The 504,992-nt window shown below is 42.1% G+C and overlaps 2 protein-coding genes across 2 annotated transcripts; one reads left to right on the top strand and one right to left on the bottom strand.

Moving 5' to 3' along the window:
- Window positions 1-262: 262 nt before the first annotated feature.
- ISM1 (isthmin 1) lies at window positions 263-89,706 on the top strand. Its single transcript, XM_052651030.1, has 6 exons — window positions 263-400; window positions 57,564-57,803; window positions 67,060-67,324; window positions 77,292-77,435; window positions 81,791-81,880; window positions 88,006-89,706. The coding sequence occupies exons 1-6, from the start codon at window positions 263-265 to the stop codon at window positions 88,521-88,523; spliced, it is 1,395 nt and encodes a 464-aa protein (XP_052506990.1). The 3' UTR covers window positions 88,524-89,706.
- Window positions 89,707-173,553: 83,847 nt separating this feature from the next.
- On the bottom strand, window positions 173,554-427,919 carry TASP1 (taspase 1). Its single transcript, XM_052651058.1, has 13 exons — window positions 427,744-427,919; window positions 423,302-423,369; window positions 421,365-421,433; window positions 395,493-395,613; window positions 386,775-386,859; window positions 373,752-373,831; window positions 352,657-352,763; window positions 328,476-328,595; window positions 321,036-321,114; window positions 274,207-274,317; window positions 219,804-219,914; window positions 201,542-201,615; window positions 173,554-174,010 (listed from the first exon to the last, which is right to left on the bottom strand). Exons 1-13 carry the CDS (start codon window positions 427,886-427,888, stop codon window positions 173,918-173,920), a joined length of 1,263 nt encoding a protein of 420 aa, XP_052507018.1. The 5' UTR covers window positions 427,889-427,919; the 3' UTR covers window positions 173,554-173,917.
- Between the last annotated feature and the right edge of the window lie 77,073 nt (window positions 427,920-504,992).

Genomic DNA, 504,992 nt, shown 5'->3' on the forward strand with positions numbered 1-504,992 from the left:
CCCCGCCGCCGGCTTGGACGCCCCCGGCCCCGCCGTGGCTCCGCCGTGGTGCGGCGGCGGGGACGGCGGTGGCGGCTCCTGCTCCCCGGGCCTGGCGCGCCCCGCGGCAGCCAGCGCCAGTGCCGCGGGCTCGGGGAGCGGGGCCCCGGCGGGGGCCGAGGCGGGAGCCGCGCCGCCGGACGCCCGGGCTCCGACTCCTCCCCCGCCGCCGCCGCCGCCGCCGCCCGCCGCGCCGGGTCCTAAAGCCGCGCGCCTGCGGAGGATGGTGCGCCTGGCGGCCGAGCTGCTGCTGCTGCTGGGGTTGCTGCTGCTCACGCTGCACATCACGGTGCTGCGCGGTTCCGGAGCCGCCGACCGGCCGGACGCGGCCGCGGCCAACGCCAGCCGGGCCCCGCTGCAGGTGAGTGCGCCGCCGGGCAGGGGCGCGCGTGGCGGCCGGGACCCGGGTGTCTGGGTGCTGACCTCGCACCTGAGAGATGCGGGGAGGCGGGTCCCCGCCCCACCAAAGAACAGCTGCTTGGGCAGTAGTTTGGCCGGGGCCACCCGTCTCCAGCCTGGACGGAGCGGGCTAAGTGCTTGGAGGCTGAACCGCTTCGGAGGTCCGGGGGCACGCTCCTCCGAGTCTGTCCCCAGGTACCTGAGCGTGAGACGGGCGGAGGGGTGTGGAGCACGCCTGTGTTGGCTTTGGGATGCTCCCAGTCTTCGGTTGCCCTTCAGAGGCGAAGTGATGTTATTCTGAGAGGCGGGGAGGAGCGGGAGGAGACCTCAACTTAGGACAACCCCCAGACGAGGTCTGGGAGGAAGAACCAACCCGGTTGAATCTGCCAACTCAGAAAACAGTGCCAAAGGTCAGGAAATAATTTCCCTGAAGAAAGTATCCCTGGTCGCCCACGTGGTCCCCGAGCCAAGCTTGCACCTTCCTAGCCTGCGGAGGGCGCAGAGTCAAGCCACCTGTTGTACTTTAAGATGGCGTTACCTGGGGCTTTAAAAGTTGATAGCGAAAGACTTCTTCCAGCGTTCCGCCCCTATTGAAGGTCGCCTTAGGAATGGAGTTCTGACGGTCTGTGCAGCTCCAGCGCAGTGTGTGTGTGTGTGTGTGTGTGTGTGTGTGTGTGTGTGTAGGGGTGGGGGTGGGGGTGTCACAACTAGAGAAGGGATAGATAGCCGGCGTCAGACGCAGAATGGATTCTCCGGTTTCCAAATAAAGGGTTGCCCAGGTAGGGATTTTCTGCCGTTCCCTTGGAAAACACCTTTCCTTGGGTCTGTCAGAGGTGTTGACAACTGTCAACGTGGGGCATGGGTAAAGAAGTCAGCAGGGATTTTCCCAGGAGGCAGCAGGAATTCACTTCTAAAATCTCCTCCTCCAAGCAGCCCCTCTGAAAACTCTGTACTCTGGCAATGTCTAGATAAGCATCATTCATTGTTGCCAAAGGGTTTTAAGATCATTGCCCTGTTAATTCCTCCCTCACATCTTTATGCAGTGTGTCGCCTAAAAACCCTAGTGTAGAGAGAAGAATTCCCTTAAATACTTCCAGAGTGCTTTCCCTGTGCTAATTTTAAGTTCTTTGCAGAACTTAACTAATTTAATGATGTAGTTAATGATGTATATTGTTAATATCCCCACCCCCACCCCTGCATAGATGCGAAAACCGAGGTACAGAGGTTAAGAAACTTGCAAAGTTTACACATCCCAAACTCTTGGTTTGTTACACCATGTTCTGTCTCTGGCAGGATGTCATAGACTAAAGCAAGGTGATCTTTACACAGGAATGTAAAACCAGGAATGAAAAAGAAGGCACCCCAGAGCCTGAAGTTCTTTTAACCTGGGAACATTTCTGAAAATGTCCTAGTTTTGTGAGGTCCTCTCCTCTTCTCCTGTGGGCACACAGGTACAGTGACAGCCTGACCCAATCTCTTTGGGGAAATTGAAGACACCCCCATTCTATAGATGGTGGTAGACCCACCCACCGTAACACTGGGAACAGTGCCTAATATCTTCAAGAATTCTGGAAGTCATATTCTATACATGATGCTTTCTTTCCTCACGGACTCATGAAAAGCTGTAAAAATGATGTTCTATGGAAAAGTAAATTTGGCAGATTTTTTTATGAGGTGTGTGCTGTCATTAGAATAACCTAGGCTTGGCCTTTTCTGTTTGAATGTTAAGGCGATGAGAGAAGCAGCTGGTGGAAGTGGCCACTGCAAAGGGGAAGTGGATTAAATTCTCGATAGAGCCCGGGGCTGAAGAACTATCCCAGCAGAGCAGAAGAAATGGGGGATTTAGAAAGAACAAGGCTCCTAGGAGTAGCTTGAGTCCCAAGTAGCTGGTAATCCATCAGATTTCAGCTTATCTTGTAATCGTGTTTGGTTATTCTGTCCACTCAATTAACTTATTCAGGCAGATTGATGAATTTAACAGTTTAGTTCATAATTTTACTCTCGTTTGTAATTTGGTATTATGAAAGTTTTATATTCTTCCTGATTAAAGTTATTCCTTTGGTCCTCTGACTCTCAAAAGTATTACGATTCCACTGAGGAGAGTGTATTCTGCCAAGTGAGGAGGTCTGCAAAATACACTTCTTAGTCTGTGGTTTTCAGGGTTCGGGATGTGAATTCGCTGGTAGCAGGTGTATTTGAAAACAAAACTGTGGGCACCATATTCTGTATGTTTACTGGTGATGTTTAACCCATCTTAAACTGCATTTGAACTTAAATGTGTTGGCTGTGGGATAGCTTAAGCTGCTAAAAACCATCCTTTGCAATCCAAAAGTTCATCAGTCTTTATGTTACATTATTTTTAACTCTGCTTAAAATATTCTAAAATATGAGGTTGGAGTCAGAAAGAGACAACGGTAGCTCTATTTACTCAAACTGTAGTATATCAGGGAATATTTATTATTTTTTAGACTGGGGTATTTTAGTTGTTTTCAGTGTTGTGTTAGTTTCTGCTCTACAGTGAAGTGACTCAGCTATATGTACACATATATCCCCTCCTTTTTGGATTTCCCTCCTATTTAGTTCATCATAGCACACTGAGTAGAGTTCCCGTGCTGCACAGCAGGCTCTCGTTAGTTATTTATTTTATTCAGAGTAGTGGATATATGTCCATCTCGATCTCCCAATTCATCCCTCCCCTCTTTTCCCCCTTGGTGTCCATGTATTTGTTGAAGGTCAAGTGTAGTATTTGTTCTCACCAGTTTAACATTTGGGAACATTTGCAAGAGATGCACCTTTGTTTAAGATCTGACATCAAGGGCATCGAATAGAACAGAAGTCAGAATAACAATAGTAACTGCTGCTGCTGCTGCTGCTAAGTCGCTTCAGTCGTGCCCGACTCTGTGCGACCCCATAGACGGCAGCCCATCAGGCTCCCCCGTCCCCGGGATTCTCCAGGCAAGAACACTGGGAGTGGGTTGCCATTTCCTTCTCCAGTGCATGAAAGTGAAAAGTGAAAGGGAAGTCGCTCAGTTGTGTTCGACTCTTCACGACCCCATGGACTGCAGCCCACCAGGCTCCTCCATCCATGGGATTTTCCAGGCGAGAGTACTGGAGTGGGGTGCCATTGCCTTCTCCAACAATAGTAGCTAAGATCTGTCAAATGTCTTTTATGTGTCATGCGCTATTCTTAGCACTTCTCATATGTTTTCTTTTTAAATCCTCACAAAAATCTCATGAGTTAAGCAATATTGTTATCCCTATTTCAAATGAAAACACTAAGGTTAGGTAACTTGACCTGAGGTTGCAGAGCCAGAAGCTGCTTAATTTGTTGTTATCTTATGAGTATAAAAATCTTTGAAGAATATTTGTGTTCCAAGTTCTTGATAAAGTTATGCTGGCTACAAAAGAAAGGGTAACAATTTACATTATCAAACACACCCTGACAGTCTTATTGTGTCAAATATGAACATATTTATCTATCTTCATTATGTATATATTCATACATACACACGCATAAACATGACTAACCATGGGTTTTGTTTTGTTTTGTTTTTTGGTATTTTCAACATGCTATGCTGTGCACAGAGTTGGACATGACTGAAGCGACTTAGCAGCAGCAGTAGCAGCATGCTGTGCTAAGTCACTTCAGTCATGTCCAACTCTTTGCAACCCCATGGACTGTAGCCCGCCAGGCTCTTCTGTCCATGGGATTCTCCAGGCAAAAATACTGGAGTGGGTTGCCATGCCCTCCTCCAGAGTTTCAACATACTAGGAGATTATTTTTGACTTTGTGACTCTCTCTATACCGTTAGGTATGCTGTTATGAGGCAGTAACATAATGCTGTTTCTATTGGTTATGTGGCTCATAATAATAATAAATAAAAATGTTAGTCTTTATACTGTTTTCAGTATTTTAAAATATAAGAAATTTTACAGTTGTCTGTAACAGCTATATAAAAATGCACAGAAAAATCAGTTTTTTCACTTTTGAATGAAATCTTATCTCTTCTTGTCTCATGTTGATCAGATACTCAGATTAGCTCTTTCATATGTCTTTAATTGATAAATAGTAATAAAACAATTATACATAATCAAAAGCAGCCTGGAAGACAGGATATCCCACAAAATAACCACAGGCAATGATAATAATAACTGTATAGCTTTAACGTATGTTAGTCACTCAGTCCACTCCAGTATTCTTGCCTAGAGAATTCCATGGACAGAGGAGCTTGGAGGGCTGCTGTCCATAGGGTCGCACAGAGTCGGACACAACTGAACTGACTTAGCATGCATGCATGCATTGGAGAAGGAAATGGCAACCCTCTCCAGTGTTCTTATTGGGAGAATCCCAGGGACAGAGGAGCCTGGTGGGCTGCCATCTATGGGGGTCACACAGAGTTGGACATGACTGAAGCGACTTAGCAGCAGCAGCAGTCACTCAGTCATGTCTGACTCTTTGCAACTGTATCTACTAGAGCCCACCAGGCTCCTCTGTCCATGGAATTCTCCAGGCAAGAATACTGGAGAGGGTAACCACTCCCTTCTCCAGAAGATCTTCCTGACCCAGGGATCAAACCCAGGTCTCCCTCATTGCAGGCAGATTCTTTACCATCTGAACCAGCAGGGAGATTCAAATGAGTGCTTCTCTACTAAAGCTCAGGTTCAGAATCATGAATTTTTATAGATTTTACATAGTAAAGCTAGAATTCATTCAAACAATGTGATTTAAGAAAGTATTTGAAATCATCAAACTAATCATTTTTGCAATAACATTAAAGCAAGCCAAACTCTGAAATGTAACTAAATGTTTTTGTTCTCTAACTCCTAACCCCCATCGTCCATCTACTGGCCTTCAATAAAACTATTTAGTATCTTGTACTCACTGCTTCAGTCAAGAGTTGATCTGAGCTATGAATAGCAGTAAAAGCAAAAGCAACATCTATTTGTACTTAATCCGGTCCCATCACTTCATGGGAAATAGACGGGGAAACAGTGGAAACAGTGTCAGACTTTATTTTTGGGGGCTCCAAAATCACTGCAGATGGTGACTGCAGCCATGAAATTAAAAGACGCTTACTCCTTGGAAGAAAAGTTATGACCAACCTAGATAGCATATTCAAAGCAGAGACATTACTTTGCCGACTAACGTCTGTCTAGTCAAGGCTATGGTTTTTCCAGTGGTCATGTATGGATGTGAGAGTTGGACTGTGAAGAAGGCTGAGCACTGAAGAATTGATGCTTTTGAAGTGTGATGTTGGAGAAGACTCTTGAGAGTCCCTTGGACTGCAAGGAGATCCAACCAGTCCATTCTGAAGGAGATCAGCCCTGGGATTTCTTTGGAAGGAATGATGCTAAAGCTGAAACTCCAGTACTTTGGCCATCTCATGCGAAGAGTTGACTCATTGGAAAAGACTCTGATGCTGGGAGGGATTGGGGGCAGGAGGAGAAGGGGACGACCGAGGATGAGATGTCTGGATGGCATCACGGACTCGATGGACGCGAGTCTGAGTGAACTCCGGGAGTTGGTGATGGACAGGGAGGCCTGGCGTGCTGCGATTCACGGGGTCGCAAAGAGTTGGACACGACTGAGTGACTGAACTGAACTGAATGCTACTGAGTTTCTTTACAATGACCCTATGAGATAGATAGTGTATATATCCTCATTTCACAGATGAGGAAATTGGGACCCACAGGGATTTGAATAACTTATGCAAGGCCATACAACCATGATGGGCAGGGCCAGGATTCAGACCCAGGCAGGCTGGAGTTTTTCTTCCAGTCCATGACAAGACTCCTCCAGCTCTGATTCAAGTCAACAACCTTTGTGTTTCTTATTTTGTGACTTGCCTTGCCCATTTTCCAGGTAGACTGTGTTCTCTTATCTCAGGGATTCTTTTTAAATTATGGCTAACTGGCTCCACCGTCCCTGGGATTCTCCAGACAAGAACACTGGAGTGGGTTGCCATTTCCTTCTCCAATGCGTGAAAGTGAAATCGCTCAGTTGTGTCCGACTCTTAGCGACCCCATGGACTGCAGCCCACTGGGCTCCTCCATCCATGGGATTTTCCAGTCAAGAGTACTGGAGTGGGGTGCCATTGCCTTCTCCAACTTAACTATTGCTACATAATAAATCATCCCAAAACACAGTGGCTTAAAACAGCCACATTTTGTTTGCTCACGAGTTCATGTCAGCAGTTTTCCCTGGGCTCTGTGGGTGGCTCTTCTGCTGCTCTTGCCTAGGCTTACTCATCTGGCTATCGCCTTCTGTTGGCTTGACGTGCTCTAGGTAGTCTAGAGGACCTCAATCATACGTTTGATAATTGGTGTTTGCTGTCACCTATGCTCGTTCTTCATCCTCAAGGAAGTTATCCTGCATATCTTTACATGGTGGACTCGGAGCAGCCAGAGAGAAAAAGCAGAAACTGCAAGGCCTCTTGATGAACTTTATAGGAAAGTGAAAGTCATCAGTCATAGCCGACTCTTTCGACCCCATAGATTATACAGTCCATGGAATTCTCCAGGCCAGAATACTGGAGTGGGTAGCCTTTCCCTCCTCCATGGGATTTTCCCAGCCCGGGGATCAAACACAGGTCTCCCACATTGCAGGTGGATTCTTTACCAGCTAAGCCACAAGGGAAGGCCAAGAATACTGGAGTGGGTAGCTTCTCCCTTCTCCAGGGGATCTTCCCAACCCAGGAATTGAACCGGGGTCTTCTGCATTGCAGGTGGATTCTTTACCAACTGAGCTATCAGGGAAGCCCAATTCAACTTCAGCCTCATTTTACTGATTAAACAAATCACTGAATCAGCTTAGATTCTAAGGGACCCGGAAATTGACTCTTCTTGATGGGAGGACCAGCAATGTTCAGGGATGGGAGGAGTCATTGTGGCTGTCTTTGCAAAATGCCGACCATATTGACCTTTTAGGTCAGAGACTGCAAATGTTGAACCACTCTTGTATTCATCTTTTAACATTGTTTATGCTGCCTTTGGTCATGCAGAAACTTTCTATTCTAAGTGTAATCAACTCTGGATCATTTCTCACATAACTTTGGATTTTCAAGCCTTGCTCAAGAAAGAGTTCCTCAAATAAGGATTGTCAGAATATTGAAATGTATTTTATTCTAGTGTTTTTTACTGTTTTTGTTGTTCTTGTTTAGAACTGCAACTTACTTTGAAGTTATTTGTGGGTTTAAGATAAAGATAAAACTTTGATTTTTGTTGAATAGCCACTTGTCCTATCATATTTTTTAAATATTTCATTCTATATTTGTTAATACAAAATACCATTTTTAACATATACTAAAATTTTCATATATACATTACTGGGATATACATGCATACATATATATATAGATACATATACAAGAAACAAATGTCTTATATATACATATACAAAAAACAAATGTTTCTTGACATTCATTTTTCTATTAATGTTTTATATTCTATAACACTACACTTTTTTTTAATTTTTATTTTTATTTTATTTTACTTTACAATACTGTATTGGTTATGCCATACATTGACATGAATCCACCACGGGTGTACATGAGTTCCCAATCCTGAACCCCCCTCCCTCCTCCCACTCCATATCATCTCTCTGGATCATCCCAGTGCACCAGCCCCAAGCATCCTGTATCCTTTTATTTCATGTAGTTTCATAGTATGTTTTAATAGGGAATATATACTTTGATTAAAATGTTTCCTTAGAAATTCTTATAAAATATCTATTTTCAAACAGATTTAAGAGTTATTTTGTTTAAAAACTCACTGAGCTTTTAATGAGAATTGCTATATATATTTGGGGGAGGATAAATTGAAAAGAATTGAAAATTTTATAATATTATCCTCTCTTTCAGGACATGGTTTAAGTATCTCTATTTCTTGAGTGAAGCTTTACAGCTTTCTTCATCTTTCTTTTCACATTTCTTTTGAGAAGCTGTTTTCAAGGTTTGGCTGCTATTGTAAATTTTTCATTTTATTTTCTGTTATGTTCTCTAATTCATTAGTTTTAGAATCTAGGAAAGCTATACTTAGCAATATGCGCTTACAGTTTTCTTGGTGTATGCATGAGAGCTAGCAATATCCATTTCTGTAGTAATATCATTGTGGTTTCATGGTGTGCATTAGAAACCCGTTTTTGTTCACTTTAGCACTTTAAGTAATAAGAATTATCTATTTCTTATAAGATTGTTAGAATTCACTCATTGTTAGCCCTCTTGGGTTTGGCACCTCTTTGATTGAGATCATTGATTAATGTTCCATGTTATTCCTTGGTCAACAGCCTAATCAGATACTATAACTTTTCTCTAGTCATTTTTGATCATTTATACTTTCTCAAATATCATATGTTTTATTGGATTTTTACTCTATCAGTATAAAGCTTTATATAATACATGCATCAGTTCAGTTCAGTTCATTTCAGTCACTCAGTCGTGTCTGACTCTTTGTGACCTTGTGAATTGCAGCACGCCAGGCCTCCCTGTCCATCACCAACTCCCGGAGTTCACTCAGACTCACGTCCATCGAGTCCGTGATGCCATCCAGCCATCTCATCCTCGGTCGTCCCCTTCTCCTCCTGCCCCCAATCCCTCCCAGCATCAGAGTCTTTTCCAAAGAGTCAACTCTTCGCATGAGGCGGCCAAAGTACGACTACATGTTCTTTGTGATAGTGTTAGTTAGTGTTAGTCGCTCAGTCGTGCCCGACTCTTTGCGACCCCATGGACTGCAGTCTACCAGGCTCCTCTGTCCATGAGATTCTCCAGGCAAGGATACTGGAGTGGGTTGCCATTTCCTTCTCCAGGGGATCTTCCCAACCCAGGGATTGAACCTGGGTCTCCTGCACTGCAGGCAGATTCTTTACTGACTGAGCTACAAGGGAAGATATTTAGCTACAAGCTAAATATCTTTATAAGACCTATCAAGTCAAGGTGGTTAATTATATTGTGAAAACACTTCATCTTGATTTACTTATTGTTTACTTAATCTGCTTATTCCTCAAATAATTTAATTACATTCTGGCCCTACCACTGTGCATTTTTCTGTTCTCCTTATTATCCATGAAGTTTTGCTTTATTTGTTTAGAATTCATGGTGTTAGGAGATAAAACATCTTTTTTGGTGGGTTTTTTTGGGGGGTGAGGGGGAGCAGTTTAGTGGCTTTCAGGATCTTAGTTCTCCTTCCAGACCAGGGATTGAACTCATGCCCTCCTCAGTGAAAGCAAGAGTCTTAACCACTGGACCACCAGGGAATTCCCTGGTGGTTATATTTTTGTCAAGGTGAAATTCCTCATACATCTTTTTATTGACTTTTCAACATGTTTTGATAGTAATTTTGCATCTCTTGCTTATTTTTTTTCCTCTTGCCATTCATTGGGTATCTTTTTCCAACCTTTATTTTCAGCCTTTCTCTCCCCTTTTTGTTTAAATATCTCTTATTATTAACCAATAGCCAGTTTTTTTTTTGTCATGTAATAGATCAATGAATGTAACCCACCTGTATTTATTGTGATTACTAATAGATTTGAAGATATGTTTTCAGTTTTATTTAGTGTTTTCAAATTTTCTTCATTTTGCCTCCCACCTTCCAATTTATCTATGTGAACTTTGGCAAGAGAGTTAGCCTAGGTCTAAATGTCCTCATCTGTTAAATAGGTATACAAAAACTATTTCCTTGTGTTGTAAGAATTATAACACTGAATGCATGTAAGTGCTCTGTTAGAGCTTGGCACTTAAACATTTAATGGCACCCCACTCCAGTACTTTTGCCTGGAAAGTCCCATGGACGGAGGAGCCTGGTGGGCTGCAGTCCGTGGGGTCGCTAGAGTCGGGCACGATTGAGCGACTTCGCTTTCACTTTTCACTTTCATGCATTGGAGAAGGAAATGGCAACCCACTCCAGTGTTCTTGCCTGGAGAATCCCAGGGACGGGGGAGCCTGGCGGGCTGCCGTCTATGGGGTCACATAGAGTCGAACACAACTGAAGTGACTTAGCAGCAGTAGCAGCAAGTATTTAAATATTATTTACTTAGTTTATTATTCCTCAAGTTTGGAAAGGGTTTATCTCTCCAATTCTTAACATTTAGTGAGTAGATTTGAAATCATACTTTTCTATCAATGTTGAGACTCAATGAGTATTTATAATATAACCTAAACTTTCCCTACTGGCTCAGACAGTAAAGAATCTGCCTCCAATGCAGGAGACTTAGGTTCAGTCCCTGGATTGGAAAGATTCCTGGAGAAGGGAATGGCAACCCACTCCAGTATTCTTGCCTGGAGAATTGCATGGAGGGAGGAGCCTGTTGGGCTACAGTCCGGGGGGTCACAAAGAGTTGGACATGACTGAGTGACTTTCACTAAACTTTCCCAAAACACGATTCTAACATGCCATTTCTTTCTCTTATCTCTCTCAAATTTTAATCACATTATCTGAATCTTTAGTGCTAGGTTATTCATTTTTCTTTCCATTTCTAATATCTTCCTTCTTTCTTTCATTACTTTTCATTTTTGCTGTCTTAGGAATAATTTCTTAGCAGTAATATAATTCTCCCAATCATTATTTAGACTTAACTGTAAGATTTTTTTTTTTTTTTTTTGTCTGCTGCTGCTGCTTCTGGAATCTCATATCTTCATCTTTTATTTTGCTGGAATACATTCTCGAAAAGGTTTTATCAAAAGATAAACTCTTAGGCATTCCCTGGAGGTTTAGTGGTTAGGATTTAGCAATCTTACTCCCTGGGCCCTGGGTTTAATCCCTGGTTAGGGAACTAAGATCCTGAAAGCTGTGTGGTGTGGCCAAAAGAAACAATAAAAAAGATAAACTCTCAGATTCTAAAATTTTAAGTACATCTTTATGTGCTTCTCACACTTAAATGTTAATTTGGCTGTTAGTTCTTTTCTATCTTGTTTCCCCTCAGAATTTTGAAAATGTAATGCAAGGTGGTTTTTTTTTATAGCATCTCATGTTTCAGTGAAAAGTCCGATGCTTTTTCTTTGAAGGTGATTTTTTTAAGTGGAAGCTTTTAGGGTTTTTCTCTTTGTTCATAATGCTCAGAAATTTCATTAGCTTGTGCTCAGAATTAGGGCCTTTGTTGTTAGTCCTCTTCAGCATGTGGTGGGTGCTTTCAATCTGAATCCTCAAGTTTCTCTTCAGCCTGAGAAAGTTGCTTTATGATTTCTTTGCTTATTTCCAATGTCCTTGTATTCACCTTCTGGAACTCCTGGTAGACTTTGACACTAATGTTAGGATTTCAAAATCGAACGGTCTTCCACGTCTCTAATGTTTTTCTCTTTGCATTTTGCTAATGCATTTTGCGTCTTGGCCTAGTCTTCCAGCTTTGGCAGCCCTAGCGCTAGTCCTTTCCCTGTTTATCCGTTTCCTATCCTTACCCTTTTCACCCAGCTTCTGTAGCTTCTTCTCTTTTCTTCCCTTCTTTTCTCTTCCTTCCCTCCTCCCCTCCTCTCCTCCTTCGCTTTTTTCTCTCTACATATTTAAAACATTTTTAACGATGAATAGTTTACATACAGTAAAATGAATGCATCTGAAAGAATCAGTTCCATTTTTGACAATTACATATACCTATATAACCACTATCAAAATTAGATACAGAACATCTCCATCGTCCCCAAAAGTCTCCCAGTGCACCTTTGTAGGCAATTTACACCCCCCCCCCCCCCCCCGCCACATAAGCAACCAGTGTCTTACTCTTGTCACCATGAACTAGTTTGCCTCTTTTAAATCTTCACGTAGATGGAATTGTATGGTGTGTGTGTGTGTGTGTCTGGGTTTGTTTTGCTTAACATATTATTTTTGATATTCATTTTTGTGGCTGTGTACACCAGTAAGTTTCTCTTCTTTATTGTTAAGAGGTATTCCATTGTATAACTATCCCACAATTTATTTATCCATTTCCCCATTGATGGTCATTTGGATTGTTTCCAATGGTTTGGATACTTACTTTAAATAAGATCATGTTAACTTTTTTGTACAATCCAGGACATAGGTTTTCATTTCTAATACTTGCTAGTGCAACTGACACAGGCTCTATTCTTCACGTTGCTATGGCAATTCCTCTGAAGAAACTCGCTTCTTCTGGCAATCTTTCTCTCACTTTCTCAACTCTGTAATGTTTCACTTTCAATTGGGTACCATCTGTTTCATATCTACCTGAAATCATTCCTTCTTCTGTAGACATTCCCTCTCAGCTTTCCAATTCTGTTGGGAATTTATTCTTCTATTTCATCTTCTTTCTCAGTAGAATTTAGAGAAGGAAAATAAGTAAATGAAAATACCCAGTCTCCACCTTGAATTGAAACACTGTAATTTCATTTTTCACTTTTACTTTCCAGTATACAAACCAGAAGAAAGTTCTGTTATTTGTGCAGCCCCTTCATTCATTGTTTCCCAGCCATGTTCTAAAAGGCATTGATTTTGAGGCTCAGAAGTCATGAGAACTATCCATTCAATTAAGAAGAATCTATTGTGTTTTTAAAGCCTCCAAAAGAAAGAATATATATATATTATATATATATATATAATTGAAGTATAATTGACTTACAATGTTTCAGATGCGCAGCAAGGTGACTTGGTTATGCAAATACATATATATCATTTTTGAAATTATTTTCCATCATAGATTATTGCAAGATGTTAACTGTAGTTCTCTGTGCTATACAGTAAACCTTTGTTGCTTGTTGTGTATCTATTTTTTAATTAGAAATCTAGCATTCTATTCAGGCTAAGTCAAACAAGTAGAATCAAACTGTCATAATTTTTCAGTTAGGCAAAAATTCACGTTTTAAAATATATATATATTATTCATATTTATATATGTATACAAAACCTTTTCTCCTACACTTGATGAAGTCCTGAGAAAGAACATCAAAAAAAAAAAACAAAGAGATGGAGAAATTGGAGCACATAAATGAAATGGGAGCACTGAGTTTGAAATAGAAATAGTGAAACAAACTAGCTAAACGAGCATCATATAGTCCATTTGTTTTTAAACATGACTGCTCATTACAAACATATCTGGCGAAAAAAAGCAGTACCTGAGTATTTGTATTTTTCAAAAAATTTCATGATAATTCTGACATGCATCTGGATTTTAAAAAGTGATTATAGGTTTTTCTATTAGACCCTAGTTTTGGTGGTATAGAGTTCTATTATTTTTCTGTTGACCAATCATGATACAATGGTATAAAGTGAGTAATAGTTACATAATCACAATAGTAAAAGATGTTCATCAGTTTTTGCAATCAATAGCCAGTCAAAAAATAAAAAACAATTACAATTGCAAGCCATAACAGAAACATGATTAACCTAACAGTATGAAATAATCACTAACAATTTGGGAGAGTCAAGCAGAGTGATGTGGTAAGTGGAAGTGCATACACACACGCTTTCATCCACCCAGCCAGTCTATGTCTTTTGGTTGGTGCACGTAATTCATTTATACTTAAGGTAATGATTGATATGTATGATCCTATTACTGTTTTCTTGCTTTGGTCTTATTTTCTGTAGGCCTTTTCCTTTTCCTTGTGTTCCCTGCCTAGAGAAGTTCCTTTAGCATTTGTTGTAAAGCTGGTTTGGTGGTGCTGAATTCTCTTAACTTTTGCTTATCTGGGAAGCTTTTGATTTCTCCATCAAAAGCAGAGTCTTTCTGGGTAGAGTGTTCTTGGTTGTAGGTTCTTCCCTTCATCACTTTAAATATATCATGCCATTTCCTTCTGGTTTGTACAGTTTCTGATGAGAAATTAGCTGATAGCCTGATGGGAGTTTCCTTGTATGTTGTCACTTTTCCCTTGTTGCTTTTAATATTTTATCTCTGTATTTAATTTTTGTCAGTTTGATTACTATGTATCTCGGTGTGTTCCTCCTTGGGTTCATCCTGCCTGGGACTCTCTGTGCTTCCTGAACTTGGTTGACTATATCCTTTCCCATATTTGGGAAATTTTCAGCTATTATCTCTTCAGATATTTTCTCAGGCCCTTTCTGTCATTCTTCTCCTTCTGGGACCCCTATAATGCGAATGTTAGTGCCTTTAATGTTGTCCCAGAGGTCTCTTAGGCTGTCTTCATTTCTCATCCTTTTTTCTGTATTTTGTGCTGTGGCAGTGATTTCCACCATTTTGTGCTCCAGGTCATTGATCTGTTCTTCTGCCTCAGTTTTCCTGCTGTTGATTCCTACTAGCGTATTATTCATCTCTGTTTATTTGTTCTTTAGCTCTTCTGGTCTTTGGTAAACATTTCTTGCACCCTCCCGTTCTTTGCCTCCATTCTTTTCCCGAGATCCTGGATCATCTTCACTATCATTATACTAAATTCTTTTTTTGGAAGGTTGCCTATCTCCACTTCATTTAGTTGTTTTTCTGGGATTTTATCTTGTCCCTTCATCTGGGACATAACTTTCTCCTTTTTCATTATGGTTAACTTTCTGTAATATGTTTCGTGAGACGGTGCTTCTTCTTGCTTCTTCTGTCTGCCCTCTGATGGCTGAGGCCAAGAGGCTTGTGTAACCTTCTTGATGGGAGGGGTTGGCGATGGGAAAAACTGGGTCTTGCTCTGGTGGGCAGGGCCTTGCTCAGTAAAGCTTTAATCCAATTATCTGCTGATGGGTGGGGTTACTCTCCCTCCCTGGTAGTTGTTTGGCCTGAGGCATCCCAGCCCTGGGGTCTACGGGCTCTATGGTAGGGTTAATGGTGAAGTCCAAGAGGGTTTACGCCAAGGGGGACCTTCCAGCACCCCCATCCCTGTGGTGAGCCCCTGCTGACCCACAGGAGGCCACAGGAGGCCCTCCAATACTAGCAGGTAGTGGTGGCTCAGTCTCTTGTGGAGACACTGCTCCTCTTCTCTGGGTCTTGGTGCTGCAAACTTTTGTTTGTGCTCTCCAAGACTGGAGTCTCTGGTTCCCCAGCCCTCTGGAAGGCCTATAATCAAACACTGCTTGCCCTCAAGGCCAGATTTGCTGGGGATTCCCAGTCCCTTTGTCAGATCCCCAGGCGGGGAAGCCTGACGTGGAGTTCAAAATGTTCACAACAGTGCAAGAACTTCTTTGATATTATTATTCACTAATCTGTGGTTGCCCACCTGGTGGGTATAGGATTTGATTTTATTGTGATTGCACCCCTCCTAATGTCTCACTGAGGCTTCTTCTTTGTCTTGGGATGTGGAGTACCTTTTTTTTGGTGGGTTCCAGTGTCCTCCTATTGATGGCTGTTCAACAGCTAGCTGCAGTTTTGGTGCTCTTGTAGGAGGAGATGAGTACATGTCCTTCTACTCTGCAATCTTGATCTGGAAGCCTGTACAAGTACGTTTTTACAGCCGTCAGTGACCAAATATTTTTTTCTCTGCTGTGTCCTTTAAATCTTTTCTGACACATCTTAATATCATGTTTGTGCTTCTTTTCCCACTATTCATTCCCTTTTCAAGAAACGTCTCATGCAGGACTTGAACGTTATTATTTAATAGGTCTTCTCCACATTTGATTATCTCAGTTTTTAACTTGTCTTCACTGATCTAATTTACAATGTTTTAATGGTGTATGTGATTCTCTTATTTCTCTTTCATCTGCAGACATCTATGACCTTGGCCCAGGATTCTATGATTCACAATGGAAAGGGTGGTGATGAAGCCCCTTTCTTCAGTGACAGCTAAGGGTACCTCACTGTCTGTACTCATTCTTCAGAAGGCAGATTATTCAAGGGCTGGGACTGGGATGTCAACTTAATTCCCAGGACTGAATGCAGTGAGGTTGAAGAAACAGCAAGGGAGTGTGTTACTGAAAAAGAAAAACTCATTTTGCATTTTATTTAAACCTTGTCTATACTACTTTTCCATAAGAACGTCATAAGAAGCCCTAGACGTAAAAGATATGAAGCTTAATTCCTTTCTTTCTGTGGTGTGTCAGTGCAAATGTTGGGAGGAGTGCAATGTGAAGAAATAGACGTGCTAGTGCCAGTCTCTTTGGACTATGCGCTCACTGCCTGTCCCGGTCACTGACCTGATCATGTAGCCTTGTGGCTCTTCCCCTTCCCCGCCCTCTTTCCCTTTCTCCTACCAGAGCTTCCCGGGGATATCTCCCAAGGACCACTTGCTCTTTGTCTCAGGGTTTTCTTCTGGAAGAAACTAAACTAAACAAAGTGAAGTCGCTCAGTTGTGTCCAACTCTTTGCCACCCCATGGACTGTAGCCCACCAGGCTCCTCCCTCCATGGGATTCTCCAGGCAAGAGCATTGGAGTGGGTTGCCATTTCCTTCTCCAAGGGATCTTCCCGACCCAGAGATCGAACCTGGGTCTCCCGCATTCCAGGCAGAGGCTTTCCCTCTGAGCCACCAGGGAAGCCCCAAACTAAACAAGAGCATTGGAGTGGGTTGCCATTTCCTTCTCCAAGGGATCTTCCCGACCCAGAGATCGAACCTGGGTCTCCCGCATTCCCTCTGAGCCACCAGGGAAGCCCCAACCTAAACAAAGCAGTACTCAAACCTCAGCCATGGGATCACTGGCCATTTCTTCAGGTGCAGGAAGACGTACAGTGTGGAGTTTGCATGAGGTGCCTGCTGTTTCTTGCTGCTGATAACAAGGCTGAAGTCTGTTCACCTCAGAAAGGGATGTACAGTGGCAGCAACAGAATCAAACCATGCCATCCCCTCCCAGAGCAGCTGGGAAGAGTGGAGTTCCAAAATCATAGGAATGGGAAAGGTCAGGCCTAGGCAGAGCCCGTGAATGGCTCGTGTATAGAGAGATGACTGTTGTTTTCCTCAGGAGAGCCTCGTCCCGCGCTTGTTTGCCGTTTTAGGTGGGAGGATGGTTGGGAAGCCCTCAAGGGTGTGTGAGAGCACCTTCTAATGCCTGAAAAAGGTAGAGGTCATGGTTCCTGGGTACATGCAGCTTTGCGTCAGCTCTCCAGGCACAGACCAGCATGTGTCACTGGAAAGTTGTTTCTGTAAACTGAGTAGAAGTGAAAACGCCAGGTTCACTCCTCCTTCCTGTTGAACTGACCCAGGCACGTCTTAGTAAACCCAGTCATCTCACACAGAGCACTGTCTCCGGCTGGTGCACCTCCATCAGACAGCAGCACTCCTGGGTCCACCTTCCCCAGAAGGAACAGCGCGGCAGGGTCAAAGGAACAGGAGAATTTCAACTTCGTGTCTGGGGCTCGGGGCTGCCAGACTCACAGTCTGGAGCACCTCGATCCCAGATGTGCAGCAGAAGTGACCCTGGAAAAGGCAGGTCGACCGTGAATTCAAGAGGCTGCTTGCTGCTGTACACCTCATCTCTATTTTTGAAAATAACAAGGTGTGGCTAGAACCTATATGAAGCATCTCGGGGAGGGGGGCTGGAAATGATGTCATAGGTCACCCAGGTGCTACCTTACTCCCACCAGCATCGAGAGAGAGAATTCATGCCAAAGCCAAGGAAGCAAAGCACATGCCTTGGCTCCCAGCCACCTCTTAGAGATTGTGATGAGGAGACAACAAGGAGGAAAATGGCAGTTGTGTTATTGTATTTTAAAAATACTATTTTATTAAGGTGTAGTTGGCATACAATGAACTGTGCATACTCAAAGTGAACAGAGAGGAGTTGACACCTGTGAAACCATCACCACCATCAAGATGATGAATAAATCTACCATCTCTGAAAGCTTCTTTGTGTTCCTTGGGGATTCCTCCTTCATTCCTCAGGAACCCCCACCACTGATCTGCCTTCTGTCACTATGGATCACTTTTTACACTTCCTAGAGTTTTACCTAAGCAGACTGGTACTCAGTGTACAGCATGGGGAGCTCTTTTGCTCACCATGATGACTCTGGGATGCATCCATGTTGTTTGGTGCATAAGCGTTTGATCCTTTTATTGCCAGTTGGTAGTCCAAGGTATGTGTATACAATAAGCTTTTCCACTCACCCAGTGAAGCACGTTGAGGTTGTTTCCAACTCGGGCCTATTAAAATAAGGATGCTATGAGTGTTTGGGTGTAAGTCCTTGCATCGTGAACATATGCTTTCATTTCTCTTGTATGAATTCTTAGAGGCAGACTAGCTGGGTATATGTTTAGCTTACTTAAAATTGTGGCCATCTTTTTTTAAAATTTTTGGAGGAAATATGATTGTGTTACAATATAGTGTTAGTTTCTGCTGTGCAACAAAGTAAATAAGCTGTACGTATATGAATATCCCCTCCCTCTTGGTCTCCTTTCCACCCTTCCCCATCCCAGCCCTCTATGTTGTCACAAAGGACCAAGATGAGTTTCCTGTGCTTTATAGCAGGTTCCCACTAGCTATCTGTTTTACACATTGTAATATATATATATATATATATATATATATATATATATATATATATATATATATATATATATAAGCTAGGTGGCACCGTGGTAAAGAACTTGCCCCCCAATGCAGGAGATATAAGAAATGAGGTTTCAATCCCTGGGTTGAGAAGATCCCCTGTAGGAGGGCATGACAATTCACTCTAGTATTCTTGCCTGGAAAATTGCCATGGACAGAGGAACCTGGTGGGCTACAGTCCATAGCATTACAAAAAGACACGACTGAAGCAACTTAGTACACACACAATCAGTGTAATATATACATGTAACATATATATATATGTGTAATATATATGTCGATCCTAATATTCCGATTTGTCCCATGCTCCCCTAAAAAATAATAAATAAATAAATAATAATAAAATTGTGGCAATCTTTTACAGGCACTCACATAACATGTTTAGAATCTATAAAACCCAGGACGCTGTTAGAAAACGAGAGAATTTGGAAGTTTAGTTGCAGGATGGTATCTTCCTACAGCTAATACACAAGCGTATAATCCATAATTCTGGAAAACTGAAGGAAGAGGAGAAGATACTGTTTCCTTGGAAAGAATTCTCCTACCTTTTCAGGATTCTCCAAATCAAAAGTCTCAGGGTGCTCAATCCTCCAGGTGAGCATGGTTGCTGCTGGTGGTGATGGTGGTGGTAGAAAGAAATAGTTGCTGGTCAAGAACCAGTTGGAAAAGTCTCCTAGCAGGAGACTTGACTTCCTCTGTAAGCTGCTGCTTGATGTTCCCTTCATCTTCTTGTCCTGATGCCCTGCCTGACTGGAAGTTAACAGAACCAGAAATAGATTTGTGTTTCCTGCCTGGAGACGCAATTACATTGTGACTTGGAAATCTGGTATTGGTTATGAGCCCAAAACGAACTGGAAGCCAGGTTTACTGCTGGAAATCTTCAAATTTCAGGAAGGACAAAAATTCAAAAGGGGAGATCTCATTAAGTGTTTCTAATGCTTAGCCCAGGAAAAAGGCTGCAGGAATGTTAACATGAGCTGACCCTCTGGCCACGCTGGATATGAGCAGAGTGATGACTCTTAGAAACCCACAGAGGATTCTTGCTAGAGGGCAAGGACTATTCTTTACTGACACATAACGTGGCCCGTCCACTGCCCCAAGGGACATGGAGCAGTTGTGACTTGAAGGTACAGGTGAGAAGCTAGGGGTGATTTCTCCACACTTGCACCAACGGTGTGGTGCATGGAGCAGCAGCAACAGGGTCTCCTGGGAACTCATTAGGAAATAAGAATCTCCGGCCCCACCCAGAATGACAGAACCAGGATCTTCAGTTTAATCAGGGCCCCTGGTGAATCACATGCTCGTTACAGATTAAGAAGCTCTGGTCAAGATGCATGCTTTTCTTGCAAGTTGCAAGTCCTCAGAAGCACTCAGGACAGATCAGATATTATTTAGCTATTGCCCAATTGAGCGTCACAACAAACTACCCCAAACCTCAGTGGCCTGTAAAAATAAGCATGTATTCTCACGCTTGTGGGTCTGTGGGTTGCTGGGGCTCAGTAGATCTAGGCAGGCTGGGCTCCAGGCTAAGGCTTGGGTCTGGGTTTCTTCCTGCATCTCCCAGACTTACACAACTAGCAGGCTACCTGCCCTGCACTCCTCTCATGGTGATGAAAAATCACAGAAAGGCAGAGGCAAGCCCGAAGGACAAGTACACTCCAGCCTTTGCTTAGATCACATCTGTTAGCATCCTGTTGGCCAAAACTCTTCACAAAGCCCAACAGAGTGGCCAAAGGCTTTGGATTTGTTTCAGTTCTTCCTCTGCTTCTCATGTGTGTGCCTTCAGCAAAAGTCTCACACTTCTCTGCGCTTCTGTGTCCTGTTTAGTAAATGGGATAGTAAAAGTGGTATCCATGAGAGGTTATAACGTTGAAAGGACCATCCTTGGTGCATAAGGACACCAACCCATGAATCTGGTGCTACAGAGCAGCGTGACCCTGGACAAGTCACTTCAACTTTATGCATTTCATTCTCCTTATCTAAAAGTAGACTGAAAGTGAAGTCGCTCAGTCGTGTCCAACTCTTTGCAACCCCATGGACTGTAGCCTCCCAGGCTCCTCCGTCCATGGGATTTTCCAGGCAAGAGTACTGGAATGGAGTGCCATTGCCTTCTCCAGGGGATCTTCCCAACTCAGGGGTTGAACCCAGGTCTCCCACATTGCAGGCGGATGCTTTACCCTCTAAGCCACCAGGGAAGCCCTAAAAATAAATAAAAATAGACATCCTAATGGGATAATTATACTGATTTTTAAACTTTATCTTCAAACATGGTGACAATGATGCTGATGGTGATATAAAAGCTAACCTTCAGCATTTATACTGTGCCAAGAGCAGAATAAATAACAACTTTGTATGTATTTGCACCTGTAATTCTCACAACAGCCCAATGAAGATTCTCTCCCATTTTGCAGCTGAGGAAATGTGGACTGTAGCCCACCAGGCTCTTCTGTCCATGGAATTCTCCAGGCAAGAACACTGGAATGGGTAGTCATTCCTTTCTCCAGGGGATCTTCCCAACCCAGGGATCGAACCTGGGTCTCCTGCACTGCAGGCGGATTCGTTACCATCTGAGCCACCAGGGAGTGGGGCCTGCAGAATCCTGCCTCTGAGAAACCAGACCCAGAAAGGCCACGGGTTGCTCAGTCCATACTGGATTCCACCAAAAGTGACTGCTGAGTCAAGAGACATACGCTTCTCTCTTTCCATCTTCCTCTGCCTGGTCTCTCTTGTGCAGTTTCACTGCTTAAAACTGTGTGCTTCGTGGTGGGGGTGGGAGTGTGCCCACAGATACGTTATTCATCACCCGTGGGCTTTAACAACCGAAGCCGGCAATACCTTTGTAGGGTGTCCCTTACGAAGGGGCACCCTTTCCTGCCTTCCTTTCTCAGACGTAACAAGAGAAGCAGGCAGACCTGGGGACAAGAGTTTTGCCGGCTCTCTCAGCTGTATATTCTGCTTTCCAATTACAGTTTCTGGCCAGAAGAATCTTTTCCTTGTGACTCATCAGATTCTTCCCTTTCCTTGGTGTGTCACAAAGACCTTTTCCTCAAGGTCTTCTGAGGAGAGAGTGGTCAGGAATTTTTAAGTGTTTCCCATAATTGAGAGGAGTATCATACTTCCTTTCCTGGCTGTGGCATTACACGGCTAATATCTAATCAGCTTGTGGGCCACCATGGTTCTAGATCTTTCTCTGCCGTCCTTCCCGCATCTCTGACAGCCCTGTACCCCCAGTGAATTTTACCCTTTGTTTTGCTTTGCTCCTGGCAGAACTTGTCTCGTACTTTGGATATGTTCTGTAGTACCCTATCCCTTCTCTCTTTGCTCCCCATACGTTGGGTTGGGACCAGTCTCATGTCAATGATCTTAATAGCTTAGTAACTTTGTGATTGTCACAGAATTGAGCACTGACTAGGTTGATGGCTTCGACAGAAAAACAAATAAAACTTAAAAAAAAATGACCACTAGAAGTGTGAAATCACTATATTGTCTCACAGAACGGCAAAATGGAAACAAAAACTAAAGACTGTTGGCAAGAATGTGGAGCACCTATAGGGAACACAAACAGATGGGAACACTTTGGAAAATTGTTTTTCCAGAGTAGCCGCTAAGACAGAATATATATGTACCCTCTGACCCAGCAATCCCATCCTGGGTCTAATCCTCACAGAAATGTATTTATCCGTGGACTCAAAAACCTGAAAAAGAATCCTCATAGCAGCACTAGTTAAAATAGCCCCAAACTGGAAAGACCCAAAGTGCCTATCCACAGGAGGGTGGGTAATAAGGCAGTAAGTGCACACACTGGGGAAGAGCAAACAACTGCACACATCATGTACGACTTCACAACCGTAGTGTCACGCGGAAGGAGCCAGTCACAAAAGCGTACGTGCAAGAAAATTCTGTTAGTGTTACATGGTCAGGAAAAGCTCATCTATGCTGTTGGAACAGAGAAAACACCAGCCACCCTCATTAAGGGGACAGAAGGGGGCATCTGGCTGCTGCTAATATTGTTTCTCCATCTGAGTGCTGGCTACATGGTTGTGTTCAGTTTGAGAAATCTCACTGAGCTGTGTAGTTATAGACATGCATTTCTCTATATGGATATCATCCTTCAGTTAAAAATACAGTAAAGAGGGAGTTCCCTGATGGGTCGGTGGTTAGGAGTCCATGCCTTCACTGACAAAGGCCCAGGTTTGATCCCGGGCAGGGGAACTAAGATTCTATAAGCCGTGCTGTGTGGCTAAAAATAAAAATTAATTAGGTAATTAATTTTAAAAAATACAGTAAAGAGGGCAGCAGGCAGGGTAGACAGTGTAGGAAAGACAGCCTTTTTTCACAGGGAAAGGCGGCCGGCAGTCCCGAGTCCGCTCCCCGTTCTCCTTGGTGTACCCTGCCCGGCAGGCTGCTCTCCAAGTTTTAATGAGTGTGGACTAGTTCCAGCATCAGGGGGGATCCTGCTCTGCCTCCGTGGCCCAGTACTATTGTCATGACATCAAAGACCACCTGCTGGCTGAGATACAGTCCATGTGAAAAGAGTGACCAGCAGATTTACTGTTTGACTTCATCCCCTTTCGATGGAACTGGCCCCATGGTCCCCTTTCAAAGCTCGATTGCGGACATATATCTTCTTTATAGGACACCATGTACAATAAAGCAAGGCAATAACTTAAAATATTTTTAAAAGAATATCTTTGAGAGCACTGCAAGAGGGGCATTCCATCACTGTGGTTACGTGGGCTCAGACACTCCTCAGGGTCTAACCATTGGTCTGAGAGCCTTCTATTCAATATGGTGACTTTTTTTTTGACTCATCAGGTTATATTTTTATGCTCCAACCCTTTCCCTAGGCTCTGCAAGGTCTTTGGAAAGTCATTAATGAGAGGAGATCTGCCTCAAATGAGAGGGCCACGTCACCCCAAGTCAGGCAAAATGGCAAAGTTCATATCCCATTATTCACTAACTTGTTTAGAGTTATCCTTTATGGAGTCAACATTTTTAAAGGACTGAGGCCAATCTAAGCTCCTGGATTGGTTCTGTGCAGTTCGCCAATATCCACATGGACCACATATCTTTGCATAGCCCTGGTGTGGAAATCTCAGGCAGTTGTTAGCGTTTACAGATGGTAGAGCTGGGCGAGGAAAGAACTGAGTTGTTTTGTATGATTCCCAGAAAATGAAGCACCTTATTCCCTTTCTAAGAGGGAAAATATTCCTTAGCATACTCGTGAAATGACTTATACTGTAAAGGATGTCTTTGGCTTGACTTGGAGTCTTTCTCCAGGTGGCGGAGACTGAGGCATCTGCAATCAACATTACCAGCCTGAATGGAACCATCAATGATTCTTCCAATATGTGATTACTTATTACAGCAGGGAAATCAGTCTGCAGAGGATACAGCATTCTGAAGAGTGGCCAAGTCAGCCCTGGCTCGGAGCGTCCCCTCCTGTTTAATCCATTACTCTTGAAAAGTGCAGCACGCCACACTTGGCTGGAGAAAGAGCCTCTGCCTTCCAGTTTCCTCAGCCGGCGCGCTCAGGCAGACACAGCACCCAGGTGAAGGGGCTGCGACCTTCCTGCTGAGACTTTGACGGAGGCCAACACTCGATTCCAAAGACACCTTGGAAAGGAGATCTCACCTGTAAGCGGGAGTAAGCATCAACTAGAAGATACTGGATATATTCGGAGAGGCTGGGGAATCCCAAGAAAGTGACTGTCATGTTGAACTGCAGGTGGGGGTGATGAGAGCCAGGCTCCCTGGAAGGCACCCAGTGGCTCACCCCCCTGAAGAGCCATCCCACGTGGGCGCCACACCACAGGCTTCAGTCTGCGTGTCCTCTGCCCAGTGCGAGGCTCTGGGATAGCCCTAACGTGCACATCCACGCCCTTGGCGAGGCTCTGGGATAGCCCTGACGTGCACGTCCACGCCCTTGGCCTTCCATTTGTTCATAAATCAGGAAAGGGCGGAATAACAGAAGGAAAGTGACCAGGGAACTCAATTACAGAGTGATGTGGCCCCGAGTAAGGGGGACACGTGTGCCGTGGGGCCAGGAAGAGCACAATTCATCTTCCTACCATGAACAGAGAATGAGGCTGTAAACACAGGGGAAAACAGAGACAGAATCGTAGCTTCAAAGAGCCACCTTCTAATGAAGGAGACGCATTTTTCCTCTGGTACTGACTGAATGGTTGCTCCAAGATGGCTCAAACCATTAACTCAATTTGCTTTACTTGGAGGGCTCCAGGGGGTGTCCATTGTTCTTTTGGGTTGGGGTTCTGCATGCTGCTTAGGATGGCAATGGAAGGAGGGCTGTGGAAACCCGCCAGTGCCATGGAGCCCGCCTGGATGCCGGGAGCTGCCTGAAGGCTACACAGGCTCCCTTTCAAAGAAAAACTCGGTATCCACAAAAGCCCAAGTGTTCCACCTGGAGTGACCTTGGGGGGTCACCAGCGGCTTTCCTCCTGAGACCCAAGGAAAGCCAGATGCTGGCAGGGAATTGCTACAGCCGTGCCCCTGTGCCCGTGTTTATGAGCGTCACTGCATATGGGTGCGTGCATGCCCAGTGACCTGCTTACTGGGCTGAGCATGCTCCTCCGGCTCAGCACCATCCCTGCCGCCACAGAGACGCTCTCTGCTTAGAAGGCAGGCTGCAGATGAAACCCTCGAGTGTCACTGTTGGTGAGAAACCTTGAAAACTGAGTCCCAATGTCTCTTTTTAGACACAAGGGATCAAAACCCCGGAGAACGGAAGGACTTGCCCAGTTCCTTACTACTTATTCCAGGGTGACTGACCCTCAAGTCCTGTTTCACAAAGCCCCACAAGCACATTTCTGAGCACCCTAAGAGGTCTCATGGTTTTTCTTTGCCAAAGATAATTGGAGCTGATGCCCATTTCAAGTGCCTCAACCCTGTGATGTTACAGTTGCTGTTTGATTGTCAAGGGGAGTGGAAAGGAAACTAAGTGAACATGAATTGTGTTTCTTATTTCAGAGACTCTCAGGTAGCAGTCAGGTAAATGAAATAACATACACGTAAGTGTAGGACATGACCCACCCACAGAATAAGGGCTCCACAATTCCATTCACTCATTCAGGACTCACATATTGAGTGCCCTTGGTATGCAGGGGTTGCACCAGGTGCTGGAGATTATTAGAGAACAAGCTTCTGTTCCTGGTCGGGGAGAACAGCTCAGGCAGGTAAAATGACAAATACTGAAGCCTTAAGGTGGAAAAGACTTCATCTTGACTGAGGGGCAGAAAAGAGACTGAAGGACCATGTGTAAGGGAGAAGTGGTTTCTGAACTTGTAGAAGAAGGCAGGGCCCTGTAGGTCATGATGAATGATCTGGCTGTTCTTTTGAGATTAACAAGAAAGGAAGCATGAAAGTGACTTTGAGTGATGGCTCTGTATGCTTTGTGGAGAATGGGAAGGAAGGGTACAGACATGTCAAGAGGTTTCATCATAAAGTAATCCAGGCAAGAGAGGAGGGCACATGGGCCAGGATGGAGTGGAGTGGATGGCTAATGCATGCAAGAGACAGTTCTGACACAAAACTAACAGGAGTTGCTGATGGACTGGACTTCAGAGTCCCAGATAACTTCTGGTTTTATGGGGGGGGCGGGGGCAGTGTATGGTGTCCATGTTGATGGACCTGTATCAGACATGCAACATTTGAGATGTCTGTGGATGTCTAAATGAAGATGATGAACAGGGAAAAGGGTCAGACTGACCAGGAACCAAGTCTGGAACATCATGACCAAAGTGGTAGAAGGGAAACCAAGGGTTGTGGCACAGAAGTTGAGGGAGGAAAGTGACTTCAAGCAAGAGACCTCGTGTTGAATGCTTCCGTCGGAGCAAAGATAAGGACACAGAGGTGCCCGCAGGGAGCATGACCGTGGCTGGTGCCTCGATGATGCTGTTTCAGAGGTACTATAGGAACAGTGGGAGCCTCTCCTGGATGATGGCACCACCAACCCAGTGGACATGAGTGTGAGCAAGCTCCAGGAGATGGTGAAGGGCAGGGGAGCCTGGCATGCTGCAGCCCACGGGGTTGCAAAGAGTCAGACACGACTGAGCGACTGAACAACAACTCCCAGATAAACGAGCATGTGGGAAGTGAGGAAGTAGAAATGGAATCTAAAAGTAAGTCTTAGAGAAGTTTTGCTGTGAAGGGGAAGCATGCTGATATGGAACTGAAGGAGGAGGTTTTGGTTCATTTGTTTCAAGATTGGAGATACCAGGGCATCTTTGATGCTGATGAGCCTGAGCCAACAGAAAGGGAGAAATTCATGATGCCAGACTGAGAGGCAAGGACTGGGGACTAGATTGCTCGAGAAGGCGAGAGTGTGAGTGTGGGAACTGGGCTTCGATTGAAGCAGGGGTGGTCATCCCCTGAGACGGCTGGGACGAGGGAGATGGTGAGCTACGTGTCCAGACCTGGTGCTGGGAGCGTGAGCGTGACTGTCTGAGGGATGACTTCATCCCTTCAGTGAATATGCAGTGAGGACAATGAGTGGAAAGTTTGGAGAGAGAACATACGAAACAGTCCATCTTGAACACCGGAGAAGGCGAGCTTCTGAGGAAGGGCCAGTGGACACTGAAACAGTCCTAAGAGCTCATTAGGGGTCTGAGAACATGAATCCAAAGTGCAGCGATGTTTCCACACCGGGATGTTTTATTTTTTCCCATCACCCATCTGCTTGGCTACTAACCTAGAGAAGTCAAATCCTTGGGTTCAGCCAGAACTGAACTTTTGCCGGTGAATAGGTCAGAGGGAGTGAAGGGGGCAAGAAGAGTTGAGGGGCAGGGGTTACAGAGGAATAGTTACAATAATAGAACCTGTGTTGAATAAACAGAAGTAAGAGAAGGCTGAAGGACGGGGAGAAACTGGTAGTGAGTGAAGATCGCATTGAATTTGAAAACTAGGGAGAAGAGCTGACGGAGGCTCTGGTGTCTCCTCAACAGTCTCAGCTCAGAAGGGACACGCATCGCTTCCGCTCGCATCAGTCATACTTGCGTCAAGGGGGCTGGAAAATGCATTCTCGTTAGGGCCGGGGCAGGGGGCTGCCTCCGCTGGGGAGCGGCGGGCCCTGTTGTTGGAGGACAGCTGGCCCTCTCTGCCTCATTGCTCACGGTGGCTTCCGCCCACTGCACTCTGTGCGCGCACCTCTGGGTACCACACCGGGGCCTGTGCATTCATCTGTTTGCCTTCTTCCTGCCTCACCCCTCGGTTTCCTTATCACGTGACCCATAATGGACCGTTACTTGCCACGCAGCCCACCACCTCTCAAAACACCAGGCCTGCGTCTAAAAAAAGAGAATGCCAGTCCTTCCCCAGCGCCAAAACCCAGGGAAGAAATTAAGCATGTCCAGAATTTGAAAGTCACGTTTATCACCCTTCAGCATCTATTCGCACTGTGAATATTTATCCAGATACTAATCAGCAAACCACAGTTTGGGTAGGACTTGTAATAACCCATCTGATAGGGAAGAAGGACTTCGAAATTCACAATATTCTTGCATTAAGAGTAGCAGGTGCAACTTTCCCTGAATTATTCCAGTGTTTGAAGGAAAGATGGACTTACTTTCTCAACTAGCTGGATAATATGTTTGCTTTAGTGGAATGACAGAAGCCCAGTGCTCACAGTGCTTGAGAAGAGAAAGTTAATCTATCACCACAGCTGCAACAGAGGTGGCGCTAATCTAGCCACAAGTGACAGAGAGACCCGTTAGCCAGGTTTAGATGGTGACACGTAAGAACAAACACGGGGCATTGCATTGCAGGAGACGCAGGAGACACAGATTCGATTCCTGGGTTGGGAAGACCCCCTAGAGGAGGGCACAGCAACCCACTCCAGTATTCTTGTCTGGAGAATCCCATGGACAGAGGCGCCTGGCAGGCTGCAGAGTCAGACACGAGTGAAGCAACTGAGCGCAAGCACAGACACGTGAACAAACACAAGCAGGATACTTTTCTCTTTTCCTTCACTCACAGACAGGAGAGGTAAACAGGCACAGAGAAAATCTGCTGTAGTCCTGGACTAAATGCAAAGATCCACTTGCACTTTCAAAGGCTGAAACACCTACAGGAGCAGGAGGGGATTCAGAACAGCTCACCTCTGACTGGCATGCAGGTGGCAGTCCCTCAGCACTGAGACGACCACACATCTTGCCTCAGTGTCAGGTTCAAATACAGAGTCTCTGTTTCCACTGCCAAGGAAGATCCATACGCGAAGCTCAGCCTTAGCTGCTAAAAAGAGTGTGATTACTTATTTGTATATAACATATCATCAGGCTCTACAAAGTATGTGGCAAGATAGTTCTGTAATTTCTTTTTCTCACAGCAAGAGGGCAGATGAAAAGAATTTAACTACAAATAATTATATTTCATACAAAAATAAAAGGTTTTGTATTGAGGTTCATTTCTCAGTTCATAGGCATGATAATTAACTTTTCTAAATACATCCATAATTCAAACATAAATGAAAAGGGACTTCCCTAGTGGTCCAGTGGTGATAATGTCACCTTCCACAGGATGAGGTGTAGCAGGTTCGATCCCTGCTCGAGGAACTTAGATCCCACATGCCTTGTAGCCCGAAAATCAAAACATGAAACAGAAGCAATATTGCAACAAATTCAATAAAGACTTTTTAAAAAAGGGTCCACATCAAAAAGTCTTTTTAAAAAACAACAACAAAAAAACACATAAATGAAGAGATAATGAGATTTCTTAACAATCTCTTGGCCAAGCTTTTTAGCTATCATTCAAGTATTTTGGTGCCACTCATGTGTTTTTTCCCTGGTGGCTCAGATGGTAAAGAATCTGCCTGCAATGCAGGAGACCTGGGTTTGATCCCTGAGTCAGGGAGATCTCCTGGAGAAAGGAATGGCAACCCACTCCAGTATTCTTGCCTGGAGAGTTCGACGGACAGAGGAGTCTGGCAGGCTACAGTCCATAGGCTTGCAAAGAGTCAGACATGACTGAGTGACTAACCCCCACGCCTTTCTGGGATGACTCACTGTATGTTAAAAGGATATGTTCCCATTTTAAGACCCCTAAAAGCAAACAGCAATGCAAAATCAAAGGATGGTAAAAGGTGGACACAGGAAAGGTGTGTTTCACCTACGTGTCAGTTTCAGAAGCATCTGCCTGGCCTGGTGTGTATGGCATTAATTTCCTGCCGTTTTTCTATTGGAATGCCCCCCTGAGTCGCTTGAAGTTGAAAATCAAGTCATGTTTCTTTAATCAGCCCTAGGAAACAGTGAAAGAAAGGGGTGGTGAAGAGATTCCTTTTTATGAAAAGTTTCTAAAATCAACAAAGCCTAGAAGAATGAGTGTGTACAACTTTGGGCCATGAGTCTGGGATTTTAACTTCAGAGAGCATCTGTTACTCACCATCCCCAGGTCAGTTAAGTATCTTCCTCCCTGTATTATTTGTCTCCTGTTCCAATATTTAGCAGCTTAATATAATCTCAGAATTTCTGTGCATCAGGAAATTGAACACTCTTGGTCCAGGGTCTCTCCTAGCCTGATGCAGTGTATCAGGCAGGGCTGTAGTCATCTCCAGGCATGGCTGGTGGAAGACTGGCTTCCAGGCTGGGTCATTGGCAGGATTCTCTTTTCTCCAGGGCTGTTAACCAGAGGGTGCCCTCAGCTCCTTGCCACGTGGGCTTCTCTATAGAGGGCTTCCCTGGCGGCTCAGAGGTTAAAGCGTCTGCCTGCAATGCAGGAGACCTGGGTTCGATCCCTGGGTTGGGAAGATCCCCTGGAGAAGGAAACGGCAACCCACTCTCCATGGTGCAGCCCAAATATGGCAGCCAGCTTCATCACAGCCAGAGAGTGTTAGCAAGATGAAACTCGTGGATTTCTGCTACCTAATCACAGTGACTTCTGATCACTTTTGCCTTATTCTGCTTGTTAGAAGCAAGTCACTTGTTCCATCCAATACTCAAACAGAGTGAACTGCACAAAGGTGTGAATTCCAGGGGATGGGTTCATATTCCCCCCCACGTGGACATTGCTCCCTGCCCATTTCTGTTGTTCCAGTGGTGACAGTTCCCTTTTGCTCTCCAGTTTGGTGACCTGGGTCTTTCCTTTCCCAAGCCTCCTTTTCAAGTCTAGCTTCTCTATTCTCATGCTCTTCAAACTATAGTAAATACTCAACTCCATCTTCTTAAAAATTGTTGCCCTCCTTGCTTAAAAAGTCCAATGGTTCCCCCCATTTCTTACCTCAAAACTGGTATTGAGGGGCTGTGTATCTGGAATTAATCAGCTTTTCTTGCCCTTTGCTTTATAGGCGGAATTTGCAGCCAGATCAGGCTCTTACTAGTCCTGTGCCCTCCTGGGCACTTTGGCTTCTCTGCTCTGCCCGAAACTGCCTCCTCCCTCTTTCCAGCTGCAAAAATTCTGGACAAACCACAAAAACTTTCCTGTGAGCTGTGGAGGTAGAAATGGGCTCATGTCTGAACCCACTGCATACCTATTAAATGAAGATTACATATGTACAGTTATCTATCTAGCGGTCTAATCTGTGTCTGTACAGTGCACCCATTTATATAGATATATGTATCCACATGATGGTTATATAATTGTATATATATCAATATACACATAACTGTTTGTATATGTATAATTTTATATATATGTAATATGGGCTTCTCAGGTGGTACTAGTGGTAAAGAACCCACCTGCCAATGCTGGAGACGTAAGAGATGCAAGTTAGATTCCTGGGTCAAGAAGATCCCCTGGAGGAGGGTGTGGCAGCCCACGCAAGTATCCTTGCCTGGAGAATCCCATGGACAGAGGAGCCTGGCGGGATATAGTCCATGGGGCCGCAAAGAGTCAGACACAACTGAAGCGACTCAGCACACAATATAACGTAGCCTAATATAATATACACATCCCTTCCACACTCTGCCTGCCAGATCAGAGTAAGAGTCTTGAGAACAGGGTGGCAGCTTACTTCCCTTTCCTTTCTCACAGCAGCTACAGTAGCCCTTGGTGTGTAGTACTTGTTCAATAAAATCTGTACTGTCATACAGTAATGTGCTTTCCAAAATGCCTTCCCCACATTTGGGGAGTGGATATTGTTATTTTCATTTTATATATGAGGAAACTAAGACCCAGAAGGTTTACTTACATGCTAACAGCAGACAGCAGCAGAGCCCTGACTAAATCCCTGAGTTCTCACAGTGGCTTGGTCTACAAGCAGGAAGTGACCAGTTTGTACTTCTCCATTCATATTTGGGTTTTTTTTTTTCTTCTAAATGTAAAACCACCTATTGATTTTTTAATGGTACAATTCACATTCACCAACCCTTGCGCTATAATAAATGTCCTACTCTTTGAATTTTTTTCTTAACCACGACAAAGGATGGGATTGAAAAGAGATTTTTTAAACTAAATAAAAGACCCATCAGGGGCTGGAGGGGTGCCTGGATCTGTTCTTATTAACCATTTCAACTTACCCAAAAAAAGCAGTGTCAGGAAACATCATGTTGTTAAATGTCACTGTGTGCATCTATTGCTGTCCCCGACTCACTTCCGACCCTGAGATGAAGGAGCCCATCATGCAGCTTGTAGCCTGCACAGGTCAGGGAGGTTCTAGTGACCCAGGGTCCCTCTGCCAGATGCCTTGGCAGCAATCACAGGCATTTTTGTCAGGAAAGTGGCTTGTGTGTGTGTGTGTTGATGTGTGTGTGTGTGCACGAGTATGTGGGAGGAGGAAGGATTTACAAGAGGGACTGAGGCATGAAAGATAATTATTCTTAAAACCCCACTGTTCAGACCTCTGTGGGCAACATTCTGAATCCAAAATGACTTCAGCCAAGTCATCTTTGCACCTGGGAACTGTGAAAAGGATGGAAAGCTTCTAAAGGAGATGAAACTTGACCGCCACAGGAAGTGACTTACAGCCCCAGAGGCTCAGATGTATTGACATAAGGTAGTGAAGTAGGAAAGAATTACAGTTTTCAAAAAGCAGTCGGCTCTTGGCTTCTCTTTTATCGCAGTGTGATGTGTGTGTCCTAGAATAAAACCCTCTAACCACAGTGCAAAATTGGCATTCACACAGCAGGCGTGGTTTGAATCCCTTTCTTTTGTGGGTCTAACACTAAGGAAAGTCAGAATTTCCTCTACGACTTTTTCATCATGTGTCAGTATTGTGGTTTCCAGACACTGTATGGATCTGATTTTCCCAGTTGCAGGGGGGCAACATGCTGCCTATGGCAGTGACTGAAAGTGTTAGAGGAATTATCTGTCTGGATAAGTCCTAGGAATTATCTAGGAATTATCCAGGCGGTGACCTGGAGACTGAGGCACAGTGGCTGCCCAGTTCATGTTAGAATCTTTATTTTGTGCATGAATCATCAGAAAGCTTTATTCTCTAGCATTTCTTCACTCCGTTCTGCTTCAAGAATATTTCTTACTGCTACACTTGAATTAGGGGCCTGATGTCCAGTGAGTGCCTGCATGCTAAGTCCCTTCAGATGTGTCCAACTCTGTGAGACCCAATCAACTGTAGTCCACAAGGCTCCTCTGTCTGTGAGATTCTCCAGGCGAGAATACTGGAGTGGGCTGCCATGCCCTCCTCCAGGGGATCTTCCTCACCCAGGGATCAAACCTGCATCTCTTATGTCTCCTGCATTGGCAGGCAGCCTGTTTACCCCCAGCGCCACCTGGGAAGCCGCTGATGTCCAGTAGCTGGTGATTATCCAAAAAGCAGAGCATGAGCTCTGTGTATAGCTGTGAGCCGACTCACGTGGCCATGACTAACTAGAAAATTTCATATAATTTTGACAAGTGGGTCGATCATTTATCTTAATAGATGTCTACACATCACTGGAAGCTTTTTTTTTTTTTTTTTCTGTTACCTTTTGCCTGGCACATTGTTTCCTGGTCTAGCATCTCAAGTTGATCGAAAGTATGCTCCATCACTTCCCAGCAGGTGACTTCAAAATACATGAGACTGGGACTTCCCCGGCAGTCCGGTGGTTGAGACTTTGCCTTCCAGTGCAGGAGGTTAGGGTTCAATCCTTGGTTGGGGAGCTAAGATTCCACATGCCTTGAAGCCAAAATAAACAAAATATAAAACAGAAACAATATTGTAATAAATTCAATAAAGACTTGAAAAATGATCCACATTAAAAAAAAAAATACATGAGACCATTGACCTTCACTCCTGGAGCTGGTTCCTGTAACACTATAATTTCTGCCACTGTGCCCCTGTTTCCTGGGTGATCTTGTTTTCTCTCTCAGCCCACTTCTTTCCCCCTCCTTCACCTGATCCCAGAGTTAGAGGAACAACTTCTGATATCCTAAAGGGATGTCACATGATGACTTCTGATGCCATCTCTTTGATCCCACAAGATGTTTCCCTGTTTTGCATTACCAGCTGTTTGGGAGGAAAAGAAAAAAAACTGTGGAATAAATATATTTTCATCTACAAAGCATAGCACCAGCTTTGAATTTTAATGTTAAGATGCAAATGAAAAGCAGGTTAAAAGTATATGATGTCAGGAAGAGAGTTGATAAACCTGAAAATGGTAGAAAACTTTGTTATCTCTTAATCTGCTTGTATAGGAGAAAAAGCTATTTACTTTTGGGTGAGATTGACTTAATGCTGTGGGCCAAACTCTGGCCTCAAGTCCATGTGGTCAGCCCATGAGCCCTGGAAAGAATCTGACTTTGCTTTTATCCAAATATTAGTCATTGCTGAGTAGATTTTTTAGGATGATTTTTTTTAAAAAAAGATCAATAAAATAAGGCACAAAGACTTGGAAGAAAAGTCAGCTCGTACATGGAACGGGGTCCCTAAGACTAGTCCACTCTCCCAGCAACTGAGAGGGAGCGGAACAGGCTGAGTGGGGACCAGCAGAGAGTCAGCCCGTTTCACAGATGCACCAGGACTTAGGAATGGGTGCAGCCAGCGTGGGCTTACTGCCTAGTGATCCCCCATCCCTGCCTCTGCCCCCTAAACTGCTGCCACAAGGCTAGACGTGAAGCCAAAGCAGGCCATGCCAAATGGCATGCAGAGGGACCACACGGAGCCCATTTTTCTTCTGCAAAGCAGTGATGTGTTCCAGGCAAAAACCCAATCTGGGATGTTTTGGCCCAAAGGAAACATTTACAACCAAATTATACACCTTGGAGAATAAATGAGCTTTCATTTTGGAAGGAAATCCTGCCAGGCTCTTTATTATTTGCACCACAATCATAAAGTTGGTTTTAATCTCTATAGTGGAATGCTGCTGAGTTGGCCAACTGGCAGGCCCTGGTGGTTTGAGTGGGCACCACTTCATCCTCAAGAAGGTGCAACGGGAAGCAGGGACACAGCCTCCTCCTCCTCCTGGAACTTTTTTCTCGAGATCCATCATTTGCTTTGTTTTGTGTGTGTTCATTGCAACTTCAAAGCAGGCTCCACTTTTCTTTCTCTTTTCCTTTATTCTCATTTTTAAAAATTCTTGGAGCCTTCCAGAAGAAAAAAAAAAGACTTAACGTAATGTTTCCTTTCTAAATTGATGAAAATCCAGGAGTAGGTCCAAGAAAGTCTATAATGGATTTCCATTGATTGCTTGGAGGGGAACTGAGTATCAAAGCTCAGAGAGAACAGAAGGGAAGGGCTTAAGAGGCAAGTTCTCTTTTTCAACCTTAACAAAGATGTTGGGTGATTTAAACCTGCTGGGAGTCTGCTTCCAGGACTCATGCCATGAAATGACCTTATCGATATGGCAACCAGAGGGCTTAGGGCTTCTGGGATGGCCTGGCTTTTGAATATATTATACTATTATCATATCAGGTGTGGGGTCATGTGTCCATGCAGTCCTTCTGGGCTTGTGGAGTTTCACAAGCTGAGCAGGAGCCACTGGGGTGAGCCACGGGCCAGGCTTCCATGCTCACTGAGCAGGCCAATCCTGGAAAGTCAGCTAAAAATCCTATGTGGTTCCCAAACTTTGCTATACATCAGAACCCCTAGGGGTCTTTTAAAAGTACTAGTACCTGGATCCTACCCAGACACCCTGATTTAAATGGCATGCAGTGTGACCTGGAAATCAGGAAGTGAGCAAAGTTTGGGAACCCCTGCTGGAGGCTATAAATCCCATGAGGGCAAGGACTGTCCCTGTCTCCCCTCCATTGTATTCCCAGCACTTGGCATGAAGTCATTGGCGCTCAGGAATTACATGAGTAAATGAGTAAATGAATAAGAATACTGACGCTCATCTGCCCACACACCATTAAAATGAATCCCAGTGAATGAGGTGATTTCAGCGCCTAAATATTTGGGGTGACTGAGGGTGGAGGGTGCTGAAGTTCAAGGAAGACCTTGCCCCCATCCATTTCACCCTCTGCTTCTCCCTACTTACAGCATCCCGAGAATGACTGTATAACCTCTTCATGGACCACTTTTCATTTTTGCGACCTCACAGGGGTAGGATCATTGATGCCTTTGTGTCTTTCATAGGTCAGGAATTTATACCTGAGCTCCCTGCTACCTGAATTTCCCTGTCCCTCGCCTGTAATGCTTTAATCATCCAGAGATAGATCCGCACAGGCCTTTGGCAGCCAGGACGTGGGGGCACCCTGCACCCCGCAGTTGGCCGCTCCGCCCTTGTTCTCTTGTCTGACGCTCAGGGTTTCCACGTCCCCCTCCTGCAGATGCCGAATGCTGGCAGCGGATGAATCAGCTTTTATTGTAACAGTGTTTATGGAGACTGTCAGTTCTTAACCTTAAAACTGAACCATGCTGTTTGTATTTTTCCAAGCGATGGAGAGTGTGAAGGAGTAATGAGAGCGGAGCGTGAAGAGATCAAACGTGCGCCGGGGAATCTTTGTTCAAAACCTGGAATGGGCGAAATTCCACTCGGGTCAGGGGCAAGGATCCCAACTGGGATCTTCTACTCCGCGAGCTTGAGGCCTGAGATCATGGTCTGGCAGAGAGAGAGCGAGGTGCACGGGAAGCAGGGAACGCGGACCGGGCACAAGATGCTTCCTCTCTCTTTGGGAAAGCTAGAAACTATTTCCTTTGGTCAGAGCGGGAGCAGACCCACTTGTAACAGACTGTCTCCTGACCCTTTAGAGCCTGCCTTCAAACTCAGGGTTTTGAAAGAAGCCATTCATAAGCCCGTGTAATGGGCTTGGAGAAAGTTGGAGAACTTTCTGCCGACTGTGTGCCTTTTCTGTAGGCTCTGGGGAGGGTGTTTATAGCTCTCAGTGACTGAATCCCCAAGGATTTGGTTAAAAAAACGGGTTTAGCCGTATCTAGAAACCAGTCCTTCTACGTGCAGCGGTGTGGAGTGGGTGGGAGAGAGTCGGCCTTAAAGCAGACACGGGGTGTTGTCACAGAAGAGAAATAGATTTGTTAGCTGGGTGGAGCTCTGCTTGCTAGTGAGCCTTGCCAGTTGGGGCCTGCGAGGCTTGTTGGAAGAGTGTTTTTGTGGGGTGGACTCCTGGCAGCAGTGGGTGCTGCCTACGGAGACTTCAGACCCCCAAGATGAAGGCATCCATCAGGCTTCTGTTTTCTGAAAGGTCTCCCTGAAGAATCAGAAGCAGGTGTGCAAGTTGGTGAACGAACGCTTGTTCTTCAAGAAGGATCATTTGGCTTAGATGGTGACTGCTGTGTATGTGTAGGGGATGGATAGATCTTGCTTCTTCAGCTTCACCCATGAGTCATTGCTTAAATCTCCTGGAAAACTGCAGGTTAGGAGTTGCACAGTCTCCAACTGATCCTTGCAGATGGATTTTCAGTGGCGGGGCTTGGGGACACCATGGAGCACTCAGGTGAAAGAGACTCCATTTGCAAACCCAGCATCTCTCTTCCACGTATTTCATAAGCTGATGGACAATTTCTCTCGATTACGCCTGCTTGGGGCCCCCCTTCTGGGCCTTGTTTAATCCTCTGCAGGCACTCTGAGCTGGAAAAGTTTACCCAGTCGCCCATCTGGACACAAGCCTGTCCCTCCCCATGGACCTGTTCAAAGACGAGCCCACACAGAGTGGGGGAGAGAAATCAGCTGGAAAAGCTCCGCGGCCCCACTTGGGGCCTGGCTGCCCAAGTGAGCGGGAGAGGCAGGGGCCCAGGGAGGCTGGGGCACGCGGGCCGCTGAGTCTCGTCGTTCAGGGTGCTCCCAGTCTTCCGGGTTTCATCTCCTCAGCCCCTCTGTCCATGGTGAGTGTCACCTGACTCAGGAACCCAGAAGGCGAGGGGTCTGCCCTTCTCCTCACGGTGTTCTCATTGTGGGGGGATCCCTGGCTGCTCAGAGGGTCTCCCCAGGCTGAACTGGAGCTGGGGTGCCTTTACTATTTCCCTGATCACATCTCCCTTAAGAAAAGTGCACCAGCCCTTTGAGAGTCCATCATTGTCTGGACCTCATTTCTTGTGCTAAAGTGACCCCAGGAGAACAGCTCCTAACTGCAGCTCAGCCACCCACTCCTCATCTTACCTGTGTTTGTGCTGAGTTTCTCAGACGTTGGCCTGCATCAGAAACACAGGGAGGGCTTGTTAAAACACAGGCTACTGGGCCCCACCCCAGAAACTCAGATTCTGCAGGGTGACGGTGGGGCCTGAGAATCAGCATTTTGAACGAGCTCCCAGATGGTGCCAGTCTGAGGACCACACTTTGAGAACCTGTAGGTCAAAGTGATAACCACATTATTACCAGCTTTTCTCTGAGCTTGGTTGGAAAGAGTGGGCTATTTAGGATATTTTAAAATTAAAGTAAAAATTAAAACAGAAATTACCAGCTTTTCTCTGAGTTTGGTTGGGAAAGAGTGAGCTATTTAGGATATTTTAAAATTAAAGTAAAAATTAAAACAGAAATTACTATTGAAGCACACATATCCATATGCATGCGTGCTCACTCAGTCACGTCCAACTCTTTGTGACCCATCGGCTGTAGCCTGCCAGGCTCCACTGTCCATGGGATTTCCCAGGCAATAATACTGGAGTGGGTTGCCATGTCCTCTTCCAGGGGACCTTCCCGACCCAGGGATCAAATCCAGATCTCCTGCGTTTTTTGCATTGCAGATGGATTCCTTACCCCTGAGCCACCAGGGAAGCACATATATCCATATGTGTATATATATTAAATAAATAGTTTTTACATTTATATATACACATATGTTTATACACGCAAATATATATTTATATACACTTAGGACTTCCCTGGTGGCTTAGAGGGTAAAGCATCTGCCTGCAATGCAGGAGACCCAGGTTCAATCCCTGGGTCGGGAAGATCCCCTGGAGAAGGAAATTGCAACCAACTCCAGTATTCTTGGCTGGAAAATCCCATGGACAGAGGAACCTGGTAGGCTACAGTCCATGGGGCCGCAAAGAGTTGGACACGACTGAGCGACTTCATTCATTCATTCATGTACATATAAGTCTGTGCATTTATGAATCAGTATGTATAAGGATATACATTGATATAAAGTCTTAGAACTATTTGACATTGAAGAGAAGCAAATTCAGAAAGTATTCAGGGTCAGAAGTGAATTCCAAAGAACAGCATCCCTGGGACCCTGTGCTTCCTCCTTCCCCGTCTCCTTTCTGCCCCTCCCAGCCCTCCCCATGTCCCCTGCTTCCCAACCCTGCGCTCCCCGGAGGCTCCATCAGGGCAGCTCCTCGCCCTGGGTGTGGAGCAGTGAATCTTTCCACCTAGACGGCTGTCACGGTTGGCACCCCCAGCACAGTTTTCCACATTCTCTCTCTGGGCAAAGGGAGGCACCAGGTACGGCTCATGACGTGACTTGGGGGCTGGTGACCATACCAAGACATGTGGTCGTTAGGCCAGTAGAGACCACGCCAAGAACCAAGTCAGAGAGACCTTCCTCACCCCCACACCCTAGGACCCAGCTGTAGTTTCAGACACGCAGGGTGAGGAAAGCGTGCCTAGCCTATCAGACTTTAAAATCCTGCTTGTCCACGTAGTCATGCATGCATGCATGCATGCATCCATCCAGATGGCAGCAGTGAGGTCCTACCACATGCCAGGCTCTGGGCTAAGTGCCCAGACACAGAAGCGACACAACAGACAGAAGCCCCATTTCAAGGAGCTGATGCTCTGATGGGGGCCGACAACAAGACTGCATAGGACAGTTTTGTTTGTATATAGAATAGTCTTGTCTTGTGGCTGAGAGTATGAAGGACATATGCGGAGTGATGGAAGGGAATTCTCTTGGGGGAGGGACAGTCCTTGATGATTGCAGAAGTCCTCCATCTCTGGAGGTGATATTTAAGCTGAGATTTGAAAGGCAGAGAGTGACAATGGTAGCCTGGACTAGGACAATGGCAGAGGAATTTTAGAAATAGCCAAAATACTCAGCGGCCAAAGAATCCACCTGCTATGCAGGAGACACAGGAGACGCGAGTTCAGTCCCTGAGTTGGGAAGATCCTAGAGGAGGAAACAGCAATCCACTCCAGTGTTCTTGCCTGAAAAATCCCATGGACAGAGGAGCCTGGTGGGCTACAGTCCACAGGGTCACAAAGAGTCAGGTGAAACTGAAGGGCGACTGAGCACCCAAAGATGAGATAGGTCTATGAAATAAAGCCTGATTTGGGGGCTTCCCGGATAGCTCAGTTGGTAAAGAATCTGCCTGTAATGCAGGAGACCCTGGTTCAATTCCTGAGCCAGGAAGATCCCCTGGAGAAGGGATAGGCTACCCACTCCAGTATTCTTGCGCTTCCCTTGTGGCTCAGCTGGTAAAGAATCTGCCTGCAATGCAGGAGACCTGGATTCGATCCCTGGGTTGGGACAATCCCCTGGAGAAGGGAACGGCTAACCACTCCAGTATTCTGGCCTGAAGAATTCCATGGACTGTATAGTCCATGGGGTCACAAAGAGTCAGACATGACTGAGTGACTTTCACTAAGGATGAATGGACTTGAAGAAGCTAATGTGGCTAATGTAATTTACCCCTTGTACAGCTGTTTGCAGTTCAGTTAGTTTTTGCGTGCCTGTATTAGTCAGACACTGAACAAAAAAAATGAATAAAGTTCTGCTACTGCTGCTGCTAAGTCACTTCAGTCGTGTCCGACTCTGTGCGACCCCATAGACAGCAGCCCACCAGGCTCACCCATCCCTGGGATTTTCCAGGCAAGAACACTGGAGTAGGTTGCCATTTCCTTCTCCGATGCATGAAAGTGAAAAGTGAAAGTGAAGTCGCTCAGTCGTGTCCGACTCCTAGCGACCCCATGGACTGCAGCCCACCAGGCTCCTCCGTCCATAGGATTTTCCAGGCAAGAGTACTGGAGTGGGGTGCCATTGCCTTCTCCAGAATAAAGTTCTAATAATGTATAAAAATACAAAGAAAAGGAGCAGTATGCTTGCCGGGAAAATCCCATGGACAGAGGAGGCTTGCAAGTCTACAGTCCATGGGGTCACAAAGAGTCAGACACAACTGAGCGACATATGTACATGTATAAAATACAAAAGAGAGGAGAACAAGGAGAGACTGATTCTGCTGAGCATCAGGGAAGGCTTCACAGAAAAGGCGGTATCTTCACAGGATTTGTAAGGAGACATAGGAGTGTTCTGTGTTACCAAGGGAAGGAAAGGCTTTGCAGGTAGAGGAGACAGAGGCCTTTGACCCAAGGGCTTCTATTAGCCTCTGTCTGAGTTACAGCAAGGCACCCCCTCAGGGGAGAAGACACCATGTCCTCCAGGCTTGGTTTCAGCCCATGCTTGCCCCCCACCAGGCTCTTTTGTTCCATGCACAGTGTATACCACAGGCATGGTGGCCCTGAATGAAACCGCAGGGAGTCGACTGTGCCCACACCCACTGGGCTTTGAAATTTGGTTTCTTTATCCATCTATCTACTCAGAGAGCATTTATCAAGGTCCAGATTCATTTTGAGACAGCAACTCCAAAGGGAAAGCCTAACGTTTTGTGCTTCAGTCTCAGGAGACTTGTTGGGGCGGGGCTGAGGGAGCAGCAGGACTCTGCCACCAGAGCAGCCAGTTCCCTCCGAAGAGCCCCAGGCCAGGAACCAGGAATCTGGCATTCTGGGCCCCGCCCAGACACCCTTTTGTGTGCTGGCCCCTCCCCAGCCATCCCCTGCACCCCATCCTGTAAAAGGAGGGCACTGAATTCTTAGACCCAGCTCATACCCTGCTCCCGCCTGGTAGAGCTGGTGTAACTGTTTTCAGGACGAGCTGGATTTTCCTGTGGGATTGTAGGTATGAAAATGGCTTTAAAACTGATGCTGAATGCATCACCCTCCCCAGCCCTCCTGAAGTCGGACGTCTTTGGAGAGGCTGCTGGCCAGAATCAAGGATCTCCCTCTGTATCCTGGCCACTGTTTAAAAAAAAAAAATTAATTGAACATTGTGTTTGCATTTTTATTCAGTTCAAGAAATTTTCTCTCTCTCTCTTTTTTTTTTTGGCTGAGTGGCATGCAGGAGCTTAGATTCCCTAACAGGGACCAAACCCATAGCCCCTGCGGTGGAAGCACGGGGTCTTCACCACTGGACTGCCAGGGAAGGCCCTCCTGGCCATTCTTGACACTGGGTCAGTTGGAAGAAGTATTGGCATTCTTCCCTCTGACTTTGGCTAACGCCAGCTGCTTTCTCTTGTCTCCATGGGTCCAGAATGAGTCCCCACCTGTCTCAGCCATATTTTGCAGCTATGGTCAGCCCCAGCTGGACCCTTTAGGAGCTAGTGACTTTGATAACATCCTCAGCTTCAGTTTCCTCATCTGTACAATGGGGGTGATGATAATGGTACCCATCTGGTGGGAGCTTTGGGAGGCATTGATTGGATGATCCCTAACGAGTGTTTGGATAAGACTACCACAGAGTTGCCTCTGGAAAAGGGGGTGGAGGTGTAGCTGGTTATGGTGAGGGAAGATAGAAGCTGGGCTGAGAAGCAAACATTCAAGAGAAAAGGTATCAAGGTAAAGTGAGTCCTAGGAACGGCCAATGGGAGACAGGAATCATAAAGGGAGAGAAGAAGTGCTTGTGCTACAGATATGCTCCTCCTTTTAGAGGTGAGAACACTAGGTCACAGGGAAATAATGGACCAAGGTGGGGGCCCTCTGTTGTTAAAAAAAAAACAAAACATATTTTCCTGCATCCTTTATAATTCAGAAAATAGCAGTAACAGAAAGTTTGGCATCTTAAAAAAATCTCTGTGACCTTTCCAAGTGCCATTTCTCCATGAGTCCTTTTCTGCTTTATTTCCCTTTGTGTTTCTAGTAGTTATTTAAGCTCAGCAGGTAAGTCTTGTGCATACAGAAGGGAGCACACATCATACACGTACAGTTCAACAAGTTCCCTAAAGTGAACACGTTGTGTAACCAGCTTCCAGAAGTAGAACGTGGGGACCTCCCTGGTGGTCCGGTGGCTAAGACTCGATGCTCCCAATGCAAGGGGCCCAGGTTCGATCCCTGATCAGGGAACTGGATCTCACATGTCACAACTAGAGATACCACATGCTGCAGCTAAGACCCAGTGCAGCCAAATCAATAAATAAAAATAATTTTTTTTAAAGAAACAGAATGTGGCTCTTGTGGCCTGCCCCCCACCCCCGCCCCACCGCAGGGCTCCCTTGTGGTTACCAGCATCCCCAGGATCACCACTGTCCTGACTTCTAACAGCATTACTTAGTTTTGCCTGCTTTTGAACTTTATATAAATAGAACCATACATTTTATCTGGTTTCCTTTGTTCAACATCATGTTTGTGAAATTCACTGATACTGTTTCATTCTATGACTATTTTATGCATATACCTTCCTTATATATTCTGCTGTGGATGGCCATTTGAGTCCCTGTCACTTTCAAAGCTCACCCCAAATGCTTAGCAAATCTCAGGAAGAAAGTGATGACTCCTAAAGCTAATATCCAAAGCAATAGTGTGGGGCCCTGCTCTTTGTGGCCTATTTTCTCCATTCTCTGCCGCATCTGGCTCCCCAAAATAAAGTCTCCTGCTTAGTATGTGAACAAATTCCATTCGAGAATGCGTTTGTAAGTCCAATTTGTTCCCGAGTCCAACAAAGTTAGCCTAGGTACCCCACTAACACAATTGGCTATAGGGTACAGTACTGGAATAGGTTTAAATACTTTTCACACAAACGACATGTACATACAATAGAAACAAACATAAAGAATAAAGCGGTTTTACTCTTACACTAAAGTGCCTTGGAGAGTGCAGTAGGGTAACACAGCAGCTGGCATCCAGGGACGGCCACGCATGTTCACAGCTTGAAGGTGGGCGTGCGCGAGACTTGCTGCAGACCTCAGAACACTTGCACGAAGTATGATGTGCCGTTTCATTCCTGTCTTTTTCCATCATCGGTTTGCCAGCATCCGTTGTAGTCCATGCTCGTTATACCAGCTCTTTGTGTTGACCAGCACTTACTGACCCTGTGAAGGCATCAGCCTGCACAAGCCAAGCAGCTTTGGGCTGGACTGGTATCTGGATAGTTCTCCTAGGAAAATGTGGCCAGGACCCCCAGAGCAAACAAAGGGCACCAGGGCTGAGGATTCAATCAGCCACGGGCTGCTGGCCAGCGCTCTTGAAGCAGGCCCCTGAACCCGTTGCCTGAGTGGAAGCTGCAGTGAGAGAAGATGGGAGATTCAAGGCGGCTGCAGACTCTCTTACTCTAGATGACCCCTGGGAGAGAAATTAGGACAGCATACAGTGGAAGGAACAGGGTTGCGGTGCCTACTCTGCTAGCCAGAGGCCTCTTAAATTCAATTTCCTCCTCGTTGGAACACAGGCACTCATGTCTGCTTCAGGGGGTGTTGTGAAGATTAGATATAGCGTCCTATGCCTGGCCTGGGTGGTAGTGTGTTTTGTCCTAGATACTTCCCGTGTGCCCAGTGCCTTCCATTCACCCCTCTAGACTGACCCCTCAGCCTTCCCCATCCTATCGTGTGCCTCAGCTACGTGATCTCTATGTATCAGATCAACAGACTCCCTTGATCTTGAGCTTCTGATTGGAATTGGCCAACAGTAAACATGGGAAGAGAGGAGAGGAAGAATAGGGAGGCCTCAGTATTTTGTAAGGCCCGTGTATACACACTCACACCCCTCGCATCGGGGAGCAGCAACCGCTCCCTTTCCTTGCCTCTCCAGGCCTGAAGGTATAAGATCTGCCTGGCTTTACCGGCCCTGGACTCCTCAGCATCTTTGGTGGTTTCCAGCCTCCTTGTCCACCCATCTGTCGGCTGTTCTTTCATTAAGCTCCCTAGGTCACACATACCTCAATGCCATGCATTTTCTGCCCAGGTTCAGACAGACACACCCTCGTACCAGGATGTTTATCTTGGGGAGAGTAGCAGCATGTAAGCCTGTGCTCTGGTGCACCCCCTTTCGTGACCACCCCCAAAAGAAAGCCCCTGAGAAGCTCGGTCTTCTCTTTCCTTGAACCTCAGCTAACTGAGCTTCAGTGGGAGAATGATCTTTATCACAAACAAAACTAGCAAGTGCTCTGTTTTTCTGGGGTCAGAATAAGAAATCGTATAGGGTCAAGGAGTTAACATCAATAAAGTGGCTGAAAGTGCTCTGGTGGGGGCCCTCTGCCAGCTGATGCTTGGCCTTCTGCTCTTTCCAGTAAGAGGAGAAACCCACAAAAAGTCCTGCTTACAGATCATACTTCTCTTTACTTGTTTCTACTTGTTAGTGCATTAGACAAGTATCCAGAAAAGGCTCTTTTAGAGAAAATGAAAGAACCTTAAATGGTTATTGTTAAAGATTCAGTAGATGGTGAGCTGCAGAATCATAATTAGAAGTATGGATTCTTTTACTTCCTTACGTTGAACTCCTTCCCTCTTAAAGAATTTCCCACTTTCTCCCTGGCATTTCCTATGCAAGCATTTCTTAACTTTCCCACTGGAGGCTGAAGTCTTAAAGACAAAACCTTGTCCAGATATGATTTTCATAAGAGTCTCTTGTAAAATGGATACATGTCCGGAATTCCTTGGCAGTCCAGTGGTTTAGGACTATGTGTTGCACTGCAGGGGGCCCAGGTTTGATCCCTGGTTAGAGAATTAAGGTCCCGCAAACATGTGGCATGGTCCTAAATGAATAATAAAATGAATACTTGTCAAAGCTTTATTGAACTAGCTAATGAGAGAACTAGGAAGATGCTAGTGCCAGCTGAGCACTTGTGAGGAACAGATATTTATAAAATTAGTGGAGAAAATCATGACAGAGCAGATTTGGAGGGGCAATGACCCTATTAATATTGTTTTTCCCCCAGTTTTGTTGAAATATAATTGATACATAACATTGTGTATATTGAAGGTATATAGCATAATGATTTGAGATATGATACCTTGTCAATGATTAATACAGTAAGTTTAGTTAACATCCATCACCTCACATACTTGGAATTTTATCCCTTATGATGAGAACATTTAACAAAATTATTGTTTCTACAAGGCCAAAAAATAAATTATATTTCTACAGGGTGGAAATCTCCAAGTTCACATGTAACTTTTAGCCTAAGCCATATGTGTGTGCCTGTGTGCATGTGTGTGTGTGTGTGTGTGCGTGTGTGTTTATGCTCAGTTGCTCGGTTGTGTCCTGTTCTTTGCCACCCTATGGACTGTAGCCCACCAGGCTGCTCTGTCCATGGGATCTCCCAGGCAAGAATACAGAATTGGGGTGCCATTTCCTCCTCCAGGGGATCTTCCCAACCCAGGGATCCAAACCACGTCTCTTCTGTCTCCTGCATTGGCAGGTGGGTTCTTTACCACTAGCACCACCTGGGGAGCCCTAAGCAATAGTAAATAATAAGTGAAACGAAGGTCCATTGTCCTAGAAAAGTAACCAGGGACAGGCCTGTCATACTATGCTCTGCTGGGAACTGATCAACTCGCAACCATCCTTTTGCTTTATTTCCAAGTTTGGATCATTTCTCCTCACAAGGTATACGCTGCTGAACTGCCTCACCACAGGCTCACGGCACCTGGCCCAAAGCAGATGCCCACAAAATGCCTGTTGAGTGAACCTATGACTAGAACAGATCTCCATCCATTTATAGAAAAAGATTAGCCAAGCGAAGTCCAGGGCCCACAGTCGCATCAGCTGCCAGCTTTCCAAGCAGGGATCAAACAGTTTCCCTGGAGGAGAACAGAACAGCAGTCCAAATAAGAACAATGTGTACCGGCAGCTGGGAAAGGGGACCGGTCCTGGTGGGGTACAGCTTTCTCTTCACCTCAGGCCATGATTGGCCTGTGATGGCTCTGTAATTGCTTTATAGTGTCAGTAGGGGTTCCCCAATAAATGAGCATTACTGGTTTCTGGCAGCCAAAAGAGCCACACAGGTGCATCGTGAAAGTGTGAGGGAGCATTGTTAAGTCTCAGCTCCGAATCTTTGAAACACTGGCTGTGGGGCTGTTAACAGAGCAGCCCCTGTGAATGATGGAAACAGTCAGCAGGGGGATGTTTTTCAGCAGATCTGACCCAGCTTTGAGTCGGCAGGTGGAGGGATGGGGGAAGGTGCAGAGGAAGATAACATTTGCACTGCCTGCCTTTAGAACCATCAGATTTTTGTTTAATTTCCTCACCCTCAATTTGATGTTTTTAGCCTTTTGGTATTGACTATTTTCCTTTAATCATTAGAAAATATTTTTTTTCTGGGACAAGTGTTTCTTGAGGAGTCCATTCCTAGGAGGTCAGATAGATGGATTGGGAGCTTTTCTCTAGTTCTCATCCTATGTTGCCATACCCATTTTACAGAAGAAATAGCTGAGGCCCTGTATCAGTTAGCTTCTGCTGTGTAACAAACCACTCTGAATTCATCAGCTTAAACCGCAATGTTTACTGTTTGTCATGATTCTATGGGTCAACTGGGTGGCTTTTCTACTCTGGATTAGCTCAGTTGGGGCCAGATGGTCTCACATAGTCTCCATTTGTGTGACAAGTCATTGGCTGGCTATTTAGTCTAGGGTAGATTATCTGTTTAACCTATCTGTCCTCATCCCACAAGCTAGCCCAGGCCTCTTCACATAGTGGTCTCAGGATTCCAAAGAGCAATTTTTTTTAAAAAAAGTCGAGCTCCAATATACATTTATCTCTGCTTACTCTTGTCCATCAGCCCCAGTAAGTCATGTGACCAAATGCAAAGACAGTGTAGCAGACCACCACCCAAGGCATAGACAGTTACAGAAGGAATCTGCGGACGTTTTTGCAAACCCTACCAATCTAGGTGCAAAGGTACAGGAACTCGCCTAAGCTCACAAAACCAGGTAGGGGCAAGGCAGGACAGAGACCCAGGCCTCAGACCCCCTGGCCCAGGCCCCTTCCTCAACATCATAAGCCCTTTTCTAGGATTCCAAGGTGAAGGTCCAGTTCCCTCTAGAAACCTAGTTTACAGGTACTCAGAGCAGAGAAATTCATGGTAGGTTTCAGTGATGGGTCTTCACTTTGGGTGTTGAGAGAAATCCATCTTCTTAATTAAAACAATAGCTGGGCAAGGGACCCTCGGGCCATCCCCACCCCCAGGCCAGTCTGAACTTGGCCAGTCTTTGCCCTTTGACTTGCCTCCCAGGTTCTGAGAGCAGAACAGCAGCCTTGACTTGGTCTTGGGTGTCCCCCTTGTCATGTGAGGAGACACCGCATCACTGCAGGGGGCCTCTACCTCTGGGGTCTCCTTGTCCTGTTCTGTGCTCTTCCTCTGGTCATGGGAGGACTTAAGACAGCTGGGCCCTTTAGGCACGCTAATAATTTGATGTCTCTGCAACTTGGGTCCTGGAAAAGGATCTGGAGAGTTTACCACTCTGTTTTCCTTCCCAGATAATGGAGAAAGCACAATTTTAAAAATCCACAATAATCCACATTCATCAAATATTTGCTTCAACTTTGGCTTAGAGGGGAGGCTGATCTCCACATGGCCGAAGCCCCCTGGTGGCCACGCTTGACCTCTTGCTCAATCCCTGAGCAAGTTCAAATTCAGCCCTTAAATTCAAATCCCCCTCTCAGCACTCAGCAGACAAGGCCTTCCCTTAGCTTACAAGGGCGCCTGGCAGGGGGAGTGGGCAACACGCGTATCTCACACCTCAAGAGATGTTATTTATGCAAGTGTCTCATCTAAGCAAGTTCACCATCTCCCACGAGCAAGATTCTGGAAAACACAGTCTCTCCATCCACTTCCATGATGCATGAAGGTATCTTTGGCCAAATTGGCTTCCCAGCCTTGAACTCTGCTTCTTACATGTTTTCTTAGACTTGAAAGAATACTTTGCATCCCATTTCTGTCCATTCTTTAGTCTAACAGGACATGAAGGAAACAGGACCCGGGTGGCCCTCCCTCTGCTTTCTTTGCCAGCAGCGGAGAAAAGCACAACTTAAAAAATCACCCATAATCCACACATTTTCAAGATCAAAGCTGTTTACAGAAGTATCCAAGACGAGCTAGTGAGGCGTTGACTCCCATTTTGTCAGCTGGCCCCAAGAGCCTTCAATTAAGAAAGAAGCACGGGGGTGGGAGACTCTCATCAGTGGCCCCTTCCCCTCTGGAGCCAGCTCCATGCCCAAGTGCAAGGAGTCAGCCATTCTTCATGCCTTCCAAAGCATCACCCGGGATCATAGGCGAGGTCACTCCCAAGCCCTAGAGTAAACAGCCCTCTGATACATTCTGCCCCCAAAATGGAAGATTCCTCAGCTATTAGTCAGACTTTGAACAGAAGGCTCCATTCCCAACCAAGATGAGACACTTCTGCATTCCTGAAACATGGCGTGCCTGGGTCACTAGCTCCCAGGGTCGTCTTCAGGGTCCGACAGCAAAGATAGAAGTACAGTTATGGCCACTTCCCTCTGCCAGGAGTTTGTCTTTTCCTGCAAAGGGGCATTGCATGTTCATGCTTGCTGTCACATACAGCCATGGATGTCTGCTCTGCTCCTGCTACCTGAAGGGGTGTGATTACCATCACACACCAGCAGAAGGTGGCCAACCTCACCATCGGCGTCTTCAACGATGCGGACTTCCCCCCAGAAATCTGGTTTCTTCTCTCCCATCCTGTGCTGAGCAAGCCTCCACCACCAGCTGGTGCCAGGCCTGTGGTCACCATCTCACAGCTGTCTTCCTGAGTCCTAAGAACAAGCGAGCATCCCCCATCACCTCTTGAGAAGGCAGCTTTTCTGCCTGAAATTCACATTGTTCATCCTTTGATTTTCTCTTCCTGGGAGCGCTCGCCCCCCCCAATCATGTGAAAAGATAATCACTGTGCCCTTTTATCCTTTTTTTCTCCCCAAACAGGGAAACTTGTGCTCTTCCCTTTGAAATACCACCCATGGCATTCTTGAACTTATTTTTAGACGTGTGGAAACATTCCAGACAAAAATCGATGCCCGGCACAGATAAAGCCCCGAGTGTGTTTATCGCGGGGAGAAGAAAACGGAGTGTTTTAATGTGGAAGGAGCGTGGCCATATGCCTGGATGCAGCGTGGCTGCCTTTAATCTGCAGAAAGGAAACAAGCATTGTCGATAATAATATGCAGCTGTCCAGCCCAAATGAGGACATATTGCTAATTAGCTATATTGTTAATATATTTTAAGGAGAGAGGCTGCAGTGACGTTAATTATAATCTTTGTTGTTGGTTGTTCAAAGTCTATGAGACCAAAAGCCTTGCTAATAATATCTTCTTTAATATCTTCAATAGAAGATTCTTGGATTTTTTTTTTTCTTTAGAATCCCACATAAAAGCCACATTAGGGGTAATGAGGCCTGTAGCCTGAGCCTAATTAAAACAACATCTAACTAGGCCCGTGGCCATCATTATCATCAACTAGTACTTATTGGGTGCCCCCCGAGCTCGTTTGGAATTGGAGGGTGTGGGGTTTGAGATTGCAGATACGGCCTGTTCTTTGCCCTCCAGAAATTTGCCATCCCGTCTGCCTCCAAGAAGTCTGCCTGGTTGCATTAATCTGGGAATAGTTACCACAGCCTTGAAAGAAAGAGAAAAAAAAAAAAATAGGCATTAAAACTGTCCAAGCCAGCCACAATTTGTTACTAGTGCGTGCCTCTTCTGAGGTTCTGGAAGTGGTCAGATCAGCCCTGGCTTTCACACACCAGCCTTTGGTTGAGGTTTATGGAACAGGGCAGGTGGCAGTGATTCTGAGCACGGTTTTTCCAAAGTTGGACGCATCGCTCCTTTTCATACCTTGATTGTCCTCCCTGGAGCTGATCGCCCTAAATAGCTCTGGGGCTCAGTTCTCCAAAGAACCCCTGCCTCTCTCACTCCCATGCTAAATGAGCAGCTGCCAACTCTGCTGTGAGCGCTCTGACCTCGATGTGGTCCATGGGGGTCCGCCTTGGTGACAATGGAGGCCAAAGGGATGGATCCCCCGGACGTGGCTGAGGGCGGCGGCCAGACGTCCCGGCTCTTGGGCCAGGGATGTCCCGTGGAGAAAGTACACGAGGAACAAAGTATCTGGGCCTGTCGCCTGGGAAACCACACGGGGCTGCCAATGAGAGGTTTCCTCAGTGCATCTTGGCAGAGCTTTCCTGGGGGCATTCAGAGCTAGTGACGGGAGCCAGGGAGGTGATGCCCGCCCATGGAACACCAGCAAGCCTCCAGCTGACCCAGAGGATGCCACCGGGGAAGTGGTGGCCGAATGGAAAATCATAGCACGCTAGGAGAGAAAGCTTTCAGACCAAAGGCTGGTGGGTCCAGACGTCTGGGGTTGGGCCTGGCATTTGTATTATTTACTCAGTGATCTCTTACTGAAGACAGCAGAGTGGTAGTGAGCCTAACCCCCGCTCCATTCCAGCCTGATAGCCCTGGGGCCTCAGTGCCAGGCCCTGGGAGGCCTCGGGGAGTCTGCACACTCCGTGCCCTTTGCCAGAATCGCCAAGTTCACTGGCCCATCTCCCTCTCTGCTCTGTGATCATCACCTGCTTCACGGGCTTCATGGTACTCATTTGTTCAATCTTGGTGCAGACATTATTTCCTCAGGCAATCCTCCATTTCTCTTTAATACAAATGTTCCAAGTAAGGAGTTTTATAAGCCCTACCTCGAGTGCAGATGATGGCTTTTCCTGGCTTCCTCTGTTTTGTGAGTATCATCGTAGGTTCATTGAATGTCACGGATGCGATGCATGGCATTCAATGACAATTTTTGTGTTTTGACGCCCAAAGTATCTAATCCCAGTGCACCGAGGGCCCTTCAGGATGGCTCCCGCATTGCTCCAAGGGAGCACCATTAATCCCTGAGTCTTCCTTGCTTCCTGCCACAGGAGAGCATCCCAAACTCACCTCAACTTCCCCGCCCCTGTTCTGGAATCAGTCATTTGTCCAAGGAGATCTGGATTCTTTGAGGGCAAACGCCTTGAAATTTAGTGATAGGATTTTCAGACAAATGAAAGGAAATGTGACATCACCCAGCAAGTATTGGGTTTGAGAAATGTAAGGTACAGTTGCTGGAACAATGAGAAGATTCTATATGTGGAAGGAGGAGGGAGGTGGTAGAGGGCAGATTTGGAAAGTCAGCAGCAAGGCTGAGCTCTCGTAACCTGGCTGACACCGTGAAGGTCTTGGGAATGATTCACTAAATGCTCGGTTGGTACTCACATAAGCTGGGGATGGTACCCAATCCTGAGTCACTTTGCTGAACAGGGCTTTTCTCTTTTTATTGGTGGTCACGGACTCAAATCAGAGTCACACAGGGAACATTGCTACCAGCACCGCAGTTGTCGTCAATGTTACTGTTTGCAGCAAGGGTGCAAGAAGTTCAGAGGTCATCATTCCAGGGCTAGTATGAATGCTCTAGTGTGTTATCAGGGACCTCAGCCCCTCTATCTTGCCATTCAGCCACCTTTAGAGAATATCTTCAACCTCATGCCAGCAGCCTCATTTCACTTCAAACACTTGTATTATCCACACTTCAGGCAGGAGAAAATAGAAGAGAGAAAAGAGGCAAAAGGTAAACTGACTCTGCCTTCTGTCTAAGAGTCGTATCAGGGACCTTCTACTTATATGTCATTGGGTAGAACTGTGTCACATGGTCATCCCTACCTGCAGTGGGTGCTGGGAAATGTAGTTTTAGCCAGGCGTGTTGCCTTCTGAAATCAACCCTGAATTAAAAGAAAGAAGAATGGATATTGGAAATTGCAATATCTGCCACAATAATACTGCCATCTAAGGCAAAACACCAGGCTACATGAGCACGGAGCCTATTTTATTATTACTGTTAGCATTTTATTATTACCTTATTTCTATTTTAAATAAGAATAAATTATAGAAAAAAATAAGCTGTAGAATAATAGGGGGACAGGAGCTGTGCACAAAGGTGGGAGCATCAAGTGGCAGCTGAGGAGTATGGCCTCCGTATGTCATTCCCCTCACAGCTGAGCAATGCGTGAGTGCACAGCGCTCACTAGCTTCAGTTCTTCTACTTCTTTGTTGGTGGTGACGGCTCTCAAATTAGACAGCATGTTGCTCCTAGACCTGCAGCGATGTCACAGGTCGACTCAAAGACACGTTGCGGGCAAAGTGATATTTTCCCAAACCGAACTGATGCCCTTGCGTCACTTGAATTCAAACCAAATGAATCAGGCAGCTCCTTGGAAAGAGTGGTACTATTTCTCAAAGAGCAGACTCTCCAAAGCTCACGTTTTCAGAGAAGGATGCTTGCTTTGCTGAATGAAACACGAACTGTTTAAATCTTCATTTTGAGATCCACCCTTCGTGAGAATCCTCGCTCTGCTAGGATTGTTAAGTGAACTCTCAGTGAGTGAGTTTGGCCCTGCAAGGAGGTCTTGCAGATGGGGCCTCTGCAAGGAAGCTGTGTAGTGAGTCTTTGAGAAAGCATGAAGAAACAGTGTTTTCCTGCCTTGTGAGCACACCCAGTCTGCTGTCTCCTGCCCTAGATTCTTGATTATCAAAATAATGGTTGCTCCTGAATCTCGTTAGTGACTGAATAAAGTAGAGCTTCATCTTATGTGAGCCATTGTAAGGCACCCTTCTCCTACCTCATCAGTGCTGTACTCAGTCATGTCTGACTTTTTGTGACTCCTTGGACTAGCCCACCAGGCTCCTCTTGTCCATGCAATTTTCCAGGTGAGAATACTGGAGTAGGTTGCCATTTCCTCCTCCAGGGGATCTTTCCAACCCAGGGATCAGACCCAGGGATCAAACCCACATCTCTTGCATTGGCAGGTAGATATTCTACCTGAGGGCTTCCAGTTTCTGAACAGTTTGAGAGTGTACCAAGGTTTGGAGGGAGCCAAGTTTTCCAGGTCAACATGTGTTGTAGAAAAGCAAGAATAATTCAGATATTCAGAGATCATGATTAGCACTTTTCATGATTTCCCATTCCCATCTTCTAGATGCTTTGCAAATGCTGAGCTTGTTTGAGGGGAGGTGGGGGGAGGCAGGAGGAGAAGGATTGGGGAAGGATGGAGAGATGCCACAATTGTGTGCATAGTTCAAGCCAAAGCATACTTTAGCCCCCATCTTCCCGGCACAGGCGCTTGTGGCCTGGATCGTCCAACCCAGTTGCCCTGACTCTACATTCCTCTTTTCAAGTGTAGACCCAACCCACCCTGAGTTCTCTGGACCATCCTGCTGGGACAGCGTGGGATTCTTCTTATTGCCTGCTTTGCTTTCCATGGAGGATCGTTCAGCCACAGAGAGTCTTAGTTCATGTCTAAGCCAGGATGACTGTGTGCCTCTCCTCCCAGGAGAAATTCCAGAGTCAGATCAAGAAACCCGTCAGACCCCACCCTTGTTTTATCAGCCAGCTAAGCCAAACGACAAATATGCAGCCCAAATACCTTTCCTCTCTCTCGGAAGCAATGAACATGAACTTGGGCAAACTCTGGGAGATGGTGAGGGGCAGGGAAGCCTGGCGTGCTGCAGTCCCTGGGGTCACAGTCGGACATCACTGAGCGACTGAACAACAACATCTCTTCTAAAACAAGAGTTGTAGTAAAAAGACTGCTTCATCACAAGGAAAAGGAAAGGGGGCACCATCTTTTACAGATTCTTTTTTTAATGTGCACTATTTTTAGTCTTTATTGAATCTGTTAAAATATGGCTTCTGTTTTACACTTTGGCTTCTTTCTTTCATTTTTTTTCTTTTATTTTGGCCAAGAGGTATGTGACATCTTAGCTCCCTGACTAGGGATCAACCCTCATCCCCTGCATGGGAAGGTGAAGTCTTTTTTTTTTTTTTTTAATTTATTTTTTAATTGAGGATAATTGCTTTACAGAATTTTGTTATTTTCTGCCAAATATCAACATAAATCAGCCATAAGTGTGTGTACCTATGTCCCTTCCCTCTTGAACCTCCTTCCCAACTCCCTCCCGATCCCACTGCTCTAGGTTGTCACAGAGCCCCTGTCTGAGTTCACTGAGTCACAGAGCAAATCCCCACTGGCTGTCTGTTTTATATATGGTAATGTAAGTTTCCCTGTTACTCTCTCCATACACTTCACCCTCTCTGGAAGATGAGCTCTCAACCACTGGATTGCCTGGGAAGTCTCAGGAGCTCCCTGTTTCACCCAGTTGAGCGGTGTGTACCGGTTGCCACCATGAAGCCAGGGCAGGATTTGCAGGGTATCCCTCAGGGTGTGGGCGAGCAAATCCTGCACCCTTTCTGAGAATTAGATTCCCAGAACCTGCTGCAAGAAATTTTCCACGAGAAGTCAGATGTCCTCACTAACATTATTGGGGATCCAGGGAGAAAAACAAGAGGACGATTGCATTCAGTGAGCTTGCCCTGGGCCATGATAGAGAAGTTTTGTGTTGAGGAAAGAATCAGCCTGCCTCTCACTCTCTCTGCTTGCTGGATGGGACAAGCTGGGCATAATGCTTTTGGCCTCTGTTGCACTGAGCAATGTCTGGGAATGCCAGGGCAGCTCTCTCTAGGAGGCTATGCCAGGAGACGAAAGCATGACAGAGAGGTGACTGGAAAGGTGTGCAAAGACTCTGCCCCCGGCCACATCTACCGAGCAAAGAGGAAGGGCAGGCAAAGACCTGGTGAAGGGCAGCCGCTCTCCCCTCCCTAACTGCACGTTTTAAAGAGGAGATAGCAGACAGGCTTCTTCCTAGCTTGGTCCTCTTCTCAGCCTCTGGGAACGTTCACAGACATGATCTCTGCACCAGTGAGTTCATCCTCATCCCATGTCTGCTTAGAGAGAGAGAAAAATCCAGCCCCTCAGGTCAGCTGTTTAATGAGATGGTTATCCATTGCATGTGTTCCATCCTCAGCCCACTCTTGACCTCGGGTGCTCAGAGTCAGGAGTGTTTTGATCCCAGATGTAACTCCTGACTGGGTCAGAGGCGCTGCAGGCAGAAGGGGCAGGGAGTGCGTGCGGAAGCAACGTGCTGGGATATCCACTCCAAAACCCCCAAACATGCCCAAGAATAACAAGAACATTAACCGCTGACCCAGACGCGGGTGAAATTCTATCTCCACATCACCCTCCACCAGTAAACACGAAAATGCTACCCCTTAGGGGATGGAGGAAGCCTCCAACCAGAGGGCCAGGGAAAATGTGAGCCAGAGAAGCTGCTCTGGGAAAGAAGTCCAGCAACTTGCACACTCTCTGATCACTGGGAAAAAATTTTCCCCCAGTGACAACCAAACAGACCTTTTTTGCTAGCCTGGAAAAACAACACACTTGCAACTTTTCACGATAAAGACCCTCAATTTGAGAACGTCTTTGTGTGACTTTTTCTTGGGCTGTCTCCCACCTCTCCATCCCCATCTCAGGTCCTTCTCCCCACCTTCACTCCGTCCCAGCCTCACCGGCCTTCTCTCTGATCCTCAAGTGAGCCAAGTCATCCGCATCGCAGGACGGTCTTCTTTACTCGCCCCTCTGCTGTGTTTTTCGCTCAGTGATTGGAGCTGTTCAGGTCTCACTTCACATGCTACCTTTTCAGACAGGTCTTCCTCAGCCACCCATATCATGTTGTCCCTGACTACTGCCTGTTATTTCTCTTCTGAGCAATCACCTTCTCTGACCCGACACTATTCGTGTGTATATTGGTGGTTTATGCCCCCAGTTAGATGCACAGTCCAGTAGAACAGGGCCTGTCTCGTTCATGGCTTTCCTATGCCTAGCACATGGTTGACACGTGTTGACTGGATGACTGGAAGGATGGATGAGTGGATGACTGAAGGCAGGAAGGAGGGAAGGCGGAAAGGAGGGAAGAAGGTTAAGTAGGTTGATAAGCAGATGGATGGAAAAGATGATGGATGGATAGATGGATGGATGAATGGATGGATATAATCAATGATTTGACTGAAGTATTTTCAGATCCTTTGCTGACCCACACCAGAGAAACAAACTCTGGACACTGGGGTTATAACTAAAGCCAGAGTGGTTGAAGCTGTGATAAGCAAACTATAATTTGATTCCATTTCTAAATGAACAACTGTTCTCCATCAAGCTCCATCAAGCTCTTCATGTTCATATATGTTGATGTTGGACAAATATCCCAGAACACATTGTGCTATGCTAAGTCACTTCAGTCGTGTCCTGCTCTTTGCAACCCTATACACTGTAACCCACCCGGCTCCTCTGTCCATGAGATTCTCTAGGCAAGAATACTGGAGTGGGTTGCCCTGCCCTCCTCCAGGACATTTTCCTGACCCAGGGATCAAACTCATTAGCCCTCAGAAAATCCCCAAGTAGCAAGCTAGGAAAAATTTTCTGATAATTTAGCTTTTTGAAGATGGAAAAACTAAGCCATGGGAAGAACAATGATTTGGGAATGCAACCCTGGCTTAATTTCAACTCCTAGAATTGTCCTCATCTTGAATTTTTAAGGGTGGCATTTCTAAATCATGCTTCTCCTGTTTATTTGTTTATTTATGTGTTTGTTTGTTTCAGAATAACCTCAACATGGAAAGTGCCTTGACATCAGAAACCAGCTTTCCTCCATCCAAAGAAGCACTCGGGCAACATTCAGACCACCAGGCCGGACACCAGCCCTTACCCAGACAGCAATTCCAGCAAGAGGCTGGGCACCCTTCATTGCAAAGAGATGGCCCCAGATCCTTTCTCCTTGACCTACCCAACTTTCCAGATCTTTCCAAAGCTGATATCAATGGACAGAATCCAAATATCCAGGTAATGCTGGGCAACTGAAAGGTGGAAGAAAATGAAACAGTCTATGCCTTTGTTTCCTGATCCGATCCCACCTCCCTTTTCCCCTTTGCCTCTTGATGAATCCTGTTATCTCTTCCAGAGCGGTGTTACATTGCATCTGTGTAACACCCTGGATTGTAAGATGCATTTTCTGAACCACTGAAAAAAGAAAACAGTGCTAATTAGAGTATGACACACCCATGATTATAAAATGTATCCAGATCTGATTTCAGAGCTGTTGAAACAGAAAAATAAAACAAAATAATATTCCCTGAAATTGATGAAATATGGTAGTTATAGGGAAAGGCCAATCTAACGCATGAGTAGATGAAGCAAATCGTCATGTGATTTCTAAGACGTTCAGGAAGGCAAAGCCTCTCTCCCTTGCCTTGATCTCCAGAAATTCCTTTAGGAGGCAACAACACTTCAGCTGTCACTTTAGTTGCACTAAAGTGTAAAATGACTGATAAGAAATTTCGATAAGAAGGGAGTGAAAAATAGAAGTCCCTAGGAGACAGAGGAATACATGCCACTAGGATGGAGTGGGATGAAGCTGAAAGAAACAGGAGGTTAGGGAAAGGGGTTCCTGGAATTGAAATTAAGAACTCTCATCTGCACTGAAATAGCAGTTTACTCAACAAGGCAAAGGCAGATCTGACTTGACTCTCCCAACATGTTGAAGCCAAACACGTTGGCTTCTTCCAATATTATCAATAATGCAACTAATTCTCAGCAACTTACCATTTGGTTGGCTTTCCCAAGGTCACATGGCTAGTAAACAGTAGTTGGGGCTCAAACACAGGTTTTCAGGCTCCCAAGAAAACTCACCCTACCAGTCCGTGTGTCAGAGACAAACTCCTCATTTTGAATTTCACTTGCCCCTCCCTCTGTTTCTCCCCAGAGATGGGCCTCATGGTGGTGGCCCCTGCACAGCCCCTGTCCTCAAGTGCTGGCTTCCAAACTTGTAAGCTTTGTCCTCAGGTCTTTTCCCTTGGGGAAGGGCAGTTCAGTTCAGTTCAGATCAGTCGCTCAGTCGTGTCTGACTCTACGACCTCATGGACTGCAGCACGCCAGGCCTCCCTGTCCATCACCAACTCCCAGAATTTACTCAAACCCGTGTCCATTGAGTCGGTGATGCCATCCAACCATCTCATCCTCTGTCATCTCCTTCTCCTCCTGCCTTCAATCTTTCCCAGCATCAGGGTCTTTTCCAATGAGTCAGCTCTTTGCATCAGGTGGCCAAAGTATTGTAGTTTCAGCTTCAACATCAGTCCTACCAATGAACACCCAGGGCTGATCTGCTTTAGGATGGACTGGTTGGATCTCCTTGCAGTCCCAGGGACTCTCAAGAATCTTATCCAACACCACGGTTCAAAAGCATCAATTCTTTGGCACTCAGCTTTCTTTATAGTCCAGCTCTCACATCCATACATGACCACTGAAAAACCATAGCCTCGACTAGATGGGGAAGGGCAGCTTGTCCTTATTCTTTCTCTGCATCAAATTCCAATTGACTTCCATGGCAGAAAGAATACATCTCAGTTAGAATAATACATCCACCAGTCCCCTACCTCCCCATGTATAAAATGCTGTGTTAGCTACTGGGAAGTTAAGAAATGTCGGACCTTAAATGTAAGGTCTTCCCTCCAGGAAATGACCTGGGTGTGAAGATTCCAACTGCCACCTAAGAGAGTGCCAGAAGGATCGTGGAAGCGGAGCAGAACAAGTGCTGTGCTCTATGGAATGCGGACCCAGATAGACAGAAACGTTGGGAAGGGACCTGACCGTTAGGGCGGGACAGAGACGAGGGCACAGAGGTGAACAGTGCTCTGGAAGTCAGGCTTGGACAACCCGTGTGCCGAAATCACTGTGAGGACCGATTCATGTTTCTGATAGGTCTTGTATCAATCCAGCTGCTTAATCAGAAAAACAGGCCTTTTTCTCCATTGTCCTCTCTCCAGGAACTGTCCACACGGCTCTCTGATAAAGAACACAGTACCCACTTGGGGGAGGTGCAGACTGACCAAAAAAGGCATAGATAACCCCTTACTCTTGCTCAGTGTGACTCCCCATCACTCCTTCATTGACAGGAAGTGATTTTTCCTTGTTGATGGATTTTTTTGGCTGTAGGACCAGACCACCCTTATCCCAAGGGTGCTTAGCCCATGCCCAAAACAATTTGAGGTTTGCTGTGGCTTGCTTTTTTTTTGGAGGGGTGGGCAATCTCATTGTGGAGCTTAATGCTGAGGACTGAGCTATTAATGCCATTGATTTAAGAGTTACTAATGTAAACTTACAAGAAAAGGCCTGGGTACAGGGGACTAGAGGGCTGAAGTCCCCACACTGGAAAATTACCAAGTTCATGGGCTCCACCTAGGACTGAATTTCTAGGAGAATTTATCAGGATCCCCTTTCTCTCTCCCAGATAAGTCCATCAGTCAGGAAGTCCCCAGACATCACTTGGGTCTTTTTAAAATATTAGCCCAAATGTCAAGGAAGAACAGTGATGCAAAGGCAGTTGAGATCCTCAGATCTGGGAAACCCTGATGACTTTTCCATAAAAAGAAAAAGGCAACCATGAAATGCTAAGCCCACGCCAGCCCACACGATGGATTTGCACATGAGCTCAGAAAAGCCCCAGAACTCACAATCCATTTTTCATCAGCATAAGCTGTGCTGTTTAGCCAGATGAAGAGAGCTTTGCAACAGTACCGCTGGGCTTCCTGAGGGACGAGGCGGCTGTTGGAGTTGATGGAGAGAATAATAAAGTGAGACCAGGGAGCAGAGAATACATGGAGGCTGAATCATGAGAAGACCACTCTCGAGACCCTCCGACAAAGCCTCTTGGACTCTCATAAAACAGTTTTTATAAAGTGGAAATCATTCGTCCTTGTCCCCTCTGAGCCCACAGCCACCTGTCTGTACAGACTTCTAACAGGTACAAAGCAGCCAGTGTTTTCTGTTGGTCTCAGCACCGCCCCAGTACCTATGGGAAGCTCACCTCCACGCCGCTTCAGAATGGGCTGCTTTGGAGCACAGGGTGGGAAGGGAACCAGGTCACTCCTATGAGTTCCCTAGATGTTTCTTGAGTTTCCTTTTGTACAGAAGAGATCACTATACCTCCCAAGAGTATAGGTTTCCCCATTGCTCCAACAGGGCAACCCGCTCCTGGCAAAATGGACTTGAAGCAAAAGATGCTCCAACCCAGATACCGTCACACCCAAGGACCCAAAAAGACCAAAGCCAGCACTATCCTGCTGCCCGTTGACCACTTGGGTCATCCCTCTGCCGCTTTGCACAAGCCCAGTGTCTGATAACTGCCTGAGGCCAGTCAGAGGAGTAGAGGGGCCTGTGTTTTATTGATCTAATGTCCTGTTGGCCCTAAAGAAAGGAATACTGAGCTGAGTTCCTGGCCTTCTCTCTCTGGGAAGACCAGCAAAGGAGAGCATTGGTTGCTCAGAAAGATGCTCAAAGAAAGACCGATGTGTGCTACCCCTGAGAGCTCCAGCCCTAGGTCTGAGTATAAGTGTGTGTGAGTGTGCATACACACACACACACACGCACACACACACAGAGCTGGCTGCTATGGCCTCAAGCCTCACCACACTAGTAAATCGGCTCCCTGGTAGTCCTTTAAAAGGTGAGGTGCTTTCTCAAAGGGGGTGATGGTTTTCATGCTGACAACTCTCGCCCCTTCCTCAGAGCTCTACCATCTTGCTGAAATCCACTGGTTTGACACAGGGCTGATGCAGCCAAGCAGACAGCCCCACCAGTCACCCTGAGCCGTCCTCTCTTCCCGGGGAGCGGACTGCAAACAGGTGAAGGCATACCAGGGGTCGGCTTCCACTGCCGGGCCCTCTGACCTCATCTTTCCCTCACCCTCTGGCAACCTGCCCCCAGCCCCCACCCAGCTAGCCCTCCCTGGAGCAGGGAGCACACAGGAATTTGATACCCCTGTCTCTGAACCGCACCCCAGCACCGCCCCCTTGTCTGCAAGCACTTCCCACGCTCCAGGGCTGGGGTTCACAGTCTCTCCCCGACCCACCACCACCAAACCGCCCACACCTTTCCAAAGAGACAATGCTGAGCTGGGCCTCTTGACTTTTAGGAAGGGAAATCCTTTAAAAAGCCCAGCTTTTCAGAGCTTTTTTTTTTTTTTTTTTAAATAAACCCCTGAAGCCAGGTGGCCTCTGTCCCAAGTGAATCAGGCTCTTCATTTTAAGACTGGCTTCAGGCTGTGGAAGTGAGTAGGGGGTGGGTTGGGGGAAGCCCAACAATGCACAAAATAGAAAGAAATAGCCTCAAACTCCTGAACCCAATCTCCATATTAAATTTAAAACAAAACTAGAAGTTGGGTTTTGGCAACAAATAAATAAATAAACCACTCAGGAAAGAAAGTAAATCCCCCAGGACAAGTTCCAGCAGAACGTCAGTATCCTTGGCTGGGTTTCTGCTCCGCAGCTGATGGTCAGATAGCAGATGCAGAAATCTCTAAAATAAACTCATTATTAGGCTCACTGCATCAATTCCTTACCACAGTAGCTATTCACCACCAAATATTTCTCTTTTCTGGGTCCATCTGAGATTCGTATTCATTTCAACCGATGTATTTCTTTCTTTTATTCCATTGAGGGAGACTTAAAAATAGTCTTCTAAAAGCCCTTTTTTCCCCTTGCACAGACTTATTTACACGACTGTAGGCCTCTTGATATAATCAGATGAGTTGGCTAGGGCTAGAGGTGTGGTATGCGCTTCTACTTCTGATTTTCCTACCTCTTTTCTTCCTAAAATTCTTTTGGGATGGCAGGCCTGGCCAAGTAAGAACCAAGAAATTACTGTTCCCAAGACATGGACCCACACCCTCCTGGAGACAAGCTGGTACTGTTCAGATTCTCAAGGGGGCCCTGCTGTCCCCATCGTGAACCAGAGTCCACCCACCTCTCTTTGGGCTCCGGCAGCACCATTTCTGTCAACCAAGCTTGGCCTCTGTGGCTGCTGAAGGTTACTTGACCTCCATATGCCTCAGTTTCCTTGTCTATACCATGGGAATAACAACGTAGGTGTAGTACTTTTGTAGGACAATCCTCCATAGTGGTACGGTTGTGCAGATTAGACGGGCTTCCCAGGTGGTGCTGCTGGTAAAGAACCCGCCTGCCACTGCAGAAGATCCCTGGGTCGGGAAGATCCCCTGGAGGGGGGCATGGCAACCACTCCAATATTTTTGCCTGGAGAATCCCATGGACAGAGGAGCCTGGTGGGCTACAGTCCATGGGGTTGCACAGAGTCAGACACGGCTGAAGCGACTTAGCATGCACAAGGATTAAATGAGATCATCCATGGGAAGCACTCAGCAAAGCGATGCGGACGCTTCCCCAGGTTGGTGGACGCTGGCTGGTGATGGCAGCAAGCGTGAAAATGACAGAGGAGACCAGTATAAAATAATTAAGAGTCAGGAGATCTCATTTTGAGAGCAGCTCTCCTCCTTTGCTGTTCACCTCAGGAATGTGAATTCTCCAGGCCAGTTTCTCTGCCTGAAATACGGGGCTAGCTTTTGTAGAACAAGCAGCGATACCCGAACAGGAATGCTGTAAGGCTCAAAGCACTCACGGCACTTACCTGGAGCTGCCAGAGTTGTTTTGAGAGCACCAGTGGGTCTGAGAGGGAGGGATTATATATCTTCCTAGTCCTTTGTGTTCTTTCTTTGGCATTTATCAAGGAAGAAGGGTTACATTATCGGGGGCCTATCCGTTTGCTGCTCTGTGCTTTTGAGGACTCATTTCAACTCCCAGGGCTTCTCCTAGTCTCTGGGAAATAAACACAAACCCAAACTACCTGGTCACCGTAGTGCTCAAGCTCGTTGGTGCTCTAACAGGGCCAACAAGTTAGAAGAGTCTAGAAGATTCTCCTGAGTTCCGAAGATCAAGCCTTCTCTATTCTCAGTGTCGTTAGATTATTGCTGATTAGACTACGAATTGTGTTAGTTTCCCAGTGGAAAGTGCTTTTCAGTGCTAAAGAGTGTGTTTCTAATAAATGTTTGAACTTTCAAGAGGAAGAAAGAAACTGATAATAGTGCAAAGGATTTTATCCTTTCCTAATTTTGGACGGAATTCTCAAACTTGGCACCTATTCTAGTCTCTCTTTTCTTGGATCTGACAAGATTCAGCCAGAAGTTGGACTTGGGTCTTTTGGAAAAGTTCTTTTTCTTTTACTGTCTTGATTCATGGTATGGAAAAATCCAGAAGAAACAAATATACTAAAGATGCTTCAATGCTGTGTATTGAAGACGCCAAAGAAAGGTAAGATCCAGCTCCGTCAGCTTGGAAATCTACTGTGCTCCCTGCCACACCTTCAACTCGTCACACTGATTGTTGTTCAAGACATTTTTATGAACAGATTCTTTGATGCTAAAGAACATGTAAATAAGAGTAAGAGCAACAGGAAACGTAAAACTAATCTCCCTCCACCTCCTCCCGTTCGAGAAGTCATGATCATGCTCATTAAGTCTTTTTAATTAGATGCCTATGAAATTTCACGTTCAAGATTAGATTTCTTCTTTTATTATCAGTACGAGGTTTCCACATTCCTAACTGGAGGGAAGGGTGGATCCTAAGGTTTTCGGGGGTTTTGTTTTGTGTGGGTTTTTTTGTTTGTTTGTTTGTTTGTGTTATTTTTAATTCAGTTGAAGCAGTGGCTAGAAATGAAAGGGGAAATAGAAACCTCTAAGCTGATGAGAGTTAGTCATCGATAATAGTTTTTGGAGTAAATTTGTATTTTGCTACTCATTGCCTGGCCAGGCAACAAATCTGTTTTGTTTGGATCCAAGCAGCAGTTTTGGGGGAAAAAGAATCATATTGACGGTAATAGCTTAAAACATGGAATTGTTTTGATTCCCAGCTTGGAGAAATTGCAGGGCACGTTTTGTTTAGGCAATCCCTTTGACTCCAGTCTGGATACAAACGGAATACCAAAACTGTCCAGCCTGTTCCCCCTTATCTCCTACCCAGAGACTGATCTTATTACCATAATTGCAGGCTTGCCTGGCTCTTGGCAGCTTCTCCAAGACCCTTAATAGCCTTGCAGACAATTGTTGCGGCTCAGTTGTTCTGTCTGCAGGCGTGGAGGCTGGGACTACATAGGAGAAATGTTGTGTCTTCAAAGGCTGGGCATCATGGAACCTCTGCTGGCTCAGGTCCATGCCACCCAGCTGTGCATGCCTTCCACTCTGTCCTGGTAGGGTTGCGTGTAGGTCCTGGGCACTGTCCCTCTCCAATAGCCATCCCTCCAGCAAACAGCAATGATACAAGATGAATGATGTAATTATTCTTTTTGTCCTTTTGGGGGATTACTAAAAGTTCCATAATTATTTATAAATATGCAAGGGATGCTTACAAGACTGGGGTGATGGTGGTGGTATGGAATCAAGCCAATGGTGCCCTCGTAGGCATCCCACACCAGAGGAGATGCTCTCGGCCTGCCACAGCCCAAGTGTACTGGGGTAGAAGACCACCCTGGATCTCGTGTCTGGACCGCACAAGGGCACAGCTAGGCCCACCACGAGTGGGGCAACCTCCTTTGAATGTCGAAGAAAGTAGAATTCAAACTTTTCCATTCCTGAGACAAAAGAAAGGGTCTGTTTGTCTCGGGGATTGGCATGACCTGGTGCAATTTGGCAGAGCATCTCAACAAGTCTCTCAGATGTCGAGTTAGGGCAAAGCTGGAAGAGCATCTGCCCAGTACATCTTGCGCTGATTACTCAGAGCGCATGTTTCTGATTCATTTGCGCATAACTCGTCCAGGGGTTGTTGCAAGAGCCATGTGATGGCCAGAGGAACCCAAGGAGTCTTTTATTATGTTTTTAAAACAAGTTTCTCTATGCTGATTGTCTCTCGGAGCCAAGAAGCTGCATTCTTTCAGCCCTGTGACTTCCAAACGAGGCTCCGTAAATCCAAGAGCAAGTTCTGACCTTGACTCTGGGACTGTCTGCTCTGACCCTGAGGGTGGGTTAAGGAGGAGTCTGCGCTGGGTCCAGTTTCGGGGATGAGTGAAACTCACAGCTGGGACAGCATGGACCTTGTGCTCACATCTCTACAGGACCTGTGGCATCCAGCACCCCCTACCAGCATCGGTGGTCTCTGGGCTCACCTGGTCACAGGAGGGGACAGGACCTAGGTGACTGACTTTTTGAGAGACAGTTTGGCAAAGTCCATAAGAGTACAGGCTCTGGAGCTTGAATACCCATGGCTGCCAGTTACTAGCTGTGTGACCATAGGCAGCTTGTTAACTTCTCTGTGTCCAGTTCTTCTGTCTGTAAGAAGCTGTCTAGCCACTACTCTGAAATTTAACAGCTTGAAACAACAATCACTGGACTGCTCGGAGTGCTGTGGGTCGGGAATTTGAGCAGGGCTCAGCTGGGAGAGCTCGTCTCTGCTCTACGTGCTATCAGCTGGGGTGACCCAGTTGGCCTGGAAGACCCAAGATGGCTCCCCGCTCAACTGACTGGGGCCTCAGAGCTTTCCAGGGACTTGGGGAGCCTTTGTTCTCTGCTGTTTGGCTCCCTCATCACATGACGGTCACGTGCACAGTAGTCTAGGCTGGGCTTCCATACGTAATGGTAGGAACTTTCTGAGAGAATGCAAATGGAAACTTCAATACCTCGTGTGGCTGGTCACGTTGACACACCTACCACACTCTACTGTGAGTCTTTAGGCCAGCCCAGACTGCAAGGGCGGGGGCGTAAACCCCACCTCTTGGTGGGAGGTGCAGCACCCACAGACCAGAATGGGAGGAGTGGCAAGAACATCCTTTCAGATCAGTAACCACGAGGGCCGAGCAACAGAACCAACATAGAGACATTGTGAGGATTAAGTACATTAATACATGGAAAGCCTTTTAAATAGTGCCTGGTACATGGTTAGTTCTCAGTAAGTGTTCCGTTTTATGGGTTGTTCTTGTGCCATTCATGGTACATGTTGACTCCTTGAATTAAAGACTTCCCAGAAATGTAGTCATCCGTAAATCAGGGGCCCCGTGATACCCTGCTTCCTCCCAACACAAGGCCCATGGGCGTCAGCTCCTCCGGGCGTCCCTGGAGGTTCTCCCCCCGTGTCACGGTGCAGCCTCCGCTTTCCCTCCCAAGGGAGCCGCGTTTCCCTCCGCTCTCTTAGACTTTCTCCCGAGGGTCACCCGGCGTGGAGGCTGTTGACTCCTCCTTGACCCTGGCCTGTTTTGAATTCCTCAGGTCACCATAGAGGTGGTGGATGGTCCTGACTCTGAAGCAGAGAAAGATCAGCACCCAGAGAATAAACCTGGCTGGTCAGTGCCATCCCCCGACTGGCGGGCCTGGTGGCAGAGGTCCTTGGCCCTGCCGAGGGCCCAGGGCAGTGACCAAGACTACAAGTACGACGGCACCTCAGACGACAGCAACTTCCTCAGCCCCCCCGGCGGCTGGGACCGTCCGGCCCCGGGCCACCGGACATTTGAAACCAAAGAACAGCCAGAATATGGTGAGTTTACCACCCAGCAATATAAAATCAGTGTAGAGAATAAACGAGGACGATGAGGCCAGTGGACGTGGAGCCAAGCAAAACCCTGTTTACAGTGTGTGGCTTTGGGTCTTCAACAAGGCAGACCTCATACAGACTCTGTCCACCCTGTCCACAGAAGGCCCAAGAGGCCCCGCTCACCACATTTTTCTAGAAATACTATAATTTTAAAATAATGCCAATTATCCTCGGAAAGATTTTTTTTAAGTTAGGGATCTTTCAGGTCCTGCCTTTTTGTTTTTTTTTTTAAATGACAAAACCACTGAAATAACTTCCTCGAATAGTGTGTGAATGCTCAGTCATGTCCACTTCTTCGAGACCACATGGACAGGAGCCCAGCAGCCTCCTCTGTCCATAGACATTTCCAGGCAAGAAAACTGAAGTGGCTTGCCATTTCCTTCTCCGAACTTCCTCATGTATTTGACTGTAAAAACCTGTACTGAACACCCATTTAGTGAAAAAGATGTGCCCAGCTGTCTCCTTTGACCAGGCAACTATGTTATGTTTATCACTGGTAGTGAAGTGGCCCTTTGAAACCCTCATATCATGTATGTCTCGAGTTATCATGACAAGTGAGGCATCTCCAGCAACAAATTTCAAGACCCCGAGTTGGAACTTACAGTTTCCCATGGTTTTAGAGTAGGATAGGTGAGAAAACAAACTATTTCTATGTTCAATGGCTTAAAATAATCCTCGTTCATTTCTCACTTAAGCTGGGATGGAAGACAGGGTCAGAGGAACGCAGCTCCACCCAGTCATTTGGGGACCCAGACTCCTTCCATCTTTAAGCCCCACCAACTGCGAGGGCCTGAGAATTACCCACTGGATGCTCTGCCTCTGGCTGGCAGACAATTAGAAAGACAGAGTCTGGAAAAGGCACTCATGCTTTCAACCCCCTCAGCCTGGAGAAGACAAATCTGCCCAGATTCTATTGGCAAGACTTTGTCATATGATCCCATGTAGATGCAAGGGAAGCTGGGAAATGTTTTCTGTGTGAACTAGATGAAGAGGAAACCAATTTGGAAAGCATCTGGCCAGTCTTCATGAAGAATCGGGCAGGGTGCCCCATGTTATAAGAGTATTTGATATCTTACAAATACATCCACCATGATGATGGCCTTGTGGTTCAAGAGCAGACGGTCTATGAGGATGACTTGTTTTGCACCATTTGCATCCTCACCCTTACCCCCATTTTCAGCAGAAAGGCCACTTGTATATCGGCAAGTCATTTCTGCCTGCTAATAGATGATGATAAGCAATGTCCAAAAGAGTAGGACTTTCTTCCCAACCACGTCACTTAGTTGCAACTGACATTGAACACATCTTCTGCCCATCATTCTGCTAGGTACTGGGAATCCAAAAAAGATTAAGACATGGTCCTTCCCTGAAGAGCATCTCACCTGTCTTTGAACAAAAGGAGAAAACTTAATGGATGGAGCAAAAGAGTGCCACAGTAGAGATAAACAGTAAATGCTAGAGAAGCAGGAAGAGAGCTCCCAGGCCCCACCCAACTGCTCATAAAACCTTCCCCTTTCCCAGAAGTCCAATTTATTTTCCAAGAAGGGTTGGGAACATTAGCCAACCTTTCTGTAGCAGTTGCCTTCCACAGTCCCTCTTCATAGCAGCTCTCAAAAATTAGCTCATTTAATCAGCTCACTGAAGCAGAGACCCCACTTTACAAATGGGGAAACTGAAGCCTGGCGAAGTTAAGCAACTTTGACCTAAGATTCATCTCAGACAGTCTAGGTACAGAGTCTGTCCTCTTCACCACTGTGTTCTTCTGCCTCTCGGGGGTGGAGGGGGAAGCGCATCCTTTAGGGCAGTAAAGTGGGTCTATAAAGGGACAGTTAGGTTGGAAGACAGGAATGGTAGTAGAAGTCCAGGGCTGAGCTGAGCTGTTGAACAAGAGAAATGCCAAGGATCCCAGAGTGCTGGCCTGACCTTGCACAGGACTGCAGCTTCACCTGCCTGCCCAGCCCACGTGGAACATGGTCTCTCTGAGGGAGGCTCAGACCCTCAACATCAGAATCCATCCACTGCCTGTGAAAACGTAGTGCCTATCCTGGGCCCAAGCCCCCTTCCCTACATATCTCCAGGTATGGTCCCCAGGCCAGTAGATCAGCGTCCCCAGAGACCATACTAGAAATGCAGACTTTTAGACCCCACTCCAGGATTGTTTAATCTCAGACACACTGGAAAAATGAAAGTGACAGGGTCAGTCACTCAGTCATGTACGACCCTTTGCAACTACTATCCATGGGATTCTCCAGGCAAGAATACTGGAGTAGGCAGCCATTCCCTTCTCCAGGGTATCTTCCTGACCCAGGAATCGAATCTGGGCCTCCTGCACTGCAGGCAGATTCTATACTGTCTGAGCCACCTGGGAAGCTCCTGATCTGGAAGCACGAGGCCCCACACACCAGTGTTTCTCAGTATGGTTGCCCATACTCCTCTGGGCATTTATTTTTTTAAATCCCAATGCCTGGACTTCTCTCGAGATCAGTTAACTTGGAGTCTCTGGGGTGGGACCCAGGCATCAGGGATTTTTAAAGCTCCATGAGTGACACCAGGGTGCAGCCCAGATCGAGGGCCACTGCCATCCTTCCACGGAATGTGCAGGAGTGAGACCTGGAGTCTTTGTATGCTTCTTTCTTTTTTTAGTCAAGGTCAGCAGGTGACTCTCATGCTCATGGAAGTTTGATGATCACCACTTAGAAACAGTTTTTTCATCTAAAGTTTTTACACAATATATTGTGCTGAATTTATGAACATTAAGAACCCCCCCACCCTCCATTTCCATCTTGAGGGTAGAATCTGCCTCTGCTGGAGCAGTTACCGTGGCTGTCGCAGCTATCTTCACCCCAGCTTTCTAGATCTACAATACCTGGGGAGGGGGCGGTACCCTCTCTGCATCTTACAGCATCCCTGGGTCATAGAGAGACTTCCATAGTGATGACTGTGAGGTCTCTTTTAGTAACACTGCCATCATTAAACTGTGGTTCAGTCATGTCTGACTCTTTGCAACCCCATGGACTGTAGCCTGCGAGGCTCCTCTGTCTATGGGATTTCCTAGGCAAGTATTCTTGCCTAGAGAATTCCATGAACAGACCATGGGGTCGCAAAGAGTCAGACATGAGTGAGCAACTCACAGACACACACACTCCCGCATTGCAGGCAAATTCTTTACTGTTTGAGCCACCAGGGAAGCCCCAGACATCAGGATTCCTACTTTATAAAGAAAGTCTGGTCCCTTTATGGAACCCCTAAAGCAGTGCTTCTGAGACCTTTATGTGCACACAAATCACCTGGGCAACTTGGTAAATGCCGCGCCTGAAGTCACAGATGAAGAAAAGGGGCGGGCGACCTGGTGAAGCCGACCCTGCTGGTCCTCGGACCACGCTTTGAGAAGCAAGATTATAAGTGTGTAGCTTACAAGCTACAGTCACTCGGTAGCATTTGCAATGTGGATGAATCTTTACTGCTTCTCAGTATGGCTGACGGGAATATACAGATTCCAGAATTCTTTACAGGTTCAGATGAGCGAAGTCCCCTTTTATTTCAATCAGCAAGAAAGTATAGCGCAATTTCTAAGTGTTTATCCCTGTGTCGGGGGCTGGGGAGGATACAAGGAGAGAACATTCAGCCCAGGAAGGTGAGGTTCATGCAGTGGCAAAGCAGCGCCCATCACTGGGCCTTTGTACTTGCTGCCCTGTCTGAGGCCAGCTACAGTTGCCATAGGAACTGGGCTTAGTGGAGGCTATCAATCGCAAATAAGTGAAGTTAGGGTTTTTAATAAGAATGCAAATGTCTGCAGCCAGAGTATTTCAGAAAATCCTTGGTGAAATAAGTAGAATGTAACAGCGTCTTTAGAATAAATTATAAAATACACAACAAAGTTCAGTTCAGTCGCTCAGTCGTGTGCGACTCTTAGCGACCCCATGAACCGCAGCACACCAGGCCTCCCCGTCCATCACCGACTCCTGGAGTCCACCCAGACCCATGTCCATTGAGTCGGTGATGCCATCCAGCCATCTCATCCTCTGTCGTCCCCTTCTCCTCCTGCCCTCAATCTTTCCCAGCATCAGGGTCTTTTAAAATGAGTCAGCTCTTCACATCAGGTGGCCAAAGTATTAGAGTTTCAGCTTTAGCATCAGTCCTTCCAATGAACACCCAGGGCTGATCTCCTCTAGAATGGACTGGTTGGATCTCCTTGCAGTCCAAGAGACTCGCAAGAGTCTTCTCCAACACCACAGTTCAGAAGCATCAATTCTTCAGTGTTCAGCTTTCTTTATAGTCCAACTCTCACATCCATACATGACTATTGGAAAAACAACAAAAGATAAACCTAATTTTTGATGGTGGAAGCATGTAATGACCATGAGTCAGCTCACCTTTGGCCTCTGTGTGTTTGAGATACTTAAGCTGTCACCCAGGGCAAAGAAAGGGTCCAAATAAGTATCTTTCTGTCAAATAATAGTATACCATCCCCAAGATTGCTCTAAATAACCTGATAATGCAATCAGATGAACACAGCGAAGTGTAATTTGGGCTGGTAGTCGATTCTTTGCAATTCTCTTACAGATTGTGGTCCTGTTTTAATAGATTTCACGGTGATTTTTTTGGAAAGGTTTTTCTTTGTCTTGTTGAATTATAGCCACATAATGGGTATCTTGGTCTTCTCTGGTGGCTCAGATGGTAAAGAATCCACCTGCAATGCCAAAGACCTGGGCTTAATCCCTGGCTTGAGAAGATCCCCTGGAGAAAGGAATGGCTACCCACTCCAGTATTCTTGCCTGGTGAATTCCATGGACAGAGGAGTGAGTCGGACATGACTGAGTGACTAAGCACACACACACAATAGGTATCTTAAGGAAGGGCTGTTTGGGCCAGAATCAAAGCTGCTGGAATATCAGGATATAGAGCAGGATATGGCCAGAGCAGGCAGATCTCAGATCTCATCCCAGCCCACCAAGTTTGGGCTGTGTGACCTTAATCAAGCACCTTAACCTCTCTGAGCCTGTGTCCTTATCCATAAAAGGTGAGTGTTTCCACCTACCTTGCAGGGTTATTACAGCAGTTCAATCAGGGTGCTTAGACAGAGCCGCTGGTTAAGGCAGGGCTTCAATAACTGGCAGTCACAATCATCTAGCTAGGATTAGTGGTGGAGGATTGCCAGTGGCTGAGCCAAGACTCAAGTCACTTCAGTTGCCCAAATACTGTAACTGGACCACAGAACTCGAGTGCCCTGGAAGTATATAATGACCACTTTACAATTTCAAATGACATCCTGGAAGCCCAGTTCCCAGCCCGCTGCCCTGTGGATTGTTCTCTGCCCTCACTCAGCTCTTTGATGTCACAGACAGGGCTGCCACAGCCTCACATAAACGTTCACAGGGACTATTCTGCTGTCTTTGTTGCCATCTTTGTAATTACTGCTGCTCAAGTTCATCTTCTGCTCTCAGCGATGCTCCCTGGTAGGTAAGCCAATGAAAATAGGCTTATTTTATTATAGCAGAAAGGAAGACTGCCCTCAGAGCTTTGTCGCCTTCCCTACATCAGAAATTCCCTTTCTGTCCTTCACATACATTAAACAATAGAAATCCCTGGGAGGAGGGGCTTGGCTGGGATGCTCCTCCAGGGCTGTGTGCTCTAGACACTTCTGGCAAGTGGACTGACATGCCTACTTTTTGTTTCACTTCCTTGCTAGGCTAATAGGAATGATCAGCCATGTGGGGATATCAATGTTCCATGTCTAACTTTGGGGGCCCAGTGTAAAGAAGTGTTTGGAAAATAAATGGCTTTGGTAGCTTTTTTTTTTTTTTTCAAGCCATGGAGAAATCCACTTGCTGAAGTAATAAATCCTTCATGGTTCCAGAGTCTCCAAGCCATTCAGAGAGCATTCATAGGAAAGGTTGTTCTGGTGTATTTGTGACAGCTTTTATTGTTTTCTTTTAAGAATTAAAAATAGTATATTTATTTTTTGGCTGTGTTGGGTCTTAGCTGCCCTGTGGCATGTGGGATCTTAGTTCCCCGACCAGGGATCAAACCCACATTCCCTGCATTGACAGGTGGATTCTTAACCACTGCACTACCAGGGAAGTTCCCGTTCTTGCTACTTTAGAAACCGCTCAACAGTGAAAAAAAAAAAAAATCCATCTGCAATGCAGGAGATGCAGGTTCGAACACTGGGTCAGGAATATCCCCTGGAGAAGGAATTGGCAATTGACTCCAGTATTCTAGCCTGGGAAATCCTGTGGACAGAGGAGCCCAGCAGGATACAGTCCATAGGGTCACAAAAGAGTTGGACACGACTGAGCGACTAAACAACAGCAATCTAAAACTTACTGGCTTAAAAGCGCAAATGTCTCTGAGACAGTCTACAGGCTGTCTGCACCGTTTTTCTGCTCTGGGCTGACTTGGCTGGGGCTGTGTGCTCCAGCATGGCCTCATTCCCAATGATGGGGTCCCTGCTGGCCAGCTGGGGTGCAGGGACCGGTGGGCCTCTCCCCCTCTGGCCCCATGCCTTCCAGGCTCACCCAGGCTCTTCACATGGCGGTGGAAGAGTTCCCTCAGGGACAAGGCAAGCCCTGAGGCACTGGCACTTTTCTAGCCTCTGTGTTGCATCATGTTTGCTGTTTTTTCAGGGGCCAGAGCAAGTCACGGAGAAGGCAGTGGCAGCCCACTCCAGCACTCTTGCCTGGCAAATCGCATGGATGGAGGAGCCTGGTAGGCTGCAATCCATGGGGTCACTAGGAATCGGACACAACTGAGCGGCTTCATTTTCACTTTTCACTTTCACATGTTGGAGAAGGAAATGGCAACCCACTCCAGTGTTCTTGCCTGGAGAATCCCAGGGACGGCGGAGCCTGGTGGGCTACTGTCTATGGGCTCACACAGAGTCTCACACGACTGAGGCGACTTAGCAGCAGCAGCAGCAGAGCAAAGTCAGTGGCCCAGGGCTGGGGTGGGTATGAAAGAGGGTGGGTACCCAGAGAATTATGGAATCATCTTTCACATAATTTGATACAGTACTAACATTCAATAATTTAGATTAAAAAAAAAAACCAACATAAGAAATTACCTCAGGCAGAGATTCCAAGATGGTATGTTTAATGCTAAAATCTCAACATTCAGAGACAATATTCCCCCAAGCTAGCTCTCCCTCTTATTATACCAGGGAGGACGTACTGCCAGAGAATTCCGGGTGGTTGAGGCCCCTTTGGTTCTGCTGAACCAAGTGGGATACCTCTTGGCATCAATCACCCGGATTGTGTCTTAGGCTGAGACCCACCCCACAGTGGACAGCAACTCTTCCTCTGTGAATTAATAAGCTTTCTCTGACTTACCCATTGCCCCCTTTTTATGAGTCTGAAAACAGTATCATCTTGACTGGTGACTTTTTGTGGTGGTGGTTGTTCCTTTTAACAAATCAGACCCCAGGAAGAGTCACACGGGAGGTGCTGAGTGTGTTCCTGCGTGCATGTAACACATGGATACACCCACCGACAGGAGTGCGAGCATGTGATTGTTTCAGGCACTTCCTTTGTGTTCTTGGCGAGTTACCAAGAGGCCTGGGAGGTGCCAGCCCCGGCCCCCTGCTCAGCGATCTCTCGGGTTCCCCTGCACTGATGTTCAGGAGGAGATGGAGAGATGGAGGCAGCCAGGGTGGGAGGGGGAGCAGACCTGCATCCCTTGCACGAGGCAGGAGTTTCAAACATCTGCTTGGCCATGTGGTTGGAAAATCATGTCTTAGAAGGAAATCAAAATTCGGAAAAACCCCTTTGAGGGAGTCAGGAGAAAGGGATGGGGCCCTCGGGGGCAGGTGAGGTGTGGCTGGACCCTCAACCGTAGGTTAGGGGAAAGGATTAGGACTGCCCCCACCGACTCTTAACAATGGGCTAAAGTCAGTGGCCCTGGCTTTGCCTGAGAGTGAACACACTGTAAACAACAGCCTGGGAGTCTGGCACGGGTCCCACAGTTCAGGTAGAAACATGTGTGGACCGCATTCTTGCCAGGACTACGTAATGACAATCACCGAGACCTGTTCCGAGCGGAGCAGGACCCTAGCCTGCGAGGCCAGTGACTGGGGCTACATGCTTGGCACTGGCAGAGGCCCCAAGGCTGGAGGAAGATTTGGATAAAGCAGGAAAAAGTAGTTCAGAGGGAGATGCTGCAGAGTCAGGCTTTTGAGCAAAAGCACTTAGCACTAGGGCCCTCACTTTCCTTTCTCTTCCCCTTCCCCTTGAGTGGGTCACCCAAGCACTCCAGGACTTAGTTTCCTTACTCTTAGAAAGAGGAAATCAGGTGAATTCCCTGGTGGTCCAGTGGTTAAGACTCCAGGCTTCCAAGGCAGGGAGTGTGGATTTGATGCCTGCTCAGGGAACTAAGATCCCACATGCCGAGCAGTGTGGCCAAAAAATTTTTTTCTAATTTTTTTTTAAATTAAAAAATAAAAAGAGCAAGTTAGTCTAGATAACATACCAACCTCTCTCGTGGCCCTCAAGCCCCCAGTCTGGTTCATTTCTCCTTTTTCCTTACCCCTCACTGATTTCTGATACACTGTATAATTTAGTCATTTTTGTGTGTGTGTTTTGATTATCATCTGACTCTTCTCACAAAACTATTAGTACCACAGGGCAGAGATCCTTGCAAGTTTATTTAATGATATATCTCATATACCCAGAATTGGGCCTGGCACATAATAGAGTATTTGTTGGATGGATGTTGAGTGATGACCTCAAAGAACCATCTAGCTCTACTGTTATGTATCAGTTATCTGGGCTTCCCTGGTGGCTTAGCTGGTAAAAATCTGCCTGCAATGAGGGAGACCTGGGTTTGATCCCTGGGTTGGGAAGTTCCCCTGGAGGGGAGCATGGCAACCTGCTCCAGTAGCCCCATGGACAGAGGAACCTGGCGGGCTACAGTCCATGGTGTCGCAAAAGAGTCAGACTGCGACTAAGCATACATCAGTTATCTACTGCTGCATAACAACCATTCAAAACTTGATGACTAAAACATTAGCAGTGTATTATTTCTCACAATTCTGTGACTCAGAACTTCAGGCAGGGCTCCACTGGGCAGCTCCTCCAGTGCCAGTGGCATCAGCTGCATTTAGCTGTCCCTTGAGAAGTGTCTGGAAGGTCCAAGAAGGCTTTATTCCCATGTGGAGTGTTTTGGGGCCCTGCATGTGACTCCTCTCTGTGCATGTGAAGGAACTGATGGCTGTCATTTTGGAAAATCTTTACCGTATTACTGCGTGGTCCCATGCTCTGTGGATGTGTACATTTTCAATAAGCACTTACTAGGCATCTTCTGGGTTTCCCTGGTGGCTCAACGGTAAAGAATCTCCCAATGCGGGAGACCTGGGTTTGATCCCTGGATTGGAAAGATCGCCTGGAGAAGGGAAAGGCTACCCACCCCAGTACTCTGGCCTGGAGAGTTCCATGGACTGTATAGTCCATGGGGTGGCAAAGAGTCAGACACACCTGAGCGACTTTCACTTTCAGACATCTTCTGGGCTTCCCCAGGGGCTCAGTGGTAAAGCATCTGCATGCAGTGCGGGAGCCACGGGAGACTTGGATTTGGTCCCTGGGTCAGGAAGATCCCTTGGAGGAGGGCACGGCAACCCACTCCAGTATTCTTCCCATGGACAGAGGAACCTGGCGGGCTACAGGGTCTCAAAGAGTCAGATTTGACTGAGCATGCACACACACAGGCATCTTCTAGGGGTCAGAACCTCAGAGAGAGGCCCTGCATCATGAAGCTAATCCCTGAAATGAGCACTGGGGCCATAACTTTTCGCCTCTGCCTGGCACCTGGTCCCCTCCAACAGTGGGGATGCTGCAAGTGGGCAGTTGGCAGGCAGCCGGATGGGGGCTGTGAGGGTTCTTTGGGCAAGGCTGGTGACCATCTCCCTGCTCCCTTCCAGATTCCACAGATGGTGAGGGCGACTGGAGCCTCTGGTCTGTTTGCAGTGTCACCTGTGGGAATGGCAACCAGAAACGGACCAGGTCTTGTGGCTACGCGTGTACCGCCACCGAATCGAGGACGTGTGACCGTCCCAACTGCCCAGGTGGGTGCGCTCAGGGGTGTGGCTCTACTTTCCTGGAGAAGCTTTTCCTTTTTGTTCTATTTTCTATTTTGTTATACAATTTCCAAGTGTTATACTCCATTTACAGTTATAACAAAATATTGGCTATATTCCACGTGCTGTATAATACATCTCTGTAGCTTATCTTACACCCGAGAGTTTGTACACCCTACCAACATCCCAGCCCTATGGCGCCCCTCCTCACCCTCCCCACTGCTCACCACTAGTTTGTTCTTTGTCTCTGTGAGTCTGGATAAGGTTGTAGCTTCTATTTAAAAACTTATAGAAATTGACTGTTTACAAGACAACCATTTTCCTAATGAGAATTCTGACCAGACTGGGACAAGAGACAATGAGCTTAGAGGATAAAAAGATGGATTTTCTGAGCCTGATATGCAATTGCAGTAAACATGACCTAGAAGACAATGCTCCCATGTACTTAATTTAAGGCGTGATTCTGGTTAACTTGGTCCTTTGATGCGGAATTGGTTGTACCTTAAAGAGACACATGAAGATGGATATTCATGGGCTAATAAGGAAGCCAGGATCAGAGGCTTAACAGCCATCCAAAGAAAAACCGTGCATTAGCCTGAGAGTTGCTGAAAGTTCCAGAGGGAGCAAATTGGGGCAACTTGGCATTTAATTATTGCTTTAAACTGCATCGTCCATGTTTTTTAAAACTTAACTAATAGTTGCAAACTTAGTGAGAGGCCATATTGGAGTAGAAAACAATTGTGACTGTAGTAGTATTGCCAAACCGCTGTCTAGTCTTGTTTCTGTATGGCCCATACGTTTTTAAAGGGCTGTGAAGAGAGAGGAAGAGGAGGAAGGATATGCAACCAAGTCTGAACGTGAAATGAATTTATTTACAAAATGTAAATAGATGCATGGACATAGAAAACAAACTTACGGTTGCCAAGAGGGAAACGAGTCAGGAAGGGGTAAATCAGGAGTTCAGGATTAACAGATATATCCTACTAGACATAAAATAAACAACAAGGACCTACTGTATAGCACAGGGAATTATACTATTATATTTTGTAATAACCTATAATGGAAAAGAATATGGAAAAGAATATGAAAAAGAATATATATGATATACATATGATACCAAATATATATTCTTATTTTATATACATAGATATATATCACTTCGCTGTACACCTGAAACTAACGCAACATTGTAAATCAACTATACTTCAGTTTTTAAAAGACCATATGTAGCCTGCTGCTGCTGCTGCTAAGTCGCTTCAGTCGTGTCTGACTCTGTACGACCCCATAGACGGCAGCCCACCAGGCTCCGCCGTCCCTGGGGTTCTCCAGGCAAGAACACTGGAGTGGGCTGCCATTTCCTTCTCCTATGCATGGAAGTGAAAAGTGAAAGGGAAGTTGCTCAGTCGTGTCCGACTCTTAGCGACCCCATGGACTGCAGCCCACCAGGCTTCTCCATCCATGGGATTCTCCAGGCAAGAGGACTGGAGTGGGCCTACAAAGCCTAAAATACTTACTTTCTGACACTTTACCTAAGAGTCTATCAACCCCTGGTCTGTGGTTTCCCACCTACCATGTTCCCTACAGACAGGTAGGAAGACAGCCTAGAATACTACCTCAGGCTCTTCCAGGAAATCACACTTTCCAAGCGGTTTCCTCTGAAAGAAATTTCAGAGACAGAACATTTGATTCCCCACACCCCAGACTTCCTTTTTCTACCCCTAGAAACTTTGTTCTCAACCCACAAGGCTGGGACTTAGAAGAAAAACGTGGAGGAGCAAAGGCTTTCCTGCGGAGCGAGACGGCCAGATTGGGCATGCGCGTGCTAACAGCCGGGCATGCGCGTGCTAACAGCCGGGCATGCGCGTGCTAACAGCCGGGCATGCGCAGAAGCCGGGCCCGTGCGTGAGAAAAGGCAGTTGCGGACCCCGTCAGCCGCGCGGATGGGTTTCCGAAAGTGCTTGATCAATTTCCATCGAGAGGTTTGTCCTGGTCTTTCCCATACCCATCACAATGAAACAGAGTTAGCAGTCTGGTGGGATGGGTAGAAATAAACCAACAAATAACGAGAAGGAGGAAGGCAGGAAGAAAGTGAAGAGGCGAGGGAGAGGGAAAGAAGACGAAGACAAGATGAAGCGAAAGAAAATGAAGGTAAAGATTGGGAAGATGAAGAAGAAAAAAGATGATACGGAAGGTCATGAAGAGGAGAACTTTCTGAGTATTTCAGTATCAAGCAAACTTCTAAGGTCTTTGCATGTGTTATTTCGTCTAATTCCAACAATAATGTCACGAACTAAGTACTGATGATGGTGTTCATTTGGCAGCTGTGGAAACTGGGACGCATGGGCTAATTTGTCTTGAGTCGCAGAAGAAGCAAGTGGTCCAGCTGGGATTTGAATCTAGGCAGTCTGATTCGAGAATCCATGTTCTTAACGATTAAATTCTTCCACCACCACCAGGGTGAAGGGTACTGGGCTCAGGCACACGTGAATACAGACAGCATTTCATGTCAGGGCTTGGCAGCTTGCCTGTTGCTTTCTCCTCCAGAGTTGGCATGCAGACACAAAACAGTGGACCTAGATAACTTGATAGCAGATATCATCTCTCCTCCCATTTTGAATGTTTTCTCTCACTGCTGAAAGCAGCATGGCCAGCAGCCCTGTTCATACATTTCCTTCTCGTCTGACCTGGCTTCCATCCTTTCTGCCTTTCTGTTCCTGACTCCCCCAGCTTTGCAGGGCTCCCTTGAACATGAAGGATATTCTTTTGCACCATCTCTTTCCTTTCCTGATGTCTTCTCAGCCTCACTGGAAAGACTTAAGGGCCAGGCAGTCTCCCTGATCTGGTGGTGATGACACTGTAAAAATCTGTCCCTTAGGCCGACCGTACAAATAAGCTCGAAGGGCCTCACATAAAATCAGAGAGAGCCCCTTAAACGAAAGCAACTCACACCTAGCAGGACAGCCAAAGTTCTCCAACAAATAGGCCACATTCCTCTGTTCCTTCCTCTCCTGACTGCTTCCACTTGCATGGGATTCCCGTTTGCAAAGGAAGCCTGGGTGCGGATGGTCATTTGAGTAGGGCAGGGAACCAGGAAACGTGAGGCAAACTAGGTTCAGTTGCTCAGAGCAAGTAATGACAAACCCAGCATATTCTTTTTTTAACATTGAATTTTTTTGTTTTTAACTTTCTAATATTTATTTTATTCAAGTATAGTTGAATTACAATGTTGTATGGCAAAGTGATTCAGTTATACATACATATATATACATATTTATACTACATTCTTTTTCATATTATTTTCCATTACGGTTTAATCATAGGGTATTGGATATAGTTCCCTGTGCTATACAGTAGAACCTTGTTGTTTATCCATTCTATATATAATCGTTTACATCTGTTAATCCCAAACTCCCAATCCATCCCTCCCCCAGTTTATTCTTTTTGCAGTATCATCAGCGGTGCTGAAAGTCCCAACATGCAAGAAATGGGTCTTTTACCTCAGAATGAGCTAGATAAATATTCAAGGAGAAAATGTCAGCCCACACTTACTGCTTCTTACGCTAAGTGCTTTCTTTATGCATAACTCATTTAATTCATCCAAGGCTCTGAGGAGGGTTGTTGGTTCTCCCTATTTATGGATGTGAAAACTGAATCACCCAGAGGTCCTTGGGCTTACCCAAGTCACTCACTTGAACCCCAGTGAGTCAGTCCTTAAGACCAGTGTTAACCACTAGACAAGTTGTTAACACTGGACTTCCCTGGTGGCACAGTGGATAAGAATTTGCCAGCCAATGCAGGGGACGTGGGTTTGATTCCTAGGTCGAGAAGATTCCCTGGCGAAGGAAATGGCAATCCGCTCCAGTGTTGTTGCCTGGGAAATCCCATGGGGAGAGGAGTTTAGCAGGCTACAATCCATGGGGCTTCAAACGAGTCACACACAAGTTAGTGACTAAACAACAACACACAACACCAACACACTCTCCAGTCTCTGGCTCACTTTGCCAGCCTGACACCTCCAGACAAACACACATCCTGACGTGTGTCTAGCACCACCCAAAACCCCACTCCTGGGACCAGGGAATGAGCTCCTTAGGACATTCAGGCACATTTGGATCTGATTTCATGCCGCAAATGGTATCTGGGGTTTTAATATATTTTATGCTCTATACCTGCTTTTTACTGTTTCCTCTGTTGGCAAGTTTCTGCCCATGAGTAGTAATGAGTACAAAAAAGGCTTTGTTCGTGTGTATTTGTTTTTTTATTTGCCAGTGGGGCTGGGGCGGGGGCAGGGGGGTGACTTTTTCCATATAACTAGAGAAAAAAGAGCTCCTGTCTGTGTCTAGGAATTGAAGACACCTTCAGGACAGCTGCCACCGAAGTGAGTCTGCTTGCGGGAAGTGAAGAGTTTAATGCCACCAAACTGTTCGAAGTCGGTATGAAGAGTTTTCTTTTCATTTTTCATCCAAATATTGATTTAGTGTCTTAGAGATTCCTTTAGCCTTTGCCATGCCATCCTTGGACCCATTTAAGCATTGCGTCTTCCTCTTATGGGGTCCAGTGCTGTCGGCCTTTTTCTTGCTTGCCAAATAAACACCAAGCAAAAGGGAGCCTCCTGCAGTGACAGACGGAGACCAGCAGCCTTGCTGCACCCGCCCCGGCACGCGGGTGGGACCGCCCTGCCCCTGGCATGGGGCTCACCCATCATGGGGCCTCAGGCCTCATGGAATCTCTTCCCGCAGCCCTCACCAAGTGTCCCCAACGAAATAAAGAAGTGATGATGTCAGTTTCCCAGCAGAGGGTCACGGGGAAGAAGGAAGAGAAAGGGCACTTCCTCAATGTTTTGCCTTCCCCATCCCAATCCCGCCCCCACCCCCCACCACATGAGTTTTCTGTAAACCTTTGTAACACCCTGCTACTCCTCTGGTAGAAAGTGCCAGAGCAAGTACAATAAACATGGGCCAAACAGAGTTAAAATTGTCTACTCAGCAAGGGGAAATCCTGCTGTATAAAAATAGCTGCATGTGCTTCTGGATGTGATTTTATATTGCAGAAAGGTAAGATTCCTTCTGCCCCATTTCTCATTTGCACCCACTTCTGCTCTCCTCAGCCAAGCTGGAATCAGTTTGGAAATTCTGTTGCCCAGGACTTCCATCACAGTCCTTCATGTACACCCAGCTGCCACTAGCAGAAGCCTTCGGCAAACACAGTGCGTTTAATCCCCAAAATTTAAAGGTTGTGGGAGTTTTGCGTAAAATAGTAAAGCCGCAAGGCAGGCTTTTGGGGCAGAGAGCAACTCTGTCTTCCCCCGTTTCCTGCCCCACAGGCAGGCAGCTGCTTTGCCCTTTCACAGGGGATGGGACCAGGTGCACCCCCCCTCCCCCGGGCAGCTCAGGACACACCGGATGAGAAGGGATGGCATGTCAGGCAGGTTCCGGGCAGGAACAGACACGGTTCACGCTCAAATCAGGTGACAGAGGAGCATTTGATGAGGATCTGTTGGCAAAGGTGTGAGCAGGTGGATGGAAACCAAGAAGGGCTTGTACAGCACTCTGGGACTGGCAACAGTGGGGAGCCCGCACCACCCGCTGGACTAAAGGGACTAGGGGAAGGGTCCCAGAACCACTGGGTGGAGTGGACACACTCCTGACCCCAGAAGGATGTAGCCAACGTGTTAACAGGGAGGGAGGAGCCTCAAGGACAGCACCCTTACCTCGCCCCTTCTTCCTTCTGCCACTCGACCTGGTCCTTCCATTGGCGTACCCCAGTTAGAAACTAGGGCTCAGGGAGTCCACAAATCAGACCCACGCAGGGCAGCCTTCCAGGGCAAGGAAAAGGGAGATGAGACAGAAGGACAAATGGAATATGCCCAGCAGGGGTGAGAAAAGCTTGACTAGCATAAGGTCAAATGTCTTAACCGACTCCTGCCTCAGTTTTCTGATCTGAAAAATGGTCTAAGGTAATGGTGTATGGCCTTCCCTGGTGGCTCAGATGGTAAAGAGTCTGCCTGCAATGCAGGAAACCTGGGCTTGATCCCTGGGCCAGTAAGATCCCCTGGAGGAGGGCATGGCAACCCACTCCAGTATTCTTGCCTGGAGCATTCCATGGACAGAGGAGCCTGGTGGGCTACAGTCCATAGGGTTGCAAAGAGTTGGACATAACTAAGCGGCTAACACTTTCATACTTTAATGGTGCCTACCTCCTAGATCTATTATAGAGTTGAATGAGTTGATACTCATAAAGCACTGAAAACACTCACATTGAATACTCCATGTAAGTCTGATCAAAAAAAATAATAATAAGTCAATGGATACAAGTCCTGTATGTACTTGACTTTTGATGCCCTTATGCCCTGGAGGGAAAGTGCAAAGCTGTTTTCTGGAGCCTCTGTGAATCTTGTTTCTGAAAACCCTGGCCTCTGAAGAGGACCCCCACTGGCTCTGCAGACCTGCGCTTCCCAGGAAACACTTCCATTCCTTGCAGCAGCGCACGCTCGCCGGGGTGGAGTCCCAGAGTCTGGCACCTTCCTGCAGGTGGCGTTCCCCACCCTGTTCTGTGTATGGTCTGCTTGCCTTCTGGTTTAACCCTCTGGGACTTTCTTGAGATGGGTGCTGTTTTTATCCCCAGCATTTTATTTAGAGATGGGAAAACTGAAGCCCACCGAGGTAGCATGCCTTGCACAAGGTCACGGAGCTACTAAGTACTTGAGCCGGGATTTGACCCAGGCAGTCTGACACATGCGCCCACACATGCCATCTGAGGCCAGGCCTTTCCCACGCTCCTGAGAGGTGCCCCAGATCTCTCTTCCTCATTTCCCTCAAGCTGCAAGCTGGCTCCCAATCCTGACCGCTCGATTTTCACTCTTGACACCACCAGCCTCCCAGGACCCAGGTCAGTGGTGGGGAGTCACTTCTGACACCTCCCTCCCTCCCCTTAAGCCCTCCAAGGCCTGGCAGCCCCACCTTCCCGACTATTCCTGATCCCACCCTCCATACCTGCCAGGCATCTCTCTGGGACTCTTGCAATTGGCTTTGAAGAGCTTGCTGTTGCTCAAAAACCATCCGTGCTTCCCTGTGCCCTCTGAATGAGCCTAAACCACACTGAAGACCCCCAGGTCCTGACACCAGTGATCTCCCTTCTGTACATCCTCTGCTCGGGGGAAACAACGTGTTCCCTGCCCTCAGACTCTCTCTGCTTAACCATGGGCCGCACAGTTACCACCAACCTGGCTGGCCTTCCTTGGACGAAGTCTGGGTCCAGTCCAGCCTTCTGAGATGGGATTGGACACTCAAAACGCTCCCTGGGGGAGCCCCCCGCCTGCGAGGGACAAAGGCGTGGGAGCAAGAGGAGGCGGGGAGAGCTTTCAGACAGAGGGGCAGGCCTGACCCCTGCCAAGGGAGAGAAGGAAGGAGAGAGGACTGGGGGCAAGGGCCTCCGAGAAGCTGGAGAAAGTCTCACCTACACCCATGAGGAAGCCAGCAAAGGCTGCCTCACCCGGGAGACCCCCCTCATGTGGTACCCTGGCTGACCACGAGCAGCCTCAAGGGAGCACAAGCTGGATGTGAACCCCAGGGCAGGTGCACAGCACCGGGCAGGTGCACGACACCAGGCAGCAAAGCACCCCTGAGGCCTTCTTGCAGGAGCTCTGGGCGAGACAGCTCTGGCCGCCCCTCCAAGCCTCCGGGCCAGCCCGGGGCCGCTCACCCCTGGATGCACCCCCTGACTTGCCCTGATAGAAAATGACATTTTTTAACACCAGTGGGATATTTTTGCTTTTGCTCCCCACCACACACCCCTGCATTCCACCATGGAGGGTTTCCTGAGATACGGATCATCCAACCCAGTGCAGCTTCCTGAGCCAGACGCTGCAGGAAACCTGCCCACGCCACATCCTTACCTCCCAGCAGCCCCTGGGGGTCTCTGCCATGGGCCTGTTCTAGCCCCCAGAGCCCACCAGCCCATAAATGCACAGTCATCCAGAAGTCCAGGAGCAGCCCCCAGTCAGTGACTGATACCCAGGCCCCTGCCAAATAAAAATACCTCTCTTCAAAGACTGTATTCCAAGGATTATTTAGTGCAAAGGGCAAGGGGCCTGTTCGCGATGGAGAGAACACTGGATTTAGAGGCCTGCAAGCCTCTCAAGGGTTAGGGCTAAAGAGTTTTCTTTGATAGAGGAGTAAATGAAGCTGGAAGAACCCTGTGAGGGGACATGAGATGGAAGAGTGTCAGAATCACACAGGACATGAGAGAATGTTCTACTGGGAGACCACCCTATTTTCGGGAGGCCCCCCCTAAGGAAAGGCTGTATTCTGGCCCAGGCTGAGGCCAGGCCCAAGTTCAGGGACTTGAAAGAAGGAGAGGATATTCACTAAAGTTTATTTGAGATACATTTTGCTCTAATTGATCGGTGGGGATGAGCAGTTTAGCTAATCATTTATCAGGCTAAGAAAGGGAATCTGGAGCATCTACGTCTGGGTTTTGTTTTGTTTTGTTTCTATTTGGCTGCACGGGGTCTTGGTTGCAGCATGTGGGATGTTTAATCATGGCATGCAGGGTCTCGTTCCCTGACTGGGCCTCAAACCTGGGTCCCCTGCTTTGGGAGTGCCAAGTCTTAACCACTGGACCACCAGGGAAGTCCCTGTGTCTGTTTTTGTCATAGGAAAACACAGGGGCAGCGGTGAGACTTACATGTTCTGTGGGGAAGAGGGTTCTTACAGTAAGTGGTTTTCCAAAATGTGCAAAAGTGGGGAGATTTCTTAACCTTGGCTGTTTTGCAGGATCACGGGCCTTGGGTAAAGGTCCACCCTGACTCTGAATGGGTTTCCCAGGTCCTGGGAAAAGATGCTCCAGTCTCTCCAGTGGTTACGTGTCTGATCCACACTCCACACTGCCCCCCTCCTTCCCTGTCCTGCCTCCCTTCTGTGCTGGTGTTTCCCAGAATCACCTCCCAAAGAAGTGTCTCCATTGCATCTTTGTCTCAGGGTTTGGGACAACACAGACTGACACATTAACCAGCCCAGAAGCCCTAAACTCTGACGACTGAATGACCCAGACCGAACACCCACAGGGACAGGATCAGGCAGGGAAGGTGACAAACCGGGGACCTCCTGCCTTGACCAAGAAGTAGCCACTTGTCCCCTATTCACAGGACCACTTGTTCCCATGGGAACAATGTATGATCAGCATATATCTTTTGTTTTTTCAAATGGAACAGGGAATCTACAGGAATAAATAGAATCAACTAATTCTTAAATATTGGCAATTAATTCATTATTTTTAAATACTGTAACGGCCAAACATGACACACCTCTGATGTCAAGTTCTGGCTATAAGCCTACAGGTCAGTGGCCTTGGGCCAAATGTTGAATTCTCTAAAACCAGGGTCCACCAGCCTCTTCTTTAAGGCATCTTTCATGGAGATTTGCATATAATGATTGTTACTGTGTCCTGCCTACAGTTAAGAGGTCCAGTTCAGTTCAGTCACTCAGTCGTGTCCGACTCTCTGCGACCCCACGAACTGCAGCATGCCAGGCCTCCCTGTCCATCACCAACTCCCAGAGTTCACTCAGACTCACATCCATCGAGTCAGCGATGGCATCCAGCCATCTCATCCTCGGTCGTCCCCTTCTCCTCCCGCCCCCAATCCCTCCCAGCATCAGGGTCTTTTCCAGTGAGTCAACTCTGCATGAGGTGGCCAAAGTACTGGAGTTTCAGCTTTAGCATAATTCCTTCCAAAGAAATCCCAGGACTGATCTCCAAGTCAGTGAGTGGTAGAATAAAACTTAGTCTTACAAATATTACTTTGAGGTACTTTCTATCACTCATTGCTTATTTAAAGAGAAGATTCAAAATGGATCTCTGAATTATTGTTCATTTAGTTATGAGTGATAGATAATGGGCTTATGGTTATTCAGGAAACCATAGAAAATACACCTTTTTTTGTAGATGCCTACTAAAACTTGTTATTGTTCAGTCACTAAACCATGTCCGACTCTTGGGACCCCATCGTCTGCAGCAGGCCGGGCTCCTCTGTCCTCCACCATCTCCTGGAATTTCCATTGAGTCAGTGATTTTGTCTAACCATCTCATCCTCTGTCACCCCCTTCTCCTCCTGCCCTCAATCTTTCCTGGCATCAGGGGCTTTTCCAATGAGTTGTTTCTTTGCATCAGGTAGCCAAAGTATTGGAGCTTCAGCATCAGTCCTTCCGATGAATATTCAGGGTTGATTTCCTTTAGCATTGACTAGTTTGGGAATAATAATATTATATGTTTCCAAAAGAAAATTTTAATGAGGGTAATATAATGATGATTGAGTCTAGGTAATGGCATCTAGGCAGTCATTGTATATTTTCTCTCCTATGTATCTGAAAATTTTTTCATAATATAAACCAAGGAATTAGTGGTGCAGAGACCTTTGTGGACAAAGAAATTCCCAAGTTCAAGGACAGTGAGTGTGTTCGCCACACCAGGGGCTGCCACCTGGGAATGGAGAGGTTGACTTTAACGTCATCCTGCTCCCAGTTTTGCACCTGATGAGAAGTTTCTCTGTGGCCTTTTTCAGACACGGACAGCTGTGAGCGCTGGATGAGTTGCAAAAGCGAGTTCCTAAAGAAATACATGCACAAGGTGATCAACGACCTGCCCAGCTGCCCCTGCTCCTACCCCACCGAGGTGGCCTACAGCACAGCTGACATTTTCGACCGCGTCAAGCGCAAGGACTTCCGCTGGAAGGACGCCAGCGGGCCCAAGGAGAAGCTGGAGATCTATAAACCCACAGCCCGGTATTGCATTCGCTCCATGTTGTCCCTGGAGAGCACCACGCTGGCTGCCCAGCACTGTTGCTACGGCGACAACATGCAGCTTATCACCAGGGGCAAAGGGGCGGGGACGCCCAACCTCATCAGCACCGAGTTCTCAGCGGAGCTCCACTACAAAGTGGACATCCTGCCCTGGATCATCTGCAAGGGCGACTGGAGCAGGTATAACGAGGCTCGGCCTCCCAACAACGGACAGAAGTGCACGGAGAGCCCCTCCGACGAAGATTACATCAAGCAGTTTCAAGAGGCCAGGGAGTATTAAAGAGACGCCGCCTCTGGTGTTCCCGACACAAACTCCCCGCGCTGATCGCAGCCCGGCGGAGAGCCGCTCTCGCCAGCTTACATGTACAGGTGTATATACCACGCGAGCATTTGTCGTAAGTTACACGAGGGCTTGGCGCCAGGCCCTCGCAACTGCCATATGAAGCCACCGTTGCCATCTTCAATGTCAACGGTCCCCTTGGATCTCTTCCGAGGAAGGGACGTTCTCAGGAGGATGTGAAGAAAGAAGCCGGAAGAAGAACCTGGAAGTCGTGGTGGGTCGAATTCAACTCACCTCGGATTCAGTGGTTCCGAGAGAAGCAATGGGGCAAAGAGACTGAAATTGTAAACGTGATAAGCAGTTTTATGTATAACTTATTTAATATGAATGTGATTTATGCATAACCTTTTCTCTGGAGTTGTCATCCCGAAATTATTTAATCACTTCCATGAGAGTTCAGAAAGAGGCTTAGAGAGGTGGAAGAGAAAGGGAATTTTCCAGGAATTCTTTTAAAATGAGAAATGCAATAGAAAGATATCAGCATAAGAAAACCTGAAACCAAAGGTGAGTTAGCCAGTGAGGTACCTTGCTTAAGTCTCAGCTGCCAAAATGCCCTTCCCTCAGACTGGTAGGGGGTAGAGGGGGAGCAGATGGATATTTTCAGAGCAAATCTGAGGCCTAGTTTTAAATAAGCTTTAAAATAAAGGATGATATTAGCACAATGCTGTAATTCTACTAAAAGACCCCAGAATGGTAGAATTTCTGTTCATGCCTTAATAGGTTCAGAAGGCCACAGGAAGATCAGAGTTAAAAACAAGGAGTAGCACTTTTCCAAAGAAAACTGCAAAATAAATGGAAAAAGAACATGAACTTCATTTCATCTATTTTATTTTCATACCATCTTAACAATTTTTTTCTCCACCAATATATTTCCAGTAAATAAATATAAAAATGAGGAAGGGAACTCATCTAGAAAATCCTAATTTTTTATGTTTTAAGAAAGGACAAAATACATTATTTTTGTAAAGTATTTATTGAGTCACTGAGTCTTGTGCATCAAGCAATTATAATATTGGCCTGGTTCTGTAGGGTGGAACTTAGGACAAATAAAGAGTTGGTTCTTATGTAGTCTTTACTTGCAAAACTCCAGGAAAAGAGATTATATAATAAAATCATAATAAAATGTGTTACCTGCAGTAAATGTGTTACCTGCAAATATTTATGATACAAATTCCATAAATAGCCATGGTAAAGCAGGGTTTCAAGGCAGGGGAGAGGAAGGTTCAAAACAGGCGGGAATAAAAGACTCATTGATTGATGTAATGGTGAGTGGTGTGAGTCAGCATCTTTGGCACCAAGAACATCAACCCAGTCCCCAGGAGACCGAAGCTCATTGACACACGTGCAAATTTTTGCCCATCCAGAGCTAAGAAAGCTCTGAGAAAGCCAAGCCAAATCAAAGGCTTAAGACAAGCCCAGGTGAATGGACCACTTCCACACAAAATTTTGCAGTTACAGTAATAAATAGAATTCTTCATCCTGTAAGTGATTCCTTTTCCAGATGAGGAAACTCAGAAATAACAAGTCAAATTGGGCCCATCTTTCATTTCCTAGTCCAGTGCTCTACTATATCAAATTTTTCATGTCCTTATATTCCTAATCCTACCCTTAGGTTCTCTTAGTAAGATCTTGTTTTATGGAAAAGCTCTTATCATTTATACTTTAGAATAAGTTATACATGTATTGCCCACTCTCAGGATATTTATATTTGAGATCTGTTCCTAATTATGGGAAGAGAATCTTTATTCTGATTTGAAAGAATTTTAGGCAGTTGAACTGCTGGGGTCAGTAGGTTCATATATCAGGGAAGATGTGGTTCCTAATAATAGGAAAACCACTTTTGCCAAGAGAGTTGGTTGCAATGGAATGCACCGCCTTCGAGATGGTGAGCATCTCAGGACAGGTATCCAAGCAGAGTGTGTGAAGATGAGTCACATGAGAGGCTCGTTTTAGTGATGAGGAGAGACACAAACATACAGCAATCACCCCCTCTGATAAGTGTTCTGTAAAGGATAAGTAGGAAGTCTTCTGGGAAAATAGAGGCAGGAAACGGGGCGGTACCTGCTGGATCCAAGGGGGGAATGTTAGAAAGAGAGCAGGTGGATGCATTCAGAATAAGGAAACACCGTGGGCAGAGGCAAGGAACCAGGCAAGAGCGTGGTGATTTCTGAAAACTGGGATGTTTAGAGTGATGAGCCAGAGGGATAAGAATGGCAGGTTATGGAGCCATGTCTAAGGTGTTTTTGTTAAGGATTTAGCATGGGCTTCCTACATGGGCTGGTGGCTCAGCTGGTAAAGAATCCGCCCACAATGCAGGAGACCTGGGTTCAATCCCTGGGTTGGGAAGATCCCCTGGAGAAGGGAAAGGCTACCCACTCCAGTATTCTGGCCTGGAGAATCCCCTGGACAGAGGAATCTGGCAGGCTATATAGTCCATGGGGTCGCAAAAAGTCAGACACGACTGAGCAACTAACACTTTCACTTTTACTTCACTTAGCATGGAAAATGAAAGCTCTTTCCTACTACAGTGCGAATAGCTGATATGAGCAACATTTCCAATGGGCTCCTTGCCTCTTAAGACATGACTGAGCAACTAACACTTTCACTTTTACTTCACTTAGCATGGAAAATGAAAGCTCTTTCCTACTACAGTGCGAATAGCTGATATGAGCAACATTTCCAATGGGCTCCTTGCCTCTTAATATCAGACCTTACTGACATAATAAACTGAGAGTAGATGAGGTGAATTGGGAGGGGGGGAGGGTTCCTGGGCCCTTCACCTACTGAGAACACTGCTAGCCTCTCACCCATCATCCAGACGGTGCCATCCCGTCTGGAAATTTGCTGAACTATAATCTGCCTCTATCCAGATGTCCCTCATTCACTAAGGGCCCCAAGCCAGCCCCAGGGTAACCTTGGGCAGTCGCTTCATGGAAAGCAGATCATGTGCTCAAGGGCCAACTCCGCCCACCGCAGAGTAGTCTGTCTGCTCCCTCGCCTATAGCACCAGTGACTACAAACGCCTCTCACTGAAGGCCTTGCTCCTTGGCTGATCCTTGGAAAGAGAGCCGTTTCTCCAGCAACCCACTGGGGCTCTGGGGGGCCGTGTCTGAGCAAGCCAACAGCGGTGGACAGAGGAGCCAAGGCCCTCTGGTGGCCGTGAGTGGGAAGGATGAAGACGAGGCCCCCAAGGAGCTGGGCAGGTTCCTGACCCGATTCAAGCATCCACCATGATTAGTCTCCAAGTCTTTCCAACTTTGTAGCTCAGTGGCCAAGGAGTAGATTTCCCCACCCTGAGACCACGGACCACAGATCCAAGAATAGGCACCATACCAGCCACCCTTCCAGAGGACACACTTTGTTCCTCTGTGCTGATCACTGTACCATGGAGTTAAGCAGGTTACATCCATTTTACAGACAAGGCACAAAAAGCCCAATAAGGTCCTCTAACCTGCCCAAGCTCATGAGGCTGTGTACACGGCAAAGCTGGTTGCAGCCCGTTCTGTCTGATCACTAAGTCATGTTCTTAACCGTATCCCCTACTCAACTCTCTTTCTAATTCTTCCCACCACTCAGGATTAGGGGCTTTGCTCCAGCTCACTCTGCCTTTGATCAGGTTGTTCAAATCTGCCAAATGTCCCTCCACCAACCTTCAGGATGTCTCACGTTGGTGACGGAGGGCCTGGCTTCAGCTCTGCCCGGTCCTTCCATAGTCCACAAGAGGATCTGAATCCTATATCTCAGCCCTTTCTCAGGCTGGGTGAGCAGCAGAGCCTGACTTTCTAAAAGACAGCCTGCCCCATGGATAAGAACAGAGACCAGCCTGTTTCCCCTGCTACACCCGAGCCCCGTGTCAACCACTGCTGTTGGCTAGACCTTAAGGGCAGATGCAGGGTCTCATGTGTTCCTTGGCTCCCAGCCTCGGGCTCGGTACCTGGCGGATGTCATCAGGCAAGGGATGGGGGCAGAAGAGTGTGAGGACTGAGTCAGACTGCCTAGATCCCCGTCCTGGCTCCCTCAGTTGTCAGCTGGGTAGCTTTGGATAATTCAATCAGTCTCTGCATATTCCAGTTTCCTCAAACAGTTGTTTGGAGAATGAAATAAGAGATATGAATTTCCTAGCGTGGGGCCTGTCATGGACCCTGGGCATTGGTGTTGAATCATTGGAGAATTAGTTATTGAGCATATACTAGTTGCGAGGCATTGTTCTAGATGCCAGGGAGGCAGCGGCATACAAATCCAAGTTTTCCTGGTGGAGGGGAGATGGCTGATAAATAAATAAGTGCCTGATCTGAGATAATGGTAAGTGATAGCCAGAAAAATAAGTTTTTTGATCACATGTGTATGTTGCATTATTTAAATTAATGCTAGTTGCTGTAATAGATAAGCCTCAACATCACAATGGCTTAATACAAAAACCTCCAACAAAGTATGTTTCTGGTCAAGTGGCTCCCTTCTAAGGACCTCAGCTCTTTCCTTCTTCAAGGCGTGACTCTCTCGGTTGCCCTAATGCATGCTAAGTCGCTTCAGTCAGGTCCAACTCTTTGCAACCCTATGGACTGTAGCCACCAGGCTCCTCTGTCCGTGGGATTCTCCAGGCAAAAATACTGGAATGGGTTGCAGTGCCCTCCTCCAAGGGATCTTCCCGACCCAGGGATCAAATCCGTGTCTCTTACATCTCCAGCAATGGCAGGCGGGTTCTTTACCACTAGCACCACCTGGGAAGCCCAATAGAAGCTCTACCAGACTTCAATACCATACCATGTAGTTTTTACGAGATGAAAATAAACCCCTGGTCTTTATGACGAGGGGCTTCCCAGGTGGCAATAGAGGTAAAGAACCCACCTGCCAATCCTAGAGACGTAAGAAACGCTGGTTCGACCCCTGGGTCAGGAAAGATTCCCTGGAGGAGGGCACAGCAACTCACACCAGTATTCCTGCCTGGAGAATTCTGTGGACAGAGGAGCCTGGCGGGCTGCAGTCCATGGGGTCACAAAGAGTCGGACATGACTGAAGCAACTTAGTGTATCATTGGGTACCACAGGCAGGAAATGATTCTGCCAAATCCCTCTAAACATTTCTGAACACATTTCCTTAATTTTTAACTTCATTTCTTGCTGACTAAAGACAAGTCCTGCTTCAAGGGACCAACCACACTTTGAGTAATACTGCTTTAAGCACCTGAGTGACAGTGATCAACACCCCTTGAGTGTTGACTTAATTCTGGCCCGATGGACAAAGAGTCATGAAAAAGCTCCCAGGAAGTGGAGGGGGTGGGGAGAGAGGAGCTGGGGCTCTTTCTTTGTCTTCCATTTACAATTTCCAATGGAAAAATGTGTGGGTTGTCACCATTATGCCTGCATGGTTTCAGACAAATTAAAGGCTTGCCTCAGTAATTACTGGGTGGATATATACAGAAACATACATCCATGTCTACAGATCCTGAATACAGTAGTGTAAACTAAGGCAGAAAGCTTACAGCCAGTTGCTTTTCTGAGGTTAAACATTGGTTTACTGTATAGGATTAGAAGAAGTGGGGTGTTTTTCCAGAATCAGAAGGTAAGACTTTTCAGGAACAAATTTATGGAAACAGCAAACTTTTTGTTGCTCCGGAAGAACAAAGCTTAGATAGAGACTTTTTTTTTTCATATCTTCATGTAGAGATTTGAAAAGCCAACATATAAAGACCAGTGCTTTGCTGGTAATGGCAAAAACAACATCATCCTTAGCCATTTTAGCAGCAGGGGGATCTGTGGGGGACTGGACTGAGACACAGCTGCAATAGCAAAGCTGGGTAAGAATTTTATGGCTTTGCTAATTTTCTATCTGTTCTGGGAGTCATAAATGTGCCCTTATAGATATTCATGATTGCTCTTAAAATGAAAGAAAAAAAACCTTTCAAACGGCACAGAAAAACCTTTCATTCTTGAGGCATGCAATTCATGGATGATTTTCAAAATGTCATGTTTGAGTTGGGAAAGTAACATTTCTTGAACTAATCAGCCAATAGCTTCAAGAATATGACTCAAAGGATATAAAAATTTCAAACCTGACTTTCAAAGAAGAAAAAGAATTCTTTTTTCTCTGCAAGTTCCTAAGTTTATTTTTTCACAAAGGTCATGGCTCAAAGTTAGGTTTATTTGCCATGGAAAGGAATGGTCTAAATGAAGTAAGCTTTTAATTCCTTAGCGAAAAGGAATGGTAGCAGATCTTGAAAGGCACCATTTTAAAATTTTACACCAGTAGACAGGGAGGTTCAATTTGGTTAGCTGTATCCCTCACCTCTTTAATCCCAACTTGGTTGGGGTTTAGGTTTGTTGTTGGGGTGGGGGGGGGGGGTGGTTTAAATCTTGGAGAGATGAACAAATGGAGAAAGAGAAAAGCCAAAAAGATAAAAAGGGAAATGAAAAAGAAAAAAAGAAGAAAAATTCAGGATCTCCAGGATGAAATTCTCTTTGGAACCTCTATTAATGTAACTAAGGTAAGAGCCTCACAAGGGGACGCTGGAGAGACCCACACCATTGATGCGCCTGCCCTCGAGGAGACTTTCCATCCCCAGGCAGGGATGGCTGGGTCCCACCCAGCCAGCCACCCAGCCAAGACCAGGAAGAGATTTTCAAAGATGGCCCAACTTAAAGTCATGTGATCAGGATTCCTGAGAGCAAGAGAGCAAAGTGTCCTGTGCTGATCGGCTGGGAAGGGTAGGACTTTCTGACAAGAATATTTCAAGGTCCTTCATTGCTTCCAAGAAGAAGCCTGCCTCTAAGATACCTTTGGGGGCTCCCTTCTGCTATTACAGGATATTATAAAGAGAAAAATGGGCTTCCCAGGTGGCTCAGCGGGTAAAGAACCAGCCTGCAATGCAGGAGACGCAGATTCAATCCTTGGGTGGGGAAGATTTCCTTGAGGAGGGCACGGCAACCCACTCCAGTATTCTTGCCTGGAGAATCCCATGGACAGAGGAGCCTGGCAGGCTACAGTCCATGGGGTTGCAAAGAGTCGGACATGACTGAAGTGACTTAGCACACACTTAAAGGGAGAAGCAAAAAGAGGAGGGCAGGGATCCAGTGCTGGAAAGATAAAGGCTGGTTCACCACTCACCAGCGGCATAGTGGCAGGACCCGCAGCTTGAGTTAAAGCTGCAGCCTCCCTCTTTGCAGCCCGTACTCTGCTTTGCTGTAATGCACAGCCCATCACTCCTCTGACCGCTCCTCTTGCAGCCCCTCTGCCACCAAACTGGCCATCTTGCAGCCAACTGCCAGTTTTGGAGCCAATCTTTTGTCAAAGATGCTCTTCGAATGCTATTACACGAAAGCATGCCTCCAGGAAAATGCACACATGTCATAAGGACACAGCTCAGTGAATTTTCACAAAAATGAACCATCACCGGTCATGACACCTGTGACAGAAGTCAAAAAGTGGAGTATGAGGCTTATGAGAGGATCTTGGTGGCGATGCCAATGTCCCACATCTTGGTCATGGTGGTGGCTACACAACTGTAGGCATTTGTCGAAACTCACTGAACTGTGCACTTAAGGAGACTGAATCTCATCATATGTAAATTTTATCCCAATATGAAATAATTAAACAAAACATTAAGGGCACTCCGTGTCCCCTTCCAGTAGGAACTGACTTTCCCACCAAAAGTCATCAGTATTGCGACTTCTGCACTAGATTAGTCCTGCAGAGCTTCAGCGCAAAGGCACACAGCTTATGCTCCTTGAGAGGTAGCACCTTTTGCTCCACACCACATTGTGGGGTTTCCCTCACTGCTCTTTGCAGCCATAGGTCCTGCATGCCCATCACTGCCTCGTATGGCTTATGTCTACTTAGCCATTCTCCCATGGGTGGGCGTGTGGGCGATTGCCAGCTGGGAGCTCTAACAGATAGTGCTGTTATAAACAGTCCAGGGCATGTCACTGGGGCTCATGTGCACAACGTTTCTACTGGGAGTGAATTTGGTAGGCCAGAGGGTGTACACAGCTCTATCAGACACTGGCCCAGAGTTTTCCAAAGCGATTACATTGATTGGCCCTCTACCCAAGAGTTTGTGAAGGCTCCAGTTCTTGGGCAAATCTTCATTTCACCCCTTTTACTAAGTCTTCTCCGACTATTCTGTTCCTTGATCTCTTCGTTCTTATATTTAAGTCAACGCATGTGTACTGAGCACTGACGAAGGGTGTGACAGTCACCATTTGCCATTCTGGGCACCAGAAAAGTGAAAAAAGATGGACAGGGACCCTGTCCCACGGGGGTGACTGACCCAAATGACTGTAATACAATGTGATTGGTACCATGGGAACTGATGAGGACATGACTCATCAGAGAGATTATAATTAACAAGCCAGAGTTGCTGCACTTTATTTATGACAACAAGGCTGATAACATCAAGTATTGGCAAGACAGTGACAAAACAAACACTCTTTATCACCACTGGTTGCAGTGATATAAACAAGAATAATTTGACTATCCCTAGTAGTGTTGAAGCTGTCATGTAGCAAATTCCCCAATTTCCCTCCTGAAGGTCTTTTTTATATTATCAAAAATTAGAAACAAGTAAAATTGCCCACCAGTAGAGGAATGTACAAATAAGCCATGTTATATACATAGGATAGAATGCCATCCAACTATTAAATGATCTAAAGCTAGGCATAGCATCACAGATGTGCCATAAACATATAATGTGTAAAAAAGCAAATTACAAATGGGTATGTAAAGTATTACACAGTCTTCAATCATTTGAACACTCACAAAACATTACTGTATTATGACTGGACACTGACATAGGGAATTAAAGAATTAAATTATGCATGGGAAGGGTAAATAAAACCTCAGGATAACAGTCACCTCTAGGTCTGAGTGATAGTGGATGGAGAAGAAGAGAAATTTTAGAGGTAATATTTTATTTCTTTTTCAAAAAAAGAAACCATAAATATGTAACAATGTAAGTATAAAACCTAAAATAGGCACATGTATATGCAGATGATGCCTCTCTAATTGTAGAGAGTGAAGAGAAACTTCACTTGATGAGGGTGAAAGGGAAGAGTGGAAAAGCTGGCTTCAAACTCAACATTCAAAAAACTAAGATCATGGCGTCTCTTACCATCACTTCATGGCAAGTAGAAGGGGGGAAAGTGAAAGCAGTGACGGATTTTATTTTCTTGAGCTCCAGAATCACTGCAGATGGTGACTGCAGTCATGAAATTAAAAGATACCTGCTGCTTGGAAGGAAAGCAATGAAAAACCTAGACAGTATATCAAAAAGCAGAGGCATCAGTTTGCTGATGAAGGTCCATATAGTCAAAGCTATGGATTTTCCGGTAGTCATGTATGGATGTGAGAGTTGAACCATAAAGAAGTCTGAGTGCCAAAGAATTAATGCTTTTGAATTGTGGTGCTGGAGAAGACTCTTGAGACTCTCTTGGACAGCAAGTATATTGAACCAGTTCACCCTAAAGGAAATCAACTCTGAATATTCACTGAAAGGAGTGTTGCTGAAGCTCTAATAGTTTGGCCACCTAATACGAAGAACTGACTCACTGGAAAAGCCCCTCATGCTAGGAAAGATCGAAGGCAAAAGAAGGGGGGTGGCAGTGGATGAGATGGTTAGAGAGCATCTCTGATTCAATGGTCATGAATTTGAGCAAGCTCTGGGAGATGGTGGAGGACAGAGCAGCCTGGCGTGCTGCAGTCCACGGAGTCTCAAAGAGTTGGAGATGACTTAGCAACTTAACAGCAACATATGGCAAAATGTTAATACTGGTTAAGCCTGAAAATTGCATAAGGTGCAACTGTTACATCATTTTCTGCATATGTGACATATTTTAAACTAAGGACTGAAAGGAAGCAAAAGTTGAGAAGGAAAACTAAATGCAGTGATGACTTACGAGGCTTCCTACAAGGTCATGATTCTAACAGCCCTTGGCAGTTGTGGGCGCACCCACAGAGCAGGAGGTGGCCAGCCGTGCCATTGACTGGGGTGACGCTGGTGCTGAGACCCGTGTTCACCTGGGAGAGGCCCGGGGGGCATCGCACCCTGTCACCTCCAGCCTACAGCCCCAGCAGGGCGCCTGGCACGTGGTCGACTTAGAGGGAGGCAGCTATCTGACCAGAACCGATCACACAGAAAGCATTGGCCCTTTTGAAAACCCCGTGTAAGGATTCGGAGAGAGGGACTCTGTTCAGTCTACTCTAAGGAGGTGACCCATGTCCCCAGAGTCAGAGGCAGATGAAGGAGCAGCAGGTAGCTCTGCAGAGAAAGGGGCCCTGGGCTCCCATTCCTGCTGAAATGGACTCAGACCCCTGACCCTACGAATCAGGCCCTGCGGTGAGAGCCCCCGAATGCACCCCAGCACAGCTGAGCGACTCCAGGGCCCTAGGAAGCAGGAAGTTGTCTTTTTTTCTAAGAATGAAGACAAAGGCTTAGGATGATGCAGCGAATTCCCAAGACAGTTCAGGCTTCACTAGTAGAGCTGTGTTTGAGGAGCTGAGTGAGTGACAAGTCGCTTCAGTCGCATCCGACTCTTTGCAACCCCACAGACTGTAGCCACCCAGGCTGTTCTGTCCATGGGATTCTCCAGGCAAGAATATTGGAGTGGGTTCCCATGCCCTCCCCTAAGGGATCTTCTGAACCCAGAGATCGAAACTGCGTCTCCTGCAACTCCTGCATTTCAGGCAGATTCTTTCATTTCACTGCTGATCTACCTGGGAAGCCTGTTTTGAGGAAGTATTTTCACCCTAAAAGAATTAGCATCATCCCGCGTTTGCCAACCCAAGAATAGAACTTTTGAGACTCATGGGACCAGTCAGGGTTCAAGTCTGAAAACAAGAGAACTTAACTCTGCTTAATTTAAACAGAACAAAAGCACGTTGAGTAGATACTAGGTAGCTTTAGAAAGATTCAACTGAATAAAATCACATCACATGTTAATTAAGAAGGATGCTCTATCTTGTAGGATTGGATTTAGCTATATTAGGTTAGAGAAAAACAACTGACCATTGGCTTAAATAAGGTAGAAATCTATTTCTCTCTTATGAAAAGTACACCTCGAGGTAAATAGTCCCAGGTAAGTATGGACTCCAAGGTCCTTCAGTCTCATTATTTTACATTTCTTTGGGAGCAGTTTCCACTTCATGGTCTAAGGTGACTGCCTAAGCTCCAGCCATCATGTCCATATTCCTGTCAGCACAAAGAGGAAGGAGTAAAACAGAACTTCGCATAAGTTGCAGACACCACATCTCCTTGCTTCCCATTGACCAGGACTTGGTCGTCCAGCCACACCTAGTTGCAAGAGATGATGAGGGATATCATGTTTGTGTGGGGAAGCCACGTGCCCCAGCTTAAGAATAGGGATTCTCTGATGAATAAAGAAGATACTGGAAAGGAAATTAGCAGCTTCTTTCACAGGGGTACAGACCATATAAACTCTGCAGGTGAGAGCTGTAGGTGCAGGGTCCTTCTGCAGCATGCCGCCCGGAGCTGAGCTTCTCTCCAGGAAAGTGATGCTGGCTGCTGGGATCCACGTAGAGAAACACTCTGTTCCAGGAAGTTCCAGAGCCTGGCCCCACAGCATCCAAAATCCTCAGAAATGTTGCAATGTCAACGTGATGTTTGTCTCTTGGCCCAGACCTGGTGCCTTGAAGCCTAAGTTAAACATGGGGACCTACGACATTTCAATCCCCATTCAAACCCCAGCACCTAGCCCAGGGCTTGAGTGGCTCTGAAAGAAATGTTTGTGAAACTGATGAATAAATTGCTACATTCAACTGATTCCCACATAAAAATGTGACTATTTTTCATGTGTATGTAAATATTTTTAAATATTCTTGAATTCATAAATTCATAACCTTTTTATCCGTGTGTGTTTTCTTAGTGAATGTCTAAGTGTGTGTGTTAGGAGGTTGGCAGGCAGCAGAGTCAGATTCTTGGACCTGACCGTCTGTCCTTAATCTGCTGACAACTGGCTGTGTGACTTTGAGTTAGAGTCTGAACTGCTCTGTGCTTAGGGTCCTGTGATTAGCAAGTGTTACTGTTTGTTGCTCACAGGGTTGTCATAAAGGTTTCGTGAATTAACATTTATAGTATGTAAACTGGGAGTGTGTCCCTTAGAATCGTTATCAGCACAGAAAGTTAAGAAAAAGAAAATATTAAAAATGCAAATCCCCTTTTGCAAAATCTCCTTTTTTAATGTCACTAAGAGATTCTCCTCTGAACAAAGCTAGAAGCTGTATCACCCAGCATAGATGACTTTCAATCTGGCAGCTTTCTTAGAGCTGGCAAGAGCAAGTCACTTCATCATCATCAAAGATGGTTTGCAGCACATCTCCTGGGTGACCGGCTCTAAGTTACTGAGTCATGGAGCAGAGATTCCCCCACACCCCTCACACCCTGTTGTCTTGGTTGAGCAGAGACGGACGGTGTTTCTCTCTCCAAACCCTCCACCTACCAAGTCACTGCACCCCAGCAGCTGACCATCTTGCAAACAGAGACCAGTTCCCTTTGATGCCCAGAGCCAGACAAGGCCCATATGAGGCTGTCAAACAAAGCTTTTGCTTTGTTTCTAAACAACTTAAGAAGAATTAAAGGAAAAGAAGTACTCTATTTACTCAAGCTCTTTTTCCAGCTCAAACAGAAAGAAAAACCCAAGACCCGGGGAGAGACCCAATGAGACAGAGAGAGACATCCTTTGAGAAAGAGACAGGGAGCCCAGGACAAGGAATTGGCTGCAGAGCTTAGATTACTGCCTAAAAGATGATGGGGGTGGGGGTGGATACGTGATCTTTATCTAATCAGACAGTCTACCCAGGAAGTCTCTGAGATCAAAGCCGGGGCGCTTTTTATTTAGCCCTGTGTCAACTTAAAAACAGTTCTGGCAAAGCCACAGATCTGGACAGGCTCACACCTCTCCCCACCCCCACCGCCCTGACCTGTCTCTCCGCATCTGAACTCTCTTAACATTCCATTTGGAATAAAACCCTGGGATGAAAAGGGTCCCTGGGATTACCATAGGAAGACACAACATTTGACAGTGTCTGGGTAGAAAACGCCACAGTCCTTCCTGCCTCCGTGGAACAAGTAGGTGTGCACTCTAGGGGAAGGTGGCACCATTTCGTCTCTCTGCCTAAATGTCCTGCCACTCAGCATCCCCCAGCCATCAAAGGAGCCCCAAAAGGTACCCAGCCACTTGTCCCGAACATATTCCCCAAGCTGCCAGGCATTGTGTCAGGACAGCTCTGGGGAAAAGCAGGCCCTAAGGGGGGAGCAACCGGACTGCCACACACAGCTGAGGTCCCCAAATCTTCCTTGGTCCAGAGGATGAGCAGATGGGCAGGGTCGGGGGAGGCATATTCACATAAAGCAGGAGATCCACTGAGGCTTGCCTGCTATAAAGACAGATGCTAAGGAGACTGGTTCAAAGGGAGGGGGTGCATTTCTCAGAAATGGAGGGGCTCCAGGGCAATGGGACAGGAAATTGGAACCACACTATAAATGTAGAGAGAGAGAGAGATTCTCAGAGAAAGGATGGAACTCAGATCCCCTCCAGTGCGTTACCACAGAGAAAGCGCATCACCTTCTCTCCCAAGACAGCTGATAATCATTGCATCCTTTTCTTCCAAAACAGAGGCAGCACCCTCCTCTTCACTAGTCATAAGTGAAGCCCTCTCAGTCATTTACTTCATTAGGCTTATAAAACATCTTATCCGGGCTTCCCTGGTGGCTCACTGGTAAGAATCCCCTTGCCAGTGCAGGAGGCATGGGTTCGATCCCTGGGTCAGGAAGATCCCATGTGCTTCGGAGCAATTAAGCCTGTGCCCTGCAGCAAGGGAGGCCGCTGCAGTGAGAAGCCCAGGCTAGACTAGAAAGTTGTCTCCCCTCACCGCAACAAGAGAAAACCCTCACAGCACAACTGAAAATAAACAAAATTTTAAAAATATATATTCTCCTATTTCATCTGTATGTCTACATTCTGATCATAGTTTTCATGTGATGAACTGCCCTCATCATTCTGGGTCTCATTGTTCTTATACGTGTCATGTACTGCTCCTAACATTGATTACTAAAACAAAGTTTTCAAGGAGAGGATGTAACACTCATCTTGAAAGAAAACCTTGTTCTTCAACCCCAATACCCTAAAATGGAGGCTTCCTCATGGAAGAATGGAAAATCTTTCTTCTGTCCCCCACTCCAGACAAATTTTTTTTTTAATAGCCAAACTGATGAGAAACGCAATATTTCTTGTGAACCTTTCTGGGTTTCTATGCGATCAGCTTTTTACTCTTAGGATACGTTTTTCTCCAAGAAATGTTTTCTGTTTCTTCTAATGAGGACAACAACTTGCACTAAAGAAGAATGATCATTTTAAGCCAAGAAACATATGAAGTAATTGATTGATGTTCTGTAGGAAAACAATGCAACTTCAGGCACCATCTATGGTGTCTTATTGTAAAATCACCTTTAACAACACATATTAGTGCTTGCCTTTATTTTGGGGGGCTCCAAAATCACTGCAGATGGTGACTGCAGCCATGAAACTAAAAGATGCTTACTCCTTGGAAGGAAAGTTATGTCCAACCTAGATAGCATATTCAAAAGCAGAGACATTACTTTGCCAACAAAGGTCCGTCTAGTCAAGGCTATGGTTTTTCCAGTAGTCATGTATGGATGTGAGAGTTGGACTATAAAGCAAGCTGAGCACCGAAGAATTGATGCTTTTGAACTGTGGTGTTGGAGAAGACTCCTGAGAGTCCCTTGGACTGCAAGGAGATCCAACCAGTCCATTCTAAAGGAGATCAGTCCTGGGTGTTCTTTGGAAGGAATGATGCTAAAGCTGAAACTCCAGTACTTTGGCCACCTCATGCGAAGAGTTGACTCATTGGAAAAGACCCTGATGCTGGGAGGGATTAGGGGCAGGAGGAAAAGGGGACGACAGAGGATGAGATGGCTGGATGGCGTCACGGACTCAATGGATGTGAGTCTGGGTGAACTCCAGGAGTTGGTGATGGACAGGGAGGCCTGGCGTGCTGCGATTCATGGGGTCGCAAAGAGTCGGATACAACTGAGCAACTGAACTGAACTGAACCATTTACAAAGCATGTCCCTGTGGGCTGTCTGATTTTCCTGGCCCCAACTCACAGGTAAGGAGATGAAAGGTGAGAGCAATTAAGTGACTGGATTAAAAATACACAGGACACTGTAGGGATCAATTGCCTTGCTCCCTGTAAGAGATAAGTAAATATGAGGTGTGTTTTTAAAATATGATTTCTAACTTCAGGACTTATGAAGCCTTAAAATGATGGGCTGAACTCAAAGGAGTGGAAGAGGGTCTTGTCTATTTTCAGCAGAAGCGTTGAATTCAGACTTACATCCTTCGGTCTCTCTGAAGATTTGCAGGTTTCAATCATGACAGGATGAGAGCCTTTTGAAGGCAATGGCACCCCACTCCAGTACTCTTGCCTGGAAAATCCCATGGATGGAGGAGCCTGGTAGGCTGCAGTCCATGGGGTCGCTAAGCATCAGATACGACTGAGCGACTTCACTTTCACTTTTCACTTTCATGCATTGGAGAAGGAAATGGCAACCCACTCCAGTGTTCTTGCCTGGAGAATCCCAGGGACGGGGGAGCCTGGTGGGTTGCCATCTATGGGGTCGCACAGAGTCGGACACGACTGAAGCGATTTAGCAGCAGCAGCAGCAAACTAAGTTTCAACGGGCTTTATCTCCTAATCATGATCTTCTATTTCAAATCTTCAGAAGTGTGAGCTGCCACAGGTAGAAAGGGCTGAACGATGGAGGTCAAACCAATATCTACAAGAGGTCTTTCCAAGGACACACTTAAGGACACAGTGGGGGAAGGAGAGGGTGGGACAAGCTGAGAGAGTAACATTGAAACATGGACATTACCATATGCAAAATAGACAGCCAGAGGGAATTTGCCGGGGACCTGGTGATCTGTGATAACCCAGAGCGGTGGGCTGGGGTGGGAGGTGGGAGGGAGGCTCAAGAGGGAGGGGATATATGAACGCTTATGGCTGATTCATGCTGACGTATGACAGAAACCAACACAGTATTATAAAGCAATTATCCTCCAGTTAAAAATAAATACATTTTAAAAATGATGCCTTTCCATTTTCTTCAATTTTCCAGGCACTGATCTCTTTGCAGCTCAGGTGCCAAATCAGGTGGCAAAAATGGCTTCCAACACGTCTGCAGAAAGCACCTACTAAACATATATTACACATATACTAGATAATAGATAAGGTTAAAGTCAGAAGCATCCTTAGAAATCATCTAGTTTAAATTTCCTGTTTTCCAGCTGAGAAAACTAAAGCCAAAGCCTAACAGGGGCCAAGCGTCCTGCTCCCGGAGCTGAAGAAAACCAAAGGGCTCCCAGCTCTGATGATCACATTAAAAACCACTGAGGGGAAGCCACCTTGTTTCTTTTCTGCTGCTGCTTCTCTTGGTGGGCAGCTGCTTCTTTCTTGCTGTTCCAAAGAGACAAATCAGAATATTTCTCTTCGTGTTTATAGGAGGGTCCCAGCCAAAGAGCAGCCCGAGGCAAGGAACAAAGAAACACTGCGCCTCAGTGACCACCAGGGGGTGCCCAGAGGACAGCCCGACCGTGCCAGGGTGACCCCAGAGACTCTCCCTTCTCATGGGAAACACATGTGATCCCGCAACCGAGACAATTATCTTTTGTTCTTAGCGAGGGGTTAGAGGTCTCAGGTCCCTTCTGAAAAGCAAGGTTGCACATCTGTCCTGAGAAAGCAAATCTGCAACATGTGTAAACCTCGTGCTTGAGGTTTAGAGCTCTTGTTTGCTTGCTTGTTCTTCTGATATCTGTCTCCATAAATAAAATAGAGAGGAACCTGTCACTTTGATTCCCGAACAAGGGAGAAGAGAGCTGAGATTAGATGCCGAGAGAGGATTCACAGATCTGCTGCGGGAAAAGGGATGGGGGCAGAGGGTTATGATGTAACTCATCCCACTCCTCAAGCTATTTCTTGAAACAGTCATCTGGTTGTTCCCGGGGACACGACCGTGGACAAAACCCCTTCTGCCATCAGAGGACAAAGCTCCCTCTAGGAGAAGCCAGATCCAAAATAATCAACTCTTCAATGAATCCCACCTGCATCAAAGCCCTGACTTGTGGTTAAAATGTATTTATTCATAATTCATTTGATGAACTGGGTATTTGGGCATGACTATTCCTCTACATGCCATAGGCTGCTTGTAGAGGTGCTTATTAAAATAATTTTTTTAGGAGTATTCAACACTCATCTTGAAAGAAAACCTTGTTCTTCAACCCCAGCATTTTGAAATAGAAGCTTCTTTATGAATTAAAAAAATAATAATTTCATCAACCCCACAAAAATTCTCTTTCCACTTGTTGTGGTCACTTCCTCCACCTCAGCCCTACTGGCCTCTGGAAATCAATCACTGATCACTATAGGTTTGTCTGTATGAAATGTCTTGTAAATAAAAACATACAGCATGTTACCTTTTGCACCTGGCTTATTTCACTGGGCATAATGCCTTTGGGATTCATCCAAGTTGTTTTGTGTGTGTGCGCGTGTGAGAGAGAGCCTGATTGTTTCATTCTTTTATATTGCTGAGTAGTATTCCATTGTCTTAATATACCACAATTTATCCATCATCCATTAAGAGACATATTCATTTGGGTCAGTTATGAAAAGAGATGTTATAAATAATTTTGTACAAGTTTTTTTAGACATAAGATTTGATTTCTCTAGGGTAAATATCTAAGAGTAGGTCAGCTGGGTCATATGGTAAGTCTATAATGTGACTTTTTAAGAAATGAATGAATGATTTTATAGATTGGTTGCACCATTTTGCAGGCTCACCAGTATGCAAATACTGAATATATGAGCATTCCACTTGCCATCCATCCTTATCAACACTTGGTATTGCCAGATTTTTATTTTAGCCATTTTAAGAGGTAAATAGTACCTCATTATGTTCTTAGTTTGAAATTCCTTAATAGTCAGTGATGTTGAACATCTATCCACGTGTTTATTTGCCTCCCAGATATCTTTTTTAATTGAATATTTTTTCAAGTCTTTTGCCCATTTTAAATTTGGCTGTTTGTTTTGTTCGTGTTGAATTTTGCGAGTTCTTAATAGACTCTAGCTACAAGTTATCCGTCAGATGTGCAGTTTTCACGAATTTTCTCACAGAATGCAGTTTTTCTTTCCATTTTCTTGAGTATATTTTGCATGGCAAAAGTTATTGCTAATTTAAATTATTTTATCTATTAGGATTTTGTGGGTTTTGGGGGGCATGGTCCTCAGCAGTGAAAGCATGGAGTCCTAACCACTAGACCATCAGGGAATTCCCTATCTATTGGCATTCTGATGTTAGGTCTAAGATATCTTTGTCAAATCCCAGGTCAGGAAGATTTTCTCTTTTGCTTTCTTTTAAAATTTTGTCTGGTTTTAAATTTTATATTTAGATCCATGTGATTCATTTGGAGTTGATTTTTTATATAAAGTGTAAGGTTTAGGTCAAAGTTTACTTTTTTTACTTAGTATGTCATTTACTGGAAAAACTCTCTTTAATTATATTTGCACCTTTGTCAAAAATCAGTTGATTTTACTCATTGAGGTCTTTTTCCAGATATTCCATTCTGCTTTGTTTCTCAACAAACCTATCCTTTCCCCCAGTGATGTGGGGCTTCCCTAGTAGCTCAGTCAGTGAAGAATCTGCGGCAGTGCAGGAGGCCCAGGTTCGATTCCTGGGTCGGGAAGATCCGCTGGAGAAGGGAGAGGCTGCCCACTCCAGTATCCTTGGGCTTCCCCTGTGGCTCAGCTGGCAAAGAATCCACAGATGTTCCATTCTGTTTTGTTTCTCAGTAAGCATATCCTTTCCCCAATACTGTCTTGATTATTGTAGCTTTAACGTAAGTCATTAAATCAGGTTGGGCTCACTAACTTTATTCTTTTTACAGAATTTTTTTTTTTTGGCTATTCTAATTCCTTTAGCTTTCTATATACATTGTAGAATCACCTTGTCCTTATCTACAAAAAATTCTGACAGCATTTTTATTAAAATTGCAATAAATCTGTAGGTCAGTTTGCATACAGGTGACATTTTATAATCATGATGTTGTTTGTGATCACTCATCTAGAGCCAGACATCCTGGACTGTGAAGTCAAGTGGGCCTTAGAAAGCATCACTACGAACAAAGCTAGTGGAGGTGATGGAATTCCAGTTGAGCTATTTCAAATCCTGAAAGATGATGCTGTGAAAGTGCTGCACTCAATATGCCAGCAAATTTGGAAAACTCAGCAGTGGCCACAGGACTGCAAAAGGTCAGTTTTCATTCCAATTCCAAAGAAAGGCAATGCAAAAGAATGCTCAAACTACCGCACAATTGCACTCATCTCACAGGCTAGTAAAGTAATGCTCAAAATTCTCCAAGCCAGGCTTCAGCAATACGTGAACCGTGAACTCCCTGATGTTCAAGCTGGTTTTAGAAAAGGCAGAGGAACCAGAGATCAAATTGCCAACATCCGCTGGATCATTGAAAAAGCAAGAGAGTTCCAGAAAAACATCTATTTCTGCTTTATTGACTATGCCAAAGCCTTTGACTGTGTGGATCACAATAAACTGTGGAAAATTCTGAAAGAGATGGGAATACCACACCACCTGACCTGTCTCTTGAGAAATCTGTATGCAGGTCAGGAAGCAACAGTTAGAACTGGACATGGAACAACAGACTGGCTCCAAATAGGAAAAGGAGTACGTCAAGGCTGTATATTGTCACCCTGCTTATTTAACTTATATGCAGAGTACATCATGAGAAACGCTGGGTTGGAAGAAACACAAGCTGGAATCAAGATTGCTGGGAGAAATATCAATAACTTCAGATATGCAGATGACACCACCCTTATGGCAGAAAGTGAAGAGGAGCTAAAAAGCCTCTTGATGAAAGTGAAAGAGGAGAGTGAAAAAGCTGGCTTAAAGCTCAACATTTAGAAAACAAAGATCATGGCATCTGGTCCCATCACTTCATGGGAAATAGATGGGGAAACAGTAGAAACAGTGTCAGACTTTATTTTGGGGGGCTCCAAAATCACTGCAGATGGTGACTGCAGCCATGAAATTAAAAGACACTTACTCCTTGGAAGAAAAGTTATGACCAACCTAGATAGTATATTCAAAAGCAGAGACATTACTTTGCCGACTAAGGTCCATCTAGTCAAGGCTATGGTTTTTCCTGTGGTCATGTATGGATGTGAGAGTTGGACTGTGAAGAAGGCTGAGCGCCGAAGAATTGATGCTTTTAAACTGTGGTGCTGGAGAAGACTCTTGAGAGTCCCTTGGACTGCAAGGAGATCCAACCAGTCCATTCTGAAGGAGATCAACCCTGGGATTTCTTTGGAAGGAATGATGCTAAAGCTGAAACTCCAGTACTTTGGCCACCTCATGTGAAGAGTTGACTCATTGGAAAAGACTCTGATGCTGGGAGGGATTGGAGGCAGGAGGAGAAGGGGACGACCGAGGATGAGATGGCTGGATGGCATCACTGACTCGATGGACGTGAGTCTGAGTGAACTCCAGGAGTTGGTGATGGACAGGGAGGCCTGGCGTGCTGCGATTCATGGGGTCACAAAGAGTCGGACATGACTGAGCGACTGAACTGAACTGAACTAAATCTTGCAATCAATGAATGTGGTATGGCTCTCCATTGATTTAGGACATGTTCGATCTCTTTTGTAATATTTTAAAGTCTTCAGCATATAGATTTTGCACATTGTTTTTTTAGATTAAGAAATTATTTCCTTATTCTGAGCTATTGTTAGTCATTGTTATGGGCTTAATTTTGTTTCCCCAACATTCATATGTTCAAGTCCTAACTCACAGTACCTCTGAATGTGACTGTACTTAGAGACAGTCTTTCAGTTCAGTTCAGTCGCTCAGTCATGTCCAACTCTTTGCAACTCCATGCACTGCAGCACACCAGGCTTCCCTGCCCATCACCAACTCCCAGAGCTTGCTCAAACTCATGTCCATCATGCCAGTGATGCCATCCAGCCATCTCATCCTCTGTCATCCCCTTCTCCTCTTGCCTTCAATCTTTCCCATCCCATCCCAATCAGAGTCTTTTCTAAGCAGTCAGTTCTTTGTATCAGGCGACCAAAGTATTGGAGCTTTAGCTTCAGCATCAGTCCTTCCAATGAATATTTCTGGTTGATTTCCTTTAGGATTGACTGGTTTGATCTCCTTGCAGTCCAAGGGACTCTCAAGAATCTTCTCCAGCACCACAGTTCAAAAGCATCAGTTCTTCAGCTCTCAGCTTTCTTTATAGTCCAACTCTCACATCCATACATGACTACTGGAAAACACAGCTTTGACTAGACGGACCTTTGTCGGCAAAGTAATGCCTCTGCTTTTTAATATGCTATCTAGGTTAGTCATAGTTTTTCTCTCAAGGTGCAAGCATCTTTTTATTTCATGGCTGCAGTCATGATAGCAGTGATTTTGGAGCCCAAGAAAATGAAGTCTATCATTGTTTCCATCGTTTTCCCATCTATTTGCCATGAAGTGATGGGATTAAAGAGAAGTCGCTCAGTCATGCCTGACTCTTTTCAACCCCATGGACAGTAGCCTGCACCAAGCTACTCCATCCATGGGATTTTCTAGGCAAGAGTACTGGAGTGGGTTGCCATTTCCTTCTCCAGGGAATCTTCCCGACCCAGGGATCGAACCCAGGTCTCCCGTATTGTAGACAGACGTTTTACTGTCTGAGCCAGTAGATGCCATGATCTTCATTTTTTGAATGTTGAGTTTTAAGTCAGCTTTTTCACTCTCCTCTTTCACCTTCACCAAGTTAATTCCTCTTTGCTTTCTGCCACAGAGTCTTTAAAGAGGAAAATAAGTTAAAATGAGGTCTTTAGGGCGGGCCCTACTCCAGTAGGACTGGAGATTGGGACACAAAGACACACAGAGATGTGAAGACACAGGAAGACAACCATGATAAGCCAGAGTGAAAGACCTCAGAAGAAACCAACACCCTCAAAACGCTGATCTCAGCCTCCATGATCCTAAGAAAATAGACTTCTGTTGTTTAAGCCATCCAGTCTGTGGTATTTTGTTATAGCAACTGTGGCAAACTAATTCAACACTTTTTCTTTCAAAGTTCAGTTGTTCACTGCTAGTTTTAGAAAAATGATTGGTTGTGCTTACCTTATATCCCATAACCTTGTCAAACTCTAATCTGAGTCCTACAAGTTTTTTCTTAGTGATACCTTGAAATGTTCTTTCTACATAGACTATCATGTCATCTCAGATAGGGACAATTTTATCTTTTCTTTTCCAATCTGAATGGCCCTTACTTCTCACTCTTGGTATTGCAACAGCCAGGACTTCCAGGATGATGCAGAAGAGGGATAACATGATTAGATATCCTTGCCTTCCCAATCTTATAGGAAAAAATGTTGTCTTTATCCATTAAATATGATATTAGCTATAGGATTTCAATAAATTATAATTCTCAAGTTGGAGATGTTGGTTTTATTCCTTGTTAAGAATGTTTATCATGAATGAATATTAAATTTGGTCAGATGTTTTCCTAAACTATTGATATGATTATGTGGCTTTTCTTCCTTTAACTATTAAAACATTGGATGATGTTGATTAATTTTTCAATACTGAATCGACCTTGCACTTGCTAGATAAGCCCCAACTGGCTTTATGTGTGGTTAAATCTGATTTTTCTAATATTTTTGTAGATTTTTAAAAGGTATTTTGGTAGGTTTTTGCATCTGTATTCATGAGGGATATTGGTCTGAAGTTTTCATTTCTTATAATGCCTTTGATGTTGGTATCAAAACCGTAATGGTCTCATAAAATGAAGTTAGAAGTGTCATCTCGGGCTTTCTTGGCTCAGTGGTAGAGAATCTGCCTGTCAATTCAGGAGACACAGCTTCCACTCCTGGGTCTGGAAGATCCTGTATGCCATGGAGCAACTAAGCCTGTGTGCCACAGCTAGTGAGCCTGTGCTCTGGGGCCTGGGAGCTGCACCTGCTGAGCCCAGGCACTACAACTACTGCAGTCTGCATGCCCTAGAGCCCATGGTCCACACCAGGAGAAGCCAGTGGCCTGAGAAGCCCACACACGACACCTATAGGAAAGACTGAGCAGCAACAAAGACACAACACAGCCGAAAATAAATAACTAAAGCTCCCTGTGCCATCTGTATCAAAAAGAAGTGTGACCTCTGCCTTTTTTTCTGGAGGAGATTTTATAGAACTAGTGAAAGTCATTCTGTCATGTCTAACTCTTTGTGACCCTGTGGACTGTAGCCCACCAGATTCCTCTGTCCTTGAAATTCTCCAGGCCAGAATACTGGAGTGGCTAAGCAGGTCCCTTTTCCACGGGATCTTCCCAACCTAGGGATCGAACCCAGGTCTCCTCCCTTGCAGGTGGATTCTTTACCCTCTGAGCCACCAGCAAAGAAACAGTAGATTATGCCAGCAAAAAAAAAAAAAATCCAAGCCTGGAATTTTCTTTAGTGGAAGCTTTTAAACTATGGATTCAATTGATTTAGTAGTTATGGGACTATTCAGTTGTCTTTTTTAAACTGGGCGAGTTTGGTAGTTTATAGATTTTGAGAAATGTCTTCCTTTCATCTACATTGTAGAATTTAAATGCCTTGACTTGCTGATACTATTCCCTCATTATCTTTTTCATGATTGTGGGGGGTCTGTATTAACATCCTCTCTTGTAGTCCTGACACTGGCAATTTTTATCTTCTCCTTTTTTTTTTCTTTTATCAGTCTTGCTAGAGTTGATTTATTTTATTGAACTTTTTAAAGAACCAGCTTTTGGTTTAATGAATTTTCTCTATTGCTTTTCTCATTCAATGTCATTGAGTTCTGTTCAGAGCTATAGGATTTCCTTGTTTCTGTTGCTTTGAGTTTGTTTTTCTTGCCCTCATTTCTAGTTTCTTGAAGTTGGCCTTCCCCGGTGGTTCAGTGTTAAAGAATATATACCTGCAATGCAGGAGACTCAGGTTCAGTCCCTAAATGGGGAAGATCCCCTGGAGGAGGAAATGGCAACCCACTCCAGGATTCTTGCCTGGAGAATCCCGTAGACAGAGGAGCCTGGTGGGCCACAGTCCATGGGGTCGCAAAAGAGTCAGACGCCACTCAGCGACAACACCAGACTTGAAGTTGGATTGACTTGAGACCTTCCCTATTTCCTGGTATAAGCATTTAATGCTTTAAACTCCATCTGAGATCTGCTCTATCTGCATTCCACAATTTTGACATGTTGTGCTTTCATTTTTGTTGTTTTACATATCTTCTAATTCTCTATGTTTGTCTCTTCTGTTTCCTTATTCCTTAATTCTTCTTTTCTACTTTCCTTCTTGCTTTTGATTGAATAGTTTTAGTTCCAAGACATTTTCCCACATCTCAGATAGACATTTCCCACAAGTCAATGTCCCCCTGACTCAAGGCATAGCCCAAAATAACAAGATAATGAAGGAGTTTCATGCTTTACGAAAAGCCACCATGCTCACATTTTAAAGCACATACTCCCATGGAACAGGCGTGATGATTTACATTAACAAAAAATTCAAAGAGAGTCTAGAGTGGACTACCCAGTCCCCCTGTTCTGATAAAACGCCTCCATTTTCTGTTAGAGAATCGCCTCTGCTCCACTCATAGTTCATGGGATTTGGGTTATATGAACTTAAATTTTTAAATTTTTGCTTAAACCAGTTTGAGGTGAGGTTTTTTTGTTTTTTTTTTTTTAATCATTTGCAAAGAGACAGTCCTGATGATGAATACAAATTCCTGTACATAGGAAGCTCCATTGTGCTTTTAAGTTTTCTTTCTTTATTTTTTTACTTTACTTTTTACATTCTGTGATACTGGTCTGTAAACGTCACAAGGACCAGAATGGTGACTCTCCTGTCCACCATACAATGGTTTATGACCAGCACATATTTGTGGAATAAATGAAGGGCCACTGGTCTTCAACTGGAGTTGGTTGGTATCAGGGTGCAAATGGTTGGTGGACTCACTGAAGGTAATGAGGCTGGAACATGTTTCCTGACCACAAACGGGCTGGTCCACAGACACTTCCCCGCATTACATCCTCTCTTGGACTGTGGCCATAACTGCACATTCATTCACCGTGTCCCTAGAGATCACAAAAATGTTATGCCATCCTGGACAACTTCAGACAGTATTCTTTGCAGTTTTTGAGATAGAACTTATTTACTTAATAACTGAATTAGCCTATGATTTTTGTCTGTCAAAATCTGCACTTGCATACGGGGTTGACTATATAATTTGGGGAGCTCAGTACAAAATGAAAATGTAGGGCCCTTGTTCCAAAAGCAGGTAAAAAAAGTGCCAATAAATGTACTAAGATATAAAGTTTTTCCCTCTCTTCCACAATAATTCTTGACTTGTCATAGTGCTTTTTATTCACTGTTTAATGGTATTTGAATTAAAGAAAAATTAAATCGAGATCTTAAGTCAGTAGCATGAATTTCACCACTCATCTTTGCACACCATCAGTTTTAAGTGTAAATGTAAGAGCATTTAACCTGTGTAAGGAATCACCAAATTACACATTTTGCATTTCACGACTGGTACATTCATATACATTTCATTCTTATCAGAACATTGGAGATGCTGCAAAAACTAACCCAAACATTTTAATTTCACTTCTTCATACACTCATGTTCTAACAGTCTCCACTTAGGACTCACTGATGAGTTAGGAAGGATGAGAGGAAAAGGAGCAATAATACATTGTCCAAGCTTTTCCCTCCTTTTCATGTCATTTTCCACACACGCAGTTGACTAACATAGATTTCTTGATTATGCATGTTTCTTACAAAGCCGTTTCCTCCTTCCTGCATTCTAAGCAGCTTCTGGTTTCAACGGCAAGCGTGGCTTCCCAGGATATCAGTGCTCTGACTTGCTCTGTATGCCCTAGACATGCGTACAGGCATCCAGTCTTGCTGAACTCCCATGCAGCACCGGCACACCTGAATTCTGTGCTCACAGGCCATCACGAACATTCTATGAGAATAAACAGCAGACCCACATGCTGAACACACCTCTTCTGCTCCCGTGCAAGCTCCATTGCCCTCCCAGACTTCACTTACATGGGTTAAAAGATTAAATTATTAAGACTGCCCAACACAGCAATCAATGGCAGAGCACTCAGCAAAGTGTGGGACCCTTGGGAGCACAGGTCCATGCAGCTGCCTGAGTCACACGCTCACGAAGCTGGCCTGGCCTGTATGTTGTCGAAATCAGCAGTAGGGTGAGTCTCCATTTTGTACTTGTTTTATTGCTCTCCCCACACTTGACCTCCTGGGAAATCTGCAGAATCCAGTGTGACATTTTGAGATCATTAACCATTTGACAGGGGAGGAGAAAGAAATTTAAAGCAAATGTGTCAGGAGTCACACCTAATCAAAGATCAATCCAAAGGCAAGATAAAAGCACTTTGGAAAATACAACATGAGTCCATAGCAAGATAGGGTTTGATCCCAAACATTTTGGGAACAGGTCGGTTATGTCAAGGAACACATAGCCGCTCTCTAAAACATCCTGAAACAAAAATATTCACATTTTTTTCCACCTGTCACAATCCCTTTACCCTGTCTCCTTTCAAAAAGACAGAGCTGATGTTCCATATGTAAGCTATAATGTTCAAACTTAAACAGCTTAGTGAAATAACTGGATTGTAGTCCATGTGAAAAACAGTACCTCATTGTTCTACCAACAAGAAATAAATCTTATGATAAATTAAAGGTAATATACCTTTTATGCATTATAAAAATATGCTTTTGCTTAATTTTTATTTTTGAAATCTTTTAAGAATGCATCACACATTTACCTTCTTAAAAAGAGTCTTCAGATTCCTATTTGACCTTTTCTAGAGGACTAAGGATTACTATGTCAAACATCAGTTATCACACTTTCGATTGGATTCAACAAACATTTACTCAGGAGCATTTATAGGCAAGGCACTGTGCCAAGACATTTAATGGCTGTCTTAGTCAATCTGGGATGCTCTAACAAATGCACCACAGGCTGAGTGACTTATAAATGACAGAAATTTATTTCTCACAGTTCTGCAGTCTTGAAGTATGAGGATACCAGCAAGTTTTGATGAGGTTTTTGGTGAGAGCCTTCTTCCTGGTTTGCAGTCAGCCAACTTCTCCTTGTATCTTCACATAGCAGAAAGAAGACTAGCTGGCTCTGGCCTTTTCTTATAAGGGCACTAACCTCACGGATGAGGGCTCCACCCTCATGACATAACTGCTCCCCAAAGGCTTGACTTCTGAATATCATCACGTTGGGATTAGAGTTTCAACCTGTGGGATTTGTGGGGATACCGTCAGTTCATTGCAATGGCCCCACTATTTGGTTTTTATGATTCAGCTGGAGAGACAAGGCAGATGTGTAAATTCAAAATTCCTCTCAAAACACAGCAAGTGCTACTGCATAAATCTAAACAAGTACCATGGGGACACAGAAGGAGAGGGAGAGAATGTTATGGGAACCCAAATGGGTCCTAAAGGATAACTTGTGATGGCGAGAAAGGGTGTGCCATGTAAGAAATTCATGAGTCAGAAATGGAAATTCATGGGTGTGAAACATTGCAGAGTAGTTTATTGAAAGTAAAAAGTGAAAGTGTGAAAGTGTTAGTCCCTGTCATGTCTGACTCTTTGTGACTTCATGGACTGTAGCCCACCAGGCTCCTCTGTCCATGGAATTCTTTAGGCAAGAATACTGGCTGCTGCTGCTGCTAAGTTGCTTCGGTCATGTCCAGCCCTGTGCAACCCCATAGACGGCAGCCCACCAGGCTCCCCCATCCCTGGGATTCTCCAGGCAAGAACACTGGGGTAGGTTGCCATTTCCTTCTCCAGTGCATGAAAGTGAAAAGTGAAAGTGAAGTGGGTTGCTATTTCTCCTCCAGGAGATCTTCCCTACCAAGGGATAGAACGTGGATCTCTCACATTGCAGGCAGATTCTTTACCATCTGAGTCACCAGGGAAGCCCATTTTGTTGGAACCTGAAGTCATATGTTTGGCAATATATGAAACAGTGAAGGAATATTAAATATTGTGTCTACAGATAATGGGGAGCTGAAGATGCTTTTATAATAATAAGAGAGCACCAGTGTTACACTTCAGTGCAGCTATGCTTTTTGAAACTTGTTTGTACTTGTAGGAACTGCTGTACTATTATGTGTTATTTTAACCTGTTATTATAAGTTTTCTGTCACCTTTTGGTATGCCAGCTATTCTTGATACTTTCAGTATATACGACTACATTCGAATCTAACTTTCTACTAAAATTCTGATTCTAGTCTACTAAAAGCTAGGAAACTAAATAGCCAAGATTATTAGAATTGTCTTTAAATAAACACACACAGGCCATGAGAAATTTACTGAAATTTAATATCTCTCTAGATTTTTATTTCATTGAGTAAATAGCAAGGATTCACCTTTTAATGTATAACTTTGATTCCAACAAAGATTAAGACTTCTAAAGGAAACTTTTGATTAAAAATAGTGGAATTGGCCACAGCTATCTTTTCTTTCTACCCAAATCTTATTGAAATGATAGCCAAGGATTTTTTTTTTTAATAAATTAATCAACAAGGTCAAAGAGAAGGAGACACAATTTGTTATAAATGCTTTCAACAAATTTTTGGAAGGTGAGAAATGGTTGGAGAAACAGTAATTACCTTGGCAGAAGGAAGAAAGGAGAAAGCCAACTGCTTGCAGACAAGTGGGAACAGAGCTGCTTCACCCTGAAGGAACTCTGAGTGGCTTGGGGTTTATAAACCAATGAAAATTCCAAAAGGGAGGCAGGAGTAAAGCCCAGTGTGGAAAGGGGCATCTGTTGGAAGTCTGCCCGTAGCATGTTTGAGCCCATAAGGTCTCCTCTCCCACCGTGTGCATCTATGCAACTACCCTTTCTTTGCTTCAGGGCAGAGAGTTGGAGATTATCTTCAGAGGACTTGGACTTGGCAAGAAAGCCCTGGGAAATGCAGAGGTGAAGTAAGAGCAAAATAAAAGTCTGTGTGTCATACTGTAGGCACGGCTTTTCCCACCTGGCTTCCAGAACTCCTTTTACCCGTGTAGGCATACACACACACACACACACACACACACACACACACACACACACACACACACACACACACACACAGAGGCAGGAGATCCAGGTTACCCTCTAAAGGGTCCAGAGAAAAGACCTATAGATGACGACATTTGGGAGCACTTCAGTGAACCAGAGATTCATGTTCTGCTCACCCAATGCGAGAGCTTCCCTGTGCAGTCTTAGCACCCCCAATCATCATGCCTCACTTCTGAACACAGACTGAGTGGTTTTCTTCTTCCTGACACCAAATACATGGTATCTTCTCCAACACCATTTCTCTGACTCTCTGAAACCAACTAGGTGTCCAATGATTCAATTCAGTTTTACCATCCACCTATACTTAAAGTCTGATCCCCACAAGTTAAAGGGTTCATTTCTACAAGTCTACTCCATTTTAGAGGCCAGTCACAAGTCTCAGGCCTCCGTATTTCTGACCGACCAGCTATTATATAAATTGAGTGTTCTCATAAACCCCTCCTTGGGTTTGACAACTTGCTGGAATGACTCACAAAACTCAAGAAAGCACTTTACTTACTATTACTGGTTTACTACAGAGGTTACAAGTCAACATGGCCAGATGGCACAGACGCCCAGGATAAGGCATGGGGAGAAGTTCATAGGACTCCCATGCTTTCTGCGGGCACACCACCCTCCCTTGGCGCCTTCATGTGCTTACCTACCCAGAAGCTCTCTGAATCCTGTGGTTTAGGATTTTCATTACATAGATGTGATTAAATCATTGAGCAATGGTGATTGAACTTGAAGTTCAAGTTCAACTGACCCCAGAGGTCAGTTGTTGTTGCTGTTCAGTCAGTAAGTCATGTCTAACTCTTTGCAACCCCATGAACTGCAGCACACCAGGCTACCCTGTCCATCACCATCCTCCCAAAGTTTGCTCAGCTCGTGTCCATTGAGTCAATGATGCCATCCAACCATCTCATTCTCTGTTGCCTCCTTCTCTCCCTGCCCTCAGTCTTTCCCAGCATCAGAATCTTTCCCAATGAGTCAGTTCTTCACATCAGGTGGCCAAAGTATTGGAGTTTCAGAGGGTAAAGCTAAGAGTCCCAACCTTATAATCATGACTTGATTTTCTTGGGGATGCCATTTTGAAGCTATCTTGGCTATTCCATCTGAAATGGAACAGAATTCATGTAGGAATAATTTAAAATTTTTTAAATATTATTAACTTTCTCATATAGAAATTGTCATGGTTGGTGGGCAAAAATTGAGCCAAGATGCTGCAAAATCTACTGACTCTTGGTCAGACTGCCCAGAGGACCATAAGTATTGATTCACACAGGCAGTTTGAAAATAAAGTTTCAGAGAAACAAAAGCTGTTTCAGGAGTATAATGAAATTCCAGTGCATGTAAAAGGTGGGAAAGCTGATGCCCTTGGTATAGAGCCACCTTGATTCTTACAGTTGGTGGAACAGCAGATGCCAGCTGTGGTTTATATATCAGCTGGCTCTGGCTTCATTTCCCAAGATTCAGTTTATTCTCCCATGAATCAGTCAGTTCAATACCATTATAGCTCTCTGTGGACCAATAATCGATAAATAACTGAGTTCTATGAGGATCTATATTTATTTACTTGTACTAGTTAGTTAGTTAGTTAGTTCAGTCGCTCAGTCGTGTTCGACTCTTTGCGACCCCATGAATCCCAGCACGCCAGGCCTCCCTGTCCGTCACCAACTCTCGGAGTTCACTCAGACTCACATCCATCCAGTCAGTAATGCCATCCAGCCATCTCATCCTCTGTCGTCCCCTTCTCCTCCTGCCTCCAATCCCTCCCAGCATCAGAGTCTTTTCCAGTGAGTCAACTCTTCGCATGAAGTGGCCAAAATATTGGAGTTTCAGCTTTAGCATCAGTCCTTCCAATGAACACCCAGGACTGATTTCCTTTAGAATGGACTGGTTGTACTAACTGCCACCAATTAAGCAGCCTTTACCATGAAAAAAAAAATCCCAAATAGAAAAGAAATGAAAGATTTCATCCCCAAAGAGCAGGTTGCTCTCTCTCTCTCTCTTTCTCTCTCTCTCTCTCTCTCTCTCTCTCTCTCTATATATATATATATATATATATATATATATATAAAAGCAGAGCTCTTGAAAATGAAAAATATGGTTGTGGACATTTTCTTTTAATTTCATAGAAAGTTGACAAAGGTGAGGAAAGTTCCCAGAGAGAAGAGGCAGAGATCAAGGAAATAGAAACTAAGAAAAGAAAGCAAAATAGTGGATTAGCACACTATCCACCATTAGAAGTTACAAAAAGAGCAACAAAAAAAAAAAAAAAAGAGGGAGGGAGAGAGAGAGGAGAGGAAAATATCAAAGAAACAATACAAAAGCAAGTTCCCAGGATAGAAAGACATTGGTTTTCATTGAAAGAGTTCTCTGAGGAGAACCATAAAGGATGAAAATTTTACAGCAAAGAACACAAGTGAGACATGTATGAACTGCGGGGTGAAATAAGAAGGTCCTAAAAGTTTCCAGGAATTAAAAATAGATCATATAGAAAAGAATGAGCATCAAACAGTCATTAGGTAGGAAGACTCCAGATGGACGTTGAGTTATGCTATGGATTTTGCAATCTTGAGAAAGAATGAGTTTCACGTATGTGCTGCCCTTGAACTCAGAAGAGCGCCTCACACTGGGGCTTAATGCTGTGGTCACCATTTTTTTAACATTAACTTTACCCTTGAACGTGTGTTTCCTTAGTGAAGTCTGACAGGACAGGGGTGTGTGCAGAGAGTGCTCTCCCGGACACTCCTCACCTCCCTGGCCTGGGCTCCTGGTTACCTGTTCCCTGACTCCCACCCAGAGAAGACTACGCTCACTCCCCCACCCAACCAATACCCCATGCCTGAGGGTGTGTGACGTTAAAACAGCAAAGAAAAAACACCCGTGTGAGGATGAAAGAGAAAGGTCACAAAAGAAAGAGAAAAGCTTTTTTCCTGCTTTTTGAGGGGAAAAAAAAAAGCCTCACATTTTCATTTTCACTGGGCCCCATGAAATATGTGTCCAGTCCTGGTTTCAATTTAGAGACTGCTGGAGAAGCATGAATTTTTTCGTACCTCAAAAGCTCAACTGTGAATATCACCAGAGATAAAAAGAGCAGGTCCTCCTAACACTGCTGGTGGATTTAATAACAATGTCAGGATGGTTCCAATGTGGATGCCCATCCTATGTTTGGAAATTCCTTGTTCTAATGCATGTTTTCTGAGCCATGCGCTGGCTATGGAATTAGAGTGCCGATGCTAGACCCTGGATATTTGGACAATATCTGGCCCCCAAGAAAAGATGGTTTCAGACAAAACTAGATCCTTCCATGGGAATCCATGAAGGGGGCTTAGTGGAGTTTTTTGCCATTGCAACGGAGGCATTTGTATTGCGAGTGTTTCTTGGGGTCTTCAAAATTCCAGTTGGAATTTGAAGTTACGGCAAAAATCATCTCAAGGAGGATGAGACTCTGGAAATGACTTCCAAGAGTGAAAATGAATTCCTTCTCCGGGGAGTTTGAGGAGGAAAAGCACTCTTTTGGTGCCAGAGGCAAAGGGCAGAGTCTGAAAAGCCCAGACTGACCCTGTACCCCCTACCCCAACCCCTCCGCTCCCCACCTCCTGGGTCTCCGGTTTTCATTTTCTCAGACACCAAGGGCATCACCGGCTGTGAGAATAGCCAAGTCTTGACCGTGCTTCTGAAGTCGGTCCTGCTACTTGCTTCACCACGATCCACATTCTGGCAGAGCTGAATTCTCCCCTATCTCCCCCTCAGTGGCCACCCCCAGAGCCTCAGGCCTCACCTGATTTGGTGACCTGACGACTGCCCTCAACACAGGGATTTGTATCGTAAATTGCCACTAAGAGGCCCCTGATCCACACCTTCCTCGCAAATTTCTGCTGTCGTGCTCCTCAGGCAGAAGCCGGTGTATCCACACGTGGCAGGCTGGTGGCGCATCAGACATTAACTTGGTCTCCAGGTGGTAATCATATTACTTCATGCTTCTCAGGAGCTTTTGTGCAACACGATTACCTTTGACAGTTCTTGAATGGGACAGCAATTTTCAGCAAATGTTTTCAGTAACCAGAGGCCAGAAGGGAAGGAAATGGGAACGCTTCGGCTCAACTCCGAGTGTGGCTCTGACAGCTCTTCAGCACCTCTGTAGTGTTAGAAACTGGAATTCTGTGGAAATTCGGGCACGTGGGCCTTGATGGAAGGTTGCTGAGCAGGGCCAATGGTTCCCACTGTATTTAAAAAAGAATGTGTCCTCACACAGGGTAAAAATTCCTTTATCTTGGGGAAGTTCTTCTGAGCTGCAGGTTACAGTAGGGTTTTCTTTCATCGGGGTTTCATGCTAAAAATATCTTGTCCTTCTTCACACTAATCGCACACTAAACATGGTGACATGCACTTCTTGGACTCGCCTGAGTTTATAGCACCCTCAGCATTCCTAAAGATGTAGGTCAATTCACACTCCACGTATTTAGTTTTTAGTTTCAGGAAAAAGAGACTAAAAGTCATCACAGGTGGGTTGTTCATGATCTGGTCTTACAGGGGCCGTGGCAACTGAGTGGTAAAGAATCCACCTGCCAATTCAGGAGACACAGGTTCTTTCCCTGGTCCAGGAGGATCCCACACACTGCCGAGCAACTGAGCCCATGCACCACAATGACCGAGCCTGTGCTCCAGAGCCCAGGAACTGCGGCTGCTGAGCCCACGCACCCCGGAGCCCAGGGTCCACAAGAGCACCACCCTGCAACGAAGGGTAGCCCCGCCCCACCACAGCTGGGGAAAAGCCCGCACAGCGACAAAGACCCAGCATGGCCGAAAATAAATAAAGGGAAAAGGTTAATTTTTTTAAAAAATCTGGGCTTACAGAGTAAGAATATGAAAGCCAGTTGCTTTACACACGCCCCAACCCCCACCAGTATCACCAATACACACACACAAGACACATGCCACTTTCCAAGATAATACAAAACAGAATACCTGCAGTCTCTAGTCACACATCATGGGAAAAGAAAAGAACCATCTGGTTCCCAAATAATCAGGTATTAAAAGGCTTGATTACACACAATTGATAATTCTGGGGTTGAACGTAAGGTCGGGTGGCCTTGACCACATCCCCAGAATGGACTCTGATTCACATCCCACTGGCCTGGTTGCAGAGCAAAACTTCCCTTGGATACACCCAAGAGAAGAGCCTACACTTTGCTCCAATTTCATGAACAGTGTTTTACAGACAAGTTTTCTTTTGATCTCCAGTGACTAGACACATGATATCATCAGCTCTAAATGAAGCCACATTTTTCCCCCTCTCCCAGTGCTGGTCTCACGGGCAGAGAAAATGCCAGCTAATCTCTAACATGCTGCAGATTGCAACATCTCTTGGTGTCACCGTTTGTCACCTTCTTATTTGGCTTACTGGACATTTTGTCAATAACAGTTACTTGGGGAATCGATTTTGATTATAAACTTTTCCTGCATACCTCATCCCAACCAGAGTTTGACTTTTGGCCATTACTGCTTTTGAACTTGTTTCCATGTGTCTCCAAACTTTCTTTTCTTATCCATTACCTTTGGGCAGAGAACAACAGTCCCAAAAAAGATCTTCAGAGAACATCATAGAGAATAACTCAATTAGACCTGGTCCTTGTTTCCCCAAAATCACAAGAGGTGGTGTGTCAACCTTTTATAATGAACGTGAATCTTCTGCTTGGTTTGAAAGATAAGAAAAGGAAGCACAACAGTCAGACAGCATGTGTGTAATCAAGCCACATCATGCACAAAGACAAAACAGTAGGTTGAAGTCTTTTCTATGACTACTTTTAAAATAATAGCCTAAATCAGTTCCTTTCTTGTTATAAAATCATGAAATGTGTCTGTTACCTAAATATCAGGAAGTACAAGGGAGCAAAAGTTTTTTAAGAAAAGTGAAAGTGTTGGTCTCTCAGTCACGTCCGACTCTTTGCAATCGTATGAACTGTAGCCTGCAGGCTCCTCTCTCCATGGAATTCCGCAGGCAAGAATACTGAATTGAGTTGCCATTCCCTTCTCTAGCTGATCTTCTGACCCAGGGATTGAACCCAGGTCTCCTGCGTTGCAGGCAGATTCTATACCACAAAGGGAAGGAAGTACTCAACTTTCTTTGTGGGATCATTGTAGGCTTGTTATTGTTGTTCGGTAACTAAGTTGGGTCCAACTCTTTGCAACCCCATGCAACCCCACCAGGCTCCTCGTCCTCCCCTATCTCCTGGACTTTGCTCAAATTCCTGTCCATTGTGTTGGTGATGCTATCTAACCATCTCATCCTCTGCCACCCCTTTCTCCTTTTGCCTTCAATCTTTCCCAGCATCAGGTGTTTGTCAATGAGTCAACTCTTCAAATCAAGTGGCCAAAGAAAGTACTGGAGCTTCAGTTTCAGCAACAGTCCTTCCAATGAATATTCAGGGTTGATTTCCAGGATTGACAGGTTTGATCTCCTTGCAATCCAAGAGACTCTCAAGAGTCTTCTCCAGCACCACAGTTCAAAAGCATCAATTCTTTGGCACTCAGCCTTCCTTATGGTCCAACTTTCACATCCGTACATGACTACTGGAGAAACCATAGCCTTGACTATATGGACCTTTGTTGACCAAGTGGCGCCTTTGCTTTTTAATATGCTGTCTAGGTTTGTCATAACTTTCCTTCCAATGAGCAAGCTTCTTCATTTCATGGCTGTAGTCACCATTTGCAGTGATTTGGGAGCCCAAGAAAATAAACACCACTGCTCTGTCACTGCTCCCACTTTTTCCCCGTCTATTTACCATGAAGCGATGGGACCATTGGTTAGTTAGGCCAATACTTTCTCACTTGGTCATAGGTCACATTTCTAACCAATGAGACCCAAATAGAAAAAAGAAATCTCCTAAGGGAATTCCTGGGAAAACTCCGGAGTCTCCTCTTCCTCCCTTGATTGGAGCTGTAGCATATATCTCAGGACTCTGAGACAGCACAACAATGAAATTCAATATGTTAAGGATGACAACGTGGGCACCTGAGCATCACTGAGCAACTGAACCAATGCCAGCAACCTCCTACCTCCAAACTCCTTATCAAGTGGGAAAATAACTGCCGACTTATTTAAGCTGCTGCTAATCACATTTTCTGCTACATGCACTATTCCTAAGTGATACACCTAATCACCTAGAAAAAGCTTCATTTTACAACATATACTGTTCTAAGGGATTTTGTTTTGAAAGAGATAAACTACCTGCCTTTTTGTTTAACCCAAAGCTTTTCAAATTTGCCATTTAAATTAACTTCAGTAATAACTGTATTTTTGTAATAACAACAATAATAATAATAACTGATGTTCTATGGCACTTAGGTTTCATTATCTCATTAGTCTTATCTCCATTTTTCTTTCGTGGTGGTTTTTTTTTTTTTTTTTTTTTTTTTCTGGCTATGCCTCTTGGCTTGTGGGACCTTAGTTCTCTGACCAGGGACTGATCCCAGGCCCACAACAGTGAAAACACTGAATCCTAACCATTGGACTGCCAGGAAATTCCTCTTTTATCCTCATTTTAAAGTAAGAATACTGTGACTATAGTTAACAATACTATATTGTATAGTTGAAAGTTCCTAAGAGAGTAGCTCTTAAAATTTCTCATCACAAGAAAAAAACTTTTCAGCAATGTGAGGTGATGAATATTAACTAAACTTATTGTGGTGATCATTTTGCAAATATATAAATCATGTTATTCACCTTAAACCTGTACAGTGTTTTATGTCCATTATATCTCAACGAATCTGGAAAAAAGAAAAGAAAGAAAACTGAAGTGCAGAAGAGATTGAAGCTGTCCAGGAAGTAGTTGGGACTTAAGTTCAAGTACTGTGGTTGTAAATACTTCCCTCTTTCAGCCATATGATGTGCTAAGTAGCAGACTCAAACCTACTGTTCAGAGACTGAGTCAACAGAAGCTTGCCCAAGGTCAATTCTAAAAGCCAGCTGTGATGCCAGCCACATCAAGAGCAAGGTTTATTTCCTAAGCAGTTCATCCAGACGGAGCCTCGTGGCCAGCCCGTCATTGTATGAGGTAGGACTTGGTTCCAGCAGTGGAGTGACTGTTGGTGTCACATTAAGATTCATACAGTGAAACCCTAGTCCCAATATAATATTTGAAAGTTGGGCCTTAGGGGGGTAATTAGGGTGGAACCCTAGTGGATGGAATTAATTATAAGAAGCAGCTAGGGCGCTAGTGAGCTTTCTTTTCTGCCATGTGAGGATACAACAAGAAGATGGCCACCTGCAAGCCAGAAGGAGAGCTGTCACCAAGAACTCAAGCATGCTGATACTCCGACTTTCAACCTCCCGAGCTGTGAGAAATAAATGCTTCCTGTTTAAGTCATCCAATTTAAGGGATATTGTTATAGCAGCCTGAGCTGACTAAAACTTTTCCCAAAATGTCAGAGAAGAAGTTCGCTAACTTTTTCTAGTCCTCTAGACAGTGGTCCCCAATCTTTTGACACTAGGGATGGATTTCATGGAAGACAATTTTCCCACAGACTGGGGTCAGGGGGGATGGTTTGGGGATGATTCAAGTGCATCACATTTACTGTGCACTTTATTCCTATTATGATTACATCAGCTTTACCTCAGATCATCAGGTGTTAGATCCTGGAGGTTGAGGAACCCTGCTCTAGAAATAGGATACTTTCATCTTTCCTCAAATTTGGTTTTTAAGTACATGAACCAATTTTTTATAGCATAATAATAAAGAAGCTAGCCTCTGTATTCAGAGAAGGCAATGGCACCCCACTCCAGTACTCTTGCCTGGAAAATCCCATGGACGGAGGAGCCTGGTGGGCTGCAGTCCATGGGGTTGCTGAGGGTTGGACACGACTGAGTGACTTCACTTTCACTTTCATGCATTGGAGAAGGAAATGGCAACCCACTCCAGTGTTCTTGCCTGGAGAATCCCAGGGACGGGGGAGCCTGGTGGGTTGCCGTCTATGGGGTTGCACAGAGTCAGACACGACTGAAATGATTTAGCAGCAGCAGCAGCAGCCTCTGTATTTACACAGAGCCAAATTCCATTGTGGCCCCACTACTTACTAGGTATGACTTTGAGCAAGTTATTAGTAACTTCCTGGGAATTCAGTCTGCTTGTCTACAACATAGGGATAATATATTCACAATATTTCAAGGGAGTTTTGAGAATTAAATGAGATACTGTGAACCTGAGAGTGTGAAGCTCATACATATAACATTTTATGCTTATTTCTGATGATTCCTGCTATCTCTTCCAATTCTATAACTCTTAACAAGAAAAAAGAAATTGAAGTGGGTACAAATGTAAATGTGTATCTTTCAACTCTTTACTTTCTATCAATAACACCTCTCCCCTTCTAATCTGGCTTTTCTGGTGCCAGATTCACTCATGGTTGATGTGGATTTAGTGCATGTCTGCTTTGTGGCCATCAAGGTGGCACAGCCCTCCACCAGCAAAAAGACTACAGCTCACTGGCGGTTCAGATGATGGTTAGTGTCTTTTAGCAATCAAGTGTTTTTTTGATGTATATACATTTTTTTAGAAATAATGCCATTAATACTTGAGAGACTACAGTAGAGCGTAAACCTGTTACGTGCACTGAGAAACCAAAGACTTCTGATTTATTGCATGACTCAATTTGTTGTGATTCCACCTGACTGTGGTGGGCTGATACTAAACCTGCAGCATCACTGTGGTGTGCCTGTATATACCGGGAGGTTTGGGTTATACGGGTACATACCAGTTCACTGGGGGTCAGCAGTAACGGTCTTCAAAGAGCAGGAGAAAGTGATGATAAACTACGGAAATGTGTAATTATCAGAGATGCCAGCCTCTGACTACTGCTATTGGTATGTGCCAGAAATTTGAGTTCTGAGAAAGACAGAGGCAGCAGCCTGAAGAAGGGAAATCATAATACCATTGTTTGCACCAAACATCACAAGAAAGATATACTTTATAAATATTATTCCTTATCACATATCTATTAGGTCAGTTCCATTAGCCTACTTTGTAAGTGAGGAGATAGGAGTTCTGAGAAGTTAAACAGCATGCCTAAGATCATGGTTCTGGAGGAGAGGCGAATCAGGCTTTGAACTGGGGTCTATTCGACTCTAACACCAGAAAGCTAAACCACTAAGCCAACTGTCCAACTATGACTCCAGTACCAGAGAGGCCACTGCACAAGTTGGAAGACCTGAGTCTTCTGAGTTTTCAATCTTCTCTTTCTATATGACTTGAAGCAACTTATCTGTTCTGTTTGAACTTTGTAAAGTCAAGGTTGATGATAAATCAAAGGAGATGACGTGCATATGAATGGGTTCAGCAACCAGCCACAACCCACTCTTCTGAAGTCCCTTTCTCTCACCTCCTCCTCCCCACACTGATGAACTTTAGTTGGCAGATCAGTTGCTCTTGCTACCTTTACAAACAACTCCAAAACTTAGTGGCTTAAAACAAACACTTATTATTTGTTGTTTTATTATTTTCAGACTTCTATGATTGGCTGGATGTTCCCTTACATAGACTCTCTCATGTGTCTGGGATTCAATGGGAGGGTCAGCTGGGGGCCAATGATTCTAGAAGGGCCACAATTATATGTTGGGGATTTAATGGCAGTGGGTCAGGCAATGAGGTGATGAGCCACATGTCTCAGTCTCTAGCAGGCTGGCTGGGGCTTGTTCAAATGGTGGTCACAGAGAACTAGAGAAAGTGTGCAAAGCCCAGGTTCACAGCTAGCATTGCTTACCTCCACATTCTATTAGCTGAAGCAGGTCACAGGCCAGCCCAGATGCAGTGGGGGAGGAAACAGATTCAGCCCTTGGATGAGCAGAGCGCAGACTCGTGCACAGTTAGGAAGGGCACATGGCATCTGAACCACCAGGGACTGCTGTCAGCCAGTTTTGCAAAGCCACACATGTGCTCAGCCTTCTCGAGTTTTCTCTGCCCCAAGAATCAGACAGTTTGTTTTTCCAGTAGGGCACAGATTGCAGGTCTGGTTGGGTTGTTTGTTTTTGTGATTGTTTTGACTTTTAGCTATTTCCACGATGTTTCTTTCAGAGAGGCTTCCCTGGTGGCTCAGAGGTTAAAGCGTCTGCCTGCAATGTGGGAGACCTGGGTTCGATCCCTGGGTTGGGAAGATCCCCTGGAGAAGGAAACGGCAACCCACTCCAGTATTCTTGCCTGGAGAATCCCATGGACAGAGGAGCCTGGTGGGCTACAGTCCATGGGGTCACAAAGAGTCGGACACGACTGAGTGACTTCACTTTCACTTTCTCTCACTTTCTTTCAGAGAGGAAAATGGCTTAGTTCTGTCCCCATGAGCTGTGACAGCAAAGGAAACCATAAACAAGATGAAAAGACAACCCTCAGAATGGGAGAAAGTAATTGCAAATGAAGCAGCTGACAAAGGATTAATCTCCAAAATATGAAGCAGCTTAAGCAGCTCAATATTAGAAAAACAAACAATCAAACAATGGGCTGAAGACTTCAACAGAAATTTCTCGAAAGAAGACATACAGGTGGCTGATAAACAGATGAAAATATGTTCAACATCACTTATTATTAGAGAAATGAAAATCAAAACTACAATGAGGTATCACTACACACTGATCAGAATGGCCATCATCAGAAAAATCTGCAAATAATAAATGCTGGAAAGGATGTGGCAAAAAGGGAACCCTCTTCCACTGCTGGCTGGAATGTAAATTAATATGGCCACTATGGAGAAGAGTATGGAGATTTCTTTAAAAAAAAAATCCAAAAACTAGCACTACCATATGACCCAGCAATCCCACTACTAGTCATATACGCTGAGAAAACCATGATTGAAAAAGACATAGGTACCCCAATATTCACTGCAGCACTATTTACGATAGCCAAGACATTGAAGCAACCTAAGTGTCCATAAATAGATGAATGGATAAAGAAGTTGTGGTACATATATACAATGCAATATTACTAAGCCTTAAAAGGAACACATTTGAGTTAGTTCTAGTGAGGTAGATGAACCTAGAGCCTGTTATAAAGAGTGAAGTTAAGTCAGAAAGAGAAAAACAAATATTGTATATGAATGCATATGTATGGAATCTAGAAAAATGGTGAAACTATTTTCAGGGCAGGAGTAGAGACTCAGACACAGAGAGCAGACTTATGTACACAAAGAGGGCAGGAGAGGGTGGGCCGGACTGAGAAGGCAGCACTGGAATATGTATATTACCATATGTAAAGCTAGTGAGAACTTGTTGTATAATACAGGGTGCTCTGTGACAACACAGAGGTGTGGGGTGGGGTGGGAGGTGGGAAGGACGTTCAAGGGGGAGAGGACACTTGTATACCTATGGCTGGTTCATGCTGATGTATGGCAGAAACCAAAACAACACTGTAAAATAATTATCCTCCAATTAAAAATCAATATTTTTTTTTTTTTAAAGATGAGCTGTGACAGAGTGTTACTTTGTGGTCAGAGGTCCCGGAACCTGGGGCAGAAGCAGCAGAGACTGAGACAGGCTCTTGGGGCACCAGAGGCCACCCTTTCCAAATAAGATGTTGGTGTTTTCTTCTGAGGCACCTGGAGCTGCCCCACAGCCAGGGTTTTCCACATCAAAATCTTGACCAGGGCTCCCCGGCCTTGCCGGGGACCAGGGAGAGCTCACCTCACCAGCTGGTTGGAAGCACTCCCAGCCTGATGGATTCGTGGAACTCCGACTGGCCCTCAATGATAATATCTGGCTCACACTTCCTCTGCTTTAAAGTTTGGAGATTGCACAAGCCATACAAAAGGTGGCAGAGAGCCTTGGAATGTCCCTTTGATGAAATCACCCTGGGGCCTTTTGCAGGAGGATGAGAGGGTCACATGCTCCCTACAGGGTCCTCCTGATGGAGTGTGCATACCAGGCGTGGGCGCTCACTCAGCTTGGGTCACTTCCCTCCATCTGGGGCCTGGACAAGGAGAAGCTCGAGGCTGTGGCTGCAGAAAGGCAGGAAGGAATGTCTCAAGAAGAGGGAAAGTTGAGCTCATGCACTTTGCTGGCAGAACCTCTGAGAACAGGGCCTTCTCGGGAGAAACTATTGCAACACAGCTGAGAAGCTGCGAAGTCAGGGAGGGTCCCAGGCCACGGGAGGTGGCGGGGGTGGGGGGTGGTGTCCAAATGTCCCTTCCTGGCCTCTGTTCCCTCAGGCAGAGTCCTGCATGGCGGCACCCCTGCGTGAGTGGGGAAATGAGAAACTTCACCATTACTCCACCCTGCTCACACATAGGCCAGGACCACATCTGCCTGGAGGCTGCCTGGGGAAGCCAGAGCCTCCCCCAACACCACCCGTAGCCACCTCACCCAGCACTCTCCAGAGGGCAGAGCTCAGCAGCACCTGCAGAAGGCCCAACCTGGCTCTTGGGAAATGGCCCTGCTGGTCTGCATTCCCCGGGTTCTTGTTTCCTGGCTCTGGAGACAATGCCAAGTTCAGGTCTCACCCACAGGAAAGTTTCCAAATCGGAAAACCAAGGAGGTGCCACAAATCATACCCAGATCAGGGTACAAACTAAAGAAGCCCATCTGCTTTCTTTCCATGCGTTTCTCCCAGATGGCTCCAGGACCCTGGCCTGAGGGCAGCAGATCTGGGCCAAGCAAGTGTGGTTCCTGCCCTACTTCATGAGAAGGTCCTCCTCATCCAAGGATGGCCTAGCTCCTTCCTGAGATGTGCAACCCCCGGCACCGCCATCTGGCATTCTTGCTCCCCTCTAGGCCTCGGTGAATTGCAACGCCCCTCCTCCCATTCATACCCTGGCCCTTCACCTGGGACTCCACTTGCTTGGCATGTGCCCAGGTCTTCCAGCAGATGGCCGCAGCCGGCTGGGAGGAAGAAAGGCTCTACGGACCCCAACAAATAGGGTCCATTCCTGAAGAATCCAGAAACTGGGAGGATTCCTAAGTGGGCAGCCCCGTCTCCAAGATCCACCCCAAGAGCCGGGCTAACCTCGCCCATGAGCTTTGCACATTTCCACATCATCAGCCACTTAGGAATGGCCTTCCCCTTGAGGATGTCCTGCTCCACCGTTTTTTCCACTGCTCCAGCAAGACCGAGTCCATCTTTCTTTGTATTTTGTTTTTTACTTAAAGACTATACTCATTTTAGGAAAACAAATATCATTTAATATTGCTTGTACATGGAATCTAGAAAAATGGGACAAATGAACTTATTTGCAAAACAGAAACAGAGACACAGAGGAAGAGAACAAGCTTATGAATACAAAGGGGGCAAGGGGGGTGCGCTGAACTGAGATTGGGGTTGACATATATACACTAATATGTATGAAACAGATTAACTAATGAGAACCCATTGAGTAGAAAACCCTACTAAATGTTCTGTGGTGACCTAAAAGGGAAGGAAATCTAAAACAGAGGGGATATATGTGTATGTAGAACTGATTCACTTTTCTGTACAGCAGAAAATAACACAATACTGTATAGCAACTATACTCCAATAAAACTTCATTTTAAACAATAGAATATCCTATTTTGGGGTATCCAGTGGACCTTTTGGTTGTGTGACACTAGCAGGACTCTCACCCTGAGAGGAAGAAGCATGACCTATGAAGGCTAGGATGTACCTTTGATCTTGAACTCCAGGCTCTTGGCGGGCAGGTGGTGGGGATGCTCTCCAGTCTACAGTGTCTGGAACCCACACACACATGCCCAGATTGAATCTCCCAAGTTTCCTTCAACATAACCCTTAGACTTCTTAGATTCTGCTAAGAGGGTGCAATTAATCCAAGTACAGACAGACAAAGAGAAGGGAGAGTGTCTATGTCATAGGAAGGGAAATTAGGAGCAAAGAGATGGGGGAGATGCTCAGATAAATTACAGATTCTGAAGATTTAGCAGAAAGATCTACTGGTACACATCTCTGTGTCCAGGGGAGGCTTTCTGGAATGAAAGCTTTATTCTTTCAACAATCTTGTGGCTGCAGTTGGTAACATCCAATTTGCCAGGAAGAAAATACCAAGTGTGAAAGAGGACGTTCACTGAGGCCAAGTACTCCAACATCTCTCATTCTCCTCCTGTCTCGCCAGGGCTCTGTCTTCTCCACACATCCCCAAATCCTTCTGTATCTGTGTTCACCCGCCTCCAGGCTCTCTCAGCAGCTGACATGATTAATGGGCCACGACAGGCCCAGGAAACAGCCCCAGCGCCTCCAAGATTTCTTTGGCTTTCTTTCACAGCGGAGGCCCTGCAGTCAAGATTCTACTGCACTCAGTCCATGTAAGGAGATCAGGCCTCTCATAGGTAAGCACGTCCGGTCACACTGCCTGCACCCACTCCCAGTCCACGGGGCACCTTCACACATTCCCGGGGCTGGCGCCTGGAACCTGCCCTGATTCTACCTTTGAAAACCTGGTGAAATTAACACAACATCGTAAATCAACTAGATTTCAACAACAACAACGATATTTTTAAGAAAGAAAACCTAATGAAGATTTTGGAATCCTTTCCATCTTTTTAAAATTATAATGAAATATAACCACGTTATAGAAAACAGAGACACTGCATTTAAGATTTTGCTTTTATTTCTGTTTTGTCCTTATTTGTTCACAGATAGATTTATTTTTCTTTTTCATATTCTTTTCCATTCTGGTTTATTGCAGGATATCAAACATAGTTCCCTGTGCTATACAATAGGTCCTTGCTGTTCATCTATTTTATCTGGAGTGATTTGTATCTGCTAATCCCAAACTCCTAACTTATCCCTTCCCCACGCCCTCTCCCCTTTGGTAACCATGAGTTTGTTTTCTACCTCCATGCATCTGTTTTGTAAATAAGTTCATTTCTGAGTTTGTCTTTTTTTTTTTTTTTTAATAGCAGTAGTCAGAATGTAGGCGATTCTGTTGGCTCACTTTTTCTCCCCTCCGTTGCCCTTTGTGATCTGGGAGGCCTCTGGGCCCAGGAGTCCAGCCAGGGCAGGGTGGGGTCAGGAGCCGCTCACAAGGCAGCGTCCTGGGGCTGACCGCGTCCTCCTCCTCCTTCCCTGTGAGAAGCTGAGGCGCCCTCGGCCTCCACAGGGCGCCAGCAGAAAGCCGAATGGCCTCCCGGAAGTGAACACCCAGCCTATCCGGGGTCAGGGTCCGGCAGGCTCCCTGGCGGCTCCGCGGCTTTCCGGGAGAGGTCGAGCTCGCGCCTTCTCCCAGTGGGTGAGGCAAGGCTGGCCCTGCCCAGAACAGAGCCGTCAGTGTCTCTGGAGGACGGATCTTGGCGCCAGCTTCAGAGTGGGTGGAACACTGAGCTTTTGTTGGTGCGCCAGCCTCATCCGTTCCGCTGTTTCCATAAACCCAGCGGGTTTCCCTGACTCGGCCAGAGGTAGACTGGAAGGGGGAGCCCTGGTGTGAGCAGGACCCTGGGCACGGACGCCCACCACTGCCACAGCCTCCTCGGTGCCTAGACAGTCTCTTCCCGTGAAAACAGCCCCCTCCCAAGCCTGAAAAAAACGAATGAAGAGCGGGACTGTTTGGCCAACACGCTGGCTAAGAGAAACCTTGGAGGCAGTTCAAGGGCTACTGCTGTTCCACAGGGGCCACGCTTCCAAAGACAAATATTACACTTGGCAGTCTGGTTGTCTCCTGCTTCACAACTTAAGATGGCACTTTGGCGGGTCATGTAGAAGTTGGGGAAGAGAGAGAGATGAAGAAAAGAGACACTAAGCCTCCTGGAACAAAGTGAGCTTTTGATTTCTAGACAGCATTGAACTGGCACTAGTGTATAAAATCCACCCTGGTTAAAGACTTATTTTCTAGGAGTTTTTGGAGCAGAAGGAATTGTGTGGGTGCACCCCCTCCCCCAGCTCTGCCTGATGGAGCTCTCAGGACAGAAACATGAAAATAAAAATGGCAGTGCCTGGATTCTTGGAAGATTGACATCTAATCCCCACAACTCAAGACTAGAAGCCATGGCAATCCACTTCATGAAGATTTTTCCTGCACCACTGTGTGGTACAGAGGACGAGATGGTTGCATGGCATCACTGACTCAATGGACATGAGTTTGAGCAAGCTCTGGGAGATGGTGAAGGACTGGGAAGCCTGCCGTACTGCATCCATGGGGTCACAAAAAGACAGTCATGACTAAGTGACGGAATGACATTGTGTCCTATATTCTTTTATGAGACGGCCAGAGGTACAGCCCCAAGAGGAGACTGAGGGGAGGCTCAGTTCAGTCAGTTCAGTGGCTAGTCATGTGTGACTCTTTGCGACCCCATGGACTGCAGCATGTCAGGCTTCCCTGTCCATCACCAACTCCTGGAGCTTACTCAAACTCATGTCCATTGAGTCAGTGATGCCATCCAACTATCTAGTCCTCTGTCATCCCCTTTTCCTCCTGCCTTCAATCTTTTCCACCAATCTTTCCTAATGAGTCAGTTCTTCGCATCAGATGACCAAAGTATTGCAGTTTCAGCTTCAACATCAGTCCTTCCAATGAATATTCAGGACTGATTTCCTTCGGGATTGACTGGTTGGATCTCCTTGCAGTCCAAGGGACTCTCAAGAGTCTTCTCCAACACCACAGTTCAAAAGGATTAATTCTTCTGCACTCAGATTTCTTTATAGTGCAACTCTCACATCCATACATGACTACTGGAAAAACCATAGCTTTGACTAGATGGACCTTTGTTGACAAAGTAATATCTTTGTTTTTTAATATGCTATCTAGGTTGGTCATAGCTTTTCTTCCAAGGAGCAAGTGTCTTTTAATTTCATGGCTGCACTCACCATCTGCAGTGATTTTGGAACCCCCCAAAATAAAGTCTGTCACTGTTTCCCTTTTTTCCCTGTCTATTTGCCGTGAAGTGATGGGACCAGAGAGCATGATCTTAGTTTTCTGAGTGTTGAGTTTTAAGCCAATTTTTCACTCTCCTCTTTCACTTCCATAAAGAGGCTCTTCAATTCTTCTTCACTTTCTGCCATAAGGGTGGTGTCATCTGCATATCTGAGGTTATTGATATTTCTTCCAGCAATATTGATTCCAGCTTGTGTTTCTTCCAACCCAGCATTTAGCATGATGTACTCTGCATATAAGTTAAATAAGCAGGGTGACAATATACAGCCTTGACATACATTTCCTGATTTGGAACCAGTCTGTTGTTCCATGTCCAGTTCTGTTTCTTCTTGACCTGCATACAGATTTCTCAGGAGGCAGGTCAGGTGGTCTGGTATTTCCATCTCTTAAAGAATTTTCCACAGTTTATTGTGATGCACACAGTCAAAGGCTTTGGTAAGTCAATGAAGCAGAAGCAGATGTTTTTCTGGAATTCTCTTGCTTTTTCAATGATCCAGTAGATATTGGCAATTTGATCTCTGATTCCTCTGCCTTTTCTAAATCCAGCTTGAACATCTGAAAGTTCATGGTTCACGTACTGTTGAGGTCTGGCTAGGAGAATTTTGAGCATTACTTTGCTAGTGTGTGAGACGAGTGCAATTGTGAGGTAGTTTGAAGTTTATTAGGCATTGCCTTTCTTTGGGATTGGAATGAAAACTTACCTTTTCCAGTCCTGTGGCCACTGCTGAGGTTTCCAAATTGCTGGCATATTGAGAGCATTTTAACACCATCATTTTTTTAGGATTTGAAATAGCTCTACTGGAATTCCATCATCTCCACTAGCTTTGTTCATAGTGATGCTTCCTAAGGCCCACTTTACTTCACATTTCAGGATGTCTGGCTCTAGGTGAATGATCACACCATCATGGTTATCTGGGTCATGAAGATCTTTTTTGTATGGTTCTTCTGTGTATTCTTGCCACCTCTTCTTAATATCTTCTACTTCTGTTAGGTCCTCACCAGTTATGTCCTTTATTGTGCCCATCTTTGCATGAAATGCTCCCTTGGTATCTCTAATTTTCTTGAAGAGATCTCTAGTCTTTTCCATTCCATTGTTTTCCTCTATTTCTTTGCATTGATCACTGAGAAAAGCTTTCCTATCTCTCTTTGCTGTTCTTTGGAACTCTGCATTCAAATGGGTGTAGCCTTTCACTTCTCTTCTTTTCTCAGCTATTTGTAAGGCCACCTCAGACAGTCATTTTTGCCTTTTTGCATTTCTTTTTCTTGGGAATGGTCTTGATCACTGCCTCCTGTACAATGTGACAAACCTCCATCCATAGTTCTTCAGGCATTCTATCAGATCTAATCCTTTGAATCTATTTGTCACTTCCACTGTATAATTATAAGGGATTTGATTTAGGTCATACCTGAATGGCCTGGTGGTTTTCCCTACTTTCTTCAATGTAAGTCTGAATTTTGCAATAAGGAGTTCACGATATGAGCCCCAGTCAGCTCCAAGTCTTGTTTATGCTGACGGTATAGAGCTTGTCCATCTTTGGCTGCAAAGAATATAATCAATCTGGTTTCAGTATTGACCATCTGGTGATGTCCATGTGTAGAATCTTCTCATATGTTGTTGGAAGAGGGTGTTTGCTATGACCGGTGCGTTCTCTTGGCAAAACTCTGTTAGCCTTTGCCCTGCTTAATTTTGTACTCCAAGGCCAAATTTGCCTGTTACTCCAGGTATCTCTTGACTTGCTACTTTTGCATTCTGCTACTGCTGCTAAATCACTTCAGTCGCGCCTGACTCTATGCTATGGACACCAGGCTCCTCTGTCCATGGATTCTCTAGGCAAGAATACTGGAGGGGTTGCCATTTCTTTTGCATTCTAGTCCCCTATAATGAAAAGGACATCTTTTGGGGGTGTTAGTTCTAGAAGGTCTTTAGGTCTTCATAGAGCCATTCAACTTCAGCTTCTTCAGCATTACTGGTTGGGGAGATAGAAGTAAGGCTCAGGAAAAGCCAACGTTTACTATACTCATGGGTCCTGGAGGGAGGAAGCATGGTGTCTACACAGGGCCACATGGGAAAGATACCAAGGTGGTCAGGAGGCAGGAGACCTTCAGAATGAGGGGGATGTTCAGGTCATGGTCTTTATTGGGATTCCACTGGAAAGGCAAGGCAAGGCAGGGTCAACTGTTTAGGACTGGCTCATCCAAATATTTTCAGTGGGCTTTGGATTTTCATTGCCTGGCACCTAGCCCTGGCCCTGGAATGATTCAGGTACCCTTCTAAGTTGCATGGACTGGGTATAGCTGTGGATTGGTTAGTTTACATATCATGGACACATTCCTGGCTCATTCCTTTGCTACTTCTAATAACTGGCTAGCCCAGGGAGGGGCAGTCAAAAGATTTTTCTAAGATGGGGAAACATCATAGTATACAGAAAATTATGAATAGTTATAGTACACAATGGGCTTCCCAGGTGGCTAAGTGGTAAAGGATCCATCTGCCAGTGGTGCAGCAGACATGGGTTCAATCCCTGGGTCAGGAAGATGCCCTGTAGGAAGAAATGGCAACCCACTCCAGTATGGAGGAATGACAACCCCATGGACACAGGAGCCTGGTGGGCTACAGTCTATGAAGTCACAAAGAGTTGACACAACTGAGCAATTTAGCATGCACACATGCACATAATACACAATAGTCTTCTCCAGTTGAGACCACAGTCAATGAAAATACACCTAACCTCATCAGGGATGCCAAATTCCAAAGACAACAGAGTTCTGTGCATAGCACCATGCCAGCAACGAGGCACATAGTGTGCCAGGAGTTAAGTGCAGTTGGGGATGGGCAGGGAGAGTCTTCCCAGGGGTGCCAGAGTTGATGGCTGATGGAGGGAGGCAGAAAAACCCACTTCTGGGTCTCAAGCCTTTGAAACTGGGGGTCCCAGACTTCAGCAGTCATATGAACATCAGAGAAGCTAGAAAAATATGCAGTCATCTGTTATTGCTCTTTCTTCATTTATGCCCTGGCTATCTTAGCTCCTTAAGAGATACAATTTGGGGTTCCCTTCCAGGAGGGCATTGCAATACATACCATTTGAACTGATGCTTGTGCTTCTAATCTAATAATTATTGTGCAGCCTTAACCTCTTAGATGCTCAAGTATGTTCATAATAGAGGAAGTAAAAAACAACAAAAGTCAACAGTGAAAAGGGAATTGACTAAAAACATTCTGTAGATGTATCTGTATCTTCACAGAAAGAAAACTCTATGCATCAGAGCCCTTCTCTGCCTGCCCCCCACATTCCTGCCTTGACTCATAAAACAGGAGAGCCCTCCAACTCTGTGGCTTTCTCAACAGCTCTGAAGAGGCCGCACCCAGCCTTGGCACCAACCCTCCACCCTGGAGAGACTGGCTTATGTCACAGAAGCCAGTGGTACAGAAGGTGATGGGGCCATTTTGCCTCAAAACCCTGACACAGAGCCTCCCCCTTTCTTAGCCTCTTGGACCTGCTCCCACGTGGTTGGCAGCCTTGTTTCCTGCCTCAGAGACCAAGTCAGGCTCCTTCTTCCAGTCCCAGCATCTCAGGTTGATTTGGATGAGTGAAACTAGTGCAGGCTCATGTGGGGTCTGGATGCCTCAACTTGCGCAGTTAATAAAGCTGATGACTTTGATTCCATTTTGGCTCAATTCCCTGTGTTTATTAGTGTCAACTAGACTCCCAGAGGGGAAAGAATGAATGGTAAAATTCAGCCAACAATCCCCACCTTGAAACTTGGAATGTCTTCAGGCACTTAGAATCATTTTGTGTTCCATCAGGAGTGGGGAGTATTAAGGGGATCACTCCTGGCATCCCAGAGGTGGGTTCGAGGGCCAGAGATGCTGTTAACAGCACCCCAGACTCATGGCATCCCCACACAGCAAAGAATCATCCTCCCCACATGTCTGTAGTGCAAAAGGTGGGAAACCCTGGTTTTAAGGATACATACTGGGGGGAGGAGGCAGATAAATTGGGAGATTGACATTAACATATACATACTACTATATACAAAATAGGTAACTAACAAGAACCTACTGTATAGCACAGGGAACTCTACTCAATACTCAGTAATAACCTACATGAGAAACGAATTTAACAAGAGTGGACATATGTATATATATAACCGATTCACTTTGCTGTACCGCAGAAACTAATACAACATTCTAAATCAATTATACTATAATAAAAATTTATAAAAAATACCCTCTCCAAAAAAAAGGACACATATAAAATCTGACAACAAATTGTCTACTATTTTCTGTGTCCCCTCATTTTTCTGCAGTGTCTCTTTGTTGCTTCAGTAGTAATAAAAAAATAAAGAAATAAAAGTTACATAAAATGTCTGTATCACAATTAGGATTTATGGAATGGATGAATGATGGGAAGAACAATATGACTTCTGAAAAAGGGTAGCTAAGTCTATGAACTTCTTGGGGCAGGGATATCTATATTTTGTACCACTTTGTCTTCTGAACACCTAGGTTGGTAGAGATACTAGGTTATTATGGATCGATGGATGGATTGGACCTGTCTCAACATCCTTGCTGTTCTTGTTGTTCAGTTGCTCAGTCATATCTGACTCTTTGTGACCCCATGGACTGCAGCACACCAGGCCTCACTGTCCTTCACCATCACCCAGAGCTTGCTCAAACTCCTATCCATTGAGTCAGTGATGTCATCCAACAATTTCATCCTCTGTCATCCCCTTCTCCTCCCACCTTCAATCTTTCCCAGCATCAGGGTCATTTCTAAGGAGTCAGCTCTTCACACCAGGTGACCAAAGTGTTGAAGCTTCAGCATCAGTCCTTCCAATGAATATGCAGGACTGATTTCCTTCAAGATTGACTGGTTGGATCTTCTTGCAGTCCAAGGAACTCTCAAGAGTCTTCTCCAACACCACAGTTCAAAAGCATCAATTCTTTAGCCTTCAGCCTTCTTTATAGTCCAACTCTCACATCCATACGTGACTACTGGAAAAACCATAACTTTGACTAGATGGACCTTTGTCAGCAAAGTCATGTCTCTGCTTTCCAATATGCTGTCTAGGTTTGTCATAGCTTTCCTTCCAAGGAGCAAGTATCTTTTAATTTCATGGCTGCAGTCACCATCTGCAGTGATTTTGGAGCCCAAGAAAATGAAGTCTGTTGTTATTCCATTTTTTCCCCATCTATTTCCCATGAAGTGATGGGACCAGATGCCATGATCTTCATTTTTTAAATGTTGAGTTTTAAGCCAGCTTTTTCACTCTTCTCACCTTCATCAAGAGTTCCTTTGCACTTTCTGCCATAAGGGTTTGAGAATACCCAAATGTCTTATGGTAACCAGAGATCAAATTGCCAACATCTGCTGGATCATCAAAAAAAGCAAGAGAGTTCCAGAAAAACATCTATTTCTGCTCTATTGACTATGCCAAGGCCTATGACTGTGTGGATCACAATAAACTGTGGAAAATTCTGAAAGAGATGAGCACACCAGACCACCTGACTTGCCTCTTGAGAAACCTGTATGCAGGTCAGGAAGCAAGAGTTAGAACTGGACATGGAACAACAGACTGGTTCCGAATAGGAAAAGAAGTACGTCAAGGCTGTATATTGTCACCCTGCTTATTTAACTTCTATGCAGAGTACATTATGAGAAACGCTGGGTTGGAAGAAGCACAAGCTGGAATCAAGATTGCTGGGAGAAATATCAATAACCTCAGATATGCAGATGACACCACCCTTATGGCAGAAAGTGAAGAGGAACTAAAAAGCCTCTTGATGAAAGTGAAAGAGGAGAGTGAAAAAGTTGGCTTAAAGCTCAACATTCAGAAAACTAAGATCATGGCATCTGGTCCCATCACTTCATGGGAAATAGATGGGGAAACAATGGAAACAGTGTCAGACTTTATTTTTGGGGGCTCCAAAATCACTGCAGGTGGTGACTGCAGCCATGAAATTAAAAGATGCTTACTCCTTGGAAGAAAAGTTATGACCAACCTAGATAGTATATTGAAAAGCAGAGACATTACATTGCCTACAAAGGTCCGTCTAGTCAAGGCTATGGTTTTTCCTGTGGTCATGTATGGATGTGAGAGTTGGACTGTGAAGAAAGCTGAGTGCCGAAGAATTGATGCTTTTGAACTGTGGTGTTGGAGAAGACTCTTGAGAGTCCCATGGACTGCAAGGAGATGCAACTAGTCCATTCTGAAGGAGATCAGCCCTGGGTGTTCTTTGGAAGGAATGATGCTAAAGCTGAAACTCCAGTACTTTGGCCACCTCATGCGGAGAGTTGACTCATTGGAAAAGACTCTGATGCTGGGAGGGATTGGGGGCAGGAGGAGAAGGGGATGACAGAGGATGAGATGGCTGGATGGCATCACTGACTCGATGGACATGAGTTTGAATGAACTCCAGGAATTGGTGATGGACAGGGAGGCCTGGCATGCTGCAATTCATGGGGTTGCAAAGAGTCAGACACGACTGAGCGGCTGAACTGAACTGAATCATCCTGTAACATATATATGTTTCAAATCATCATCTTGTACATCTTAAACAATGTTACATGTCAATTATATCTCAATATAGAAAAAAAATTTTAAGGTAAAGTGACTGAGGAACATCAAAAGTTCAGATGTGGCCACATGTTTGTGACTATTTATTGAAGAAAATAAAAACCTGGTTCCTGCAGACAGCTCTAGTCACTCCTTGGAAGGCCTCCTAGAACAAAAATATTGCCTGGGAGGCAGAGAGATTGGATCTGACAGAGTCCTCTTATAGTTGTGCAGGAGTAGTGAAAAAACTTGGCAAGTCAACCCATCCTTAGGGCCTAATGGATTTCATGTTGACTTTCTTTTTTTTTTCATTCCACTCAAATAAAGTAAATTTTTAGTCTCGGGCACTGCTATATGGGTCGTGCAGTGCAAGTCAGGGAGCGTGTCATTCTGACTCCATAGGTTTGTTATGGCTGGTCAGTCCAAATTAAAAGGCCTTCTTTGCCTTGTCTTTGGGACTTCCAGACATGGCACCTGGCCTTTATTTTTGGCTCTGAGCACTGCTGTCATTTCCTGTTTTGTTGCCAGATGAATAACATAACCTGTGTAAGCTAAGGAAGCCTACAAGGAATATTTTTCTCACCTTCTTTCTTATTCTCTAGGACAATTCTGGACACAGAGCAGATCAAATGCCATGTCCTATGTGTTGGTATTTTTGACAATCCTCAATTAGAGCAGTACAGTTAACTTCAGCCTGTCATTTGTGTGGGCTAAGCTGTTTGAAACATTTTTAAGAGGTCAGCCACTGGTGGGAAGATGATTTCCCTATAAACAAATGATGGAACCTCTGTGTCTGGAAGACACCAGCTGTGGTTTGGTTCCAGGAGCCTTTTGAGATGTCAGAACTGGCAGTTCCCTTCCTCTTTGGCTCCACACCTTGTCTCTGTCCCGGGACAAAGCTTCTCCACTCCTTTTTCAGGAGATTCTGATGGGCCCCTGAGATGTTCTATTCTAGTTCCATTTCATCATCACTTGGTGCTAAAGATGCAACATTTAACGCCCAGTAAATCCATGGAATAACTTACTTGATGGGGCTGCTGGGTATGAAGTTTTAAGTCCTTAGGAACACCTGGAAAAGTTGATTTCAATTTTATAATAGTTAATGGTTCACAGACTATGTCACTAAAACCACCTTGGCCATAAGATCATTTCCTGGGGCGATATTTATACAAAAGTCATTATGATTGGGGGAACGGAAGGGAAAATATGCAGATAACCAAGAGGAATTTAAATTAGGATGATAGAAATGAAAAAGGTGAAGGAAAATCCACGTTTGTCTTACATGAGTTGAAATTTTTATCTTATCTCAGTAGACAATCACCAAAATCTTGATACTAGAAAGAAGGCTTTACCCATTCACACATAAAATAATAGTATATTTGCAAGTAATCTACAAAAAGAAAAAAAAACCACTCCAAGAACTAATAGACGAACTTATCAGGGTCACAGGATACAAGCTCATATTTTTAAAAAATCATTTGTATTTCTATACTAGTAATAAAGAAATAGAAATAAAAAAATTTAAATACAACTTACAATAGCTCCAAAATGACATAATTATGTAGATATATATTGTGTCATAGTCACTAAGTCATGTTTATCTCTTTTGTGATTCCCTGGACTGTAGCCTGCCAGGCCCCTCTGCCCATGGGATTATCCAGGCAGGAATACTGGAGTGGGTTGCCATTTCTTCCTCTAGGGGATCTTCCTGACCCAGGGATTGAACCTGTGTCTACAGCACCTCCTGCACTGCAGCTTCATCACTGCTGAGCCACCAAGGGAGCCATGATTATGGAGAAATATAAGAAAGGCACATAATCTGATGATAAAAATCATAACACATTAATGAAAGAAATCAAGAAAGAGCTAAGTGAATAGAGAGACATACCACATTCGTGGGTTGAAAGACTCAACACAGTTAAAATGTTTATTTCTTCCAAAAATGATCTAAGGATTTGACTAAATTCCAGTCTCAATCCCATTAGGAATTTCTTTTGTAGTTATAGTAACACTGGTTCTAAAATTTATATGGAAAAGCAATTAGAACAATCAATGCAGTTTTGAAAAAAGATGATAAAATTGGAGAAATCATACTATCTAATTTTAATATTCATTATAAAGCAACAGTAATTAGAACCATCAACATTTAAAACTTTTGTCTACCAATGATGCTATTATGAGAAGGAAAAGCAAGCTACAGATTGGAAGAAATATTTGCACATCTTACAAAGAACTTATAACAGAATACATAAATAATTCTCAAAACTTGACAAGAAAAGAAACAATCTAATTTCAAAATGGGCAAACAATTTGAATGTCTCCAAAAAATGATATAAAGATGGTAAATAAGCACATGAAAAGAAGCAAAATATAATTGGCCATAAGGAATTGCAAATTAAAACCACAGTAAGATATTACTATGCTATAGAATGGCAACAAAAAAAAAAAAGAGAGAGAGAGAGAGAATACTAAGGGCTGAAAAAGATGAAAAGATGTAGGGTCCCTGGATACAGTGTTGTTGGAAATGCAAAATAGTATAGCCACTCTGAGAAATTGTTTGGAAGTTTCTCATGAAATTAAACATGTGCTTAATACATGACACAGCAGACTTACTCCTGGATATTTACCTTAGAGAAATAAAAACATATTCACCCAGAAACCTGATCACAAGTATTTTAACAGATTTATTCATAAACTCCCAAAACTGGAAATAACCAAGATGCTCTTCCGTGGACATCTGTGAACCATCCAACAAATCGTGGTACAACCATGTAATGAAATACAACTGGTTGGCTGATGTTACAGAAAAACCCAAAGGGACTTTTCCGCCAACCCAATATTCGGCACTGAAGAAGGTACATGTAACAAATTAGACGAACCTTAAAGGCACCAAGCTGTACAAAAGAAGACAGTCTCAAAAGGTTACATATTATATGATGCCTACTAGACTACATTCTGGGAAAGGTAAAGCAAGAGGGACAGACAATAGATTAGTGGTTGTTGGGAGTTGGTGAGTGGGTTTGCCTCTAAAAGAGTAGCGTGGGAGAATTTGGAGAGTATAGAATTGTTCTGTTCTATGATTGTGGGAATGGTTACTGTTTTAAATTGATTCTTATTGGAGTATAGTTGATCTACAATGTTGAGCTAGTTTCAGGTGTATGGCAAAGTGAATCAGTCACGTGTACCTATATGCACTCTTTTTTAGATTCTCTTCCCTTATAGGCCATTACAGAGTATTAAGTCGAGTTCCCAGTGCTATATAGTAGGTCCTTACTAGTTATCTTTTAGCTATACATAGTTAGTACTATTAGTAGTGCATATGTGTGGAACTAGTTAACTTTTATCTATACTTGTACTAAAGCTCAGAACTATACATATACAGAAATATCAATTTTATACCATGTTTGGACTTGGATTTGTCCAAATTATGTTATATGCCTGAAAGTAATATAATGTTATGTGACCATTACATCACAATAAAAAAGAATAGGCTTGAGTAATCATAGAACAGTTCTATCTAAGAGAATGTTTGGTAATTAGAATGTTTTCTGTCATAGTCAGTGCTGTAGCCATCAGTTACATATGACTAGGATGCACTTGAAATGTGGCCAGTGTGTGACACTGAATTTTTTAAAAATTATTTTAACTTTAAATAGTCAAATATGGCTAAGCAGCTACTGTGTTGAGCAGCACAGTTACAGAAAACTGGAATTGCTATGTTGTGTTCCAAATCTCATCTAACTTGCACAAACACAGAAATCAGGAATATCTAGAATGATGAAAAATAAAAAATTAATTGCATATATACTCGTTGAGAATGTACTATAAGGCACAACACATACATTTAAAATAAAATGGTCAAAAAAATTTTAATCAGTGGAAGATTTAGAAAATAAAGTCGATCAAACCTTTCAAGAAGTAGAACAGATAGAGAAAGATTTTTCTTAAACAATGATAAGAGCCCTGGGGAATCAATCTAGGAGATCCAAGATCTGAAAATGGCTATTCCAGAGATTTGGAAAAAAGAGGGAAAGAAATTATCAAAGAAATATTAAAAGAAAAATTCCATCATTGAAGAACATGCCTTGAAATTGAAAGAGGACACTGAGTGACCAGTACTCTGAGGTTCATGGAAATAAAGGGAAGAGCCTAAAATCTATCCCAGGGTGGGTGGGGGCGAATGTCAATTACAAAGGATTAGAAGTGAAATTTGCCTTGGACTAATCACAGCAATATGTGTGCTAGAAGCAGCGAAGGAGTAGAGTTTCAACCAGGAATCTATATACAGCCAAATTATAAATAATTGTAAGAGGAGAATAAAGACATTTCAGACACAGCCCTGAACTAAAAAATAACTGCTCTCTGTGCCCTTTTTTAGGAAACCACTGGAGAAGACAATACTACAAGAGGAGGGAATAAGCTAATCAGGTGGGAGATGTGGGAATCCAGAAACGGGGCATCCAGAAAGGGAGGTCACAGGGTGATGGCAGAGAAAGTCCAAGATGACAGCTGTGCAGCGGCCCCACAGACTGTATCAAAACAGGCACGCAGAGGCCTTCCCTGGTGGCTCAATGGTTAAGAATTCGCCTGCCAATGCAAGGGACATGGGTTCGACCTCTGGTCCAGGAAGATCCCACATGCTGTGGAGCAACTAAGCCCATGTGCCCCAACTACTGAACTCATGATCTAGAGCCCAGGCTTTGCAACAGGACGAGCAAGGAGAAGCCCGAGCATCGTAACTAGTGAGTAGCCCCCTCACCACAACTGAAGAAAGCCAACACACAGCAACACACACCCAGTGCAGCCAAAAATAAATAAATAAAATTTGTAAATAAAACACAGAAGAACAGAGGGGTCTGGTAGGGAATCTTCAGAGGAAAAAAAAAAAGGAGACTAGAGAAATTATCTAGTTTATTATCTAGCCATGTTTGAGCTTTTGGGAAAAAAGCCCTCAATGGATATTAACAAATCTGATGGAAAAACTTGAACCATATTGCTGGAATAAACCATACTTACAATCATAACCATATAAACAGTGATAACTGATTTAGCCAAAAATGATGGTGTTTAATTGTGAGAACAGAGAGAAAGGAAAGGGGAGGGGGTGTATAAAGGTATTATGTCTTTATAACACAGCAGGAGTTAACACACAGGATCAAAAATGAATAAATCCAGAAAGAGTATAAGCAAACAGAGATAAAGAGCAGAAGAAACAGTTGAAAGAAATTAAAGTGGGCCTTGGGCAGCAGGACTTGGGGGTATAAAGGAGTAAAGACCCTGCTACTTGAGAGTATTTTACTTAATTTTAAAATTATATCCATATATTTTATGGAAAAGAATAACTTTTAAAAGGGGAGAGGGGAATTACCATTGCTGGGCTACAGATCAGAGAGCAAAGATTTAGTTGCTGAGGAGAACCATAAATTGTAGCACAAGCAAATTTCTAAAGGCTCCCTTCTGCACACACTACCCCCAAATGATGTGACGATATTACACAAGGGAAGAGAAGGAAAGACATGCCCAAGCTCCACCCTCCCTTTTGGGAAATTCTTGGCTCAGCTCACAACACTGACTCTTTGTTTCATGATGTTTGCAAGACTGTGCCCTTTTGGAGGTGAGATGTTTACTTTCCACAGCCAGAAAGTTTCCTACATCCTTACCTGCCATACATGTAGCTGAGGAGCTGCACAAGCCTCAGCTTGCTTCCTCCAACACCAGTGTGTCAAGCCTTGGCCACAAAGTCTATGTAACATGATGCTGATGGAGCCTTTGGAATGCTTTATGGACTGGCTCTGTCTTCCATTTCCACCCAGTGAATGGTTCATGATGTAACTAGGGATCTGGTTGGTAGGGAAATGACAACTTAACTTCACCGTACCTAACTGCCTCTGTATAACTCTTTCCCCTGTCCTTCCTCCTAACCTCCCAGTCCTGTTTATCTTGGCCATTCCCATTCCCACAGAGTCCTCTGGAGATCTCACAGTTCCTCACGTTGGCAGCAAAGTAGCCATGCTGATACCATATGCAAACTTGCTCATGCTGTGCTGTGTTAAGTCACTTCAGGTGTGTCCTACTCTTAGCAACCCCCTGGACTATAGCCCACCAGGCTCCTCTGTCCACGGGATTCTTCAGGTAAGAAACTGGAGCAGGTTGCCATGCCCTCCTCCAGGGGATCTTCCCCAACCAGGGATTGAATCCGCATCTCTTACGTCTCCTGCCTTGGCAGGTGGGTTCTTTACCACTAGCACCTCCGCCCTAAATGCTAAGACCTCCTTAGAATCATCCACTGTTATTAATACACTAACACGCTGTTGCTTCTTCCTCTCACTCTTCATTCCCACTGGACTTTATTTTTATTTTATTGTTATTGTTTTGGCTACGCTGGATCTTCACTGCTGTGCACGGGCTTCCTCTAGTTGCAGTGGGTGGGCTTTCCATTGCAGTGGCTTCTCTCTTCATGGAGCATGGACGCTAGGCCCTCAGGTTTCAGTAGTTATGGCTTTTAGGCTTAGTTGGTCCACCACATGTGGGATCTTCCCAAACCAGGGGTAGAACCCATGTCCCCTGCATTGGCAGGCGGATTTCTATCCACATACCACTAGGGAAGTCCTTCTCCCTAGATTTTTGACAGTTTCATCTTGTAAAGCAAGCATACATCAGAAAAGCAAAGTCAGAGAAAAAAACAAAAGGAGAGAAGCATCACAAATCTAAATCTCAGCATCAGGACTTGCTGCTCAGATGTCTCCTTGTTTGTTTGTCATGAGGCCTGTGGGGTCTCAGTGCCCGATGAGGGACTGAATCAGCACTGCCGGTGAATTCCCGAGACGTCATAATATTAAACAATGAGCTTTTTATCTTCCAAGAAAAATAATAAGTTTTCATGAGTTAGATTCAAGAGATGGGAAAGCAGCAGTTAGTATTCCAAGATACCACAGATTTTGCCAGATTTAACAATCAACAGTGTGAGCAACTGTGTAATGAACCATCTCTATACTCAGCACATAAAGGTCAGAGAAAGCATCTGCCTTCTATGCTCAGATTGAGCACCATGGGTTTGGGGTTGGGGACTGAGGCGCTGCCAGCAGCCTTATAACCTAACCATCAGAAATAAGCCTCCATCAACATGACCTTCCTATTCATTCCAGAATATTTTTGCCCAGTATATATCCCAGTGTTTGCTCCAGGAGCTTCCTGGAAATCTATTTCTTTTTAAACAATGGACTACTCAACCAGCCCATTTCTCAAGTCAACAGATTGCTCCCTAGGAGAGACAAGAGATCTCTTGTACTAGAATCCTTACCTTTCACTGTCCATCAGTCTCAAACTATTAAAGCATAAACTTTTTCCATTTGGAATCCCGACATTTAAAAGCCTGCCTTACACAAAAATAGAAATGGAGATCAATGGAACAGTATTAAATACCCAGAAATAAACCTATGCACCAATAGTCAATTAACCTATAACAAAGGAGGCAAGACTACACAATATTGAAAAGACAGTCTCTTCAACAAATGGTTCTGAGCTGTTTATAATAGCCAGGATATGGAAGCAACCTAGATGTCCATCAGCAGATGAATGGATAAGAAAGCTGTGGTACATATACACAATGGAGTATTACTCAGCCATTAAAAAGAATACATTTGAATCAGTTTTAATGAGGTGGATAAAACTGGAGCCTATTATACAGAGTGAAGTAAGTCAGAAAGAAAAACACCAATACAGTATTCTAACGCATATATATGGAATTTAGAAAGATGGTAACGATAACCCTGTATACGAGACAGCAAAAGAAACACAGATGTATAGAACAGTCTTTTGGACTTTATGGGAGAAGGCAGGGGTGGGATAATTTGAGAGAATAGCATTGAAACATGTATATTATCATACGTGAAACAGATCGCCAGTCCAGGTTTGATGCATGAGACAGAGTGCTCAGGACAGGTACACTGGGATGACCCTGAGGGATGGGATGGGAGAGAAGTGGGACAGGGGTTCAGGATGGGGGACACATGTACACCTGTGGTGGATTCATATCAATGTATGGCAAAAACCATTACAATATTATAAAGTAGTTAGCCTTCAATTAAAATAAATAAATTTTAAAAAATGGTGCTGGAAAAACTGTACAGCCACATGTAAAAAAAAAAAAAAAGAAAGAAATTAGACCATTATTTAACACCAGACACAAAAATAAGCTCAAAATGGATTAGAGACCGAAACGTGAGACCAGACACTATAAAGCTCCTAGAAGAAAACGGGCAGAACACGCTGACATATATCCCAACAATGTCTTTTTCAGTCCATCTTCCAAAATAATGGAACTAAAAACAAAAATAAACAAATGTGACCGACTTAAACACAACAGCTTTTGCCCAGCAAAGGAAACAATAAACAAGTTGAAAAGACAACCACAGATTAGGAGACAATATTTGCAAGTAATGTGACTGACAAGGGATTAATCTCCAAAATTTACAAATAATTCAAGCATCAAAACAAACAACCCAATCAACAAATGGACAGGAAACCTAAATAGACATTTCTCCAAAGAAGATGTAGATATGGCCAAGAGGCACATGAAAAGGTGTTCAACATCAACAATTATCAGAGAAATGCAAATCAGAAATACAATGAAGTATCACCTGACACCAGTCAGAATGGCTATCATAAAAAAATCCACAAACAATAAACGTTAGAGAGTGTGTGGAGGGAAGGGAACGCTCTTACACTGTTGGTAGGAATGTAAATCGGTGCAGACAGTATGGAGAAAGCATGGAGGTTCTAAAACTGCTGTATGACCCTACAATCCCACTCTGGTCATATATCCAGAGCAAAACATCATCTGAAAGAACACATGCACCCTAGTGTTCACTGCAGCACTGTTTACAGTAACCAAGACACGGAAGCCACCTGAAAGTCCATCAACAGAGTACCGGCTAAAGAAGATGTGGTACATATATACAGTGGAATATTACTCAGCCATTAAAAAAATGAAATAGCGCCATTTGGGAAAATATGGATGGACCTAGAGATTGTCAAACTGAGTGAAGTAAGGCAGACAAAGGTGTGTAACTAAAAGTACATATTAAAAGGTTTGGGGTGTTCTTATACAGCAATTGATAACTGAAAAAACCTACTATGTGCATATGACACCTTATCTTTAAAACAGGAGAAGAATGGGGAAAAGGGATCGTTAGGAAGCTTGGGAAGGACATGTACACACTGCTATATTTAAAATGGATAACCAACAAGGACCTACTGTATAGCACAAGGGACTCTGCTCAGTATTATGTGGCAGCCTAGATGGGAGGGGAGTTTGGGAGAGAATGGATATATCTATACATATGGCTGAAACCCTTCACTGTTCACCTGAAACTATCACAGCATTATTAACCAGCTATATCCCAATACAAAATAAAAATTTTTAAATTAACTAAAAATAAAAGCCTGCCTTAAACCACTAACATATATATCTAAGCCTCTATCCGTATCTGCCTTTGACTGGTCTCTTTTAAGTTCCCACTAAGACATGGTCAAGGTGGTGTTCTCCCTTGGCAGTAAGTACTAAATAGCCTTGCTTGACTGGCGGAGCACTGCCATGGGCTTCTGGGGGACTTAGCAGTTGGCAAAACGTGCAGGTTTCAATTATATTTGTAGAGTCACAAGTGTTGACTTGGCAGTTTTGTTCTGTTGGCCCCTTTTCCAATTCATTTATTCATTCATTCAATTTTCTTTTTGAGTTCTGTGTACCAGGAGAAAGAAGGAGGTTTGGTTCTAATGTCATAAAATAATGAAGAGAGACACTCACACACTAATTCCACAAATATAAATGACTACAACCCATGCTAAGTGCTGTGAAGGAAGGCTGCGTGGTGCCAAGAAGTGGTTAATGGGCCATCTACGAGAAACCTGCAAAAGATTAGGCCCCTGGGGCTGAGACAGGAGGGATGAGTAAGAAGTAAGAGGCTGAAAATGGAGCAGGAAAACCTTGCAGGTTGAAGGATAAATTCATCCCTATCCGGCTAGGAATTCACTAGCATTTTCTTCAGGTCCTGTACCTTCAGGATCAGACAACTCTTTTGTTTCTTTATGAAAAAGAAACCCAATGTTTCAAATAAAAGAGAACCAAAGAGAAGAGACAACACGTCTGTTTTCTAGTATTCTTTTGGTATAATTAAAAGTACATATTTCAAATGTTGGGCTGAAGTTTCCATACTGCGTTGGTACAAAAACACTTGGAATTTTCTACTTCATTAGAAGATCAGTGAGATCAGTGTTAATGTCCACGTTTTAAAGACGAGATGTCGTGTGCACATAGTAGGTTGTTTCTGTCACCAATCACTGCATAACTAACCACTCCAGACTTAGCTGTTTAAACATTATGTTACTGTTCACGATTCTGTGGGCTTACCTTTTAGTTCTTCTGTTTCACATGATAATGACTGAGACAATGGGATAACTGGAAGGTCCAAAGTGGCCTTGTTTGGAGCTCCCTGGTGGTCCAGTGGCTAAGACTCCACACCCTCAATGCAGGGGGCCTGGGTTCAATCCCTGGCCAAGGAACTAGATCCTGCATGCCACAACTGAGACCCAGTGCAGCCGAATAAATAAAAATAAATATTTTAAAAGTGGCCTCATTCATGTAGCTATGAATCACGGAGTTGACACAGGTCGCTGGCTAGTCACTTCACTGAAGTCCTCTCACATGGCCTTCTCCCATGGGGCTTTGCTGTGCTTCCTCCCAGTAGGACAGCAGGGCTCCAAAAGGAATGTTCTAAGAGGAAGAAAACGGAGGCTTCCAATCCTTTGAGGCCCGGACTGAGAGGTCCCGTGACTTTAGCTGTGCTGCTTCCCATTGCTCAAAGCACTGACTGAGTTAGTTGTGATTCAAAGGGAAGAGGAACAAAACAAACGCGCACAGTCAGAGAGGGAAGGATCGCAGCCCTGTTTGGAGACCATCCCTTACAGAAGTGCTCACCAGGCATTTGTGGAATTAATACACAAATGGCATACACAAGGCCCACAGCTGGTCAGAGAAGGATGGAAGCAGAGAAGGCAGGTGGGTCTCTTGGTCTTTGTCTGCGGTGCCGAGGATCAGCGGAGGGCTGAGGACACAGGGGCTCCAGCCGGATTCAAACGGGCTCTGCCACCATTTCACCTTGAGAGAGTCCCAGCGCCTCTCTGCAGCTCAGTTGCTCCATTGAAATAGATAGTTCCTACCTCAGGGGGCTGTTACGAGGATTAAACTATTTAATATGTATAAAGTGCTTTTATTCTAAGAGTTAAAGTATACTTTCATATACTAAGAGCTATGCGAAGTATTAGCTCTGAGCTTTCTGGGTTTCCCAGGTCGCATAGTGGTAAAGAATCTGCCGGCCAGTGCAGGAGATGTGGGTTCAGTCCCTGGGTTTGGAAGATCCCCTGGAAAAGGAAATGGCAACCCACTCCAGTATTAGTGTCTGGAAAATTTCATGGACAGCAGAGCCTGGTGGGTTACACCTCATGGGGTCTCCAAGAGTCTGACACGACTGACTGAACACTCACACTCATGCGACCATCCTACCAGTTTGGTCATGGTACTGAAACAGCAGGGAAGAGGGCAGGACACCGCCGTTCCAAGAGTGAATGGCCGCAGGAAATGACGAACTGGTTAGAGCTAACTAGGTCCAAGGTAGGTGACGCACCCACAAGTGACACACCCATGGAAACCATGACAGTTTCTACACCAACCGTCAGAGAGCAAAAAGCGGCCCGAGACCCAGTTCCTGGGAACCCCCACCCCTTTCCCAAAACAGCTGGCATAATCGTCCCACTCACTAGCCTATGAAATTACCCAGCGCATAAAAACTAACCACGCCATGTATCGGAGCCACTCTTGCCTTCCAAGATGGCCCACACGTCACACTGTGGAGTGTGTTTCTCTCTAAATAAACCCACTTTTTACCTATCACTTTGTCTCTCACTGAGTTTTTTCTGCAATGAGACATCAAGAACCTGGGCTTCATTATTCCTGATACCAGGTGTGTGATCTCAGTTAAAAGACTGTGGATTCGAGTCACAGTATGGTTTCAGTACCTCTGACGGTGCCCGTACTTCCTGCCCTCACTGTAGGCATCTGGTTCTTCCCCTGGGACAGAAGTATAACATAGTAGGGGGCTGGTTCTTGGGGTGTGTACCACTTACTTGACTTCCAGCAAACATTCCTTGAACCTTCTCAAAATAGGATGTACCAGACATTCTCGGAGAAGGCAATGGCACCCCACTCCAGTACTCTTGCCTGGAAAATCCCATGGATGGAGGAGCCTGGAAGGCTGCAGTCCATGGGGTCGCTGAGGGTTGGATATGACTGAGTGAGTTCCCTTTCACTTTTCACTTTCCTGCATTGGAGAAGGAAATGGCAACCCACTCCAGTGTTCTTGCCTGGAGAATCCCATGGACGGGGGAGCCTGGTGGGCTGCTGTCTATGGGGTCGCATAGAGTCGGACATGACTGAGGTGACTTAGCAGCAGTAGCAGACATATGTCCCATGAAAAGAACATTCAGATTTTTGAGGCAGAGCATCTATGGAATATATATAATTGGTGTTAAAATAATATATTCTTACTAAAAAGCAGTAAGGTCCCATTCATGGTAATTTAAAATTTTTCAGATAATTTGATTAAGAGCACACACTAAAGTTTTATGATAATCTTGCTGCAGGAAAGGAACTATATCCATGTGCCCAGCCAAATTCAAGGATTTATGCTTAATGGAGAGATTTTATAAGAAAAGAAATGGTTATATAATCATTTTGATGATTGATACAAAAAGAAAAGAAAAGGAAAGGTCTGGCTAAAGATCTTTACTGACCCAACAGTTGAGAGTCAAACTGGAGGGATAAGTTTCTTAACTCCATCAGAATCCATCAGAAATTTGCTTATGTAATTTATCAGGAACTGGGCTTCCATAGTGGTCCAGTGGTTAAGAATCCACCTGCAGGGCTTCTCTTGTGGCTCAGCAGTAAGGAATCCACCTGCCAATGCAGGAGACACGGGTTCGATCCCTGGTCCAGGAAGATCCCACATGCCGCAGAGCAACTAAGCCCATGTGCCAAAACCACTGAGCCTGCGTTCTAGAGCTGGGGAACCACAACTACTGAGCCCAGGAACTGAAGCTACTGAAGCCTGTGTGCCCTAGAGCCCCAGCTCTGAAACAAGAGAAGCAACCGCAATGAGAAGTCCAAGCATTACAACTAGAGAGTAGCCCCCTTCACTGTGAATAGAGAAAAACATCCTGGCAGCAATGCAGACTCAGCACAGCCAAAATAAATTAATAAATTAAAAAAAACAGAATCCACCTGCAAATGCAGAGGACACCAATTGGATCCCTGGTTCGGGGAGATCCCACACATCCAGGGGGCAACTAAGCCTGAGCAATGCAAATACTGAAGCCTGTGCTCCACAACGAGAGAAGCTATCACAATGAGAAGCCCACACACCCCATCGAAGAGCAGCCCCTGCTCATCACAGCTAGAGGAAGCCCTCTCATAGCAACAAGGACCCAGTGCAGCAAGAAGTGAATAAAAGAATTAATAAATTTTTTAAAATAATTTATCACAAATGCCAATTTCTTCTTATGAGAAGTTGTGCATATAATAACCCTCAAAAAACTTCCATTCCAGATAAGATTTGGGACAATTTTTTATTTTAAATACAAATGCACTAAAAGTGATGGAGGGGAAAAAATGTTATGAATATTTCTCAGTGATGGGACTGTAAGGAAATTTAACTTTCTTTGTGTTTTTAAAATTTTCTAGTATATCAGTGCATTACTTTTGGAGTTCCTTTAATAAGAAAGAGATGCTTTCCCACTATCATTTAAACAAGGAATTCCATTTCTTCATTGTAAAATGTTTGATTATGAAAAATGAAGTAAGAAATATGAAAGTGTGGTCTGGGAGTCTGTGGAGGACAAGCTATGTCTTCTCAACAGCAATGAGCTGAAGAGTGAAGTGAGGTTAATAAAGGGAGACAATTCTTTGGGAGGAAAAGATGCCAGAGAATAAGGTGAATAGTGCCATGGCCCCTGGGGAAGGGTGAGTGCTGATTCGGTCTTAGTAATTCTCCTACATCTTTTGTGCCCACAATAAGCAAAGATGGACAGATAGCAAAAGTCCACTTGAACATACAACAACCTGCCCTGTGTTCCTGCCTGTGAGCTTACATGACCTAGACTGACACTTCTAGTCTTGAAAACAAAGACACAGGATTTGAAGTCTACACATCTGAGCCCCAAGATGGGCCAATTTGCTGAAATACCTCTGTTCTTCAAAAGAAAAAGGAATGTGGAGTGACCTAGCGTAGTCTGCGGTTCATCAGGTGCGCTAACTACTTCTTCTCCCAAGATCAAATTAGAATGCATCTTTCTAAGTCAGCCTACTCCTTAGGCTGTGGTTCAGAACATATTTTGTGGAGGTAAGAAAAATAAGAAAAAAACAGACAACTTCTAGATTTTTAACATAGCAACTGAGAGTAAATGAGAACAGCATCAACTAAAACGGTGGATTCTGGGGGAGGAGCAGGCTGAGGTCAGGGGACGGAGACATAGAAACTAAGGTTTGGCATGTTATGAAAATGCTTTATTGGATATCACCATGGAGATGCAAGTCAACAGTCTGGAGTTCAGGTGCAGTTCAAGCCATCAGACTCAGTAAGATTGTCCGTGGAGACAAGAGGGCTGGGAACCAAGCCCCGAGACCACCAGTGTTCAGAGGGTGGGAAGCAGAGAGAAACCATGAAAAGATATGGGGAAAGAGAAGCCGGGGAGGTCTGAAGAAAACCTTAAGGGTGAGCTGTGTCAGACTTTGAGTGAAGAAAGGTTTTAATTCTAAGTCTTCTGCTGCTCCAGCTTATCTTTAAACAATTCTTTAAGGAATGGCTACACTATTCTAGCCCTACAACCTACCTCTCCCAGAACTACTGAAAAGATATTCACCATGATTAAGTCTTTGGATCATGGCCCAATGTCCTCCCAGCCACCTATATGGTTGATTGTTTTCCTCCAGCTGCCCACGGAAAGGTCAGCCAAAACAAAGTCCCCCTGCTGGAGAGATTTATTCTCTGGCCTTTATGATATGAAATGAGTCTTCCTTCATTTAACCCACCATTGACTGCCCTGTGCTAAAAAACAGTGTGCCTTTAATAGACATTTTCTCCCCTCGAGAGATGGCTCCGAAGAGCATTCTTCTCCTGGGTGTGTACCAAAAAGCATTTTTCCTTTCCTTGCAGACTCAGAACAGCTCTTAGCGCCAGGAAGGTAGTGTCTTACTTGGCTCCACACACACAAAATAATCTAACTCAGATCAGGGATCAAAAACAGTGAGCAGCTCAGGAATTGGTTTTAGGAGCCAAAGTACCAACATTACCACCACCTCAGTCTCACTGAGCCCTGGGCGTTGTAGCTAATCAGTTGGTAACATTGAAAGACTCCTTTTATGGAGGCTTCTCCACCATCAATGAACTCATTTTATATAAATATTTAGCCAGGCAATAAACTGGACAGCCTATATTACTCAACATCAGCCTCAAAAGACCCTCCTGATTTATATACACAAGCATCTTGGTGGAGCAATACATTTTACACGCATGACATGGTCAGCGATAAATATACCAGGGTAGGTCAAACCCTATTTGGTTCTCTGCTTTTAACTGTCTTGGGCTTTGTGTGTTTCTTTAATCAGTTGGATGATTTAGATAAACAATGTGTATTAGTCTTTGTAAGTATAACATGCCTTGAACTTTCTCCAGATATTCATTCCCATTCATCATCATAATAGTTGTTCCCCCTTGGCCATCATTAAGATTAGAAATGTCCTTGAACCATTTAATGATATTCCACAAGACTGGACAGACTTTTCATGCCTTGATGAATTGCGATCACTCAGCTTAGACCAATGAAATTGGATATCCTTTAATGTGCCTGATGACTCTAAGGAGTTTAGGGAAAGCAGTGCCTGGGAATCAAATGGTTTCAACAGAATAACCATTCATTTGAGGGAACATGCATGAATTGAGTAAAATTTGATTAATGAGTTAGTATCTAATTCATAGCTAACTACAATGGAGATTTTTTTTGTTTCTACTCCTGAATATGATTTTACCTGCAAATGTCCCTTTATTACAGAACTCATTAGAATGCACAAATTAGGTACAAAATGATTTTTTTAAGCCCAAATTAGAGTGTTAAAGAATGAGGTTCCTCCAAAGTGACAATCTAAGGGCTGGAGTGGGGAGGGAGTTTGGAGGGAGTTTCAAAAAGGAGGGGATATATGTATAGCCATGGCTGATTCATGTTGAGGTTTGACAGAAAACAGCAAAATTCTGTAAAGCAATTATCCTTAATAAAAAATAAATTAATTAAAAAAAGAAAGAATGAGGTTCCTCCAAGCAAAGTGACTTTAAGAGGTTCACATTGCTGATGAGAAAAGCATAAAAACAAAGCTGGGCTAGGAGTGCTTTAACTAACTTGCAGCCAAAAAAGACTACTTGCCTCTATTTTATGGGGCCAGGCTGCTCCAGATGGTCACTATGGGAATGTGATCCCCAATGTCTGTGTGATACAAACAAACAGACTTTGCCATTGAAGTCATAAATGTCTTTAATACTTTTACTAACAGAGCAGTTCCACCAGTCCTGAAACCATTGACATCACTGTGGTTTAGAACTGGCCAATGATACTGGCATGCTTAAATTAACTATATGTTCTTCCACAAACCACGATCTGAGACAAGAGGGTTGGGAACAGGACCCTGAGTGGAAAGTGGAGAGAGTACTGTGTTTGGAGTCCTGGTTCTCTCACTGGCAATTGGACCAAGTACTTAAAGGAGCATCAGTTTCTTCCTTTATTCATCAATTATTTATTAAGCATCTATAGTATGCCAGGTGCTATTCTTGGGATACAGTTAAAAAAAAAAAAACAGAATATGGGGCCCACATTCTTTCCAGTTCTTGATTAATATAACTTTCTACCTTCCAGAATTGTTGTATGGGTCAAATGAGGTGTAATAAGTAAACGTACTCTGAAATACTTTTCTTCCAGAAGTAAACCCTGAGATGAGAATTTGAGTGCAAGGATTTTCTTTGGGAGGTACAAGAAACGCTGAGAGTGGAAACACATGGCAAGAAGGGAAATGCAGTCAATAAAGGATGCATTAGTGAGGAAGTCATCCCCATGGGAAACTGGAAATACCACATGAACATCCTGGGCAATGGTGCAAACACAGGCCTCATCGAAATCCCATTCCAAAGTGAGGCTAAAAACCTCAGTTCCTGAGGATCATGAGTTGAGGATTGCTCCAGGAAGTGTTCATTCCTTAGCACTCCTGGCCTGTCACAGGTCATTCTGGAGAGAACCCTTGGGCAGGGAGACGCAGATGCTGGTAGTCGGAAACCAGCTGGATCGTACTGGAAATGGTGGTGTCCAGGGACATGATGTGCAAAGAATAAACTTCTCATCATTCCTCCACTGGTCAGATGGTGCCCGCTGGTCCCCTTCCCCCATTCATGTGCCCCAGTGTTTAACAGACCTGCAGGCTAGCTTACACTACATTAAAAACTCCTCTCATTAACCAACTAGATTTGGAAATAGTAAGCCCTGAGTTTCTCAAACTGGAGTGTGTGGGCTCCTGTAAGTTTATAGATATTGCCTTCAGAACCCATGAATTCAAAGAATTTTGTAGTTAGAAATGTTTTCATTTTGATGACAAACAAAAATAAATTAAAACAAACATATTCAGGGTCACTTTGTAACTAACACACAAAAGGCAATTTTATTTGCATTTGCATTCGAAGTTGTAGTAATGGTGACGCCAGACAAAGATTTCAGGTAGCTGGAGAAGAAAGGCATGACCAGCCAAGTTGCACGGAAACAATAGCCTGAGTGGTATTATTTTCATTGTTCAGGGTTGACCAGAGATAGTACATATAGCAGTCTGTGTACCAATCTTTGTCAGTAGTAAGTGCAGAGGTCAACACTCAATTAGGAATTTTTCATGAAACAGCTGCATCACAATTTCCCAGGGTGTCTCTAAAGTGGATTGGCTAGAAAACTAATGGGTAGGTAGTTAAAGACTAGTTTATTATCCAAAAGGAAGTGTAACACCAATCATGTCAGATGATGGCTATCAAGGGCAAAAGCAGGAGTCAAGTCAATGAGTTCAGTTTCCACATAACTACTTCTGTAATAACAATCTGCCTCTGGAAAGATGGAGTAGTACTTTCCCCTATTCCTTCCACTAAGCACAGCTGAAAAAACATGGGACGTTATCTATAAAAACTAAGAAGAAAAGCTGGAAAGGTAGAGCAAAGAATTCAGAACAGTTGGGCCCCTGAACAACAAGGCATGAGCAGGCTGAGTGTTCACTTCACCTTATGTGTCCAGACTGGGTGCTGGAGAAGCTAGTAGCCCAGGGACACCAATGGGCACAGACAAAACAAGCCCCAAGGAAAGACTACTCTCTCCATTCCAATGGACAGACAAGGGGCAGCCGAGCAAAACCAGAAACTTTTAGATAATAAGTACTCTATGTCGGCCAAACTTCACAGGCTAAAAGTGCATTTCCATCCCGCCCCTTCTAGTGAAGGTCAAGGGGACAGCCTAGACTTCTCCCCATATCAGGTTGTGACAGGTGTCCCACACCCCCTCCGCCAAGTGATGTCAGAGAAGGCCAAGTAGGCGCTAGAAACTTCCATCTCTTCTAGGGAGTAGAGACAACATGTCCTCCTCATGACCCCCACCAGCTAGCATGGTGTCTGCAAAAACTTGGTGGGATCCCACACTCACACCCCCACCAAGCAGTAATAAGAAGCCATTCCTCCATGAGTGTCAATACAGCTGAGTGGGGCATGTTTTCCACTTTCATCTGGCAGGTAGTAAGGGAGCATTCCCCTTCTCCCACCAGAGTGTTGTCAGAAGAGTTCTGCTGAAAGATAATGATTAAATAAGATCCAGAGACTTCAAACATAATATCCTAAATATCCAAGTTTCAAACACCACTCATACCAAGAATCAGGAAGATCTCAACTTGAACGACAAATCAACAAGTGCCAACACCAAGATGTTAGGGCTGTCTGACAACGATTTTAAAGACATCGTTATAAACATGCTTCAACAAACACTTAGGAACACTCTTGAAACAAATGAATAAAAAACAGAAAGTCTCAGCAAAGAAATATGAGATATAAAGAAAAACATATGGAAATTTTAGAACTATTAATAAAAAGCATAATGGCCAAAATTAAATGATGATTTGAGATAAAACAATAACAAAAATAATGTAATTATAATCCATGCTCTTATATCATTGTTAAAATGAACTTTATTAATTTTGGATTCTGTTGTATTCATTTGCAAATCTACTGGGCTTACAACTATAAAAGAGCTATACACATAAGACGTTTCTACCTGGTTTTATGTTTATACAAGTGGCATTATTTTTAAATAACTTATGTTAACACTTGGGAACTATGAATTTTTGTTTCCTTTACAAGAGGTCCTCATTCAAACAAGCAAATGTTTATTTATAAAATCTAATGTGTTGAATTAGGGACTTCTGCGGTGACTTGGATGGTAAAGAATTCACCTGCAATGTTCCCTGGAGAAGGGAATGGCCACCCATTCCAATATTCTTGCCTTGAGAATCCCATGGACAGAGGAGCCTGGTGGGCTACAGTCCATGGGGTTGCAAGGAGTTGGACATGGCTGAGTAACTAACACCTTCACTTTTTTTTTTTCACTTCATAGGTTGACTTGTTCCCCACAACATTCATACATATGTTGGAGCCTTTACCCCCAGTACCTCAGAAAGTGACCATATTTGGAGATATGGCCTTTAAAGAGTTGATTAAGGTAAAATGACATCATGTGGGAGGAGCTTCAGTTCAGTTCAGGTCAGTCATTCAGTCATGTCAGACTCTTTGCGACCCCATGAACTGCAGCACGCCAGGCCTCCCTGTCCATCACCAACTCCCGGAGTTCACTCAGACTCATGTCCATCGAGTCCATGATGCCATCCAGCCATCTCATCCTCTGTCATCCCCTTCTCCTCCTGCCCCCAATCCCTCCCAGCATCAGAGTCTTTTCCAATGAGTCAACTCTTCGCATGAGGTGGCCAAAGTACTGGAGCTTCAGCTTCAGCATCATTCCTTCCAAAGAAATCCCAGGGCTGATCTCCTTCAGAATGGACTGGTTGGATCTCCTTGCCGTCCAAGGGACTCTCAAGAGTCTTCTCCAACACCTATAGATATTATTAATATTTTTTCCTTATGTATACTTCCAGAATTTATGTATGCCTACAAGAAGATATTTGTACATAGTCATCCTCATCCTTATCCCAAAGACAGAATGTTATACACACCAATCTTTACTTTGCCCTTTTCGTCTAATATAGCCTAAAGATCTTTCCCCATCATCAAAAAGATAAATGCATCTTCCTTTTCAGCAGCCTAACACTCTTCCATTCCACAGATAAACTCTAGTTCCTCTGACACCTTTGTCATAAGTGAGGGTTATCGCTAATGTGTGCCCTTAATTGTGTCCAACTCTTGTGCAATTCCATGGACTGTAGCCTACCAGGCTCCTCTGCCCATGGAAACTTCCAGGCAAGAATACAGTTTGCCATTTCCTACTTCAAGGGCTTTTTCCTGACCCAGGGATTGAACCCTTGTCTCTTCTATCTTCCGCACTGGCAGGTGGATTCTTCCCCACTAACACCACCTGAAAAGCCCTTCTGATTCCCAATAATCTGCTATTATAAACATGCTACAACAAATTTTCCTTGCACATTTGTCATTTTGGTATGTGTACAGGTGTATCAATAAGATAGATTCCCAGAAGTATGTTTCTCTCTTAGAGGGCAAATGCATGTGCAATTTCGATAGATATTGCCAAACTGTCCTCAGAAGTGCTACATTACATACTTCTACCATTGATATTTGAGACTATTTCTATATGGTGTGCCAAAGTTTTGGACATTTGCTTAACAAACCAGCATACAAAAACACAGTATTCAGAGTAGGTCATATAAAGGTGTGAAGGGGGCTGGAGGAACTGTGGCATCATAGGTCCACAATTTTTAAAAATATTTATTTACTTGACTGTGCCAAGTCTTAGTCACAGCATGTGAGATCTTTAGTTGTGATGTGTGAACTCTTAGTTGCAGCATGTGGGATCTAGTTCCCCAACCAGGGATCAAATCAAGGCCCCCTGCTTTGGGGGTGCAGAGTCTGAACCACTATTGTTTTTTTTTAATTTATTTATTTTCAATTGAAGGATAATTGCTTTACAGTATTGTGTCGGTTTCTGTCAAACCTCAACATGAATCATCCATAGGTACACCTACGTCCCCTCCCCCTTGAACCTGGCTCCCACCCCTCTAGCTTATCATAGAGCCCGTTTGAGTTCCCTGAGTCATACAGCAAATTCCCATTGGCTATCTATTCTACAAACAGTAATGTATGTTTCCATGTTCCTCTCTCCATACATCCCACCCTCTCCTTCCTTCCCCCCAAATGGCCCATAAGTCTTTTATCTATGTCCATGTCTCCATTGCTGCCCTGCAAATAATTTCATCAGTACCGTCACTCTGGATTCCATATATGTGTGTCAGTATACAATATTTCTCTTTCTGGCCTACCTCACTCTGTATAACCATGAGTCACTATTTTTAAGGAAGCTGAACTCTTATGGATCTTTAACTTAATTCAATTACCTTAGTTTAGCACAGGAGGAAATTGTGACCTCTAAGAACCTAATCCATTTGTTCAGGATCACATAGGAGGTTAGCCTGGCAGGGCCAGCCTGTGTTCTCCTGACTCAGTTCACTGCACTACTGACGCTTCTGTAAGACAGAATAATGGCCCTCAAAGATGCCCAGGTCCCCACAACCTGTAACATGTTGCTTGCATGGCAAAAGAGGCTTTGCAGATATGATTACAGTATGGACCTTGAGATGGGGAGCTTATCCCCAGCTTGATCAGCTGGGCCCAATCAAATCAGAAGAGCTCTTAAAAGTGGAGAACATTTCTTCGCAGTGGCCAAAAGAGATCTGCTGGAAAGGAGGTTAGTCAGGGATTCAAAGCATGAGAGGGACTCAACCCAGCTGTCACTGGCTTTGAAGAAAGACAAAAGGGGCCAGGAACCAAGGAGTGTCAGTGAAAGCTGAAAACAACCCCCAGCCAGCAGCCAGCAGGGACATGGGAATCCCATTCTTACAGCCTCATGGAACAGAATCCTGCCCACAGCCTGAAAGAGCTAGAAAAACATTTTCCTGTGGTACCTCTCACAAGGAATACAGCCCTGCCACCATCTTGATTATGACCCACAGGAGATGGAGAAGGCACCAGCCAGGGACTTATGACTTACAGGACTGAGGGTGTTAATCTTGTGTTGTTTCAAGAGGGTAAGTTTGTGCTAATTTCCTAGGGGAGTACTACACCACTGCACACTGGCTCTTCCATGTCACCATGAGGAGGCTTCATCTACCCATTTAACAATATTTGTTGAAGACCTATTAACGTGCCAGGCAGTGTCTCAGGTGCTGGAGGGATAGCATGAGTGACACAGAAATGCCCCATTTCCAGGGAGCTTACTTTCACACAGAGGGAGGCCTCTAAACCAAAGATGTCAGTTAGATGGTAGATTAGAAAGTGGTGAGTGCCAGAGGCAAATAAATAATGCAGAAAGATGATGGAGCAGGCTGGGGGGCAGGGAGTGTGGTGAAGAGGGTGCTCACTGAGAAGGTAATATTTGAACAAAGAGTTGAAGGAGCTGAGGAAGAAAGAAGCCATGTGAATCTATCTGGAAAGTGTTTTCCAAGGAGAGGTAAAGGCAGGCGCAGTGGTTCTGAGATGGGAGTGTGTCTAAGCTTCTCCAAGAACAGCAAGGAGGCCGGGACGGTCAGAGCAGAGTGAGCAAGGGCAGGCAGCATGCTGGAGAACAACAGGGAGCAGAGCCTCGGGTCTCCTAAGGGCTCTGGGACAAGAGGTACTGGAAGGATTTGAGAAGAGGAGCACCCTGATTGCATTTCACCTGGCTGCCAGGTATACAAGTACCTGAGGGGCAAGTGCAGACACAGGGGGCCAGTGCAGGGCCCTGCTGTGATGAGTCAGGTCAGAGATGATCTGGATGGCTGCAGTGGGCTGGTGAGAAGTGGTTGGCTTCCAGATATACTTCAAAGGAGCAGCAACAGGAGGGACTTTCTTAGTGGTCCAGTGGCTAAAACTCTGCACTACCAAGGCAAGGGGCCTGAGTTCGATTCCTGGTCAGGAAACTAGATCCCACATGCTGCAATTAAGAATTCACATGCCACAGCTTAAAAAAGATCCCAAATGCAGCAATGAAGATTGAAGATCTTGTGTCCAGCAACTGAGTGCAGCCAAATAAATGTTTGGAAAAAAAAAAAGGAGGGCCAATAGAATTTTTTAATGGATTCACTGTAAAATAGGAGAGAAAGTAGATTCAAGGATGTTGGGTGAGTGGCCCCTGTACATTTTGACTCTGGATTCATGCCCTTATGCAGTCCCTTCCTCTTGAATCTAGACTGAGCCGGGGGACTTGATGTAAGCAATAAATGTAGCAAATGTTGGGCCAGTCCTGGACTTAATCTTAAAAAGGCATGGCAAGCAAATTCCCTGGCAGTCCTGAGGTTAAGAATCCACCTTCCAATGCAGGGGACAAGGGCTCATCCCTTGGTTGGGGAAGCAAGATTCCCACATTCCACAGGCAGCAGCTTCTGTTTTTGTGTTGCTGGGAACCTGAAGGCACCACATCTTGTAGGAGAGATGGTGTGAAAGGACAATGTCAAGAAGCCTCAAACAGAGGGAGAGGCCCTGAGCCTTCATGGATTAAGGCTGCTCTATCAGCCCAGCCCCTATCTCACCCTCCAGCTCAGCTGAGCACCAGTGACTACCAGTGAAAGCACTGGAAAGCCACTGAGAGAGGCTGAGTCTCACTGACAGAGCTATGAGCAAATAAAAAAGCCACTGTCAAAGCTACTAGGGTTTGGGGGCAGTTCACTGTGCTGTGAAACACGAAAAACAAACAAACAAACAAGGATTTGGGTCTGACCATCCAGAAGAATGGTGGGAGCATTAACCAGATGGAGTGGCAGCTAGTTAACAGGCTTGGGGGGAAATCTTGGGTGGAAAGATTCAAATCTTACTGCTTCTAAATGCAAAAGAAACATTCATTTCCCTTAATACAGTAGAAGAACGAGATCTTCTGTTAAGCACTGCTGGATTTCCCAAGCCCAGGAATGGCCGTTTTAGGAGCAACCCTTGGTATCTTCAGCATAATAGAGAAGCAGATGATAAAAGAACTGTTTAGACTTTTTTTCTTGGCAGCTTCTGAAGCTCTGTTGAGAATCAGCCAACCCTCCACAGCAGTTTCAGGCAGAGAGACCCTCACCCAGTTTTTTCCGCACTGCCACTGTGGTTTCAGGGCTCTGGGGACACCAGCACCTAAAGGAGCATCCACCATGCTCGCTCTCCCTCTGGCTTCCACAGCTGGTCAGGAAGAATCATCCCGGGCTTGGCGGATGGGCTTCTGAGTGTGCAGCCTTGGAGCAAGGGCCCTGCCAGTTCCCCCGTTAACCCTTCCTGCGGCCGTCCACCTCAGAGCCAGGTGGGGGGAAAAGAAACATGGCTTGGGCAATTCGGTCAGCCTGTGGGGCTCTGATGGCAGACATCTGGGTGGGTACATTGTTCAGTTCCCCCATATAAGTGTTGGGGAGAGGCGATGTATTGCTTAAGAATTCTAACACCCCAGAATAAATATTAATATGAAAGGACTACTTTCTGTTGCCCACCACCACTCACTCACTCCCACCTGAAGCCCCAGAGGTGTGCCCACCCACACCTCCTTCCCCAGCTCATCCAGCTGTGGGGAAAGAGTTTCAGTTCAGTTCAGTTCGGTCGCTCAGTCATGTCTGACTCTTTGTAACTTCATGAATTGCAGCACACTAGGCCTCCCTGTCCATCACCAACTCCCAAAGTCCACCAAAACTCCTGTTCATTGAGTCAGTGATGCCATCCAACCATCTTATCCTCTGTCATTCCCTTCTCCTCCTGCTCTCAAACTTTCCCAGCATCAGGGTCTTTTCAAATGAATCAGCTCTTTGCCTCAGGTGGCCAAAGTATTGGAGTTTCAGCTTCAGCATCAGTCCTTAGAACACAGCTAAAGGCAAATGAAGTCATCGTCCACACAAAGGCTCATCTTCTGGGTTCAACTTTTTCTTGAACCAGTTAGCGGGGGACTTCCATTTATGGTCCCTCTGGAGATCCACACCCCACCACACCCCACCATCACCTACCACTGCAGCCCTAAGTAGGGCAAAAAGACTGGGCTTCAGGGCACAGAGGGGTTCACACTGTTGAGCAATTAGAGGGCTCATTTCAGAGGAAAGTTGATGGGTTTGACTCAAGAAATATATTTTTTGTTGAAGATAAGGTGTCCATAGGTGTGTGGATCTATCTCTGGGCTTTCTATTTTGTTCCATTGATCTATATTTCTGTCTTTGTGCCAGTACCATACTGTCTTGATGACTGTGGCTTTGTAGTAGAGCCTGAAGTCAGGCAGGTTGATTTCTCCAGTTCCATTCTTCTTTCTCAAGATTGCTTTGGCTATTCAAGTTTTTGTATTTCCATACAAATTGCAAAATTATTTGTTCTAGCTCTGTGAAAAATACCACTGGTAGCTTGATAGGGATTGCATTGAATCTATAAATTGCTTTGGGTAGTATACTCATTTTCACTATATTGATTCTTCTGATCCATGAACATGGTATATATATTTCTCCATCTATTAGTGTCCTCTTTTATTTCTTTCACGAGTGTTTTATAGTTTTCTATATATAGGTCTTTAGTTTCTTTAGGTAGATATATTCCTAAGTATTTTATTCTTTTCATTGCAATGGTGAATGGAATTGTTTCCTTAATTTCTCTATTTTCTCATTATTAGTGTATAGGAATGCAAGGGATTTCTGTGTGTTGATTTTATATCCTGCAACTTTACTGTATTCATTGATTAGCTCTAGTAATTTTCTGGTGGAGTCTTTAGGGTTTTCTATGTAGAGGATCATGTCATCTGCAAACAGTGAGAGTTTTACTTCTTCTTTTCCAATTTGGATTCCTTTTATTTCTTTTTCTGCTCTGATTGCTCTGGCCAAAACTTCCAGAACTATGTTGAATAGTAGTGGTGAAAGTGGGCACCCTTGTCTTGTTCCTGACTTTAGGGGAAATGCTTTCAATTTTTCACCATTGAGGATAATGTTTGCTGTGGGTTTGTCATATATAGCTTTTATTATGTTGAGGTATGTTCCTTCTATTCCTGCTTTCTGGAGAGTTTTTATCATAAATGGATGTTGAATTTTGTCAAGGGCTTTCTCTGCATCTATTAAGATAATCATATGGCTTTTATTTTTCAATTTGTTAATGTGATGTATTACATTGATTGATTTGCGGATATTGAAGAATCCTTGCATCCCTGGGATAAAGCCCACTTGGTCATGGTGTATGATCTTTAAGGAGGCAAGAATATACAATGGATTAAAGACAATCTCTTTAACAAGTGGTGCTGGGAAAACTGGTCAACCACTTGTCAAAGAATGAAACTAGATCACTTTCTAACACCATATACAAAAATAAACTCAAAATGGATTAAAGATCTAAACGTAAGGCCAGAAACTATAAAACTCCTAGAGGAGAATATAGGCAAAACACTCTCTGACATAAATCACAGCAGGATCCTCTATGACCCACCTCCCAGAATACTGGAAATAAAAGCAAAAATAAACAAATGGGACCTAACTAAACTTAAAAGCTTCTGCACAGCAATGGAAACTATAAGCAAGGTGAAAAGACAGCCTTTGGAATGGGAGAAAATAATAGCAAATGAAGCAACTGACAAACAACTAATCTCAAAAATATACAAGCAACTCCTGCAGCTCAATTCCAGAAAAATAAACGACCCAATCAAAAAATGGGCCAAAGAACTAATCAGACATTTCTCCAAAGAGGACACACAGATGGCTAACAAACACATGACAAGATGCTCAACATCACTCATTATCAGAGAAATGCAAATCAAAACCACAGTGAGGTACCATTTCACACCAGTCAGAATGGCTGAGATCCAAAAATCTACAAGCAATAAATGCTGGAGAAGGTGTGGAGAAAAGGGAACCCTCTTATACTGTTGGTGGGAATGCAAACTACTACAGCCACTATGGAGAACAGTGTGGAGATTCTTAAAAACACTGGAAATAGAACTGCCTTATGACCCAGCAATACCACTGCTGGGCATACACACCAAGGAAACCAGAATTGAAAGAGACATGTGTACCCCAGTGTTCATCGCAGCACTGTTTATAATAGCCAGGACATGGAAGCAACCTAGATGTCCATCAGCAGATGAATGGATAAGAAAGCTGTAGTACATATACACAATGGAGTATTACTCAGCCATTAAAAAGAATACATTTGAGTCAGTTCTAATGAGGTGAATGAAACTGGAGCCTATTATACAGAGTGAAGTAAGCCAGAAAGAAAAATACCAATACAGTATACTAACACATATATATGGAATTTAGAAAGATGGTAACGATAACCCTGTATGCAAGACAGCAAAAGAGACACAGATGTATAGAACAATCTTTTGGACTCTGTGGGAGAGGGAGAGGGTGGGATGATTTGGGAGAATGGCATTGAAACATGTATAATATCATATAAGAAACGAATTGCCAGTCTAGGTTCAATGCAGGATACAGGATGCTTGGGGCTGGTGCACTGGGATGACCCAGAGGGATGGTATGGGGAGGGAGGTGGGAGAGGGGTTCAGGATTGGGAACACGTGTACACCCGTGGTGGATTCATGTTAAAGTATGGCAAAACCAATACAATATTGTAAAGTAAAAAATAATAATAATAATAATAAATAAATAAATAAAAGATCCTTCAAATACTAAAAAGAAAAAGAAAGAAATATATATTTTTTAATGTTAGAAGGCATTGTTTAAGAATTTAACCATATACTAAAGGGAAAAGGAAGAGGAGGATTAACTGATACACTAGATAAAAAACAGATAATCAACAAGGACCTACTATACAGCGAATGAACTATACTCAATATTTTGTAATAATCTATAAGGGAAAATAATACCTTTTTAGCTAATACTTTATAGTACTTTATAGTACTTTTTCAGATTTTATCTTTATATATAATGGTCTCCAAGGGTATATAACAGTTTTCATATAAAATATATGTATTCATATACCTATGTGAATTAGCCAAATCAGCCTTGTTGGGGGGAAGTGGGTAATGAGGTATATGAGGTTTGGACAGCTTTCCATAATATTCAGTTCAGTTCAGTTCAGTTCATTTGCTCAGTCGTGTCTGACTCTTTGCGATCCCATGAATCGCAGCACACCAGGCCTCCCTGTTCATCACCATCTCCTGGAGATCACTCAGACTCACATCCATTGAGTCCGTGATGCCATCCAGCCACCTCATCCTCTGTCATCCCCTTCTCCTCCGGCCCCCAATCCCTCCCAGCATCAGAGTCTTTTCCAATGAATCAACTCTTCTCATGAGGTGGCAAAAGTACTGGAGTTTCAGCTTTAGCAACATTCCTTCCAAAGAAATCCCAGGGTTGATTATGGTGAAAACTGAAGGCTATATAACCCCATTTAGGGGTTTAATATAATCTGACTTCTGTGTTAAAAGCACAGGAAATTCATGCATAAGAACAATCTTTAAGAATAGAAACTAAAGGATATAAGCTAAAGTGTTATAAACCGTTGTCTCTAGGGAAATGGGGTTATGATTTAATTTTTTTCTTGCTTTTCTTTATTTTTATTATAGTAAGAATAGATCGCTTTTGTAACAATGATCAGATTTTTTTAAATTTCACAATAATTAATAATTCTAGCACTTTTCTAAATCTTCCCTTCTTCACTCCCTACTCCCCTCTCTCACACCCTCCATCTGTTACAACAGAGTAACCTTGTTCATCTCAGGTACCCGGCATGAACATCACCACTCTCGAACATGGGGCAAGATGACAAAAGGCTTCTGAGCAACCAAGAGATGTCCCCATGTCAATAAACTAAAACACATCAATTTTGCTCACAGACAAGCATCTCAGACTAGTACGGATGACTTGTTTACGTATACTTCATACACAGTTCTAACAGACACTGGTATCTGAGTTCAAGTGCACATTTAGAAGAGGCAGTTAGACGATGAGAAGGTACCCACTGCAGGCAGACACACAGGAAGCAGAGAGCTGGCAGAGGTGACAAGCGAGGACAGAGTCCAGACAAGACTTCCACGTGGGTAGGTCCGCACAAGGACTCCTCAGGATACAGTGCACACCTTCTGCCTCCTTGCCAGGGCAGAAGAAATCCCGGTTTCTAAGCTCAGAGAGGATCACAGGGATGGCTATATCCAAGAGAACCATTCATCAAATGCCCAGGCCTTAAAAAGAAATAGAAAACAGGCTTGTAGTTAGGATCATCCACATTAAAAGTGGGCACCTTCAAACACAGCTTCAGAGTCTTGGTGACAGAGGCCAAACTTGGGAATGAGGTTATATTCTTGTTCATTTCTACCTTTCCTGCTTTTGAGTGAAACGATGTTGATCTTATATCTGTCAGAGACTTCTCATGCCACTATCTTTTCTTCAATATCTGATCTTATAATTAAGGCAGTTATACTACCATTACTTTTTGCCTCCATGATCCTTAGTATCATTTTCCCCCCTCTTGGTTTCACCATAGTCCTTATATTAAAAAAACCAACAACTAGAAAAACAGTCTTAATGAACTGTTTTTGGAGGAGCTGTGCCCTTTTATACTGACCAGTTTTTAAACTCTTCATAAAAATGGTGTTTAACAAGCCCAAACTTTCAAATGTGAATGGGATAAAGTCAAAAGGAGATGAAAGAAATGGCATTCCTGGTGAAATAGGTCAGATGATTTTCAGATTCCAAAGTGTCCTGATAGTTTTATGTGATCCAATCCAGTTCCTGAAAAAAACCCTGCCAACAGGTAACAGGTCTTTGAAAGCTTTTGAAGCCAAAGGCTCCCTACCAGCCAGCCGATCTCTTACGAAGTTCTTGGCCTCATTAAGAATGAGAAACAGATACCACGGCACCAACCTGTCTACAAGAACACAATGAGACAAATGTAATTGCTTGTATGAGGGATATAAGTCAGCAACTCCCAAATCATTCATATTTACACCCACTCCATTTTGGTTGTCTTTCCTTTATAATTTGGCCATACATCGATGTCAAGTGTATAATTTCATCTGGGGCTTTATCAGTTACCATCCAGAGCCATGATTATATGGTGGGAACTTCCTCAGCAGGAGCAAGTCTATCTTTAGTATCTTCTTGATAGTTACCTCTTACATGTAAAATCAAAAGGAAAGTCTTGGTTTTCTTATGTGGCTCCAAAATCACTAAATATAACATTTAGAAGCAATTTATCAACTGAAACCATTGACTTTTCAGCTGCCACTACCATTTCTCAAAGCAAAGTGTTCCTATTCCTTTCCTTCATTATATATATTTTTTAATCAAATTATAGTGGAAATTTTAGGGACTTCTACATTGACCACACAATCATGCACTAAGTTCATCTTTCATCTTGCTGGTGTCAGAGTCATAGAGATAAACACAGAGATAAAACTGGATTTTGAACAATTAGAAGCACAGCTAGAGGCATACAGGTATGATTTCTGGAAAAAGTAACTTTTTACAAAAATAAAAAACAACTCTCCACTCTAGGATTCAAAAGATAATTTATTAGTCAGAGGAGAATCACACACTATATCCAGCAATATGCTTCTTTTATTTTTGTGCCTTTTATCTTAAAAATATATTTAAACAAGAAACAAAGATAATATTGAATTTTCCCATAAATTTTGCTTTCTTATTTACAGTGTTACATTGTAAATAACATTCCATTATACACAGATTAAGGACTGCATTACTGTATGTTCTCTTTAAATATTCTTTCATAATACAGTACACACAGCTCGAAACTATGCAGGGTTTAAGCTTAGAAAAGCTTGAGGAAGGAAGTACAAACTTTATCAATAAGACTATTATTTAAAAAGGTTCTGACCTTAATTCTCTGCTAGATTGTTTCACTGAAACCATTCTTTGTTAAAGAAAAATGCCCCATATGAGGGATGAGAACAACAGTTTAAGTCACCACAGGATCCACTTAAACTGGCTAACAAATAAAAATACTTTGTTACTAGCACTGTTATCAGGAGCACTGCCACTGTCAATCATTGCAACAAGTAGATTTACTCTGCAGTTTCAGACACATTACATGTTACAGCAACACAGTTGGTACTGCTTTGTGAAAGCAACCACTTCCTGCAACTTTAGGTTTTACCTGTAAACAGTTAAAGCACACATTTTGGGAAGATGATTTAATCATTCCTGGTCTGAGGTTACAGAATCAGGGGGAGTTTCTAATTCATTGAAGAAGCGAGCACACGCACACACACACACCCACACACACAGCATCCCGCTCCCCCGCCCAAGACCCGCGTGTTGCCAAGCGCTAACTACAGCGGCACTAGTGTGGCGAGGGACGCGCGAGGGACACGCGAGGGACACGCGAGGCTGCGACAGAAGTTAAGAAACGAGGAAGGTAAAACATCCAACTTCCGTTCGAACCCCGTGGAGCCTGGATTCCGCTGGAAGGCTCAGCTCACCGGGCTCTCCAGGCGGCAGACGCCTCCTTCAATCGCCACGGACTGTCCAGCCACCGCGCCGGGAGGGAGTCTGGAAATATGAGTCTGCGGAGGAGGAGACGAAGACCATTAGAGCGCCAGCTGCGTTCCCTCCCCTCCACATGCGACGAAGGGGTAGAGGACACCAGAGAATCTTAGAGAACACCAGAGAGTCTTGGCTTCTCTTTGCTTCTGAGAATCTCCAGGCTGTGCTCGAGGGTAACGCAGGGGCAGACAGATCTTGTTTGTTCAAATCTTAGAGGATGTTAACTGAACACCTACTACATGCCAAGCACAGCACTGGCAGCAGGAAGATTCCGAGATCAGGACAGCACGGAGCTTAGGGTTTAGTCATACTCAGAACAAGAATGGTTTTCAGTCCAACTATACTGCGCATATTCCAGTTACCCAAAATTGGCAATATACATTATACATCTTGTCCTCTAAACATTCAAAAGTGAGGACACCTGATTCATGTTTATCCCCTCAGTTTACTTCTTAAAATAATTAAGCAGCTTACAAAAATCAGACCACTCAACAACCTCACCTCAGTGAGGGGATGAAAAAAGAAAAAGAAGAACTTACAAAATAAGTTAAAGACAGGCATGAGTTCACACAAAATCGGGCCTGAGCTCTGCCCCCATGCTGGAGGCAGACGGCTGCCTGGTCTCTGAGCTTCACGGGGGCAATGAGCAGACAGGGGTCCATGCAGCAGAATGGGAGCACACGGACCAACCACTCAAAGGAGAAAACCTCCTGGCATGGAGTCCAGGGAGCCACTCCACTTGCAGGCTTTACGCACAGCAGGTACCACAGAAGATAGCAACTGGAGAACAAGCAGCTTTGTAAGGCTGTGTATTACAGCATCAGCAAAAGGAGGTCAGCAGGCAAATTTCTTCCATGAGGGGTCAGCCAGGAATTCCTTTTTTTTTTTTTTTTAATGATCTCTCTTAATCCGGGGATAGATAAATGTCAGAGTTTCTAAGAAGAACAGAGGGATTGTATATCCTTCAGATAATCCTCTCTGATTCTGCTTCTCTACACAAGATTTTCCTAAGGACTGAACACAGGGGAGCTCAAGTCCCAGAGTGCAGTCACTCGATGCAGCTGGGGAGGTGGCCAAGCCTGGGGTAGGGGTGACATCCTCTTGTGCAACCAAAGATGATGCAAGCATGCGCGTTAGCTCGAACAACACGGAGGCTAACTGATTTTAATTCTTAGGTATCACTGCACAAGTCCTATGACAGCAACTGACATAGTCAGCAATTTGTAAAGTTCTGGAAAATAGAAAATGTTCTCTGGGTACCTAGTGTTTCTGTGTGCAAGGCAGGAAGCCACCTGTAACCTGCAGGACAGAGGTCTGTTAGCTCTTGGGTGGAGATCTGGGCACGGCAGGCCCTGTGGCATCTCCTGGGAGTGGGGTATCACTGAGCTCACCTGCCAGACCCATGCCTCTGGCACCATGTCCCAGAGTCTGGCCTCATTATTGCTTGCATCTGAGGGTCGTACCTGGAGGTATCTAATAAGCACGGATGTTTTATACTGGGAAGTCCACAGTAAGACACATTCATGGATCGTTGTTTCTTGTGACATCTCATTAACCTCAAGGGAGGAGTTTGAAGACAATGTGTCGTTTGAGTCTGCTGCCCAGCAGCCCTCATCACATCCAGCCACCTAAGGCTCAAATCCACAATTCCCAGAGCTCCGTGTTGTGGGGCCTTTTATTCTTTAAGGAATTCATTCGCATCAAGCCAAATAATTTTTTCCTCAGGCATCATTCATCAATTAAAAAGAACATTCTAACCAAAAACAATCCCTGAGAGAGCAGAGGCCCCTTAGGCCCCTTCATCCTTCATCTCACCCTCTTCAGCTAGGAAATGGTCACGTGATTACAATAGGGATCAAGAAGGTGGAAAACTATACAGTGGTTCCTCAATAAATTAAACAGAGAATTACCATATGATTTAACAATTCCACATCACAGTATATACCCAAAACAAGTAAAAGCAGGGACTCAGATATTTGTACACAAAGCTCATAGCAGCTTTATTCACAATAGCCAAAGTGTAGAAGCAAACAACCCAATGTCCATCAAGATATCAATGAGCAAAACATGGTCTTCACATACAATGGAATATTCAGCTTTAAAAAGAATTGACATTCTGACACATGGCACAACATGGGTCAGCTCTGAAGACACAAAGCTCAGTGAAATAAGCCAGACACAAAAGGACAAATATTGCATGATTCCACTTGTATGAGGCCCCTAGAAGTCAAAATTCAGAGATGGGGAGCAAGATGGTGGTTGCCAGGGGCTGGAGGGAGGCAGAATTAGGGAATCATTACTTAATGGGCACAGAGTTTCAGTCTGAGACGGTGAAAAGTTCTGGAGATGGAGGGGGGTGATGGTTGCACAACAAGGTAAACATTCTAAGTGCTACTGCATAGTATACCTGAAATGGTTACAATGGTAAATTTTATGCTGTGTATGCATGTGTGCGTGTCTGCTAAGTTGCTTCAGTCATGTCCAACTCTTTGCAACCCTATGAATGTTATATACATTTTAGCATAATTTTACAAAAGAAGAAAGCAGAAATGATAATTTTCTTCCTGGTCTAGAACTGTATTCTATAAGATGGCATTAAAAGAAGGGATTAGCTGGAATGAATCCACAGTGCAGATCCCAAAGGAGAAATATTAACACGGCAGTCATGAAATTAAAAGACGCTTACTCCTTGGAAGGAAAGTTATAACCAACCTAGATAGCATATTCAAAAGCAGAGACATTACTTTACCAACAAAGGTCCGTCTAGTCAAGGCTATGGTTTTTCTAGTAGTCATGTATGGATATGAGAGTTGGACTGTGAAGAAAGCTGAGTGCCAAAGAATTGATGCTTTTGAACTGTGGTGTTGGAGAAGACTCTTGAGAGTCCCTTGGACTGCAAGGAGATCCAACCAGTCCATTCTAAAGGAGATCAGTCCTGGGTGTTCTTTGGAAGGACTGATGCTAAAGCTGAAACTCCAGTACTTTGGCTACTTCATGTGAAGAGCTGACTCATTGGAAAAGACTCTGACACTGGGAGGGATTGACGGCAGGAGGAGAAGGGGACAACAGAGGATGAGATGGCTGGATGGCATCACCGACTTGATGGACATGAATTTGGGTGAACTCCAGGAGTTGGTGATGGACAGGGAGGCCTGGCGTGCTGCAATTCATGGGGTCGCAAAGAGTCGGACACAACTGAGCGACTGAACTGAACTGAACTGTTCACAAATAGGTTGAAAATTTCCAATCACATTACTTAAGATATCTGTCCCAAAAAGAGAAGTCCAGAGGAAAATTTATCCTCATGTTTCCTGGAGATACAGAGAGAACCCAATGAGACTTCCTGGCAGTCCAGGCACCAGAGGCAACAGAGAATAAATTAATTTTTAAAAGATCAAAGAGTGACCATGTGTCCAACCAGACAGCCTGTAACTTGACCAACGGGATGTCTGTCTTAAAGCAACTGATTTTCTTTTGAGCACGAAAAAGACCCAGAATTAGAAGGAAGAAACCAGGAGGCCAGGGGACTTGATAACAATCCCTTGAGACCTACAAAAACACAAATGGCCAATCCAAACTCACTTCTAACACTTCCAGCCCCACCAAGTTTACGACAGAAAAGCATCTAAATAAACTGAGCTAAACCACAAAGTATCAAGGAGAGTTAGGAAGGAAGATAAAAAAGAATCTGAAAAGATGACAATGGTCTTGAGATATTTATTAATGGTACATGGGCAAAATACTTCAAAAATACATTGAGATTTGTATAAATCGAGCTGTATGCCTAACAGAGAAATGCTCACTCAGACAAACAAGTTGTTAAGATTAACTTTTCAGGATTATCTCTTCCCTAAATTATCACTGAATCAATTACAAAACACACTGGGTATGATTTTGGTGCTGAGAGGAATAAAATGATTTATCATCCAAATGTATGTCAACACTTCACCAGTTTCATCCATCAACATGATCTTCAAACTCATCAGAAAATATGACCTTGGCCTGGAAAAGTTTGAACCAAGATGTATTTGATGCTTTCTGTGGAGATTTCAACGGAGCATCAAATCATATTATAAACAGTGGGGGCTGTTTAAGAGAATATTTTATATGAGTGTTTATCTCTTAAAAGTTCTTCTGGAGAAGTGGGCTTGAATTCCTCGAGCCTAAAAATAGACCACTGTCTACAATGAACCTGCATGTCAGCATTTTTAAGTGCAGTGAAGTATTTTCCACTGAGTGTATAAGGACTGTGCAGATTCGAGCATGCCCTACAAGTGTAAGAACTTAACACAGTATCTTTAAAACCAAAGTAGCAAAGTACTGCACTGGAACTCAGAACTACGAGAAATAACACGTGAACACAGCAGATGCCAAAGCTGCAGCGTTTGGGGTCTTCTCCCACCATTCCCTGGGAACATCCCACTCATACACCACTCTAACAAGGAGTCCGTGACTCATCGCCGCTTCGGTTCTTTCTCCAGGAAACCTTTACTGGACCCTCCCCTCAGTCTAGCAGCTCTTCTTCTAGCTCCTACAACTCCCAGCTGAGCATGTCACGGTTTTCGATGCAACTGTTCAGGTTTTGGTTTGTTTGGAATTTTTGAGTCTCTGTAGTTGAAAGCCCAGTGAAGGCAAGAGTTCGTCGTGCACACACTCCTCTGTGTTCCCTGCGCTTGTCAGAGTGTCTGACACAAGCATATTCTAGAAATGCTCACTGAGTGGAGAAGTGACTAGAACAAACCCTTCGGGGCTACGTTTATGTACAAAGAATCTCAAGCGTTTTCACTCATGTGACCAGTCAGTTTGGTTAAAAAGTCAATCACGCTAATTTGTTACAGCGAAGATTGTTTTTAAATAGATTTTTTAAGAAGCATGGACTGGTTCCATTTCCCCACTTTGCAAGTGATTATGGTGTTAGAATGGAGATAGAACCTTAGATTCTGAAGATGCTACTGTCTCCACACCAACGGAACCCAACGGCCTTGGAGTTAGAATTCTCTGCTTTCCTAATAATTCCCTGAATGACTAGACAGATCCTTGAGGTTAACACTCCTACAAGAACTATCACTTTATAAATTAAACTGTCTATTCAAAGCCAATAATCTTAGGTCTGTATTTTTTTTCTATTAAAACCAAAAGCATTGTGTAATAACATATTTAGCCTGAAGACTTCAAAATGAGAAAAAGAAAAATATAATACAGAAATTATATAACTGTTTGATGTCCTAAGCACAATCTAAGTAGTAGCTGAGACTTCCTATCATTCATACTCATGTCTTTAAATCTTTTAAGACCACCTTAGTGACTGCTTTTTTGTGGTTTCCAGGAAAACTACAAGCACACAATTTAATTTTGAAAGTCCCAAAGCCTTTATTTAGTGGTTATATTTTAATCCATCTTTCCACTTGCCAGAGAGTTGCTTGAGATCTGCCACAACAGTCAAGGGAAGAAGATTCTCTTAGACAAGTTATTATCCTCCTTTGGTGGGGTCAGGAATATAAAATATAGACAGACATATCAATAGCTTAAAAAAATAAAGCTCTTTGAAATGTTTTATTCATGGGTTTCATAACTCTGAGAGTTTGGTTTCTGTTTTTTTTAATTTAAGAAAACAAAACCAAGTTTTTTTCATCAATCACTGACTAGGAATCCAGAGCACCTTGGCTTCTGGGCCACTCTTCTACCTGGACACAATGCTGGACCACATTTCCCAGCCTTCTTTTGCAACTTCATGTGTGGCTTCATGATTGCAATCAGGCTTATAAACCAATCAGGCTTCATCAATCTTATAAACCATTCTCCTTGTGCTTTCTCTGATGACCTGAGGCCTACGTGAGGTAAGGAACCTGGGACCCTGAATTATAGTTTGGAAGAGAGACCTCTGCTAATCAGAAACTCCAAACTGTATTTTATGTGAATGAGAAACATGCTTCTCATTGTGTTTAAACAATTATACATATATATTCTGGGGTTTCTTGTTATAGCAGCTGGAGCTATCTTAACCAACAATGATTCTACCCAGGCTTCGGCACTTACATGCTGTGTAACTTCTGCTGGTTACTTAACTTCTTGGGCCCCCATCTCTAAAATGGTAACAGATAGTAACAGTTGTCATCAGGTTGACAAGGACTGAATGAGACACTGATGCAATGACAGCACATGCCAGTAACTGTTAGATTCTTATTATTCAAACACACACAGCACTGTCAGACACAAAACACCATGCAGGACAATCTGACAGGTTGTTTGACATCCCAGAATTAGGAAATTCTATTTGAAATGTTTGATATTCTTTAAAAATAGGATGAGATACTTTAATGAAAAGTTAGCTGCATGATAAAAGGTAACATTGAAGAAAATGGACACTGTTTGGCCAATATTCTGATGCTGCTGTTTTGCCATCACTGATACAACAATTAAAAATTGCTGAGTATTTACTAACTACTCAAGGCTGTATATTGTCACCCTGCTTATTTAACTTCTATGCAGAGTACATCATGAGAAATGCTGGGCTGGAAGAAGCTCAAGCTGGAATTAAGATTGCCGGGAGAAATATCAATAACCTCAGATATGCAGATAACACCACCCTTATGGCAGAAAGTGAAGAGGAACTAAAAAGCCTCTTGATGAAAGTGAAAGAGGAGAGCAAAAAACTTGGTTTAAAGCTCAACATTCAGAAAACTAAGATCATGGCATCTGGTCCCATCACTTCATGGGAAATAGATGGGGAAACAGTGGAAACAGTGTCAGACTTTATTTTTTTGGGTTCCAAAATCACTGCAGATGGTGATTGCAGCCATGAAATTAAAAGACACTTACTCCTTGGAAGAAAAGTTATGACCAACCTAGACAGCATATTCAAAAGCAGAGACATTACTTTGCCAACAAAGGTACGTCTAGTCAAGGCTATGGTTTTTCCAGTAGTCATGTATGGATGTGAGAGTTGGACTGTGAAGAAAGCTGAGTGATGAAGAATTGATGCTTTTGAACTGTGGTGTTGGAGAAGACTCTTGAGAGTCCCTTGGACTGCAAGGAGATCCAACAAGTCCATTCTAAAGGAGATCAGTCCTGGGATTTCTTTGGAAGGACTGATGCTAAAGCTGAAACTCCAATACTTTGGCTACCTTATGCAAAGAGTTGACTCACTGGAAAAGACTCTGATGCTGGGAGGGATTGGAGGCAGGAGGAGAAGGGGATGACAGAGGATGAGATGGCTGGATGGCATCACCGACTTGATGGACATGAGTTTGAGTGAACTCCAGGAGTTGGTGATGGACAGGGAGGCCTGGTGTGCTGCGATTCATGGGGTCGCAAAGAGTCAGACATGACTGAGCAACTGAACTGAACGGAACTGAAGGGCTTTGTTATATACCAGTCTGCTGTATCACTAATCTTCTAAGGCTCAAAAACAATCAGCTCAACATGCTTGGGAGATACAGAGGAAACCAAAGTGATAGAATACTGGAAAATTTCCTTTTATGAACATGTTATATTGTTGGGAAGACAAGTAAGGCCGTATGAAATGATCAGAAAACCATTAACAAAGGCACATGATCATACAACAAGAGTTTATAATACTCCACTGTGCGTTTTCCAACACCAGCAAGCAATTAACTCAAGTCTGAGGATATTGGGGGCTTCCCAGGTGATGAGAGGCTTCCCTGACAGCTCAGTTGGTGAAGAATATGCCTGCAATGCAGGAGACCCCAGTTCAGTTCCTAGGTCAAGAAGATCTGGTGGAGAAGGGATAGGCTATCCAGCAGATAGCTTGTTGGGCTTCCCTTGTAACTCAGCTGGTAAAGAATCCACCTGCATTGCAGGATACCGGGGTTCAATCCCTGGGTTGCGAAGATCCCCTGAAGAGGGAACGGCTACCCACTCCAGTATTATGGCCTGCAGAATTTCATGGACTGTATAGTCCATGGGGTCGCAAAGAGTCAGACACGACTGAGTGACTCTAACTTTCAGGTGGCGAGAGTGGTAAAGAATCTGTCTGTCAATGCAGGAGATGTAAAAGACACAGGTTCAATTCCTGGGTCGGGAAGATCCCCTGGAGGAGGGCATGGCTACCCACTTCAGTATTCTTGCCAGAGCCTGGTGGGCAACAGTCCATAGGGTTGCAAAGAGTTGGACACACCTGAAGTGACTTAGCACACATGCAAACTGTGGATATTGTCTCAATCTTGACACTGTCTACCAGGAGATAATCAGTCCCCATGGGTTAAGAACTCAGTCACACAAGACTGCCTCCCCGCGAGTCCAGATGCCAATGCCAGGTCCAGATTATCACCTGCACTTCTGGCTCCCAGCTATAAATTGGCTATAAGTAGGAGATTCCCACCGCCCTATCCTCGGGTTTGATTAACCTGCTAGAGCAGCTGACAAAATTCAGGAAAATAGTTTACATTATTGCAAAAGGATATAATTCAGAAACAGCCAGATAAAAGAGATGCATAGGTAAGGAAGGTAGGCAGAGGCTTGGAGCCCCCATGCCTTCTCTAAAGACACCAGTCTCCCCAAATCTCCACATTCATATTCTCAGAAGCCCTCGGAACCTTGAAATTCTGGGATTTTTATGGAGACATCATTACATAGGTATGGTTAATTGAATTATTGGTCACTGGTGACTGAAGTCAACCTCCAGCCCCTCTCCTCTCCCCATAGGTCAGGGGATGGGGCTGAAATTTCCAACTCTCTACCTATATGGTTGGTTCCCTTGGTAACTAGATCCCAACCTTAGGTTATCTTGGGGTTTTCCAAAAGTCACCTCATTAAAATAAACTCAGGTGTGGTTGAAAGGGTCTTGCTACGAATAACAAGATACTAATTTCACCTTTATGTCTCTGAAGTGGGACTGAAGACTAAAGATCAAATATATATAACAAAAGATACTCCTATCACTTTTTTCACTTAGAAATTCCAAGGGTTTGGGGAGCTGTGAGTCAGGAACCACGGAGGAAGAACAAATATGTACTTTTTACAATAAATCACAGTATGACAGATATCCTGCCACAAACACCACACGAGGTCGAGAGAGGGGACGGATGTGGATCAAGGAGGTGGGGCAGACTCTCCAGAGGCCACGGCACAGAAGGCAAACAGGACAGGACAACAGTACGACATGAAAATGATGTCTTCTGCAGAAAGGACAGCTGACACATGTGTCTGGCTTGAGCCACATGGTATTTCCCACTTTTTAAAACTTAATAGAAAATATTTTAAAATAGGGAAGTTATACACAAGCATCTTGATTTCTAGCTATTCTTGAAAACCTGGGCGACCCTTGCATTTCCTCACCAGAGTAAAGTCACAGCTACCTTCTTTAGAAGGACATTTCTGGTCGTAGTTTTCCGCCGTGTTCTGCCTATGGCGTGTGCTCAGATGGCCTGAACGTCTGTGGCTGTCTCTCAGCAAGGTTACTACTATTGGTCCACCGGGGTCAGACAGTGGCAGCCTGATCCTTCCATCATACAGCTCTCCCTTCAACCTTTGCCTAATGGTTTTACAACCACAGAACCAGCCCCAAACTGGCCCTGTCCTGTTTCTAACAAGATACTGAGTTATTTTCCAGGGACAACAGAATGAAACCTCAAGTCATGCAGCAGAAGCATGCAGGAGATTTTTGATCTCAGACAACTTGGAACCAAAGTTGTCCCCACTTCCCAATTCCATCCAAAGGACCCAACCTGGTGAACTCTAGAGCCCTCTGAGAAGCGGAGGGTCTGCCGTCCAGGAAGATCCGGTCCTGAAGCCCCCCTCCCACCCCCTACCACAAATGGCCAGGTCCCAGAGCCCTCTGATCACAACCTGCCCCACCAGGGCTTCTGCACACCAACCTCCTCCCCTCCCTAACAAAAGTGTGACCACATCCCAGATTGGGGGACAAATTTAAACCATGTTTTCTGGCCCCTTGCCTGTCAACCTTGCAACAAGCTTTTCTTTTCTCAGAAGCTGGTGCCATAGCATTGACTTCTGTGTGCTTCAGCAGTGAGTCCATTGCTTAGCCCATTTGAGTAGCCACTAATAATCACTGCCTAGGCCCCGTTATTTTGAGAGTTGCTAACAGGTGGTTTCCTGATTCTGTTACTGTCAATACAGAAATAGCTGGAATTCTTCTGTAAAGAACTTTCTCAACTTTTGGTATTCTAAAACAAAGTGCATGTAAGAAAGGGAGGATAAACACTAGATTCTTTTACTTCCTTTTCAGGGTTCAGAATAATAAACCTCCAGAAGCAGCCAAATATCTCCTCCTCATCATGTCTGTGAATTTAAGAAGGCAGTTTTGGTAAAGAAATACAGAAAGAGATTATAGCGGGAGGATGTCTTTGGGTGGGGGGAAGGGAGGGAAATAGAAGGAACAGCATTTTCTCCACTCACACCAGCCAAAGGTCAACTCTTCTATGTTAGAGAAGAAAAAATCGGAGAATTTTAAGAGCTGCTTTTAAACTGTCAACGAGAATAAGACTGGCTGGACTGACTTGATAGTTGAGTTTCGGATGACTAACGTTTAGGTTCACCAGTTTTAGGTCACAGATGGGACCTGCAGAATGAGTTAGCTCCTTCGGGGCTGACACAAAATGAATATTGTTGTCAGTTAACCTAGTAAAGTTTGCTCAAGATCAGTTTTACTGTTTAGCAGAATGTTCTCTTCATATAGATAACTGAGGGTGAGGACAGCGTATTAGTCTGCCAGGGCTTCTGTAACAAAATTACTTTCCTACAGTTCTGAAGGCTGGAAGCCCAAGATCAAGGCATCAGCAGGGCAGGTTTCCTCCGAGGCCTCTCTGCATGGCTCACAAGGAGCTGTCTTCTCTCAGCATTGTCACCTGGCCTGTTCTGTGTGTGTGCAAATCTCTGGTGTTTGTGCTTCTTATGAAGACATCCTGTTGGATTAGGGCCCCATCCTTAAAACTATGTTTGAGCTTAATCACTTCTTTAAAGGCCCTGTCTCCATATATAATTGCAGTGGGGGGTAGAGCTTTCAGATAAGAATCTGGTGGGGACAGAATTCAATCCATAACAGATACAGACTAAATGAAACAATGCCCCATATGTTGCAGGCTGCATTTGTTCTCTGAGCTGAAATCCTCCTGCCCTTCCCTTGGCTCATCCTCTCTGTCTCCACTTGATTCCTTGCTGTTCCTTAACCACACAGCATGTTTGTGCCCTGAGGTCATTGCATGTGCAGTTCTCACTACCCAGAAGGCTCTTCCCCCCAGTGCCCAAGTGGCTCCCTTGCTCACTTCTGCCAGATCTGTACTCAAAGCTTCCTTTTCAAGAGAGGTTACGCTGGCCACTCATCAGCATTTCATGACCAACACCATCTCTGCCTCATGTTTCCTGTATTCTTACCATATATCTACACTTCCCTGATAGCTCAGCTGGTAAAGAAGCCACCTGCAATTCAGGAGACTCTGGTTCGATTTTTGGGTTGGGAAGATCCGCTGGAGAAGGGAAAGGCTACCTACTCCCCAGTATTCTTGGGCTTCCCTGGTGGGTCAGCTGGTTAAAAATCTGCCTACAATGCAGGATCCCTGGGTTGGGAAGATTCCCAGGAGAAGGAAAAGGTTACCCACTCCAGTATTCTGGCCTGGAGAATTCCATGGACTGTATAGTCCATGGGGTCACAAAGAGCTGGACACGACTGAGTGACCCTCACTTTCACTTTACCATATCTACCTAGCCATCCACTTTGCTCCTCTATCTCATTCACTGCCTGTCTCCTTCTTTGGAACAAAATCTCAGAAGGGCAAGGAATTTTATCTGATCACTGCTCTTCCCTCAGGACCTAAAAGACAGCCAGGCCCATGGAGGGGGCTCTGTATATTTGCTAAGCAAATAGAGGATCTCTTTTTTTTTTTTTTAATGAGGATTTGGGAAATGAAAGAGAGCAAAGTGCAAATTAGACATTTTAAAGTTCTTAATTTTATGTTTTGTAGTTTTTGATTATAGCTTGTAAGTTTGTTATAGACATTTTGAAGAGATATGTGTAAATAAAATGATCAAAATGACATTGAAGTTGTGAACCTTAAAACTCTGAAAAGAAAAAAGTCTATGTACTTCCCAAGACAGATACAGAATGTAGAAGTCATATGCCCTGACACCATCTGCACACTCATCTTACACAACAACCGCACACACACCATCCTCTCTGGGAGAGACGGCGGGGGCAGCGGCACCACAGTTGGGCGCGGGCTGCGGGCCTGGTGGGCCTGCCATGCCTGCTGTCCGAATGATACTGAGCAATTCAGCAGATGGTAGGAGGGCTACCTTGTTGGCAGGGCATTTTCCCTCCTCAATGGCAGGACAAGCGTGTCTCACGTTCAATTTTATAACTTATCATGAAAATTTGAAGAGCCCGATATAACTTTCCCGCCCATTTTCCCTTACTAATTCTGCCTTATTTTTCAAATTGTTGAGTCCTAGGTAAAATATATTTTTCAATCTATTAACAGCATCACATGAACTTCCTTAATACAACCCAGAACAATGTGTATATTGTGTAGAATACACGATGGCTTAACTGCAGGCCCAGCCTGTCTTCTGCATCACCAGGCTACCAGGATGCGGGGAGCTGCGGCAGGAGCCGGCATACTGGCTGAGCACACCTTGTGCCCTTACATAGAGAATTCTTACCTGAGGTGGTAATAATCGCTTTTTGCTTCTTTTACTGGCACGAACGTGGCAGACCTTAAATGACCGATGCCCGGGAGGACAGCTGAGGAAGTGTGTTTGGTTGATTTTTGTTTTTAATTGCTTTGTTTCTATTATGGGCTTTTTTATTCCCCCCGTTAATGAGTAGAGTCAGGAGACGCTACTCCCACCCCTGTCCTTTTTCCCATAAGTTCCCTCCCCATCGCTTTCAAGAGCTGTCTTTCAAGGAGCCACAATTTGTGAATAAGAATATTCTGTCTGAGCACTCTTTGTGTGAGGCATCAAAGCTTGGAATGTAGTTTAAGGCTCTAAAAATAGAGTTTGGTCTTCAGACTTCATCCTGAAAGCAGATGTACTCAACTAGTTGACAGTTTCACATGAAACTGCTTAATGTAATCCAGAATAACGCGTATATTTTATAGAATAAAACCCCATGTAACTACAGGGCAAAAGATCTGGGTGCTAACTTCCCTAACCCATCTGACATCAGGAAAACCAGTGAAAATCTCAGGGCTGTAAAACAAGGGCTCTAGAGAGACCTTGCTAAGTTTTCACATTCTCTGACACTGACGTCCTTTAGGTCTTGTCTACACTGTGAATGAATCTAAAAACAAGCATTTTACTTCTATCCCAATCACTCACTGTCTTAAACGAAAAGTAAGAAATATGCCAGAGCAATTTGAAGATGTAATTCTTAAGTTCAACCTAATCAGAAATATCAACAGATGGAGGAACCGATGCCATATGTTAATCATTTTAGTGTAAGTTGCCCCCTACCTCATTCTCTATTTAGAACAAGGACGCCATAAAAGACCACTGACAAACGTGGACAAAGCACAAAGACAGCATTATGGTAAATGTCATCATCAGTCCTGAGACGAGGCCACATAATGGGAAACGTTCTATTGTTCTCACATAGAAATATCATGTTCAAGGAACCTCCAAATAAGATGAAAATGCAGTCTTATGAAAACAGCATGTTGTTTCAGGCTCCTGGCAAAGTGTATTACTTCTTTTACCACCGCCCGTCAGTGGCAACAGCACACAACACTGCCCCTTATGTTTAGCTTAAAAGCCCTGTGAAGGCATCCACATCAACAGGGTAAGCCCATAGGACCTATTATATCACCACTCACATGGAGAATTATCATGGATATCCCATTCTGCTAAAGGTGATAAAAGCTCTACACTATATCACAAATATTTATTCTGTACTTATTAGGAGGGGACAGAAGAATGAAACACACATGGATCTCACTCTGAAGGCAATTAGGTCTTTGCAGGATGTGGAAGCTAGTTCCTTATGAAACGAGTTTCTTGTAAAATCTTAATAAAAATATGAAGTCCCTAGATTTGCATAATGCTTTAGTTTCCATAGTGCCTTTGCACTGATGAGACCACCTCAAAATAGGCTCTCAGGTAGAAAGATGTATAATATACATAATTTTCAGGTGGAAAGAAAGCCAGGCTCAGAATGGCTATGTGGTTTGCTTACGGTCCCAGAGGAAGTGGAAAAACTGAGCCTTGAATGAAAGCCTTTGGACTCCAAATTTAGGGCTCTCTTTACTCCCACAAAGTCTTACCATGAAGTATTCTAAATTAGGCTCTGTGAAGAGACACAAGTCTCACTACAGGAGGTTTATGACTAAGTAGTTTTTCAGGGTGAAATAGGGCTTGCTCAGAAAAGCTACTGCCACACATTTTACCTACAAATTTCAGTTTGATTCTGGGATTCAGAGAACTGGATTTGAGCCTTAATTCTGCTGAGGATGGACTGGGGTAGGGGGTAGGCTCACTAGATCTCTGGGTTTCAGTATCTTTGCAGCCCAAAATGAAAATTTTTACTCAATTATATCGGGGGTTCTTTCTGATTTGAACATTTTAGACAGTTTTGCATTAGAACAGCCCTCTAAATGCTGTTTAATTTTTTTTTTTTTTTTCAAAAAACCCACATGTTTAAATTTTCTTAGAATTTGGTTATCGTTTGTTTTTTTTTTAAAAAAACAGCGCTTTTAAGAAGTCATTGAAATCCCGATTGGTCCCAGGACTTGTATCACCTTTCTTTTAGATACAGCCTAACTTAGGAGTGGGCCTCTTAGACAGCGGAGCTGGGCCATCCACATCAGAGTATCTGCGGGCGGGGCCAGGAAGCTAGATTTCCACACCTAGGGTCTGAACCCCCAAGTTTTCACGAACAAAGCCTGCCTTAGGTTACCTCTTGGATAAAGAGGAAGGCAGTCAGGGAAAAGGGACAGTAGACACATCATACAGACGACATGGAAACACTGCTGACACCATCATGTTAATCGTGCATTCTGAGACTCTAGAGACCTCTACTCTGATTTTTTAAATAGTCTTCATTCTTCTTTAAATGTTCAAATAGGAACATGACTACTTTTCTGTTAAAAATTCATTTTTAAAAAAGAAGAAATCAGAACGTATCATTCCAAGTAGTCCAAACGATCACAACTGTGTAAAAAAAACACAATCACAGCTGCGGAAGCTGAAGGCAATATGCGAACACGCTGACAGTGGTTGATGTGGGGCAGCGCACTGCGCTCCGGGACTCACTCAGGGCCAGGGTCGCCTTTCTTTTTCTTCTGTCATTCTGTATTTTCTCAGTTATGTAGCAGAGTGATTTAGTTGGCGTTTAATGCGGCAGCATAACCTATTGAGGAATTAATCTGTGTCCTTTCTTACTGTTGGAGACCCACTGCAGGAGGCATGACTGTGTCCCCAGTCCACTCCTGAGCATTGCCGAGAAAGAACGAACAAAATAACTGTGCTGTCCACACAGGACCCATCGACAGCATCTTCTCCTTGATATACCCCTCTCTTTGGTTTCCAGGACCCCAAACTCACCTGCTCTCCTCAGCCTCTGTGGCCACAACTTCTCAGTCTCCTTTGCAGGCCCCCTACGTCCCCGAGCTAATGGCACAGGAGCTCCCGAGGACTCAGGCCCCTTCTCTCCCATCTGCGCTCACTCCCGTAGTGATCTCATCCAGTCCCTCGTTTTATGAAAGCACTTCTATGCTGAGATTCCCAAATATACATCTCCAGCTTGGGCCTCTCCTGACAATGACCTGTTTAGAAGCTTTGGTTCTGGGGTTCAGACCACCTGGCCTGAATCTTGGCTCGACCTCTGGTAGCTCTGTGGCCTCATGTGAGTAACTTCGTATTTCAGATATTTCTTCCTGAAGGAAGAGGAGGAGGAGGTGTTGAGCTGAGCTGAGGAGATGGAGCCATGCCTGACAGGCCTCTGGGCAGCATAGGGGCGGGGGGTTACCTCTGCTTCTGTCAGAGGAATCTCTGGGCCACCATTTCCTCGGTAAAACCCAGCAGGTGGCCTCTTCTTGGAGACCCTGAGGAGGAAGCCTCAGCACCTGAATGACATGTAGTGAGTGAAAGCCCAGAATGGCAGTTACAGTCTTCTGCTTGGTAAGCTGACAGACAACATGAATTTTTTTTTTTACTATAGCTTGAAAAGACTATCTTGTATTTGAAAAGAAATGAAAGGCTAATGTTGAAACTATCATAAGAGTGAAACTACTGTTTGTCTAATGGAACTATTTCCTGAGAATTTCAGTTGATCTGTCAGTGAGGAATTAGGGAGTGGCAAAAATAAAAACCACCAACACTTTTTGAAGAAAATTCTCCTCATCGAAACCATCTGCTCCCTGACTTATTGATCTGACCCATGTGACACCAAAGAACTGTGAAAATGTTGGAATGAGAGAGGGCAAGGCTTCCTGCGCTGGCTTCTGCTGGTCCCAGGAGAGGCTCTCTGGAAAAAAGGGAGCCTGGCCGAATGTCAGCCCAGTCCATGCTTCTTAGAGCCGGACGGGCACCTGAGCATGTGAAGGTCAGACACCCACCAATAAAGGAAACTGTGGACGCCATAAGCCAGCTCATCCTAGATGTCAATGGAAGCCACCCTTCAATTCCGGCTGTACGGGAACCTCCCTTCTCTTCTGCCCTAACACTGAGACCTCAGTTCCCTTTGCTGGTTGTCCCTCACCTCCCCAAACCACTCAGTGTTGGGGTACCCCACTTCTCAACTCATTTTGTAGAGAAACATCTGTGAAGTGTTCTGGACATAAAGTGAAGTCCCTGGTTACACTGGAGAAAGAGGACAGAGAATAATTCTCCAGACCCAACTCACCCTCCAGCTGCCACTTCATTTCTTTTCATTCACAGCAAAGTTCTTTAGAAGACTTGCCTGCTCCTATTTCCTCAGATTCTGTCCTTCCATTCTCTCTAAACCCTCTCCACTCGGGTTTTTTGCCTTGACGACTGCACTGAAATGGCTTTTTCCCAAGGTGAGCCATGCCTTCCAAATGCTAAATCCAATGGTCTGTCCTCAGACCTAATTTCATGGGCCCAGACTGCAGGATCTGATAAAGCTAGAATGCTCTCTTCACCTTGAAATGTTGAGACTCTCCCTCCTTGGTTTCTGTGACACTGCCCTAGTTCTCCACCAATCTGTATGGCCATTTCTGTCTCCTGTGCTAGGTCCTTCACTCCTCTGACTTATGAACACGGGAACTCCTCAGAAGTCTTTTCTCCGACTTTGGTCTCTCTTAGGATCTCATCTATCCCTGCAGTTTTGTGTGTGTGTGTGTGTGTGTGTGTGTGTGTGTGTGTGTGTGTGTGTGTGTGTGTGTGTGTGTGTGTGTGTGTGTGTGTGTCTCTCTTAGGATCTCATCTATCCCTGCAGTTTTGTGTGTGTGTGTGTGTGTGTGTGTGTGTGTGTGTGTGTGTGTGTGTGTGTGTGTGTGTGTGTGTGTGTGTTTTAGCATTTATATGCTGAGATTTCAGAGAGGCACCTCCAGTTTGGCCCTCGCTCCGGACACCCTCAGGCCTGCTTCCTCACTCCTCACCGTCCTCCTCACCTTGGTAAACGGCAGCCCTATTCTCAGTGCTGTCTCCTCCGATTCCCTCACACCTCCACCCAGCCCGGTGGCAGACCCTGCTGGCTTCACCTTAAACTGGGTGCAGAAGCCAGCTGGCGCTCAGCACCTGTGCACGGCTTATGTTCTAGTCCAGCTCATCACTCTTGCTCACACAAGTGGCAACAGGCTCCCCTGCTGGCTCCCTTTCAGAAAGCAGCGGGAGCCACCTCCTCCAACGCGAGTCAGACACTCTCAGTCCTCTGCTCCCCAGCCTCCAGTGGCTCCCGCCTCAGGGGAAGAGCCCAAATCCTAACTACGACCGATCACAACCCACCAGGTCTAGTCCCTCACTTTTCACTGTGACCCACTAAGACCGAGCTTGCCACTGTGCCTCCATCGCATTGGGAACGCTCACTCCTGCCTGAAGGCCTCTGCTCTTGCTGCCCTTCATACCTGGAATGTTCTTGCCTTGCTCCCATAAACCTCCCAAGACTTTATTCAACTGACACTTTGTCAGTGAGACCCACCTCACACTGGAAACCTCATACTTCTTAAAATCCTCCCAGCTTGACATGTCTTTCTAGCACTTACCACAAACATAGTCTGTGCCTTATTTATCTTGTTTAGTATTTTCCCCACTAGTGTGTAAGTCCAGGAGTACAAGGATTCTTGGCTTTTTTGTTCACTACTATGTTCTCAGGAAAGAACCTGAATCTAATGGGCACTCAACAGTATTTGTTTAATAAATATTTCATTTTAAAAAATGAGCTGCTATATTTCATCAAAACTCTACTCCTAAGTAAACTGAGTTTTTTAATAGTTAAAATCTCAAAGCCAAAGAATCAAGGCTTCTTTCCTAGTTAATCATTATTAAATACAGTAATAAATCCCAGATTAGCTCTACTGCTGGTTAACTGAGGTTAAGAAGAAATGGATTTTTGTCATCTTTCATGGTGAAAATCTTATAGATTGTATTTATTTCTTTTCTTCCCCAATTATGTATGGCCTAATGAACAAAAACATAAACTGCAAGATTCAGGAACTTGTACATAAGAGGTTATCACATTAAAGACCAGGTCCTTCCTGTCTGAACTGGCTTTGCAAGTCTTTAGGAATTTGGGTTGGAAGCACGTTTTATTCAGGGGCTACTGGGGCTTATTACTAATGGCCTAGTAAGAGCTTGTTTTGCCAAGATCTTCCATTTTTAACAGAGCGGGTTCTAACTATTGGCAGGTTCTAACTGTTCAGAATTTTACCATAATATACAAAAGAGCTATCAATGGAAGAAGTCGGGGGATTATTGGGCTTTTCATCCCTTATAGGAAGCACGTTTAAAATATAATTAATTTTCAAGTGAAGAAAAAGCTGTTTCCAAGTACTTTGAGCATCTCCTAATAACAAAGTGTTAATACAACCCTCATTCTACATTTCTTTTCGTCTCTTCAACACTGCAGCAGACAGGAGAGTCCAAACATGTACAGTGCAGCAGTGACAGCTCAAGAGCATGAAAGTAAACCGCCATATGTGCCACGGAAGTATCTGAAAGGAATGTAAAGAGAGAGAGCAGCTCAACCATATCCAAATGTCTCAACTAGTTATTACTAAAATGTTAAAATTTCACCAATTTACAGCACTGCTTTACTTACAAGACATAAAAAATTATACATAATAATCAGCAGAGAAGAATTTTAATCCTTAGAATTAGACAGAATGGACACTCCAAGTTGAAGACTTAAAAAAAGACAGAAACTATATTATTTGAATGAATGGTACTAAAATAAAAATGTATTCTAGCAGGTAGACTTCACTTAGGGTTCAAAATCTACAGTACAGGTCAGTTGCCGATGTCTGTGAGTGAAGCAGGCCAGGCATAGGACTGGCAGAGTGGAATGTCCAGGCCCCACCAAACAGGAGGCCACCACTTGGGACCAGCTAATCATGGCTATGCAGGGAGTGGGTCCCAGTGTAGCCAAACGTACTCTTATGAGAAAACAAGTCAGGAGGAAGAAAACTGTGCTTTTACAGAAAACTTAAAACATTTAAATCTTGTATAAAATGTTATACAAAATTTCTATTTTGTATAAGTTCAAAAAAATTTTAGGTAATATTTTCAACTTTTTTAAAAAAGCGATGTGTTGCTGAAGCCAGCTTTTGAGCTCAACTCTGCAGGTTAAGGGGAAGGAGGGACAGTGAGGATAAAAAGTATATCCAAACAACCATCTGGCCTCAAAATTTCACCCTCAACTTCAACGTGGAGCCACTCATAGAAGACATCTCCTATAGAATGAATGCCCATGTATGCAGGGTCCTGCAGGGCTATTAGAGCCTCCGAGTACACTGCATGCCTGTAAATTCAGTTCCTCTCACTACTCACCTTCTTAATAAAATAATGTAATGAGAGTTCTTACAACATAAAACCAATGGGTGACACTGAATATTTACAACCAAAGAAACCAATGCCACGCTTTAAGTTAGGAAGGTGACATGAAATAAGAATGGCATGACCAAAATTATGGCCTTTTTTGTTTTAGGCTAAAAAAAAAACAGGAAAGGATTTCTTTCCTCATTTGTCCACTGCTTTCGAACCAAGAGAAAGAAAAGACCATCCTGTAATCACTTCTTACTCACTGTGAGTAATCAGGCCAATAGTTCTCGTGAATGCCTGTTTCAGCTCCATCTCACAGTGTGTGTTGTCCTGTGGGTAAACAGTAGGCATGTCTCTGCTTTCGGAAGGTACCCATTTACCTAAAATGTTGGGTTCTGGAGGGTAACAAGGTGACATTCCAATGCTGCGTTCACACCTGATGTGAACTATGTAAACTGATGACTATGCACGCACATAGAGGCAGGGAAATTAATGTTTTCATTATTTTCCATGCTGCTACAATAAAAAAACAAAAAAGGTTTACTCACCACCTTGCAACTAACATAGAGTGTCTACAAGTCCAAGCAATAGACATATTTATCTTTGCGGAGATCCAACCCTACACCACGATTAAAATGAGATTTATTTGGATAAATATGGTTAATAACTCTGAGAAGATTTATGCTCTTGCCAACATGGTGAATTCCCTCTTTGTGTTTATTCTATTTATTGCGTTGGAGCTTTGTCAAATGAATCATTTGGAAGAAACCGATGGCATAAGGCTAATTAGGCAAGAAAAATAAAGCGAACAACAACTCTGAGAAGCAAAGTTGAGGCTGAGGAAACTTCTGATTAAAGTTTGTTTTTCACATATTCAGCCTTCTACAGTCTTCTCCTGTTTGTCTACAGGACTTTCTAAATAGACCCAATGGGATCCTCCTGGCAGTCCTAAGAGCATGGAAAAGAAATACAACTTTCTATATTTGAAATTCTGGGCAAGCTCAGAAAGTACAAGTAAAATCACTGATTAGCCACTTTTCCTTCTGCTCCGTAAGCACACTTGCCAAATGTAGCTGTCTGGGATGTTTCCCTAGTACAGAGCTTGCTGGCGGCGCCTAACACCATCCCAGGGCAGATGGCCTCCTGCCAGGGATCAGACTCCTTCAGCTGTTGAGTAATATGGGGACTAGACTATCAAAAGCAGCTAATATTTGGCTTAGACCAAGGCCAACTTGTATCTAAGTGGTTCTTCATAAATCTAAAATATGGTCCAATAAATCCACCTAGTGGCTGAATGTCACTGGCCACTACCATGGAACTGAAGTCCCTTTTAAGAATTCATGGTCAACCCACCTAAAGACGCTCCACTGTCTAGAGCTCAAGGGAATCTGAGAAGGTTGCCTGTGTTGGCCCGAGATACACTCAACAGTAGCCAGCAAATAATATTCTTCTCTCTTACTTTTAAAAGTGAAATTATTCAGTTAGGTGAGCTTAACTGGAATGCTGCAGGCAACTTAGGTTCCATTTCAAAACCTGTCTGTAAGGCTGTCAAATTGGTAGACATCCAGTCAGAAAGCTTTGTAAAAGGGCTCCATTACCACCATACTGGCCTGAACGGCAGAGCTGAGTGTGTGTGTACGTGTGTGTCCATTCTTGTAGCCTCAAACAATTCTCTTTTTCCTCTTCTGGAATCTCTGAATTCACTTGTCAGTTGGTTTATAATAGACTTACGTTTTGGCAAAAAGGAATAAGCCTGACCATCTCCACCAGGGGATCAGCGTGAAAACCTAGGAGGTGTCAATCTTGTGGATGGTACCTTTGGAAGCACAGTTCGTGTGAACGAGGCTGCGGAGCTGCAAGGCGCTAGCCCTGAGAGACTCTCACTGCTTCTGCTATCACGTGACCCTCCCAGCACCACCACTGCCCATCACAACACATGTATAAACAGCTCTATTATATGCCCTGTGGTTGTATTTTCGATTAATATTCAGAATACTATGAAAACATCAGTAATAGTCCCATTTTAAGGAAACCAACGGTTAGTGTTGTAACCTGTCCCAGGTTATAAAGCAGGAGGCTCAGGAGTGAAATTCACCTCTGGCTAACTCCAGGGCCTGTTCTCTTATTATATCAGGTCACCTCTTTATACACGACCTTGCTGACATCTTTTAAAACCCCTCCTATTGCTCTGCCAGGAATGAAGCAGTCAGAGTTTTTTTCTCTCCTAGGAAAAGTCTTATCTTTTTCTGAAGTTTAGTTCCTTTAAATTTTTCTACTGTATTCAGCTCTTTGGATAATTTTTAAAATCCATGACTTTATAGTATATCCAGCTCACTCTCATTATTGGGAATAGGAGCAACAGTCTCCTCTGCCTTTCTTCATCCTAACTGGAAGTGGAAGTCTCTTTCTCACTTCTCTTGGTAACTCTCTCTTGTGTTGTTTGGTCTGTAAGTCCTGTCTGACTATTGCAACCCTACAGACTGTAGCCCACCAAGCCCCTCTGTTCATGGGATTTCCCAGGAGAGAACACTGGAGTAGGTTGCCATTTCCTTCTCCAGAGGGTCTTCCTGACTCAGGGATCAAACCCGTGTCTCCTGCATTGGCAGGTGGATTCTTCACCACTGAGCCACCTAGAGGCCCCCTCTTGAGTACCTCACGTTTATATTTAAGTCTTCCTCCATACCTTTCCTTGAGAGGCAAGTTAAGCCTAGTAAAAAACTCTCAGAAACCTTATCTGTGCTATCCCTTCTACACAGACATTTACTGAGATTTTTTTAAAGGACTCAGAAACTATCTTCATAAAAACAAATCATAGTAGATACTACATTTGGGGTTGCAAAAATCCTACCAAAAACTGAATAGCAACATATATGCTAATTGATCTGGAATGGAGAATTTAGAGTTTTGCAGATGGCCAACAAGTATCTAGGAATGAAGGGCCGTAATAAATACAACATCCATAATATACGAAGGACTTAACTCATCTGTATTCAGACATCAGATTTTGTTTCCTTGCTCCTGTCAAGTCTGACCAGGAAGGACTTAGGGCAGAGTCAGGTTTTCTTGCTCTCATTTCACTCATGAGGCCTCTGAAATCCAGAGAGAGGCAGTGGCCACGCAGAGTCATACAGCCTGCAAGAGGTGGAGGTGGACCCAGGCTCTGGCAGCCCATTCTGATGCTTGCTCAACTGCAACACCAGGCAAATGTGCCATAATAGCCAAGGGTGATATTTTTTAAAAAACTTTTTATTTGAAAATAATCTCAAAAATATACAGACTAGTTCAAGGAGCACCCACACCTCCTTCACGCAGGGTCGCCCATTGCTAACGTTTCACTTCATTTGCTTTGCGACCTACTACTGTCTGTCTGTTCAGGGCTTCCCAGGCGGCGCAGTGGTGAAGAACCCGCCTGCTAATACAAGAGATGTGCGTTTGACCCCTGCGTGGGGAAGATACCCTGGAGAAAGAAATGGCAATCCACTCCCGTATTCCTGCCTGGAAAAAGTCCCATGGACAGAGGGGCCTAGTGAGCTGCAGTCAAAGGATCACATAAGAGTCGGAAACGACTGGGCGACGGAGCAACATACATACATCTGTCTGTCCGTCCATCCACATAACAATATTTTCTGAACCATTGAGAAGACATTGTATAATTATGGCCCTTTACCCTTAAATACTTGAGTTTATATTCCCTAAGAGTAAGAATATTTCCCTACATACTACAGTACAAAGATATTTTAAAATGATAACATCTTCTACTACCTATATGCCCTTTTATTCACTGACCTAAGAATACATTTTTAGCATTTTCCCCCTACCATCCAGGGTCCAGCATGGGATCAGTTACCACATATGCTAGTGGTCACTGCCCTTTAATAGTATTTAATCTGGAACATTTCCTCAGCCTTTGTCTTTTATGACACTGACATTTTTGAAGAATACAATCCCCTTTTCTTTCTTCCAAGAATGATCTTCATTTTTTATTTCTCTAATGTTTCCTTCTGATTAGGTTCAGATGGTACGCTTCCAGATGGGATACTGCAAAAGAGATGCTGTGTCTTTCTCGGGTTCTCACATCCAGAGGCACATGATGTCCATCTGTCCCTCGCGGTGACATTAATTTTGATCACGTGGTCAAGTTGTTGCCTGGTTTTTCCATTATATACTTATTATTTTTCCCTGAAACTAAGAAGAACCCTGGGGCAGCACCTTAAGACCATAAAATAGCTTGCTCCTCCTCAAGGATGAATTTTTATAACAGTATTTTCACTATATTATAAAAAAAAAATGACCTCTACATCGTAAAAGAAACCTAGGTTTTACTTATTATTCTTGAATAAGTTCCATGCCAATTTTAACATCTGTTTTTATTACAGTAGTCCATGTACACTGGGTGTTTATTAAAAACCATTCATTAACTGTCTGCTATCTTGGGTAGGATACCGGCAATTTGATTTTTAAATTCAGCTGGTATCAATGCCCTAATTTTGGTTCAATTAAAAAGAAATCTCTTTAACTTATGCAACAGTAGGGATTTAGAAATTAAATTAAGGTATATCACTGCAAAAACGTTCTATTAAAAAAAGAAACTTCTAAAAGAACTTACTCCTATTTGTTCAAATTACATACGGATTCTGGTTATAATGGTATTAGTTATTATCCAGCCTTTCCAGTACTATTTTGGGTGAACTTTAACTCAAGGTCTTAACTTGGATTAAATATAATTAGCTTATATAAAATGTTTGAATGGCCAAGTGATTTTAGTTTCTGAGTTTGGTAACAAGCAGAAAGGAGGCAATTTTGGAAGGCAGAGTAAATTTTAAAAAAAAAAGTTTTTTTTTTTTTCAGAAGTTGCTTTTAAATTAAAAAAAAATACTATGGCTATTGTTTTAGTTTTTAAAGATGCCTCCTTTCTCATTTTGCAACCACAGTTTGCAACATACATGAGAGCATGTTTCACAAACTGTCATCATGCTGAGTGGGTATGCCACTAAGTCAATAATTCTTTCATAGAAATAAGGAAACCAGGGCCGGTAGGCCAAAAGCTTTCCCTCTTAAAAAGAATATAAACTTTGCTATAGCCCCTCTTTTCTCTTTTGAGCTCAATCTCTCATCTATAATTCTGCCATACTTGTAATACAATAAAATTCCAGGCTTTATGACAGAAGAGATATTTTTTGGTTTTGTTGGTTTCTTTCTTTGTTTTTTTTGCTTTTTTTTTTTTTTTTTTAATCAATAGAATTCAACAACCAAAGCTTTAGTGTTTCGGGGATTTTTTGTTTGTTTGTTTTTTGCTCGGGGGTTGCGGGGACGCATTTGTAGCCATGAGAGGAAGAAAGGGAGAGGCCTGAACTCTCAGCAAGGACGCTCAAACACACGACGGACAAGTGAGGCGAAAGCAGCAGCCCTGTCTGTTGGCCCATCGATACCATCAGCTGCAGAATTTACCAACATTATGGAAACCACGCCCACCAGAGGTCACGCAACACAACTGGAAGCCAAGTATCTCTGGGCTCGAGGCACGAGTCTCCACGCTCTTTCCTCCTATGTTTCATGTTAAATAGCAAGGTGTCTTCAGGGGGCCACCAGCAGGGACAACAGGGACCTTATAACAGGATAACAGTCCAAGTACAGGGCTTAATGACATGACCGTCCCCACCAGACAGGCTTCAGTACTGAGGTCCACTTCTTCCATGTCTTTTTGTTGATGTTGTTAAGAAGCGATCTTAGCTCAGATTCTACGTGTCAGGGGCAGGAGAAACTTAACTGGCCGCAAGCCCGTTAAGGATTTTTGTGGCTTACCAGGCTTATTATAAAATAATAATAACAACTGTTTTTGCCATTGGGAAGAAAAGAATGTTTTCTTTTTGAATGTTTGAAAATATTTAAAGTCACTTTTCCACTCATTATTCTTTCCTTTATTTTTAATTGGAAGAGAACTGCTTTACAATGTTGTGCTAATTTCCACTCATTCTTTATACCCATTCTATTCAATATGGTAGCCACAGCCACACATAGCTATTTACATAAAATTTTAAATTCTGTTCCTCAAGCACACCAGCCACATTCAAGTGCTCAAGGGCATCTGTATCTAGTGACTGTCCTATTGGACAGCGCAATATAAATACAAAACATTTCCATCAACACAGAAAATTATTTTAGTGTTGCTCTAAACTCATCATCCTTTTTAAATGAGCCATTATAATTCAATTCTCCTTATACTATGGAACAAAACAATCTTCCTGCATACTCATACGAAATAAATATATGGATACAATACAAATACTGTATTAGGCAGGGATGAGACAAAGTTGTTCATTGGAGGGACTGATGCTGAAGCTGAAACTCCAATACTTTGGCCACCTCATGCGAAGAGTTGACTCATTGGAAAAGACTGATGCTGGGAGGGATTGGGGGCAGGAAGAGAAGGGGACGACAGAGGATGAGATGGCTGGATGGCATCACCAACTCAATGGACATGAGCTTGGGAAAACTCCGGGAGTTGGTGATGGACAGGGAGGCCTGGCATGCTGCGATTCATGGGGCTGCAAAGAGTTGGACACAACTGAGCGACTGAACTGAACTGAGACAAAGGTGGGAGTGATCTCTATAATACTGTCACAAACACATGCTGTCCTCACAAAGCCCTGTGATGCTACCAACTTGCTGGATAATATTCAAAGGCCTGCGTGGTATTCCATGACAAAGAAGCAAGAAAATATTCTTTCTTACATGTCAACTTAATTTGTTAACGATGCCACCTATATTAAACAATTTACATCAGAAGTTTCCTTACTTGCATTTCCAAATGTGTAAAATAAATCATGTCCTTTGGAAAAGAGGCTGCCCAGCTTTGCAGCTTTGTAACTGAGGTACTTTAATGCCAAGTAATGCAAAGAGTCGGACACGACTGAATGCCAAGTAAACATCGGAGGCCACAGCTGTTTCTAAAAAATTTTATGAACAAGAACAGGAGGCCAGTATAATATAAATCCACAAATGATGTTCTGATTCCCAGGCTCACCTGCTATGAGGGCAGGGAGGCCGGGCAACTCAAGAGGAGTCGCGTGGGCTTCTTTGCCACGCTGTAACCCCTGGGGGATGGCAGGGCACAGGGCACACGGGGTGCAGACCTTTGGCCCTGCCCTGAGGATGCCGTGTCAGAGCACCCAGAGCACGAGACAGGCAGCCCTTGCACACACGCGGGTGCCTCTGCCCTCACAAGTGCAGGATGTGTCCAGGTGCTGGGCTAACTCTGCCTCAGCTTCCTTGAGGTCTTCCCATCCTCCCCGCAAAACCACCCAGCCCAGTCAACCCATTACCCACTTTCTCTTCCCCAGTCCCAGTTTCTTATTCACAACAGACAAAGAACAAGGTGAAAAAAAAAAAAAAGAAAAGGTTTTTTCTAATTTCCTCTGCTCCATCATCAAAAGCAAATAAAGATCTGCTATTTTTCTTTGGGATTGGTAACTGTTCTTTATCAGATTCTCATAAAGATCACAGAGCTACCACCCAAGAGAAGCCAAAAAGAATTCCCTGTATCCACCTAGCCAGTTAGAGGTTCCTGTGCTGTCTGTAAGACTCTGCTCATTCCCTTCCTGCCCCCTCCTACCCTCACCCACCCAGCTCTCCCCACGTACCTTGGCCTTCCCATCCTGGGCAGACATGTATCCAACACACATGCTCTCGGTCGTGTGGCTCCACAGAAATTCCACTGCCAGGGAAGGGAATACAAATAGGCACATTCAGATCACAGATGGAAAATAAATCTCTGCTTTTTAATAGAACAGTTAAAGATAGCTTTATATTTAACACACTCAGCTCCCGACTTTCCATTCGCTCCTTCATAAATGTCAAGATGATTTAGTACTCAAAACTGTGTAATGCCATTTACTGTGAAATGAAAAATGTATTTCTTCCTTGTCAAAACTTATGATTATTACATGTAAAATAAATGCTCCTCTGTTTGAAACTTGTAACATTAAACACACACACATGCACACACACTCATGCACACAGTATACAATGATTTAGTAAATGTAATATTCCATAACGTAGTTTCCTTTAAAACACACACACACACTCCGTAGGTCAAGGTTTTTTAAATATCATTCTCTATGAAAAGGAACCAGGGTTCCTTGGAGAAATGTTGATTCCAGGGCCTGGGCAGAGAAAATATTAAACGTATCTGGAACATCTTTTTGTGCCAGAAGATGAGGAAGTCCTCGAAGAATGATGAAAGTTTGGGAAAGGGCCCACGGATCAGCCTGAAGAGACCCCCAACTGGCCATATCTGTGTCAATCTAAGTGTCAGAATAAACAATAACAGTAAAGAACTATCATCCCTGAACAAAATTAAAATCAACGAGCCCATACAAGACCTAGGTCCCAGGTCCCAGCCTGTCTAATACAAACAAATAGGAATAAGTAAAATGGGGGAGAAGAGAAAGCTTTTTTTTAGAAAAGCATCACACTTTCAAAAACTAGGAAAATTTGGAAAGGAGTGTGCTTTTTATGCAGTCTCAATGGAATCTCTCCAGAAAATTCTTATGAAATACAAAGGGGCAAAGGGTAAGTTCACTGTGGAGAAATGCAATGGACCCCACTTTAATCAAGTGATGGAAGCTAACATCACTGAGTAAGGGGCAAATTAACACAACGCGACTCTGGATCAGACACCCTGAGACTCACCGCCACTTCTGCAGCGTTCCCACCAAAAGCACAGACTCAGAATTGCAGGAGGAAATGCCACACAAATCTGACATAGGAACACTAAGAAATAACTGACTTGAACTCTTCAAAAGATGTCAAAGTCAAAAAATATAAAGAAAGTTGAGAAACTGTTCCCATGTAAAGGCAACAAATGCATCCCAGGGAATTTCCTGGTGGTCCAGGGGTTAAGACTCCGTGCTTTCACTGCTAAGGGCCCAGGTTCAATCCTGGTCAGGGAACAAAGATCCCATGAGCTGCGCAGCATGTCCAAAAAGTAAATAAAGAAAGAAAGAAAGAAGACAAAGACGATATGACAACTAGAGGTAATGTGTCCTTCTGCTATGGGGCCTGGATAGGGGTGGGGGGTGTTTGAAGGGACATTCCTGAGATAAGTAATGGACTTTGAAAATGGACTATGGATTAGATAATAGTGTGGTATCAACATTAAACTCTGTGATTTTGCTAACTATACTATGATTACTTAGAAGAACCTTGTTCTTAAGAAATATGCACTGAAGTATTAAGAGTAAAGACTCGATCTCTTCACCTTGCTCTCAAGTCATTCAGAAAAAAAGAGTATATGTGTATGTGTGTAAAGGGAAGAGGGATGAAAGGAAGAAGTAAAAATGGAAAAACAAACGGGGGAAATAAAAACAAAGAGCAAACGCACGTAAAGAAATCACAGGTGTCCCCTGTTCTGTTCTCAAAACATCTGCATAAATTTGAAATTATATCTAAAAGTTATAGAAAGAAAAATCCTGAGAGACACACAAAACTCTGTCACCTTCAGGTACTTACTTGCAAAACTCTATGCTGTTTTAAACGCATTTTTAAAACTTTGATGCACTTTTACAAAAATTTCACAAGTGCCGGGTAACAAAACTGCCTTGCTCAACTCCAAGCCTCCGGGTCCTGAGCCATCCATCTCTCTCTGAGCTAAATGGCCTGAAGACAGTGTGTGGGCTGAGACACAGCTCTGGGCTCTGCCGTCCTGACTCTGAAGCCCTTGCCAGACGCGTGGGGAAGGCAGAGGCCTGAGAGGCAGCTCTGCGCTCCTCACAGAGCAGCTCACTCTCCCATCATTAACTCATTTGCAAATGGGCGACCTGTTCTGTAGCGCTCTGCCTAGACTGCAAGAAAACAGCGTCAGGCAGTGAAGCAAGCTCTCTCCACCAGATGCTTTTTCTTCCTCACACATCTGCTTTGAACTTCAAAAAGCCTGACGTCCAGAGCAAGGTCTGGGATATTCTAAATTGCCTAATAGAGCAAAGGCATTCAAGTCTTACCAAACTTCCCTAGTGTGGTGCCAATGCAATTATATTTAAATACAAAATTCAGGTTATTTCCAACACTGTGACCTCTCTTTATTCCCCAAACGTTAAGGTGGTAACTGCTCATGAATTAGCCAAGAAAAAAATACATGGAAATATAGTTAATTTAATCGTGAAAGTAAAGGATAAAAATACTGCGTGTTGTTTTTTAAGGCAAAATTTTGATGATTTCAAACTGCATTATTCTCTCTGAAAATATAGCCTGCTTTAAGGAAATGTAACACACAAAAAATTGAGACTTACAAAGCAAGATAAACTGGGTATAATGATTGACCACATTAAATATTTTTCTATTGAACAGTTATCAATAAAGTGTCTAGAGTTTGCTGCTGCTGGCTGCTAAGTCACTTCAGTCGTGTCTGACTCTGTGCGACCCCATAGATGGCAGCCCACCAGGCTCCGCCATCCCTGGGATTCTCCAAGCAAGAACACTGGAGTGGGTTGCCGTTTCCTTCTCTAATGCATAAAAGTGAAAAGTGAAAGTGAAGTCGCTCAGTTGTGTCCGACTCCTAGCGACCCCATGGACTGCAGCCCACCAGGCTCCTCCGTCCATGGGATTTTCCAGGCAAGAGCACTGGAGTGGGGTGCCATTGCCTTCTCCGAGATATAGAGTTTAGGAGTTCTTAAAGTAAATCAATGTCTAGAAATTCAGTCTTCCTTTACTCTTTTCACAAATAAACAAAAAAAGGAGGTGCATTTACTGACACTTTTTTTTTTTTGCCCAAACTCATGGCTATGGAGTCTTAGTTACCCGACCAGGGATGGAATCTGTGCCCCTTGCAGTAGGAGCATGGAGTCTTAACCACTGGACTGCCAGAGAAGCCCCTGACACACTCTTTTTAATAACAATTCAAATCAGTTACTAGTTCAGGATAGCTTGAGACACTCAGCAGGAATTGTCTACTATTTAAATTATAAAATGCTTTTGAAAAGAAATCTAATTTATTTTAGTGTATATCTTAACTCAGTAATTTAGTACATTATTAATAATAATTTAACAAATTATTTCTTGTTGGAGGACTTCAGGGAGGCAGGAGAGGAACTCACAGTGATAATTTTTCATCTGCCAAGCATTGCATTTCATGGCAGAATTCAGCAAAGCCTGGATGGGGATCTGGGGCTCAGAGAAGGGAGGTTAACACTCTCATAATGGTGGGAGTATGACCATTTGGAAATACACTGCTGTAATTTGTGGTAGTTATGGTCTGCAAGTTTGCCATGAACACTGAATTAACAAACACTGAGCCATTGCTCCCAAGGGAAATACAAGGTTAAGGTCCTGCAAGCCTCTGGTCACAAAATTTTCAAGAAGTAACCTTATTTGATGTGTATTTTCTGTTTAGAGATATCTTATATAACATACGGTGGTTTAGTCGCTAAGTCATGTCTGACTCTTGCGACCCCATGGACTGTAGCCTGCCAGGCTCCTCTGTCCATGGGATTCTCCAAGCAAGAATTCTGGAGTGGGTTGCCATGCCCTCCTCCAGGGGATCCTCCGGACCCAGGAATCAAACCCGGCTCTCCTGCACTGCAGGCCGATTCCTGCACTGCAGGCATGTGCTTTACCAACTGAGCTACGAGTGAAGCCCCTGTAACATATATCTCTTATAGATAATTAACTCTGTCCAATATGCCTTTATAATAATACACTAGCCAAGAAGAGCTCAATACTTTCTTGACCCCGGATGACCTGGCCACAAGTTTCTTGGGCTTTCAGCCTCACAGCAATGCTGTCCCTTATGCTCTTTTTATCATTTGTCATCTACTGACTCCATGAGTTCTGCTACTTTTCCAGCTCAAATTTTCCCCCACTCTGCTCATGCCCACAAATGACTGGGAAAGTGCTGGGAGTACTGGTCTTTCAATTACAAGTAAATTTCATCAAGCAAGAAGAGTCACAAATTTTCATGACTCTGAAAATAATGAGGATAGACTCCTTTTATCAAAATGACATACACTTTGACCTAGCAATTCTACTTTTAGGTAGAGTGTACAGATATGCCTTTGTATGTATAAAATAACATCTTTACACAGATATTCACTGAAGTAATTTTAATTAGGAAGAAACTGGAAATATTAACAGCACAGTTGCCTTTTGGTGGGAGCATATATGAACAACTATGGTACCCTATTCGGTGGAATACTATGCAGTAATTAAAAAAGAGAAAGCTCTATGGGGATGATATGGAACCATCCACACTAAGTGTTTTTTCAAACGTTTTGCCAGGAACCACAGTAAAACTAAACCAAAACAAAAAAGGCCCCTACACTGTCACTGAGTACGTGGGTTCTTTCTATTCTGTGGGCTCTTTATATTCTATGTACTACAGTGAAAAGATTCTGCTCTTGACTCACTAAATTAGACCTCATTAATGTGACATGCTACCGTTTGGAAAAAAACACTAATCTACAAAATATACAGTTTATCTAAAACAAAAGACAAGGTGAAGAAAGATGGAAAAAAATGACGCTGCTCATTTCTGTGAAGGAAAATAAAGGGGCACCATGGATGACTCATGTTTGTAAATACATGGGATCTCTCTGGAAGAACATCAGAGGAACCAGCAACAATGGTTATCATGAGAGAGGCAACTGGTGATTTAGGAAGCTGAGTGGGGGGCAACCTACTTTTCACCACACATCCAGCAGCTAAGATGCTGCCTTCCAATGCAGGGGGTGCAGGTTCGATCCCTGGTCAGGGAAATAAGATCCCACTTGCCTCGCAGCCAGAAGACCAAAACCTAAGACTGAAGCAGTATTGTAACAAACTCAATTACATAGAAGAAAAGCAAAGATGTAAGTCCTACTCAGTAAAGGAGCTGTATTTCTTACCACTGGTGACACCAAGAAGTCTATAACGTATTTCTGGATTTTAGGGACTAAAATGTCTTCCATACTAAAAAATTGCATTTTATGGTAATAGTATTAAAAATGATTCTAATAATAATACAATTAATTGGGCAGATGGTATATCCAAGTACCAGGAGTTTTCCATGTGTAATTATTACATGTAGGGGACCGCGAACTCCGGTAACATTCAGGGTTAATGAGTGACCTGGAGTGGCATACCTGAGCCTGAGAATGTGTTGTCTGAAACAGCATTTTGGTGTGGTCAAGCTCAAGCTGATTTCCATTTAAAGAAGCCTCTGGCCTCCTGGTAAGGATCATGCTCCTGTGGTTTATACCTCAACTACTGATTTGAAAAAAGCTTTTGTGTTTTAGAAGGCCAAAGCCCAAGGGATGGTGGTGTTGTTCAGTCACTCAGCCACGTCTGACTCTTTGCAACCCCATGAACTGCAGCATGCCAGGATTCCCTGTCCTTCAGTATTTCCCAGAGTTTGCTCAAACTCATGTCCATTGAGTCGGTTATGCCATCCAACCATCTCATCCTCTGACGCCCCCTTCTCCTCCTGCCCCCAATCTTTCCCAGCATCAGGGTCCTATCCAGTAAGTCAGCTCTTCACATCCGAAGACTACTGGAAATGCCTAGGTGATGAAAAGACCTTCATCAGAAAACGCTAAGAACACCTAAAGCCAAGTTACCTTTCTGAATGGGTTTAAGTTATGAAAGATGGACACAAGGATTCAGTAGGACTCTTCTCCACTAAATGACTTTGAACACATCCCAGCAAAGCAGCACAATGTGAAATAAGGTCAACACTACTGATCCTGTTCCAGTGCTGGAGAACGGATGAGGTTGGGACGTCCTGTTCACGTGTTCCTCAAGGAAGACAAGCTAATGGCCTTCTGGGGACAGCTGGAATGGATTTGTACATAATCTCAGGGGCCAGACTATCTGAAAAGTTGTTCTGAATGCATTGGAACAGATGAATTCACCTGTGGTATAACATCCCAGAGCAGCTGGCCTACAGCTTAGGGCCCTCCACTGCATGAGACAGCCTTCAGCCCCGGTGCAGGACCTGCATTCTAGTGACGGTTAAGTCAGCACCTTCCCTGGTTAATACAAGGAATATAAACCACCCCTTAAATGATGCTCCCCCTAGGATACCTCCTTCTCTTTCAAAATGATTCACATGTCATCCTGTTTAAGTAAAACAAAGTTTCCTTACCAGGGTTGCAAGCAAGTTTTTTCTATTCAAACAGATTCTCTTTTCTGACCAGAAAGAAGCCCTCAGCTACCTTTTTTTTTTTTTAAGTTGTTCTCCAGTGGTTGTTAACAACCCCCAGCTGCACTGGCTCCCACACCCATTTAAAACCCCTCTGCCTGGCTTCATATCCCAGACTTTCTTGCAAAGGAAACAGAACTCTAAAATCAGAACCGTCTTGGGCTGGGCAGTTGCCAAGTCAGCTGCCGCTCCTTAGCCTTAGGTCAAACGGCTTACCCTAGGACATTTTGCACAGTGTTTAAGTTACTCCTTATTGAATAAAGATAAACTCATTTTTTAAAATGGGAAGGAAGAGGAACTGTAAATGGAATAATCTCATCTTACCTCTGTAGATTTCCCCCCGGGTAGTGAGGTTCTTTATAACCTAGTCCGGAGTTCATTCAAGGATGCGTTCCTGTCCTGACACGGAATCCTTAAGATTCATAAAATGGATGTCCCATGATTACCATGAAGTAGCCTTGAGTTGGCTTGCTTCCTTGAAAACCTTTCACCACTGAACTGTCTTGGGAACTATGGGGCTGGAGTTCTATAGAACTCCCTCTACGCCAAGCCAAGAAAATAATTCCTCTCTCTTTTCCAGGCTCACTCCATTTGTTCAAGACTAAAGAAAGATGTTGACTGAGAAAGGAAGAGAAGGATGTGGGTCAAAGAGTAAAACAAGCCCTGGAGGATATTCTTCAATTCTCTTCCTGTTTTATCATTTTATTGTGTTAGAAACTACCAGAAATAAGGGGCCAATGGCTGGAACTTGGAAGTTCTCTGCTGAAAAGGAAAGCATTTGGCGAAACAAGTTATACTGAAACATGATTTCATTCATTCAACCAATATTTTTTTAGGCTTTATTTCATGCTAAAGGTGATCTCTGTTACCCTGTGAGCGGATAACAACTGACTATAAAAATCTTTCAAAATGTTTGTCTGAGAGTTTAAGGAGAACCAAAGTAATAAGAATGATATATTCACTAAAATTTTAAGTCTTTGTATTCTTTATTTCAGATGGAAAATTTTTGGTCAAAAGGAAGGACACTATATGTTTAGATTATAGCTAGAAGCACACTACTCATGATGGAGGAGAATATAACAGATGAAAATAAGTCTATTTGCAGTTTTTTAAAGTAAATTAGCAATATTTAACAGTAGAAAAGTTCTGTGATAAAGCAAATGATAGCTATTGATGGTCAACATATCTGTCCTTTAAAAATGAAAGCCAGTTCTGAAAAAATACAAACTGTGGACCACTACCTCCATAGGTTAACACAACTCAGTTGCTGAAGAGTTTTTAATATCATGTCTGCTTTATTCACTTTGCATATAGGAATAAGTTATTTAATTTTCTCCTTTCCATCTGTTCCTTAAATAAGACCCCAAATGCCAGCCTACAGTGAAGACTACAGTGAAGATGAAATAATCCCCAAACATTGCGGAGGTGCACAAGAAATAAGTTTCCAACCATGATACTGGACTTGCTTACAGAACAAAGTTTCAGTTACATTTTTAAGACAAGGTATTAACATCAGATAACCAGCCATAAGTACTTCTTTCCCCACTACCGGTCTAATAACTAATTTGCCTTCTTTTTGAGGGCTGTTTTTATGATCGCGTGAGCCCGGCAGACTGCCTGGTCACGAGTGCTCGTGGCGGCATGTGCCATGAAATGGAAATAAGTGACTCTGCCGGGCCCCGAGAATGAAGGTCCTTTGAAGTACGTGTGTTTATATGTGCTCACCAAAATTTTAATGCCAGTAAAACCAAAAGGCAGTTGGAATTTTAATTTACAGTAAAATGACCTTTTATCTTTTTAATGTTCCAGGAAGCATCAATCTAACATTTTTTAAGTCATGGCAAGTTTTCGTAACAGTGACAAGAAGAGTACTCAATAAAGAACATGGCCTGTTTTGGAAAGAAGTGGGAGAGAATGCCACATTTCAGTTCTAATTGGGAGCTGAAGCACAGTTGATTTCAGAGAGCAAAGTCTAAAGTGATAAAGCAACTCATTACCCTTTCAAGTAATCAGGTAAGAAACTTCAGAAATTCTCAGAGGAGAAAACACCTGCTGCACCATTATATAAAGTTCAGACAGGCCCATTTGGGCGCTTCAAAGATAAGGGTAAATGGGCAGTTTCTTAGGCTGGGCAGTGGGTCCACAGGTGTTCATTTTATTATAATCTTTATAACGTACAAAGTTATTACATTCTTCTTTTAAAAATACATAAAACATTTCACAATAAAGATGAAAAACAAGGGGGAAAAGTAGCTGGTCAAGCAGAAATAATATGTACAAAATTTAATAATCAGCACCATGAACATACTCCGGGACAGCAGAGAACCTGAAGTTATTACTCTCTGGGTAAGGCGAAGGCGACTTGATGGGAAAGGAACAATTATCACAGGTGCTCATCAGACGACCAGCCCTACCCTGAGCTGTGGGCCTTCCATCTGTTTAGGAAGAGGAACTCCAACAGATAGGCTTGGTGAAAAGATTGCTGGCTGAACAGGCAGCCTTTTCACCCCTACCAGCCCCTGTGCCTACTATCCTGAATCGCTTAAGGTTTTCCTCAAATATAAGGAGATTGCTTCACACTGTTCCTCACTCTACTGCTTCCTATTAACTACTCTAAGGTAAGACCCCTGAACTCCACAGGATCTGCCAGGTTCCCATCAGCATGGAGAGGGTAAGCTACAAGGGAAAAAATGCACCCAAACAGTGTGATTGGTTGTTCACATTATATACTTGCATATATTCTAATCACTTCTATTGCCTCAAGCTTAAAATGGAAAAGAACTAGTATTTTCCATTGGAAGGTTGATGTGCCTTTGTTTATACAATTATTAACCATATTATACTATACACAGCAGCCTCAAGAAAGTATTTCTGTAGAGGCCTGGAAAACACATGGAATTGTACATTAGCAGGTAAAAATATATTGGTTTTTTCCTCTAAAAGCAGAGAGAAAATTAATTATTCTCAGCTGTTTCATTCCAGGGACAAGCATTTGCTTTGTGTTAAAGCAGTGATTTGTAGGCTGGGCTTTGCCAACATCTCCTGATCTGGAGGGTGGGAGGTGGTGGGATGGGTGTTGCAAACACATTCACGTCCAAACTGTCCTTTTAACAAGGCTGTTTGCAGAGGCTGTCTTCTGGGATCCAATTAAACTGTCTCCAAATATCCTTGTTCCTGGACACTCGTCATTATCTAACATTTCCGACCCATCTTGTTTGGTTTTTAAGAGCATGGGAGGATATTTTCTGTGACATTTCATTTTTCTGGAAGAGTGGTCAATTTCTTTAAAAATTTCTGCTATAGAATCAGTAAAGAAATTCCATGTGGCACTTAATTTATTCCTCCAATAGTTACTTGGAGCCTACAATGCAGGGTGGGTACAAAGCTGGATTTGACACAGTCCTTGTGACACTGTACAGGAGACAGAGATCAAGACCATCCCCATGGAAAAGAAATGCAAAAAAGCAAAATGGCTGTCTGGGGAGGCCTTACAAATAGCTGTGAAAAAAAGACAAGCAAAAAGTAAAGGATAAAAGGAAACATATAAGCATCTGAATGCAGAGTTCCAAAGAATAGCAAGAAGAGATAAGAAAGCCTTCCTCAGAGATCAATGCAAAGAAATAGAGGAAAACAACAGAATGGGAAAGACTAGAGATCTCATCAAGAAAACTAAAAATACCAAGGGAACATTTCATGCAAAGATGGGCTCAATAAAGGACAGAAATGGTATGGACCTAACAGAAGCAGAAGATATTAAGAAGAGGTGGCAAGCATACACAGAAGAACTATACAAAAAAGATCTACACGACCAAGATAATCATGATGGTGTGATCACTCACCTAGAGCCAGACATCCTAGAATGTGAAGGCAAGTGGGCCTTAGAAAGCATCACTACGAACAAAGCTAGTGGAAGTGATGGAATTCCAGTTGAGCTATTTCAAATACTGGCATATGATGTTGTGAAAGTGCAGCACTCAATATGCCAGCAAATTTGGAAAACTCAGCAGTGGCCACAGGACTGGAAAAGGTCAGTTTTCATTCCAATCCCAAAGAAAAGGCAATGCCAAAGAATGCTCAAACTACCGCACAATTGCACTCATCTCACACGCTAGTAAAGTAATGCTCAAAATTCTCCAAGCCAGGCTTCAGCAATACGTGAACCGTGAACTTCCAGATGTTCAAGCTGGTTTTAGAAAAGGCAGAGGAACCAGAGATCAAATTGCCAACATCTGCTGGATCATGGAAAAAGCAAGAGAGTTCCAGAAAAACATCTATTTCTGCTTTATTGACTACGCCAAAGCCTTTGACTGTGTGGATCACAATAAACTGTGGAAAATTCTGAAAGAGATGGGAATACCACACCACCTGACCTGCCTTTTGAGAAACCTATATGCAGGTCAGGAAGCAACAGTTAGAACTGGACATGGAACAACAGACTGGTTCCAAATAGGAAAAGGAGTACGTCAAGGCTGTATATTGTCACCCTGCTTATTTAACTTTTATGCAGAGTACATCATGAGAAACGCTGGGCTGGAAGAAGCACAAGCTGGAATCAAGATTGCCAGGAGAAATATTAAGAACCTCAGATATGCAGATGACACCACCCTTATGGCAGAAAGTGAAGAACTAAAGAGCCTCTTGATGAAAGTGAAAGAGGAGAGTGAAAAAGTTGGCTTCAAGCTCAACATTCAGAAAACGAAGATCATGGCATCTGGTCCCATCACTTCATGGGAAATAGATGGGAAAACAGTGGAAACAGTGTTAGACTTTATTTTGGGGGCCCCAAAATCCCTGCAGATGGTGACTGCAGCCATGAAATTAAAAGACACTTACTCCTTGGAAGAAAAGTTAAGACCAACCTAGATAGCGTATTAAAAAGCAGAGACATTACTTTGTCCTCCAAGGTCTGTCTAGTCAAGGCTTTGCTTTTTCCGGTGGTCATGTATGGATGTGAGAGTTGGACTGTGAAGAAAGCTGAGTGCTGAAGAATTGATGCTTTTGAACTGCGGTGTTGGAGAAGACTCTTGAGAGTCCCTTGGACTGCAAGGAGATCCAACCAGTCCATACTAAAGGAGATCAGTCCTGGGTGTTCTTTGGAAGGAATGATGCTAAAGCTGAAACTTCAATATTTTGGCCACCTCATGCGAAGAGGTGTCTCATTGGAAAAGACTCTGATGCTGGGAAGGATTGGGGCAGGTGGAGAAAGGGATGACAGAGGATGGGATGGCTGGATGGCATCACCGACTCGATGGACATGAATTTGGGTGAGCCCCGGTAGTCGGTGATGGAGAGGGAGGCCTGGCGTGCTGCAATTCATGGGGTTGCAAAGAGTTTGACATGACTGAGCAACTGGACTGAACTGAACTGAACTGAACTTGCCCTCAAACGACTCACAGTCTGGTGGTGTGATACTCATGTTAGGGGAAACACAGACCTAAACTTCCCATCCTGGCCAGGCAAGATAGTCACCACAAGCAGGAGTTGTCTTACTGGTAAGGAACATGAAGCTAACAAGAGAGCACCAACCAGAAGAATTCAGGAAAGGTAAGGAGAGACGAGACCCAGTCCATTTGTCCTGCCAATCTTCCAGAACCCTCCTCACTGGAATCCATCTTGGCTGAGCGATGTACCTGCCACCAGGAAGGACCCTGAGTCAGAGCGACTGGCCAAAGACATCCTGGAAACTAACTCAACTGTCATAAAACCCAAGACTGCAAGCCACGTGGCAAAAGCAGTTCTCCTGGGTTCCCCTACCCTGCTGCTCTCCACCCGGGCGCCCTTTCCCAGTAAAGTCTCTTTGTCAGCGCATGTCTCCTCAGACGATTCATTTCAGGAGTTAGACAAGGGCCCACTCAGGCCCTGGAAGGCGTCTCAGATGCAGTGGAACCTTTTTTAAGCTATTTCCAAGCCCTGTATCTTCCACATGAACCACTGGGGCTCAAAGACCTGTGCTCGATTCCACTCAAATAACTGAATTTAGAAAAAAAGATTAAGAAATGCTGGCCTAGCAGGAATGGCAGGCATTCCAGTACGTGTCTAGAATGTCACGGTGACTGCTACAAAGGTTGGAGATTACACACTGCAAAAAGCACACAGAGAAGGGACAAATCACCTGGGGAGAGGGCTTCCAAAGGATTCCAGGAGGTTCCTCTCTGGGCTGGGTCTTAAAGAAGGAGTTTCCTAACACAGGTAAGAACAGCATGTGAAAATTAATGGCAGAAAGATACGACCCTTGGAAGAAGACCAAGCAATCTTCAGTTGCCAGAACTGAGGTCAGTGGAGATGAGCAGAGGAGGAGGAGTGCGAGTAGGAGGTGACACTGAAAGCTGCTCCAGTACCAGATCAGGCTGGGCTTTCCCTGTCAAGTTACTTTCCATTTCCCATCTATCTTCTCAGGAAAGAGGATGGTGTGGGTGTGAGTGTGTGTCCTCATTGAAGAATTAAAAGTAGGAGCATGGGAGTAAGAGACACAGGTTTTGCTTTATTTTAGGATACATAGAAAGTTATTATATAACACAAAAAGTTATTTGAATGTTAAGCTTAAAACAAGCAGTACACCAGTCCCATATACTTCTGTGGTTCTTTTTTGACCACCATCTCTCTAATGCTGGAGTTGGTGTGGCTCTCTAAGACACAATTCAGTCAAGGTCTCATTTTTGCCCTTTCTGCTTCAGCACAGTCAGCTTCTGTGTTTCTGAGTCATGGTAAGGTTCCCTGTGTCATAGAGGGACAGAGGTCTAGGATGGAGGCAGGATGGAGGTGCGAGATGGATAGAGGTGGGGAGCCTAGAGGTTGCAGAGGCTTAAGAAACAGTCTGGGAAAGAGGGATTTGGGCATGCAAAGTAAGGGGGCACTGATCACCTTTATCCGAGCAGAGAAGTGGAATCCACTGATGCAGCTGGAAGTCCTGTGGCCCGAGCTGCCTAAAGATGCCACAGAACACCTGATTCATCCCTGTAGTTCTTTAGACAAACCAGAGGACCATTTGGCAGGGACAGCATTTCAGAGGTTGATTTGTTATCTATCATTGCATAAATAGGGGCTTCCCTGGTGGCTCAGAGGTTAAAGCGTCTGCCTCCAATGCAGGAGACCTGGGTTCGATCCCTGGGTCGGGAAGGTCCTCTGGAGAAGGAAATGGTAACCCACTCCAGTATTCTTGCCTGGAGAATCCCATGGACAGAGAAGCCTGGTAGGCTACATCCACGGGGTCGCAAAGAGTCGGACACGACTGACCGACTTCACTATTCACTGCATAAATTACCCCCAAATCTAGTGGTTTAAAATGACAAACATTTTATTATCTAAGTTTCTGCAGACTAGGAGTTCAGGAGTGTCTGTGCTGGGTGGTTCTTTTTCAGCATCTTTCATGAAAAGACCCTGATGCTGGGAAAGATTGAGGGCAAGAGGAGAATAGGAGACAACAGAAGATGAGATGGCTGGATATCATCACTGACTCAATGGACAGGAGTTTGAGCAAACTCCAGGAGATGGTGAAGGACAGGGAAGACTGGCTTGCTGCGATCCACGGGGTCACAAAGTGTCAGACACAACTGAGCGACTGGACAACAACAACAACATGAGATTTCAGTCCAGAAACCTGCGAAGATCCTGTCATCTGCAGGCTCCCCTGGGACCAAGGCTGTTGGCGCGGAGCCCCAGTGCCTTGCTGGCAGTTGGAAGGCGGTCACAGTTTTTTGCCACAGGGACCTTTCCGTGGTGCTGCTTGAGTGTCCTTGTGACATGGTAGCTGGTCCTTCCTGGAGTGAGTGAACAGCACCTTTTCTGACCTCGCCTTGGAAGTCACAGACTGTCATCCTGACATATTCTTATGCACTGGAGAGAGTCACTGGGGAGGGAATTAAACTCTCTTTCTCTCAAACAGTTTATGGACAAAGCACACATAACAAAGTCATGCAAGAGGACTTTGAAAGTTACTCTATAGCTGGGATTCTCCAACTGTATTCCTGAATCAGTAACAAAGGCCAGACCTTGAAAGGGCCTGTTCTTGAGCCATCCCACCCTTGAAGCAGCCCCTGGGGCTCTTGTAATTCATGCATTTGTCAAGAGGGGAAGCTGGGTAATGGCTTCCTGGAAACTCCATCATGTGGCAATGGGGTTTGATTGAAACTGCGTTTGTGGTGTAAGGGAAATGCTATTGATGATTTTCAGAAAAGAGAGTCAATATGGAAAAAGCTGAAGTTTGAGATTATTTTGATTGTACTATAATCAAAAAATTATATATATTAGTATACAAACATACTAAAAAGTATATATATTATGCAAAATAATATATTGTATATATATTATACAAAAAAGTATATGTATATTGTATATAATTATACAAAAAAGTGATACATACAGCAGTTAAGTGGATTTTTTTTTTTTAATTTGGGTAATTGTTTTGTTTTGTTTGGATGTATAGGAAAGAAAGACTTCTGAGCCTTCCTGGTTACTTGATATTACCAAACATTAAGGAGCCATGAGTTGATGAAGTTATATTTTCATGAGAATTTTATAAAGTGATAAATGAGAAGTCATGGGCCAAACATGAAGCAAATTATGTTGCAGCCTGATCTGGAGCAATTAACGTGGTAAAGCATAGAAGAACCCACTTGAGTTTGATGTTTGAAACATTCTCCTTTTACAGGCAGGGGCTTATGGCAGATACTTCCTTTCTGATGGGTCTAATCTTCTACTCCTGGGATCTGCAGTGAATAATATTTACATAATCATGACACTACCAATGCTGGTTATTAATTGTCACTGTTTGGAATCAAATTCTAATCAGAGTGTAGAAAGCAATGTAGAACAGAATGCAATGTTACTATGACAACAATGGTGTGGTTGCTAGAGGTTGAGGTGAGGGTTGGGAATCGTGGAGGAAGAGGAAAGAAGCTTACATAGTCCAAGGGGTGAGGGATGGTTGGAAGAGATGATAAAAGCTGATGAGTCAGGAAGTAGAGCATTAAAGTTGCAATAAAATTAAATATACAGCTTCAGATTAGAGTTCTCACAAGTCATGAGGAAAGGTGACGGGGAGTGGTACGAGCTCTGCTCTTAATTTCTTCCCCCAAGGGAGTCACAAGTTACTGACTAATGGAGAAACAGAACAGGAGCACATTCTACAGAATGAAGGTGAATCCCACGAGAACAACCAGAATCAGGGGCTGGCACTCTGGGAACTGGGTAGCAAAGGTGACCTTCACATCTTCTTTCTATCCTTCTGTACACATTTACTTTCTCACCACATACTGAACACATGTAAGTTTCTTAAAGCAAAATATGTAAAAACCCACATCACTGGTAGAAGCTGATAGGAGCCTACGTTCACCAGGTTTTAAACTTCACAAACAAATGGCAAGACTTCACTCATTGCATAAAGCAACACTTTACATTTTATTCTTCTCCTTGACATGGAGAGTAGGAACCAGTGTACGAATGACTACTTTAGTGATAAAAATTAACATGAGCTAAAATTCTATGACTTATCTTTAAATATACCTTTAACTCCAAAAATGAAAGGACAAGTAAAAAAATAAAATTCTTACAATTTCCAGAATAAATGGGTGAAAGCCCAGGCTCAGTGGAGAACAGAAACTCCATTCTAGCAGCAGGCTATGAAACAGTTTCAATAACTGTCCCCTACCCTGCCTCCCAGGACTACAGACTTCTTCTGAGTTTTTATGGAATGCTCAGGAACATCCTCTGCATATTTTATTTGATCTTTTTAAAGGTCATTTTTAAATATTTACTTTTATTTATGTATTTATTTGGCTGCGCCAGGTCTTAGCTGTTGCACATCGGATCTCTGATCTTTGTTTCAGCATGTGGAATCTTTAGATGCAGCATGTAAACTCTTTAGCTGGGCCATGCCAACTCTTAGTTGCAGCATGTGGGATCTAGCTCCCCAACCAGGGCTGCAACCTGGACCCCCCTCCCCCACCTGCATTGTGAGCTCAGAGTCTCAGCCACTGGACCACCAGGGAAGTCCCTCTATGCATATTTTAAAGACAAACTCCCTGCTACCTAACTGTGGAAGATATTCAAAGGTTTCAAAAATGATTAGGATACCAAAGAAGCAAGTAACTTATTGGCCTCGGTTTAAATTTTTTTTTTTTTTTTGGCTAGGAACAACCTGGGTACTAAGTATAGTGGGTGGAAACAGGAAGAAAATAAATATAGCAAGAAAAATTATGAAGTTGGTGATCAGGTGGAGAACGAATCATTTTCTATAAAAGTGTAATGTTTCCCCACCCCCCACCTTTGGCAAATGAGAGGAAAGATTTTTATGGAAGTTCTTCAGGCTTCTAAAGAAAAAATAATAATTTTTATCCTCATAAGAAATGCTAATTTTTCTATTTTATAGACTCATAAAACTTCAAAATAGGAAGGGACTTGTACTACAGCAATTCACAACAATCATACAATACAGATCAGGTGTCAGCCATACTTGATAAAAGGAATTTTATACAAACAGCTGAACTACCACAGCCTTGAGAATGACTTGTAGTGATTATTTAAAAAATTAAAAAAAACTTACAGAAGAACGGATAACCACTGAGTAGTATCACCATACATGACGGACTACTGGATAGCAATGAGAGTGAACAAGCTACCGTTACAAGTAACATGGATGAAGTTAACAGGCGTAACATTCACTGAAGACATCAGACACCAAGAAAACATATTCTATGATCCTATTTATACAAAATACAAAACCAAATAGAACTAATCAAGGTGTTGGAAGTCTGAATGGTTATTAACTTTGAAGGGGTAGAGACTGGGGAGGGTTATAAGGGAGCTTCTGGATTACAGTAAAGTTCTACTTTTTATCTACATGCTGGTCACATGGGTGGGCTCAGTTTGTAATATTTTCCAAGCAGTTGCAGTTACAATGATTTGTGCACTTTTCTGAATGAGCACACAATTCAATTAAAAAGTCAATTAAAGAAAAAAAAGATATAGGAGCCCCTGCTAGCTTATGTGGCACATTCATGCAGACTTTTTAAATGCCCCTCACTCTGGATAAATGACTTAGGAAAAGGCACCTCTATGGGTAGAGGCTCCCCCACAAATCTGTGCCTTGTCAAATGGAGGGTGGGCTGGGCTCCATCCCCACTGGTGCACTTTGTTAGAGACAAAGCCACACATGTGGGTGGACATCTGCAAATCTGCAAAATATTCATGGGACCCTTCCTCACCACAGCATTATGAGCAGGCAGGGCAGATATCCTTCTAATGTGGAGGAGGAGGTGGCACAGAACAGTGAGACTGATGCGTGAAGGCATCACAGCTAATAAGCCATGAAGCCAGGGTGAACTTCTAGGCCAGTACGTCTTCACATGATTCTGATTCCTTTCGGGGAGGAGAAGAGGAAGAAGCTTCTCTCTGTGTTACTGTGTTTACTGCTATGGGTCATCTCAAATGCTATGTCAAATAAGGCAGGGGATAAATACACGGTCCAATATTCTTAATACTGGGCTTTAGTAAAGGTGTTAGGTTCTCAGTCCATTTGGAAAACATGCTTTAATCATATACCCTGAAATGAATATTCACCTTGTAGACGTTAACCTAGGCAGAGAGGTCAGTGGAATAGCGATATGTATACCTATCAATGGAACATCCTGGCCCACCCACAGGTTAAAATGATCAACATAAGGATATAACTCTGTCCCTGGCTCGGAAAAAAAGGAAAGAGAAAGACACCCACATGATGTGTAAGTTTAACTTACCCAGAAGTGTCTGCTTATTTTGGGAGGTGTTAGGCTCTGCAGAGCATCGGCAGGACCGGAGGACAATCACCCCTCCGAGCACGCCGTCTTCACTGGCCAGGAAAGGTGAGCCTAGGCACAAACGACTGGTGGTCAGTTTTAGTTCATTTTACTCTTTTCACTCCCAATTTTCATTTGATTATGGGAACAAATGTGTGGGATGGGTAAGATTTTGAAAGATGCCTATTTTCTGATACTCGCTGTTGTTCATATCTTGTCCAGGCTGGATCGTGAAGGCAGGCTTGAACCCTAACAGACAGAGACAGTACCAGATGCTGCCAAGGAGACATGAGCAGGGGTGGAGTGTGCATGACCATATTCAGAATGGAATTGGAAACACTGCCAGATTAAAGGCCCAAAACACAAATACAGCAAAAAATGTTCAGCAGCTCCCTTTGATCAACTCTTCGGGATCACTTACCAGACTCTCCCTGTTGTCAGGGGCATGCCACCAAAAGCTTTCATTTACTACCTTAAATTCAATTTTCAACAAAAAGCCACAAAGTTTATGACAAACGTTTAAAAATGCTCCTGATGGTTTACACAAATAAGGGTGAAACTGTATTTCTATTATGAGAGTCTGGTGGTTAGGAACGGCCGTGCTTCGGAGAGATCTCACACACTGAACCATTGTGAGCATTTCAGCAACACTGCATTTTAAAGCCCCTCCTTTTTCCTCCCCAAGGACATCTTCTTCGAACATCTGGCACAGCAAGTGAGCACGTGGAGAACAAATGCAAAATTAACCCAAGTGCTATCAAAGAAAGTCATAAAAATAAAACCCAGCCAAATTGGATTTGGGGGGAGCTTCTGGTTAAACTTAGTAGATTAAATACATGCATTTATCTCCACTCCTTTCTCAAATCCCAGTAAACTGGGGGAAAGGAAAGGGGAAAAAAAAAAAAAAAGAGCCATGGCCCAACAAGGACAGAGAAAGAGACGAGGGAAAAACAGGAAAACAGACCCTTAGAAAAGAGAAAGAAGACAGACATGTAGCTGCTCACCTAGCGGACCTGGGAAAGCTGCGGTGGGGCGGAGGCGGGGAGGAGGCAGGAAAAAAGGCTGTTTGGAGTTGGGGGACACCTATAAGAGGCTGTTTGGAGTTGGGGGACACCCAGTTTTGTCATAAAGTCAAAAAAGGACCAGAAATTGAAGGCTTCAAGTTCTGGAGGCAGGGATGCAGGGTGCACCTGAAATAAAAGTGGTTGGTTGAGAATGTCCAAAAGGATCTTCTAGACCAGGGTGGGCAAACTATGACCTGTCTAGTTTACAGTCTATTTTTGTACTGTCTGTAAGCAAAGAACGTTTATTTTATATTTTAAAGGGTTTTTTGATTTGTTTGTGTTGCTTTTTTAAGAGAGAGAGGAGAAGGAAGAGGAAGAGAAGAATCTGTGGTAGAGACCAAAGTGTTGCCCACAAAGTCTAAAATCTACTCTTTGGCCCTTTACAGAAAGTTTGCTGACACTTGATCTCAAGTCCCAGATTCCTATCTACAGAGGAAGTTACTCCTCCCCAGCCCTTGAGGAAGCAGGATATTTACTCTCTAGAAAGGCTGAACCAGAGGGACTGGAGGCTCAGGTCACTGGGCTCAGCCCAGGGCAGGAGGGAGGCTCCACACTGAAGTTAGGGGCTGAAGGGGAGCCTTTATGTGAAATAACCAGCTCCCTTCACCCACAGGCTCCACGGACACGAGAAGGCTGATACCTTCCAAGCAAGAGACTGGATCACTCCTTTTCAGTCTCAAGGGTATTTCCAGTCTCAATTCAAACCAATTCAAGACTAAGAACCTACTTGAGAGAACCTAAAAACATCACTCGTCCTTACTTTATGGGGATGGCTTCAAGATGACAAGTGTGACTCACATACAAAGGGTTTTCAGCTCAGATTCTTGGTACTTAAAGAGCATAGCTCAGCTCAGTTCAGTTCAGTTGCTGAGTCGTGTCTAACTCCTTGAAACCCCATGGACTGCCACAAACCAGGCCTTCCTGTCTGTCACCAACTCCCAGAGCTTGCTCAAACTGATGTCCATTGAGTCAGTGATGCCATCCAACCAACTCATCCTCTGTCATACCCTTCTCTTATTGCCTTCAATCTTTCCCAGCATCAGGGTCTTTTTCAGTGAGTCAGCTCTTCGCAGCAGGTGGCCAAAGTACTGGAGTTGCAGCTTCAGCATCAGTCCTTCCAATGAACACCCAGGACTGATCTCCTTTAGTATGGACTGGTTGGATCTCCTTGCAGTCCAAGGGACTCTCAAGAGTCTTCTCCAACACCACAGTTCAAAACCATCAATTCTTTAGCACTCAGCTTTCTTTATAGTCCAACTCTCACATCCATACATGACTACTGGAAAAACCACAGCCTTGACTAGATGGACCTTTGTTGACAAAGTAATGTCTCTGCTTTTGAATATGCTGTCTACGTTGGTCATAGCTTTTCTTCCAAGGAGTAAGCGTCTTTTAATTTCATGGCTGCATTCATCATCTCCAGTGATTTTGGAGCCCCAAAAAATAAAGTCTACTACTGTTTCCACTGTTTGCTCATCTATTGCCATGAAGTGATGGGACTGGATGCCATGATCTTAGTTTTCTGAATGTTGAGCTTTAAGCCAGCTTTTTCACTCTCTTCTTTCACTTTCATCAAGAGGCTCTTTAGTTCTCTTCGCTTTCTGCCATAAGGGTGGTGTCATCTGCATATCTGAGGTTATTGATATTTCTCCTGGCAATCTTGATTCCAGCTTGTGCTTCATCCAGCCCAGCATTTCTCATGATGTATTCTGCATATACGTTAAATAAGCAGGGTGACAATTCACAGCTTTGATGTAATCCTTGTCTTATTGGGAACCAGTCTGTTTTTCCATGTCCAGTTCTAACTGTTGCTTCCCAACCTGCATAGAGATTTCTCAAGAGGCAGGAGAGATGGTCTGGTATTCCCATCTCTTTCAGAATTTTCCAGTTTGTTGTGTTCCACACAGTCAAAGGCTTTGGCATAGTCAATAAAGCAGAAATAGATATTTTTCTGGAACTCTTTTGCTTTTTTGATGATCCAGTTCAGTTCAGTTGCTCCGTCATGTCTGACTCGTTGCGACCCCATGAACCACAGCACACCAAGCCTCCCCATCCATCACCAACTCCCACAGTTCATTCAGACTCGCGTTCATTGAGTCAGTGATGCCATCCAGCCATCTAATCCTCGGTCGTCCCCTTCTTCTCCTGCCCCCAATCCCTCCCAGCATCGAAGTCTTTTCCAATGAGTCAACTCTTCGCATGAGGTGGCCAAAGTACTGGAGTTTCAGCTTTAGCATCAGTCCTTCCAAAGAAATCCCAGGATTGATCTCCTTCAGAACGGACTGGTGGGATCTCCTTGCAGTCCAAGGGACTCTCAAGAGTCTTATCCAACACCACAGTTCAAAAGCATCAATTCTTTAGCACTCAGCTTTCTTCACAGTCCAACTCTCACATCCATACATGACTACTGGAAAAACCATAGCCTTGACTAGACGGACCTTAGTCAGCAAAGTAATGTCTCTGCTTTTGAATATACTATCTAGGTTGGTCATAACTTTTCTTCCAAGGAGTAAGCGTCTTTTAATTTCATGGCTGCAATCACCATCTGCAGTGATTTTGGGGCCCAAAAAAATAAAGTCTAACACTGTTTCCACTGTTTCTCCATCTATATCCCATGAAGTGATGGGACCGGATGCCATGATCTTCGTTTTCTGAATGTTGACCTTTAAGCCAACTTTTTCACTCTACTCTTAGTGGATGTTGGCAATTTGATCTCTGGTTCCTCTGCCTTTTCTAAAACCAGCTTGAACATCTGGAATTTCATGGTTCACATACTGTTGAAGCCTGGCTTAGAGAATTGTGAGCATTACTTTACTAGTGTGTGAGATGAGTGCAATTGTGTGGTAGTTTGAGCATTCTTTGACATTGCCTTTCTTTGGGAATGAGTGAAAATTGACCTTTTCCAGTCCTGTGGCCACTGCTGAGTTTTCCAAATTTGCTGGCATATTGAGTGCAGCACTTTCAAAGCATCATCTTTTAGGATTTGAAAGAGCTCAACTGGAATTCCATCACCTCCACTAGCTTTGTTCGTAGTGATGCTTTTTAAGGCCCACTTGACTTCACACTCCAGGATGTCTGGCTCTAGGTGAGTGATCATATCATCATGATTATCTGGGTCATGAAGATCTTTTTTGTACAGTTCTGTGTATTCTTGCCACCTCTTCTTAATATCTTCCACTTCTGTTAGGTCCATACCATTCCTGTCCTTTACTGAGCCCATCTTTGCATGAAATATTCCCTTGGTATCTAATGTTCTTGAAGAGATCTCTAGTCTTTCCCATTCTATTGTTTTCTTGTTTCTTTGCACTGATCTCTGAGGAGGGCTTTCTTATCTCTTCTTGCTGTTCTTGGAACTCTGCATTCAAATGGGTATATCTTTCCTTTTATCCTCACAGACAACCTAGAATCACTAGCTATTTCCATTAGGCCTCTGGGAAACACAGAGAGCAAAAAAACAAAAAGGTAACAGAGGGAAAACTTAGGCAAATACTTTGAGCAGAAGAAAAAAAAAAATTTAAAGGTGGGGGAAGGGGAAAGAGTCCCTGGCATTCCAGTGGTTAGGACTTGGCACTTTAACTGGGAGGGCCCAGGTTCGACCCCTGGTTAAAGAACCTTAGCTCTTCCTGTAAGTTGCAACCCCCAGAAACACAAGAAAAGAAAGACAGAGGTAAGACATGAAAGAGAAAAAAACATTTTTAATCAGAGCAGGCCAGAAGATCCAATAGTTGATTAAAAGGAGTTTCAAAGAGAACAAATTTTAAAAAATGAAAGGGAATAAATTTCAAAAGAAATGAAAACAGTTCCAAGAATTGACGGATGAGTGTTCAGACTGAAAAGGCTCATAAACCTCCCAGCATAATTCATGAGGGGAAAAAAAGGCGCCATGAAGATGTATCACTATGAAATGTCAAAATACTGAGAAAAGAAAGGTCTAAAAAATTTCCAAATGGGAAAAAATGATCACCGAGAAGGCAAGGGGATTATAATGGCATTGGATTTCTCAATAGCAACTCTGGGATCTAGGTGATTAGGAGGTAATGTTTTCAAAGTGCAGAGAGAAAACTATTTCCAACCTAGAATTCTATCCTTGTCCAAAATGTCAATCAAGCATGAAAGGAGATTGAAGCTGGACAAAGTCTCAAAGAATTCACCTCCCGTGCACTCTTTCTCAGAAAGTTGTAGGACAAATGTACCTTGGCAAAATTAGGGAATAAGGGAAATAATGAGAAAGAAATGAAGATCTGGGAACAGGGGCTTCAAGACAAGAGAAAACAAAAGTATTCCTGGGTGACACACAGCTACAAACAGGGTTGGAGAGCCAATGAAGCAAAACGACAAAGAGCCAGAGGAAGCTGGAATGGTATTTCCAAATGGGAAAAAATTTAAACTTATAAGGTACATGCTGAGTTTTAAATTATTGAGAGGAAATGTCTCACATTTTGAGGGAAGACAGAATAAAAGAGTGGTTAAAAAAAAAAGTGAGGCAGATATTAACTGCAGACAAAATACAAATTTCTACAGAAAATGAAATGAATCACAGCACACTATGTAGCTCAGATGTCAATGGCTAGAGTAAAAAATATAAACTTGTCCATATGGATGAACTAAAAAACAAGAATATAATACATTAAGAAGAGAAAAAGCCTATCTGGGTGAGTGTAGGTTGGAAGTTGGAAATATAAAGGAACTAAATCCTTGCCTTCCCTGATTTGAAGATGATAACATCTTAATTTGATATCCAAATAGTATTTAAGATTGCAAAATCAAGAAATAGTAGTATAGACATGTTATGTTGAATTATAGATGTAAATTTTAGAAAAAAATAGTTAAGAGAGTTAAAAATAGGAGCTTCTGGGGAGAGAAACTCAGTGGGGTATGGAGGGTCAGGACAAGGAACTACCTATTTTCAGGAGAAGCCTAGGGGCATCGCTTGTCTTTTTAATTCATGTGTGTGTGCCCATGCGTGTGTGTGTGCCCATGCGTGTGTGTGCGTACATGCGCGCGCGCGCGCGCACACACACACACACACACACACACACACAGAGCTTTGCAATGAAAAGCAACACATATTTAAACTGCGGTACCAGAGTACAATTTTTTCTCCTCAGCCCCTCAGAGAAGAGGAAAAGGAGATAGGGAATTCACAGCCACCAAGAAGCCATCCTAAGGCCCTAGATCCATACTGTCATGTTCTGTAGTTTTATTTCCAGAACCACCATGAGAAGGCTTTTTATGATCATTTTACAGATGAAGAACCTGAGGTTCAGAGTGGTTCCATGATGTGTTACGGCCATGCCAGAGCTGGGGAGGAAGGCTTCCTCCCATGTTTCTCTGAGTTCACAATCGTGCCTGCTTTGCAGTAGAGCCTCTCAGGGAACAGGAAACTCGGGATAAGATTACATCCCACCACACCTGCCTGAAGGTTCTCGGCACCTCTACAGCTGTTCCTTTCTCAGCATATCCAGGAACTTCTCCTAGGGTCCCCATAACTTGTCTGTGTGTTAGTCACTCAGTCATGTCCGACTGTTAGTGACCCCATGGGCCATAGCCTGCCAGCCTCCTCTGTCCATGGGATTTCCCAGGCAAGAATACTGCAATGGGTTTCCATGTCTTCCTCCAGGGGATCTACCTGACCCAGGGATGGAACCTGTGTCTTCTGCATCTCCTCATTGCAGGCAGATTCTTTACCACTTAGCCATCAGGGAAGGTCCATCGCTTACCCAAGCATAAAACCTTCTACCTCTTCCCTCTCCAAGGACTCAACTCTTCAAACCACATCAAGTCCTGTGAGTTCCTTGTGGTTGCACCTGCTCCTGCCATGTCCTTCCCACCAACAGGACCCTTGTTCACTCTCCTTGTCCTTCCTGCTCCAATCATGCACCCCTTAATTAATCAATGAATGTGTATGATGTGCCAGGACTCATAGGGCACTGGGGATACCACAGTGAACAAACGAGGCTCCCTTTCCATATCCAGTTGAGCAGGTTGGGAGACAAGTAATAAACTCATACATCAACAAGGAACCATCCCAGTTGGTAGGAAGTGCTGTGAAGAAAATGTACCCTGGCAAATGTTGACAGGTATGATTGGGCTAACACTTTAAATCAAATGTCAGAGGAGGCATCTTTGATAAGGCACCAACCACGTGAAGGTCTGTCGAAAGAACATTCCAGGAGGATGAACCAGCAAACGCAGATACCCCGAGGTGGGGAGGAGCATGGATGTTCAGGAAATAAAAGGAGGCTGGAGTGGCAAAACTAGATGATGTTATGACCCAGCAATCCCACTGCTGGGCATACACACCGAGGAAACCAGAACTGAAAGAGACACATGTACCCCAATGTTCATCGCAGCACTGATTATAATAGCCAGGACATGGAAACAACCTAGATGTCCATCAGCAGATGAATGGATAAGAAAGCTGTGGTACATATACACAATGGAGTATTACTCAGCCGTTAAAAAGAATTCATTTGAATCAGTTCTGATGAGATGGACGAAACTGGAGCCGATTATACAGAGTGAAGTAAGCCAGAAAGAAAAACACCAATACAGTATACTAACACATATATATGGAATTTAGAAAGATGGCAATGACGACCCTGTATGCAAGACAGGAAAAAGACGCAGCTGTCTATAACAGACTTTTGGACTCAGAGGGAGAGGGAGAGGGTGGGATGATATGGGAGAATGGCATTCTATCATGTATACTATCATGTAAGAATTGAATCGCTAGTCTATGTCTGACGCAGGATACAGCATGCTTGGGGCTGGTGCATGGGGATGACCCACAGAGATGTTATGGGGAGGGAGGTGGGAGGGGGGTTCATGTTTGGGAACACATGTAAGAATTAAAGATTTTAAAATTAAAAAAAAAAAAAAAAAAAACTAGATGATGGAGGGGAAGGGAGGGCAGAAAGGCAAGGCCACCTCACATAAGGCTAAAGGGGTCTTGTGAGCCCAGCAAGAAGTTTGGATTTTACTCAAAGTGTGGTCAAAGATGACAAAGGGCTTTAACCAGGTCAGTGGTAGTTATCATTTACATTTGTGTAAGGTTACTCTGCTGTGCAGAATAGATCAGCAGGGCAAGTGTGGAAGCAGGAAACCACTGAAAGAGCTTGGTTATGAGTTTCCAGAGGCTTGGGTGAGCCTGGTGGCAGTGGAGACAGTCAGCAGAGGGTGGGTCCAGGGTACCTTCTGCAGGCGGAACCAATAGGGTTGTTCATAGAATAGATGTTGGCATGGAAAACAAACATCAAAGTTTACTCTAATAAGGAATATGCACCCCAGCTGTGATTACACCAGTAAACCATTCAGAAATGTTCAATGACTCCCAAGTGCTCTGGAATAATGTCTAAACTCCTTAGCCCAGACCTGCCTTCCAATCTCTTCCCAACCTTACATCCCTATTTATTTTCATACATCACTCCAGCCAAATTGGACTTCCTATATTCCATTTCCTCAAGATTTCCCCCTGGGCCCATTGTTGTGAACTGTGCTTCCCAGCTCCTTTACCCCCATAAACTGAAATCTATTATTTTTTATTTCTTTCTTTTTAAATTTTGTTTACTTCTTGGCCAGGTCATGTGGCATGTGGGAATTTTAGTTCCCTGACCAGGGATCAAACGTGTGCCCTTGCAGTGGAAGTATGGAGTCCCCACCATGAGACCACCATGGAAGTCCCTGAAGCTTATTCTTTAGCTCCAATGTCGTTTATACAGAAGGTGAGTATACTCTCACCGCTTTAGGGTGAGAGTATCTGACTCACCTTTGAGGCCCTCTTAGTGACTAACAAAGTATATGAACTTATTCACCGCCTTCCCCTATCCCTAGCTCCCTGCCACACATACACACACGCCTGCCTGCCCACAGCACTGCCGTGTGCCATGGGTGCTCGGAAAGAGTATTGGGTCCCCTGTGCACCATGGAAGCTCAAATCAGGGCTCCTCACCCTCAATGTGCATTCATTCAATGATTTAATGAAATAATGATTGAAGTGCTATATTTGAAGATTCTAAAATTTTTATGAAAGTACTCAGATTTCATATAATCACTGTGGTGTTTTAAAAAACAAAGCAATCCAATATTGACTCAGACAGAAGACCCTGTTTTGACTCTCAAGGTAGTAACTATGTGGTCTTAAGCAAGACATTTTTTTTTTTTTAATTCATATGCTTCAGTTTCTTCAACTGTAAATCATGGATATTATAAAACACCTTTCTGAGTTGTGGTGAGGGTTGAATTTACATATATGAACTTTGTAACCCCAGAGGTGCTACTTAAACATTTGGTGGTAGAAATCTTAATGGTAAGAACAGACTTCAACATTTCGCTCATCCTCAAAGATTACCATGTTGAACAAGATCTATTTCCATACCTTCCTGATTAACCTTCTGCAACAGCTGCAACTAGTACTCAACTGACATTCAGTGACTGTATGGTGGTGGTGACAGGGTATCAATTTTCCAAGTTAAAATATTAAACACTGTTGTATAAAAGGTAACAACATTCTTATTCTTCCCAGTAAGAAAAATTCACTTCAAGTGAATGTTGGGCTCTGTGATATGCTTTCTATAATCAGATAGGGAATTGGGAGGCAAAAATTAACTAAGACAATTCAAAGTTCCATATGCAAGTAGCTGCATAAAGTAAAGAAGATTAAAAGAAACAAAGAAATAATAAAAATTAAGATTCATTTACACGACTAAAATATCTCAAACACCCAAATCTATAACTACTATGTAATGAAATTATAATTACAGATGCTAAGAAAAACATTCACTCTGATCAAATGTGTATAATCTGTATATTCATTAAAGTTGTAAATCCTGACTGTACACAAATGAGACACCTGCTGATTGTATTTGTGCCATATCTTTAAGGATGAAAAATTTGAAGAAACTTAAGGAGAAAATCCCTGTAAATATGAAGGCAGAGAAGTTAACGGGAATGTAAATCCATATTCTTTTCACTGCTAGTGCCAGAATCCCAATTAGAATGATTTTAAGTAAAAAGGTGGGTTCACTGGCTCATAAAATCCAAGAGGAAGAACAAACAAACTCCTGGAAGTATAGGGATGTGAGAGGTGTCAGGGACAGCTGGAAACAGCTTCTCCTGTGCAGATGCAGGGGCCAGCTACGGAGAGCTCCAGAGCAGTGTGCCTGATACTACCCTCGCCACCAGAGAGACCCCCTCTCCTTGTCAGGTTTCCCATTCTCAGACACCACCAACCAGACCTCAGAAGACAGGAAATCCAACAGGCCTGGGTTGGTCAGGCCGTAAGCCTAGAGGAGTGGAGTCGTGGATGGACAGACAAATCCACAGGCGTGCACAAAACACACATGGATAGAAGACCGGGCTACACAACCAGTGCTGTCTACTTGAACTTGGACAAGCCACTTTATCTCTCTGAACCCTGCTTTCTTCCCTCATCAAAACACTGAGAGACTAGACTCGTAAGTCTAATGTCTTTATCAGTTCTAACAGACAGGAGTATTTTCGGTTTTAAAGATTCGTGTCTCCTCACCAGCAGCAACCAGACATTATCTGAGATCAGTAAGCCAAAGCATTAGACCTCCTTTTGCAAAACTTGATATAACACTTCCTCTCCAACAGGTGAGAACTGATCAAGAGTCTATTCTGTAGCCAGAAGGCAGCTCCTAGTGTTCCACTCTCCTGTCGCATTTAACAAAGAAACCCCATCTTTTCAATACAATTCTGTGCATTGCTTTCTTGTTTTTAAAGTCTAGATGACAAACCACTTGAACGGCATTTTCTTTTCCAGGAATTACACATATATCGAGAAAAAGAAATATACTGATAAGGGTGCAGGGTAGTGGGGGTGAGAGAGAGGGAAGAATGAAGATGATGATTTGTTTGGCGGTCCAGTGAACAAGAAAATGGACTTGGAAAAATAAAAAGAAAAAAAAAAGAAAAGAAAATGGACTTGGAAATAAGCAATGCTCCCTACTGAAAACACACACCTCTAACTTAAAAGAACAAGAGAGATTATAAATACTCTCTAGACACAAAAACAGGCTGATAGTTCATACTTCCTGAAAGACCAAGGACTTCTCCTCTAAAGATGCACTTAAGTTAGTCAACATAACTTTCACAGATGTGAAGTATAGCTGAATGACACGAAGACCACATAACATAATGAGAGGATCTGGTCACTAAGTTCAGAGATGACAGCTCCATTCATGAAGAGCCATTCTATTCTTCTACCTTTGAGATGTCTCCAAGATTGCTGCCATCACCCTGAGACAGACAGTAACTGCCTTCTCACCTTTCCTGCTCCCATAAAAATCCCAATGGGAGGATCATTACTATGTTTGTTAGGCAGGCGAGAAACTGAAGGAAAGAAAGGCAGAAGCTGAGGCACAGGAAGGAAAGCGACCCACGGAAGCACTGAGTGGGGGAGGCGAGCAAGGCACCACATGACTGGTCCAGACCCTCTCATGTGCACCCTGGGGACACGCCTGCTCCTCAGAACCCCACCTCCACCACAGCTCCACAGTGGCATCCTGATGTGTGGCTTTGTGGTGATAAGCATAGTTTTAGACTGCAACTGAACTCCTCAGAGAGGAGAGTCACAATGAGTCAGGTTGAGTTGAGTTGAGCTGAGTTGGGAGAGCTGATCTGCGTGGGGTGAATGACTCTTTTCAAATCCTTTATCTAACAAAATTTGAAATACAGGAGAAGTCAATTTATATTACAACAGAAAACTCTATAATCAGAACAAAAATGTATCAGAGAGACATTCAATATTTGGATGAATTTACTGATTCTGCCACAAAGATTAAGAGCAAGAAACCAAATTAAGGTTTTCACTAAAGCCTCTTTCTTGCCTTAACCAAACATTGAATGTACGTACCTGATACTATTCTAGAAATGACGGGAGACTTTTTAAAAAAATTGACAGAGGGCTTCTGACTATACCAGCCCAACATGCTACCTGCATGTGGGGGGATCCAGGATTCCACAAACTCACCCTAAAGCAATGACAACAGGATGAGAACATGAATCCCTAACAGAGAACACTTCATGCAAGGATGGGCACAAAAAAAGGACAGAAATTGTATGGACCTAACAGAAAAAGAAGATATTAAGAAGAGGTGGCAAGAATACACAGAAGAACTATACAAAAAAGATCTTACTGACCTGGATAACCACAATGGTGTGATCACTCACCTAGAGCCAGACATCCTGGAGTGTGAAGTTAAGTGGGCCTTAGGAAGCATCACTATGAACAAAGCTAGTGGAGGTGATGGAGTTCCAGCTGAGCTATTTCAAATCTTCAAAGATGATGCTGTGAAAGTGCAGCACTCAATATGCCAGCAAATTTGGAAAACTCAGCAGTGGCCACAGGACTGGAAAAGGTCAGCTGTTGTCACTCCAATTCCAAAGAAGGGCAATGCCAAAGAATGTTCAAACTACCACACAATTGTACTCATTTCACACGCTAGCAAGTTCATGCTAAAAATCCTCCTAGCTAGCCATCAACAATACATGAACCAAGAACTTCCAGATGTTCAAACTGGATTTAGAAAAGGCAGAGGAATGAGAGATCAAATTGCCAACTTCCACTGGATCATCGAAAAAGCAAGAGAGTTCCAGAAAAGCATCTACTTCTGCTTCATTGACTATGCTAAAATGTTTGATCGTGTGGATCACAACAAACTGTGGAAAATTCTTAAAAGAGATGGGAATACCAGACCACCTTACCTACCTCCTGAGAAAGCTGTGTGCAAGTCAACAAGCAACAGTTGGAACTCAACACAGAACAACAGACTGGTTCAAAATGGGAAAGGAGTGTGTCAAGGCTGTATACTGTCACCCTGTTTATTTAACTTATACTCAGAGGACATTGTGCCAAATGCTGGACTGGATGAATCACAAGCTGGAATCAAGACTGCTAGGAAAAATATCAATAACCTCAGATACACAGATGATACCACCTTTATGGCATAAAGTGAAGAAGAACTAAAGAGCCTCTTGATGAAGGTGAAAGAGGAGTGGAAAAAGCTGGCTTAAAACTCAGCACTTAAAATACTAAGATCATGGCATCTGATCCCATCACTTCATGGCATATAGATGGGGAAACAATGGAAACACTTAAAGACTTTATTTTCTTAGGTCCCAAAATCACTGTAGACAGTGACTACAGACATGAAATTAAAGATGCTTGCTCACTGGAAGAAAAGCTCTGACAAACCTAGGCAGTGTATTAAAAAGGAAACACATCACTTTGCTGACAAAGGTCTGTATAGTCAAAGCTAAGGTTTTTCCAGTAGTCATGTATGGATGTGAGAGTTGGATCATAAAGAAGGCTGACCACTGAAGAACTGATGCTTTTGAACTGCGGTATTGGAGAAGACTTTGAGGGTCCCCTGGACTGCAAGGAGATCAAACCAGTCAAAACAAAAGGAAATCAACCCTGAATATTCACTGGAAGGACTGATGCTGAAGTTGAAGCTCCAATACTGTTGCCACCTGATGCAAACAGCTGACTCATTGGAAAAGATCCTGATGCTGGGACAGATTGAAATCAGGAGGAGAAGGCAGCAACTGAGGATGAGATGGTTGGATGGCATCACTGACTAAATGGACATGAGTTTCAGCAAGCTCCAGGAGAAGATGAAGGACAGGGAAGCCTGTTGTGCTGTAGTCCATGGGTCACAAAGAGTCAGGCATGACTGAGTGACTGAACAACAACAACAGAGAAGAAGGTGAGAGTCACCTGTAGAGAACTGAAGACTCACTGGAGGGAAAGCCAAGGGGCCAGTTTTCCAGCCTTGGTCCTGGAACTTCCCATGTTCACTTTAACAGGTAAGACAAAGGTCTTCTGCCCTCAGACTCTGCAGGATCAGGGTTTGGGGAGAACACTGCATCCCCCATGACAACTGCCAGAACTTCTATCTCCAGGAGTGTCACAAGTCTGAAATGATGACATAACCTTAAGACAGGGTCCAGAGTAGGGAAAACATCCTAGTAGGGTAGGATTCATACTTCCCTACTAATGCTAGACTAGAACCCATGAATTTGAAAAGTACAACATCCATTCAACAGTTGTTTCATATTTTATAAACATTCACTTTAAGATATTTAAGAATCAACCTTGTATCAAGCACTGTTTGGGGCCTTTGGTGGTGGTGGTTGTTCAGTCACTAAGTCCTGTCTGACTCTTTGAGACCCCATGGACTTCAGCACACCAAGCTTCCCTGTCCTTCACTATCTCCCAGAGTTTGCTCAAATTCAAGTCCATTGAGTGAGTGATGCCATCAAACCATCTCACCCTCTGTTGCCCCCTTCTCCTCTTGCCCTCAATCTTTCCCTGCATCGGGGTTCAGCTCTTCATCAGGGGGCCAAAGTATTGGAGCTTCAGCATCAGTCCTTCCAATGTATATTCAGGACTGATTTCCTTTAGGATGGACTGGTTGGATCTCCTTGCAGTCCAAGGGACTCTCAAGAGCCTTTTCCAGCACCACAGTTCGAAAGCATCAATTATTCGGTGCTCAGCCTTCTTTATGATTCAACTCTCACATCCATACATGACTACGGTGAAAACCACAGCTTTGACTATATGGACCTTGGTTGGCAAAGTGATGTCTCTGCTTTTGAATACACTGTCTAGGTTTGTCATAGCTTTTCTTCCAAGGAGCAAGCATTTTTTAATTTTTCAGCTGCAGTCACCATCCACAGTGATTTTGGAGCCCAAGAAAATAAAATGTGTCATTTCCACTTTTTCCCCATCTATTTGCCATGAAGGCAAAATCGACATCCAACATGATCTGAATGTTGAAAATTTAATGCCTAAAGTAATAGCACTAGAAAGTGAGGCCTTTGGGGGATTTGCCGAAGAAGGCAGAAGAATACGACAGGGAGACCACTTTCTCCCCAACAAATTCATCAAAAGAACATTTGAACACTGAGTAAATTCCACAAAATAACTTCTGAATGCCAGCAGAAGACATCAGGCACCCAGAAAAGCAGCCCATTTGAAAGGAGATAGGAAAAAATATAAAAGATAAAAAGAGAGACAAAAGAGGTAGGGACAGAGATCCGTCCCAGGAAGGGAGTCTTAAAAAAGAGAGAAGTTTCCAAACACCAGGAAACACTCTCACTGGCGAGTCTGTGGTGAGCCTTGGAACCTCAGAGGAGAACATAACTGGGAGGACAAATAAGTAAATAATTAAAACCCACAGATTCCATGCCCAACGGTAACTCCCCCAGTGGAGAAGCAGCGCAGACGCCTGCATCTGCCACTAGCAAGTGGCGGCTGGGCAGGGAGGCGCGGGCTGCATTGCTTAGAGTAAGGACTGGGCCTCAATGCCCCAAGGGCAATCTGAGGGAACTAACTTGAGATAGCACACCAGACTGTGAGATAGCTACCCCACGAAAAGCCTAACCCAAGACACCGCCAGGCCCATTAACAGAACAAAGGACTAACTAGAGCTAGCTGGCTGCGGACTGGCCCATCCCCCTCCGGTGACAGGCAGGAGAGGGCAGCCAAAGCCGAAAGGGGGCAATCATGGCCCCAGAGAGGCATCATCTACCAAACTGCAAGCAGGCTTCGTTGCTAACCAAGACTTCTTGGGATTCTGGACGGTCAACATCTGCCTGAGAAGATGTTCTGGTTGTACACCCAGAAAACTGAGCGGCAGGGACGGGGAAGGCGATAAGTCGCAGAGACCGTGCTCGCCAAACACCTGGTCACCTGAGCTGCTCGGACCTGGGAAGGGCACAAAACGCAGGCCTAACCGAGTCTGCGCCTTTGAGAACTACCCGAGTGCCTGAACCTGAGCGGCTTAGACCTGGGAGGTACATGCAGCCCAGGGCCAGCCTCAGACAGTTCCCGGCAGAGCAACCTAGAGCCTAAGCAGTGTATACAGGAAAGCACACATGCCGAGAGCAGGGGCAAACCCAGTGTGGCCAAGACACTGCGAGCACGTGGCAGTGTTATTTGTTTGCAGCGTCCCTCCCTCCCCACAGCACGACTGAACAAGTGAGCCTAAAAAAGTGTCCACCACTGCCCCCTTGGGTCAGGGTGGAAATTAGACACTGAAGGGAGCAGCAAACACAAGAAGCTAAAACAGAGGGAACCGCCTTGGAAGTGACAGGTGCAATAGATTAAACCCCTGTAGTTAGTACTGGCTACAGAGGAAGGGGCCTAAAGATCTTGAGAAGTATAAGCTGGATCAAGGAACTATCTGAAAGTGAAGTACAGATGGAGAAGTCTTGAGGCTACTGTAAGAATAAGACTGAAAACCAGTAGCAGGAGGCTTAAGTCCAAATCCTGAAAACACCAGAGAACTCCTGACTCCAGGGAACATTAATTGATAGTAGCTCATCAAACGCCTCCATACCTACACTGAAACCAAGCACCACCCAAGGGCCAACAAGTTCCAGAGCAAAACATACCATGCAAATTCTCCAGAAACACAGGAACATAGCCCTGAGTTTCAATATACAGGCTGCCCAAAGTCACTCCAAACCCACTGACATCTCATAACCCATTACTGGACACTTCCTTGCACTCCAGAGAGAAGAAATCCAGCTCCACACACCAGAACACCAACACAAGCTTCCCTAACCAGGAAACCTTGACAAGCCACCTGTACAACTCCACCCACAGCGAGGAAACTCCACAATAAAGAGAACTCCATAAACTGCCAGAATATGAAAAGGCCACCCCAAACACAGCAATATAAATAAGATGAAGAGGCAGAGAAATACCCAGCAGGTACAGGAACAGGATAAATGCCCACCAACCCAAACAAAAGAGGAAGAGATAGGGAATCTACCTGATAAAGAATTCCGAATAATGATAGTGAAAATGATCCAAAATCTTGAAATCAAAATGGAATCACAGATAAATAGCCTGGAGACAAGGATTGAGAAGATGCAAGAAAGGTTTAACAAGGACCTAGAAGAAATAAAGAAGAGTCAATATAAAATGAATAATGCAATAAATGAGATCAAAGACACTCTGGAGGGAACCAACAGTAGAGCAGAGGCAGAAGATAGGATTAGTGAGGTAGAAGATAGAATGGTAAAATAAATGAAACAGAGAAGAAAAAAGAAAAATGAATTAAAAGAAATGAGGACAATTTCAGGGACCTCTGGGACAATGTTAAATGCCGCAACATTCAAATCATAGGAGTCCCAGAAGAAAAAGACAAAAAGAAAGACTATGAGAAAATACTTGAGGAGATAATAGTTGAAAACTTCCCTAAAATGGGAAAGGAAATAATCACCCAAGTCCAAGAAACCCAGAGAGTCCCAAACAGGATAAACCCAATGCAAAACATCCCAAGACACATATTAATCAAATTAACAAAGATCAAACACAAAGAACAAATATTAAAAGCAGCAAGGGAAAAACAACAAATAACACACAAGGGGATTCCCATAAGGATAACAGCTGATCTTTCAATAGAAACTCTTCAGGCCAGGAGGAAATGGCAGGACATACTTAAATTGGTGAAAGAAAATAACCTACAGCCCAGATTACTGTACCCAGTGAAGATCTCATTCAAATATGAAGGAGAAATCAAAAGCTTTACAGACAAGCAAAAGCTGAGAGAATTCAGCACCACCAAACCAGCTCTCCAACAAATGTGCTAAAGGATCTTCTCTAGACAGGAAACACAGAAAGGGTGTATAAACTCGAACCCAAAACAATAAAGTAAATGGCAACGGGATCATCCTTATCAATAATTACCTTAAATGTAAATGGGTTGAAATGCCCCAACCAAAAGACAAAGACTGGCTGAATGGATACAAAAACAAGACTCATATATATGTTGTCTTCAAGAGAACCACCTCGAAACAAGGGACACATACAGACTGAAAGTGAAGGGCTGGAAAAAGATATTCCATGCAAATAGAGACCAAAAGAAAGCTGGAGTAGCAATACTCATATCAGATTAAGTAGACTTTAAAACAAAGGCTGTGAAAAGAGACAAAGAAGGCCACTACATAATGATCAAAGGATCAATCCAAGAAGAAGATATAACAATTATAAAAATATATGCACCCAATATAGGAGCACTGCAATATGTAAGACAAATCCTAACAAGTATGAAAAGGGAAATTGACAATAACACAAAAATAGTGGGAGACTTTAATACCCCCCTCACACCTATGGATAGACCAACTAAACAGAAAATCAACAAGGAAACACAAACTTTAAATGATACAATAGATCAGTTAGACCTAATTGATATATATAGGACATTTCACCCCAAAACAATGAATTTCACTTTTTTCTCAAGTGCACATGGAACCTTCTCCAGGATAGAGCACATCCTGGGCCATAAATCTAGCCTTGGTAAACTCAAAAAAAAAAAAACCTGAAATCATTCCAAGCATCTTTTCTGACCACAATGCAGTAAGATTAGATCTCAATTACAGGAGAAAAACCATTAAAAATTCCAACATATGGAGGCTGAACACGCTACTGAATAACCAACAAATCACAGAAGAAATCAAAAAAGAAATCAAAATATGCATAGAAATGAATGAAAATAAAAACACAACAACCCAAAACCTGTGGGACACTGTAAAACCAGCGCTAAGGGGAAGGATCATAGCACTACAGGCATACCTCAAGAAACAAGAAAAAAGTCAAATAAATAACCTAACTCTACACCTAAAGCAACTAGAAAAGGAAGAAATGGAGAAGCCCAGGGTTAGTAGAAGGAAAGAAATCTTAAAAATTAGGGCAGAAATAAATGCAAAAGAAATGAATGAGACCATAGCAAAATTTAACAAAACCAAAAGCTGGTTCTTTGATAGGATAAATAAAATTGACAAACCATTAGCCAGACTCATCAAGAAACAAAGGGAGAAAAATCAAACCAATAAAATTAGAAATGAAAATGGAGAGATCACAACAGACAACACAGAAATACAGAGGATCATAAGAGAGTACACTCCGCAATTATATGCCAATAAAATGGACAACTTGGAAGAAATGGACAAATTCTTAGAAAAGTACAACTTTCCAAAACTGAACCAGGAAGAAATAGGAAATCTTAACAGACCCATCACAAGCACGGAAATTGAAACTGTAATCAGAAATCTTCCAGCAAACAAAAGCCCAGGTCCAGACGGCTTCACAGCTGAATTCCACCAAAAATTCAGAGAAAAGCTAACACCTATCCTACTCAAACTCTTCCAGAAAATTGCAGAGGAAGGTAAACTTCCAAACTCATTCTATGAGGCCACTATCACCCTAATACCAAAACCTGACAAAGATGCCACAAAAAAAGAAAACTACAAGCCAATATCACTGATGAACATAGATGCAAAAATCCTTAACAAAATTCTAGTGATCAGGATCCAACAACACATTAAAAAGATCATACATCATGACCAAGCGGGCTTTATCCCAGGGATGCAAGGATACTTCAATATCCACAAATCAATCAATGTAATACACCACATTAACAAATTGAAAAATAAAAACCATATGATTATCTCAGATGCAGAGAAAGCCTTTGACAAAATTCAGCATCCATTTATGATAAAAACCCTCCGGAAAGCAGGAATAGATAGAACATACCTCAACATAATAAAAACTATATATGACAAACCCACAGCAGACATTATCCTCAATGGTGAAAAATTGAAAGCATTTCCCCTAAAATCAGGAACAAGACAAGGGTGCCCACTCTCACCACTGCTATTCAACATAGCTTTGGATATTCTGGCCACAGCAATCAGAGCAGAAAAAGAAATAAAAGGAATCCAAATGGGAAAAGAAGTAAACCTCTCACTATTTGCAGATGACATGATCCTCTACATAAAAAACTGTAAAGACTCCAGAAGAAAATTACTAGAGCTAATCAATGAATATAGTAAAGTTGCAGGATATAAAATCAACACACAGAAGTCCTTTGCATTCCTGTACACTAATAATGAGAATATAGAAAGAGAAATTAAGGAAACAATTCCATTCACCATTGCAACCAAAAGAATAAAACACTTAGGAATGTATCTACCTAAAGAAACAAAGGAGATCCAACCGGTCCATTCTAAAGATCAGTCCTGGGTGTTCTTTGGAAGGAATGATGCTAAAGCTGAAACTCCAATACTTTGGCCACCTCATGCGAAGAGATGACTCACTGGAAAAGACCCTGATGCTGGGAGGGACTGCGGGCAGGAGGAGAAGAGGATGGCAGAGAATGAGACGGCTGGATGGCATCACTGACTTGATGGACATGAGTCTGAGTGAACTCTGGGAGTTGGTGATGGACAGGGAGGCCTGGTGTGCTGCAATTCATGGGGTCACAGAGTTCAGACACGACTGAATGACTGAACTGAACTGAACTCAAAGAAACAAAAGACATATATATAGAAAACTATAAAACACTGGTGAAAGAAATCAAAGAGGACACTAATAGGTGGAGAAATATAAAATGTTCATGGATTGGAAGAATCAATATAGTGAAAATGAGTATACTACCCAAAGCAATCTATCGATTCAATACAATCCCTATCAAACTACCAATGGTATTTTTCACAGAGCTAGAATAAATAATTTCACAATTTGTATGGAAATACAAAAGACCTTGAATAGCCAAAGCAATCTTGAAAAAGCAGAATGGAACTAGAGGAATCAACCTGCCTGACTTCAGGCTCTACTACAAAGCCACAGTCATCAAGACACTATGGTACTGGCACAAAGACAGAAATATAGATCAATGGAACAAAATAGAAAGCCCAGAGATAAATCCACACACCTGTGGACACCTTATCTTTGACAAAGGAGGCAAGAATATACAATGGAAAAAAGACAATCTCTTTAACAAGTGGTGCTGGGAACACTGGTCAACCACTTGTACAAGAATGAAACTAGAACGCTTTCTAACACCATACACAAAAATAAACTCAAAATGGATTAAAGATCTAAACGAAACTATAAAACTCCTAGAGGAGAACATAGGCAAAACACTCTCCAACATACATCACAGCAGGATCCTCGATGACCCACCTCCCAGAATACTGGAAATGAAAGCAAAAATAAACAAATGGGACCTAATTAAACTTAAAAGCTTCTGCACAACAAAGGAAACTATAAGCAAGGTGAAAAGACAGCCTTTGGAATGGGAGAAAATAATAGCAAATGAAGCAACTGACAAACAACTAACCTCAAAGATGTACAAGCAACTCCTGCAGCTCAATTCCAGAAAAATAAACGACCCAATCAAAAAATGGGCCAAAGAACTAAACAGACATTTCTCCAAAGAAGACATACAGATGGCTAACAAACACATGAAAAGATGCTCAACATCACTCATTATTAGAGAAATGCAAATCAAAACCACAATGAGGTGCCATTTCACGCCAGTCAGAATGGCTGCCATGCAAAAGTCTACAAGCAATAAATGCTGGAGGGTGTGGAGAAAAGGGAACCCTCTTACACTGTTGGTGGGAATGCAAACTACTACAACCACTATGGAGAACTATGTGGAGATTCCTTAAAAAACTGGAAATAGAACTGCCTTATGACCCAGCAATCCCACTGCTGGGCATACACACCAAGGAAACCAGAACTGAAAGAGACACGTGTACCCCAATGTTCACTGCAGCACTGTTTATAATTGCCAGGACATGGAAGCAACCCAGATGTCCACCAGCAGATGAATGGACAAGAAAGCTGTGGTACATATACACAATGGAGTATTACTCAGCCATTAAAAAGAATACATTTGAATCAGTTCTAATGGGGTGGATGAAACTGGAGCCAATTATACAGAGTGAAGTAAGCCAGAAAGAAAAACACCAATACAGCATATATATGGAATTTAGAAAGACGGTAATGATAACCCTGTATGCGAGACTGCAAAAGAGACACAGATGTATAGAACAGTCTTTTGGACTCTGTGGGAGAGGGCGAGGGTGAGATGATTTAGGAGAATGGCATTGAAACATGTATATTATCATATGTGAAACAAATCGCCAGTCTAGGTTCGATGCAGGATACAGGGTGCTTGGGGCTGGTGCACTGGGATGACCCAGAGGGCTGGTATGGGGAGTGAGGTGGGAGAGGGCTTCAGCATGGGGAACACATGTACTCCCGTGGCAGATTCATGTTGATGTATAGCAAAGCCAATGCAATACTGTAAAGTAAAAAAAATTAAAATATATAAATAAATAAATAATTTTTTAAGAAAATAAATAAAATAAATAAATTTTTAAATATTTAAAATGAAAAAAAATAAAATCAAAGGATTAAAAAAAAAGAAAGAGAGGCCTTTGGGAGGTGAGCGGGACACAGCAGAGTTCTCATGAAGGTGATTAGTGTCCTTATAAAATAGGCCCAAGAAAGTTCTCTGTTCCTTCTGGCCATGTGAGGACACAATGAGATGTCTGCAACCTGGAAAAGGAGCTTCAAACGATAGTGCAGGCCACCCAATCTTCAACTCCCAACCTCCAGAACTGCAAGAAATAAATTCCCTTTGTTTATAAACCACTCAGATATTTTGTTAGAGCAGCACACCTGGACAAAGACATCAAGTCATCTATAACATAACAAACGATAGCATGGTAGAAAGGAAAACCAGGCAGCACAGGGGAGACAGAATAACATGGATGATACAGTTTTAACCATGACGGTCAGGCATAGATTTTCTGTCCTATGATAATGATATGTAAATGACAAATGAGACATTTGAGGGGGAAAAAAACCCAAGTAAGTGAGATAACAGCAATGCAGCTACTGGGGTCTGGGGGCAATGATGTTTCCAATGTAGTAAATAAACCCATCCCCACATAAAATCCTGCCTAACCACCGGGGTATTCCTCATCCCAAGTCAAGAGAAGGAACGGCTAGTATTCAGCTGATTGTTAATGGCTGGTGTCCCTAATGGTTTTTAACTCTCTTGACTCTCCCTCGACAAAAGGCACATTTTCATTACTGTACTTTTAAAACACGTACTACAAAAACCATACATACAGACTCTAAATACTCAAAAAAAAAAAAAAAAAACCCCAAATAATAAACAGTCAGCTCTCTGTAGCTACAAGTCTCATATCCACAGATTCAACCCTCAATCAAAAGTATTTGAAAAAAAATTCCAATAATTCAAAAAGCAAAACTTGAATTTGCTGTAACTCCAGCATTTATTTATATAGCATTTACACTGTATCATGTATTATACGTGATCTAGAAATGATTTAAAGTATATAGGAAGATGTGCATGAGCTTATATGCAAATACTAAAGGAAATCAGTCTTGAATATTCATTGAAAGGACTGATGCTGAAGCTAAAATTCCAATACTTTGGCTACCTGATGCAAACAACTGACTCATTTCAAATGACCCTGATGCTGGGCAAGATTGAAGGTGGGCGGAGAAGGGGACGACAGAGGATAAGATGGTTGGATGGCATCACCGACTCAATGGACATGAGTTTGAGTAAACTCTGGGAGTTGGTGATGGACAGGGAGGCTTGGCGTGGTGTAGTCCATGGGGTCGCAAAGAGTTGGACACAACTGAGCGACAGAAATGAACTGAAATGGATAAGTAATAATTAATGTGTGTATTAGTTTTCTCTTGCTATAACAAATCACCACAACATAGCCCCAGAAAAGAATACAAATTTATTATCTCAGTTTCTGTAGGTCAGAAGTCCAAGAATGACAGGACTCAGCTGCTTCTTTGCTTAGAGTCACCAAGGCTAAAATCTAGTAACTTGCTATCACTTCTTTAACTAGTTCCCTAGTGGTGCACATTTAGGTCATTTCTAGTTTTATTTGCTGCCATTACAAATAATGCTATAGTGGACATCTGGACAGTTATTTACCTTTGCATTTATTTAATTATGAATAACATTAAATGTCTATAAACCATTTTTATTTCTTTCTATGTGAGTTGCCTCCATATCTGTGACACACACAACTTGTTTGCCTCCCCATTAGGCATTCTCCCTTTCAGGCAAACCTCGAATTCTGTTTCAACAGAAATTTGCCCAGCTTCCCAAACTTCTTTGCAACTGGCAGGCCAAATGGCAGAGTTTCTAGCAGAGCTTGTTAAGGGCAGACCTGATTAGCATGTATCTTACTGACTGCTGCCATGGCCTAGAATGTGGTGCCTAGAAGTGGAGCAGTTGTTTTGTGGCCTCAAAGAATGAAGCCACCCATAAAGACAGCCAAACAGGAAGAGTAGAGACCCCCCCCCCCGAGCACTGTGACATCACTTTGGGCTGTCAGACTTCTTAGGTGAGAAAAGGAAAGCCCTCCTTTTGTTAAGCCCCTGTAGTTGGGTTTCTGGCATATGAAACAAACAGAATTTCAAACTGAAAATTTGCTTTATCCATTTCTCAACTGGGTTCTTGGATTTTTTTTCTTACTAATTTGCTGAACTTGGTCACATGAAGTATAAATATTTTCCCCTGGTTTGTCATGTATCTTTTGATTTTGTCTGTATCTTTCTTTCTTGTATAGACAAGTTTTTAATGTTTATGTGGTCAAACCTATCAATCATTCTCCTTTATGGCTTCTGTGTTGGGAATTTTGCAGAACAGACTTAAGTAACCCAAAATTATGAAAATAAGTTATCCATGTTTTCTGTCAGTGCTTTCATAATTTCAGTTTTTACATTTAAAACTTCAGTCTACCTGGAGTTAATTTCAATGCAGTAGAGATCCTGCTTTACTAATATAAATTTTTTATAAAATTCATCTCTCACCCACTGATTTGAAATGCACTTGATCACATGTTACATTCTCATATATATGTGCAAGTAGATGGGAAAACTGTGGCTGACTTTCTTTTTCTGGGCTCCAAAATCATTGCAGATGGTGATTGCAGCCATGAAATTGAAAGATGCTTACTCCTTGGAAGGAAAGTTATGACCAACCTAGACAGCATATTCAAAAGCAGAGGCATTACTTTGTCAACAAAGGTCCATCTAGTCAAGGCTATGGTTTTTCCAGTGGTCACATATGGATGTGAGAGTTGGACTGTGAAGAAGGCTGAGCGCCGAAGAATTGATGCTTTTGAACTGTGGTGTTGGAGAAGACTCTTGAGAGTCCCTTGGACTGCAAGGAGATCCAACCAGTCCATCCTAAAGGAGATCAGTCCTAGGTGTTTACTGAAAGGACTGATGTTAAAGCTGCAACTCCATATTGATGTTTTTCTTTCTTTCTGGCTTACTTCACTCTGTATAATCGGCTCCAGTTTCATCCATCTCATCAGAACTGATTCAAATGAATTCTTTTTAACGACTGAGTAATACTCCATTGTGTATATGTACCACAGCTTTCTTATCCATTCATCTGCTGATGGACATCTAGGTTGTTTCCATGTCCTGGCTATTATAAACAGTGCTGCGATGAACATTGGGGTACATGTGTCTCTTTCAATTCTGGTTTCCTCGGTGTGTATGCCCAGCAGTGGGATTGCTGGGTCATAAGGCAGTTCTATTTGCAATTTTTTAAGGAATCTCCACACTGTTTTCCATAGTGGTTGTACTAGTTTGCATTCCCACGAACAGTGTAAGAGGGTTCCCTTTTCTCCACACCCTCTCCAGCATTTATTGCTTGCAGATTTTTGGATCGCAGACATTCTGACTGGTGTGAAGTGGTACCTCATTGTGGTTTTGATTTGCATTTCTCTAATAATGAGTGATGTTGAGCATCTTTTCATGTGTTTGTTAGCCATCCGTATGTCTTCTTTGGAGAAATGTCTATTTAGTTCTTTGGCCCATTTTTTGATTGGGTCGTTTATTTTTCTGGAATTGAGTTGCATAAGTTACTTGTATATTTTTGAGATTAGTTGTTGGTCAGTTGCTTCATTTGTTATTATTTTCTCCCATTCCGAAGGCTGTCTTTTCACCTTGCTTATAGTTTCCTTTGTTGTGCAGAAGCTTTTAAGTTTAATTAGATCCCATTTGTTTATTTTTGCTTTTATTTCCAGTATTCTGGGAGGTGGATCATAGAGGATCCTGCTGCGATTTATGTCGGAGAGTGTTTTGCCTATGTTCTCCTCTAGGAGTTTTATAGTTTCTGGTCTTACGTTTAGATCTTTAATCCATTTTGAGTTTATTTTCGTACAGTATACTAACACATATATATGGAATTTAGAAAGATGGCAATGATGACCCTGTATGCAAGACAGCAAAAATACACAGATGTGTATAGTGGACTTTTGGACTCGGATGAGAGGGTGGGATGATTTGGGAGAATGGCATTGAAACATGTATACTATCATGTAAGAATCGAATCACAGTCTATGTCCAATGCAGGATACACCATGCTTGGGGCTGGTGCACGGGGATGACCCAGAGGGATGTTGTGGGGAGGGAGGTGGGAGGGGATTCATGTTTGGGATCACATGTACACCCGTGGTGGACTCATGTCAATGTATGGCAAAACCAATACAGTATTATAAAGTAAAATAAAGTAAAAATAAAAAGTTTTAAAAAAATAAAAAATAATAAATTAATTAAATTAAATTAAAAAAAAAAAGCTGCAACTCCAATACTTTGGCCACCTGATGCAAAGAGCTGACTCACTTGAAAAGATCCTGATGCTGGGAAAGGTTGAGGGCAGGAGGAGAAGGGGATGACAGAGGATGAGATGGTTGGATGACATCACCGACTCACTGGACGTGGGTTTGGGCGGACTCCAGGACTTGGTGATGGACAGGGAGGCCTGGCGTGCTGCAGTCCATGGGGTTGCAAAGAGTTGGACACGACTGAGCGACTGAATTGAACTGAATATAATGATTCATGGTTTTTAAGGGTTATACTCCATTCCTAGTTATTTTAAAATATTGGCTATATTCCCTGTGCTGTACAATATATCCTTGTAGCTCATTTATTTTTTACATATTAATGTACCTATTAATCTCCAGCTCCTATACTGTCCCTCCTCCCTTCCCATTCAGTAACCACTAGTTTATTCTCTATATCTGTGAGTCTGGGATTTTGACATTGTTGTTGTTACACTCACTAGTTTGTTTTATTTTTTAGATTCCACATATAAATGATATCAAGATATTGTCTCTCTCTGTCTTACTTATTTCAGTAGGCATAATGCCTTCCAAGTCTATCCATGTTATTACAAATAGCAAAATTTTATTCTTCTTTATGGCTGATTAGTACTTGAGTGTGTGTTTATCATATCCTCTTCATCCATTTACCTACTGATGGACACTTAGAGTGCTTCTATATCTTGGCTGGTGTAAGTAATGCTGCTATGAACACTGGGGTGCATATATTTTTAATTAGTGTTCTCATTTTCTTTAGATATATACCCAGGAGAGAAACTGTTGGATCATATGGCAACCCTATTTTTAGTTTTTTGAGAAACCTCCATACTGTCTTCCTCAGTAGCTGTATGAACTTACACCCCCACGAGCAGTGTACAAGGGTTCCCTTTTCTCCACATACACACCAACATGTGTCATTTGTGATCTTTTTTGATAGTCATTCTGGCAGGTATGAAGTGACATCTCATGGTTTTGAGTTGCATTTCTCTTATGATTAACAATGTTGAGCATCTTTCCATGTGTTTGTTGGATATCTGCATGTCTTTTTTAGAAAAATATCTGTTTAGGTCTTTGCCCATTTTTTAATTTGGTTGTGTGCTTTTTTGAAGTTGAATTGTATGAACTATTCATATATTTTGGATATTAGCCCCTTACTGGTCATATCATTAGCAAATACTATTGTTTTCTCCCATTCAGCAGGCTGTCTTTTTGTTTGGTTGACGGTTTCCTTTGCCATGCAAAAGCTTTTAAGTTTAATTAGATCCCATTTTGCTTATTTTTGCTTTTGTTTCCTTTGCTTGAGGGATAAGATCCAAAAAAAAAAAAAAATCTCTACAATTTATGTCAGAGAGTGTTCTGTTCTCTTCTATGAATTTTATGGTTTCTGGTCTTATATTTAGGTCTTTAATTCATTTTGAATTTATTTTTGTATATGGTGTTAGAAAATATTCTAACTTTATTCTTTATGTGCAGCTGTTCAGTTTACCCAGCACCACTTATAGAAGAGAGTATCTTTTCTTCCCTGTATATTTTTGCTTCCTCTGTCCTAGACCATAAGTGTATGGGTTTATTTCTGGGCTTTCTATTCTGTATCATTGATTTTTGTGCCTTTCCTTGTGTCAGGAACATACTGTTTTGATTACTGTAACTTTGTAGTATAGTCAGAAGTCAGGGAATGTGATACTTCTAGCTCTGTTCCTCTTCCTCATGATTGTTTTGGCTACTCAGGGTCTTCTGTGCTTCCATACAAATTTTTAAATTATCTGTTGTTGTTCTATGAAAAATACTACTGGTATTTTGATAGGGTTGCACTGAATCTATAGATTGCCTTGGGTAGAACTGTTCATTTTAAGAATATTAATTCTTCCAATCCATGAAATGGTATACCTTTCCATCTTTTTGTGTCATCTTCAATTTCATTCATCAGTGTCTTACAGTTTTCCAAATATCCCCACTTGATTTGGTAAACAAGTTCAGTTCAGTTCAGTCGCTCAGTCGTGTCCGACTCTTTGCGACCCCATGAATTGCAACACGCCAGGCCTCCCTGTCCATCACCAACTCCCAGAGTTCACTCAGACTCACGTCCATTGAGTCAGTGATGCCATCCAGCCATCTCATCCTCTGTCGAGGAGTTGACTCATTGCGAAGAGTTGACTCATTGGTAAACAAACACATGATCAAATAATGCAGATATTCATAATGCAGATATGCACCTAGGGGTTTAGGGGACTGTCTCCACCGATTATCACACAAAGTTTAACAAAGTACAACAGACCTTTACAACTTTGCTTACTTTTATTCTGTAAGGTCAGATCTTGCTCACTGACTGTGCTGAGGCATATGACATTGAGGCTTCTGATCATGCTTCTGACTCAATCTCAGAGTCAGTTTAATGTAGCAACTACTTGCTGTGCTCTAGTAAACTTTACTTTTAAGGAAAGCAATCTGTCTTTCTGTGACAGAATGGCTTCATACAGTCTTTGTCTGGAAAGCTCGATAAAATGCTGATATTGTGATATAATAAGAAATATATATTTTGGTCTTTATTCAGGATTCCTGGCACACAATTCCTAAAACCTTTGTGATTTCCTGTATAAGACCAAGAGGTGCATCTTAATATTTAGTTTTGTTCCCGGTTCCTGAAAGAGCTCCAGAGCAATAAAAGTGAAATGAATGTCTCTGGTTAATCACAATAAATCCCTTTCAACCACACCAGAGTTTATGTTAATGTGGTGACTCTTGGAAAACCTCTAGGTAACCTAAGGATGGCCGGGGTTGGGGGCGGGGCTGGTTGCCAGGGGGACCAACCATGTGATTAGAGGGTTGAAACTTTCAGCCCCATACCTTTCATCTCAGGGCAGGGAGAAGAGTTAGAGGTTGAACTAATCACCAATTGGCAGTGATTTCATCTATCTTGCTTATGTAACAAGGTCTCCATAAAAAAACAAAAGGATGGTGTTTGGAGAACTTCCAGGTTGGCAAACACGTGGGGTGACTGGGAGAGCAGTGAAGCCAGAGAAGACACAGAAGTTCTATACCCTTTGCTCTCTCCATCTCTTCCGCCTGGCCGTTTATGAGTTATATCTCTTTATATATCAGAAGATATGTCTAGTAACTGAGTAAGTAAACTGTTTTCTTGAGTTCCATGAGCCACTCTATTAAATTAATAGATCCCAAGGAGGCAGTGTTAAGAACCTCAGAATTTTCAGCTGTGGGTCAGAAACTCAGGTGACAGTCTGGACTTGGATTAGCATGTGGGGGCAGGGGTTGATCTCGTGGGACTGAACCCTTAACCTGTGGGATGAGATGTTATCTCCTGGTAGAGAGTGTCAACTGCAGGACACCAGCTGGTGTCCTGAGAATCAGAGAATTGCCTGGTGTGGGAACCAACCCCCCAGTACATATGGAGATAAGAAGTGTTAAAAGTGAAGTCCTGAGAGCAGAGTAGACACAAAGGAGGGTTTTTCCTTCATGGTGACGGCTGACACTGAAGTTCCTATCAAGTTTCTGGATGCCCCAGTATTTTTTACATTTGTTACTGTATTAAGAGGGCATACAGTTAGATAATTATGAATGCATTTTATCAATATCATCTGTTAGTGCTTGGGTTCACAACTGCAGATCTAGAAACACTGCAGTGTTTACGCTGTGAACTCTAAGTGAAGTTGTCATGTATCCATATACACTGAGTTACTATAGTTTGCAGCCGTAACAGGGAGACACGGGTTAATGCAGAGGGCATTTACAGAAAGGGCTAGACCACAATTAGAAACTGTACCAATGTAATCATGCATGACACTTTGTATCTTGAAAATATTGGTCTGTGTATTACATTTTTAGTGACGTCAACAAATGTTCTAAATACTAACTCTGTACTCAGCATTCACCCAAGCAATGTGGTACACAAAACAGTAAAAAATGAAAGCAGTTTCTGAAAAACTTACAATCCTGATGGCAAGATACAATTTATTTAGATAAGAGCTAGAGAACAATGTGTATATATTAAATTTTATACACAGACTCATATATACAAATACACATACTATACTATATGTATACTATATATACATTACCAATAGTGAAGTGAAGTTGCTTAGTCGTGTCCGACTCTTTGCGATCCCATGGGCAGTAGCCTGCATCAGGCTCCTCCGTCCATGGGATATTCTAGGCAAGAGTACTGGAGTGGGTTGCCATTTCCTTCTCCAGGGAATCTTCCCGACCCAGGGATCGAACCCAGGTCTCCCACATATATTACCAATATATGTGTATATATAGAAAATATACTATATATAGTATATATATAATATATACTATATATAGTGTATATATATATAAAGTATACTATATACATACTATAAATATGTACATCTGTCTACTAGAATGCAATGGCAACTAGAACATCTTGTTCCCCACCCATGACTTAGAATAGTGCCTGACATAAAACAGGTGATCAATAAATACTTGTTAGATGGATGGATGAATAGGCCAGTAGAGGGCCTCTTGTTAAATAGTTTAGAACTTGATACGGGCACACTCACTGTATTAGGGGAGGGCCTCAGGGTGGAGGAAAGAGGGGAAAATCTGGATTGAACTTGGACAATGGATTGAACTTAGATCAGTATCATGTCACCAAGCAGGTGCTAGAATGAGCAGTCACAGCTCTTCACTAATTTGGCCTGATGAACCTTGAGAAAGGCCACAAGAACACAGAATATTCAGAAAATGGCAGGTCCTTGATATCTGCTAGATTTTCGAGGCCCAGAGAACGACTGAACGGTTGCCTGGCCGTGAGTTCATGGCGGGACGCTGCCCTGCACAGGCCATATGCGGGAAGGGCAACTGAGTCTGGACACAGAGAGTGGTTCTGTCACACTAAGTAGTTGAGGGCTTGTGAGAGGAGCAAAGAAAAGGACAGGAGTGGGGCCTGGTGATCCAAGGGACAATGTGCAGAGAAGGTCGAGGTGGGAGAACGACAGAGAAGAAACAAACTGAACTGGCTAAACTGAAGCAATGGGCAGGGTAGTGGGGGGAATGCCAAGGAACCAGCGTCCAAAACTGGTCAACTTGCTGAAATGGGAACAGCAGAGGAAGAGAACGATCTGGGGGGTGGGGCAGCAAAAGAGAAGGCTGAAGCAATGGCTGTAAGAGTCAGCAGTGGGTCCCCAAGAATGTCAAGAAGCTGGTGTCATCTCTAAGAGCTTCAAGCTGATGACAGTGGTCACCACAGACAGAACTTTCAAAGAACAGAGCCCTAATTATATTTTGGTTGTTGTTGTTCAGCAGCTAAGTTGCATCTGACTCTTTGCAACTCCATGGATCACAGCCCACCAGGCGGCTCTGTCCATGGGATTTCCCAGGCAAGAATACTGGAGTGGGTTGTCATTTCCTTCTCTAGAGGATCTTCCCAATCCAAGAATTGAACTCAGGTCTCCTGCACTGGCACGCAAATTCTTGACCACTGAGCCACCAGGGAAGCAAAAATACTATTTTATTAATTGTTTCAAAAAGTCAAACAAGCACTGCTCCATCCAGAGTTCCCACATCAAGAGCTGAGTAAGTGTTCCTTTTCTGCCGGGAGTGTTGCACATGGGAATAGACTTAAGGAAAAATTTTAAATGCTCTACTGAAAAAGTGGGCTTCCCAGGTGATGCTAAGTGGTAAAGAACCCATCTGGCAATGAAGGAGACTTAAGAGATGTGGGTTCCATCCCTGGATCGGGAAGATGCCCTGGAGTAGGAAATGGCAACCCACTCCGGTATTCTTGCCTGGAGAATCCCCTGGACAGAGGAGCCTGGTAGGCTACAGTCTATAAGGTCACAAAGAGCTGGACACAACTGAAGCAACGTAGCCTGCACACATACTGAAAAACAGGTGGGGGAACAACAAAAAGGCAACCCATCATCTGTAAGGGTGTGTGGACACCACGGTGGCTTTACCTTCATTTGTCGACAAGGACCATGTACCCGTGAGTAATGTACTTGACCCTGTTCCGCGTGCTGGGTGTACACTGGGAAACAAGACTGACTTGGTCCCGGCTCACAGGAAGGCTACGTGCTATAGCACGAGGTGGTCAAGCAGGGAAATAGACACCTGATATTACAGCCGCCACAGAGGAAACAGAGGAGGAGACCAATGAGGACTAATGGAGACTGATGCTCAGGCCTTTCTCAGCAAGTGGCATTTTAATTCAGACTAAAAGTTGATGAGAAAGGAATCAGCTAAAGCTTGCCAATCCAGGAGACATAAGAGGTGCATGTAAGAGACATGGGTTCCATCCCTGGGTCGGGAAGATCCCCTAGAGGAGTGCGTGGCAACCCTCTCCAGTATTCTTGCCTGGAGAATCCCATGGACAGAGGAGCCTGGCGGGCTACAGTCCCTAGGGTCACAAAGAGAAGGACCCGACTGAAGCGCACGCCTTAGCACACAAAGACAGGAAAGAGGAATAATCAAGAGGAGGAAACATTGTATGCGAAGGTCCTGGGGTATGAGAAAATGTGGAAAATCAGAAAAACAGAAAGAAAACGGAGGAGGGCAGCATAATGAGCAAGGGAGGAGAGTGAGTGAGCAGGCAGGATGCGAGAGGACAGGCAGGAGTCACATCGCAAGGCCATGAGGTCCTGTCTGCATTTTACCCTCTTTACTGCGGAGGACCGTCAAAGGGCTAGAGAAGAAACCAGAACAGGCTGCTCTGTGGAGCACAGACAGGCTTCGGGGAGGGTCAGGAGGAGAGGCAGGAATGTGTGGAGGACACTCGTGTGGTCCAGGTGAGAGCTCCTCCCTGTGCGTGCAGAGGCTCCTTGGCCGCTGGACCCAGAGAGGCAGCTGAGCGGACCACTGCCTCCCCGGCACGTCGAGCACATGCTGCTCAGAGAAGCGGGACAGGAGGAAACGGTGCTGGGGACGGAAGGCGGGTGTCTGCCAAGGAGAGCATCCCAGTCACTGCTCCTGGAAGGGGCCCAGGTACCGCATCGGCACACATGCCAGGGGTCCCCGTCCCTGATCTGTCGTTCCAGTCAGGTCATTCACCTGTCCTTTCATCATCACGCAGGATCCACAGCAGTGCCCTGAGGACAGCTGGCAGGGAACCCTGGGCACGGCGCAGTCAGCGCTTCCCTGGTCCAAGGCTCTGAGTCCTGCCCTAGGTTCGTCCATCACAGTCTTGTTCATCTGGGAGCGCCCTCCCTGGTGCCACTCAGCACAGCTCCCATGTGTTAACCTTAGTGGCTGGCAGGATCTATTTCTCAGCTTGTCTTTCTTTACTAAATAAACCCCTGAACATTTTTTTTTTCACCTTCAGTGTGGAGTTTGAGCTGCCCTGCTTGATTTAATTGTGAATTTTTAGTCTACACATGCCTAGAAGCCTTGGGCTGTGGGTAAGCTTTTACTAGAGGTCTAATAAATAAAACAAAAAAAAGGAACTGCAGAAGTAAACCACAAATGACCCAAAGACTGACTGATAGGCAAAAATGAGAGCTGTAAATTTTTTAATCTTTTAAAACAATTTTTGGAGAGTGAGATCTTATCATAATAGAACAGCTAGAAAGAAAAAAAAAAAAAAAGGTAATGGAAAAACTTAACTCCTTTCCTTAATTTTTGTTTGTGAAAGTATCTCTACTGGAATTCATATGAAATCAATGGCATTGAAAGACCAAATTAATCTGTCAGTCACCTTTGTTTTAATTTATAGAAGGATGGTAGGAGACCATCAAACCCAAGAAACTCTTCAGGAAAAAAAAAATACTTTTAATAAATAACAAAATAAGATTTAAAAAATTTGAAAGCTTTGTAATGAGACAAGGGCTAGAAACAAAAGTTAAGTACTTAGTAGGAAGAAATGAGCAACATAACCCATAAGGAAAACTTGTATTTTTGTCCTTAACATATGAGAAGAGGAATAAAAACTTAAAATGGAGTTCTATAAGTTTCTATCAAGAAATCACACAATCTAAATAAATAAAATTTGAAAAACAGAATGGTGTATATATAATAGAATGGGTTTAAGAAATTATCAATCAATAAAAAAACTATGTGTTCAAAAATGAGTTTTTAGTAAAACTTTTGTAAGGGGGATAAAAACACATTGTGAGTCTACTTGAAGGGTTTAAACTAAAATTAAGAAAATGGTTTTTATATAATTTTTCTGTATAAATATACATAGATGAATATATAAAAAGTATCAACACTTCATAAACAGCCAATAATAATCTGGGATAAAGAGGAGATATTTTTCTTAAGGCTACTGGGAACTCCATCTACAGATCAGCAAGTTTGTCCAGAGCCACAGATACATGCTCATCTTTTCACAAAGACATTATGTTAATAAGCTGAGATAAATATGGAAATGTCACTCTAAGACTTGGGGGAATTCTACAGAACCAAGGTCTATTCTGGGCCTGTCTCTCAGAAGGAGAGCATTACTAAACAGGAAAAAGATCCTCTGCTCAAAAATTGTCCAACAACCTGGAAATGGAGTGAAGAACCACCATGAGACTCACGCAAAAAATGCTAAATTTGCAGAGAGGCTCCAGGGATGTTTTCATTTATACATTTTCAGTTAGGCATCTCCACCAAGACAGACAACTGAAGACAGCCTGGCCAGTGGTGGCACAAAACCTTCATCTAGCTGTACAGCCAAGAGGCTAATGTGGGAAACAGCGGTCAACCCAAGACACTGCAAAGCGGCACACCTATCTTAGAGCCGCTTTCAGCAGAGCACGATCTACGCCCACAGCTGAGTGAACAATGTTGTTTTGATGGTGAACACCCTGAAGGAAAGGAGGCAAAGCCAGTCATTCAGACTGTTCATTCCATAGCTAAGTTTGAGCATCGAGTTCTGGGCCAAAGAGGAGAACTTAGCGCTGTGCCCACACAGCGGGGCTCCAACCCAGGACTCCTGAGCCCGTGGCTGTTTCATAGCCCTGTCAGTTGATGCCACAGCTCAGCAAAGAAACACCAGATTTGAGGATGTGCAGATGGACTTGCCAACATACAATGTTCACGCTTGTGGATTCAGAGAACAGTGCATTTCTCTTCCTCTTTTCATTGTGACAAACAGCTGGCATTTCTCCACTTCTTAGGGGAATACAAGGTCTGAAATGGATGCGAATGTAAATGAGCTTCATGAAAAGAATCAAATATCATGCCGTGCCCAGACCGGCAGGGTGGGGTTGGGGGTCATCTTCCTTTGGGCTGTCCCTAGACCCTGAATTGGATGAGGTTCCTGTCATCAGATTCACCCATGCAGCAGTTCATCTACTGGCCCCTAGAGGGCACTCCCCATCACTGCTCTAAGACTGATGTCCTGGGATCAGTGTTTCTCTGATATCAGTCCTGCCATGATTCCTAGTGACTGCATGGTGTGGAGGGTATGCCTCCAACTCCTTGGCCTCTCAATTCCTTGACTTGTTCTCGCCCGAGAATCTCGTCCTGCACTTGACGGCAGTCACCCACTCTTCCTGTCATACCCTCATCCTTGTGACTGCCAAGCAAGCATGTCCCTAACCACTGCCCCTGACTTACCAGCACGCACCCTCTAGTTCCCAGACTCCAGCGGTCTCTCAACCTGTCCCTGGCCCCTCAATCTTCACTTGGCTTCCTAAGTGGCTAACATCTGTGGTCTGCCACGATCATGAATTCCCTGCAGAATCTGCCAGCTCTTGCGGCTTACTCATGTCCAATACCAAATGCCAACCATAATTAAACCCTACCCTGTGCCTGCACCATAAGCTGAATTTGGCTGAAGAATCACATAATCATGTCAAGCGCTCTCTGTAAATTCATGAGCACTAACCCATTTGGGCCTTCCATGCTGCCCTGCAATCAGCATACATTTCCCAAGCACAGACTTATACTTTCTCATTTCTCCTCCAATTTCTAATATCTCCTCCTCCATCCTAACTCTGCAGCTGACCTGGCTTCCTAATTTCCTAAAAAAACACGGTAACAACCAGAAAGAGCCTTGGCAAGCTCGCAGAGCCCCTCGATCTGGCCACATGGACTTCTTCCTGGTCGCCACAGATAAACTGCTCGTTGTTCCTTCAAGGTCATCAGCTCTGCCTATTCACAAGGTCCCTTCCTTCTCACTCACCCCTGGACGCCACAATAGAGATTCACCACGCCCTCCACCATCACCCCTCTCCAAACACACGCAGCATTCTTTTGTCTGTTAGATCATTCTCCTGATCTCTTGCTCTTAATTTCTCCTATACAGAACAACAAAACGCAGAGAAAATGAAACAAACCCACCTTCCTCTAGAGCTGCTACTCCAGTCTCGCCTTCCTTTTCAGAAAGGAAGGGTTTCCTGAAAGATTTGTCTGCGCTCACTGTCTTCTACCACTCTTCATTCTCTTTCCTGACCCGCTCAAACTGGGACTTCTATCCCCATCAGAGCACCCAAACCCTCCTTGCAAGGCCACCCACAACCTTCACAGGGGGCTACAAAGATCAATCCCTCAGCCTTCACGTTACTGACTACTCGTCAGCAGCATTTAACCTGCTGATCACTCTTTGCTGCTTGAAAGTTTTTAGTTCTTAGATTTCACAAACTACTAGACTTTCTCCAGGAAGAGCATCAGCTGCGCCTCCTCAATTTCCCTGCTGGCTCCTCTTCATCTTCTTGGCTTTAATTCTGGAATGTTCCAGAGCCATTCAGTACCTTTTTGATTCATACTCATTCCTCTGGTGATCCGGTATTGTCCACCACTTCAACATATCATCAGCACACCCTTGATTCTCACGTTTATTTGAGCCCATGCCTCCCCCGCCAGCCCCTGAAATTGAGATTCAAATATGCAACTGTCTAATCTACACTTCCACTTGCACGTTCAGTAAGTGTTAGAGGAAACACACTGACTGAAATCACCCACCCTGGCCAGGCACCATAGTAACTATTTGTGTCAATTATTTTACAACAGGAGGTCCTAGTAAGGAATAGGGAACTAATAAGCCACCACCAACTGGACGAGTTCAGGAAAGGTCAAAAGGTGATGCCACGTGTCCTGCTGACCTCTTGGCTGAGTAATGCATGCACCACCACCACGAAGGACTCTGAGTCAGAGTGATCAACCAGAGAAAACCCAGAAACTAATCCCATCACCATAAAACTTGAGACTGTGAGCCACATGGCACAGCAGTCCTCCTGGGTTCCCTCACCCTCCCACTCTCTGCCCAGGCACCTTTTCCCACTAAAGTCTCTTGCTTTGTTAGCACGTGTCTCTCCTCGGACAATTCATTTCTAAATATTAGACAAGAACTCCTTTTTGGGCCCTGGAAAGGCTCCCCCTTCCTGCAACATAAGCACCACCTGAAACTCTTGGTCTTTCCCCCAAGACTTCATCCTCCTAGAGGCGTCCCCCACACTGACAAACAACAACTCCATTCCTTCAGTTGCCCAGGCCAAAACCCAAGTCATCTTTGACCCTCTTTATCCCTCGCCCTGTATCAACTGATTAGCAAATCATGTTCGCTCTGCCTATGAAAGCTACCAACACTCACCCTCTGCTTTCTCTTTGACCAGCATCATTCTAGTCTCAGCCACTACTGTCTGTTATTACTCGGGCCAGCCTCATAGCACCCAACTGGTCTCCCACGTCCCACTCCTGCCCCCGCAGTCTACTGTCAGCACTGTGGCCAGAACGACGTGATAGAACGTCAGTCAAGCCGTGCTGTTCCTCTTCTCAACACTCTCCACGGCTCCCATCTTACTGTGGCTTGTAAGTCCCAACAAGCTGGCCCAGGCCACCTCCGAGCTCATCCCCAACCCTTCTTCCCCTCGGCCACTCTGCTCAGATCACCCTGCTCCTCTCAACCTCTCCAGACATACTGTGGCCTCCTTGTCACCTGCCGTTCTGGAATGTTCTTCCCTTCATTTGCCACTGAGCTCTGTTCCTCACCTTTGGATTTTTGTTCAAAAGACTCTTTAGAAACCACAAGCTCCTTTTCTGCACTTACTATCCACCCTTCCTACCTCATTGTCTCTGTAGCTCAGATTACTATAGTATACACTATATTTTTAACTACTTATTTGTCTGCCTGACATGATAAAATGGAAGTTCCATGACTGTATGGATTTTGTTTTATTCATTGCTATATGCCACACACCCAGAGCCTGGTCTAACGTCTAAAATGTCATGTATGCTCAAATATTCAATGACTATTCATTCATTAATAAATTAATGTCTTTAACTACCAAGATGGAAGGTCTCTTCTGGATCATCTAGGCCAGGGATTGGGAAACTTTCCCTATAAAAGGCCAGACAGTAAACAGTAAAAGCAGTCATGGACAGTATGGAAACCAATCAATGGGGCTGTGTTTCAAGAAAATTTTCTTTACAAAATCATGTAGCTAGCAAGATTTGACCTGTGAACCGCAGTCTGCCAAACCCCGATCTAGGTTATTAGATCTGCTGCTGTGCATTAAAGTTTTAATCACCAATTCTCCCAGAATTTATTAAACCGACTTTATCGCTACGAGAGCTAGAAAGGACCATCTAGACCAAGGATCATCTAATCCAACCCCTGTGGCAGACAGCAGATGCATACTAGTATCCGTTCTTTCTTTCCAACTAGAACAAGTCCAATTTTATTGAAGGGACAGCTCAGAAATTTCTCAGTCTCTCTGAAGCTAGAAGTGACCACAGGACACAGTTCTGACCAAAACGACTCAAAGAGAAGTTGAGTGGGAGGCCTTTTTAGGAAAAGTCCTTTAAAAAGGTTTCACAGTTACCTTATGATCCTGCAGTCCCACTCCTGATCATATATGTGGAGAAAATTCTAATCTGAAAAGAAATATGCACTCCAAAGTTCACGCTTGGTTCAGTTCAGTTCAGTCGCTCAGGCGTGTCCGACTCATTGCGACTCCATGAATCGCAGCACGCCAGGCCTCCCTGTCCATCACCATCTCCTGGAGTTCACTTAAACTCATGTCCATCGAGTTGGTGATGCCATCCAGCCATCTCATCCTCAGTCGTCCCCTTCTCCTCCTGCCCCCAATCCCTCCCAGCATCAGAGTCTTTTCCAATAAGTCAACTCTTCGCATGAGGTGGCCAAAGTACTGGAGTTTCAGCTTTAGCATCATTCCTTCCAAAGAAATCCCAGGGCTGATCTCCTTCAGAATGGACTGGTTGGATCTCCTTGCAGTCTAAGGGACTCTCAAGAGTATTCTCCAAGACCACAGTTCAAAAGCATCAATTCTTCGGCACTCAGCCTTCTTCACAGTCCAACTCTCACATCCATACATGACCACTGGAAAAACCATAGCCTTCACTAGACAGACGTTTGCTGGCAAAGTAATGTCTCTGCTTTTGAATATGCTATCAATGTTGGTCATAACATTTCTTCCAAGGAGTAAGCGTCTTTTAATTTCATGGCTGCAGTCACCATCTGCAGTGATTTTGGGGCCCAAAAAAATAAAGTCTGACACTGTTTCCACTGTTTCCCCATCTATTTCTCATGAAGTGATGGGACTGGATGCCATGATCATCATTTTCTGAATGTTGAGCTTTAAGCCAACATTTTCACTCTCCTCTTTCACTTTCATCAAGAGGCTTTTTAGTTCCTCTTCACTTTCTGCCATAAGGGTGGTGTCATCTGCATATCTGAGGTTCTTGATATATCTCCCGGCAATCTTGATTCCATCTTGTACTTCTTCCAGTCCAGCGTTTCTCATGATGTACTCTGCTTAGAAGTTAAATAAGCAGGGTGACAATATACAGCCTTGACATACTCCTTTTCCTATTTGGAACCAGTCTGTTGTTCCATGTCCAGTTCTAACTGTTGCTTCCTGACCTGCATATAGGTTTCTCAAGAGGCAGGTCAGGTGGTGTGGTATTCCCATCTCTCTCAGAATTTTCCACAGTTTATTGTGATCCACACAGTCAAAGGCTTTGGCATAGTCAATAAAGCAGAAATAGATGTTTTTCTGGAACTCTCTTGCTTTTTCCATGATCCAGTGGATGTTGGCAATTTGATCTCTGGTTCCTCTCTGCCTTTTCTAAAACACTGGCCCTATTCAAAACAGCCAAGACATGGAAGCAACCTAGATGCCCATGGACAGATGAATGGATAAAGATGTGGTACATGCATACAGTGGAGTACTACTCAGTCATAAAAAAGAACAAAATAATGCCACTTGCAGCAACACAGACAGAGCTAGAGTTTGTCATACTGAGTGTAGTAAGTCAGACAGCAAAAGACAAATATCACATGACATCACTTACATGTGAAATCTTTAAAAAATGATACAAATGAACTTATTCACAAAAGAGAAATAGAATCACAGACATAGGAAACAAGTTTGTGTTTACCAAGGAGGGTACGAGGGAGTGGGGAAGAAGAAGAGATTAATTAGGAGTTTGGGGCTAATATATACACTGGGAACTATACTCAGTATCTTATAATAACCTATAAGCAAAAGAATCTGAAAAAGAATGTATAACCGAATCACTTTGCTGTACACTTGAAACTAACACAACATTGTAAATTAACTATACTTCAACTTGAAAAGAAAAACTTCCTAAAAAGAAAAAGTGATTCACAGGCGGCACACTACTTTTGCTGTGACCTCGGGGAATGGTAAGAGCCATATGCTATGCACAGCAGAGCCAGAAGAGAGGGCCAGGAATGGGGAGGAACTGTGGGGCTGGCACACAGGTTCTCTGGACGTCTTCTTAGGAGAGGAAAAATTAATCTCCTGATAAGCCATGGTAAGTGGCTTTTAAAGAAGGAAGATAAGTCCTTGGTTAAGCCACTATAAGTAACTTTTAAAGAGAGAAAATGAATCATCAAAGATCCTAAAAGAGACTAGAGACTTGAACTGACCCTCTCACTTCAGTAGCCTTCCTCTCACGCAGGTCCCTTCAGAGTAAATGCCTCCCACCGCAAAAGACACAAAGTGCAACAACTGATGGAAACCCAGACCTGCTGTGACTTCAACAGCTTGGGGTTTACTTTTCCCACCAAACAAGCAGTCTAGAGCAAAGTGGATTTCACATTTGAGGCAACAGGTTTACAGTGTCAAGGCCATGATTTCTGAGTCTCCCATTTCCTCATGGCTACAACATGGTTGCTCTTACTCCACGTATCACATTCACATTCAGGACAGGAAGGGAGGAAAAGAGGTGATGTCAGTCCGTCTTATCAAGAAGACAAAAAGCTCACCCAGAAAACTTCAAGCAGACACTTGCTTGTATCTTGTTGGTTTGATGCATACTGTATGGCCTCCCAGCTGCAAGGGAGTCTTAAAATGTGAACAGATTTTATAGTCTAAGTAGCAGAGGCATGGGAGGGCAAAGGACGTTGAGAACGACTACAGGACAGTCCAGCTCACAGTGTGTGCCTCTGTGTGTACACTCGGATACGGTGCAAAAGTTAGTATGTAGAAGTGATGAATAAAATGTGACCCCTGACAGTTTATATTTTTTACTGCCTGCCTTAAGAATATTTTTAAATGTGACAATATAATGGATTTTAGATTTGAAGCATAAGCTGAAAAGCAGAAACACTGAGAGCTTTTCCCAATTCCAAAAATAAAGCATTAACCAAGTAGCTATATATTTATGTATATATGCTTCCTATTAAAATTTAATCCTCCTCTCAAATAAATGCACATCCAAAACTTTAAAATATTTATTTCCTGTATATTTCTCCTTAAATATAAGTTTTCAACTGTTTAGCAAACTACATTACAATTTTAATTAACTTCTCAGGATCTACAAACCAGTTCTGTTCCCTCAGTTTTGCTAAATAGTAAACAGTTCAGTTATAAATTAAGTCTCAAAGATTTGGTACTTTTTTATCATAAGCTTTCCTACAAAGAAAGTCAATTACCCTGTAGAGTCACCATTAGCCTTCAGTGCAAAAGCATTACATTCACAAATACTTTTATCTGAGCCACTGGAATATGTGTTAAACATTAAAACTCTTCATCTTAAATACTCAGAAGATACCTCCTAAGAGCAAGGATATCTTCTTCCCTAACTACAATATTATTATCAAGTCTTTTTAAACAGAACTAGAGCAAATAATCCTAAAATTTAAAATTTATATGGAACCATAAAAGACCCAGAATTGCCAAAGTGATTCTGAGAGGAAAAAAGTAAAGCTGGAGGCATAATCTTTCCAGCCTTCAGACAATATTACAAAGCTATAGTAACCAAAACAGTGTGGTAATGGCACAAAAACAGACATATGAATCAATGGAACAGAACAGAGAGCCCAGAAATAAACCCCTACACCTATGGTCAATTAATCTAGGACAAAGGAGGCAAGAATGCATCAATACAATGGAGAAAAGACAATCTCTTTAGGAAGTGACATTGGGAAAGCTGGATAGACACGTGTAAATCAAAGAAGTCAGAACACACCCTCACTTCATACACAAAAATGAACTCAAAATGGATTTAAAACATAAGTAAAGAGATGAAACTCCTAGAAGAGAACACAGGCAAAACATTTTCTGACATAAACTGTACCAATGTTGTCTTAGGTCAGAGTCTCCCAAGGCAGTAGAAGTAAAACCAAAAGTAAACAAATGGGACCTAATCAAATTTATCAGCTTTTTCAGAGAAAAGGAAACCATAAACAGAACAAAAAGACAGCCTACAGACTGGGAGAAAATATTTGCGAATGGGGAGACCAACAAGGGCTTTGTTGTTGTGGTTCAGTCACCAAGTTCTATCTGACTCTTTTACAAATCCATGAACTGTAGCCTGCCAGGCTCCTCTGTCCATGAGATCTTCCAGGCAAGAATACTGGAGTGGGTTGCTATTTCCTTCTCCAGGGATCTTCCTGATTCAGGGATCAAAATCTCCTGCACTGGCAGGTGGATTCTTTACTGCTGAGCCACCAGGGAAGCCCACAATCTGAGCTTAGCCTCACCTGAAACTGAAAAATCAACCCAGAAGTGAGATAAATACCAGAAAGTCATCAGTGTCATTGAGCCTCAGATGGACCGTTTGAGCAGCTGACAGTGTGAGCTGCCCACGATTAATGCTAATGAATGGACTGGGCTTTACCACACTCACAGGAGGTTCAGAATATTGTTGTTTACACGTACTTCGGTCTTCACAAATATGTGGTTTCCACAGGCTCAAAAATCATGGTTACTCTCAAATATCTAATGGCTTTTAAAGAAAAATTAGGTTACGATGAGGAGAAGCAACTTCACAACCATAAAAACAATTCTAAAATCTATTATAAATATTATAATAATTATGGATTTCCTTATTTTACTCATATCCACCAAATGTAACTTAAGCCCTATTCAAACTAATCAGTCAGTTATGTGTACAACTCAGCCTTCCGCTTCATATGACTGAACTTTCCTTTCCTTCTTGCAACATTACAATTATGTGCTCCAAGTTTACTGTACCTATTAATATTAGTGGCTTTTCTCCAAACGCTCACAATGGAAGGAACAGACAAAACCCTTTTTTGGTCACCTAATCAGTATCCTTTGGAGGAAAAGAAAACTCTAGTATGGAAACAAAAGCTCTTTATTTTTCTTTCTTTTTCAGCATGGGATGAAACACATTCTTTGAGTGGTTTTAATTAAATCCTAATACTTCACAAACATCTTTTAACAAAAATTCAAAATAAAGTACCTATTGTGAATGCTCAGCAGCTCTCAGTTCTGTGATGGCACCAATCTTTATAATCAAGTCCATGGTGCCTAAATCTGGCTAACTTTGAAAAGAAATATACCAGCAACAAAACTGGTAGGTTTTTTTTTTTTTTAGAGTAACATGACACTGTTTACAGAGCTGTTTTGCTCTTTTCCTTTTTCAGTACTGTGCTTATTACTTGCTTTCTAACCAAATACTATTACCAAATTATTTCCAGTTATCAAAATTTGGTAGGAAATTTAAATGGTCTTTTGTTTTCCAAAAGGCTTGAGTAAGAACACATTTGCTGTTGTTGACATCATCATCCTCTGCTATTTAAAAAGCACCAAGTGTCCAAAATAAATGGGGTTTCCAGGCTCTAAGAGAAGGCTAGAGCTCTTGTGTAAACAAGAAACCTAGGCCACAGGGAAAAAACCAAGTTGGGTTGTGAATGCACAAAGCTCAACCACGTCACAGCTCTGTTGCGAAATACCCACTTCCACTCATTCCAATAAGTTCATTTTGCTAATGTGCTGCTGTTCAATTGTTAGTAATTTAATGCAATCACAAGTTTTTCTTTTTTACTTATTTGTAACAGGAGAGGAAGAAGAGGAAAATGACTGAGCTCTCCAGGACAGGACGACCCAGCTTTCTCCAAGACTCCCCTTCAAGAGCAGCACATCAGCCACACCACAGGAAGCAACCCCTGGGCTTCCTGGAAATTGTGATGATATTGTTTCTGACCCTCAACATGCACTAAAAAAAAACAAATCTGGGTGCTAATTTCAATTTAATAAGCAGATGAGCTATTTATTTTCAAATGAGGATTACCTGGGTCAATAAATAGGCATTTTAACCACCCGCTCTAGCCACAGAAAGAAAATAATGTGTCAAATTCTTACAACTTTCAACAATTCCACCGAGTATAATCTAACCCATCACTCTTCCTATTCTCCTTGTTCTCAGCCTTACAGCACAAGCTTTCTGCATCTTGTTTTAAGTGAGATATATGATTACTTCTTAAGCCTCTTTCAATTCTGCCATCAGTTTCCTAAAGAATATTCCTGAAGGCCCTGAGAAAACCATATTAATTTCTAAAGTGACTGTCAATCTTGTAGTCACTTGCTATCTTTCTTCTGTTTTCCTTTCATCCCTATCCACCCACTCACTTAAATTTATCCTGATGTGTAAAATTCCTATACACTTAAAAATAGTCTGGGATTCTATATATGTATCTAAGGTCACTTGGGAAGACTAATCTGACTGATTTTGCAGCTCGCTGATCCTTCATGAGATACACTCTAGTTAAAGGAGAAAGAAGCTGAAAGGCCCTTGCCTTACTATTGAAGGGTATCACTCTTCAGCAAGTTTGTGTGCTACTGGTGCACAGCTGAAGTGCAAAGCTGTAGACGGCAGTGCTCTACAGAACTCAACCATCCAGCTTATCACCAGACCTCGGCTGGAAGACCACCGTTTCTGGTCCTCTCGCTCTCCCACCTGTTGAGAGACATGTTTTTCTTACCCTGCCACTGCACATGCTTGAAAGTTGACTCCTACCCTCCTACTGCCTTGGCCTACCAGCTTTTTCTTGATATATCTCTAAACACATGGAAACTCCTTGGTTATCTCAAAAAGTTAATGTCTCTGGCTTCAAGATGAGTGTCCTCCTTGTGATATCTTTGCTCCCTCTCCTTCCTGTCTCCTCACAGGTCATTCTTCCCACCCATTCTGAAGGCAGACACCTTAAAGGCTTTCACCCTCTCCTTCATTCATTCCACAGACGTTCTCTTTGCTAGACACTCTTCTGGCTGCTGGGGAGACTGCAGTGCAGGAGGCGGGGGGTAGAATCACCGTCAAAATCTTTGCTCTCAGAGTCTGTGCCATGCTTAAGAGAGACAATAATAATAAAGTACAGGATAAAGTGAGTGTCAAGAAGAAACACAAACCACAGTAGGAGAAGTTAAGATTGTAGGCAGGGTGGTTAGGAAAGACCTCTTTGAGGAAAGTACATACAAGCAGATCTGGCCTCCTCAGCTGGATCATCCATTCTATGAAAGATGCCATAAATTCCCTAAATTCCAAGGACAAGTCCAGAGTCTCAACTTCCCTCTCAAGCTCCAGGCCCACATATCCAACTGACTGTCTTGTCTACAAACACCTCTATGCCGATACAACGGTCAAAATCAACCCCATTCTCTCTACATGTTCAACGTTCCATGCATGACATTCTTATAATCTCTTGTTGCCCTTGTAAGTCCAAGTCCAAGAGGATCAAAACTCTAGTTACTTCGATGGTTCTTTCACTGCATTTGTCCCATTCAGTCATCCATCACGAATCTGAAGGATTCTCTCACCAAGAGTCTCTGGCTCCTGACTCTCCTTTCTATCCACTTGAGCTCTGTTTCTCTACTTGCCATGACGTTCACATTAGTAGTTTCACCTACAGAGCCTCCCTCCTTCAATCCATCCCATGTCCTACCATCGCACTCCACTGCCAAAGCCTTATGTGGCTCTCTCCAATACAGTAAGTCCAATTTGGGGGCGTTCTTTTTCATTTGTAATAACACCACTCTCCCTAATATACCCTGTCCACTTGTTAAGTTAGATTACTTGCTGTTCACAAACCCAGTCCAAGAATCTCCCTCCTGAAGGAACCTCATTCATGACACTCCCCTAGATCTACTAGATATGACACCCCTTCCTCCGCTTCTTTTGAACTCTGCTTTTCCTACTTAATGTATTAAGGGTTTAATTATGAAGTTTTTCATAAAGCATAAAAAGATTCATGTAGCATATTAACAGAACACATTAAATGGAACAAATGTTGATTGATATACCAAACAACTAGAAAAATCCAACATTATTAATACTGTTTAGACTCCCCAGGTCTTCTCTTCCAAAGGAAACCACCATCCTGAATTATTTTTCCATAACTTCTTGCTCTTGTACATAGTTTTACCATGCATGCATGTCTTAATAGTGTCTGGTTTTGCAAAGTTATATTCATGGTGGCAACACTGACTGCAGTCCTTGGCAAACTGCATTTTTAACTTAGTATTATGATTTTAAGGTTCTTTCATAAGGATGTGTGTCTCTGAGATCCATTCATTTTCACTGCCACACAGCAACCTTCTGTTGATGGACACTGGCGTGGTTTCCATTTTCTGCTGTTAAAAAAAAAATCCTATACATATTGCTGTGCGTGTCACCCAGGGCATGTGAATATAGGACTAGAATTTCTGGATTGTGGGACACGCACATGTTCCACTTTTTATAAGACTGATAAATATGCTTCTAAAAATGACTGTATCTATTGAAAAATCGCAATGTCTAAAACTTTTACTTATTTCATATTTTCTACCTAGTGGCTCTAATACCTAAAGTCTTTGGTGGTCTGGTTAAAGTTTTTGTTGACATACTTTCTCTCATAGTAACTCTCCATCATGTGTGTTTCATTTTAATTTTACCTCTTATTTTGAATTCACAGTTGAGTACTTCTTTGAGACCTGAATAGAAAGAGCACTGCTTCAGGAAGGATTTTCATTTACTTCTGTCAAGCCCCTGGAAGCTTCATATAACTAGGAATATCTTAAACAAAGATTCTAACCCATTCATTTGAAAGTGTGATTTTGTCATTAATATTTTGTCCAACATTATTAGATTATTTGCAGTCAAAATTTCTAGGACCTCCACTTGACAAAATTGCCAGGAATGAAGTCCCTATATTTCCTCTACTTTAGTATGAAACTTACATTTCACATTTAAACTGCATCTTACATTTTATTTACTGCACATTTGACTTTTTTCTCCTCCTAGAATGCAAGTTCCTTGACAGTAAGGCTGATCTGTTGTATTTATCTGTGAATCTTTCACAGTTTTCACAGCAGCCAGCAAAATATATTCATGGCTTTGAATGAATATTTATTAAACAAAAATATGTCAAAAATTCTGCAGTATAAAAATCTAGGGCCCAACAATTAGTGGTAAATAATGCATTCAAAAAACTAAGATCATGGCATCCAGTTCCATCACTTCATGGCAAATAGATGGGGAAACAGAGGAAACAGTGTCAGACTTTATTTGGGGGGGGCTGCAAAATCACTGCAGATGGTGACTGCAGCCATGAAATTAAAAGACGCTTACTCCTTGGAAGGAAAGTTATGACCAACCTAGATAGCATATTGAAAAACAGAGACATTACTTTGCCAACAAAGGTCCATCTAGTCAAGGCTATGGTTTTTCCTGTGGTCATGTATGGATGCAAGAGTTGGACTGTGAAGAAAGCTGAGTTCGAAGAATTGATGCTTTTGAACTGTGGTGTTGGAGAAGACTCTTGAGAGTCCCTTGGACTGCAAGGAGATCCAACCAGTCCATTCTGAAGGAGATCAGCCCTGGGATTTCTTTGGAAGGAATGATGCTGAAGCTGAAGCTCCAGCACTTTGGCCACCTCATGTGAAGAGTTGACTCATTGGAAAAGACTCTGATGCTGGGAGGGATTGAGGGCAGGAGAAGAAGGGGACGACAGGAGGATGAGATGGCTGGATGGTATCACTGACTCGATGGATGTGAGTTTGGGTGAACTCCGGGAATTGGTGATGGAGAGGGAGGCCTGGTGTGCTGCAATTCATGGGGTCGCAAAGAGTCGGACACGACTGAGCAACTGAACTGAGCTGAACTGAATGCTTTGGGGATGCCTAATTTATTGTTTTCTTTATTTTACAATTTGGACATGACAGTACAACAGGCTATATATCACAATGTTTAAGACAATGAAGGGAAAACATCTTTTTAAATAGATTTCAAAAAATAAGTTCTCTGAGGAAGAAGATTTTAGGGCTTGAAAAGAAGAAACATGCATGAAGAATATGGAGAAAAGTCTTGTAAGAATCCAAAGATGCACTGGTAAAGAGACCAGTATATACTTTAAGTTTTCTAAATTATAAAGAAACTCATGAAATATCATATATGACCTCAGATAAGAAGTTAAAATGTATAATGACAATATACTTTTGCTCCTCCTCTGAAAGCTAATGCTTACAAATTATCAAGGTTTTACCTAAGAAGCTGGTCATTAAAAGAAAATATATATCAAATATAATTTCTCGAGGTGGCAGAAAAATCACAAAAGTGGACTCCCTTCAAACCCAGTTATTGATGGCATTCTGGCATTATCATAGGTGACAGCAAGCCTATGATGTCAAAAAGAGTGTAAGCACATTCCCCAAAGGAATAAAATAAAGGAACACAGAGCAAAACCCCTTCTTTAAAAAAAAAATCATAATACTATACATCACATAGAATTTTTCAGTAATAAGTCACCTAGTCTGTATTTTGATGATATCAACAATTTAGCTTAGAAGTTCAGAGAGAAATTTGATTCTTATAGATAACATTTTATCAATGATCATATTTAGCAGAGGGCCAAACCAACTAAAAAATGTACTATGACATTACTTAGGGCTTCCCTGATAGCTCAGTCGGTAAAGAATCCACCTGCAATGCAGGAGACTCCGGTTTGATTTCTGGGTCGGGAAGATCTCCTGGAGAAGGGATAGGCTACCCACTCCAGTATCCTTGGGCTTCCCTTGTGGCTCAGCTGGGAAAGAATCTGTCTGCAATGCGGGAGACCTGGGTTTGATCCATGGGTTGGCAAGATCCCCTGGAGAAAGGAAAGGCTACCCACTCCAGTATTTTGGCCTGGAGAATTTCATGAACTGTATAATTCATGGGGTTGCAAAGAGCTGGACACAACTGAGGGACTTTCACTTCACTTCATGACATCACTTGTAGAGAACTGGGCAGGAAGTTATAATGCCACCCTGAAGTTCACATACCACATGTGCAGCCGGAGTTTGCATGAAAAAAGAACAATTCATAAAATCAAGTTTGTTCAAAAACAACCATGAATAGGAAAAGTCACATCCAAACATTGTAAGAGTTTGTGTGTGTGTGTGTGTGTGTATAATTTAAAAAGCACAACTAAAAAGGAAATCTATTTATTTCTTTTCCCTACTTAACTAAGCATTCAGTCTATAATCAACTGGTTAGTATGAAGTATTATTAAGGCACTATTTTTACAGTACCTTTTTTATGGGAGTATGTTATACAAACAGTGGTTTTTTGAAAAAAGGCACAAATTGGTTATTCTCTTTTATGCTTCCTATATTAAGTCAAACCAAAGCTCTGGATCTTTGCATTAAAGGTAACATAAGTGGAAACAAAAACATTTTAATATTCAAAATGTCTTTTGATTTTACTCTATTCATTCTATCACAGTAAAGTTTTATTTATCAAAAATCAATTTTCAAAGAACCCTACATTTTAAATAATTTCAGAGGTTTCACATTGCAAAAAAAAAAAAGGCGTGGAGAATCTTTTAATAAGTTACTGACTACTTTAGAAAAAATACATAAAAACAAATTATTTAATCATAATGTAAAATTACTTTTTTAAAAAATTCCTTATTATTATGGAGGATCACAGATATCAAACACACCACTACTCAAAAAGACAGGGTTATTTTAAAATTCTTCACAGATGATTATTACTGTGTCATTTTAGAATATTTTATTTAAGGCAATTTTACCATTAATAAAAGTTAAATGTCTACTGAAAGAAAATCATCCAAACAGTACAACAGAAAAGTGGTCTAAAGTTGTGAGCAGATAATTCACAGACTAACATAAAAGGCCAAGCTATATTTGAAAATCTACTCATCAGAAAAGAGATAAATTAAAACTGGAAACCATTTTTTTAATCCATGATTATAGGGAAAAAAAATTTTTTTAATGTGATAATAACCATTGGGAAAAGAGTATGGAGGAGATGTCCAGTTTCTGGTCCAATATACACAGAGCTTAGAGGTCATCACTCTACACTAACAAGTGAAAAGCTGAACAAACTGAAAAACCAACAGCTCTTCTTAGATCCATCAGAAGAGTGAGGTCACACGATAAACAACTACCTCTACAATTGGATAAACAGTCACATAGAAAAAACCACGGACTGGGGCAGCCCCATGAGCAGGAAGGGCCACAGAAACCAGTGCCTGGGTAGGAAGATCTGAACTGTAACTGAAGAACTACTGGGGTCTTAGATAAATGTGTCCTAAGCATTATATAAAATATTCCTATGTATACACTGTCATGAGAATCTCTAGATATATTATTTATGAAAAAGAAATTTTTTTAAGAGAAAACAAAGGAAGCAAGAAAGGAAGAGTATCACAATGCCTTTCCACAAAACCAAGTGGTGTCAAGCTTGCCACAAACATCACTAGAGAGGATTTTGACCAAATCACCTTGGACAGAAACTTGCAACCCACCTATAATGGTTTCAATTTATAGTTTCAACTAAAGACTAAATTGACTTTCACGCACACAGTTTAGGTTGGTTGGTGAACAAACCAGGAACCAAACAGAAATTTGGACCTAGGAAGGACTTTGGGGACCATTGAGCTAGACCCCTCTTTTACACATGAGGAAACTAAGGACAAAGAGACTTATTTTAAAACAAACAACTAATTTCATAAAACAGTTAAGAACCTGACCCCCTTGCTTCTCATCCAGGCTTCTGGATATATATAACAATTTACTTTGTTATAACATTTTGTAAATATCATCTATGCATCTTGAAAATTCTCAAGTGGTCCCGGAAATTTTTTATTTTCCAATCCCATTTCCAACTCCAAATAAACTGATTAAAATTCATATTAAAATATGATTACACCTCATATTTACAAGTGTAATCTAGTAGAGAATTCATAAAATTTAGCATGGTGGAGGAATTTAGAAATTATCTCTTGTTTAACTTTTTTTTCCCCTATAAGAAAACAAAACAGAACCTAAATAACTTGCTAGATCCAGTGAGTCAGACACACCGTTAAGAGCACAACCCAGCTGTCCTAACTCTAGGAATAGTCTTCTGTATTCCACATTATGTTTTACTTATAAAAGGAAGGGGCAGCATGATCTTGCAAAACAAACACCCACTAACTAACCAGCTGAGTTTGGGCAAGGCACTAAACTCTTGTAAAATAGGTGCTTCAACGATTTAGTGAGCACAGGTAATAAACTGGGCTCTAAAGTTTCTTACTCCTTTCCAAGAGTCTGGAATTTTTAAGATGGAGTTCAATAGGCATGAGGTCATGGGATGAAATGGGAAAACAGAGTACTGCAACCTAACTCTCTGAGTAGTTTCAAAAGTTATACAAAAGGTGAGGGTAACAAAGTATCAGAAGAGAAAGGAGGGGAGCTCAAACCTGGAGATGGACAACTAGCTAGTGAATCTGTGGTTTCAGATGCAGTAAAGAGCTTCAGATCACTCTCAACAGGGAGAAAATTGGCATGTGCCATAACCACAGGGTTTCCAGGATGTGAACTTCTCCTAAGGACTGACTTTTCACCTCTTACCACTCCTTCCCATTGTTCTGAGAACGCATCTGGTATAGCTGGACAACTAATAGCAAATTACATAAATTATATATGTTGTTAAGGCCAAGAATTTGGTTTTCTTTAAACCCAGCATTCCATGATGGTAACTGTTAAAGCAAAAGAACAAAAAGACGAGTCTGATGCTGATACATTTGAGGATGGAGTAACATGAATATCATCAACCTTTTTCTGAAAAATAAGGCAGACCTCAAAGGCTGTTGCTAACACATTCCTCAGCTCACAATTTGTTATCAGATGATTCTTACCAGCATGCATGTAGTTCATACCATTATTTACATTTTCATAACCTCAGGTCATATGACTAGAAGAAAGCACCTGTTACAAAATCTCTTCATATTGAATTTTTTTCCCTATAGTTATTCACTTTCTTCTTTCTTCAGATAAATCCAGTTCTTTTTTGCCTACAATCTGTTTTTCTTTCTCTCTCTACCCTAAAATCTTCCCTAAAAGGGCATGATACTTACTAAGGGCTGAGCGACAATGCTTATAAATATGAGGAAGTAATTCAGTTTTATCCCCATCCCTGGAACCCCTCATCTAGTCCATCAGTTGCATGCTTATATTATAAAACTTATATTTGGTCCTTTGAATGGACTTTCATAAATTCTAAGCGGAGATCGCTTTGAGATAAAAAGTGTTTTGAGTAGGTAAAGCCTAAATTCTGACAAGATAGCTCGGGGCAACCCTTGCTAGCCAGACCCACACCAGCACCCTAAAGGTAGGGCTGGGGAAGGGGTGTGACTAGACATTGGACACTGTGGGCAAACTGGAAAAAAAGCCCTGAACCCTGGCTGATCCAGCCCTGCTGCCCGTTGGGAACACGTTGCTCCACGTAAGAGTTATGTAGGTGCCGAGCCCTCACCATGCCAACCCCACGGTCATATCTCTGTCTCTGTGCCCACATTCCCATCTTTCCCTCTTTTCTGGCTTCCTGGGGCCAGTTCTAGGAGTCTGCCATCAGTGAGTCCTTTCAGGATGATTTTTTTTCCTAGACACTTGTCTGTATTGTCCCCACCATATAATTCGCACCTCATATTATCCTCTTAATTCTCTACTTGGAGATACCCTCCAGATTAAACCCTGTGCTAGTCTTTCCCTAGTTTATGAGTTCATGGCTTCTTACTCTAACTTGTTTTTAACATTTTATATAAAGCGTAGAAGAACTATGGTTTATATTTCTTATACAATTTCATAAGCCTTTAATAGAGGTAAATTCAATGTTAAAAAGATGGAGAAATCCAGAGCCAAATAGTTTTAATCAAAAGTAAAAGTTATCTATAGGGAAATTGGTAGGCTATAGAAAATCTTTCCACAGATTAGACAAAGGCATCCCTTCTTCCAACAAGATGTAGCTACACAATGGCAAATGGAGCCAGGCTAATTTTCAACTCAACCCTAGACAACTATAAAAAGAGTCAAGTTGCATCACAGAAAAGATTTCAAGGGAGGTATTCCTTTGAATTTTGTTTTAGTAGAATTTTACTCTATTGTGTATCATTCTAATCTTGGACAACGTTTCACAGCTTGGATATTCCATTGGTTAGATGGTAAATTTTATACAGTAGTAGCTATTTTGATGAAATTTCTTTTAACACCAATGTGAATTGAGTGTCTAAGTGCATGCTAGGCCCTGGACTTCAGTCTAGCAATACAAACATGATACCTGACTCGTGAAGCTTACAGCTCAGCAAAACAATCTCTGTTTAGAAGGAAATTACATTTTTTTGACATTATACTTACTGATGAACTTGTTTTGCATAGTCTCCAGCAGAGCCTGGTGGGCATCTTCAGCTTGTAGAGCGTGTGAACATTCTCTAGCCAGTATGGTGCGCACGAGATGCTCCCCACACCCTAGAAATCCAAGGAAACCAAGAACGGTTAAGCAAAGGCAGTACTAAATATCCTTCTTGTCTTAGTAGCACTAAGATGCCCATATGCACCACTGAAGAAGTAGTTATGTTGGAAAATAATTCATTGATGGATGAAATGATTTCTATGTGTAATCTGTTTAGTAACTTTAGTAATGAGATTTGGCAGAAACTAAAGAAACATAGGACTGTCTAATCTTGAAAGGAAATGAAGAAAATAAAAATAATTCCCCTTTCTCATATAAATTATTCCCATAAGACAGGAATTTAGATTCTCTACCTAGGGACTATTAAGGGTTCTGTTTCATTTTCTTTGCTGAATAATCACAAAAAAATGTTGTATAATTTCCACACAGTAGGTTCTTACTGGTTATCTATTTCATATGTAGTAGTATGTATATTTTAATCAAAAGTTCTTAAGTTCACGAAATTTAAACCAGTACAAACTGATGTAACACACGGTTCTGTTTGGCTAGTATGTACTCTAACAGACATTAGGCAATAAATCTACTGTGAAAAGATAATCTGCAATTTTTAAAATAGTTCCATTCATTTCAGAAGTTTTCTTTCTATATGTAGACCTCTTCTCCTCTCCCTCCTCCCTGTGTCCCCATATACACATGCACATATGCATATACACATGTGTGTATATTATGTATACGCATACATTACACACTCATTGTCAAAAATACAAACTGTTCAAAACCTGTCAATGCTTCTCTTTTTAAATCACTTATATTTTGTCAGAAATCTTTGTTGTTGTTCAGTCATTGTGTCCAACTCTTGGTGACCCCATGGACTGCAGCACGCCAGCCTCCCCTGTCCTTCACTATCTCCCAGAATTTACTCAGATTCATGTCCATTGAGCTAGTGATGCTTTCTAACTATCTCATCCTCTGCCGCCCCCTTCTCATTTTGCCTTCCATCTTTCCCAGCATCAGGGTCTTTTCCAATAAGTCAGCTGTTCGCATCAGGAGGCCAAAGTATTGGAGTTTTAGTCTGACTGCCAGAAATACCTTTCCCATATTTTTTGGTAAAGTAAATGTAAATCTCTTTCAAGATCTCAATATCTCTTTGAGAGTATCTATACTGAAGACCTTCATCTAGGTATGCAATTTAATATATGACTTGTGGATAGGATTATGGTGATCCCTATTTTGTTAAAGCTTTGCACTATTATTTTTATAACTGAGGAAAAATTAAAATAAAGCTAATAGAAAAGAAACCATTTTTGACACTTATTAAAGCTCCATAAAATTTAATTCCCTTTGTATACATATTTGATGTTGAATAGTGAAATGTTATACTTTAGAACAATAATAATTATTAGGAAATTGGCATATTATAAGCTATATGGGTGTTCAGAAGGTTATGTACACATGACTCAAGTCAAACAGCTAAACCACATGAAGTTAACATTACATCAAAAATATACAGTATGTGGCAGAGAAACTCTTTCCTCTGTTGTTATACAGGAATATATAGGGGTTTTCCAAGAAACTTAACATTATGACTTCTTTTCTGACATATATCACCTTTAACATAAGAGCCTTGACACCAAAAGCTTGTTCTCCTGCACGTTCCAATCAAAGAAACTCTGACTTCTGTGGTTTTATGCACAGATTTCTAAGGTTTCTTATAACATGCTACCATACAGCTGAGGGCGTCCCTGGTGGCTCAGCTGGTAAAGAATCTGCCTGCAATGTGGGAAACCTGGGTTCAATCCCTGGGTTGAGAAGATCACCTGGAGAAGGGAATGGCTACACACTCCAGTATTCTGGCCTGCAGGATTCTGTCCATGGGGTCACAAAGAGTCAGACACGACTGAACAACTTTCACATTCATACAGCTGAAGTGTGATTCAGAGCCTAATAGGTCCATTCTTTATTCATTAATATTAGAAATAAATCTTTCAATACACCTTCCTTTTGTTCTTAATAATGCAAGCAAGAGTGTATTTATTTCCGCAGATTTTAGCAGAAAACATGGGTTATACAAAGAATGAAGACCTAACAACAAACCGAGAGGAAAAGGGATAAATAACAAATTCTAAAAGAGCTTAAAATGGTACACACTTACTTAGCATCAATAAGAAAGACAGCTAAATGAACTGAAACAAACAGTGAATTCACAGCTTATGTTTTAAAAAATCACCTTTGAAGACGCTGTGGAACCAATTAACTATTCTGAAACGAATAAATGAAAGAAAACAATCAAGCATTTCTCTGGCGTTCCTATAGGAACTCCATAGCAGGGTAGTCAGAATGTTTATAAAGGATAATTCTCTCCACAGCACTATCCTGGCTAATAAATGAAGAAGTTAACAAAATTAGAATACAGTCATTTGTAATCCATAATGTAATAATTGATATAAGCAACAATCATCAATGGCTGCTAATATCACAAAAAGATATAATCAGATATATGTCCTTGATAAAATTACACATTTATAGTCTTCCCCACAACAAAAAAATTACACCTCAACCTGATCAACTGCAGATGGTGATTGCAGCCATGAAATTAAAAGACACTTACTCCTTGGAAGAAAAGCTATGACCAACCTAGGTAGCATATTCAAAAGCAGAGACTTACTTTGCCGACTAAGTTCCGTCTGGTCAAGGCTATGGTTTTTCCAGTGGTCATTTATGGATGTGAGAGTTGGACTGTGAAGAAGGCTGAGCACCGGAAGAATTGATGCTTTTGAACTGTGTTGGAAAAGACTCTTGAGAGTCCCTTGGACTGCAAGGAGATCCAACCAGTCCATTCTGAAGGAGATCAGTCCTGGGTGTTCTTTGGAAGGAATGATGCTAAAGCTGAAACTCCAGTACTTTGGCCACATCATGCAAAGAGTTGACTTACTGGAAAAGACTTTGATGCTGGGAGGGATTGGGGGCAGGAGGAGAAGGGGACGACCGAGGATGAGATGGCTGGATGGCATCACTGACTCGATGAACTCAAGTCTGAGTGAACTCCGGGAGTTGGTGAAGGACAGGGAGGCTTGGCGTGCTGAAAATCATTGGGTCGCAAAGAGTTGGACACAACTGAGCGACTGAACTGAACTGAACTGAACCTGATCAAGGCTCTAAATTCAATTATTAATTTCAAGGAAAAAAAAAATCTGCAAAACCTACAGCTAACTTCATATTTAGTTGTGAAACACTGAACTGTTTCTCCCTAATATCAGGTTCTATGAAGACCTACAAGACCTTTTAGAACTAACACCCAAAAAAGATGTCCTTTTCATTATAGGGGACTGGAATGCAAAAGTAGGAAGTAAAGAAACACTTGGAGTAACAGGCAAATTTGGCCTTGGAATATGGAATGAAGCAGGGCAAAGGCTAATAGTGTTTTGCCAAGAAAATGCACTGGTCATAGCAAACATCCTCTTCCAATAACACAAGAGAACACTCTACATATGGACATCACCAGATGGTCAACACTGAAAACAAACTGATTATATTCTTTGCAGCCAAAGATGGAGAAGCCCTATACAGTCAGCAAAAACAAGACCAGGAGCTGACTGTAGCTCAGATCATGAACTCCTTATTGTCAAATTCAGACTTAAACTGAAGAAAGTAGGGAAAACCACTAGACCATTCAGGTATGACCTAAATCAAATCCCTTATGATTATACAGTAGAAGTGAGAAATAGATTTAACGGACTAAATCTGATAGACAGAGTGCCTGATGAACTATGGATGGAGGTTCGTGACATTGTACAGGAGACCGGGATCAAGACCATCCCCATGGAAAAGAAATGCCAAAAAGCAAACTGGCTGTCTAAGGAGGCTTTACAAATAGCTGTGAAAAGAAGAGAAGTGAAAAGCAAAGGAGAAACGAAAAGATATAAGTATCTGAATGCATAGTTCCAAAGAATAGCAAGGACAGATAAGAAAGCCTTCCTCGGTGATCAGTGCAAAGAAATAGAGCAAAACAACAGAAAGGCAAAGACTAGACATCTCTTCAAGAAAATGAGAGATACCAAGGGAACATTTCATGGAAAGATGGGCTCAATATAGGACAGAAATGGTTTGGACGTAACAGAAGCAGAAGATACTAAGAAGAGGTGGCCAGAATACACAGAAGAACTATACAAAAAAGATCTTCATGACCAAGATAATCATGATGGTGTGATCACTCACCTAGAGCCAGACATCCTGGAATGTGAAGTTAAGTGGGCCTTAGAAACCATCACTACAAACAAAGCTAGTGGAGGTGATGGAATTCCAGTAGAGCTATTTCAAATCCTGAAAGATGATGCTGTGAAAGTGCTGCACTCAATATGCCAGCAGTGGCCACAGGACTGGAAAAGGTCAGTTTTCATTCCGATCCCAAAGAAAGGCAATGTTAGAGAATGCTCAAACTACCGCACTCATTTGCACTCATCTCACATTCTAGTAAAGTAATGCTCAAAATTCTCCAAGCAAGGCTTCAGCAATACGTGAACTGTGAACTTCCAGATGTTCAAGCTGGTTTTAGAAAAGGCAGAGGAACCAGAGATCAAATTGCGAACATCCACTGGATCATCGAAAAAGCGAGAGTTCCAGAAAAATATCTATTTCTGCTTTATTGACTACACCACAGCCTTTGACTATGTGGATCACAATAAACTGTGGAAAATTCTGAAAGAGATGGGAATACCACACCACCTGACCTGCCTCTTGAAAAACCTATATGCTGGTCAGGAAGCAACAGTTAGAACTGGACATGGAACAACAGACTGGTTCCAAATAGAAAAAGGAGTACATCAAGGCTGTATATTGTCACCCTGCTTATTTAACTTTTATGCAGAGTACATCATGAGAAATGCTGGGCTGGAAGAAGCACAAACTGGAATCAAGATTGCCGGGAGAAATATCAAGAACCTCAGATATGCAGATGACACCACCCTTATGGCAGAAAGTCAACAGGAACTAAAAAGCTTCTTGATGAAAGTGAAAGTGGAGAGTGAAAAAGTTGACTTTTAAAGCTCAACATTCAGAAAACGAAGATCATGGCATCTGGTCCCATCACTTCATGGGAAATAGATGGGGAAACAGTGTCAGACTTTTTGGGGGGCTCCAAAATCACTGCAGATGGTGATTGCAGCCATGAAATTAAAAGACGCTTACTCCTTGGAAGGAAAGCTATGACCAACCTAGATAGCATATTCAAAAGCAGAGACATTACTTTGCCGACTAAGGTCCGTCTAGTCAAGGCTGTGGTTTTTCCAGTGGTCATGTATGGATGTGAGAGTTGGACTGTGAAGAAAGCTGAGTGATGAAGAATTGATGCTTTTGAACTGTGGTGTTGGAGAAGACTCTTGAGAGTCCCTTGGACTGCAAGGAGATGCAACCAGTCCATCCTAAAGGAGATCAGTCCTGGGTGTTCATTGGAAGGACTGATATTGAAGCTGAAACTCCAGTACTTTGGCCTCCTCACGCGAAGAGTTGACTTATTGGGAAAGACTCTGATGCTGGGAAGGATTGGGGGCAGGAGGAGAAGGGGACGACAGAGGATGAGATGGCTGGATGGCATCACCAACTCGGTGCATGTGAGGTTGAGTGAACTCTGGGAGTTGGTGATGGACAGGGAGGCCTGGCGTGCTGCAATTCATGGGGTTGCAAGGAGTCGGACACGACTGAGAGACTGAACTGAACTGAACTGAATATCAGGAAAAAGGCAATGATGTCTGTTTTTATCACTTTCATTCAACAATACACTGGGGGTTCGATCCAGTGCACTCAGTCAAAATGAAATAGAAAGCATAAAGATCAGAAAGGGAAGGTAAAACTGCTTCTTCTGTAGATGATATAATTGTTTACACAGAAAATCCCAAAGGAATCTACCAAACCACCACTAGTGTTATCTCTCCAGATTCTTCCTATCTAGCTAGGAGTCTAAGGCAAATGTTTGCAGCTGACTCCTGTCTGGTACTTATCAGTCCCCAAAATATGAACTTGATTTCCACTTCTTCCCCATCCATGCACACAACAGATTGCTACTGAGCAGCTACTTGGTGCCACTGCCAGAGAACACAGCAGTAGGCAGAGGCGCTGCTACTGTTTTCAGATCTTCCCATGGGTGCTGGACCCTTGACTGTCTACTGAATACTCAGTGAATGGCCACCCTAGCCAGTCCGGATGCCTGTGCCTCAACTGTGTGTTTTCCAGACCAACCCTGGGGATCTGGATGGAAACCCTGGACGCAGGAGGCCCCTGGACATCCCCACAGCCCGCCAAGAGCCAGTCTCCATGGCCAGGTCTCTCCCATTAATCCCAACTTTTAGACCACTTCCAGTTCACTCTTCATTGTATTCCGGAGACTCCCACACTCAAAGACATCAGAATTATAACACATTTCCTCTCTCGTGGGGATCCTCAGCCTTTAACAACCCACACTAAAGATGAATGGGGTCGCAAAGAGTCGGACATGATTGAGTGATTGAACTGAACTGAAACATTTTAGGCTTTGAAGGCTATGTATGATTTCTGTTAAATACTGTTTTATTTTTGTTAACAACCCTTTTAAAAATTAAATATCATTCTTTGCTCATTGGGCCTGCAAATACAGGCCATGGCCAGATTTGGCCCACTGATCTTAGTTTGACAAGCTTCATAATGGAAAAACCTGTAATACAAAGATGGAAAAGGAGATAAAAAAAAAAAAAAAAACAGGGCAATCTGGGAGCCAGGGATTGGGAGAGGTGAGCAGATTTTCCAATGAATCAAATAAAACTTTACAGATTAAAAAAAAAAAAACTGTTTAAAACTCAATGCAAGAGAGAATTAGAACATACAGTGATGGGAAAAAACCTAAAAGCAGCCTAGAATGATAAAGAGAAGGAAAATGAGTTAACAAGCCTGGAGTGTAAAATGAGAAAATCCAACATATTAATAGGCATTTTGAAAGAGAAGAGGAAAAAATGAGGAAAGGGCATTAATATTTGAAAAAATAATAAATAAGAAATTCAAGAATTTACATTATAAGGAAATCCTTGAATCAAAGATACATACAGAGTTCCAAAGAAGACGAATAAAGACAAATCTATCATTAGCATACTATAGAGAAACTCTGGACCAAAGACAAAGAGAAAATATTAAAAACTAATCAAAGAAAATTAGCTCAGTTGGTAAAGAATCTGCCTGCAATGCAGGAGATCCCAGTTGGAGAAGGGATAGGCTACCCACTCCAATATTCTTGGGCTTCCCTTGTGGCTCAGCTGGTAAAGAATCTGCCTGCAATGCGGGAGACCTGGGTCTGATCCCTGGGTTGGCAAGATCCCCTGGAGAAGGGAAACGCTACCCACTCCAGTATTCCAGCCTGAAGAATATAGTCCATGGGGTCGCAAAGAGTCAGACACAACTGAGCAACTCTCACTTTCACTTTCAATCAAAGAAAAAAGAAGATCTATAAAAAATTTTTAACTTAACAGGTAAATTACATATTCCCAAGCAACAGAAGAGGCCAGAAGAATAATATCTTAAAGCTAAAGATGATAAGGCAGTAAACAAAACAACTTGTCAACCTAGAATTAGTTACACTCTCATTCAAGACTGAGGATCAACACAGTTTCAAATTGACAAACTCATTCCTTTGAGATTTAAGCTCCCAGCTTACTTCTACTCTGCCCGACAGCACACATCTCATTATTCTTTCTGATTTTAGCATCTACCTAGATAAATCTCTCAATATCTTAGCTTCTGGATTTTCTGATATCCTCTCTTCAGATTAACCACACTATCATATGGTCACTCCTATGACAATGCCATAATCAGTAATATTAACTCCTCCACAGTCTCAGTTGCAATCACCCCACCCCTCCTATTTTTCCAACTCATCTCTTGACCACTATAATTGCAACATTCCCTCCACTTCACCAAACAGTGCCATTCCATTAATTCCGCGGCTTTGTAACTATTCCTCACTGCTCTCAGGTACTCACCCCCACCTTATCCAACTAAAATCCCATGCTTCATTAACGTGTATCTATTCTCTTACTCCTCAAAGTCTTTAAGTCTCGCTCACGCATCAAACTTAACTGGCAAAAACCTACGCTGGAGTATCAGCCAGAATAACTACACGAGGCTGCAAAAACAAACCACCCCCACATCTCAGTAGCTTAACAACAAAAATATTTGTCATTAATGTTGTAAGTTATACCTGGGTCACCAGAGAGTGTGCTTCAGATAATCACCCGGGAACAAACCCAGGCTGATGGAGGCTCCATCATCTATAACTGCACCTCCTGGATCATATTCCCACCAGGAGAATGAGAGGGCTACTAAAGGCCATCTTACAGCTTTAGCCTGGAGGTCACACATATCATTTCCACTCTAGTCCACTGGCCAGAAATAGCCACAACGTCTCAGCAATTGCAACAGGGCTGTGAAATACAGAGGAGCATACGGATATTCAGGAAGTGCTACATTAAATGTCTCTGGGACATCGGAGTAAACCCAACTTCCCATGCTTGCACCTGCACAGCTAAACGAGGCACAGCCCTCATCCTGTGACCATGGGGTGACATTCGTGAGCAAGAAGGCCCACCCGCTGAGAAAGGTGGGAGAGAAAAGACAGCCCCAGGCACCACACAGCATTGCTGAGTAATCCAGTCAGCTCCGGCTCCTCTGAGGCTTTGTGTTATGCGGATTTAATACAGAAGCAAAAAAAAGCAAACTGTTTAAACCTCTATAATTGAGTTCCCTTCTTTAAGCCCAAATTCATTCTTCTTTTTATTTTGGTTTTATATATAAATATATAACATGAAATTTACCATTTAATCATTTTTCACGTGTAGAATTCAGTGGCATTCTTATTCTGACTGTATCACAACCATCCATCTCCAGCACTTTTCCATCTTCCAAACTAAAACTCTGCACCCATTCAACAACCCCTCATCCCCCACTTCTCCCCAACCCTGGCAACCACCATTCTACTTTCCATTTCTATGAATTTGACTACTCTAGGTATCTCACGTAAGTGGAATCATACACTTTTGTCCTTTTCTGACTGATTTGGTTTGCTTAATATAATGCCAAGGCTCATTTCTTACTGAAACAGGTTTCAGAATTCCCTTCCTTTTCAAGGCTGAATAACATTCCACCATATGCACATACCACATTTGGCTTATCTGTTCATCTGCCAAATGGACATTCGGGATCAAATGCACTCTTAATCTACATAGAGAGCCATTTACTGGTGAAAGAAAATGGCTTGGCAAACTTTGCACCAAAAGAAGACCACTTCTTTCACCCCATTATACAACTTTGCATTGAGTCAAATACAATTTCTGATAAGTTCATACAGATGTATTTATCAGACATCATTAGAAGACATGAAAAAAGGCTATTTATTAACTGAGCTATTTCGGAAAATTCATGATACATTTAATTTCTACCATCAACCAAATTTTTTAATTTGCTTGAATAAATATGAGTAATTTGATTAAAATAAATCCTTATGGTGCCTGAAAATGGAGTCTTAGATAATTAAGAGCCCCTTTTATCTGTGTAAAGGACGAGCCACGTGAAACCACTTCCAGGAAGCCATTGTTAGAGTGCTTATGTGTGGGTTTGTTTGGAATCTAGAAGAATTAATGAAGTATTTTTATTTTTTCCTCATCTTGACATTTCCATCAATGTCATCATTTCTCTCGTTAACACTGGCCAAGTTACAAAAGAGCTTCTCTATATCTTTACTAAAGGAAAGACCTGAGAACTGTGGTCTTTTTCAGAGACCTTCTGTATTCCATGTATCCAATTTTCTCACTCTCTCCCTCTCCCTCTGTCTCTCTCACCCACACACACACCCCTACCTTAGGGCCACAAGTTCCTGCAAAGTAGGAGGTCAGTATTTTTCTATTCTATAGTCAGACTGATGTCTGAATCCAGATGAATGAGTCTGGCACTCTTCACTTAAACCTGTTTCCTCAACAGTAAAAATGGAAGATAGGAGTCATAACTACCTCACAAGAACAAAATGAGACAATACATATAGAACATTTAGTGTGAGGCTGGGCACTGAATAAGCTCTTCATGCTGCAGTGAGGATACCGACTGCCTTAACAAAAACCATTAGCTATCATTTTCTGTCTCTCCTCATCCTATTCTCTGTATGTTGTTTCTGTTAGAACAAGGTGATTCCCAGCTGGCCTGACAACCATCGCTGAGAGCCTAGAATACAGTTCAAAACGAGTTTCGCCTTTAACTTGCAATTCTGAAGTCTGCTGTTTCCAAGAAAGCTGAGCCCTCACCAAGGGTCAAAATGATCGTGTGGTTAAACCTTGAATTATCAGAACAAAACAAATAAAATGATGAAGATTTCACTTAGCTTGGTAGGAAACATTTTAACCGTGGTTATCCAGGGATTATGGATTATGCATGATTTTTCATTCAATATGTATTCCTTCTCTTATTTTTCCCAATTTCTGTAATAAACACCTATCGCTTTTTTCCAAGGTAAGATAATAAAGGGCAAGGCAGGGTCTCCTGTGATGAGATTTGGTCTCATACACTTCACTGTCCCGTATATGAGTTCATGAATGAATGCTACAGGTATTTTATTTTATCCAACCTCCATCCAGGTGTTTTATTTTATCCATTTGGTATTTCTACTTCAGCATTAGTGATAGGTGTATCCTTCAAATTATTAATAAGATGATTAAAAACATGTAACGTAATAGCCCAATAGCCATATTGTCAAACCACGTTTTACTTCCAAAAGGTTAAGTAGCAAACTGAAAGGCATTTGCATTAAGGACAGAGACACATAAAAACTTACCAGCTCTTGGCTGACACTCAAGACACATCTTCATTGCATCTCAAGATAATTTTTAGTTGTTTTATCTTTGTCTCATTTAGTGGTGGCAGCAGTGGTAGGAATGGAGCCAGATTATTACAAAATGAAAGCTGAAAGGCCCTTATGTGTCAAGTGTGTAAAGTAGTGTTCAGATTCAGGGTTTTAATGTAGTGTTTACACAGTAAAGGATTAGGATATAACTCCCCCAGGGGACCTCAACAGGAGATTAGGATTTTTAAGTATAACTCCTAATCTTACAGACCTTCTCACCTTCTGGAGACTCTCGATTTCTTCCAAACAACTCTAACCTCAGTACTGATCGAAAGAGTCCCCAGAAGGGGTGAGTGAAGCTGCATTCACAGGAGAGAATAACCCACATTCCCAGGCTGCCTGCAGCCCAGAGCAGGATCATGGGCCACAAAAGCTCACAGTCACTGCTCCTGGCGCACCACGCATCTCCGAGGCTTGCTGATGACTTTCAAAGTATTTATGTCATCTTATAAATGCTGCTGTTCACTCTCGCTATGGTGAGAGGGCATCTGAAAATCTTTCAACATATCCCCTGTTAGAAGTCCACAGGGACAGAGAGGTAATGAGGAAAGGTCTTTCCAAATTTAAAAGGAAACATTTGGGACTTCAGTTTCCACTACTGCAACATCTCTTTCTCAACAAAGGAATTTATTACACGGTACGTCACCTTTTCCCTGTCAGAGGATTTACGGCCAATTTTGGAGTTGGGTTACTTCTGGTTTTCAAGCCTGTCTTGTGAAATTAAAGAGAGGGCTGCCTTAAAAATGATAGAACATGCGTGATTTCACTGTTCACAATGTCCCCATAGTTATCAAACCTGGAACCTATTATATACAAGAAGCAAACATAAGGAGCTTTATAAAGAGATGGAGTAAGTAGTGAAGATGTGTAGCCCAGTCTAGCCCAGAGGGCGTGTGCACCTACACACTCTTAGTGTCTCCCCAGTATGCAGTTCTCTCTGACCTCCAACCCATCAGCAGTCGCTGGGTATCTACAGTAATCTACCAAAAACAACTCGGGTTTTTTCTTATAAATAATAAATAACCAACAGAAAAACCAATTTTACAATTATCTCTTAAAGACCTCATCTCCTACAAACTAGGATGCAGTTGATATGTGCTTTAACCTTTCATAATTATTTAAAATACAGAAAAATACACGAGAACAGTGACAAACAGGAAAATCTCTTATCTACAGCACAGTGCTAAATATACTTAATACATATGCTAAATATACTTAGTGTGAATGCTAAATATATTTAATCCTTGATATTTATTAGTTATTATATTCATGTCTATATTATTGAGAAGGTATAACCAAACCACAGAAGATCTATCTACTGCATAAATGGAAAGAATTCTAGTTTTGTGAATGCAAATATCTGTACACAAAAAAAAAAGCTTTCAAAAAAAAATGAGTGAAAAGCCTTTATCCAGTCTGCCATATCAGAGAGCCAGGGGTCTGTGGCTAACAACGCAGAGGTGCCCACCCTGAAGTTTGAGGTGCTCCATCTTTCTCTGGGCCCTGCTCTTCAGCAGTGTCCCATTTCAACGTGAGGACATATCTGACACTTACTCTTAGCCTCAATACAGATGATGAAACAGGATCTTGCTTCCTCCTCTAAGTTTTCCCAATTTAGTTATCGAAACACAACATGCTCATCAGGGCACTGGGGACAAATGGTGCCAGGCAGCAGAAAGATTCAGAGAAAACCACCTCACAGAAGTGGTGTCCCTTGGCTTATGTTGGAGCCCATAAAATCCTATCACTACTATTGCATATGTCTGGGAAACATTCTACATGTGTGAAGGGCAAACTACTCTCCAGGAGAGAACTTCATTAGAGCAGTGGCTGCCATAGGAGCAGCAAGCACCGATTCCATGTCTGGCTGATGCTTCTGTACATCTCCCCTATGGACTTCTGTTCCACTGGGGAAATGAGGGGAACCATCTCTGCCCATGGAACCTGAAATGAGTCACTTAAGACCTCTGTATCTCAGGTTCCTCACTGGAAAACATAAATGGCTTAGGCTTAAATGGTTTCAAATTCCTTGGGACAAAACTTTATAGCTGGAAATACTTCTGGAATGTCGATAACTTTCTGGTTAAAATTAAGTTAAGAGGCTCATAATGAACAGACCACTTAAAAAAAACCCTTTTTAAAAAGCTGTTAATTCATGAAATAGTGTATTTAGATTGCTTTTTCTAACCTATTTGTTTTTAAGGGGGAGGATAAAAAGTGACTGATTCACTGTTAAATGATCAACTACTGCGCACCTGGCATTGTCAGAATATCATCGATTTAAAGCCCTACAATTCACTTGCAAAAGGAAGGTACTGTCATCCCAATTTGACAAATAAGAAACATGAAGTGGAAGAACTAAGATTCTAAAATCCAAGTCTTAAAACTCCAAGTAAAATGCTTATTCCAAGAGAGTACACCACTACAGAAATAAGGCTAATATCATCCCACAAACAAAGAAGATATAAGCAAAGAAAGCTCAAAAGCCTGAATCCATGATTAAGATCAAAGTAGTAATCAGCTGCAGATGAGCAGGGCAACAAATTCTGCCACCAATACTCAGGACTGGAGATAGCCCCCAATTTTAACTATGACATTCTAAAAACAATCACTAAATTAACCTCAAGGGAATTAATGTCAAAATTGGAGATTTCATTTTGCATCAAACCAGAGAGTGTATTTTATGAGTTAAAAAAAGCCCAAGATGTAGCTGTAAACAATCTACAACAATGTAGATGTGATGTAATGTAAAATAAATTTCAGCACACATATAGAGAAGATGGAAAAGCTCTATACTGTGAGCAAAAACAAGACTGGGAACTGACTGTGGCTCAGATCATGAAATCTTTATTGCCAAATTCAGACTAAAATTGAAGAAAGTAGGGAAAACCAATAGACCATTCAGGTATGAACTAAATCAAATCCCTTACAATTATACAGTGGAAGTGACAAATAGATTCAAGGGACTAGATTTGATAGACAGAGTCCCTGAAGAACTACAGACGGAGGTTTGTGACAATGTACAGGAAGCAGTGATCAAGACCATCCCCAAGAAAAAGAAATGCAAAAAGGCAAAATGGTTGTCTGAGGAGGCCTTACAAACAGCTATGAAAAAAAGAGAAGCAAAAGGCAAAGGAGAAATGAAAAGATATATCTATTTGAATGCAGAGTTCCAAAGAATAGCAAGGAGTGCAAAGAAATAGCGGAGAAGGCAATGGCACCCCACTCCAGTACTCTTGCCTGGAAAATACCATGGATGGAGAAGTCTGGTGGGCTGCAGTCCATGGGGTCGCTGAAGGTCGGACATGACTGAGCGACTTCAGTTTGACTTTTCAATTTCAGTGCATTGGAGAAGGAAATGGCAACCCACTCCAGTGTTCTTGTCTAGAAAATCCCAGGGACAGGGGAGCCTGGTGGGCTGCCATCTAGGGGGTCGCACAGAGTTGGACACGACTGAAGTGACTTAGTAGCAGCAGCAGCAGCAAAGAAATAGAGGAAAACAATAGAATGGGAAAGATAGAGACCTCTTCAAGAAAATGAGAGATACCAAGGGAACATTTCATCCAAAGATAGGCACGAGAAAGGACAGAAACAGTATTGGACCTAACAGAAGCAGAAGATATTAAGAAGAAGTGGCAAGAATACACAGAAGAACTATACAAAAAATATCTTCATGATCCAGATAATCATGATGGCATGATCACTCATCCTGGAATGTGAAGTCAAGTGGCCTTAGGAAGCATCACTATGAACAAAACTAGTGGAGCTCATGGAATTCCAGTTGAGCTATTTCAAATCCTAAAAGATGATGCTGTGAAAGTGCTGTGTTCAATATGCCAGCAAATTTGGAAAACTCAGCAGTGCCCACAGGACTGGAAAAGGTCAATTTTCATTCCAATCCCAAAGAAAGGCAATGCCTAACAATCTTGAAACCACCGCAAAATTGCACTGATCTCACACGCTAGGAAAGTAATGCTCAAAATTCTCCAAGCCAGGCTTCAACAGTACGTGAACCGTGAACTTACAGATGTTCAGGCTGGATTTAGAAAAGGAAGAGGAACCAGAGATCAAATTGCCAACATCCACTGGATTATCAAAAAAGCAAGAGTTCCACAAAAACATCTACTTCTGCTTTGTTGATTATGCCAAAGCCTTTGACTGTGTGGATCACAACAAACTGTGGAAAATTCTAAAAGAAATGGGAATACATGACCTGCCTCTTGAGAAATCTGTATGCAGGTCAAGAAGCAACAGTTAGAACTGGACACGGAACAACAGACTGGCTCCAAATCGGGAAAGGAGTACATCAAGGCTATATATTGTCACCCTGATTATTTAACTTATATGAAGAGTACATCAAAAGAAATGCTGGACTGGAAGAAGCACAAGCTGGAATCAAGATTACTGGGAGAAATATCAATAACTTCAGATATGCAGATGACATCACACCTATGGCAGAAAGTAAAGAAGAACTAAAGAGCCTCTTGATGTTCTTCTTGGATTGATCCTTTGATCATTATGTAGTATCCTTCTTTGTCTCTTTTGACAGCCTTTGTTTTAAAGTCTGTTTTATCTGATATGAGTATTGCTACTCCTGCTTTATTTTGGTCTCTATCTGCATGGAAAATCTTCTTCCAGCCCTTCACTTTCAGTCTGTATGTGTCCCCTGTTTTGAGGTGGGTCTCTTGTAGACAACATATATAGGGGTATTGTTGAAACTGTAATCAGAAATCATCCTGCAAACAAAAGTCCAGGTCCAGACGGCTTCACAGCTGAATTCTACCAAAAATTCAGAGAAGAGCTAACACCTATCCTACTCAAACTCGTCCAGAAAATTGCAGAGGAAGGTAAACTTCCAAACTCATTCTATGAGGCCACCATCACCCTAATACCAAAACCTGACAAAGATGCCACAAAAAAAAGAAAACTACAGGCCAATATCACTGCTGAACATAGATGCAAAAATCCTTAACAAAATTCTAGCAATCAGAATCCAACAACACATTAAAAAGATCATACACCATGACCAAGTGGGCTTTATCCCAGGGATTGCAAGGATTCTTCAATATCCACAAATCAATCACTGTAATACACCACAATAACAAATTGAAAAATAAAAACCATATGATTATCTTAATAGATGCAGAGAAAGCCCTTGACAAAATTCAACATCCATTTATGATAAAAACTCTCCAGAAAGCAGGAATAGAAGGAACATACCTCAACATAATAAAAGCTATATATGACAAACCCACAGCAAACATTTTCCTCAATGGTGAAAAATTGAAAGCATTTCCCCTAAAGTCAGGAACAAGACAAGGGTGCCCACTTTCACCACTACTATTCAACATAGTTCTGGAAGTTTTGGCCACAGCAATCAGAGCAGAAAAAGAAATAAAAGGAATCCAAATTGGAAAAGAAGAAGGAAAACTCTCACTGTTTGCAGATGACATGATCCTCTACATAGAAAACCCTAAAGACTCCACCAGAAAATTACTAGAGCTAATCAATGAATACAGTAAAGTTGCAGGATATAAAATCAACACACAGAAATCCCTTGCATTCCTATACACTAATAATGAGAAAATAGAAAGAGAAATTAAGGAAACAATTCCATTCACCATTGCAACGAAAAGAATAAAATACTTAGGAATATATCTACCTAAAGAAACTAAAGACCTATATACAGAAAACTATATAACACTGGTGAAAGAAATAAAAGAGGACACTAATAGATGGAGAAATATACCATGTTCATGGATTGGAAGAATCAATATACTGAAAATGAGTATACTACCCAAAGCAATCTACAGATTCAATGCAATCCCTATCAAGCCACCAACAGTATTTATCAAAGAGCTAGAACAAATAATTTCACAATTTATATGGAAATACAAAAACCTCGAACAGCCAAAGCAATCTTGAGAAAGAAGAATGGAACTGGAGGAATCAACCTGCCTGACTTCAGGCTCTACTACAAAGCCACAGTCATCAAGACACTATGGTACTGGCACAAAGACAGAAATATAGATCAATGGAACAAAATAGAAAGCCCAGAGATAAATCCACACACCTATGGACACCTTATCTTTGACAAAGGAGGCAAGAATATACAATGGATTAAAGACAATCACTTTAACAAGTGGTGCTGGGAAAACTGGTCAACCACTTGTACAAGAATGAAACTAGAACACTTTCTAACACCGCACACAAAAATAAACTCAAAATGGGTTAAAGATCTAAACGCAAGGCCAGAAACTATGAAACTCCTAGTGGAGAACATAGGCAAAACACTCTCCAACATACATCACAGCAGGATCCTCGATGACCCACCTCCCAGAATACTGGAAATAAAAGCAAAAATAAACAAATGGGACCTAATTAAACTTAAAAGCTTCTGCACAACAAAGGAAACTATAAGCAAGGTGAAAAGACAGCCTTCTGAATGGGAGAAAATAATAACAAATGAAGCAACTGACCAACAACTAATCTCAAAAATATACAAGCGACTCCTGCAGCTCAATTCCAGAAAAACAAACGACCCAATCAAAAAATGGGCCAAAGAACTAAACAGACATTTCTCCAAAGAAGACACACAGATGGCTAACAAACACATGAAAAGATGCTCAACATCACTCATTATCAGAGAAATGCAAATCAAAACCACAATGAGGTGCCATTTCACGCCAGTCAGAATGGCTGCCATGCAAAAGTCTACAGGCAATAAATGCTGGAGAGGGTGTGGAGAATAGGGAACCCTCTTACACTGTTGGTGGGAATGCAAACTACTACAGCCACTATGGAGAACAGTGTGGAGATTCCTTAAAAAACTGGAAATAGAACTACCTTATGACCCAGCAATCCCATTGCTGGGCATACACACCGAGGAAACCAGAACTGAAAGAGACACGTGTACCCCAATGTTCATCGCAGCACTGTTTATAATAGCCAGGACATGGAAGCAACCTAGATGTCCATCAGCAGATGAATGGATAAGAAAGCTGTGGTACATATACACAATGGAGTATTACTCAGCCATTAAATAGAATACATTTGAATCAGTTCTAATGAGGTAGATGAAACAGGAGCCTATTATACAGAGTGAAGCAAACCAGAAAGAAAAACACCAATACAGTATACTGACGCATATATATGGAATTTAGAAAGATGGTAATGATAACCCTGTAAGTGATACAGCAAAAGAGACACAGATGTATAGAACAGTCTTTTGGACTCTGTGGGAGAGGGCGAGGGCAGGATGATTTGGGAGAATGGCATTGAAACATGTATAATATCATGTATGAAATGAATAACCAGTCCAGGTTCAATGCATGATACTGGATGCATGGGGCTGGTGCACTGAGATGACCCAGAGGGATGGTACAGGGAGGGGGGTTCAGGATGGGGAACACTTGTATACCTGTGGCGGATTCATGTTGATGTATGGCAAAGCCAATACAATATTATAAAGTAATTAACTTCCAATTAAAATAAATAAATTTATTTTTTTAAAAAAAAGAGCCTCTTGATGAAAGTGAAAGAGGAGAGTGAAAACGCTGGATTAAAATTCAACATTCAGAAAACTAAGATCATGGCATTCACGTCCCACCACTTCATGGCAAATATATGGGGAAACGATGGAAACTGTGACAGACTTTATCTTCTTGGGCTCCAAAATCACCATAAGTGGTGACTGCAGCCAAGAAATTAAAAGATGCTTGCTCCTTGGAAGAAAAGCTATGACCAACCTAGACAGCATATTAAAAAGCAGACATTACTTTGCTGACAAAGGTCCATCTAGTCAAAGCTATGGATTTTCCAGTAATCATGTATGGATGTAAGAGTTGGACTAGAAAGAAAGCTGAGCACTGAAAAATTGATGTTTTTGAACTGTGGTGTTGGAGTAGACTTTTGAGAATCCCTTGGGCTGCAAGGAGATCCAACCAGTCCATCTTAAACGAAATCAGTCCTGAATATTCACTGGAAGGACTGATGCTAAAGCTGAAACTCCAGTACTTTGGCCACCTGATGCGAAGAGCTGACTCATCTGAAAAGACCCTGATGCTGGGAAAGATTGAGGGCAGGAGAAGAAGGGGTCGACAGAGGACAAGATGGTTGGATGGCATCACCGACTCAATGGACATGAGTTTGAGCAAGCTCCAGGAGTTGGTGGTGGACAGGGAGGCCTGGTGTGCTGCAATTCATGGGGTCGCAAAAAGTCAGACATGACTGAGCAACTGAACTGAACATTATAATCTATGCCCGCTCTCAAAGCCTGGGAAACAAACAATGGATTTATACTGTTAAAAGAATCTCACATTTGTGAAGTAATATATTATTATTCTACACAGACTATGGTAAATTAATGATGCATGTGTAATATCTAGCTAGAGCAACCACAAAAAAACATAATACACAAAAGTATAATAAAATGTTAATAGAGGAAAAGAAAATGAAATATTAAAAAAATAATCAAACCAAAGGATATAGGAAAAGAAGAACAGAGAAACCAAAGAGCAAACAGAAAACAAAAGCAGGATGGTAGATTTAGTCCAAGCATATCTATAATTACATTAAGTGTAAATGGACTAAACACTCTTTATATAAAAGGCTCAGATTATCAATGTGGATTAACTTTAAAAGGGTATTGACCCAGTTTGTTTATAAGAAACATACATTAATATGAAGCCAAGATAGGCTAAAAGTAAAATGGGTGGAACATAATATACCAGACAAGCAGTAAGTGTAAGAAAACTGATTTGACTATATTACTGTTAAGCAAAGTAAACACCAAAACAAAGATTATCTAGAGATAAAGAATATTTTGTAATAATAAAAGTATCAATTTGTCAACATACAAAGTATTAAAAGTTAAAATATATTTTTATTTTACAGAACAACTATATGGACAAATACTATGGAAACATAACATTTAGTGACAAAAGCAAGTCACAGAGGATGATATGTCACATAACACCATATTCCTATGGCTCAATAAAAATCATAAAACTAAATAATATACTGGTTAGAGATATACACACATGTGATTAAACTTTTTTTTAAGCTAAAAAATGATACACAGAATTCAGGATAATAGTTTTACTTCTGGAGGACAGGCAAGGGTTTGGGAAAGAGTAGATGTGGATACTATTACTAATGTTTACTTGTAACCTAATGATAAGTTCAATGAATTTAATTTCCTTTTGTTTCATAACTTACTTATGTAATATAGTATTTTATATGTAGCCAATATTGCCATTTTAAAAAACTTAGTTCTTAATAAGAAAAGATACCACTAGTCAATACTCACCAATATCCTTAAAAATAATCATTCCTTTTGAGTCTTAAGGAGTATTTCTAGCAATTTTGGTAAGGAAATACACAAATACACAACAGTTAAACACAAGAAAATCACTGTTTTTAGAACAGCAAAAAGCAAACAATAAAAAACAGGAATTAAACAACTCATTGGTCATTCTAAGAGACTAAAACAACCATAGGATAGAATTTTATTATATGAAGCTATTTAATATAATTAAGTTACTATTTAGATCATAGCTTAGGAGTTAGTGAATTCCTAAACTTTATAAGTTAAACTAGGGGTACTTACATGGACATTATGGATTCTCCAACTAGGAATTCCATGCAATTTTTCTATAATTGTATATATACTTATGCAGGTAACTGTAGTCACAAGCATGCTTCTAGGGAGAACGTCTATAGTTTTTATGTTCTCAAAAGAAGAATGGTTACTCAAAAAAAAAAGTTACTAAGGTAGCTAATCTTCAAAGATGGCTACCAATGAACAAAGCTGCCCTGGATTCATACCCATATGTAATCCCCTTGCACAATCAATCTGGATTGTGACCCTGTAATTAACTTTACCTAATGCAATGCAAGTTCCAGGCCTAAACCATAAAGAGGATTGATAGCTTTTGCACTTTGAGTGTCCTGAGCAACCATGTAAGAACCCAGCTGTCTTGCAGAAGAGGTCATGTTAGACCAGAATTAGTCCTGATATGACATGGGCAGACAGCAAAGCCAAAGCACCTGAGCACACCAGCTGAGCCCATCAAACTGGCTGTGCCCGCCAAGGCACCAGCCACGTAAGGAAGGCACCATGGACACCTAGGTAAACCACCATCTAACCCTACCCACATGAGAACCCCCAAACAAGCCAACAAAAGGATGATCCACTTGAGATCTAGTTAACACATATGATCATAAGAAGAGGATTATTTTTCTAAGTCCCAAAATTTGGGAGTGATTTGTTAAGCAGCAAATAGGTAGCTAAACAACTACAGACTGCTAGTTCAGACTGAGTAACCTCACCTAATTAAAGACCAAATATTTTATATGGTGGCTGAAACGAAAATCAGAAGCTATCCATCAGAACAAACTGTGGAAAATTCTTAAAGAGATTGGGATAGCAGACCACCATATCTGCCTCCAGAGAAACCTGTATGCAGGTTGAGAAGCAACACTTAGAACAAGACATGGAATAATAGACTGGTTCAGAATCAGGAAAGGAGTACATCAAGGCTTATCGTCACCCTGCTTATTTAACTTGTACAGAGTATATCATGCGATATGCTGGGCTGGATGAATTAAAAGATGGAATCGAGATTTCCAGGAGAAATATCAACGACCTCAGATATGCAGATGATAATATCCTAATGGCAGAAAATGAAAACGAACTAAAGAACCTCTTGATGACAGTGAAAGAGGAGAATGAAAAAGCTGGCTTAATCACTTCTTGGCAAATAGATGTTGAAAAAGTGGGAATGGGGACAGATTTTATTTTCCTGGACTCCAAAATCACTGTCAACAGTGACTGCAGACATGAAATTAAAGGACAGCTGCTCCTTGGAAGGAAAGCTATGACAAACCTAGACAGCGTATTAAAAAGCAGAGATGGCACTTTACTGACAAAGGTCTGTCTAGTCAAAGCTATGGTTTTACCAGTAGTCATGTATGGATGAGAGAGTTGGACCATAAAGAAGGCTGAGCACCAGAGAATCGATGCTTTCAAACTGTGGTGTTAGAGAAGACTCTAGAGAGTCCCTTGAACTGCAAGGAGATGAGATCAAACCAGTCGATCCTAAAGAAATCAGTCCTGACTATTCATTAGAAGGACTGATGCTGAAATTGAAGCTCCAAAACTTTGGCCACCTGATGTGAAGAGAAGATTCACTGGAAAAGACCCTGATGCTGGGAAATACTGAGGGCAACAGTAGAACAGGATGACAGAGGATGAGGTGGTTGGACAGCATCACCAACTCCAGGAGACAGTGAGGGACAGGGAAGCCTGGCGTGCTGTAGTCCATGGGTTGTGAAGAGTCGGACATGACTTAACGACTGAACAGCAATCCATCAGAGGACACAACATCACTCCCCAGTCCTCTATGCAATAATCCCTGTTGCTGCACATGCACGCACGCACACACAGTCACACGGCCCCCCAACACACACACACATCTATGCCATTTATATAATAGTTTCACTGAGTAAAACCAACTTCACCTTGATTTCATGTACTTTATTCACATAGGCTCTTCTATTACACATAAATGAAACATAGATCAAGCATACACTTTGCCCTTATATTAAATTAAATGAAAAGAAGTGAGACCCTCACATGACCCTTCATTTAAAATATTACAGTGGTTACTTATGTAAATCACTTTCCTTCCCTCTGGACTAAAAAAGAACAAAGTAGACCGAGGTTCAGGGAACACACACTGAAAGGTATTTTATAATGCTAATAAAACAGCATCGTATTATGTCACAGTAGTACAATTACAATGCTTACTGCACAGAAATACTTTCTCTTTATTAATTTCCACAATCATCTTGTAAATGATATTTGAGAAGGAAACAAATTCAAGCAGAACCAGCAATCCTGCCCCAGAACTAAGAAGCAAAGCAGAACATAAACAATATGAAACAGCCAGATCCCATTTCATCTATTCAATTTGAGTGAAATGAAGATGTAAACAAACTCTGTGGTGGTGTGGGCTTTTTTTTTTTTTTAATCTACTGCATTTGATTTTTCAAAAAAAAAAATCCATTTCCACAGCCAAATTTCTGTTAGCCAAAAATAATGGCAAGAGGCATGGCTTTGGTAAGGACAGATTTATATGATAAGTATATGTTTTTAACTCTCTAAACACCTACACCTCACCATTTCTAGTAGGACAGTGGATGATTATATTTCAGTTTGGCCTCTATTTTTTCACATTTCTCTACTGTCACTAAGTAAAGATTGTTTAGATTCTTTCAGCACTCAGGCACTGTTTGACTTTTCTGAACCTCGGTTTTCTCATTTGAAAATTGTAATCATTATGTATGAAGTACTTAGCACAGTGCCTGATCATAGCAAGTGGTAAACAGAGGATAGCTGCTGTTATCATCCTTATTGATAATCACCAAATGATATCAAGTATCAGTTTAGCAGGATCCTGGCATTAGCCCACACAACTGTGTGATTTCCTACTGTGCTAAGAGAATCCTGATTTTGTTCATGCTGCTCTGGTCACCTGTTGTTGTTCAGTCATTCAGTCATGTCAAAACCTGTGCAACCCCATGGACTGAAGCACTCCAGGCCTTCACTATCACCTGGAGTTTGCTCAACTCAGGTCCACTGAGTCAGTGATGCCATCCAAGCATCTCATTCTCTATCTCCCTCTTCTCTTTCTGCCTTTAATCCTTCCCAGCATCAGGGTCTTGGTCAAAGTATTGGAGCTTCAGCTTCATCATCAGTCCTTCCAATGAATATTCAGAACTGATTATTCCTTTAGGATTGACTGGTTTGATCTCTTTGCAAGAGACTCTCAAGAGTTTTCTCCAGCACCACAGTTTGAAGACATCAATTCTTCGGTGCTCAACCTTCTTTCTGGAGAATAAAATTTGGTGACCCACTCCAGTAATCTTGCCTGGAAAATCCCATGGACAGAGGAGCCTGGTAGGCTACAGTCCATAGCGTCACAAACAGTCGGACATGACTGAGCGACTTCACTCACTCACTCACTCAACCTTCTTTATGGTCGAACTCTCACATCCGTACCTGGCTACTGGAAAAACCATAGCTTTGACTAAACAGATTTTTGTCACAAAGTGATGTCTCTGCTTTTCAAGAAGTTGTCTAGGTTTTGTCATAGCTTTTCTTCCTAGGAGCAAGTGTTTTAATTTCATGGCTGTAGTCATCATCTGCAGTGATTTTGGAGTCCAAGAAATAAAATCTGTCACTGTTCCCATGTTTCCCCCATCTATTTGCCATGAAGTGATGGAAACAGATGCCATAATCTTAGGTTTTTGAATGCTGAGTTTTAAGCCAACTTTTTCACTCTCCCTTTCACCCTCATGAAGAGGTTCTTTGCTCCTCTTCACTTTCTGCCACTACAGTGGTATCATCTGCATACTTGAGGTCATTGATATTTCTCCTGGCAATCTTGATTCCAGCTTGTGGTTCATCCAGCCTGGCATACACATGCTGTACTCTGCAAATAAGTTAAATAAGTAGGGTGACAATATACAGCCTTGATGCACTCCTTTCCCAATTTGGAACAAATCAATAAAAAAGAAGCAGATGTTTTTCTAGTATTCTCTTGCTTTTTTTGATGATCCAGTGGATGTTGGCAATTTGATCTCTGGTTCCCCTGCCTTTTCTAAATCCAGCTTGAACACCTGGAAGTTCACAGTTCATGTATTGTTGAAGTCTCACTTGGAAAATTTTGAGCATTACTTTGCTAGTGTGTGAGAGGAGTGCAATTGTGCATTAGTTTGAACATTCTTTGGCATTGCCCTTCTTTGGGATTGGAATGAAAACTGATCTTTTCCAATCCTGTGGCCACTGCTGAGTTTTCCAAATTTTCTGGCATATTGAGTGCAGCACTATCACAGCATTCAGTTCAGTTTCAGTTTATTCGCTCAGTCATGTCCAGCACTTTGTGATGCCATGAACTGCAGCATGCCAGGCCTCCTTGTCCATCACCAACTGCCACAGTCCACCCAAACCCATGTCCATCAAATCGATGATGCCATCCAACCATCTCATCCTCTGTTGTCCCTTTCTCCTCCTACTCTCAATCCCACCCAGCATCAGGGTCTTTTTTTCAATGAGTCAACTCTTCACATGAGGGGGCCAAAGTATTGGATTTTCAGCCTTAACATCAATCCTTCCAATGAACACCCAGGACTGATCTCCTTTAGGATGGACCAGTTGGATCTCCTTGCAGTACAAGGGACCCTCAAGAGTCTTCTCCAACACCACAGTTCAAAAGCATCAATTCTTTGGTGCTCAGCTTTCTTCACAGTCCAACTCTCACATCCATACATGACCACCGGAAAAACCATAGCCTTGACTAGACAGACCTTAGTCAGCAAAGTAATGTCTCTGCTATTGAATATGCTATCTAGGTTGGTCATAACTTTCCTTCCAAGGAGTAAGCATCTTTTCATTTTATGGCTGCAACTGCCATCTGCAGTGATTTTGGAGCCCCCAAAAATAAAGTCTGACACTGTTTCCACATCTATTTCCCATGAAGTGATGGGACCAGATGCCATGATCTTCGTTTTCTGAATGTTGAATTTTAATCCAGCATTTTCACTCTCCTCTTTCACTTTCATCAAAAGGCTCTTTAGTTCTTCTTCACTTTCTGCCATAAGGGTGGTGTCATCTGCATATCTGAGGTTATGGATATTTCTCCCAACAATCTTGATTCCAGCTTGTGCTTCCTCCAGCCCAGCTTTTCTCATGATGTACTCTGCATAGAAGTTAAATAAGCAGGGTGACAATATACAGCCTTGACATACTCCTTTTCCTATTTGGAACCAGTCTGTTGTTCCATGTCTAGTTCTAACTCTTGCTTCCTAATCTGCATATAGGTTTCTCAAGAGGCAGGTAAGGTGGTCTGGTGTGCCCATCTCTTTCAGAATTTTCCAGTTTATTGTGATCCACACAGTCAAAGGCTTTGGCATAGTCAATAAAGCAGAAATAGATATTTTTCTGGAACTCTCTTGCTTTTTCCATGATCCAGCAGATGTTGGCAACTTGATCTCCGGTTCCTCTGCCTTTTCTAAAACGAGCTTGAATATCTGGAAGTTCACAGTTCACATATTGCTGAAGCCTGGCTTGGAGAATTTTGAGCATTACTTTCCTAGAGTGTGAGATGAGTGCAATTGTGCGGTAGTTTGAGCATTCTTTGGCATTGCCTTTCTTTGAGACTGGAATGAAAACTGACCTTTTCCAGTCCTGTGGTCACTGCTGAGTTTTCCATATTTGCTGGCACATTGAGTCCAGAACTTTCAAAGCATCATCTTTCAGCAGTATCTTTCAGTATTTGAAATAGCTCAGGTGGAATTCTATCACCTCTACTAGCTTTGTTCATAGTGATGCTTCCCAAGGCCCACTTTACTTCACAGTCCAGGATGTCTGGCTCTAGGTGAGTGACCACACCATCATGGTTATTTGGGTCATTAAGACCTTTTTTTGTATAGTTCTTCTATACAAACAAGTTATTCTTGCTACTTCTTCTTAATTTCTTCTGCTATTGTTAGGTATTTATTGCTCCTGTCCTTTATCATGCCCATCCTTGCATGAAATGTTCTCTTGATATCTCCAATTTTCTTGAAGAGATCTCTAGTCTTTTCCATTCTATTGTTTTTCTCTATTTCTTTGCACTGTTTATTTAAGAAGGCCTTCTTATCACTCCTTGCTATTCTCTGGAACTCCGCATTCAGTTGGGTATATCTTTCCCTTTCTCCCTTGCCTTTTGCTTATCTTCTTTTCTCAGTTATTTGAAAAGCTTCCACAGACAACTACTTTGCCTTCTTGTATGTCTTTATCTTTGGGATGTTTTTGGTTACTTACTCTTCTAAAACCTCCATCACAGTTCTTCAGGTACTCTGTCAGCCCCCTCTAATCCCTTGAATATCCACTGTATAATCATAAGGGATATGATTTAGGTCATTCATGAATGGCTTAGTGGTTTTCCCTTCTTTCCTCAATTTCAGCCTGGATTTTGCCATAAGAAGCTCATGATCTGAGCCACAGTAGCTCCAGGTCTAATTTTTTGCTGACTGTATAGAGCTTCTCCATCTTCAGCTGCAAAGTATCGATCTGATTTTGGTATTGACCACTTGGTAAAGTCCATGTGTAGAGTTATCTCTTGTGTTGTTGGAAAGGAGTGTTTGCTATGACCAGTGTGTCCTTGACAAAATTGCTAGCCTTTGCCCTGCTTAATTTTGTACTCCAAGGCAAAACTTTCCTATTACGCTATCTCCTGACTTTCTACTTTACCATTCCAATCCCCTATGATGAAAAGGACATCTTTTTTTTTTGGTGTTTGTTCTAGAAGACCTTGTAGGTCTTCATAGAACCATTCAACTTCAGCTTCTTCGGCATTACTGGTTGGGACACAGGCTCATGAACGTAACCTAAGGGTATGTTGTGTGCTTATGACAGGTTCATGGGTAATCCCCTTTGTCGGCAATTAGCTCAGGAATGGGCTAGTGACTCAACATTATTCAACCAACAAAATGTGAAAAGTCAGCTGGGAAGCATCTAAAACATGTTCCTCACACCTAGAAGAGAGCTACACAGAGAAATAGTTTTTTTTTTTTCTTCTTCTAGCGATTTTTACATCATGAGTTTTTCTAGCAACAAAGTAGCTATTCTGCCATCAGCCTGATGAAGAGGTCAGTGATGACAGCTGCAGAATAAGTAAGAGACAGAGAGAACTGGATACTTGATGTCAGCAACAAAACCTTGAAACAACCAACCCTGCAGTCCACCTACCTCCTCTGTGAAATCACTGCACTCCTTGTTGGTGAAGCCAGTTTGAGAAGTGACTATCTCACCTATAGCTCAGAGTACTCTAAATTACCACAATCATGGAAGGGTGTGAAAACTGCAATGAATTTTATCGAAACTAAATTACACTAAAATTAAACCACCCTTATTTTCAGAGCCCTCAGCATGAATGTCTAAAGCTCTTAAACTGGCAGGAGCACTAAGCCCTGGTGTTTCAGTTAGGAACAATTAAGTCAGTTTGCCAAACAGAATCTATTTGGCAGTGCTTTAAAATATGTAGTGGGTTACAGAGTTCAATTCTATAGATGTTCACTTATCCAGTACCAACCACATGTTTAGGGCACCAGCTTCTTCCTCAAGGAGCTCCATGTACCATAAGTGGTACATGCACCACTGACCACGAAGGGTGTAACCTTTGGACTGAGCAAGGGAAGAAGGCAGGGTGGGAGGGAGGCTACAGGAAAAACATTTGAGCCCAACCTTGAAGGATGAGCCAGGCTTCACCAGGCGTGAGAAGGAGGGAAGGAATTCTAAATAGGAGCAGAAATAGAAATATGCACTCTTTTCACACGATATTGTGCTAAATTGTTTATATTACAATGACAGATATAAAGAAATGAAGTAAATGATGATATCTAGGACTTGCTAAGGAGAGTTGCCCCAGACATAAAGATCAAAATAAAACTTACCTCTGCAAAGCACATAGTGAGTTCTGAAAAATATCCATGAATTTGATGACAGGGGCAGGGTTTAACTATCAAAGTTGTTCTGAGGAAAACCCAGGGCCGTACAGAAACTCAAGTCTGCTGTGCGTATGTCTATTCCAGGTACAAACAGGCTATAACATTAAAGTGAAAGGCTCCAAAGAAGGAACTCTTACTAAGATGTGAAATGAAACTGAAACTACTAAGACAACTCAGATGAATGAAGACATGTAAGGCAAATATATGGAAAAATATTTCCATTAATATTGCATCTCTCTCAAGAGGGAGGGGATATATGTATACTTGTTGCTGATTCACATTGTTGTACAGCAGAAACCAACACAACACTGAAAAGCAATTATCCTCCAATTTAAAAAAAGAGTATTATATCTCTATATCCTACTAAATTTACACTAACATTAAAAAGAAAGCCTAACAAGTAAAGCAGAGGCAAATCTAAACTTTAAGGATAAGGAAGAACTCAGATAAAAGAAATTTCAGTAAATCTTAAATCGTTACTATCCTCTGATGTAAATTTTACTATCTGTCTTAGCTACATGGGGCAAATATTCCATATTTCCAGGAACACACCATCACATCATCCTAGCAGAATTCAATAAGGAACTTATGGTTCTTTCATCAATATTAGTAAACAGTGACTATTATGATAGCTTACAACACATATAATTTACCAGGAAATTATGAAGAACCAGGAAAGCAGTGTCACTTAAGGCTAGAATATGGAGAAATAGATGCAGAAAACAGTATTACACAACATACAACACTGAACCGCAAGTAACCGGAGGCGCAATGACACAAAGAGACAACATCGATGGCAATTAACGCATCTGTGCGTCTCTCCTCCATAAAGAAGATGCTCCAGTCCTGGTGGGAATAGGCAGACACACCCTTCCAAACTGCTCCCTCCATTATGATTCCAACCCAAGTCTGCTTTCCAAGCCCATGACATCCTTCAGAGCACACCTTCTCTTCCAGTCAATGTGGGTCCATGTAGACCTGAAATGCCAATGAGGAATTTCAAAAAAAAAATCTCTAATTCTTTTCTGTCTAACTCAGATTTTTTTTAATGATTATCTATGTTTTCTACTAGCCAATGCTAGTAAAAAAATGTTTTCATCAAAGCCAAAGACAAATACAGTAGTCTTTGGCTACAAATACAAATGTAGTCTTTCTTGACATGAACAAAAATATTCTGAAAATTAAAATGTAAGGTATCCTTCAGTCATGATGTGTTATACTGTAGGCTCAATCATGCTGTTATTCACTAACAAGGACCAAGACATGAATACAAAAGCAAGCTAATAAAAATGCGAACAACAGTTCTTGCATTTTACACTTAAGTGTTTCCACTTTTTTCTCCATGATTCGCCAATAAATCTTTTGGCCCAAATTAACCAGCCACCATGGACAGAGCTGGTTAAACGGAAATACATCTGATTCAGGATTATATCTTTCTAACCTCTCAGCTGCTGCTGCTGCTGCTGCTGCTAAGTCACTTCAGTTGCGTCTGACTCTGTGTGACCCCATAGGCGGCAGCCCACCAGGCTCCCCCGTCCCTGGGATTCTCCAGGCAAGAACACTGGAGTGGGTTGCCATTTCCTTCTCCAATGCACGCATGCATGCTAAGTCACTTCAGTCGTATCCGACTCTGTGTGACTCCAAAGATGGCAGCCCACCAGGCTCCTCTGTCCCTGGGATTGTCCAGGCAAGAATACTGGAGTGGGCTGCCATTTTCTTCTCCATCTAACCCCTCTAGCCACACCTTTTAGAGCTGGCGGGTTGTTTTATCCACCTCTGCTTGCAACAAGAACCTTAGTAAATTCTTATCAAGGTTAGGAGTATCCCAGATGAGTCAGAAAACATAAATATTATTTCTGCCAGCACTATAATCCCTCCTCAATAGTCCTATCCATGCAGGCCCATATGGTCACGTGTTGACAATCAGTTAAAGCTCTCAGAGATACCAAAGGTCAAGGATATCCACCACATTGCCTTAGCTTTAGAACCACCAAAACATGATGCGATATAAATTGTATGGGATGAGTGTTACAGCTGGGAACAGCACCACTTTGCCTATCAAAATGGACCAGCAGGATTGGTATCACCTGGGAGCATATGAAAAACGCAGACTCACAGGCCTCTCCCAGAGCCACTGGATCATAGTCTGCATTTTTCTTTTGGTCATGCTGCACGGCATGTGGAATCCTAGTTTTCCTAGTTCTTAACCACTGGACCACCAAGGAAGTCCCATACTCTGGATTTTAACAGGTGATTCATACATGCTAAACTGTGGGAAGAATGGGTGTTAAAAAAAAAAAAAGAACCTGAGAAACTGTTTCTGAAGATACATCATTAAAATTAATATCCCTTCTATTTCTCAGAAGAAGAAAGCCTAAACCAAGTTTGGGTCTAAAGAACCATGTGCCTCACACTGAAAATGTCCAGGGAATCCTTAAGAGGAACCAAAGATCCAACTTCAAGCATCTAAGAGCGCTAGGCCTGAATTCCCGAGCATCGTTTTTTCAAACGTTAACAGCTTCCAACATCAGACATACTATGTACCTTCAGAAAGTGATGAGTTATACCATGTACAACCTTCATAGCAACAAATTATCAATTTACAAACTCAAAGTCAACATATTGTGCCTCACAGTCATTTAAGCTGGCAAGACTTTAAAGTACACACAAATCTGAAGTAATGCTTTGGAAATATTTGATTTATGTTAAACAGTGCTCTGGAATTTAAACATTTGTATGCTCCACCAAGCCCTTTTCCTGGCCAATTGGTTCACTGGTCGGCTTACATAGATGCTTCCAACATAAGACACTGCCCAGCCAAATTTAATATTTAAAAATGTTTAAGACCTTTCTGTGTATTTTTTAAAATCAATCTTAGTTCAAGTAAATTTCCTGTGCAGCAAAAGAACACTGCCACCACCACAACAAAATCATACCCCAAACGGCCCTGTGCTATAAAAGGCGCTGCCGGCATCGACTGAACTCTGCCTCTAACGAGAACCTTCTACAGAGGGAACCAAGATGGCAAAGCTGCGAAGGCCTTCGGTTCAATAGGGAACACAGAGCAGCGTGTCAGAAAGAAATTGTTTTTCTGCTCCTTTTGATGGGTTGTGCTTTCAAGTCAGGAAATGAGAAACAGGTGTGCCAGAGGGCACACACATCCTCGCTCCACACTGCAAAACACGCGTTTTCAATTTGCAAACATGAAAGGGACTCCTGTTGAATGAAAGAAGAAATGAAACCCCAGCTCTGTCTCTGCGAACCATATGAAGGCGGCTCAGAAAGGCTCTGACAAGTTGCTCGACTTCCTCCTTCTCCGACTGACAGCAGGTAGTGCTCGACAATGGGAAGGAAAAGGCATTCTTTCAAGTGAGAACAATCAAAGGGAGAATTACACGAAGGATCAGAGCGCTGGCACTTTAACCCATCACTTGATCTCATGCTTCTGTTTCTACCACTGCTTTACCTTGCCGCTTCAAATTACAAGTCTGTTCTTTCAGCAAACAACAAACGATCCAAAATAAGTCTCTGGCCCACCCACTCTCCCCCCACCCCCCCAAAAAATCTGAGATAGTGCAAACATTAAAAGAACATCTTGGGAGTTCACTTGATCTACCATCACCTAAGTCTACAGTCTATTTCAGAAAGACCTACTTTTCTTCATGAAGTCCTGAGCTCTCCTGCAGCGCTGGAGACATTTTAGGGGCTTATATGAATGTCATGGTGGGGCTGAGTTTAAAAGCGACTGGTTTTGGTGGGCCTTTGGGGAGAGGCTGTGTGGCAAGAAGGAAGAGGTACTAATGGCAGCAAAAGGAGTCAGGTGGCCAGGTGTGCCCGGGTCCATTTGCGAGGCTCTGCAGGGAGCATCCCCCAGCTCTGTGGACACAGCAGAGCCTGGTTCAGCGCAGCAAGCCTTTATTTCAATGTATTTCTAGACTAGCACGAAACTTCCCTGTATTAACAAGAAAGGCCATAGACTTCATGCCCTTTGAGGATGGGGACTGTCTTCTCTTGTATCACAGCCAAACACTACACAGCACAGGATAAGAGCCTATAAAACAGCTGCTGTGTTATAGCTTGAGGGCAGCTACAAGTCTTCTTACATAAGAGAAAAATGCCTGAGCTCATGTATGTGGGAAACACACCCTTCACATCTAAACTTAAGTTTTGAAGAACATCTACAGTATCATAAGAATATTCATTATAGAATATTAAATGGACAAAGACTAACAAGCTAAACGACACTGTCGTTTGTTTTATCTACCAAAAATCTACCCAAAACACTGACACACTATCACAGCATAGCAACGTTAAAATTTCATTTTCCAAATTCTTTTCAATGACCAAGTGTTATTTCACAATCAGGGAAAAGTCCACTCATTTATTAATAAAACATACAAAATACATGATACCAAAGCTGTCACACGAAGCTGGTTTCCTAAGAAATAACCTAGCAAAATTCAGAACCAAAAGCAGGAAATAACATGTTAACAGTTCATCAGATATGAAGTGACCTAATTAGAGTAAACACTGGTCCTGGAATAGAATTCTCATCCCACATAACTACTTTAGTTTTGGGAAATGTGCTGGGAATTTATCGACTCTGTCATTTGTAAATGAACAATATTTCTTCCCTACCCAGACTAACCAATCAGTCCAAAGAGTCAAGTGGTTTTAAGATGACGATGTTTACAAACATATTAGGGTTTTATCTATGCTCACATCTAGAAGTCATAAATCACACAAAAAGATTTCTCAAGATATTTACATATTAAATCCCAAATTACTTCAGCTTAAGTGTCTGCCCTCTAAGAATCTTGAGCGCAAAAGATTCAGTTCAGTTCAGTCCAGTCGCTCAGTCATGTCTGACTCCTTGTGATCTCATGGACTGCAGCACGCCAGGCTTCCCTGTCATCACCAACTCCCAGAGCTTGCTCAAACTCATGTCCATTGAGTCAGTGATGCCACCCAACCATCTTCTCCTCTGTCGTCCCCTTCTCCTCCCGCCCTCAATCATTCCCAGAATCAAGGTCTTTTCCAAGGAGTCAGTTCTTCACATCAGGTGGCCAAAGTATCGGAGCTTCAGCTCCAGCATCAGTCCTTCCAAAGAATATTCAGGACTGATTTCCTTTAGGATGGACTGGTTTAATCTTGAAGTCCAAGGGACTCTCAAGAGTCTTCTCCAACACCATAGTTCGAAAGCATCAATTCTTCAGCACTCAGCTTTCTTAATGGTCCAACCTTTACATCCATACATGACTACTGGAAAAACCATAGCTTTCACTAGATGGACCTCTGTCAGCAAAGTAATGTCTCTGCTTTTTAATTTTTTACTATGCTTTCATAATAACAGTTTATGAAAGTTTGTTTCATACAGACAAGAAGCTTCCAAGAAGCCACACTGTCAGCCACTTAAGTGAGAAAGAGTACTGCCTAGCAAGGCAGATAAGGAAGCTAGAATGGGCTGAAGAGCCCGGACCCCACCCAGAAGAACCAGCCCCCTCTGTCTGAAATATCGCTCATCATCCCAGAGCAACCTCAAAGATGAAAGTTCTGTCTTCACCTCTTTTGCAAAAGAATGAGCATCTCCCTCTTCAAAGGGTCCCCCTCTTCATACAAAAGAAAACTTCAATACTTAGTCAAGACCATCCAGAGATTACCCGATAAGACCCCAGGTTAAGATCCACACACCTTGCACTCACCCCTCTTCTTCAGGGATCGTCTGTTCTCATCAGAACACACCGCTTTCAACTCTGTACTTACCTCCCCTCAGCCCTAACTCAGCTGAGCATGACCTAACCCACCCCACCTGTTGTGCCCCCACAAAGGTGATGTTGAAGCCCTAACCCTAAGGTGGTGGTGGTGTCTTTCAGGAGGTAATTAGGGTTTTATGAGGTCATGAGGGTGGGCACTGCCAGGATGGGATTAGTATCCCAAAGAAAGGCAATTCCAAAGAATGCTCAAACTACCACACAATTGCACCCATCTCACACGCTAGTGAAGTAATGCTCAAAATTCTCCAAGCCAGGCTTCAGCAATACGTGAACCGTGAACTCCCTGATGTTCAAGCTGGTTTTAGAAAAGCCAGAGGAACCAGAGATCCAATTGCCAACATCCACTGGATCATCGAAAAAGCAAGAGAGTTCCAGAAAAACATATATTTCTGCTTTATTGACTATGCCAAAGCCTTTGACTGTGTGGATCACAATAAACTGTGGAAAATTCTGAAAGAGATGGGAATACCAGGCCACCTGACCTGCCTCTTGAGGAATCTGTATGCAGGTCAGGAAGCAACGGTTAGAACTGGACATGGAACAACAGACTGGTTCCAAATAGGAAAAGGAGTATGTCAAGGCTGTATATTGTCACCCTGCTTATTTAACTTTTATGCAGAGTACATCATGAGAAACGCTGGGCTGGAAGAATCACAAGCTGGAATTACGATTGCCAGGAGAAATATCCATAACCTCAGATATGCAGATGACACCATTCTTATGGCCGAAAGTGAAGAGGAACTAAAAAGCCTCTTGATGAAAGTAAAAGTGGAGAGCGAAAAAGTTGGCTTAAAGCTTAACATTCAGAAAATGAAGATCATGGCATCTAGTCCCATCACTTCATGGGAAATAGATGGGGAAACAGTGGAAACAATGTCAGACTTTATTTTGGGGGGCTCCAAAATCACTGCAGATGGTGACTGCAGCCATGAAATTAAAAGATGCTTACTCCTTGGAAGAAATGTTATGACCAACCTAGATAGCATATTCAAAAGCAGAGACATTACTTTGCCGACTAAGGTCCGTCTAGTCAAGACTATGGTTTTTCCAATAGTCATGTATGGATGTGAGTTGGACTGTGAAGAAGGCTGAGTGCTGAAGAACTGATGCTTTTGAGCTGTGGTGTTCGAGAAGACTCTTGAGAGTCCCTTGGACGGCAAGGAGATCCAACCAGTCCATTCTGAAGGAGATCAGCCCTGGGATTTCTTTGGAAGGAATGATGCTAAAGCTGAAACTCCAGTACTTTGGCCACCTCATGCGGAGAGTTGACTCATTGGAAAAGACTCTGATGCTGGGAGGGATTGAGAGCAGGAGGAGAAAGAGATGACAGAGGATGAGATGGCTGGATGGCATCACTGACTCGATGGACATGAGTCTGAGTGAACTCTGGGAGTTGGTGATGGACAGGGAGGCCTGGCATGCTGCGATTCATGGCGTCGCAAAGAGTTGGACACGACTGAGTGACTGAACTAAACTGAAGAAGAGGAAGAGAGATGGTAGCTCACTCGTGTCCATTCTTCCCCTCTCTCTCTTTCCCTCCCTCCCTCTTTTCCTCTGTCCTTGCCTCAATCTCTCTCTCTCTTTCCACCATGTGATGACACAGCAAAAAACTGGCCAGCAGCAAGCCAGAAGGAACTGAATCTGCTGGCACCATGATCCTGGACTTCCTAGCCTCCAGAACTTGGAGAAATAAATGTAAGCCACGCAGCCTATGGTATTTTGTTATAGCAGTCTGAGCTACGACACACCCCAGTATATCTGTTTGTTCATATCAATTCACATCAATTCATTCAAAAAGCATCAGAGACTGTGGTGGATGAGCACCATGCAGACATCAGGGAACAAAGCTGAGGAAAATCCCTACCTTCATGGAGTTTCATATAGCAGAGAGAAGAAGACTATAAAGATAACAGAAAGACACAAAGGATATGTTAGACATGATACATTCTATGGGAAAAAATAAAATGTGGGAGGGGGCTGGGGGATGTTACTGAGGGAAGATTTACATGTTTAAAACGGAGTGGTTGAGGAAGACGAGCTGATGAGGTGGAGGCAGGGGTGTAGATACTCAGGTGCATGCGTGCGAGCTAAGTTGCTTCAGTTGTGTCTGACTCTTTATGACCCTATGGACCATCAGCCTGCCAGGCTCTCCTGTCAAAATCCACATCTCTTTGCATGTGTGTGTTGTATTTTTTAAATGAATTTATTTATTTTAATTGGAGGCGAATTACTTTACAATATTGTGGTGATTTTTGCCAAACACTGACATGAATCAGCCACGGGTGCACGTGTCCCCATCCTGAACCCCCTCCCATCTCCCTCCCCATCCCATCCCTCTGTGCGCTGGCTTTGAGAGCCCTGTTTCATGCATCAAACTTGGACTGGCAATCTATTTCACATATGGTAATATACACGTTTCAATGCTATTCTCTCAAATCATCCCACCCTCGCCTTCTCCTACAGAGTCCAAAAGTCTGTTCTTTATCTCTGTGTCTCTTTAGCTGTCTCGCATATAGGGTCATTGTTACCATCTTTCTAAATTCCATATATATACGTCTTTCTGACTTACTTCACTCTGTATAATAGGCTCCAGTTTCATCCACCTCATCAGAACTGATTCAAATGTGTTCTTTTTAATAGCTGAGTAATATTCCATTGTGTATATATACCACAGCTTTCTTATCTGTTCATCTGCCAATGGACATCTAGGTTGCTTCCACATCCTGGCTATTGTAAACAGTGCTGCAATGAACATTGGGGTACATGTGTCTCTTTCAATTCTGGTTTCCTTGGTGTGTATGCCCAGCAGTGGGACTGCTGGGTCATAAGGCAGTTCTACTTCCAGGTTTTTAAGGAATCTCCACACTGTTCTCCATAGTGGCTGCACTAGTCTGCATTCCCACCAACAGTGATGGAGAAAATCCTCATCTCTTATGTCTCCCGCATTGGCAGGTGGGTTCTTTATCAGTAGTGCCACCTGGGTAGCCCAAGACTCTCAGGGTAGAGATTTAAAGGGAAAGGAAGGATGCAGGCAGAGTGGGAGTGTCCCTGGCAAGTCCGAGCACAGGGAAGCGGCTGAGTAAGCAGACAGGAAAAGCCAGAGCTGCAGCCTGAGGGGAAGGTGGGCAGCACCTCACAGGCCCTGAGTAAAGGCTGTGGCCCTTCTCTAAGATGGGACATGCTGGCCAGTTCAAGAGGAGGAATGACACACGATTTGAGTTAGGTTTAAACATCAACTGCTTGAGGAGTTGCTGAGAACTGAATAAAGGGGAAAAGGAGCAGAAAACAAGGGGCCAGCTGGGTGCTCCTGCAACAACCCAGATCAGAGATGACAGTATCTGAAGCTGCTGATGGCAGCCAGCGTGTTATGAAGTGGCTGGATTTTAAATACACTTAGAGAGGAGAGTCGGAGAAGGCAATGGCACCCCACTCCAGTACTCTTGCCTGGAAAATCCCATGGACGGAGGAGCCTGGAAGGCTGCAGTCCATGGGGTAGCTGAGGGTTGGACACAACCGAGCAACTTCACTTTCCCTTTTCACTTTCATGCATTGGAGAAGGAAATGGCAACCCACTCCAGTGTTCTTGCCTGGGGAATCTCAGGGATGGGGGAGCCTGGTGGGCTGCCGTCTATGAGGTCGCACAAAGTCGGACACAACTGAAGTGACTTAGCAGCAGCAGAGAGGAGAGTAGAGAGGGTTTGTTGCTGGAGTGGACATGGGTGAGATAAAAGAAGAGAGGGTCAGACATGACTCTAAGATTTTGGCCTGACATGATGGGAGGCTACAGGTACCCTTTGCTGTGTGGAGAAGCAGGTAGGGGAGGGAAGGGCAACATCAAGAGCTCATAGTTGGATGAGCTATTCATTGGGAGGACCAATGCTGAAGCTGAAGCTCCACTAATTTGGCCACCTGATGTGAAGAGCTGACTCATTGGAAAAGACCCTGATGCTGGGAAAGACTGAAGGCAGGAGGAGAAGGGGACGACTGAGGATGAGATGGTCAGATGGCATCACCGACTCAATGGACACGAGTTTGGATAAAGTCTGGGAGTTGGTAATGGATAGGGAGGCCTAGCGTGCTGCAGTTCATGGGGTCGCAAGAGTCAGACATGACTGAGCGACTGAACTGAACTGAACTGAGTTGCCTATTTACACACACAGGTGGGGGCTTTGAGAAGCAGTTAAAAAACCAAGTTCTGGGAAGAGGCCCAAGGTAGAGATTAAAAGGTGGGAGTCAGCATATATATGGTACTTAGCCATTGGATTGGATGAGAACACCGAGGCAGCGAGTATTCAAAGACACAGAAAAGGTAGAGGGCTAGGCCTCGGGTCACTGAGAGGTCAGGGAGATGAGAAACAGTAACGAAGGAGGCGGAGAATAGCAGCCAGTGAGGTGGGAAGAAAACCATTCGTGTTGGATGCTCTGGAAGTCTATCAAAAATAGGATTTTCCAGGGAGCAAGTCATTCAAGCAACTCTGTGACACACTGCTTACAAGACTAACGGATGACTACTGGGCTTTGGAGGTGACTAAAAATCTTAACAAGAGCAGACTGGTAGAAGGGAGGAAGAGGCCAAACTAAAGTATATACGAGAGTCAATGAGTGGACTTCCCTGCTGGCTCAGTGGCGGAGAATTCACCTGCCAACACAGGAGACACGGCTTCCATCCCTGATCCGAGCAGATCCCACATGCCATGCAACAACATAGCCCATGAGCCACAACTACTGAGCCTGTGCTCCGCAGCAAGAGAAGCCACCGCAATGAGAAGCCTGCACGCTGCAAGTAGAGAGGAGCCCTCGTTTACTGCAACTAAAGAAAAGCCTGCTCAGCAGTGAAGACTCAGCACAGCCAAAAAGAAAGGAATATTTACCAAAAAAAAAAAAAAAAAAAGGTTCAGTGAGTGGAAAAGACTAAGTAAAATAACAGACATGAAATTCAGGCAACTCCTTGAAGATTCACCTTTAAAGGCTGCTACAAAATAGGGGAAAGAGTTGGAAAGGAGGCTGGACCCCTAGGTGATCTGCACCCAGGGTCCAGAGTAGAACAGGGCTTTTATTCATGATAATCAAGAGACTGAGCTGCCAAAAGCGCTTGTGACAGACAGAGCACGAAAGAGAAATAACAGATACTCCTGAGAAGGAAACAGAAGCATGGACTCCTGCCTGCCTCCCCATCCCTCCTGGGCCACAGAAACCACAAACTCCAGGACACATGTAGATGTCTCAGCAGTAAGGTCCCACTGGCTCTTGGGGCTCCACCCTCAGAGAGAAGCCAGCCCTGTGCCCTCCTGACAAAGTATCTGGGAAGCACAGATGCACAGGAAACCTCCCACAGAGGGGCAGAGGCAGACCTGCGGCTGCTGGTTAGGAGAAAGAGTCGAGAAGGGGTGACATACTGACATACTTCCCCACCCTTGCAGAAGAGGCTCCAATCACTGGCTGAGAAATATTAATATCAAAGCAGCAGCCTGGTCTCATTCTTCACATTTTTTTATCCCATCCATCTTTGAACCTACTCTTAAAAAGCAAGGGCCACACCCTCACCACCCTCTGATTTCTGAAACAGCTAAGACCAGGAAAATCGAAGAACCCAGAAAGTCAGAAATCACCAGGGTTCCTCTCGGGTAGCAGACTGTTCTTCGTGACAGAACACCAGGAAACGGAGACTGCAGCTGCTGTCTCCTGATCGCTAGTCAGCTGCCACAAAACCCCCGGACTTGCTATTTCTCTTTAAGAAAAAAACCAGACAGCACAGACAAGTAACAGAAGACCAATGTTAAGGTCAGCCAGAGCATAAACTTAATCTCTTGCTTTTTCCCTCCTTCTGATCTTCTAATCCTCGATCTGCTCTTCCTTTACATAGCCAGAGAAAGACCACAGATGTATCTTATATTACACATCTGATGTGTTACTGAAAAATTATGTGTGAATCCGATTCTGGCAAATTAAATCAAATTTAAAAATGCTGTTTAAGGAAATTTCATGGTGGATAATCTTAGAATCCTTCTACGAGAGGGAAGAATCACATACACATTTCTCTCTTTTTCAGTGAAATATACTTGACATGTAACATTGTATACATTGAAGGTGTACAACATGTTAATTTCATACATTTATTTCCTGTAATATGATTGCCATCATGCAATATTTAGCACCTCTACCACATTACATAACTATCCTTTCTTTTTATTGGCTGGAATAATTATGTTCCAGTCTCTTAACAAGGCTGATGATCATAATGTTGTTGCCCATACACACACATTTTTTAATTTTGTCTACGAAGCATTTACTAAGAGCAAAGCCCTGTGCCAGGCACTCAGGAAACACAAATATACTCACAGAGCCCCTTCTCAAGAGCTTACGCCACTGCTTAAAGAAAGCTACGAACTATTTATTTTCACAAAAAAACGCTGAGAATAAAAGAAGGGCACTCTTTTTTCCCACCTAAGATTTTCAGAAATCAGGAGGTGCACTGCAGTCGGCGGCATCTCCCCACGGCTCTGCGGCAGGCAGCAGCTGGGACACAGCCAGCTCTGCCCCTGGAGGTCAGCTGCTCCCACCTGCTAACCCTTGCTGACCCTTCTGCTGAGCTGCATTCCATGTTGGAACTCCATGTGTTGAGTCTAACTGCCATTTTCAATGTCTTCAAAAGGATTACAGTCTGATACAGAATTCAAACAAAAAGTGATTACATAAATAGGAATGCATGGAAATGGCAAAGAAGCACGACCTGGTTATCAGGGAAGCAAATACTTCTTGTTGGGAGAACACCCCCAATTCAATACTTGCGAAGTAATAGCTAGCCGTGTGTTAAGTGGTGACAAAGCCGTGTGTCATAATATAACTGGCAGTCTTCTCCCCTCTAGTGTAAGTGTCTTACAGGGGCATATTTTGTTCTAGGATATTATGGTAAATGTACAGGCAACAAAAGCAAAAACAGACAAGGAGGTCTATGTCAATCTAAAAAGCTTCAACACAGCTAAGGCAATAAGCAACAGTACAAAGAGGACACTTATGGAATGGGAGGAAATACTTACAAACCACATAACTGACAAGGTATTAATATCCAAAATAGACAAGGATCTCGTACAACTCAACAGCAGGGGGAAAAAAAAAACACAAGATCAATATCAAAACATGGGCAAAGGACTTTGACATTTCTCCAAAGACATAGAAATGGTCAATAGGTACATGACAAAGTGTTCAACATCATTAATCGTCTGGGAAGTGCAACAGAAAACCACAAGATATCACCTCACACTTGTTAAAATGGATATTACCAAAAAGACAAGAGACAAATGTTGGTGAGGATGCCGAGATAAGTGAACTCTCATATATAGGAGGTAGGAACGTGAAATGGTTCAGCTGCTATAGAAAACAGTATGGAGGTTCCTCAAAAAGCTAAATGGGACTATCACAGGATCCAGCAGTTCCACTTCTGGGTATTTATCCAAAAGAATTGAAATCAAGATCTCAAAGAGGTATCCGCACTCCCACATTAGCTGCATCATTATTCACAACAGCCAGGATGTGGAAACAACCTAAATGTCCTTGGAGCAAGTAAAGAAAATGTGGTAGATTCATATAAGAATATTATTCAGCCTTTAAAAAGAAGGAAATCCTGCCACACACAATAACACTGATGAACCCAGAAGACATTATGCTCAGTGAAATAAGCCAGTCACAGAAGGACAGACATTGCACGATTCCACTTAGATAAGGTACCTAAAATAGACTCACAGAAGGAGAGAGTAAAACAGTGACCGCCAGAGTTCATGAAGAGGAAAATGGAGAGTTGCCATTCAAAATTCACAAGGTTCAGTTATGCAAGATGAATAAGTTCTAGAGATCATAGCTCAGCTCATTAAATCCTCATGGATATTAAGATAATACTATTCATGTTGTATAAATAACTACTTGCTAGGATGTCTCAGCCAGTGAATCAAGAATCTGAACAAGAACCTACATATTTCCTTTCCTCCCTCTCAAGCTCAGCAAATTTCCAAGATGCCAGAACGTTAGTCAGGGTTTGCAAGGTGAGCTCCTGCCCTCTAACTTCTTCCCCACAAGATGCTGGAGTTTATCCCTCAGGCTAATAACCACAACACCTGTCTGGCCTTAGGAGAGTCCTACTTTAACCATAACTAGCTATCTTCCCTCTGTCTCTCAATAATCATCTACCAAGAACTATAAAACTAAAATGTAGGCCAGGTCTCTGGATTTTCTGCAATAGCCTAAGGCATATGTCCTTTTTTTTTTTTTTTTTGGACCAAAAAAATTGCAAAATTCTGTGTTCCACCTTTCTCCCGCCAACTCTGCCATGTATTTCCTTTGTCAACCTCATAGCAGCAGCCCCAGGAGAAACAAGAGTGAAGCAATCACAGATGGAAAGAACTGGAGACCTGCTCTATTATCCTCATGTTCTGTTGGCTGATGACTTGTTGTTCAGTCCCTCAGTCGTGTCTGATTCTTTGTGACCCCACTGACTGCACTACTCCAGGCTTCCCTGTCCTTCACCATCCCCTGGAGCTTGCTCATACTCATGTCCATTGAGTCAGTGATGCCATTCAACCATCTCATTCTCAGTTGTCCCCTTCTCCTCCTGCCCTCAATCTTTCCCAGAATCAGGGTCTTTTCTAATGAGTCAGCTCTTTGCATCAAGTGGCCAAAGTACTGGAGCTTCAACTTCAGCATCAGTCCTTCCAATGAATATGCAGGACTGATTTCCTTTAGGACTGACTGATTTGATCTCCTTGCAGTCCAAGGGACTCTCAGGAGTCTTCTCCAATACTACAGTTCAAAAGCATCAATTCTTCGGCACTCAGCTTTCTTCATGGTCCAACTCTCATATCCATACATGATTACTGGAAAAACCATAGCTTTGACTAAACAGACCCTTGTCAGCAAAGTAATGTCTCTGCTTTTTAATATGCTGTCTAGGTTGGTCATAGCTTTTCTTCCAAGGAGCAAGTGTCATTCAATTTCATGGCTGCAGTCACCATCTGCAGTGATTTTGGAGCCCAAAAACATAAGGTCTGTCACTGTTTCCATTGTTTCCCCACGTATTTGCCAAGAAGTGATGGGACTGAATGCCATGATCTTTATTTTTTGAATGTTGAGTTTTAAGCCAGCTTTTTCACTCTCCTCTTTCACTTTCATCAAGAGGCTCTTTAGTTCCTCTTCGTTTTCTGCCATAAGGGTGGTGTCATCTACATATCTGAGGTTATTGATACTTCTTCTGGCAATCTTGATTCCAGCGTGTGCTTCATCACCTGACATTTCACATGATGTACTCTGCATAGAAGTTAAATAAGTAGAGTGACAATATACACCCTGACTTATTCCTTTCCCAATTTGGAACCAGCCCATTGTTCCATATCTGGTTCTACCTGTTGCTTCTTGACCTGCACACAGGTTTCTCAGGAGGCAAGTAAGGTGGTCTGGTATTCCCATCTCTCGAAGAATTTTCCACAGTTTGTTGTGATCCACACAGTCAAAGGCTTTAGTGTAGTCAATGGAGCAGAAGAAGATGTTTTTCTGGAACTCTCTTGCTTTTTCGATGATCCAACAGATCTTGGCAATTTGATCTCTGGTTCCTCTGCCTTTTCTAAATTCACCTTGAACATCTGGAAATACTTATTTCACATACTGTTGGCTTGGAGAATTTTAAGCATTACTTTGCTAGCGTGTGAAATGAGTGCAACTGTGTGGTAGTTTGAACATTCTTTGGCATTGTTGTTCTTTGGGATTGAAATGAAAACTGACCTTTTCCAGTCCTGTGCCACAGCTGAGTTTTCCAAATTTGTTAGCATATTGAGTGTGGCACTTTAACAGCATCATCTTTTAGGAGTTGAGATAGCTCAGTGGGAATGCCATCACGTCCACTAGCTTTGTTCATAGTGATGCTTCCTAAGACCCACTTGACTTCACATTCCAGGATGTCTGGCTCTAGATGAATAACCATAACATCATGGTTATCTGGGTCATTAAGATCTTAGTCCTTAAACTTAAGAAGACTATAACATGATAGGCTGGGCATCAAAGCTAAACATCTACACTAAATATCTTGGACTAGAAACCTAAAGTTATCTTTAATCATATAAAACTATCTTCAGTGGATATGAGATGGGCAAATCAGGAAATATTCAAGGGGAAGGGTGAAAGACCTTATTTTTACAATTTAAGCTTACCCCCCTACTGCATTCTACTTAATAGAATGAAACCCATAAAGTACACTCCTATTCCAACTTTCACATCACCAATTCAAAAAAGAAGGGAGATGGACAACCCCAAGGAGACTGCATTTCTTTTCCAAAGTGACACAGTCAAGCAGGCTCTCAGAATTCCAGCTTAAAGTAGAATTCAGGTCTCCTAACATGCTGGGAGGGATTGGGGGCAGGAGGAGAAGGGGACGACAGAGGATGAGATGGCTGGATGGCATCACTGACTCGATGGATGCGAGTCTGAGTGAACTCCGGGAGTTGGTGATAGACAGGGAGGCCTGGCGTGCTGCGATTCATGGGGTCGCAAACAGTCGGACACAATTGAGCGACTGAACTGAACTGAACATGCAGACATAGGAGTAACATTTAAAAAGCAACAGACCAACTTGCTGAACTACATATGGACCAAAAATAAAGTCAACACCACACATGATACCAACTGATACTTCTTTAGGAAAATGAAACAATGAATCATCTGTTTTAGACTTTTATTTATTCAAATACCACAATTTTCCATAGACATGGGCCATATTTAATTATGCATATATAATTATGCATTAATTCAGTTCACTAATTCCTAATTCAGTTCACATGTAAAGATTTTCATGTGCCAGCAATATTAAATTTAAAATTAACTCATATTATTACCTTGTGCTCATCTTTTCAAATTAGAAAACAATTTTTGGTCTATTATATTAGCATGATTTAGATTCAACATTAATTTGTGTTTGAACTTCACCTCAGTGGCTCAAAATCAAATATTTCCACCAATGCAAGAAAAGGATCAAGGTCACGAAGCTGTTACAACAGGTAGGCAGTTGAGGGGTCTGAACTAACAGGGTCAGGTCAGAAGAAATGGAAAGAAGATACAAGTTTGAGAATGGTGCCAAGAATTCAAGTCTGATTAAATAGGTTACGGAAAGTGAAAGTCACTCAGTCACGTCTAACTCTTTGCCACCCTGTGAACTATACAGTCCATGGAATTCTCCAGGCCAGAATACTGGAGTGGGGAGCCATTCTCTTCTCTAGGGGATGTTCCCAACTCAGGGATTGAACCCAGGTCTCCCATACTGCAGGTGGATTCTTTACCAGCTGAGCCACCAGGGAAGCCCAAAATAGTGATGGCAATAAGAGAGGCAGAGAACACAGGAGAAAGGTGGCCACAGTGTGGGAATAAGGAAAAAAAGGTGTTTATTTGTGCTGCCGAACCTCATGTGCATACATGATACCCACAGGGATTTGTCCAACAGGAAGGCAGAAAGAACTAAGGCGGACTTCAAGCATGAAGCCCAGAGTGGGGATGGACATGGAAACCAGCACTCTAAGAGATAACCACTGAGACAGCACCAGATCACCGAGAGGAAGCCCACAGTGAGACGAGGAAAGGCTGGCAGAGGCCCCCGCCTGGGGCTACTAGCAGTAGGAAGAAGACGGAGCAGGCCAAGGGAGCGGGACAAACCAAGAGAGGTCCAGGATCTACATTAGCAGTAGGGACCCCAGAGAGGCAGGAGTAAGCCGGAGAGGACGGTGACTGGACTGGGTGGCTGGGCAGTGTGGCAGGGCAGAAAACAATGCGGAAGAAACCAGAGAGAGAAAGGAAGGAAGGGCGGCCATACCCACCCACCCTCCTGAGAAAGCCTGAGGATATCCGGCACAAAGTCCTAGGATTCGGACTTGAGAGATGACACGGCAAAGTGGGTGAACCAATATTATTATGTCAACCACACATATCAACCACATCATGAGCTTCAAGTACATCTGGCATAAGCACATGAAAACCTGGATCTAGACAACAACTATTCTGCCCACCCAAATCCACTCTCCCAAGACACACACACACACACATTTCTGAATGATAAAGACTCTTCTAATACAAATACAAAAAGAGGACCTACCTTTTATCAAAAGTATATGCCATGATATACATTTTGAAATACACCTTGTAAGATTTATGTCAACATTTTACTCAAGAAATGACCTTTTAGTCTTTTAAATGCCTTGCTACTTTTATATCATTTTGACCCAAATTTGGCACTATAATGAGTCATTAGGGGAAAAAAATCCATGAAAAATATAATTAAATTTTAGTTAACCCCAAAGTTGTATTGAAAATGTTAGCAAACCATTTACACTGCGATACTTCTGTTGTAAAACAATTCTCAAACATTCCTAAGTATTGAAGATCTTTCAAGCATCAATTTTCTGGTTCATGAGGTGTCTTAGTACATACTTTGTGTTTACATAAAAACACTGTTTTCAATCAATAAATGACCTACGAGGTTGAGGTAATGAAAAATGGTCATGAAAGCAGCAAATACCTGAGGTACTCACAGCTGTGGAGTAGGGATTATGAGCTCCAGTATTTTCAGCCCAGCAGCCACATCCATAAAGAGCAGCCTGGGGGAAAAAAGGTAGATAAATATAAATACAGCATTTTAAGAATATTATACATAATTGCTAGCTTTCAACAGAAGACAGAAATCACACCCATCTAATAAAGCTTCATCTAATAATGATGCATAGCACACACGTGATAACCAGAGGTTGAGTAAGACCTACCCAGACAATGGTCCTAACACTATCAAAACTATTTTCAGCTAAGGATTAATCTAAAATTTTCAGAAAAGAGAAAAAAAAATACTTAATCTTATCAACAGTAATTTCTTCCTTCCCAGAAAAAAATCTTCCCTCTGCTGTAGGCTTGTCGAGTGTGGCCCTCCTGGACCTTTGAAATAACCTCTCAGACTAGGTGTGTGTCAGTCAGATTACTTGGGGAGCATAATAACCGTGGGTCCCCAGCTATATCCCTGATAGTCTGGAGGCTCGCTCAGGAATCAGCATTGTTAACCAGGACGCTAGGGGCCTGGAATTCAGGTGGTCCCCCTGCCACCCTCCAGCAAACCCTGCTTCAGGCTTTAGTGCCTCTTCCCTCCTCCTTCAGGATAGAACAAGAGGAAATCCAACTGTTATGCACCAAAGGGCCCAGTATATGCTCACCACTGTTCTAGATTCTGCCAGATAGAAAGAGGGGCGACAAAAAGGCCTGCTCAAGCTAATTGCTCTGTGAGGTGGCAGAATAAATTTATGTGTCTGAAACCACCAGGAACACAATAAGCTACTGTGGTTTTATAAAAGTGTGTGATAATCATTCCTATTTTGTTTCCAAGTGTGCCACCCTGAATGTCTGGATTCACCTTTTCAATATCTACTATGATTTCTCTGCCTTTGCAAGGGGGAATCATAATTGATAACTTTTCCACTCCTTAGTTAGAAGCAGAATTCAAAAAACCCTTAGATGGTTATTGCAGAGAAATACAAGGAGGGGTGGTCAAGAATGTTTATGATTACCTGTTTGATAAGAACAAAATACTAGTGGTAAAAGAAATGGCTAAATAAACATTGGCACAGCAACACGTGGAATTTACTGCAAAGGTTAGAAAGAAAGAATTAAAAAAAAAGATAAGAACTATTACAGAAAAAAACTCCAAAACACTGAATTTTAAGAACTATTACAGAAAAACTCTGAAACATTCAGTGTTAAAAAAAAAAAAAATCCTACAATATATTCAGTATTCTCAGTGAACTGATGAAGGAAAAAGGTACTCCCACAAAAATAGGACTGCTATATTCTAGGAGCTTATTTGTGAGGAGTGGAAGCTAACACAGAATGGTAACCAGACAGATTCCAATTTTCTATGATGGTTTATTCCTTTTACAAGGACTTCAGAATTAATTTGCTCCAATATTCTGCATAGAACAGGGGTTTTCAGGAAACAGTCCAGGCACTTCTGATACTGAGAACTTCACCACTTCACGTGGGAACATATACCCCTTTTGGACCCTTTTCATTGGTGAGCAGCTCTTCCTTTGATTGCTTTAAGGATTATCCACCTTCTCATAACTTCCACCCACCAATCCTGAGTCTACTCTCCGGAAATACTTTAACCTCCCCCTAAGAGTTCTCCAAATTTGCCTTTTCTAATGCCCTGATTCCTCTTTTCTCTCTCAAAGAATCTGCGAAAGTGAAAGCCTCTCAGTCGTGGCTAACTCTATGCGACCCCATCGACTATACAGTCCATGGAATTCTCCAGGCCAGAATAAGTGGGTTAGCAGTTACCATCTCCAGGGGATCTTCCCAACCCAGGGATCAAACCCAGGTCTCCTGCATCGCAGGCAGATTCTTTACCAGCTGAGCCACCAGGGAATCTGTGAACTGTTCCCCAAGACGTTGAGATGCACACACCCACTCCACTTCCCTAATAACCCTCCTTGAGAACTGACTCTAAGTCCAGAATAAGGGAGATGAAATCTGACCATGTTCGTGTGATCCAGTTGCCACCCGTCACTGTCACTGACAAGACCCCTCTTAAAAGCAAAAACAAGAACTGAACGCAACACCCCTCATATGGCAGACAGTAGAAAACCTATTACTGCCTTTGAAAACACCATGCTTCTGAAATAAACAAGACAGCTGGGTGAGGGTGGCAACGTAAAGTCCTTCAGAAGTGATTCAGCTCAGAGATTTCAGGGAAAAATGGCAAACCTGTAGGCTAAAGTCATTCAACTGGTCCTACCTACGATGGGTGCTGGGTCAGCCAGAGCCTCAGAGAACATGCGGCCTCAGTGAAAGGGCCCAACCTTCCTTCACTGAAAATGCTGGATATTGGTCCACTGCCCTTTCCATTTCCCACAAGTATCTTGACCTGGAGTTCTGCACCCAAAAAGTAGTAAATAAGACCACAAGGACACTCCCAGTGGAGGTCATGGAAAGAACACTTATTCTTACTCTTGGTCTCCTTTCTCAGCAAATTTCCTTTATGCTACCTCTCCTCAATTTCATGACCTAAAGTTATCTCCCTTCTTCATTTTCTGAAACAGGCTGGGCTGAGACAGTGACAGGTAAGAGAAGAGAATCAGAGACTGTCCCTCTCTTATCCACTCTGTTAGACAAAACACAACAAACTTAAGCAGACCTTTAAAAACAAAAAGCTTCCTTCATTTTAGTAGTAAAATGTTATCAAAGCTACTATCATGCAGTAAAAGCAGGTCATGCAAATGATGATATATAATTATGATATATAATTAAATAATTATCATTTACTCTTCTCTGGGTCTTTGTTTCCTTTTTCACAAAATAAGGATATAGTAACACGCACTTCACAGTGCTGTAGGATCACGGGAATTAACACACTTCCTCCACACCGCCAGCAATTAACAAATAGCAACTGCCACATTATTAGGAGGGACTGTGATAAGCGACTGAAATGCACGGTGTCATTTAATCTTCTAGCAGTTTGTGAGGTAGCTATTTATCCCCATTTTACAATTGTGGAAAATAGAACTTCAGGTGTTGAGTAACCTGTCCACATGAGGGGACTGGTAAGTGGAGAGGTGAGGTTAGAATAAAGTTACACTTTATTCCCAAATCCACACTCGACCCCTAAACTCAACCGCCTGTTTTCATGTGGGTCAGGTAGAGTTTGGAGGACAGTAGAACAGAATAATTCTGTTTTCGTGTCACATGTGTAAATTCTAATTATTGTAAGATAAGGAAGCAAATAGCTGTGAAAAGAAGAGAAGCGAAAAGCAAAGGAGAAAAGGAAAGAGATAAGCATCTGAATGCAGAGTTCCAAAGAATAGCAAGAAGAGATAAGAAAGGCACACTCAGCCATCAATGCAAAGAAATAGAGGCAAACAACAGAATGGGAAAGACTAGAGATCTCTTCAAGAAAATCAGAGATACCAAGGGAACATCTCACACAAAGATGGGCTCGATAAAGGACAGAAATGGTTTGGACCTAACAGAAGCAGAAGACATTAAGAAGAGGTGGCAAGCATACACAGAACTATACAAAAAAGATCTTCACGACCAAGATAATCATGATGGTGTGATCACTCATCTAGAGCCAGACATCCTAGAATGTGAAGTCAAGTGGGCCTTAGAAAGCATCACTATGAACAAAGCTAGTGGAGGTGATAGAATTCCACCTGAGCTATTTCAAATCCTGAAAGATGATGCTGTGAAAGTGCTGCACTCAATATGCCAGCAAATTTGGAAAACTCAGCAGTGGCCACAGGACTGGAAAAGGTCAGTTTTCATTCCAATCCCAAAGAAAGGCAATGCCAAAGAATGCTCAAAGTACTGCACAATTGCACTCATCTCACACGCTAGTAAAGTAATGCTCAAAATTCTCGAAGCAAGGCTTCAGCAATACATGAACCATGAAATTCCAGATGTTCAAGCTGGTTTTAGAAAAGCCAGAGGAACCAGAGATCAAGTTGCCAACATCGACTGGATCATGGGAAAAGCAAGAGAGTTCCAGAAAAACATCTATTTCTGCTTTATTGACTATGCCAAAGCCTTTGACTGTGTGGATCACAATCAACTGTGGAAAATTCTGAAAGAGATGGGAATACCACACCACCTGACCTGCCTCTTGAGAAACCTATATGCAGGTCAGGAAGCAACAGTTAGAACTGGACATGGAACAACCGACTGGTTCCAAATAGGAAAAGGAATATGTCAAGGCTGTATATTGTCACCATGCTTATTTAACCTAAATGCAGAGTACATCATGAGGAAAGCTGGGCTGGAAGAAGCACAGGCTGGAATCAATATTGCCGGGAGAAATATCAATAACCTCAGATATGCAGATGACACCACCCTTATGGCAGAAAGTGGAGAGGAGCTAAAAAGCCTCTTGATGAAAGTGAAAGAGGAGAGTGAAAAAGCTGGCTTCAAGCTCAACATTCAGAAAACGAAGATCATGGCATCCGGTCCCATCACTTCATGGGAAATAGATGGGGAAACAGTGTCAGACTTTATTTTGGGGGGCTTCAAAATCACTGCAGATGGTGATTGCAGCCATGAGATTAAAAGACACTTACTCCTTGGAAGAAAAGTTATGACCAACCTAGATAACATATTCAAAAGCAGAGACATTACTTTGCCAACAAAGGTCTGTCTAGTCAAGGCTATGGTTTTTCCAGCAGTCATGTATGGATGTGAGAGTTGGACTGTGAAGAAGGCTGAGCGCCGAAGAATTGATGCTTTTGAACTGTTGGAGAAGACTCCTGGGAGTCCCTTGGACTGCAGGGAGATCCAACCAGTCCATTCTGAAGGAGATCAGCCCTGGGGTTTCTTTGGAAGGAATGATGCTAAAGCTGAAACTTCAGTACTTTGGCCACCTCATGCGAAGAGTTGACTCACTGGAAAAGACTCTGATGCTGGGAGGGATTGGGGGCAGGAGGAAAAGGGGACGACAGAGGATGAGATGGCTGGATGGCATCACGGACTCGATGGACGTGAGTCTGAGTGAACTCCGGGAGTTGGTGATGGACAGGGAGGCCTGGCGTGCTGCGATTCATGGAGTCACAAAGAGTCGGACACGACTGAGCAACTGAACTGAACTGAACTGAACTGAACTGAAGGAAGCAAATGAAGTTTTCTTTCAAATTGCCACTCTAGCATTTGAACTGTTATATCTAGAGCAGGGGAAAATGTGTAATATTCTAAAATTTAAACGTTTTTTATGCATTTAAAATGTATATAGGAATACCTAGTTTTAGCACATTTTTTAAAATATGAGTCTTTGCTTTTCAAAGAGAGTTTGCTTATGTATTTTGTTTCATTCTATTGTGCTTGTCTAGAAGGACAGCCCTCTACCTCTCATAAGATCCTTCCATGTTTCCAGGCTTGTTGCCTCTCTTCTATCTAAGTAATATAACCCGATAAAGCAACTGCTTTCCATGTAAGCAACTTTACCCTCTCCTTCACACCATTTCCTGATTTTTCAGCCCTCACAAACTGTACATTCATAAACCAGTCAGGTGGGGCAAATTAATATGTAAGGTTTTTTTTTTTAAACTGAGGTACAACTGACACATATTTTATTAGTTTCAGGTATACAGACTAATAATTCAATATTTGCATAGAATGCAAAATGATCAGTTAACATCCATTAACTTCTGTCAGCATACACAGTCACAGAATTGTTTTTCTTGTGATGAGAACTTTTAAGATTTACTCTCTTAGCAGTTTTCAAGTGTGTACGTGTAAGCTTTACAGTATTTCTTTTTCCAAGACAACCCCATGTGCAGTGTGGCAGAATAGCTTCAAGATTGCTGGGTGTAATGTCCTGCTAACGTAGTCCAGAACTATCCTTGGTTCTCTTGTTGCTATTTTGCTAACCAAAACAAACAAAAACCAGTGAAAAAGTCATGGGAATGGCAATGTGATGAAGGCGGCTCTGCTGGCTTTTCTCTCTCTTTCTCCACCAAGGCATTCAGATCTGATATGCCAAGCTTGGTTTTCCTATTCCAAACTTGACAAATACACAAGACTTTATTATGTGGAAAAACATCATGACCAGACAAAGACTTTTTATACTGAGTTCAAAGCGTTTACACATGTTGAGTAATCATGTCCCATAAATCCCCTTGCACGGCAGGCAAAGAGTAGCACAAAATTAATTATTCCTCCCTTCCCCTTCCCACCATAGCACTATGAGTGCTTTGTCCACAAAGGGCAGGTCACAGAACATCACTAGGGGCTTTGCGAAGATGTCCTCCATGAATCAGATCACTCTGCTCCGGGCACTCACTACCCACCGTGTCCAAAGCAACAGTGACGTGGACTCTTCTTCAAACACGAGATACAAAGCACAAAGGGTATGCCAAGCGGTGCTCCAGAGGCAACGAGAGATCCCAGCACTGAGCTTACACACGCCCCACACAACTGTCACACTTTAACAGACTGTGCTGTGCCGCCGTGCTGTGTTGTGTACTCAGTCGTGTTCAGCTCTTTGCACCTCATGGTCTGTAGCCCGCCAGGCTCCTCCGCCCATGGCGTTCTCCAGGCAAGAATACAGGAGCAGGCTGCCATCTCCTCCTCCAGGAGACCTTCCTCACCCAGGGATCAAACCCGCATCTCTCGCATCTCCTGCTTTGGCAGGCGGGTTCTTTACCACTAGCACCACTTGGGAAGCCAGCAGACTGTGAGGGCGTCCAATTCGTTTGTTCACTCAACAAATATTTGTGAAGCCAGTAAGTAATGTGCCAAATCGGTATATACTCAGAAAGATTATTAGATCAAATGGATTGTTAAATTTCATTCTCAATTTAGTGCTAAAGGCCAGAGATGGGGAGTTGGGAGTAAAGAATATGTACAAGTGAGCTTGCAAAAAAGCCAGTTGCACATAAATTCAGCCTCCCTCATACCTCGATTTCTTGAGTAGTATCATGGTTCAGTGACTTGAAATACCAGTTAGTATATAACAGCTGAAATGCTTAATCAGAGAAAGGATTAGGGTCGAAATGCTACTGTTCCTTGACTAGAGGAAATATAGAATGCAGCTCGGAAACCATTTTCCCACCTGAAAAGCAAGCAGCCATATAGTCAGGTGCTCACTTCTACAGAGAATGACATTTACAAAGAATGAACATGGGGCTCACTGCACATTTATTACATGTCTGATAAATACCCAGGCCAGGACCCAGCCTATTGAAAGTAGTCAAACACAGGATTATGTTTGTTTGGTTATAAAGATCAGTAAGAACCCTAGTATTCTGAGGTAGGTTTTCATTTTAGAAAAGATCCTAAATAGGCAGGTGATGATTCATACTACCTAAGTTGTTAAGAACAATATTATTTGTTTTTTCTAAAGAAAAAAAAAATGTCTCTACTGTCAAAAACTTGTGAGCTAGAAAATTCTACGTTCAACTTGTGAGGCTAGTTTAAAAACCTCAGCGTTCCTTACCTGCCCAACTCTCCCTGGATGTTTCAAGGCCAGGCCTCCACTAGAGACGGCAGCTGCCACATTCCCTTCGTGGTCCACAACCACAGCACCCACTGTGTCCAAAGGGCCTGAGTCGTTTTCCTGTGGAGCAAAAGGGGCCAGAGCATTCACTAAGCACAGTGCGCAACAGTGATGTGACCACACAGCACTTCAAGGCCAATCATGATAACGGCAAATTCTGAGCTTATCCTTAGCTGGAACATTCGGCAGTCTCCTGAAATTATGTATATCAAGTTGATGCTTAAATCCGGTTCAAGTCAAAACTTATTTCCCAGTGAAAGATCCTGAGCCAAGGGTGTCTGGTTGCTTTTCTCTAATTAGAAGCCTAACATGCCTTTCAAAAGGAGGAAGAAAACAACAATATAAACTGTAGTATATCACTCTATCACCTTAATCTCAAGAATTCAGTTCACGACTGAGAATCTGTAGAGGAAAAGCTCTATGGTATAAGTGAACTAATAAATGTCCTTATTTGTATTTGTTTAACACTATGCAAAAATTTCTAAAAGTAATATATTCACCACAATAAATGAAGAGAGTGACATTCAGTCTTGAACTAGATCATGCTACAGTTTTCTTTAAAATTTCTTCCTTGTGAGACACTTGATGGCAAACTCCCTTCTCTGCTATGTTAATAATATGGTTGCCACTCATATGGCAGAAAACTGCACATTCCTGGGAGCCATCTTTGTGTTTCTGGGTCTTGTTCCAGGCCTCACATGCTTAAGGCATTTCACACATATTGACCACAAGAAGCTGTCTCTTGCCTTGAAGATTTCTGGATCACCTGTGCAAGGCAGACAAACTTTACATTGCTGGATAAAAATCAGAAGTAAAGGAAGTGGGAAGGAAATTTCATGAAAAATTACCTTTTTAGTATACTAAAGGAGGGCTATTATAGGTCTTTAGGTTCATTGTGGTCATGGTGGTATATATTTTTAAACTTGGGCACTGGTGCCTTAGAACCTGAGAACCCCATCCTCACCCAAACCCCCAAATCTGCATCAGAGTCAGGGACAACCCCATGTTCAAAGAGACTTCTGGTCCATGGACTCTACTTTGAGAAACAAGGTCTGATACTATCCCATAGGTCATGACCAGCCAAATGTCTGCTGTACTCATTCTAAGCCAAATAATTTTATAGGCACAAGTCTGCTGAAGGAGAAACTTAAACCACTTAAGACCAACATTATGTCAGCATAAAAGATTTAAGCTCTGTCTTGTTCCATTACCAATTGGCAGCATATCGCCATGACCATACCACCATGAACACACTACAAAGTATTTTAAAACATGATCTTATCCATCTTACTGGTTCTTTTAGAAACAGACTGCTGCTGCTGCTGCTAAGTCATTTCAGTCGTGTCCGACTCTGTGCGACCCCATAGATGGCAGCCCACCAGGCTCCCCCCGTCCCTGGGATCCTCCAGGCAAGAACACTGGAGTGGGTTGCCATTTCCTTCTCCAACGCATGAAAATGAAAAGTGAAAGTGAAGTCGCTCAGTCGTGTCCGACTCTTAGAGACCTCATGGACTGCAGCCTACCAGGCTCTACTCTCATACAAATAAAAAGGCACTGTAGAATAACCTTCCTCAAAAACAGCAACAACAAAGTCAGGAAAAGGTATTCTTTATTAGTTCTTTTTTATTAACTGTGACTGCTGATCCTACTCAAACATTCTATAAAATAGAATTTTACTGAGGGGACACATAACATATACACAACGATATGAATTATCTGTAAAAACAATTCTCAGCATTTCAACCAGGATATCATGACTTTAACTTTTATCCCTTGAACCTTACTGTACAGAGACATGGAAGGATTATACATCGATGGATTTACTATAACCTGTTTTTCAAAAATGAAAAATCAAGCAAAAGATAGAGAATTCTGTTCCAAATTAAGCTAAATATTCCTAATGGCTTGCAACACCTGCAAAAATCAGAATTACTTCATAAAATATTTAAGAATTAGTTTATAGATTTCACATACTGAAATGGAAACTGAAAGATGATGAAGTAATATTTAAGCATTTTTATGAGGTGCAGGTAAATCGAATGAAAGACAGAGGTATTTTGGCTATAATAATTTCACTGAGCTCGTTTGTATAGAAAAGAAATCTTAGAAAGTTTAAAAAACATATAATGATTGTTATTATATAGAGCTACTATTATATTCTTACACTCCATAAATACTCAGAAATATATGCATCGCATAGATACACACAGACAAGTATTTCCTTGACTGAAATACACTAGTTGCATTAATTTTATTAATTTTTGATAAAATTGTTATTTAAAAGCAATGGCTTAAATTATAGTTCTTGTTCAGAAATAAACACATGTGTATAAAGTTGACACGGAGATTCCATGTGTCATGGAAAAGACAAATAAAACTTTCTACAAGTAACCAATGATCCAGTCATCTCTGTTGAACTTAATGTCAAAAGTTTTCATTCTTCTCACTCCAAATTGGAGATGGCTATTACATAGTTTTTGTAAGAATTAAATAAAGTACCACATATAAACTAATAAATCCCTTAGAACAAAACGTAGATACTTTCCACATGAAAACAAAGTCTCTAACCTGCACTTTAACTCTGAAACCTGCCAAGAGACACCATCAGTTACTTATCTCATTAACATGGTCTTTCTTCTGTATATGCACAAGTGCGTGCATGCTAAGCCGCTTCAGTCACGTCCGACTCTGTGTGACCCTATGGACCATAGCCTACCAAGCTCCTCCGTCCATGGGGTTCTTGGACAGAATCCCATGAATACTGGAGTGGGTTGCCATTTCCTCCTCCAGGGTTTCTTCTGTACAGAATTACTCAAGTATCAAACAGATAAAATACAAGAATAATATCTCGAGTGTAAAAGTGCATCCTGAATCTGATGTATGGTGAGATTATCCTAATATAATAATAAAGACAGAATTACACTTTATTTTTAAGATATCAAGTCTTCCCAAGGCACCCTTGTTAGGCTGCTGAGTAGCATTATAATTGGCCTGAGCTTCCACTTGAGAAGCACAGCTGACTTAACACCTTCCGCACAGTAAGTGCAACATAAAGCTTTCCCACCTTCAAGCATCCTAAAGATGCAATGATAGATCTGGGCCTAGGAACCTAGACCAGGCTCCACATCTGGCTCCTAAAACCAGTCCCCTGCAATAGTGGGGCCTCCGTGGGCTCCGAGTATATCAGCCTTGTGTATAAACAAAGGAGAACTTAGCCAGAATTATCTGCTGTCATGTGTCTGGCTTGGCTGAAACCAAGGAAAATTTGGATATAAGAATACCCAATGACTTTTCTCTTCTCTCTTAAGAAAATCCCCCTTCTGATGTCTAATACTACAAATGATGTTTCTGTAAAGCTACAGTCAAGATGTCTATTTTTAAAGAATCCTTTATTCTTTGCTTAATAAATATACATTAAAATCTTTGCAGCAGTACACAGATTAGTGCCAAACATATCTACAACAGAGAAAAAAAGTTTATTTTGTAGAAATCTTTGCTATTAATTCCCTAAATCATTCACCAAAAGTAAACAGAAACATTTTCAGCTCAAAATAAAAATAAAGTGTGTTTGCCATGCTTTTAAGGGGCTTTAATATATCTGAATTACAGCTTTAATTATAAATTCATATCATAACAAAGTTCCAGAGGATGACCTAAAAATTCCAGTCTCTCAAAAGTAGCAAAGGACAATGTTTTCCACCTGGCAGAACTCCTACACAGAGTTCTGGGGCTGCAACATTAAAGGTGGAAAATGCATTGGTTCTAATCTCAGTGTTTTGTTTTTTTAATAATCTTACATATAACGTACTATGGGATTGTTTCCTTCAAAGTGGAACTATTTGGGAGCCTCAGTGTACATGCTGAATGAGCATGTGTAAGTGATGGTAGAGATCAGACAAACGTGCTCATGACTTAGATTATTGCACGACTGAACTACAATGGAAGCATTGCTGTTGCTGCTGTTGCTTAGTCGCTAAGTTGTGTCCAACTCTTTGCGAACCCCATGGACTGTAGCCCACCAGGCTCTGCTGTCTATGGGCTCTCCCAGGCAAGAACAGTGGAGACAGTTGCCACTTCCTTCTCCAGGGGGTCTTCCTGACCCCAGGATCAAACCCACATCTCCAGCACTGGCAGCAGGTGCGTTCTTTACCACTGAGCCATCTGGAAGCCACAATGGACGCTTCACAAAGCTTTAAAACATTTTTATTCTTATTCATATGTTGTCTAGTTAATAGTATTTAATTTGAACTCATAATGAACGACTGGTTAAGAATAGCAACCTAAGATATACTGGAGTTGAAATCAAAATTGAGGAATTTAAGAAAGATGATAATTCTGACAAGTTCCTTAAAATAATATTAACTAGATTATTAAATTGCATTCATTTGATCAAAGTACTTATAGAATACATCTCAATGACTTAAAATCAGTTTAAAAATATAATGATGAATATATCTAATTTGGTTTCTTGTGTTTCTGTAATAAATATTAATCACAATTTTAAAATTCTAACTCAAAAAAATTTAGCTCTAAATTAAATATACACTCCTAGCTATGACTCAGCAACTATATCCCTAAGTGTTTACCCCAAACTGAGAAACTGAAACTGCTAGTCGTTCAGTCGTGCCCGACTCCTTGTGACTCCATGAGCTGTAGCCTGCCAGGCTCCTCTGTCCATGGGATTTCTCAGGCAAGAATACTGGAGTGGGTTGCCGTTTCCTTCTCCAGGGGATCTTCCCGACCCAGGGACCAAACCCAGGTCTCCTGTATTGCAGGCAGATTCTTTACCAACTGAGCTACGAGGGAAGCTTATTTACCCCAAGAGAAAGCAAAATATATATGACAAAAGACTTGTCAAAAATGTTTATAACACCTTAGCCAAACTGCAATAGTCGAAACCTGGAAATAATCCAAATGTCTATCAAGAGGGGAATAGGTACACAAGATGTGATACCGGCAACAGTGGAAGACTGTACAGGAATAAAAAAGAACTAGTGATATGTGCAACTATATGGATAATTTTTTAGATGTATGTTGAGTAAAAGATGCTGGCCACAACACAGTACATAACATATGACCCCAATTATCTGAAGTTTTATTTAAAACAGGTAAAACTACAGTGAAAAAGAATCAGAAAAATGGTTGTCTTGGGAGGGAGGTGTGGACTCTGAAGGGATATAAAGAAACTTTCTAGCATAGTAGCAATGTCAGATCTTGTTACATGGATGAATACACATATCAAAATTCATCAAATTATACACTTAAGATTATGTGTGTTTCACTGTTTTACCTTAATCAAATCAACAGCTGATGTATCTATTTTTGAGTATACAACACAGGATTTGAAATGTCAGATCATGATCAAATCTTTCAACTTTTTCCTAATAGCTTAACACATCTATATTTATATAACATTTAATGCACATCTGATGCAATTGTAAAGGGGGGGCTGATGGAAAATAAGGAAGAGATGGTAAAATGAATGAAAATCTAATGTACTCCCAACTGGAAAGAATAGAGAAGTGAAAATATTTAAAGAGAAAATGGCTCAAATTTCCCCACAATGGATGCAAAATAAGAATCTACATCTCCAGGAATCCTGAGAAAAAGGAAAGGAGCCAGAGAGGAAGGAAAGCTTACGACGGTGGAGTGGCAGCAGAATTTCCAACAGTCCAGGGGGGCCAGAAGGCAGTGGCATATTTTCACAGAAAAATAACTATAAACCTAGAACCTAACAAAATTACCTTTTAGGAACAAAAATAAGACAAATACATTTATAAATCAATAAAATGTGTTCATCACCAAGAGACCTACACTTACTGAAGTCCTAAAGGGTCACTGTAGTTAATACTGCAAACTAACCTCCTTCTAATACTCCCTACTACCTAGTCATGAGCACACCGAATATTCTTTTCTTAGCTCTACTTTATCTTTTTTCCACAATATGTATCTTCTAAAATATAAAATTTATCTTCATAATATTTAAACTGCCAAACTCCTCCAAAAGACTAGAAGTTCCACAAAGGCAGTAATCTTTGTATGTTTTACTCACTAGCATAAGCGAAGCACCCAGAAAAGGACTTGACACCTCTTAAGTACTCAAAAAATATTTGCTGAATGGATGAACAAATAAACAAATGAATAATACACTTTAAGAAAAAGGAAAATAACTGCTGTGATCTAAACGCGCCCTTCCAAAATTTCACCTATTGCAATCCTAACCCCCACAGTGATGGTATCGGAGGTAGGGCATCAAAAAATGATTAGGTCATGAAGGCAGAGCCTGCATGCATGAGATATGCCATTATAGAAGAAGCCCGAGAAGTTTCCATGCCCCTTCTGGCATGTAAGGCTATAGCAAAAAGATGGCCATCTAGGAAGGAGGTCCTCATCAGACACCAAATCTGCCTGTGCCTTGATGTTGGACTTCCCAGCCTCCAGAACGGTGATAAATACATTCCTATTGTTTGTAAGCCATCCGGTCTCTTGTATTTTGTTACAGCAGTCTGAAAGGACTAAGACAATAATCCAAGAAGGAAAAGGACACTCAGGAATGAAACAAGGAATGGGCAAGCAAATACAATGGCAAACATGCACGTAAATCAAAATTAATATTGTCTTCAAAACTAATAATAGTGTATTGTTGGGCTTCCTTGGTGGCTCAACGGTAAAGAATCTGCCTGTCAATGCAGGAGACATGGGTTCAATTCCTGGTCCGGGAAGATCTTACATTGCAAGGAGCAACTAAGTCCACGCGCCACAACCACTGAGCCTGCACTCTAGAGCCTGGGAGCTGCAAGCAGCGAAGCCACAGTGACTGCAGTGAGAAGCCTGCACATCGTGACTGAAGAGTAGCCCCGCTCTCTGCAACTAGAGGAAAGCTCGAGCAACGGTGAGGACCAGCACAACCAAAAAAGTGCAACTATTAAAAAAACAAACAAACAAACAAACAGCTCATTATTAGAAGATCAAGATGGGGTTTTAAAATCTGGCTATATGTTATCACAAATACACCTGAAAAATAAGGATGTGAAAAAGCTGAGAGCAAAAGGACAAGGGAGAAGAAGAGAGACACCCAGTAGGGACCAACCCAAACAATGTGACTACATTAACATTAAGAACATCAGTTTTAAGACAAAACCTTAATAGGATTAAAGGATGTGGTAAATACTGAAAGTTTAGATAAACCAGGGCGATCTAGTAATTCTAAATCCGTATGTACCTAAAATTAAAAATAGCCTCAAATGTACATAAAGCAAAAGCAGAGCAACATAACGAGATAGTTTAACACACTTTTCTTAACCATGAATAAGGAAAATGACTAAAAGCAAACAAACAGACAAAAATTCAGTAAGAAATAAAAGATCTGGGGACTTCCCTGGTAGAACAGTGGGTAGGAATCCACTGGCCAATGCACGAGTTCAATACCTGGTCCAGGAAGATTCCACACGCCGCGGAACTCAGTCAGTCTGACACTACTACTGAGAGCCCACTCTAGCGACTGCAAGTTGCAATTTCTGAGCTCACGCTCTAGAGCCCAGGCTCCGCAACAAGAGGAACCGTTGCAATGAGGGGCCCATGCACCACGAGGCAGAATAACCACTGCTCGCGGCAACTAGAGAAAGCCCACGTGCAGCCGCAAAGACACAGCACAGCCATAAATAAATATAATTTTTAAAAAAGAAAAGGTCTGAATAGCACAGTAAAAGGCTTAACTTAAGGCATTCACAGAATTTTGCTCCAATTAGAGAGAAAGCATTGTTTTCAAATACAAATAAGTATTTTTAAAAATTGACCATACATTAATCCATAAACTAAATCACAACAAATTTCAAGAAACAATATCAAGCAGAAAACACTCTCTGACTACAATACAATTAAGTTAGGTATCAATAAAGGTAAATAAAATTTTTTAAAAAAGAAAAAAGCACTGCTAAATAACTTATGGATCAAATAAGAAATCTAAATAGAAACAAAAATACTTATTAACCAGTGATAATAAAATATATTACATTTCAAGGAATTCCCTGGAAGTCCAGGGGTTAGGACTCTGCACTTTCACTGCCAAGAGCGCAGGTTCAATCCCTGGTCAGGGAACTAAGATCTCTCACAAGCTACATGACCAAAAAGAAATAGACATAAAACACTGCATTTTAAAACCTGTGAGGGATAAAAGTGGCACTGAGAGGGAAATTAATACCCAAAGTATTGATATTAAAAAAGAAACAAAATAGTAAGCTAATTGTCCAGCTAAACAAATTAGAAAAGGAACAAGATAAACACAAGGAGAAAAAACAGAAGATGAAGCTGGTGCACGGTGATGATCCAGAGAGATGATATGGGGTGGGAGGTGGGAGTGGGGTTCATGTTTGGGAACTCATGTACACCCGTGGTGAATTCATGTCAATGTATGGCAAAACCAATACAGTATTGTAAAGTAAAATAAAGTAAAAATAAAAATTTTAAAAATAAAGAAAAATCAATGAAAGAGGAATGAACACTAAATGAAAAGATCCAAAAAGGAAATAAAATAAATAAACAGGAGAAAGAAGGGCAAAATCAGTTCTGTGACTGAACAACTTGTTGAATGGACAAACTGAATGAATGAAATTGAACAGGCAATGATTTTCTCCAGGCACTAAGGCTCAGCAGGGCCCAAGCCTCCCGCCTTCTCCTCCGGGGGGAGGCTTGGCTCTTGGCAGTTAACAGAAGACACTATCAGATGTCATGGTACAGGTGGCGTTCCTGACTCACTCTGCATCCCCTATCCCTGCCCCACAGAGAAAGACTACGCTTCTCCAAGTCCCAAGGTCTCGGAAACTGCAGAAGAGGTCTCCTGAATCACCTCCCAAACACACAGGGGCCCTGGCGCTAAGAGCACAACCTAAGCCCAGCAGCTCTCCCCTCTCTGGAAGCCTCTTTATGCACTGGCTTCTTCTAGGTTCCTCTGCGGCTTGTCTTGTCCCTCATCCACCTGTAGGCAGCAACAAACCAAGTGTCATGACACTTTTTAATTGCACCTCATCAATAACTCAAACTTTCTGTCCTCTGAAACTGCCTTTTGCTCAGTTTTTTACGCATGATCCAGGCTCAGCCTCTCCAAAGCAGTTTTCCTCTAACTTCTTGTATTTCTCTGATCATTTCATATTTCAATCTTCCCTAAATATAATGCTTTTGCACATCACTCTTAAATGAGTTCTGTCCCAAGAGCACATCCTTAACAGCTGCTGAGAAATCTTTCTCTGGTCCCATAATAACCAAACTGAAGCCCAGACTCGTTTCTCACAATGTGGAAGTGATCTTTACTTCAGGAGGCTGTGCGTGCCCTTTGGTCCACTGTTCAAAACAAACTTCTAAGGCTTTTCCTATGAAACATGAAGCCTCTCACTTTATCCACAAAGAGATGATATATCTTTATATTGGACACACACTCCACCATTCGATGTTTTCTTCCGGTAACACTTCTTTACCGCCTTCTCATCCCCTAGATCAACCATCTGGCACCAGATCACACTCCTCGCAATTGACTAACCAGTTCAGTTTCTTTAATTCCAGACTGCTTTCCTAAAAGCTCTAAATAATTAGTATTCATATAATATTTTAGCTTTAACTATTTTAGCTTTTACTTTTTCTACTGGAGAGCTGGTCATCCTTCACTGTCTTAAACTCAATCATTGCTGTCTGGAAAACAAGTTCAAGGGAGGAGGAAATCAAGATTATTTGGCAGTTTCACCTCCAAGAGGCACATATATGAAAGGACTTCAACCACAGAGATGGTGCAACGTGCTACCAGCACACACACTAATAGGCTATGAATGTCATTACCTGGGCAGATTAAAAAACACATAAATAAATGAGCTAAGGCTTTGCTAATTAAATAGACAGCAACAAAGTCTCTTTAATAAGAGCAGGCAACCTTTTTCAATTTAGTTGTCCAATTTGGCTCTTTCCAGGAACACCTGGCCGTGGTCTGGACCTCTGGTCTCTCTTTCATTTTGGAACTTACATGTACCTTCTCTGGATAAAATTACACTTTTTCTTTTAAATACCAGCGCTCCACTGGCCTTTGAACTGACTCTTAAAGCAGTGGGGAATAACAGATAAAGGACTCAAAGGTAACTTGGACAATCTGGAGTCTATTCCTGCCAGTGAAACACCATGACAATTGGGATGGGTCATTTAACCTGGATTTAAATTCCACCCTCTTCAGACTTCAGAACAATATTTGACACTGACTTTAGTAACAAAGTAACAAGTTACTTCATGTGTTGTGAAATTTTTTTAAGTACAGCAGTATTCATTTGAACATATAATTATGAGTATACTCACAAAAATAGAAACTGTTATTTAAAATCATAAATACATAACAACTAAAGATCAGCATATTAAAAAGCAAAAGGGAGGCCAAAATGCCCGTATACTTATTTTCCTTTTGTTCCTCAATAGATTAAAATCTTATTAGAAATTAGAGATAAATCAAAGAATTACAAAGAATAAGAAGGAGTTAAGTATAGTTTAGAATGTAAAATACAATCTAACCAATTATGATAGTACTAAATCTCAGAAATTCTGAAACCATTTAAATTAACTCCAATGATGTTTTCAGAGACTTTCAACACTTCAAAGCCTGTTTAATGCAAATAGCCGCAGGACAGGCCCCACTCACACATATTTCAAAATATTCTCATTTGCTTCCAAGTACAGTCAGTGCAAATAGATGTTCAGGGGGACTCGCTTTGGACTTATTTCCCCTGTGGCCTATTTCACTTTGCCAAATTCTGTGAACATTTGAATCCTTTCAACTGCCGTGCCCCCATGGGGCATTACAGAATGCCAAAACCAGAGTTTGGTTTGACCAGAAACATTTGTCAGAAGTTGGTGCATTGTAGTTTGGTTTCTGCATACCGAAAATTGGATCATGTACTGATCCACGCCACCTCTCTGGATGGTCTCACATGTTCACACTACCTGCCCAGCCCCTGTGAGCATTTGGGTTTGAAAACACTGTTCTACAGAAACTCTGTAGTGTAACCTGCTTATCCTCTCACAGGCTTCTTCTAAACCTGGGACTTTCACTTTCTCTCTACAGTTATATAAGCCCTAATCTTTAGCCAAGACATTAGACCCAAAGACTAAAGTATTAGTCACTCAGTCATATCCAGCTCTTTACGACCCCACGGAGTATAGCCTGCCAGGCTCCTCTGTCCATGGGATTTCCCAGACAAGAATACTGGAATGGGCAGCCATTCCTTTCTCCAGGGGATCTTCTCACCCCAGGGACTGAACCCAGATCTCCCACATTGCAGGCAAATTCTTTACCATCTAAGCCACCAGGGAAGGCCCAGCTTAAACTCTAGCTCTGCATAAAGCCTACCATGTGCTCAGAGTGACTTTCTCCATCCTGCTAATCCCTGCAGCTCTCATGGATGATTTCATTCTTCTGCCACATACCAAATGAGTTTGATATGAGTTTCCTTTATTGCTTAACTCCTCTGGATCACATAAAATGGTCAGGGCCTCTCAATGTATTCCCTAAAACCTACTTGAAAACCTGTGTATAAAAAGTACTCAATAAATGTTTGCTGGTGATAATGATGAAGTCAAGGTAAAATAGGTACTGCAAAGAACAACTAAAGATCCCAAGAGGCCGTGACCTCCGGTGGAAACGCCACTCAAAGCCTGTGCTCCAGGTCACTTACTGGTGAGTTCCTCAAAGTTTTAGATGATACAAATCGGTGAAGCAGTGAAAATGGAGCCCTGCCTATCCCTTGACTAAAAAACATAAAATGACCACAGAAGAGATGACAACACTTATACAATGAAAATGCTCTCAATGTGGGGGGGAGGGGGCAAGCACAACCACAAGCTTCATAGACCGTCTTAGCTTGCAAGGTAATCCCCATTTCCATTCCATCCCCTATCGCTCCTTGGAAAATCACACAACCAAAATAAACAAGTGTTAGAAAATGGGTAGGAATTTTTGTGGTGGTAAAGGTTCATTCTTTTTCCTAGGGGGAGAAAAAAAAAAGATGTGTTTGAAGAGTACATTTGTAAAACAGGCATTTTTACCTGCATAACAGTTGGAGAAGGAAACGGCAACCCACTCCAGTGTTCTTGCCTGGAGAATCCCAGGGACGGGGGAGCCTGGTGGGCTGCCGTCTGTGGGGTCGCACAGAGTCGGACAGGACAGAAGTGCCGCCGCCGCCACAGCAGCAGCAGCAGCAGCAGAAGTGGACATTGGTCACATTTCTCTAGATGGCTAGATGGGCACGCCCCCTTGTGGACACTTCCTGACTCAACTCTGGAGTGGTTGCTTCTGAGATATTAGTTCCCTACAATCACTTCCTTCACTTACTGAATAATATTATTAGTACTATTTCCAGACAACCTAACTTTTCTTTCATTACATCCCCAAACACAAGCTTACTGTTAAAAGTGAGGTATAGTTTTGGACTAACAGTATGCTTGAAACATTAGAAAGAAGATTCAAACTTATAAGACTTACAATTAAAGAAAATAACGGATGCATTACTCTCAAAATTTATAGTAGAATCATTGATTGTAGATGTTTAAATTAGTAATGTTAATTGAGTATAGGTATTTTTCAAGGCACTGTGATAGGAATTTAAAAAAATGCTTATGCTTCTATATACCTACATGAATAAGATAAAATAACCACACACATCAATCTCAAAATGGCAAAGTGCTTCAACAAGCACTTATTGAGTGCCCATTACATGTACTAAATAGAAAAAAGGAATTTGTTTTAATCTGGGTAGCATTTGAGCTGGTTCTTAAAGAAGGGCTTGGATTACAATCTCAGTAGGCAAAGTGGCAGGTATTCCATTATTAATTATCATTTATTCCACAAAGAGAAAGAGACATGAGCAAAACTTAGAAATGAGAACTTTCAGCAAATTCATAAAAAACCAAATACAGAGATGTAACTGGTAGTGGGGGGGCGGGGGGGGGGAGATTATTCCTGGAGAGAAATAATGGAAAAGTAGGTTGGGTACAAGTTTGAAGAGGGTTTATAAAGTCAAGCTAAAGACACTGGGTTTTAATCTACAGATAGCAAAGATTCTATTAAAGTTTCTCCCAAAAGAAGGATAAGACCAATGCAGGTATTTTTAAGGAAATGTATATTGGGATAACACACGGACTTAAAGAGGAATGGGGAGAGTCTAGAAGTAGGCAGGCCAGTTAGAAAGATACTGCAACCATCCAGTCATCAAGGAAAAAAATGGTATAGATTTAAGAGTGGTAGGCATGTCAAAAAGAAGCAACCAAAATAAAACAAACAAAACAAAATATAATACCTATATTTATCATCAATTGTTTAATGAGCACTTATTATATATATTATATAATATGAGGTTAAAAGATGCTTCCTCCCTGGAAGGAAAGCTATGAGAAATCTAGAGAGCATATTAAAAAGCAAAGACATCATTTTGCCAACAAAAGTTCATATGGTCAAAGCTCTGGTTTTTCCAGCAGACATGCATACGGATGTAACAGTTGGACCATCCTTTAAGAAGGCTAAGTGCTGAAAAATTGATGCTTTTGAATTGCGGTGCTGGAGAAGAGTCTTGAGAGTTTCTTGGACAGCAAGGAGATCAAACCAATCAATCCTAAAGGATATCAATCCTGAATATGTCTTGGAAGGACTGATGCTGAAGCTGAAGCTCCAATACTTTGGCCACCTGATGCAAAGAGCCGACTCACTGGAAAAGACCCTGATGCTGGGAAATATTAAGGGCAGGAGGAGAAGAGGGTGACAGAAAACGAGCTGGTTGGACAGCATCACCAACTCAGTGGACATGAGTTTGAACAAACATCAAGAAATAGTGAAGGACAGGGAAGCCTGGTTGCTGCAGCCCATGGGGTGGCAAAGAGTCGGACACCACTCAGCGACTGAGCAACCATGGCAACCAAAACAGATAGAGTCCCTGTCCTGCTGGAACCTGCACTGTAGTGGAAGAGAAAGACAGCAAGCAGGCACCCTCAGAGAGGCAGCTGGAGCTGCATGACCGCTTGAACGACAGGTGGGAGGGGGAAAGCAGAACTTCCAGGATCTGGAATCACAGGACAAAGGCCCAGCCTCCTGCAGCATCTTGACAGTGTGACCTCCTGAGAGTAAAGAACAAAAGACTGGAAAGGAAGACAGCCACCTGCTCCTATCAAGTCCTGTGGGATCTGTTAAGGGGCTGCACTTTATTTCTAAGTACAGCTGGAAGTGACTCAAGAGTTTAAACAGGGTTATGACAAAATCAAATTGCACTTTTAAGTGATTCCATGAATGCTGTGTATAGAACTGACTGGAAGGGGCAGCAGCAGATGGATTGGGATGCTACCACAGTCATGCAGGAGACAGTGATGAACCTTGACTCTAGACTTGCTGAGCTAAGCTAGACATGAGACGTGTAATAATCAACTGGCAAAGTCAGGGCATGAAAGTGGGATGGAAATAAAAATCTGGACTCATTCACTCAAACACAGTTTCATGGGCACTGTGTCTGGTGCCTGTTGAAAAATAGACAATGACCTGGAGAAAATTCTGGAATCAGGTAAAAGGAGAAAAGAACTCTAGTCTTCCTGGAGGAGAGCTAAATGAGGAGGAGTGGACATGAACTTAACTGAATGCAGTCATGTAACTACCAACTCCTCTAAAACATTCTATGTTCGCTGAAGAAATGATTACTGAGCAGGCACTTTTCTAGGACCACTGTGACATATTAGGCAGAAAAAGCAATGAGTCTCAAATTCTGCCCCAATACCTTACACATCCCTGCAGATTTTCATTTAGTAAATTGAAAGTAGAGCCTAAGAACCTCCTACCAGTAGATTTAAAACTACCCAGACGGGGATTTCCCTGGTGGTCCAGAGGTTAAGACTGCATGCCCCCAGTGCAGGGGGCAAGGGTTCGATCCCTGGGCAGGGACATGCTACACAGTACAGCCGAAAGGAAACAAAAACACACTACACGGATGAAGATAACAGTTAGCCAGGCTGAGCATACACTAGAATAAAGAGTCTCTCAATGAGAGGATCAAGAGGTTTGGACAAGCTCTGTTTTGCCAGTGAGAATATGTTAGAGAAGTGTCACATGGAAAGACGGCAGTCAGCTAGTACCACACGCTGACTGTGTGGCTGAGGAATCTGATGTCCAGAGCGGCTCCCCGTCTGCCCCAGGCCTCTGGACTGGCCCAGGTCAGACCTTGACCAGATCTTCTCTGGTCAGACCTCTCCTGGTCTTCTGTACCCATCTCAGCCGGCACCGCTCCCTCCACTCCTTGAGTAATCCCAGCCTCGGCTCGTGAATAGTTTCTGGCCTGCGACTTTTTATTCGGAATGTTCTAGGCTGATTACAGAAGATGTGGGCCAGTCAGGACTTTGAAAACTCCAGTTTTCCTTCATCTTAATTAAGCAGTGGGTCTTATCTTCAGATCTTAAAGCATCCCTGTTATTGACTATGTGTGTGTATGTGTGCCAGTGTATACACATTTGTCTTTTCATGTGCTGGTTTATTCTGCTGGCCTTAACACATGTGTGTATTGGCTACACACGTGTTAACACCACTACATCTGTGACAGGTCAACTGAGGTCATTAACACATGGGGATACAGTATGAGGACATATTTAGAAATTCTGACTTAGAATCTCATGCTGTTAACATCATGATCTGAACCAATTCCCAGACAGGAAGACGTCTATGAAAGTCCATTCACTGGAGGAATTTCCATTTAGGAAAGCTATAATATGACAATTTGAACATTATATACAAGGTCAGCTAAGATTATCCCAATGACAATGAAGGAATACCTTCATTTTCCCCTCCTATGATTCTGGTTAAATATCAAAATGTACAGGAGGCTCGACAGAGCTGATGGATACTCAAAACAGAGGGCAGATTTACAAGTCTAACAACATCTGATGTCAACCTATAATAAGCCTCCTGGAAAACCACATTCCCTTACAAAATAAAAACAGCAGTTATGGTCTGTTAACACTGATTTCTTGCCTCACTAATCTCACTTATAATTTTAAAACTCAGTGTAAATTTAAGACATAGTTTCATGAGGCTTTAAGGAAGATATGGGAAGAAATCCAACCTACTAGGTACTGAATCTTTATACAAGAACTTAGAAACTTTTTCTGAAATATTGCCCGGCTATCAAGGGTTGAAAGTTCTGGATATGGATAATTCATGAATTGGCATAAACTGCTACAAACCATAAATATTTAAAGAAACTCCATCAATTTACATTGAAAAGGAATACTGCTCATCAGACTATATAACCTATGTCAGTGAATGAGGTGGTAGTAATCTAGTAATAGAAGCAATTAAGTTACTGACCTACTTTCTGATTTACATGTAAGTCCTATATGCTTAATCAGTAATCAAGATAATCTTAGGACAAGAAAATATAAATTTTAATGTATTACTTACAATTCAAAGAAATAATTTCAAATGGGAGATAATCACTCCACAGGATGAATTTATAGGTTTATAGAAAAAAATTAAATATATGAAGTATACTTATTTATGTAAAAGAGAAGGCAAAGGAGTTTCTTACTTCTGTTTACTCATATATCTACACATTAACCGTCTTCTTGAGAGACACCATAGGACTCCAGATCAAGCAAATTTCTGCAAAAGACTAATTACTCCTTCCCTACACACATAATACACAGACATGTACACAAGTACAAATAGAACAATCTGAGGAAAATATGTTGTTTTTCATGCATTTATTTTCTTTGATCTTAACCTACCTCTCACCCAAAAAATACAGTGATTTAGTATGATACAGTTAAGCGTTTACATAATAATTTCAAGATGGTGGATAAAAGGGAAAAATGTTACCCACAATATACTTCAAAAGAATAGAATATATTTATATGAAGCGCACAAAGCAAGGCCCAACATTTCCTTTCTGAAACATGTGGCCAATTTGATGTCCCTATGTGGTGGCTAAAGAACACAAAATTAAAAGTTGTAGCATCTCTTTAGAGTGGTTTTGAACACACAACACTGTACAAAAGCATTCAAGCCTTTCTAAACTCATTCATTAGAAACAGAAGAATGAAGGATACTCACATAATGGAAAAGGTCTGATTGTCTATCATTTGCCCACCCTATACAAGTACTGCTATACCTAAAAATCTATGAAATTAATTGAAAAATTATTTGTAAAAGTGATGGGAGGAGGCAAAGAATTCCATGTACATTCAACTGTAAAATCTGTTATTAAAGGAAAAGACATGGAAACTATTTTGACAATATGCTTGTGAAAAATAAAGGGGGGAAAAAAAAAAAAGGCTTGAAACATCAAAAATGTTGAGATCAAACAATACCCCCAACCTCTTTTAATACTCTAAGAATGAAAGCCCCTTCTAGTAACATCCAGGACTAGCTGTTTGAAACTGATATATATGAAATCTAGACTATCCTGGGCATTGAGTCTGTTTTCCCAACCTATGGATCTCTCCTCTTGGTAACACCTCCTTCCTTTATATAACAAGGTTATGTAACAATTCAGTCAGTCCGGTAGCTCCAGCTAAGAGCTGCTATTGGTCAATGAGTTAAGCACTTCATTCCAAAACAAAGTTTCCTTTCTCAAAAATGCTAAGATTGATGCTAACACAACTACCTTTTATTTTTTTGTATCAAACAAAAGATAGATTTAAAACATGTCATCACTTCATCACATATACCACAAGAATTCTGGATCCGCATTCTAACAACAATGAGTCCAAGGCAACATTGCCAGGGGAGAGTGCAGACGCCAGTGTGTGGGAGTCACAAAGGGCAGAGGACCACACTAAACTGCACCACGAGTATTGAACTGAGACTGAAGGAAACCCCACAGGACCAACAGTTCTGGTTTTGACACAGACAAGTGTGTTATCACAGCTCAGTTAAATAATATGTCACTCAACAACATGGTTCAAATTTCAATTACATGGTACAGTAACTGTGAGTAATTGCATAAAGCATGAACTTCACTACTAGCTCTTCAGTCCAAAGATCACTGTTAACTGCACAGACGTCCATCATTGTCAGTAGCCAATCACGTCATTGTACTCAAAGTCTGTCACTGATAGATGCATGCACTGATAGATGCATGCACTGATAGATGCATGCACTGCAAGTACACAGCTGTGTTGCCTCCTTGTCTCCCAGCGACAAATCCACACGCCATTTTGTAAAAATTGACCATCTACAAAGGACACTATACAACCAAGATGAAAGAGGACCAGAGAAGCAGTGATAATGCTGGAAGTGAAATTCCAATAAAAAATAAATGAAGTTACAGAAGAAATAGTTGACCATCGGAATTTTTGACACTGTCACCATTCAAGAGACTTTAGATCTACAGTCAGAGGAACTCAGTGAAGACAAATTGGTCAATATAAATAAGGAATGTAGTTGTGACAAAAAGGATGAAGATGTCACAAAGGAAGTAACACTTGGAAAACCTTTGACATTAAAGGAACTGAGGGATCACTTATAACATGGAAACAGCAAAAGATAAAATGGTGAAAGCAGATCCAAAATTCAAAGGGAGTTTGACAATTCACCATGACATAATCAGATACTCACTCCACATTGTAAGTTGTATGACAGGAAGGCAAGTTTAAACTACTCTTGATAAGGAATTTTTTATACAGAAAAAAAACAAACACTAATTCTGATGTTTTAAATTAGTGTACTAAAAAAATATTCATTTTAATTTTTTGCTTGTTTCTCTATGCATTTATAACCAACAATAAAAGAATTTTTAATGTTTTGAGAAAAATGTTTAAAGGTCATGGAACAAGTTTAACTTTTGCTATTAAGATCCCTTTGTACGATTTTGGTTTGCATGGTCCAGCACTATCATGCAAAATGTGGACTGCCTATATACACTGCAAGGGAAAGAAGGGGGTAAAAGAAAATCCAGAACAGCTGGGTCTACCCAGAGAGGGGAGTGGAACAGAGAGCAAACAACTACTACCTCTGTATTACCCAGCATTACAGGTAAATAATAATATTTTCCTTCTCCGTCATGTTTTCTCTGCTAAGTCATACACAAAAAAGCATGGATGAAACAGAGACACCAATTATTAAGAACAGACAATTACTCAGAATTTATTCCTCATTTTTGAATATTATATCATAAACCCATGTATTCTGAAAGTGAAAACAAAATGGGTTTTATTTGATTTATGGGTAGATTAGCTGTTTACGCTGGTATTGGTTTGAAGCAACAAGGGACATATTAATTGTGAGGAGAAAAATGACAAAAATAAGTTCTCCGTTCACACTATGCACTATAAATTACCTACCTAATAACCACTCTCCTCCCCTTCCTTTGACAAGGAAAGAACTATTTTGTTGGGAAGACAAGTCATGAGCTGAGAGAGAGTAATTAGGAAAATCCACTCAATTTCTTAGGCTCTTTTGCAGCTGGGAATAGTCATGTGACCAAAATAAATAACTAAAGAGGACTCCATTGAGAGGGAGCCTGGAAAACCTTTGCATCCCAGATAAAAAGGTGACAGACACATCTGGCACTAGTCTCCCCTTCCCCACCCTCCATGGTCTCACTCTCTCACCTTCAATGCAGACGTGACACCTCAAATTAAAGAAACCATGTTCCACCCATAAGGCAAAAGGTGTGAGAGGAAAGGCCCAAGAGAAATCCCAGATATGTTGGCTCCAGCATCACTATAACCTGAGCTCACGAAAGCGTGCAACCCTCCCACTTCCAAATTTTTTATATGCCATGGAGCAGGGGGACAAATATGCATTTCCTAAGTCACTATCAGGTTCGCTGTTGTTTGCAATCAAAAGCATCCCATTGATTAACCATTCTTATTTTAAACTAAGTCAAATCTAAGTGTAGACGGTCAGAGACTAAGGAAAATAAAAATACACTGATTGAGGTAGCAAGCTGATGAAATATTCTTCTTGCTTTAACTCTGACTTCTATTAGTACTGTCCATGCAGTCGCAAAGAATCAGACACGACTGACTAAACAACAACAACAAAATTAGTACTGTGACAAGGTCTGGACAATCGGTTTACCTTTTTAAGAAAAAAGAGAAATATCAAAGCAACAAAAATCGCCAAATTTATTTCCTTTATTATCAGGCTTAAAAATATTTATTCTACTGTATACTCCTTTCAAGACAATATTTATGTCCTCCAACACTGAATAACCGAAGAAGGGAACATTAGCAAAGTTACCAGAAACCCTATTCTTTTCATTATGTTTATATACCCAACTCACAGCTTCTTTTATGTAGCCACAACACACAGTAGTACTGGGCCTTAGTCAATGCTGGCTAACCAAAACTATGTGGAAACTATACACACAGGACAGGGAGTAATAAACTAAATACAGGGTGATTTAGAAAACAGCTATTTGCCCTTTCCCATCACATCTCTAAAAAGTTGGTATGCTTCCTCTCAAAAATTGTAATTTTCTGCTCCAATGGCTCCTTATCTGGTAGCCTGTTCTTTCTGGGAGCATTTTTATCACCTCTGCCAAGGTTATGCAGCAAACATCTGTAAGACAAAACCTGTGGCCAGCACCCTTCCCTAAAGACAGAAGCTCGATCAGAGTCATTTTTGTAGGTCAATGTCAAAACACAGTGCTTCTTACACAATAAAGTTCAAACATTCTGAATACTAAAAACATTTTCCTGTCATTTCAGGTGTCTAAACCACGCCATTTGAATCATGCCTGAACTCCAGCTCTGTACCCACCACGGCCAGCATTCCTTACCACCCTCCCCTTCTCCACTGCAAGACTCCACCTGGAGGAGGAGCTTCTTTGTCTTACAGCTGAGGGACATTAAAGACGAAGGCAAACAACGGCAAAGGCAAGATGATGGGGCCTCCATGAGTGACAGTCGCCAAGCACGTGATCATCTCTCGACACTTCTGTTTTTCCTAACAGCCATAGAAGCAGAATACCACTATTTTCTATTTTAAAATATCACTATTTTAAAAATAAGGAAACGGAGACTTCATAGGTTAAATTATCACTGAATTCACAGAAGGTCACTGAAAACAGTAAGGTGTCTCGACCCCGCTTCCAACTCCACAGCAAAACTTCTTGAAAGCATTATCTCCACCGTGTTCTCCTGATGGCGCCTCGGCAGCAGGTCTACAGTCCTCCGTCAGGGAGACCGTCCGGCCTCTGCCCGCCTCCTGTTTCTCAGCAGCATCTGACCTGGTGACGACTGGCTCTGAGCTGCTCTCTGCTTCCTGGCGGCTCTCTCCTGGGGGGCCCTCTATCCCACTGGCTGCTCCATCTTTTTCTTTCGTTGGTTTCTCCTCCTCCCAATGTAGACATGTCAGCCTGGCCCCGGGTTCAGTTTTCAGACCTCTAACTTCACTCACTCCTCAGTGAGCTCATCTGGCCACATGGATTTATATTCCTTCCAATGGCCATAACTTCCGAATGAGAAATTCCCTCCTGACCTACCCCTAAGCTTCAGACGCATATAAACAACTCCACAGTCAATGTCTCCTGCTGCCACATCAAGCTTTTCATTGGAAATCCTCTTAACCAGGTTGATGAGCGGCTGTTTAAAGTTTTCAAAAGTTGATTATCCTCTGGGTGAAGTAGAGAATCACAAAAAAGGACATATAAGTATGTCCTTCCTTAATTAAAACACAAAACCAATTCATTCATTCACTAGCCAATTTTTTTAATATAAGACCAAAGCCTTTTCTCTGAATGTAAGCCCACATATAAATGTTCCATATCATCTTTCTATAACACCCTGGATTGTCCTATGATTTCAAATTTTATCTAAAATAGAACAGGAATATAAAGACATTTAACAACACACTCTGAATACAGAATGCTTCCAGATTTTTATGATTTTTCTCAATCTTTTATAACTGACTTGCCCCAACTTAATTCTATGGCAAAAATAATTCTATTTTAACAGACCTACTCTGCTTTTTCAAATTAGTTTTCAAACAAACAACCCTTTTGATTCTCAAGCAGACAACTCTCTTTTTAAGCTCAATGACCAACCTAGATAGCATATTGAAAAGCAGAGATATTACTTTGCCAACAAAGGTCCGTCTAGTCAAGGCTATGGTTTTTCCAATGGTCATGTATGGATGTGAGAGTTGGACTGTGAAGAAAGCTGAGCGCCGAAGAACTGATGCTTTTGAACTGTGGTGTTGGAGAAGACTCTTGAGAGTCCCTTGGACTGCAAGGAGATCCAACCAGTCCATTCTGAAGGAGATCAGTCCTGGGTGTTCATTGGAAGGACTGATGCTGAAGCTGAAACTCCAATACTTTGGCCACTTCATGCGAAGAGTTGACTCATTGGAAAAGACCCTGATGCTGGGAGGGATTGGAGGCAGGATGAGAAGGGGACGACAGAGGATGAGATGGCTGGATGGCATCACTGACTCGATGGACATGAGTCTGAGTGAACTCTGGGAGTTGGTGATGGACAGGGAGGCCTGGCATGCTGCAATTCATGGGGTCGCAAAGAGTCGGACATGACTGAGCGACTGAACTGAACTGAACTGAACTGAACTGATTCATCAGTTTACAGGAGACTTGAAGAACTATGTAACTAGAGCATAGAAAACAAGAGCATAATGAGACTCTTAGTGGCACAAAATTCAACTAAAAAGGGTAGAGGAACAATGCACACTAAAAGTGGTCTATTAGCTTCCGGGGCTTAGGGTACTTTGGCATCCAATAAAATGTTTATGGTGAAAATAAAAAGTATTGGTTAATCTGAGTCTGTTAAGGGGATATGGACTAAGAAAGTTCTTTTTCTCCACTTCGCACCTCTATCAACATGAAATCATACTTTCTCTAACTCCCCTCACCTTAAGAAATGTCAATACTCAAATGACTAAAACTAAAACCTTTAAGCCCCTTTCTATCTCACCAGTCTTTTAGACACCGGTAATTTCTGCCCTTTATAGGAACCCTTACAATATATCCTGGATGTAGTCACTTCTCTCCATCTCCATCATCCATGGTCCAAGTTGCCATCATCTCCCAGCTGTAAAAACTGTGCCACTAGTCCCCTCACTTCTGTTCCGGCCTCCCCCTGTTCTCCACATAGCAGCCCGAAGGAACTTGGTAAAACATATCTCTCACTACGAGAGACGATTTCATACGCATTCATACGTGAGTAAACCACACACAGCTATGACAGAGAGTGTAGGTCAGTATATAAGCCATTACAGAAGGGCTAATCAAAAAAGAAGACTGGGATTCCCAGTCTATCAAATGCTGATGTGACATGAGATCAGGGACTGAGTGCTGACTGACCTTGAAGCCGTGGGTGGGGAAGACTGTTACAGCTCTTAACTTGTTTCCATTCCCTAAAACGCCTAATAAATGCCACACACGGACTCCTGATGGCACACAAATGCGTGAAATGCAAACAAAGAATGTTTAAGAACAAGAAAGATACATGCAATTAGAATATGCAAAGAAACCTACATGAATCCAATATATACATTTCCCTCTAACACTCCATCCCCTGAACAGCCATTTTCACCCAGAGCTGCAATGACCAAAACAGCAGCCAGGAGCCACACAGAGCTACTGAGTGCTTAAAAATATGGTGAGGACAAATAAGAAGTTAGATTTTTAGTTTTATTACATTTTAATTAACTTTAATTTTAGAACAGATATTCAATTCAATTATTGGAAAGTTTTAAGTATGCTTGTAATGTAACCTGTTAGGTTAACCTACCTTATCAACTATTAATTTTATGATATTAAATACAGATCAAATATTTTGAATGAAAATTTGGTGTCATAATTGAGACATGCTGTAAGTGTGACATATACACTACTTTTGAAGACAATACCGAAAAAAGAGAATAGCTCGCTAATAATTTTCTCACTGGTTGATTTTTGGGTTCATTAGTTTAAATAAAATAAATATTAAAATTAATTTTACCTGTTTCTTTTTACTTTTTTAAATGTAGCTATGGAAAACTTGAAAAGTACATATGTGGCATGCATTATATTTCTACTGGGTCATACTATTCTGAAACTTATATATCTAAATGCAAACTAAATATATCATTATGATACATTAATTATTAATATTTCAAACACCTCCTGACCTTTTCACTTGATTGTCTTCTTTTCTTTAGTTGAATGAAATCTGTTTCCACCCTTTCTGCCAGCTCTAGTTTCCTCTTGTTTCTTTTAAAAGCAGCTAAACTGAATCCTATAAAAGAAACATTAAAAATAACATTTGAAAAATATTAGGGCAGTGGGGTAGACAAGGTATCCTGAAGAGCCTCCTCAGGACAAAATCCTTAAGAATGTTGGATAAAGGGTTTTATTAGTCTCTTCAAGGTACACTGAGGTGAGAGGAGAATAAAAAAAATAATAACCTAAGATTAAAAATTAAGGAAAAGGTCAAATCCAGAGAGAGAAGTGTGTTCTGAAGGTAGATGCTCTCCAGCAGTGTCTGCTAATGCGTGCCACAGCCAACTCTGATTTTGAAGGGCTCTGTGTATAAGAGACAAAACACACTGGGACAGTACAGCAGGAGAAACCATATCACAGATCATCCACATGAGAAGCGGGAACCCAAAGGGCGATACACCTGATGAAAGGAAAAACTAGAAAACACAACAATACACGAAGAATTAGGAAACTTGTAAGTTGACTTGGCTATAACCATAAGCCGACGTGGCTATAAATATGAGAAGAAAAGTCATGTTACACTTGGCTGGTTCAGGATGGGGAGATCTAGTGTGTGTGTGTGTGTGTGTGTGTGTGTGTGTGTGTGTGTGTGTGTGTGTGTGTGTGTGTGTGTGTGTGTGTGTGTGTGTGCAGGCACACATGCACACAGGGTGGGCATGGGCTTCTTCTTAGAGAAGAACAACTGGAATTATAAGAAAAAATACAGATACATATAATATTAAAATATTGTAAAAATCTTAAAATTCAGATAGAATTAGGAGATTTCATATTACTTAAGTGTTCTGGAAGAAACAAATTAAAAAAAAAAAAAAAAACCAAATGATTTTGGTGAGGTAATGCCTCAAAGACTCATTAAACACAAATGCAAATACTCCCTGGAAAAACCTGCATTTTTCCTCAAAGAATTTCCATGTTCCAAATAACATGAGCCTATAGTTTAAAAAAAAATCATAAAATGAAAGAGAAATAAATCATCCCATATGGAAAATAAAAATCAGCCAAACATTAGAAAGTGTAATCCAACCTGTGAAGACTTCATATACTGGAATAATCAGTCATACACAGAGTATAAAATATGTTTATGCTCATAGACATAAGAAGATATTGAATGTATAACTAAGGAAAAATAGATGATAAAATGTCCAGACAGACTTGAAGAAGAACCAAACAGAACTTCTTAAAAAAATAATACAATCATTGGAATTTTAAAATTTAACATACAGATTTAAACAATTAGATTCACCTGATGAGAGAATTACAAACTAGAATATAACATTGGAAAGAATACAAAGTTTTCTGATAATAGCAGGCTAAATTATTAAGAGAATTTCTCCCACCAAATATTATCAAAAATACTGGACAAAACATGAAAATTACCACCTTAAAAGCATTAAAACAAAAACTTATTAAAAATATCAAGCTTTTCTGGGGATAAACTAAGGGCTAAAGCTATTATTATTGCACTGTGAACATTGGACAAAACTAGTGCAATTGAATTTGATTCCACAACATGAAGGACAGCCATAAGTCCAATCCAGAAGAAGGATCCCCCACAGGAAGGCTAGGCTAGAACCAAGCAAACCCACCCCTACCCTCTAACCCAAGAGCAAGTGCATTTAGGCAAAATGGTTCTCCTCAATGTGCTGAAATACCTGCTCACCCAGAACACCATATCCAATAAAATTCACTTTCAAAAATTAAAGTGAAATAAAAATAGCTTCAGGTGAACAAGAATGAACAAATTCATCACTGGCCAGACCCTATACTAATGAAAATACTAAAGGGTGTGCTTCAGTAACAGACAAAATAATACAAAGTGAAAGCTCAAAGACAAAAAGAAAGGTAAGGAGAGGGGTGGGGGATTACATGCAAAAGAAAGGGTATATGTGCAGGTAAATATAAATGAAAATTGACTAATAAAAAAATGATTAAAGTTTCATTGTACTTTTAAGTACATATTAATTGATGTAAATTAATCATAACAACAGTGGAAAAATAACAAAGATCCTCTAACATATCACTTTTAAGATTAAACAAGAGAATGTTAAATAAGGAAAAACAAATGTTAGGAAAATTAGGTGGAAAAAGAACCAGAGCTGCCATCAAAACAAAGTCTAAGAACAATACTGTAATAATGGATACCCCCCCCCTCCAAAAAAAAAGGGTAATGGAACTGACCAATAAGTTTACAAACACACTCATGTATATTCTAAGAGAATTTGTGAATAACACTGATATTTCATACCAGTTGGAAATCTACATGTTATTCAGTAAACTTTCTTGGCGCAATATGTTACCTATTTGGGGGAAATAGTACAAATAAATTCCTACCTCACACTACACACAAAACTGAAATCATATAATAACAATTTAAACATATAAAATCTAAACAAAGAAGTCCAAACAGATTAAACCATCACACATGAGACATAAATATCAGTCTTTTTATATCAGTCTTTTTGAGAAAGACTTTAATTTTATTGTTTTTAACTTTGGAGTATTTTACACTGAATGTGATCAAAGCCAAAATCCATCAAAAAGATGGTTCATTGATGGGCTTCTGGTTCAAGATGGCAGAGAAGAAGAACAAACACATATCTCCCCCTCAAAGAGCACCAAAATTTCAACTAGCTGTTGAACAACAGGAGGATGCTGGAACCCACTGAAAAAGATGCCCCAAATCAAAAGACAAAGAAGAAGCCACAGAGAGATGGCTGCAATCAAGATAAAATCAAATCCCATACCCGCTGGGTGGGTGATCCAAAGACTGGAGAACAATAGTACCAAAGAAGTTGTCACACTAAGGTGAAGGTTCTGAACCCCACATCAGGTTTCCTAGCCTGGGGAACCAACAAAGGGACTGAAACTCCCAAAGGAATCTGACCTTGAGGGCCAGCAGGGTTTTGATTATAGGCCTTCCAGAGGACTGACAGAAACAGAGATTTCAGTCTTGGGGGGCACAAACAAATTTTGCATGCACTAAGACCAAGAGGACAGGAGCAGTAATCCCAAAGGAGACTGAACAAAACTGCTCGTAGTGTTGGAGGGCCTCCTGTGGAGGTGTGGGTTGGCAAGGGCTCACCACAGGGATAGAGGTACTGGAAAGAACCTGTGGGCATAAACTGTCTTGGACTTTACCATTCACTTCAGTTCAATCGCTCAGTCATGTCTGACTCTTGGCGATCCCATGAATAACAGCATGCCAGGCATCCCTGTCCATCACTAACTCCTGGATTTCACTAAAACTCATGTCCATCAAGTAGGTGATGCCATTCAGCCATCTCATCCTCTGTCGTTCCCTTCTCCTCTTGCCCCCATCCCTCCCAGCATCAGGGTCTTTTCCAATAAATCACCTCTTCGCATGAGGTGGCCAAAGTATTGGAGTTTCAGCTTTAGCATCAGTCCTTCCAAAGAACACCCAGGACTGATCTCCTTTAGAATGGACTGGTTAGATCTCCTTGCAGTCCAAGGGACCCTCAAGAGTCTTCTCCAACACCACAGTTCAAAAGCCTCAACACTTTTGGCGCTCAGCTTTCTTCACAGTCCAACTCTCACATCCATACATGACCACTGGAAAAACCATAGCCTTGACTAGACAGATCTTTGTTGGCAAAGTAATGACTCTACCTTTTAATATGCTGTCTAGGTTGGTCATAACTTTCCTTCCAAGTAAACGTCTTTTAATTTAACGGCTGCAATCACCATCTGCAGTGATTTTGGAGTCCCAAAAAATAAAATCAGTCACAGTTTCCACTGTTTCCCCATCTATTTCCCATGAGGTGATGGGACCGGATGCCATGATCTTCGTTTTCTGAATGTTGAGCTTTAAGCCAACTTTTTCACTCTCCTCTTTCACTTTCATCAAGGGGCTTTTGAGTTCCTCTTCACTTTCTGCCATAAGGGTGGTGTCATTTGCATATCTGAGGTTATTGATATTTCTCCTGGCAATCTTGATTCCAGCTTGTGCTTCTTCCATTCTTCCAGCATTTCTCATGATGTACTCTGCATAGAAGTTAAATAAGCAGGATGACAAGATACAGCCTTGACGTACTGCTTTTCCTATTTGGAACCAGTCTGTTGTTCCATGTCCAGTTGCATGGAACTGGCAGTTTGAGCATTCTTTGGCATTGCCTTTCTTTGGGATTGGAATGAAAACTGACCTTTTCCACTCCTGTGGCCACTGCTGAGTTTTCCAAATTTGCTAACATATTGAATGCAGCACTTTCACAGCATCATCTTTTAGATCTGAAATAGCTGAACTGGAATTCCATCACCTCCACTAGCTTTGTTTGTAGTGATGCTTTCTAAGACCCACTTGACTTCACATTCCAGGATCTGGCTCTAGGTGTGTGATCACACCATCGTGATTATCTTGGTCATGAAGATCTTTTTTGTACAGTTCTTCCGTGTATTCTTGCCATCTCTTCTTAATATCTTCTGCTTCTGTTAGGTCCATACCATTTCTGTCCGTTATCGAGCCCATCTTTGCATGAAACGTTCCCTTGGTATCTCTAATTTTCTTGAAGAGATCTCTAGTCTTTCCCATTCTGTTCTTTGTCTCTATTTCTTTGCATTGATCGCTGAGGAAGGTTTCTTATCTCTCCTTGCTATTCTTTGGAACTCTGCATTCAGATGCTTATATTTTTCCTTTTCTCCTTTGCTTTTCGCTTCTCTTCTTTTCACAGCTATTTGTAAGGCCTCCCCAGACACCCATTTTGCTTTTTGGCATTTCTTTTCCATGGGGATGGTCTTGATCCCTGTCTCCTGTACCATGTCACGAACCTCATTCCATAGTTCATCAGGCACTCTATCTATCAGATCTAGGCCCTTAAATCTATTTCTCACTTCCACTGTATAATCATAAGGGATTTGATTGAGGTCATTCCTGAATGGTCTAGCGGTTTTCCCTACTTTCTTCAATTTAAGCCTGAATTTGGCAATAAGGAGTTCATGATCTGCGCCACAGTCAGCTCCCAATCTTGTTTTTGCTGACTGTAGAGAGCTTCTCCATCTTTGGCTTCAAAGAATATAATCAATCTGATTTCGGTGCTGACCATCTGGTGATGTCCATGTGTAGAGTCTTCTCTTGTGTTGTTGGAAGAGGATGTTTGCTATGACAAGTGCCTTTTCTTGGCAAAACACTACTAGCCTTTGCCCTGCTTCATTCCGTATTCCAAGGCCAAATTTGCCTGTTACTCCAAGTGTTTCTTGACTTCCTACTTTTGCATTCCAGTCCTCTATAAGGAAAAGGACATCTTTTATGGGTGTTAGTTCTAAAAGGTCTTGTAGGTCTTCATAGAACCGTTCAACTTCAGCTTCTTCAGCATTACTGGTTGGGGCATAGACTTGGATTACTGTGATATTGAATGGTTTGGCTTGGAAACAAACAGAGATCATTCTGTCGTTTTTGAGACTGCATCCAAGTACTGCATTTCGGACTCTTTTGTTGACCATGATGGCTACTCCATTTCCTTTAAGAGATTCCTGCCCACAGTAGTAGGTATAATGGTCATCTGAGTTCAATTTACCCATTTCAGTCCATTTTAGTTTGCTGATTCCTAGAATGTCGACGTTCACTCTTGCCATCTCCTGTTTGACCACTTACAATTTGCCTTGATTCATGGACCTGACATTCCAGGTTCCTATGCAATATTGCTCTTTACAGCATCAGACCTTGTTTCTATCACCAGTCACATCCACAGCTGGGTACTATTTTTTGCTTTTGCTCCATCACTTCATTCTTTCTGGAGTTATTTCTCCACTGATCTCCAGCAGCATATTGGGCACCTACTGACCTGGGGAGTTCCTCTTTCAGTATCCTATCATTTTGCCTTTTCATACCCGCAGACCCCAGGGCTATGTCACCTCAGGTCAAACAACTACCAGGGAGGGAGAGTAACCCCACTAATCTACAGATAACTGGATTAAAGCTTTACTGAGCAAGGCCCTGCCCACCAGAACAAGACCCAGTTTTTCCCATCGCCAACGCCTCCCATCAAGAAGGTTACACAAGCCTCTTAGCCTCAGCCATCAGAGGGCAGACAGAAGAAGCAAGAAGAAGCACAGTCTCACGAAACATATTACAGAAAGTTAACCATAATGAAAAAGTAGAATGTTATGTCCCAGATGAAGGGACAAGTTAAAATCCCAGAGAAATAACTAAATGAAGTAGAGACAGGCAACTTTCCAGAAAAATAATTCAGAATAATGATAGTGAAGATGATCCAGGATCTTGGAAACAGAATGGAGGCAAAGACAGAGAAGATGCAAGAAATGTTTACCAAAGACCAGAAGAGCTAAAAAACAGAGATGAATAATACACTAGAAGAAATCAACAACAGAATAACTGAGGCAGATGAGTGGATAAATGACCTGGAGGACAAAATGGTGGAAATCACTGCTGCAGAACAAAATACAGAAAAAAGAATGAAAAGAAGTGAAGACAGCCTAAGAGACCTCTGGGACAACATTATACACACAAACATTCACATTATAGGGGTTCCAGAAGGAGAAGAGAAAAAGGACCTGAAAAAATACTTGAAGAGATACAGCTGAAAACTTCTCAAACATGGGAAAGGAAATAGTCAACCCAGTCCAAGAAGCTGTGAGTCCCAGGAAGGGTAAATCCAAGAAGGAACACATCAAGACACACAGTAATCAAACTGACAAAAATTGAAGACAGAGATAAAATATTAAAAGCAACAAGGGAAAAATAACAAATAACATACAAGGGAATTCCCATCAGACTATCAGCTGGTTTCTCAACAGAAACTCTACAAGCCAGAAGGGAATGGCATGACATATTTAAAGTGATAAAAGGGAAGAACCTATAACCAAGAACATTCTACCCAGCAAGACCCTGCTTCAGATTTGATGGAGACATCAAAAGCTTTCCAGATAAGCACAAGTTAAGAGTAATTCAGCACCACCAAACCAGCTTTACAACACATGCTAAAGGAACTACAGCAGTTCCTGCCTAGAGAAGGCAGGAAACACAAAAGAAGGAAAAGACCTACAGAAAGCAAACCCAAATCAATTAAGAGAATGGTAATAGGATCATACATATCAATCATTACCTTAAATGTAAATGGATTAAATGCACCAACCAAAAGACACAGACTGACTGAGTGTATGAAAACATGTGCATGTATGCACTTCCACTTACCACATCACTCTGCTTGGCCACTCCCCCAAACTGTATGTAATTATTTTATATCATTAAGTTAATCATGTTGCCATTACAGCTTGCAATTGCAATTATCTTTCATTTTTTGTCTGGCTATTGATTGTGAAAACTGATAAACATCTTCTACTATTTTAATTATGTAACTATTACTCACAATACCACTCACTGAATACCATTGTATTAATCATGATTGGTCAACAGAAAAATAATAGAACTCTATATCACCAGAACTAGGATTAATAGAAAAACCTGTAATCACTTTTTAAAATCCAGATGCATATCAGAATTATCTTGAAATTTTTTGAAAAATACAAATGCTCAGGTATTGCTTTTTTCCTCCAGAGGTCCAGATGTTTCTAACGAGCAGTCATGCTTAAAAACAACTGGAGTATATGATGATCTTTTACTTTTATCTAGTTTGTTTCATTTATTTCTATTTTATATTCAGTGTTCCCATTTTATTTAGCTTATGTTCTCTAATTTCTCCATCTTTTTTTAATGTTCTTTCTCAAGCCTCTATCTAGTAGAAAAACTTTTGTATACATATATATAAATATGTATAATATATGTTTTTTGAAAACTAATGAATTTTTGCCTAACTAAAAAATTATGACATTTTGATTCTACTTGTTTGACTTAGTATGGCTAGAATGCTAGATTTCTAATTAAAAAATAGATATGAAACTTTGTGACCCCAGTTCTCAAGGCCAAAATACTGGATTGCATAGGCTTTCCCTTCTCCAGGAGATCTTCCCAACTCAGGGATCAAACCCAGGTCTCCTGAATTGCAGGCAGATTCTTTACCAGCTGAGCCACAACGGAAGTCCAAGAATTCAGGAGTGGGTAGCCTATTCCTTTTCCAGTGGATCTTCCTGACCCAGGAATTGAACTGGGGTCTCCTGCATTGCAGGCGGATTCTTTACCAACTGAGCTATCAGGGAAGCCAAATTAAAAAACAGATATGAAACAAACAACAAAGGTTTACTGTATAGCATAGGGAACTATAGTCAATACCTTGTAATAACTTATGGTGGAAAATAATTTCAAAAATAATATATGTGTATTTGTATAACTGAATCACTTTGCTGTGTACCTGACATTGTAAGTCAACTATACTTCAATAAATATATATATTTAAAACATTTTTAAAAGATGGTTCATTGATAAAAAACCACATAAAATTTTAAATGTCTTAAGGCAAAAGATATCATATGCAAAAGTAAATGATAAATGATATTTTAAAAAATTTAAGGTATATGCAAATAGTTATGAGATAAGATTAATACCCCTAAATCAGAATGGTCTAATATAAAATTAATAAGTTCGAGATAGAATTAAGATGGCAGAGTAGGAAGCACCAGGAATCTGTCCCCACACCGAGACAACAACTGGCCTGCTAGAATCTGTCTAATGTAAGTATTATGGAACTCTGGAGTCTGTTAAAGAGGAAGGTTTCCAGGGGAAGGCGTGGATATAAACTGTGGTTAATTTGGATGAATTTCAGCTTATAGCCTCTACCAACTCCCCACTCCCAACCCTGTGGCAGGCAGCCAGACACACATTCCTACAGCAGCTTTCACATAGCTTGTGAGAGCCAGGTGAGCAATAGAGACCCTATCCTCCAAATACCAGAATCTATACTCTGATTGCCAGTTCTGGCTGAGGTACAGACTCAGAGACAGACAGCCATTGTTGCAGTGCCTCTCCCTCCAGCTGAAGTGGCCTCCAGGGAATTTAAAAGGCTACTGCTTTTTCCTCTTTGCAGAGACAGACATTTAAGGAGATATACAAATGGCCAACAAGCACAGGAAAAGATATTCAACAGCATAATCGTTAGGCAAATGCAACTAAAAATCATGAGATACCATCTCATACCCATTAGGATGACTGTTAACAAAACAAACAAACGCAGAAAATAAAAAGGGTTGATGAGGCTGTTAAGGGCTTCCCAGGTGGTGCTAGCAGTAAAGAACCCGCCTGCCAATTCAGGAGACTTAAGGGAGACACGGGTTCAACCCCTGAGTTGGAAAGATCTCCTGGAGAAGGGTATGGCAACCCACTTCAGTATTCTGGCCTGAAGAATCCCATGGACAGAGGAGCCTGGCGGGCTGCAGGGGGTCACAAAGAGTTGAACACAACTAGTGACTTAGCACTGACGAGGCTGTGGAGAAACTGGAACCCTTGTACACTATTACTGAGAATTTTAAATGGTGGAACTGCAGTGAAAAAGAGTACAATGGTTCTTTGAAAAGCTAAAAACAGGATTACCAAATAACCTGGCAATTTCACTTTCGGGTACCCAAAAGAATCGAAAGCAGATATTTATACACCTCTGTTCACAGCAGCAATTATGCATAATAGCCAAACACCAGAAGCAACCCAAGTTGTTTCAACCCATTCAGTGTATAAATGGATATACTAAATGTAGTGTATACATAAAACGGAATATTATTCAGCCTTAAAAAGAAATTCTGACATGTGCTACAACATGGCTGAACCTTGAGGACATGATGTAAGTGAAATAGTCCTGTCACACGACGGAAAATGTATAATTCCACTTATAAAAGGTTAGAGTAGTCAAATTCATAGGGACAGAACTCAGAAAGTTGAGTGCCAAGGGCCAGGGGGAAGGACACGAGGGAGGAGTTAGCATTTAATGAAAACAGAGTTTCAGTTTTTCAGATGAAAAGCATTTTGTAGACAGATGGTAGTCACAGTTGTACAGTGTAAATATAATTAAAGCCACTGAAATGTACCATTAAAAATGTTTAAGATGGTAAATTTTACATTGTGTATTTTACCAAAATTTAAAAAAAGATTTACAAAAAAATGTACATGAATTTTTATTTATAACAGCATTATTTATAATAGCCCCGAACTGGAAACACCCAAATGCCTTTCAGGAGATAAAGGATTAAAAAAACAGTGGTACATCCTCTGTTTAGCAATTAAGATGGTACAAGCTATTGATAAGCACAATCATCTGGATGAACTGCAAGAAAATGATACTAAGTGATAAAAAAGCCAGTTCCCAAAAACTCATATCCTGTAGGACACCATTTATATAATATTCTTGAAATGACAAAATTACACAAATGGAGAAAGATTAGTAACTGCCAGTTGTCAAGGAAAGGGATGAAGGTGGGAGGCAAGTGGGTGAGACTATAAAAGAGCAACATGCGCGATCCCTGTGGTGATGAAAGTGCTGTGTATCTTGACTGTCAATATCTTGAATGTGATATTATACTATTAATTTGGCAAGATGTTCCCATGGGAGGAAACTGGGCAAAAGGAACATGGAATTTCTCTGTATTATTTCTTAGGATTGCATGTGAATTTATAAGTACTTCAAAATAAAAAATTTGAAACTGGCCATATTAACTAGCCACATGGAATTAAGTGTTGATATATCTATGCTAAAACTCTGCAACTATAGAATATGTTAACACATGTTATCTTCCAAAGTATCCTAAACAGAGGCAGAAAGACTACTGAAATATAAGAACACAGCCTAGCCACAGAAAAGAAGAAAACAGGATCCTTTGTGGCAGAATCATGCCCATAAACTGATAGAATAGGAGGTCCTAATCTATTCTTTACTTAATTTAAAGATGTACCACAGGACCTATCAAAGCAAAACATAGCTTAAAATTAAGGAATAGATGGTAGCAACTTTGTAGCACAAACTAAGGTTGTCCTTTACCAAAGAAAAACAAAATCACATCCCTTTCAACTTCAACCTTAATGAACTTTCTAGAAGAATTCAAAAGAATGTACATATTCTATCCCAGACATTCTGAAAACTGAATGCACTGAAATTACCTCCAAAACTTAAAAAATGGCAGATGCCTGGGTCCCATCTAAAAGCTGCTGTTTTAATTGATTTTGAGTGCAGCCAGGCCTTCAGGATATTTCAAAGCTCCCCAGTGACTGATGTACAGTCAGAGCTGAAAACCACTGCTCTAATGGATACACCTAACTCCAGATATGATCAATCACTAAAATCATCATATCAGTCAATGCTACAGAGCTAAGCCTAATCAATTCTAGTGAAATCACATCACCAAGATCATCTTCATATCCAGCATATGGTGAGGGTGATATTAAGAGTCAACATTTGAGTATTGCTATGGACCAGAAATTGGAGTAGAAATTCTTTACAATTTACATATTTCAAGGAATCACAACATCTCCATGAGAAAAGTTTCTAGGAGGTAACTTGCCCCTGATCATAAAGGCCTACAAAGTATGCGGTCACAGTATGAGCTACTATGTGGTCATCAAAGGTATCAACTGTAAACAGCCAGATTCCTCAAAAGTACACAGTAAACCACTTAAGAATCTGGTGATAGCCAGCAAAACGGTAAATGCACGTCCTGTATGAGTCAGTAAGTCTACTTCCAACTATTTAGCACAATGAAACATATATATATATATTAAGTGATGTGTATAAGAATATTCATGAAATCATCAATGTTAATGGCAAAAACTAGAAACAACCTAAATGCCTATCAATAAAGAAACTAAATAAATTGGCAAAATGCTATTCAGCAGTTTAAACTTAATTCATCTCTCTATATACCAGCATGGACAGATTTCAAAATACTTCTTGCTGACTGACAAAAAGATATTTTTAAAAATCATATTATGCTACTACTTACCTAAAAACTAACTAAAGATACTGCAGTATGATACCATTTATCTACTTATAAAAATACTACTACTAAACATTTCAACATTTCTGTTGGAACAGAGAAAAGCAAATCAAAGAGGTAACTGTGCTTATCAGACTGGGCTGCTGCTGCTGCTAAGTCACTTCAGTCGTGTCCGACTCTGTGCGACCCCATAGACGGCAGCCCACCAGGCTCCCCTGTCCCTGGGATTCTCCAGGCAAGAACACTGGAGTGGGTTGCCATTTCCTTCTCCAGTGCATGAAAGTGAAAAGTGAAAGTGAAGCCACTCAGTTGTGTCCAACTCTTAGCGACCCCATGGATTGTAGCCCACCAGGGATTTTCCAGGCAAGTGTACTGGAGTGGGGTGCCATAGTCTTCTCCGATCAGACTGGGCAGGAGACTGCAAATGGGAATGGAAGTATAAAGGAAGACCAGGTTTACAGAGAATGCTCCAATATTTAAGAAAACAACATATTCCTATGCCATGCAATTAAAAAGTAATAATACAATGTTTAGATACATTTATTTATATTATTTTATTATTATAGGGCTTCCCTGATAGCCCAGTTGGCAAAGAATCCACCTGCAATGCAGGAGACCCCAGTTCGATTCCTGGGTCAGGAAGATCCCCTGGAGAAGGGAAAGGCTACCCACTCCAGTATTCTGGCCTAGAGAATTCCATGCACCATATAGTTCGTGGGGTAGCAAAGAGTCAGACATGACTGAGCGACTTTCACACATTTACAAAACAAATAGCTTATATCAGATTAACTCACAGATCAATTGTTATAAACTCTGGACAGAATTTTTAAATTAAAAAAAAAAACACACACCTATTTGAAGGCAAGAGATCAAAAGCTGACAAAAATAGGAGAGGATTCAATCACTGAAAGAAAAGAAACACACTGGGTGAGATCTAAATTCAAATAGCTTTCCCCATGAGGCACTCCCTACTCTATGAGATGCATAAAAAATAGAGCTCAGGTAGAAAACTACCTTAACAGGTCAGAAATGAAGGAGTGTGGGGCTACTGAAGTCACTGGAAAGGAGAGAGGAATCCTGCAAAGGAGAAACCCACAAAAGGAAGCCCAAAATCTATGTATGTGTCTGTCCTTCAGTCATGTCTGACTCTTTGCGACCCCATGGACCGTAGTATGGCAGGCTCCTCTGTCCATGGACTTCTCCAGGCAAGAATACATGAGTGGGTAGCCTCTCCCTTCTCTAAAGGATCTTCCCGACCCAGGGATTGAACCCTGGTCTCCTGCACTGCAACAGAGCCACCATGGAAGCCCAAATCTATGTAAAAGTCCCCTGAAATCTTGAATGAGAGCTTAACTGTTCATACAGGATGCAAGATTCCATGAGAGAAGGGACTTCCCTAATGGTCAAGCTGGCAAGACTGCACTCCCAAAGCAGGGGGCCCAGGTCTGCCGCCTGGTAAGGAGACTAGATACTGCATGCCACAACAAAGATCCTGCAAGCGGCAACGGAGGAGCCCACATGCCACAATTAAGACCTGGTGCAGTTAAATTCAAAAAAAACAAAAAACAAAAAACAGTTCACTGAGGAAAATAATGGCTGAAAAGCGGACAGATGTTTTAGTAAATACCCACTGTACGAAAGACAAAGTTTGAGACTTTCCAATGTAAACCCCAGAAAGACTGTATCTTAGGAATGAAGACCACAGCTGGTACTAAGGGACAGCTCTGGGATTAAGAACAAAATTGAAACAGATTCACTTTAGCAAAGCCTGAAACGAGGCTGTGACAATATCAAGGTGATTTGCAAATAATTTAATTACATACTAGAACAAGTTCAACATCATTCAAAGGAAGATAAATCATAGTTTCTAAAATGTATCATCCACATGCTCAAGTTGTAATTTTTTTTAAAAAAAGTTTAAGACATGCAACTAAATGGAAAATTTGTGACGAAGGTCACACACACACAAAAAATCTAATTGAAACTGACCTACAGATTACCCAGATTTCAGAATTACCAAATATTTCAAACAATTAAAACATTGTTATTAATAACAATGATAAATAGGTCAACAATGGATACAGTGGGTTGAAGATATGGGAAATTTCAAGACAGAGATGAAAGCTTTTTTTTTTTTAAGGAAAACTGTAAAACTGAAAAACACAACATCTTGTTCTTGCTTTTTTAAATCATAACAAAAGATTAATATCAAATTAGATACTGCAGGAGGAAAGATAAAAAAGCTCGAAGACAATTCAACAGAAACCACAAACAGAAAAAGCGTGATGGTTAGTTTTATCTGTCAAAGTGACTGAGCCAGAGTGCCCAGATATTGAGCAAACGCTATCCCAGGCGTGGCTGTGAGGCTGTGCTTGCTGAGGATGAGATTTACACTGAAGCTGACAGAGTAAACCAGATTGCCCTCCCTAAACTGGTTCAGTTCAGTTCAGTTCAGTTCAGTCACTCAATCGTGTCCGACTCTTTCTGACCCCATGAATCGCAGCACGCCAGGCCTCCCTGTCCATCACCAACTCCCGGAGGTCACTCAGACTCACGTCCATCGAGTCTGTGATGCCATCCAGCCATCTCATCCTCGGTCGTCCCCTTCTCCTCCTGCCCCCAATCCCTCCCAGCATCAGAGTCGTTTCCAATGAGTCAACTCTTCACATGAGGTGGCCAAAGTACTGGAGTTTCAGCTTCAGCATCATTCCTTTCAAAGAAATCCCAGGGCTGATCTCCTTCCGAATGGACTGGTGGGATCTCCTTGCAGTCCAAGGGACTCTCAAGAGTCTTCTCCAACACCACAGTTCAAAAGCATCAATTCTTCAGCGCTCAGCCTTCTTCACAGTCCAACTCTCACATCCATACATGACCACAGGAAAAACCATAGCCTTGACTAGACAGACCTTAGTCGGCAAAGTAATGTCTCTGCTTTTGAATATGCTATCTAGGTTGGTCATATCTTTTCTTCCAAGGAGTAAGCGTCTATTAATTTCATGGCTGCAATCATCATCTGCAGTGATTTTGGAGCCCCAAAAAATAGTCTGACAGTTTCCACTGTTTCCCCATCTATTTCCCATGAAGTGCTGGGACCAGATGCCATGATCTTTGTTTTCTGAATGTTGAGCTTTAAGCCAACTTTTTCGCTCTCCTCTTTACTTTCATCAAGAGGCTTTTTAGTTCCTCTTCACTTTCTGCCATAAGGGTGGTGTTATCTGCATATCTGAGGTTATTGATATTTCTCCTGGCAATCTTGATTCCAACTTGTGTTTCTTCCAGCCTAGTGTTTCTCATGATGTACTCTGCATATAAGTTAAATAAGCAGGGTGACAATATACACCCTTGATGTGCTCCTTTTCCTATTTGAAACCAGTCTATTGTTCCATGTCTAGTTCTAACTGTTGCTTCCTGACCTGCATATAGATTTCTCAAGAGGCAGTCAGGTGGTGTGGTATTCCCACCTCTTTCAGAATTTTCCACAGTTTATTGTGATCCACACAGTCAAAGGCTTTGGCATAGTCAATAAAGCAGAAATATATGTTTTTCTGGAGCTCTCTTGCTTTTTCCATGATCCAGACCTCATCTAATCAGCTCAGTGTCTTAACAGGACAAAAAGGCAGAGACTCTCCCCTGAGTAAGAGAAATCTTCTTGCCTGACTGCCTTTGAACTAGAAGGTCAACTTTTTCCTGCTTTCAGACTTGAACTGAAACATTATCTCTTCCTCGTTTTGAGCATGCCAGCCTTCACACTGAAACTACACAGTCCAGTTGACCTAGTTTTCAGGCCTTTGAACTTAGACTGAAATTACTCTATTGACTCTCCTGGTCTCTAGCATGGTGTCTGATCCTGCAGATCTTGGGACTTGTCAACTTCCACAACTACATGAGCCAATTCTTTATAATATCTCATAGATAGACAGATCCTGGTTCTGTTTCTATAGGAATCTTTATTATCACAGAAAGCAGAGAACAAACACTGGGGAAAAAAAATTAGAGCTTGAGTAATACATGAAAGTGTCAAAGGTTTACTATAGGTGAAATGGAAGTTCTAGAAACAGAAGAGGGAGAGCAGGAATATGAGGGAGAGCAACTGTTTAAAAACTGGGTCCATAACAAAACCAGCACAGAGAAAACCACACTTTGGCAAAAACAAACATAAAGAACAATTCTTAAAAACAGTCAAAGAAAAGAAGACACATTATACACAGGAAAGCAATACCAATCATGTCGGACTTCCTAACAGAAACAATGGAATCCAGAAGATAATGGAATAACATCTTTAAAAATGTTCAAAGGATACAATGGAATATTATTCAGCTATAAGAAGAAAATCCTGATATATACAGACATATCATCTACAATATAGATGAACTTTGGAAACATACTAAGGAAATAATCCAGACACAAAAGGACAAATATTACGTGATTCCACTTAGGGAAGGAACCTAGAATAGGCAAACTCATAGACAAAGTAAGTAGAAGAGACGTTACCAGGGGCAGGGAAGACGGGGGATGGGTGATCACTGTTTACTAGATAGAGTTTCTGTCTGAGTGAAGGAGACAATAGGAATGGACAATGGTAATAGTTAATCAACACTGTGAATGTACTTAGTACCACTGAGTCATACTCTTAAAAACTGTTAAAATGGTAAATTTTACATTATGAGTATTTTACCACAATTTTTTGAAAGTGCTAAAAGAAAAAAAAAAAAAAAACCTGCCAACCTAGAAGTCTATATCCAACAAAAAATATCTTTTCAAAGCAAAAGCTTTTTTTTTCCCCCAGATAATGAAAGCTGAGAAAATTTTCCACTACCACATCTACCACATTACCAGAAAAGTTTTAGCATTCCAGGCTAAAGGAAATGATGCCAGAAAGAAATTCAAATCTACATACAGGAATGAAATAAGTAAATATATGTGAAAATGTGTAAGAAATTTCGGATAAACCTTAGAAAGACATTCTGAAAGTTGAAGGAGAATAAAATCCTACAAATTATGCCCCCTAAAGGTAATCAAGTATAAAGCATTATCATTAACCAGCACCAAAACACCATTTTATTTCTACTGAGGATTAAACAAATGGCTAAATATCAAATGGTATGTAAAATTTCTTTAATCTAAATAATAGTTATAGCTTCTCGTTTTAAATTTGTAAGTCAATCCATTCTTTTTGGCCAAAATAAAAAATGAATATGTCACTTAACTTTCAAACACCTTTTTTATTCAGAGATTTCTTGTTGATTGGGTATATGTCATTAAAAAAAAACAAAACCTATGACACCTTATGTTTTTCTTATTCCAAGTATAAAATACTAATATATGGTCAAAAATAATTTTGCCATCTTGCAAAAGTCTAGTACTATTTTATGTTTTTATATAAATGTTCTGAAGTAAAATTGGCAGACTGAATGCATGAATTCATCTCCATGCCCTACTAAAAATTTACCAGAAAGAAATGTAAGTGGGGAGGAAGGCTGGCATACCCAAGGGGTGAGTATAAGAGAAGAGTGGTATCAGCAGTTTTAGAAAATAGAAAACAAGTAACTAATTGAGCAGAAGAAGGTGAATCACAATGCCCACTAGCCAGCACATCACAAATCAAACTAATCTCAGCCAAACTAAACTAATTTCTGCCAAAGAAACATCAAGAGAACTTGAAACAGAAGGCACCTGGTGTGTCTGAAAGCCAGGCCAGGACTAAAACCAGGAGAATAGGCAGATGGAGATGCCCAGATCCTCACCCTGTGCTTGCAGATGACATGAAGGTAACTCCTGGAGAGACTGAACCAGATGGGCCCCAATTTAGCTGACGTGGAGCACAGCTGGGAGCAGGCAAGGACTCTACCTAAAAAAACAGACTTTGACGTAAAAGTCTGAGGAAGGCAAAGGAACACCTCCAGCCCTTCCCATGTTCTATACCCAAATACTGGCTACTGCCCTGCCAGAGGTGGGAAGATGTCTCTCCCTAACCCAAGAGAAAAACTGCATAGAGAAATGACCACGCCTCCTCTCTTGAGGTCAAACAAACCTGCCCTCTCACACAAAGCTGCCAACAGGCCTTTAGGTGCCTCACTTGGGAATATGAAACTGCAGAGGGTCACTAGATAGTTGAGGAAATTAGCAAACATGTATTAGTGTCCAAAACACACAGACACAAAGTAAGACAGAGGAAGCAGAAATAGCAGGTAAGAGCACGTTTTAAACCATAATATCCCAAGAGAGAGAGCAAAAATGCTGAGTTCATGAAATAAGAACAAGGATATCATGTTTTAAAAGTATTAATCATAGATCCATGGATCGGAGCCCCCAGGCTCCTCTGTAAAGCCATGGGATTTCCCAGACAAGAGTACTGGAGTGGGTTTCTATGCTCTCCTCCAAGGGATCTTCCCAACCCAGGGATCAAACCCACATCTCCTGCATCTTGGGAGTCTTTACCTGCTGAGCCATCAGTAAAGCCCAAAAACACTAAAATCAAAATTACAAATGCATTAGAAGTAGAAAATTTGGAAGATAAAATTGAAGAAACTTCCCAGACAATAGGATAAAAGATAGAGATTTTTAAAAGGAGAAAAAAAAGTAATTGTTGAAAAGGATACATAGGATTAGAGCACAAGATCCAACCTCTAATTCACAGATATGAGAAAAATATAGAAAAGTAGGTGGAGATCATTATCACAAGATCTTCTAAAAAAATCTCCCCAAAACAGAAGCAGATGGATTTCCAGATGGAAAGTCCAAAAGTGGACTCAGTAATCATAAATAGAAAAACAGACTTATCCCAAAGTATCATTGTCGTAATAAGAACATGGAATTAAGAACTTCCTTTGAAAGAGGAAAAACACACCACAAAGAACTGGGAACCAAAATGCCAATGGACTGCATAATAGCAAGACTGGAAGTTAGAAGATAGAGCAATTTCTTCAGAAACCTACATGTAAGTGATTTCCCATCTTACATATACTAAATGTGGAAGTCAAACAAGAAAAAAAAAGAAAAAAACCCACACATGCCATTCAGGAAGCAGCCACGTTGACACTGGAGAGAGGAAAAGGCAACTCCAGAGCGATGGGGTGGTAAGGAGCAGACGACAGCTGCACGGCAGGCCTAGGGGCGCCCAGGCAGACCCAGGTTGCCAAGGGGCCTGTGTCCAAGGAAAAGCAAAACCAACTGGCAGAGCGGCTCTACCCTGAGATCCGCTGGAGAGAGCTTAAAGCAGAATTAGTGACAGGGAGTGTGAGAACACAGAGTCTCATCCTCCCTGCCTCCCTGCACACATACTTCTCCCACCAGCCTCCCGTTAGTCCAAATTTCAGTGACATTAAACTCATTTTGTGAATATGTTACTAACAGCTGGTCCTTGCTAGACACTTGCTGTGATAGATAATTATCTCTTTTTTCTACAACTTGGTTTCCTTGGAGCCAATGAGTCCTCATTTTTTCTTTTGATTATTTAAATTATACTCTGATTACTCGGAGAAGGCAATGGCACCCCACGCCAATACTCTTGCCTGGAAAATCCCATGGACGGAGGAGCCTGGTAGGCTGTAGTCCATGAGGTCACTAAGAGTCGGACATGACTGAGCGACTTCACTTTCACTTTTCACTTTCATGCATTGGAGAAGGAAATGGCAACCCACTCCAGTGTTCTTGCCTGGGGGATCCCAGGGACGGGGGAGCCTGGTGGGCTGCCATCTATGGGGTCGCACAGAGTCAGACATGACTGAAGCGACTTAGCAGCAGCAGCATAGATTACTTAAAAAAAATTTTTTTTCAGTTGTCTATGTTTTTAAACAATTTCTTTGTTATATGCATAAATATGCAGTCATGACTTCTTTCTCAAGATAGACATATGAAACACACAAATATAAATATCCATTTTTTACTTTTTAAAGTCATTATTAGATTTAATAATGTCTTTATTAATCATTTGGGTACCCTGGTGACTCAGAAGTTAAAGCGTCTGCCTCCAATGTGGGAGACCTGGGTTCAATCCCTGGGTCAGGAAGACCCCCTGGAGAAGGAAATGGCAACCCACTCCATTATTCTTGCCTGGAGAATACATGGACAGAGGAGCCTGGTAGGCTACAGTCCACCAGGTCGCAAAGAGTCAGACACAACTGAGTGACTTCACTTTCTTTTCTTTATTAATCATTATGTCTTTATAACAATTTCTAGTTACTTTATAACATTTTATTATAATAATATGTGACAGTTTATTCACTTACATTCTTCTGGGTTGGATATAAGAGTTTTTCAAAATTTTTTATATAATTGTTTATGTTTTTCTTTCTCTTTTTCTTAATTGAAGTATAGTTGAGTTACAATATAAGTAGCAGATGTACGGTATAGTGATTCACAATTTTTAAAGCTTATACTCCATTTATAGTTATTAGCTATATTCCCTGTGTTGTACAATATATCCTTGTAGTTTATTTTATACATAATTGAATTTCTTTTACATTTTTGATAATGCTCACTGAGCACCCTTCTACATAAATTCGTCTATATCTCCAATGACAAATTCAGAGAAGCAGAATGGGTTTAAGGCTTTTGATTTATATTACTCAACAACATCCTCCAAAATTTCTGCCAATCTACATTCGTACCTACAATGTATTATGTTCATTTGATCACACACTTGCCACCAGTAATATATATTTTTTAACTCCTTCACCAAGTAAGAGGGATTTAACAAGTAAGATTTAACATGTACTCATCTTAATTTAAATGTCCCTGTTAATTATGCTGTATTATCTATTTATGACTTTTGACCTTTTTTCTATTTTTTTTGTTTTTCCTTCTGCTACACTTGGTACCTAGAAAGGGCTTCTTCAGCTCAAGGATTGGTAAATGTTGACCTATGTTTTCTTCTCTCTTTAAGTGGGTGGTATTTTGGTTTTACTGTCTGTAATTATTTTAAGTAGCCTACAAAAGATCCTTTAACAATACTTCTATAAAAGCATGAGAAAGCAGGAGTGGGGGGGACCTCAGGAAGATAAAGTTGACTGAACATCAACTAACTTTCTACATATCTTTTAACTAAAATATTTCAACATACAAGCTTTCTTCCTTAAATACAGGTGCTACATGGATCAAAAGCAATGTAACACTTTCAGGTATATATGCTAATACAGCTTAATTTTGAAAAGTTTTTACTCACTTGTGGTCATGATGCTAGGAGGGCAGGAGGGTATTCCATGATCTACTGCCCATCTGTAGGCTCCTTCTCCAACTAAAAAGCTAACAACAGAAAGATTATTCTTTAAAAAATTCAGTGTCATCTTCTCCTACATGTATATAGGCAATAAATATATATAGTTATTTGTATACATATATTATTTATATACATATAAAGTAAGATAAGCAATATAACAAGACAACTAAAAATTTTGCAATACCTCAAAATGGCTATATACCAAAAGAATTTTTTCCCCAAGTTAGAAATTTTATAATTAGAAACAGTAAATGGTATGATATCATTTATAATACCTAATAAGTAAAAATTGGCAAAATGTAACATAAGAAGTAAAAATAGTTGATTTCCCAGTAGAAAATATAAAGATTTATCTTAGAACAAAGTGGTTCTCAGTTTATGTACAAGAACTATTTTAATCATGTTAAGAGTTAAAGCTTAAGCAAGTGTCTTCAGACTTGGTATTCTTGCCTAGCATAACAGCTGGATCTATCCATAATGAGTGGGGTACATCCACAGATGCCCAAACACAATGATATGCACTTACATTTCTAAACCTCGGTGCAATATATATATATATATATATATATATATATATATATATATATATAAATACACACACACACACATATATGACTCAGAACCACATTTTCACTGTGGTAAGGTCTTGTGGTGTGTCCTAGAGGTCATTTTTTAAGCCCCAACTGCAGGTTTTAGCATAAGAGTAAGTGAATAAAAGGATACTGTTAGCTAACTGTAAAAGACTTCCTTTCAAAGATTTCAAATAGCATGCAGGATAATTAACCACTCCATTCCCTAACACAGTAATAGCAAGCAGTTACCATAATAATCAGTCACTTCATCTCCTTCCACAGCCAACTTCTTAAAGATCTCAGCCAGCCAGTAATGGATTCCTTGAACTAGAGGCTACTCATTAGTTTCCTGCTCCCTATTGTCTGTTTCTGTTCCTCTAATCATCCAACAATAAAAACTCAAAGTAATACATATTGAAGTCTTTAGATTTGATTGCTAATAAGATCAATGACAGATTAGAAGAAAGTCAAAGTAGATACTTAGAAATATACTCAAACAGTTCCAAAGAGAAACTAGATTGTTAGGCTCAATAACTTTTCCAATATATACAGAGCTTGGAACTGAGGGAGCTTTTAAAAAAAAAAAAAGAGGAGGGAGAGAGTTCACAAGAATAAACAACTTCACCTCTTCAAACTTCCATTTTTTAAAAAAATTCTAAAGGACTCCAAAAATAGAAAACAGTTCTCCTATTCTTGTATCAAATGAAGACCACTGCAAAGAAACAGCCAAGAAAAGCTGTCACATAAAGGAAAACGGAAGAATAATTCAAGTAGGAACTTGGATGCAAATTGAACTATCCTGATGGCATTTGTAGCACTTTCTCCTGCTCAAAAAAGACTTTGATATAAGAAATAACTTCTATTCATGTGAAAATGCAAAGGAGATGCTGAAGTAGTGCATAAAATGATCAAGACAGAAGTCTGGAGCTGAATCTAATATTCTCAGCACATCCACTAGTCATTTAGAGTTCGATCCCAGTATCTGGGATCAAAAGCATTTTATAAAATATGCTTAGTGTTATTTTTCATTTCTCAATCATTCATAGATTTGATTCTAAATGAAATCAGTTTGCCACTGTCTGCAATGAAAGTTTTTAAATATGTTAGGTGTTTTATAATATTTACCAAGAAAGTGAGCATTTTGGATGCTTGTCTTATGGATAAGAATTCTGAATACCTGACTTACCTTACTATCCAAAATTACGTGTCCAGTAGTGCAACATCACAAAAAGTGGCATATAACTGCTTTTGAAATCATTTAAAAATGCTATAAAGTTATGTGAGCTTGGTTAAAAACTATACAATCAAAAGGGCTTCCCAGGTGGTGCTGGTGGTAAAGAATCCACCAGCAATGCAGGAGATACAAGAGATGCGGGTTTGATCTCTGAGTTAGGAGGATTCCCTGGAGGAGGAAATGGCAACCCACTGCAGTATACTTGCCTGGAAAATCCCATGGACAGAGGAGACTGGTGGGCTACAGTCCATGGCGTTCCAGAGTCGGACACGACTGAAGCAGCTGAGCACACTCTATCAAAAGCAAAAAATCACTTCCCAGAACACTAACTGCAGCACCAACTCAAATTTTTCCCAAATATTCATGATTCTCCAAGGAGAAAGCTTTCATAGAAGTTTCACCTCAATTAACCAGGAAACCCACCGACCCCACCTTGTTAACACACCCAGAATCTGGCCACTTCTCACCACTCCCCTGCACCACCTGGGTCTGAGCCGCCTCCGTCGCTCTCCTGGATTGCTGCAACAGCCCCATCACTCCCATGCTTGCCTTGCTTGGTTCCCTGCCTTGGTCCAGTCTCAACACACCAGCCACTGACATCCTTGGGAAACGCAGGTCAGGTAATGACACTCCTCTTCTCAAAATCCTGAGAAGCCCCTTGGGACGACACTAGCCTGCAAACTGGAGCTGTGGGCAGATCTCCAGCCGCCCACGTGATCCGGTCCTCTCTCCCCCTCCTCCCCTCATCTCCCCCTCCTCCTGGTAACGCTACTCCAGCACCCTGTAAAAACACAAACATGCCAAGGGAGCTCTGGCCTCAGGGCCTTCGCCCTGACTCTGCCCAGTCAGGATATTCCTTATTTCCCAAATGGCAAATTTCTCCATCTGTTTAAACATATCTCCTTGATGACGCCTGAAACTCAAGACTTTAAAACTACTCAACACTCTACACTCCTCTACCCAGCACTCCTAATCTCTCTCATTCTGCCCTTTTTACAGTGTTTCCACCGTATCACATTCTATATACTGTGGGTGTGTGTGCGCAGTAGCTCAGTTGTGTCTGACTCTTTGTGACTCCATGGACCAACCCAGGCATTGAACCCAGGTCTCCTGCATTGGAGGTGAATTCTTTACCATCTGAGCCACCAGGGAAGCCCACATACTGTACAGCTTACATATTATCTCTATTGTTTACACGTCTCCCTCAAACTGTAAGCTTCATTAACAGCAGGGACCTTTGTTTTTCGTTGATATCCACATAGCCACTCAGAACAATGCCTCAAACACACTAATCATTAAACAAACAACTGCAAGATACTCAACAAAATAATAAATGAGGGTGTCAAAATTCTCTAAAGGACAGCATTGTCCCTGTGTTATGCTCTCCTTAATCTACACTAAAGCAAGTCTAAGGTGTCATGAAACAAAAGCAACAGTGTACTGAGACCAGCACTGACTGGGGCGATTAAGACCATCAGCAAGCTGAGATACTGAAGGGCCAGCACAACCAAACATGCAGAAATGCACCGAGGTCAACTAGAATTTTATGGATAGGAACTATTTTCAAAAGTCATGACGCTATTGTCAGTCTGCTGCTGCTGCTGCTGCTAAGTCGCGTCAGTCGTGTCCGACTCTGTGCGACCCCACAGACGGCAGCCCACCAGGCTCCGCCGTCCCTGGGATCCTCCAGGCAAGAACACTGGAGTGGGTTGCCATTTCCTTCTCCAATGCATGAAAGTGAAAAGTGAGAGTGAAGTCGCTCAGTAAGTGTCCGACTCTTAGTGACCCCATGGACTACAGCCTACCAGGCTCCTCCATCCATGGGATTTTCCAGGCAAGAGTAAAAATGTGTAATTTAGTGATTTTAGAAAGTTCTCAAAACTGCTTAAAATGCGCTATGCTAGATAAGGAAGATAGAGGAGAAAATGATAGCTGCTTCTTTGGACTTCAAAAAAGATTTCTGCCTATTTTACCTATGACTTCTTTGTTTATCACAAATACACAGAATTGAAGAAAGACCATCAATTTGGTGGCTACTGCTTATTTAAAGCTTACAAACACAGAAAGTTCAAATAAAGGAGAATGAGCTATATGTGGAAAAAAAAATAATGAACATATTAAATAACAAGGATTTAACCCTTCTCAAAATTTTATTGTAAAAATTTTCAAACACATACATTACAGTGAATAGTATATAGTGAATCCAAAAGGATCATCACCCTATTTCATCAAAGATTAATACATTGCTAATCTTCATTTTCACTCCCATCCAGACTATTTTGAAGCAAATCTCAGATATCACATAACTTCAAATATAAATATTTTAACATCTCTAAAAAAGCAACTTTAAGAAAAAATACATAACCACAACATAACAAACTGACACCTTAAAAAATTTAACAATAAATCCTTGGAATCAAAAGTTTATTCAATCGATGCACATTTCCCTGATTTTTTCCTAAAAGTTGTACTATTATTGTTATTTTGCCTTTTAAACTATTTTATTTGAGGGGAAACCCAACTAATCCATCCATATTTTCTGATTGGTTGATAGGTCTTCTTCAGTTCAGTTCAGTTCAGTTCACTTCAGTCGCTCAGTCGTGTCCAACTCTTTGCGACCCCATGAACTGCAGCACGCCAGGCCTCCCTGTCCATCACCAACTCCTGAAGTTCACTCAAACTCACATTCATCGAGTCGGTGATGCCATCCAGCCATCTCATCTTCTGTCATCCCCTTTTCCTCATTCCTTCCAAAGAAATCCCAGGGCTGATCTCCTTTAGAATGGACTGGTTGGATCTCTTTGCAGTCCAAGGGACTTCTTAAGTTTTTTTTAATCTATAGGTTTTTGAATATTCTTTTCCCATTTCATACAAAAGTACTAAAATCTGAATGAATTTATGAAATACAATAAGTTTAATTGCATTTTCAAATAAACAATGTACCAAAAACTAAATTCGCATCTCAAAAAATCTGAGGGTCTAAGGGCTGGAGGAAGCAAAAGCTGGAATCAAGATTGCCGGGAGAAGTATCAATAACCTCAGATATGCAGATGACACCACCCTTACGGCAGAAAGTGAAACACTAAAGAGCCTCTTGATGAAAGTGAAAGTAGAGAGTGAAAAAGTTGGCTTAAAGCTCAACATTCAGAAAACGAAGGTCATGGCATCCAGTCCCATCACTTCATGGCAAATAGATGGGGAAACAGTGGAAACAATGGCTGACTTTATTTTTCTGGGCTCCAAAATCACTGCAGATGATGATTGCAGCCATGAAATTAAAAGACATTTACTCCTTGGAAGGAAAGTTATGACCAACCTAGACAGCATATTCAAAAGCAGAGACATTACTTTGCCAACAAAGGTCTGTCTAGTCAAGGCTATGGTTTTTCCAGTGGTCATGTATAGATGTGAGAGTTGCACTGTGAAGAAAGCTGAGCACCGAAGAATTGATGCTTTTGAACTGTGGTGTTGGGGAAGACTCTTGAGAGTCCCTTGGACTGCAAGGAGATCCAACCAGTCCATCCTAAAGGAGATCAGTCCTGGGTGTTCATTGGAAGGACTGATGTGGCCAATAGTTTGGCCACCTGATGCAAAGAGCTGACTCATTTGAAAAGACCCTGATGCTGGGAGGGATTGGAGGCAGGTAGAGAAGGGGACGACAGAGGATGAGATGGCTGGATGGCACCGACTCAATACACATGAGTTTGGGTGAACTCCAGGAGTTAGTGATGGACAGGGAGGCCTGGCGTGCTGCGATTCATGGGGTCGCAAAGAGTTGGACACGACTGAGCGACTGAACTGAACTGAACTCAATGAGCACTTTAGGTTAACTCATATTAATCATGAAGCAACAATGTTTTCCAAGCTTTCCCTTTTTCACCAAAAGAAACAAAATTTCCGAAAATTATAACTTGGACTTCCCCAGTGGTACAATGGACAAGAATCTGCCCGCCAATGCAGGAGACACAGGTTCAACCCTTGATCCAGGAAGATTCCACATGCCAAGGAGCAACTCATCTGCGCACCACGCCTCCTGAGCCCACACGCCACAGCTGCTGAAGGCCGGATGCCCAGAGCCCGTGCTCCGCAGTGAGAGGCTACCGCAACAAGGAGCCCACGCACGGCAACTGGAGAGCGGAGCCCGCCTGCCACAACTAGAGAAAACCCACACGCAGCGACAAAGACGCAGCACAGCCAAAATAAATAAATGAATGAAATGAACTATACAGTGAGAAAAGAAAATGCCAAGTCAAACAAAACTATTAGAGTTTATACTTACAAAAAAATTATAACTTTTTCTATAATAGGTTAGGAGTTAGTAATTTTTTCAGCTAGAGGGCCAGACAGCAAATAATCTAGGCTTTGTACCCAGCTGTCTTGGATGCAACAGCTCCTTTGCAGAGCACAAGCAGCCACAGACAATATGTACACAAACAGGCGCGGCTGTGTTCCCAAAAAACGCTACTGACAAAAACAGGCAGCAGACCAGATTTGTCCCATAGGCCGTAGTTGTCCAGGTTTGTCCCATAGGCCGTAGTTTGACAACCTTTGTTCTAGATGGTAAGGCCTATCAAAGTTACACCATATCATCACAGAGGAGAAAAGAGTGAAAATATACTTTTATAAATAAAATCAACTTGGGGAAACATGGCACAGTTTATGATAATAGTTCAACCAAATTTATGAAGATATCAAATATTCAGCTAGTCTGACCAAGTACCAATACTTAAATAATGCATCATGTCATGCTGACTATAACCAGAAAATTAAAATATAAAAGATTATCAGGTAATAGAAATACCATTCCTCCTAAAATTCTGCTGAGGGATTTTTTTGTTAAGCAAGCAAATAAGAGTTTACAAAATTCTAACAACTTTAGATGCAGCTGAAACAGATACACTCCCTGTCTTCCTCAGTGAGGTATACAGACAGATGAACTTTTTATTTGAAGACTTCTTAGGAAACACCCAATGCTTTCCTGCCCCCATAGTTACCTGCCTCTTCAGTAAATGACAACAGAAGACCATGGTTTCTAAGTCTTCCATCTGCTTTTGATAGTTTTTATATCCCTATATCTAGCACACAGGAATTAAACAATAAATATTTGCTGAATGAAGGAATGGTAAGTGAATGAATAACTAAATGGATGTAAACAGCTACTTCTTACTATTTTATAAAAGACTTTTACTGCCTTGTTATGAGTTCTAGTCTGCTGCTTCTAATGTGATAAGGAAGGACTCCATAAAATTTTAATAGTATAACAAGTCAAGTAAGGTACTCAGTTTCTTTGTCTACAAAATGAATGTTATTCTTATAAATCATTTTATGATATTATGAGATAATGCATACGAATCACATAAAACAGTGCCTTTCACAGTGTACGAATGCATAAGTGTCAACTATCATCATTACAGAAATTAGACAGCTAGACTTATTAGGGTTGTGTGTAAACAAACTTACAGTAAAAACATGATGAATTTGATTTCATTTATTTGGGACACTCAGGAGGCTTCCCTGGTGGCTCAGGCGGTCAAGAATCTTCCTGTGATGCAGGAGGCCCAGGTTAGTCCCTGGGTCGGGAAGATGCCGGGGAGGGGGAGACGGCAACCCACTCTAGGATTCCTGCCTGGAGAATCCCAGGGATGGGGAAGCCTGGTGGGCTAAAGTCCATGGGGCTGCAAAGAATCAGACACCACTGAGCAGCTAACACACACAAAGAATCCTCAGGGAATCTGGGTTTTTTCCAACTACTGCAGGTACCCAGTACAGGTATTTGAGAGATTTCTGCTTTTGGACAAGATGGAGTAACAAGGAATACATTTACACTCTTGCTTGAACCAATGGGGGAAAAAATCAGACAAATAAAGAAGACAACAGTTTTCACACATTAGCCAGCAGGCAGCATAGGACAGTGATCCTTGAGAGAAACGAAACAAACAGGGTAAACCTTATGATGGCCCTGCTTACTGCCTGGAGAGTTTCCTGCCATGCCACAGGAACAGGAACTCAGAACAGGAACCCTGCAGTCTCTGAGTTGAAGACAGAGACCTGGGCATCCAGAGACACCCAGGTGGCCAGAGTTCACAGGGCAGAAACCCAGGGAAGAGAGTCGCACAGAGAAAAGACTCCGGAAGTCTGCAGAGTCCCTCCAGTCTTCAGCTGAGAACAGATCAGTGTATGTATAAAAGGAAATTATCAAAGTCTGGGAAAGAGTAACATGAAAGTTTTACAGGAAACAATCCCCAAGTTCACAAAGGGCCAGAACAGCTCCTGTTCCCACTAGTCACACTAAAAAAATAAAACCTTATTCTGGTTGCATCTGTTATAGTACTCAGAAGGGTTTTGCCTAGCAGCAAAGCAAAGTTAGCTCAAGGCTAAATGCTTCTCTAGTTCGTGTAACAAAGTATGAAGCAAGGCCTGAAAGGATGACACTGTCTCTAAATAAGTTAACTACATCCTAGAATTGAAGTACAAAAATATCCAACACCAAATAAGGCGAAACTCACAATGCGTGGAATCTAATTAAAAAAATCACCAAACGTGAAGAAGCAGGAAAACGTAACCTATAGTGAGAAAAGTCATTCCATTGAAAACCCAGAAATGACAAAGATGATAGAATTAGTAAACAAAGACATTAAAAGTTACTATAATTGTATTCATATGCTCAAGAAGTTACAGAAAATATTAAATATGTTAAGTAGATACACAGAAGACATTTTTTTAAAGATACAAATCGAACTTCTGGAGATTAAAAACTACAATTAGTTAACTTGAAAACAGCAGTAGAAATTATTCAAAATGAAACAAAGAGAAAAATGGATGGGAAAAATAAAAAAATTATCAGTACCACTGCTGCTGCTACTGCTGCTAAGTCGCTTCAGTCACGTCTGACTCTGTGTGACCCCATAGACGGCAGCCCACCAGGCTCCCCGGTCCCTGGGATTCTCCAGGCAAGAACACTGGAGTGGGTTGCCATTTCCTTCTCCAGTGCATGAAAGTGAAATGTGAAAGTGAAGTCGCTCAGTCGTGTCCAACTCCTAGCGACCCCACGGACTGCAGCCTTCCAGGCTCCTTCGTCCATGGGATTTTCCAGGCAGGAGTCCTGGAGTGGGGTGCCATCAGTACCACTATGAGAGGTCAAATACACATGTAACTGGAATCCTAGAAGACAGAAGAGGAGTGATCAAGAAAGACACATCTGAAGAAATAGCCAAAAATTTTTCCAAATTTATGAAATATATTGCTATATATCCAGGAAGCAAAATGAACACAAACCAAAGACATTACAAGAAAACTACAGACCAAAGTCTCTCATAAACACAGATGCAAAAAGTATTTACAAAAGTTACTAAATTGGATCCAGCAACATATAAAAGGATAATACATTGTAACCAAGTGGAATTTATTCCAGGAATGCAACTTTTACTTTAAGAGTCAAAAATCACCCAATCACTATATCAACTGACTAAATAAGAAAGATCATCACAAATAAATGCAGAGAAGTATTTGAAAAAGTACAATGTCCATTCCTATTAAAAATTCTCAGCACATTAGGAAAAGAAGGGAATTTTCACAACATGATAGAGAGCATCTAAGATAAACCTATAGCAGCCATAATGTGTGTGTGTTAGTCGTTCAGTCATGTCTGACTCTTTGCAACCCCATGGACTGTAGCCTGCCAGGCTCCTCTGTCTATGGAATTTTCCAGGCAAGAATACTGGAATTGGTTGCCCCTTACTCCAGAGGATCTTGCTGACCCAGGGATCAAACCCGTGTCTCGCATAGTGCAGGCAGATGCTTTACCATCTGAGCCCTGAGCGAAGCCCGTCATATCTAAGGGTAAAGAACAAACGCATCCTCCCTAACATGACAAATAAAGCAAGGGTGTTCACTCTCACATTTCTATTTCACATTGCATAGGAGATGCTAGCCAGTGCAATAACAAAAAAGAAATTAATTAAAGGAATGCACATTAAAAAGGAGGAAACAAAACTTTTTATTCCCAGAAGACAGAAATATCTATGTAGAAAACTTTATGGGATCTATAAAAACAAAATGAGAACAAATGAAGTTAGCAAATTTCTAAGCCAGAATATCAATATGAGGAATCAATTATATGTCTATATTGGTATGGAACAACTGGTATTTAACTTTTTAAAATACGTAATTTATCACAGCATCAAAAAGAAACACTTAAGTATAAATTTTTTAAAAGCTGTGCAAAATCTGTACACTGAACACTGTTCGGAGAAGTTAAAGAAGACCTTAAAAAAAATGAATTAAGTTAAAAACCTAATCAAAATTCTAGCAGGTTATTCAAAGAAACTGACAGGATAATTATAAAATTCACATGAAAGTGCAAAATGCATAAAATGGTCAAAGCAATTTTGAAAACAAAAAATAAAGCTGAAGAACAATGTGAGAAAATTAGATCACTAATTCCAAACAACTATAGGATCACCTTATGACATTATTTTAATACAGAGATGGCCATTGCTTTTTCACATATATTTCATCTTTGTAAAACATAAAAATATTATACATATCCCCTTTGACAACTGCCTCACCTTGTTCCTTCCTTCCTCCTTCCTAGAGGTAATTACGGTGTGTCTCACGACCTTTCCAGAACTTTTTTGCACATCTATGTCCGTGTCTATGTAGACTTAGAAAATCAGAATTCTAGCATACCTTGGAGATACTGCAGGTTCAGCTACAGACCACCACAATTAAGTGAACATCACAATAAAGCAAGTCACAAATTTTCTGATTTCCCAGTTCATATGTTTATACTACACTGTATTCTATTAAGACCGTGATAGCACTATGCCTAAAATAATACTGGACACACCTTAATCTAAAAACAGGATATTGCTAAAAAATGCTAAGCATCATCTGAGCCTTCAGCAAGTCATAATAGTAAACAACACTAAACATCACTGATCACAGAGCACCATAACAACTATAATAATGAAAATGTTTGAAATACTGTGAGAATTACCAAAATGTAACACAGAGACATCAAGTGACCAAATGCACTTGGGAAAAAGGCTCAAGGCACAACTACCACAAACCTTCAATTTGTAAAGAAAAATACAGGATCTGCAAAGCACAATAAAATGAGGTATGCTTGTGTTGTATGTGTTTAATACCATAAAGGAATAGATGAGAATAAGAAAAGCTTAAATTCTGGACAGCTGTTACCTAGGGCAGGGCCAGAGATGGGGTCAGGGTATGAGTATGGGTCAGCAGAAGGATAAGGATGCCTTTAGCAAGGATTGCATCTACACAGCTTCGAGTCTCTTGGTAATGTTTTGTTTTCTTAACCTGGCTGGTAGGAAACAGGGATACCTTGAATATATTTGGGTAAAAAGATTTCAAGATTTTTCAAAACTATATTATTTTCTATTACTTGACATTCAAATACAGTGATTCCTATAGTACCACTGTCACAACTTTCAATACAGGATATTAATGTAACCTTAACAGCCACGCATACTGAACATGTATGGTACTGAAGACAGTTGAGTATAAGACAATCTTGAGGCATAATTGTTAATATCATTATCCATGTTATTGTGAAGAACAGTATGGAGTTCCCTAAAAAACTAAAAACAGAGCTATCATATGACCAGGTAATCCCACTCCTAGGCACATATCCAGAGAAAAAGATGAGCCAAAAGGATACAGGCACCCCAGTGTTCACTGCAGCACTGTTTACAACAGCCAGGACGTGGAGCAACCTACATGTCCATGCATATTTCACTTCAAAAGGGGAACTATAAAACATTACATACATTTTATATGTACTGATGTTGAAAAAAATCTCTAAGACGTCCTATTTAAAGAAAAAAAGAAAGTTTCAAACTAATATGTACATTGATTTTTTTAAAATATGCATAACTCTGTTTACAATGGCTAAGGCATGGAAACAACCTAAATGTCCACTGACAGAAGAATGGGTAAAGAAGATGTGTGGTGTGTGTGTGTAATGGAATATTACTCAGCCATTAAAAACAATGAAACAATGCCATCTGCAGCAACATGGATGGACCTAGAGAGTGTCATTCTGAGTGAAGTCAGACAGAGAAGGAGAAATATTGTGTGACGTCCTTTATATGTGGAATCTAAAAGGAAATGATACAAATGAACTTACTTACAAAGCAAGAAGAGACTCACAGACTTAGAAACTGAACCTATGGTTGCCAGGGAGAAGGAATAGTTAGAGAGTTTGGGATGGTCATGTGCACACTGAGACATTTAAAATGGATAACCAACAAGGACCCACTGCATAGTACATGGAACTCGGCTCAATTTTATCAGGCAGCCTGGGTGGGAGGGGACTTTGGGGAAGAACTGATACATGTATATGTACGGCTGAGTCCCTTTGCTGTTCACCTGAAACTACCACAACAATTGGCTATACTCCAATACAAAATAAAAAGTTCAAAGTAAAAAAAATTTAAAAGTGGATTAAATGTATCATTAGGCATGTTAACAGGATGTGATTACATTTTGCAAACACAGAAATTTACAAAACTATATATTGGTGAAATACAACGGTAAGGATTTGCTTTAAAATACTATAGGAAAGAGACAGGTACATGAGACAGATGAAGGGCAAAAATATTAATTATTGGAGCTAGATGATAGGTTTGTGCAGGCTCTTTACAACATTCAAGTTCAAAGTTTTTTTAAGGAAAAACATACTTTAATGCTGCAGAAAAGATGTAATCTTACTAATGTTAGTGTCAAAATGTGTTTCTGCAGAAGAGTAAAATTAAGTACTTTTATTCTGAGAACTTCTCAATAAAATGAGTTTAGACTCTGGACTCAAACATGTAAGATATTTTTAAAGTCCTATAATAAAAACACCCCAGTTAAGCACCTATGAACAGCAAAAGCATCTCTACAATCAACTACAAAACCTAAATTAACTCTGATCTCTTCTGCACATTAATCCATAATATTCTGTTCCATCCGGAGCTCTCCCTCAAAACAAAATGTTTCGAGATCATAGAACAAAGAATGTCATCCTCTCAAAGGCAAGCTACTGCTGATGTGTAACCAACAGCATCAGCCTTCAGTGGATGAAAATAGCCTTACACACTGCATGCACCAAAGACCAGAGTCCTGGAGACAGAGGAAGAAGAGCAGAGCAGTTACCAGGGAGGGATTCGGCCGGCTGAGAGCTTGCCCTTCTGCCCTTCACACAAGAGTCTGTTTGCAACTGAGACTGGGTTCTTGATTCCTATAAAATAAAATCAGCAGAAAGTGAAATCAGAAAGTCTTCAAGTTTTCCACTCAGTTTTGTGGCTGTTTCAATAAGACAACTTTTAAGTATCAATATCTTGGAAAACTTTCTATAAATATACTAATGAAAACCATTATTTATCATGAACAATAAGGAGCAAATCAAATATATGAATACCTACAGGTGTAAGAACAGAACAAATATAAAAACACACATTCTCATTTTATCATGTGCTATAGCAGAAAAGACTGAAATAACACAAATTTAAATTAGGTTCCTTTTTAATAGATTTTAGGATAGAATTAAAAATTTAACTGGAAATTTGCCATCTATTATCAAAACCATGAACTTCCTCTAAGGAATACACCTGAGTACAAACAGCTTCATATTTCTCCTTAGGGAGAAAAATTAACAGACAAAAATTTTAAATCTCACCTGCAAGAAAGAATAAAGTCCTACAAATGGGGAGAGAGTGGGGAGAAGAGGCCAAAGGCATACAAGACTGAGACTGATATGGCTAGGATTGCTTCCAGGAGGGAAAACAAAATGAAAAGGGAGAAAAGGGTGCTTCTCCAGAGGAAAAATAGGATAGGAGGTATTAGCGTAAAAAAGAACTGCCAGGGTGACAATAACAATGGCAAGCATGACAATGATTATGACAGAAGACGGGGACAGCAACTTAGGATCCAGTATGAGCCAGGCCCAGTGCCAAACCTTAACCAGTATCAGATTATTTAATGGACACTTCACCTCTATCACATAAGTGCAGTTATAAACCCTATATGATTACTGAGCAAACATTTGCAAAGGTTAAGTTACCTGCCCAGGATCACATGCTGAGATTTTAACAGAGGCAGCTAATGACCACACACCCTTGACCACTGACTTATAGTCTCAGGACACTATTAATACAAAAATGAAAAAAAAAAAAAAAACCAGGATATAAAGAGACTGAAAAACCTCAGATTAAACAACAGACTGACTTAAAACTAGATATTTAGCTAAACACCAAAAACTACTGTCCCCCACTAAAAAAAGATAAACTATCAAAAGAAGAAAAACTCAGATCTCTGTACGAAGCTCTTAAAATAAATTTATTTCTGTGTATGAGGATTCAGTGGCATAAAGACTTCAATTAACTGATAAATTAACATAAATTCAAAGCTATAAATTCACCATCAAAGCTTCAAATGGACATCTATGATGTATGAAAAACTGACTCTGAAATTTACCAGGTAAACTTTGTAAAAAAAAAAAACACAAATGAACAGGCACTCATCTTACAAAATACCATTTCTTATTCAAAGCTACTGTAACTGAGTGTGGTTTGTGTACAAAATAGACAAATATATCAATGGAACAGAATAAAGCCAAAGTTGAGATACACACATGTGTGAATGAGGATATTTAATACGTAATATGGACAGTATTGCAAATGTAGGAAAGGATGGATTGTCTATGAGAGGTGAACAGAACAGAGCGATGGGGGTCAGACTGCTTTATAACTGTACCACCTATCAGTGGGTTGCTTTGCAGCTATAAATGCACCCTTGGTTGCCTGATGGGTAAAAGTGGGCATGGGCCATCTAACCACGCAGCCGAGGCCAGCTGGCACACAGGTCAGCTTTGTCAGGAGAGGGCACTGGAGACACAACGCAGAGGCCAGGCTCCTGGAGCACACAGGCATTCACACTATGTGACCCACGCAGCTCTCTCCAGCACCAAGTGCCTGCGGGGTGCAGCTTCCTCCAGCATTCGCCCACCACATGTTTTCCCTACTCCTGACTCAGGCCACAGCACCACAGTGGACAGCCCCAGAAAGAAACAGACCATAGTCACGGATCCCATACCTTCTCCCCAGTTCCACATATAACAAAGGATCCTGTGGGGCTGGCTGCCTAGGGAGCCAAAACACCAGTCCTCATCCCAGGAACAGAGGTTTACCTCCCACAGCTTCCTGAGCTCTGTGTGCCCACCTGCCAGTCTGAGCCCCACAAGACGGTTTCTGCTCCCACCGGAATACGGCTTGGGTAACCCAACAACTTCTCTGCCAGACAGCAGGCTGCAGCCACACCTTGTTCAGTGAGGTTTGAACTTCCTTCCACATTTTCCTTACATGGGCATTTCCCCTTTGCTCTTTACATTAAGCTTCTCCAGTTTAAACTCCTGTGTGTTTTCTGTCTCCTAGCTGGACCCAGTCTGATACAATAAACTTGGACAAATTACTAAATCTCTCCCGTGTCTCAGATTCCTCAATTATAAAATGGGGATAAAAGTATTGATCTCAGAAAGTTTTCCTGAGCACTAAATGATTTAACACACATGAACTACTGGAGAACAATCCATGGTAATAGTCACCCAATAAATGGTTGTTGTTATTATCCTTACTATTATTACTCAATAACTATACAGGGACAATTTGTTGATCATTTCAGATACTGATCAACAAACAATGCATTCAAGAAGCCAGTGAAAAATAAATTACACATATATTTGAAGAATATGTAAGTGACTGCACCTACAGTTATGACTGGGAGCTGACTGTGGCACAGATCATGAACTCCTTATTGCCAAATTCAGACTTAAACTGAAGAAAGTAGGTAAAACCATTAGACCATTCAGGTATGAACCAAATCAAATCCCTTACGATTATATAGTGGAAGTGACAAACAGATTCAAGGGATTAGATCTGACAGACAGAGTGCCTGAAGAACTATGGACGGAGGTTTGTGACATTATATAGGATACAGTGATCAAGACCATCCCCAAGAAAAAGAAAGGTAAAAAGGCAAAATGGTTGTCTGAGGAGGCCTTAGAAATAGCTATGAAAAGAAGAGAAGCAAAAGGCAAAGGAGAAAAAGAAAGATACACCCATTTGAATGCAGAGTTCCAAAGAATAGCAAGGAGAGATAAAAATGCCTTCCTCGGTGATCAGTGCAAGGAAATAGAGGAAAACAACAGAATGGGAAAGACTAGAGATCTCTTCAAGAAAATTAGAGATACCAAGGGAACATTTCATGCAAGGATGGGCTCGATAAAGGACAGAAATGGTATGGACCTAACAGAACCAGAAGATATTAAGAGATGACAAGAATACACAGAACTATACAAAAAAAGATCTTCACAACCCAGTTAATTACGATGGTGTGATCACTCACCTAGAGCCAGACATCCTAGAATGTGAAGTCAAGTGGGCCTTAGGAAGCATCACTATGAACAAAGCTAGTGGAGGGGATGGAATTCTAGTTGAGCTATTTCAAATCCAGAAAGATGATGCTGTGAAAGTGGGGCACTCAATATGCCAGCAAACTTGGAAAACTCAGCAGTGGCCAGAGGACTGAAAAAGGTCAGTTTTCATTCCAATCCCAAAGAAAGGCAATGCCAAAGAATGCTCAAACTACCGCACAACTCACACACTTGCAAAGTAATGATCAAAATTCTCAAAAGTCAGTACTTGACTTCAACAGTACTTGAACCATGAACTTCCAGATGCTCAAGCTGGATTTAGAAAGGCAGAGGAACCAGAGATCAAATTGCCAACATCTATTGGACCATCAAAAAAGCAAGAGAGTTCCAGAAAAACATCTATTTCTGCTTTATTGACTATGCCAAAGCCTTTGACTGTGTGGATCACAAGTAACTGTGGAAAATTCTGAAAGACATGGGAATACCAGACCACCTGACCTGCCTCTAGAGAAACCTGTATGCAAGTCAGGAAGCGATAGTTAGAACTGGACATGGAACAACAGACTGGTTCCAAATAGGAAAAGGAGTACGTCAAGGCTGTATACTGTCACCCTGCTTATTTAACTTACATGCAGAGTACATCATGAGAAACGCTGGGCTGGATGAAGCACAAGCTGGAATCAAGATTGCCGGGAGAAATATCAGTAACCTCAGATATGCAGATGACACCTCCCTTATGGCAGAAAGTGAAGAAGAACTAAAGAGCCTCTTGATGACAGTGAAAGAGGAGACTGAAAAAGTTGACTTAAAGCTCAACATTCAGAAAACGAAGATCATGGCATCCAGTCCCATCACTTCATGGCAAATAGGTGGGGAAACGGTGGCAGACTTTGTTTTTGGGGGGGGCTCCAAAATCACTGCAGATGGTGACTGCAGCCATGAAATTAAAAGATGCTTACTCCTTGGAAGAAAAGTTATGACCAACCTAGACAGCATATTCAAAAGCAGAGACATTACTTTCCAACAAAGGTCTGTCTAATCAAAGCTATGGTTTTTCCAGTAGTCACGTATGGATGTGAGAATTGAACTGTGAAGAAAGCTGAGCACCAAAGAATTGATGCTTTTGAACTGTGGTGTTGGAGAAGACTCTTGAGAGTCCCTTGGACTGCAAGGAGATCCAACCAGTCCATCCTAAAGGAAATCAGCCCTTTATATTCATTGGAAGGACTGATGCTGAAGCTGAAACTCCAATGCTTTGGCCACCTGATGTGAAAAACTGACTCCTTTGAAAAGACCCTGATGCTGGGAAAGACAGAAGGTGGGAGGAGAAGGACATGACAGAGGATGAGTTGGTTGGATGGCATTACCGACTCAATGGACATGAGTTTGAGTAAACTCCGGAAGTTGGTGATGGACAGGGAGGCCTGGCGTGCTGCAGTCCATGGGGTCACAACGAGTCAGACATAACTGAGCAACTGAAGTGAAGTGAAGTAAAGTGAATTTACTCAGTCGTGTCCAACTCTTTGCGACCCCATGGACTGTAGCCCACTAGGCTCCTCCTTCCACGGGATTCTCCAGGCAAGAGTACTGGAGTGAGTTGCCATTTCCTTCTCCAGGGGATCTTCCCGACCCAGGGATCGAACCCGGTTCTCCTGCATTCCAGGCAGACGCTTTAACCTCTGAGCCACCAGGGAATCCCAACTGAACTGAACTGAAAACCTTAAGAAATGGAAAAGCCATAAAAAGGAGAATAATAAGTTTGACAAATAAAAATTTAAGTTCCAATATGATAAAGCACATTATAAACAGGGTTAAATGGCAAGCCACATAAGAAGGGTGAACAAAGAAATGCTAATGGCCTTGAAAAATATGAAATTTCATTAAATGCTAATAATATCTCATAATAAAAGAAATTAAAACTAATTGAAATGTTCTTCATGCTGTCACAAAAATCAGAAAAGATATAGAAGATTACAACAAATGTGTAAGTAAATTGACCTAATTGATATATATACAGAAAACACACCCAACAACTACATAATACTCTTTGGAAGTTCACATGGAACATTCATTAAACTACACCATAAGCAGAGCCACAAAGTAAGTCTCAAGAAGTTTCAAGGGGTTGGAATCTTTCAGACTATGTTCTCTGATAACAGTGACATTAAACTGGAAGCCAATAAAATGTTTAGGCAAATAAATCTGACAACTCATTTAAAAAAGACAAATTCCTTGGAAAATACACATAAGAAAAATATAGATAGTCATATAACTGGTAAGAAAATTGAAACCCATGTATTTAAAACTTTCCACAAAGCAAATTCCAGTAATTCAAAATAACCAATGAATGCTTCCAAATAATTTTTAGAAATCATTCCAATTGTATGCATACCCTTTCAAAGAACAGAGGAGAAAAAAAAAAAAAACCCAACTCATTTTATAAAGCCAGCCAAACATGATTCCAAAATCTAAAGAGAATATTTTAAGTTAAGTAAAATTAAAGCTGATCCTTACATGAACATAGATGTTAAAATCTTAAACATTGGAAATCAAATTCAGTGGATGTAAAAAACAAGATTCAATCAAGAAGACTTTATGCCAGGAATGAAAAGTTGGTTTAGCATTCAAAAAAAAAAATTCGTAAATTTTATCATATCTACAAAATAAAGAATAAGAGTCAAAGATGCAGAAAAGCACTTAATATCAGTAAACTAAAACTAGAAAGAAACGTCCTCAGTCTGATAAAGAGCATTTATGAAAATCGTATAGCTGGCAGCACACAGTATGGTGAAATATGAGTCCCCCTCTGCAGTCAGGAACAAAATCAGGATGTACACTATCATCACTTGTATTCAATACTGCACTGAGTCTGAGCCAGAAAAATAATGCAAGGTAAAAAACAAAAATGTTATATATCGGAACGGAAAAAGCAAAACTGTCATGATTCAAAGATGGTGTGACTGTGTAAGTGGAAATTATAAAAGAAATTTATTTTTCTAACTGCTTGAATTAACAAAGTTATCAAGACCACTGAATACAAGTCCAATACACAAACCTCAACTGTCTCTCTAAATACAAAAATAATTGGATACTAATATTTTTAAAATATACTTAGTCATAAAAAAAATCTGGAATAAATCTAATAGCCGATATATAAGATATCTATATTAAAAACCATAAGATATTGCTGAGGAAAGTAAACATTACTTATATAGATGTACACATCCCATGTTCACAACAGAAAGACACAATATTATGAAGATGTCAGTTGTCCACATATGGTTCTATATATATATTCAACGCAATACCAATCACAATCTCAGCAGGGTTTTACTATGAACACTGACAAGTTGATCCTAACAATTTTGTGAAAATGTCTTAAATTGAAAAATAGCCAATACAACTGTAAAGGGGGGAAAAGGAGGCTGGAAATCTTATAAAACCAGACTATCAAGACACAATGTCAAGCGATAGTAATCAAGACAGTATGGCACTGGCAATAGCATAATAGACAGAACAATGGAATAGAAGGTACAGAAACAAACTACTACACATACAGTTATCTGATCTGCTAACACTCTTCGGAGGAAAGGATTCTCCTTTCTATTGACAATGGCAATAAGCCATCTGGATATTCATAAGAGGGAAAAAAATTAATGTTGGTTCTGACTTCACCTACTCTAAAATGAATCTGAACTTCATAAGAAAGCTAACTATGAAGGGTTAAAAACAATAGAACTGCTATCTTCAACAGGAAGCTATCCTCAAATTTTTGGGTAGGCAAAGATTTCTTAAAATACAAAAAAAAAAAAATTAGCCATAACAAAAACAGCTGATAACTTAAACCTCATTTAGAAGACTGAAAAGCTGGACCAGAGACTGGGAGTAGATATTCCCAATACACGCATCTGACAAAGGATTTATATCAAATACATAAAAAGTAATCCAACAAATCTATTCTAAAAATCCAATAAAAAGTACACAAAAAACAAAAACACAGTACACAAGGATATCTCAATGGCCATGACACATGAAAATGTTCTCAATGTCATCAGTCTCCAGGGAAACTCATATTAAAACAGTAATACCACTACAAACATATCAATTGACTAAATTTTATAAAGAGTGACAATACCAAACATTGCCAAAGATGTCAAGTAACTGAAATGCTCATACATCGTGGGAGTATAAAGGTAACAACTACTTTTGAAAACTGGGCAGTTTCAGCTGTAGCCAAACACATATGTATCTAAACTTACCATTCTAAATCCTAGGTTTATACTCAAAGGAAGTAAGTGAACATGTCTACCAAAAAACTTGTACAAAAATATGCACTGGAGTTTTTTTATTATTATTATTCATAAGAGTCAAAAACTAGAAATTATTCAAATATACACTGAGGAGAACAAATAAGTTATTATATACTCATGCAACAAAATGCTGCTACCACAAAATTAAAAAGCTGTTGTGATACAAATCATACATCAATCTCACAGGCATAAAAGTAAGCAAAAGAAACCAGACACAGAGGGGTATGATTCCATTCATATGAATTTGAGCCAAGGGCAAATTAATCTATAGTGCCTAAAGTCAGAATTAGCGGAGAAGGAGAAGCAGGTGGGATGGGAATACCGGTGATATAAACTAAGAAGAGGCATAAAGAACCTGTCTGGGAGTTTGGAAAGGTTTTCTCTTTTGACATGGAAATCTTTTATGTCTGGATTTTGGGTGGTGGTTTACAAGGCTATATACATGTAGGAATTCATGAAGCTTTATATTTAAAATCTGTGCCCTTCATGTATATTTCACTTCAATAAGTGAACTACCATACATTATATACATTTTATATGTAGTGATGTTTAAAAAAATCTCTAAGACATCCTGTTTAAAGAAAACAAGAAAGTTTCATAATAACTGATATCATTATTTTTTATCTACCATTAAAGCTTCAAAATACATTTTTTTAAAATATGTGCAAAACTGTATTTCTATTACATAGAAATATAGATAAATGAATTTTATTTTACTGGTTAAACCCTCCAGGGAGAGTTTTGGAAGGAAAGATTTGGAAGATCAAAGGTAAATTTTATTTATATCATTTGAATTTCTTAACAATAAAAATATATTGCTAGTGTATTCAAATAATTGCAAAATTAATGGAATATGCCAATTCCAATTTTAAATGTCTGTAATCTCTTGTGGGACAAAGGAGAATCATCACACTCTAAGCAAAGACTTGGACATATGCTGTTTCACTGTTTTCTTTAAAACTATCTATAGGTAAGACTTTATGTTTTAAATTCAATAAAAGAAAAAAATGTTTGTTTTCAACATTATTACAAGCAAGAATGATGAAAACAACTAGTCTGCCTTTAGGAGGAATGAAATGGTAATATTCAGTTTTTTGTTAAGAGTAGAGATAATGTGCTTTAATGTTTACATACCACTCAGTGCCCCAACAGCTCCAAAATTCAAGGATTTTCCATCCATTATACTGGCATCACATTCAATTTCACCCAGGAGATTTAGATTAGACCCCATTCCTGCATTTGTAAAAGGAGAATCCTAAAAGATAAAAACAAAAATTAAAATACCATTAGTCTTTTTTTTATTTATCATTAGCCTTAAAGAAAAATTGCCAATGCTTAAAAAACTCTTCTAAACACGAGGAAGGTAAAGAACACTTCCCAACTCACTGTATGATATCAACACAACACTGACTCCAAAACAAGACAAACATAAGAAACAAAAACTACAGATCAACATACTCATGAATAGTGACACCAAAATCCTCAAGGAAACAAAATGCAGCAAAATATGAAAGTATTATATACCATGAACAAGTGGGATTTCAGCAAAACAAGTTTGGTTTAATAACTTAAACTCATTGTAATACATCATGTTAATACAGAACAAAACCAAAACAACAAAAAAAAACCATATTAATAGACCAATAAAAAGTATTCGACAAAATTCAATACGCTTTCATGAGAAAAACACTCAACAAACTGGAAATAGAAGGGAATATACTTAACATGATAAAGGGCATCTACAAAAGTAAGTCTAGAGCTAACATCATAATTAATGGTGAAAGACTCTTTCCCCTAGCATCAGGAACAACACAGCAATGCTTGTCTCACGACTTCTATTCAAAATTATAGCGTATATTATGGACAGGATAATTAGGCAAGAAAAAGAAACAAAAAGCATCCAGATCAGAAAGGAAGAAGTAAAATGACCTCTTTCTGAAGATGACATGAACTTGTACACAAAAAAATCATAAATCCCCATTAAAAAACTACTAGAACTAATAAAAAAGTTCAATGGGGTTTTAGGATATAAGCTCAATATGCAAAAACCAATTGTATTTCAGTACATCAGCAATGAAAAATCTGAAAATGAACTTAAGAAAACAATTCAACTGATAATCACATCAAAAAGAATAAAATACTTAGGAATAAATTTAACAAAGGAACTGTTAAGATTTGTACATGTACATAAAACATGTTTTTAAAAAATTAAAGGCCTGAATCAAAAGAAGGACCCATGTACACAGAACAGAAGACTTAGCATCTTTAAGATGACCCAGAGGGGTGGTACGGGGAGGGAGATGGGAGGGGAGTTCAGGATGGGGAACACGTGTACACCTGTGGCGGATTCATGTTGATGTATGGCAAAACCAATACAGTATTGTAAAGTAAAATAAAGTAAAAAAAAAAAAAAAAGATGGTAATACTCCCCAACTTGGGCTGATTCAATACAATCCCATATCAAATCCTCACTGCTATTTTTTTGCAGAATTTGATAAACCAATTTTACAATTCATATATAACTACAAGGAATTAAGAACAGTCAAGACATTCAGTTCAGTTCAGTTCAGTCGCTCAGTCGTGTCCAACTCTTTGCAACCTCATGAATCGCAGCACGCCAGGCCTCCCTCCATGTCCATCACCAACTCCCAGAGTTCACTCAGACTCACGTCCATCGAGTCAGTGATGCCATCCAGCCATCTCATCCTCTGTCATCCCCTTCTCCTCCTGCCCCCAATCCCTCCCAGCATCAGAGTCTTTTCCAATGAGTCAACTCTTCGCATGACGTTAGTGTTGTGTAAAGTTCTAGGAAGTTTTTTTCTCACGTGCCAGAAATGGGCTGGGTTGATGGCAGTTTTAAACTTTCAGCTTCCTTAGCGTCCTCTCACATGAGGACCCTCACTGAGACAGATACTAGGAGTTGGACTGGGGCAGGGGGGAGAGAGGGTGTCATCTCATTGTCTCTGGGGACCCCCATGCCTCTAGCCCGTTTCTCTTTTCTCAATATTGATTAAAGGTGAGCTTTCAAAGGCTGCCCAACCACAAGTTGCGCTTTAGCCCAAGCCATCGTGCCTTCTGATGTTTATGGATTCATGGAAGTAGAAGCTAAGAGGAGTGTGGACGGGCTAGTGGGTAGCAGAAAACATCAGGGAAAATGAATGTTTGCTTGGTTAGGGTCCCTGAAATGGCCCAGGCCTGGTGGGTACCAATTAAACTTTGCAAGGCCTAGAAGTCCTAGGCTATCTATCCAGTGTTTCATGCTGTATCACACAAGCCCCTTTGCCAGGGTGGGCCCAGATGCTTTTGAGCTGGACCACATGTGGACAGTCTGGTCCTTGCTGACTGGCAGGACAACTCCTAGGAAATGTCTTAGTGCACAGTCAGAAGTCACCAGATGATGTTGAGTTTCTGTCCCTGAAAAACTAAGAATGGGGTTTAAGGAAAAACCGGGGCTTCTTTTTAAAATTAAAATAAAACAGACAACAACAACAAAAGAATAGTCAAAACAATCTTTCAAATAAAACAACAAAATTGGAGGGCTCACACTTCAAGGTTTTATAACTTACTACAAATTACAGTAATCAAGACAGTGTGACAGGGACATACAGCTAAGGACAGATATATAGATCAATGCACTAGAAATGTCCAGAAATAAGCCTTATGCTTATGGTCAATCCATCAAGGCTCTCACGGAAGAATAGTGGAGTAGTTTGTCATGACAAAGGTCTGTATAGTCAAAGCTAGGGTTTTTCCAGTAATCATGTACAGATTTGAGACTGGACCATAAAGAATTCTGAGCAGCAAAGAACTGATGCTTTCAAACCATGGTGCTAGAGAAGATTCTTGAGAGTCCTCTGGACAGAAGGGAGATCAAACCTGGAAATCAACCCTGAATATTCACTGGAAGGACTGATGCTGAAGCTGAAGCTCCAATACTTTGGCCACCTAATGCAAAGAGGGCGACTCATTGGAAAAGATCCTGATGCTGGGAAAGATTGAAGGCAACAGGAGAAGGGGATGACAGACGATCAGATGGACGTGATTGATTCAACTGACATGAATTTGAGCAAACTCTCGGAGATAGTGAAGGACAGGGGAACTTGGTGTGCTACAGTCTATGGGGTAACAAAGAGTTGAACATGACTTAGTGACTAAACAACAAGTCTTTTCCAAAATGGTGATGGATCAACTGGACATCCAATGCAAGAGAATATCTGAGTCAGAAATCTCAGTCAATCCAGAAAATTAACTGTTCTAAGCTAACACAAATACTATCCAGGAAACCAGGGCAATTCTTTATGCATTTGGTGGTCTTTGTGTTAGACCACCAAACGTACAAAATCATCTACAAATGTCCCCAGTTTCTTGAATTTCTGCCAGACCCAAGGAAAACTGACCACAACACGAAGATCTCCATCGTATGTGTTAATACCTGTAACTTGAGCAAAGGGGTCAGGGATTTGAGACCAGGCCTTTTGTTCTAATGCAAATAGAAAACCTAATTGTCCATAGGATTTTACAAATATGATCACAGGGGAAAAAGCCACAAAGGGATTGTAAAATTAAATAGAAAATGAGTGATACAGACAACAAGTATTTTGAGAACTCAAAGGGAAGTGGGCCAGTATGAGATGAAGAAGTTAATAGCAGTCTTCCTGAAGAATGTATAGCACAAAAGCAAAGACTGGTCAGAAAATTCCACTTGGTGGCTATGCTGTAAGCAACAGGTAGGCAGCCATAAAGTGTCAGAGTCACAGAAGACACATTTAGGAAATATGGTTGGCTGGAGCCAAATAGATTGCTCCATGTCACTCATCAGAATCTGGATTTGACTGGGAAAATGATGAGAAGCTCTTCAAGCTTTCTATAGAAACAAAAGTCAAGTATATTGATCAAGGAAACATAAACTGATATTCACATATTATTTGAAAAGGAAGAGGAGGAAACTGAAATGAGAGAGACCAAATGGAAGGCCTTTTCACAACGTAGGTCTCAGATGATTCCAACAGGGAAAAGGAAGAAGAAAGAGAAGGAAAGGACCATAACTTCCAAACTTGGGAGACAAATAAAACCATTATTAAGAGAAAGCACTTTCTAAGATGAAGGGAAGAAAGTGGATAATTAGGTGTAACAAGTTTGAATAAGGCCTTCCAAGCAAATATTCTACCTAAACCATTTCACAACTTGATCTTGGGAAAGAGAGCCAACTTAGGACAGACTGTGGTTTAGAACAGATAAAGACTGAATTTTTACCCTAGATTATTTCCTTTTTCTCTTTTCTTTTTTTTTTTTTTTTTTTTTGAGCAGAGAAAGGGTTTACTGCAGGGTCAAGCAAGGAAAACAGGTGGCTTGTGCTCAAAAACCTGAACCCATATATTAAAAAATATAAAAACCTAAGTCAGAAACCTCTATGACATCGAAGACAGAAACTGTACAAGTAACACAAATCACCACTGTGTGTGTGTGTTAGTTGCTCAGTCATGTCCAACTCTTTGTGACCCCATGGTTGCATTCCTTCTCCAAAATTACCACCATATTTCAAGGTTTCTTTTTTACTCTACATAGCTTCCCTTGCCAATCACATATATCTTTCAAAATATGTGAGAAAGGAATTGAAATGTGAGAAAACTTTATATTTAAATTTATGGATGCTTCAGTAATTCCCAAAATACACATACAACAATATAACAGTATACATACAATCTCAACAATCTTTAAAATGAATAAGCGCTATAAACTTAGGGTTTTCCAGGTGACTCAGTGGTAAAGAATCTGCCTACCAATGCAGGAAGGTTGGGAAGATCCCCAGGAGCAGGAAACGGCAACCCACTCCAGTATTCTTGCCCAGAGAATTCCATGGACAGAGGAGCCTGGGGAGTCACAAAGAGTAGGACATAACAGAGCACAGATGCACATGAATGCTACAAAATTAATTTGAATATAATATTGAATACAGTATAAAAATATAAATACAAATACAATGCAGGAGACACAGGAGGAGAGGATTCAACCTCAGGGCTGGGAAAACCCCCTGGAGGAGGAAATGGGAACCCACTGCAGAATTCTTGCCTGGAAAATTTCATGGACAGAGGAGCCTAGTGGGCTACAGTCCATGGGATTATAAAGAGTTGGACACGACTGAGAGACTGAGCAAGGATACAAAGTTAGAAATCACTAAGTGAACAAAACCAAATTATTCTAAAAATGACTCTTGCCTGATGGCTTAAATTTGATATCTTAAAAATATGTAAGAAAAAAGGGTATAAGCAATTTTTTTTCAAAAATATTTCTCCTACTTCAAAATACATTTATAATGTCAAAAGTGTGTCTACTAAACCTCTACTTCTGACCTTGAAGCCATAACAGGGATCATATGTGTCCTCCTAACTAGAAAATCAGACAAAACATATGAAATAGACAGACTCCATTCAATAGCTGGCACAGGACTGTAATCCTGAGAAAAAGACACAAATCAGGTGCCTCCAATTAATCCCTAGAGATACTCTTTAGGCCACAGCAGAAAGAGGAACCCAAAAAAGAACCAAAATTCTTTCAAAGTTGTGGAGACAAAGTTAGAGGTTCATGGAGGCCAGGAAAGCTTGACTATGCAGTACCGGACGCAAAAAGGAGAGAGACACAGAGAGAATGCCAGAGGCCCATAGGGCCCTGACCCTACAGGCGTACCAGCCTACAGTGCCTGAGAGGGCTTCCAAGGGCACCGAAAGAACCTCAGAAAGGAGGAAGCCACATAGTTCCTGGCACTCACAGAGGGGAGAGTAAGTCAGCTCCCACCAGCCAGAGCGAGGACATCAGGGAAAGTCTCAGACAGTAACGTCAAGAGTTGGGCCAAATCAGCCCTAGAAAGAAGGCAACTCTAGCCTTGCACTAGCGAGGTTTTAGCAATGCCACAGAAGGATCAAAACAACTGAAACTAACAACAGTGTCCCAGAACAAAGTCCTACAATATTTGAAGAAATACTACAATATCCAACTTCCAAAGATGCAAAACTCAAGTGTTTAAAAAAAACAAAGATGACCAGCATGCAAATAAGCATAAAGCTATGGCTCATAACCAGAAGAAAGTACCAAACAATAAAAACAGATCTAGAGATGACAGTTGACAGAATTAGCAAACGACTCTGATGTTAACTAACAATGTTAAACTGTATGTTCAGGCAGATACAGGAAAACATGAAGAAGGAAAAAAAAGGAAGCCATAAAAAAAAAAAACTTCTAGAGATGAAAAATATAATAATCAAAGGTAAAAACTTTGATGCAAAGAAAGAGTTTCACATTAGGTAAAAAGGAAATCTGAATAAAGTATGGATTTTAGTTAAACATAACATGTCAATACAGGTTCATTAATTGTTAGAAATATATCATACTAATGTAGACGCTAATCAGGTATTGGGTATACTGAAATTCTCTGAACTATTTTCTCAGTTTTTCTGTAAATCTAAAACTGTTCTAAAACTAAAGATTTATTTTAAAAATAGCAAGCCACAGTCTGGGAGAAAAACTTTATAAAACATAAAGGTAAAGGACTTGTATCCAGTACATAAAAAAAACATACAACACAGTAAGACAATCCGAAGTTTTTAATGGGCAAACAGTTTCACGTACAGATTGCAAATAATACATGAAAAGATGCATAATAGCATTAATCATTAGGGAATGCAAACTAAAACCACAAAATACCACTAAAATGGTTAAATTTAAAAGGCCAACAATAGTGAGTTTTGGCAAGAATGTAGAGCAACTGTAACCCTCATACACTGCTAGTGAGAATAAAAATAGCAAAGAGTTTGGCAGTTTCTTTAAAGTTGAGCATACATTTACCATAGATCCAGCAATTCTACTCCTAACTATTTATCCAAGAAAAATGAAAGCATATGTCCACATAAAGACTTAAATGAAAATGTTCATATCAGCTTTAATCAGAACAGCCAAACACAGGACAACACAAATGCTCATCAGCTGGTAAAGGGATGAACAAATTGTGATATACCAATACAATGAAATTCTGTTCAGCAATAAAAGGAACAAATTCCTTTTATTATTATTATTATTTAGTATTATTATTATTCCTTTATACAGCCAACAATATGGAGGAATCTCAAAAGCATTAAACTAAATGAAAGAAGCCACTCACAAAAGGCTACCTAATGTATGATTCTATTTATACCAAATCCTAGAAAAGGCCAAACTGGGATTAAAAGGAGAGATAGTAATTGCCAGGGGTAATTGCCACTGACAGGAGGGGAATCCACTGTAGATAAACATTATGAGAAAACTTCATGGGCAATGAAGATGTTTTATGTCAAGACTGTATTGGTAGTTACATTGGTAGCTACTTTTGTCAAAACTCATCTAACTGTACACTTAAAAAATTGGTGATTTTGTTGTATGTAAATTACAATGAAACTACCTATCATTCAGTATAAACTGATCACCCCATATACTAACCTTCCCCTTATAATGTACATGGTCATTTGTTGTTGATTTTCTGAGCTGAATCACTTTATACAACTAGAAATCATTATATCCAATCAGTAACTAGAGATCTTTTTAAAATCCTGTTCTTCCCCTATTCAGAAACCTATAATGGCCTGTCACACTTGAGAATAAAATCTGAAGTCTCACTTTCCAAGATTCACAGGGACCTGCATGACCCAGGCTCTCCCCCTCTCCTCTCACTGTGCACCACACAACCACAGGACCTCCTTGCACCTCCCGGGGCACAGGAGGAACACTCGCACCTGCAGGCTTTTGCATTTTGAAATGCTGAGCTTAGTGAGGAAAAGACCCTGATGCTGGGAGGGACTGGGGGCAGGAGAAGGGGACGACAGAGGATGAGATGGCTGGATGGCATCACCGACTCGATGCACATGAGTCTGAGTGAACTCCGGGAATTGATGATGGACAGGGAGGCCTGGTGTGCTGCGATTCATGGGGTTGCAAAGAGTCAGACACGACTGAGCGACTGAACTGGACTAAACTGATAGCAAGGGAAGAATCAACAAATAAAGACTGCATACATGTGTGTATAGAAACATGTGCACGTACCATTTGTACGCATGTATAAATAGCTGATATCCCATGTGATAAGTACTAGAAAGAAGAATAAAATGGGGTGTGGTACTTTCCCTTCAAACTCAAGATTCTGTTCCCCAACTTCTCTACATGGTTTTCTCCCCTGTTTCATTTATGAGACATCTTTTGAGCAGGTGAAGTCGCTCAGTCATGTCCAACTCTTTGCAACCCCATGGACTGTAGCCTATCAGGTTCCTCAGTCCATGAATTTTCCAGGCGAGAGTACTGAACTGGGTTGCCATTTCCTTCTCCAGGGGATCTTCCCAACCCGGAGACTGAACCCAGGTCTCCAACACTGCTTTGCCGTCTGAGCCACCAGGGAAGCCATGCAAATCTGGGCAGGTAAGTCCCTGTAAATCTGGCTTAGCGTTTCCCTAACCTGACCCAACAATTTTTCCTCTGATTTTTCTTTATGGCACTTTTTACTTCTTGACATTATACATAATTGTCTAATTCTCCCATAGAATGGAAGCCCCGTAAATACAATAGTTTGTCTTTTTAGGTATTTTATCCCAATGTCGAAAGTAATACTTGGCACACAGTAGGTACTCAATAAATATTTGCAGAATGAATAGGAGTTAATTACAAACATAAATAAGTAGAATAACTGATCACTGTGAACTATAATCCCTTAAGGAAGCTGATACTTACTCATTTTTGCAGGTTACTCTATAGAGAAATGCCACAAAAAAATGTCATAGACTGTTAAGAATCCAACCTTTTCACAGTTGAAATAAGAGAAGTGAAATAACTTCAGGAAATAGAATTTCACCTCCTAAAAGATAACATTTAAAAGCAAAATATTTTTCAAACTTACTTCTAACTTTCAAAGGAGACAAAGCTATAAAAAGCAAGATCCCTCTGACTGCTTAACCCAGCAGAGAGAGGACGAGAAGGCCAAGAGGCAAGTCAGGAGCTACACCCCACCATGACATGGAAACCCTTTCTGAGTAATGAAATTTGGAAACACCAAGCCAACGCAAAGATCTGCAAAGCATTACTCTTTCACTATAAACCACAACCTGTATTACCCATTTAATGTCCTTTGCTGAAAGCATAAAATAAGAACTGTTTGCAAGACTATGGGGTACACTCTACCTCTGGGGATCTATTATAAGACCTCTATTAACAGTTCTCACAGATGCAAACAATTTAGTTTTCAAATGCTGTACAAAAACTAGACTGGAACATCATAAAATAATTTTTATATAAAATGATTTATGTTTGTCCAATCTCCAATCTTCCTTTAAGGAGAAGTTAGACATTTACAGGAAATTACTAATATGTTAGTATTCATACCCTGTAATCCAAGGGCAAATTCAACAGCAGAATGAAACTATATGATAATACACTGTCTTATTCAAAATTAAGTTATGCTAAGACATCAAAATCATTTTTATTACAATCTTCATTAGTAAACAGGTAGCATTATTAGTCTAATGCTGATGAGAAAGAGAAAAAAGATGAAACAGCTTTTTAAACAAACTATTTCTTGAATCTTTTTTAAATCGAATAGTAAAAGCAGGATGTCTACTGTGTTATTACAGTGTTTTTCAAACTAACACTAGTAAAATTTGTACAATAAGCCTACCCTACCTGACACTATCCTAAAAATTACAAATTCCTTGGTATTTCATCATCAGTTCTCATTATTTACAGAATGAATGGAAGCCAATGAAAAATGTATTACAAAAAAATCATTTGGGGATATTTTTATTAAGCAGCCAATTAAGCTCAAATTTTCAAGACTGATTGTTGAAAGATTTCCAATTTGGATTCCTCTGTGGTGGTATAGGCTAAGATTCATTCATTCATCCAACAAATATTTATTGTTCCTTTATGTGCCAGGCAAATCTTGCTGTAAAGAATCAGCTCTGTTGTATAGTTCAGGCTTTGCAGGCCACAGACAACTCTACGACTACTCAACTCTGCCTCTAGAGCATGAAAAGCAGCCAGAGAAAATATACAAACGAATGAACTTGGCTGTGTTCCAGTAAAACTTCATTATAAACATTGAAATTTGAATTTCATATAATTTTCTGGTGTCAGGAAATATTATTCTTCTTCTGACTTCATTTCAACCATTAAAAAAAAAAAAAAAAAAATTCTCAGTTTTCAGACCATTCAAAAACAGGCAACAGTCCAGACTTGGCTTTCAGGTCATGGTTTATTAATCCTTGCCCTAACCCACGGTGATACGGCAGTGAGCATAACAGAAAAATATCCTTGCCCAGATGGAACCGCATTCTAGCTGAGACAGACAATAAGAAACTAAATAAATTAGATGGCATATGAGCAGTAAACACAATGAAGGGAAAAAAAAAAAAACAGGACAGGAGATAGGAAATACTTGGTGGAGCAATTACAATTTATTTTTCAAGTGTTCATTTTGATGTAATTTCAGACTGACAAACCAGCAATAGCAGTACAGTATCAAGAATATATGAAAAACTCCTATAATTTTCAATAACATTAACCAAAAAACAACCAAATTATAAAATGTGCAAAGGATTTAAATAGCCTTCAATAGACATTTATATGAAGATATACAAATGGTCGGCAAGCACATAAAAAGATGTTCAACATCATTATTCATAGAGAAAAAAAATGATAATCACAATGAGGTACCACTTTGTACCCATGAGGATTGTTATACTCACAAAAACAAAAACTACAGTACATTTGCTGTGGGCAGTGTAAAATGGTTCCGCTGTCATGGAAAGTTTGGTGATTTCACAAAAAGCTAAATACAGAATTGCCATACGACTCGATAACTTGACAAATACACACTTGTATGGGAATGTTCACAGTAACACTGTTCGCTATTCACAGCCAACACCTTTTACAGCAGAAGAGTGGAAACCAATCAAATGTCCATATATGGATGAATGAATAAACAAATCGCGGTATATGCATGAACAGTGTTGAGTAATACTGCACGAAGATGAATGGCATGCTGATATGATGCTTGCCATGATGTGGAAGAACCTTGAAAACATTATGCCAAGTGAAAGAAGATCCAAAGAGTCCCACACTGTATGACTCCATTTACATGAAATATTCAGAACAGGGAAATCCAGAGAGTTAATGGAGATTGGTGGTTGCCAGAGGATGGGGAGGAGGGAATACAGAGCAACTGTTTAATGGGTATAAAATTCCCTTTGGGGAGACAAAAATATTTCGAAACAAGACAGATGTGGTGGTAGCACAATATTATGAATGTTTTAATGCCACTGAATTATTTACTTTGAAATGACTAATTTTGTGTTCTATGAATTTCACCTCAATTAAACAAAAAAGCAGACACAACAGGATACTTACTGCATGATTCCATTTCAGAAAAGGTTTTACCCTACAGTTCTCCATGAGAGAGCAGACAGATAGAAAACCACAATCACAAAAATCTAACCAATCTAATCACATGGACCACAGCCTTCCTTAGCTCAATGAAACTGTGAGCAGTGCCATGTAGGGCCACCCAAGACGGGAGGGTCATGGTGGAGAGGTCTGACAAAATGTGGTCCACTGGAGAAGGGAATGGCAAACCACTTCAGTATTCTTCCCTTGAGAACCCCATGAACAGCATGAAAAGGCAAAATAATAGGATAATGAAAGAGGAACTCCCCAGGTCAGTAGGTGCCCAATATGCTACTGGAGATCAGTGAAGAAATAACTCCAGAAAGAATGAAGAGATGGAGCCAAAGCAAAAACACACTCCATTGTGAATGTGACTGGTGATGGAAGCAAGGTCCAATGATTTAAAGAACAATATTGCATAGGAACCTGGGATGTTAGGTCCATGAATCAAGGCAAAGTGGAAGTGGTCAAACAGGAGATGGCAAGAGTGAATATTGACATTTTAGGAATCAGTGAACTAAAATGAACTGGAATGGGTGAATTTAACGCAGCTGACCATTTTATTTACTACTGTGGGCAAGAATCCCTTAGAAGAAATGGAGTAGCCATCATAGTCAACAAAAGGTCCAAAATGCAGCACTTGTATGCAATCTCAAAAACGACAGAATGATCTCTGTTCGTTTCCAAAGGCAAACCATTCAATATCATGGTAATCCAAATATATGCCCCAACCAGTAATGCTGAAGAAGCTGAAGTTGAATGGTTCTATGAAGACCTACAAGACCTTTTAGAACTAACACTCAAAAAAGATGTCCTTTTCATTATAGGGGACTGGAATGCAAAAGTAGGAAGTCAAGAAACACCTGGAGTAACAGGCAAATTTGGCCTTGGAGTATGGAATGAAGCAGGGCAAAGGCTAATAGAGGTTTGCCAAGAGAATGCACTGGTCATAGCAAATACCCTCTTCCAACAACACAAGAAAAGACTCTACACATGGACATCACCAGATGGTCAACCAGATGGTCATCACCAGATGGTCAACCCATCACCAGAAATCAGATTGATTATATTCTTTGCAGCCAAAGATGAAGAAGCTCTATACAGTCAGCAAAAACAAGACCGGGAGCTGACTGTGGCTCAGATCATGAACTCCTTATTACAAAATTCAGATTTAAACTGAAGAAAGTAGGGAAAACCATCAGACCATTCCAATATGACCTAAATCAAATCCCTTAAGATTATAAAGTGGAAGTGAGAAATAGATTTAAGGGATTGGATCTGAAAGACAGAGTGCCTGATGAACTATGGATGGAGGTTCATGACATTGTACAGGAGACAGGGATCAAGACCATCCCCAAGAAAAAGATATGCAAAAAAGCAAAATGGCTGTCTGAGGAGGCCTTACAAATAGCTGTGAAAAGGAGAGAAGTGAAGCACATAGGAGAAAAGGAAAGATATACCGAACTGAATGCAGAGTTCTAAAGAATAGCAAGGAGAGATAAGAAAGCTTTCCCCAGTGATCAATGCAAAGAAATAGAGGAAAACAACAGAAAGGCAAAGACTAGAGATCTCTTCAAGAAAATCAGAGATACCAAAGGAACTCATGCAAAGATGGGCTCGATAACGGACAGAAATGGTATGGACCTAACAGAAGCAGAAGAAGAAGAGGTGGCAAGAATATACAGAAGAACTCTACAAAAAAGATTTTCACAACCCAGATAATCATGATGGGGTGATCACTCACCTAGAGCCAGACATCCTGGAATGTGAAGTCAAGCGGGCCTTAGGAAGTATCACTATGAACAGTTAGCAGAAGTGATGGAATTCCAGTTGCTGCCAAGTCATGTCCAACTCTGTGTGACCCCATAGAGAGCAGCCCACCAGGCTCCTCTGTCCCCGGGATTCTCCAGGCAAGAATACTGGAATGGGTTGCCATTTCCTTCTCCCAGGAATTCCAGTTGAGCTATTTCAAATTTTAAAAGATGATGCTGTGAAAGTGCTGCACTTAACGTGCCAGCAAATTTGGAAAACTCAGCAGTGGCCACAGGACTGAAAAGGGTCAGTTTTCGTTCCAATCCCAAAGAAAGGCAATGCCAAAAAATGCTCAAACTACCACACAATTGCACTCATCTCACATGCTAGTAAAGTAACACTCAAAATTCCCCAAGTCAGACTTCAACAGTACATGAATTGTGAACTTCCAGATGTTCAAGCTGATTTTAGAAAAGGCAGAGGAACCAGAGATCAAGTTGCCAACATCCACTGGATCATCAAAAAAGCAAGAGAGTTCCAGAAAAACATCTATTTCTGCTTTATTGACTATGCCAAAGCCTTTGACTGTGTGGATCACAAGAAACTGGAAAATTCTGAAAGAGATAAGAATAGCAGACCACCTGACCTGCCTCTTGAGAAACCTGTATGCAAGTCAGGAAGCAACAGTTAGAACTGAACATGGAACAACAGACTGGTTCCAAATAGGAAAAGGAGTACGTCAAGGCTGTATTATGTCACCTTGCTTATTTAACTTCTACGCAGAGTACATCATGAGAAACGCGGGGCTAGAAGAAGCACAAGCTGGAATCAAGATTGCCGGGAGAAATATCCATAACCTCAGATATGCAGATGACACCTCCCTTATGGCAGAAAGTGAAGAGGAACTAAAGGCCTCTTCTTGACAGTGAAAGAGGAGAGTGAAAAAGTTGGCCTAAAGTTCAACATTCAGAAAACTAAGATCATAGCATCTGGTCCCATCACCTCATGGGAAATAGATGGGGAAACAATGGAAACGATGGCAGACTTTATTTTGGGGCTCCAAAATCACTGCAGATGGTGTTTGCAGCCATGAAATTAAGAAACGCTTACTCCTTGGAAGGAAAGTTATGACCAACCTAGATAGCATATTCAAAAGCAGAGACATTACTTTGCCAACAAAGGTCCATCTAGTCAAGGCTATGGTTTTTCCAGTAGTCATGTATGGATGCAAGAGTTGGACTATAAAGAAACCTGAGCGCTGAAGAATTGATGTTTTTGAACAGTGGTGTTGGAGAAGACTCTTGAGAGTCCCTTGGACTACAAGGAGATCCAACCAGTCCATCCTAAAGGAGATTAGTCCTGAATATTCACTGGAAGGACTGAGGCTGAAGCTGAAACTCCAATACTTTGGCCACCTCATGTGAAGAGCTGACTCATTGGAAAAGACCCTGATCCTGGGAAGGATCGGGAGCAGGAGGAGAAGGGGACGACAGAGGATGAGATGGCTGGATGGCATCACCAACTTGATGGACATCGGTTTGGGTGAACTCCGGGAGTTGGTGATGGACAGGGAGGCCTGGCGTGCTACGATTCATGGGGTCGCAAAGAGTCAGACATAACTGAGCGATTGAACTGAACTGACTGGAAGAGGCAGAAGGGGCTCTCTGAAGGGCTGCAAATGTGGTTCTTGACCTGGGTGCTGGTTCCCTCTGAAAATTCAAGGAGCTGCTCCTGTACCATAAATATGTATGCTTTTCTATATGTACACTACAGTGCAATGTCTTAAAATAAAAGATTAAGAGCAGCTTTTCTAGAAGCAGTCATCACTGTGGGCGGGGCTCCAAGGGCTCTCTGCATGTTGTTTCTTACAGCTGCATGTGAACCTACAATTATTTCAAGAGTAATTTTTTTGTTTAATTCAGAAAAATGAACATTTCCAGAGTCCTATCCCCAAAGATTCTGACTTAGGTCATGTAAGGTGAAGGGAGAAACTGCTCTTTTTTTTAACAAGCTACCTCAAGTGAATCCGATCCAGTCAGAGCATGGCCCTCACCTTGAGAAACTCTCACCTGGATGAACTGCTTATCTTCACTTTCTCCTTGAACCCCACGTTGAAGAGGTTTGTAAAGGTATCTATGAGCAACAGAACAGAGAACGTGGAGAGAAAGAAAGTAAAACTGAATCGTGAGAGGCTACAAGAGCTAACCACTCTGGGAAGCGGGATTCAACCTCTACTGGAGAGAAATGAAATGAATCAGGAAAAGATTAATAAAATGTGACAGAGTCCCTGATAAAAAGGATGTACAAAGGCTTCTGGGTAATCATCACAGATGCAACCACAAATATTATGCACAAACTAGTGATTTATCTTAGTGTGCTTCTCATCCAGAAGTAGTGGAATCAAGATTGGAAGCTAATTATCCTTTAGGTTCAGAATTGGGTGTAATATGCTTGCACTTATGGTCACTTCTGGTACATTCTTCACTACGAACACTGAAAATAATATTTTACTTCAGGGACTAGAAATAAATGAGGGATTTAGCCAGGTCACAGAGTATTTTTACCTGCTTCAGCTCCAGCTCAAAGTCTTTGGAGTGATGTATTAATACTTTGGTTCTGGTTCAAACTGCTTCTACGGGAAATTTTTTGAAAAGTCTTTAGCTTGAAGTTCATTTTCAAAGTAATAAGTTAATACCTTAGTCCAATTCCAATTTTAAAAAATCAAATCAAAGCTCATTCCAGTCTTATTATTGGTAGAAATTCCTGTTGTAACAATTTGCAACCTGGAGCAAAAAAGTTAGGCCAATTAAACCATCAGTTCATTTCCTCAGGCCTTCCAACAAGACAAAAGTTGGCATATCTGTCCAGGCCTTATTTTCAGCTGTACCTTGAGCTGAAATATAGTCTTAGTTACACAGCTTCCTATATTGAAAAAGGGGCAGCTGTCACTCTGCTTTGGCAGACTGCAACCCTGAAAGAATACATGTCCAATGTGACCAGATCTCATTTTTCTTTCAAAAGAAATCAGAAATCCAGATTTTTATGATTCTCCCAATTTTAAATGTTTGCAACAAATTCCAGTTTTTAAGAACTAGTCTATGGAACAATCAACATACATCTCTTCTGGACCCTCACTTTGTAAAGGTTAATAAGGCCTCGTGCTTCTCCAGATGCAAATTCAAAGTCTTCAGTTTTGCCCACAATAGAGATTTCAGGCAAAGCAGCTCTTTGACACAAATGCCAGTCCCGACAACAAATCATGATTTCATTCCCATGCCTCACTGGATATTGAAAATACTGAATATATGTACTTCTTGCTGCTTACAAATGATAAACACAGTAGCTGTTGTTCAGTCGCTCAGTCGCATGCAACTCTTTGCGACCCCATGGACTGCAGCACGCCAGGCTTCCCTGTCCTTCACCATCTCCTAGTTTGTACTCAAACTCATGTCCATTGAATCCGTGAAATACAGAAGTAGGCTATTTAATCTGTGCTGCAGACTAATTACCCTGCATCAAAGTACTTTACTAAGAGCTAGGTTAGAAGTCAGAAATGCCACGTATCTTCTGATTGTGATAATTAGAATCTGTAATGCTTTTTTGCATCTCCAAAATGAGACATAAGCTTTCTACCCAGAATCCACAAGAATGATGAGATATCATAAAATTTTTCTCAAGACTATCTTGATCACCATCAGTATAGACAACTTCATCTACACCTTTACACAATGGTGAACTGTCATTGCCAAAATGATGAAAGAAAACATGGTATTCTCTTTGGAATTAGTAATTTGGAGCAAAGCAAACTAAAAAACTCCAAGTGAAAGTATTAGTCATTCAGTCATGTTCGACTCTATGCGACTCCATGAACTGTAGCCCACCAGGCTCCTCAGTTCATGGAATTCTCCAACTAAGAATACTGGAGCGAGTTGCTATTCTCTTTTCCACAGGATCTTCCCAACACAGGGATCGAACCCAGGTCTCCTGCATTGCAGGCAGATTCTTTACCATCTGAGCCAGCAGGGAAGCCCCATAGAAATCAACAGACATATTTGCAAATTCATTTTCAGGTCACTGAAAATAAAACCCAGAAAAACCTATTTTGCTTAATGTGTTGAAAACAAAGAGATTACTCCGGTAGTGGTGTGCCTGTTCTGAGAATTACTCTCTAAAACAGGGTCATATAAGAATATTTTCATCTAAATACCAGCCATAAACAATTAAGACATGATTTACTGAGATACATGCTCTTGCTTATATTTAGGTTTTTGGCCAATTAATACTAAATACATTAATAAAGACTGGAAAGTTTAAGAATTACTGAACTCTAACCATTACATTTCAGCAGAGTTAGTCGGGAAAGCATTTTTACTAGGCCCAAACGAAGTATCTTTCATTCATTAATACAGAACCACGGGGCATACTTAGACTTCAGAGGCTCAATTATCTAAAAAGAGCTCCTAGGGAAACAAAAAAACTTTCCATTTTCATTCTGTAACTGTTCCTTTACAACAGAAAGTATTCTTTCCTTTTTGGCATTCTCTCTTTTCTCTCTACCTCAGGACATATTTACAGATGGACTGGCTGCTTTACAGACATGCTAAAAGTTCGTGCTGTGGTTGATCAAAGTTGGAATGCCTGAGGAAATTACTCAACCGAGACAGCCCGGAATTGTATCTAGCCAAAGAGGTACAGTGCTCCACTTTTAACATGTGTTAAAGTAATACTTTAGCCATCTTGGATGTAAGTTAAGAGAACATTTGTTTGCATCACACTCTGTGAACAGTTGAGTCAAATATACTATGCTGAATACCCAGTTTGAGTATCTGTGACAGTTCATTTTTTTAACTGCTCAATTACACACACAAAAACACATACTTTATATTTCTTTAAAAACCTAACTCACAACAGCCTATGTCTTAGGAACTAAGACTTTTAAATGATCTTGAAGCATCTAAGCTCTTCTAGGAAAGTCAGAATAAATGCATCAAATACTTCTTTTGTTCATCTGAGCATTTGTTGACCCGGCACACAATATTCTGTCAAAATAGAACCAGGTTTTTTCTCTAATTTATTACTAAAAGTATCTTAATAAAAAAGCACTGCCCATCTGTATTCACCTTCTTTCCATTATTAATCTGCCTAATTTGCAAATAAACAGATAACATAATTAAGCAGAAAAATTAGATCACAGCAGTTTATTTTCATGGGTTTTTTAATTGCAAGCCACCAAATTCTGGTACAAAGAGTTACTTGTCAAACATAACACAAATCTCTAAAAAATATTGGCTTCAACAGACCTGCACATCTGAAATAGTTTTAAACTTTGTTTTAGTTGGAGTCTTTATGATGTCCAGGAAGAGGTTAGCACACCCGGTACCTGAAATTGTCCTTTCCACTTGAGCTACAATAGAAAAGACAAATGAAGCTGTTTCTCTGGTAAAGCCAACTTTGGCATCTCCTTATACTTCCCTATAACCTAAACAACAATACCTTTCAACCATGTTGATGATAATGTGAAAATATCGCTCAAAAAGAACCTCACAGACCACAAAATTATAATAATGTAAACCATCCTTCTGTCAAATGTGAAGTGAGGACATGGCAGACTGGAGGGGCGAGGAAGTGCCACTAACTTGTAAGTAGGAACTGATAACTATGCTTTTAATTTAAAAGATGTCCAGCCCACTAGGAAATGTTAACATCTGCACACACTTCCAAAAGAGGAAAACAAAAACAAGTTCCCCACTTGGAATTTTCTGAGAAGCCTAGTAAGTGCAGTAGTGTTGATACCCAGCATTATATGCATGTCATAAACTATCGGGAAATGTGATTACCATGCAGGATCCTGCACCCTGAGCGGGAATGACTGCCAGTAAGAACTCTCTGGCAGTCAGAATAGCCGAAGCACTGCTCTCAACTGGGATGCCTAGGACTCAATTTTAAGCTATTTGCTGTGCTACAGTGAGGTGCAATCCTTCATTAGTCTAACAGTTAAAGTCTGCTATACATATAAAAATTAGATGGCAGCTATATACCGAGAATGAATGGGAGGAAAAAACAGAAGTAATGCTTTGTTCTGCTTTGTAGCAAGGTTTAGGACATGATCTTGATGAGACTCTTAAAAATTATATAACAAATTTCTTTCTCATGCCTTTCCAGATTCTGAATAAAGTCTCTTTGAGAGATAGATTAAAAACTTGAAATCAAAGGCAGTCTTTCAGACTGACCTTCATGATTATCAGCCTGAGACTTTGCTGAACACAGAAAAACCTTCTTAAGCCTAGCCCTTCACTACCAAAAGCAAAAAACAATAGATGTTAAATAATAAAATTGATGTCCCCAAATGATACAGATCCAAACACACACACATACCACACACGCACATCACACACACATACAAAATGATTCAATAATCACAGTACTATAAATGCAAGGGCCAATGAATCTAATATCTCTATTAATTTAAAGGAAGATATTTTATACTCAACCCAAAAGTCTAAATTGCTGCTCATAACCAAAACACAAATTATCACCAATTCCATCATATTACCAAATGTAGCTTTTAGTAGTTCAAAACTGAATTCTAAAATGTAGCATATTCTTAGAGAGTAATAACTCCCAGAGGAAAACAGGACTTATATATAAAGCTACAAGCTCCTTGACAGTGAAGTCGCTCAGTTGTGTCCGACTCTTTGCAACCCCATAGACTGTAGCCTATGGGGCTCCTCTGTCCATGGGATTTTCCAGGCAAGAGTACTGGAGTGGGTTGCCATTTCCTTCTCCAGGGGAGCTTCCCAACCCAGGGCTCGAACCTGAGTCTCCTGCATTGTAGACAGACGCTTTACCGTCTGAGCCCCCAGGGAAGTCCACAAGCTCCTTAGACACTGCTAGGTCTGGTCTTGGACCGTATTTTCTACCACATTCAGTCAAGATGAATTCATGTGATAAGGTGCACACAGCTCATCAAGAAATGGCTAGAAAAAGGTGAAACTGTTTTCATGTTCCCATCAGTAAAAAGCTCTGTAACACAACAAGCACTGTACTTAAAAGTTTTGACTCAGTCGAAACTAATACACAGTTTTGATGCTGTATAAAAATGAACCTGGAATGTAATCATTGATTCAGTTTTCTTTTTTATTCTGAAAAAATTAAAAGAAGAAAAAAAATCACTGCTTTTCCTTAATTAAGCAGATACTTTGTGCTAAAGAGCACATTTAATGTCTAGGGTCTTAGAAAAAGAACAGATGCACCTAATGTGTAAACACAAACAGTAAGTTACAAGTTGCCCCTTACTACTAAAGGCAAGAATCAGCATCGATACTCAAAAAAGTGTTTTAGAAAGAGTGTAACTTACTTTTACTGTCCCAGGCTAACTGGGCTGTGTCTGGTGCTTCTTTGTCTGCACTTGGCCACCCACAGCCTGTCTTCTAATTAAATCAATGCTCTAGCAGCAGAACAAGCAAACAAGTTGCCTCCCATCTGTGTACAGCTCTTCAGGACACATATGCCTTGGTCAGAAGGTGGAAATTCTTGGGAGAGGTGATTTTCTCTGCCTCTTCACAAGAAGAACATGGACACTTGGCTGGATGCAACTCCATGAAGTGTAACTGTGTGTGTACACCTCAAAAAATAAAACAAAAAATGCAGAGAAACATAAAGACTCTATAATCAGATGGAATACACAGAAATACTGAAGCACCCCTGGAAATACTGCTAAACAGACAGCAAAGTAGAGTCTTTGACGAAATAATCAATGATAACCAAGTTGAAAAAAGATAAAGGTACAAAGAGCATCTGAAGTCAAAATCCAAGTTTCATGCAATGAAAACATTTGAAGTACTACAAAGCAGAAAAGGCAAAACTCCTTGCTTCACATACATAAAAACAGGACCTCCCCCACTCCTCATTACAGACAATAAAACATATGGCCAATGGAAGAGAAAAATGAGACTTTCGGGAGTTGTGGGTCTAAAATTGGAGTCCTCAGTCACACAGTGAGGGCATTTGTTGTATCTGTGAGCTAGATGCATGGAGCTATCTGTCCAGCGTGTTCAGCCCCATAGGGGAGTGAGGGGGAGCAGGAAGCAAGGAACTACTGAAATCCTCAGCTCCCTTCTGCTTATGAGAAGATCATTTCTTCAAAACAAAAAATGTGCAGAAGAACAGAGATGCTCACTTATTTTAAATAATTGTTGACCTCAAAAATAAACATTAATGACAGTAAAGCAGCTATGTTTTTGCAGCAAAGACTAAATACCGAAGTGGGATAGGGAGCAGATGTGGATAGGCTTCTAACCATAAAGAAACCCTAAAAGTGAATTTGCTACAGGCTTGGTGAGAGAAAGGGGGTTATATCAGACCTTCCCAGTATTCCCTCCCATCCAAGATATGCCCGTGCGCCAGCAGCAAGCCACACCGTCTTCATGACCACGAAGCAGCCCAAAGACTCACAGGCCTTTGGGGCTCTCTCTCCCTTTGAAGCACACACACAATTCCAGCTAGAAGAATAAGGCCAAAGGAAGGACGTATGGCCTAATCCTATAGCTGCACAGAGCCCTGGGCTGTGGTCCACCAACCACAGGGAGGACACTCTGGAGATCCTTGCTTTTTAGGCATGCATGCAGAGCTGGCTCTACGGCTCAGGATGTAGAGGTCAGATAAATGCATAAAGCATTATATATACTCATATAAATGTACAATAATGCAAATATCTCCTTTTTTTCCCTCACACCCCAAACTACCAGCCGTCTGGATAAGAAGTTACTTCTATAAAGGATTTACCAAGATTTACAAGCAAGTACTACATTGGATTATATAGAGATCCAAAGACAATGGTCCATTTTTAGCAGACAGCTGTGCGCAATATAATCTGCTCTTTAAATGCTAAAGGATCTGGACAATCAACAAGCTTCGACCATGAAGTATCATCTCCTCTGACCATACGAAGACACAAAGAATGAATCAACTCAACAAAAGATGGCAAGGTCCAATAATCTAAGTTCAGCAAAACATTTTTAACATGGAAGCCTGTACAATTTACCTTTCACCACATGAAATTCAAAGGCTATACTTATCACTATTGTTAATACTTAGTATTCTGCTTACCAAAATAATCAGTTTTCAAAACAAATTAACCAAAATCTCTCAAAGGATACACCCAGCCAGCCAGATTCATTAGTTTCCTCACAAGACGACAAGTAACCTCTCATCAGTTTGTCAAGTCATATTTCACCTATTATTCCTTATCAGAACTTTTTAAACCTCATCTTAATACTTTCAAAAGAAATTTTTTGATGTGCAAAGAGCACTTCAGTAAGCATTTTATGAGCTCATTTTCTATCAGAATCTATGAAACACTCTTTACTTAAGCAGAGGCATCATGACTCACCCAGATCTAAATCCAATTTTCTCACAGAAAAAATCTGCATCAGAAGCTGTACATGTGAAATGTACAAATTATGTACAAACTATGGTCTAAAATTTAAAATCCACTGTCACTATCCAAACCAAAACTATTTCAAAAGCAGGCATGAAAGCAACTGTCTTCCAAATGCACAGCCCAGACATGACAATCAAGTTGCTGCACAAATTTATCTTCTCTGCTGGGAGGGAAATCAGAAGTGTACTACCCAATGGGTAGGAGTCACTTTCCCATCAGTTACAAAAAGAATCTCTAAAAAACAATGAATAATGAAACAATGGGACCAAATCACTTTAACAATAAATTATTAAAATATGATCTATAAAACTGACCTTTCCATTTTCTTCACCACATTGTGAAAACAAGCAAATGCACACTGTCATCCACATCTCATCTTCACCCTCACACTACAGAACACCTCTCATACGAGTGGCCACCTTCCCTCCCAAAACCCAGAAGGGAGAAGCTAGTCAGTTTCATAGGCAGGAACTTACACACTCACCATCCCAGCCCTCTGGTGCTTTGCAGTTGTCTGTCTTGGTGGGTGAGAAAAATGAAACCACACAAGGGAATAAGATTCTAAGAAAAGCTCAAAAATGATTTGTTGAGGTGGCCTGTATAAATTATAGAGGTCACCAAAACCCAACGTTTTTTTTTTTTTTCCCAACATTTTTTATTATAAATTTTATTTCACATTCTCCCTTTCCCCTCTGTGGCATCAGGTTGAGGTCAATGTACTTTTCACTATTTAGGTAAGTGCAAATTTTCATATTTTTCAAAATACAAGGCAAGACATCCCTTCTGGCCAATAAGGACCATTAAACCCATTAAACCATTTCAATCCACAGTTAGCAAAGCCCTCAAGGAACTCAAACCCAGTGTAGCCACCTGCCTAAGTAATAATGTAAAAAGCAAGTTTAAAAAGTATGGTTTTCTTGAATTCAAAAAGTATATCCCAAAGTCAAAAGACAAAGGTATGATGGTTGTCCATATTTATTTGATAATTAAGACAAAACTCAGCTCTGCTAAATAGACTGACCAAAAAAGTAAGGATAAGTGGTTACTCTCAAATTAAACATAACAGTATAAGTGAGATTCTGGAACTTTTCAGTTGACTGAAAGGACTTAATATTGTTACTCTCATTTTTTCTAAGTACAGAAAATATAAGAATCCAATTTTTATGTATCCTTCCATTGATTCAAACTATTAGAATATGTCTTCAGTTAAACTCTTTATTTGAAGACCACCTGGTTCAAAGATGACGAATCACAATTATGCAAGCTGACAGCAATGGTAGGAGGCCGTATATGCATGACTTCCAGCATAATCCTTAAGATTCGGGAAAATTCTTCCGGTTAGTGGAGCCTTAACCTTTAAACTACTAACATATATTTCAATCAAAGATTCCACATAAAAAAGAATTTTTAAAGATAATTCACTGAAATCCTTCCCCAAACTTAATAATTAAAGGGAGGAAAATACACTAAACTCATTCAGGCCACGGTCCAATCAAAATAATAGAACACATTTATTTTTTAAAAAACCTTCATATCCACACTCTTAAAAACCACAGGTCATCATTCAAAACTATAAAGTTCGTTCACATGTAACTCATTCCAAAATGTATTTTAAATCATTTTTAAGTATACATAAGTAAACTCTTTTAAAGTAGGATTGATTCATCATGGGGAAAAAAATGTAACGAAATAGTCAGCATAAGTAGGACTTGAGAAAATTAAAGTTATCCTAAGATGAAAAGAAAAAGGAAAACTTAATTTTACTCAATTTTGTATTCATAGTTGCCCTTAAGGTATACACCCAGCTATGCATTAATCTCTCCCCAGACCCACACTGGCTCCATGTACCTGTCACCTCAGGACATTGTCTTCTACACAAAGAAGTCATTTGCAATTAATAACTGAATTAAGTTAGATGAAGCTTTCTTTGCGTATGTGTTTTGAGTAAAGGTAAGATTTGGTGGTAACCACATCAACCTTCTTTCTGGCATCACTTTTCCCCTTTTATCCACAACATATAATTAACTTTCCACAAATATTCACTTCACATATATCCTCACAATAGTCATTATTGATAACAGTTATGAGTAGCTTACCACATGCCTCATACTGTTCTAAGTGATTATCATACATTAAGTCAGTTAACCTTCACAACTCTGTAAAGTAGAAATTATCATCCTCATATCATAAATGTGTAAACTGAGCCCAGGAGAGGCTAGGAGGTACCCAGCGCTTTGTGGCTACCAAGTGGTACAGAGCTAGTGCAGGATCAATCAGTCTCAACAGAAAGGGACCACATGCCCCCAGTCAGATGCCTCAGGCACCAAACTACATGCCCACCATCTATATTCCCCTTCCTTGACCACATACCCTAGGACCAAGCTCAAAGTGTTAGCAAGAGAGTGTACAGTCCACAGAGCATGATCCAAAGCTCAACCCTGCAGTGAATCAGGGGAACAAGGCTAGCACTTTTGGTAAACTCTGGGCAATCTTCACAGGTAAAAAGCAAGGCCTGGCATGTCAGAGTAGGTGCCCTGCTAGTAGGAACCTAATCTAGTCAACTGCAGACAGTCTTCTCTATCACCTCCTCCCTCAAACTCTCTGTTTTATCTCTAAGTCTTATTTGATTCCCCTAGCAATCTTTTCAAGCAAAAAACTATTCACTCACTGCCCTCTAAACTGACTTACACTAATCTACCTTCTAAAAATTTGAGAAAAATAAGTCAGGCTTCTGAAGTCCTCAATATCTCCTGGACAAACTTATCCTCGGGGCCTAGATTAAGAGAATTGAGAGACCCTCATACTGAAGTAGCAAGGATTACAGCAAACTTGAGAACCTCTTCACTGAATTCCTCAATGCCCACAGTTAACTGGAGACCAACCTAACAATCACACTGGACAAGACACACCTAACAGAGCACAGCTTCAGTATATATATATATCCCACTGATACATTTGTGAGGAAACTTCTCCTTAAACTTGGGACACTTCTAGACAGTTGGAATTTTTTGTTTTCTAAACAACAGAATATATATTACTTTGAGAAGGTGTGAACTTCAGGAATTTTTCTTCTGAAAATATTAAGGAAATTCAAGCATCAAGCCACCAGTAACTTGTATTCATGAATCTCGCAAAACCAGGGGAAAAATTGAAATTTAACCAACTTCTTTATATTAATCAGAGAAGTCTCCAATAAGACAACCTAACAAGATCACCGACTGCTTCTTCATTCTTCATTGTTAATACTGTTGGGAAACACTAGTGTCATAGATGGCTGACTAAACAACAGTTTCATGTCATTTAAGAATAACAAACACAAACTCACAACTACTTTAAATGAAACAAACAGAGAAAAGAAATACCTCAAGCTCCACCAGGGCTGCAGTCACTGCATCTGTTGCAAGAGCACCAGCCTGTAGCTTTTCAATTGCCTATGAAACCAAGGGGCAAGGTTATTCGCTGTAAAACCACAGCTTCTCAAACACACCCAGAAACTTTTCAAAGGCTTAAAGAAGTGTAAGAGACATTTAGAGTTAACAAAAATTGATCACTACAGTTCCATTTCATACTTTAAGAAATTAACTACTTAGAGTAAGCAATTATTCAGGATAACTTATGATATAGCTAAACACAAAGTGCAAGGAATTTAGTAAGTGAAAGGGCTTCATTCATCACAGGGCAACTCACATAGCCTAAGAAATTATATGAATTCCACTTTGAAATCTGAATTCATATTTTATATAGACTAAGCTAATAATTTCTTATTCCACCGTTACTACTCTCACTGTGTGTGTTAAGTGGTCAGCTGTGGCCAACCATTTGCAACCCCATCGACTGAGGCCCACCAGGCTCCCCTGTCCATGGAATTCTGCAGGCAAGAATACTGGAGTGGGTAGCCATTCCCTTCTCCACAGGAACTTGCTGACCCAGGGATCGAACCCAGGACTCCCTCATTGCAGACAGATTCTTTACTGTCTGAGCCGCCAGGGAAGTCCCTGCTACTCTCTCTACTCCAGCTGTAAAAAACAGTGACTCAGTCACAGAGGCATTTCAGAATTTTTACATGGAAGCATACTTTTGACAACAGCATTTGTGATTCTATAAGGTACTTTACATTGAGATTAAACATATAATATTATTTTGTAATATAATCTATAGAGAGTAAAGGTCACAAAATCACCTTGCTTCTTAAGTATAAATAAGACAGGAAAGAAAGAGAAGAAAAACTGATTTTTAAATGAATTATTGAAACTCCAACTTAGTCAACAAAAAGATCAAAAACTAAGAACTGTATTCCTCAGGAAACTTTTGAGAAGTTCATTTATTGTATACATTGAGGAGTCTGGTTACACACTCTAAATGTATTATATACAGAACTATAGTCCTATAAAGGTAATCCATTTCTTTTCAGAAAACAAAAAGATTTCACACTTTGAAAAATAAGATTAAAAATATAAAATACCTTAAAGAATATTTACCTTTATTATACTTTTTAAAAGACAATGCAATCACTGTAACAAAATATTCTCATCCATTTATGAGATTCCATTCATAAGAAAAACCTTGGATCTCTAACTAAACATAATTTTCTTTAAATGGTAATAAATATAAATGAAAAGAGTGAGGAAGACCCCTATTTACTTGATACTCAATGTCCAATTAACATTCTATTTGCATAAAAGGTAATGGAAGGTTTGCCCACAAGAGTATATAGCCAGCAAAATAAAAGCAAACAATATTTCTTCCGAGTCCATTCCTGCCTCCACATTTAGCATTCAACAATTTAGCAAAACCTCAAAATCCAAAGATGAAAAAAAGCACAACTGAGTCCACAGGCAAAGCTAAACTTCAGAATGACAATGAATTTGCTACGATACAAACTACGCGATGAGAAACAAAGAAAAAGATAATCTCCCTAAGAAAAACACTCATTTTAATTTTTTTATTATTTTCTTCTTCCCTTCATAGAAAGCCACATTGGCTGCCTTTGACCTGTTTGCCCTACTCCTCCTATAGAGCTCAAACCACTGCAAAGATTAAAAGGTATATGATTATGTGCCCACAATTCCAAAAATACAGACTTTGATCTGGGAAAGGAAAGAAAAGATCTAAACATGATTTGGAGAATAAAAAACACAAAACAAAACAAAAGACTCCACAAATATGAGCAAAATTATTTTGTGGTCCAAGCCAAAGTCTGTCTTATAAATCAAACCTTAAAATTTTGAATTTCAAGGTAAAGCTGCTTTATGGTCAAAACTAAAATGTTTCAATCAGACAGAATACATTCTCTCCATACCTTCTGACAAGCTCTTTTGCATACATGCTTATATTCCTTGGCTTTGGATTCAGAATGATAACCTGCACCTGTAGTGGGGGAAAAAAAAAATCAATGGTTAACTATCATTAAGATATCAGAGACCTTGCTAACATTATATAAATAGTTCATACAAACTGATGCTTTCTGAGTGACAAAAAAACTACTGTCCTAAGTGTATGGACTCTTAATAATCTAATCTTAAAAATCTTTCTGCACCATAAGTGTTTTCAATACCATGCCTTATCTCCTTTTTGAAAAGCTATTTTCCTACCAGAGGCACCAGAAATAGCTTATGTTCCCAAAGAGGCTTCACCAAGGTGACCTCTCCTCCTTTTGAAAACTTACCCAAAGTCAAGAGTGTTTTTTAGAGGGAGTTGATAACCTATGCCTACAAATTTGGAAAACTCAGCAGTGGCCACAGGACTGGAAAAGGTCATTTTCATTCCAATCCTAAAGAAAGGCAATGCCAAAGAATGGTCAAACTACCACACAATTGCACTCATCTCATACGCTCGTAAAGTAATGCTCAAAATTCTCCAAGCCAGGTTTCAGCAAAACGTGAACCGTGAACACCAGATGTTCAAGCTGGTTTTAGAAAAGGCAGAGGAACCAGAGATCTAATTGCCAACATCCGCTGGATCATCAAAAAAGCAAGAGAGTTCCAGGAAAACATCTATTTCTGCTTTCTTGACTATGCCAAAGTGTTTGACTGTGTAGATCACAATAAACTGTGGAAAATTCTGAAAGAGATGGGAATACCAGACCACCTGACCTGCCTCTTGAGAAACCTATATACAGGTCAGGAAGCAAGAGTTAGAACTGGACATAACAACAGAGTGGTTCCAAATAGGAAAAGGAGTACATCAAGGCTGTATATTGTCACCCTGCTTATTTAACTTATATGCACAGTACATCATGAGAATCGCTGGACTGGAAGAAGCACAAGCTGGCATCAAGATTGCCAGGAGAAATATCAATAACCTCAGATATGCAGATGACACCACCCTTATGGCAGAAAGTGAAGAGGAACTCAAAAGCCTCTTAATGAAAGTGAAAGAGAAGGGTGAAAAAGTTGGCTTAAAGCTCAACATTCAGAAAACAAAGATCATGGCATCTGGTCCCAGCACTTCACGGGAAATAGATGGGAAAACAATGGAAACGATGGCAGACTTTATTTTGGGGGGCTCCAAAATCACTGCAGGTGGTGACTGTAGCCATGAAATTAAAAGATGCTTACTCCTTGGAAGGAAAGTTATGACCAACCTAGACAGCATATTCAAAAGCACAGACGTTACTTTGCCGACTAAGGTCCATCTAGTCAAGGCTATGGTGTTTCCAGTGGTCATGTATGGATGTGAGAGTTGGACTGTGAAGAAAGCTGAGTGCCAAAGAATTGATGCTTTTGAACTGTGGTGTTGGAGAAGACTCGAGAGTCCCTTGGACTGCAAGGAGATCCAACCAGCCCATTCAAAAGGACATCAGTCCTGGGTGTTCTTTGGAAGGAATGATGCTAAAGCTGAAACTCCAGTACTTTGGCCACCTCATGCGAAGAGTTGACTCATTGGAAAAGACTCTGACGCTGGGAGGGATTGGGGGCAGGAGGAGAAGGGGACGACCGAGGATGAGATGGCTGGATGGCATCACCGACTCGACAGACGTGAGTCTGAGTGAACTCCGGGAGATGGTGATGGACAGGGAGGCCTGGAGTGCTGCGATTCATGGGGCTGCAAAAAGTCGGACACGACTGAGCTAATGAACTGAACTGAACTGATAACTTAGGCAGTGTCAAGGGCAGAGTGCCTTTAATTTCCTCCCCGTTGAACTTTGGAAAGTCCTTGTCAGAATTCTCAAGAGTAACTTCAGAAAACTAGGTAGTTTTATTTAAAACTTGAAATGGACAGCTGTTACATCCTTTCCACAACAACCGCCAATATCACCTCTCCTACTCTAACTTCTGTCTTCACCCCTGGAATGTAGCTCAGAGTCTCTGAAACATCAGGAATGGTATATTCACCACTGCCTATCCTAATCACTCAGCAACTTCAAGAGAAAGGCTCTGAAATTTATTTCCCTAAAAGGATTAATACTTGCTTAGTTAGGGATCTGAGAATAAACTAGAAAGAAACCAAGAAAAGGCCTTTCATCAAAGTTCCTTAACTTGCTCTGAATCTCCCCCTCAGACCCCACTCCCAGTCCCTTTCTGGGCCCCAGAGAGGTCCAACACAGGCAAGGTTAAAGAACTACGTCTCTCATCTTCAGGCCTCACAACACAAACTTAACCCATCTTTCCTCAATGCAGACAAAGAATGGGTCCAAGAAGCTAAAGTTAATGGACTCGAGGGAGTAGAAAAGAAGTCCAAACAACAAGAATCCATAATATATACAAATTCTAGTCACATTTCTCAAAAGAACTCAGACTTCACAGAACCTGTGCCAATGTTTACGAGGACTCTCTTCATGTTCTCTAATAAATGCCATCTTAGGTCTCAGACCTTGCAGCAGGATTTCCCACATGGTATACTGCAGCCAAATAGATAACTTTAGTGTGTGGATAGCAGCACTAATGAACTTCCCTGATGGCTCAGTGGTAAAGAATCTGCCTGCCAATGCAAGAGACACAAGAGACATGGGTTCAGTCCCTGGGTTGGGAAGATCCTCTGGAGGAGGAAATGGCAACCCACTCCAGTATTCTTGCCTGGAAAATTCCATGGACAGAGGAGCCTGGTGGGCTACAGTTCATAGGGTCACAAAGAGACAAAACTGAGCAATGAGCACAAACATGAAAAGTATAGGTAGTATACAGATCTAGGGAAAAAGCAAGAATCTACTACTATTCAAATGACTAAAACTTGGGCAAGTCTCCTTTAATATGAAATAAAAAAGAAAAAGTTTTAAAATCTCTACACTGGAATTGAAATTTTGTCCCTTATATGTGGAAGGTATATAATGCTGCATAATCAATCGTTCTATTTGACCTTCTAAGAAGTTTGAAGTGGAAAGTCATCCTTAATCCACACAAGTTCCTGCCATAACCCAGACTTCCTCCTATTACAGCTGGTCCCAGCACCAGCTATAAGAGTCATTGCCTTCAGGTATGTGTCTGAGACAGGAGGGAGTCTGCAATGACTACCACAGAAGGCAACCCTTTCCAAGTCATCAAATGTTCCATGGTGTTACTGCTTACATATCTCAGGGCTTTCTTGCACATTTTTCACATACTCGTTATGAATAAAATAACTCACTGGGTCCTACTGCACCACCAGCATGGTGCAGTAGAAGGAACACTGGCTTGGGAATTTCAGTTGTTTCTATAAATTTACCTCATTTCTTTGAAAAGTCAGTTGAAAGAAAAGAAAATTGAACCTTTTGTTTGTTCACTGTTTGATTTTCCCAGATTCAATTCTGTAAGACTTCCCAACTTGTCTGTTCAGTTTAGCTACAGCCAAAGGTTAACAATCAGGCAGAATGCCAGTCTGACAAAAAGAAACAATGCCACTCACCCCACATCAAAGAAAAAGGGAGAGGAAAAAAGACCAGGGCAGAGCTGCACTGCTTGGAAACCCTCGCTGTATCAATAACGGGGACTCACGGGCTGAACTTCACTGTGTCTGTCTTCAAGATCCTCTGAAGCAGAAATCAGAGGCTGACGGAGTGCCAGAAGCACTAGAATGGGACTTTCAGGCCCACTTAATGGTTTCTCAGCCTGGCGCTACTGATTAGCTGGGTGCCTGAAGCCACTTAACCACTCTGCGTTCAAGGTTCCTCATTTATAATATTAAGAAGGCAAAAACTACCTTTAAGATTGTATAAATTACACTCTACAACGGACAAAGTCAAATATGGGGTGAGTAAAATTTTTTTCAACAACTTTATTTTTAAAAACACAAACCAGAGTTTAAACAATTACTTTGTCTGGTTTTAACAACATCTAAATATATCTACTATATGGAGTAAAGAGCTTCCCAAGTGGCACTAGTGGTAACAGAATCTATTTGCCAATGCAGGTAAACGAAAAGATACAGGTTTGATCCATGGGTTACGAAGATCCCCTGGCTGATGGCACGGCCACCCACTCCAGTTATGCTTGCCTGGAGAATCCCCAAGGACAGAGGAGCCTGGCAGGCTACAAGTCCACAGAACAGCGAAGAGTCAGACATGACTTGAAGCGACTTAACAGGCACACACATGCGGAGTAAAAGTACTAGAGGAGGTGAATGAAGGGGACAAAGGAAGTGCCATCACTGTAAGACCCTCCATGTGGGGAGCTCAGGGGAGGCCTTCACTCTATGCAAGTCAACCGTGGTTCCAACTCCTCCTGCAGTGTCCCTCCCCCAGATAGGAAACTCAGTTCCTGGTGTACTTCAAGGTAAAGGGAAGGAAACCATTATTTTCACCTTCCAACTCAGCTACTCAGAGCTTACCTGCATGCACCAACACAAAGCCCCCTCGCTTCTCTTTATGGGACTGCTTCGTTTCCAACTCTTTCGCTGTTGTTTTAACAGCCGAAACTTGAGATGATCTGGAAGGCAGCCCTTCTCCAGAACTCATCCCCTTCTCCATGGTCATTCTCCAAGATTACCATCTTCTATTGGGAAAAGTGCATACTTCCATCCAAAAGTAATTGCAGAAGAGGAATTACCCTAAAGGAAAACAGGCAAAGATGGCATGCATTTCTTTCCACTAACACACACGTATACAAATTTGTGCTCAGATAACTTTCAAGAAAAACCCTTAATTTTAAAGTTATTTAACTGGGTAATACAAAGAATATAAAAAGGTTAGAATTTAAATCCCTTTATACACTGACAGTCCTTGAAGTCGTATAAACAAAGAACTGTTGTGAAAAGACTTCATGTTGAGTCCAAAAGATATTTTATCTTTCATTTTATCTACATTGAAGAAAACCTCATCTTAAATATCACTTTCTACTCCCTCCAAACCAAACGCTAATAACCTCTGGGACATTCTAGAACCATAGGCAGTGCTGGCAATATCACTAAGCCTTGATTTAAAGCCTAGATTGCTGTTAATTTTTTCCTCCAGCTTTATTGAGATATAATTGACATATACCAGTGGATAAGTTCAAGCAGTACAACCTGAGGATTTGATACATATATATATATGTATATATACTGCAAAATGATTACCACAAGGTTAGTTAACACATCGATCACCTCACGTAAGTACAATCTTTTGTGTGTGGTAAGAACATATAAGAGCTCAAGATTGCTGCTTGCTTAAAAAAATGAACCAACATACAGATTTACTTCTGCCTATGGAGAACTTTTTATGAAAAACAGTTCAATGCTTCAGAGCTCAATGTAAAACAAATGCTATCAAATTTATAAGACTAAAGCACAAAATTAAAATAATACTTGTGCAAATACTTATTCATTTTCATAAAGGCATTATTTCTGAGGTTCTCAAAAGATAAACAATAAAACAAGTTACAAGCAACATATACCTCAAAGCTTCTAATTTTTCTCACAAGCTCACAAGCTTCTAGCAATCTTGACTTAATAACAATAATGATGGTAAAACATACTTCAGACTGGGGAAAAATGGATCATTTAAAAAATCAACAGAGACTTAAAGAAAAAAAAAATCCCAAAGTCACATGATTGAAACAACTTAAACACCTAGATTCACACTATAAGGTACGAATCTATACCTTATTCTAAATTGAGAAATGGGGAGGGACACAAGGCTTTAAAGAGTGACAGCCAACTAGTTCAAAAGAATAGTGTCACGCAAAGTGTGGTCTACAGACTAGTGCTGGTTATCAGCCTGCAAGAGATTATTTTTTATTCTTATACAAACTGTCTTACATCCAAGTTTTCAATAAACAATGACAGTTTTTGTAATTCTTTTCTATTTCCCCAAGTTTTGTTTATAATTATATATTTTCATAATGTATTTAATAAAACAGAATTAAAACCATCTATAAAAACTGGAGATTCACAAGGAAAAGACTCGAAGTACAAAAGGCACATTAATTCACTCTAAAACTTATATTTTCCAGTGGTATAATCATATTTTGGAAAAAATTTTATCTGCTACATCAGATAAAAATATGAGCTTTTACTTTTATCTTTCTTTCATAGTTTTCTTTTGAGGTTTTTGTGGTATTCTGTTTTGTTTTTGCATTTTATGAAAGTAATGGTCAACAATGGATTGAAAAAATTTTAACTTGGTTCTTCACACCAGAGATGGTCTGGAAGCACTGCAATATGGTACTCTGTGTGTGCATGCATGCATGGTAAGTCACTTCAGTCATGTGTGACTCTTTGCAAGCCCATGGACTGTAGCCCGCCAGGCTCCTCTGTCCACGGGATTCTCCAGGCAAGACTCCTGGAGTGGGTTGCCATGCCCTCCTCCAGGGCATCTTCCCGACCCAGGGACTGAACCCACATCTCTTATGTCTCCTGTATTGGCAGGCAGGCTCCATACCACTAATGCCACCTGAGAAGCCCAATATCGTATTTTAACTTCCTTTAATTCCTGGTTTAAAAGAACCCATTTAATTATTATTATGTATCACTTGTTTTAAAGGACAAATAATTTAAAATCATATATATATCATTTGCTGTTGTATTAAAATGTTTACATATATCATAAATTTTGATTATAAAAGAGTGCTGAAGTTTACTAAATAACAGTAAGTTAAAATGCCTGCTTTTGTTTTGTAGTGATAAGTATCTCTCTGAGGATGGATTTTTTCCAACTGCTTCACAAGGGTCTGCCTCAATTACCTTTATTTGACTTTGGTTATTTCTCTGAAATAGGTTACTATTTACTTCTGTGTCAGTTGACAAAGTCAGTTTAAATGATTAGCAGTTTATCTTCCAGTCTATATAGGCCATGATGTCTGACCAAGTCATGAAATGAGCTTGGGCCCACTAGACCCACAAACAGCTGTGTGGAAACTCAGGCTTCGGAAAATTCAAAGCTTCAGTTCAAATGAAAACACATCCAAGCAGTATGAATTATAAAACTTTCTCTGACTCACTGTCATCAGATGCATTTTTTTTCATGAATAACAAATTAGAACATCTACATATTACAACAAATAAGGTTTGATGTAATAGGCATTTTTAATGTATGTGAGAGATTTGCTTGCTTCTCAAGCTTGTCTGAAAATAATTAAATGTGGAAGATGAATACATATGCTGTTTCTTGAGCAATCTACCATCTCTCAGAAACTAGTTGAAATTTATTTATTTAGCAAACCATGTCATCTCTCTAAACTCCAAAACTGCTGGCCCCAAAGTTCTGCACACTGGGAAAGGAACTCAAGAAGACAGGCTAGCCAATGTACAACTCTGGCCTCCAACTTCCAATGGTTACTGGAATATTTTTAATTCAATTAGAAATGAAGCAATTTCTACTCCAACATCAGTTTTTGTTTAACTCAGAACCCATTAAAAGTCTGACATTCATAATAGAACTCCAACAAATGTCCCAAAAAAGACACAAAAGGCGGAAGGGGGCAAGTGAGCAAATCCCAGTTTACAGAAGAACCATATAACAACTTAAACAGATCAAAAGATGCTAAACCTCACTCAAAAGAAAAAGGCAAAATAAAACTACACTCACATATCAGCTGGACTGGCCAAGTTAAAGAGTCATTCTCACATGTTCCAAGGAGCAGCACAGATTAATACAATGCAACAAGGTCAATTTGGCAAAATCAACCAAAATTACAAACCTACACTGAAGGGTAGTCTGTAATGGTAAAGATATAAACTAATAGTACGTCTTGATAAAAAAAGTAGTTAACAATAAAAGCAGCTCTTGGAAAAAATGAGTACTTTCTTGATACACAAATATGAAACAACCAATGTTGAAGATATTTTGGTAAGTAAAAAAGGCATGGTACAGAAACGTATGCAGTACCGTATTTTGAGGGAGACAAGAAAAAATAATACAACTAAATACATATGCAAAGTGCAATCTGGAAGAAAACATCAAAAATTAGCCCAATAGTAGTTACCAAAAGATTTGGGTGACTGGTGCACAAAGGTGAAATGGAAATTCCACTAGTCACCATTGTGCATCTTTTCATTTTGAACAATCTGAATGTATTACTTAAAAACAAAAAATGTTTTTATTCATTTATTTATTTATGAGAACACAAGATAACTAGCCAAGTTCAGGGCTCAAAATAGGGCAAGCTGATGAGATCTCACTTGAGTAAGAGGAGAAATGTCATATTCTGAAGGTTCTCAACACTCAACCCACCCAGAGAAGGAACAGACAAAAACGCGACCAGTCAACAATACTGCTGAGAGGTCTCTTTGTTTTTCTGGATCTTGAACTTCTAGGGCCACACAAACCACAGATAATCCTAAATTTTTAAAAAATAAAATTATTATTTGATCTCTACAGTTGAAACTAAGGAGTAAAAAATAAATCACGTAGACTGACTTCAGATATCCCTGTGATATTTTTATCACATTTGTAGTCATTATTACAAACAATTATTTGAAATGGAGGAATCATATTCACATTAATACATTGATCCATAAGGAAAATGTTTAACTCTTCGGCTAAGTCTTTGAGATAACAGTCAACACAAAAGGTTTCCAATCAAAGATACATAAGCATGTTATAGCTTTACACAACAGAAAACAATTTTGTACATCATTTTTATAATGCCCATGTTCCTGAATGATAAGTTTCAATATGGACATTTTGCAACTTCCTATCAGTGATGGTACTAAAGTTCATTTTATTATATCTAAAAAACAGTGGCATCATATGTGAAACGAATCACCAGCCCAGGTTCGATGCATGATACAGGATGCTCAGGGCTGGTGCACTGGGATGACCCAGAGGGATGGTATGGGGAGGGAGGTGGGAGGGGGGTTCAGGATGGGGAACACGTGTACACCCGTGGCAGATTCATGCTGATGTATGGCAAAACCACTACAACATTGTAAAGTAATTAGCCTCCAACTAAAATAAATAAATTTATATTAAACAAATAAATAAATAAAAAACACTGGCAATGTGTCCATCATCTGCAACAGTAGCTTGAAAAGGTCATCATAAAGTTACTCTGTGTGTGTGTGTGTGTGTGTGTGTGTGTGTGTGTGTGTGTGTGTGTGTGTATGAAGTCGCTTCAGTCGTGTCTGACTCCTTGTGACCCCATGGACTGTAGCCCACCAGGATCCTCTGTCCAGGGGATTCTCCAGGCAAGAATACTGGAGTGAGCTTCCATGACCTCCTCCAGGGGATCTTCCCAACCCAAGGACTGAACCTCTATCTCTTATGTCTCCTGCACTGGAAGGCAAGTTCCTTACCACTAGCACCACCTGGGAAGCCCAAAGTTACCATATGACCCAGCAATTCCACTCCTAGGTATATATTCATTAGAACTCAAAATACATCCACATAAAAACTTGTACATGGATGTTTATAGCAGAACTATTCACCTTGCTTATAGTTTCCTTTGTTGTGCAGAAGCTTTTAATTTTAATTAGATCCCATTTGTTTATTTTTGCTTTGATTTCCAGTATTCTGGGAGGTGGGTCATAGAGGATCCTGCTGTGATGTATGTCAGAGAGTGTTTTGCCTATGTTCTCCTCCAGGAGTTTTATAGTTTCTGGTCTTATGTTTAGATCTTTAATCCATTTTGAGTTTATGTTTGTGTATGGTGTTAGAAAGTGTTCTAGTTTCATTCTTTTACAAGTGGTTGATGAGTTTTCCCAGCACCACTTGTTAAAGAGGTTGTCTTTAATCCATTGTATATTCTTGCCTCCTTTGTCGAAGATAAGTACAGTATACTAACACATATATATGGAATTTAGAAAGATGGTAACAATAACTCTGTATGCAAGACAGCAAAAGAGACACAGATGTATATGGACTCTGTGGGAGAGGGAGAGGGTGGGATGATTTGGGAGAATGGCATTGAAATATGTGTATTATCATATGTGAAACAAATCGCCAGTCTAGGTTTGATGCAGGATACAGGATGCTTGGGGCTGGTGCACTGGGATGACCCAGAGGGATGGGATGGGGAGTGAGGGGGGAAGGATTGGGAACACATGTACACCCATGGCAGATTCATGTTGATGTATGGCAAAACCAATACAGTATTGTAAAGTAAAATAAAGTTAAAAAAAAAACAAAAACTATTCATAATAGTCAAAAAGTGGGAACAACTCAAATGTCCATGAGCAGACCTTGGTTAAACAAAATGTGGTATATTTCGACAATGGAGCATTATAGAGCCATAAAAAGGAATGGAGGGTTGATACACACTATGGCATGAATGAACCATGAAAACAATGAAAGAAGTCGGACACAACCGGCCACATAGGTTTCACAATGAAAGAAGTAAGACACAAAAGGCCACATATGTTTCCATTTATATGAAATGCCCAGAGTAGGCATATCTAAAAAGATAGAAAGTAGATTAGTGGTTGCCTTGGGCTGGAAGGACAGAGGGGAATTGAGGAGTGAGAGCTAATGGGGGCAGCATTTCTTTGGGAGAGGGGCAATAAAAATGTTCTAAAATTGGCTGTGGTCACGGTTGCATGGTATTTAGTCTGAGTAACTACCAATGACTTGTACACTTTACATGGGTAATAACATGATAAATGAATTTTATCTTAATAAAACTGTTGCAGGGGGAGGGTATATTTTTTTCTTCCCAATAAATTGTATCTTTACCTGTAAGATGTATCTTCTCCAAGTTACCAAACCTAATGGTGTCTTTGAACATAGTCCAGTTTGCAACCTTTGATTCTCTAGATGTCCTGTTCTCCTTGGCAAGCATGCCAATCGACTATCCTAGCTCTTCAAGGCCCCTCTGACCCCTCCCAGCTTTGTTCTCTTGCCTGACTTTCAAACAGAATGTCCAAAGGCTGAAGTCTCAAATGCCTCCTTCAGTAACTTCATTCAGTATCAAGCTTTCAAAACGATCCCCTCAGTAAACCAGATGATTCCTAACTCTGCCTCTTAAGCTCTAGCCATAAGTCTCCTGGAGAGCTCAACCTGGATCCTCAAAACTCTTCGCCTACCCAAAACAAATTCACTTTGCCCCAGAAATCTAATTCTGTCTACATTACACCTTACTTTTAATAGCCCAATCCTTCCTAACTCACCTTATTGTCATCTTGGACTCTGCCCAGTTTCCAAATCCTATAGATTTCTTCTGGAGCTTTTAACTTCCTTTTTCCTACTGCCTTGACCTTCGCTCAGCTCACATATCTCTTAGGATAAGTGTTACAGAAAGCATATTAACTTTTCTCCCCAAATCCATGCTGTCGTAAAACAATCATCTAAGAAAGGCTGCCAAAGTAAATCTCATACAGGACAATGCCAATCAAGACAAATAGCATGCCAAAAGACATGAGCAGGCAACACATAAGAGAGGAAATATAAACTGGATAGCCAATATTAAAGAAAGAATATTCAAAGAACTAGAGAAAAAAGAAAAAATAACTAGCACTGTACTGCCATCATAAACTGATGTAACCATTTTGAAATGGAATGTGTCAGAAAGTATCAAGAGCCTTAAAATGTATAATGTTCTATATACCCTCTCCAGAGATACTTCATGTATGAACTAGCCTACACAGACACAAACAATAGTCCCACAAATTCCTCTAAAGAGTACTGGGAGACTAGAGAAGAGGGAGGGGCAAGGAAGAAAGAGAAACTTGATTTTTCCCTATCTAATAACCTTCTGTATTTGATTTTTTTCTTTTAACTGGTTAACAGTAATGCTGAAGAAGCTGAAGTTGAACAGCTTTATGAAGACCTACAAGACCTTTTAGAACTAACACCCAAAAAAAGAAGTCCTTTTCATTATAGGGGACTGGAATGCAAAAGTTGGAAGTCAAGAAACACCTGGAGGAACAGGCAAATTTGGCCTTGGAATACACAATGAAGCAGGGCAAAGGCTAATAGTTTTGCCAAGAGAATGCACTCATAGCAAACACCCTCTTCCAACAACACAAGAGAAAACTCTACACATGGGCATCACCAGATGGTCAACACCGAAATCAGATTGATTATATTCTTTGCAGCCACAGATGAAGAAGCTCTATACAGTCCGCAAAAACAAGACCAGGAGCTGACTGTGGCTCAGATCATGAACTCCTTATTGCCAAATTCAGACTTAAATCGAAGAAGTTAGGGAAAACCACTAAACCATTCAGGTATGAACTAAATCAAATCCCTTAAGATTATAAAGTGGAAGTGAGAAATAGATTTAAGGGACTAGATCTGATAGACAGAGTGCCTGATGAACTATGGACAGTGGTTCATGACATTGTACAGGAGACAGAGATCAAGACCATTCCCATGGAAGAGAAATGCAAAAAAGCAAAATAGCTCTCTGGGGAGGCCTTACAAATAGCTGTGAAAAGAAGAGAAGCGAAAAGCAAAGGAGAAAAGGAAAGATATAAGCATCTGAATGCAGAGTTCCAAAGAATAGCAAGGAGAGATAAGAAAGCCTTCCTCAGTGGTCAATGCAAAGAAATAGAGGAAAACAGACTGCGAAAGACTAGAGATCTCTTCAAGAAAATTGGAGATACCAAAGGAACATTTCATGCAAAGATGGGCTCAATAAAGGACAGAAATGGTATGGACCTAACAGAAGCAAAAGATATTAAGAAGAGATGGCAAGAATATATGGAAGAACTGTACAAAAAAAATCTTCACGACCCGGATAATCACAATGGTGTGATCACTCATCTAGAGCCAGACATCCTGGAATGTGAAGTCAAGTGGGCCTTAGAAAGCATCACTATGAACAAAGCTAGTGGAGGTGATGGAATTCCAGTTGAGCTATTTCAAATCCTGAAAGAGGATGTTGTGAAAGTTCTGCACTCAATATGCCAGCAAATTTGGAAAACTCAGCACTGGCCACAGGACTGGAAAAGGTCAGTTTTCATTCCAATCAAAAGAAAGGCAATGCCAAAGAATGCTCAAACTACTGCACAATTGCACTTATCTCACCAACCTAGATAGCATATTCAAAAGCAGAGACATTACTTTGCCAACAAAGGTCTGTCTAGTCAAGGCTATGGTTTTTCCAGTAGTCATGAATGGATGTGAGAGTTGGACTGTGAAGAAAGCTGAGGGCCAAAGAATTGATGCTTTTGAACTGTGGTGTTGGAGAAGACTCTTCAGAGTCCTTGGACTGCAAGAATATCCAACCAGTCCTTCCTAAAGGAGATCAGTCCTGGGTGTTCATTGGAATGACTGATGCTGAAGCTGCAACTCCGATACTTTGGCCACCTCATGTGAAGAATTGACTCATTGGAAATGACCCTGATGCTGGGAGGGATTGGGGGCAGGAGGAGAAGGGGATGACAGAGGATGAAATGGCTGGATGGCATCACTGACTTGATGGACATGAGTTTGGGTGAACTCTGGGAGTTGGTGATGGACGGGGAGGCCTGGCGTGCTGCATTCCTGGGGTAGCAAAGAGTCAGACACGACTGAGTGACTGAACTGAACTGATTTACTAAAAAGAGAAGATTTAAGTTCACTGTCTCTGTGACCAAGATGAATGTAAATTAACTTGATTATCAAGACCAGAAGAGAAATTCAGAATAAAACACTGTTTTTGCTTCAGGGACTTTCATGGCACTGATTTAAGGTCTAAATCTTGACTCCATTTCTCTCAAATATTGTTTCATATTCCTACAGCATGTGATGACACTACTTCTTTTTTTTTTTTTAAGCCATTTAGAAGACTACCACATGTCGTGTTTGCCTCTGGTGTTGAAGGTTTTCATTCTAGGTTTACCGAGCCTTTTAGAAGCAGTTGAAGGAGGAAGTCATGGAATCCATTCATTACAGCAAAGGCTTTTAGAGAAATCCAGCCCTTAAGCTACAGCAGCTAATGAAGCTTGTTGCTCTTATCATGAGACTGAAGCTTTAATGCCTCATTAAATAAGCTCCAAATTATACTTATTTCATCTTTGACCCAGTAATCCCACTTCTGAGGATGCTTTCTACCAAAATAATTTTAAATATAGAAAAAGCTTTATGCCTTTTAAGCTGTGTTTAACATAGGATAATTTAGAAAAACAAAAATCTTGGAGTGACCTAAATACCTAACTTAGAGAATCTATGTATTTATGGTCAACTTTTTTTTTTAAGGTGCCAAAGGTCATTCAATGGGGAAAAGACAGTCTTTTCAACAAATGGTGCTAGGAAAACTGGAGTTACATGCACAAGAATAAAGTTGGACTCCTACCTCACACCATATACAAAAATTAACTCTACATAGATCAAGACCTAAATGTAAGAGCTAAAACTACATAAAACTTACAGAAAAAAAAAAGTAAACCTTCATGAACCTGGATTTGGTAATGATTTTACACATAACACCAAAAGCACAAACATAAACAAAACTCACATATAAATGGGACTTCACCAAAATTTTTAACATTTGCACTTCAAGGAACACCATTCAAGGAAGTGAAGATACTCCACAAAATGGTGGGGGGTGGGAGTATGGAATGGAAGAAATATTGCAAATCTGAAAGGGGATTTGTGTCCAGACTATATAAAGAACTCATACAACTTAAAATTTCCTCTAAAAAAAAATTTTTTTAATGGGCAAAGGAATTGAATGGACATTTCTCCAAAGACATACAAAGGGCCAATAAGCACAAAGAAAAGACACTCGACATTATCAGACATCAAGGATATGCAAATCAAAACTACAAGATGCCATTTCACAACCAATGGAAGGCTATAATCAAAAAGACAGAATAAATGCCAGCAAGGATAAGCAGAAAGCAGAACCCTTATATCCCGCTTATGCAGGCCACTCTGGAAGACACCTGGCAGTTCTCAAAAAGATAAACAGTTCCCACATGACCCAGCAATTTCATTCCTAGGTACATAGCTAAGAAAACTGAAGACACACGTTCACACAAAAACTTGCACATGGATGTTTATAGCAGAATTATTAATAACAATCAAGAAGTGGAAATAATCCAAATGTTCATCAACTGATGATGGATAAACAAAATGTGGCATATTTATATAATGGAATATTATTCGACCATAAAAAGAAGGCTAAGTCCTGATACATAATACAAATGGATGTACCTTGAAAACACTATGCTGGGTGAAAGAAGGCAAGACAACAAAAAGCCCCATACTGTATGATTCCATTTACATGAAATGTCCAGAACAGGGAAATCCATAGACACAAAGTAGACTACTGGTTGCCAAAAGATGGGGGAACAAGGGGAAAGGAGATCTAAAGAGGAGCAACTGTAATGGGTAGAGTGTTTTGGAGGTGATGAAAACGTCATGGAATTAGATACTGATGATGGGTGCACAACTTTGTGAATATACTAAAAGTCGCTGAAATTTAAATTTAAAAGGGTGGGATTCTATGACTATCTCAAAAAATTCATGCAACAGATGCAATGTACAAAACATATGCTTCTTAGTTAAAATCATATTTTATACACACTATAATCCTAAGTGGGCTTCCCTTGTGGCTCAGCTGGTAAAGAATCCACCTGCAATGCGGGAGACCTAGGTTCATCCTGGGTTGGGAAGATCCCCTGGAGAAGGGAAATGCTACCCACTCCAGTATTCTGGCCTGGAGAATTACATGGACTGGAGAGTCCATGGGGTTGCAAAGAGTCGGACAGGACTGAGCGACTTTCACTTTCATAATCCTATGTAGGTTAAGAATCTGCAATTTTTTAAAACGTAGAAAGATCAAAATGCTGGGCTGGTAGAATCACAGATGATCTCTTCTTAAATATCTCTGCATTTTCCAAATATTCGTTAATAAGCATGCACTGCTTTTTTATAAGCGCGGGGGGGGGGTGGGTAGGGGGAGCTTTATTCAAACACAAAAGCAAATTATTAAACTCCCAAGTGTATAAAAATTCCTTAGTTTCGTGTACAGTGATCCCAGTCACATGGTCCCCAAAAATACTTTGCATTCCCCTCCCCTCCCGTCCAGAGGCGAATGAAGCTAACTCCCTCCTCCCGGAAACACGATGCCCTCTATTTCCAAGGCACCTCCAATTCCTGTTCCCCACCCTCCTCTCAGGTTACTCCTGCTCCATCCTCTCGGTCCTTTCCTCTCCCTTTCCCAGCTGAGCAGTAAACGGTAACTTCCCGCGGGGCTCTAACACACTACGGGGCTGCTCCGCCCCGACCGGCCACACAGGACCGGGGCGCACACTCCCTGCTCTCCGGGAACCTGGAACTCGGGGAAACCGCAGCGCGAGACCGCACTGAGCGTGAGGGACTGCCAGGACCCCCTTCCCAAACACAGACGGCCCCTTCCCCGCAGAGGGGAGGAGGCCGCCGGGCCACAGCCGCTGGGAGCGGGCGCCGGGACGGGCCCCACGCGCGACCAGGGCTCCGGGAAGAGGGACGCCTCGGGTCCCGTGCCTCCGGCACCGCCCTCGGCGAGGAGCATCCTGCGCGCCGCCCGCCCCCGGCCCAGAGAGCAGTCCTGGAGAGCGCGCGGCGCCAGGGCAGAGCGAGCGCGCGGCGACCGCAGCCGCGCGGACAGCGTGAGAAGGAGGGACACTCACCCGCATCAGCCCAGAGCCCTCAGAGCACCGGAAGTAGCCACCCTCCCGTTGCCAGGGTGAGGAAGCGGGGATGACGTCAAGCTCCCCCATTGGGCTCGAGCGCAGCCACGTGTCCGGAAGCAGCCGCCCACAGGCGGCTCTGTCCCCGCCCCCTACTCTGGCGCGGCTCACCTGGCCGCAGAGGTGCCGGGAAGACCCCACCTAGAGCCGCCTTTTGAGCTGCGCAAGCGCCCTCGCCTCTCTCCCAGCCCCTTAATGAGCCAGAAGGCTGTGATCTTCTGATCAGAGTGGTCGGTATCCTAGCAACGTGATGTCAAATTAAACCAGTCACCACTTACTGAGGTGTCACTGACAAGCTTAATTTCATCCACTCCTTGCAGCCCTCCCCTCCCCATGACACCGTAGGGATAACTAGAGTTCTGACAATTACACGTGGGAGACAGGGACTAGCCTTGCTCTGGGGAGGATGAAAGTGGGAGTGGCCTTTCTTTTACCATCTAGCATCTAAGACCAAGATCTATTGATAATAACATGTAATCTCTTTCATGTTTCCTTGTAACTATTAACATGAATCATCTACCATGTAACCACCATTAAACCTATTCTGTACTTAATAGTTTTCAAAGTGTGGTCCTCAACATGAGCAGCTTCAGCATCACCTGGAATCTTACCAAAAATATGAATTCTTGGGCCACACCTCAGACTTCCTCAGTCAGAAACTTTGGGTTTTCTGCTAGCATAACAGGGCCCTGCGCTCCTGGGCATGGAGGTCTTTTTGTCACCCATTTGGTAGCTAAGACTCCATGACCTTCTCTGAGTTCCAGAGGGCAGGATAGTTACTGATCAAAGGAGAAACAGCAAGGAAACCACCTGAGGCAAGGTTAAAGAGACCAGAGTGGTTCTTCAAGATTAGGAGAGGACCATCCAGGACCCTGCACACACCCTAATCTTGTCAGCAACCCCACCCTTTTGAAACAGCAGAAGAAGGAAAGAAGACTCTAATCTCTTGACCCTTATCCCATGCTCTTTCCTGACTTTATGATCAATCCCTGCTCACCAGTGAGGTGGACACAGTTCCTGAGACCTACTGTGTTTCCCCTTTGCCTGATGATGTAATAAAACCACTCTTTCCTTCCCCTGGATAACTCTGTTTCTATATTTCTGTTTGGCATTGATGCACAGAGAGCCAAGATTTGGGCAATCGTTTGGGACCCAAATATCTGTTTCAACAAGCCATCCAAGTGATTCAGATGCACCTAAAATTTGAGAATCACTGAACCAGAAGGCAATGCCAAAGAATGCTCAAACTACTGCACAATTGCACTCACCTCACACAATAGTAAAGTAATGCTCAAAATTCTCCAAGCCAGGCTTCAGCAATACGTGAACCATGAACTTCCAGATGTTCAAGCTGGTTTTAGAAAAGGCAGAGGAACCAGAGATCAAATTGCCAACATCCACTGGATCATCGAAAAAGCAAGAGAGTTCCAGAAAAACATCTACTTCTGCTTTATTGACTATGCCAAAGCCTTTGACTGTGTGGATCACAATAAACTGTGGAAAATTCTGAGAGAGATGGGAATACCAGACCACCTGACCTGCCTCTTGAGAAACCTGCATGCAGGTCAGGAAGCAAGAGTTAAAACTGGACATGGAACAACAGACTGGTTCCAAATAGGAAAAGGAGTACGTCAAGGCTGTATATTGTCACCCCGCTTATTTAACTTATGTGCAGAGTACATCATGAGAAACGCTGGGCTGGAAGAAGCACAAGCTGGTATCAAGATTGCCGGGAGAAATATCAATAACCTCAGATATGCAGATGACACCACCCTTATGGCAGAAAGTGGAGAGGAACTAAAAAGCCTCTTGATGAAATGAAAGAGGAGAGTGAAAAGTTAGCTTAAAGCTGAACATTCAGAAAATGAAGATCATGGCATCCGGTCCCATCACTTCATGGGAAATAGATGGGGAAACAGTGGAAACGGTGTCAGACTTTATTTTGGGGGGCTCCAAATCACTGCAGATGGTGATTGCAGCCATGAAATTAAAAGACGCTTACTCCTTGAAGAAAAGTTATGACCAACCTAGATAGCATATTCAAAAGCAGAGACATTACTTTGCCAACAAAGGTCCGTCTAGCCAAGGCTATGGTTTTTCCAGTAGTCATGTATGGATATGAGTGTTGGACTGTAAAGAAAGCTGAGTGCCGAAGAATTGATGCTTTTGAACTGTGGTGTTGGAGAAGACTCTTTAGAGTCCCTTGGACTGCAAGGATATCCAACCAGTCCATTCTGAAGGAAATCAGCCCTGGGATTGCTTTGGAGGGAATGATGCTGAAGGTGAAACTCCAGTACTTTGGCCACCTTATGCGAAGAGTTGACTCATTGGAAAAAACTCTGATACTGGGAGGGATTGGGGGCAGGAGGAGAAGAGGACAACAGAGGATGAGATGGCTGGATGGCATCACTGACTCGATGGATGCAAGTCTGAGTGAACTCCGGGAGTTGATGATGGACAGGGAGGCCTGGCGTGCTGCGATTCATGGGGTCTCAAAGAGTCAGACACGACTGAGCAACTGAACTGACTGACTGAGCCAGAGGGACTTTCTCTTTAGCCTAACTGCAGAGGTGGAATGGGGAGGGTGATGGAAGGAGTACCTCTGGAGAGGGGAGCCATCAATACATGTACTGCCAGCAATCAAGAATGGAAGTTGGGAAGGCAGTTTGGGGCTAGTATGGGAGTGAGACAGCAGAACTAATTCCCCTGGGATTCCTAGATGAAAGTATGTGTTAAATGTACAGGAAAGCCTTCCCAACTTCCAGTAATTCCAAATCCATTTTATTAACTTTTGTATTCTCCAACATATTTTTCTGCTAATATTCTTCTCTACAAACAAAAATAAAATAGTATTTAAAAGGTCTATTGTGAAAGTTATCTATAAAAACAGAATTCTGGACTTCAAAGGAAATGTAGGGCCCTATATTAAATGGTTTAAATAAGAAGAAAAAGAGTGTTTAATGCAGAATAGACAGTGGTAGTTCAGTGCTTAAGAACAAGGATTCTAGAACCAAGAGACTCTGGGTTGGTATCTCAACCCTACCACCTACCAATTAAGTCACCTTGAACAATTTACTTTATCTTTCTGTGACTCTGTTTCCACAGATGCAAAATGAGGATAATAATAAAATCTCTCATAGAGTTGTTCTGTGGAATCAATTAAGCTACATGAAGTACTTAGGAAAGTAATAAGTAAGTAATAGTAAGATCCATAAATGATACTTGGGGGAAAAAATTACATTTAGCTTGTTACCTGAAAATATGTGAAGACTCAAACTTCTTTCTCAAATAAATGGCACATGGTATGAAATAAACCAAAAATGTCCAGTTTGCTCTTGGAGTAACTGTTATTAAAGTTTAGAAAATTAGTGCTGTATAGTCAGTCAGTCAGTTCAGTCGCTCAGTCATGTCCGACTCTTTGCGACCCCATGAATCACAGCACACCAGGCCTCCCCGTCCATCACCAACTCCCGGAGTTCACTCAGACTCATGTCCATCGAGTCCGTGATGCCATCCAGCCATCTCATCCTCTGTCGTCCCCTTCTCCTCCTGCTCCCGATCCTTCCCAGCATCAGAGTCTTTTCCAATGAGTCAATTCTTCGCATGAGGTAGCCAAAGTACTGGAGTTTCAGCTTCAGCATCATTCCCTCCAAAGAACACCTAGGACTGATCTCCTTCAGAATGGACTGGTTGGATCTCCTTGCAGTCCAAGGGACTCAAGATTCTTCTCCAACATCACAGTTGTTGTTTTATAATAATACTAAAATGCTTATTTATCTTTCTATTCTTATTCTCTTATGAGCATGAAATGTACAAAAAGTTTATAGATAGGATTTCAAATTTCATACTGCCATTGACTTTTAAATGTCCACCAGTTGTCCAGTTTTGGTGTACTCTCACAGTATATACACAATTATCTGACAAGGCTATTAAAATATCCTTTCCTTTTCCAGCTACAGTCTGTGGGAGGCTGAGTTTTCTTTATGTACTTCAGCCAGTACAACATATAGCATCAAATTGAATGCAGAGGCAATAAGAAGAATAGAGCTTGCTTTTTTTAGCCAGACAAAACAATTTGCAGTAATGCAAAAATAACACTTTTCTACCATGTTTGTTTTCAACAAATATACTTACTAAAAATATGTCATTTATATAACATGCAATGGATTTATTTTATTTTTAAATAAATATATTATTTTCCATTTTGGGTGTATCTTTAGTATAATAAATATTAATAAATATAACTCACATTAACAAATATGTGGAGTATTCTCAATTATTTTTAGGAACACAAAAGTGTCCTTAGACCAAAAAGCTGAATAACCACTGATACAATTATTATAAATTTAGTCCGTATAGGATAGTAATATTTAGAGGGACTTTGAAATCAAATAAACCTGGGTCTATCTCCTAGGTGTGCCACTTACTAGATGCCTAATATTGAACAAGTTACAGTTTTACTTATCCAGAAAATGGGAATAACGATACCTAATTCATGGAATTGTTCAAGAATAATTAATGTAATGCATGTAAAATATTTAGCATATTGGCATTGTAGTAACTACAATGAGTAAGCACTCAGCACTTGACTATAAAAAATGTAACATATAAGAGTGTTTGAGAAAGCACAAGAATAGAGAAGGAAAAGGCTAGAAAGAAGAAACAAACATTTCAAGCTGAGAGAACAGAATAGGGAAAACCACAGAAACCTGCAAACGACTGAATTCTGGGAACTCTAAACAGCTCGTTCCCGGGAGCATAAAGCAGAAGAAAGTGCTGGATATTACGTGAGGAATAACTTATGGAAGGCTCACACCATCCTGCAGAGTCTGACTTTTAGCCTGTAGTCTGTGGACAGCTATGGTATCACTTTTTAACTCAGTAATGATGATGATCATATTTGCCTATTGATATCTCTCCCCTCTAAAGCTATGTCCATGTTTCTCATTTTGAATCCAGGCTGGCTTCTGGCTTGTAGGAAAAGTGACTCTAGGAGAGGTCACAAAAGCAATGCAGCTTCTTTGTCGTTCTCTCTTAGAATGCTTTACCCTTAAATCCCAGCCACCATGCTCTGAGGAAGCCCAAGAGGCCCCATGAGGAAACATGACCAACAGCCCCAGGTAAGGGTCCAGCCAGCAGCCAGCACCAACTGCCAGTCCAGCAAGGGAACAGGCCTTTGGAAGATTCCAGAGCCTAATCCAGCCTTCTGTTCTTACTGAAGGTGGTTTGTGTGCTCCCCAGTGTAGATTTTAGACATCAGAGACAACTCATCTTCACAAGTCCTTTCCAAATCCCGACCCATGGGACCCATGAGTATAATCAAATGGTTTTTGTTTTACACCTCTGGGTTTTTATACTTCCACCAGTACTTGATCACAGGCTCCAACAACAGTGCCACAGTTTACAGCTCCTGAAGAGCTTTTTTTCTCAGTTACTTTTCTACCACTGACTTCTAGGAATAGGAGGGAAAGTTTATTACATAGTAATAGTAACAGTTTATTACACTGCAGTAGTAACTGTTACAGATTTTGTTACTTGGAAGTGAAATCTGTCCTAATAAAATAACATAATAACAAAACAAATGGAATCTGTCCTAATAAAATAACATAATAACATAACAAAAGTAAAGCACATGGCCTAGGCTTTGAGACTCCATGAAGACCAAAGGTGGGAGAGGATCCTACCAGAGAATGTTAGCAGAAGCCTGTAAGGCCTTGATCCCCTGGAGAACGGAATCTTGCACTCTTCAAAAGGCCTTGAGGATGCTGCTGCTGCTGCTGCTGCTAAGTCGCTTCAGTCGTGTCCCACCCTGTGCGACCCCATAGACAGCAGTAGGGCTCAAAAAAGACTACAGAGAATATTGTTGAAAGACAGAGGAAAGGCTCTCTCATTCATAGTGTCAGAAAATTGGCCCAGGCTTCACAGACAGGAGGAGCAACCACCACATAACAACAGAGCCAAAGATTGAAGTGATGATGGAGCTGCGAGCCAAGAAATGCCAGAAATCAAAAACAAACACCAGAAGTTAGCAAGGATGGGATCTACGTGTTGTGGCAATCCAAGTGCAGGTTGGAAAATAATTCCCAGGCACAGAGTATTTTAGAAGAGAGAGAATTTATTGAGAACAAAGGACTGAAGTGGTGAGGGCCACTGCAAAGACAGCAGGCCACCATCCTGATAGACCAGGGAGAACCAACCCCTTTCGTGGGCTTGGGGCCAATTTTTATAGTCTCAGGACAAAGAAACTTCCTACGGGGAGGGGTGGAATTAAGTAATTGATTGGAGGTCTTTTGGTGCCCACCTTGCCTTAATATGGAGACAAGAACTGGCTGGTTAGAGGGGCCGGATGGCTCATGACAAACAGGATGGATCATGACAATGGTTGCCATGGAACTTGGCTAATTCTGGATTATTGCCCTATGACCTCCGCCTAGAGCTCCACACTACCCACGGTCTTAAAATGAATATGGCTCTGCTGACACCTTAATTTTGAATTTCTATTCTCTAGAACTATGAGAAAATAGATTTTTCTTGTTTTAAACCACCCAGTTCATGGAACTTTGTTACAGCGGTCCTAGGGAACTAGTGCAAAGAGTGTTGCTAAGATCACTGTAGTCTGTGCCTGTTTAAAAAATATTGATTTATTTATTTGACTTGTCAGGTCTTAGTTGCGTCATGTGGGATTTTCCTTGTGGCACATGGACTCTCTAGTTGAGTCATGCAGGCATAGTTGCTCCACAACATGTGGGATATTAGTTCCCCAGGCAGGGACTGAACCTGATTCCTCTGCATTGCAAGCTGGATTCTTAAACACTGAATCACCAGGGAACTCTCTAGTACGTGTCTTTTGTTGAGTTACGTTGGGGCCAGTGTGAAGAAAGCAGGAGAGACCCCATTTGAAGCCTGTCATCCGTCTTAAAGACAGGATGTAAACCAGGCTTGAACCCTGCCCAAGAGTGAGGAAACCATTGCTAGTGAAAACCAGGTCTCCTGGAGACTTCCCTCCCTACAGATGACAAATGGAGGTTATGGTTGAGGTCAGGCTGCCCCTGTTAGATTAACCATGGAGACATCCCCCCTTGATGTATAATCATTGTTCCCCCCCCACCCCCCCCACATTTAACCTTAATCGTTGGTTCTCCTAGCACCTACTTGTAAAATTCAGTCATATACAACAAAGAGGTTGCTAGCATGTAACCAGTCATGTAGTGAGGGGTATAAAACGGCCTCTCAGAAACATCAGGGGCCTTGTTGGGAACTGATTCCCCTTGGACCCGCTGGCATAATAAACTGTACTCCACTGTCTTGAGTGCCCTCCGAGGTGTGTTTTGTGACTCCAGATTCCACATTTCCACCCACATTTTTTATGCTCGCAGTACTAGAGGGTGACTGGGATCAGTGAGCAGTTTTCACTTGGGGGTCTCTTGTGCTATTGTAGTTACAGGGCATCTAAAGCTAGAGTCATCTGAAGGCTTCTTCACTCACCTCTGATGCCTGGGCTGGTGTAACCCAAACAGCTGGGCACGAGTGAGGCCTCTCTCCATCTGCAGCCTCTCCATAGGACTCAGGCTCTCTTGCAACGTGGAGGTCGCAGTGCAGTTGGACCTCATACACTGCAGCTGACTGAGCCCTTGCATAAACATTCTAAGCATAAGTGAACACCACCAGTCCTCTTAAACTAGACCCAGAACTAGCAGAGTGCCATTTAACACCATACAGAAGGCCAGTCAAAGGGGAGATCCAATTTGAAGGAGTGTGTCCAGAGGAAGAGAAATAGCACATGACATCCCTTGTATGTGGACTCTAAAAAGATACAAATGAACTTATTTATAAAACAGACTCACAGACTTAGAGAATGAACTTACGGTTGCTGAGGGGAAGGATGGGGGAAAGTGCTGGTTAGGGAGCTTGGGATGGGCATGTACACTCTACTATAGTTAAAATGGATAACCAGCAAGGACCTACCTACTGTATAGCATAGGGAACTCTGCTCAATGTTATATGGCAACGTGGATGGGAGGGGAGTTGAGGAGAGAATGGATACACATATATATATATGGCTGAGTCTCTTTGCTGTTCACCTGGAACTATCACAATATTGTTAATCAGCTATACACCGATGCAAAATAAAAAGTTTAAAAATAGGAGTGTGTCATTCCCTCCACATGTTGATGGGGACAATGGCCCATGCCAGTAGAGAGGGCTGGAGGACTGAGGACAGCATTCTTGGAGACAAGCTGCCATGTTCAATAATGGCTCAGTGGCTGCATATGACCAAGATCTCCTTTGCTAAGTAAAGCCAAAATATGAATGTATAGAATGAATGGGATAACTCACAGAAACAAAGGGAAAACTTTCAGAAAAGAGAAGATCCAGAGAAGTTCTAACTACCTTGTAAGAGCTGATGGACAAGATTTTCCAGATGCAATCATGGGATGAATTGATTTGATCTGTTTCTGCTACTTGTATCTCTTGGCTCAATATTTAAACTCCAAGATTAAAAATAATAATAATATATATATATACACATTATATATATGTATGAACACTAGGCTATGAAAATAACAGATGGTCACTGTCCAGGAAGCTTTGAGTGTAACTTTGCCTAAAATAGGGGTTTCCCTGGTGGCTCATATGGTGAAGAATCTGCTTGCAATGCAGAACACCTGGGTTTGACCCCTGGGTCAGGAAGATCCCTGCCTAAAATAAGAGGATTGGTCAGGGTCTTCCCCTCCCTATGATTTTCCCTTCTTACTACCTACCTATGCAACATTGCCTGTTTCTGTGAATTCAATGCTATTTCAGCAAACTTAAAGCATATCGTTTGTTTGGAACTGTTAACCCTTATACTTTCATAAAGTCTAGAACTGAGACCGTTTCTCCTCCCTTATAATCTTTACAAAGAAGAGTGTACCTGATGGTGTGCAGGGAAGGGTGGGATGTGGAATGAATGTATCTAGTGTCTATTTCAATGTTTCTTTTAAGAATGAGGCTGACATTGAAGGAAAGTTGTATATTAAGCTAAAACTTTTTAAACTTATTATAGAAATTTTCAAAGAATTTTTTTTTTTAAGTAGCGGGGATAATATCATTGCATCCCATATCCCAATCACTAATCAATCTGTAGTTTTTCTGGATTTGTTCTGCCTGCCCACACTTTATAAGCTTGCGTCTGTTTCTGGTGTCTGGGCCTCACCCCTTGGCTGCTTTGGATCCCATCCCTGGTAGGCAGCTCCCGCTTGCACTGTCAGCGTTCTGGCCCAGCATCGCTTCTGACGCTACAGTCGCTTGCTCTGCCATAACACCCAAGCCTTGCCCAGAAGTGCTTGGGTAGTAACACCCCCTCGGGTGCTCCAGCCTCGGCCCTTCAGGCCAGTCTGAAAGGCGTTCTGTAAGCTTTCCGGAGTTCTCAGGGTCGCCCACCGCAGCAGCTGATGAAGCAGCCTCTTCTTCCCTGCCTCACTCTTCATAGTCCCTTACTTCTGCTTCCTTAAACCACCTGCCAAAAACTTCCTGCACCTGATTCTTTCTCAGGGTCTGTTTACCGGGGAATGCAAGTGAAGATTGGCTGCCTTCATTCAGTTATATCTTTTGGTTACCATCAAAATCTAACGTACATTCCTATGAAGCTCATTTTACAGACAGGACTCAAGATATTTTTTAGGACACCAGCCAAGGTGGCTAATTGCTGGAGGGAAAATTATCAGCAACATAATTCTGCTTTTCTACAAAAAAAATTAAGGATAGCCTTTTTCAATATTCCTGCTTAGCTAAAAAAGTGGAAGGAAGGAAGGAAGAGATGGGACAAGAACAGAAGGGAAAGAAATAGATAACCTGTTCTTTCTGACAGTTTCCTACTACAGAATTAAAATGTGCTTTAAAGTTGAATATAAATAATTTGACCCATCCAACCTGAATTCTGAGCTTTCCTTCCAAATCCCAGACCAGAACCTTCTAACCCATGAGTGCCCTTCGGATGTGTTAGCAAGTGAATTGGCTGTCAGCACCTTGAGACCTGGGAACACACCCAGGCCTCCAGGGAAGCAAGGCCCAGGGGTCAGGGGACAGAACTATCATAGCCTAGGGTCTCTGATGGGAAACAGATGCTTCCAGCTGTCGCTTGCCATCAGCCTGCTCACTGACTGTTTTCAGCCCTGGCTCCTTCTGGATAGATCCAGCTGTACAAACACACTTTTATCCACAAGCTGACTGTGGGGGCAGCCAATGAATCTGTCTTCTTTTCTATTGCGGGAGTCTGCCTGTGTTGAATCCAAGGCTTAACTCATCAGAATAGCAATTAAACAAAGGTGGATGTTTTTTTTTTTCTTTTCTTTGTAATATTTAGCCCCTATTTTCTTTGCTTTCAGGATGCCTGGGTGGTATTTGTTGATGCTTAATCTATTAAGAGTTGAAGGCAAAGGAATCTGTTTGAAATAAGAATTCTTTAAAGAGGCAGGGTGGAGGCTCAGAATGCTTGAGTATTAGCTGTAACCATATGTCCCTGTGAATAGCGCTTAACCTTTAAGTGATATTAAAGTGTCTCTTTTCCCTTTATCTGTGAAATGAATGCATTAAACTAGCTGAGATTTCCCATGACTAACATTTTAAATAATTTGTGATTTTTCTGCTTTTTTTCCTTCTGATTTTGTTTATTTCTTAATTGAAGGATAATTGTTTTACAGAATTTTGTTGTTTTCTGCCAACTATCACCATGAATCAGCCATAAATTCTTTCACTTAACAAATGTTTTCTGAACAGTCCAGTCCAGTCAGCACTTACAAAATATTAGCATGAGAAGATTCCTTAGAGAACCCAGGCTGTAGTAGGCATTTCTTTTCTTCTCTCTGTCTAGCATCCCTTCCCTTTTCTCTCAGTAACAACATCCCTTGGACTATGGAAAGTGACCCCCACCCCCACTTTAGGTAGCTTTGCTGGGTGTCTCAATCAGTCTCCTGGCAGCCTGGCCCAGGTATGAGCAGGTGACCCAGGTCTAGCTAATTGTGCACCATCCCTGGGGCTGTTAAGTCTGGGCTCATGATTCATTTCAGGCCAATCCAAATTCTTCCCTAGAACTGTATAGTATTGAAGAGAGAATCCTCTTTACACGTTGGGTTATCCGATTGAGGGAGGTAAAATCTGTGGTCATTCCCTTTTACTGTTTCGTGGAGAAAATCCATTGAAGTTGGAAAACCTGAGAGCAGCACACGGAGAGAAGAAGAATGAAGAGACTGGGAGAGATTCCAAAAGGTCTGGTGTGAAGCCCCTCCCTTCCAGTTATACGTGCCCACCCCCCACCCCCTCTCTCTCAATTTGAGATAGCTTACTGTCACTTCCAACCAAAAGAGTCCTAACAAATACATAGTCAATTTTTAAAATATAATTCGCATAGTGTCTGGGATGTGTCTAAGGCACTGGGGCCCAATCACCTTCTGACTCTGATTTCCAAGCCAGTTCTTTTATTCTTTATGTTTCTTCCAACTTTATATGATGAAAATTTCCAAACACACAAAAAACTTGAAAAATGAGAAAAGCAAGCACCTGTATATCTACCACCTAGATTCTGCCATTTACACTTCACAGGACTTGCTCTATCACATATCTAGCCAGTTCTCTATCTGGGCATAAACCTGTCTATTTTTTCAAAATAAAATACATTTCAGGGACATGCCCAGTGCTCCAGTGGTTCAGACTCCGTGCTCCCAAAAATTAATAAATAAATAGATTTCCAGGTGCATTGCAACCAGTTCTCTTTTTGTTGTGCCCTACCGCAGCCTTTACAGGCATGGTGGTGTCTTGGGTGGGGATTGGATGGGAAAGCTGCTTTGTCCACTTGCTTGCACAGTGGTCCCTTGTGGTGCAGGATGGAGCCAAGGATGGGAAAGGATGTAGCTGTTTTGTGAGCCAGAAGCCTCCCTAAATGAGAGTGGTAAGCCTGGAGTACACCATGAGAAACGCTGGACTGGAAGAAGCACACGCTGGAATCAAGATTGCCGGGAGAAATATCAATAACCTCAGATATGCAGATGACACCACCCTTATGGCAGAAAGTGAAGAGGAACTAAAGAGCCTCTTGATGAAAGTGAAAGAGAAGGGTGAAAAAGTTGGCTTAAAGCTCAACATTCAGAAAATGAAGATCATGGCATCCGTTCCCATCACTTCATGGGAAATAGATGGGAAAACAGTGGAAACAGTGTCAGACTTTATTTTTGGGGGCTCCAAAGTCACTGCAGATGGTGACTGCAGCCATGAAATTAAAAGATGCTTACTCCTTGGAAGAAAAGCTATGACCAACCTAGATAGCATATTCAAAAGCAGAGACATTACTTTGCCAACACAGGTCCGTCTAGTCAAGGCTATCGTTTTCCCAGTGGTCATGTATGTATGTGAGAGTTGGACTGTGAAGAAAGCTGAGCGCCAAAGAATTGATGCTTTTGAACTGTGGTGTTGGAGAAGACTCTTGAGAGTCCCTTGGACTGCAAGGAGAGCCAACCAGTCCCTTCTGAAGGAGATCAGCCCTGGGATTTCTTTGGAAGGAATGATGCTAAAGCCGAAGCTCCAGTACTTTGGCCACCTCATGCGAAGAGTTGACTCATTGGAAAAGACTCTGATGCTGGGAGGGATTGGGGGCAGGAGGAGAAGGGGACGACAGAGGATGAAATGGCTGGATGGCATCACTGACTCGATGGATGCAAGTCTGAGTGAACTCCGGGAGTTGGTGATGGACAGGGAGGCCTGGCGTGCTGTGATTTATGGGGTCGCGAAGAGTCAGACATGACTGAGCGACTGAACTGAACTGAACTGAAGCCTGGAGGAGACCCACAATAAGTAAAAACACAAGTGGACAATATAATATCGTTAGCAAAAAGCGCTGTGAAGGAAATAAAGCAGATTGTCATAGTGCCTGTCTGTGTGTCAGGGAACACAATACAAGATCAATCCTAGGAAAGCCTCCTGGAGGAACTGACTTAGCTTATACCTCAAGGAAGAAAGGAACCAACCATGACGTGAGATTGGAGGAACAAGATTCAGGCAGAAGCCAGAGCCAGTACAAAGGCCATGAAGTAATCCAGCATCAGAAAGAAGCCAGGCAAAAGTACTTCCCATCTCCTCCTCTTCATTGTCTTTATCATCAGTAGCATCTTCAACAGGACTGGAAGTACTGGTGATCTGTGTATTTGCTAGGTCATGTCCGAGTCTTTGCAACCCCATGGACTGTAGCCTGCCAGGCTCCCCTATCCATGGGATTCTCCAGGCAAGAATACTGGAGTGAGTTGCCATTTCCTCCCCCAGGGGATCTTCCTGACCCAGGATCGAACTCACATCTCCTGCGTTGGCAGGCAGGTTCTTCATCAGTGAGCCACCAGTGAAGCCCCTAAACCTGAATTTGTTTGTTTTGCTTGTGTATTCATTCATATTGTTTCTAAATTGCACGTTAGAGATATCATACAGTGCCATACAAGTCTCTTCTCCGCTCTTGGCTGCCCTAAACCCAGGGCAATGCTGTGGCATGGAGGTGGTGGGGACAGAGCATCACCACGTAGTTGATGGGGTCATTCACAGGAGAGCCATGGATGCTGCTTCCCAGTGGATACTCGTGACCACTGAGCAGGCAGTGCAGTGTATGAGCGGGACTCTGGAGGGGTGGGGGGCGAGGGGACAGAGGGTGGACTAGGCATTCTTTGAGTTCCCAAAGCTGGGTTGGAAGGGAAAAAGGATTACAGTAACCAGACTCCCCCTGCCCTTATCATCATCAGCATCTTCAATAGGACTGGCAGTACTGATGATATATTTATTTAATAATCAGTCATTGCCATTTCTAGGTGAATTGAATTATTACATGTCATTGTAACCGTTAGCCAAATGGTATCGCTGTAACCCTGCCTGTCACTTTCAAGACAAAGATAAACAGCTCCAGGAGTAGTTTTGACACACAGAAGCCCCATAAGCCTACAGAAACAAGCTGGTCCTAAAGCTGAACATGCTGGTCTTTCACAATTTTGCTAGTCCACAGAACTGTCTCAAATTACATCCCAAACAGCTCAAGGTTTCTTGGGCTTGCTCTTTTAACATCATAATGTGTGGGCCCTTGGCCAAAAAATTGTTAGTTTATCTAGTGTAAATGGCTTAAATATGTGTTTTAGCATTAAAATGGTCCAAAACCAACACTTTGCATTGCTTTCAAGTGCCTTTTTGACCTGCTGCCCTCAGTGGAAACAGGATTAATTTAAAGCTTTGTAGGTGAAATATCAATCTGCTGGGGGACTGATCTGCCCTCAGTGGTTCCAGGTCGTGAGGAGATAGGCCTCTTTCATTTCTTTTATTTTCAGTAATTGTTTTTCTTTAATTGTGGAGATATTTGTTCAGAACATATGCTTCAACTTTTATTTTTATGGCTTTTTAACCATGCTGTGAATAATGTCCAAAGCATCAATATTAAACCGAATTAATACCACAACCAATCGGGAGGACATTTGGATTGAGCGTGTAGTCAGCTGCATTTTTCTAGTCCAATTCTACAAGTATAGCATAGTAAAATTGGAATAGAAAAGTCCAAATATCCCTAGAAACAACTGCGTGGAATTTCTTAAATGCAGAAATTATATATACCATGGTCACTGAAAACCAGATTTACCACTGGAAAAATTTATTTCCTGGGAGCAAAGCCATATTTACTAAAGACAAATGTATGACAAGGGTGCCCCTCAGGATTCTCAAAATGTGAATTTTTGCATGTGCAAACGTGGACACATGGTCACATTTCTACAGCTGCGGAGCCGGAAGATGCTGGATGCTGTTGGTGCCCTCAGATGTCTGTAGCCGTTTCTAGGCCTCTCTCCTGGTTTCTGTGTTCTTGCTTTTTTACCAGCCAGTGTGCCCCACTCTCTTCAGGGCCTGGCAGCTGGAGCCACTGCTGAGAGTGCCAAGTGCCGGGGACCATAGCCCCCGGGGGCACCCTTGGCCAACGAGGGCTGGTACAGAAATGCGAAAGCCCAGCTTCTTCCCCTGAAAAAGTACAAACTCAGGGGTGTGGTTTCGACTCTAGAACTTCCTCGTATGACCAAGCAGAAGCTGGGGCTCTGCTGAAAATCACTCCTTCACTTAGTTCTCCCCCTTCCCCAGCCTGTCTCCGCCACTCCTCTACCTGTTTCTTTGGGAAATCCTTCCTTCACATACTGTGGGCCCGAGAGCTGAATCATGCAGTCCTGTCCTACTCTTTGTGACCCTCTGGACTATAGCCCACCAGGCTCCTCTGTCGATGGGATTCTCCAGGCAAGGATACTGGAGTGGGTTGCATGCGCTCCTCTGGCGGATCTGACCCAGCGATTGAACCCAAGTCTCCTGCATCTCCTGCATTGTGGGTGAATTCTGTACCACTCTGCCACCAGGGAGGTCCCTTTTACATATTAATTGCATGCAAATCCTCAATTCAGGGTCTGCTTCCTAAGAGCCACACATACCTGATAGGAAGTTCATCAGCTCCAGTCCACTCAGTTCACAGATGGTTAACCCCATCCATCAGCCCACAAATATTTGTGGAAGGCCCACCATGTGCTGGACCCATGGTAGGCATGGAGAAGGGGCCCTCTGGCTAAGTGTAAATCACCAAGTCTTCTGACCAGGGCCCACATTATCTTCTGCCAGGTCTGGTGTGAGAGTCCAGCAGAGGGTGTCACCAAGGACACATGCATGAATTCTCTCCTGGATATCAGTGCTTATTAAGTTATTTAAAAATGTACATGGAAGCTGGGAAAGAGAAACCTAATGATGATGGCTTGGAAAGTTATGTAAATCAGTTACACCCATGGAAAATAGCCCTGTAGAAAACTAAACTATAAATTTCTCCGAGTCCAACAACATTCACTGAGAAGCTGAAACACTGTGATCTGATTACTGAATCATTTTCTTCTAGTCTCTATTACTTGTCTTTAAGGTTTGCAAATATTAAACATAATGACAGATAGGAAATTGTAGGACGTGGTCTTAATTTTGCCCAAAGATCCTAAACACTTCTATGAGAAACTGCCTGTAACAGTACTTCTAATCTCACCCTGCTTCCTAGTCATTCATCCAATAAATATTACTGAGAAACTGGGATAAAGAGCATCTGTCCAGGCTGGCCTTTGTTTTTTTTCCTAGTCAAAACAGAGGCCTAGAAATTGATTAGTCATTTCTAATCAAACAAACAAACAAAAAAACTGTTGTGATTCAGATACCATCTGTGGTAGGCAGAATGCCTAATGTACTATTGCCAGGAAGCTGTGAAGATGTTCTTTTATAAGATGAAATTGTCTACACCCCCAGTTCCCACATGTAAGTGTAGGGAGGTGTGGTGTTTCCCCCACACCAGCAACCAGAGCTCCAGACACCAGCTGGATCCTATCACTGAACTCAGTTCTGGAGACACAGTCTACCTGGAGACTGCATCGAATCCCACAGGTTACAGGCTCAGTCCAAGACTGCCCCCAACGTTAGATGCCCAACGCAAGCCCAGGTTGTCGCCTGTGCTTCTGACCAACCTGCTATCCACAGGAGGCCCCTATGACCCCTGCTCAAGCTCCATTAACTTGCTAGAGTAGCTCATAGAACCCAGGAAACACTTTACTTACTAGGTGACTGGTTTATTGTGAAAGGCTATAACTCAGGAACAGCCAGATGGAAGAGATGCCCAGGGCGAGGTATGGGGAAAGAGCCCAGAGCATCCATGCCCTCTCCAGACAGACAGCGGGCCCCAGACCTTCATGTGCTCACCAACCCAGAAGCTCTCTGAGCACTTCCCTTTTGAATTTTTATGGAGGCTTCACTCCATAGTCATGATTGACTAAATCATTAGCCACTGGCCTTCCAGAGGCCTAGGGGGCAGGAGAGGGGTGGAACTGATAGTTCCCGCTGTCTAGCTTCTGGCTACCAGTCCCATCCTCGGTAGCTTTCCAAAAGTTGCCTCATTAACATAACAAAAGACACCTTTGGAGCTCTCTTCCTTTAGGAAATTCCAAGGGTTTTGGGGTTCTGTGCCAGAAATAGTATCCAAGATCAAATGAATGTTTCCTATTAAAAATCATAATATCACACAAGGCAAAGGGGAAATAAGATTAGAGATAGAACTAAGATTGCCAATCAACCAATTTAAAAATATCTAATGGCGGAAAGTGAAGAGGAACTAAAGAGCCTCTTGATGAGGGTGAAAGAGAAGGGTGAAAAAAGGGAGGCTTAAAATTCAACATTCAAAAAACTCAAGATCATGGAATCTGGTCCCAACACTTCATGGCAAATAGGTGGGGAAAAGTGGAAATAGTGATGGATTTTATTTTCTTGGGCTCCAAAATCACCAGACGGTGCCTGCAGGCATGAAATTAAAAAACACTCCTTGGAAGAAGAGCTAGGACAGCATGTTAAACCTAGACAGCATGGACTGACCGTTCCAACCATCTAGTACACAGTTGGCGAGACAACATTCTGCTGACAAAGGTCCATAGCATCAAAGCTATGGTTTTTCCAGTAGTTATATACGGATGTGAGAGTTGGACCATAAAGAAGGCTGAGTGCCAAAAAATTTATGCTTTTAAACTATGGTGCTGGAGAAGACTCTTGAGGGTTCCTTAGACTGCAAGGAGATCAAAGCAGTCAATCCTAAAAGATATCAACCCTGAATATTCACAGGATGGACTGATGTTGAAGCCGAAGCTCCAATACTTTGGCTACTTGATGTGAAGAGCCAACTCATTGGAAAAGAATCTGAGGCTGGGAAAGATTGAGGATAGGAGGAGAAGGGGGAGACAGAGGATGAGATGGTTTGATGGCATCATTAACTCAATGGATATGACTTTGAGCAAATTCCGGGAGATAGTGAAGGACAGGGAAGCCTGGCTTGCTGTAGTCCATGGGGTTGCAAAGAGTCAGACACGACTTAGCAACTGAACGATGAACAAAAATCATATGTTGCTCTAATGGGATCAATGTCATCAGTGTATGGGTGCTAAGTCATTTCAGGCATGTCCAACTCTTTCTGATGCTCTGGACCATAGCCTTCGAGGCTCCTCTGTCCATGGGATTCTCCAGGCAAGAATATTGGAATGAGTTGCCAGGCTCTCCTTCAGGGGATCTTCCCCAAATGTCATCAGAAGGGTCCTTAAATATGGAAAAGGGAATCAAAAACATTAGAATAATGCTATGTGAGAAAGACTTGAATGATCATTGCTGGCTTTGAAGATAGAAAAGGGAATGCGGCTCGGGAATGAACCAAAGAGTGTGAGTTACCTCCAGAAGCAGGAAAAGGCAGGAAAACTGATTCTCCTTTAGAGCCCCCAAAACTGAACACTGCCCTGCTGACACCTTGATTTTAGCCCAGTGAGACCCATTTCATACAACAGAATTGTCAGGTTATCAATGTTGTTGCTTAAAGCTAGTAAGTTGTGGGAATTTGTCACAGCAACAATAGGAAGTTGATAGACCATCTGCCTTCCAGGTTAAAGATGGCTTCTGAAGAAACTGCAGAAGCTACTCAAGGGTCACAGCCATAATTCTTTTCTTATTCACTCAGTTTTTACTCCGCTGGCCTGTCTTTGAAATGTCCTGCCATTCCTTCTGGCTGTCACAGGGGTACTCTGTGTTTTCCCTGACCCTCTTTTTACTCAGATCAACTGCAGTCAGATCTCAAGTGCCTTCACGTTCTTCTGGATTCAATACAAAACTCACACCAACCACAGAGAATCTTTTCAAGCTTAGAAGTGTTCGTTTCCCTTGCAGTTTACAGTTTGCTATGTCCAGCTTCCTTTTTGGCTTCCCGTTCCATTTTTATATTCTGTTTAATTTGAGATTTTGCAGACATGATGTTCCGTGATGATAGCAATAAAAAATGAAATCCAGATGGCTTTATGATGATTGGAAGAAAATTTCCAACTTCTCTGGACAAGATACATTAAGATCAAAGGCACAGAGTGATGACATCAGTATCACCAAGGCCCCAAATAACTCCACATGCATTTACTCACAGACTCATTTATTCATTTAACTGCACATTAACAAATCCTGAGTGCTGACCATGTGCCAAGAACTGCTCTAGGAGCTGGGGCTTCATCTGTGATGGAGATCTCGGCCCTGTAAAACTTATACTCTGGTTCAGGGAGGCAAGCAGTAAACTAGATAAGTAGATAATATGATGTGAAGAAGATGGGATAATCAATGAGAAAAAAAGAGCAGGATATTTGGGATAGAGTAGGGATGTGTGTGTGTGCGTGCCCAGTCGTGTCTGACTCTGTGACTCTGTGGACTGTGGCCCACCAAGCTCCTCTGTCCATGGGATTTTCCAGGCAAGAATACTGGAGTGGGTTGTCATTTCTTTCTTCAAGGGATCTTCCCAACCCAGGGACTGAACTGTGTCTCTTGTGTCTCCTGCACTGGCAGGCAGATTCTTTACTACAAGAACCACTGAGGAAGCAGGAAGGCAGGCACTAAACTAGATAAGTAAATAATATAATATGTTGAAGATGGAATAATCAAGGAGGAAAAAAGAGCAGGAAATTTGTGATGGAGTATGGATGCTGTGCTTAGTTGCTCAGTCATGTCTGACTCTTTGCGACCCCATGGACTGTAGCCCATCAAGCTCCTCTCTTGACGGGATTCTCCAGGCAACAATACTGGAGTGGGTTGCCATGACCTCCTCCAGGGGATCTTCCCAACCCCCGGGACCGCCCAGGTCTCCCGCACTGCAGGCAGATTCTTCACCACCTGAGCCACCAGAGAAGCCCTGGAGTAGAGATGATACCATTTAAATTGGTGGACAAAGTCAGCTGCACTTTAAAAAGTGGCATTTGATAAAAGACCTGAATGGGACTTCCCTGGTGGTCTAGTGGTTAGGAGTCAACACTTTCACTGTCATGGCCCCATATTCAATCCCCAGTCGGGGGACTAAGATCCCCCAAGCCCCACAGCATGGCCAAAGAAAGAAAAGGGTCTGAAATGACTGAGAAGCAACCAGTCCAGCGGCCAAGAGGTGAAAAGAAGCTTGAGAGCTCAGGGAGTTGCCAGATGAGTGTAGCTGGAACAGAAGCACAAGTAGGGAGAAGAGAAAGGCACAGAGGCACCGGAGGGGAGGATTTTGATTCTGAATGAAACAGGGACCTAGAATTCTGCACTCAGTTACAGTGTGTGTGTGTGTTTCCTCCCTTCACACCCAACAATTCTCTGACAACAGCTGGGTGTCCTCCCATTCAACCCAGTTCTGACCAGAAAGAGTGTCGGATCCCCCACGTTGAAGGCTCCATCCCACAACACTGCCCTCCCCTCATGTCAAACCCCAGCTGCAAGACCTGATTGCCCCCTGTGCTTCTGACCTGCTGCTTGCAGATCAGAGGCTCCAATGATCCCCTCCTCCGGTTTGAGTAATTTTCTGCAGCAGCTCACAAAGCTCAGAGAAATATCTCACTGTTGCCAGTCTGTGAGAAGATAGAACCGAAGAACAGTCAGGCATAAGAGATGCACAGGGGAAGCTGCATGGGAAAGGAGGCGAAGCTTCCAGGGCCCCTCTGGGGACGCTTCTCTCTGCAGTGAGCGCTCACCCACCCAGAAGCTGTCCGAGCCCTGTCCTTTCGGGTTTTTATGGGGGCTGCTTTACGCAATCACCTTTACTCTTCTCCCTGGTGACTGCACTCCTTCTCCAGGCCCTCACCCCTCCTCAGAGGCTGAGGAGTAGGACTAAAATTTCTAACCCTCTAATCACTAAGTTGGCTCTCCTGAAAATCTGCTGCCATCTTCAGATGCTTCCAAAAGTCTCCTCACTGATATCACAAAAATTACCTAAAGGGACTCCTTTTGGTGATAGCTGTTATTGTTTAGTCCCCAAGTCCTGCTGGACTCCTCTGTGACCCCGTGGACCACAGCCAGCCAGACTCCTCTGTCCGTGGGACTCTCCAGGCAAGAATACTGGAGTGGGTTGCCATTTTCTTATCCAGAGGCTCTTCCCGACCCAAGAATTAAACCCACCTGTCCTGCATTAGCACGCGGATTCTTCATCGCAGAAGCACCAGGGAAGCCAAAGGACTGTTTTTATCACTTAGGAAATTCCAAGTGTTTTAGGGGCTCTGTTCAGGAAGAGGACACAGACCAAGTATATATTTCTTATTCAAACTCATCATATCACAGGAGCCGTTACATGGCTGTAAGACCGAGAGTGACAGGACCTTACAATGTTTTAAATGGACTGTTTTAGTTGCTGAGACTCAACTACGGAGCAGCGGTGGCGGAGCAGAGACATATTGATGAGGCGATTTCACAAACTGCAATGAGCGCTGATGGCCACTGGTGCCAGGGTGGTGGCAGCGGGCATGGTAAAAGGCGGTCAGATTCCAGTTATATTTTGAAGGTGGGGCCAACACAACTTCATATGAGAACACATGTGTGTTCTGTAAGAAAAAGAAGGGTAAAAGAGGATGCCAAACTTCCTGGGAAGGATGGCATTTTCAGTCGTTGACTGTGGAAGGAAGACCCCCTAGGGGAGGGGAAGATCAGAAGGTCACATTGGGAGGGATTAGCTTTGCTCTGTCCAGTAGACATCCTGCCTTACCAGGTGGTGCTAGTGGTAAAGAACCCACCTGCCAATGCAGGAGGCATAAGAGACACAAGTTTGATCCCTGGATTGGGAAGATCCCCTGGAGGAGGAAACGGCAACCCACTCCTGCCATTCTTGCCTGAAGAATCCCATGGACAGAGAGCCTGGCAGGGTACAGTCCGCGGGGTCACAAATAGTAGGGTGTGACTGAAGCGATTTAGCACAGCACAGTAGATATCCAAGAGACGTTACCAGCTTGGCAGTAGGATTCATGAGTCTAGAATTCAGGAGACATTTCTGAGTTGGAAATACATCGTGAAGAGTCAAAAACAGTTCCTGCTTAAAGTCATGAAAATAAAGATGAGACCACCTACAAGAGAGGGTGAAGATAAAGGTAGCTGTCAAAACCTGAGCTTGATGGCATTCAGCATTAAAGAAGGCAAGGAGATGAGGAAGAACCCATGAAGAAGACTGAGGAGTCGATGGGCTAGGAGGAAAACCAGGAGAGTGCGGAGACCTAAAAGCCAAGTGAGGAAAAGTTCCCAGATAGATTTAGCAGCCCTGGAGGTCCTTGGTTCACCCTGACTGGAGCAGTTTCTTGGAACACTCGAGGCAAAGCCTAATGTGAATTGGTTTAAAGGACACTGGGAGGAAAACATAGCCAGTTCTTTAGAAAGAGCTTTGTTTACCCAAACTCAAGTGAAGCAAAAAAGAAGCTATAGCAAGAGACATGAGGTCACGAAGATGTTTGTTTTACAGCAGGAAAAATAACAACATGAGGAAGTGTGCTGATGGGAGAGATCCACTGGACAGGGAGAAATTGCTGGTGTCGGAGCAGAGGGCAGAATTGACGGAGCTCTGTTCTTGAACAGATGCTATAGACCAGTATTTCCCAAGTTTTGATGTGTGTCAGGATCCCCTAGAGGGCCTGTGACAACACGCATTGCTGATTCTCTCCCCACCCTCACAGTTTCTGATTCTGAGATGCAACCAGAGAGTTTGCGTTTCTAAGTTCCCAGGTCACGCTGATGCCGCAGTTTTACGGGCCACGCTTTTGGAACTAGGGTTATCCGGAAGGGGGTTGTTGACTCTAAACAGGAGTCCCTCTGTTAGTCTGCAGTAACAGATCCATTCATTAAAGTATCTCTATAGGAGGGCTTACGCTGGAAAGATGCAGTCAAGAAGACGAAAACAGTTAACACAGCCAACCTCTGTCTTAGGCTGTGTGATCTACCAAGAGGAGGAGTCACTTTTCCTTGCTTCCAAGAAGTCACTCAGCCTAAGTTTACCTTTGCAGGCACACTACCTTCACCGCCGTTTTTCAGAGGTCCCGCGAAGTAGAAACGGTTGGTTCACGTGACCATCGCCTTGACGTGATTGGCACGCCCAGGCGGCCTTTTCTGGCTGAGCTTCTGCAGTGTTCTTGGGAGTCCCAGGTGCCTCACGCCCCCAACCAGCTCTTTTCCGATGTGTGTTCCATAACATCGCAAAGCAGCTTAACTCAGTTTGATTGCGTTGTTTTGCCAGCCAGCATTTGGAATTGCAATTAGCTGGGGGCCAAGCCAAAAAATCTCAAGATGCCCGAGTCTTGAATCTTTTTTTTCTTTTTGTTCAGCAGTTTTCATCAATTGCCAGAAACAGCCACTAGCAATCGATATTTCCATAGCGTTTTTTCTTTTTTTTTCTCATTGAGGAGATGAGTATAGCAATATATGTTTAGAATGTGACAATGACAACTTCCTTCTGTATATCTGTCTGGGGTTTAAAACACTTCCGTATCCAATTTATTATGCCCATTATAAATATGAGGAAATTGAGGCTCACAGAGAGTAAGCCAGGACTCCAGGTCTTTGAATTCTAATTTTTTTTTAAAATATACAGCCTTTTATAAGTTTAAGATGCACAACATAATGATTTGACTTACTTATATTGCAAAATTATTATCATAATAAACTTAGTTAACATCCATCATCTCATAAATACAAAAGGAAAAAAGAGAGAAAGGAGAAGGGAAAAAAAGTTGTTTTCCTTATGATGAGAACTTTTAGGATTTATTCTGTTAGCCATACAACAGTGTTAACTGTAGTTGTCATCTTGTTCATTATATAATCTTTCTTACAATTAGATATCTGTACCACTTCCCCCACCCATCACCTTGTACCTCTGGTAACCAAATCTCTGATCTCTTTTCCTACGACTTAGTGTTTGGGAGTGTGTGTGTGTGTGTGTGTGTTTTATAGATTCCACAAGTATTTATCTTTGAGTTATTTCACTTAGCATAATGCCCTCAAGATGCAGCCAGGATTTTGCAAGTGGCAGGATTTCCTTCTTTTTTGATGGCTGAATAAGAACATTTTCTTTATCCATTCGCCCCTAGACGAACACTTAGGTTGTTCTTACGTCTTGGCTATTGTAAACAATGCTGCAATGAACACAGAGATGCAGATAGCTCTTTGACTGTGATTTCATTCCTTCAGATAAATATACAGAAGTGGAACTCTGGATGTGATGATAGCTCTATTTAAAAATATAAAAACCTTATCATTTGAATCATTAATTTTTTGAAAATTAAAAACACAAAAACCTTATCATTTGAATCATTCCCCTGAGTACCAGTGCTGATTTTCATATGGTTAAGCCAAAGAGCCCCTTATGAAGGCATACTAAACTTTTGTTGAAAAATTTGGTCCCTTCTAGAGAGATAGTGCTAATATAGGTCTACAGGAAGAAAGGTTTTTTCCCCCAAATTATGAATCTGATTAACACTCTTTGTTAATATAGCTTGATATAGTTTAATGGAATTTTATCATTTTCAGAGGCAAAAAAGCTCCCATACCTTACAGGTTATAAAGCCTTAGAAATAAATTTAAAAGTTTGCTGTGTTTGAGAGTGACTGTATTTCAAATGAGTTGTTTGTACCAGTCAGATATTTTGGATGCAAACAACAGAAAGATTGTGGCTAACTGAAAGCAGAAAAGAAATTCATTAGAAATTAGTTGATTGTTCATAGAATTGACAAAAAAAAAAAAAATTGGAAAATGAGCAATAGTCGATGGAGGCTAGGCTTGCAAAACTGCAACCAAAATCTTCCCGCAGGAAGAGTCTGTGGTTACGATGTCACTCTCACTGGTCACTCCTTGCTACCACCAAAGACGTTAAATTTAAACTGTCCCTTCTTCTCTGTATCACTGACTCCAGATTCAAGAGTCTGAGAGAAGGACAGCATCTGATTGCCTGAATCAGATCATGTGCCTTTGTTATTGCTGTTGGGAAGGGGAGTGGTCAGAGAGGAATTGCCTCCCACCAAAATCCACACAAAGGCAAATTTTAGAGGTAAAGCTTAAGAATGCATTCATTACCAGGAAGAAAAGAGGCCCCCTGTGTCAATGAGCTATTGTTGAAATAATGCTGTGTAACAATAACAAACCAGTCAGTACTAAAGAAATCAACTCTGAATATTCATTGGAAGGACTGATGCCAAAGCTGAAGCTCCAATACTTTGGCCACCTGATGTGAAGAGCTTATAGAAAAGACCCTGATGCTGGGAAAGACTGAGGGCAGGAGGAGAAGGGGATGACAGAGGATGAGATGGTTGGATGGTGTCACTGACTCAATGGACATGAATTTGAGCAAACTCCGGGAGATAGTGAAGGACAGGGAAGCCTGGCATGCTGCAGTTCATGGGGTTACAAAGAGTCAGACACAACTCAGCCACTGAACAACATAGCAGCAACAAAAATTCAACAACCAAAAAATACATGATGAATACTTATATTTCACAATCTTGGTCTGCTGATTGGGCTGGGAAAATTCTGACCCAGGTTGTGAATTTGCTTACTGTGGCCCCAGATTGCAGGTCAGGTTCAGGACTTCTCCACATGTTTCTCATTCTAGAAACAATACCTACCTAGGATGCCCCCATGGAGATGGCAAAAGCACAAGAGACCAAGTCAAACTATGGAAGCACGTTTAAAGCCTCTGCTTGTACAAAAACAAACATATAGATCAATGAACAGAATAAAGAACCCAGAAATAAACCCACACACTTAGGACTAATTAATCTATGACAAAGGGGGCAAAAATATACAATGGAGAAAAAGCAGTGTCTTCAAAAAATAGTGTTGGGAGAGTTGGACAGCTACCAGTAAATCAATGAAATTAGAACATTCTCTCACACTATATACAAAAATAAACTCAAAATGGATTAAAGACCTAAATACAAGACATGACACCATAAAACTCCTGGAAGAGAACAAAGGCAAAACATTCTCAGACATGAATTGTAGCAATACTTTCTTAGATCAGTCTCCCAAGGCAAAAGAAATAAAAGCAAAAATAAGCAAATGGGACCTAATCAAAGTTAAAAGCTTTAGTACAGCAAGGGAAACCATTGGCAAAACAAAAAGGCAATCTATTGAATGGAAGAAAATATTTGCATATGATGCTACCGGCTAGGGGTTAAAATCCAAAATACACAAACAGCCCATACAACTCAATACTGAAAAAGCAAACAACCCAATCAAAAAATGGTAAGAAAACCTAAATAGACATTTCTCTAAGGAAAACATACAGATGGTCAACAGGCACATGAAAAGATGGTCAACACACAGAAACTAAAACAACTTTGAAAGCAATTATATTCCAATTAAAAATAAGGAAAGATGATCAACATTACTGATTATAAGAGAATTTAAATCAAAATCACGATGAGGTAGCATGTTACCCTGGTCAGAATAGCTATTATCAAAAAATCTACAAATAACAAATATTGGAGAGGATGTGCAAAAACGGGAAACTTTGTACACTGTTGATGTGATATAAATTGGTCAACTTGGAAATCAGTATAGAGGTTCCTTGAAAAACTAAAAATAGAGTTACCATATGATTCAGCAATCCCACTCCTGGGTATATATCAAGAAAAAAAAAATTTTAATAGGAAAACATATGTGTGTGCATACTAAGTCACTTCAGTTGTGTCTGACTCTTTGCGACTCTATGGACCATACCAATCTTCTCTGTCCACGGGATTCTCCAGGCAAGAATACTGGAGAGGATTGCAATGCCGTCCTCCAGGGGATCTTCCCGACCCAGGGACTGAACCCACGTCTCCTGTGGCTCCTGCGCTGCAGGCAGATTCTTTACCACTGAGCCACCAGGGAAGCTCCAATTTGAAAACATACATGCACCACAACGTAAATAGCAGCACTATTTACAATTGCCAAGACAGGGAAACAACCCATGTCCATCAAGAGATGATTGGCATAAGAAGATGTGGTATTTACAAATACATTGAAATATTGCTCAGCCATAAAAAAGAACGAACTGTCGCCATGCGCACTGACATTGATGGACCTAGAGAATACTATAATTAGTGAAGTAAGTCAGATGCGCTAAATTGCTTCAGTGACATCTGACTGTTGTGCAACCTTATGGACTGCAGTCCTCCAGGCTCCTCTGTCCATGGGATTGTCCAGGCAAAGATACTGGCGTGGGTTGCCATGCCCTCCTCCAGGGGATTTTCCCAACCCAGCAACCAAACTTACAGCTCTTACATCTTCTTCATTAGCAGGCAAGTTCTTTACTGCTAGTGCCACATGGGTAGCCCAGGAAGTCAGAGAGAGAAAGACAAATATCAAATTATGTCACTTTTTGTGGTTCAGTCGCTCAATCATGTCCAACTCTTTGTAACCCCATGGACTGCAGCACTCCAGGCTTCCCTGTCCTTCACCATCTCCCAGACCTTGCTCAAACTCAGTGCATTGAGTCCGTGACGCCATCCAACCATCTCATCCTCTGTCATCCCCTTCTCCTCCTGCCTTCAATCTTTCCCAGCATCAGGGTCTTTCCTAATGAGTTGGCTCTTCACATCATGTGGCCAAAGTATTGGAGCTTCAGCTTCAGCATCATATACATCACTTATATGTGGAATCCTAAAAAATAATATAAGTGAATCTATATATAAAACAGAAGCTCAGAGACACAAAAAACAAACTTGTGGTCACCAGAGGGGGAGTGGGGAGGAAGGATAAATTAGGAGTATAGAATTAATCAATACAAACTACTATTCATAAAATAAATAAGCAATAAAAACTTATTTTATAGCACAAGGAGTTTTATTCAGTATTTCATGATAACCTATAATGGAATATAACCATAAAAAACTGAATCACTGTGCTGTACACCTGAAATTAATATAATATTTTAAGTCAACTATACTTCAATAAAAAATTTTTTTAATACCTCTGTGCCAACCTACTCCAGTATTCTTTCCTGGAAAATTCCATGAACTGAGGAACCTGGTGGGCTATAGTCCATGAGGTCTCAAAGAGTCGGACACTACTGAGCAACTGAGCACACACACACACTGCAGGTATGATATCTGTTAACACTTCATTGGCCAAAGTAAGTCTCATGGCCAAGTTCAAAGTTGATGGATGGGGGGTATACTTTGTCTGTTCTGATGGGAAGCATTCGAAAGTTGCCTGGCAAATGCATCAATATAAAAAAAACTTATTATAAACAGTAAAGAATGAAGAATAATGATATAATCAACCCCAGGCCTTCCAGGCTATAAAAGAAGGATCAAGACTGGGGAGGCTTTGACTTAAGCAAAGGATGGGGCCATGTTAGAAACCATCATGGCCTTTCAAGGGAATGTTACAAATGATAATGTTTTTAGGTTACAGGTTACACCAAACCCTGGATGGGACCTGCAGTTGGAGTATCCAGGAAGCCTCAGTGGGAAGAAGACTTTTAAGACTAGTTGGTTGTCTTTTCTTTTTTTTTTTTTCCTATTTCCAACATCTTTCTTATTCCCTAAAATCAGCAAAATGAAAGTCTACCGATGATGGCAAAGAAGACTGAGGTCATGGACCTGAATCAAGAGGTCACAGACCGAAAAGAGAAGAGAGAGGAAGAAGGGGAGGGAATACAAGGACTAGAAGAGGAAATTTAAGGGAATTTACTGTCAGAAGGTAGAAAAAAGGTAAAAGCAGAGATGATCCATAGCATTGCTCACTGCTGAGGTGGAAATTCATGTAGAGGCTTCACACACAAAGCTTGCATCGCTCTCCTGTAAATGTTCGGAGGGTATCTTACCCTCCACTCCTGTCAATGCCCCATTCTAGGACAGGAAGTTCTCCAAATGAGTTCCTGAATTCAGGCTTTTGATTGAGCTCATTTCCCAGAATTTGCTCCTGGCCGCCTTTTCCAGTTGCGCAGTATGAATCAGAGTCATAGTTAATGGTTCTGAAAAACAGAACTTCAGATACTTCTTTTACTTGGAGAAAGAAAGAAAGAAACTGTGCAGTGATTTTTCTGATGCATTTCAGAGTAATCTTCATGTTAACTCAGTGAGAAAGTAATCTGATTTTCTCTGAAAGAGAGGAGAACATTATCTTCCATATTGAAGGCAGGGGGTAGGGGGCGGGGACTACCAAGATCAATCGATTCCAGGGCCAGGAGCTACTACAAATGTTCCCATTTTTAAAAAGAATTTGTTCTGACCTCACCTCTAAGGGACTCAGCATATGTGTCTTAGGCTGATTTTCCATTTGCTAATTAAAAGTTCCTTGTCAGCAGTATTTATCATTATTATTATTGGTGAGTGAATCACCATCTTTTTCCACCAAATCTATTTTCCATGCTCACCCATTCTAAATGCTGGCTTACGGCTCCCTCGTGGGTGCCAAAACAACCCACTCAGATGTGCCATCTCTGCATTTCTTTGTCAAATCTTTGTGCTCTCCAAGCTGACTTAAAGTCTCATTTGAATAACTGCCTGCGTTTAAAATTTTCTGGATTGACATCTGTCTTACTCTCAAACCAAAACATTTTTTGCGTTCTTCCAAGACCAGCTCCGAGACCCTTGATGAGGCATCATAAAAGAAATAGATCTGCCTTCACTCTGGCATCTTCTAGAGTAGAATTGTGAATTTCGAGTTTGCAAATGCGTGAATTTCCAAGGCTGTGCTGTAGATCTATAGCCTCTCTGTATTCATGAAATATCACGACAGTGTAAATTCTAATCAGTGCATTAATAAAGCACCACTCCAAACCTCTTATTCATTTTTTAGCTGGAGAAATTTTAACACTTTTCATTTTGAAATAATTTCTAACTTTCAAAAACATTGTAGAAATACTTCAAAAATGTTTGTATAGCTTTCATCCAGCTTCCTCAAATGCTGACAATTTATGTGACCACAGAGCAATGATCAAAATCAGAAAATCAGCATTGATTCAATACTATAATGTATCTTATTCAGTTTTTTCTTTTTAATTTATTTTTTTAATTGAAGGATAATTGCTTTTCAGAATTTTGTTGTTTTCTGTCAAACCTCAGCATCAATCAGCCATAGGTATACATATATCCTCTCCCTTTGAACCTCCCTCCCATCTCTCTCCCCATCCCACCCCTCTAGGTTGACACAGAGCCCCTGTTTGAGTTTCCTGAACCATACAGCAAATTCCTGTTGGCTATCTATTTTACATATGGTAATGTAAGTTTCCATGTTGCTCTTTCCATACATCTCAGCCTCTCCTCCCCTCCCCCCATGTCCATAAGTCTATTCTCTATGTTTGTATCTCCATTACTGCCCTGGAAATAAATTCTTCAGTACCATATTTCTAGATTCCATATATATGCATTGCTGCTGCTGCTGCTGCTCCTAAGTCGCTTCAGTTATGTCCGACTCTGTGCGACCCCATAGACGGCAGCCCACCAGGCTCCCCCATCCCTGGGATTCTCCAGGCAAGAACACTGGAGTGGGTTGCCATTTCCTTCTCCAATGCATGAAAGTGAAAAGTGAAAATGAAGTCACTGAGTCGTGTCCAACTCTCAGCGACCCCATGGACTGCAGCCTACCATAGTATTTATCTTTCTCTTTCTGACCCACTTCACTCTATGTAATAGGTTCTAGGTTCATCCACCTCATCAGAACTGACTCAAATGCATTCCTTTTTATGGCTGAGTAATATTCCGTTGTGTATACGTATCACAGCTTCCTTATCCATTCATCTGTCTATGGGCATCTAGGTTGCTTCATGTTCTAGCTATTGTAAACAGTGCTGCAGTGAACACTGGGATACATGTGTCTTTTTCAATTTTGGTTTCCTCAGGATATATGCCGAAGAGTGGGATTGCTGGGTCATATGGCAGTTTTCTTCCTAGTTTTTTAAGGAATCTCCATACTGTCTTCCATAGTGTCTGTATTAATTTACATTCCCACCAACAGTGCAAGAGCATTCCCTTTTTTCCACACCCTCTCCAGCATTTATTGTTTGTAGACTTGTTGATGATGGCCATTCTGACCAGTGTGAGGTGATATCTCATTGTGGTTTTGATTTGGATTTCTCTAATAATGAGTGATGTTGAGCATCTTGCCATCTGCATGTCTTCTTTGGAGAAATGTCTGTTTAGGTCTTTTCCCCACTTTTTGATTGGGTTGTTTGTTTTTCTGGCTTTGAGTTATATGAGCTGCTTGTATATTTTGGAAATTAATCCTTTGTCAGCTGTTTCATTTGCTATTATTTTCTCCCACTCTGAGGGTTGTCTTTTCACCTTGCTTATAGTTTCCTTTGCTGTGCAAAAGCTTTTAAGTTTAATCAGGCCCCACTTGTTTACTTTTGTTTTTATCTCCGTATAATGTATCTTATTCAGTTTTGCTAACTGTCCCCCTCATCTCCTTTTTCTGGTTCAAGTTCCAGTCCAGGGTCATATTTGCCTTCAGTTGTCATGTCTCCTTAGTATGCTTCAATTTGGAACAGTTACTGAATCTTTCTTTATCTTTCAGGACTTTAGCAGTTTTGAAGAGTCAGTTATTTGGGGGCCAGTTATTTTGTAGAATACCCCTCAAATTAGGAAATCTATTTTTAATGAATTAATCTGACAGACATTTATTGAGTGTTAGCTGGGGAACCAGCAAACACTATCCTGACCTTCAGGAGACTTGTGGAGTGATTTATTTTTTTATTATTATTTTATTTATTTATTTTTGGTTGTACGGGGTCTTTGTTGCTGCTCAGGCTTTTCTCTAGCTGCAGTGAGTTGGGGCTACTCTCTACTGGTGGTGCACGAGCTTCTCATTTCTGTCGCTTCTCTTGTTGCGGAGCACAGACTTCAGAGCATGGGCTTAGTTGCTCCAAGGCATGTGGGATCTTTCCGGATCAGGGATTGAACCCATGTCTCCTGTATTGGTAGGCGGATTCTTTACCGCTGAGCCACCAGGGAAGCCTGGGAAATCTTTTTTTGGTTGTTTTGCTTTTTGCTTTTTTGGCTGTGCTGGGTCTTCGCTGCTGCACACAGGCTGTCACTAGTTGTGGTGTGCGGCGTCTCACTGTGTCGGTTTCTGTTGCTGTGCAGCACAGGCTTCAGGGTGCTTGGGCTTCAGTAGTTGCACCATGTGGGTTCAGTAGCTGTGGTGCACGGGCTTAGTTGCCCTGGGGCATGTGGAATCTTCCCAGACCAGGCATCGAACCCATGTCCCCTGCATTGGCAAGTGGATTCTTAATCAGTGGACCATCAGGGAAGTCTTTAAATCTAATCTTAAAGTACTGCCTCTCCCTTTCATACTTCTCCAACCCAAATTCTGGAAGGATATTAGGGTTCTGCTCCTGTGAGCAAACATGGTGAAACTATGCCAAACAAATATTTATTTCTTCTACACATTAGGGACATCCTGAAATATGAGGCCTCATGCTACTGATTTCATAAAGCTTATATGATTGAGTCTGAAATTTGGTCATCATTTTCAAAGAAGCCATCAAGTAGAATTTACTTAGTTGCAAACAAAAGAAGAAGCAAACTCAAGTTTTTAAGGCCATAGAGAAGATGTATTGGCCCACTGAGAAGATGTATTGGCCCATTGGTAACTGAGAAATCTGGAGCTAGGCTGAACTTCAGGCAAGAGCTTCCTGACCCAGGACTTCTAGGTTCTTTTTACCTAAACTCTATCTCCCTCTGTTCGGTTTCATCCCAAGGCTGATTCTTCCTTTGGTCAAAGCAACTGATATGACATGCTCTTTTATCTACACCCAGAAAATTACTGAAAGTTGTCTCTAGCTCAGTCACTCAGGCTAGATTATGGAATGCACTGATTGCCTTAAGCCAATCACAGTTCACCTCTGGAGCTGAGAGTTAAACTGCTGTCACCAGCTCATATGTGGGGTGCTGTTAGGGAGATGGAGAAATGGGCTCTGCATATGCAGGTGACTATGTCCACCCCAAGCTGGACTCCTTAGAAGCAGAAGTGCAGTTTAGTGTATTTATGGGGAAGGGAAACTCTGCACAGGTGTGTTCCAATAGATGCTCAATCAGTGCTCAGATAGTCTCAGTGAGAATGTCAGAAAGAATATTATGGAAGAAATCAGGCCTGGTAACTGAGTGATAGTGGTTTTTATTGCTGCTTGTATATAGCCCTGGTGGCTCATTCAGTAAAGAACCCACCTGCAATGCAGGAGACCTGGGTTCGATCTCTGGGTTGGAAAGATCCCCTGGAGGAGGGCATGGCAAGCCACTCCAGGGTGCTTGATTGGAGAATCCCCTTGGGCAGAAGCGACTGTCAGGCTGCAGTTCACGGGATCACAAAGAGTCAGACACGACTAAACAGCTAAGAACACATGCGCACACACATATAACACTGTCTTTAGTAGCTATTTCAACCCATGCAAGCTCAGGTGTGTTCTGCATGTGGCATACGGGATAATGGTGGTCACCAAGTAAAAAATGGGATCCTTAGGCAGATAGGTTTGAGAGATGTTATCTGTATCAAACATACCTATGTCTCCGCTCACGTCTTCTTGGCCCACTGTGGTATTCCAGCCATTGCCATGGCAACTCCACTGTGGGCAGGTAACTCACTTCAATCACATCATGTATTTTCCGCTCCATAGTTCTTTCCACCACCTGGCATAACACATGTTATTTACTTGTTTGTTTGTGCCCTCTCCTTCCAGTAGCAGTAAGTCCTATGATTATTTCCATGTATGTAAGAATGTGAGTTCTGTGAATGTTTATTTGAACATAGCTCTGTGTTAGTCACTGTTGTAATTAAATGTTTCATTCACTGCACCCCCTGTACCTACAACAGTGATTAATGAATAGCAGTGCTCAAGAAATATTTGTTAATTTAATTAAAACTATGCAAAGAAGAGAGTGATCAGATTATGGACAAGAGATAGTGAACCATAGTGCTATCCCTGGACTTTGCAGTTGCATGCTTTCATTATAAATAACTTTCATTTTTGATTGGGCTAGGAATTGGGTTTTTAAGAGGAACTTGCAACTGAAAGAATCCCAATACACTATGGAACTGAATGTGTCTAAATGTTATTCCCTTGTAACAAAATGGGAAATCTCTTACTATCTGCCCAGCCTACCTTACAGACCTGTTAACATTTGTGAAGCTCAATTGAACTACTACGTATGGAAGCACCTGGCTGACTTCAACATAATTCTGCCATGTGTGATATTGTGATTCACTACTAGGTAAATAATGGAATCCTAGCATTAAAAGGAAATTTAGACTGGGAAACTGTATTACTTACAAGTTATCAGAAAAGCTGTTCTGGCAGTCCAAAGTTCTCATCTGGAGACAGGATTCTACCTGGCTCCACTGAGTAAACTTACAGGGATAAAGAAGAACCAAGAAGAAAACTGTTCAACAAGTTAAAAAAGAAAAGAAAAAGAGCAAGTGGTGGGGGTTAGGGGACTTGCAGATAACCATGCCCAGACCCCTTCTTTTTATAGACGAGGCCAAGAAAACATCAATGCTTTATTCAAGGTTACATAGCTACTTCAGTGGTGGGATCAAGACCAGAAACCTAAGTCTCTTGGCTTCCAATCCCATACTCTTTCCAATACCACAAATTCACAATTTTCTACTTCTGAAGTTTTTCTCTGTGTTTTTCATTCTTCTAAATTTTTGGAGATAAAGCCTAGTTTTGAGGATCAAACTTGAAGTCTTCTCCATTTCAATATTTGACCAATGGAAGAATTTTCAGACAGAAGGAGGAGAGAGAGAGGAGGAAATTATTCTTCCAGTATTCCAGAGCATTCCTGCCCAAGAAAATCTCAGTAGCTGAAGCCGTTGGCTGCCACCTCTGTTCAAAGGCCTAAGACTCTTTCTTCCAAAGTCTCTTGGCTCTGAGAGCTTTAAATTACACTGGTCTTGTATTAATTCCTGCAGGTCTTTTCACAGACATTGAACTAGGTAATAAAAGAAGATTGACTTTCAAAGAGAAAGGAGAAAACATCCACATAACTATATGAAATGTGAGGAGTACACGAACAGGAGTGGAATGTTTGAAGACGGGGTCCACTCTTTATGGAGCCATTTCTAAGATCATGATTAGCCCTTGATATAATGGTGCAAGGGCTGCACAATCATTGGCACCTGGCCTGTCTCCTGTGACCTTTCTACAGCCACCATCACGGTCTTGCTCTCTCTATTCCTACTCCTGGCTCTCAATCTCATCATACATCTTGAGATGGGAAAGAAATGTCAAGTTGGGACTTCCCTTGTGGTCCAGCAGTTAGGAATTTGCTTGCCAACACACGGGGCACAGGTTCGATCCCTGCTCTGGGAGGATCCCACATGCCTCAGTTTGACTAAGCCTGAGGGCCACAACTACTGACCTCACTTGCTATAACTATTGAAGCTCTCATGAACTAGAGCCTGGTGCTCTGCAACAAGGGAAGCCACTGCAAGAAAGAGAGAGAGAGAGAGAGAGAGAGAGAGAGAAACCACCTCAATGAGAACCTGCACACTGCAAAGACGAGTAGCCCCTGCTCACTGCAACTAGAGAAAGCCCTAGCATAGCAACAAAGACCCAGCACAGCCAAAAATAAACAAATTTCTAAAATAATAAAATTTAGAAATGTCATGTTGGCAGTGGCATGCAGAGATCTGAAGCTCGGAGATATATTTTGGGGTCACTCAAGCCTTACAGATTTTCCCAGTAGAGGAAGCTAGCTCACAAGCAGCACAAAGGACAGGCCATCTCAGCTTGACTCAGGACAACTCTGAAGACCCACTCTGACTTCTGCTCTGCCTCTGGCCTGGCTGAGTCTGTCCTTAGCCCCACACTGTTCAACTTCTCCCTCTGTCCACATATGCTTCTTTACCTCCCTTTCCTCAGGTGTTGATACCCAGGACACTCCCCAGTCAACCTCCTGCCCATCAAACTACATCTCAGAGTCTGCTCTCCAGGGAACCCAACTTGAAGAACAGTCCCTTGCCCTGTTGTTTCATCTGTGCTTCTGGATTCCCTATTTCTTGACTTGCTGATGGCACCTCTTCCCAATTTCTCAAGAATTAACTTGACCATGTGTTCTTCTGTTCTGGGTTTCCCAGAACCTGCCAGTCCAGCTGTTCTCTGTTGGCCTCAGCACTAGGAAACACCATCCAGTCACTCGCTAAATCCTACTAGCTGAGGCTCTATTTGAGGGGACCCTGATGGTCATGCCTTGGGACAGGGTGAAGACCAAATCTTCTGTTTGGGATGGATGAGCAGAGAAAGTACAGTGCTAGCATCCTAAAAGAGCCATTGGGTCCACTAAATTGGGATAAAAATAACCACAATCCAAGACAGGAGATGTGACAGCCATCCAAGCACACAGGCACCGCTTGGAATCCTGTGATGAGACTGAACCGCAAAGCCGCCGCTGAAATACCAGGGGAGGCCCGAAAATTGTGAGGTCTCGGATGAAATTTGATAGAAAATAAAATATTCTATTTATCCCCAATTGTCTGCTTTTTGCCTAAATTCATTTGAATTTCTGAGCTTATCACCATTCCTCAGCTTGTGGATATACATATATATATATATATACTCATGCTGCTGCTGCTGCTGCTAAGTCGCTTCAGTCGTGTCCGACTCTGTGCGACCCAGTAGACGGCAGCCCACCAGGCTCCCCTGTCCCTGGGATTCTCCAGGCAAGAACACTGGAGTGGGTTGCCATTTCCTTCTCCAATGCATGAAAGTGAAAAGTGAAAGTGAAGTCGCTCAGTCGTGTCCGACTCTTAGCGACCCCATGGACTGTAGCCCACCAGGCTCCTCTGTCCATGGGATTTTCCAGGCAAGAGTACTGGAGTGGGGTGCTATTGCCTTCTCCAATATATCATAGTGTTGTACTATTATTTATTTATTATTTTTAACATTTAATTATTTTAAATTAACTTAAAATTTGTCCACAGGTAATTTACTTTCTCAGCTGAGTTACAGTGTCCTGTCTTCCACTTCTGTGGATTCATTTCTGGAAATAAATATTTAATGTACTTAATGAATAAATATATACACGGAAGAGAATGGCCAGATCATCACGCCAATAGCATGGTTTGAGTTTCTGGATCCAGCTGAACCTGAAGGCCTCCCCCAAAGATTTTTAGTTACAGGCATCAATATGTCCCCTGTTTCGCTTGTGCCAGTTGGAGGTGAGTTTTCAATAAAAGAACTTGTAGTTAGAACTCTGGCATACCACGTGACGTTGGGGAACGTCATTAAATGTCCTTGAACTTGTTTCCCAAGTAGCAAAAGGGTAAAACCCTGCCCGCCTCAAAGGGAACAGATGTTGTTATATTCCCTCAAGTATTACAGGTTCCCTCAAGCTACAGGTTCACCTGAGTTCCAACTGCTAGCATTTCAGTGTCTTTGCCAGAAGTCTTCTTAGCTAGACCAGTTTCTGCCCCATCTACTCACCCCGAGCAGCAAGTATACAGTTTCCCCAACTCTCTCAGTCCTGGCGTGGGGCGGGGGCATTGTGGGGCGGGCGGGGTCACTGTAAGGTAGTCTCCTGTGCTGTCCTCAAAAGTTCCCCAGTGAGGTTAAGCTTTAGCTGTCCACAGTGGTAACCCTCCTAGCCACGGACTCACCCTTTCCCTGTCTCCCTTCTCTGCACACCCATCAGCATTTCCTGTAATCTCATCCCGAATAGACTGCTGACACTCAGATTCCTGTCCCAATGTTACTTTTCAGTCGTGTCCGACTCTTTGTGACCCCATGGACTGTAGCCCGTCAGGCTCCTCTGTCCATGGGATTCTCCAGGCAAGAATACTGGAGTGGGTTGCCTTTCCCTTCTCCAGGGGATCTTCCTGACCCAGGGACTGGACCTGGCTCTCCTGAATTGCGGGCAGATTCTTTACCATCTGAGCCACCAGGGATGTGGTTCAAACTCCAGTAAACAATGAAGCACAAATGCAAACACAAAAGCTGTGATAAGCAGTCTCACCTTGAAGCCATGCTGTTAAGCTCTTCATTTTATTCTATACACAATGATGTGTATTTTAAAGATAACACTCCCAGGGAACTTCCCTTGAGGTCCAGGAGTTAAGAATTCATGCTTCCAATGAAGGGGACGCGGGTTCAACCTCTGGTGGGGGAACTAAGATCCCATATGCTGTGTGGCGTGGCCAAAAAAGATATGTCTGTCTCCTAAATATAACTCTCCAAAAGTGTCCTCTTCAATGGATTCTTCAGATAAAAGGATAAGGGGAATTCTACACACGCTGTCTTACTTTAAAAACAGCTGAAAGTATGTGTACATTTATAGAATCAATTACATGCACCACATTAATGTGACTGAAGCTGGGATATATTCCCACATGACAACCAAGAATCCCACAGAACTGTGCTGGGTGAAAAAGTATTTACTGTGGCTTAGAGAGGCTCTTGCACAAGGTTCTCATCTTGGGAGCATGAGAAGTGAGACGTCTCTTAATAAGCCAGTCCGCAAGTTTAAAAACTAACTGCACCTACCATGAGACTGTGAGTAGCAACTGCAGCCCTCAAAGAGGACTCGCCGTGTGTTCCCAGTGTGGGAAGACTGCCAGGCCCCCCTGGTCTTATCAGCGACACCTGCTGTCCCAGCTGGGGAGCATTACTGGTGGTGTCATCTTCAAAAGCAGAGGACAGGGAACACAGTCCAAAGAAGAACCAGAAATGCGGGCAGATGCGGCTGGTGGCTTGATTAGCAGGTTCCTGCACTTGGGGAGCTGGAGCACGGCCATCACGTCCTGTTTCCTGTGCTGGTGGTCCCCAGCACTCATCTTGGCAGTGACCCATCACTTGCAAAGCTGTTTCAGATGGCTGGGAATTTCCCTCTCTTCCCACAACCTTCTCACCCTTCCCCCATTCCATTACTCGTACCCCAAACCACATCATCGAGGGTCGACTTAACCTCTGCGTTACAATTTATGAATTATTTCAGACCTACTTTCGCTCCTACCCCAGTTTCCACTATTATTCAGAGAATCATAGACTATCATAGTTGCAGGCCTCCTTAAAAATAAAATAATACTGTGAATGCATATGTGTTTACATTTATAAACACACACACAGGACTTCCCTGGAGGTCCAGTGATTAAGAATTCGCCTGCCAATTTACAGCACACAGGTTCGATCCCTGGTGTGGGACAATCCCACACACCTTGGAGCAACTAAGCCCACGTGCCACAGCTACTGAGAACCCGCTCTAGAGCTCGTCCTCTGCAACAAGAGAAGTCACTGCAATGAGAAGCACATGCACCACAGCAAGGAGCAGTCCCCACCGGCCTCAACCACAGAAAGCCAGCCTGCAGCAACAATGACACGGCACAGCCAGAAACAAGTAAACACACACGCATTTACCAGGTAGGCACACAGATAACAGGTTGCAAATCGATGATGGTCGATAGGCAGAAAATAAGCAAATGTGGGAAGAACTTCAGAGTTTTTTATTTTGCTTTTGTCCAGTGTTATTGAGAGGTGATTGACATATAACTTGCATAAGTTCAGGTGTTACAAGGAGTTGCTTTGATACACTTGATTACCACCAAAACTTTAGCCAACATATCCATCACATCACATAATTACCTTTTTTGTGTAAAATGGTGAGGACATTTAAGATCTGTAGTAACTTTCCATTACACAATGCAGAATTACTAACTATAGTCACCATGCTGCAGTTTAGATCCCTAGGACTTATTCACCTTATAACTGGAAGTCTGTACCCTTTGACCAACATTTCCCCATTTTCCCAGCCCCTGGTAATGACCACTCTACTCTCTGAGTTCACAAATGCAGTAACATTTAAACCACTGGGGAATGTCGGTATGTGAAAGTTGTTTACATTATTCTTGCAACCTTACTCTGACATTATTTCAAAGCTAAAAATTTTTTCTGAAAGAAGGCAAACCAACAATAAGCACACTACTATCATAATCATAATCATGATTCCAGTAAGTAGCAATTTTTAATTATTTAAAACTTAATTTTTAAAGCAGAACACCCAAAAGCTATTTTAAAAGGCTTTCTTAAAAAAAAAATTTTCCTTATTTGCTTTTGGCTGTGCTGGATCTTTGTTGCTTTGAAGGGCTTTCTCTAGCGCAAGGAGCAGGGGTGCTCTCTGTTGCAGTGTACGGGCTTCTCATCACAGGGGTTTCTCTTCTTGCAGAGCATGGGCTTTAGGCACAAGTAGTTGTGCTGCACGGACTTAGTTGTTCCAAGGCATGTGGGATCGTCCTGGACCGGAATCCAGACGGTGTCCCCTGCATTGGCAGATAGATTCTTATCCACTGCACCACCAGGGAAGTCCCTTAAAAGGTTTTCTTCTCCCCTCCCTCCCCCTTTTTTTTTAGTTTTTACTGAGGTGAAAGTCACATAACATGAACATAACCATTGTGAAGTGAAGAACTCAGGCATTTTGTGCTTCGAATGTTGTACCACCACGTCTGTCCAGTTCAGAATGCTTCATCATCCCTAAAGGAAACCCAGGAACTATTCAGCAGTAACTCTCCATCTCGTCCTTCTCTTGGCCTCTGGCTGCCTCTATAAATTTGCCTATTCTGGATATTTCATATAAATGAAATAATTCAATGTGTGTCCTCTTCTGTCTGGCTTACTTCATTTAGCATAATGGTTTTGAGGTTCATCCATGTTGTGGCATGTACCAATAGGTCATTTTTTATGGCTAAACAATATTCCATTGTAAAGTTATATCACAATTTGTTTATCCATTCATCTGTTGAGAAATCTTTGGGCTCTTTCCACCTTTTGGCAATTGAATAGTGCTGTTATGAACATGGGTATATATGTATTAATAATAGAACACCTAAATTCTTCTTGTTTTTAATGTTTATTGATAGAAATTATAAGTTCATGCCTGGCTTAAAGCTCAACATTCAGAAAACAAAGATTATGGCATCTGGTCCCATGACTTCATGGGAAATAGATGGGTAAACAGTGGAAACAGTGTCAGACTTTATTTTGGGGGGCTCCAAAATCACTGCAGATGGTGACTGCAGCCATGAAATTAAAAGATGCTTACTCCTTGGAAGAAAAGTTATGACCAACCTAGATAGCATATTCAAAAGCAGAGACATCACTTTGCCAACAAAGGTCTGTCTAGTCAAGGCTATGGATTTTCCAGTGGTCATGTATGGATGTGAGAGTTGGACTGTGAAGAAGGCTGAGCGCCGAAGAATTGATGCTTTTGAACTGTGGTGTTGGAGAAGACTCTTGAGAGTCCCTTGGACTGCAAGGAGAGCCAACCAGTCCCTTCTGAAGGAGATCAGCCCTGGGATTTCTTTGGAAGGAATGATGCTAAAGCTGAAGCTCCAGTACTTTGGCCACCTCATGCGAAGAGTTGACTCATTGGAAAAGACTCTAATGCTGGGAGGGATTGGGGGCAGGAGGAGAAGGGGACGCCTGAGGATGAGATGGCTGGATGGCATCATGGACTCGATGGACGTGAGTCTGAGTGAACTCTGGGAATTGGTGATGGACAGGGAGGCCTGGTGTGCTGCGATTCATGGGGTCGCAAAGAGTCAGACATGACTGAGCGACTGAACTGAACTGAACTGAAGTATATCTAAGCCTAGACTTCTTGGATATACAAGTCAATTCTCTTTTGTGTGTGAGTTGGATTGGGTTTGGTTTCTGTCAACTTGGAAGAATCCTGACTGCTACAAACTTTAAAATAGCTCTCAAAATGTTGTTTTTTGGATCTATGTGGTTAGGGGGAAATCTGTTCATTAAGAATACCTTTTTGAAACATAGCCAAGTAAAATTTTCTGAAGTTCAGCACTCTTCTGTACCCAAGAAACTTGAATAAGAATCTGAAATATTTCTGAACTAGAAGAATGATTTCAGTTTAGCACAAAACATTCCTGAACTGAATCTGCCACCGCAACAGGATAATCATAACACAGAGCTTTTGAATCAGAAGCTTTTTGCATGTGCCAGGTTTAAAGAAATTCATAGCACTGTGTTCGTGAAAGAATTAGAACTTTAAAAACCATCTCTCTCCTAAATCACTGGATAATCATTTTTAGCAACCCATCTGAACAGAAGACCTTAAATACAAATACTGTTCTTTATTTCTTCTCTCAACATTTGCTTCCTGCCATCCATCTTTCAGGTCTCGCAGTCAAAGGAACTTCAGATTTTCTTTTCAAAAGTCTTCTAGGAATTGGCTTTGGGTTACTTGATAAAATCCTCACTGCATACATTTCTTCAGAAGAACATGGTTTCATCTGATTTCTGTTGAAGAAAAATCAAGCAATTGGAGAATTTATCTGCTGACAACCTTAAAAGGAGGTCTCATCACCTTCAGTCTATTTTGATCTTGGGGTTCTTGACTCACTTGGTTTATGAGGATTCAAATATGGTGTGAGTTCTCTCCAGGTTCCCTCCATGACATGGTGGATCAGCAGTGGAGTTTGTATTTCCTTCTGCCCCTTGAATCTCTTTCCTCTCTTGTTCTTCCCTCAAGGCTACTATGGATTGAGCCAATCAAATACCCAATTCCCAGAAACGTGATCACGGTAGAAGACGTTCTAATTCAGTCTGACTTGTTCACTTGAACTGAGGTGGATTGAGGAATCATCAGTCATTTGGGAAAAACACATTTGGATATGGTCAGTGAACATAACCTGAAAAGTAAAAGGAGAAGAGAGGACGGAAAGGATGGGGGGAGTTAAAGAGACAAAGAGAAAGAAAGAGAGGGGAGGAAGGGAGAGAGATTTTCTTGGTTTATATGACTGAAAAGACAGAGGAATCTATCTTCAGGTAAGGCTTGATCAAGTAGATCAATGACCTCCCCAAGGACCAGGCTTTTCTGCATCTCTTCTCTATCTATGACAAGATCAAGATGATCACCACAAGCCCTCGGGGCTATACACCTTTTTTCTTTCACCCAAAAGGAAATAGATCCAGAATTTCCACTTGAAAGTCCCCCAAGTCTTGCTGATTGGATGGACATAGGTCACATGCTCATCTCTGCAGCAGTTACTGTGGCAAGCAGGGAGATGAGCAGGATAGACTATGTTCATTGGATGAGTCAAGGTCATGTGCCCCATCCCTAGAAACAGAGCAGAGATCAGCACCCCCAGACCCACGTAGATCCCTAGTAGAAACTTGGGACTACAGGCGAGTGGGCAAGAGGGAAGAGGGAATGGAATCAAATAATGTACACCATATTCATCTTCCTGTTTGGCCAGACAACTTCACATTTTGATAATTCCTCCTTTTTAATCTCCATTGGCTTCTGCTACTTATAGCCAAAGAATGTTAACTAAAGGCATCCTCTTGGAATAGTGAAGAGAGGAAAACCAGTGGCCTGACCTTCAGGGAGAGGTTGGACACTTAGCTTATACAAGAGGACAGTAATAGAGCCGGGGTGGCACTGCCCACCAATCCACTCACCACTGGAGATGCCAAAGTAAGCAGCTCTTCCCCCAGCCCATCTTTGTTCTGTCTTTCCTCCCAAAGTGTGACTGTATCACCAAGAATTATGTGATTCTAGTGTACATTTCATTAAGATGGCCCCACACCAGTCCCTGCTATAACCTGTACTCAACAAAAGGATCAGAATGGCTGGAGAAAGAACTGGCAGAGCAGCACTCACTGCACAGGTCAGGCTCCAGTGTGGCTTGTTTCTGGAGGCTTTTCAAAGCTAACTTTCCTAAAGGACTTTCAAGGAACATTTTTGCAACAAACACTTTTTCAAGAGACGTTTCGCTGGTTTATTAAATTGGACTCCATTGTACCCAGACAGATAACTATCACCCACGGGAGGCTAATGAAGCTGACCAGTGGGAGGGATAGAATATCACTGTGTCTACAAACATGACAGTTTGATGGCTTGGCTCATATTGAGCAGTTATTAATATGGGTCTCAGTACTTTGTGCACGGTTAGACCTTAATGAATATTGTGACATGGTATGGCCGATTTAGACAAAACAGTCATGCCTGGTAATGTATCTTGGTGAGATAGTCTAGACCCTGCATGCTTGAATGCTGTTTAGGGCATTTCATGGTGGTTTAGTGCACAGAGAGAGGTGTCCTAACTTCTAATACCACTTCTGCCATGAACTATTTGTGTGATCTGGGGAAAATTACATAAGTTCTCTGAGTCTCAGGTTTCCCCCATGGTGAAATGGGAAGAAAAATGCTTACTCGACTTGTTTTTCAGAGTTATTAAAAATCAGTGGCCTGTGCTCTCTTGGGCAGCAGCTCGATGTCTTTTAGGGCAGAATGGATGCTATACAAAAGGAAAATTATTCAGACGGAAAAAAATTTTGGTGCCTCCAGAGACATTCATTGAACAGTTTATCCTGCCTAATGCACCCTTGGATGTTGAAATAGAACCCAGTACAAAAGTATAACCCACCGGTAAGCATAAAGTCTCCAGAACTCCACAGAAATCCTAATGAAGATGGTATTTCTACTTCTGTGTTGCCAACCCCCAACTTACGGTCTTTGACCCAAAAAGCTCAGGAAAGGTATAAATTAAGAAAAATAGTCTCTGCTTTCCAGAGCAAAGCCTAATGCTAAATCAAACAATGAAAGAGACTTTGAGAGCCAAACACCCAGCTCCAGATTTCCCAAGCAGAAAAAGTAAATATAATGGGACCTACTTATGGTAAATTGGGACCTTGTGATATATAGTGTCGTGGAATGAGGCTTAGGTTGTTCCAAGCAGGGCTCAGGTCTGTGGTTATTGAATCCCTTCTCCTGGTGAAGTTGTTTCACAATTTAAACATTAGGAAGTATCTTTTCTGCATCAGCCTAAATCCTGTCCTCAGGTTGCTTCTCTCAAGGGTCTAGCAAGGCTTTTGAAGCTACAGACTTGTCTTCTGTTCATTATTGTCATTGCTTTATCACTGTCCATTCTTTTGAAGGATGTAGCTAAAACAAAAAACAATGTATCTCCAGGAACCTAACATATCCCCTCTTGGTACCTACCTAGCAGAAAGACATTCAGGGACATCTCTGGCCGTCCAGTGGTTGAGACTCCGAGCTTTGAATGCAAGGAGAGCAGATTCAATCCCTGGTTGGGGAACTAGGATCCCACAGGCCACGGGGCATGGCCAAGAAAATAAAAAAAGAGAAAGATACTGTCATGCATATCCACCATGCTGCTGCTGCTGCTAAGTCGCTTCAGTCGTGTCCGACTCTGTGTGACCCTATAGACGGCAGCCCACCAGGCTCCGCCATCCCTGGGATTTTCCAGGCAAGAACACTGGAGTGGGTTGCCATTGCCTTAAAAAGTGCTTAGAGCTGGACTGTTTGTAATAGCCCTAAAGTGGAAACAGGTAGGTATTTAAATTAACTTTCCAACTTTCTTCATTATTATTTCAACATCTGAAAACTATAGAAAATTAGATTGGTTTTACAGAATCCAAGGAGACTGAGAATTCTGTCAAAGGGAAAGTTTTATCCCTTCCTAGAATGACTAACAATTTGTGTGTGTGTGTGAAAATGGGGTATTTTCAGTAAACCCACATGTGACAGGTGAATTACCAGCAAAGTTGTTAAGAAGTGACACAAGGACTTTCCAGATTGTCCAGCGGTTAAGACTCTGCACTTCCCCTGCAGGGAGTGTGGGTTTGATCCCTGGTCCGGGAACTAAGATCCCACATGCTTTGAGGTCCACCTTCAAAAAATTATGGCAGGACAAAAATAAAATATATTTTTTAAAAAAGAAGTGACACCACTCAGTTGTCTCACGACACAGGGAGTAGGAAGGAACAGAAATCTCCCCAAGCTAACTCAAGGAAAGGTGGAGTTAGGTAAGGATCCCAGGGAAACTTGAGGGGCTCAACTAGAGAAAAGACAATTGGCAGCCACATTCTCCTTGTCTCCAGAGTTCCATGGTGTCTCATCATTGTCACTTTCTGCCTGTTCTGTTCCGTCTCATTTCTCTCCAATGCTTAACTCTCTCCAATTGCTTGTTAGGTAGCCTGGTGCCAATCAACCCACTCGATGGCTTTGGGCTGAGTCTATGTGACCCTCCAGTCTGGCTAATTGACTTTATTTCTCTCTCCCTGGAGATGCTTTTTTAGACACTCAATAAATATTAACTGTTGGTAGACACTCAATAAAAGTAAATACCCATGAATTACTTGGTAGACACTTAATAAATATTAATTTTTTTTCCCCCTTCAGAGAATGAACACCATTGGAGTAGAAAAGAATGTTTGTTTGATAGTGGGTTCATGAAGCAATATTCTTTTCCCTGCCCTCCACATATGTAAGGTAGAGAAAATACTTCCAGTTGGGTAAGGCACCCTTCTGGAAAGACCTCAGAAATTCTGACCAATTTGGCAAATCTACAAGATTGAACCAGGTCACTATTGTTTCTTAAATCAACATACTTTGTGGCCATGAGAAGGTGTTTATTTTCATATCCCCAAGTTGCAATTTATGATTTTATTATATAGTAAAAGAGAGAATAAAAAACCCATTCAACCTCCACCTAGGTGAGGGCTGTGGACGACTTTTGTGTTAACTCTGCTATAAATAAGTATGAATCTTGATTGAGAGTTGAAGTGACACATAACCTAAATGCTCAGCTCTCTTGTGATGAAGCATGAAATAGGATCAGATCAGTGACCTTTAACATACACTCCAGAGGTGACATGTATGACAGTTTCCACTGGCCCACAGACTCGCTCTACAGGGTAAATGCCTATAGAACAGTCTGTGTTTGTCCGCACCACACCCGCTCCCACCCCATCCATTCTCCACCCTTCCCTCTCCTGTTCTACGGCAATCTGGCCCCTGCTGACCAGAGCTCTTTGTAAGCAACTCTTCTGGTTGGGTTTTGACAGAGGGAGTCCCTGGTAATGCTGCCCTTAGACCCAGGCAACAGGGGCCAGCCCTGGGCCCGATGTTTTATATAGCAACATAGGCTATAGACACATGCAATAAATAAATAAGTAAATATATATATGTATATAGATTAAAAGACACATGGGGGACACATGGGACCACTGCACATGGTGGTTTAGTGGCTAAGACTTTGTCCTCCCACTGCAGGGGACCTGGGTTTGATCCGTGGTCAGGGAACTAAGATCCCGCATGCCTCAGAGCAACTAGGCCCGCGCGGTCCACAAGATGCAACAAAAGATCCTGTATGCTACAACTGAGACCAGATGCAGCCAAATAAGTACATAAATAATTATTATTCTTAAAAAAAACACATGGGCACTTTTGTTTCTTGGGAGAGAGCACTACCATCAAAGCAAACAACGTTCAGTGGGCAGGTGAACTTAACGGCTGAGACCTTAGATGAGAAAAAAACATTAGCTTGCTAAATTCGTCCCCTTTCAGAAGCACAACAGGTTTTAGAATAATGAAGTATTGTTTTCTGGTGGTGCTAGGTACCCATTTTCTTGCTTCTCTTTGGTTGTTTTAATTCAAGCTCTGTGGATGTAATATTTACAACACTGTCACCTGTTGGCCAAGGAAGGCTGTGTGTATGCAGTCCAGATGTCACCTGAGTGAGGCATGAAACGGATTCTCTACATTTGGCAACTGGGTGAACATCAAATGCTAAGATGGTAAATAGATTTGTGTTATGAAACTATTTTTAAAGGTTCTATTAAACTTAAAAATGCTTAGATTTTGACAAGGAATAATTTTTGAAGGGTCTAGAACAAAAAATTTTTGAAGGAAAATATGAAAAATAATTTAAAAGTTGTTATATTTACTTTGCCAGTTTTATGAAACTTTGCTGAAATGTCAAGTACAACACAATTGTATTTTAGCTTTAATCTTTTCACCTTTATTATCAACAAAATATAAATTATATGAAATCTAGATAATAGAACACAGTGATTTTCCTGAAATTAAGATAGAAATTAATTTTATGGACTATATATAGGGAATACTTTATAAATTGACTATGTCTTTATTACTCATCCAAACGTTGCTGGCCATAAAAAGCCAATCATGTCATCATAATTAAATGTAGTTTTCTTTAATATTTTGTTGACTTTCAATTACATAAAAAACACAGGTTTGCATATGTTTTCAGTTTTGTGGTTATAAAGGTATATTTGTTGTTTTGGAGCAAGTTGTAAACTTCGGTGTTGTGAGCCAGACAGTTTCTGTTACAGCTCTTACCTAGTGGAATGTTAAGTGGCCATAGATAACACGTGAAAGAGTGGGGAGAGGTGTGTTCCAAAAACACCAAAGAAGGCAGTGGGCTGCGTTGGGTCTGCAGGCTGTAATTTGCTGATCCCTGTGTTTTGCCAGTAGTCGTATACGGATGTGAGAGTTGGAACATAAAGAAAATTGAGTGCCAAAGAAGCAAGGAGATCAAACCAGTCAATCCTAAAGAAAACCAGTCCTGAATATTCATTTGAAGGACTGATGCTGAAGCTGAAGTTCCAATACTTTGGCCACCTGATGTGAAGAGCTGACTCATCTGAAAAGTCCCTGATGCTGGGAAAAATTGAAGGCAAGAGAAAGCAATGACAGAAAATGAGATGGTTGGATGGCATCACTGACTCAATGGACATGAGTTTGAGCATGCTCTGGGAGTTGGTGATGGACAGGGAACTGAACTGAATTATGTTAGAGGAAGTAGACTGTGTGAGACTCTGAAATGGAAGTTTGTGTGCAGAAAACTTACTGCAGGAGGGTAGGACTTGGCAGGAAGAGAACTTGAACTGGGTGTAGTCACAGTAGACACCTCAGCTGACCCATCAGAGAGCCGGTCCTCAGGGTTGGCCTTTTAGTCTTGCCCCAGCTCAGGGCAAAGGGGCCTGGCCTTTATACCTCCACATGCCCTGGACAGGGACTGCAAGTTGTGACCCTAGACAGGGCATCTCCCTTCAACAGAGGCAAGTGCCCAGAGGGGGACCCCGCTGGGAACTGTCAGTACTTCAACCTCCCAGAATCAGTGCCTCCATCTTAAGGAGAGATGTGATGGTTAATTTTCTGTGTTATATGCTGGGTCACAATGCCCACATACTTTCTCATGGAATGTTTTGTTTTGTTGGCCCCAATACATGGCATGTGAGATCTCAGTTCCCCAACCAGGGATCAAACCCACACCCCCTGCACTGGAAGGTGGAGTCTTAACCACTGGACCGTTGGGTCCAGATACTAGGTCAACCATTGTTCTGGATGTTTCTGTGAAAATGTTTGTGGATGAGGCTAACACTTAAATTGCTGGACTTCGAGTAAAGCACACGACCCCCTCCCCCTCACACCATAATGTAGGTGGGCCTCATGCAATCAGGTGAAGGCTTGAACAGAAGAAAAGGCTGACTCACCTGAGCAAGGGGGAATCCTGCCAGCAGACAGCCTTCAGACTAGAGTCACAGCTTGCCTGTTCCTTGGGTCTCCTACCTGATGGCCCGCCCTGCAGACTGTGGGCTTGTCAACCTCCACAGTCAAATGACTAATTCCTTCATGTACATTTCTCTGTTATACATCCTATTGGTTCTGGAGAACCCTGGCTAAAAGAAGAGTTTTTGGTGACGCACCAGGATGTTTACTATGACTGTCAAAACAGGAGGACGGAACACACATAGTGTGTAATCTTGCTTTGCAACTTTTAAATATTCAAGTGTATGGGACATGGGCTCTGAGAAATGAAGTATTTCCTGCCGTATCAGTAAACAAGGGATGTCACAGTCAGCAGCGACTGCAGCCGCCATGGAGGGTGAGTGAAGCGGTGAGCCCGGCCGGGACTCAGGAAGGAAAGAATACCCGGCGTCCAGCGGCCCTCAGATGGCAGCTATTCCCCACAGTGAGCCCCAGGGGACTCAGAAAGGAAAGAATACCTGCCATCCAGCGGCCCTCAGACGGCGGCTATTCCCCACAGTGAGCCCCAAGGGGAGTCAACATGTGAAAACCCAAGATACTGGTCCCAGATAGATTAGGTACATATCAAAGGAAGGATTTCAGTGAGCCCAGAGTCTTGCATTTTCCCATACATAAAACAGCGCTAAATTCCTTAACTTGGCATATCAGGTTTTCCTTTAATTAATGATCATCTTTTGGCATTCAGACTACCTGCCCTTTGTTGCAAAACTTCTGTATAATCTGGCTTCCTCTGGACTTCTCAGAGCAGTTATCTCAGACTTACTTGAGATTCTGCCTCCCAAACTGAAAGTCCTAAAAATTCCTGCCAAATAAAACATAACTCTCAACTTTTAGGTCATGAATATTTTCTAAGTCTACAGCCCCATGGCACGCTCCCCTGTCTGATGGCGCTCTTGAGCAGTTCACCAGGATCTGTAACCGATTGTAGGTATCTCTTTTGAATTTGATGTTCTCTGGTATCAGTTTGGTAGCTTGAAATCATCATGGTGAGTGTATTTCCAGTAGAGAAGTCAGCAAACCCTACACATCCAGGCTGGTCATGGAAATGGTGGTTAAACATGAACCTGTCTGTAAGGGGCTGGGTTCCGCAAGTGTTAGAGCAGGCTTGTCTCTACACTAGCAGTTCACCAAAGACAGAAAGTCCCCCGCTGCACGGCTTCCTCTGTCCTGAGTTCCTGTAGCTCCGTTTCCTTCCCACAACCGTCCAGAAAATGGCAGGTCACAGCTCCCCACGGTTGCTCTGCTCCGAGTGGATTCCTGCTTCTGACTGTCCCTTGGTGAGGAGACCCTGCCCTGCAACCTCCTCCTTTGAACCGTCTGAGACAAATCGTTTCCTTCTGGGACCTTGGTGGCACAAAGCGGGGCCAGCAACTCTGGCTCTGGCTCTATGCTCACCCTAAGGTTCAGTGTCATCTCTCCCGCCATTTCCAGTTTCCATCTTTTTCACCAACAGCTGATAATCTGTTTCATTTTTTATCTTCTCTCCTTTATACCTTGTCTGTTCTCTACTCCTTCCAAAAGATACAGGCAATAGGGTGAAATCCCAAAATCAGTCTCCAAGTCACATGTCAAGGGATATTCCACAGCCAGGAGATTTGTCCTTCAGTCACCTTGGTTATTAAAAATGTGTGTCGGTGATGCTCTGCTGCTGCTGCTAAGTCGCTTCAGTCATGTCCGACTCTGTGTGACCCCACAGACGGCAGCCCACCAGGCTCCCCCGTCCCTGGGATTCTCCAGGCAAGAACACTGGAGCGGGTTGCCATTTCCTTCTCCAATGCATGAAAGTGAAAAGTGAAAAGTGAAAGTGAAGTCGCTCAGTTATGTCCCACTCTTAGCGACCCCATGGACTGCAGCCTACCAGGCTCCTCTGTCCATGGGATTTTCCAGGCAAGAGTACTGGAGTGGGGTGCCATCGCCTAGGTTAATTTTGAAATCCCCAACTGTGTATAAGGAAGACAAAATCCAACTGTCAAAATTAATTGGAAACAATGTGTTTAATTTCAGAAGGCGAGAGTGATAGAAATCACATGGAGCTGTTCATCTCTGGCTCATCTCCTTGAATTATTTTAAGAATCAAAACCTCTTGTGGTTTTGACTCATAATCTCATATTTCTGCATGTCTGATGTAAACATTCAGCAATAGGTCTGGGCTTAGGGCAAGAGCCAGGGGCTGTGGGTGGGGAGTGGGCCTATAGACCCTGCACCCCACCTGGATCATGGAGCTGGTGGAGAGGCCTCTGTCTGGAACACACCACATCAAGGTGTTCTTGACCTTTTAAAAATATATATATAATTTTTATTATATTTTGACCAGACCATGTGACATGCGATATCTTTGTTCCCTAACCAAGGATTAAACTCGCACCCCTGCACTGGAAGTGCAGAGTCTTAACCTTTAAATAACCAGGGAAGTCCCTGTTCTTGAACTTTTTTCCTGTTATGGCCTCCTGAAGCTTATGAACCTTTCCCAGAAGAATGGTTTTAAATATACAATCACATTAAACTATATTTAAGTAAAAAAAGGGGGGGGCGGGGCTTCCCTGGTAACTCAGATGGTAAAGAATATGCTTGCAATGCAGGAAACCCAGGTTTGATCCTTAGGTAGGGAAGATCCCCTAGAGAAGGGAATGGCAACCCACTCCAGTATTTCTCCTTGGAGAATTCTAGGGACAGAGGAGCCAGGTGGGCTACAGTCCATGGGGTTGCAAAGAGTCAGACACGACTGAGCGACTAACACACAGACACACACAAGTACAAAAAATATCACCACATGATAGCTGTGGAGTTTGGGAAGGTTTTCAGGTTGCCTCTGCTCTTCCAGCCCCTCTGGTCACAGTGCTTCCCTAAGTTTGCATCAGCGACTCTAGACACAACACAGTGTTGGTGAGCTTTAATCAAAAACAACAAAGAATAACACTGCTGTCTTCTTTTTCATTTTTTTTAAATGACCTGTGCTTTTTCGCTTGGAAGGAAGGAAAGGGGGGAAACAGAAAGAAACAAAGAAGGAAAGAAAGAAAACCAGGGGTTATTGGCTGGTTTGCTCAGCCCTTCTTTCTTCTCCTGCTGGAAATAGACCTAAACTTCACCCACCTGCCCTCAGCCCCAGTGAGTGACGGGCAGAGTCCGAGAGAGTGAAATAAATGGACCTACCTGACCCAAGCTGAACCAATCATATATTCTATTCCAGAAAATTGCCCATTGAGTAGAGTTGTCAAAATGTAAAACAGTTGCTTCTGTGACAACTAGGAGTAGCATTCTTGGGATAAATTTCCAGGCCACTGCTGATGAAGATTCCTGGAAGCACCTGGGTCCATCATTTGGAAAGTTTAGCTCTTCCTTTGAATCCACGAGCTAAGCATTATTCTGTCAATAAACCTCTTCCTTTGCTTGTAACCCAGGAACCCTAACTGACCCAGAAATGACTTCTGGCTGTGCTGAACACTAATGTGGAGGAAATCAGCATAATCTGAAGAAGGAGAAGACCAGTGGAGCTTCTCTCCAGGGTATCAAAGTGGAAAGACAGGATCTCAGGACTCTATAAATATGCTATTAATACTCTGTATAAAATAGATGGGCTTCCCAGGTCGTGCTAGTGGTAAAGAACCTGCCTGCCACTGCAGGAGACATGAGAGGTTTGATCCCTGGGTGGGGAAGATCCTCTGGAGGGGGGCATAGCAACCCACTCCAGTATTCTTGCCTGGAGAGCCCCACGCACAGAGGAGTCTGGGGGGCTATAGTCCACATGAATGAAGCGATTTAGCATGCACACATGCACACATAAAAACAGATAACTAAAGAGAACCTACATATAGCTCAGGGAACTCTACCTGATGCTCTGTGATGACCTAAATGGGAAGGAGATCCGAAAAGGAGGGGATATGTGTATATGTATAGCTGATTCACTTTGCTATACAGCAGAAACTAACACAACATTGTAAAGCGACTATATGCCGATAAAAAATTAATTAAAAAAATACATCCTATACTCTTAACTAGCAAGTTAGTTCCTACATATTTGTTGCTGTGGACACCCTCATTATTTGTCTTGGGTCCTAAAGGTAACTGCTGGCCTGGTGAGAGTCCCGTTTTTCCCAGCCTTTGTATACTGCACAGCAATGAGGTAGTGCTGGGAGCCCACCATAGTGTGACAAAGCCCCTCATTCAGGACTGTCCCAATAGGAAGGATACAGTCTGATGTGACAGCAGTAGACATCCTACAAGTAGGCCATTGAAAGAAAAATAATTAATATAAACAATAATAATTATGCATAACTTTTAACATTAATCAAGTTCAGGAGGAGGGATAAATTGGGAGATTGAGGTTGGCATATACACACTACTATAAACAAAATATATAACTAATAAAGACCTACTGTATAGCACAGGGAACTCTGCTCAATGCTCTGTAATGACCTATATGGGAATAGAATCTTAAAAAGACTGGATTTATGTATATATATAACTGATTCATTTTGCTGTACAGAAGAAACTAACACAGCATTGTAAATCAACTATACTCCAATAAATTTTTTTAAAATTAATTTTTATTGCAGTCAAGTTGCTTTGAAATCAAGAAATTTTTTTAATTAAATAGGCAATGCCAAAAAAATTAATTAAGTTCTCAGGGGAGGAAGAGAGCTTCCTTGCAGATACATACAAAAAGACCGGGATGAGGAAGGGTACTGAAAGTTTGTTGTTGAATCACGACGCCGGGATTCTTGGCCCCCAGAGGAGAAGAATTCAATCCTGGGCCAGAGACGAGGCTTGATCGCTCAGAGCTTTTGTGTAATAAAGTTTTATTAAAGTATAAAGGAGAGAGAGAAAGCTTCTGACATAGACATCAGAAGGGGGTAGAAAGAGTACCGGCTTGTTAGTATTAGCAATGAAGTTATATACTCTCCAGTAAATCCAAAGAATGTCTGGAGGTTGTAAAGACCTCGTCAGACCTACTCCCATAATTTACAATTTAAGATAACAGAATTAGCCAGAAGGTTTAATCCAGAGACTGTCCTTAGGCAGAATACATTGTTGTTATATAATCCTTGTAAAGAGCAGGTCTACTCCCATAATTTACAGAATTAGCCAGAAGGTTTAATCCAGAGACTGTCCTCAGGCAGAATACATTGTTGTCATATAATCCTAAGGAATGTAGAGAAGGAAAAAAATTTGTCCTTTCTTCCTCCTTGAGAATTCCTCTCTCCTCGGGGACCTCTAGACTTCTTATCAACCTGCCTAGGAAATGACTGTCTCAGTACTGAGTCCCAAAGGGCGGAGGTTGGGGTAATGAAGCATCTCAGTCCAAATGGATGGGCTAGGTCACTGCAAAACAGTTAATTCCCAGCTGAGTGTCTTAAAATAAGGTTTCTTTTTTACATGAACCCTAGACATCTAAGTGGTATCAATCAATGAAGAAACATTGGTGACTTTCTCATTTTGTATTTCAATTCAGTTCAGTTCAGTCGCTCAGTTGTGTCCGACTCTTTGCGACTCCATGAATCGCAGCACGCCAGGCCTCCCTGTCCATCACCAACTTCGGAGTTCACTCAAACTCATGTCCATCAAGTCGGAGATGCCATCCAGCTATCTCATCCTCTGTCGTTCCCTTCTCCTCCTGCCCCCAATCCCTCCCAGCATCAGGGTTTTTTCCAATGAGTCAACTCTTCGCATGAGGTGGCCAAAGTACTGGAGTTCCAGCTTCAGCATCAGTCCTTCCAGTGAACACCCAGGACTGATCTCCTTTAGAATGGACTGGTTGGCTCTCCTCGCAGTCCAAGGGACTCTCAAGAGTCTTCTCCAACACCACAGTTCAAAAGCATCAATTCTCTGGTGCTCAGCATTCTTCACAGTCCAACTCTCACATCCATACATGACCACTGGAAAAACCATAGCCTTTACTATACAGACCTTTGCTGGCAAAGTAATACCTCTGCTTTTCAATATACTATCTAGTTTGGTCATAATTTTCCTTCCAAGGAATAAGCGTCTTTTAATTTAATGGCTGCAATCACCATCTGTGGTGATTTTAGAGCCCCCCAAAATAAAGGCTGACACTGTTTCCCCATCTATTTCCTACGAAGTGATGGGATCGGATGCCATGATCTTCGTTTTCTGAATGTTGAGCTTTAAGCCAACTTTTTCACTCTCCTCTTTCACTTTCATCAAGAGGCTTTTTAGTTCCTCTTCACTTTCTGCCATAAGGGTGGTGTCATCTGAATATCTGAGGTTGTTAATATTTCTCCCAGCAATCTTGATTCCAGCTTGTGCTTCTTCCAGCCCAGCGTTTCTCATGCTGTACTCTGCATATAAGTTAAATAAGCAGGGTGACAATATACATGGCTGGATAATAATAGCCATGCTCTGTAGCCATGTCCCTGTTCGGGTGCCACTTGTTGCTGTCCTTTAATGGATTGGAACCTGGTGGTCTGGAGTCGATGATAAGAAAGTGAAAGAGAGAGAGAGAGAAAGAAAGAAAGAAAGATACAGGGACCCAAGCTCTGATGGAGCAAGGGTATTTTATTAGCAGAAATGCAGGCTTATATATCTTTAGTAAGATGATTACTCAGCTATTACACGGGATAAAATTTTATCAATAGCCACAATCTGGATTGTCTAATACATACAAGGTCACTGATGCTGAAAATAGTCACTGAAGGGAGTTACTGGAAAGAATCCAAGCAGATACCCTTTCTCATGATCTCAGTCCTGAGAACTGCGTGCAGCTTTACTTGTTCTTGGAATAGGAACTGATAAGGAACAGAGAATCCTTGAGAAATAGAAAACAGCATGCAGGAATCCTCCTGTTAAATCTTCCGACAGGGAAATGCTGTCTATCATTGGAATGGGATTTTTCTGGAGTGCAGCAATCGTTACATTGTCTGCAGCCTAGGGTTCCATGTTGGATACCTCTTTGAAGCTAGTCTTGTATTCTTGTTGTATTTCACATATATAGTCCCTGGCCCTCTCCACTTCCCCAAAGAGGAAAAGAGACAAAGAACTAAAAGGGTTAATTAATACTGATGGGTTACTAAAAAAATCCAACAGTTCAAAATCAGTGACCCATGATGTGGTTGGTACAGTGGACATCCACTGGAGCAATTCCTTAACTCTGTTTTTGGAAACTAGTTCTCATTGACCGTAGTTGATGGGTGAGCAGGGAACACAAGCTGGGCCAATCACATTGTCTCTCTGGAAATTTAGAACTCAGACTATTTAAAAAATAATTTTGAAAAAAAAATCTTTATTTGAACCAATCTCAAACTTACAGAAAATTTACAAGACAGTACAAAGATATTTGTTGCTTCCTGAATATTGTGAAAGCAAGCTCCTGACATGATGCCTCATCATGCCACATCATGCTCTTCACTGAATTTCAGTCATCAAAAGCAGGAAATTAACAGTGATAACGGCTACCAGTTCATCCTCAGGCCATTCAAGTTCTTCCAGCATTCCATGTTCTTTATAGTTAAAGTGTCCAGTTAAGAATTATGACATTTCCCTTTTTAGAGCTTGGAATTTTAAAAGTGATATATGGCCTTCCCAGGTGGCTCAGTGGTAAAGAATCCATCTGCCTTGCAGGAGACCCAGGTTCAATCCTTGAGTCAGGAAAATTCCCTGGAGAAGGAAATGGCTATCCACTCTACTATTCTTGCCTGGGAAATCCCATGGACAGAGGAGCTTGGCGGGCTACACTTCCTGGGGATGCAAAAGAGTTGGAAAGACTGAACGACTAAAGAACAACAGAAGTGACATATAGTAAAACAAACCCATATACAAAGGTTTCCAGAGGAAAGTCTTCCCCAGAGCTACTCCCTGTTATCAGCATCTTGTGCATACTTCTTTTAGTCTAAGTTCCTCTCAGCTCCTGAAAAACTAAGATCAGGTGTTGAAGTTCCTCCATTAAGAATGTTATTTGTTTGTTTTTGGCCTTGCCTCATGCCTTGTGGGATCTTACTATCCTAACCATGGACCGAACCTGGGTTCCCTGCAGAGGAAGTGCAGAATTCTAACTGCCAGACTGCCAGGGAATGTTGAATATCTGTTAGAACTTCACATCAAGACAAAGGTTAAAGAAAAGAAGGTTTCCGTTTCCCTTCCCTCTTTATAGACATTAAGGATCCTTTGTTGTTTAGTGCTTTCAAATGCCTAGAACATTTTTAGATTATCGCGTAAGTCATACTTGTGTAAAATTGCTTCTGTCTTCAGTTCAGTTCAGTTCAGTCACTTAGTCACTTCTGACTCTCTGCAACCCCATAGACTGCAGCACACCAGGCCTCCCTGTCCATCACCATCACCCAAAGCTTGCTCAAACTCACGTCCATCAAGTGGGTGATGCCATCCAACCATCTCATCCTCTGTTATCCTACTGACTTCAGACTTTCCCAGCATTAGATTCTTTTCCAGTGAGTCAGTCCTTTGCATCAGGTGGCCAGAGTATTGGAGTTTCAGCTTCAGCATCAGTCCTTCCAATGAATATTCAGGACTGATTTCCTTTAGGATGGACTGGTTGGATCTCCTTGCTGTCCAAGGAACTCTCAAGAGTCTTCTCCAACACCACAGTAAAAGCATCAATTCTTCAGCACTCAGCTTTTTTTATAGTCCAACTCTCACATCCATACATGACTACTGGAAAAACCATAGCCTTGACTAGATGGACCTTTGTTGGCAAAGTACTGTCTCTGCTTTTTAGTATGCTGTCTAGGCTGGTCATAGCTTTTCTTCCAAGGAGCAAGTGGTTTAATTTCATGGCTGCAGTCACCATCTGAGGTGATTTTGGAGCTCAAGAAAACAAAATCTGTCAGTATTTCCACTGTTTCCCCATCTATTTACCATGAGGTGAAGGGACCAGATGCCATTATCTTTTTTGTTTTTTTTTTTTAATGATCATAGTTTTTCGAATGTTGAGGTTTAAGCCAACTTTTTCACTCTCCTCTTTCACTTTCAACAAGAGGCTCTTTAGTTCCTCTTCACTTTCTGCCAAAAGGGTGGTGTTATCTGCATATCTGAGGTTGTTGATATTTCTCCCGGCGATCTTGATTCCAGCTTGTGCTTCATCCAGCCCAACATTTCACATGATGTATTCTGCATATAAGTTAAATATTCCTCATAGTTTCATTGAGTTACACAAGGCTGTGGTCCATGTGATCAGTATGATTAGTTTTCTGTGACTGTGATTAGTTTTGATTGTTTAGTTATATACCTTGGTTGGTATATAATATTCACAAGGAAATTTACCAAGCTGTTCTTAATATTTTACCTTACATAACTGTATATATTTTTAAAATTATATTTATAATTATATAAATTGTATATAACCAGGGCTTCCCTGGTGGCTCAGAATCTGCCAGCAACTCTGGTTTGATCTCTGGATTGGGAAGATCCCCTGGAGGAGGGCATGGCAACCAGCTCCAGTCTTACCTGGAAAATCCCGTGGACAGAGGAGCATGGTGGGGTACAATACATAGGGTCACAAAGAGTTGGACACAACTGAGCTCTAACACTTTCACTTTTCATATAATCGAACAGACAAGTTATCTTCATTTTAATAGTATCAGGACAAAAAGTTCCAAATTCATTCCTGAATCTTAAACAGAAGGCAAAAATCTCTTCTTCTAATAACATAAAATGTGGACCTATAACTTAAAATGTGGAAACGCTGATGGTGTCATCTTACTCCTCTTGTTCAGTGGGCTAAGGAGATTGGCCTATTGGTGTCGATGTGAGTAAAACAAGGCTAGTAGAAGACAGAGGAGTAAAGCAGAGTTTCTGAGGACATTGCGTAGTTCCTGCTCTCAGCCTCTTCCTGAGAACTGACTGCCTTTTGCTTTGGATTCAGTGCTGTGAGATCCCACAGGGCCTTTATCATAAAAATCCATCCTCACATCTTTTAAAGTTTTTGCTTGAGGTAGTTTGAATTGTTTTATGTTTCTTGCAACATTCCTAAGGCAATGGTCAGGGGATTGAGGGTCATTTGAATCCAAAGAAATCTGAAGGATCACAATACCTAGGTGGTTTCTGATACTGCTGGGGCCCTCCGGAAGAACCGTAAAATTGTTCTAAACAAAGCTTTATAACAGATCCAAATAGAAGAACATACACAAATCCAATTGTTTTTCAGAGTTTTTCTTTCATCAAATAATGAGCTGCTGCCAGATGAAACTTCTTTTTTTAGAGTCATTCCACTGTAACTTAAATGTCTTTCCTAACTAATTCTTGGTTTAATGATTTTTCCAAAAGGATTTTAAAAATTTAATGTACTTTATTGGCCATTTCTTGCCTTATTCATCAGATGAGCTTCATGAAACATGATAGAGTACATTATTTCTTACTAGTCTGAGAGAAAAGATACTTCTGATTAATTTCAGATTTTAGTAAAAAGAGTTAAAAAACTCACGACCGGCTACTCAAGACAAGATCATGTGTAGTATGAAGGATAATGACTCAGTTTTAATTTTAAAAAATTCATGGAAACAGCTCATAACCCCAAAGCTGGCATTTCTCACAACTTGCCTCAACACAATATAATCTTAGTCTATTTGCTTTGGCATTGTCATATAGCATGAAGTTCTCATCTCTACATTTTTGCAAATTTGGGGTAATGCGTAATCCATACTTTAGGCTGAGCACAGACTCTCATTCACACTCTTTCATTTTCCCATGTGCCTGATTCTGGTTACTCTTGGCAACTCCTTTTTCATAAACTTTTCAAGGAAGTGATAATGTGAACCCAGAGATGCTGAATATAGACTTTATAACTCTAATGTCAGTGGGGTTTGTGGAACAAAGGTTCTCAGTTGCCGTCCAAGGGGTTTGTCTAACTTCTCTTGACTCATGTCCATATCCAGAAATCTTGGAAACTTACATGATTGAGCATCCTGTTTTGGCCCTCTCATGCTGCAAGTACTCTGACTATAATTTAATATCAAGTTTCCTTAAGAATATGGAGAAATGATCTGCAAAGCAGGGCAAAATATTCCATAAAGACTATGGCCCAGGACTGCTTATTGTTCTGTTAAGATATAGGTAGAACTGCAAGTAATAGACTTGAGAAAATAGTGGCTTAAACAGTATTTTCTTTTTCTGTCACATTATTATTTAATTGATCAGTCGTGTCTGACTCTTTGGGAGCCCATGGACTGCAACATATTGGCTTCCCTGTCCTTAACTCTCTCCCAGAGTTTGCTCAAACTCACGTCCATTGAGTTGATGATGCCATCTCATCCTCTGCTGTCCCCTTCTCTCTCCTTCAATCTTTCCCAGCATCAGGGTCTTCTCCAATGAGTCGGCTCTTCACATCAGGTGGCCAAAGTATTGGAGCTTCAGCTTCAGCATCAGTCCTTTCAATGAATATTCAGGACTGATTTCCTTTAGGATTGACTGGTTTGATCTCCTTGCTGTCCAAAAGATTCTCAAGAGGCTTCTCCAACACCACAGTTTGAAAGTGTCAATTCACTCAGACTTCTTTATGGTCCAACTCTCACATCCATTCTGTCACATAGTTATCTCAAGAAAGACAGTTCATGGATGATATGCTGGCTGTGCGCCACAAAGTCCTCAGGGATCCTGGCTCCTTCCAGCTAACTATCCAGTAATCATCAGTCTACATAATGAAATTACTAGTAGTACATAATTTTATTATTATGATTACATTATTTCTACATAATCAATTTAATATTATTTCTACAAAATGGAGTTTTGTCCTCAGGATCCAATATGGCTGCTGGAACTTAAGGCATTACATCTGCATTCCAGGCAATCAGGTAGAAGGAGAGACGAAGAGGCAAAATTTACTAGTGTGCTAACATCAAAGGAAGGTCCCTAGAAGCTGTCATCTGCTTCCACAAAAAGCTGTGAAGAAGGTTGGGTAAAATTGCTTTATTCTGGAAAGTCCTATGTTTAACATGGAAGATGGAAAGAACACATATTGAGAAATAACCATTAGTTTCACCCACAGTCACTGAAAGTCCCTTGAGGAGCATGTATAATCTTTTTTATTGGTCTGATCTTCTTAATGATCCTATCAACTATGGTCTAACTACTGGTATAGAGTTTTCTTCACTGATTTGGGCTGTTACTTATACTTATGATTGCAAAGACTACAGACTCAGGTGATCTCAAATAATGGAGCACTTACTATAATTGTAATATAGATTACAATTAATACAATTATATATTACAATTAATGTGCAGGGGAAGATTTTCATGAAGTGGCTGGTGAGGCAAGCCTCATTTTCCAAAAACGGCTGCAACCATATTTTTGGACATGCATATTCTTCAAGGACTTTGCCACTCTCTTCTTTAAGAGGTGGAGTTTATATCCTCTCATGTGGGAAGAACTTTTCAACCACCTCAGTGAGTTAAGTATGGATGGCAGGAGTGACATTGGAGTCTAGATTTAAAAAAAGTGAGAGCCTCCATCTTGATCACCTTTGGAACCCGGCTTCCACGCTCCTAATCAACAGCTGGCACTAACTTGCAAGTCACTGAAGGAGGCATTCTGGAAGCAAATCCTCTAGTTCTCAGCTAAGGCCAAGTGGAGAATACATCAGCCTTCTCCACTGAGCCCTCTGGAAACTGAGTATTTTTAAGAAAACAAATGATTATGGTTGTTTTAAATTGCAAAGTTTGAGGGTGGTTTGTTATAAAGCAATAGGTCACCAGAATGGTCAGGATCTTCCCTTGTAGCTCAGTTGGTAAAGAATGTGCCTGCAATGCAGGAGACCCAGGTTCGATTCCTGGGTTGGGAAGATCCCCTGGAGAGGAAATGGCAACTCACTCCAGTATTCTTGCCTGGAGAATCCCATGGACAGAGGAGCCTGGCAGGCTACAGTCCATGGGGTCACAAGAGTCAGACATGACTTGGTGACTAAACCACCACCACCATGGTCAGGAACCAAGGAAACTTACATGATCTTGGAGAGTGAAAGTTAGGCCTCATGAGCATGGGAATGTAGATTTAGGAATGGGAGGACTGGGAATTCCCTGGTGGTCCAATGATTTCAATTTTGCTTTCACTGCCAAGGGTGAGGCTTCAACCAATGGTCATGGAACTGAGATCCCACAAGTTGTGATTTAAAAAAAAAAGGAATAGAAGGATCATTCAGGACCCAATATTGTCCAGGTGAGATTATCTTTGTATCCTTGAGTGTCAGCATCCATTCAGGAGAAAGAAAAAGTTTGAAGAAGGAAAGTTTAATCATTTTAACAGGGTATTAGAGGAACCAGTTGTTGTTGTTTAGTTGTAAGTCATGTTTGACTCTTTTGCAACTCCATGGACTGTGGCCACCAGGCTCCTCTGTCCATAGGATTTCCCAGGCAAGAATACTAGAGTGGGTTGCATTTTCCTTCTCCAGGGGATCTTCCCATCCTGGGGATTGAACACTCGGCTCCTGCTTGACAGTGATTTCAGTTCAGTTCAGTTGCTCAGTCGTGTCCGATTCTTTGTGACCCCATGAACTTCAATACGCCAGGCTACCCTGTTCATCACCAACTCCTGGAGTTTGCTCAAAGTCATGCCCAACAAGTCAGTGATGCTATCCAACCATCTCATCCTCTGTCATCCCCTTCTCCTCCTGCCTTCAATCTTTCCCAGCATCAGGGTCTTTTCCAATGAGTTAGTTCTTTTCATCAGGTGGCCAAAGTATTGGAGTTTCAGCTTCGGCATCAGTCCTTCCAATGAATATTCAGGACTGATTTCCTTTAGGATGAGCTAGTTGCATCATCTTGAGGTCCAAGGGACTCTGAAGAGTCTCTTTCCCTCTATTCCAAACTTTTTTATAATGAATGAGTATTCAGTTCAGTTGCTCAGTCTTGTCTGACTCTCTGCGTTCCCATGAATCACAGCACGCCAGGCCTCCCTGTCCATCACCAACTCCCAGAGTTTACTCAAACTCATGTCCATCGAGTCGAATGAGTATTAAATTTTGTCAAATACTTTCTCTCTTCTTAAACCTGTTAATACAGTGGATTACTTTGGTTGGTTGTGAAAGAACCAGTTTTGCATACCTGGAATTAAACCTCCTAGGCCATATAATTGGAGAAGGCGATAGCACCTCACTCCAATACTCTTGCCTGGAAAATCCCATGGATGGAGGAGCCTGGTGGGCTGCAGTCCATGGAGTCACGAAGAGTCGGACACGACTGAGTGACTTCACTTTCACTTTTCACTTTCATGCATTGGAGAAGGAAATGGCAACCCACTCCAGTGTTCTTGCCTGGAGAATCCCAGGGACGGGGGAGCCTGGTGGGCTGCCGTCTATGGGGTCACACAGTCAGACACTACTGAAGCAACTTAGCAGCAGCAGCAGGCCATATAATTAAACCCTCATGTATAATTCTTTTTATACATTGTTAGATTTAATATGCTAATACTTTGTTGAGGATTTTTACGCTTAAGTTTTAGAGACAGATGGATTCTCCAGAAGCAATCTCATTTCTACATATTAACAATAAACACCAGTGTGCAGGTATTATTTGTACTGTCTTTTGTCTTTCTATTAAGGATACCACAAACAACAATCAAAATAAATGTGACCTTAAGAGTCACCCAAACTACCCTCACATTGTGTACTGAAGTGACAGTGGCCATTTTTTATCCTGAGTTCTACTACCAGGAATTATTGAGAACCTAATATTTTTGGTGTAGAATGTTTAACAAAGTAACTGATAATGCTATTCTTTTTTTTCTACTTAAAAAAATATCAACTTTCTGAGAAAATGAGCCAGGGCTGTGCACGTGTGCCATTTATTTGTTATAATCAAGTGTGTGCCTGACTAGTAAAATGAGACTTACAATTAAATATAGTGACTTAGCAACAAAGGGCTCAAAAACAAAAATCCAAACCAAACCAATTAAAAAACCAAAGGGCTAAACACCCCCCCCAAAACCAAAGAGCTAAATTTCACAGTAATTTAAAAATCAAACTGAGTAATCCCCATACTATGATTAAAGTTTAAAGGAAAAAAGTCTTTTTCCTTGCATAATGAAATATATACAACTGTTTATAGACAATATTCAAAAATACATTAAGATTTATGATCTTTTAGTGATGAGTATGTAAATACTGCTTTATGTGGCTGAACTACCTAACAATGTCAGCACTTTATGGTAAGAATATCATGCCCTGCACATACTCTGCATTTTTCTGTTATTATGAGCAATTTTAGATATCTTCTTCTTTCCTTCCCCTTTCAGAGACTGTTTATATGCCCTTATTATCTTGACATCATTCTGTGTCTTATATCCTTTTATTCTCGAAAATATATAGTACATTGGCGGGCTTGAGTTTTTGTACCGATAATGTCAAGTTTACTGTTAATCAAAAACTTGGCCAAATTCCTACTGCCTTTTTTTCCCTCAAGTGATCATTTTGGGTTTTTAAATTTTCATTTACCTATATAGCACACCTACTTCTTCTAAGTGGTCAGTTAACAGTTTATAAAATCTAGACCAGATGGGATCCAGGAGTATTAAGGCCTCAAAGGTGTGTTTTAATTTAATTAAAAAATTAAGATTCCTTAAACTCTACAGCAGCATATCTACCATTCCAGGCATTCCAAAAATCTGAAGGGTAGACAGAAAGATTTCCTGTTACTATAATTAGAAAAACCATCACAGAGTTCACAAATATTTCAAATACAATTATGAGTAATGCAAACCTGGAACTGCCTTTTCATGGAGATGTACGCTTGAAGAGTTAGTTAGGTTTTTAGATAGTTTTCCAGAGAGTAGTTTATTTGAGGTGAATAAGATGAAATAAATCAGTGTACTCAAAATAATAAAAACTTTTATTTATAAATTAATAAGCAAACTATAATAAACATGACCAAACAGCAAAGAAAGTTACTGGCTTCTATTCATTATGACTAGAAAAATAAATTATTTAAACAAGTATCTAAATCTGCCTCCTGCTTCCAGAGAAATTA

The sequence above is a fragment of the Budorcas taxicolor genome, chromosome 13 (assembly GCF_023091745.1).
Source record: "Budorcas taxicolor isolate Tak-1 chromosome 13, Takin1.1, whole genome shotgun sequence".
NCBI classification, from domain to species: Eukaryota; Metazoa; Chordata; class Mammalia; order Artiodactyla; family Bovidae; genus Budorcas; species Budorcas taxicolor.

Excerpts from the sequence above, each read along its gene's own strand:
- ISM1 (XM_052651030.1), top strand. The coding sequence starts at position 263 with ATGGTGCGCCTGGCGGCCGAGCTGCTGCTGCTGCTGGGGTTGCTGCTG. Across the intron at positions 77,436-81,790 it reads TGACCGTCCCAACTGCCCAG|GAATTGAAGACACCTTCAGG; the intron begins GTGGGTGCGCTC and ends GTCTGTGTCTAG. Across the intron at positions 81,881-88,005 it reads CACCAAACTGTTCGAAGTCG|ACACGGACAGCTGTGAGCGC; the intron begins GTATGAAGAGTT and ends GGCCTTTTTCAG.
- TASP1 (XM_052651058.1), bottom strand. The coding sequence starts at position 427,888 with ATGACCATGGAGAAGGGGATGAGTTCTGGAGAAGGGCTGCCTTCCAGA. Across the intron at positions 423,370-427,743 it reads CTTTGTGTTGGTGCATGCAG|GTGCAGGTTATCATTCTGAA; the intron begins GTAAGCTCTGAG and ends CCCCCACTACAG. Across the intron at positions 219,915-274,206 it reads TATGCAAAACAAGTTCATCA|GCTCACCTTTCCTGGCCAGT; the intron begins GTAAGTATAATG and ends GTTTGTGCCTAG.